Consider the following 576,716-nt stretch of genomic DNA (forward strand, 5'->3'; position numbering starts at 1 on the left):
TACTCTACACCAAGAAAGTAACCTAATATAGCAACATTTCTGTGAACTTGGTCCTACTATACCCATCAGAAATTAACAGACCATAGTCATTACTGGGCATTCCCAAAACATTAAATTTCCCATGATAGCTTATCTGTTCTTCTTGGATTATTGTTCCCACTTCCTTAATTGCTCTCTATTGCTAGTTCCCCTACATTCTACAATATAAACCATTTGTTTTACATTTTTCAAAGTTCACATTAGTGGTAGCATATAATATTTGTCTTTTTGTGCCTGGCTTATTTTGCTCAGCATTATGTCTTCAAGGTTCATCCATGTTGTCATATGTTTCACGACATCGTTCTTCTTACTGCCGTGTAGTAATCCATCGTGTGTATATACCACATTTGATTTATCCACTCATCTGTTGAAGGACATTTGGGTTGTTTCCATCTCTTGGCAATTGTGAATAATGCTGCTATGAACATTGGCGTGCAGATATCTGTTCGTGTCACTGCTTTCCGATCTTCCGGGTATATACTGAGAAGTGCAATTGCTGGATCGAAGGGTATCTCTATATCTAGTTTTCTAAGGAACTGCCAGACTGACTTCCAGAGTGGCTGAACCATTATACAGTCCCACCAACAATGAATAAGAGTTCCAATTTCTGCACATCCCCTCCAGCATTTGTAGTTTCCTGCTTGTTTAATGGCAGCCATTCTAATTGGTGTGAGATGGTATCTCACTGTGGTCTTAATTTGCATCTCTCTAATAGCTAGTGAAGCTGAACATTTTTTCATGTGTTTCTTGGCCATTTGTATTTCCTCTTCAGAGAACTGTCTTTTCATATCTTTTGCCCATTTTATAATTGGGCTGTCTGTACTGTCATCATTGAGTTGTAGGATTTCTTTATATATGCAAGATATCAGTCTTTTGTCAGATACATGGTTTCCAAAAATTTTTTTCCCATTGAGTTAGCTGCCTCTTCACCTTTTTGACAAATTCCTTTGAGGTACAGAAACTTCTAAGCTTGAGGAGTTCCCATTTATCTATTTTTTCTTCTGTTGCTTGTGCTTTGGGTGTAAAGTCTAGGAAGTGGCCGCCTAATACAAGGTATTGAAGATGTTTTCCTACATTATCTTCTAGGAGTTTTATGGTACTTTCTATTATATTGAGACCTTTGGTCCATTTTGAGTTAATTTTTGTGTAGGGGGTGAGGTAGGGGTCCTCTTTCATTCTTTTGGATATGGATATCCAAGTCTCCCAGCCCCATTTGTTGGAAAGACCATTATGACCCAGTTCAGTGACTTTGGGGGCCTTACCAAAGATCAGTTGGCCATAGATCTGGGGGTCTATCTCTGAATTCTCAATTCGATTCCATTGATCTATATGTCTATCTTTGTGCCAGTACCATGCTGTTTTGACAACTGTGGCTTTATAATAAGCTTCAAAGTCAGGGAGTATAAGTCCTCCCACTTGGTTTTTCTTTTTGAGAGTGTCTTTAGCAATTCGAGGCAACTTCCCTTTCCAAATATATTTGATAACTAGCTTTTCCAAGTCTGCAAAGTAGGTTGCAATGACTTTTTCGTGGCAAGATAGTAGCCCAAAACAAATCCATATTCAAATTGTATTTACAGTGTGATTGTAATCATGTAAAAAAGGAATAGGCTCGGAAAAATGGAAGGAAATATGCCAAAATGTTAATAATGTTTCCTTTTGACAGTAGAATTATGGGTTTATATTATTTCTCTTCTTTTCATACTTTTATACTTCACTGTGGTAGGCAGAATTCTAAGAAGGCCCTTGTGATTCCTGCCCCCTGGGACCTGGGTTTTGGTATAAGACCCTCCCCTTGAATGTGGACAGGACCTGTAACTTGCTTCTAACCACTGAAAATGGCAAAATTGGTGAGATGCCACTCCCTTGTATGTTGCATTATATGGCAAAGGTGAAGGGATTTTACAGATGTAGTCAAGGGCAATTAATTACATCTGAGATTATCCTGGGTGGGCCTGACCTAATCAGGTGAGCCCTTTAGAAGAGGGTTTAGAGGTGAGAGTGGCTCTCCTGCCAGCCTTGAGGAAGCAAACAGCCATGACTTGAATTGTCTATGGAAAGGGACAGCTTCTAGGTGCTGAGGGCCTCGGTCTATAGCCACAAGGACCCAAACTCTGCCAACAACCTGGATGAGCTTGGAAGAGGACCTGGAGCTTCGGATGAAACCGTGGCCTGAGGCAACACCTTGATTGCAGCCTTGTGAGAGCAGGAGAAGAGGACCAAGCTATTCCAGGCCTGGACTCCTGATCCATGGAAACTGAGATAGTAAGTGGCTGTTGCTTTAAGCCACTAAGGTTGTAGTAATTTGTTACACAGCAGCAGAAAACTAATACATTTATAATTCTACATAACTCTTATTTTCTGTACCTTCCAGATATTTGGTAACAGTGCTGTCAGACAGAACTTTCTGCAACGATGGAAATGTTCTATTTTGCCCTGTCCAATATGCTAGTCGTTAACCACACATGGTTTATGGAGCATTTGAAATGTGGCTGGTGAGGAACAGAACTAAAAAAAAAATTTTAGTTCACTTATATTTAAATAGTCATAAGTGACTAGTCACTAACATATTGGAAGCACACTTCTATAATTTACTTTTATGAGGCTTTTTAAAAACATGACCCAGGAAACAAACTGCCAAGTAAATGTCCATTTTGAAAGGAAATGTGTGAACCTAGGTAGGAGGCAGCAAGGTACAGCAGACAAAATCAAATACAATGCTGTATGTGGAAGGGCTGCTATGAAGAAAGAAACCAGGCCCTGCGGCTCCTCTCCAGTTCCGGCCACAGTGGAATGGGAGAGGAACTGCTTTCTGGGGGACTCAGTGCTTCCTGACCCAGATGACCCAAGCAAAGCCAAGAGGAAGGACAGGCTCCCGTGGCCCAGCGGCAGATCCCTGGAAGGTCTCTTCTGTGGTGCTCTGACCAGGTTCCAGCTCGGAAGTCCTTGTGCTTCCCTGCCTACGGCACAGGCTGAGACCTTTCTTTGTGGATTGCTCTTCCAACCAAGTACAGGGGAATGTTGGCGGCTCCCCACATGAAATCACACCACTCTAAGGCAGCTCATAGTCCTCGGGAGCTGGGGTGGGGGTGGCACCAATCTTCTCCTATAAATGTGCACAGCAGAATCTCTAGGGGGTGGGGGCGGGTCGGAGAGGGTGGAATAGATAGTAGGAAAAACATATTTAATACCATGAAAAAATTTTATATTTAGATAATGAAAATTTTTTTGCCTATTGTTTTCCTAATGTAAGATACAGAAATTAAAGCTAGACAAAATCTTGTTGGCTGGTGGGGCATGGGTTTAAAAAGCTTAAGAAAGCTTCCTCTGGAGGCTCTGGGAGGTAAATTAATGCAGTGAGAAAAGAAAAGGGCTTTGGAATCAGACCTGCCACTTATAGCTGTGTAATCTTGGAAAATTACTTAACATCTCTGAGCCTCAGCTTCTTCATCTGTAAAATAGGAATAATTGTACTCAATATGTGGGGCTCCACAAAAAGTATATTGTATTTGAAATTATGTATAGACCAACAGCATCCATGTACCTCATCCAATTCTAATTATTTGGTGTGGCTTAGAGTAGTGGGTAGAAGGGAGAGGAGCTAGAGACAGGAGAGGGCCTTGCTGGGCAAGCCCGGTGTATGTATGGGTGGCTGGGTGGGTGGGGTTGGCTGATGTGAGCTGGTGTCTTGTTTTGCCAGAGCTGCTATGACAAATACCACACAATGGGTTGGCTTAACAACAGGAATTTATTGGCTTGTGGTGTCAAAGGCCAGATGTCCAAAATCAAAGCATCAGCAAGGCTGGGCCTTCTTCCCAAAATCTGTAGGGTTCTGGCACTGGCTTGCCACTATCCTTGGGGTTCCTTGGTTCCATCTCTGCCTCCTGTTACGTGTCAATCTCTTTCTCCTTGTGTCTGCTCTTCTGATTTCTACTGACTTCCGGCTTCTGGCTCCTCCCTGTGCCTTCTCTTTATCAGATTTTCGGTACTACAGATTAAGACCCACCCTAATTCAGTTGGCTACACCTTAACTAGGAATAGCATCTTCAAAAGGTCCTAATTACAGATAAATCATACCTGCACACATGGATCAAGATTAAGAACATACCTTTGCTGGGGTACATGAGTCAACCTACCACAGCAGGTAACCAGGTGAGCCTTGGAGCTGGGTTAAAGAGGATAATGAGGCCCCACAGGGTTCTCTGAGATATGACACATCTTGGTGTGTTCATCCTGTGCAAGAAGAGAGATGGAAGAGGAGGAACATGTGGGAAGAATGAGGGTTGAAGAAGGGAAGAAGAGGGGGCTGTGTTAGAGAAGTAGCAGGTGAGAAGGACAGGACCTCAGATGCATGTGGACGACTTTATCGCCCATTGCCTCCCCAAGATGCTAGCGAAATAACCCTGGTGCAGTATTTGTAATGTAGACGAGGGGAAGTCTCATCTGGGGGCCTAGACAGGTTCCTCCTTCCTCTCTGGGTGTTCATTTTCACCCTTCCTGGTTGGGATATTGCCAATGCAGTGAAGAGTCCAGTTCCCGAGATTCGATCTGCAAAGTCACAGTGTCGTCTGGGGAAGGGACTATCGCTGCAGTAACATAATGCCGGTTTCTTCTGGTTAGATTTTTCCAATAATTCATTAAAGGCCATGCAAAGCTGAGGCGGCAATGCAGTAGTGAGATAAATGGACCTGTGCTCCCTTCTCCAGGCAGATCAGAGGCCACAAACCTCTCACCTTGGACTTTTATCAAGGTCAGCATTCCAGGGCCAGGGGACCACGTAGACACATGTGCTCAGGCTGCCCCCAACAGGGTCCCTGAGGCTCTGAGTCCTGGGAGGGGCTTATTCCCACCGGGGCTGCTGCCTCTAGCTCTCCCACCTGCTGGCCTCTGGACTCCAACTTGCCTAGACCCTCAAGGTCTGCAATTCCCCGAAACACGTGCCTTAGATAGGTACCTCCAGCCTCACTGCGATTCCTCTGCTCTTGGCTCAACATGACGAAAAGCCGAGAGTTAATCCTGCCAAGCAATCCCTGCCTTCATTACAGACTCAGAGAAGAACATCAAAATTGAAAGGCAGCTTAGAGACCACCATTTAAGGTGCTCCCTCATCTATACTGATGAGGAAACTGAAGCTCAGAGAAGGAACCTGAAGCCGGTGAGGAGCTGAGTCAGGACCAGAGCCCCCTCTCCTGACTTCCCCTCTACCAGGGCCCTGTGACAACTGTGAGGCTGAGGGTCCCTTATGAAGGTTCTCTTAACCACCTGTTCTGTTGGTGAGCTCAGCCTCTCCCCGCTTGTCCCAGTGTAATGTACTCCTTGAAGCCACCCCCTTCCAGACCAGAAGCTCCGTGAGCGTGTTCACCACCGTGTCCTAAGTACCTCTGGCAGTGCCTGGAGCAGAGTGAAATCTTCTCTCATCATTTTTGGACTCAGTAAACAAGTCAGTCCAGATACCACCAAACCAAATTACTCAGCCCTCAGATGGGTCATTTAGGCCTAGAAACTGGACCATTCGAACCAGTGTGCTCAGAACAATGGCATGTTTTTGAGCAGCAAGACCTGGTTTCAATACTAACTCTGTCTCCTATTGGCTGTACATCATCTCGCAAATTACTTAAGTTTTCTTAATCCCAGTTTCCTCACCTGTTAAAAAGGAGTAATAAAGACTAACTCAAAGAGTTGTTGTGAGAATTAAAAGAATCATACATTTGAAGCACTTAGCCCAGTGTTTGGCACACAGTGAGCCCTCAAAATATGGCACCTTTTTATACCTGAGATGCCCTCATGGCTGGTCCTACCCACCCCACACCTCTTCTAGGAGCAACCCCACTCATAGTCTCTACTGCCAACATGACCCTGACATTGGTCACAGCTGATTAGATTAGGGTAGTGAGCAACGTGAACAGTCCCCTTTTTTGTGGACCCTGGGCCTTTCAGGCAATTTCCAGCTTGTCACGAACTCTGTCTCTTTTGCCCACTGGAGGAACTGAGGCAACTTAGTGTAGGAACTCCACTGGCAAAGGGTGCCTCAGCACTGGGAGAAAAGGCTCCTCCCTCCTGGATCAGGGTGAGCAGCTTGGTGTTGCTGCACTGGAGGCCCGGTGAGCTGAGGTCATCAGTGTACGGGGGTGAGGGCCCAGTAAAGAGTGGATTGGCATGGCCTGTCTGTAGCGGGTGTTGGTGGCGGCAGCAGCAGGCTTGCTTGGCAGGCAGCAGTGGGCATGGCACAGAGAGCTGTGACTTGAGCCTGGGATGGAGAGATTGTCATGAGGTCACCATGTTCATGAGCAGACATGAGTCACCCCTGGGGACTTTTAAGGAAGGCTGAAGACCCTCCAATAGCAGGTGGGAGGATAGTCAGAAAATACCCTGCGGTGTTTTTATTCAATGCTATTTTTTTTTAACCTAGACCCACGTAACTTGGGAAGCAAGGTCCCAGAAGACCCAGCCCCAGAGCAGTGAAGGTTCAGTAAGCTGAGGTCCTCGTCTGCCTGCTCCGCCTCAGACGCAGACAACCTCATCCCTCTCACTCGTTCTTCCCCGCACCCATATGCTCCTTCCACTAGACTCAGACATCTGTTCCCCACCCACTCCTTCGTCATCACCCTCCCCACTCCTGTCCTCCTCCCAGGAGATGTTGTCTGTCTGCAGCACCCTCCCTATCCCTATCACTGTCAGGGAGTCACGGGCTCTCAGAGCCGGGAAGACCTTGTGGACCCTCAAGTCCATCCTCCCACACCTGCTGTTTCATGCAGGCAGCCACCCAATGCCTGCCTGAGTGTTTCCAGCGCTGGGCATCCACTGGATCCTGGGGTAGCTTCCTCCATCCTTGGACGGCTTTGGCTAGAAGTTCCTAATATTGAACCCAAATGTGCCTCCCTAGAAGAGAAGTCAGTCCTGGTTATGCCCTCTGGAGCTCTGTCAAACAAGTTCACTCTTGGTTTTGCAGGATAGCTTGTCTCTCAGGCTTGAGACACTGAGGTCATTTTCTACTCCACCCGTGTTATGCCCACATCCAGGTAGTTTTTCCTTCAATAGGTCTCCCTCACCTTCCCCTTCCTGTCCATCACCACTGCCCCAGCCCTGCTCCACAGCCTCGTCCCACCTTGTGCTTTGGCCCACTCAGCCACACCCAGTTTTTCCCTCTTCTACTTCTTCTTTCTCACTGCCACAAGAAGAATTTTTCCAAAACATCCATGAGCATACAGCTGCCCTTTACCTTGGGCCTATAGAACAAAGTCCTTGGGCCAGTGTTTAATGTCTTCTTTCCTCTGTCTCCAATTTTACCTACAATCACTTCCTTGCACAAAACCTTAACTGCCAGCAAACCAAACAATTCACTGTCCCCAGAACATACCGCCAGCACTCCTGGCTCTTGGACCTGGCCTGTTCCCTTTTATTTTCCTCCTCCAATCCAGTCTCCTCTTTGGAGGCCTCCCTGACTACCTGAGGCTCTGAAAATATCCCCTCCTACATCCCACAGAACCCACAGCCCTCACCACTTGTGCTTTGCATATGCTGTCCTATTTTTTAATATGAGTTCAATTGTAGGTCCTCTGAGAACTCATCCCCCATACCCCTCACAGGTAGGCACTCAAAACGTAATGAGGGCAATGATGAGATCATGCAGCTGCCTATACGCTCTGAGTTTCTTCCCCATTTTCTTCAACAGTTCCTTCTAAGGGCATCCTTGGGGTTTCTCTGTTTTTCCAGCAGCCTCATAGTGCTCTAGGTGGGGTCTTACCACTGTCAAGTAGAGTGAAACCAGAGTTTCCCTGAGCTGATGGTAGGGAGAGAGATGCAATGGATTATGATGTAATGATTTAACCACAATTATTTACTCAGGTTCCCAAAATATTTGATCAGTGCTCAAGTTGTTTTCCTCTCACGTTAATGAGTCCTAAAGTTCTTCCTGAAAAATCTTTTTCAGGATTGCTCGGGAGCAGTGGCCACTTCTCTTTCTTGGGCATTCTTTTTTTTTTTTTTTTTTTTTAATGTTGCATACCTTGCCATATCCTAGGAACTCTTTCTGGAACACTGAATTCTTTTGCTTTCTTTTTCATTGTCTCAACTTTGCATGCTTTTTATGAGTAATGTAACTGGTACATTCTCTGATTTTACATTTCTCTCATGCTTTTATTTTTCGCTATGCCCCTTTACTTATTCATATATATCAAAGCGTATGCTTTAGATGCAGACCCCATAGTTGGGCACCTCACACAATCAGTAGAGCATGGAGGTTAAAAGCACAGAATCCAGACCAACAAATGTGGGTTCATTCTTGGCTCTGCCAACTGACCAGCCGTGACCATAAGTAATTTACTTAATCTTTTTGAACTTTAGTGTCTCTCGTCTGTGTGTGAGGGTTAGCTAATGCCTTTGTGATGTGCTTAACAGTGCCAGGCACATCATACACACAACATTACAGTCAGTGGTTCTCCTGGTGAGGTGCCTCCGTGGTAGGTTATGAAATATCCAAGAAAGGCCTTTGATGATGATGATAGTAGTGATAGAATTGTTCAAAGATAAGAGGATATGGAGGTCCTTATGACTGAACGTTAGTGCTAGAATCACACAGGGCTAGAAAGTTTCTAGAAAACTGCAAGGGGTGAAAGGAGGCAATTACACTCCCTGTGGCAGAGACTGAGGGAAAATGGAAGCAGGAGAAGGGGTTCATGAACAAAGGGGTCAGTGACCCTTCTCTGCTTCTACTTCTTTGATCTATTGTTTTCTGATGGCTTCCAAATGTTTAATGAGTACAGATGCTTCTCAATTTCTGAACAATGGATTTTGTTCAGGGGGAACAGCTTCCCTTGAAGGCAGCTCCTGGGCCCAGGCTTCCCAAACCGCCAGTCTTCCTGAGCCAACCATTCCCAGACTGAGACCACTGGGCACACCTGGTGGTGACCTATGGTGGTGGTGGCTTTCTCTTTTAGAGTACATACCATGCTTGTTTGCTCATTTGGTCTCCCACATTGACCCTATGAGGAAGGTGGTATCATCACCCCCATTTTGCAGATAAAGAAACTGAAGCAGAATTAACTTAAGCTACTTGCCCAAGGTCACGCAGCTGTGGATCAGAGCTGGAATTGAACTCAAGGAGGCTGGTTCCAGAATCCACACATTTACCTGTTATGTGCACTGCCTCTTGGTAAGAATCTCAACCACACCCACTCATCCTCCTGACGGGGAAGCACTGTACTTCCCTCAATTCTTCAGCCCTGGTATCTACTGGACAAGCGAGATTGTGGGGATCTTCCGGGCAGCAGTTGAAGTAGGCAACAGTACAACAACGTACACATTTTTCTTGTGCCTGTGTGTTAGACAAAACCAAAAGGAAAAAGGTGGCCAGGTCTGCAACCTGGGGAATGGCCTTAGAGCATCACTAAGATAACTAGACACACATCTTCCTGGCCCCGTCTCCCTCTAAGGGAAGCTGACGAGGGACAGTCCCTGCTGAAGAAACTCCCCTCACCTGCCATTATCTTTTACTACTTGACACATCCCCTCCCCCAGTTGGCCCAGGGGTAGCTGTAGACCCAATGACTGGTCAGCAACCTACAATGTGACCTGTTAAGAAATGATGAGCAGGGGCCAATCATATTCCCAATCTTGGGAATCTGATTTTGGAAATTCAGAGAAAATGAAGCTGTGAGCAATGGGGGTTGAAGCTGAAAGAATCTGGAGGTGGTTAAGGCTGTGATAGGTTAGGCAAAGAGAAAATGACATTGCAGAAAAGCTATAATGTAGAAAAGAACATTTATAGAGTGGAGAGTAAGAATAAGCTGGTTGGAAGTGAAGCAGACCAAAAAAATCTGAGTCAAGGCAAAGGTGAAGCATTCTAGCAGTTGATGTTTACCCTGTCTGCACATAAGAATCACTGGGGAGCATTTAGCAAATACTGATGCTTGGGCCTACCCCCCAGAGATTCTATTTAATTGGTGTAGAGTGTGATCCAGGATTGGCAGGTTAAAAATCTCCTTGAGTAAATCTAAGGTAAAGCGAGGGTGGAGAAACGGTGGCCTTCTGGGATGCTTCTTGGCCTCCCGAAGTTCCTGCCACTGAGGGTCCCGTCTCTCTGCAGCCCGGCTCCTGCTCTACCAGAGGCCCATGGTTCAGATTCTCCTGCTCTGCAGGAAAACCCATGGTTCAGCTTCTCTTGGGTTCTTCGGCAGACATTTTTGTATATTTAATCAGTAGAACTTCGACCTTCTTCCTCGATAAGAGAATCCTGATTTTGTTCAGGTATTGGACAGCAATATGGTCAAAGATGGTGGGCCCAACCCTGAGGATGAAGTCTAATTGATCCAAGCCAGACATGGTGATCTTATCCCCCTTTACCCATCTCTGCGATGGGTATGTGATCCACTTCTGACTGATGACATGCGGGATCTTCTGGGAAAGGTTTTTCCCTTTTGAAAGAGAGGAGCTGGAGAAATGCCCTTTCCCTGTGTTTGGAAGTTGGATGCAGGTGGCTGTGATACCTGGAGCTTCAGGAGCCATCTTGTGACTAAGAGGGGAAAACCAAGAGAATTGTGGAGAAGCTGACTAGAGCTCTGATGTGAGTGCTGCTGAATTAATCAACCCAGGATCTACCTAGCTCCAGATTTCTTATTATGTACTTACTATGTGCCAGGCACTGTTCTAAGCACTTTTCATGTATCAATTAATTGACTTCTCAACAACCTTGAGGTAAGTCTTCTGGATGTGAGATGATAAATGCTCCCTGCAAGAGTAGCCCCTCCATACTATTCACTACTCAATGCAATTTGAGCCTGTCTTTCTGTGAGACAAAGTGACATAATGTGTATGCTGTTGGGGTACTTAAATAGCCAAAAGAGAGCAAAAGATCTCAGGGCTAATGAGTTCTGTACAGATTGCAGGCCCAGCTCACACTGGCTCACTTAATATTTACACTGTGCTATAGTGTTCAGAATGCTTTCAATTGATGTCTGTCTAAAGTCGCTCAATAAGCTTTGCCGATTGACTCTCCCCTCACCCTTGCCTTTCACCTCCTCCCTGGTCTCTCTACTCTTCCGCCATTGCTTCCCTCTTTCCCTACTCTCCAACCCACCGCAATGGGATTTGAGAGGCAGAGTGTTAGGTCTGGGCCCTGGGCCCTTCCCCCATTTTCCTGTTTTGCAGAACCAGGCTGCAGATCAGACCATGCCTCAGCTTGCTGCCCCCTCCCTTTCCCCATTTTCACGCCATTTTCTTTGTTCTCGCCCATCATGCCCCCCCACTTTCCCTCACTAATGTATTCCCCCCTTCACCTCTCCTGTTCAAATGCACGAACCAGGCATTGCCAAAGTTACAAGATAAACTATGTGTAACCCCCTGTTGGCCAAAGTTCACATACCTTACACCATGGAACCTCATGACTGGCAAAATGCCCTATAAAAAAGGAATCCCACCACCGACTTCACGCTTTCCCCTCCAAGCAGCCTTTCTGCTGGCGGGGGTGCCCTGAGGCTCCTCTCAAATAAAACTTTTCTTTAATATCTGCCCATTTGGCTTCATTGCCCATCTTTTAAACCAAACTACCTTACAAAGAGAAATGGCGTGTCCCCTCAACAAAATTCTCTGGATTTTAAAATTTTTAAAGATTTAAAAATCTAGATTTCTGGGCAGTGGAGAGTCCCTAAATATCAGCAGCTGCTTTCATCAGCCTGGTTGTATCTCCAGAATGAGCTTTCTTTTCATGCTGTCCTGTCCCCACACCCCCATAAGTCTAAGTGGTCCCCAAAGAAATGGCCCTTATCGCCTCCTTTCCATGGCTCTGCCCCCAAGGACTCTTCAGGAAATGCACCAAGGAGGTGCAGATCCTCTTAAGACATTCTCAACAGATACCACACTTTTCTCTCACCAATTTTCATAAATCTTCTATGCAAATTCTGAAATTGATCAGCATTGTCAAGGGACCATTGTTCCACTGCTCAACCCCTTGATTTGGTCTCAAATAAAGAACAATGCAGACGTGAACAGTTTACACAGACTTTATTTTTCACTGGTTGAGGTAAGCACATGAAGGTCTGGGTGGGCAGAGTTCTAAGAGATGTAGTGTCACCATCACCTGCCCTGGTTTACAGACACAGACATGAGACTTCGTGGTGAGGGAAATGAATAGGTGCCTACCATAGATTGCTATGGGATTATCATAATACATTTGTTCCCAATTCTATTTACACCATTAAGTGTGGAGAGAGTACATTTCTTACACTAAAAATATATACTTTGGAATCTCTAAAACAAAAATACTTCTATCTCTACTTGAGATCTACTAGAAAGAACATAGAAAACAAGGGAAATGTACCAGCACCTCAAGTTGCCCCTTCTGTGGGACGGTTGCTCTACTCTCCACCTACACCATTATCTTGGAAGGGCAGCCATATCTAATAAGTCAGGCAGACAGACACAGACAAACAAGAGGGAGGTTTATCGTCCTGGAGGGGTGAATACAGGAAGAAGCAGGGGGGTGGGGGAGCTTTGGCCTCTTTTCCAGAAGGAGTTATTTTGCATTCAGTTTGGTGTTTGTGTTTCCAACATTGCTCCACGTGTGAAAAACTGCCTGTTGGAGTCAACCACAAACCTGCCAAGGGACACCCAGGTTCAACTGATTTCTGCTGGGCTTGGAAACATGCCATGGGTAGGTTTTCTCTCTCAGGAAATAGTAATGCCATCAGCTAAAAGAAAATGTTCCATATTCTCCAATGCTGAAAATGGGATAGCATCCCTTTTTCTTTTCAGAAAGGTCAGAAATCATTCCATTCTCTTAGAGCACAGAATCTCCTAAAAGAATTGTGCCTATGGATGAATCATTCCGCTTTCCGAATTTTCCTATTGAAAAGATTCACGAAACACTCTCTTCCTCTTTTCACACGTCAAGCAATGATATAGTTACCTCACACCTCTTTTGGTTATGAACATTATCCTCCTTTCTGGAGAAGAAATGTTAACTGAGCCAACTGCCCATTCTCTATAATTAATGCAAGAGATCAAGGGCACCAAGAATCATAAAGAACAGATCTAGTGGGGAAAAAAAAAAATTTCTATTTGCCTTGGAATGTCTTTTTCTGTTTACACTAAAATGTGGATAATAAGCCTGAGGGCTTGAGAATCCTCAATAAAGAAAATAACCACAAAATCCCCCCTTTGAGAAGCCCCAGATCTGTCCAACATCCTCACCACGCTCACCACCCCTCAAATGGCAGTGACTTGTAGGACAACTGACCAAGATCATCTCTCCTCCAAGGAGAGGAGTGAAGGGTGCTTGAAAAGCTGGGAGGGTAAAAGTGGGGCTGGGGACTTATATGGTATCTCATTTGGCCCGACAGCTACAACTAAAAGAAAGTCAAGAGGCTGAGAACATATAATGCAGGTTCCTGAATGTCTGCTAGGATGTGGCTTGGAAACCTGAGAAGTCTGGGAAAAATGCAGTAACCTACTGGCAGAGAGGACTGTTTATAGTCCTAAGAAGCAGTGCTGACATTCTTGCAAAAGATGGAATTTAGAGTTGATGAAGCAGCAGGGAGAATGAACAGGTTAGTGTTTCTGGTACTAGTTGAAAGGAAATCCATAATCCCACTAATGGAATGCTAGGGAGAGGGTGGAATGGGAAGATTTAGGCTATATATATGTTTCCACAATTGAAAAAAACAAAAACAAAAACGACAGTCTAAATAGATGACAATTAAATGTCAAGGATGAGCCTGGTGGGATCTGAGAATGGAGGAGAGGAGGCTCAAAGGGACACAGATGGGACACAAGGAAAAAAAAAAAAAGGAAATACAGAATATAAGCTTTATATCAATGTTGAATTTCTTGAACTTCTTAGCTGCGCTTAATGAGATTGCATAAAAGAATGTTCTTGTCCATGGGAAAAGTATATGTGAATTATATTGTTTGTTCAAAGATATGTGCAGCTTGCTCTCATATGTTCAGAAGACAGAGCAATAGATGATGGATGATAGATAGGGAGGGAGGGAGGGAGGGAGAGAGGGAGGGAAAGAAAGAAATGGTGTGACAGGATGTTAAATGTGATGGATGGGGTATCAGTGGAAGGGGGTCGGGGTATGATGGAGTTCTATGTATGGGATTTGTACTGTTTTTGCAACTGTTCCTGTAAGATTGAATTTATTTCAAAATAAAATTTATTAAACAAATAAATAAATAAAAAAGAACGAATGAAGGCCAAAGATAAAAACAAACAAACAAACAAAAAAAACCCCGGAAATCCAGGGGCCCTGGGGCCAAGCCTTTTATGTTTCAGGAGAACTGGAAGAGTTCAAAACATGGACACTGAAATCAACAGAGAAGATTCAAGGAGAATTAATGACTCATCTTAGAGGGAAGTCTGGAGAGTTGAGTGGGTAGAAAATAAAGCAGAACAAGGAACTGCCTATTCTGATCAGCCAGAAACTACAGATTTCCCCAACCAGAGGACTTGAAGGTAATGTGGTCATAGCTGGAGACATCAATCAAGCCTGGGACTGAGCATATACCAGACTTTATCAGATATTTATGACTAATCTAAAAGCCAATCCCATCCCAGACAAAGGGAAAGAGCACCTATTCACACTGGCTTTTGGAAATACATGGTTCACTACTCCTTGACCCCAAAGGCAACTTTCTATGCATAAGAAGATGGGGATAGGAGCTGAATGTGATAAAGATGAGATCTCCTGAAAACTCTGCTGTCAGAAGTTTGAAATACCAGATACACAGCAACAAAGAGCCAGCCTGCGTCTTATGCAACCAAACATATTTGACTATTTCACAGCATATTTCTGCTGGTCTTCATCATCCCTCCAGACCCTTCCCAAAAAGTCATGGACCAGGAAGTAACCAACCCACTTAGCAACTCCAGTTCTTCCCTCTTAGAACCAAGACTCCACTACACATTACTTCCTACTTCTACTCGCCAGCCTATCAGGGCATTCATTATCCTGCCAACACTCAAACTATTCCTGAAATCTCCCCTTGTCATAAAAGCAGCAGACCGTATCTCTGGCTCAAGTAAACCTAGGCACAGAAAGCATCTAACTATTTGCCTTGCCTCCTGTCCCTAAGTCAGTTTCTCCTTAATGTGATGTTTAAACTCCTTTTTCTATTTATAAATTTGCTTTTTAAATATTAATCTGCTTATGTTCACCCTCAAACTCTTCTGCTGGAGAAAGCTGCAATGGAACTCCCCCAGATGAGAGAATGACCATGTTTTTACAGTCACCCACTGCTAGGTGTATAAAGGCTTTTTAATAGTAGCAATGAAATCTTGTGGTTACACTCTCCTTTGTTGATAAACACTAATGTGTACATACACATACACACGCTGCTGCTGCTTCACCTCCACTCCCAATTTCCTACCCCCAAACACTGCTTAGCTTGACTCTCTGCCACCATGGCCACCAGCCACAGACCTGAACAAGGAAGCAGCCAGGGCTAGGGTTGAATGTTTGGCAAGAATTGGGAAAGAGGAGAGAGTAAAAGTAGGGAATGGTTCCTGCCACCGAGATATAGCAGAAACAATTCTGGTATTGGTTGAGAAAAATCTAGTGGCCTAAAATGGTTGGAATAGCCTTCCAAAGTAGATAAAATTCCTAAAGGACTGTTTACCTGGGAGGATCTAGCTTGGGAAGGACCCAAAATTTAGAGTTAACACAGACAGGTTTCCTGCTCTCAAGAAGCCTAGAGAATAAAAGGTATCACAAGACATCACTGCCTTCAGAGAGGCATTTTTCTGAGTGATCTTGTCACCTGGTTTCACTGCATTAGGCTCTTCTCTGTTGCATTCCTTACAGCCTTGCCGAAGCTAGGGGAATAAGTTAAGAAGTCACCAGCCTCCTTACAGTGAGGCAGCAGGAAAAGATGAGAGGGGCAAGATGGAAGAAGAAAGGGAAGATGTTCCCAGAGAACAAAGAAAAGAAGATGAAGAAGGAGGCAAGCTCAAGGAAGCGGCCAGAAAGGGATAGGGAAAAGTCAGCAAAAAAGCTTTCACATCAGCAGGTTGCCTTTTAATTTTTACAAGTTAGGGAAGTAAACGGTACAATTATTATATTTATCCTAAAGTGATAAATTGTGAAGCTTTGGCTTGCAACAATTTTAATGCCCATATAGTTCAGAGAAACATGCCTGATCCTGTCTGCACCATATGAAGGGAAGCTGAGACTGTCCTTAAAACAGACTTGTGACTATAAACCAGATATACTAGGAACAGTACCCAAAATTCAAGAGGATATCATTTTAACATTTGAAAACAGCCTGACATTCAGCCAATAGGCACCAGTAGAGCTATGCACATTGCTTGCTTACAGCAGGTATCCATTCTGAGTGGCTGGTGTCCATCTTGTACCAGTTGTTAAATATTTTGAAAATCATCACTGTATTAAAATAATTTTAAATAATTAAAAGGTGGGAGTCTTTCAACATCAGAGGTCCTTAGAGTAAACTAGAATAAATTAACACATTTTAAGAGCCAAGGAATACAAAATTCAATAAAGTGATGTACCCAATGGGGTGGGGATTGAACTCTTCCATAAATAGAAGGAAAAATTAGTTATGTGTAACTGGAAGGCAGGACCACCCCATTTGGAGGGCATACATATCGCCACTATGGGTAGGATTCAATATGTCCCGCCATTGTCACTGACAAGGATCCACCATTGTCACTGACTCCAACCAATAAATCTGATGAAGAAATCTCACCAAGCTGAGAAGTGCATCCCAACAATCACTAGGAAAGGATTATTTCAAAAATTATTTGAAGGGTAACATCTTTATCGCTGGAAAGATTTTGCAAATCTAATCAAATCAAGCCTACAGTATTAATATTTTTGTGCTAAGCTTAAAAATAAATGAGTATGTTAGGTATTTTAAGAAAATTTGCCATATTAGATTAATCACATAATTTAAAAATGTATAATTCAATAATTAAGTTGAAAATTTACCGAGTTTAAACACAATATTAGAACAATCAAGAGAACTTGAACTTTGCCATCTTTTGTAAGTTTAACATATCAGTTTTGTAAGAGTTTAAGTACTCTGAAAGGTTTTCTTTAGTTAAGTCAGACAATCTAAGGACATCAAAAGAGGAAATCAAGTTAAATTTATAAATGAAGTTTAAACAGCTTGAAGATATTAAGTGCTAATATTTGCTAGACTTCTGAATAGAATAATAAGATTTATTTTCTGAATTTAACAGCTTAAGAAATCATTCTTTTGGGGGATTGTAACTTCAATAAATTCAACATTAATTTTTAAAACTAAATCTCCAGTTAACCTTTTCTATTCATAAAAATCTAAACTTGACGACATTTTAAAAAGTCCTAATGTAGGGGTCCAGGGAAACTTCCCCTTTTCCCAGATCCAGAGGGGTCTTTAGTGAGGGTAGATGAGAAAGGACATACCCAGAAGAGAGGGGAGGGAGGAATCATTTAGAAACAGATCAACGGATAAGAGACAGGCAGGGTGCCAGCGAGGTCGAGGCACATTGCTCTTCAACTACAAAAGGAAAACACACCACAGGAATTTCCCACTGTACAAAGATTTTCCAGGATGGAAAACTACTATGATGGGATTCCCTGGGTGCCAGTGTGCTTGTTAGTCACATTAATGCACAAGGAAGGTAAGGTCTAAACACACTGGAGCCCAAACCCTTGACATTCATTGTAACATAGAAGATAAAAACTATAAATAGAGATTTAAACAAAATTCAAAAATTAATTTTACCATTTACAGTTCTTTTCCTAGTGTGGCTTTTTATGTCTGAGAGCCAGAATGTTTGTCAACCAACAGAAATCCATGATGATGAAGAAACCACATGGCTGAAGCTGGTTTTGGTCCATCGAGTTGATGATGGTTCACTACTAAGGCAGCTAAGGAGACATTACATAAGCACTTGGATCTCTCCAGGAATGGAATCAGAATGTGTCCTCAAGGGACAGCAGCAAGACATCAAATCTTCCCACAAAATGGTCAATAAAAACACTTCATCCTCCTTTCTACTCACAAACAACTATTATCAGCCCTTTACCAAATATCTAGAAAGCAGACACTTAGACAAATCTTAGGCTATAAAGTCCTTCCTGGTGTCTATACTAATTTCTTCCGTAGCAACTGAAGCTCATTATTATATGCTCAATGAAAACCAAGAGAAGAGACACATCCCCTTTTATTGTTGATTTTCCCCTGAGCCTTTTCCTGCCTAAGCTGAACAATGTCCTTCTTCACTCTTTCATTTTCTAAGGTTCTCACTGACTTATGCAGGCTGCTGCTAGGAAATGATAAAGATGCATCTGAGTCAGAGCCATCTTCCCGGCTGCAATGGTAAGGGCTGACCATGCCCAAATCGCTGACCCTCCTAGTAGGAGACCCTTCTAATGGCCTCTGGGTCAACCAGCTTCCCCCAGGATAATCAATCAAACCAAGGCCCAGGGCAGCCTTGGAGCCTGCAGATGCCAAGAGGACTGGAGAAACTTCCTTTTCCTCTCGGTTCCCTTAACTCCCCACTTCTTTTGATAACAGGGACCCCACTGAAGGAATCCTCAATGGCAGAATGGATCCATATGGCTCAGTAGGCCAGCAGAGAGTTCAAGAGAAAATGTCTGAAAATGGGAAGCTGGGTATTCAATGGTGGTAGTTCTGAAGAGAAAGACAAGGAAAAGGAACAGAAGTACCAAAAGGAGGTGGTCTTTTGATTCCATTTTCACCTGGTGACTGGCTGCTGGTATGGGGCTAGCTGGAGGCCCTCCAGTGCACACCAAGAATAACTGAATGCTTCAGCATGGCTTTGACATGATCAAGGACAGGACCAGACTTGGTCTTGCTTCTTCTCTGAGAGACGCACCATCTTCTCTGTAACCAGAACTTCCCTGAGGCACCTCATGGCCCAAATCTTCCATCCGAGCAAAGAATCTTAGTTGAAGAGACTGAATAAAAGTGTTACAATTAGACGAAAAGGGAACACATGATTCATTCCTGCTTTTAACACAATACTTTGAAGATGTCACCACAATTTGGATCTGGCTGTATTTTAAGTTCATTTACAAGTAGACTAGTTCTCAACTAAAAATAATCATGTGCGTTATACATTTCGACAGCTGCCTGGATTTTCCTCTGAAGGAAACAAGATTCTATATTTCACTCACATTGAGCACAGATTTATTTTAACCCATTCGATGAAGAAATAAACCACCACTACTGCCCACTGGTGGCTGCAGCTTTTCAAAACACTTCAGTTTCTCCTTAGCACAGCCTTATGAGAGGTTAGTTATTATTATTTCCGTTTTACAGCTGAGTAAACTGAGTGTCAGAAATAATGGCCTGCCAGGTTATACACAGAATTAATAGTGAGACCTGGTCGTCTGACTCCTAACTTATTGCTTACAAAAAAAAAAAAAAATTAAAGTTGCCTTTAATAAGGCCTCAGATTTTGCTCTCAGATCACTTAAACTTAAATGGTATTTGGATTAAATCATAAGTAATTTGAATGCATAGTCTTCCTCAGTTCTGGCAAACATGCCTCAAGTCCCTACATATTCATTATCAATGAAATTAAAATTGATCTATGTTATTGGCAAATGATATACAGACTTTAGTTTCCAAAATAAGCAGCTACAATTTAACATTTCAAAATTCTTACTTGACAATAATTTTCATTATGGCACAGTTAAATTAAAGTCTGTGTCCATACTATCAACACTATCCAAATATTTTAGCAATTTTCCAAATTGTTTGTTTATAGTAACCAGAGAGATGCCCAATGCATTTTCAGACTAGGAAGATAATTCAGGGAACTAATAGATAAAGCAAATTAACATCCCCAAATAATTAGACATCCTGACTTTGGGCTGCTCAAAACAGCCTGTCTGTTCAACTAGTTAGATAACTTTTGTACTTCTCTTAGGGTTATAGCCACTCTTATGGGGCTCAGGACAGTCCTGGAAGGTGCAATTTATTAGATAACTAGTTTTACTACAACTAAAAAATATTTTACCTTCAACATGATTGCCACTTTTGAAAGCTAGAAATGAATTAAAATCAGTGATTAAGTTCTCTCTACCTCTTTTCCTTTGTATTTCCAGAATTCATGCTGAGAGCTTTCCAGACTGTAGTTTTAGGCATTTCATCAGAAATATTAATCTCAGAGGGGTCACATCTGAAATCAATGTTTAGGACAGTAAGTGTCAGGCATAAAAATAAAAGACCTATCTCAGACTCTAATGACCACCACTCCCAGAAGCGAAAGACTTAAGTTTGAGGGAGCTCAGCTAACAGCTCTCGGGAGCACTAGAGATCAGATGGAGTCTGGTTATTCCTTCTGCAGCTGCTGAGGTCAGAACAGAAAGGAGGAAGGCTGCCTTGAGGTGGCGTAGGGGGCTGGGCTAGTGTGCCAGGTGTTGGCTGGCCCTGCCCCCACAATTCTGCACTCCACCTGAGGGCTCCCCTGGGGATGTTGTGATGCCAATAAGAGCTACCACTTACTGAGCACATTCTGTGTGCCAGGCACAGGCTAAGCATTCTTCATTCATTTTCTCTTTTACATAACCAAACCTTTTCCATTTGTGGTCTACAAAGGACTTTCACAATACATTATGTTAACAACTGGGATGGCAGAGATAATTAACATCCTCATTTTGAAGGTGAAGAAACCAAAGGTCACAGGGAAAAGTGACTATAAGGTCAAACACCAGTAAGTGAAAAACTGAGACCTTGAATCCAGGTCTTTGATCTCCCGGACCACCAGAGTAGTTCGAAGTTTTCTATGAACCAGACTGTCTCCTTCTAAAAGGCCAACAGAGGGAACAGCATCCTGCTAGAGAAGGAATGTTGTTCCTACTTTGCTGCTAAAGAATTCAAACCCTATGACTTCTTCCATAACAATGTGCAGAAAGTTTATTAAGAACCAAAAAAGAGACTCTCCTGATTTCCCCTTCAGTATAAACTACTATCAGTTCAATGATTCAGCAGTAAATTACCCAGGATATAGATGACCCGGATCCATTGCTCTTCCTTTTCTGCCCCCTCTCAACCTCCGGGCTTCTTTCAGCCCATGTGTATCTCTTCCAAAGCAGAAACAGGGTTGCAGGAGCAAAACCACAAATTAGTTTAGCTACCTGTGATTTGTGGTGAACAATAGGTTTGGTAGAGAAAGGGGCTAAAACCACTGGCAGAAGTAAGGAATTAACTTCTGTAATTCCACTGTAGTTTCCCCTTGGATCCCAGGATGATAGATGACATACATCTGGCTGGAATGGGCTGTCTCTGTTCATTCCCAAAGGCTAGCCCAAACATGGGATTTTCATGCCCACCAGGCTGTGAACTATTGGGAACACCGACCACATCCTATTCATCTTTGGAAGGTGGCAGAAAAAGGCAGGAGAAGCATTGCTTTGGAGAATAGAAAGACCAAGATTTGAGTTTTAATCTTTCTACTTAGTGGTCTTGTGACCTTGGGCAAATTACCTAAAACTCTCTAAGCCTCAGTTTTCCTCACCTGTACAAATGTGGATAATAAGACTTCCATTAGAGAGTGGTTTTAAAGATCAAATGAGATCACATAAGTAAGCCTCCCAGTACAGTCCTGGCAGACAAGGCACTCAGAACATTGGTTCCCTTATCTCTGTTCTCTTGGAGTCCCAGCACCTGGCACGATGCGTGGCACAGAGCAGGCACTCATAAACCACAAGAGGAAAAGGAAAAGGTGCTTTCACAGGGGAGGACTGAGAAGCTGAATCAAAGTTTGGTTCTTTAAACCAGTAGCTGTATTTGGGACGCCAACCCCACTCCACCACAAAGCCAGAATGATTATATAATAACCAACAAACTAAACTCCTTGGTGTTTGTGGGGTTTTACCTGAAACTGATGTTCTTTCCAGGACTACTTAGTAATTTCCTGCTCTCCAAGGAGAACTTGTCTCCTCCCATTTCTAACATTTTCTCAGCCTCCTGGAAGAAAAAAAGAGATATTACAGTCTTGCCAACACTGGTTATTTTTTATCTTTTAAAAATATTTGCCAATTTGATAAGTGAAAAAATGTGATCTTCATGTTTACATTTCCAATTTTTGGATTATTAGTGGGAATGAACTTTTTATCATAAGGAAACTTCTTTTATGAATTATCTATGTCCATCGCTCATTTTGTTTCATTCTTGTTCTTATTTACAAGAATTATTTGAACAGTAAAAATACTAACAGTTGTTTCAACTTGTCTATTACTAAAAATTTTTGTTTGTAGAGTTTTGGAATGCCTGAAAGTTTTACATTTTATGTAGTGAATTCTGTCAATCTTCTCTTTAAATATTTCTTCCATTGCTTTAATGCTTACAATCATAATTGTTAATGCTTATTTAATAATACAATGTTTAAAAATTTTTAAGATATTAGGGGAAAATATCCTTTAAGATGCATTTTGAAAGACACTAATTCAGACACTAACTGCTTCTGGAAACACTTCCCTGAACATTCACATCTGGTGAATTTTCATTTTGGCTTGGTATTTTCATTTTACTACACATCCATTCTTTGCATATATAGGCTATTTATTGAGGGTCCATTATGTGGATGGCAAGATGTCAAATGCTAAGGGAAATGAGAAAGGACAGTTATTTTTGCATGGTCCTGACCAAGTAACATTTGCAATTACATGCATAACAAATCCTCTCAGAAAATAATGGGTTTCACATATTTGTCAAATTAGGTCTTTTGGAAGAACATGAGCCATCAGATCTGATAGTAAGAGCAGATTTGATGTCCATATTCTAAGTGTGAACTTGATAAGTAGACTGTAGACACACAAAGGAAAAACACAACTGGCTATCACATCTGAAAATGAAGGACAGACAGGAACAAGAATCAGCTGAGAACATCTTTGGGGTGATCTCTCGAACTCCTAAATATAACCCTTGGCATTCCAGATATGCTGACTTATCATAAGACCCCTCATATGTTCTGTAATTTGAGGCTGCCCCGAAGTGCACAGCTGATGCAAGGACTATGACCTCTTCCTCCTTGGCTTTCTTTTTGGCATCATCCAACTTCTTCTTTTTGCTTTCAGGCATGAGATCATCTAACCAACTCAGCTCTCGCTTGGAGAAACAGAGATCCATGACTTTCCTGACAAAGACCAAAGCCAAAACCTGATGAGAAATCAAGAAAGAAAGTGGGTTAAAAGGGCCAATTTCCTTCCTGGATTTAAAAACAAAGTCTTAATTTCACAACAGACTAGGACATTACAAGCAAAAGCAAATTCACAATAAACATAATTGTTGCCATTTATTGCATGTCCTCTTTGTGCCAGGCACTGAGGTTAAGTGGTTACATGATATATTGTTTTTAACTATCATCATAATAACCCTGTAACTTAAAGAGCAACTGATTTAATTTCCTCATTGAAGAAAGAAACCCTTCATCTGCCAGCTGCCTTCCCCTGGCTTGGGTTCAGGAGGAAAGGATGAAAGTCAGCATGAGGTGGAGAGCCTCTCCAGAAGCGCTGCCAGGTAGTGCCAGTCATGCCCAGCCCAAGCCTGTCTTGCCATGGGAGGAGAGAACCTTGAAGGACCATCTCTATTCCTTTGGATCCTTTGCTTATACATTAACCTCCCAGAATTTTGCCTCATGCCTGCATCATGCATTGCTAGTGGTTTTTGACTCTGCTCTCTGGCCTGGCCTTACATTTTATAGATGAGGAGACTGAGGGAAAGGAAGTGGCTTGCCTAAAATCTGAACAGCTAATTTTCTCAATAAAGAAAGGACCTACATAGGAATATTTTCAGTATAGGTCCAAGTTGTGTCAAATGCTGCTCCATTTTCTTTCCACAAGGCCATTTTTGCCAAAAGGAGACCAAGAATAGCCAGAGAATGACCTGGCTGGATTGACTGAAATTTCACTGCTACATATAGCAGCTGGATAAGAACTAGGCTAATCAGGTCTATTAAATTCAATCACATTTCTCCCTATTTTAACATTTACTTTCCCAATAAATCCAAAATTGGTCGATCCCCTCCAGGTGAACCCAGGAATCTGCTATTTCTTTAACCAAATGCTCAGACTCTGACCATAACACTCAAATTCGGAGCCCTACATGCATTTTGACAAAATGGAGACATCCATCAGTAGGGTATCCAAAGAGAATGTTGCAGCTGCAAAGACCAAGTAAAAAAAAAATAAAAACCTCACCATCATTGGAAAGACAATGGCAGCTGGAGATGCCTTGATGACCCACAGCAGGACAAGGCAGGTCAGCTGGATGAGGGTGAAGAGGTGCACTTTGCGCAGTGGCACGTGCCGCAGGTAGATAAAGTCCGGCTGGTGCTTCGCAGGCATCCCAAAGAGCTTCAGACGGTCAAAGAACTGAAAGAAGAGAACCAGAATTTATTATCAGGAGCTGTCTTGATGCCAGAAGCGTTGTTATTCCCATTCACATCTATTATATCACCTGCTGGAAATGGTAGGTAACACTGTTTCACTGTGGAAACTTGAGTCTCAGAAAGATCAGGTAATTTGGCCACAGCTGGTAAGTGGCAGTCAAAAGTTGAGTTCATCTTTTCTAATTCTAGATTCAAAGTTCTTTCCCATAGCTCACACCATGGCCCTGAGAGAGATCTTCCTCAGAGAGTACTGAAAACAAAATAAACCAGTTGTATCTTTCTGCTTTCTATCAAGACCAAATCACATACCTGTTCTTTGAGGATTCTAGAGGTCTTTATTAATTAAAGTAAAATGATAAAATGAAACCTCATAACATTCTGGATACTGAAAATATGATAATCTTTATGCCATAAAAAAGGAAAACAGTGACCTATAAAGATTAAATAAGCTGGCCAAGGTCAATTAGAGGCCAGTGTATAAGAAGGAATGACCACTGGCATAAAAATAAAGAGAAGGCCCCGTCATGCTTAAGATGGTGAAGTGATATGTGTCAGGGCTCCATTCCCCCACAGAAGCTTTGAACAACCAGCAAAACCTGGCAGAAACATCTTTTTCAAAGCTCCAGAAAACAGTTAAAGAACTGCAGTAACACAGCAAGCATTGAATCAAGAAAAAGGCTACTTAAAATCAGTAGGAATTTCATGATCTGGCTGGCCACTTCCCCACCCCTTACTGGCTAGGCACGGAGCCAGCCCACACTTCTAGTACAGTTCCCTAGTCCCAGTCCCAGAGGGAGGAGAGTAACCCTTGTGCACATACTGTGAGCATGTATATCTGGCCCAATCTGTCTGGTAATGCCTGAGGGACTTGCCATTCCAGAACTTGCCCTGTGTGTAGAAAGCAGTTCACAGGGTTCTCCTACAGCATGCTGTGAGAGAGCAGTCAGGCTGTGTTGCTTGGGGCAAAGGATTGCTGGCTCTAGGACATACAGTGCCAATGCCTGGGACCATGAGGAAACTACTAGGAAACATAATATTTGGAACTATGTAAAAGGGGAGATTTCTAAGGGCAAACATACATGTCCAAGACAAGATACATGCACAGAAAGGATCAGGGGGGGCCCTACACTTTGGCCTGGAGCTATTCTCTAAACTCATTGTATAGGTAAGCCATGAAGGAGAACACTTGCATAGGTAAATCTGCAGAGACTGAGAAAGGTGTTTTTTTTTGTTGTTGTTAGCTTCTGGTATTCAAGGAAAACTCGATCAGAACAATAGCTGGATACCATCTTAAGGAATAGATTCCTCAGAGTCTAAATCCCAGCAATAACACATTAAAATATCAAAATGCCCAGGTTTCAACAAAAGGCTACAAAACATACAAAGAAACATGAAGTGATGGCCCAGGCAAAGGAGAAAATTCTAACAGCATTAGAAAACATCAATGAGGAGGACCAAACCTGGGACACACCAGAGAAAGATTTTTTTAAATGTTCCTAAATATGCTCAAAGAGCTAAAGGAAAACAAGGACAAAGAACTAAAGGGAATTAGGAATATGATAGATGAACACAAAGAGAATATCAATAGAGATGGAAATTATGAAAAGAAACCAAATAGAGCTGAAGACCACAGTAAGAGAAATAAAAAATTCCCTAGAGGGGTTTAAGAACAGATTGGGCCTGGCAGAAGAAAGGATCAGAGAACTTGAAAATAAGACAATTGAAATTATCCAGTCTGAGGCGTAGAAAGAAGAAAAAAATGAAGAAAAGTTAACAGAGCCTGAGGAACCTGTGAGACACCATCAAGTGTACCAATTTATGCTTTGTGTAAGTACCAAAAGGAAAAGAAAGAAAGGGGCAGAGAGAATATTCAAAGAAATAATGGTTGAAAAAAACCCCAAATATAACAAAAGACATGAATATACACATCCAAGATGCTCAACAAACTCCAAATAGGATAAAACTAAATAGAACCATGCAGCGGCATATTATAATCAAACTGTCCAACACCAAAGATAGAGGATTCTGAAAGCTGAAAGAGAAGAGCAACAAGGGTGCCTCAACAGATTATGTGCCAATTTCTCATCACAAACCATGGAGGCAAGAAGGCAGTGGGATGGCAGATTTAAAGTGCTGAAAGAAAAAAAAAGCCAACCAAGAATTCTATATCCAGCAAAATTATCTTTCAAGAATGAGGGAGAGATTAAGACATTCCCAGATAAACAAAAACGGAAGGAGTTTGGCACCACGAGATCAGCCCTACAAAAAATACTAAACAGAGTTCTGCAGGTTGAAAGGAAAGGACAATAGACAATAGACCAAAGCCACATGAAGAAATAAAGATCTCTGGTGAGGGCAATGACATGGGGTAAATATAAATGCCAGTACTATTGTATTTTGGGTTTATAACTCCACTTTTTACTTCCTCCAGAATGTAAAAAGCAAATGCATAAAATGTAATGAGAAATGGTTATGGATACATAATGTATAAACATGTAATTTGTGACAAGAACTACATAAAGTGGGTGAATGGAGGGGTATAGGAACTTAGTTTGTGTATCCTATTGAAGTTAAGTTGATATCAAAGCAAATGATATTCTTATAGATTTAGGACATTAAATTTAAGCCCCATGGTAACTACAAAGAAAATATCAGAGAATATGCAAGCTCATAGAAACAGAAATTAGAGTACAGGTTGCCAGGCAAGATAATGGGGAATTAATACATTATGGGTACAGGGTTTCTGTTTGGGGAGATGGGAAAATTTTAGTAATGGAAGGTAGTGATGGTACCACAATATTCTGAAAGTGATTAATTCCATTAAATGGCATGCTTGGGAGTAACTGAGATAGGAAAATTTATGTTGTATATATGTTCCCACAATGAAGGAAGGAAGGAAGGAAGGTAGGAAGGAAGGAAGGGTGGGAGGGAGGGAGGGAAGGAGGAAGGGGGAGGGAGGGGGGAGGCATGGACGGAGTGTGTAAGGGAGGGACAGAGGGAGGGATGGAGGGGAAAGAAAACAGGCAAATGTGACAAAATATTAAAACAGATGGATCTGGGTATCTGGGGGAGGGGTTCTCTGTATGGGGTTTACATTATTTTTGTACTATGTTGTAAGTTTGAAAGTATTTTAAATAAAAAGTTAATTTTTTTTTAAATAGGAGGAACCAGTCAGTAATAAAAGAAGAAGTTATGTTATATTACCTGAGGTACCCAGGATGTTTATAAGTCCCTGATTTTCTCTGCTCAGAGGATCCAGAAAGAGGAATGAGTTGATATATGGGAAAAGGCAAAGACAGAAGCAACATCTGCTTACCTGGAGCAACCCCTATGACTCCCCAAACTCTTCACCAGTCATCCCCAAGTTAAATCCTCATAGAGGAGGTTTATAGACACGTTTTAGCCTGACATAAAACTAGTGCTGCTTCATTAGGGAGGAAAGAGGACAGTTTGGTTGTTGACAAACCTTTCAGATACAAGTTTTCCAGTACCTAAAATTTACAAAGTACCCAATAACTGTCTGTTGGATAATTAATGATTGGAACCACACCTTTAAACCAAGCCACCCTGGAAATCTCCGTATCCTCGTGCCAACATGTATTTTGCCCCATAGTCAAACAGATGTCTAAAATAGCCAAACTGGCAAGACTAGGAAATGGTTTATCAAGATCTGATTTGTGCTTCCCTTGGGAAGCCATCCCTCTCTGGCCAAGACAAGCGAGTTGGCAGCAAGAAGACATTGTGCTAAAGACTTGAATAGACATTTCGCCAAAGAAGATACACAAATGGCCAAAAAGCACATGAAAAGATGTTCAACATCATAAGCCATTAGGGAAATGCACACCAAAACAGTGAGATACCATTTCATACACATTAGAATAGCTACTTAAAAACAGAGAAAATTACAAGTGTTGGAGAGGATATGGAGAAATAGGAATACTCATTCATTGGTGGCGGGAATGCAAAATGGTGCAGCCGCTGTGGAAGACAGTTTGGCAGTTCCTCAGAAAGTACAGAATTAACATATGACCTGGCAATCCTACTTCTAAGAACTGAATGCAGGGACTCAAACTTGCACACTAATGTTCATAGTGGCATTATTCACAATTGCCAAAAGATGGAAGCAAGCCAAGGGCCCATTAACCAATGAATGGATAAACAAAATGTGGTGTGTGTGTATATATATATATATATATACCACATATATACATAAATATATACAATGGAATATTATTTAGTCATAAAAAAGAATGAAGTTCTGATCCATGCAACAACAGGGATGAATCTTGAAGCCATCATATTGAATGAAATAAGCCAGACACAAAAGGACAAATATTGTATGATCTCACTGATCTGTAATAATTAGAATAAGCAAATTCATAGAGTCAGACTCAAGAATATAGGTTACTCAGGGACAAGGTGGGGATAGGGAATAGGGAGTGAAGGTTTAAAATGTACAGAGTTTCTATTTGGGACAATGGGAAATTTTTGATAATGGATGGAAGTGATGGAAGTGCAATATTGTGAACCTTTGAAGCAATGAAGTATATATTCGAATGCGGTTAAAAGGGGAAATTTTAGGTTGCATATATGGTACTAGAATAAAAACGTAAAAAATGTCAATGGTACTGCACAACACAAACAATGAACCCTAAGTTAAACATGGACTATAATAGTACAATTACAAAAATGTTCTTTCATTAGCTGTAACAAATGTACCACCCCAAAGTAAGGTATTAATAACAGGGTGTTGGGCCAGTTTGGATATATTATGTTCCCCAAGAAAAAGCCATGATCTTTTAATGAAATCTGGTGGGATATTGGGATTAGGTTGTTTCCATGGAGATGTGACCCACCCAACTGGGAGTGAAACACCTTTGGTTAGGGTGTGACCTCTGATTGTTTCCATGGAGGTGTGGCCCCACCCATTCAGCATGGGCCTTGATTAGTTCACTGGAGTCTTATAAAAGAGCTCACAAATAGAAGGACCTCAGAGCTGCAGCTGAGACAGACATTTTGAAGATGGCCGTTGAAAGCTCACACTGACATTTTGGAGAATGCCATTTTGAAACGCAACCTGGGAGCAAGCAGACGCCAGTCATGTGTCTTCCCAGCTAACAGAGGTTTTCCAGATGACAATGGCCTTTCTCCGGTGAAGGTATCCTATTTTGGATGCCTTACCTTGGACACTTAATGGCTTTAAGACTGTAACTTTGTAACCAAATAAACCACCTTTATAAAAGCCAATCCAATTCTGTTGTTTTGCAAAATGGCAGCATTAGCAAACCAGAACAGGTGTTATATGGGAATCCTGTATTTTATGCATGATTGATTTGTAAACCCAAAACTTCTCTAATTAAAAAAAAAAAACAAAAGGAAAAGAAAAAAAGTAGAAGACATCTCCCTGGCTGAAGCATACAATACCTGAATTCCCTGTAGTGAAGAAACTCCCATATAGAGGAAAACTCCATAAAGTACTGGCATCGGAATAAACTAGAAACAAAAGGGCAAAAAGACCAGAAATTAAATTTGATTATCATGCATAGCACACTCAAGACAATGTAAAATTTTAAATCTTCAAGAAGGAAACAAAGTCACAAAACAGCTGCATAAATGCATTAATTTCTGCTGCCTTTGCATGATTTAGAAATAAAAGCAAAAGCAGAAGCTGACAATGATAAAAATCATTTTGTACTGAAATGATCACACCAAACAGTGTAATCTAGTCCTGGTTAAATCATAGGCCTGAAATCTTACCACTGTCTGGCTTTTCTTCCTCTGTGGGGAGGGGCAGGCAGACACACACACACACACACACACACACACACACACCTCTTTTACAAATTGATGCCTTTTTAATCTTTTGTAATCACACAATCATCTCCTCATCTCCTTAGGGATTTTGGAGTATTTTAACACAGACTAAAAAGTTTCCTTGTTTACTGACCAGAGACCTGAGGATAGAAGTGGGGTGATATCTTGCCAGAGAGAGAATGATTTGGGGGGAAACAGTAATATTATTACATTGCATTTGAATACACACACAACTCTTGAATATAACTTTCCCACACACGTTCACATCTATCAATCTAGGAAATCTTCAGAGCAACACTATGATGTAGGAAATGAGGCCTACAGAATCAAGGCAATGATAGTCTCATAGATGAAGGCTAAACTTGACTTGCTTTTTTTCTGGGGCTAGGAACATTCTCAGACATAATTCTCTCAAAATTAGAAAACCCCCCTTGGATTTCATGTAGTTCAAGCTCTAGAATGAGCAAACTTCTTAATTTGGTGATGGCCTTGTTTCTAGAACTGTTGAATGGCATCGTAAAGGAATCTTCCCATGACAGTTACAGGAAGGCCAGGCAATGTCCCACTACCACAACTGGGTGGTTGGTCCTGGAGGAGCAATAGCCTTTGGGCCCCTCCAGATAGCACCTAGTCCAGGGGTGGGAGTGGGAGTAGGGGTGGAGGATGGAAGGCCTGAAGAGAGGTGGCAATGTTTAGTGGAAAGGAGACAGAAGATTGTTTTTTACCATCCCTCTCAATTCTTACCCTAGAAGGGCACTTGCAGTGCAGGCCATAGTGATAGAAAAGTCAACCAGAAAGAGGGGGAGAGAAGGAAATGCTTCAAAATGGTTGGGGCTTGACAACATAGGCAGAGAGCTTTCCTTTTCACCCTCTTTCCTCAGATGCAGGTATTACACCCACACACAAAAAATCACAATATTCTCATGCGGAAAGTATCTTCCGTCTTTACAAAAAACTTTAACCCCTTATCTCACATGAGTCATTGCCCCTTTTCCTGTTCCGCTTTACAGAACAACTTCTTGAAAGCGTTGTCTGCACGCACACTCTTTACTTCCTCACTTCCTGTTACTCTTTTCAGCCTGTAAGTTGGCTTCTGCCCCATCATTCCATTGAATCTGCTCTTGTGAAATCAGATTAGATCTCCATGTTGCCAAATCCAATGGCCTTGGTTTGGTCTTCATCTTTCTAGACAATTTTTAACCAATCCCTCCACTACCCTTACTGGGCTTCCCTGATTCTACATCCTCCTGGTTTCCCTCCTACACATCCAGCAGCTTCTTCTGAGTCTGCTGCTATCTCCTCCTCTACCCTACTTCTAAATATCGAAGTTCCCCACACCCTGCTCTCCTCTCTGGTCCCTCTTTTCTTTTATATTCACTCTTCTCCCTAAGTGATCTCATCCCTTGACTTTCAAGGCCACCTCTGTTCTGTTGATTCCCAAACTTATATCTTTAGCTCAGAAACTTCCTGCAGCCTCTTCACTCAGATGCCTTGCAGACAACTCACCCAAAATCCACCCAGTGTTCCACCTCTCACAAAAGCACTTTCTCCTTCCTGCAGTCTTCTCCCTTTTAATAAATGTCATCACTCTCTATCCATACAGTCAAGTCAGGAACTTGACAATCTTTGATTTTTCCATTTTCCTCACCCCCATTCCACAATCAGTCAATCAGCAAGTCCTTTGGTTCTGAATCCACGATATACAGAAGTTTTGCCTTTTTATCCATCCCTACTACCACCTTCTTTATCCAAGCCAGCAACATCTCTCACCTGGAATAGCTTAACTGGTCAACCTGCTTATATCCTTATCTCAACCCTAAAAACATTTTCTCTAGACAGCAGCTAGAGTGATCATTTAAAAATACTAACTGGATCATGTCCCTCTCATATTAAAAACCCTTCAATGGTTACCTTACCGTGGTCTACGAGGCCCTTCATGATCTGGCCCCGCTCACCTTCCAACTTCACCTCACTGTGTGCTTGCCCTGAACTCAGCACCCTTGAACCACAAGGCCCTGATATTTCCTAGAACCCACCACACTCTTCCCTGCCTTGGGGCCTGACTAGACTGCTTTTCTCTCCTTCCACCATTCCCATCTCCACCTTCTTGGCATGGCTAGCTCCTTCTCATCTTCAGTGCTACCTCCCCAAAGAGGCCTGCTCTGACCCCCATAATTAATACAGTATCCTCTTATTCTCTATAGCACTATAGGGCACTATGCATTTCCTTTTTATCATTTATTGCATTTGGTAATCATCATATTTGCTTTTCTACTTACATATTATCTGTTTTACCCCATTAGAATAAGCTTTTTCGGGGTAGGGATTTGGATGTGTGCCTGCTTGTTGTACCACTGTATTCCTAGTACCTAGTAGCATGCACTCAATATTAAAATGAGTGAATGAATGATTACCTTTAATACAGTTGTCATGAAGACTGAGCAGCCCATCAGCACAAAGATCATAAGGCCTGTCACTCTCTGCTCTCGGATACCTAAGAACTTGGGCTGCTCTCCAGGAGCAGAGCACTCAGATTCCAGTTTGAGGCTGTTCACATGCGTGATGGACAGGACAGTTGCAGCCACAAACCAGGGCAGGCCCATGATGGAGCAGACACCCAGCATGATGGCCACCATTAGCAGGTCCAGGTGATAGCCACAGCCTTTCTGTGGAGAGACAGACTCTGTCAGTGGCTTGGCTGCTGTGAGATGCAGAACAGCAACTAAGGGTCTCAAGCCCAAAGCAGGAAGGGGTGTATGGGTAAGGAAGAAGAGTTCCAGGGATCCCAGAGGAGTTTTTCAACACTTCCGGGTTGGAAGGAACTGGGAAGATAAAGGGAAACCTTACCCTATTCTATACATACCATATCCATGCTTTTCCAAGTACCTGCAGATCTCACCCTGGGTCCCACACTTTGAAAGATTTACCGTTCCCTGGCAGAGTATTCAGAGACCAAGCCACATTTTTACTATTCTAGAAGGTATACACTACAGAAATTGGGGATAAATGTCCTGGTTGGGTTCCTACATCCCTCCCCACTCCTCACTCCCCCAGCCCCACTGCCTAGGTTTTGCCAGATTTGAATGTTGCCTCCTCTGAATAAGGGAAGAATGGAGACAGAATTCACATAGCCTCTGACTAAGAAATGTGCTGGAATTAACTCTACCTTCCTAGGATCCATGGGCTCAGTCTGCAATCCCAAGTAATGGACCAATGGGAGGATACTTAACTCTAGGAGACAGTGGCCCAGGTTCTGACCCGAACCTCAGGAAAACAAGCTGCACAGCCGCCTCACCCAGAGCACATGGCTATATTGAAACTACCAGGATATCTGCCCACACAATTTCCTTGAAGGTCTGAAAGGAGAGTCATGAAGTCCAAGCTTCTTTCATATCATTTCACTCTGCTCTAGTAAGACTCATCTCCAAACCAATCTTTATCATTAAGGGAGGGAATGTAAACCCCATATGAGCACCCTCCATGACTGCTTTAATCTAGGATCTACACTTCCTGGTCTAGGGCTTACCCTATAATCAAAAAGGGTAAAAGGCTGCCATTAGTCCTTCTAGGTCAGAATCTCTTATTACCTTGAGCTTGTGTTCCTTCCTGTTAATGATGACAGCTGTGATCTGCTGGTCCATGAATATTAAGATAGTACAGAGAAGAGCTGGGATAATTGCAGCTAGCACAGTCCACCAGGGATTTGGGCCAATGGGACTGATAATCCACCCCCGATCATCCCTTGTAGGCTAAGGGGGAAAAAAGGCTTTATTTTGTATTTTAAAATAACTATAGTCATTAGAGTAAAACAGATCAAACTGAGTCACAATATTCACATTTCTTTTGATTCTTTAATGAGAATCAGGGAAGGGAAGGGACAGGAAGGGAAGGGAAGGGAAGGGAAAAGAAGGGAAGGGAAGGGAAGGGAGAAAGAAAATACATCAACTCTTTAGGAAATCTGTGACCTTGATCCAAATCCCCTTTGAAATAGTCAATCCTCAATTATCAACTTCCTGTAGAATACGCATTAATCCTGTGTTTCCTTCCATCTACTCCCTAAATCCCTGTGCACAGAGAAAGTAAGTTCATATCAACATTAGCCAGAGTAAAATAAAACAACTAAGTCTGTTGTCAGGAAGAAACTTAATGACTTCCAAAGACAAATATAAATAGCTTAGACTATCTTCCACACTTCTCCCCTTCTGAAGCCCTATAATAATATACCTGCAGCACAGATAAAGGCAAAGTGGAGCCATTTGCATGGAATTTCTTGAGCTTAGATTAGATTGGTCTAGGGGCCTTCTCCTGTCAGCAGTGAAACAGGGCCCAGGAATCAGAGACTTGAGAAAGGCCCCAAGACTGCTAAATTTGATCCAGGACCCTCTCCAATGCTCCTGCAAGACTGTTGTTCCTAAATCTTAATAGGGAATTCATGACATACCTAAACTCTCCTAGATCCTCAAAACTGCCCAGGGTATCCTGGGTGAAGGAGGGTAAAAGACAACAATATAAATTGACCCAGAATTGACCCAAATTCAATGAACAAAGCAAAGACTGCTGTGCCCAAAGCATTTGGTTCCATATTTGTCATGACTGTAGGATTCAAAGACTCTTCAGTAACACCAAGTTCCAAATTATCAATGGGTTATGTTCTAAAAGTTTTCAGAATCTATGTTTCCTTAGTAACAGTATTTTTTAAGTGGTAGGTAGGTTCTCAGAGTAACAAAAAATAATTAAACTCTTAATTGTATTCACCCACTAGTAATAGTACTAACCTTCAGATCGGACCCTGGGAGCTGGGGCCATGTAATATAATAGGGAAGGAAGGAAGAAGAAAATTTCTTCTTCCTGAAAGTAGAGCCTTCCATGAGCAACACTGTCTCACTTGTATTGTCCCATTTTCCTTTCTCATCTCTCTCCTACCTCCCAGGGGCCTTTAAATGCAATGCTTCTTGACTATCTTAAGCCTGCCCATCAGGGCACCTTTCCAAGAACTGCTTAATGGTCCCCAAATTACCTACTTTTCCAACAAAATCTATTCCTCCTACCGGGCTTATCTCAGCTGATTGTGTTCATTCACCCAAAGGTGAGAATGACATCCTCTCAGTGATAATATATTTTTAAAGAGGGTGTTTGTTAATCCATAAATTTCTAGCCAGTGGTATTTCAGTGAATTTAACAAAATAAAATGAAAAAAATTTACACAATTTGGGAAAAAAATATTTTTAAACAGGACTCCTTTAGGGAGACACACACACACACACACAAAGAGAAGGCAAAGGTCAACTGTATGGGGCATTTACAAGTCAGGATTGCCTTTATTCCCAACCACCTTCTCCTCCCCAGCCTCCCCATAAAGCCTACCCACTTATTTTATATGATTCTTCTCAGCATCACTAAGAAGCCCAGGTTTTCTCTCCTCTCCACCCTGTGGGAATCTATGAAACTGAGCTCAGCCTCACCCTCTTCTTTGTTTACTCAAGTAGGGCCTCTAAACTGAAACAAATTTTGAGTCCGCACATATTGATCATTGTTTTCTTATAGTATGGGTATTTTGAGAAATACCATAGATTATAGGGATTTATATAACAAAGCAGGGATGTCACAATTACTCTGGCAGGGTCTCTAAATCCCAATGAGGCCCCTCTTAGTTCCATTCTCCCTGACCAGCTCACTTCCTTGAGGGGAAGGACTAAGTCAGCTTTTTCACTCTTCCCAGGGCTCTTACACAGTTGGTGCTCAGTGAAAGTGCTCCTAACCAGGCTTGTTCCAGGGACCCTATTTTCCACAGCATCTAGTATATATATATGTAATATATACATACATATGTACATACTTCATTGTTTTAAATTTTAACATATTAAAAACATTAAGTGGCAATAGTGATAATAAATAATACTTTTCATTAATTAAATAGCCTTGGTTTTTTTGCTTCTCTGACTTTTCTAACTTAATCTCAGCCAAGGCTAAAGAGTTTGTTTTTCTGAATAGCAAGGTCCATTTGGAGGACTACAAATCATCTCATTATTAGGAAGGATATAGAAAGGCCTTTGAAATCAACTCAGAATAAAATTCCATGTGACTACATAGGGCACCAAGTACCCTGAGATCTGTTTACCTTGAACACGCTGGGGACTTGAAGCTTTGGTGATGGCACGCCAATCAAAAAATCAATAATCACCATTGTTAAGATAGTGAGGAAAACAGCAAAATCACTCACCATGGAGCGTACCTGGCATGAGAAGGAATTGGAAAACTATTTTAGTAGGTTAAATAGGGTGAAAAAGAATTCAGACTTGTAAAATTTTTACAGTTGAATTTATATATGCATATTTAAATGAGAATATATCAGTAGACCCAAATCAATAACCATTAAGTGTTGATATGATAGAGGAGAATGAACCCTCTCACAGACTATAACTCACCACTACCTCTGAAGAATTTTGATTTGGACATTTAGGCTTAGGTTTAGGCGCTGGCTCTGAGAACTTGGAATAAGGCTTTTTGGATCAGCCAAGGTCCATTTGCACAGTCAAGAACCTCTCAGCATCGTTATCAACTCTTCTTCTCCAACTTCCAATCCATCTGCAAGCCCTGTCAGCTCTACCTTCAGAATATAGGCAAAATCTGAGCTTTTCTCACCACCTCCATTTCTCCGACCTTGATCAAAGCCACCATCATCTCTTGCCTGGATAACTGCAGCAGCTTCTGCCCTTGTCCCCTACAGTCTTCTTTAAACAAAGCCTCTGGAGCAATAATCCAAAATCATAAGTAAGATTGTGCCATTTCTCTACTTAAAACTCTGAAATGGCACCTCATCTCACTGAGTTAAAATCCAAAAGCCCTTCTGTGGCCTTTGAGGCCTATACAAACTAACGCCCGCCACCTCTCTGGTTCCAGTTACTACTGCTCTCCCCTCACTCGCTCTGTTCCAGCCACACCAACCTCTCAGCTGTTTCTGAAACATGTCGGGCTCACTCCCATCTCCACCAGGGCCTCTGTACTTGCTGGTCCTCTACCTGGAGCACTCTCCCTCCAGTTAAATTCTTAGATAGCTCCCTCACCTCCTTTAGGTTCACTCAAATGTCACCTTCTCTGTGAGATCTTCTCTGATGTCCCTATTTAAAATTTGTCACACCCTCCATCCCAGCACTTTCTGTACTCCGTTCCTTGCTTCATTTTTCTCCATAGCACTTATCACCATTGTGCTGGAGATTACCATCCAATTAAAGACTTGCCCTAAGAGAACTGTTCCACTTTATTATTTAGGGTAGCTTTAATAAAATACAGTTCCTATTAAGCGCCAGCCTTAATCTGAACTTCCAACAGACACAGAGAAAAATATATTTTACCTACATGTAACATCACCAACATCTTAACCTGATTTCATTTTTCCTTTGAAACCCCGTCCTACATCCCCCTTGAAACCCATCTTGACCATTCTAGGGCCTATTGGCTCTTCTGTCCTCCAAACTCCTATGGTACTTACCTTCTTGGTTATCATCCAACTATTTTCTACTTTCTCAGATGGCCCTGGATTGATTCATTTGTTTCCCCTTCCTATCTGATTGTAGATAACATTCTTAAACATCTTTTGCATCCCCTATAGTAGTTAACCCAGACCTGAGCAAGTAGTCAGTACACAATTGCCACTTGTTAACTATGTGTCCAGATACGAAATAAAGCCCAGAACTTATCTAATATATGGCCCCGTTAACTACTATGTAGGTTCAGTGAGGGCTTTAGCCATGTATGTGCATATGGTCAATAAACATCAACTGAACCTCCCATCCATTACACATTCCCCCTCTGGAAATGTGCCTGATTGAGACCTCACTTACAGAAAGACTACTGTTTCCTCCTGATTCAAGCTCCTTTTCAAAGCAATGGCTCCTTTTGCCACACCACACTCAGCCTCTAATTCTGCCCTGCCAAACTAGCAGAAAAGCCCTGGTGCCATACAAACAATACCAAATATACCAGGGCAGGTTGTTGAGGCTTCTGTCATGCCAACCTAGTCAAGAGGATGCTGGCTGCTGCAGTCACTGTGGCCAGTGATTTCACAAGCTATTACAGGAGCCATCCCTGGAAGGAGACTTTGGAGTCCTCTACAGTGTCCATCGTGATCACTCCAATTTACCATATATAGGAGCCGTCTCTAGCTATTGCATGCTAAGCATCCCCAGCATTCTAGAAATGAAACAACAGAATTCTGGACATTAGACTTAATAGCTTTTGGAGAACACTACTACCACTTTAAATTTATCTGGCACTTTTCAATGAAAAAGTCCCTAAGTATTAACCCCTCATTCCATAACATACATCTATGAAAGATGCTGATGGGCACTAGGACAAGAGAAAGCTATGGGGGGCTCATCAGGACATTTAGAGTTCTCCACCTGCCAGTCCACTCAGCAGGCATCATGGAAGCTGAGAATAGGCTCTATTATAATAGAATTTGAACACAAAAGAAATACATGTTCTGACAGCACTCTCTGGTTAATTGTAGATTTGGGTTATGCATGACCTACTCTGGTTGGGAAATAGCGGCTTGTCTTGAATGTCTTTAAGGTGCTTGAGAGGATGAAGGTGGTGAAAAAGAGAATGCAGGACCAAAAGAGCACATCAGGGGTGTAGGGTCCATGGTGGCCACATGCAGATCCCATGAACTCTCCATGCAGCTCCTGGCATTCCTGGAGGAACAAGCATTCTGGGTGATTAAAAGCAGGAACAAGGGGATAGATACCCACTGCTTTCTGATTGCACCACCACTATCACCCGTGGTTGCTTGGGAATACAGGTTGCCAGCAGCACCCACTTGAAATCCATGCAGAGTGGGGCTCTCACTTGCACAGGCCTTTTTCAAGTAGGAAGACCATTTACAGTCCAAAGATACTTTTGAGAATGAAATCAGAACGGTCCCGAGCAAACACTACTTCAAGAGGCCTGGAAGGGCCTCAGCAATTTTGTGTTGTTTTTATTAAAGAGGGCCTCCAAACTTGAATATTTTTCAAGCCTACAAAACCTGGATCTGCCCCTCTGTCCTAGCTGTTTTTATCACCACATGTCCTTAGTGCAATGTTACTGGGCAGGGGCACATGACCTGGTGGTCACAATGCTAGGGTGGCTGGCAGCTCCCAGACTTACACTAACAGTCAGGTTGGCCCAGTTGACTTCTGATGGCGTGATGTTATGGTCCTTCCAGTATTGTAGGGTGTGGTTGTTTGGATTCTCTGGGAAAGCACACCTGCAGCTGAGGCGGGAAGAGGAAAAGATTTCTGAAAAAAGCAGCCAAATATTCAGTTAAACATTTTTAGCCATGACTGGACTGAAGACTGTGAGAGCCTGTCTTGTTTCTCCTGTTTTTGTCTACTTCAGATCCCTAAGGTCCTATTGGTTAAAACCTATCTGTATAATCTAAATGACTCCTTGAACATATCATGCCTGTTATGGGTTGACTTGTGTTGCCTAAAAAGATACGTTGAAATCCTGAACCCTGTGCTTGTGGATATGACCTTATTTGGAAATAAGGTCATTGCAATGGAGTTAGTTAAAATGAAGTCACACTGAGTAGGGCAGGCCCTTAATCCAATATGACTGGTGTTCTTCTAAGAAGGGGAGAAGAGACACAGAGAGACAAAGTGAGTACATGGCCATGTGAAGATGGAGGCAGAGGTTGAGTGATACCACCACCAAGGCATGCCATGGATTGCCGACCACCACTAGAAGCCAGGAAGGAGGCATGGAACATATTCTTCCCTACAAACTTCATAGAAAGCATGGCCCTTCCAAAACTTTGATTTCAGTCTTATAGTACCCAGAACTGTTAGACAATAAATATCTGTTGTAATAAGCTGAAAGAAAGAAAGAAAAGGAAAGAAAGAAAGAAAAGGAAAGAAAGGAAGGAAGGAAGGAAGGAAGGAAGGAAGGAAGGAAGGAAGGAAGGAAGGAAGGAAAGAGGTAAGCCCACCACATCCCAGTTCTTCAGTCAGTCATTACTAAAGATAGATGCAACTCAGTGCATGGGTCTTGGATCAAATTCTGCAGACAACTAAGCTCAGTATTTGAAGCGCCTAGAACAATCTCTGAGTTGGTTCCCTTGCTTAGCCTCCATTTCTTAGGTTCTTCCTCTGAAGTTCAATCTACATAGCAAAGAGGACCTGAAACCCCTGTCAACTCTCAACAACTTCCTCCAAGGCTAGATAGCTTGCTCCCTATATACACCCTGACACATTCCTGCTGTGATAATTGGAGTCTTCTGGAATCATGATGCAAACTCTTACTGATAATGCATTATGCCCTGTAATGCCCATCCCACAACGTTGGCCATTTCCTGGCCGCTTATGCTAGAGCTAGTCCTGGCAGCAACTTTAGCCTCTCCAGGTGTCCTCTTCCATCCAGACCCAGACTTGCCCTTTCTGTCCCGCTGGCTACCATGTTGCCTCCAAATCCCAGCGTGCTTCATGCCTGAACTGGCTCCCAGTGTGATCAACTGACCAAGCCATTCCCACCAACTTTGTTTCATCTGCAATTTAATGATAATGGCTTCTAAGATGGAGCATAAGAGAATTAAGATTTAAAATGATCTCAACAGATTAGAATAATAGAAGACCATAAAGTATAAAGTATAAAGTAATAGGGACAGTTATAAAGTCCTATATTTAGGTTTAAAAATTTTATTCTACACACAAAAATATAAAATCATTTAAATAGTTGGGGAGTTTTAACTTCACGTCAGTTCCCTATGAATCAACAGTTCATATGTAACTATAAAATGCAACTCTGAAAAATACTATCTTGAGCTTTGTTAACAAAGAATTACAGAATCCATATCCAAAATCTACTCAATCCAGAGCCAATCACTTTCGTCTGTCTTTTTCCACTAAAATATTAGCTTCATAAGGGTAGAACTTTGTCATGTTCACCACCATGTTTGTAGGGCCTAAAATAGAGCCTGGAACATAGTAAGTGCTCAATAAATATTTGTTAAATGAATGATGGAAAGAGGTCAAAAAATCAATCTGAAAGAAATCAGAATGCTAGTGCCAAGTGTCAATCTAAGCTTCATGATCATACTTCCTCATAATTTTTATTTTGTAAAATAATAATAATAATATTTTTTCATTAATTCTGATTTTAAAAAGGTTTATGAATGCATAATTAGAATAGATAAAGTGTATTACTGGCTAATTGGCAGATGCCTTCATAGAGTGTGTTCTCTCTTCCTATGCATTTTCAAGTTGAAATTGTTCACTTCACACCTAGATCCTCCACATCAAAACTGCACAGTCAGAAGAGAAAGAACTTGATGAGCAGAGCTAAGGGAAGAGGAACTTTAGTCAGAATCTGGAGAATACAACTCCAGAAAAGAAATGATTTATAGGAGCAGACTCTCTTAGATGGGTGGAAACATTGTCAGATACTGGTTTTCTTTTCCAGTCAATCCAAACTTATTGAACAACAAATAAAAAAACAAACAAACAAAAAAACAAAACAGTAAATATCTTTCTAGACCTTTATGATATGGAGTAAGAAACCCTGGATCTGTAAGGAATTATGAATACATATTTACCTAATAATTCCTAAGAGTTTCCTGAACATACCTTCAGAGAAAAAGAGTCCAAACTCTCTTTTGGTAACATGTTCCCAGTTCTCACAAGTTCTTGCAACAAAGAAGTTCTTCCCAATAACTAACTCAAATTCTCCTCACCACTTTGCAGCCTTTTTCAGTTTCAATGCCTGGAACCAAAAGACATGCTCTGGAAAGCATTTCTCGAGTCCCCTCTGGGTTTCACTCTTAATCCATCCTCTGTCATCATTTTTGATTGTTCTCCTTTGGCAGACTTCCAAGTCTCCTTATCCATACCTGAGTTCTGTTTCCCAGGGGACTGAGAAACTTCCTTAACAGAAGCTACAAGTACTGCCTGGCACTCTACATCAATCATTAAATTCAGGTCCTTTGCTTAGTCAAAAAGAAAAAAAAAAAAGAAAGATAACCAGAAAGCACACTTACTAATAGAGGCTAAGGTGGTCCAGCTGGCTGTGCATGTGGATGGGGTAGGTCTCTGCCAGGTGAATCAGCTTTTCTATTGCTTCATAGATGAAAATAATACAAATCAGGGAGGCAAATGCTTCCTCAGTGAAGCGGGTAATATAGCAGACAAGGGAACTGGCATCAGTTGCCACAAGGACAATACACAGGAAGGCGGTCCACAGCCCAATACAAGCTCGCAGGGAGAGGTATGAAAGAGCGTAGTCTCTGAAACAAAACCAAAGTTCATCAAAAAGCATGGATGGATGGGATTGAGACAGGGCCAGAAATGTGGTCACTGCATCTCCTAACAGCCATACCAGCATTATAACCCCATTTATCCCTAATTCTGGCTGTTTTTTTTTTACCCTAAATGCTGCCCTGGGACAGTTGTGACAAGACTTGCCTCATGGTTGGTATTTGCCATACAAGGATAAAGAAAGTGGAGAAAGAAGGACTTTTCCCATACACAATGTTTCTACTATTACTGTCTAAGGTTATTAAGATCTTATTCTTGCATTAATAAAGAGAGGTTGTCCCATCTCCCACATGCTCCTACTTCTAATACAAATGAGTAAATGATTTTATAAGAAAAATAGGGAAACTACAGTATCGCTCAGTTCCTACCACCACTACCAACCAGGATATGATGGGGATATTAGACCAAATTAAAAAGTCACTTGAAATGGAATTAGAGGAGTTTGGATTAGTTAGGGAAACTTTTTGAAAGATAAAATGTCAAGACTTCAATAATGGCTCTGGGACATTTATGAAGCTCTTTAAGAAGAGGAGAACTGATCTTTTAGGGATGGTATACCTGGAGGCAGGCCATCAGGCCAAATGATGCTCCTCCTTCAGGTTTCTTATAGTCCATAATGATACTAGCCTACGTGTACCCACATAGGACCCTGGAATTCAACCCTGGCAGCACAATAACCATGTCCAGTTAGAGTTTTCAGAAAAACAAATATCTTACTTGCAGAATTTGAACAAAATCTTTTCAAACACGAGCACTGGCCCTGTACTTCCCAGGATGGTGAGAGCTTGTCCCGCAAACAAGGAATAAGCAATCCCAGTCATGGAGGCTCCAAACAAGGATTCAATTGCACTCTGAGAGGAAAAGAAAATCATCATTGAGCCCATAGCCCATCAGTAAAGAGTAATGTTGGTTTATGTACATTCCTGACTTAGCTCTCGTGTGTGCCTTGACAGTCATTTGCTTGTATTTCATCTTAGCAAAAGTGATGTGTACACACCATCTAATTCTCCTGTAAATGGATCCCACTTTAATAATTCAAATGCCCAAATCTATCCACATATGATTCCTCAACAAAGTCCTGTTCTGCAGTGATTCAATTCTGCATTCAAAAAAGTATACTGAAACCACCATGATACTGTTTACACTGCAAACAAGCATACGGAATCACCCTAAATATTATTTTCAAGTGACACCAATATATTCATTTTCCATCCTTGGGCTAATCTGCAATTCAACTAGGCAATCAGCTACTGAAATTGATATTCAAACAGAAAAGAGTCTGTTCTATAGAGTAAACTGCATTTCTGTTTGATATGAAGTCAGAAGACCATGGTTATTCAGTAGGGAGAATCCAATCCCCTTATACTTGCCCAGTCCAAACCCACAGTGGGCTTGGTTGCCACCGAAATATTTTAAGGCCTGTCAGGATCATTAGAAGTGGTTAAAAATTCTTACTATGCGTCCCTCAGTGGCTTCTCCGAGCAATCCCCCAAAGGTGATGACAGGTGACATGCAGGCACAGTACAGGAACAAAAAGGAGGCCAAACACTGCAAGCTCAGTGCATCCCGGTAGTCACTCCAGTACCAGGGGGCTTTCCGCTTGATGTCCAGCACCAAGCCCCCAAACAGCCTGCGGAAACACGGCAGACAGGCTTCTAACACAATCCCTCTTCCACAAAAGGATATGAGCAACCCATCTGAAAACATTTCAAATGTGCTCTGTATACTTTGGTTTCAATTTCACACCAATTTCAGGAGATTTCTCTGAGATCAGCACAGATTCTGTTTGCAACCAAAGGCATGCCTTACAGTAAATGTGAATTATTATCCCAAGCATCAAAGAAATTAATATGGGAGTGTATATTACTCATTCAAAGTTCAAAAAAATTAAAATGAAAGCAAGCATCAGCTTCAAACTTCAAATTCTGAATCTTTAGGAAGAAATGTGCAAAACCAATTCAAGGTATTATAATTGTTAGTTTATTCTATAAAAAGCCCCTATCACATGTACCTTTCTACTCTGAACAATTACACAATTTACCCTTGAGAAATTAGCATAATAATACATTCATGCAGTTGGTAAGTATTAGCAGACACTTGGTGCCAAGCATTGTGTCAAGTACTAGGGCTGCAGCAGTGAGCAAAACAGACACAACCCTTCCTCTTCTGGACCAACAGTCTAGTGCAGGAGACCAACAGACAGCTCTGTGAGGGTGCCACATCAGCAGAGAAAAAGGAGGGAGCATTTCAGCTGAGACTTGAAGGTTGGACTGGGAGTTAACCAGTTGAGACAGAGGGGCTAGCATGGGTGACATCTAGAGGTGAGAGCACATGGCAGCTTTGAAATGCTGAAAGATTAGTGTTGCTAGATAGCACAGCACAAAGGGGAAATACCAATAGATGAGGCTAGAGGAGCTGGAGAAGTTGAGTCATGAAGGGCCCTGTAAACTGTTTTAAGGAATTAAATCTTTATCCTAATGGTACATCAAGTCACTGAAGGACTGTAAACGGGGAACTGACAAAATCGAACATGCATTGTGGAAAACCACTCTGGTGGCAGTGTGATGGGTGGAGTGTGGGGCAAGACCAAAGGGAATGGATTGGAATGAGAAGGGTTAATCAAGAGGCCCTGACAACAGGACTTGGTGGCAGGACTTCAGGGCCCCTTCTCCACTTCCCAAGGATAAGACAGATCAAGAGCAAGATATTCCACTTCTAGGAGAAGCAGTAGTCCTCCCAGATAGAGTCACTTTTCCTAAAATTAGAGTCATTGCACCAGGATAAAACCTGTAAGGTCAGCAACAAAAGGACAAATTACTTGGTTTCTTCCACAAATCGACGGCATGGGCAAAAAGGAAGGGGGGCTGTTTTAGAATTGGGACTTAATAACCAAATACAAACCTTGACTGTATTCTATGTAGAACAAATGAACTCTAAAAAGATGCTTCTAAGACAATCACGAAAAGTTTAATATGTGCTGAGAATTAGATGATTTAAAGAATTAGTGTTAATTTTGTTAGATTTGATAATAGCATGATAGTTGTTTTTTAAAATGTTCTTATCAAATAGAGATACATACTGAAGTATTTACAGGCAAAGTGACATGATGTTGGTGATTTGTTTTAAAATAATCTAGAAAACAAAAACAAAACAATAATGTGGGGAGAAATAGGTGAAACGATGCAAAATGTTGGTAACTGTTAATGAGTACATGGAGGTTCATTATATCATTCTTTCTTTTATGTTTTTGAACTTTTCTACAATAAAAAGCTAGAACAAAAATAAGTAACTCGTTCATGGAAGGAAGCTTAGCAGTTTTTTCTTTCTTCCTCTATGCTTAGGAGCCTGGAGGAGCATGACAACACCTAGGACCTATATCTCCAGGGAGAAGGTCCAGCCAGCTCTCCATGCAAATACTCTCTCCTCTCATCTAACTAGGTACAGGGCGTGTGCCGATATGTGTGCATGGGGGCAGGCCTTGTTCTCTCTTACCCACTTTTTCCTCTGGTTTTGGTGGAGGTAGTTGGGATTCACCTTTCTTCACCTTAGAGCAGTTAACATCCACAATCTGGGTCTGGGCTTAGGGAAGATATGCAAAGCCAGCCCCTTGGACTGTATTAGTTTTAGCCCATCTGGCAAACCTAGCTTAAGTAAAGGAGTTGTCCACAGGATCTAACCTAGATCAGGCAAGTTATGCCTCAGGGCTTGGGGTCAAGACTTCAGTCAGTAATCAAGTGTCAGTTGGTTTTGCTTTCTATTCTGGGAAAATAGCCCCTCAAGGATGTTGCAGGTGGCAGCGATTCATCTGGGGCAGGATTCATGGGTTTCTGAGTCCTAAGCCAATACATCATCTTCTGTTCATGTTAATATCACCTCTTAATCACCAATAACCTTCCCCTGAAAGACATTATTCTGGGAGAAGCATCTCCTTCTGCAATAATGAGCCTCCACTCCACCACACCCAACTGAGGCAACTCCAATTGCTGCCATGACTGGTCAGCCTCTGGACTCAGGAGTCACCTTCTGGGAGAAGGAGCATCTGTGAGTAATAGACAAAAGATTTATGTGAAATGGATTTATGAGAAGCCAAAGGAAGGGAAGACACCTCTCTCTGCCTAGCAGTAATTAAAAGGGAAGAAAAGTATCTGAGATTTATATCAATGGTATAACTATAAATTAATAATTTCTGAATACTGTTTATCGAGTCAGTCTCATACTTCAAACATGCATAAAATCAGACCATAATCACACATTTGCCACAGATATTAATCAGGCAGGGATTTGAAACTTCCTTTCCCTTTCAACACTGTGCTTGTTGTTCAAGTCTTTGGGGGCAGGAGGCACACAGTAATATGAATTTAAGCTTGATGCAAGAAAGACTTACCAGTGTAGAGGGTCACTAGGCTCTGGAGCATTGACTTAGGGCGCCCTTCCCTGGAGGGCTTTAGGGACAGGCCAGTCATCCATTTGTCTGGTGTGCTTTGGAAGAAACCTGTTTGAAGTGTGGGGGGATCATCGAGATAGCAGCTCCTGATTCTTTCTTTCATTAACCCTTCCCAAAAGTGGCATCCCCAATAAAGGACACAAATCTACCCTGGAAAACCCCTTTCAAGAGTATCCTCCCTGCTGTGAGCCTTCTGGCCTGGGATCACTCTGGCCAGACCTTCCTCTATTATGTAAGGGAATGCAGTGGTATCACTTCCTGGGTCAATGTCAGGAGGTTCAAGACACTGTCTTAGCCCTGGCTTGGAGGTTCAGATAATACAGAATTCAGAGCACTGCTTTCTCTGTTTTCTACTTTAACTTCTTCCCCACTTTTCCTTGAATCTATCCCATCTTCAAATGCTTCTCCATCCAATGAGGATAATATCCCCCAAATCTCCAAATTTTGCCCTACGAGTATACAATACAAAATGCATAAAGCAGGTTTTCCACCTCCAAGAAACACAACTAATGGTTTGAAGAATTATAAAACCCAGGCTAATGTGTTTTTAGTCCGTGCAGTCCAGGAAGGTCTACAAATTTCTAGGACATCCATCTGCATGGAAAGTTTCATGTTTACCCCTATATTTTGAGATTGGGAAAGGTCCCAGAGTGGCATGGAACTATTGTCCTTGACACAGGTATTAGGCCACCAGGCCTAAAAGGCTACAATGAGAAGGAGCCCATGTTTTTTGATATCTTTAATTAAGGATTCTGAGGAAAATGTCAGGAGCTCAGGAAGAAGCAGTGTCTCCTACACAGAGCAGAACTAGGCTCTGGGCCCAGATAACCCTTCCTTTCAGCTTTGTCAATTCCAGAAGTTCCTGAACTCTATTTGAATTTGCAAGTAAATGTGCCTGGGGTTTGTGATTAGGCATGTGATAGTCCTGACAATATGGGATTTATTTATTACTTATTTATTTATTTTTTTGAGACTTTAGGCACCATTTCTGAGATTCTAGAACTGTGGGATAAATCCAATGGTCTCCTAAACTCTCATGTGGAATTGATTATAAGTGACCCACCTCAAAAGGCCTGGGGACCTAGTTTACTTTCTCCTTGACAACAAAAGAAACCTGAAATTTCAACTCTGCACAGATACCTGTTTGGGGGAAATCCTTTTGCCCTCAATTCTACTACTTTCAAATTCCTGAGGTGTGGACACCCTTTAAACCTAAAGGAGAAATCCTAATTCTGAAATACTATCGAATACATACTCAAGACCCTTCCCCTGCAAAATGCCACCTCTTCTAGGTCTCAATATTGGAACCCTTCCAATATCAGGCCTTTCCACCCAATTCAGACTACTCCTACCTTCAAAGAAAATGTTGCACTCACTTTTGGAGATTTCTCCCTCTTTCCAGTGACCATTTCCACTAGAGAGGCTCTCCTTTCCTCCACTCCTTCATACCCAGAGCCTAGCTATCTTCCCCCACCCTCTAAAACATTCTTCTAACCAGGAAACACTCCTTTGTCAGGACATTGCTAGTTAAATGCCATTCCCTTCTGCTTCTCTGTCTCCTCTCTTGGCTTCTCCCAGAATTTCCAAGGGTGGGAAAAAAAATCACTCTTCACAATTCCAAAACAAACAAACCTGAGTTTCCATTATACTCCACTGTGTAGAGTACTGAGGAAAGAAGAGTAAAGAAAGCAATATTCAAACAAGGACGATATGAAGAAGGTAAAAGCAAGGGCATGGAGAACATAAAGACTCCTCTCCATGATCCGAGTCCTGTCTTGAGAATCTCCATCCAGCAGATCCTCCTCAGACACAAGCACAACTTAGAGAGCCAGAGTCACGGTCTCAACTTTCTCCCATGATCTGGGAATACCTCTGGATACAACATCAACCTGAAATAACACCCTCTTTTACCACCTTCCTACCTGAGGAATAAAACCTCCTACTCTAGGGATCTGACTCCCTCACCTACCATAGAGGGCCTCATTCTTGGACAACCATTCTTAAAATCTTGCCCTAGAAGAGTATATTGCCTATTTTGAACTACACTCACTCTGAAGATAGTATCTATCTTCCTTCCCTAAAGGAGTTTCTTAACCCAGAATGATCACTCACCATTTATCCATACCTAGTCCATTCCATGCTATAGGAGAACATCACTAGAGAAACATTCATTCACTCATCCAGATATTCATTGAGTGCCTGTTCTGTGCCAGACACTGTGCTGGGTGCTGGGCCTATAATGGTTAGCAAGACAGATGGGGCCCCTGCCCTTATGGAGAAAACAGTGTAGCAGGAAAGATAACTAATCAAGCAATAATAGTAAAGTATGATTAGGGCTGTAATGGGAGTTCAATGCTGTGACATCGCATAGCAGGAATACCTAACCTTATCTATAGGGAGTCCTGGAAGGCTTTCCAAAGGAAATGATACCTAATCTGAGACAAAGGTTAAGTAGGAGTCAGCCAGAAGATGAGGAAGGGGGAGAGTGTTTAAATCAGAGAGAATAATGTGTGGAAAGGACTGAAGGTAAGACAAAAAACAAGGTAGGTGGTTTGAGAGCCTGAATAAATGAATACAGTGTTTTATATAATTTGTAATACTTATAGTCAGTGGTTCCATTTGAAAAGCCATTCTCAGCCAATGAACACACTACAAAGAAGAAGGCTGAAAGCAAAGAGGATGCCTCATTCCTTTACACAATTTTTGCCCAGTAAGCAGCATCAGCTCTGACATGTCCCAGAACTTACCGCCCAGTACGTTGAAGTTCTGGCCCACTGTGGCCTCCATGTGGCTCTGATTCTATGTGACAAATGTTTCCATTTGGAATGCCAGGCATTTTCCTTTTCTCCTATTAACAGAGGATCACAAAATTAGTAAAGTCATAGATCTGATCAGTCCTTCATGCTTACAGGGGGGAGTGGTGATTGGATAACCTCAAACCCAGCCCAAAATGCCCAAGTATTTCTCTGTAGCTTTAAAATGCATTTTCTGATTTGGAACAGTTTACTGACTTTCCTGGAAAAAAAAAGTATATATAATTTCTCCTCCTATCCACTAGTGTGGAGTTCTGATACCGCCTTGCCTAAAAAGAGAAAAATTGAGCCTTTGACATCAGATATGACCTAAGTTTAAGTTTCACATCTACCTCTGTAGAATCTTACTTTACTTTCAAACCTTGCCCTAGCAGATAGTTTTATGCTAAGTTTTATTCCTAATTTATAAAACTATAGATAATATCTGTTCAGGAAGTTACTGTGAAGATTAAATTAGCATTTGTAAAATGCCTGGCCCAGGGTCTATCACATGTCACATGCCAAAAAAGTATGTGGAAACCCTGTTAGCTCTCCCTATACAACTTGTTCTTTTCATTTGATGGCTTTCTACATGATGTGCTCCAAGAAATGTCCTCTCCTCTTCTCTCTGCCATTCCACATTAATCCTTCAAAACATGGCTTTAAATGCATCCCTGGTAAACCTGACCTATCCCATCAAACCTGAGCCAATCTATGTTTCTGCAGATTCATTTTTTGTCACTGTTCTGACCTTCTAGGTACCCCCAAAACATGGCCATGTTCTCCATTTACTTAGCATACATCCACATGGTCTTTGCTTTGTCCATGGCGGACACTCAGTAAGTGACACTAACCACTATTGACTGATATGCGTACATTACCTGGGAAGGGACATTTTTGGGTGGCTCAATTCTAATGGAAGGATCCCACTCCCCTGGAGGGAGTACTGTCACCTGGTCCAGGAACTCATCAATCCCTGCTAGAAGATCATCTCGCTCTTTTGCCTTATATGCCACATCATGAAAAATCTACGAAGAAAATATCCTCAGGAAAGTTGAAAGTAAAACAATGATCAATGGACATGGTGAAGGATCAATAAAACCTCTTGATTTTTATCTCTGTCATGGGACTGAGATTTGGAAAACTTGAATACTTAGAGAAATGCAAGGATAAAAGATAAAATAATTAAAAAATGAACTTGGAGATAAGCTAGATGGGTCAAACAGAACTAAATATATGTCTATTAGTATAGGAAGAGATAAGACATGACTCCAAAGTTGTACAATTCTCTTATCTCCTGAAAGAATGGAACAAATGGCATGATGCATGGAAAATGTTCCTGATCAAATGATTTAAAAAATTGGATGAATGTACTAATGAAGTTCCTTCATGAAAAAAGCCCCCCAATTACTTTTATAAGGAAGCTTATAAAACTGCCTCCTCTGCTCCCTATGATACAGGCCTTTCAGGAGCAGGGCAGTACTTCATGAGCAGGGTACTGCACCATGGGCAGCCAAAATATCTGGATGCCTTAGCTCAGACAGTCAGGACATTAACATTACAGTCCCAAGGTCATACTCCTGGTCCGTATACAAACTAGTTTCACTTATATAGAATGGGAGCTAGTTTCCTCAAGTAAATAGCTTAGATGCATTCATTAACCATCTTAATGTATTTTTCTTTAAGAATCTTACTTGGCAATAAAAAAATTTTCCAGAAAGAGATATCGCTGCATCCCCAGTTAGCCAAAAAAGGAAGAGATCATATAAGAAGAAAAATCCCCAGAAAGCTTGATCATCCCACAATAGGCTCCTAGAGAAGTGCCTGAATGGCTTCCCAGCAGTCATTGCAATTTTAATTATTTTATCCCCAATCCCTGACACAACCCCTGGCACAACCCCTGGCATTGAGTAAACCTTTAATTAATATTTACAGGATGAATGATTGAAAAGCAGAAAATGGTGCATACCTCATCTGTCATGATGGTGGCCATGGATCTGCCAATCTCATGGTACTGCTGAGCTTTCCCTACCGGACCCAATAAGATAAACAAAAACCTGGCAACATACACAGAGTATGAAATTATGTAAGTAAACAAAAAGAAATGGCATTTTATGCCTCTCTAAACAGCAGAGCACTTCCCTTTCCTAGCAAACAGAAATCATCCTAGTACCTTCAGTGAAAGGAGACATGCTGTTAATGGAGCAATAGGAGTTGCCTTGACCTAATAGCTCCACTGCAGGCATGAGAAGCTATTTGTATGACTCCATTCACTAATGTGTTTACATTTCTGAGAGTTTCCATAGACACATTTCCTTGCTATAGAAAGGACACCTTTTCAAATCATGGCATTTTAAATTAGAGTGCAGAGGCAAGGTTACCTGTATTCCATTTATTGCTCTAATAGGAAAATGATGGGGAAAGGAGAGGGATAAGGAAGTTGAAATGATCAAGCCCTATAGAGGAGTATTGTGTTCTGGACATCTGAATACTCTCTGTAATTAATGGGGCTCTGCTTAACCTGTATCACCACCTTCAGAGAACAGGAACAGCCTGATGAAAAAATGTGGGCATATCTGCAAACCGTACATACAATCCCTGCCACAACTGTGAAAAGAGACACCAATACCTTTGCTCAGGGACACTGCCCTGGGATACAGCTCTATAGAACTGAGAGAGGAAGGCTTAGAATTCCCATCGTAACAAGTCATTGGCCCTTGCTGTGCCCTTTGAATGCTCTTCAGTTCTCCACTTCTGATGCTGTAACTACTGTGCAGTCACAGCCTTAAAAATCTTAGAATTCTCCTGCATGGCAGTTAATCAAATATACCCAGTTTTCTGAGATCGCTGCTGAATTTTATAAGGCATTCCCAAAATTAATTAATCTTAAATTTTGGTGTTAAGTTGGTTTCTTCCACCAGAGCTCACACAAATTTGTACTTTAGATGGAATGTACTGAATTTTGTTATCTTTGTCTTTACCTTGTTGGGATTGGCACTTCCGTCAGGCCTGAGAGAAGAACAGCTGGAGACAGCCTCACAAAGGCAACAATGGGGTGGTCCAGAGTATCCACCTCTCCGACCAAGACATTGGAGGCCTCTGCCCCAGTGGGAATTTTTTTCATGAAATGAAGGTCCACCTGAAAATCCAAAAGAACCCTCAGACAACTTGGGAGCCATCCCCTCAAACATCAATCGGCCTTCTCATACTTTACATTCATGTGCCATTTCATAGTTTACCAATTGTTTTCTCACATTATCTCATTTGGTCCTTAAAATAACCTTGTAAAGTAAATAAGAAAAGTCTTACTAGCCCCATTAAATATATATATGAAGCAACTGAGACCCAGAGTGGTATTGATTTAAATTGGAATTTAAATCCAGATGTTTTGACTTAAATCTATTACAAATGTCTCCTCAAAGAGAAATGTTTTTGAAGCTCTGAGTCAAACTGTTTCCATTTTCAAATACTTGAATGCTTTGTCAGAGGTTTCCATTTTTTTCTAATGATCAGAGACATGACATGATACTATCCATGTTTTAGAAAAAGATAGTGTCAAAAGCAGACCAGAGCAAGGACAGACTGGTGGCAAGGAGAATAAGGCTTGAACCAGTCTCTGCAGTGAGGCACTACCATTGCAGCAGCCCCTCAGATGCCAAAGTCACAGTATCCAGGGACAGTTCCAACCATGAGGTAGTTTTAGGAAACAGTGGCCAAAATATCATTTTAGCAAAACCCTTGGAGGTAAAAGGGAGCAGCTGGAAAGTAGGTCCCAAAAAATAACTCTGAAAAATCAGGAGGTGTGTATCATGGAAAACTCTCAGTGGCTAGTCTGTTTCAGCATGTTGAATCTGGAGGAATATACTGATGAGTCACCTTCAACCAGGCTGGGATGAAAGGGAGTACACATGAGCATATGAGCCTCTTTTTCTCCAGAAGGGACTCTTGGTCTTGAAGAAAGGGTCTTGAAATACCAAAGCTTAATTACCCAGCTTCTGGTAACTGGACCCCAGGCTCCACTAGAGACAACTTCAGGCCTATAAGCCAACTTCCTGTTTCTGCTCACCTTGCTTAAATCCACTGGACTGTGTTCACAATTCCCTCCATTTTTTACTTCAAGATTTGTAGTTGGAACAGACTGAGGAGATACTGTTTGACCTATTTGGAGAAAATCAAACAGAGTTCTCTGAGTCTATAGCCTTTTCCCCTTTTGACCCACCCCCATCCATCATCAGTTGGCCATGACTATGCCCTGCAAAGCCAGCATGGAGAAGAGGTTGAGATGACTATGAAGCCTAGACCCACACATACCTATCTAGAGTTAGGGCTGAAGGAAGGATGAAGATATTATTACTTCTGCACCTTCTTCCTGAACACTGGTAGGATCACACTTGTGATCCTTTTCTGCCTCTATTAAGGCAGTAATCCTTAACCAGAAGTGCATATCAGAGACTCCTATGAAAGACTTTTAAAACTTATATAGATTCCCAGGCATATCCCCTGCATACTGTGATTCAGTAAATGTGAGAACCAGGAGATCAATATAGATTAGGCTCTTCCTGACCACAGAAAAGGGAAATTTATTGAGTGTTTACAACTCACCATGCACCATGATAAAGATTTTACATGGGTTAATTCACTGAAGCCTCACCAATAATCTTACAGGGTAGGTCCTCTTGTTATCTTTATTTTACAGATGAGAAAATGAGGCTTAAAGATGTTCAGTAAGTTGCCCAAGGTCACATCTTCTGCAAGTGGTAAAATCAGACTCTCAAGCCTAGAAGTCTGACTCAAGAGCCTACAGTACTGTATTTTAGCTCCCTAGTCTAAGACATTTGTTTGGTACTAAAAACCTCCTGCTGAACTTCTCTGGCCCCAAATTATCTCCAATGCAGATATTTCTCAAAAGCCATGTCTGTTCTGAGGCCACCCTGGGGCACAAGTCTCTCACCTCAGACCTACTGAGGTCTACCTAAGGCATTCACCCCTGGTGCCATGAGAGAGTTGGGTACCGTCCCAACCACCCATCTTACCAATCACCAAAAAGTACTAGCATTCTAAGTGGACATGGAAGCATGTTAGACAAATCTAGCCCTGCTCTCTAGCAACATGGCATCCCCAATTAGTTCTCAAACGTTTAATTTATAAAGAGAGAGAAGAATCACTCCAAAAATTCTTACCATTTTTATCCATCGAATGAGGATCAGACTGCTTCTTGCCAACCTCAGCAAAGGAGCGAACAATAGGAATGAGGTTGTTTCTCTTCTTTTCATTCTGATGATGATGCTTTTTGAGAAGGGCTTCCCGCACTTTAACCCTCACGCTGTCATTCAGGTCACTGGACAGTTCTTGCTGGTCCAAGATCAGGTCTGAAAATAGGTGCTGACATGAACACTCAACCTTGAGTCAATGGACCCAAGGGGACTAACGTCAGGTGGGACTGGGGATGAGGGGCAAGGGATAAGAGGAAGCAGTTCCGCCAGGGTCACTGAGGTGCAATTTCAGTTTCTGTGTCTGAAAGAGTTATTTGATGATAGCATCTGTGAAAAGTTATACTTTATTCATGTAACAAATCATTATTTTTAGGCATAGAAACTACTGGGCACTTAATATATGCCAGAAACTATACTATGAACTAATACTTATAAAAATACTGAGAAATAGGTATTATTGTTATGGTTTTCCAGATGAGGAAACTGAGGCCCAGTAAGTTACAAAATTGCCCAAGTTCCTACAGCTAGTAAGTTGAATACTTGAAATAGAGAAAGGTTTAGAGTAATCTTTATTTAATCTGCCCCTCTGAGCAGTGTCAAGCTGAGGGAGAAATCCCCATATGCACCCAGGTGTTTCTCAAACCCCATTCCCAAAACATAGTAACTTAACTCTCAACCACCCTGGGAAACTCCATCAGATTACTCCCTTCACACCTTGCTAAAGAAGTGGGGGTACTTTGTCTCAATTTCCTTTATGTCTTCCCTAGCTGCCATATTAAAAATATCTTCCTTTAACTCTCTTCAACTCCTTTTTCTCTTCACAACTCCCAATTGCCCCTTTCTCCAATTATTCCCAAAACATATCTCTATTGTTGCACTCACCTTAATTATTTCAATATCTATTTCCCTCATTAGAGGGTGAGCTCCTTGAGAGTAGGCACTGTGTCTTATCTTTCCCACCCCCTATCCCCAGCACATTGTCAAGCATACAGTAGATAGAAAATAAATACCTGCTGAGTGAACAAGCAAATGAAAGAATTAAAAATAAAAAAGAATAAGCACCGTGTCAATCTGAATTCCATAATAAGTCTGCGAAAGAAGTAGGGCAATTTATTAGTCTGAAATCCATCCACAGCCAAGGATGTTGAGATTGGGAAGGTTAAGTCACTTGCCTAAGGACACAAAGCCACTTTATTCTTTTCTTCACACTACACCTCTTAATTTACATGAAAATTCCTCTGTTTTTCCTCACCTAACCTTACCTGAAATTTCTTCTATGCTGTTTGCACGCATATCCAGAAGGACTGTTCCATTAATAAGGCAGCTTCTTAGTTCAAAGAGACTGTGCAATGAAAGGGTTGCCACGTATGGCTTGCTCCAACGTTCTCCCCCATCCTCAACATCTTCTTCAAACTTCAGCCACCTGAAAGCATAACAAATAACTGGATGCTAAAAGTAGAACATGAACACTTTTCCAGAGAGAATCTTTAATGGAAGCTACAAAGAAAGATACTTGGATAATCATATTGAATATACTAAGATTTAACCTGTATGTTCGGGGTACATTGATAAGTGAAAAAATCAGGCTATAAAACAGTGCAAAACTGAGTTTGATTCCATTTTTGCTTACATAAATTTGTAAAAAAAAAATTTGTACACACATGCATTAGGACAAAAATGTTATATATTCCTCATTATCCCTGGGGTAGTGGGATTACAGATCATTTTCTCTTTCTTTCTTTCTTTCTTTCTTTCTTTTGCTATCTTTATTTTCTAATTTTCTATAATGAGCATGGATTACTTGTAAACTTAAAAAATAGATCTAATCTATACCCTTTGGATACACTGAAGAATCACATAAATAATATGCAATATTTTTGTTTGTTAAAAAGCCAATCACATAAAAAAAGTATGTTACTAATGTAAGATGTTAATAATAGGGGAAATTGGATGTGGGATATATGGAAACTCTCTGTATTATCTTCTCAATTTTTTGGTAAATCTCAAACTGTTCTTAAAATAAAAGTCTATTGGCGGACTATTTCCATGTTGTGCTCTGAACATGCCGCCATTCAGAGAAGCTTCTGATTTCAGGGCAACATGACTCAACTTCCCCACCCTGAAGGTAAGCCCTATAATAAAAGCTCATGTCTCAGAACGTGTCTGGTGCTTTCTTTAGTCCTTTGGCTACAAAAGCTCTCTTGGGCCATGACAATTGGCATGCCAGCCTGGAGACTAAAGAAATCCCAGCCACTGAAGACATGAACTTTGGGAAGGGAAAGGGGAAGTCCCCGGGTGGGATACTGGAGTGGCCTGTGACACTTCTGTGGGGAGGGGTGGCTACCCTCCTAGATGAATGGGGTCTGCCGAGGGAGTATGGAGATGCATATGACTCTTCAGCTGGACTAATAGTTCTCCTGCTACAGGCCGCACGACTAGTAGGATTTCGTGAGAAAAAGGAAAGCCACCAGGCTGCTGCAGCCATAGCCTGGCTGTTCTCAGAGGCTGTGTGTGCAGCTACAGAAAAGGCCTTAAAGGCCGATGTGGCAGTCTGCCACTTAGAAGAACCGAAGTTAGAAAGGGATACGTAATTGATCCAAGCTGAATTGAAAGGTGCTCTGCATAAAAGTTTAGAAATACTGACATGCCAGTACACTAGAGTAAGAGGGCATAAGCTGCCCAAAGGGCAAATTAGGCATACCCTAGCTTCCCCTGACTGGAACCCTAAAGTATGGAACCCTGTTGATTCCTCATCAAAAGATGATGAGCCCCCTTCCGACTGGGAAATTAAAACTGAGGAAAACAAGCATGTGCGTTCTCTGATCCAACAAAAGATGCCTTCCCCGAGATGTACTGTGGCAATATATCAGTATAAATTACCAGGGTCATTTAATAGCCCTGTCTGGCCAATGGAAAAAAACTAATGGGACCTGGCAAATGACTATTAATTATGTCAAACTTAATTTAATAACTTCTTTGTTTGCAGCTGTGTTGAATACAGCTATGTTGTTGCAGGATATGAGTACTCAATTAAGCCAATTTCACTTTGTGTTAAACCTTCCCAAAGCTTATCTTAATATTTTAGATCTCTCCAGCCAGACTGCGTCCACCTTCACATGGGAAAACCAACAATGGGCATTTGCTGTGCTTCCACAAGGATACCTCCATAGTCCCACCATCTGCCATGGACTGGTAGCACAAGATTTAAAGAAAAGGACACCTCCTATGTTTCACTATAATGATGATATCATGCTAACCAGTAATTCTTTTCCAGAACTAGAAATTGCCGCTAGCACAGTGGTGATCCACCTTGAAAGTCGATGATGGGCAATAAATCAAAGTGAATTACAAGAGCCTGGACATTCTATCAACTTCTTGGGTATTGTCTGGCTGAGTAAAACTAAAGCTATTCCATGACTCCCAGGGAGGAATGTAGACCTGGCACCGTGGGACGGAGAACATCTTCTTGACCAAAAGGGGGATGTGAAAGGAAATGAAATAAGCTTCAGTGGCAGAGAGATTCCAAAAGGAGCCGAGAGGTCACTCTGGTGGGCACTCTTATGCACACTTTAGACAACCCTTTTTAGGTTCTAAAGAATTGGGGTAGCTGGTGGTGGATACCTGAAACTATCAAACTGCAACCCAGAACCCATGAATCTCGAAGACAGTTGTATAAAAATGTAGCTTATGAGGGGTGACAATGGGATTGGGAAAGCCATAAGGACCAAACACCACTTTGTCTAGTTTATGGATGGATGTGTAGAAAAGTAGGGGAGGGAAACAGACAGACAAAGGTACCCAGTGTTCTTTTTTACTTCAATTGCTCTTTTTCACTCTAATTATTATTCTTGTTATTTTTGTGTGTGTGCTAATGAAGGTGTCAGGGATTGATTTAGGTGATGAATGTACAACTATGTAATGGTACTGTAAACAATCGAAAGTACAATTTGTTTTGTATGACTGCGTGGTATGTGAATATAGCTCAATAAAATGATGATTTAAAAAAAAAAAAAAAAAAAAAAAAAAAAAAAAAACTAAAGCTATTCCTGTAGCTGTTGTTAAAATACAAAGTTATCCTATACTGCTAACTCCTAAACAATTAATAGCTTTTCTTGGTTTATGAGGTTATTGGAAACTGTTTATACTCTATTTAAAAATTTTAAAACCTTTGTACACCCTAATTAGAAAAGCATGGGAATGGGATTCTCCATGGCAGGCTATGTTTATAAAAACACGAGCACAGGCTTTAAGGCGACCCCGATACATCCTGTGAATTGGATGCGGCCAGTGCCAATATTGGCTTTGCATGGGGTTTGTGGCAAAGGCAACAGGCTAAATGTGTAACTATTAGATTCTGGTCCCAACTTTGGAAGGGCACAGAATTCAGATATAGCCCATTGGAAAAGCAATTGTGTGCGGCTTATAATGCTCTGTTACAAGTGGAAGGTTTAACTCAAAGGTGCCCAGTGGCCACACTCATACAGGGGTGGACACAGGAGACTATAAATAAGCCCCATTCGGGGAGTGCTCGGCTAAGCACACTGACAAAATGGAAAGCCTATGTCCTACAATGCCAAATTTTTAACAATAGTCCTGTGAGTGCAGAGATGCATGAAATTTTAGGACCAGTCTCCCATGTGAAAGAGCAGCATGCCCTGCCTCCTGTTGATCCTCCCGAGGTGGCTCCTCCCATGCCCACCACTGATGGACAAGCGAGTATACCTGACTCTGCATGGTATACTAACGAATTGGCACTTGGGTAACATGCTACTTGGACAGCCATGACTGTCCAGCCAAGTACTGACATCAACTGGTGGGAAACTGGAACTTTGCAAAGCAGCCAGTGGGCTGCGCTGCAGGCTGTACAGATGGTAATTGTCCATGAACCAGGAGACACCTTGACTGTCTGCTCAGATAAATGGGCCGTATATATCGAGGCCTAACAATATGGATGGCCACGTGGAAGCAGGAGCAATGGACGGTAGTCAACTGCCCTCTATGGGGGAAGGAACTGTGGGAAGACATCTGGGCAGCCTGCCAGAAATGTAAGGTAACTGCTTTCCATATTTCTGCCCATAATGTTAACTCATTGCCAGGTAATGCAGATGTGATGCCCTAGCGAAATTCCACAACCTAACAGCAATGTTGCAAGAGGCGGCGACTGAATGGCTGCATCGGAAAACCGAGCATCCAGGGTACCAGACCCTGTGGAAGCTGGTGCAGCTGTTTCAGCTGCCTATCGCCCGACAAGAGTTAAAAGGAGTAGAGGACGCTTGCCCCTCCTGCTCGCTACGACGGCCCAGAATGCTTCCTCACTGACTTGGACCCATTGGCCGAGACCAGATTCCTCTCACCTGGTGGCAAGTAGATCATATTGGCCCCTTCCCCTGTCCAAAGGGGCAAAATACACCTTCACCACTGTAGATACAGCTACAGGACTGCTGCTGGCCTTCCCAGGGGTCAAGACCAACTAGTGAGCTACCATACGTAGCTTAAAAAAAAAATTAAGTGCCTTTTCCAGGGTTCCCACACATGGACAGTGATAAGGGGACCCCCTTCACCAGAACATAATGTCCTTCGGACCTTTCACTTGCCCTATAATCCCACAGCAACTGGGTTAATTGAAAGAATGCATGGCCTTTTTTTTTTTTTTTTTTTTTTTAACTTTCCCTTCTTTTTTAAGTCAACTGTATGAAAAAAAAGTTAAAAAGAAAACAAACATACAATAAAAGAACATTTCAAAGAGAACATAACAAAGGAGTAAGAAAAAGACAACTAACCTAAGATAACTGCTTAACTTCCAACATGTTCCTACTTTACCCCAAGAAAGTTACCTAATATAGCAACATTTCTGTGAACTTGCTCCTACTATATCCATCAGAAATTAACAGACCATAGTCATTCCTGGGCATCCCCAGAACGTTAAATAGCTTATCTGTTCTTCTTGGATTATTGTTCCCCCTTCCTTAATTGCTCTCTATTGCTAGTTCCCCTACATTCTACATTATAAACCATTTGTTTTACATTTTTCAAAGTTCACATTAGTGGTAGCATATAATATTTCTCTTTTTGTGCCTGGCTTATTTCGCTTAGCATTATGTCCTCAAAGTTCATCCATGTTGTCATATGTTTCACGAGATCGTTCCTTCTTACTGCCGCGTAGTATTCCATCGTGTGTATATACCACATTTTATTTATCCACTCATCTGTTGAAGGACATTTGGGTTGTTTCCATCTTTTGGCAATTGTGAATAATGCTGCTATGAACATTGGCGTGCAGATATCTGTTCATGTCACTGCTTTCCGATCTTCCGGGTATATACCGAGAAGTGCAATTGCTGGATCGAATGGTAACTCTATATCTAGTTTTCTAAGGAACTGCCAGACTGACTTCCAGAGTGGCTGAACCATTATACAGTCCCACCAACAGTGAATAAGAGTTCCAATTTCTCCACATCCCCTCCAGCATTTGTAGTTTCCTGTTTGTTTAATGGCAGCCATTCTAACCGGTGTTAGATGGTATCTCATTGTGGTCTTAATTTGCATCTCTCTAATAGCTAGTGAAGCTGAACATTTTTTCATGTGTTTCTTGGCCATTTGTATTTCCTCTTCAGAGAACTGTTTTTTCATATCTTTTGCCCATTTTATAATTGGACCGACTGCACTATTGTCATTGAGTTGTAGGATTTCTTTATATATGCAAGATATCAGTCTTTTGTCAGATACATGGTTTCCAAAAATTTTTTCCCATTGAGTTGGCTGCCTCTTTACCTTTTTGAGAAATTCCTTTGAGGTGCAGAAACTTCTAAGCTTGAGGAGTTCCCATTTATCTATTTTCTGTTTTGTTGCTTGTGCTTTGGGTGTAAAGTCTAGGAAGTGGCCGCCTAATACAAGGTCTTGAAGATGTTTTCCTACATTATCTTCTAGGAGTTTTATGGTACTTTCTTTTATATTGAGATCTTTGGTCCATTTTGAGTTAATTTTTGTGTAGGGGGTGAGGTAGGGGTCCTCTTTCATTCTTTTGGATATGGATATCCAACTCTCTCAGCCCCATTTGTTGAAAAGACCATTATGACTCAGTTCAGTGACTTTGGGGGGCCTTATCAAAGATCAGTCGGCCATAGATCTGAGGGTCTGTCTCCGAATTCTCAATTCGATTCCATTGATCTATATGTCTATCTTTGTGCCAGTACCATGCTGTTTTGGCAACTGTGGCTTTATAATAAGCTTCGAAGTCAGGGAGTGTAAGTCCTCCCACTTCGTTTTTCTTTTTTAGAGTGTCTTTAGCAATTCGAGGCATCTTCCCTTTCCAAATAAATTTGATAACTAGCTTTTCCAAGTCTGCAAAGTAGGTTGTTGGAATTTTGATTGGGATTGCATTGAATCTGTAGATGAGTTTGGGTAGAATTGACATCTTAATGACATTTAGTCTTCCTATCCATGAACATGGAATATTTTTCCATCTTTTAAGGTCCCCTTCTATTTCTTTTAGTAGAGTTATGTAGTTTTCTTTGTATAGGTCTTTTACATCTTTGGTTAAGTTGATTCCTAGGTACTTGATTTTTTTAGTTGCTATTGAAAATGGTATCTTTTTCTTGAGTGTCTCTTCAGTTTGTTCATTTCTAGCATATAGAAACATTACTGACTTATGTGCATTAACCTTGTATCCCGCTACTTTGCTAAATTTGTTTATTAGCTCTAGTAGCTGTATCGTCGATTTCTCAAGGTTTTCTAGATATAAGATCATATCATCTGCAAACAATGACAGTTTTACTTCTTCTTTTCCAATTTGGATGCCTTTTATTTCTTTGTCTTGCCGGATTGCCCTGGCTAGCACTTCCAGCACAATGTTGAATAACAGTGGTGATAGCGGGCATCCTTGTCTTGTTCCTGATCTTAGAGGGAAGGCTTTCAGTCTCTCACCATTGAGTACTATGCTGGCTGTGGGTTTTTCATATATGCTCTTTATCATGTTGAGGAAATTTCCTTCAATTCCTACCTTTTGAAGTGTTTTTATCAAAAAGGGATGTTGGATTTTGTCAAATGCTTTTTCAGCATCTATTGAGATGATCAATTGATTTTTCCCTTTTGACTTGTTAATGTGTTGTAATACATTGATTGTTTTTCTTATGTTGAACCATCCTTGCATGCCTGGAATAAATCCCACTTGGTCATGGTGTATGATTTTTTTAATGTGTCTTTGGATTCGGTTTGCAAGTATTTTGTTGAGGATTTTTGCATCTATATTCATTAGGGAGATTGGCCGGTAGTTTTCCTTTTTTGTAGCATCTTTGCCTGGTTTTGGTATTAGATTGATGTTAGCTTCATAAAATGAGTTAGGTAGTGTTCCATTTTCTTCAATGTTTTGAAAGAGTTTGAGTAAGATTGGTGTCAGTTCTTTCTGGAAAGTTTGGTAGAATTCCCCTGTGAAGCCATCTGGCCCTGGGCATTTATTTGTGGGAAGATTTTTGATGACTGATTGGATCTCTTTGCTTGTGATGGGTTGGTTGAGGTCTTCTATTTCTTCTCTGGTCAGTCTAGGTTGTTCATATGTTTCCAGGAAATTGTCCATTTCCTCTACATTATCCAGTTTGTTGCCATACAGTTGTTCATAGTATCCTCTTGTAATTTTTTTAATTTCTTCAGGATCTGCAGTTATGTCACCTTTTTCATTCATTATTTTGTTGATATGGGTCTTCTCTCTTTTTGATTTTGTCAGTCTAGCTAGGGGCTTGTCAATCTTGTTGATCTTCTCAAAGAACCAACTTTTGGTGATATTTATCCTCTCTATTGTTTTTTTGTTCTCTATGTCATTTATTTCTGCTTTAATCCTTGTTATTTCTTTTCTTGTACTTGGTTTAGGATTGGTTTGCTGTTCATTTTCTAGCCTCTTCAGTTGATCCATTAGTTCTTTGATTTTGGCTCTTTCTTCCTTTTTAATATATGCGTTTAGTGCTATAAATTTCCCCCTTAGCACTGCTTTTGCTGCATCCCATAGGTTTTGGTATGTTGTGTTCTCATTTTCATTCGTCTCTATATATTTAGCAATTTCTCTTGCTATTTCTTCTTTAACCCACTGATTGTTTAGGAGTGTGTTGTTTAACCTCCAGGTATTTGTGAATTTTCTAAGTCTCTGATGGTTATTGACTTCTAATTGTATTCCATTGTGGTCAGAGAATGTGCTTTGAATAATTTCAATCTTTTTAAATTTATTGAGGCTTGTTTTATGTCCCAGCATATGATGTATTCTGGAGAAAGTTCCATGAGCACTAGAAAAGTATGTGTATCCTGGTGATTTGGGATGTAATGTCCTGTAGATGTCTGTTAAATCTAATTCATTTATCAGATTGTTTAGGTTTTCAATTTCCTTATTGGTCTTCTGTCTGGTTGATCTATCTATAGGAGAGAGTGATGTGTTGAAGTCTCCCACAATTATTGTGGAAACATCAATTGCTTCCTTTAGTTTTGCCAGTGTTTCTCTCATGTATTTTGTGGCACCTTGGTTGGGTGCATAGACATTTACGATTGTTATTTCTTCTTGCTGAATTGCCCCTTTTATTAGTACGTAGTGGCCTTCTTTGTCTCTCAAAACATCCCTGCATTTGAAGTCTATTTTATCTGAGATTAATATTGCTACACCTGCTTTCTTTTGGCTGTAGCTTGCATGAAATATTTTTTTCCATCCTTTCACTTTCAGTTTCTTTGTGTCCCTGTGTCTAAGATGAGTCTCTTGTATGCAACATATTGATGGTTCATTTTTTTTGATCCATTCTGCGAATCTATATCTTTTAATTGGGGAGTTTAATCCATTTACATTCAACGTTCTAACCGTGAAGGCATTTCTTGAATCAGCCATCTTATCCTTTGGCTTATGTTTGTCATATTTTTCCCTTCTGTCTATTAATATCCTTTATTGTACCCATACCGAATCTCTTTAGTACTGAACCTTTCTCCAAGTCTCTCTGTCCTTTCTTTGTTTCTCTGTCTGTAGGGCTCCCTTGAGTATCTCCAGTAGGTCAGGTGTCTTGTTAGCAAATTCTCTCAGCATTTGTTTGTCTGTGAAAAATTTAAGCTCTCCCTCAAATTTGAAGGAGAGCTTTGCTGGATAAAGTATTCTTGGCTGGAAATTTTTCTCACTCAGAATTTTAAATATATCGTGCCACTGCCTTCTCGCCTCCATGGTGGCTGCTGAGTAGTCCCTACTTAGTCTTATGCTGTTTCCTTTGTATGTGGTGAATTGCTTTTCTCTTGCTGCTTTCAGAACTTGCTCCTTCTCTTCTGTGTTTGATAGTGTGATCAGTATATGTCTCGGAGTGGGTTTATTTTGATTTATTCTATTTGGAGTTCGCTGAGCATTTATGATTTGTGTATTTATGTTGTTTAGAAGATTTGGGAAGTTTTCCCCAACAATTTCTTTGAATACTCTTCCTAGACCTTTACCCTTTTCTTCCCCTTCTGGGACACCAATGAGTCTTATATTTGGACGTTTCATATTATCTATCATATCCCTGAGGTCCATTTCGATTTTTTCAATTTTTTTCCCCATTCTTTCTTTTATGCTTTCATTTTCCATTCTGTCATCTTCGAGGTCACTGATTCGTTGTTCAACTTCCTCTAGTCTTGTACTATGAGTGTCCAGAATCTTTTTAATTTGGTCAACAGTTTCTTTAATGTCCATAAGATCATCCATTTTTTTATTTAGTCTTGCAATGTCTTCTTTATGCTCTTCTAGGGTCTTCTTGATTTCCTTTATCTCCCGTACTATGGTCTCATTGTTCATCTTTAGTTCTTTGAGTAGCTGCTCTAGGTGCTGTGTCTCTTCTGGTCTTTTGATTTGGGTGCTTGGGCTTGGGTTATCCATATCGTCTGGTTTTTTCATATGCTTTATAATTTTCTGTTGTTTTTGGCCTCGTGGCATTTGCTGAACTTGATAGGGTTCTTTTAGGATTTGTAGACCAATTGAAGTCCTTATCTCTAATTTATCAGATCTACAGCTTCGTGGAGTACACTTTCTCTAACTAACCAGCAGGTGGCGTCCACGAGCCACCTGTTCTCCACAAGCCAGTTCTCCCCTGCTTAGCCTTTTTGGTGAGTGGGGGAGTGAGTCTTGTGGGGTCCAATTGGTGTACCAAGCTTGCGTGTGTAGTTGGTGTTGCCTGCCCTGTATATGGGGCGTGTTTCTGGGCAGTCAGGGAGGGGGGGTGGCTCTAACAATCAAATCTCCCTGGTGATGCTAGAGTTTTAAAGCTGCTGCAATAGTCTAATCCTTCAGTTCAGTCCTGCCACAGTTTGTCTCTGCCACTGACCCACAAGTCCTTGGTATTGGTGTATGGCTCCTGAGACTTGCAAGTGGGCCCCTCTTCCAGGCCGTGCACCCCGGGTCCTCTGTTGAGGGATGACTGTGCTATGTCACAGGTGAGTGCCGTCCCCCCAGGGCAGTTCTGGGCTGCTGGGCTGTGTAGGGAGGCTCCCAGTCTGCTGAAATGATGGCTGAATGGGGCTTTGTTAATTCACACTGCTCTACCTTCCCAACTCTGGGACAATCAGCTGAGGTTGCAGGGAAGGCTAATGTCCACGCCCAGTTTTGTGGTGTGTGCCTGTTATTTGAAGCACTTCCGTCACACTGGGTTGTCTGGGGCAGTTCTGGGCTATGGGGCTGGCGATGGGCAGGAGTGTTTCCTGTCCACCAGGATGATGGCTGTGAGCGGACACCCCCCTTTTCTTGGGAAGTTGTGGTGTTTAGTGAATTTTCTCAGCCACTGGATTATTGTGTTTTGTCTCAGAGCTCTCCTAGTTCTGCTCTTGACTTGACCTGCCCAAATAGCAAGTCTTTGAAGCTTTCTGTATTGGGCTTCTTAGAGTAATTGTTTTAGAAAAAGAAAAAAGGATTAAAACAAACAAACAAACAAACAAACAAAAAAAAAAAAACAAAAAAACAAAAAAAAAACGGGCCCTCCTCAGAGATCTAATGGGTTATTGAAATGCTAAGAGACAAAGCAACCAGGGCCATTAAGGAGAGGTCCACAGGGCAGAGAGATCAGCTTTTCTTCAGGATTTGCATATGCGCCTCAGGGCCCTTCCCCTTTCTATGTTCACCAGAACTCCAAAAATCCTCCGCTTTTATTTTGGAGTTTTTCGTGTTGTTTTTTTTCTATGCCTGTCTCCTCTCTGCTGGGCTGGCTGCTCTCAGATTCTCTGGTGTCTGGTCTCAGTCTATCTATGGTTGGAGTTTGAATCAGTAGAATGAGTTTCCGATAAGGGCTGCCACTACAGTTCTCCCTTCTCCTTCCCGGAGCTGACAGCCCCTCCTCCCCCGGGACTGAGCCTGGCAGGGAGGGGCGCGGGTCCCCTGGCCGCAAAAACTTACAGATTTCGCTGATCTCAGCAGTTCCAAGTTTTCATGAGTGTTGTATGAAGTATGCCCAAAGTCAGATTGCTCTGTGGTGTCCAGTCCATGCAGTTCTTGGCTTTCTACCTACTTTCCGGAGGAGTAACTAAAACATACAGCTCACCAGTCTGCCATCTTGCCCCGCCTCCATGGCCTTTTAAAGGAACACTTAAAGGATGATAGAAACTCCTTACAACAATGGACTGGACGACTGTACCAGCATTAACTCCAGACCCAAAGCAGCGGCTCCCACTCCTGTGGAAATGGTAACTGTGGGGCCCATAAGGGGACCAGCTGCCCTCAAGCCACAGCAAGGCAACAATAATAATCTGCTCTTGCCTGTGCCACAAACACCAGAAATTGGGGAAAATAAGGTCAAATGGCTCTGGTTCTGGCCCATGCAGCCAAGTTGGTTGAGAATCCTAAGTCCGTGGGGTATTTATTGTGCCAAAGGTTATGTGTATTCCCCGTCTGGGGCCCCCATACCCCCAGGGAACTGTATGAATAACTTTGCAACCCTAAGCTAACTGTAGATCTGACCCCGAAGGGCTCCCTACAGGGGGAGAAAGCAGGGCATTTAAAAAAAACCCTCACCTGGAACTCTTCTATCCACTAATGAAAACTCAGCTTATATATTGTTCTTACATGTGCTATTAATTCTTGTTAAAAAAATTGTATATTACTGTTTCAATAATGCATTAACTAAAGTGTTGTATTTTAGCATTATTCTAACAAGTTTTAATTTTAGTGGTAATTGTATGCTGTAGAATGTCTGCTTGAAAACGGTTTCCAAAATTATTTTGGTAACTTAAGTATAAGAGGTATAAAGAATGTTTTGTATGAAAAGGAAAAGGAAAGTAGTTTTGTCCTAAATGACTGGTTGTTTCAGAATGGAAAAGAGAAAATGTAGGACAAAAACCTAGATGGTTATAGAAAGTTGCAGAAAGTTTGTGGAAAGGGAAATTTATTTCTGTGGACAAAGTTAGAAAATGGTAAAACAAACAAACAAACAAAAAAAAAACTAGATATAGAATAAAGCAGATTGCCTGGTAGTTTTATCCTTTAGCTATTTTAGCCCCAGGTGTACCTGTGCTTTAATTAATTTTCAATGTTGTGTATATGTACCCGATAACTCACAAAATGTAACACAAGCTTTTGATCACATGCCAGAACATATACAAAATATTGAACATTTATCTGATAATCCTTTGTCCAAATGGTTTACTTCTTTAACTTGACCATGGTGCCACTTGTAAATAGGATTACTGTCCATATGTACTGGTTTACTTGTACTCTGCAGTTCACTGTATTGTTGTTGTGAATTATGGATGCAATGTCTGTCCTATGGTCAAAGCAAATTGCTGCATGGGGGTGGACTGTCTTGAAGACTGCACACAGCAGTTTGCTTGGCCTAGGACAGTTAAGCTTTGACCTATTTTCCTTGTAATATCAGGTGCTAAATGTAATCTATACCCGAAACCACCTCCTCCCTGAGACTCCCTGAGATAGTTATCTACAAGATAACCTATAATCCTCCCCTCCTCCCTGTAGATTACAATCAATCTCTCCCCAGACTGCACAACCCCGCTCCCCACCTTATGCTCTCATACCAGTCAGAATAAGCCCTTATAAGCAGCTTATTCAGCCCCACAAAGTGCAGACCATTTCCACATTGTGCTCCAAACGCCGCCATTTAGAGCAGCTCCTGAATCCATTCAGAGAAGCTCCTGATTTCAGGGCAACGTGACTCGACTTCCCCACCCTGTAGGTAAGCCCTATAATAAAAGCTCATGTCTCAAAAAAAGAAAAAAAAAAAAAAAGTCTATTAAAAAAGAAAAAGCCAATGGCAGTGGTCTGCATGACCTTTAGAAATTCTCAAAGACAGAATAACAAGACTAATTGCCTTTTCACCTGGCATCAGGTCGATTGGCCTGTTTTAATCCTCTCTACTCATAGCAAATATCCATGGATACAGCAGCCATCCCGGAAGAGCTGTTCCACCAAGAACCAAAGCCATGCTTTGTTAGTTACTGTACCAGTTTGAATGTATTGTGCCCCCCAAACGCCATTATCTTTGATGTAGTCTTGTGGGGCAGATGTTTCGGTGCTGATTAGATTTGCTTGGAATGTGCCCCACCCAGCTATGGGTGATGACTCTGATGAGATATTCCCATGGAGGCATGGCCCCACCCATTCAGGGTGGGCTTTGATCAGTGGAGCCATATAAATGAGCTGACTCAAAGAGAAGGAACTCAGTGCAGCTGTGAGCGACCTTTTGAAGAGGAGCAAGCTTGCTAGAGAGGAACGTCCTGGGAGAAAGCCATTTTGAAACCAGAACTTTGGAGCAGATGCCAGCCACGTGCCTTCCCAGCTAACAGAGGTTTTCCAGACGCCATTGGCCACCCTCCAGTGAAGGTACCCGATTACTGATGTGTTACCTTGGACACTTTATGGCCTTAAGACTGTAACTGTGTAGCCAAATAAACCCCCTTTTTATAAAAGCCAATCCATCTCTGGTGTTTTGCATTCCTTAGCATTAGCAAACTAGAACAGTTACCCACCTTGCCTCATTCCCAGAGGCTCAGACATGCTGGCTTTGCATCATCTATAATGCTCACTAGTCAGTTACTAGATATGGAGCCCTAGACATGACTCTGGTTTGAGCCTATGACAAGCATTGTCATTCTACCACTATCAAAGGAAGTCTTCTCCCAGGTTGACTGTCATCCCAAGGGTCTCTATGAGGTAGAAATATTCCAGAGGAAGTTAAAATCTCAAAAATTCTGGACTTTCAGTGAATTTAACTCAAATGACCTTATGAGTTATCTTGAAGAAAAGTCTGGAACTATGCTAAGCCTGCTAGGCTAGGTCCAAGTCTAGATGGCGACTTCAGGCATCTTCTAAGTGGGTCCTTAATACCAAGATAGCCCAAGAACTGCTTCAGTCCCCAAACAAATAAGAACCCCCTTAAAGTTGTATGTTTATGTACCAATCCCAAGAACAAAGTCAACTGGCATAGGTGTGACCAGACATCAGAAGGAGAGCAACACCAAGACACCCCATGGGAGACTCTAGAATATCAGACCCTGCAACAGTCATCACTTCTCCCATGAGAAAATAAAAGGCAGACAGGCCTATAACTTGCCGAAAGTTAAGATCAGCCTTCTCAAGCAGATTTTAACTCAGCTTATTTTAGGGCCTCACCTGGCTGTCTCCTTCCACTCAGCGTCTTCTCCCTCTTTCATACAGATCTCATCCAGCTCTGTGAACAGGTCATGAGGCACATGCTCTTCATCTTCCTCAGTGCCAAGAATGAACTGAACACGCTGAGAAGGTGTGTCTAGAAAATCAACCACAGAGAAAGGTCTGCTCCTAGCCTCAAAGTTAGAACAGAAATAGCATTCTTCCTTACTTAGCACATCTGGGTAACCTAACAATTTCAGGAAAGTGTAGAAGACAATCCTGAATGCACATCCAAAAGATTTTTTTATCCCTGGTGCGTGGGTGACCAAAGCTATTCTGTGGAAGCAGTTTCATGGAAAGAAAAATTTATAAAATAAGACCATTTGTAGAAAACCCAAAAGAAACTGGAAATTAACTAATTTGCTTAAAAGGAATGGCTAATTCTCCAGCAAACAATTTCAACCTATTAAGGCACTTGATTTTTGGAGCCTAAACTGTGAAGTTTTCAGGAAGATACTTTTGATTCTTACAGCCATTTCTTCTTTCTGGAAGCAAGGTCTGAGAACCCTATAGAAGGGCTAGAGAATCAAGACCACCTGCTTGATGTCCGTTATGCATTCCCTCAGCCTCACCAAACCTCCCAGACATGGACACCCGCCCTCTCTCCTGAGCATGTTACCGTGGGCCAGGGCCTCCGGGCCTTCCTCTCCCTGGCTGGCTCCTTTGTCTCGTGCCCGTCTCCGGTGCTTCTGGCCATGGGTTCGGTGGTGCCGATGGCTCTGCCGACCCAGCGGCATCCGAACCCCCACGTACAGAGTTCTATGTCCTGGAAAAAAACAGAAGGTCCATGGAGGGAAATCCTTTAGTAAAAGAAGCCTAGCATATTTAAGAGGGAAGAAGAAGATCACAGTTCTATGGCCTGGTCACACCACTGGAATGGCAAAACTTCAAAGACTTCCAGGCCTAAAGATGCAGAGATCTCAGAGTTGACGTTCTCTTTATTCATCCTGCATGTGGCTACAAACCTCACAGGGATGTTGTGAAATCAAAGGAAATAATGTGTGTGAAAGTAATTTGCAACCTGTAAAGGCCAATATAGATGCTAGCTATTGTTATTACAATGACAATTTGAGTGGTTTAAAAAAAAAAAAAAAGGAATACAGTCACTCTATGACAATTGCAGCAAGTCTTGGTAGGGACACAGTTTAGAAGGGTGGTTAAGAGCACAGGGCCCGAGTCAGCCTGCCTGGGTCCAAAACTAGTCTCCATCATTCACTAGCCATATGACCTTGAACAAGTTATCTAATCTCTTTCTGTGACTCATCTTTAAAAGGGAGTACTAAAAACTTATTATTTAAACTCATAGATTTTTCATGAACAATAAGATAATGTATATAAAATGCTTAGCACAATGCCTGAAATAAATATTAGCAGCCAATACATTGCAGCATCAGCTTCCATTGTATTTTTCCCTATAGAATATAAATCCTAGAATAGCAGCAAGAGGCTAGTTATAAATCACAAGGAGCATGAAACTGAATTTAAAGGGAGAGATGTAAAATATCACACAAAGAGAGAACATGAGAAAACAAGTGATCTGGTAGCATTTCTCTCCAATTCCTCCTCCATTCCTTCTGTAATTTTGCTTTTTGTTTTGGTTATGACTTCCAGGCCTCTGTTATCCCCACCTGGCTTTACTTGCCTTCCTGCCAAGCCTGGAGCCCAGAGTCAATAGCTTCCAGGATGCTCCCCTCAATATCACCCCCAACTCATCTTTTCTCCATTTTTGTCCGGTTACTGCTATTCAGCAACCTGGATCTCAGGCTGACTCCCAAGATCTTCCACTACAGAAGCTGTTCCAATCTTTAGCCACTGTCTTCAAATCTACATTCCTTCCTCTGAGCAAGTGACCTCATTTCATATTTTATTGAGAAGACTTAGGCCACCTCACATAAACTTCCTCTATCTCAAACTGGTTCACTTTCCTCCCCTTAGCTTCTCCTCTTTGCAAGGCAAACAACCAAGGCTCTCCACCCCATGGCCTCACAGCCCTCTGGAGACCCACTCCATCAGTTATACTCAGTCTTTCCTTTCCATTCATCCCTTCCACAGGTTTCTCCTTACTACAAGCATGCTCACATCTCCCTTATTTTAAAAAGAAAACCTTCCCAATACTGTGCTACTCTACCAAGCTTCTGCCTTTTTCCTCTTCTATTCATCCACTTTCAAGAATTGTCTACCAACCTGGCTCCCTTTCCTTAGCCACCTCCTTGTTCGGAAACCTCTACATGTGGCTTCCGACCCCACTCTTTACTGAAACTGCCCTCATTAAGGACACCAGACACCATGTAAGCACAAAATCTCCATCATCTTACATCTCTTTCAGTTCATTTCAAAAGACTTTCCTGCAAGTCTGCTATATGCTAGGTAGTATCCAAAACCCCTTACAACCTTCTCCTTTTTGGTGTTTACAGCTCTCTTAGCTCCTGTGCCACTGGTCTGACTATGCCTTCTCGATTCTATCTACAATTCACCCAAACAAGCCTACCTAAGTTTCCACCCTTGGCTTTCTTTTCTTCTTTTCTAGGGAGAACCACTGGTTTAAAGTTCACTTCTACAAAGAGCTACCAAATCTTTACTATGATTCACGTCCCAAAGCAAACTCACCATTCTCCATCTCAAAGTGGGCTCATATTCATTTCTTCCCTGTTTCTGTTCATGGCATTGCCATCCCATCAACTTTCCAGACTTGAAACCTCAGCATTATCTTTGATTTCCACCTCTGTCCCTTGCCCCCCTCCCGCCCCCCGTTGCCACATTCTATAGATTAGAGATGTCAAGCTTTTCCTTCCTCCTAATTTGACAACAACAGGCGCTCCTTCCTGCCCCTCGTACCAATCCAACCCCAAAAACTAATCCATCCAAAGCACCACTCTGATCATGGCTCACCTTCTACGCATTCAGGCCTCTCCATGCTCTATTCTCAGCCTCGTTTCTAGTCTTCTCTCATTCTGGGACAAATTATACAAACAGTGGGAAAAGGAGGACCTCTAAAAGAACTGAATGATCAGATCAAAAGAGATAAATGTAAAAATCTTACTTGCTCACAAAGAATAAACATTATGAAAAAAATCTAGAAATGTATACCTTCTACATCCACCACAGCAAAAGAACAGCTTAGTTTTAACTCTATCTCCTACTCATGGCCTTGGCTGCTGGAGCCATCATCTTACACTCTTTCCTCTACCTGAATCACAACACTATTCCACAAATGTGCTAATTCTTTCTGAACACTGACTTGACTTACTTCTTCAGACTCATTGGTATTATTTCTGCTGTCCTATCAAATGTGCCATCTCCCTCCTCTAAATCCCCAGAGGATTGTGCACTTCTTTTCTGTCTTGCATTGGAATTAACCAGATGTCTGTCTTTTCTCCCATTTTTCATGCCCAAGCTCCTGGGTGGACTGTCTTTCTCTGTGAATTCCTCATACAACGAAGCACTGTCTCTTGCACATGGTCGTTGCTTCACAAATGTTCAACTAATGAAACATCTCCTAAGCGCCTCCCCAGAAACGTAATCCCTTAGGACCTCCTCAGGAGTACACAATCTTACCTAAGAGAGCCTCTGATCTGAAAGAGGCCACAAAGGAATGTGTAATCAAAGTGAATGTATTTAAGGTAGATGAAATTCTCACCAGGGCCTGGGAACACTGAGAAGGTCCAAACCAACCTGAGAATGGAAAGCTTATTCCAGGAGGAGTTCCTGAAAGAAGGGACTTTAAAGGCCACATTACCAATTTTTCATCTTCTCCTCTCTTTCTAGCTATGGAGACTGTGCTCAACTTTTTCTTTGGGAATTCCTTGATAGTGCTCTCCATTCCCAAGTGAGTTTAAAGTGCTTTGGGGTAATGCTCTAACAACCCTTTCTCTATTTCTCCCTCCTCTCTTTTGTCTTCTCCTAACCTCTAAATTCCAAAGTGAGAGAGAAAAATAAAAAAGAAACAGTAAAAAATAAAAAAGAAACAGTGAAAGTTAGAGGAAAACATGGTGAAACATGTTAAAGCTGAGAGGTAGGAGGGTAAAATAATTAGAGTCTGATGGAATTGCACTTCTTGCCCTCATCCTGTCCCAGGACCATGCTATGCTGGCTTGACCACATCACAGGACACTTTTGACAGACAGATCTCTGAACATAATATAGTAATCTTGCAACTTCTTAGAAACAGAAATATAGAGGGAGAATAGGTCACCTGCTTAGATGTGAGATTCCAGACCTCTGACATTATCAGTGTAAACTGTAAAAATGACTAGATTGAATACCATCTTAATAAACTACCATCTTTTAGGTGACATTAGCAGCAGACTGGATTCACCTAATTATGCCAGGTCCTGACCCAAAGATTGGGGATGGAGTTATGAACAGCACAAAATCCCTGTCTTCAGGACACATTAACACAAAAAATATATATTATTTCAGATATTTATAACTATTATGATAAAATAACATAAAGTACTGGAGTGTCTGGGGCAGGGGTAGGATGGAGAAGGGAGACTTTAGCTAAGATGATCAGAGAGGATATTTGAGTGACAAGAAGGAGTACCATAAGAAGACCTGAGAGAAGAGCATTCCAGGGACAGGTAAAATCAAGTGCATAGGCCCTAAGGTGGGAATGTGCTGGGCTGGTTCCAAGGCAAAAGGAAGGCCAATAGGGCCAGAGTAAGGTGGACAGGTAGGGATTGATCATGGAGAATTTGTGGGCCATGAAAAGCATAATTAGATCCTAGAAAACCACTTCAACCAGCTCCTAAAATGGTGAGCTAGGTGTGTCTAGGTAGAACTGGATATAGGTTGAAGAATAGCTTGTAAGGGCAGGCAAGGCCTTTCAGTCCCTTGATAGAGCCATCCTGACCATGTGCTTCCTCTTCCCAGCAAACCACCCAGGCTAGGTAATGGCAAGGTCATGCCTTCTACTTCTCCTTGAGCACATTCCAAATTCTTCTACTGACTTGGGCTGGTATATTGCTATTATTATTTAATTTAAACTACATTCTAAAAAGAAATTGCAAGAGTAGTGATTAGGTACTAGAATCTGTGTTATCAGATCTTATCTTCTTGGTTAACTTACTCATTGTCACCAGTAAAAGTAAAATAGAGAGGTTGGACCAAATGACTTTTCAGGTCTTTTCCAGCTAATGGAAAATCCAGGCTCAAATGTTCAAGTTCTAGGAAAGGATTGGACTAGGTGGTCCTTTGGAGACAAGATGGTTTAATTGTTCTCATTATCCTTATTTATTGCTATAGAAAGGGACTACAGAAAGAGTTCAGTAAATGTTTGTTGAATGAAAAGAGTATGGTTTTGCTTGATATCTAAATTCCCACTGCGCAGGTCTGAGCCACAATGGAGGCGACATCCTTCAGATGCTTTTGATGGGTATGTAGAAAGTAAGGAAAAGCTTAAATCTTAGAGAAAGAGAGACTCAAATTGTCTTTTCGTTCAATCAGTTCTCACAAACATCAGCCAACCATAGCTCCTACATTAAAAAAAAAAACACCAGAGAGATAGATATAAATGAAAACAAGCCCCAGCAGGGTCCAGAGCAAAGAAAGGCCAAATAGCTGCCAAAGAATTAGGCATCAGTTTCTAAGCTGGGGACCCTGAAGCAGGAGTTTGAATTATCTGAGTGAAATGACTGAAAAATGGACACTGGAAAATGAATATAGCACCAATAAAATCCAGTCAGTTTAACTGGATTCTGGCAGTCCAGTAACTTCACTAAATAATCCTGTAGTCACTTTGCTGGCCATTCAACTGCTCTCCTACCCATAGAGATTTTGTTCCCCTCATCTGTCTGTCAACTCACCCAAATTAACTCCCTCCCTTCTAATTCCCCATTCTTATTTCTAGTCATTGTCATAATTACTCATATGGGGCTGAATACCTGTGTGCAGCTACTTGAATATTCATTTAGAAAAACTTAAGAGAAAGATGTAGATTTAGTGTAAATTTTGAAAAATAAAAATGTATATTCACACAGACAGCAATCATTAGTGGACTGGGACTGAATCTTGCCAAGCAAAATAGAAACCACGAGTATAACCCAGCCTGCAGATGCAGATCGGGCCTACCAAACTACAGCGCAATCCACCAAGCTCATTAGCACAGATGAAAAGGTGCTGTGTTCCCCTGGGCTTACACGTTGACTCACAGTCAATAACCACAGAGGGGAATCTAACCATGGAGGAGACGCAAGGCTTTTTTTTTTTTCTAACTTAAAAATATGACCAAATGGCTCTTGCCTCTGTTAAAACAAATCAGAAGGCATTAAACTTACTCCAGGATTCATAAATCTAGTCATTAATCAGGAATAATGATCTGCCAGAAAAATTGGAAAGAGCCATTCCTCTAACTAAAGCAACTTACCATATTCCTCTGGGACTGAGAGAGTCTGAGGAAGCACATTTTGGGTTTATCTTTGGAAAGCTGTCTGAAGTGGGGTTTTTTTTTCTTTTTTTTACTCTTCCCATATATAAGAAAAGCCATGTTATGGTCTAATGCACCTTATACTGATAGCATTAACTTATGCAAAAAGACCCACATTTATAAAAGTTTCTAACAATGTGTGGAGACTACTCTCAGAAGTAGTTCTGAATACGGGGTGAAGGAATGACTTCTATCATATGGGTTAGAAGGAATGGAAGAAAGTCAAAGAAACATCAGGAGATCTATTTCCAACCATGGAACCTTTTGTAATGACATGCATACTGATTCGAAACACAATTTAGTTCCATTTTCTATCAAAGTGGTACTGATTTTATTCGATGCCTTCAAGAGATGACACCCACCCAGAGTGCAGCCTCATTATGTCCTAGGGTTGCCCTTTGGAGTGAGTCAGGGTGGAACCACAAAGCACAACAAACACTATAGCAAATCCAAACTCCCTCCTTTCATCTCCAGAACTGCTCTAGAATACATGAAGCCTGAGGAGTGGGTACCATTTGTCCTCTACTTGCCTGTAACACTTTATAAAAAAGGTTCATACAAATAAGATTCTTGTTTTCAAAAAGATGTGTGTATGAAGGATCATTTCATAATACGCTATCCCCTAGTAATGCCATCATCATAGGTGGCTCTTTTGCAGCAAAGTAGAGAGCACATAAGGAACAAACGATGTCTCCCTGAGAAGCTGCTCCTCCTGCTGTACTCAGCTGGCCTCAGTGGATAGAACCCAGACCTCGGGATCCAAGAGAGCCTATCCAGGTTTATTATTCTACTCCCATGTAGAAAAGAGCGCTCATAATGCAGAAGGCAAAGCTCTAGTGGGCGCTCATCGGAAGACAACTGAACTGGGAACAACAGTGCCTCAAGGTGCAATGACAGGGTAGGAAAGCCACAGAATTATCAGGGTAGGGGAACGAGCAGGGGCAATATATAAAAATGTTTATATGATGGTAGTTAGCACTGGGTACTGTTTTTCCTTAAAGGTAGCATATTAGAGTGGAAAGAGAAGGATTTTCACTCCGGTCTCACCTGCTATTAGGCTGGATGACCCTGAGCAGTTTCCCCTCATTTAAATTGGGATGCAGATACCTACCTTCCTGGGTTGCTGTAAAGATGAAAAAAAGACAACTTATATAAAGTGCCTAGTCCAATGCCTAACACACAAGAGGTGTTCAACAAATGTTAACTTCACATGTTTTTTTCCTTCCCCAATTTTCTCCCAATTTCTGAAACCCATCTTGGCTCTTCTTCTATCTGATTAAAATAGCTTGGAAAACTTAACCTTGATGTACCTGAACTCCACTGACCTTCACTAAGCCATCCACACAAATTCTCATGGTTACAGGCCCAGAGGCTGAGTCAGCCTCTATAGATCTCACTCTCCCATCCAAAGGACAAGTTTTCTCTAGGGGCTGTACAACTTTGATGAGAAAAATGCCACGGGAACAGGCAGTACAGAGAGAACATTTCACACGCTGTCTCAGTCATCAGAAAGTTGCTGTATCATAGCTTTCAACATTGCAGGGGATGCTGCAGAGATTTCACAAAGCCTTTTAATAGGTTCTCAAGTTCTCATTAAAGCAAAGCTATCCTGGACATGAGCCTTCCTTTAATAAAACAGAGTATCACCACTAATCAGAAAACCATGTCCAGGTGTGAGTCCAACTATTAAAATGTCCATGGGAAAAAGGAAAACAGAAGGACACCAAGTAGTTGTCACGCGGGGAGTTGGGGGAGGGGAAGCAGAGGGGAAAGAAGAACCTTACTAAGCTACTAACCTAAATTGAGCAGAAATAACAGCTCTTCCTTTCTTTCCACTGCCTTTGGGTTTTTGTATGACTCTGTTTTTTTTTTTTTTTTTTTTTTATTTATTTATTTATTTATTTTTTTTTTTTTAATCATCATTTTATTGAGATATATTCACATACCACGCAGTCATACAAAACAAATTGTACTTTCGATTGTTTACAGTACCATTACATAGTTGTACATTCATCACCTAAATCAATCCCTGACACCTTCATTAGCACACACACAAAAATAACAAGAATAATAATTAGAGTGAAAAAGAGCAATTGAAGTAAAAAAGAACACTGGGTACCTTTGTCTGTTTGTTTCCTTCCCCTACTTTTCTACACATCCATCCATAAACTAGACAAAGTGGTGTTTGGTCCTTATGGCTTTCCCAATCCCATTGTCACCCCTCATAAGCTACATTTTTATACAACTGGTATGACTCTGTTTTGAAATCGTAAAGAACATGCTCGAGGTGTGTACTTGTTTTCTCTTTTCTTAAGATGAAAACACCAGGCAGAAATGGGTGTAGATAGAATGAGAAGAGCAAACATTGGGAATGGGGTGAAAACTCATTTTTAAAAGCATCGGTTAAACAGGGGTTTGTAGCCAGACTGTGTTTTAAAAACTATTTGTATTTTATTTTCTTTCATATGTATATTTATATTATTTACATATGTCAAGAATCTGAGCACTTAGCTTCACTTGCTCAAGGAATAGGTCAGTTGTTAATATTTATATTGGACTTTACAGTGCTCAAAAAGCATGTGCTGTCTATCAGATCCTGTCAGGTAGTTAAGATGGATATTATTATCTCTTCTTTCATTTAACAGATGAGGAAATTTGGGCAAAGAGAAATTAAGTGATTTTTTTTTCTCCAAGCTTTTACAGCTAAGGAGAAAGAGCTAGGACTCAAACCGGGTCTTCTCACCAATGTCCCACATCACACAGAACAGTTGTTCTTACCTTCCAACTCTTCTTTCTCATAGTGAATGTTGAGAACTGTACTGGTCCCACCCTGATCCACCACAGCTTCTTCATCTGGTCTCTGTTTGAACACAAATAAGTAGCATAGTAATATGCACTCATTCATTCAAATACATATTTGAGCATCTTGTGTATGCCAGGCCTTTTATGAGACACTTGGGGGGAAAACCCCATGGTTTACATATATTATTTAATGGGGACCTCACAATAACTTTGAAAGGCAAATATGGCAGCCATTCTCTCTCTCATTTTACAAATGAGCAGTTTGAGACTCAGAAAATACTAGGTAATTATTGTCCAAGGTCACAAATGTGGCAAGAGGCAGAGCTAGGACTGAGCCCGATCCTGTGCCTTTTCCAACAACTCCCAACCCCCTAACCCTACCACAGTCCAGCTGTACATCTATATAATGTGTTGACATTTTGCAAGTGCTGTCAAGCACACTGTCTCATGTGGTGTAAATTAGTCTCCTTGACCTCTCTGCAGCATTTTAGACTGCTTACCATTCTATCCTTGAAATTCTCCACCCTGCTCCTCTGATCACTTTTCCTCTGTCTCATTCTAAGACTCACCTCTTTTTCTAACCATAATTCCCAAGGAAGAGCTCTCTACCCTTTGCTCCTCTCACTTGAGTCTAACAATTTCAACTGCAGCTGGAAACTGTGTGGCTCAGGACTTGACAAACCATTGGGAGGCTACACTTTGAACTCCTTCTGTCTAAAACCAAACCAACCTTCCTTCCAAACTGGTTTCCTGTGCTCACTTAGTTATTCCTACCAACTGCACTGTCATTTCTTAGCCAACATTTGAACTTTTTAATTTATATATTCACTCATACCACATTTCACTGAGTGCCTAACATATGCCTTCAGGGAGATAGTTCCCTTGTCTTATCAAATACTCCTTTGCAATTTCTCTTGAATTCACTCTCATCTCTCATCCACTCTACTCCACACTCTCCAGCCCTTTAAATCATACTGGGTGTTTTTCAGTTTTAGAACCGCACCCACCTTCCTCCCAAAGTATTGCTCCCTCTTGCCTGGAACAACCACCTTCTCCCCAGCACCTCCCATACCCCACTAGCTAATACTAACTCATCATCCCAAAGATCTCAGTCTAAATGCACTTCCTTGGACACCTCCCCTGACTATTCCCCAAACTAAGCGAGGTCTCCACAACACACTGTACTTCTCCCTAGTAATGAAATGTCTCTTTATGTTCCTTGAGAGAAGAACCATATCTGCTTCCTCACCATTGTATCCCTAACACCCTGCACAGAATTTTCACATAGTAGGTGCTCAATAAATCTGTTAAATGAATGAATATCATCGTATCTACCTTATCAAGTCTCTCTCAACTGAATTATTTCAAAAAACATCTTAGATGATTTCCCTATTGTTTATTTCCCTTCTCAAACCTGCAGCTCCAGCCAGGCTTGCTGATCCCAAGGGCACCATCCACATTCCCACCTTCGTGCCTCTGCTTGCACTGCCCAGTCACCTAACAGGCCCTTTCCCCAACTCTCCATCACACCAAATCCTAAGCATCCTTTCTAGATTCCTGCTCAAATTTCCATCTTACTGTTCTAAATTTACTATTTTGTGTTTAACATCTGTGCCCCCAAATAAGGCAACCCTGAATATAAGGCAATCCATTTTCCCAATGAACAAATTCAAAAAAAGACTTGAGGGAAACTTGTATAATCAAATTTTTAGGGAAGTAGATGAAATAGTCAAATGTCTACTTAAAGCATTTTATTTATTAATTTAATTTTATAGACATTTTAAAAATTACATAGTATTACTACCATGGAATGAGCTCCAAGACATAATATTAACTTTAAAATGCAAGGTGGAGGCGGGGCAAGATGGCAGACTGGTGAGCTGTATGTTTTAGTTACTCCTCCAGGAAAGTAGGTAAAAAGCCAGGAACTGCGTGGACTGGACACCACAGAGCAATCTCTCTTTGGGCATACTTCATACAACACTCATGAAAACGTGGAACTGCTGAGATCAGCGAAATCTGTAAGTTTTTGCGGCCAGGGGACCCGCGCCCCTCCCTGCCAGGCTCAGTCCCGGGGGAGGAGGGGCTGTCAGCTCCAGGAAGGAGAAGGGAGAATTGCAGTGGCTGCTCTTATCGGAAACTCATTCTACTGATTCAAACTCCAACCATAGATAGACTGAGACCAGACACCAGAGACTCTGAGAGCAGCCAGCCCAGCAGAGAGGAGACAGGCATAGAAAAAAAACAACACGAAAAACTCCAAAATAAAAACAGAGGATTTTTGAAGTTCTGGTGAACACAGAAAGGGGAAGGGCGGAGATCAGGCCTTGAGGCGCATATGCAAATCCCGAAGCAAGGCTGATCTCTCTGCCCTGTGCACCTTTCCTTAATGGCCCTGGTTGCTTTGTCTATTAGCATTTCAATAACCCATTAGATCTCTGAGGAGGGCCGTTTTTTTTTTTGTTTTTTTTTTTTTTTTAAATCCTTTTTGCTTTTTCTAAAACAATTACTCTAAGAAGCTCAATACAGAAAGCTTCAAAGAATTGAAATTTGGGCACGTCAAGTCAAGAGCAGAACTAAGAGAGCTCTGAGACAAAAGGCAATAATCCAGTGGCTGAGAAAATTCACTAAACAACACAACTTCCCAAGAAAAGGGGGGTGTCCGCTCACAGCCACCATCCTGGTGGACAGGAAACACTCCTGTCCATCGCCAGCCCCATAGCCCAGAGCTGCCCCAGACAACCCAGTGTGACGGAAGTGCTTCAAATAACAGGCACACACCACAAAACTGGGCGTGGACATTAGCCTTCCCTGCAACCTCAGCTGAATGTCCCAGAGCTGGGAAGGGGGAGCAGTGTGAATTAACAGAGCCCCATTCAGCCATCATTTGAGCAGACTGGGAGCCTCCCAACACAGCCCAGCAGCCCAGAACTGCCCTGGGGGGACGGCACTCACCTGTGACATAGCACAGTCATCCCTCAACAGAGGACCCGGGGTGCACAGCCTGGAAGAGGGGCCCACTTGCAAGTCTCAGGAGCCATACGCCAATACCAAAGACTTGTGGGTCAGTGGCAGAGACAAACTGTGGCAGGACTGAACTGAAGGATTAGACTATTGCAGTAGCTTTAAAACTCTAGGATCATCAGGGAGATTTGATTGTTAGGGCCACCCCCCCTCCCCGACTGCCCAGAAACACGCCCCACATACAGGGCAGGCAACACCAACTACACACGCAAGCTTGGTACACCAATTGGGCCCCACAAGACTCACTCCCCCACTCACCAAAAAGGCTAAGCGGGGGAGATCTGGCTTGTGGAGAACAGGTGGCTCGTGGACGCCACCTGCTGGTCAGTTAGAGAAAGTGTACTCCACGAAGCTGTAGATCTGATAAATTAGAGATAAGGACTTCAACTGGTCTACAAACCCTAAAAGAACCCTATCAAGTTCAGCAAATGCCACGAGGCCAAAAACAACAGAAAATTATAAAGCATATGAAAAAACCAGACGATATGGATAACCCAAGCCCAAGCACCCAAATCAAAAGACCAGAAGAGACACACCTAGAGCAGCTACTCAAAGAACTAAAGATGAACAATGAGACCATAGTACAGGATATGAAGGAAATCAAGAAGACCCTAGAAGAGCATAAAGAAGACATTGCAAGACTAAATAAAAAAATGGATGATCTTATGGAAATTAAAGAAACTGTTGACCAAATTAAAAAGATTCTGGACACTCATAGTACAAGACTAGAGGAAGTTGAACAACGAATCAGTGACCTGGAAGATGACAGAATGGAAAATGAAAGCATAAAAGAAAGAATGGGGAAAAAAATTGAAAAACTCGAAATGGACCTCAGGGATATGATAGATAATATGAAACGTCCGAATATAAGACTCATTGGTGTCCCAGAAGGGGAAGAAAAGGGTAAAGGTCTAGGAAGAGTATTCAAAGAAATTGTTGGGGAAAACTTCCCAAATCTTCTAAACAACATAAATACACAAATCATAAATGCTCAGCGAACTCCAAATAGAATAAATCCAAAAAAAACCCACTCCGAGACATATACTGATCACACTGTCAAACACAGAAGAGAAGGAGCAAGTTCTGAAAGCAGCAAGAGAAAAGCAATTCACCACATACAAAGGAAACAGCATAAGACTAAGTAGGGACTACTCAGCAGCCACCATGGAGGCGAGAAGGCAGTGGCACGATATATTTAAAATTCTGAGTGAGAGGAATTTCCAGCCAAGAATACTTTATCCAGCAAAGCTCTCCTTCAAATTTGAGGGAGAGCTTAAATTTTTCACAGACAAAGAAATGCTGAGAGAATTTGCTAACAAGAGACCTGCCCTACTGGAGATACTAAAGGGAGCCCTACAGACAGAGAAACAAAGACAGGACAGAGAGACTTGGAGAAAGGTTCAGTACTAAAGAAATTCGGTATGGGTACAATAAAGGATATTAATAGAGAGAGGGAAAAATATGGCAAACATAATCCAAAGGATAAGATGCCCGATTCAAGAAATGCCTTCACAGTTTTAACGTTGAATGTAAATGGATTAAACTCCCCAATTAAAAGATATAGATTCGCAGAATGGATCAAAAAAAATGAACCATCAATATGTTGCATACAAGAGACTCATCTTAGACACAGGGACACAAAGAAACTGAAAGTGAAAGGATGGAAAAAAATATTTCATGCAAGCTACAGCCAAAAGAAAGCAGGTGTAGCAATATTAATCTCAGATAAAATAGACTTCAAATGCAGGGATGTTTTGAGAGACAAAGAAGGCCACTACATACTAATAAAAGGGGCAATTCAGCAAGAAGAAATAACAATCGTAAATGTCTATGCACCCAATCAAGGTGCCACAAAATACATGAGAGAAACATTGGCAAAACTAAAGGAAGCAATTGATGTTTCCACAATAATTGTGGGAGACTTCAACACATCACTCTCTCCTATAGATAGATCAACCAGACAGAAGACCAATAAGGAAATTGAAAACCTAAACAATCTGATAAATGAATTAGATTTAACAGACATCTACAGGACATTACATCCCAAATCACCAGGATACACATACTTTTCTAGTGCTCACGGAACTTTCTCCAGAATAGATCATATGCTGGGACATAAAACAAGCCTCAATAAATTTAAAAAGATTGAAATTATTCAAAGCACATTCTCTGACCACAATGGAATACAATTAGAAGTCAATAACCATCAGAGACTTAGAAAATTCACAAATACCTGGAGGTTAAACAACACACTCCTAAACAATCAGTGGGTTAAAGAAGAAATAGCAAGAGAAATTGCTAAATATATAGAGACGAATGAAAATGAGAACACAACATACCAAAACCTATGGGATGCAGCAAAAGCAGTGCTAAGGGGGAAATTTATAGCACTAAACGCATATATTAAAAAGGAAGAAAGAGCCAAAATCAAAGAACTAATGGATCAACTGAAGAGGCTAGAAAATGAACAGCAAACCAATCCTAAACCAAGTACAAGAAAAGAAATAACAAGGATTAAAGCAGAAATAAATGACATAGAGAACAAAAAAACAATAGAAAGGATAAATATCACCAAAAGTTGGTTCTTTGAGAAGATCAACAAGATTGACAAGCCCCTAGCTAGACTGACAAAATCAAAAAGAGAGAAGACCCATATAAACAAAATAATGAATGAAAAAGGTGACATAACTGCAGATCCTGAAGAAATTAAAAAAATTATAAGAGGATATTATGAACAACTGTATGGCAACAAACTGGACAATGTAGAAGAAATGGACAATTTCCTGGAAACATATGAACAACCTAGACTGACCAGAGAAGAAATAGAAGACCTCAACCAACCCATCACAAGCAAAGAGATCCAATCAGTCATCAAAAATCTTCCCACAAATAAATGCCCAGGGCCAGATGGCTTCACAGGAGAATTCTACCAAACTTTCCAGAAAGAACTGACACCAATCTTACTCAAACTCTTTCAAAACATTGAAAAAAATGGAACACTACCTAACTCATTTTATGAAGCTAACATCAATCTAATACCAAAACCAGGCAAAGATGCTACAAAAAAGGAAAACTACCGGCCAATCTCCCTAATGAATATAGATGCAAAAATCCTCAACAAAATACTTGCAAATCGAATCCAAAGACACATTAAAAAAATCATACACCATGACCAAGTGGGGTTCATTCCAGGCATGCAAGGATGGTTCAACATCAGAAAAACAATCAATGTATTACAACACATTAAAAACTCGAAAGGGAAAAATCAATTGATCATCTCAATAGATGCTGAAAAAGCATTTGACAAAATCCAACATCCGTTTTTGATAAAAACACTTCAAAAGGTAGGAATTGAAGGAAACTTCCTCAACATGATAAAGAGCATATATGAAAAACCCACAGCCAGCATAGTACTCAATGGTGAGAGACTGAAAGCCTTCCCTCTAAGATCAGGAACAAGACAAGGATGCCCGCTGTCACCACTGTTATTCAACATTGTGCTGGAAGTGCTAGCCAGGGCAATCCGGCAAGACAAAGAAATAAAAGGCATCCAAATTGGAAAAGAAGAAGTAAAACTGTCATTGTTTGCAGATGATATGATCTTATATCTAGAAAACCCTGAGAAATCGACGATACAGCTACTAGAGCTAATAAACAAATTTAGCAAAGTAGCGGGATACAAGATTAATGCACATAAGTCAGTAATGTTTCTATATGCTAGAAATGAACAAACTGAAGAGACACTCAAGAAAAAGATACCATTTTCAATAGCAACTAAAAAAATCAAGTACCTAGGAATAAACTTAACCAAAGATGTAAAAGACCTATACAAAGAAAACTACATAACTCTACTAAAAGAAATAGAAGGGGACCTTAAAAGATGGAAAAATATTCCATGTTCATGGATAGGAAGGCTAAATGTCATTAAGATGTCAATTCTACCCAAACTCATCTACAGATTCAATGCAATCCCAATCAAAATTCCAACAACCTACTTTGCAGACTTGGAAAAGCTAGTTATCAAATTTATTTGGAAAGGGAAGATGCCTCGAATTGCTAAAGACACTCTAAAAAAGAAAAACGAAGTGGGAGGACTTACACTCCCTGACTTTGAAGCTTATTATAAAGCCACAGTTGCCAAAACAGCATGGTACTGGCACAAAGATAGACATATAGATCAATGGAATCGAATTGAGAATTCAGAGATAGACCCTCAGATCTATGGCCGACTGATCTTTGATAAGGCCCCCAAAGTCACCGAACTGAGCCATAATGGTCTTTTCAACAAATGGGGCTGGGAGAGTTGGATATCCATATCCAAAAGAATGAAAGAGGACCCCTACCTCACCCCCTACACAAAAATTAACTCAAAATGGACCAAAGATCTCAATATAAAAGAAAGTACCATAAAACTCCTAGAAGATAATGTAGGGAAACATCTTCAAGACCTTGTATTAGGAGGCCACTTCCTAGACTTTACACCCAAAGCACAAGCAACAAAAGAGAAAATAGATAAATGGGAACTCCTCAAGCTTAGAAGTTTCTGCACCTCAAAGGAATTTCTCAAAAAGGTAAAGAGGCAGCCAACTCAATGGGAAAAAATTTTTGGAAACCATGTATCTGACAAAAGACTGATATCTTGCATATACAAAGAAATCCTACAACTCAATGACAATAGTACAGACAGCCCAATTATAAAATGGGCAAAAGATATGAAAAGACAGTTCTCTGAAGAGGAAATACAAATGGCCAAGAAACACATGAAAAAATGTTCAGCTTCACTAGCTATTAGAGAGATGCAAATTAAGACCACAATGAGATACCATCTAACACCGGTTAGAATGGCTGCCATTAAACAAACAGGAAACTACAAATGCTGGAGGGGATGTGGAGAAATTGGAACTCTTATTCATTGTTGGTGGGACTGTATAATGGTTCAGCCACTCTGGAAGTCAGTCTGGCAGTTCCTTAGAAAACTAGATATAGAGCTACCATTCGATCCAGCGATTGCACTTCTCGGTATATACCCGGAAGATCGGAAAGCAGTGACACGAACAGATATCTGCACGCCAATGTTCATAGCAGCATTATTCATAATTGCCAAGAGATGGAAACAACCCAAATGTCCTTCAACAGATGAGTGGATAAATAAAATGTGGTATATACACACGATGGAATACTACGCGGCAGTAAGAAGGAACGATCTGGTGAAACATATGACAACATGGATGAACCTTGAAGACATAATGCTGAGCGAAATAAGCCAGGCACAAAAAGAGAAATATTATATGCTACCACTAATGTGAACTTTGAAAAATGTAAAACAAATGGTTTATAATGTAGAATGTAGGGGAACTAGCAGTAGAGAGCAATTAAGGAAGGGGGAACAATAATCCAAGAAGAACAGATAAGCTATTTAACGTTCTGGGGATGCCCAGAAATGACTATGGTCTGTTAATTTCTGACGGATGTAGTAGGAACAAGTTCACTGAAATGTTGCTATATTATGTAACTTTCTTGGGGTAAAGTAGGAACATGTTGGAAGTTAAGCAGTTATCTTAGGTTAGTTGTCTTTTTCTTACTCCCTTGCTATGGTCTCTTTGAAATTTTTTTTTATTTTTGTTTTCTTTTTAACTTTTTTTTTCATACAGTTGATTTGAAAAAATAAGGGAAAGTTAAAAAAAAAAAAAAAAAAAGAAAAAAGACAAACAAGGAAAAAAAAAAAAAAAGATGTAGTGCCCCCTTGAGGAGCCTGTGGAGAATGCAGGGGTATTCGCCTACCCCACCTCCATGGTTGCTAACATGACCACAGACATAGGGGACTGGTGGTTTGATGGGTTGAGCCCTCTACCATAAGTTTTACCCTTGGGAAGACGGTTGCTGCAAAGGAGAGGCTAGGCCTCCCTGTATTTGTGCCTAAGAGTCTCCTCCTGAATGCCTCTTTGTTGCTCAGATGTGACCCTCTCTCTCTGGCTAAGCCAACTTGAAAGGTGAAATCACTGCCCTCCCCCCAACGTGGGATCAGACACCCAGGGAAGTGAATCTCCCTGGCAACGTGGAATATGACTCCCGGGGAGGAATGTAGACCCGGCATCGTGGGATGGAGAACATCTTCTTGACCAAAAGGGGGATGTGAAAGGAAATGAAATAAGCTTCAGTGGCAGAGAGATTCCAAAACGAGCCAAGAGATCACTCTGGTGGGCACTCTTACGCACACTTTAGACAACCTTTTTTAGGTTCTAAAGAATTGGGGTAGCTGGTGGTGGATACCTGAAACTATTAAACTACAACCCAGAACCCATGAATCTCAAAGACAGTTGTATAAAAATGTAGCTTATGAGGGGTGACAGTGGGATTGGGAATGCCATAAGGACCAAACTCCACTTTGTCTAGTTTATGGATGGATGTGTAGAAAAGTAGGGGAAGGAAACAAACAGACAAAGGTACCCAGTGTTCTTTTTTACTTCAATTGCTCTTTTTCACTCTAATTATTATTCTTGTTATTTTTGTGTGTGTGCTAATGAAGGTGTCAGGGATTGATTTAGGTGATGAATGTACAACTATGTAATGGTACTGTAAACAATCGAAAGTACAATTTGTTTTGTATGACTGCGTGGTATGTGAATATATCTCAATAAAATGATGATTAAAAAAAAAAAATCAACAAATATAGAGATGGCTCCCAGAGTTTCTAATCAGCAAACTGAGTTGATATAATTAGTATTAATAACAAATATTTATTGAGCACTTACTACATTCTGGACCCTAGCACTGGACTAGGTGCTTTACATACATTCTCTCACTTAACCCTAAATTGAGGCTAAGATATCATAAAAGCTAAGGCAGAACTCCAACTCAAGTCCATCTGGGCTTCTTATTAATATTACATCCTAATATTGCCAAAAGCAAGGATCCTGGACATTTAGAGAGCTCAAGCCAATTAATCATGGGTTAATGTCCACAGTGAGAATAGCTCAAGATTCACATTATTACCTTCTTGAGTCCTTAGTGCTCCAGAATCTTGGAATCCAAACAGCTACTAGACAACAGTTTTCTATCTCCTTATTCACTTCCACATTCCTCCTTATCCAGCATAGCCTCTGAATTTTGGACCCCATCACTGAACCTGACCCACAGATCCCCAACAGTCTAATGCCCTCAATTTGACTTCCTCACTGAATGCAGATACCCTGTAACAACAAGAAAAGGTTTCAAAAGGACTCATGCAGCTTTTCCAAACCTCCTGTCCTTGGAGGCTATGAGCTCCTGAATACCCACGGGCCTAAAATTCCAAAATGGCTCCAGTTTCTCAGCGATTCTTTTATCGGAGTCATACCTGTTCTGTATAGATTTCTAGTTAGTGTGTTGTGGTAGGCAGATTGATGATCCCCTAAAGATGTGCAGCTCCTAATCCCTAGGACCTGTGAAAGGTAACCCATGTTACCTTACATGGCAAAGGACAATTAAGATCGCAAGTGTAAGTAAGGTTGTTAATCAGCCATCCTTAAAATAGGGAGAGTATCCTGGATTATCCAGGTGGGCTCAATGTAATCACTAAGATCCTTAAAAGTGGAAGAGGGTGCAAAAGAGTAGAGAGAAAGAGATGAGAAGACGGAAGCAGGATCTGAGAGATGCTATATTGCTGGCTTTGAAGATGGAGAAAGCGGACTATGAGCCAAGGAATGTGGTCAGCCTCTAGAAACTAGAAAAGGCAAGGAAACTGATTTCCTCCTTGAGCCTCCTGAAAGGAGCACAGCCCCACCAACACCTTGATTTTAGCCCAGTGAAACCTGTGTTGGATTTCTGAACTTGAGGTAAAGTAAATTTTTGTTGTTTTAAGCCACTAAGTTTGTGATGATTTGTCACAGCAGCACTAGAAAACTAATAAATACATCCTGGCTTCCTAACTACCAAGGCCAGAGTAAATTTCTTACTACTTATGGGAAACAACCAACCTCTCCATTACCTAAGGTTTGTTGCTGTTACCTAGCAGCAGATTTAGAATAAACACAGTTAACTTTTCTGTGTCCTGATTCCTATAGTGGCAGGCTTGACCACTGAGAGTCGTGTCAACCTGCCAAAGCAAACCATGAACTCAGACAATTATCTACACATTTTGAAGGAAGTAAACGTACAGCCTGAATGCTCCTCCAGCCTGCCTCAGTTGCTGCCTGGCAGGTCAGCCCACACCTCTCCTACTGAAGCTCCCCAGCAGAGTTGGTAAAGCCAGTTAAAGAAGAATGTCCACAGGTTCCCCAATTCCTATGTGCGGAAAGAGCACCTAAGAGTGTGCCGGGAGAGGGCGGAGGAATATGAATTGTACAGTACAATGCGGTGAGAGGTTGATACTTTGTTCAGTAACACTCAGCAAATATTTACTGGCTGCTTACCATAAACTGACCAGGACTATCAGGAAAGCTGACCCATTCTGTACAGAGTGAGCCATTCATTCATTCATTCACTCAGCAAATATTTATTGAGCTCCAAGGGGTGCCAGAGTCACTGGGCACTGGAATTCAGGTCTCTTTCCAGAACTCTTGTCTTGGAGTTTTCCCAGGTCTGCCATTAAGACATATAGTGTGAATTCTCTTCACATCGGCCAGATTTCCCAATTATCACCTTTTTACCAGGGTTGGTTATTGTAAAGATTTCTACATAATTTTCCATCTGAGCAGGCCTAATCTGCACAAAAGCTTTGGTAACTTCCAAAATTCACTTCCTCCCCCTCCGCCACCTCCACACTCCCTGAACTCCTCCACAGCTCCTCAGTTCCTCTGCGTGGAGGGTCCAGCTGCTCCAGCCTTCTCCTCCAGCACCGCCTTCTGCTCAGTTCCGAAAGTGCTGATCAGGAGAAAGCTGTGAAGCTGCAAGATGTCTCCAGTTCCAGTCCAAACTATGGCCTTTCCCTAAAGTTTTCTGATCTTCCTCCTCCATTACTACCCCCTCTAGGAGCTCATCAACTTAAAATTTCAATTACCATCTGGAGATTTCAGCAAAATTAAAATGACACAGGCCTTCATTAACTTATCCTGTTACTCAAAGGAGGCTCCTAGCTGGCCTCCTTCATTCCAGTCTCTCCTCACATCAATACATCCTTTGTACACCTTGCCACACGTATCTTTCCAAACACTTATTAAGTGCTCACTCAGAGTCAAGCACTGATCTACGTGTCAAAGACAGGCTGTGGCCATGCAGAGTGATTAAGGGCACATCCTTGGAAGAGAGCAGCCTTGGTGGTGGCAGAGCCACAGGCAACTGCCACTTATCAAAAGTTACTTCTCCTCTCTAAGTCTCAGTTTCCTCGTTTGGAAAATGGGCATAATAAAGGCACCTACCTCTCAGGGTTGTTGAGAGACTTACATAAGACAATGCCTAGAAAGCACTTAGCACAGTGTCTAGTACATTAAAAGCACTCAACTTGCCATGTTAGCTAAATGACAACAGAAGGCGGGCTCAGGTTAGCAGATGAGAATAACATGTACATTCCACAAGTAAGGACTAGGAGGAGTGACAGAAGACTGAGTGACCAATTCTGGTAAAGTGATATGGAGCAGGACCTTGAAGGCCAAAAGGGAATTTTCTAGGTGGAGAGGACGGGAAAGATTTTCTAGCTGGAACTCCCGAACAAAGGCACAGCAACATAGAAAGGAGAGTTTTTGTAATCAAGCAATGGCCATCTATTGCTCTGCACTAATCATGACTAGACTATCTTAAGGAGAAGCACTTTGGCTTTGGATATGGGAGAATCATTCATTTATTCATTCATTGAGCACCTATTTTATACCAGGTACCATGCTAGATGACAAGATTTTCTATCATGGTTATAGTCAAGCAGATATTAAATAAAAGATCAAAACAAGAACACTTCAGGTAAGTTTTATGTGTTACTAAGAAAATAAAACAGAAAATAATTAGAATAAACAAATTCATAGAGCCAGAAATTAGAATACAGGTCACTGGGGGCCAGGGTGGGGATAGAGAATGGGGAGTTAACGCTTAAATTATACAGAATTTCTATTTGGGTTGATGGTTAAGTTTGGTGATAGATGGAGGTGATGGTAGCACAAATTGTGAACGTAATTATCAGCACTGAATTATATATTTGAATGTGGTCAAAAGGGGAAATTTTAGGTAACATATATGTATTACTAGAAAAAATTTACAAAAACAAACACAACATAAGACTATACAACACAGTGAGCCCTACTGTAAACGATGGACTACAGTTAATAGTACAATTATAAAAATGTTCTTTAGTGAATTGTAACAACTGTACCACACTAATGCAAGGTGATAATAATAGGGTGGTATATAGGGCCTCTGCATTTTATTCATGATTTTTCTGTAAATCTACAATTTCTCTAATAAAAAAAGATAACAAAAAAAAAAAAAAAAAGAAAAGAAAAAGAAAACAGGATAATATGAGAGTAACTGGGGGTGGGGGTCAGGGAAAGCCACCCTGAGGAGATGATACTGAGTTGATCTATGAGAAGGCCTGGTTGGAAAAGTTTCCTAGATAGAGGAAACAAAAAAACAAAAGCACTGAGGTATAAAGGAGTTTGCCACATCAAAGAAACAGAAAGGAGCAATGTAGTGGTGCATAGTGAGAGAGAGAAGGAGACAATCGGGGAAGGGGGCAAGAACCTGATCATGTAAACGCTTGATAGGCCATGATAAGGAGTTTTGGATTTTATTCTTAAATGCAATGGAAAGCCACCAAAGGGTTTCAAGATGGATATAACATGTGATTTCTGCTTTTAAAAGCTCCCCCTAGCTGCTATGAGGAAAGTGAAATGTAAAGGAGCAAGGGAACAAACACAGGGAATAGTTAGGAGGCTAGGACAATAGTCCTAACTAGAGAAAACAGCACAGAGTTATGATTTTTAGATATGATGTCTGGAATCTCTCTTTCTTTACACCAAGTTAAACAATCTATTCACTATTCAAGATCCATCTCCCCTCCATCCAGCCTAGCTGAGCACATAGGAGGCTTAATTGGTCATTTTCAATAGGTTGACTATGTCTCCCTCAAGTCATCCCCATTTCCTTTTCTCCCTCTACCCTCATTCTCTTTTCCTCCTCTACATCTCAAGTTTGTATTTTCCCATCACCTAACTCCAGCCTTTATGAGGATCTACTGTTACCATTTGGTTCCTTTTCCTCTCCTCACTCTACCACCCATGAAAGTTTCACAAACTAGATATAAAGGAGACAATTATTTTCTCTCCTACTCCAGAAGCACTCAGGAATTATCAGAGCACCAATCAAAGCCTAAGGGGCTATTAAGACCCTCAGTAATACAATCTGCACACATTGTGGATGTTACGGACACAGTCTCCTCAAATTCATTCGCCTCTCTCCAGCCTGTTCTCCCTACTGCAGCTAGAGAAATCTTTCAGTGGGAAAAACTGATCATAATCTTTCTCTTTCTCTCTCCCTCCTTCCTTCTCCTCCCTACTCAAACCCCTTCAGTGGCTTCCCCTTGTTCCTCAGCTAAATACCAACTTCCTCAGCATAGGCTACAACAGCCCTACATGTTATGGCTCCAGAGTGCTTCTCATACCACTACTCTCACTACTCCCTGTGGCTCCAGTCACAATGGCCTTCTTTCAGGTCTTCTAACCAGACTGTCCCCCTTCTGTCACAGGACATTACTATATGCTTTCGTCTCTGCCTCCAAGGCTCTTTGATCTCCCTCTGCCCTCAAATGACACTTATTCATTCTTTAGATCTTTGCCCAAATTTTCTACTTTAGCAAAACCTTCTGTGATGTAGAACCAAAGCTGGAACCATTGTTACATACATTGCCTATCTTTTTCTCAAAGCACTTATCAGAGTTTATAATAATACATTTAATTGTGTGATTAAAAATGGGTATACCTGATTGTATGTTATGTGAATATATCTCAATAAAATTGCATTTTTTAAAAAATGGGCACCCCCCCCCCGCTAGATGGTAAGCTCCAGAAGGGCAAGAACATTGCCTTTTTTTGCAAACCATTGTATCCCAAGAGAGTGAATACACTTACTAGTTCCACAGTAAATATGGAAGAATTACATAAGGCAAGATTTTCCAAAATCTTAGATATGGTTCCTTTTATGACTGAGTGAGCCAAGAGGTAACAGCAAACTATTACCAGGAAGAAAAGGAGTCCATGTCTGATGTCCATTTTGCTACAAGCTCAGTTTGCCCTGCCCCCTCCCAGAAACCATTCATCAATTTGGCACCTGTTTCCAAGACCTGAGAAGGTCCCTCATCCTCTTCACAGCCCTCCACTTCAGACTTGACCCTCTTCAACCCCTTTTCAGACAGTAGATATACCACCTGATTGCACAGGAAAGGGGGAATGAGAGTTCAGTGAGCTACCACACACTTACTGGTAGTCACACGAAAAACATTTTTCACAATGCCCTTTCACAAATGCACCTCATTTGATCCTCCAAACAACCCTGTGAGGTAAGCAAAGCAGATATTACTATTCCCATTTTAATAGATGGGGGAAATGAAGTTGAAAGAAGCAAGTGACTTACTCAAGGTCACAAAGGCTGTGCTGAGCCAGAGGAAGAATTGAACCTACAAACCCTGACACCAAGTCCAATGCTTTTCCTTACATTAGCCACCCCGGCAGTTCAGTTATCCGTTACTTAAACCTAGTTTTCTCATTTCCCTAAATAAACACCTGTTCCTGACCCCTGGACATTTCCCCAGTCCGTTTCTGCGACCCTACCCAGAACTTGTCAGATGCCTGTGCAGTGGGGTGGAGGAAGGGAGTCACAAAGCCGGGCCAAATGAACGGGTTTGGTTCTAGCCTGCACAGTCTTTCCACCTCTTCCTCCGAACCACTAAGGAACCGGAAGCCCCCAGAAATAAAAACACAAAGAGGAGACCTGCCCCACAAGAGCAGGGTCCTTAGCTATCCTTTCTCCCACGTCCCTGCAGGACAACGCGAGGCCAAAACCCGGCCTCTCCTGACTGAGAGGATCAGAGGAGAAGAGAGGTCACCACCAGACAGCCGTCAGGGCTCCCGGGCGGCGCAGGGGATGCGGCAGTAATCCGCCGGCTCCAGGGGATCCGTTTGGCCCAAGGTCACCCTCCTGCGGCCCCTGGCCGATCTCCGACCGCCCGGAGCGCCCCCTGGTGTCCCGGGCTGGCTTCCCCTCGCCTCAGGGAGAGGCCTGAGGAGCCCGGGCTTGGGGGCTGAAAGAAGGAGGGTGGGCAGAGGATGAGGAGGCTGAACCCCGGGGAGTGGCGGGAGGCGGGGCCCTACCTGATAGCTGAGGACGCCGCCCGGCTCGTTACTCCCGGCTGGCATCGCCGAGCCGAGCTAGGTGTTGCCCGCGGGCTCACGGCCGAGCGTCAGCAATACGCTCACCCAAGCCCGGTCTGAGCCGATCGCCCGAGCGGCGACCCCTACCCTGGAGCCAACGGTCAACCATCAACCACCGCCACCTCCATAGCCACCGGTCCGCGAGGCATCCGCTGCAGCCAATCAACGCGCGACCGGTGCGGCCAATCAGGGCGCGGAGCACAAGAGGACGCCGTCCGGCGGTACCCTGGGCTACCAGGAGGAGGAGGCTGAGGCAGCCGAGGGAACCAACCGCTCCAGGTCCTGGTTGCCGTGGAAACCGCCTCCCTCCCTTCAGGGGCCTCTGGGCTTGAAGGGCCTTCCAACTGCTTGCTAGAAATTGAAATTCTCTTTCTTCTATTTGCAGCTGCACCCGACCCTTGAAAACTTGGAAAGTGTCCGTTTTGTCTATTCTGATTTTATTCCTTGGGAGATTTTTTTTTTTTTTAATTTCTGGGGAACACATCCTTCAGGATTACAGAAGAAAGTAATTGAGGATGAGAGGAATGTGCCTTCTAAAATGGTTAATCCCTGAGCTAGTGGCCAGATTAATGTGCATTAAAGAGAAGCAGTTAGGCAGTGACCAGGCTCTCTCTCCCTCCACAGACTCTCCACGACTTTTAGGACTTCTCCCTGGGTCTCAAGTTGGCAACAAAGTGCAGAGTTGAGCGGAGGATTACTGTCTAAATAATTCCACACACCCACAAAACAAAACAAACAGACAAACAAAAAGCCTCCAACTTTTCCAAGAAATGACCAAAGGCAAATTATTTAACAACTGAAGAAGGTTAAAATGTCATAAGCAATGCATTAAATTTGATTTGGGTTTAAAAGAAGAGAAAGGCTGGCTAAAAATCCAACCAACCTACTGCCCACGAGAGAAGGAAAGGGGTATTTTGCTTTATATGCAACATCCCTATCAGACTGGAGATGAGTCTACATTATTAGGAAGAAAAATAATTCTCAGCCTACAAGGAAGCTACACTTGGGCAACATAGTCAAATACATGTTAGAGTTTCATCCCCTGCATGCACCCCCTGCATTGGCCCTGACCAATTTGAAACAATGCTGGGTGTCAGCATCTCTGAGGCAGAACCATATTTCTGGTCTCCTGTGGAAGCCCCTTGCCCAGTTTCTGAGTCTTAGCATTCATTGTCACAGTATCTATCTCTTCACTAATCCTCTCCCTTAAATCTGGAGGTCATAGCCCACCCTCACCACCATTTTTGCCCATCAAAATCTTAACTGTACTTCAAAATTAATCTTGAAAGCCATCTTTTCTAAGAAGACTTTCCTTATTCCACTGTCCCCCCAACCCCCTAACAGATGTCATCACTCCCTTCTCTGAATCCTCGTAACACGTCATACCTTTCTTATAAGCAGTTACCATGTGTGGCTATTTAAGTACGCAGGCATATCTCATTTTATTGCACTTTGCTTTATTGCACTTTGCAGATATTGTGTTTTTTACAAATTGAAGATTTGTGGCAACCTTGTTTTGAGAAAGTCTATCAGTGCCATTTTTCCAGCAGTATGTGCTCACTTCATGTATCTGTGTCACATTTTGGTAATTCCCGCAATACTTCAAACTTTTTCATTATTATTATATCCGTTATGGTGATCTGTGATCTTTGATTAATTATTGTAATTGTTTTGGGTCACCATGAACCTAGCCCATGTAAGATGGAGAACTTAATTGATAAATGTTGTGTATTCTGACTGCTTCACCAACTGGCCATTCCCATCTCTCTCCCTCTCTTCCAGCCTCCCTATTCTCTGAAACACAACAATACTGAAATTAGGCCAATTAATGACCCTACAATGGCCTCTAAGTTTTCAAATGAAAGGAAGAATCACACATCTTTCACTTTAAATCAAAAGCTAGGAAGGATTAAATTTAGTGAGGAAAGCATGTCAAAAGCCAGGCCTCTTGTACCAAACAGTGAGCTAGATTGTGAATGCAAAGAAAAAGTTCATGAAGGAAATTAAAAGTGCTACCCCAGTGAACACACAAATGATAAGAAAGCAAAATAGCCTTATTGCTGACATGGAGAAAGTTTTAGTGGTCTGGATAGTAGAACAAACCAGGCACAACATTCCCTTAAGCCAAAGCCTAACCCAGAGCAAGGCTCTAACTCTCTTCAATTCTATGACTGCTGAGACGTGAGGAAGCTGCAGAAGAGATGTTTGAAGCTAGCAGAGGGTGGTTCATCAGGTTTAAGGAAAGAAGCCATCTCAATAACAAAAGTGCAAGGTGAAGCAGCAAGTGCTGATGTAGAAGCTCCAACAAATTATTCAGAACATCTGCTTGCATAACTGATGAAGATTTTCATTGTAGATGAAACAGCTGTCTATTGGAAGAAGATGCTTTCTAGGACTTTCATAGCTAGAGAGGAGAAGTCAATGCCTGGCTTCACAGCTTCAAAGAATAGACTGTCTTTCTCTTTAGGGGCTAATGCAGCTGCTGACTTTAAGTTGAAACTGATGCCCATTTACCATTCCAAAAGTCCTAGGGCCCTTAAGAATTACGTTAAATCTACTCTGCCTATGCTCTATCAATTGAACAACAAAGCCTGGATGACAGCACATCTGTTTACAACATGGTTTACTGAATATTTTAAACCCACTATTGAGGCCTACTCCTCAGGAAAAAAAGATTCCTTTCAAAATATTACTACTCATTGACAAATGCACCTGGTCACCCAAGAGCTCTAATGGAGATGCACAATGAGATTAATATTGTTCTCATGCCTGCTAACACAATATCCATTCTGCATCCCATGGATCAAAGAGTCATTTTGACTTGAGAATCTTATTATATAAGAAATATATTTCATAAGGCTATAGCTGTCATATATAGTGATTCCTCTGAAGGAGCTAGGCAAAATCAATTGAAAAACCTTCTGGAAAGGATTCTAGATGCCATTAAGAACATTCATGATTCTTAGGAGGAGGTCAAAATATCAATGTGTACAGGAGATTGGAAGTTGATTCCAATCCTCATGGGTGACTTTGAGGGGTTCAAGATTTCAGTGGAGGAAGTAACTTCAATGGTGTAGCAAAAGAACTAGAATGAAAAGTGGAGCTGAAGATGTGACTGAATTGCTGCAACCTCATAAAACTTGAAAGGATGAGGAGTTGTTTGTTATAGATGAGCAAAGAAAATGGTTTCTTGACATGGAATCTACTCCTGGCAAAGATGCTGTGAATATTGTTGAAATGATAACAAAAGATTTAGAATATTGCATAAACTTTGTTGACAAAGCAGCGGCAGGGTTTGAGAGGATTGATTCCAGTTTTGAAAGAATTCTACTGTGGGTAGAATGTTATCAAGCAGCATCACATGCTACAGAGAAATCTTTCATGAAAAGGGAGTCAATTAATGCGGCAAACTTCATTGTTGTCTTATTTTAAGAAGTTACCACAAGAGGTGAAATCACTGCCCTCCCCCTTACATGGGATCAGACACCGAGGGGAGTGAATCTCCCTGGCATTGTGGAATATGACTCCTGGGGAGGAATGTAGACCCGGCATTGTGGGATGGAGAACATCTTCTTAGCCAAAAGGGGGATGTGAAAGGAAATGAAATAAGCTTCAGTGGCGGAGAGATTCCAAAAGGAGCCGGGAGGTCACTCTGGTGGGCACTCTTATGCACAATATAGACAACCCTTTTTAGGTTCTAATGAATTGGGGTAGCTGGTGGTAGATACCTGAAACTATCAAACTACAACCCAGAACCCATGAATCTTGAAGATGATTATATAAAAATGTAGCTTATGAGGGGTGACAATGTGATTGGGAAAGCCATATGGACCACACTCCCCTTTGTCTAGTTTATGGATGGATGAGTAGAAAAAGGGGGAAAGGAAACAAACAAACAAACAAACAAAGGCACCCAGTGTTCTTTTTTCTTAAATTGCTCTTTTTCACTTTAATTATTATTCTTGTTATTTTTGTGTGTCTGTTAATGAAGGTGTCAGGGATTGATTTTGGTGATGAATGCACAACTATGTAATGGTACTGTGAATAATCAAATATGTGATTTGTTTTATATGATTGCATGCATGGTATGTGAATATATCTCAATAAAATGAATAAAAAAAAAAGAAGTTGCCATAGTCACCCCAACTTCAGCAACCACCAACCTGATCAGTCAGCAGCCATCAACACTGAGGCAAGACCTTCCATCAGCAAAAAGATTACGACTCACTGAAGGCTCAGATGATGGTTAGCCTTTTTTTTGGCAATAAAGTATTTTAATTAAGGTAAGTTCATTTTTTTTTTTAAACTCAGTTTTATTGAGATATGTTCACATACCATACAATCATCCATGGTGTACAATCAACTGTTCACAGTACCATCATATAATTGTGCATTCATCAATCACTCCAATCTATTTTTGAACATTTTCCTTACACTTGAAAGAATCAGAATAAGAATAAAAAACAAAAATACAAAAGAACACCCAAATCATCCCCCACATCTCACCCTATTTTTATTAGTTTTTGTCCCCATTTTTCTACTCACCCATCCATACATTGGATAAAGGGAGTGCGATCCACAAGGTTTTCACAATCACACTGTCACCCCTTGTAACCTACATTGTTATACAATCATCTTCAAGAGTCAAGGCTACTGGGTTGGAGTTTGGTAGTTTCAGGTATTTACTTCTAGCTATTCCAATACATTAAAACCTAAAAAGTGTTATGTATATAGTGTGTAAGAATGTCCACCAGAGTTCATTGTTTTTTAAGATATAATGCTATTGAATACATAACAGACTACAGTATAGTGTAAACATAACTTTTATATGCAGTGGGAAACCGAAAAATTTGTGCAACTCACTTTATTGCAATATTTGCTTTATTGCAGCGGTCTGGAACTTAACCTGCAGTATCTCTGAGGTATGCCTGTACTTCATTTGTATGTTGACTTTAGCTTACTACAATATTGTGAATTCTTTGAAAGCAGTGAATATTTTTCTTACACCTTTCTGTATACTCCACAGAGCACAGAAGAATGCTGGGCACATAGAAAGTAGTCAGCAAATATGTGATTTTTAACTTAATTTAATAAAAAAAATGTATGGAACACCTACTATGTACAAGCCCAAGTAGCACTGAAGATGCTGAGAAATCTAAAATATAGTACACATCTCCAAGGGTCTAATCAGGGAAACAGAATATACATTTTTAAAATGATAAGATAGAATAAGACCTTATGAGTATTACAGACAGCAAAGATTACAAAAGTTCGAAAGAGAGAAGGATCTTTATGACTTGGGGCACCCCAGACATGGGTTTGTGCTAAACCTGAAGATATAGTATGGGTAAGATTTAATTGAGCTGAAATAAGGAAAGCAAGCATCTTAAATCTTGCACAAAGACTTAGGAATATGAATGCACATGGCCCCTTCAGGGTAGCTGTGATTTGAGCCAAACATGAAAGTTACGGAAAGAGCAATAATTTTGGTAACAAAAGATTGTGATCAAATTGTGGAGAGCCAGCTAATTAGTTTGGACTTTATTTTTCTCATACAAATAGAAAGTAGGACACTGCTGAAGATTTTAGAAAACATTTCCCTAGGCCGACCCTGGGTTTAGTAATTAAAATGCACTGTTACTTATTATTCATAACATCTCTATTGTTCCCCTATTTTACTGATAACAAGATTGAGGCTCACAGAAGTTAAGCAACTTTCTCAAGGTCAAGCAGTCATTATGCTGGGATTCAATCATTCATTTAACAGTTCAAAACATATTTACAAAGAACCTATGTATCAACACACTGTTTTGGGGGTTGAGGAACTAGCAATAAAACAATCAGGGTCCTTGCCCTCTTGAATCTTCCAATTTAGTGGGGAGACAGTAAACAAGTAAATAAGGGAATTATAGGATATGCTACCTGCTATGAACTAATAACAGGGTTACGTGATAGAGAATAATGCAGGGGCAGTAGGGAGACTTACTTTAGATGGGGTGGTCAGGGAGGCCTCTTTGAGGAGGTGAGGTGAAACTTCCTTGTCTGATGAGATAAGAGCGAGTCTGTCTGTCACTGGAATTCTTGGCCACTATGCTACACCGTTCTCTAGAAGAGGTATCATTGCCAAAATCTGCCATTAGGACAGGATGGGTTAGAGGGGAAAACCTAGGGCAGGGGATCAGTTAAGATCTTCTGGCAACATGAAAATTCAGGTGGGGCCAAGGATGGTGGGCAAAGGGAAGACGTGCCCCGCATCCCCCACTCCTCAGGAAGACAGATCCCAGTCATGCTGGCAGTGAAGTGGGCAGTGAAGGGAGAGGAATGAGGAGGTAGAAGTGAATCCTTGGAGTTCTGAAGTTCTGATTTTCCTCCAGTTCAGATGTAGTAATCAGAGCCTCTGGCCATTGACTCTCGGGTCATGAGCTCCATCTTCTGGCTTACTGTGCAAATTACAAAATGAACTAATTTACAGAGGCTGCCTCCGAGGCTGCTATCTGAGGCGTGGCAGAAGACAGACTCCCTTCCCAGGGCTGATTTGATGTCTTCTTCCCAAAGGAGGCTGGCTCAGTTGACTCCAGGTTCCAGGCTCCTAGCTTCTGCTGCTCCCAACTCTTCTGCTTGGGAAAGCACAAAGATGCTCCTTTCAGCCTGGACAGGAAAATGCAAAATGCATGTGTAGAGACAGAGACCACACACACACACACACACACACATACACACACACACACACATCAACAGGGAGGGAGGGAGAGAGGCATACTACATGGATGACCTCACTTAATCCTTGCCAACTCTACGAGGTAGATTCTCTCATCCCATTTTACATAAAACTGATGCCACCTGCCTCGGGTCACACAGCCAGTACAATTGGCAAATAAGCGCTGGGATCTGAGCTCAGAGGGATCTGACTCCAGAGTGCATGTGCTTAACCACCCTACTGCCTCCCATGGCGCTTCTCTGGCCCTCTGTTCTTTCTGACTGCTCCTTCTCTGACTTTTGTAGGCCCTGCACTCTCTTCATGGCTTCCAAATGTGGCCATCCTTCCAGATTTCATCTCTAGACTGTTCTCTAACAGCAGTGATACTTAAGCTTTACAGGGAGAAGATAGGTCTTGAATCCCTTGGGGACTTGATAAAACCTATAGATTCTCTTTCCAGGTAAGTACACAAAGCCAAAATTTTGTGTATAATTTTAAGGATGCATCCAAGGGAGTACTAGGCACCCTACATGTATTATCTCTAAATATTGGTTGAAAGACATTGAAATTCTCTTATTCAAAGACAAAAAGGCAAAAATACAAGAAACCCAAAAGGTCTGAGATAATGTTCTCAAGTAATTGCAACCAATTTTTCCATCAAATGCATATTAATTTCTCCAATGGTTTACCATGTCTCTTGTCCTGTTTAAACTGTCAAAAGGACCACTGTCAAAAGGGCCACCGAGGCAGAGGTCCTAGTCTTTGCTTGCCATTAGGTAGATCCCAATTCCAAGCTGCATCTTATACCTGGTTCTGTTTCTCCATCTTCCTCCTAATAACACATCTGTAATGTATGTACCCCCAGAAAACCATGTTCTTAAAGTTAATCTATTCTTGTGGGTGTGAACCCATTGTTAGTAGGAACTTTTTACGAGGTTACTTCACTTATGATATGGCCCACCTCAGTCAGATGGGTCTAAATCCTATTACTGGAGTCCTTTATAAGAGAATGAAATTCAGACAAAGAGAAGGAAAGCCACAGGAGGCAAGAGCTGAATCTGGAAGAGAAGGGAGAGACCAGGAGACACCACCATGTGCCTTGACATGTGACAAGCTAAGGACCCTAGGATCATCGGCAGCCAGCCCCAGAACACTGCAGTCTTTGGGGAGAAAGCATCACCTCGATGAGGCCTTAATTTGGACTTTCTTTTAGCCTCAAAACTGTAAATTAATAAATTCCCAGCCTAGGAAACTAAAGCAAACATCTAAACCCAAGAAAAATTTGAAAGAAAGGACTTCAGGATCCAAGAGAAGACTTAATTAGGGCTTGTTTGTGCTTTTGTCTGGGAGCATTTAGTCTAGAAGGGAGGAGGAAGAGGGAGAGCAGAAGGAAAAGCACCATTCTGTGTCACACTGAAAAAGTTATGCAGGTACATGATTTGCCTTAAGCACTTGCCAAGTCACAGCATATCTAAAAAGACTACAGAATACAATTTTCTTTGTTCACAGCATGCTGCCAGCCTGAAACACCACATAGCACAGGGAAAAATAATGAAGCTCCACAAAAAACTTGAGCGCAGAGCTCCTGGCTGTGAAAATCACTCCTCCTTCATTCGTTATCATCACCACCACCCATAGCACTTTGTTATAATGTACTCATATACATCTTGCTCTAGATTAAGTGAGGCTCTGGTAGATGGAAGACAAATAAAATGGTCAAAAATTAGTTTCTGCCTTCACTGGAAAGGGACCTTGAGAGGGAGTAGAACAAGACTAGAAAACCAGGCTATAAAAAATTATCAGATGCAAGTCAAGAATAGACCTTTGATCAACAGAAGCTGTGGCACTTCCAAGTCAAGATGGGAAGCCATTCAGGAATTTGGGAGGAAGGGGTGTTAACCAAGGACCACTTGCCAAGTCCTTGATACCAGATCTGACCACATTCCCATTAATAAAACAAATTTATCTTATCCATTTCTAACCAGACCTAGCCCTGCTTAGAAATCAGGTCTGTTTAGAGTGATTTCACCCTGAGTCTTATCTACTTGGGGATAAGGTCTCTTAATTTTGTTATACTAATTAGAGAAGCTCTTACTTTACTTTTAGCCAATAGGCCTGGGATAGCCTTAAAGCGGCAGCAAATTCAATACCTCACATTTATATAATGCTGTCTACTCTTGACTTTTTATCACCATTATCTCATTTGTCATCAACAAGTTTTTAAATGTAGATAGAACATTTTATAGACTAGAAAAACCAAAATGTTGCTAGGTTTAGGTACTTGCCCAGGCCAGTTAATAGCAGAGCTGGGGCAAGAACAACTGATGCTTTCCAGCTGACTATTTGGCACCTAGAAATATAATTCCATTCAGCCGTTGCCTGTGTAAAATTGAATTGGTTTCAATGGAACAGTGAAAATGTGACCCTCCTTTAGAACCTACACTACCCCCCACCCCACCCACACACAATAGTAAAAGTCCAAGTTTCCCCTCTGATACCTTTTCCCTTCAGATGATACTTTCATACAATTTCCACTTTGAAAAGCTTGTTAGTGATACCCATTCATTAGTTTACTGAACAAACTCCCATGAAGTTCTGAAAATACCTATTACTGCTTCTTATCTCTAGAAGAATGTTATCTGACAGATATAAATTCAATTCAAGCTACTCTTCCTTGCAAAGATACATATCCCTTGAGGCCTTTAATTTTGCAGTTAATAAAGAAGAAAAGAAACCCATTCAAACATTTCGGCTAGGAAAAAAGGGAATAGACATAGAATTTAAATTTATTTCACTGATTCCTCACTTTCTACCTCTAAACTTTTGCCAAACTGAAAAGACCAACCTTCCCTTTAAAGAAAGCAGAGTTCTCTTGTCCATTCCTTAAGCCAACAGAAAAAATGAAAGAGTATGTCCTAGATTTACCAAGAACAACCAGGGTTATGAAATGGGCAGTCAATTAATAGCAGAGAAAAAAGCCCAGCCTTAAAACCAATATAGGAACAATCAGCTTTGTTTGGGGTGGGCAAAATGGACTACACCCAATTCAATTAGATTATTATAATCTGTGTATCAGTCTGGATCTTTCTGGAACTTCTTGTCACTATCCCCTAAGAATTGTCGAAAGGGACCTAGAAGTCCTGTAGACCGGTTTTTCTATCCAATGCAATTCCCCTCCACAGCATCCCAAAGAAGGGGCCATCCTATTCTCCCTAGATACCTCCAGAGACAGGGAACTCACCACCAAAGGAGATCAGCAGCCCCATTCCATTGTGGATGAGGTTCAGTATGCCTCCTTGAGACTTCCGTTCTTTATTCCAAGTGCTCTTCTTTGCAGCTCCAAAGGGAGAGTCTACTCACTCTTCCACATGACAGCTCTTCAAATACTTGTAGCCAGTTATGATATTGTTTTTGTCTTCTCAAGTTCCTTCTTGATACAGGGCATGATCAGATAGGGATTACTGTCACCAGCAAGCCACTTGCAGCCCTATGATTCTAGGCCACTAGGAGAACTTTTAACAATGGAAATAGAATTTTAAAAGTCTTCCTCCGTTGTTAATTTTCCTTTGTGATAATGATACTATGTTTATATGGGAGATGATTCTTGGTCTTGAAGATGTATACTGCAGTGACAGGAGTGAAGAATATGATGTCAATGAAGTATTTTCAAATGATACAGCAATGCAAATATAGAAATATATATACCTAGATGGAGATATACATATATAATGAGAAATAAAGCAAATATGGCAAAAGGTTCAAAGTTGTTGAATCAAATGAAGGCTTTACAGATGTTTACTTTCCTAGTTTTTCATCTTTTATATTTGAAATTTTTCATAATTCAAATTTAGGAGATAAAGGGCCAAAACAGGTAGGCTAGATGAAAGTAAAACAAAAACAAAAACACAAATAATCACACCTGAAATTCAGAGCTAGAGTTTGGCAGCTATGAATGTCAGTATTACCTCATACAGCAACTGTTTAAAAAGCTGAAAAAGAATTCAGACCTCAATTAGAGATGTGAATGAAGCAGATCTGGTTAGGACTAAGGCAAATCAGACCAAAGGGTAAAGGATGATATTGACTGTGTTTTAAAGCTTCAACTTCTGTGTGAGACCAAGGGAAGAGTTGTTTATCTGGTACAGGATCTGTTTTCTGTAGCACTCTAAATAATTTAACTTGTTTGGTCAGTTTATTCAAACACCATAACTACATGGAACTTTGAATCAGAAGTGAGATCTGCTAGGTTTGTACAGGTTAGTGTGAAATTCGGAAACATCCCAAAGTAATTTGGGCAGAGAATGAATATATATTTGCAGGGACCCCTGGGGAACTGGGGAAGAATGCAGAAATGTTGGACTTCCCCACCTGGGTTATTACTGATATTTTCACAAACTTTGAGGACTAACAGTTTAGTAGGACGAACCCTCAGTCTTTGGGCGTGCCCTTCTGAAGCTTGTTGCTGCAAAGGAGAGGCTGAGCCTACTTAATAATTGTGCCTAAGAGTCTCCCCCAGACTCTTTGTTGCTTAGATGTGGCCTCTCTCTCTCTCTCTTAGTCCACGTGCCAGGTGAACTCACTGCCCTCCCCCCTACGTGGGACTTGTCTACCAGGGGTATAAATCTCCCTGGCAATGTGGGACATGACTCCTGGAGATGAGCCTGGACACAGCATTGTAGGATTGAGAAATTTTTCTTGACCAAAAGGGGGAAGTGAAATGAAATAAAACAAAGTTTCAGTGGCTGAGAGATTTCAAATGGTGTGGAGAGGTCACTCCGGAGGGCTTTCTTATGTGCTATGTAGATATCCCGTTTTAGTTTTTAGTGTATTGAAATAGCCAGAAGGAAATACCTGAAACTGCCGAACTGCAATCCAGTAGCCTTGATTCTTGAAGAGGATTGCATTACTATGCAGCTTACATGGTGTAACTGTGTGATTGTGAAAACCTCATGACTCACACTCCCTTTGTCTAGTGTATGGACAGATGAGTAGAAAAATGGGGACAAAACTAAAGGAAAAATAGGGTGGGATGGGAGGGATGGAACACTTTGGGTGTTCTTTTATACTGTTATTTTTATTTTATCTTATTTTATTTTAGGAGTAAGAAAAATGTTCAAAAGTTGATTCTGGTGATGAATGCACAACTATATGATGGTACTGTGAATAGATTGTACACTGTGGATGATTGTAACATATGTGACTATATCTCAGTAAAACTGTATGAAAAAAACACAAATAATCGAATCAAAAAAAGACCTCCATCCATCAGGCAAATTCCCACGCTACTGGGCTAATTATATCAGGGCATCGTCTGCCAAAGTTTGACAAATGCCAAAAGTACAGCTTGTCCCAGAACGAGACATGCCTAAAGCAAGATAACTCAGGAACTGGGAAAGATTAAGGATGGGCAAAGGTATAACAGGTATGTGCAAACAAAAAGAAAGTAGAGGTCATGATCTTAAGTTCTGGAAACACTGATTTCAAGGCAAAAATTATTAAAACACAGCTAGGTACTTTATAACTTTATTGAAAGGTTTACTTTACAATGAAGGTCTACCAAATACTTATGCAGCCAAATAACATAGCAAGAAACATATAAAGCAAAATTTACTGGAAATATAAGGAAAAACTGGCATACATATTATAATTAAGAAGAGTTTATTTTACTTCTTTCAGCCCAGGACAAAGCAAGACAAAAAATAAGTAAATATATAGACCTGAGTAACATAATTAATATGATTGACATAATTGATATATATTAAAGTCTATTCCTTGAAAACAAGAAGACATCTTTTTCAAGAGCCCATGGAATATTCACCAAAATTGATTGTAAGGCCAGGAAGAAAACTCAATAAATTATACAGAGTAAAAGGCATTCTGCTTAATGTAATAAAACTTGAAATCAGCAATAAATTTTTTTTAAAACTCTACTACCTGGAAGTTTTTAAATTCTAATGCACCTCTTTCATAAGAAAAGAAATCAAAACTGAAATTACAGGAGACTGGAACCAAAAAATTTATATCTTTAAATAGTTACATAAATAAATAAGAAAATGGAAGTAAACAGATTAAGCATCCAAAACAGGAAGTTAGAAAAAGAACCACAAAAAAAAAAAAAACTAAAGAAAGACTTCTTAAGAGATGAAAGTAGAGGTTATTAAATTAGAAACGAGATAAACAGTAGATCTTACAAATACATCCAAGAACTAATTATTTGGGGGGAAGGGAGAAGATAAATCTTTAGCTAACCAAATCATGGTGTTGGAGAGGGTCAGGAAGGGGGGAAATGCATAAATGTAAAACATAAGAAAAGAGAAAAAATTACCTTTATGGATGCAAATATATATATATATATATCTTTGTTCAACCCTGTGTAAGTAACTTTGAAAAACTCAATTCAATGGATAATTCTCTATAAAAAGAGAAAATCAAAACCATGGTTGCAGGGGAGAAAATTTCAGAGAAATACCTTCCAATCAATAAACTCAAGCCTAGATGTACTCGCAAGTGACTCTAACCAGAACAATCAAAGCCAGCATCATTCTTATAGATAAATACTAGGATCATTACCAGTGAAGTCGGAAACTAGTTAAGGATAACCACAATCACCACTATTACTAATTAGTGGAGAGGGGACTAGCCAATGGCACTTGAATACAGAAAAAAAATGAAATGCATACAAATTAAAAAGGAAGTGATTAAATTATATTACTGCAAACATGGAAAATCTAAAAGAATCAACTGAAAGCTATTATAATCAATACGACAGATCAGAAAAATTGGTGGGCACAAGATTATTACACAAAAATCAATAGTTTTTCTTATAACACAAAGCACAACTGATTAGATAACAGAACCAGAGAAAAGCTTCCTGTTACCATAGCAAGCAAAGAATTTTTAAGACCTAGCAAACAACAAGTAATGTGCAAGAAGTATATAAAAAAATCGTTAAATACTACTGAGGCTCACAAAAGAAAAGAAGCCTTGAGTAGAGGGTAAGGCATACCCTGTCCTCTGGTAGGAAAAAGTCAATTTAATTAAAAGATATTAATTCTCCTTTTACTCATCTATACATCTCAGAACATCCCAATCAAATTTCCAACAAAGTCAATTTTTTTTAGTGGGCAAGCAAAAATATTCAGCACAACTATGAAAACTAATAAACAAAAAAATTGGGGTAACTGGTTAGATCACTTCCTCATTCCTAGATGGATTAAAGATTTAAATGTTAACAAATGAAAAAAAAAAAGTCTGGAAGGAAAATGCTTGGGAATGAGTGTTACCCTGGGGGTTCTCCTCTCCTTGAGGGGCAGCTGTGAAAGGGCCCAACCCTGGCTCCCTTGATAGGAGGGGAACATGGTTTCAACCCCAAACCCTCCCTCCAGACTCAGTATCACTGTTGCCTGACAGGTAGAAAGAACTCCAGCTCCCTGAAGCCCACGCCTTGCCACAGCCATGATCCAGGGCAGCCTTGTGTCCTCCAGCAGAGGGAATTAAACACCGTGTTCCTGAGCTGCCGCCCCTGAGCAGCACTTTGGAGGCTGGGACCACTGGTCCTTGGCATTTCAAAGCCACATGTCTATGAGAGTCAATCTCAGAATCTGTGCATTCTCCATCCCCAGGGTAGGCACGTGGTGGAAGAGGCCTGGTGGAAAAACCAGAGGAGTTTTACATAGGGAATGCTGACCAGTTTGATTAAGAGTGTGTTTTCCAGAGAGCAAGAAGCCTAGGCTTTAGAGACCCAACCCCAGGGCAAGACATCACTCCAGGACCCATGACTTGCACTTTGCCTAGCTTCTGCCCTGAGGGGCTAACACCTCCCCAATCACTGTGGCCCTCCTGCTGCAACAGGCCCACTGAGCCAAGACCAAACCAGACTAGCTTCCTCTCCTTAACACTAGTAAGCCCTGGGGATCCTGGAGAGAGGGTGGGGCCTTGCAGGGCAACTGACTGGACTTCACTGCAGGTGAGGCCAAAACTACTAAATTCTGGGGACCAGCTGGGGCATGTTATCTGCACCCCCAATTGTGGGGAACCATCCAGGTGATATCTGTGCCCTTCACTCTACATGCACCTCTCCCAGTAACCCAGCTGGCAAACTTCTACTCATTCTTCCCAAACCAGCTCATGCCACCTCTTCTAGGTCCTTCTAAAGCACCTCTTCTTCCAGTGGGTGAAGTTCAGCACTCCCTCCTTTGTGCGATCGCCGGTCCTCCTACATGCATTCCTCTGTTAAAGCTCTTATCATATTCTAGAGCGATTGTTCAATAGACTGGGAGCTGCTTCTGGATAGGGACTACATCTTTCATCTCTGACTGCCTACTACCCAGCACTGTGCCCCGCACCTGTAAGGCTTTATGGCTTCCACAGTGCCATTATCCTTCTCAGCTGCAGATAGAATGTTAGAATGTTCTCACTTATATTGGGCCCAAATCTCTACCCTGGCATAATTTTATTTGTAGCTGGTGATCGCCCTCATTAGAGAAAGAGTTCCCTGAGAGGGAAATGCCGGTTCTCTGCCCTCCTCTGGCCCTAATCCCTTTCACATGCAAGTTGTCCACAGTAAGTGCAACTTCAGCTGCTGCTGAAGGGCAGGTGCACCCTGATAACCCCATTATGCCTCTCTGGAGCTTTCTGGTCTGAGTATCTCCAGAGAACCAGACATGCTAATTTGCTTAATGCCATGGATCTGCTGCACCCACACCACATTTTAATTCAGTTTATTACAGACATTGTGACATGGCTCTGTTTTACAGAAAAACAGGTCACCTCTTACCATGAGTTATTTAGCAATCAGCCCTCTTCTAGATGACAAGGACTGGAACTTTTTACATCTCACTTTTAGTAATATTCCCTCCTGGAGTATGAATCAAAAGCCTTAATAATGTTCATAGCATTTGACCCAGTAAATTCTCCCTCTAGAAGTTTATCCTCCGAAAAATGGTCAGAGATGTACATGAAGGGGGTTTATAGCCACACTATTTATATATATTGGAGGGACCCCATGGGGAAATTTGGGTCCAAAGCAAAGATGAGGGTCAAGACTGTCCACAGAGCATCGACAGGCCTGAGCCTAAGATTGTAACGAGTTGGAGAAAGGGTGATCTCCCCAGCTCACCCAACACCCAGAGGGACTGAGGCACAGCATGCCAGACACTGCACCAGCTTTTTGCCACTCTGTCTTGGGATCACCTTCTCTCCCAAGGGGAAGCTCTCCAGTTCCCCTGATCTCTCATCTATCTCTAAGACTGAGATAAGGAATTGCCTGGTCCAGGGCATCTCACAGTATAAGGCCTAGAGAGATGGATGGTCCATCCCTCCCAATCCAATCTGTTCCCGTCATCCCACTGTGAGTCACCATTCAACTCATTTTCTCTGCTCCCTGGGAAGTCAGAGCATCATTTCCTAAGTTTTTTGTTTGTTTGTTTATTTGTTCGTTTGTTTGCTTTTGAGGGTTTCTCTATGTTTCCTCCCTGCCTGGCCCCTCCTGGTTTAAGTAAACATAGCCCTTTTACCATCTCCCTTATAGCAGTAAGTCAATTTGGTGCATCATATTATTTTTTGGTCAGATCTTTTGGATGCCAGTGACAAAAACATGCTCAAACAAATTTCAACCAAAATAAGAAAGAGATAGAAAGAGTGAGAGTGAAAGAAAGGAGGTGGGGGGGGAGGAGGGGGGGAGGAAGAAAGGAATGAAGGGAAGAAGGAAGAATAAAAGAAAAGTAAGTGGAAGAAGGGAGAAGTCTGGGAATGACTGACTGCAGGTATAGCAGGATCCAGGAGTCCAAAAGATATCATCAGGGTCTTCCCACTCTCCATCCCTCTCCTCTGCTTTCTCACTGTTGGCTTCAAACTGAGGGTGACTTGCCTCATGTAATAGCAAAGATGGCCACCAGCAGTTCTAAATGTATATCAGCTTTCCAGGTAATAATTCTATTGGTAGTAGTCTGGTGGTTGTGGGGAAGGTGGGGAGCAGGTGCATCTTTTTTGCCAGTTCCAGTGAATGTTCAAAGGAAGGCCATGTGCCTAATCCTAAATCCATCACTGTGGCCAAGGTTCCCAGATCCACCCCTGGTGCTGGGGAGTGAGGTCAGCCTCATCTGGCCCTTGTGGACTAAGAAATGAATGAAAGTAGTTCACTAAACAGACTGAATTAAGGCAAATGGCAAGTTCTTTACACTTGACTGGCTCTGTGCCAATTTCTGCCTGTCCATGTACATAGTCAAGCACGTCAGTCCCTCCTGCATTTGGTGAGGACTTAATGTCCACAGACTGACAATTTTAAGTTCACCAGGCAGCCCCAGGTTCTAAAGCGGTAGTCAGCCCCTGTGCCAGTTTGGATGTATTATGTCCCTCCAAACGCCATTAGGTTTGATGCAATCTTGTGTGGGCAGACATATTAGTGTTCATTAGATTGTAATTATTTGGTTGAGTGTTTCCATGGAGATGTGACCCACCCAACTGTAGGTGATAACTCTGATTGGATAATTTCCATGGAGATGTGGCCCCGCCCATTCAGCATGGGCCTTGATTAGTTCACTGGAGTCCCATAAAAGCTCAGACAGAAGGAGCAAGCTTGCTATAACCAAGAGGGACACTTTGAAGAATACATAGGAGCTGAGAGAGGAACGTCCTGGGAGAAAGCCATTTTGAAACCAGAACTCGGGAACAGACGCCAGCCACGTGCCTTCCCAGCTAACAGAGGTTTTCTGGACACCATTGGCCATCCTCCAGTGAAGGTACCAGATTGTTGATGTGTTATCTTGAACACTTTATGGCCTTAAGACTGTAACTGTGTAACCAAATAAACCCCCTTTTATAAAAGCCAATCAATTTCTGGTGTTTTGCGAAAAGGCAGCATTAGCAAACCAGAACAGCCCCCTTCATGTAGCTCCTAACATCATATTTGTGTCTGCTCTTGGTGTCACAGCAAGCAATAACCACAGCTAAGCAGTAGGATTCCTGTAATTTGCCCATTAGTCTGGCTTCACCTTGAGTAAATCCCACTTCCCTTGCCCACCCTGAGGCAGGGAGCACTGTGGCAGGCCCTGCCCAGACCCAGGCAGGACACAAAGAGCCACTAAGCAGATAGAAATGGAAGCACCAAGGCCTGCAGCCAGGACCACCACATGTGGTTGTGCAGCTTGTGCCCTGCACCAGGGCTCCTGGCTAAAAGGACCATGCTTGGCTTGCCAAGCTGAATGTCCTGGTACAGGTCTGCATCTGCCCAAGAGGAAGGGGCACCTTTTAATAATTCACACAGGCTCCTTTTGGGCTAACAACCTCCCTGCCTACCACACAGGAGCACTGCACCAAGGCTGGCACAAGAAAAATTTCAAACTTGGAATCTGGACTTTAGACCAGAGGGGCATGGCTTAAGTAGCAGAATTATTGCCTCGTGAGGTATTTTTGTTGCTTGTGGGTGTGATGTGGCTGGCTGGGATATAAAGAGCAATGAACTTGCAGTTCTATGTGCCTCTGGCCTGGCAGACATCTTGCTCCCCACTGACTGCCAACAGTGCCAAACCCTGGGGTGCTTCACCATGAGTTGACACAGGAGACCATGGAGAGCAGCAAGCACCCTCTCGAACGTATCCCTGTCTCACTTCTATCTTCTGCACTGCCCTCAGCAGCTTTGGGAGTAAACCAAAATTAAAGCAACTTTGAGCAGGATCCAATCCATCATTCTTGCTGGTCCTCAAACCCAGACCATACTTCATGGTTCAGCTGAGCTCATCAATGGGCTGTTGAGGCTCCTGCCCAAATTCTGAAAACAACTAAAGCTTTCCAGTGGAGTTACAGGCACAGAGCAAGCAAGCCATATGTTGGCTCCATTGACCCTTCTGTTCAGGCTTGAGTGCGCCAGCACCTTTGATTTTATTCAGTCCTTCTGGGTCTCCTGAGGGGCAGTGAGGAGTGGCCCTGGATGCCTGTGTTACAGTTGTTGTGTGGTTTTTGTGGCCATTGTTCCAACACTCATGGGGCATTTATGTTCTGAGCATTGTTCTGAGTGATGTGCATATAATATCTCATCTAATGTTCACAGCAGATCCATATCAATATACACTTTGGAGACAATGGGGTTATACAACATTTTGCCCACAATTACAGAACTGCCAGCTAACTGAGGGGCTTCAAGTGGTCACCTTTAGTGTCTCTCCTTTGGCTGGGGGGAGTTCCCTCAGGGACCCGCCCCATCTGCTGAGCTGTGCCTTGCCCGAGGCAGTCAGCTATGGAAAAACCCTGTGAGGAACAGGTGAAGTGACTTGGCTCCTCCAGACTCCTTCTCTGGGCTAGGTCTATTTTTTATATACATAACCATATAAATAGAGTGCTTCTAGAAAGAATCAAAACAAACAGGTGAAGATGGCTGCCTCTGCGGAGGAAAACTCAGTGACTAGGGACAGGATTAAGAGGAAGACATATGCTTTGCTGTACTTTCAAACTTTTGGTTGTGGTGCCAAATGCACGTATTACCTGTGAAAATAAATAAATAGAATTTCATAGGAATTGGTAAGTAATGAGGCAAAAATTTCGGGACATTAAGAAGACACGAGACATCAGGACATTAGAATTGCCAACAAGTTATTCTATCACCCCTCCTGTACTTTCAATCCAAAACAACATTAAGCAACATTCAGATATTATCAGATATTTCAGCCCTCTCTAATGAAATTTATTATTTTTTCAAATGGTCTTATTTTATCTGAGCTGCTATCACAAATACCACAAACCACTTCTGGGCTTTAAACTACAGGAATTTATTGGATCAAAGTTTTGAGGCTAAAAGAAGTCCACAGGGTGTATTGATATGGATCTGCTGTGAACATTAGATGAGATATTATACGCAAATCGCTCAGAACATAAATACCCAATGAGTGTTGGAACAATGGCCACAAAAACCACACAACAACTGTAACACAGGCATCCAGGGCCACTCCTCACTGCCCCCCAGGAGACCCAGAAGGACTGAATAAAACCAAAGGTGCTGGTGCACTCAACCAGCAAGCCTTGCTTTCTCTCCAGGGTTTGTAGCATCTGGTGCTAGCTACTAGCAATCCTTGGGGTTCCTTGGTTTATATATCTGCTTCCTATTACATGGTGATGTCCTCTCCTTTCTGGTTTCTGTGACTTCTGGGAACTCTTATAAGGTCTCCACTAGTCTGGATAAGACCCACCCTCATTCAGTTGGGCCACAGCTTAACTAAAAATAACGTCTTCAAGAGGTCCTGTTTACAATGGGTTCACAACCACAGGAATCCAATTACGATTAAGAACATATTTTTTCTGGGGTACAAAACTCAATCTACTTCACGAATGTTTGAGAAGATATGAAACTTCACTCCTATCTTTTAGGGGTAGACAGAGGTTTTGCTCTTTTTCCCCAACTTAGTTAATGCTTGAAATAGGAGGCAGTTTTTACAGTAAAAAGTAAAACGTACCTTTTACTACCTCCCTTTGGACAAAATGCTTGTCAGGTTGAGATCCAGTTTTTTCATTTGGGAAGGTTCAATGTGAATAGCTCTCTCTTTTTGCGAGAGGAGATATTAAACAATAAGAAATCGTAATTTGGGGCAGAAAGAGTTCTCACAGCAAAACCTTGCAAGCATGTAGAAGTTTTATTCATTATAATTATGAAATTTCTCTTTTGCAAAAGGTACACACAGTTCTTGGGCATCCTGTGAGCTTTTAGGAGAATATCTTGTGTGATTTAAGTAGAAGAGTAGTCCAAGGTCACAGGGTGCCAATCCCACATGTTTCCCAAAAGAGAAAAAATTACTGATTGTGTGCTATTAGGAGGTTTCAGTCATATAAAAGAAAAATTGATCAACACTCTCCTGGAACAGAGAATATTTAAAACAGCAACCAAAATACAAAATGCCAAGGAATAATTTTAAGAACTGTTGCAGATTGTGAAGAGAGAACACCAGAAAACTTTTTCTGAGGATTATAAAATAAGTAAGAACTTGAATAATTGGAGAGACTTACAGAAAGTGGTAGGTAAGGGCTTGGACCCTGGGTCACAGGGACCTACTGTGTTTATAAACTCCTCTCTTGTGAATATGGGAGCACTCATAGTGCACACTCCAGTAAAGAGCACTAAAGAAATGCCTGACAAGGGGTGGTGTTACCTGTGATGCTGTCTGTGTTATACAGGGTTTCACAAAGGATGAATATACCAGCATCTTCTGCAGAAGATGGGGCAGAGGCCTGGACAAGTTGGACCTGGACTGGTGACAAGCTGTATATTCTAGTGCAGTCTCCACTGTGAGTACTTGCCCAATGCTTACAGTCTTATCTCACGCATGGCCGCCTCCCAGCTGCAAGGGGCCTCCTGGACCCACTGCCTCAGACCATCTTTTCTCCAAGCACAAGAGGACTATTAACAACTTACTTTTCTCCAGGCAATAGGACAACATGTCTACTTACGTGGTTTCTTTAATGCCTTCAGGGTAATCTTTGTGCACGCGCACGCGTGTGCACACACACACACACACACACACACACACACCTTTTGGGGAGGAGCTACTTTAAAGACTCAAAGGTGATTTATCTTCCAAAGACCAACCAAAGTAACTTTCTGGACCCTCTCTCACTTGAGATGGGACAGAGAGAGAAGGAAAAACATGTGCACATGTCCTTAGGTGGAGCAGCCAGCTACATATAATAGAAAATACAAAAAAGACAAAAAACCTATATGTCCTTCAATAGGTGGTTGGTTTAAAAAAAAACAATTATGGCTTATCCATACAACAGACTACTCTGCACTCATTAATGATCTTGTGAAAGAAGATCAACTGGAAAAATATCCATAAGATAGTAAGGGAAACAATCAGGTCACAAACTGTTCAATAAGATCCCAGTTTTGTAATAAATACATTACATATATATGTTTGTGTAATTGCATCTATATATAATTTCATGTAATAAATATAATGTCATCTAACAAAACATTTAAAGACAAACCATCATTTTGTATACCACAAAATGAAATACTGATAATTAAACTATGATGCCATCAATTTTAGATCCCAATTTCAGAAACATTAAAAAATGAAAAACATACATCTTAGAATTGATAAAATATGTATGGACATCTGAATTACACATGCATAGAGAAAGAGGAGAACACATGCTGAAACAGTAACAGTAGTTACGGCTAACTTATTTTCTTCTTTGTGATTTTCTGTGCTTTCTAAATTTTTTTACATTGAATGTGTGATACTTGGATAATTAGAAAAAACAGTAATTACTATTCCCCACGCACCTCCCCCCCCATGCTACACCCACTCTTCTAACCCTTCTCTTTCTCCTATTGACCCCTCTATCCTCTTCTGGTTCTTGGTCCAGACCCCAAACCAATGTGTTGCCAAGCCATACTGGTGCCTGAGGCAAAGGGGAAACTGTGCACGCCTGACTTTAATGCAAGGAAACTCATCAAGGATATTTTCAAATTTTACTTTTTTGCTTGTTTCACTTTTAATTGAGAAAATTCAATTGAATTAAATGTTTGACAATTTCTCTTGACCAAGCAGCAATCTGAAAAGAAATTTTAATTAACTTAAGCTGAAGTAAAATCATAATAAGTCCTGTTTGGGATAAATAAAATATTTAAACTTAAAATAATGTTGTGATAATAATGTTAATAAGCTTACTTTTCAATTTTTCAAAAAATTTTTGACTGCTTTATTGTTTGGAGGAAAAATATAGCCATTAAAAAAATACAGGAAAACATGTATATGGGATGCACATTTTTCCTTTTGCCTGAGGCCCCCATATGGCTCAGCAGGGAACTGGTCTTTATTTTAAATTTTGGTTTTTTGTTCATCATAGATTTCTTGCATTGATTTAGATGTTTTCAGAATATTCTATTAAAATATCATTTATCTTGATTACTGAGTTTTGTTGGTGCCTCCTTAAATTTTGCAAGTGAGGCACATGCCCTAGTGCTGGTCCTCCCCCAGTCAAAGCCCTTTTTACATTGATCAGCCTCCCCTGCAAGGCTGTGTGTCCTGAGAAGAGATGTGGCTTATAACCTTTGTATCTCTGAAAACCTAGCACAATAGCCGGTACATAGTGGGCTTCAGCAGTTGTTTTCTTGAAAGAAGGAAGGAAAATAGCAAATGTTAATGGCTAACATTCTAACATTTATTGAATGCTTATTGTATACCAGGTGCTGGGTTGAACATTTTACTTATTTAATCTAACAATCCAATAATAAAAATAGAGAATAATTAACAGTGCTGAATGTTGTGTGAAGGTGGTGGAAAGGGTTAGCTCAGAGTCATGTATGTCACCAGAAGGAAAGTTGGAGGTTAAAAGATGGGAATGTATAAAACAGTGACACTTGTGGTGGACAGTGTCCATGATTAACTGTACAAATATTAGAAATCCCTCTCATGAACCAGAACAAATGCATGACACTGTAACTATAAGTTAATAATAGAGGGGCATATAGGAAAAAAATATATACCTATTGCAAACTATATACTACAGTTAGTAGTAGTTTAACATTCTTTCATCAACAGTAACAAATGTACTATACCAATACTATGAATCAATAATGGAGAGGGGTTGGTTAGGTGTATGGGAAGATTTGAGTTTCCTTTTCTTGTGTGTCTTTCTTTTCTGGAGTAATGAAAATGTTCTAAACATGGAAAAAAAATTAACTGTGGTGATGGATGCACAGCTGTATGATGGTACCATGGGCAATTGATTGCACACTTTGGATCTTTGGATAATTGTATGGTATGTGAACAATCTCAATTTAAAAAAATTTTTAAAAAATTATCCCCACTTTACAGATGAGAAAGTTGAGGCACACTGAAGGGAATGGATTGTAACTCATGGATAATTACAGGAGAACTTGGAGCAGCTCTGCTTGGGCTCCTGAAACATCTCTTGCTTTGATTGTTTCTTCTGGGCATGAGGATGAGATGAAGAGGAAGGGGGAGGAAGAGGGAAGAAGAGGTGGGGAAACAGATGTAGTAGACGAAACAAACTATCACACTTTCATATCACTTATCTCACTTAGGTTTCACAACAAACTTGGGTGCCATCAACCACACTTGATAAGAAACTAAGACTCACTGAGGTGAAGGGACTTGGAGTTCATACTGCCGGGAGCAGCCAGAGGCGTGGGGGGAGTGGGGGGAGCGGTCGGTAAGCAGGCCAGCTGGCCTGCCTCCTAACCTCCCTGCCAAGCTCCTGGCAGCTTCCTCTGCAAACTTTCCCTGCTATGTGGAACCAACACCTCCTTCTGATGGGCAGGTCCCCCACACTTTACTCCACCCAGAGGCAGGTGGCCCCTCCCCAGGCAGAGACTTGATAAGGGCCAGAGCTGACATCAAGAGCCTCAGGGAGCTGCCCTTGACTCACTTGCTTCAGCTGATCTACTCCCCACCATATTTCCTGTCTTAGTGCTGGGGAAACCCCCTGTAGAACCCTGATGTGAAAAGCGAAACTCAGAACTCCCAAAAATAATCTAAAATGACCAAGAAATAAAAATAAAGATGGTGAGGAAAACAAATGAAATTTGCAAGACTTCCTGAAGAAAGGTTGTCTTAGATCTTATCTTTGCAGCCAGGAGAATTCAGCCAGGATCTGCAGGAGAGTGTAATGATATTGGAAGAGTCTCAGCCATGACTATGTATAGATTATTTCCGGAGAGAGGGAACGATGGTCCAGGGAGGTAGGAAATGTGTCTTTCATTTTATACCTTTTTATAGTGCTTGGTGTTTTTTGTTTTATTTTGTTTGTTTTGTTTTGTTTTGTTTTACCATGTGCATATGTACCTTTTCAATTAAGTAAAACAATTTCTGCCACCAATGGCAGGCTGAGGTCACAGTGTCAGTTCCGTGGTTGCTCTTTCCCAGACCTTCCTGAAGCAGTCGGCCAGGAACCCACATCATCCTTCCTGCTGGCAGAGAACAGTTCAGAGCATGACACATTAGGGGTGGGTCCAACATCCTGCAGACTACATGCACCTCCAAATTAGGCAGCTAATTATACTAAGGACTCGAAGTCAAGTTGAACATCAGATTCAGCTGAGGTAAAAATCCGATGAGTAATTTGCTTTGGGAATGCGGACCACCCATCACAGGCTGATGCTGCTTCCTTGGGAAGCTGGGCATGCCTTCTCATGAGCTCCAGGCTGGGGTTAGTGGTCATGACCCTCTTCTGGGGAAGAACTAAGGCTGAGAGTCCAGCCTAGCCATTGCCCCCAGATCAGGCTGGGCCTTAGCTAAGGTTAACTCCCAGGTCCGGATCACACAACTCCTGAAGGTCATAGAGAGAATGAAGAGGAAAGATGGATAAAAGATCATCAGGTCAGACATGTAGAGGGAGGCAAAAGTTGTACAGAGGCGTTCAGCCCCCTGGAAGAGACAAATGAGGGGCAGCATTCCACGATCATCAATAGGGAAGTGCCCTTTTTCTGAGAAGGTGTTTCAGTTTGCTAAAGCTGCTGGAATGCAATATACCAGAAATGGGTTGGCTTTTACATTGGGGATTTATTAATTTACAACTTAAAGTTCTTAGGCCATGAAAATGTCCAACTCATAGCATCGACAGGATGATACCTGGACTCTGAAGACAGGCTGCTGGCATCTGGGATACTCTGTCACATGGGAAGGCACATGGCCAGCATCTACTGGTCCTTTGCTCCCAGGTTTCATTGCCTTCAGCTTCTGGTTCCCGTGGCTTCCTCTCTGAACTTCTGTGGGTCCTCTCTTAGCTTCTCTGGGGCTTTTCGTCTAAGCTCTCCCAGCTTTTAATGTCTTTTATCCTCTCATAAAGGGCTCCAGTAAAACGGGGCAGGTCACATCTCAAGTGAATAACCTAACCAAAATGTCCCACCAACAGGAATGGATTAAAAGAACATTGCCTTTTCTGGGGGTGCATAACAGCTTCAAACCACCACAGAAGGAGAGCTGTTGAATAAGGCAAGTGACAAGAATGGTGGCAGCTAAAGCAGTAAGAGATGAGCCCTGAAGGTCTATAAAGGGGCTAAAATGGGTGATCAAGGTAAACTACAAGAAGTCTCTCTTCAGGAATTTAAACCCCAGAAAGAATCTCCAGTGTGAAAGGAAGGGATTGTGGGGGTTGGTGGTGGTTACTCAACTGCTTAGAATTATGGGTGATGGGTGACTAGGTCAAGAGTGGACACTCCCTTTCTCCTCCTTTGGGAACCAATCATCTGAATAAGCTCTTCTCCATGCTCTGCTGGTCTCGTCCCTCCAGACTCCATCACTGGAATACTTCTGGCCTTCTGGCAAAATATCTTCTCCTTCGGAATACCTCAATCCTACCCCTGGGGACCAGGTTAGAAAACAAGATTATTTCTACATCCAACTGTTAGTCCACAAGTGGCTTCCCCCATCCTTCCCAGTTCATGCTGGAACTATCTACTCTACCCACCTCTACCCCTGCTCCCAATTCTTGTGGACTTAGAAATGCAAACTCCTTAAATGCAAAACAAAAGAAAAACAGAAGTAGTGGTCCAAGTTTCTACCATAAAACTAATTCCATCAACAAATAGAAAGTTTCCAAATTATACGCTATTTAGTCATCCATTCTACTTCTTTATCACCGAGATAAGGACCCAAAAGCTTAAATCACAGAACTTTTAGAGCTGGAAAGGACCAAGCAGGAGCCCCTGGCTGGATAATTCAGAGCACAGGTTTAGGAATTGAACTTACCTGGATTTTGATTCCAGTCCTGTCACTACTAGCTCAACGACTCTCAAAGTTGAGCAGGCACTGAGTCACCTGGAGGACTTTTTAATTCACGGATTGCTGGGCCCCACTTCCAGAGTTTCCGATCATTTCTCTCTGGGGTGGAGCCCAAGAATCTACATCTCTATATTAATAGCACAATTTTAATGTTCTTTCATCAATTGTAACAAAGGTACCACACAAATGCAAAGCGTTAACAACTGGGGTGTACATGGGAACACTACTTTTTACATGATTTTTCTGTAAACCTACAACTTCTCTAATTTAAAAAATTGAAAGAAAAAAAAAAGAATTTACATTTCTAGCAACTCCCCAGGTGATGCTGATGCTGTTGGTCCCAGGACCGCACTTTAAGAAACACTCTCCAGCTGTGTGCTCAACCACCTTCCAGGTATACTGGGGATAATAGGTACTGGCAGTAGTTTAGCTGAGACCTGGCACGTGACGTCCTTAGCACCGTTCGTGGCACACGATTCACTACTGTTACTGGATAGAAGGGAAGAGTCATTTGCTCACGACCACCCCGCAAACGAGAAGCAAACCTGGGCCGGAGCCCCGGGGCTCCTCAGTGCCCGCCGCGTGGTCCCCTTCCAGGGTAGCTGCTCCCGGCGCTGAGCGTTCCAGCGGCGCGACCAACCTGCTGGCGCTCTGCGCTTGCATCCACGCCTCTCCGCGCCGCCGGCGGCTCGGCTAATGCCGGTAGTCTTTCGGGTAGCTAGGACCCTCCAGTCTTTCCTCGGCGCTGAGAGCTTGGCCGCAGAAACTGGCACCCCGGGGTGGGCTGGATCTGGAGAAGATCGGCTCCTAGGAGTGGCGGGACCCGCACTTCTCACCCGGCCACCGGCCTCCAGACGGCCCTAAGACCCGCAGGGCGTTCCGGGGCTGGCAGCGGCGACCCGGGGCGCGGCGGGCGGCCGGCTGCACCTGGCGGCGGAGAGGGCGGGTCGGACGCGCCTCAGCGGCCAAGGGCGCCCGCCCCTGCCCCGCCCTCCGGGACGTCCCGTCTGACAACCCGCGAGCGGCACGGCGGCGTGGCTGCGGCTCTACCTCGGCGCGACAGGTAAGCGGTAGAGACATCCCGCGGCGCTCACGGCCACACGCGACCCTCCCACCGCCTTGGTACCCAGAGCTCTCGCCTCTCGGGACTTCTTTTCCAGTCTGTCTCACTTCCTTGTCTTCTTTGCTCTTCACCAACCCCCTCCGCCCACCTCCTCTTCGTCCTCAGCCCCCACAATAAAATGAAGGGACTGGGCCAGACTAGTCACTCCCTCCTGCCCACGCTCTTTGTCTGACCTGGTGGCCTCTAGCTCCTCCCTCGGTAGGACACCCCCCCACACACACACACCCCTACCTTTGCCCCTTCTTTGTGGGGCGAGTGAGACGGCCCAGCCCTTTGGAACTTGGTGGGGACAGTAGGGGACCCGTTAGAGCCCTCCCTTCCGGGCTCTACAGTCTCTTCCCCTCACCCATGATCCCCCACATTCTTTCTGTGCCCCAGAGTCCCCGAGGTGGGCCACCCCATGCTCTCCAGTCCATAATATCTTCCAGAGGGCTTCACTACTACCAATGCCACGTTGCACCCAAGGAGAAGAAGCTAGGGACAAGAAGCCTGGCTGGTGGGGGTTGATCTGAACCCTCCTTGGTTGTAGGTTGCCCTCCCTCCCAAGGCTCACTGGGGCCTTTTGGGGGTGAGGAGGGAGCAGAATGGAATGTGGGAAGGGTGGGCGTCTGGTAAGTGTTCATGACTGTGGCTGTCAACAACTTCCCAATTTCTCTGTCACTTGTTCCAAGCCCCAGGCTGACAAAAAGGAGAAACAGCTTGTCACTTGCCCCCAGGACCAATCACCCCAGACCTCTGCAGAGGGTGGGACAGGGCACTGCTGGGAGGGAGGAAGGGGAAGCTAAAACAGACTCTGCTGTTAGCCTACAAGCCATTGCAGCAGGCCCACCAAGGGTTTTAACGCCATCACAAATGCAGTTTACAGGCTCTGGATGAGGTTAATAACTCTGGACACACCAAAGCCTGGAGGGTTCATGTTCATTTTACCGGAGATGTGTGTGTACTACCCAGACCCTATTTCCCTTACCCTGCGGTTGGGCTGTGTCCCTACCCATCAGAAGAAGGGTAAAAAGGGTGAGACAGGCAAATTCGTGAGGTGAATAGAGCAGGCTAAGGCAAGGCATTGGAAATATACTTTGGTTCAAATTATCCATCAGAAGCATCATTGCTTGCATTTCCCGAGTGAGCTCCAGTTCCTCAAAGGATCCATTCGATTTAGGCATCCAGAGCTAGCAAGAGAGAACCACCTCCAGGAGCACCAAGGCAGAAAGTGGAACAAACCCATCAAATGGACAAGGGAAGTCTGGAGCTGTCAGAACAGCGAAGGGTACTGGGCTGGCCGAGATGACCTCGCTCTTGGTAATTACTGACCACAGCTGGCAGGGCAGGGCAGCTATCTCCCAGCAGTGGCATGAAAGAGCTCAGGCCTGAGGTCCAGAAGCATGTCAGATGCCCTCTGAGATCAGAAAATCTTAGCCTGAGTTCAGCTGGGTAAACCTGGCAGGATATATGACATGGGCTTAGTCCATGTGGCCATTGCCTAGATCAGAAGTCAGGAATAGGAAGGGCAACTAACGCTAGAGTCAAGAGTTTCTCCATGCCAGAAAACAGTGGATATAATGGAGCCTGGCAGCTGACTCAGCTCTGTCACTAATTTAGCTGTGTGAACTTAGCTGAATCACATAAACACTCCCTAAGTGGGGAGTAAATGAGAAGATGTATATGAAGGTGTGCTGGCAAAGCTCCAAGCTCCAGCCCAATGCAAGGCAATATGGTGTAGTGGTTGAGAAAGTGAACTTTAGCGAGACGTGGGCCTGAGTTTGAATTGTGCCTCTGCTACTTCCTAGCTGTTTGACCTTGGTCAAGTTAGCTTCCCTGTCCTTTAGCTTCCTAATGTATAAATGGAGAAGATAACTGTAACTTGACTTCTATTGTAAGTAGTAACATTAAAAATAGTGGCGCTATTGTCCTAAACATCCTCTGGCTCCTGCAGATGGGTTCCAATGTGTCAAGCCCTGGAAGTGAGGCCAAGGACCACAGTGGGCATCTACGTGCCAGAGGGAACCGGTAAATTGCCAGGCCACAGGCTTAGGTGAACTTGGCTCTTCCTGCCACCCTCTTCTGTTCTCTGGGAAAGCCCAAGATGCCCTTTCCCATTTGATGGAGATGAGGGTATGGATTTGAATAAGCAAGAGGTCAAATGCAGGGCAGTGCCTGTCTCGGTGTGGAGCTCAATGCTGTGATTGTGCTGTGTGAAAGGCTTGCAGAGTGAACAAGGATGGGTTCAGTTCAGGGAGAAAAGGAACTGTTAGAAGACTCTTTTAGAGCACCTGAGGGCCCTGTGGGCTCAGATTGTTCTTCTGTGCCCTGTGCAATCCGGTTCCGAGCCCCAGATAGAGATTTGGAGGAAGGAAGAAACCTAATCCTTGCCCTCAGCTGTGTGTCCTAGAGAACACAGGACAGACAGCCAGGTCAGCTGAGCAGGAGGGTATAGCCACGTACATGGTGTAGAGGGAAGCTATGGGGATTGAAAGTTTAGATGGCTTGGCCGAGGAAGGCATTCTAGAGGCAGAAGTTTGGGGACCAGGATTTAAGGATTAGGAAGGAGAAGGGAGCCAGGATCTAGGTAGCCAAGGGTCTGGGCCTGTTGGTTTCTTCCTGCCCCATACACTCTAGTGGGGAAGAGCCACATGTGGAAAACACAGGTAGCAAAACTTAGAAACTTAGATATGGAGGGCAGTGAGATTTGCCTTCGTCTGGGAAGTCTTCTTGGAGAGGGAAGTTTCAAGTAAGAATCTGAAAGAGAAAAAGAAACATGGCTTGTTTTGTAAGAAGATAAGGGAAGGGCTTCCAAGAGGGAAAGATAGCCATCGTCAAGCACTGGTCAGGCTTGAGGGTGAGTAGCAAACAGGAAGCAGGCTGCCCAGGCTGTGTTTCTGCCGCAATCAGAAGGCGCTAAAGGGATATGAATGCTGGCTGTTCTGATTGTGAATGGGAGACAGGCCTGAGGCAAAGGAGGCTGGCAGGAAGCAAATGCTGATCCTCCAGATGTTGGGCGATAAGGGCATGTAAGTCTCAAATGACAGTGTTGAGAGTGGAGAGGAAGGGGAGGATCCAGAAGGCAGAGAATGATTCAGCAGAATTTGGGACCCAAGTAGGGTGAACCTAATTTTGAGAAGTCGTTTAAAAAATGACTTCGGGCCTGCGAATCCCATTGTCTCCGGAATGGGCAGGGGTTGTTTCAAGGATTGCGATGCTACTGGCAGCAAAGGGGAAACTGGGAAGGCTGGTTAGCGTGGGGAGGAGGGTCATAGGTGATTAGAGAGTCTCACCCCTCCCGCCTGAGTTCCTCATTCATCCCTGGATTCTTAGGAACCACCAGTCTCAAGGCTCAATCTCAGAACAGCTGGCAGGTCCTGAAGATTCCCCCAGTGAACAGAGGTATTGGATTTGGACATAGTTCCTAATTAGCTACATATTTTAATTTCCAGTGACTTTTACAAAACTTGGAATAAGTCACTGAATATTTACTGAATGCCCCACTGTACACCAAGCACTGTTCCAGGTATACATACAGTGGTGAACAAAATTGGGTTGGGTTTTTCAACTGAGAATCCATGTTTAGGTAACTTGAGCTTAAAATGTTATGCAAATATAATATGAACCTAGATATCCTGGAGGCGAAAAAAACCTGATAGACTAGCCACAGAAATAACTTTGAGTGCCTGTTTTTGGGAAAATAAGCCACAGCAGTTCAGCTTTAGTCTCAGGGAAAAGCTGAAGCGTCTTGAAAGTGAACACCTCCCGGCATTCTGTGATCAAACGAGAGTCAGAGGTGGAGGGAGGGCTTCAGAGGAGATAATTTGCTACTCTGTTCTCAGAATGGGTAAGGGGAAATGAACTGCCTGCAGGGAGAAAAGGAAAAATCATCTGGCCTCTCAGCCCACTCTCCCCGATGTTTGAAATTGACCTGCCCCCTCCCCAACATGCTATCTAGCGCCTCACACCTGTGCTGCAGTGAGAGTGGTGACAATCATCACTTCTCGAAGAAACCTGTATTTGAGCTGTAGTCTGAGTAACTTCAGCAAACATTCCTGTGGTGATGTCGGGGACTGCTTACTTCCTGGCTGCCACGTCTCCCAGAGGTGAGCAGCTCAACTGATAAACAGAAAGAAACTTTGTCACAAAGAGGCCACCTGCCCAGCAAGGGTGTGCCCTGGGTGGCAGACCCTGGCTTTCACAAAAGCAGAAACTTTGCCTGGGACTTCCAATTTCCACTTCTTTAAAGCTTTGTAACCCTGAGTGGGAGCCAGAAAAGGCAAGCACCAGGACTGGGGTCTAAGAGTGGTGTGGGGGAAGCTCAGGAAAACAGCCCTGCCAGGGACCCAGGAGGTCCCAGAACTCCCCACATGACTCTCCTGCAACTCCAAGGGCGGTAAGAGGGTGGTAAACAGGACCATGGCCCGAGAGGTTCTGACCCTGGGAGACCCCAGCTGTGCAGTGCTTGAGAAGGTCCCGACCTGCTCTGGCCTCACCTGTGAAATGAGGGTACTGGACTCACAGACGGCCTTAGACAAAGTGGCAAGCTAATATGCAATAAAAGAGTATCATAAAATTCAAATGCTTGTTGTAAATGCAGGAAGAACATCACGCAGTAAAGCCAATGCTTACTTCGGTAGCTTTGGGCAGGTTACTTCAACCCCTCCAGTTTTGGTTTTCTCATCTCATTTAACAAGAGTTTATGGAAGGCACAAACTTGTGCCAGATCTTGCAAGTGATTGAAAGGTGAAACCGACCTGGTCTTTTTGGTCAGGGATTTCAAACTCATGGGGGAGAACAGATCATGAATAAATGACAAACAAAAGGCAGGCCTTTTATTGCTGAGTGCTAGAGTGGAAGAATAAACTGTATGCTAAGGGAGAGGGGGGCAGAGATTAATTCTGCTAGGAGATCTGAGAAGTCTTCTTGGCAGAGGCCGGGATATAAAATGGAAGCATTGGACTGCATCATTGAATCAACCTTCTATGACTGGACCACAGTACGAAATACACTTTACAAGTCTTAGTGTGTACATACATGTGACAGAGTATCCCAAAAGTCTTAGGACAATTTTATACTTTATTAATATCAGTACAAGTTCTACAAACTTATTATAAAATCATTTGAAATTTTAATGATTTAAATTTCTTTTGCCTTTATTTAGTTTTATGAATTTTGAATGACAAATTTTTTTAATTTTAATTTTGTCAGGTAGTATATTTATCTTTGTACTGAAACAAACATTAAAATAAAAATGTATTCAAAATTCACAAAACTAAATAAAGGTAAAAGAAACTTAATTGAGTTTCAATTGATATTCTTTGTAAGCCTGTAGCATTTATACTTCTAGAGTTATTAAAACTTTAAACTGCACTAAGACTTTTGGGACACTCTGTATATGTATAAATGAAATGAAAGTTTAACAAAACAACGTGTTCCCATATTACACGTGACACGCTTCAGTATTTTCTTTTTCATTGAATTCTATTATGGTCTTTAAAAAAATTTTTTTCCATGCTGATTTGCAACACACTAAATTTATTTCACATTTCTGTCATGGGTTGCAATCAGCAGTTCTACAGATACTGGGATGGATGAAGACTCAGTTCTGTTACACAGAGCGAGAAAAGATAGACCTATGTTCAGGCCAGTGAGCCCAGAAAAGGCAGTCCCATTTGTTCAGTCTAGGAAGGCTTCCTATGAAGAAGAGAATTTCTGGCATCTCAGCAATGAAACCAAGGTGGTCTGATGAGTTGAAGGCCCAAAAGTTGGAGGAAAAGGACTTGGGAATGAACACTCAGCAGCAGGATAGGAGTGAGTGGATGAGGGCTGTGGGCAAACTTGCCAGTGGAGCTTGCAGCCAGGCTGTGGAAGCCCAAAGATCAGGGACTTACAGAGGACACTGGGAGAGGATCCTCTGGAGCCCCGACTCTACCAAGTACTAGATTAGAGACTATTCCTTCGCCAGAGCTGGTGGAGGGATGCCCTCCCAGACCTTGCTCACCACACTTCTGGGAATCATTTGGCATGCAGAGAGCAGGAATAGTTGATCCCCAAATCCTGTGGCTTCCATCAGATTATGTCTCTTTACTGACATCCACATGCTGAGCAAACAAACTGCAGAGCGAGTCCCTTACTGCCAGGGCTAATTACAGGTGTCTCGTTTCTTTTCAGGATGTGGTTAGTGTGTTGAGGAACTGCAGGCTCCAGAGAGAGAGGCTTAGATAGCCAGGTTGGGTCGAGAGAGGAGATGCCTGGGAAGGGATCAATTTAACCCTGGGTCTCTTTCTCCAGGAGAAATAAAAGCAGCAAAGACAAACCCCACTGCAGGGAACCACAAGGCAGTGCCAGATGAGGGAGTTGGAGTGACCTGGGTAATTCTGAGCAAATCAGTCAGAGAAGCCTTCCTGGAGGAGGTAAGTCTTGAGCCCTGACAACAGCTTGGTAACTAAGCCATTACCATGTCCTTGTTCCTAACAGTGCCCTCTTTCTTGTTGGAATGGGAGGGAAGGCAGAAAGTAGCAAGGAAGATGCAACCTAGAGGATGTTGCAACACTGTTAGGGAACTCCTCTATTTTTCTGGCCCTCTGTTTGGGCCTGGCCAGGGCAGTTCCAGAATTGATGAGGTGTCTAGCTCAAGTAAAACCTGTTGTGCTGGCCCTGGCATACCTCAGCCCCTGGGGCACAGGAAACTGACTCTGCACTGAATCCCCACTTCCTCAATGAAGCCTTCTTCAAGCCCACGGGAAATTCTGCTTTTCTCAACCTTGCACTTATTCTCTGTGCTATAATTAAGTTTTAACTTTATTACTTTTCAAGTAGATATGCAGTCAGGTTTCAAAAAACAAAAGGGTATCAAGTGAAAGTTCTTCTTCCTGCTCCTGTCCCCTCACTGGATAGGTGCTACCGGGATCCAGTGCTAGCAGTTCACGTTCTCCAACTAGAATTGGAGAAAATCCCCTGAGAAAGGAATTGCATATCATACCACTTTAATTCTCTCTGTGTTCCAACTGGGGTGAATGTCCCACCCCATAAACCAAGGGAGTTTCCCGAGCACAACATCCTCTTCCTCCTTCTTGGGGCAAACCCTCAACCTCCTCTTAACTGGCCATCCCTGCCAATGAGACATCTCCTAGATAGTCTCCACGTAGCTTTCATGCGGCTTTTTGTGTAATGCTTGGCTCCCAGCTAATCCTTTATTGCTCCCCATCACCTCAAGTCAAGAGCAAGCTCTTGGCATGATGAGCGAGGCCCTTGTGACTTGGCTTTGGCCATCTCTATGCCCATCTTCTACTACTCCCATCAATCTCCAAGCTACTTGCAGTTCTCTGATTGGCCTGCTGTCTCCCGCCTCTAGGCCTTTGCACACGCTGTTGCCTCTGCCTGAACTGTGCTCCCCTCACATGGACAACTCGTGCGTTGGTACTCAGCCCAAGCTTCTTCCCAATGGGACTTCTGCATAGACGTCACCCCTCCCCCTTTGCTGAGTTTCCTGCACCCCCTTCTTCCTCAAAACCTGAGGATACCCCTGTCATGCTGTCTTCTCACAGGGTGATCTTTCTGTTAAAAATCTGACTCCCCCAATTGACTGTTCACACCTTGATGGCTGGGCTTGATCCTCTCCATATCCCCCTCATCTTGCAGAATACTTGACATATAGCAAGTGGCTGAATGAATAAGTCTCCTGAATGAATAAGTCTCCTCTCCTGCCTCCTAGACAATACCTAACACAAAGTAGACACTCAAAGAGATGTCATTTGATTTGCTTTTTGATGGTGATGCTGAATCTGATGTTAGGAAAGAAACCACCTTTCTCTCCCAGCCCTGAGTGCTACCCCTTGAGATCGCGATGGCTGCGTATTCCCCAGATCCAAGTGACTCCATGTCAGTCAGAAAGGAGAGACACCTATTAGCACTTCCAGGGGTGGAGTATCACTACATGGAGCATGGAAATGTCTGCCACCAGGGACACAGTCCTAGGGTCCCAACCCACCCCACAGCTTGCAGGTGACAGAGTCGCCAACAAATGCATGACTTACACAGGCACTGGATGAAACAATGTTTTACTCACATAGAGAAGAGACAAAACAAAGTCACCTTCCCTAGCGGTTGTCGGTTCCCCATAGCCCGTGGATCTCATTCCATGGCCTAGGCAGGGAGATGTACTATCTCTCTTGGGGTGTGCGGCAGTGGAAGAACCCTGCTACCTTGGGTGGGTGGGTGGGTGGGGTGGTGTTTGAGCCCGATGTCGTGAAGCATGCCTGCTTGTCTCCAGTGCATGTTTACATAAGCTTTGTGGTAATAGGCGAAGGAATGTACCAGCAGTCCCCTATCTGCTAGGGGTGTGTTTTATCTTGCCACAGCCAGGCCAACACATCTCCAAGGCTTTATTTGTGGATCCCAGGGAAAGGCAGCAAGCTGTGCTAGGACTGTCCCCTACAACAAAGGCAGGAGCTTGTGTGTTTAAATAATAGCATTAAACAGCTCAACTGAGCTTATAAGCAAGACAGCACAAGGGCTGATGACTGTGGTTTTGGCCTAGGACCAGGCACTTGAGGATAATTGCTGAGGTTTATCAGTTATAATAATAGAAATCATTGATACCATTTATTGATGGCTTAGGATATGCCAGGCACTCTGCCAAGCACTTTACATGTATCATCTGATTTAATCCTCAGCACAACCCCATGAGTTAGGTATTTGTTACCCCATTTTATTGATGAGGAAATTGAGGTTTAGAGAAATTAAGTAATTTGCCCAAGGGTCACACAGCTGCTACTGATAAAAACTAACACTTTTTGAGAACCTACTGTGTACAGAGACTAAGCTTTTTCCAAGAATTATTTCACTGAACTTAAGCCTTATGACAACCCTAAGAGGTAAGTGCCATTGCTAGATGGGCAGAACCAGGGTTTGTGCCCAGGTTTATTGCCTCCAATGTCTGACACTTAACCCATGAGCCTAATACCAGAGCTTGCCAAAAAAAGTTTGGCAAACATTCACCCTCTTAGGCAAGGGGCCACATGACAGGGAGGTAGAGGCTGGGGAACACCCAGGCCCAGTCCTACCTGGAAGGTGTTAGGGAATCTTAGAATTAAAAAAAAAAATTTTTTTTAATCTTATTTCAATAGGTATGGAAGAATATAAAATATATATATGGTATAAACAATAACAATACCACCAACAGCCACCATCCACTTGAAGACACCTTACTTTGAAGTCCCCTGTGTGCCCATCTCTAACCCTTCTTCAGAAACTTTGGTTTTATCCTTCCTTTAGTTTTCTGTATTGTTTTACTGCATATATTTACTCCTAAACAATATATTGTTTAGTTTAACATGTTTTAAAATTTTCTATAAATGGAATCATGTGTATGTATCTTTTTGCAACTTGTTTTTTCACTCAACATTATGTCCATGTTGTTTGCACATAGAAGTGGTTTATTCTTTGTCATTGCTGTAGAGTACTCCGTGGTAGTTCTATTTCACATTTTATTCCTTCTGCTGCTAATGAACGTTTGGGTTGTTCCAAACATTGCCATTTTAGTCAGTGCTGCCATAAACATTCTTGTACATGCCTCCTGGTCCACGTGCACAAGAATTTATCTGGGATAAAGAACTAAGAATGGAATTTCTGGAACTTAGGGTGTATACATTTTAAAGTTTACTTGGTAACACCAAATTGTTTACCAAAGTGATTGTGTCAATCTAAATCTTTTCAGGTAGTGTTTCCGTGTTCTGGTTGCTCTGGATCGATGAATGTCAGAATCTTAGGGCAGGGAAGAAAAATTGAGACCAGTCTCCTCATTTTAGGGATAAAGGAAATTTAGACACAGGAAAGTTAAATGACGCCACCATTCAGCAACAGAGCCTAGACTCAAACCCCAAACCTCCATCTGCCTCCCACCCCAACTTGGGCTGATCCTCTGCTCTCTCTTCTCCTCCCTTCTCAGCCTGAGGCCCCAAGGTGTGGTCACCACAGCATATCGAGCCGTTTCCAGGGCTGGGCCCAGCACTCAGAGCTGACGCAGTTGGGGTCCCCGCTGGTTCCGGAGAATGAGGCTCCTCCGCAGACGCCACATGCCCCTGCGCCTGGCCATGGTGGGCAGTGCCTTTGTGCTCTTCCTCTTCATCTTGCAAAGGGACATGAGCAGCAGTGAGCGGGCCACGGAGAAACCATGGCTGAAGTCCCTGGTGAGCCAGAAGGATCACGTCCTGGACCTCATGCTGGAGGCCGTGAACAACCTTAGGGATTCAATGCCCAAGCTCCAGATCAGGGCTCCAGAACCCCAGAAGACTGTGGTCTCCACAAACCAGTCTTGCCTCCCTGGGTTCTATACCCCAGCCGAGCTGAAACCGTTCTGGGAACGACCACCACAAGACCCCAACGGCCCCGGGGCGGATGGGAAACCATTTCAGAAGAGCGAGTGGACCCCCCTGGAGACCCAGGAAAAGGAGAAGGGCTACAAGAAGCACTGTTTCAATGCCTTTGCCAGTGACCGCATCTCCCTGCAGAGGGCACTGGGCCCAGACACCCGACCCCCTGAGTAAGTGGCACACAGAGTCCTGGGGTGAGGCCAGAGCTCTGCTGGAGATATGGCTGATGTGTCCATGGCCCAGGGCCAAGGGCCAGCTAAAAAGTTGAAGGGGATTTTAGAGTATGAGCAAAGATTTCCTCTGACCAACTGCCCTGATCCTTGGAGTTGGGGTTCAGGAGTATTATGGTCAGGCCAAAGGCCCAGGGATACCTGTGGACGAGTAGAACACAAGTATGAAGGTGACAGGATACAGAGGAAGGAGCTCGGGGCCTGGGACCAGACTTGGCACAAGGGCAGCTGAGGGGAACGGATGCCAGGCTGTTTCTTCGGTGGCCTTGTCCTCTGCTGAGGCCTGCTCCAGGGACTGTGGCCCTCCAGTGCTGGGTTGCTGGGGTAGAACGTGTTTCCTGACAGCAGCCCTGGGGTCAGAACATTGTCACACCTCACCACAGGGCCGTGAATTCATTCCAGTTTTTATTTGGAGCTGTCAGTATTTTCAATCTTGGGAAGTGAGACCAGTGCTTAGATCTCTGAGCTGCAACCACCTAGTTCAAATGCAGTGATGGCTGTGTTTACACTGTCCTTGGGTTAAAGATTTTGTGTCTCCCCTATTTGGCCTTTGTCTTTCCTAACTCAAGAGTTATACCCTTTTTGGCTTCTTCTCACATGGCAGCCTCCATCCCCAAATTCACAATTTTTGGAGTACCTCAAGCTAGAACCAAGTACCATACTCATAAGACAAGATGCCTTCTGGAGTTAGGTGTCAGGAGCTTTTCAGCGGAGTAAGGTGTTGGGCATTATGGCAGCCACTAGAGGAAGTTTGGGAACCTCTAGAGGGTCCACAAGAAATCTGTCGACCAGCAAAGATCCAGGATTCATCCCCCACTCAGTCACCAGAGATGGAGTGTCAGGAAGGTGGCAGCACAGCCAGGTGCCACAGAGCAGTTGGAGTAGATGAGGATAGACAAAAGGTCACAGGAAATTGTGATAATAGTGTCATTTTATAGGGAGTCAATGAGAAAAAGGATGTGAGAGGAGCTATAAATTATAACGAGGAGAGCCTTTTCCTCTAAATGAGTATGGAAATTGTAATCACTTTTCTCAGATATCAAATTTGCCATTATAGTTTACCCCTCTGGGACCTTGGATTAGATTACACTTTAAATAGCACACATATTACTGAAGAAGAGAGTCAGTCCTGGGAATTCCTTGCTTGAGAGCAGAGAGCAGACAGAGAAGAGGGGGTGAGGGGTGAGCCCTTGGCATTATAGCAGGGAGGCCAAGCAAACTCTGGGAGAGACAGGTTTGGGGTGATTGACTAGGACCTGTGCAGAGGGTGACAAAAACAGGGTGAGCTGGAGACAGGGAGCAGGTGTTCCCAGCTGCAACAGGGAATATGGGCTGCTGGTTCAGAGGAGTGGAGGGTGGTTGTGGGGAGTCTTTGGATGGATAACACCCCCTGAAGAACTCCTGGAGAGTTGTGTCTACACTTCTGTCCCTCCAGGTGTGTTGACCAGAAGTTCCAGCGCTGCCCCCCACTGCCCGTCACCAGCGTCATCATTGTGTTCCACAATGAGGCCTGGTCCACACTGATGCGAACGGTGTACAGCGTCCTACATACCACCCCTGCCATCTTGCTGAAGGAGATCATACTGGTGGATGATGCCAGCACTGAGGGTGAGACTAGAGGGGACCCTGAGGAGGAGACTGGGGCACTCATGGGCACCCTTGGGAAGGAGAACAGGGCCTCCTCACGGCCTGTTGCCTGGCATCATGGCTCATCATAAAGGCCAGAAACAGGAAGGCAAGTGGGGACAGGGGGCAGGGGAACCACATTTCTAGAGCCTGGATTTCACTCATGCCTCACTCAGTTAGCATCAAGAACTGCCCCTAGAGCTGACAACCCCAAACCCCAATTCAGAAAGGCTGGGAGAGTTCAAGGCAGAGGACAGGGATGGACCTTCCCCTCCATAGCCTACTAACCAGCCACTCTGGGCTCTTGAAGATTCTACCTAGGATATAGTAGGTAAGAGAGGTTGCTCATAGACTTCCCACCCTTCAAAGCAATTCCCCAAGCATCCACTGAGCACTTGCTCTGTGCCTGACACTGACCTCGGCATGGGGGATACCATGACAAATGGGACAAGTCCTGCCCTAGAAAGGCTAACAACCCTCACAGGACAGATGCATGCTTACAAAACCTACCACAGTGCAGTGTGCCCTATAACACATCCCTGACTGACATGAAAGGGCATGAACTTGAGAGTCAGGCACCCAGGAACTCAAATCCCAACTCTAACCCTCCTAGCTCTGTGTCCTTGGGTGAGGCACTAAGTCTCTGAACATTGGCATTTCCTCTTCTACAAATGAGGACAGCTGATCCCCTCACATGGTGGGTGAGGGTTCCAAGATACATGATGAATGAGATAATCCAGTTGCTACATAGCAGTTGGCGTGGAGTAAGAATGGCAGAAGCATTAGTTTCATTTTATTCATTGAATGGGAACAGAATGCTATGGGAGTACATAGCCAGGAGGTATTATTTCTGCCTGGCATGGCTGGGGTGGCTTACAGTGACGGCCAGTTTAGAGCCAGACCTTAAAGGATGAGTGCAACCGTCTGGGGTGCAGAGTGGATGAAGGGCATTCCCAGAAGAGAGAACAGCATAAGCAGAGTCCTAGAGATACGAATGTTGTTTGTGTAACTTTCAGAGATCTGGTAGGCTGGAGCTTAGGTTAGCATTTGTTGTAGCGAATGAAACTTAAAAAGACATTGAGTTGACATTCATGCCATGCTAAAAGTATTCGTCTAGAAAGAAATGAATCACCGAAGGTGTTTAAGCTGGGGAGTGATGTGTTTCATAACAATGGCAGCTTTGGGGAGAGGGTAATTAGCAGGAAGAGGGTAATTGGCAGGGAAAAGACCCAAAGCCCCAAGAGGAAGTTCTTAAAGTCACTTAAGAGTGGATGACGGAGCCAGAACTAAGAAAGTGGCTGTGGGGCTGGTGCATCACTGGACTGGAATCTCCAGGATCGGAGCGCTCCTCCCAGGTTGGCCCCCTGTGCCCAAGCTCTCCTACGGAGTGGCCTCTAGGGGATCTCAGTAGCTATGGGATGGTTGTGTGGAATGGGAGCAAATGTAGCAGCTGCTCTTCATCTCAAACTAGCCTCTCTCGTGACCCTTCCCCCTGAATCACATGTGGTGGGAGTTCTAAACTGTTTTAACTTGTCACTCGGGATTTTGTCCATTAGGTACAAGTGCCCAGTTGAATAACTCCTCTGACCAGGTAGACAAGTGATGTGATTCCAGGCTGGCATGGGCAGCATCTAGAGGGTGGAGCAAGCGACCTTTGCCCAGTGGGGTGGAAGTTGCAACAGCCTCAGCAGCCCCTCCGAAGTGCCCCCTGCTGGCAAGCCACCAGCCACATGCTCATTCTCTCTGCTCCTGTCTCCCTGTGGCCCTGGACTCTCTCTCAAGGCCTGGTCTAGCCAATTCTGGCATCTCTGAGTCACTTTGCTGAAAAACCTCAGCCAGTCACTTATTTTTCCAGGTCCTGACCTCCTTTGAGAATCTGTTAAAAGCTATGCCCCTCTCCCTACAATAGTGCACAACTGCCCACAATACTATGTACACACATGTATTTTTGCACATAATTTCAGGGAATTTGTGGACCCTAGGATAAACAGCCTACCTCGAGAGCTTTCAGACTCTGGAGATATTTTAGGCAGTGTTCAGTTCAGTAGGGAAAGGAAGGAAACCTCAGATCTATGGTCAGAAAACTCTGCAGTCCACACCAGGATAAGATTTCCCACACATTTGACTGTTTGATCAGATTAACTGGTTTTTATTACACGCACACAACAAGGGCTGTGTCTCTGGTGAAATACAATATCTGTGTTCTCTGTCCTCCTGTTCAGGCCGCCAGCAGCAGCTCTGTGACCATGAGTATATGGGCATTTGATACTAGGGGAGAGAAGACCCAGGGCTGGGCTGGGAAGCATTTTCTTTCCTACCTCAGACTCAGAACCAGGGCAAAGATTTCTTTCCTAAGAGGCCAGGTCAGCAGCCAGGGATCAGCTCTGGTCTGACGTACTCCTGATAACAGGCCCCCCAGTCTCTTGGGATTTCTGTGCCCCAAACAGGGAATCCCCATATCAGAAGCCCTGGCCTGCCTCTATGTCTCCTTCCTGTGGGGGATTCGCTGATTGGATGGAGGAAATCAGGCACATACCCAGGACTCAGAGAGAAATAAATAAACCCTTAGTGAGCAACTTCCTCCCAGATGGAGGCTGGCCAGGGAGGGGGTGGCATAGGAAGGGAAAGTAGAGGCTCAGCAGCAGAAGGGAAAGAGAGAAGGGGCAGCCCTGAAGTCTGGAAAGACACCATGTGAAACCCAGGGAGAAGACAGGGATTAATCTAGAATAACCCAAGATCTCTCCCACTTCCACATCCCCTTGCTGGTCAGAATTGAACTGCCTAGCAGCTCCTCTCCTGGCCCTGTGAACCAGAGGGTCAGTACTGCCAGTTGGGAATTGTTCAAAGACTGATTTTAGTTGAGTTACAACTTCCAATGTCTATCCCAACAGGTCAAGTTGCTTTATCACTTCTGCACGTGTTTTATAATATAGGAAAATATCTATATATTAATCTTGGATTTTCTGGGAAAGTTTCCATTTCAGTATTTTCTTCCATTTCTCTCCATAAAGAAATTCTACTGTTCCCACAAATTTAAATTTTGTCTGCCAGTGTCTTGCTTACGCATGGAAGTGGAAAGTGTCGGACAGTGAGACTTGATCTGGGTTAGAAAATATGGCCTGTATCCAAATGTTCTACCTGGGCAGGGGGTTATAGAATACTCCTGTATTGGTTTCGTAGGGCTGCTATAACAAATTACCACAAACTGGGTGGCTTGAAACAACATAAATTTATTCTTGCACAGTTCTGGGGTCTAGAAGTCTGAAATTGAGGTGTTGTCAGGGCCACACTCCCTTGAGGCTCCAGGGGAGAATCCTTGCCTGCCTCGTTCTGGTAGCTGCCGGCGTCCTCGGCCTTGCTTGGCTTGTGGCTGCGTAACTCCCACCTCCGCCTCCATCGCCACATCCTCTCTGTGTGTCTCTGTGCCTCTCCTCTCCTTCCAAGGACACCAGTTATGTTGGATTTGGGTTCCACACTAATTCAGTATGACCTCAGCTTAACTAATTATATCTGCAGATAAGGTCACATTCTGAGTTCCAGGTGGATGTGAATTTGGGGGACTCTGCAACCCAATAACAGCTTCCAAAGTATGCTGTGCTTATTTATTTTTCCTTTCTCCTTCCTAAGTTATCCTTTAGGAATATGCCCCAGTTGCAACTGAATTGGAGGCTGGATAGAACATGGGTGGGCAGAAAAGTAGACTAAAAACAAAAGTGCAAAACAGGAAAAATGAGAGGGGAAGTCCTCCCCACAAGAAAAGGTTTTGTTCTTTTCTTTTCTAGATTTTTCAGCAGTCAAGCATGAGAAGTGTGACTAAAGGCAAGCGCACCTTGGTTTGCTTAATGAGTGTTTAGAGGTCACCTCCTGGGCCTGAGACCCTTTGCCAGACCCTGGGGATACAGCAGGGAACAGGTCGGGCAAGGTTTCTGTCTTCTTGGAGCTTAATTTTTTTGTGGGGAAGACAGAAAATAATTTCAGATTGTGATAAGTGCCGTGAAGAAATTAAATTGGGGTGGGGGAGGGGGCGGAATGGAAAAGAATGCAGGGTGATGGGATAGTGAGCAATTAGGGGGCTGGTTTTCTCAGGCTGGCCAGGGAAGACTTCTCTGAGTGTTTCTTCAGCAAAGGGAAGCACAAATGCAAAGTCCCTGAGCTCTTGCTGCACGAATGAGGCAGAAAGGCTAGTGTGGCTGGAGAGAGCTGAGAAGCAGAGAGGGCACTGGTGCAAAATGAGTTTAGAGGGGTGAGTGGAACTGAATGATGGAGACCTAGGTGAGTGATGGTCAGTGCTTGGGTTTGTTTTTATGTGCAGTTTTAAACCACTGGAGTGACATGATCTGGTTTCTACTTTTAAAAGCCTTCTGTGGCTTTTTTTAAGATTGGGGAGAGCAGCATAAAGTAAGATGCTATTGCTGGGGTGAGAGCGGAAATGGTCAGAGAGAACTGGCAGGACTTGATGGTAGACTAATGTGGAGCCTGAGAAGAGGGAAGACTCGAGCTTGACTCCTAAGTTAGAGCAGCTGGAGGGACGCCGGTCTCATGTACCACATGGGGGAGACTGGAGAAAGAGTAGATTTGGGGAGTAAATTGGAAGTTCTGTTTTAGGCATACGTTGGGTTTGCAGTTCTGTTCGACATCCAAATGAAGATGGCAAGGTCAGGAAAAGAGACTTAGGAGCCATTGCATATAGATGGTACTTCAGACCATGGGGCTGAGTGATAAGACATGTCTTGGGGGTCTCAGTGACCACATGGACTCAAATCGTGAGGAAAGAAGCTTGGTTGGCGATGGTGGGCTGTCGAACCTAAACTAGGAGGCAGTCATCTAGGGGATGTGAGGGGGTTTGGATGGGCACATCTGTGTCTCCATGCTCGGCTCTGGTATACAGTGGATCCAGGGATGAGACAGGTGGAGGATGAACAGGAGGGGCACTGCAGATGACTCACTCTCCTACAAGGGCCTGGGATAAGGGGCGGAATCTGGGAGGAGCCCTGCCTCACAGGCCCAGAAGCCTAGCCACCTGAGACTGGAAGGAAGGCGTGGGAGAAGGTTTTCGAAAGAGTTCTGGCCCCCCGAGATTCATAGCTCAGTGCTTTGCAGCCTCTTACCACAAAACCCACTTCCTGTGATGTTTTGTCCTGGGTTATCTCTACTACCATAAACTTCCTGTGAACACAGTTAAGCAAGTTCTCAGGAAAAAAATCAGCCACACTGAGAAGGTGGGGTTCCTGGTCAGTGCTCTTCTCCCCTTCCTGTGAGTGCCAGCGTGTGGGGCTATCATTAAATTATGCTGGGAGCTCCTTGAGGGTAGGATCCAGACCAGGCCCCTCCCTGCCCATTGCCTCTGGGCAGGGCTTCAGCAACTAAGCAAGTAGTTGGCAGGAGCTGCCACATGAGGCTAAGTTTGTTCCCCAAGGCCCTGGCATCCAGAGACAAGAGGCCTTATTCCTGGAGTGAAATCCAGCCCGCTTCTCGGATGACTACCCAAAGAATCCATTCATAAGTGAGCACCGTGGCAGGAGCACCCGACTCTCCAGAAGAATGGAAGTAGAGAGAAAGAAGAAAGAGTTGAAGTTCCCCATGTGGGACGTTTCCTTCCCTCAGGGCCCCGCTGTCCCAGGCAGTGATCAAAGCTGCTAGAGGAACAGGGTGACTGAGTCCCTTGCTCTCCCTCTCCCTCCCGTGGTCTCACATGCAGAGAAGTGGCTGAGGCCCTGGATGACCGAGGTAGGCTGTGGAGACCACCTTGAGACCCACGGACACTGAGTCCTTGCTTAGTGGCCTCACTGCCTCTGGAGGGTGGAGGTGAGCAGCCCTCAGACACAGGCTGGCTGGAACCCTGCGGCTGCTTTTTGTACTTTCTGTGACCCCAGGCACACCATTTTGAGTCTCAGTTTTCCCATCTACAAAAATGGGGACAATTTTCCCCATTGCATAGAGTAGTTTACCTTCATAGAGAAGGTTAAATAAGGAAGTAAACATGAAAGCCCCTAGTTCAGTGACTGGCACATAGTAGGTGCTCAAGACTGTGTGTGGGTGCCTGTGTGACCACAACCCAGCACACTGACTTCAGGACCTGCCTTCTGAGCAAACCTTCAGCCCAGGGCTGATCCCACAGCCCAAAGGGAAAGGACACGCATCTGTCCGCCACCTCTGAAACTGCAGCCAGCTCCACTCGGCACAGTCAGGAGCCAAACAGTGGCACAGATAAACCCAGATGGCAACTAATACAACATAAGTAAGATTTGGAATCTGTTTCAAGAAGGAATGCTTCAGAATAGAAGTTTTTTTTAATGCCCTGAGAATTTCAGACTGAATAACAAGTTGAAATAAGCCCCAACTCAGAAGGAGCAGGAGATCTCAGCAGAGATAACACTCCCTTCAAAACGTCTTCTCCGTCCTCCTCAAATTCAGGATGGTTGCCCTTCCTGGTCGCTGGTCACCTGTCCTGCAGTCACTTACCCCTGGCAGTGCTCCCTTAGGACAGTGACCACACGGGCCAGGCTCTCCACTGTATCCCCAGTCCTTAGCATCGTACCTGGCTCTTGGTAGGCGTGTGCTATGTGTGTTTTTAATTTAATTAAAAAGCTGTCTTTTCATCTTAAAGAATTTCATATGCAGAGGCAGTAAAGAGGATTAGAGTAAGACTTCCTGCTGCTGATCCAGCAAGCAAGAAATCAAAATTTATCTTTTTTCTACCTGTCAAACTCACTCTCAAGAATTTGGGAGACAGGGAATCATAGACACAGAAAGAGTTGCTGTAAACCCAGGTGCAGAGGGGAGGAAGCCAGAGTTGCAGCTATAGAAGATGGTGGCTGAGAGGGTGGGGTTACCAAGAAAGGCTTAGGAGAGCCTTTGTCAGAGGTTTCTGATTTAAGGACAGAGAAACACAGCTCTGAGGTCCTGTTGCAGATGTTAGGTGCCAGGTAAATGGGCACGAGATCCAACTGCTGATGTGGTGTCAGGTCAAGTGGGCTTGGGGTAGCAGGGTGGGCATGGCCATTCTTCCTCTTCCCATCCTTCTCCTCCTTCCACTCGCTTCCCTACCTTCTGTTTCTGTGGGACTGCTTCGTGCAATAGGTGCAGAAGGGCTAAAATTTGAAGCCTGCTGGAGGCCCAGGAGTGCCTGGGCTTGGTGCCCACAGGGGATTAGGCTTGTAAGAAAGTGGTGAGCTGGCAACAATGACACCATCCCTTCCAGAGTACTTAAAGGAGCCGCTGGATCAGTACGTGAAGCAGCTGCAGATCGTGAGGGTGGTGCGGCAGGAGGAACGGAAGGGGTTAATCACTGCCCGGCTGCTGGGGGCCAGCGTGGCTCAGGGAGAAGTGCTCACATTCCTGGATGCCCACTGTGAGTAAAAGGGTGTCAGCCTGGCAACCAGGAGGCCCGGGTGTGATCTGGTCCCTCCCTTCTCTGGGCCTCAGCCTCTTCCCTGGGAGAATGCAGAGCTGGGAACACGGCCTTGCCAAGTCCCTCTCCTCCTACAGTATTCCAGGTCTGTAGAGGCCTGGAACCACCCCAGCCTCTCCCACCCCCTTCTCACCATCAACCCTGAAAATGTTTTATCAGGAGGCACAAACAGTGCTGAAATAGTTAATGACCCAAACGTCACAGGGAGTGGACTCCAGCTCCAGATATCTGTTCACACGTATACTTTCTGTACCCCATTCTGAGCTCAGCTCTTCAGAGTGATCTTCTGTCACCACTGAGAACTGGCTTGTATGGAGCTTTCCTGTAGGACCCCACAGAGCCAGGACAAACCAAACCAATCACCTCTGCCCCAAACCAAAACACCTCCCCTCCACTGTCAGGTAAAAAACATCATCCCCTTAAAGGGGTGAGATATACTGGAAAGCACTGTGGACTTGGAGTTGGAAGACCTGGGTTTGCATTCTGGCTCTGCCACTGACCAAGCCTCAGTTTCCTCATTTGTAAAATGGGAATGAGGAGACCAACCTTACTCACCTAACAATCACTACTCCAAGGGCAGAATGAAGCAATATATTCCAGAGGTCATTGACAATTACAAAAGGCTAAACAAATGAAAGGGATTATTATTCTACAACTGACACTAAGCTTAAGATGCCAATACCCCTCAGAGAAGGAACACCTCCTTCTGAAATGGACACTAGGGTGGGGAGGGCTGATTCAGTGAAAGGCTGGAAACCCTAAAGACACCCATCCAGGGCCTTCCCTGCGCTTTTCGACCATTTAAGTTGACCACCTTCCTTCCTTGAGGTGATACTTAGACCTCCATCCTCCCTTCCAAGACTGCCTCCACCTCAGGGGTAGCGGTGGGTGGTAGGGATGGGGTCTCGGGAAATCTCTGTGTTCTCTACAGCTGTGGCACTTGTCTGTGTTCCTCTCTATATATAACTAGGAGTGGGTGGTGGGTCCTCTTGTCCTTCTGGTTCTCCCCCCTGGAGCGGAGCATGGGCTCAGCTCTGAGTTGGACCCTGATAGCTACCTCCTGGCCTGGGCCTGCAGGCGAGTGCTTCCACAGCTGGCTGGAGCCCCTCCTGGCTCGCATCCTCGAGGATGAGATGGCAGTGGTGAGCCCGGACATCGTCACCATCGACTTGAACACATTCGCGTTCTCCAAACCCGTCCAGAGGGGCAGAGTCCACAGCCGCGGCAACTTTGACTGGAGCCTGAACTTTGGCTGGGAGACTCTACCTCAGCATGAGAAGCAGAGGCGCAAGGATGAGACTTACCCCATCAAGTAAGAACCACAGCCCGGCGAGCCCCCTCCTGGCCTCCACCACCCCAGTCCCACCCAGTTCCAGGTACCCGGGCCACTCACGTCAACATTTATTAGGTGCTCACCAAGCATTTGATACGCATTAATTAATCCTCACTCCCTATGAGGTAGGTACTATGATTATCCTGTTTACAGATGAGAAAACTGAGGTTCGTAGCGATCAACAACTGGCCTAAGATAAAGCCCATGCTCCTGTGGCACTGTACTGCCTCACCCCATGCGACTTGCTCATACTCACCACTTACTGTGTGCCGAGCACTGGGCTAAGGGCTTTCCACATGTCACCTGTTTGTTCCTCCCTGCACATAGAAGGACATGACTGGTACTTACAGATAGGGTGAGAGGGTGGGTGGAGGACACTGATGCATAGCCACCACAGTAGAAGGAGGTGGCATGTGTTCCCAGGTCACTATTTTTGAAAAGGCTAAGAGCATATTAAAAGAAGATGAACAAGTATCCTGCAGTTTGTGGTTTGTTGCAGGTGCCTTGAACTTCTTCTGTAAAGGGCCAGACAGTAAGTATTTTAGGCTTTGCTGGGCCACAAAAGGTCTGTTGCATGTTCTTGTCCTACCACAACCTCCTCCCCCTCCCCCTCCTCCTTCTCCTCCTCCTCCTCCCTCTTCCCCTTCTCCTCCTCCTCCTCCCTCTTCCCCTTCTCCTCCTCCTTTTTTTATTTTTTTGTTATAACCCTTTTAAAATGTAAAAACCATACAAAAACAGGCTGCAGGGCCAGAACCCATAGTTTGCCAATCCCTGATCTATAGGGTGGATACTAGAGGGTTTATCCACTGTTTAAGCCAGCAGGGTTTCCGTTCCCCTCGTGCTCCCAACCTGCTTTTCCCTCTCCAGATCGCCTCTGGTGTTAACAGTTGGACTCCACAGGTTTATGCTAACAGTTGTCTCTCGCTGAGTTAGGAGTGACTGTTAGATTGTCCTTTGGTTTTAGATTATCAGTGCCATTGTTTTCCTCTTCTGGCCGGGAAACTTAAGGATCACCTGAATATACAGCAGAGGTTTAGGGAAGGGAAGGTTGAGGGTACAGTGGCCTGAGATAAGAAGGAAGGTTTGAAAGGAGAAGAGGGTTGGGGTTCCTCCCCTCCATCTGTCCAGAATCCTAGGAGATGTTGCCCAAACTCTTGGTAGAGAGGGACTGGGTGGGAGCCACGGGGGAGGAATCCCATGGATCCTGAGCAGCCAGCTGCTCTGTCCCCATCAGGAGGAGGAGAAGCAGCAGAAGGGGAGAAGGGAAAAGAGAAGGGCAGGGGAGAGAGAGGAAATTGGTTTCATAGATGCCTCTTGCTTGGCGTGTATAGCAACAAAGCCCCCTCAGCCTGGGGCCAAGCACACACTGACACAGTCAGAGAAAGGGCACTTGGTCCCAAACCATCATCGACGTCCCCCACTCTGATGTCCAAGGACCATACAGCTGGATGACAAAGCCCCAGTGTTTGAGGCAGGAATTTTCTCACCCGTCCAATGCCCTGGTACCATGGTACCATGCGTGGCTTGCCCAAGGCACTTTGCCTAGAACCCCACTGCTGGAGGACCCACCCCAGCCTGCACTTTCAAAGCTAATCAGAGGCTAATAGGGGAGGTAGAAGACGCAGGAGGTCCCAGGGATAAGCCAGGAAGTGTCAGGGTGTTTGCCAAGGTCGCCTGCTGGTTGTGGGTCTGCAGTGAAGTTCTCCATGTGGGGTTTATCCTCAAGAGTGAATTTGTCAGTGACTTCTTAGCTGGGCTCTAGCCTGGAAAGTACCCAGATGCCTCAAGGGCAAGAAGCAGGCCTGGACGTGTGGGATCCTCCAGAGGAAGCTGGTTACTGCCAAAGCACTCATCTGGAGTTCCAGGATTCTCTGACCCTCTCTGGACCCCACTTGGGCTGGTTTGGAACCCCTGGGAGAGTCCAGAACCAGTGACAGGAAGCCATGAGGGTTTCCCAACTGAAATTCCTTCCAGAAAGCAGCTGCAGGAGCCAACTTCAGAGAGATAGGAGCAGCCAGGGGATACCACCAAGGTCAGGCTCCTGGGTGGTCTCCTCAACACATCAGTCCAGTGAACACTGATTGACCCTCACTGTGTGTGAGACACCTTGATTGGTTCTGGGATTACAGAGAGGATTCAGTGTCTTCCTGCTTGGTTGTACCACATGAAGCCGCCCACTGAGGGCAGCAAAGCCCTATCCAAGCCAGCCTTGCCCAGGTATAGAAGCCAACAGCTAATGATTACATAGCTCCCCACTGCCACCCCTTCCTGCCATTCCAACTGGGTGCCCTTACCCTTATAAGCCCTCCTTGTGAGTATTTAAATTCTAGGAGTGAGATATTTTTGTCAATTTTCTTAACTCAGGTCTGTGCCTCCCTGCCTTGGTCTGAAGCCAGAATCTTTTTGTAATCTCCTAAATGCTCCTTTTAGTCCAAGTTGAGTTGATCTAACTCCCCAGCCTATTCCTAGGAACACCTGTTATCAGTTTCACCTGTTCAAAGTAGTTGGCAGTTTCTCTGCAAAGCTAAAGTTTCTTAGGCAGCATTAAGCACAAGGGCTAGAATCCTACTAACCTTGAGGCTTTTGAGTCCCTGAAGGGTCAGGAATCTGAAACAGAATGGGGCCAACCCAGCTGTAATATTCATTCATTCCTTCATTCATTCATTTGTGGTTTGAATCCTGCCTATTTCCAAAAACAATTCTGCACAACTTCTGATAACTAAGTACTATGTTCCAGGCACTTTGCTGCCAATAAACTATGGTAGCTTTTCTCTGCTACTGGACTGAGCCCTCAGACAATGGGATCTGTGTCTTTCTCAGCTTTGTTTGCCCACAATGTAGCAAGCACAGCCCCTGGTGACTGGTGTTTAACACATTCTTGGTTGAATGAATGAGTGCCTTTTTGAAGAGAGTAATGATAATCACATCTCTCCTTAGCCTGGTCTTAGAAGGGGAAGAGGACACAGTAAATGCTCAATAAATGTTTGCTAAACCAATGAGTAAGCTAGTGGAAGAGCAGCTACACATGCTGGGAAAGAGGAATAGAGGTGGGGAGGTAGGTCCACAAACAACTGTTCCACTCCAGGCTCCCACTCCTCTCCCCACCCAGAAGATGCACATGCTTCTCCCTCTGTCTCTCCAGATCCCCGACGTTTGCTGGTGGCCTCTTCTCCATCTCCAAGTCCTACTTTGAACTCATCGGTACCTATGATAATCAGATGGAGATCTGGGGAGGGGAGAACGTGGAAATGTCCTTCCGGGTGAGAGTGAAGAGGGCTTCGTGGGGGACAACCACCACCCAGGGGACAGCCTGAGAACCTGTCTCTTGGGCAGCAGCAGCCTCAGGGAAGTCATGTGAAACTGAGTGTAAAAGGGTGGCTCTTCCCTGTCATGGCTCCACCTTTCCTGCGCTCCTCTCCCTGTCCATGGAAGTTGGTCTTCGGGAATCAGATTGGACAACTTGAAACAAATTACTGGGCAGAATTTCTCAGAAGAAGGGGTATGGGGACTGGATATCTGGAGACTAGAGACATCTTTGATGATATCTGTGGGAAAGGTTTAGAGTGAAGGTGGAAGCAGATCAGTAACCAATTATTTTAGTTTCCCAGCTGCTAAAACAAATATACAGTGGGTTGTCTTAACAACAGGAATTTATTGCCTCACAGCTTCAGAGACTAGAAGGCTTGCTTCCTCCTGGGGTTGGTATCTTCTGGCTGGTCAGCAGTCTTTGAGGTTCCTTGGCTTTTCCGTCACATGGCAATTTACATGGCGGCACCTTCTCCTTTCTTTTGTGGGTTCCGTTGACTTCCAACTTCTGGCTGCTTCCTGTGGCTTCTTCTCTCCATGTCCAATTTCCTTTGCTTATAAGGACCTCAGCCATACTGGATTAAGGCCCACCTTCATTCAGTGTGGGCACACCTGAACTAATAACATCTTCAAAGACCCTATTCACAAAGGGTTCACGCCCACAGGACTAGGGATTGGGACCTGAACATGCTTTTTGTGGGGGACATGATTCACTCCCCAACACTAATCACCATACTTTTTCTGGAGAAATCAGGCTCCCCTTCCCAGATAAGAGGGCATGTTCTTTAGCAGCCTTTGGAGTTGTTCTACCACTATGCTCAGCAAGCTCTTTGTAACTGTAGGAGAAGATGGCGGCCTAAATTCTGGTGGGCCCCAGAACTCTGAGGGACTCGGGAATTAGGCAAACCAGGTCAGGAAGAAAGGATTGCCTCTTCATGAAATCTGTACAAATCTCCATGCCAGTGAAGAGGTAATTAGTAAGTAAATAAGCTCATTTATAAAATCATCTCTCAGAGTGCCTGGCACATACTAAGCACATAATTGATATTCACCATTGCTATGATGATGCGTATGTATTTCTGTTTCTGCTATGCTAGAAATTAATAATGACATACCTCCCAATCTAAAACCTCAAAGAGAAGAGACAACTGGGAGAGGTATCTTACTTAGATCAGACCTATGGCATAGAGAAGGGTCACCAGCCCAGTCAACCTAAGTCCAGGGCTCAGCTTCTAGGCTCATCAGTGAGCCTCTGACCTCGGTTCAGTCTCTCTCCTGGGTGACTGGTTGCTAAAGGTCCAGGTGACTAACACAGGCTGCCTAGCAGTTGCCTTCCTCACTATTAATTAATGTATTGATGCTCTGATTTGGGTCACAGTCCATCTTGATTTGGGGGAGCTTGAGTTTCTATTCATACCTGGTGAGCTGATAAAATCAAATTTCCAGATCAAAAAGCCAAGTGCTCACAGTAAGTCCATGGGCACAAAGTTAGCCAACTGTCTTTTCTCTAAAGTGGGTGCTGATAACCCTCAGGACCCTACAAATCTCTGTTCACTTAAGTCAGAGTGAACCAACATGAGAGATCCCTTGGCTATGAGTCATGGTCTGGAAAGGGGCCTGTCAGTGCCCTTTTATCCAGGCAGAGAGAGCACAGCCATTATCTGAGTCCTTGCCCCTGGGGTCTGGTGCCCTGGGAATGGAACAGAGATACTTGGGGGGAGACTGTCCAACCCACCGCTGAAGGTCCCATCCTATCTTCTCTTGTGGCAGGTGTGGCAGTGTGGGGGCCAGCTGGAGATCATCCCCTGCTCTGTGGTAGGCCACGTGTTCCGGAACAAAAGCCCCCACACTTTCCCCAAGGGCACCGATGTCATTTATCGCAACCAAGTGCGCCTAGCTGAGGTCTGGATGGATGACTACAAGGAGATTTTCTACCGGAGAAATATGCAGGCAGGAAGGATAGTCCGACAGGTGAGAGAAAGTGGCGTTCTGCAGGTATTTGGAGGAAGAGAGAACCTGGCCAAGGGCTTCAGGGCAGGGGCCCTCCCCATCTTTACCCTCTGGTGTCTCCCTTCACCCTCAGGGCCCTGTGAGTTAGAGCCCAGGGGGAGTCCCAGGCACAAAGACCTCGAAGGCTAGAGAATTGAGGAGAGGGGCCTTGCTGTCCCTACCAGGAGTATCCCAGCACCCTTTAGGAGAGGAGAGGAGGAGGGAAGAGATTTGGAGATTTGAAGAAGAACCTCTTCCAGGAGGAATGGCTTTGAGAGGCTCAGAATTGGGGAGTTGGAGGGAAGTGACTCCTGAGGAGTCACAGATAAGAGAGTAAGGAGGCTACAGTCCCAAAGCCAGGGCAGGGGGTTTTGAATGGACACGTCCTAAGCAGGAATGAGCATGAGACCCATTTGGGAGAAAGTGGCTCCAGGAACTCCTTGCTGTCTGGGCTGTTTCAACTGAGACAGGAAGGTCAAGGGTGGTGGAACTGACCCTTCAGCGGCTAACTTTGTTGACAGAAATCCTTTGGCGACATTTCCGAGCGATTACAGCTAAAGGAAAAACTACACTGTCGCAACTTTTCGTGGTACCTGCATAACGTTTACCCGGAGATGTTTGTCCCTGACCTGAAGCCCACCTTCTATGGAGCCGTGAGTCTCAAGAACCAACCTGTCTGCCCATCATCACAGCACCCCCCAGAGAAGTTCAGGACCACTTATTCCACACATGATGACACACAAAAATCGACTTTTACCCTCCACACTCCTTTATCCAGGAAGAGAACTGAGAGGCCACTTTGGGGCTGCTAGAGATAGCTAAAAATCTTATAAGGGAAAAACAACCCCTTAGCAGTGGTCCCCAAAAACAATTAGCATGTAGAAGAATTACCAGGAAGGTTTGTAAAACACAGAGTACTGGGCCCTACCCCTAGAATTTCTGATTCAGTAGGACTGAGGAAGGGCCCGAGACTTTGCCTTTCTAGCAAGTTCTCAGGTGATGCTGATGGCCTGGGCATCACACCTTGAACCACTGCTCCTAAGGAAACTCCCACATGCTGAGGCTTCTCCAGGGGACCTGGCATCCTGGGAGGTTGGCCATCCTGCCCCACAGAGGGTTCTAGTTCTGCCCTTGCCTAGCCTCTGGGGCTTTGCACCTCACTTTATTAGTTCCAGACATCTGTGGTCATGAGGAGAGAGGATGAGCAGAGGAGAAACATCACACAGGGGAAATCCAGCCATGCAAATGTATTCCAGTAAGGCCCCACCCCGCAAACTCAGAAACTGTGCCGTCCTGGTTCCCCTCTCTCTCCTTCACCCTCTTTGCAGATCAAGAACCTCAGGATCAATAAATGCCTGGATGTGGGTGAGAACAACCAAGGAGGGAAGCCCCTCATCATGTACTCCTGCCACGGCCTCGGTGGCAACCAGGTATACCACCCAGCTATACCACCCAGCTATACCACCCAGCTATACCACAGCTGTCTGTCTCTGGGAGGGGTCCATTCTCTCCATAGGCCTCCTTTCTCCTCCCCAAATAGTCCTTTCCTGAGGAATGGGATGGGAGGAAATCCAGAGGGAAGAGGAGATACCATCCCTGTCCTCAGGAAGCTTCCAGTCTAAGGAAGGTTTGAATTAGCGGCATCTAGAAAGAGCACTGGGCATCAGTGTTGGGTGCTAGAGAGAGGGTGGTAGGGGAGGACTGTTGATCAGAGAAGGCCTGCTGGAGGATGCTGGCTGCTCAGTGATATTTTGAGGTGAATATGGAAAAATTTTGGGAACTTTCCCTCGCCTACACTCAGCTTCTATCTTCAGTGCCTCCCCTGCCCACAAGCTATACTCTGATCCCACCACCCAGCAGTGATGCCCAAACACCACCGACCTACTGTTTCACAGTTATCTGGCATTTTAGGAATTTACCCCATGCCCTACAATGTCCCAGCCCTTCCCTGAGGGATAATTAGTAACCTCCATGTCTCCAGTCCTCAATCCACCCTGAATGGCATTTAGTAAGTAAGACATGCTTGAAACAGAGCTGAAGTAAAGAAAGGGATGGCATGGGACACTGGACAGGCTGCAAATGAGATAAAGTCATTCTAAAGCAGTTATCAGCAAAAATAGGACTAGCATATTAAATACATGATTTTACAGATATTGCTTGAAATTATACTAAGTTAAATTTTAATTTTTAAGTAATTTAAAGAAAAAAATAGTAACTTTTATTCCAGTGTGTTTCAGTTTGCTAAAGCCTGCCGAAATACAATATACCAGAAATGGGTTGGCTTTTAACGATGAGGATTTATTAAGTTACAATTCTAAGGCCATGAAAATGTCCAAATTAAGGCATCAACAAGAGGATACCTTCCCTGAAGAAAGTCCACAGGCATCAGGGGTCCCTCTGTCAGATAGCAAGTCACATGGCCAGCGTCTGCTGGGCCTTCACTTCCGGGTTTCCTCACTTTTAGCTTCTGTTTCCAGTAGTTTTCTCTCTGAGCATTTGTGGGTTCCCACTTAGCATCTCCCTAAGCTCTCTGGGTGTTTTCTCTCTCTGAGCTCTCTGGCTTTTTCTGTCTTTTATCCTCTCATAAGGACCCCAGTGAAGGGGTTAAGACCCATCTTTCATGGGCTGGGTGACATCTCAAGTAAACCAAAAGGTCCCACCTACAATAGGGATGGATTAAAAGAAAGTGGCCTTTTCTGGGGTACATAACAGCTCCAAACCAGCACACAGTGTAACTCAGATATGGTAAAAAATCATGGAGATGGCACATAAATCACAAGAGTCTGGGCATGGCCTTGCCCCCTCACCTTCCTCCCCAGAGGCCACGCCATGATTGGTCTTAGTTAGGGAGGTGGCTTTGGAAAGTGTCGGCAAAACTCGCTCCCTGCCCCTCAGGACCTCTTTTTGTCTCAACTTCCAGTACTTTGAGTACACAACCCAGAGGGACCTTCGCCACAACATTGCAAAGGAACTGTGTCTACATGCCAACGCTAGTACTGTGGGCCTTAGGAGCTGTCACTTCACTGGCAAAAATAGCCATGTCCCCAAGGACGAGGAATGGGAATTGACCCAGGTGAGTCAACTGCCCAGAAAGCTCAGAATCAAGGGCCTGAAGCCACTGTTGCTGCCTGCCTCCCCTCCTTATTTTCTGCATCTTCTGCCTGAGACACCATGGCATGGATCAGGAAAATGTAAAGTGTGGTCGCAGGAAGGGTTCTCAAGGGCTAAGTGATTTTAGGTGATGGCTGGTTCTGGGAACATGAAGATGGGATTAGGGATTATGGCCCATAGCCAACTCTGCTATGGCTTAAGGATTTTTAGGCTGAACCCAAGTAAATGAAGGTAAAGAATCACTCATGGTTCCCATCTACCCTCCATGTGCCAAGCACAGAGCTAGGCATGCACATATACATTGGCTTGGTTACTCTCTCAGAGACCATTCCCAGGTAGATGGTGTCCCCATTTCTGTAGATAAGCTCAGCAAGTTTGTGACTGGCCCAAGACTCATCACTAGTAAATGGCAGGCCTGGGATTCAGACCCAGCTACTTCTGACTTGAAACCACAGCCTCTTTCTATTATGTAGCACTACCTCAGGATATGTAATATGACTGCTGCAATATGAGGCCTAAACCAGCATTCCTAGCAAGCCTCCATACTCACCCCCAAAGCCCAGTCCCAGGCTTAGGGAAGGAGAAGCCTAACTTTGGGGCTACAGAGTAAAGAGTAGGGGTGGGGCAGCAGTGTCCTTAGATCTTTGAACCTGGCCATTGGGAGGGAAAGGAAGCCCAAAAGCCTTTTTCGGTTAGCCCACCTTCCTGCCTTCCCCTATTGTAGCCACTCAGGCTAAAGCTGGGGGTGGGGAATTGATGCTGGAGACAGGTGGGGACTCAATAATGCATCCCATCAGGGTGCCTGGCAGGTCTAGGGAAGGAGTTTGGAAGCTTCTTCTTGATATCTTGTTGAGCTTCCTTTCCCTTTTACCTAATTTTCCCCGTGTGGCTGCCCCCAGTAGTGCTGTTGGAGGTCTGGTGGTCCATGTTCACCCTTTTCTGTGTCATCTTTTAGGAGTGGCTCATCAGGAACTCAGGATCTGGTACCTGTCTGATGTCCCAGTTCAAGCAACCAGCCATGGCCCCCTGCAATCCCAGTGACCCCAGCCAGCACTGGCTCTTCGTCTAGGCTCCGGACCATCTCAGTGGGAACCTCCACAAGCCTCTCAGGGAACAGGATGGCTGGTGTCTGGGAACCTGATCCTCAGCTCCTCTGTAGGCCTTAAAGATGGATTTCTAAACCCAATGAATGTTGAGATGGGAACTTCCTACTCCTTGCACGATATTGGGCCCATTTTCTTTTCTCTACACCGGTGGAAGAGACCTAGGGCTTTCCTTCTGTCCCAGAAACAGAGGCATCCGAAGCAGAGAAGGCAGCTGGGAGACAGCCCAGGGCAGCAGTGCTGAACTCAAGAAAAATACCTCTAAAAAAAAAAAAAAAGAAAAAGAAAGAAAGAAAAGTACCTGCACAGTCATGTCCCTAACCCCTGGTCACCAAGAGCACAGGCAGAATCTGTGAAATATTGTATTCTAACAAGGATTAGAGGTCTAAGAGAGCCTCCCCTGCTAATAGTATGCAAAGTTTGTCAGCCCTTCATAATTCACAGAGAGCACCCTAATGTCCATTATCTTTCTTCATCTGCATGATAACCCTTTGAGAAAGACAGGACAGGAAGCACCATGTGCATTTTACAGATAAGAACACAGAAGTAGAGAAAGGTAAAGGGCCTCGCCTGCAGTCTCACAGTTAGTGGGTGGCTCAAGCTGAGACTGAGGCTCGTTCTTCAATGCTGACCCAGGGCTCCTTCCGTCACACCACAAGAACACTAGACAACTACTCACCAGCCTTCCCGTTCCCTCTTCCCTCCACTCCAGATTGTTACCAGCCAGCTGGTCTCCATAAATATAACCTAGAACCATGGAGCCAGGAATTCTGGGATGTTGGTGAAGAAAGAAAACTCAGGGAGCCAGTGATTCTCTAACTCCCAGAACCTTGTTCAAAAACCACAAATATAAAGTGGATAAAAGGCAAAGTAGGTGTAGATGAAATTGAGGGAGGAGGAGAGTAATGCCCACCAGCCCTCGAACTGCTAAGAGTCTGTAGAGCGCAATTTGAAAAGCTGTTGTTTCTGTCTAACCCTTTCATTTTCATTTTATGAAACAGAAGCCAGAGAGGTGAAGTAATTTGTCCGAAGACACACAGCATAGTATTAGCAGACCTGAGTCTAGAACCCAGGCCTCCTGAGCAGGTAAAGCTAACATAACAAGCTCTGAGGAAGCAGGGACAGTGTGCAGAATTGAACCTGACTGAATGACCATGTCTGCTGTACTCGCATGAAGTGCCCCCGGTGGGGCAGAGCTGACAGGCATGCCATCTCTTCTCCAAGCAAGTGGGAACCTACGGTGACCACAGCTGAACTCCAACACACATGGCTTCTTTGCCTGAAGTAGAGCCTAGCTGCCTAGAGAGAACTGAAATCGGATCCAGGACTTCTTTTGACTTTCAATGGTAGGCTGTCCTCTTGGGCATCACCACATGAAGGTATTGGGGCACAGCTGCCTCCTGTTCCCACACCACTCCTTTGGGACCCCATAGAGGGGTAGCCTAGCAAAAGGAAGAGGAGAGCGTGGCCAGGATGTGACTTCAGGTGGGGAAAGGGAAAAGTTATTTCCCAGAAAGAGAATTGGACCTGAGATCCCAGCTGGAAATAAAGGTTTTATGGTGTTGGTAAAGGAAGTTTGCATTGGGTTACTCCTCCCCTGAATTGTCATATAGCTGATCCATTTGGAGAATCAGTTGATTCGGACTGTGCTGGACCACACACATCTGGAAGGTTGTCCCCAAACATCCCCTGGCCCTCAGTGTAGCCTGCTTATTGCATGTCGAGCACTGTGTAGACATGAATGTGAGGAGATGTAAGATGAGGCCCCTCCTCCATAAAACTCACTGTAGCTGGGGAAACAGAGATGTAAACAAATCGTGACAATCCTGGAGATGTTCAAAGCTGTGCTAGGTGAGTTATAAGAAACAATTCCTTCTACTTAGGGGAATCAGGGAAGTTCTTCACAAAGGAAGTGACATTTGACCTAAGATCACAAAGGATGAGTCCTCAGTCGGGAAGGACTCAATAAGCAAAGATCTAGCACGAGCAAAGCCACAGAGGCAAAAAGGTACAAGTGGGTCTGGGAAAGCAAGAGGACATCATGGTGAGAGAGCGGTGGGTGCAAAAGCTAGAAAAGCAGGGTCACATTATGACTTGAATGGGCCCTCAGAATTTTGGGGGACCCTTGTTCCATTAAAAAATACATTTTATGTCCTTGTTGGCATAAAGACAAATGTAATCCAGTCTGGGTTGTATTAGGTTTTTTCCTAATAAATTTAAAAGAAATTGGCCCCTAAAAGTATTGTGGGCCCTAGGCGCCATGTCCACTGAGCCTGGTGGGTAGGCTGCCCTGTAGAAAAGTGTGTCAGGATCCAACTGAGAAAGGCTTTGAATGCTATGCTAAGAAGGCATGTAAACCATAGGAGTCATAATCCTTAACCCTAATCCTGACCCCTCTCTCCATTGCACTAAACATCCAAACATTTGTCAGGCATTGATTATTTGCCATTTATTCCATCATCCCTCATACTCTCTGGCATCATCCACAGCTCCCCAGCCCAATCTTACCGTGATATATGCCCAACCAAGGCGCCCCGTTGTGATGCTAAGAAGGTTCCTTACCCCTGCCCCAAAACTGCGTAGCCTCTCCCAGGAGCAGCCAGCTAAGAGTAAATCGAGGAGGTGAGAGGTGCAGCCACAGGGGGGAAAGACCACATGCCATGCCTAGAGAGTAGGCTGAGGTTTGGAGGTGAGAAGAGGACTTGGGAAGGAAGGTGGTCAAAAAGGGAGATGGCACCGAGGCTGGTGGGAAAACTCAAGGAACCAGCTCCATGGCCTTCCCCTTAGCTAACTAAGGCTGGCCTTGCCCTAACCCAACCTCTCACCACTCTCAGAGCTAACCTTGGGCCCCCACCTCTCAAAACCTTTCTACAAGCCCTGGGCCATTGTCTCCTGGTTCCAAAAGGCTCTCATATCAGTCCTGAAGGGCTGAGCAGTGAAGGGCTTGTCCCTAGGGATAGATCTATTTCCCACTTGAAGAGTACGTGATCATTGCCAAAAATGGCTAAAAGTTCCCAAATTTATTCTTATTCTTAATTATAAAAGTAATACTGGGAGATTCATCCTCATATGCCTTGATACCTATCCATTCCCTAGAGGCAATAAATGTTGATAGCTTCACATAGATACTTTAGGCCTTTTTCTATGAATATATAAATACATACACACACACACAGTACCATACTCTGTGCAACTTGCTTTCTTAATATATTAAGAACATCTTTTCATGTCAGTCTAAGTCGAATTCATTCTTGTTTTATTTTTACTGTGGTAACATATACAACATAAAATTTCCCATTTTAACCAATTTCAAGCATAAAATACAGTAGTATTAATTACATTCACAACGTTGTGCTACCGTCACCACCATCCATTACCAAAACTTTTCCATCACCCCAAACAGAAATGCTGTACCCATAAAGCATTAACTTCCCATTCTCTCTTCACGCCTGCCCCTGGTAACTTGTAATCTACTTTCTGTCTCTATGAATTTGCATATTCTAGTTATTTCATATAAGTGAAATCATACAATATTTGTCCTTTTGTGTCTGGCTTATTTCACTCGTGATATCTTTAAGGTTCATCCAAATTGTATCATGTATCAGAACGTCATTCCTTTTTATGGCTAATATTCTATTGCATGGAGATACCACATTTTACTTATCTGTTGATGGACACTTGGGTTGCTTCCACATTTTGGTTATTGTTAACTCATTCTTTATAAAAGCTGCCCAGTATTCTATAGTACGGTTAAAGCAAATTTATTTAACCTTTCTCTATTGATGAATACTTAGATTTTTTTTTCCAGTTTTGCTTTGTGACAAACTATATTATAACCCACATCCTTATTTTTGTGCCTGTGTGTATTTCAAAAGGATGCATTCCTAAAATAGGAATTGCTTATTCGGCAGGAATGCAGTCCCATGGGATTTAAACCAAGGCCACTGTCTATACCTAACCCTGAGAGTAAGAATTAAAAAGGGTCTGACCAGCATGTTTGTGAGGCCAAATATGTAGATTAGTGACAAGTTACAGGGGCCTAAAGTGCAGGCCTGAAGAGTTTGGTTTTTAAGCAGACACAGATTGGGCTTCTCTGGACCAGGCCCTGAATGGGACAGCAAGGGTACAGAGATGGACGTGATACTGGCTCCGGTTTGAAGGCTCACCAGTTTGGAGTGTGTAATGTCAAGGGGTAACCTTTAGGAGGCCATGAAGCCTCTTCTTGGACACCCCTTCCCTGTGGCTGGAGTTATCTCCTTTCTCTCCAGAGGAGGCAGGGAGGTGGGAGGAGCATGACAAAAGAGACCCTAGGCTCCCCAGCCCAGCTCAGCCCTCTTTCCTGAGCTCTGCTTTGGGTTGGAATGCTGGAGGTTGGGGTGGAGAGAGAGCCCACCACATTACCCAGGTTGCAAAGCCCATCTCATCTCCCCTGCACATTCCAAGGATCCTGAAAAGGGGACAGTCCATACAGACTCCTTCTGACAGGCTTCTCCAGGCCTCTCCCACCCCAGCAGGCACGAAGCTTGAGTGTCTGGTAAACAGCAGCCCCAAGATGGATCAGGCGATTTTCCCGCCTCTCTTTAAACTTTCTGACTTCTCCCCGACTAATTAAAAAATCCAATGCTTTAAGTGTTAAAATTGGTGGATCTGGGTTTCTACGGCAGGTAGAGTTATGCTGGAGTTCTCTGTGTGGGTTTGTATTATTTTTGTAACCGACCTGTAAGTTTGCAAGTATTTCAAAATAAAAACTTAAAAAAAAAATGCGTTGCCACAATCACCGCTCCAAATAGTCCTCGGCTCTGGGAACTGCAATAACTCTGATCATTTTGTGCCTGATCCAAAAACCTCCACCCACCTCAGGGCTCTTAGCACACTGTGCCTCCCTTCTTCCTCCTCTCCTTGACTTTGATGGGCAGAGCCTGCAGGACACATCTGCTCCTGGCCTCCAGCTCCCTCTGCCCCCTGCTCTCAGCCCTCATAGCCCGAAGAGTATCTCCCAGTAGGTTCCTTCCTCTAACCCGCCCCACTTTCTCTTTCTCTGGGCAGCCCTTTCTCTATGGCTCCCCATTGGAGTCTCTTCAAGCCTGTTTCTTGGTGCCCTTCTCCACCAAAATTCTCTCTACTGCATATACTTTGTTTTGGTCTCCCTGGGTTTGCACCTAGGTCTGCAGCCTGGGGGCATGTCGGATCTCCCTGACAGGGACATGTTGCTATCTTCCTCCTGGCTTGGCTCCTCTTGCTAACTACTCTTCCCTCCTCCATCCCACCCTTGCCTCCACCTCCTTGTGCACAGACTAGGTCTCTGCACTTATGGTGCCGCTGGGGACAGGGAGACAGTGATAGACTCCGAGGCTGAGCACCCTGAGGGAAAAGCCAGTCCTGGCTCTCTGTCTTCTGAGAAAGAGTTTGTTGGATGCTTTTCAACTAAAAGCAGATTATTAATTAGCCCTGACCTTGTTCTGTCTTTGAACAACAGATAAATGAGTTTACTTCTAAAGAAATCTTTTCATTTGTATTTCCATGTCACCTGTGATTTTCCCTGCCTTATACCCACAGCCCTGCCAGTTGGTAGGAGGAAGGTCAGCAAAGCTGCTGATAAGAGGAGTATAAAGAGGGCTCAGTGCATGGCAAGGGGCAATGGTCTACTCTGCTGGCAACATGCTGCACTTCCTGGTGTTTGCTACCCTGGTCCTTTCTGGTAAGTGGGTCATCTGGCCCAAGTTCTCTAGGGAGGAGAATTTGGGGAGGAGGGTTGGAAAGCCATTCGTAAGCCCAGGTCTGCTTCATATCCCAGATGGGGCTGGAATACGCCACCTGTGAGTCTTGCAAAAAACTTCACTCTACCGGAACCCATGATAGGAAAGGTCAGGGCCACTAGACATGCAGTCTTTCTGGGTGGCAGGTCCCTGAGCCATGAAGCAGGGAGAAGCCTCTTTCAGAGGGCCTGGGCTTTCCCACCACCACCATTGACAAAAAGACATCCTTAGCAGGTGTCTGGCTGGGATGTGCACTGCTGTCCATGCCCCCTGGAGAATTCTGCCAAAACACTGGGAGGAAGGGAGAGGAAGAAGGGGTCCTCAGGCCAAGGGGTGACTCTGAGTTAGGCTGAGAACACAAGGAGCGTCCAGGGCCCCAGCCTGATGATATGAAATAGGCCTTTCCTACCATGCCAGAGTTCTAGGGACACCTGGGGGAAGCAGAAGGCTTCTGGGCCCCTCGTTTGTTGGAGAGGAGCTATAAATTAGCAGACAAGGCTAACATTCCTCAAAGCACAGTTCCCACCTACTACCCCCTACCCCCAACCCAGACTGACCCCATGCTCAGTCTTCACTCACTTTTCTTCTCCCCCACCAAGGACACAGCACCCAGGACTTTCCGGAAACCAACATCCGGGTAGTTGGGGGGACTGCGGCTCAGAAGAAAGCTTGGCCCTCTCAGGTGGGTGTTCCCTCACAGTCCCAGGCATGCAGTACTATGTGTATTTGTGTATGTCCTTAACAAGAGGCAGCTCCCCAACTGCCTGGGTCCTAGTCTTTAAAGACACATGGGAGGGGATGTGAATGCTGACCGCGCTTCCTCACTCACTCTCCCAGGCACACACACGCACACAAACCAAGCAGAGCATGTTGCTTATTTGGCTGTTTAAAGTTTCCTGCTCCTTCAAGAGGGCCCCTGGCTCTTATTTAGCAAACTGAAATGTCTAAAACTGGTAAGTTAACTGGTGAATAACCACACGTTCACAGCAATCACTGTGATAAGAACTGGATTCAATTTACAAAAGTTTGACCCCCAATTTCAGGAATAGAGCTATTATGTCATATGTGGTGCTGATGGAGGAGACAGGAACTGATAAAAATGAACATTCGGATGGTGTTTCTAAGTATACTCTGAGGTGAGGGATCACAGTGAATCTTGAGCTCTGGAGACCTCAGCTGTGGGGCTCGGGTGATGGAGCAATTCCTTGGCAACGTTTCCTTCCCAAGTGGAAATGGAAGTAGAAAGACCTGGATTCTAGGTCCACTGCAACCACCCGGAGCAGGGATGCCAAGGACGATATACGTGTACATCTTTACTCCCCAGGTCCATTAGGAAAGCCAAGATCAACAAACTATAAAGCACTCTTTCCTGCTGACCACAGAGGTGTCTACGCACCCCTTCTCAACCCCACACTCCAGGCCAATAGCAACTGGCAGGTCAAATGAAACCTATTTTTCATCCCTAGTCCAGAAAGTTGGAGATTGTCTTGATGACAGGAATTTAGGGAGGTAATATGTAGTTTGGAGCAAAGCCTTCTGAGAAATTCCAACCTATCCCTTCCATTTTCCCTCCCCAACCAGATTTCCCTCCAGTACAAGTCGGGAAGTTCCTGGCATCATACCTGCGGAGGGACCCTCATCAGACAGCAATGGGTGATGACAGCTGCTCACTGCGTGGACAGGTGAGAAAAACCAAGACCAGCTTTTCTGAGCCCCTTGCAGGAGAAGAGTCTGTGTGCCCAGGTCTTCTGGACTTTGGCCACTCAGGGCAGGAATTTAGGGGGTGGAGCAGTGGGCCATTGCCCTGCCCTTTCATGTTTGGGGGGAGGCAATAGAGTATAATGAAAAGTACAAATTTTAGAGTCAGATGGGCTCAGGTTCAAATTCTATTCCACCTTCATCTATGTAATCTTAGGCAACTTTCTCAGTTTCTCTATGCCCCCATTCTCTTCTCTAGACAGAGAAGTAATACCTACTTCATAGACTTGTTGTAGAAGATTAAGTGAGTCAATATTTAAGTGCCTGTTCAATGTCTGGCTGTTAACTTTTCATATTTGTCTTGAGCAGTGGTTCTCAAATTTGAGCATGCATCAAATCACCTGGAAGGCATAGATTGCTGGGCTCCACTCAGCAGAGTTTCTGATTTGATGGGCTCAGGTGAGGCCCGATAATTTGCATCTCTAACTATTTCCTGGTTGATGCTGCTGCTGCTGCTGCTTCAAGGATCACTCTTTAAGAACGACAGGCCTACAAGTTTATGTTTTCTCAAAATCTCTCTGGGGGCTGAGAGCCATTATTTCATTTATGCTCTCCATGCCTCTCCCAGTGTATGAGATATTCAGCCTATGATGTTTAGCTTAATAACTTGGGAAATTGAAGTTGAGGGTAGTCTTCTCACTCCTACAAGTTAATGGATTAGGAAAGAGAGACTATAACTTTGAGGGTCTTTTACCTCTCCTCTGTCTGGGCCGGATAAGATGGGATTTTGCCCTAAGGATAAGATGTAAGATGGCATTCCAAATTTTCTCTAAGTGGGGGAAGAGGTTTGAGCCCCCTGGATCACTTAGGGTTTCTTCTCTCACTCCAGCCAACTGACTTTCCGCGTGGTGGCTGGAGAGCACAACCTGAGCCAGAACGATGGCACTGAGGAGTACGTGAGTGTGCAGAGCATCGTGAAACATCCTAATTGGAACAGCAATAACGTGGCTGCCGGGTAGGGGCAAGCCCAGGCTCCCTGGACTGGGAGGTACAGGGCCATGAGGGTCTTGGCTTCCTTCACATAGTTTCCCAGAGGGCTGGAGGGATCACACTGCCTGAGACCTGGCCAATGGCAGAGTTGAAGCTGGGAGAGAGCACCGTGTCCTTGGGGCTGGGGTGGCGGGAATAGCGAGCTGGCACTTTCATCCAGGAGGGTTTTCAGAATTTTAGACTTTGGAGGACTTGAGAATTTTTGAAGGTTTTGGGAATTTGCCCGCTCACCTAAATCTCCTTCTCTGTAGAAGGAGCTTTACAGAATAGAATCCATCATCAAGAGTGAATTTCTTAAAGTGACTCTTATGTGGGAAAACTTCTGCAAGGGTGAATTGTAATCTTTTGGAAAGGAAGTAATAAAAATGATGGTCAATTTTTTGGAGTATGGGGTAGGGAACTGGGGGGTGGGGACAGGTTCAAGTAATTGGGATACTTCTGCAGAGCTTTCAAAGCCATGCAGCATTTTGCATCTTTCTTCTTTGAGAACTCTTCTCTACCACCAAAGTCATGCCACCCTGGTTCTTCCGATCCTCATTCATAGCTGGGAATTTTAAGACCACTCCCCTGGATTGCAGTGACGGGAGTTAGGCTGCAATACTGAGTTTCACCAGCAGGTGCTGATGTTGAACATATAATATCCTACCACCCAATGGCGCAATTCTTAATTTGAGGCTTTGCAAGTTAGCACCCTCCTACTTCAAAGTCATTGGTTCCCAATTCTATGGGGACGCAGCAGTGTAGAGAGGGCCAGCCCATAGGTGACCTGACCAGTCTCCTTTCCTCCTGCAGCTATGACATCGCTCTGTTACGCCTGGCCCAGAGCGTTACCCTCAACAGCTATGTCCAGCTGGGTGTTCTGCCCCAAGAGGGAGCCATCCTGGCTAACAACAGCCCCTGCTACATCACAGGCTGGGGCTTGACCAAGAGTAAGTCACCTACCTTGGCACCATCCACCACAGCTTAATTAGGCAGCTCAGGCTGGATGGGGTGGGGGTAAGGGGGATGTTATATTTTTCTGTGAATCTAGGTGTTCAAAGCCGGAGACCAAAAGCCAAAGGACCCAAGGATAAAATAACTGGAGCATTAAACCAAGCCAAGAATGGGCTGTGTGATAGTCAAGTCGGAGATCATAGATTTTTAGCACTAAAAAGACTTACCTCAGAGAGTATTTTGTATCAGCCCCTCATTATAAAAATGAGGAAACTGAGGCCCAGAGAAGGTCACATAACTAGTTAGTGCAAAACTGGGGCCAGAACTCAGGCATCCTGGCTCCCACTTTGGTAGTCATTATACTACCATGCTACTCAATAGAGAGGCCGTGGGCTGTGGGTTGGAGCGAATGAACCAGAAATAGCTGTAGGTCCAGATAAGTCAGGGGTAGAGGAGGCCTCAGCTACATCTGGGCATCATGGGAAGACTTCTGGTAGGGAATGTCATTCAGATAACATGGAAAGGTAGGAGGGCGAAGAACAGAAATAGTTATAAAGGGCAGAGACATTAGGCCTGACACAGAAGTCTGTCAGCCACCTGGCAGTGTTTGAGCTTTTGGAGACCAGGCAAAGCTTTGCTATGAGCTGCCACTCTACTGGGAAAACCTGGAGCTGAGAGAGACATGCTTCTAATCCAGCTATGCTCAGTTCACTTATCATTGAGTTTTAATTTCCTGATCTATAACAAGAAAGGGTTGTTGAAAGGATCCAAAGAAATAATACATGTACAAAGGCTTTGAAAAGTCAGAAGAGACAGATAAAGGAAAGTTGCATCAAGCTCTTAAGAAATAGAAACAAGGGTGCACGGTTCTGATTCTGCTTCATGGGGCTTACAGTTTAAGGAGGGAACAGACAAATGGATGTATTATCAACAGATAAGATCACTCTAATTAATTTAACTCAGCTACCCAAGAGTTTAAAAAAAAAAGTCAGGAGTAGGATTGGTGGTTTGGAGCCTGGGGAGAGTAATCAAGGATGGCTCCCTGGGGTAAGGGGCCTGTAGCTGACATATAAAAAAGAGAAGAGAGGATAATCTACGACTTGCAGTGGGCAGAGAGAAGGAGTTTGCCCTGAGTTCAGCTTTCACCAGTGCTTGAGAAGGTTTGGTGGGGTGCGGGAAGTTTTCCCCTGGGACTGACCTCCAATGCTGTGTGCCCCATACAGCCAATGGAGAGCTGGCCCAGAACCTGCAGCAGGCTTACCTGCCTTCCGTGGACTACGCCACCTGCTCCAGCTCCTCCTACTGGGGCTCCACCGTGAAGTCCACTATGGTGTGCGCTGGCGGAGATGGAGCTCGCTCTGGATGCCAGGTGAACATACTCAGAAGGTGTCAGAAGTCCCACCCCAGTTCCCTCCCCTTTCTGCTTCCTACCTCCCACCTTTTCCTCACCACCACCACCCCCTCCACTCCACTTTTTATTCCCGACCCTCTCCCACCTCCATGCACAGAAAATTTTCTGCTCTGGTATCTGAATGAGAATGATTCTGTGCTCGTAACTCTACACTCACAGAATCTCAAAGTTGGAACCTTAAAATTCATGTTGCCCAATGCCCCATCTTAAAAGCTTGAATGTGGCCCAACAATTTGTGCATTGGCATATGTGTGTGTGTTCTTTAGGAGTTGTCTGCAACTTAGATTTTTTTATGGCAGTGATGGGGCTGGGGCCTGGAGGGGTAGTTGTCATTGTGGGTAAGGTAGCTCCCCACCCCCCTACTTTTCTTGTGGCTCTAACGCTGCCACTCTATTCCAGTAGTACTTATGGAAGTACATACAGGTAAGTATGGTAGGTGAAAATGCCCCAGATAGTTTTTTAATAGTTTATACATGTAATAAATAGAATCATATCAGTCAGCAGTATACCATCTTACAGATTACTCACTGCAGTTCAACAAATGTTCATTGAGCATCTATTATGTGCCAGGCACTGTGCTAAGTACTAGAGATACAAAGATGAATTAAATGCAGTGTCCCTGGTGCAGGAATGGGAGAAGCAGACACATGATAGAACATTGTAATATAGTTTAGTAAAGTGTCATAATAAATATGTACATAGGGTAATATGGGAGCCATATTAGGACAGACACTTACCTCTGCCTGCTGGGGTCAGAAAATGCTTGCATTCCCCCAGAAAGTGGAGTCTGTAGTGACTCCTGAAGGTTAAACAGAAGTAGGCCAGGCAAAAAAACAAAAAGACATTTAGAGAGAGGGAACCACATGAACAAAGGCATGGAGCCAACAATAGAGAATTATAGAGTGTTCCCTATGGCTAGAGCAGAGGTTGGGAAAATATTTCATGACATCTGAAAAATATATAAAATTGTGGTGTCCATAATTCGTTCATTTATGTATTGCCTATGGCTGCTTTTGAGCTACAACAGCAGAGCTGAGTAATTGAAACAGAGGCTGTATGACCCTCAAAGCCTAAAATATTTACTATTTGGCCACTTAAGAAAAAAGTTTGCTGACCCCTGGGCTCATCCATCAAAGCATAAACTATAAGCATATTACAAAATGTTAGGAGATGAAACTAGAGAGGTAAGCAGGAGTCACATGACTTAGGGCTTAGGGATATGAACTTTATTTCTTAGGCACCAAGGAACAATTGAAGAATTTTAAATGAGAGCAACATGATCAGATTTGCCTTTTAGAATCTCCCTCTTATGATAATGTAGACATGTTTTTGAAGAGGGCAAAAGAGGCAGAGAGACTGGTTAGGGCTATTGCAATTATCTAGGCAAGAAATTTGAGGGCCTGAATTAGGTCAGTGGTGGTGGGATGGAGAGGAGGGAAGAGGGAGAATCTGGAATGATTTCAGGCATCTGGTTTAACTGATTTGGGGGAGGGGGATGCTGCGACAAATGAGACAAGATTTGGGAGAGAAGGTGATGAGTTCATTTCTGGATAAATTGAGTCTGAGATCCCAAAAGGGCATTCTTATGTAGCTAACCAGTAAGAAATTAGACATAAGAAAGTGGAGCTTGGGGGATAGATCTGGGCTAGAGATACCCTTGAGAGCAAATGAGATCCCCACATCCCACACCTCACACACATCTTTCCAGGGAAAAGTGCTAGAATGAGAAAAGACTAGTGGATTGAGGAAGAACCCCAGGAAACACAAATGCTTGCTGCTTCAGGGATGGGTGGAGGACAAAGAATACACAAGGATCCAAGAAGGAGTGATTAGAGGTAAGAGAAAAACCAGGTGATAAAGGTTTTACAAAAGCTCAGGGAAAACTGACATGGTATACAGGGCAGCAAGGAGACCCATATGTTAAGAGCTCAAAGTGTCTACTGGGTTTGGCAATTGGTGGGTCTCTGGTAGCCATGGCAAGAGCAATTTCAGTAGAATGGTGAGGGCAAGGGCTCAAATGGATGGGGTAAGAAATGAAAAGACAATAAGAAATATAGCAGAAATAAGTAATGTAAATTACTCTTCTAAGAACCTTGGATGAAATAGAAGAACAGAAAGTTTGGTAGCTTTAGAAAGAAAACAAGTCATAGAGGGGATGGATCTTTTAAGAGGGAAGAAAATTGAATACGTTAACAGGCAGAGAGGGAAGGATCCTGTAGTCAGAGAGAGGGAATAATGGATGGCACAAGATCCTGGGAGGAGACAGAAGAGATGGGACTAAGAGCATAGATGGAGCTGGCTTTGAACAGGAAGAAGGACACCAGATTCACATGTGGATGTGAAAAAATTTCAGGTTGGGTAGCTGGAAGTTGGAAGGTGTCTGCACTATTGCTTCTTCTATTTCTTCATCAACTAGGAGGAGTGAGGTTTACTGCTGAAAATGAAGGGACAAGGGTTGTATGGGTCTGGAATAACTGTTAAAATGAACAGGAGAAAGAGTGTCCTCCAAGATGTTGCTGAATCAGCTGAGTTAGAAACCATGCGTTTGTATTGCAATGACCATGAGCATGTATGATTCGCTCTGTTTTACTCAATGACCCAGTTGTAGGGATTAATATAGGTTAGGTTTTCTTGCATGGCTGGAGCTCACCAACTGGATTACAGATCACCCCCAAGGTCCAAGCTAGATGGTGGAGGAAGACAAGCCAGCAGAAGGCTAGTAGCCTGACTGAAATAGTAGAATCAAAGAATTTAAGGGTTTTGTTGTTTTTTAGCTAGAGGAACAATGGAAGTAAGGTAACCAACTTGTCCCATTTTGCCAGGAACTTTTCCAGTTTTAAAAACTTGTAAGCCCTGAATGAGAGTACGGCCAGAAAAGGGACTATCGTATAACGGAACCTCCTCCAGGCCTTCACCAGCCAGTTCCACCTATAACCTACTAAGGTTTAACTTTTCTGAGTTCATTCATTTCCCTTTGTTCTCTCTCAAGACTTGAACTCTGAAAAACTAGTGTCCTTTTCTTCTAGCTGTCACTCCAAATAGTTCTCTGAAGCAGTTGTGTCTCTGGGTCCCTTCCCACTGGAGTTTCCCAAACATTGTGTCTTCATCTTCCACACTCTCAGAGTTCTGAGTCCCCAACCCTTCCTCAGAGTGGATTCACTGAGCCCCTTCTGCCTCAATCCACCAGTTCCCACTGAGCTCTCTTCCAGCTCTTCCTTCTGCCCTCAACTCCTCAGCCACACCCTCCATCTGTCCAGAACTCATTGGTAGCTCTGAGCCTTAGGTGGGGTTCATCTATAGTGGACTTCTCTGTTAGACGATCTGGCTAGACAATTTCATTGGAGGACCTCCAATGTCAGTACCCTTATGTCTTTCCTCTTGGGTGGTCAGATTCTGTGGAAAATATCTTCCAATTTTATATATGGAATTAACGACTTGTTGCTGGCATTCAGGGAACTGAGTAGGGAAAAAGAATCAAGGTCATATTCTAAAAACCCAAGTTCCTCTGATTCTGAGCCTGAGCATATAACCATTACCCACCACATCACTTTCTCTCCTCTTCACCTCAGTTTTCTTTAACATGTTTTGACTACCTACCCTTTGCTATGTATGAGTCTAAATGCTAGTGATAAAGAAATTAATTGAACACACTACTTCTCCCCACCCCAGGTTCAATTTAAGTCAATAAAAGCTATTGATCTTAAGATGGTCAAAGTTCTATGCTAGCACCGTAGAGAAGAAAACTATCAGGAAGACATAGTTCCTGTCTCAAGAAGTTCATAGATACAAAGTACGAAACCATAATACAAGGCAAACCATGATGTAAGTGCTGCAAAACAGAGGAAGTACTGTGGCTGTTTAGAAAGAAAGAAGAGATTCATCTTGACTGTAGGATTATGAAGGAGGTGGGGATTTGAACTGGAGCTTTAAAATGCACAGGATTTCACAAACAGAGATGGGGTGGGTGGGGTGCAAGAGAAAGAGAACAAAAAGCAAAGACCCATCAAGAATGGGGAATTAAATGCTTAATGGATATACAGTTTTTGTTTGGGGTGATGGAAACATTTTGCTAATGGATGGTGAAAGTAGCACAACACTGTGAATGTAATTAAGACTACTGAATAGTGTATACTTGAAAGTAGTTAAATGGAAAATTTTATTTTTTATATATTGTCAACCAAGAAATAACAAACTAAGCTGCAATGCAGCAAAGGCATTTATTTGGGGTCTTAGAATTACAATTCTGGGAGCACAGATTCAGTTAACAACCCAAATTGTGTCCCCCCTTGACATTTCCAGGGAAGGGTTTTTAAAGGAAAAGAAGAAGATTACACACATTGTTTGTGGTTGGTAGATATTGGGGTATTCTAATTGTCCTTCAGTTTAGATAGTTAACTAAGTTCTTTATCTGGTAGTTCCTTTTACTGTCCAGATGTCCTTAGGGTTTTGAGGAATATTGTTGCTAGAGGCTTTGCATACTTTGGCAGTTTGTGATATCTGGCTGAGACCTGCCTAAGAGTAACCTCTAGAATGACCTTCTGACCCCATTTTAAACCTCTTGGCCATAGTAATTCTATTTTGTTTTATTTCTTTTAACAAAATGTTACCACAATAAATTTTAAAAAAGGGAAAAGAAAAACAACAGCAAAAAGTCAAAGTCCAAAGATGAAAAGATGAGGAGTTTTCAGGGGTGTAAATGTCCCTGGCAACACAGGATATGACTCCCGGGGATGAATCTGTACCCAGCATCGTGGGATTGAGAACATCTTCTTGACCAAAAGGAGGATGTGAAATGAAATGAAATAAAGTTTCAGTGGCTGAGAGATTTCAAATGGAATCAAGAGGTCACTCTGGTGGACCTTCTTACACACTATATAGATAACACTTTTTAGGTTTTAATATATTGGAATAGCTAGAAGTAAATACCTAAACTAAGACAATTGTATAATAATGTAGATTACAAGGGGTGACAATGTGATTGTGAAAACCCCATGGATCACTCCCTTTATCCAGTGTATGGGTGGATGAGTAGAAAAATGGGGACAAAACCTAAATGAAAAATAGGGTGTGATGGGAGGGGGGTGGTGAATTGGGTGTTCTTTTTTTATTTTTATTTTTTATTCTTATCCTGATTCTTTCTGGTGTAAGGAAACTGTTCAAAACTAGATTGGGGTGATGAATGCACAACTATAAGATGGTACTGTGAACATTGTATACCATGGATGATTGTATGGTATGTGAATATATCTCAATAAAACTGAATTTGAAAAAAAAAAAGATGAGGAGTTTTAGGACCATGCTTCTCCTTCCTGCAGGGTGATTCCGGAGGCCCTCTTTATTGCTCCGTGAGTGGCCAGTATGTTGTCCATGGAGTGACCAGCTTTGTGTCCAGTCTGGGCTGTAATGTCTCCAAAAAGCCCACAGTCTTCACTCGGGTCTCTGCTTACATCTCTTGGATAAATAACGTGAGTCCTCTCAAATGACAGATTGAAATAGGATCGCCTGGAGATCCACACACACTGGCTGGGGTGGGGAGCAAAGGTTGGCTGGAGAAACCATCATCTTCCTCACCACCTCTACGTGTCTACCCCTCTCCCTTCCCTTTATAGTGTACTTTCCCTCAGGAAGGGTGCCGTCTCGAGCCCCCCTTCACACAGCCATTGAGCAGGCTTTCCCATCCTGTTGATTGCTTAGGGTAAGATGGTGGCAGCAGCAGGACTGAACCAGTCACATGTCAATGTTGTTCGTAGGTCAAAGCCAAGGAAAAAAATAGCTTCAGAAAGGCCTGCATTCTCCTGGGCAAGGGAAGGAAGCACCAACCTCCTTTCCCACAAGCTCCTTCTAAGGGCATTAAGAGAATTTGCTCTACTCTTTGGAGAGAGGTTTTACCCCTAAAACAATGCTTTAGGGTTGGGTGAGACTGCCTACATTGACCTAGTGGTAGAGCCCCACAACCCATCCCATCTGTGCCCCCTAGCCTTCAAACACATTCTGGAGCCTATGGCATGAACCTCGGCTCACGGCTATTTCAAGTTCTGTCCTTGCCACTATGTCCTGGGTATGTGTGCATAACATTGCTGATCTCCTGACACAGCTGAGATCAGCATCCTTTCCCTCCCACAGTGTCAATTCCCCACAGACCCAGTAGAGGGCTATTCTGAAATGGGAGTCCTGAGGAAAAGAGAGAACGGGAGGTGGGCAGAAGTTACTGACTGTACATAACCGGTTTTTCTTTCAGGTCATTGCCAGTAACTGAACATTTTCCTGAGTCGAACAGCCTTCCCAAAGTGTTTCCTAGGTCCTCAGCAGGACTTAGGGCCATTAAGGAAAACAATCTGACTATTGAGCCTGATACAGAAAAGCAAATAAAACTGAATATACATTATCAGCCTGTGTCTCTCTCTTTGGAATAAAGCCCTCTGGAGGAAACACAATTATGGATCCCAAGTTGGACTTCACCACAACATTTCTGTGCTGGTCCCTCCTTTACTTTGCTGCCACACCTGTAACCCGAGAAGTTAGGATTTAAGGACTGATTATGATTACTGAATCATTATATAGATAATCCTTTTTACTTTCTGGTATATTAGAGTAGACAAAGGGAAATACCTGAGACCTGCTGCCTCAATCTCTGATAATGATTGTCTGGCCTTTATCTTGTGCCCTTATGATTGTAAAAACCTTGTGACTAATCTTCACTTGTACCCATTTATCCAGTTTTTCAACTTAAAGTCTTATGACCACTAAAGACAGCCCCTAATGTTTATTAATGAAGGGTCTTGGGTCAGCCCAGAACTAACCCACCCCAAGTCCAAAGTTATCTTGATAACCAAAGCTGGATCTAACCAAAATGGGCCCATCTGACATGTGCAATAGCTTAGACTTTTACCTACAAGTCACCTATACCTCATTATAATACTAAAAATCACACCCATCATCATATTAAGGCCACCATTTTCTTACATACCTTTTGTGACTAAGCATGTAATCAGTCTGCTCATGCTCAATAATTAGATCATCTCTAATTACATAATCTGGGGCCACTGTACTCATTATTCTAAAACCCGCCCATCTTTTGATGCTTTAAAACTATCAGAATTACTGCAGTTCAGGGAGACAGATTTTGAACCGATAGGCCATCTGTTCTGCTTTGCGCCTAGCAATAACTCTCTCTTTGAAAGCCTGGTGTCTCAGGAATTGTTCATTTGAGTGCATCCAGCAAAAGAATCCATGCCTTGGTCCAGTAACACTCCTGCCAGACTACAAACCAAGCCCAGTGGAGTGGTTTTACATTATCCATCTTGGATTATTTTAGGCTGTACCTATCCATTAACCTGATCTCTCCTCCCCTCCCCATCCCCATGCATATTTGCTATATTCAAAGGCACAGAGTGCTTTAAAATGTTCCTGAGTGACTAAAAGTGTCCTGATTCTCCCAAATAGACTGTGGGCTTATCCTTTTGTTTTCTCCTTCAGTGCTTAGAACAAGTTTTCACTCCAAGCTTCTGGGTGATAGCAACTACTGGGATATACTAGAGGGAGGTAGGAGTAGAGAATTAGGCTGTATGTAGGTCAGATGCCAGCAGATAAAGAAAGTGACTAAATATAAAGGAGAATGGGGAGGAAAAAGTATTTAAAAGAGGGAAAAGAAGATACTGAGCAAAGAAAGGAAAGGACTGAGGGGAAGAGGCAGAAAAGAAAGGGAAAAGAGACAACAGTACGGGGCCTCCAGCTAAGTGTGAGTCAGCACTTCTAAGCTGGGACTAAAATAGGGCAACCGGATTCAGGGTTCTATAAAATGCAGAAAACTGAGAAGCTAATAATTTGCTCCGTCCTGAGCAGGGCTCAGTCTGGTAGAGCAGGCTAGAAGAGAACAAAGGGGGAACTGAAAAGAGAAGGTTAAGAGAATGAGAAGCAGTGTTGCATAGCAATCATACAAGAGGAACTAGGGAGGTAATATAACTGCAGGAAAAACTGTCTGAGAGCAGTACTGTAATTAGTTGGCTGCTGAGTCAGCAGAGGCCTCTAGAAGGAAGCAGTGTGTATAATATAAGATGGACTAGAGTCAGGAGACCTCTATTCTTGTGCCAGTTCCATCATGAGGAGCCTGCCCTTTCTGTGACTCAGTTTACCCATCTAATTAAAATCTGTGGGTTGTTCCTGCTCTAATATTACATGATTTGGTGACCATCGATTTTAGTTTCCAACAGATTGGCAATGAGGAGAGTTTTATGGGAGTCTATGGCTAGGCTATGTGGCTGAGGGGGCTGTGGTGTCATGGAAGTGACACAGGTGTTGGCCTCCTTCTCCTGGTAACACACCTGTCATCATCACTATCTTCTTTCAATGTTCCCACAGTACCATCATGCTCTGGGCGTTTGCCCACTCCTTTTCATCCAGCATCAACTGGTTCCATTTTTTTTCACTCTGCCCTTCCAGGCCACCCCCACAGCCAACATCTGGAATAAGCCCTAATCACCTATTGCCTGGAAATACTATGTCCATCTCTATAAATGAATTTAACACATTATATTGTAATCATCTGATTACCAATCTATCTCCACCTCCAGATTTTAAGGATCTTGAGGTCAGGGGCTGCATTTTATTCATCTTTGGCTTCCCAACACCCAGCAATGCCCACAGTTGATCCCACAAGTAGTAAGTGTGTTTGGAGGACTGAATAGGAAAACAATAGCAGACAAGAACCTTTGTTTTTCCTCTTCAAGCCTTAGAAAGTGTAATTTGTCCCTCTTTCCTTCCTTGAGGGAATTTTACCCCCCACTGAAAAATCCTTGAGTTTCCTCCAAACCTTGTGTTCTAATTTCCAGTCATCCTCTCAGGCAGCCCAGGGAGTAACCTGCATTTAAAGAATTTCTCCCTAGAGAAATCATAGCACCCCCACCTTAACTTGCACAATTTGTGTGTCTTCACATCCTGCTTTCATCTAGCACACCACACTCCAGCTAGAAAAACTTGTTTTCCTTCCCTAGCACAGGCCTCCATACTCTCTTTTCCCATTGAAATCCTCTCCTTTCCTCAGGATATCCATTTCTTTCTCCAGCCCACCGGTTGTTCCTCCCTTTTAAATCCAGATCTGGAGACCTATCCCTTCTCTGCAATAGACCCCTTCTTGTCTCAGGCTTAGAGTCAACCTCTCTGACATCGGCTTTCCATTTTTTAAAGTTTCAACCTGGAGTCAGAAACACATTTTACTTGGATATCCAGCACACATACCCATATAACTGAAACACATTTCTCCATACGCGCGGAAATCACAATATTTTCTATCCTATTATTTCAGTTATTTTTCAGGGCTGGTCATGATACCTAATTTGTTTTCCCACTAAGGGCTGGCGCGCTGAAGTTGGACTTGAGTGAGTGCAGCCTGAAGGCAGGTCCAAGTCTCCGCCCCCCTGACCCAGCCCCGGCTGAACAGGCCCAGCCCCCTAGCTGGAGCTTTGAATGATCCCTCTCGGTCGCGGCCTGCCGCGCTGGACCGTGGGTGAGCCACAGGCAGCATCCCGGAGGTGGGCCACAGGGAGGGCCTCGGGGCGCGCCGCTGCGCTGGGACTCCGAGTGGGCCTCGAAGTGGACCTCGCGGCAGGTCGCAGGGTGGCCGCGGTGTGGGCCGGAGCTCGCTGCCCTAGGCCTCGGGGTGACCCTCAGGGTGACCTCGGGGTGGTCCCGGGGCCGCCTCGGGGCGGAGAGCCTTCTGGCCCCGCAGGGGGAGCGCGCCCGACCCCGGCGGGAAGTGCGAGGCCCGCCCGCGCCGGATGCGAGGCATGCCGGGAGCCCGCACTTCCTCCTCAGGGGCCTCTAGAAAACCACAGGGCAGCCCGTCCCCCGGGAGCCGGCAGGATGGCCGAGGGCAGGGCGGGCGGCGCTGCCGGCCTCTTCGCCAAGCAGGTGCAGAAGAAGTTCAGCAGGGCCCAGGAGAAGGTAGGCGACTGGGCCTCGCCGCCTGCCCGTCCCCGCCGACGAGGAGACGAGGCCGGGTGCGCCCGGAGGGGCGTTCAGGGCACTTAGGGGCCCCCGGAACCCCGGCCTAAAGAGGGGAGTCTCCCGCTCTCCCGGGAAACCAGAGTGGAGTCAGTTTCCATTGACACAGGCAGGTTTGAGAGAGAAAGGGAGGAAAATGCCCGATCTTGGGCGAGGGTAGGGGAAGCTGAGGAGACAACAATCTCTCTCCGGAACGTAAACAACCTTCAGGCTGGGTTTGAGGCATCTGACCCAGAAAAGGTGAAAAAGATACTAACTCGGTGAAGGCTTCGTGCAGCAGGCTTTGCCGTATCAATCCCATGAGGTTAATATTTTACGGATGATGAAAATTGAAGGTTCAAACGGTAATTCTCCCAAAGTCTTAAGACGTCAAGGACTAGCCATGATGCCTGTGAGTACCACCAGTTAGAGCTTGGATTGGGAGCCCACTGAGGACTAGAATAATTCTGCAAATTCTGTATCTAACCCTGCCTAGCGGGGAAGTGTTATTTAAGCTGATGTAACCAGTAACCCATATCTGCTTCCTGTACCTCCCTGTGGCCTTGGAGAATACACCCTCCAGGATGATGAAAGAGAATTGCTTTAGATTGTGTCCTTGGCTAGCCTGGGGCGGCCCTCCTCCAACACTAGCATGCAATTAGGCTGTCTCTGTAACTTGCCTGCCTACGTTGATTGTGTGGACACACGTTAACACATTTTAGTGGCATTCTTGCTTCTCCCTGTCCAGAGTATTTTCTCTGGTTATTCTCTGATCCTCTCTTACCCAGGGGTAGAGGAGATGGTATGAGAAGACACATGAACCAGAAGAAAAGGGGGAGGAGAAATAAGAAAGACACGATGTTTTGATTTTCTAAGGGTTTACGGTCTTGTCTCAGAAGCATTTGGAGCAACAACCCGAGTTTAAGGATTGAGGGAGTCATCTTATAAAGATAGGGAGGACCATGGGCTTGGGCCCTGGGAAGGGCATTGGGTCGATGGAAAAGTTTTGGTAGTGGATGGTGGTGGTAGTAACACAAACATTGTGGATATAATTAGCAGCACTGAACCATATATTTGAATGTGCTTTAAAGGGAAAATTTTAGTTTGAATATATGTTACTAGAATAAAGAATTTTTTTAAATCCATGGAACTGCACGTTACGAACTGTGAACCCTAAGTTAAACCATGGACTATAGTTATGCTTTCATGAATTGGAACAAATGTTCCACACCAATGCAAGGTGTTAATAATAGGACGGTATATGGAAATCCTATATTTTATGCATGATTAAAAGAAGAAAAGAATTAAGGGCAAACAGCTCTCCCAGTTGGGTTGTCAACAGAGAACTGATGGAATGTAGATTCAGTCCCTGTCTTTAAGAGGCTTTCAGTGGAAGGAAGAGGAGCCCTATATACTTTTCCTATCTTTGTCTGAGGAAACTGGGGTCCTATTTTTGTCTTCCTATCTTTGTTTGAGGAAGCTATGATATAGAGAGGAGGAAAACAGAAAGATTTTGTGTTGCCAGACTTTATTATTTCACCTTCCCCTAACTTCACCTTGACCATGGTTTCACCTCTATCAAGTGTGTTGAGTTACAAATCTGATACCCCTAAGAGCGTGTCTACAGGAAGGTTTAGCTTGGGGGTTGGGGTGGGTAATAAGAGAGAAGGAAGGAGAGGAGAAAGCTGCACTGTGGGATGTAATAATAACAAAACTTCACAGATAATAGTTATTTTTTAAAAACACAGCTTTTACCTCATTTTTTCACTCCTTGTCCTCATCCGGCCTGTCATCAACACCACACCCTTGCTCTGGCCTTTCTCTCCTTTTCTGACTGCCAACTCAGAAGACAGGTAAATCATTTTCTTTCTCTGGGGGAAATACTCAGGTCTTGCATCTATAAAATGAGAGTTGTCGTTCTGTTATTTGGAAACTCAAGGTGGTAAGGAGGAACCTGGTCTGATGCCACAGTGAGAAGAGAAGAGGCCTCCTGGGACCTCAGAATCAAATACCTCCCAAAGGGTGTCCAGCCACCCTGTTCTTTTTGGCCTGAATCCTGAGGAGGTCAAGCGAAAGCAAACTTAAATATGCCCTGGGGAGCTCACAGGCTGATGCAAAATAACAAGGGGATATTCTGAACTCAGACTCAGACAGGGGGAGGCAGATACTGAATTTGAGCAGTACCCTCCATGTAATGGTTGGGTGGGAGTGGCCTGCGATGTGGGGAGGCAGCTCAGCTCAGCTCAGCCAACTTGGAGCCATACTCCTTGAGACTTGGTAAGCTGTTGGGAGCAAGAAAAAGGAGAAAATTGCAGTAAAGAGAAAGGACCCTCTAGGAAAATTTGCAATTTTTCTATAAGCAATTAGCTTTAATCTTTTGAGTAATAACTGTAATAGCTAACATGTCAAATATGGAATGCCTATTATTACAGGTACAGGGATATAACAAAAAAAGAGACATGATCTGTCTGTTCATTCTAGCAATATCTTTACAACCTTTTAAGAAGGTTTTTTGTATCCTAATTTTAGAAATGAGGAAACCAAGTTCAAAAGAGGTTGGTAACTATGACTGAAATCAGGTGTCCTGCCTTGAATCCCCAACCTCAGGCGGCTCTTTTACAACATTCTTGATAAGCCACTCTGACATCTGTGCCTCCCCACTTCCTGCTGATCCTGTTTGAGAAGGAGCAGAGCTAGGAGTGAAAACGCCCTTTGCTCAGGCCTCTTCTGTAAAGCCGAGGGAAGGTTTGGTAGAACTTGACACTGTTAAACATGTTGGATGAAGCATTCTTCTTGTTCTCGTTTTTAGTTTCCACCCAGACTCAATATGGGGCCGAATTCAAGCTGGCTTTATTGTGTTTTTACACTATGAGCTATCTTCACATTTTAAACTAATGCTTTCACCATCTGTTTGTGATTTCTCTGTGGTAAACCTCTCAGATGTCCCCTGAGGAAGGACATTGTTTCCCACTCCTTTGCTGTTCTTACTTCCTCTGTTTAGTTTTACTCAACTTGTATCCCAGAGGATTCGATTCAGCAAATATTTACAGAAAAACTCCTTTGTCCAGGGTACTGGGCTGGCCCCAGGAGGGAATTCAGAGATGAGTAAGAAGCAGTCTTACCTGCCAGAAGCTTACAATCTAGTGTTTAAAAGGAAGATAAGTGACCTGAGAGATATACAGATCTCTGTGGCAATTCAGAAATGTTACATCTGATTGGGGGAAATCAGGGAGGCTTTATTGTAGAGGCTGAATTTGAGATAGGAATTGTGGATAATTTCAGGCAAGAGTGGTGAGGGAGCATTCTAGCTGAGGAATGCCCTGAGCAATGGATGGAATCTGGAAATCCCTTTTAGACAGAATAGTGAGAAATGCAGCTGAGCACAGGGAATGGTGGGAGAAAAAGCTGGAAAGGGGGATATATTAAGAAAAGCCTCAAAAGCTGCACAGAATCACTTATCTTTGATTTGATAGACCTGCTCTGGTCTCCCAGCCTTCACACATCCTGTTCCCTCTGCCTGGAACACTTTTTCTCCTCGTCTTTCCCAGGAAACTCTTTTCCTACCCCCATCATTAACTTTTAAAAAAATTATTATTGTGGTAACATAAATGCAACATAACGTTTCTCATGTTAACCACTTTCAAGTACACAATTCACTGATGTTAATTACATTCATAATGTTGTGCTTCCATCACCACTATCCATTACCAAAATTTTTCCACCACTCCAAACAGCAACACTGTACCCATTAAGCATGAACTCCCATTCCCCACCCTGACTCCTGCCCCGTTATCCTATATTCTAATTTCTTATTCTGTGGATTTGCATATTCTAATTATTTCATATTTTAATTCAATGTATGTCCTTTTGTGTATGACTTGTTTCACTCAACGTAATATCTTCAAGGTTCACCCATGTTGTAGCCTGTACCAGGACTTCATCCCTTTTACAACTGAATAATATTCCATTGAGCATATATACCACATTTTGTTTCTCTGTTGGTGACTACTTAGGTTGCTTCCACCTTTTGACTATTATGAATAATACTGTTATGAAATCAATGTAAAAATTTCTGTTTGAGTCCCTGCTTTCAGTTCTCTTGGGACTATACCTAGAAGTGGGATTATTAGGTCATATAATAATTCTAAACTTTCTGAGGAATAGCCAAACTGTTTTCCACAGGAACGACACCATTTACATTTCCACTAACAATGAATCAGTGTTCCTATTTCTCCACATCTTCTCCAATACTTGTTGTTTTCTTTTTTTTTTTTTTTTTTTTAATTAATAGCCATTCTGGTGGGTATGTAGTAGTATTTCATTGTAGTTTTGATTAGCATTTCCCTAACAGCTAATGATATTGAGCACTTCTTTATGTGCTTATTGGGCATTTGTATAACTTCTTTAGAAAAATGTGTCCTCAAGTCCTTTGCCCATTGTTTAATTAGGGTTGTCTTTTTATTGTTGAGTTGTAGGAGTTCTTTTTATATTCTAGATATTAAACCCTTATTAGCTGTATGGTTTCCAAGTGTTTTCTCCTATTCTGTAGGTTGTCTTATTTACTTTCTCTCGTGTTCTTTCTAAGTATCTGTATTTTCAGCTGCCAGACCTGGCAAATTGGGGTAGATTTCTCAGGGCAGGACTTTAGGGATTGGCATTTCTTGGGCTTGCATTAGGAAGCAGTCCAAAAGTAGAATTCATTCTTACGACAAACATCTGTGGGCTATCTGTGTATCTTCTTCCTTCAAGGAACTCTATTTGAGGAAGAACACCTACAACATAGGATAAGTACCCTAACACAGGGGGCCCAGGGCATTGAGCTGTGTTTCCAGGGTAATAATACTCACCATTTTCGTTCTCAGAGTTGAAGGTGGGAGGGTTCCCTCAGCACACACACCCCCAACACACATACCCTCCAAACTTTTAGTCTTGAGCTTTTTAGGGATTGGGAGATTGGCCTGACCCTGGGTGTCCTACACTGACTCTAGACGGAGTTCACTCTTCTCTATTCTGCAGCCCCTTCCACCTAAGAAGAACCACACCCCGGGCAAAGGAAGAGAGGGTTAGGGGGAAGGAAGTGAGAGCTGCACTTAACACTAAACTAGGTGGTTTTGCAACTTTCTGGTAGAAGACAGTGTTTTGTTGAGGAGAGAGGGTGGAGCCAGGGACAGGAGACTCTGCATACCCACAGCCAGATGGTTAGTGAGCTGAAGTTAGAGACAGACAAACATATGGTTAAACCGAAAAAGAAATAGACAGGTGTTTACAGGTAAGGGGATGGAACTAACCATAATAATAGTAGATAAGTATTGAATTCTTACTGTAGGCACTGTGAAAGCAATTTAAATGCATAATATTATTTAATTCTCCCAACAACTCCAGTAGATATTGTCTTAATGGGGGGAGGGAAGGATTATGTAAACTGAGGCTCAGAAGTTTAAGTAACTTGCCCAAAGACTTATAGCCAGTAAGTGTAAAGGTCAAGATGAGAGCTCATAGCTGTCTGACTCCAGAGCCCTTGATCTTAACCACTAGAGAGCGAGCTCCGGAAGTGAGAAACTCTAACCCCAGGTTTAAGAATGGAGACACTTATAAGAGTCTCTACGTCAGTCTTCCTCACGCCCCAAACCTGGGTACTCATACATGTGATTCAAAGCCCTTCACAATGAAACGCTCAATCTCCATTTCTAGCTTCTTCCCTTCCGGTCACCATCACACACCCTAAGCCAGCTGAACAATCTCATGAAGTTGCTGTGAATTCTCATACTCCCATGACTTTGCTGATGCTGTCTTTGCTTGGAATCCTCTTTCCACCCTCACTCTTTATACTCTATTCCAATCTACCATTTTTCCCCTCAGTCTTAATATTCCTTCCTTTTACAACTGTTGTCTATTTGCTGGTTACTGAGAAATCTAGGTGAGTAAGGCAAGCACCCAATCCTCAAGGAGTTCACAGTTTAGAAGGAGACAGACCGATAAATAATGAAACAATAATAGAAGTGTACACAAGGGGCAGAAGTTGCAGGCACTTATGAGGGAGTGATTAACTCGATTAATGGGATGAGGTAGAGGTGGTTAAGTGTCACGGAGGATATGGAGTATAAACTGGGGTTTTAATAGATATTTGCCTGACAGATAAAGTGAGGAAGGGCATTCTAGGAAGAAGGAACAGCGTTTATGACAAGCAACAGTGTGGTTTATTTCAGGAAACTGAGGATGTGTCTGGGAGGGAGGCCTTCAGGGAGAAAGAATAATGAAAGCTGAGGATTAAAGACGACTCACATCATTAAGGCTTGTATGCATGTTAGAGTTTGAACTCTAACTTATAGTCAGGGAGATACATAATGGACATTTAATAAAAATTTGTTGAAAATTGCTAAAAAGCACGTGAAAAGATGCTTAACATCACTAGCTATTAGGGAAATGCAAATCAAAACCACAATGAGATATCATTTCATACATACTAGAATGGCTGTGTAATTAAAAAAAAAAAACACACAGAAAACTACAAGTGCTGGAGAGGATGTGGAGAAATAGGAACACTTATTCACTGCTGGTGGGAGTGTAGAATGGTACAGCTGCTGTGGAAGGCAGTTTTGTGGTTCCTCAGGAAGCCAAGTATAAAATGCCATATGATCCGGCAATCCTGTTATTAGGTATAATGTCAGAAGAACTGAAAGCTGGGATGCAAGTAGACATTTGCACACTGATGTTTATAGTGGCATTATTCAGAATTGCCAATAGATGGAAACAGCCCAAGTATCAATGGATGAGTGGATAAACAAACTGTGGTATAAACGTATGATGGAGTATTATGCAGCTGTAAGATGGAATGAAGTCCTGATGCATGCAGCAATGTGGATGAACCTTGAGGACATTATGTTGAGTGAAATGAGCTAGATACAAAAGGACGAATATTGTATGGTCTCACTAATATGAACTAATTATAATGAGCAAACTCTGGGAGTTAAAATCTAGAGTATAGGTTGCCAGGAGATAAAAAGAGGGCAGAGAATGGGCAGATGATGCTTGGTAGCACAATACTGCAAGTATAACTAACAATGCCGACTGTGAGTATGGTTGAAAGGGGAAGGCTAGGGTTGTGTATATCACTAGAAGGAAAGCTAGAGGACAAAACATGGGACTGTGTAACATAGTGAAACCAAAAGTGGATGAAGACTGTGGTTAATTGTGCAAATATAAGTTCTTACATGAACTAGAACAAATGTACATCACTATTACAAGGTGTTAATAATAGGATGACAATACGGGAAGAAATACAATTAATGCAAACTAAGGACTATAGAGAGAAATGAAATTGTGGGGTGCAAATTAAAAAAAATCCAGACTATGGCAAATTCTGCAGGACAAATAATCTGGTTTCCTCAACAACAACAAAAGCACAAGAAAAAAGAGAAAAAGAGAGACAGATGGGAAAACCCATAGACTAAAAGGCATTTAAAAGGTACTATTCAATTGCAGAGATAACAGGAGGTGGGAGTGGAGTTGACAGATATGTTGAGTGATTTGATGAAAGGACAGACAAGTAGGGTGACTCCTGAGAATCTAACTTTGGCATGGGGAGATGGTGGTGTGCCTCCTTCAAAGATGTGGGTAACAGGTAGAAGAGTAAGGGCTTTCTTACCACATGTAATTACTTGTTTCTGAGTCTCTCCTATTAGAAGGAGCTACATAAGAACAGGGACTGAGTCTTTTTCCTGTCCTTGTCGTCATTGGCACTGAGGCCTCGATGATTGACTCAGGTTTCCCAGAGGAGAGGAAACGGACGTGGATAGCATTAATTTCTATCTGACTTTCAAGTGTATTATATCAGGGCTTCTCAACGTTTTCCACAAGGGCCTCTGACAAGAGAAGAGTTCCCTGCCCACCTCTCTAACCTTATCTACTAGCTACCCAGGGTAATCTAAAGCTATGGATGGAAGAGGATCTCTCAAGTGAAAAATGTCTTCAAGGCTTGTATTTTATCTTTAAAAGCCATGTACATTTTGCATTCTTCTCATTATCCTTGTTTTAATATAATGCTCCATCCCTCCCCCTCAAAAAAAACTTCAAATAATAATAACATTCCAGGAAGATATACCTTATTTATACTGGGCTTTATATATACCTCAAGCTCACTGATATGTACCCCAATGATTGTTTTTACTGCAACATGTTACATTTCTAGTTCTGTTCACTGCATTTGCTTCTGGGATTCTGAGAGAAGCTAGGGTCATATGAGGCAAACAGAGAAGAGAGAATTGATCATAACCTTTTGGGTCTTTCTGGCTTATTTCCTCAGGTACTACAGAAGTTGGGGAAAACTGTGGAAACCAAAGATGAACGGTTTGAACAAAGTGCTAACAACTTCTGCCAGCAACAGGTAAGCTGGAAGGTGGGGAAGGAAAGCTTGGAGGAAGAAAGAAGACCTGAGGGCTAAGTGGCAGAAGAATAGCAGGTTCCATAAACCAACAAGCATCCCTACCAGCCCATCTTCCCCCAGGGGTAAGGGCCACAGGGTAACTTGCTGCTTATCCTTCTCCTGGGAACCAGAGAAACTTACCTTTCCTGTGCATCCTGACCCTGGAAATTTGGGGGATAGGTGAGTGTTCCTCTTTTCTCCTACACTGATTCCCCTCAGGAATTCCAAATACAGTGGCATCACCAGAAAGTCAAAATCAAAGTGAGCTCCTTCCACCTTAGTTTTTGGCTAACTCATTTCCTCCAGGGTGCCTCTCCCACCCTAGGACTCCTCATACCTCATCAGCCGCAGGTTTTTCTTGTTGCCTCCTTATCCACTACATCTTTATTCTAAAGGACCCAAGTCCTTTATTCTAAAATAATACCTCCATTTTTCGCCTGTCATTCCCTCCACCAAACTACCTATTCTCACTATTCCTTCAATCTCGACTGGGTATTACAAGTATTTTTATGTAGAATATTCACATAAAGAAGTGGATAACTTAGAAGTTTAACATTCCGTGGGATATTTGACCTTCCATCTACCATGTGCCACGCATCATACTCGGTGCTTCACATGTATTATTCTCACATCAGCTCTGGAGATTGCTTTCCCCTCTTTATAATAGAAGGGAGTTATTAACTTAAATGAATATCCTGTTAATTGAATTATATAAATATGTTTATATTAAGAAGGATATTAGCTATCATCTAGTGCAGTATTATCCACTACATCTTTATTCTAAAGGACCCAAGTCCTTTATTCTAAAATAATACCTCCATTTTTCGCCTGTCATTCCCTCCACCAAACTACCTATTCTCACTATTCCTTCAATCTCGACTGGGTATTACAAGTATTTTTATGTAGAATATTCACATAAAGAAGTGGATAACTTAGAAGTTTAACATTCCGTGGGATATTTGACCTTCCATCTACCATGTGCCACGCATCATACTCGGTGCTTCACATGTATTATTCTCACATCAGCTCTGGAGATTGCTTTCCCCTCTTTATAATAGAAGGGAGTTATTAACTTAAATGAATATCCTGTTAATTGAATTATATAAATATGTTTATATTAAGAAGGATATTAGCTATCATCTAGTGCAGTAGTTGACTGTATCTCAGAATCATTTAGGAAAATTTTTAAATGCAGGATCTCTGGGAGTAGGACCTAGGAATCTGTACTTTTAAACTTTTTTAAATGGAAAATTTCAAATGTACACAATGGTAGAGGGACTCGTATAGTGAATCCATATCAAACAGCTTCAATAATCATCAACTCATGGGCAATCTTGTTTCACCTATGTCCCCACACACTTACCCATCCCTGATTATTATGAAGCAGGTCCAGGTACCATATCATTTCATCCATAAAAATTTATTATGAATGTCTAAGACAAGAACATTTAAAAAAAAATTAACCACAATACCATTATCAAACCTACAACATGTTTTTCTATAAAACATTCATTACAGAAGTCAGAAAGTACATCAACAAAAAAAGAAGAAAATGAACTTAAAAAATAGTGATGATTGCATATGCCTCCATGTTATAGCCACTGTTGTTTTATATCGTCACAATTGCTGTGCTGTGTATCTCTATGATATCTAACTATATCCATGGTAAATATACATATTAGGCTTACAAAATTGAGATTATTCCATACATATGGTTTTGCAACTTGTCTTTTTCACTTAACAATACAAATATCTTTTCAGGTTATTAAATATTCCACTAAAACACAAGTTTTAGTGATAACCTAAAAAAAAATCAGTAATTCCTTAATATCATAAAATATCCAGTGTTCAAATTTTGTCATAATTTTTTAATAGTTTTTTTACATCTTATTTTTTATAGCTTATTTGTTGTTGATTGTTTGTCCTGCAGTTTCTTATGGTCTAAATTTTGCTGATTGCATACCCATGGTATTGTTTAACATAGTCCTCTATCTCCTGTGCTTTCTGTAAAATAATGTTTAAATTTAGAGGCTTGATGAGATTCAGGTTTTTGTGTTTGTTTTGGCGGCAAAAATACTTCATAGATGATGTTATGTCCATCAGGAGGCACATAATGTCTGATGGCCTCCTTTTTTGTGTTTTAACAGCCATAGGGAATCCATGTTCTGTATTAATTTCCTATGTAATTATGATGCAGTAACTAGTCTGAAAACAGCATTAAGCAACCGCTGATCTAGTCTACCTCCTTCATTTTACCAGTGAGGGGAAACAGGATTTGATTGTTAGGAGGAGTGATTAAATCAGGGTAATGCAGCACATAAGTTGCATAACTAGTATTAAAACATAAACACTGTGCTTTTTTTCACTGTACCTCACTGGAAGGCCTTCGTGGACCTCTTCTTTTTTTCTTAAATCAGTTTAATTGAGATGTATTTACATACAATACAGTCATCCATGGTGTACAATCAGTTGTTCACAGTACCATTATATAGTTGTGCATTCATCACCACAATCAATTTTTGAACAATTTCATTACCACACACAAAAAAGAATAAGAATAAAAGTTAAAGTACAAAACAACACCCAAAACATCCCATATCCCGCAACTCTCCTTATTATTCATTTACTTTTTGTCCTCATTTTTCTATTGATTTGTCCATACCCGAAGTTTTCATGATCACATGGTCACACAGTGCAAGCTACATAGTTATAAAGTTATCTTCAAGAATCAAGGCTACTGGGTTGCAGTTCAACAGTTTCAGGTATTTTCTTCTAGCTATTCCAATACACCAATAATTAAAAATCAGTGTCTACATAATGCATAAGAATAACCTCCAGAATGACCCCTTGACTCTATTTGAGATCTCTCAGCCACTGAAACTTTATTTTGTTTCCTTTCTCTTCCCCCTTTTGTTCCAAGAAGGCTTTCTCAGTCCCATGATGCCAGGGCAAGCTCATCCCTGCAAATCACGTCCCACATTGCCAGGGAGATTTACACCCCTGGGAGTCAAGTCCCATGTAGAGGGGAGGACATTGAGATTACCTATACAGTTGGCTTAGAGACAGAGGCCACATCTGGGCAACAAAAGAGGTTCTCTGGGGGTGACTCTCAGGTACAATTTTAAGTAGGCTTAGCCTTTCCTTTGCAGTAACAAACTTCATAAGGGCAAGCCCGAAGATCGAGGTCTTGGCCTTCTAAATTGGTAGCCCCCAATGGACCTCTTCTTAACTGTAGTAACTATCCTGCTTCCAACACCAGCATGAAAAAAAGTAGGAATCAGTAAGCTGACATCCACTTTGAAAAGTTTCTGATTCTTGGCCCATTCTGTCCCTCAGTCTTCTCTCTCCCTCTCTCTGCTTTGTAGGATGAACTCCCAGAGGAGTCATCCTATAAGGGCAGATGTGTAGGTAGAAAGGTAAATGTTCTACTTTGCTAATGCTGCCAGAATGCAAAACACCAGAAATTGATTGACTTTTATAAAAGGGGGTTTATTTGGTTACACAGTTAGAGTCTTATGGCCATAAAGTGTCTGAGATAATGCATCAACAATCGGGTACCTTCACTGGAGGTTGGCCAGTGGTGTCCAGAAAACCTCTGTTAGCTGGGAAGGCACATGGCTCGCATCTGCTCCAGAGTTCTGGTTTTAAAATGGCTTTCTACCAGGACATCCCTCTCTAGGCTTCAGCTTCTCTCCAAAATGTCAGTCTCGGTTGGTCTTGGGGCGTTTGTCCTCTCTTAGCTTCTCCAGAGCAAAAGTTTGCTTTCAAAGGCTGTCTCCAAAACTTCTCTGTAAACTGCAGTTCCTCTCTCACCTCCTGTGCATTCTTCAAAGTGTCCCTCTTGGCTGTAGCAGGCTCACTCCTTCTTTCTGAGCTTATATAATGCTCCAGTGAACTAATTCAGACCCACCCTGAATGGGTGGGGTCAAACCTCCATGGAAACTATCCGATCAGAGTTATCACCCACAGTTGGGTGGGGTGCATTTCCATAGAAACAATGTAATCCAAACGTTCCAACTTAATCCCCACTAATATATCTGCCCCCACAAGATTGCATCAAAGAAGATGGCTTTTTCTGGGGGACACAATATATACAAACCAGTACAGTAAGAGATAAAGGAAGGCTGTCAAGAAGAATAAGAGGATTAGTTGGGATAATCCCCTCAGAATTCCCTGTGCAAGCCTACCATCTAAACATCACTTGACGAGTGGAATAGAGTTAGGAATCAGGAAAAACTTCCTGACTGAAAATAGTACACCCACAGTAACTGGTGGTTAAACATGCTTGGATATTGTCCTTTTAGTAAGTTTGTTTAAAAGAGCATTTCATGAGTGCCTGCTGCATGCCAGGCACTGTGCCAAATGCTGAAACTTCAACATGAATTAGACAATGCGCTTGCTCTGAAGGCTCTTGCGGTTTAAGGAAGAAGACGCTGACAATACTGTCAGGTTTGAGGCTGGACCTGGGTGGCTAAGATGAACAGGAGGAAAAAGTACAAGGTTAAGGAGATTGACAGTGAAGGGTACCAGAAGTTGGACATATTTATCATGTGCCCTGTACCTCACCCACAGTCAGCTTATAGGTAAACTTTTTATTAACAGCTTTTCCCTTCATTCCCAAACTTCCCGGATTCCTGACCAAATTTCCATAGGTAACTCTTCTTTGAGGCTCTGCTTGTTTTCCCCTTACCCCCCTCTTTAAAACGTATAGGAAGAATTCTTTTCCTCAAGAAGCATTTTAATCTCTTATTTCTGGTAGATACAGCTACTTCCAGTTAATTGTCTTTAAAATCAAAATCTAACAATGTAGCTTCATTTTTCCTTCCTTGGCTCTCCTTTATATCAAGCACTTTTAGCACTTGTTCAAGGCTTAGTCATGTTAATTTACACTTGTTTTGCTGAGTGTCTGAATTTCTCTGAGCCCAGTTTTCTCACAGCAAGTAGGGAATCTCCCAGGACAAGTCCCATCTTCTCCATCCTCAGTGCCCCAGTCTCTTAGGACGTAGCTCTATATACCTGAGCATTTAAAACAAGCTTCTGGGATAAGTGGTTCATTAACTAAGGGCTGGGACTGTTGGTATAAGGGGTAGGAAGGACTGACTCAGACTGTGGTGATGTCAAGAATTTGGCAAGGATTCAGAGACCAGAAGTGATAAAATCATCAGATTTAGATCTGGAAATGGCCTTACTCTGCATTTACAGATGAGGAAACTGAAGCCTGAGAAGTGGAATAACTTGCTAGTTGGTGGTAGAGCCAAGTTTCCTGACTCCCAGACAAGTGACAACCTAAGAATGAGAGAGCCACATGTGTCAGGAAAGGAGAAAGATGCAGGGATTAGGGATTATTCCACCTGGAGACATTTCAGGGGAAGACAGATCAGCGAAATGAAATGACACCCATGATGACCGCTCCCACTCCCCATACGTCATCTCCTCCAAGGAAAGAGCAAGAATGTAAAGGAAGAATGTTGTGACCAAGAGGCTCCATTCTCAAAGAGAAATAGAGAGAGGCTTTGTGAGGTACGTAGAGGGCCGAAGGCAATCATATTTTATAGGCTATGGTGTAAATAGTATCCCTCAGTTTTGGAGGGTACAACCTGCAGAATCACATGGCAGCCTTGCTTACTGATCTGATTTTTCAAACCATATAATAACAGCTAAAAAATCTAAGATTTTCATTTGTAGAAACTGTTCAAGATAGTTTAGCAGCTTTTATTACTCAATATGTAATTTTGAGACCAGATTTTCACATTGAAGTAAAAAATTGAGTCCATGTCGTTTCCTTTCAAAAAATAACTTTGAAATCCTTTTTAATTTTTATAATACTCAAGATTCTTTTAAAACTCTTTATAACCTTGATTATCACATTTTCAAAACTCTCAAACTTACCATCTACCTACTTTATCCTGGATTAAAAGATATTGTATACATTTAACACCTTAGTCTATCTAAACTTTTTTCTGTGAATAAAAAACACCTTTTCTCAAATGAGCAAGAAAGAAGTGAGACATCCTTCCTAGTAAGTGCTGAGTGTTTCTGAAGTTTGTTACCTGACTTAATCTATCTCCATCATGCTATTAAAAATGCTTTCTCAAAGGTCCCTAGTTAGCTCCAGCTTCCAATTCCTGTTACATTTACCCATTCCTCCTGCATTCTGACCTCTCTGCAGCATCTGATCCTTCCTTGATCATCTCTCTCACACTTTCTTGATCCTCATCTGCTGTGACGTACTGTACAATCCCAGGTCTCCCACCTCTCGATCATGCCTTTGACCCCTTTGAGGCTGTCTGTGTCTTCCCATCCCTTTACCCCTCGCATTCACTCTTCTTTCCTGAGATGGACTTTTTTTCTTTAATTGTGGTAACATACATAGAACATAAAATTTCCCATTTTAACCACTTCTAAGTATACAACTCAGTGGTGTTAATTTTATTCATGATGCTGTGCTACCACCACCACCATTCATTACCGAAACTTTCCATCATCCGAAGCGGGAACTCTGTTCTGTACCGATTAAGCATTAATTCCCCATTCTTCACTCCCCCACTACTGCCCCTGGTCCACTGTAATCTTCTTTCTGTCTCTATGAATTTGCCTATCTGAGATGGGTTTTCAGCTTGAGGAATGGTCAAGAGTTTGCACTGACTTAGAGGTGGGCCCTGGAGGTAAGAAAATTGATGAACTAATTAGTCATGTTTTCTTTGTTTCTTTGAGTGAGTGGATCTAAATTTTCTATTGCTAAAATTAAATAGTAGTGATCTTTTCCCAAAGATTTCCACAGGAAAAAAAATTTAAGTCATTAGACACAATTTTCTGAATTTTCAGTTTTTCTCCCATAATTTTTTTTATACTTTTGGTATGTTCAACAGCCTGTCTAGTAATCAACACAAGCAAATAGCAAAACACTTGAACATGTTCACAACAACTATTTTATGATTACTAAATAATGCATCTTGGTTTTCAAATGCTCTACCACCCGAATAGAAGTGAAGATCGCAGTTCTGACCCATGGGCCTGGCCCTGTAGAATACCCTGGAAGTGGGCTGCACCTCACAGTTCAGTCTCACACTCCTAAAGTCAGCCTCCAAAATATCAACCATCTGGCCTCAAACTTCCTTCCCACCTAGAAACTGGAGTTCAGACATAGGAAAGAGACCAGAATGGGAAGGGGCTTGAAACAACACTTTGAGGAACAATTAAGAAAACCTATGAAAAGGAAGACTCCAGGAAGACACATGAAAGATGTCTTCATCTGTGTGGAAGAGACATGAGATCTACTCTGTTAGTACAGAAGGCCAACCTAAGACCAAGGGACAAAAGTTCTAACAAATCAGAACTTTTTGAAAAAGGAAAAAAAAGGAAAGTGACACTACCTCAGGCAAGAGGTTGTGAATTTCTGGTTTTCTGGTTGCTGGCAGTACTCAAGAAGCAAAGGCTAAACAAACATTTGTCAGAGTTATTAAAAAAGTGGCTCATCTTGGGTTGAGTTGAACTACCTTGAAATGAAATCTTCCTCCTCTTCCTCTCTTCCTTTTTTAGAGGGAGAAGGAGAGCTACTCTGTGTTTGGGAGTTCCTAGCCTAAAAATGAGAATTCAGACACAGGAGCAAAGATACAATTAGGGATAGATACTTAGAACTATAGAGGACTTTGGGGTTGGAACAGGAGGAAGTCAATGATGAAGCTCCTTGGAGGAGAAGTATTAAACAGGTGACTGATGGAAGGAAAGTGTAGGGTGAGGCAAGGCCAAGGAGAACGTCAGGGGAGGAGAAGTATGGCCTGAGTAAGGATTCAGAAAAGGAAGAGGGCCTGATGTCTGCAGAAGGTGGTAGCTGTTTAGGTACTCAGTGAGGAGGGTGTAACCAGAGGATTACATAGTGTCACATAGAGGACACTTAAATTTCAACAGAGGAATTTGGATATAAGCTGTTGTTCACTGGAAGGGAGAACAAACAAAAAAGAAAAGACGACATGCCAATGCAATGGAAGCTCTAACAATCCCCCAACTTAAAGATTGACCTGAAAGAAGACAACCTACAACTTGTTGGTAAAGAGAGTAAAGAGTAATTTTTAACAATCACAAATATTTGATAAAATTCTAGCAATGATTTATTCTTTTAACCTAATTTTCTACTTCAGCCTCTGGAACAGCTTTTGAAGTACTTCTCTTTTAGTCACCAAAGGTACTTCTCCCTTTCAGGCAGAAGGCCACAAGCTATACAAGGACCTGAAGAACTTCCTCAGTGCAGTAAAAGGTAGGTATGGCAACACAAGAGAATACAAAGGACATTTATGCAGCTATCAAGAGGTCTTGCAGATGGAAGCCAGTAGGAAAAAGACTGCCTCTGACACTTCCCTGCCTGTGACATTCTCTTGGAATTGGGCTTTGTGGGTCTAGGAAGAATGACTTTTCCTACCTCATCCATCTTGCCTTACTGATAACCTAAACTTTCTGAGTTTGTCCTTCTGAATTGGGAGACACTGATTTGTTTGTCACCTGTGTGGGAAGCCTTTTGTAGGACTGAGTTCTTTCCTTTCAGTGATGCATGAAAGTTCAAAGAGAGTGTCAGAAACCCTCCAGGAGATCTACAGCCCTGAGTGGGACGGTCATGAAGAACTGAAGGCCATTATAGGGGTAAGGATAGCTTGTGCTATGCAACTTATTCAGAACTCACTCCTGCCCTCTACTCAACCTCAGCTTAGCTTCTCCATTCCCAAACCAACAGGAAAACAAAGGAGCCAGTGTACATTGTTCATTTGAATAGTCTCGGTCACTGTGTGGTAGGAAGAAATTGTAGCTGTTAAGGTAAACCCAGGTTTTCCATTGTCTGTTGATTCCTCTGTTTTTTTACCCCCTTCCCCTCTTTAAAACATTACAGTTTACCTCCTGAAGGTTGCCTGTTTACTCCCATACCTCCCTGTCCTCCAAGCTCTAGGGTCCAAGGCTCTTACCATATGTCTTGTTCTTAATTCCTGAATGTATGTCCAGCCTCCTTTAGGGAGTTCTTGGGGCAGGAGCTGTTTCTTTTCTCCCTCTGACTCTTCTCCAATATCCAACATGATATTCTAAATACAGTGCTCCAAAAAGAAAGTTTCTGCAGGGAGAATTTGTGTATTTACCTGGTGGGCAGTTGTTGAAAAATGGAGTCCTCACCAGCCTCTGCCTCTATCCCACAGAGTAATGATCTCCTTTGGGAAGACTATGAAGAGAAACTGGCTGACCAGGCTGTGAGAACCATGGAAAACTATATAGCCCAGTTTAGTGAGATTAAGGTACTCAATTTACACAATCAAGGCTGGGTTATGGGCGGCCCATGGTGAGTAATGAAATTGGGTAAAAAGTTAGGAAGGTTGACAATTAGATAATAGGTTAGAGTGGAGGGATAGAGGTAGTGAGAAGATTGTGTTTAAACTTGGATTTCAGTCAGCTGGCTTTGGAATAGTGTTGAGTTAGGTCCAGGTCAGGGCATCCCTTTCAGCTCTGAGAAACAGTTGAAGGGACTAAGGATGTTTGTTGAGGAGAAGAGGAAATTTGGAGGAGACATATAGTTATCTTCAAATGCTTGAACGGCTGTTAGGAGAAAGAGGAATTCAGCCTGTTCTAAATTGTTCTGGAAAGCAGAATTAGAATTCATGTATTCATTCAACTAATATTATTAAAAACCTATTCTGTTGGGCACTGTGCTGCTTTTAGTTTAATAGGAAGATATTAGAGGGAGGCTGCCTTAAGCTTGTGATAGTTAAAGCTTTCCCCCAAAAAAGGAAACACACTGTTAGAGATTGTGAGTTCTCTGTTCAAGCCGAAGTTGAACAAGTTGAACTACTTATCTTGGGTATTGTAGAGAAGCTTATGTATTGTATAGGAAGTTGGACCAGATAATCGTTAAAATCTTTACAGATTCTGTGATTGAGATAGAAACAGGCCAATGACAGTTTACTTCTCCCTGGTATTTGCAGGATGAGATTGGGCAGACTTTCTCTCAATGCTCATAATAACACTTTACCTTTTTTTTTGGCGTTTTAGAGTTTTCGAAGCACTTTATATTCAATATTTGGTCTTTGAAATTATATAGAAAAGAGGCTTCTGAGGCTCAAAAAGAGATGTGCCTTGCTCTAGGTCACAAGGCTAACAAATGGCAGAGTTGGGACTGAGACCTAAAATTCCTGACTTTTAATTTAATAAGATTTTCAGGGCCATTTTTCCTGAAAGCTGAACTAGTTCCTATTGGGCTCATAAGGAATATTTAAATTCATTGCAGGCTTCCACATGTTCTCTAGGATTGCCCTTTCTTTACTCTATCTTCCTGTGAGAATCCCCATTTTTCCCAGATGTGAGGGAGATCTTTTGAGCACAAAACCTTGTTAGAAAGTGAAATTTGATAATAGAACTTGGGAATCTTGCCTCTCTACTTGGTAATCTTGCTACCTACATCCTGGCCACTGAAAAGTACATATCAGGGCTCTCTCTCATCACCCTGGGTTAGGAGAGAATCGCCAAGCGTGGCCGGAAACTCGTGGACTATGACAGTGCCCGACACCACCTAGAGGCGGTGCAGAATGCCAAGAAGAAAGATGAAGCCAAGATTACCAAGGTAAAAAAAAAAGGCTGGTTAAACCTCCCTGCCCTCACTAGTCCCACATGGTGGCAAGTAGCTGGATCAAGCTGGGTTTAGGAAATGACAAGTTCAGCATCCAATTTCCTGAAGGAAATCTTATTTCCTCTGATAATGGTAATGCTCTAAGGATAATCAAGGACTTGAGGCTGGGGAAAGTGTGGGTCTGGGAAAGGAGAGGCATGGTTCCAAGAAAGCCCAGTCCCTGAAAAAGTACAGAGGATCAAGAAGGCAGTCTCTGGCCACGGGTTCAGGATTGAGGGGGATTGTCTTATCTCTTTTACCACCTAGGCAGAGGAAGAGTTCAGCAAAGCCCAGATTGTGTTTGAAGATCTGAATCAGGAACTACTGGAGGAGCTGCCTATTCTTTACAACAGGTAATGACTAAAATTCAGGGAAGAGCTAGATTCCTGGGCCAGGGCAAGCCCAGGCCACCCAGCAGCCCAAGCGTGTCACCCAGTGAAAAGAGCCATGGTCCAAGAGTGGGATATAGTCTCAGCCCTGCCACTGACTTGCTATGTGGTATTAGGCAAGCCACTCCTCTCTCAAGACTGTGGTTTCTTCATCTGCAATACAGAGATAACCATCCTTGCCCTACCAGCTTTTCTGGGTTTGAAGACAACATGTTTCTTAGATTGAAGAGATCTTGGCAAGTAAAATGCCATTGTCATGCATACTAGGAATAATCTGCTTTCATGCTCAAGTGTGTATTGTTTTAAATGAGCCTGGCTCATAAACAACCAGATTTACACAGAAGGTAAACTGTGGGATGATTATTTGCATTAATAAAGGTGTCTTTGCTTTACATTAGATAAAAATGTTTTAGATGCAACTCTTCCACAGTGGAAGAGGAATCTGAGCAGAATTCCATTTATATACTATTTTCATTGAACAAGATATGCTTTAATACAATTGTAATCTGAGTATTTTGTATTGTCAAATAATATGTTATGTATGATGGAGCCTTTTTAATGAGTACATATATTCTAACGCATTAATTATGTGACTCCTAATTTATACTTGATCTTAGCCAAAAGGCCGAGAAGCAATGTGACTCCTAATTTAAATAGAATTGAAAATTAATACAGGTTCCTTAAATGTAAACTTCCCCAAATCAGTTAGAGTAGAATTCCATTAATGTACATACAACTTCACAGAGCCCAAGTATTGCATAAAGAGAAAGATAATTATGTTTATATGGCCTTATATTTATACAGTACTTTAAAAATTCCTCAAAGCACTTTCACATCCTCTTCTGCTTCTAATAATTTCATGAAACTAGTGTCAGCCAGGACCAGTAGTGTCTCCCCTGGCTTTTCTCTTCCTGAGAGTCAGGGCTGCCTCAGCCCAGCTCTCATGAATCCAGATCCCAGAACATCTTGAGTCTAGGATGTGGGTACCTTTCTCTCAGGGGCATTGATGGTGGCTGGTTTTGGCTTAAGCCTGTCTTGTATTTCAAACAAAACCTCTTTTACCATCCCTGACCTGTGTGTGTTTGTTGTTTTGCCTCCCAATAGTCGTATTGGCTGTTATGTGACCATCTTCCAAAACTTTTCCAATTTGAGGGATGTTTTCTACAGGGAGATGAGCAAGGTAAGAAAATCTGGTCAATTTAGACTCCTAGGTAGGTTTTTCTAGAGAATATGAAGATAGCCCTGGTTTACATAATTTCATTAAATTATGTGTTATACAAGATATTTACTTTTATCTCATGATGACATAATTGTACTTGATTGACTGTTGAACTGTATAAAGCCCGTACATACTATTAAATGGTCTACTCCATCTCCATTAACAACTGGATAAGAGCACCCAGACTTCAGCTTTAGCATGAATAAGGGAGCTTAGGCTTATGAAAGAAACAATTGAAATGGGAAACCAAGTTGTGAAATCTTCATTTTTTGCTGGTGGGGAGCTGGGAGGGCAGTGTTTAAGCACAGGTCAGTTTCTCAGGTAGTTGGTCTTGAACAGGGCCAATCCTGTCAGTGACAGGCAGCCATATAACATGGCCTCACGAGGGCATTTGTGGTCCTGGAATTCCAAGACTCTTTGCTATTACAATATTAGTTATATTTGCAAACATACATATTCCTCTGCACAGTTTCTTTGGCTATATTATGATTTGTCTAGTTACTATTAAATTGGATTTTCATTCTCTGGATCACTAAATGTTCAGCACCCAAGAGAAACTAGAACCTCAGATCAAAACATCAGTTATAGACTCCACCTTGAGTGAGCTGCCAGTCTGATGGAAGAGGCAGAACTTAGGACACAGTAAGACAAGAAGGAAGAAGGGGCGACTGGACAGGACTCTAGACACTAGTTCAGAAGAGATGAGGAAGAATTACAGATCCGAATTGAAAGGGTAGGGAGATTTTATTTAGGGAAGCTGTCTGAAGTTGAAAAGAAAAGGGATGTGCCAGTCTTAGGTTGCCATCTGGCTAGTACCCTCTTCTTTCTTGCTGGCTCTAGCTGAACCACAATCTTTATGAAGTGATGAGCAAACTGGAGAAGCAACATTCCAACAAAGTCTTTGTGGTGAAGGGACTATCAAGGTGAGCAACTTTTCAGACTCTTTTCTACTCTTGCTTGTCCTGTGTGTGTGCTCGCATTCACCCTCATCTCAAACAAAATCCTGGCTTCTCCTCTGTGTTCATGTGTATGATGTTGTCTGCTGTTTGCACCACACTCCTATATACATTTTTTTCTTTTAATTAAATACTCATTACATATTTCAGACATAACTAAAGGTATAAAGAAGGATATAACAAATAGCCATAAACCTACCACCAAATTTAAGAAATCAACTATTACAAATGTAGTTGAAATTCCCAGTGTCCCTTCCCCACTCACTTTCTTTTCCTGCCCCCCACCAAAGGTAACTACTGACTTGAATTTAGTATTTATTATTGCTATGCATATCTTTCTACTTTTGCTACATACATATGCACATAAAATATCGTTTTGCATGTTTTTAAAATTTATATAAATGGAATTGTACTGTATGTATTCTGCAACTTTTGTTCTCTTAGTATTGTTTGTGAGATTTATCCTTTTTGCTACATGTTGCTACTCCTAATCTTTTCTTTCCATAACTGTTATGGATGCTATTGTGTGCCTTGTTCACAATTTATCTATCCTTCTAATGGACATTTGGGTTGTCTTTCATCTTTTCACTACTACAAATAATGGTGTGATGAATATGTTCTACATTTCTTCTTGTGAATATTATCAGAAGTTCCTCTAGGGTAGATACTGGGAGTAGAATTGCTGAATCATAGGATTCATACATTGGGGCTTCTTCAGCTTTACTAGATATTGCCAAATTGCTCTCTAAAGTGATTGTTCTAACTTACATCCCATGTTCAGTGAATAAGAGCCCCCGTTGCTCCTCATACTTGCTACATGTGACATCATCACTTCTTAATTCTTCCAAATGAATGGATATGAAATTGAATAACTTGCAGTTTTAATTCTCATCTCTACAATTTCTAGTTACCTCAAGCATCTGTTCATATTATCGGTCATTCATGGTTCCTGTTCTGTGAGTTACTTATCTTTTTCCCATATTTTAATTGGGTTGTTTGCCCTTTTTTAAAAAATTGATTTGTATGAGTTCTTTGTATACTCAGGATGCTAATCTTTTAGTGATATGCATTGCAGATATTTTCTCCCAATCTATTATACCTGGCTTTTCCACTTCTTTTTGTGGTATCTTTTGTCTTCATACATTCTTCACACTCATAGGTGTTAGCAATTTACTGGTCTCTCAGAATATCACTTTCTCATTTTGAAGCCTTAGTTCTGGAAATTTTATTAGTTCCTTTTATGTACAAGGTTTTATACCAGGTGCTAGGGACCCAAAATATAGAAAAGTCATCCTTTCCCTAAAGTGATTGACAAAAAAGGGACAGAAAATGTGTCTGGGGAAACAAGGAATGATAGAAGTTTGCACATGCTAAGTGCCTAAAGAGAGCAGTAGGAATTCCAGAGAGGAAAATAATCACCAGGGTGTGGTTGGCCAGGGAAGGCTTTAAGGAGGTAGTGAAACTGAGCTTGGGACTTGAAGAAGAACAGGGCTCAGGTTTGTTGTTTGTGTCACTCATTTAACAATTAGTTACAGACTATTAAAAAGAACCACTAAAGGGCAATGTGGAGTTCCTAGTTGAATTCCCTGTTGCTCCAAAACTCCATTTCTCCTCTTCTCAGCATTGAAAGCTAGAGTTCTCTCTATCTGTCCATTCTTCCCATCTTTACCATAATTTACAATGAGATGGCTCAGAACCCTGTAGAGAAATCTGACATTCTCTTGCCTTCTAAACTTACTGACTCCTAGAATGCTAGTGCTGGAAAGAACCTTATATCATGCAGCTTACCCACATCATAACTCCTCAGGGCAGGATCTAAGATTCTCTCCTCCTTCTACCCTTCTCTCCCATCCTTTTACGGACAAGACATAGCACATAGTTGGTACCTGTCAAGTAAATATTTGTGGATTGCTCAGTCAGTCAGTATGTGGTACATAAGGGACATTCAAGGAGGAGAAGTAGGATTCAAGCTGATATTAGCTGTGGATGCACTCAGCACAGTATCTAGCACTTAATAGCTACTCAGTACTCGGTGAGTGTTAGTTATACTACCCATTAATCCTCTTCCCAGAGAAAATATCTATTGCTAATTCTTTCTGATCTCTTTCTTTAAATATATTTACCTAATTTAGATTGTGATGTAGATCAAATTTTACAACCTTTTTTCACTTTATAACATAAGCATTATTGCATATTATACACACTTTTTAACATAATTTTAAATTGCTTTATTCTGTTTTATTATGTGTGTACATCATAATTTACGTATTTTTTTGTTAGAGAAATTGTATGTAATTTATTTTTGAATATTTAGTTTGCTTCTGGTTTTTAGCTCTTCTGAATCTGAATGCCCTTCCTTTTTTAGCAGCAGCAGGCGCTCTTTAGTCATCTCTTCCCCAGTTCGAACATCTGCTGTCTCCAGCCCTCTCACCTCACCTACCAGTCCCTCCACACTCTCTTTGAAGAGTGATAGGGAATCCAATTCAGCAACTGAAGGAGAGTTGGCACCTGATCCAGCTCAGGGAGAAGAGAACTCTGAGATCAAAAAAGAGGAAGAAATAGAGAGGGAAGAGGCCGAAACAAGCTCCTCTGAGGAAGAAGAACCTCTACCAGTCTGCAATGGCCCAACTGAAGCCCAGCCCTCTCCCACCCTTGAGGATGGCGAGTCCCAGGAGGAAGTTTTCTCTTGCTCCCCGGCTCCATCACCAGGCAGTAGTACTCTGATCCCCTCAGAGCAGCCTTCATCATCTCTCCCAGAAGTAGTCCTCCGAACCCGCACCCCAAGTGAAGGATCTGAACCAACAAAGAAGAGAGCCTCTATCCCAAGGACCTCAGTGCCCCCTAGTAGGCCTCCTCCGCCCAGAGCTACTCCCAGCCCTAGGCCCTCCTCAGGGAACATACCCTCCAGCCTTGTAGCCTCTGAAGGGGGTTCACCCACAAGCCCCAGGGCCTTCTCGGAGGCTGAATCTTCCAGTCCTAGGGCCTCCTTAGAGGCCTCTCCTGATCCAGAGCCACCAGAGAAGCCAGTAAGAACTCCTGAGGACAAAGAAAAGGAAAGCATCCATAATGTGAACCCAGAAGAACTTTATACTTCCCCTACTGTGATGATTTGTGAGGTAAGAATGGATCTGGTTGAGTCTTTATAAACTACATGTAGACTGTCTTTACTACAGTCAGGTTACTCCACAGTTGATAAGATTTTGTCATTAATTTACATTCTCAAGGGTAACCCTGGATACCTTTTTTGGTTCTGGGGATTGTTTCACCTCTTTTAAGTGAGTCAGTGACTTACTCTTAGGGTAATTGACTTCTGCAGAGGGTTTATGGCTAATATTATTTATGAGCAGATTCTCACTAATTTCTTTCTTTAGCTCTAAGTTCTGGGTGTTCCCAATATAAAGAACCTACAATTGGCATCCTGAGCTTTACATTTTTTTAATGGGGTGGGAGGAGGAGGTTGTCTCCCTTCAGTTTGTCTTACTTGTGACAATGGTAAATAGACGCTTGGAAAAAAACAAATTTCCAAGGTGTATTTTCTTTGATGAGAGAGACCTAGAAGCAGGAACTCACAGAGGGAGATAAAGAAATCAGGGATGGCCTTTTTTTTTTTTTTACCTTTTTTAAAATGCAATTTTATTGAGATATATTCACACACCATATAATCCATCTGAAGTATGCAATTAATGGCTCACAGTGTCAACATAGTTGTGCATTAATCACAACAATCAATCTTAGAACATCCTTATTACTCCATCCAAAAAAATAATAAAAATTTAAACAATAAAAATAGAAAAATAGAAAAAACACCCAAGACATCCCATATGCCTTATCACACCCTATCATTTGTGTATTTTTTTTGTCTTTATTCTATTGCACATCAGCTCATACACTGGATCCAGGGATTGTCAGTCACAAAGTTCCCACAATCACACAGTCACATGATAGAAACTACATAGTTACAGGATCATCATTAAGAATCAAGGCTACTGCATTAGAGTTCAACAGACTCAGGCATTTCCCTCTGGCTATTCTAATACAATAGAAACTAAAAATGGAATATCTATATAATGCATAAGAATAATGTTCCGGTTTGCTAATGCTGCTGGAATGCAAAACACCAGAAATGTATTGGCTTTTATAAAAGGGGGTTTGCAAAGTTACAGTCTTAAGGCCATAAAGTGTCCATAAACAAAGGTTACCTTCCCTGGAGGATGGCCAATGGCATCCAGAAAACCTCTGTTATCTGGGAAGGCATGTGGCTGGCATCTGCTTGCCCCCAGGTTGGTTTCTAAAATGGTGTTCTCCAAAATGTCTGCATCAGCTTCCAATGGCCATCTTCAAAATGTCTGTCACAGCTCCAGCTAGCTATGAGCCCCTTCTGTCTGAAATTATCTAGTGCTCCAGTAAACTAAACAAGGCCCACACTGAATGGGTGGGGCCACGCCTCCATAGTAATTATCCAATCAGAGTTATCACCTACAGTTGGGTGGGTCACATCTCCATAAACACACTGAACCAACAGGTTTCAACCCAATCCACACTAATACGTCTGCCCCCACAAGAATGCATTAGAGAATATGACTTTTTCTGGGCGACATAAATATATAAACCGGCATTCTACCCCCTGGACACCAGAAAAACATACTCTTCCCAAATAGAAGATACATTCATCCCATCACAATATCACAAAAACTTTAGCCATTTCAGTAATAATAGGTAACTACAAGATCCCATCAAAATCATTTACAAGCATGGTCTGTTCAAAAGCAAAATCACCCTCTGGATCTGTACCTGTGAAACTTAGAAAAAGTTATCTGCTTCCAATATACAAAGGAGGGATAGTCATAGGGTAAACATTCCCACTACCATAAGAAGAAACTAAAAGGAAAACAGGGTTTAAGAGACCAAAACAATTCCTAAAACCCACAGGGCAAACTCCATTACATTTCAAAGTCTGAGAGTCGTTTAGGGAATGAAGTTTTATCCTTGGGGCTTGAGATAGCAGGAGTCCAACCCTTTCCAAGGGCCTTTGCGGTAGCCCTTTTTTCTCCAAATACTGGGGTGAGTGCTCCAACATATCCACATATTGGGGAGACCACCTTCTTGGCCCCACCCTCCTCAAACATCGGGGCAGCACCCAGATTCTCTTCCATCTCCAGGGCACACGCTCAACCCCTTCAGAACAGTGGGGTGGTGGCCAGGCTCTTCCCAATTCCCTGGGAATGTGCTCCACCCTCTTTGGGGCCTGGGGTGGCAAAACTCTTCCTGAGCATAGAAGCGGAAGGCCCACCCTCGACCTCTGGGGCAAACTCACCCTTCCTATGCGTGTGGGCTGCTCCACTCTCCCAGCCCAAGACCTCTTGACTCCAGACCTCAACCTCCATGGCTCTGTCTTTGAAGAAAATTTTCCTTCAATTTTTTTCCTTGTCTGTCTCCTCCAGTCCAGACTGGCAGCATCTCTGTCTCTAAAGATCTCACAAAAATTTTCTTGGCTTTGCGTGAGGCACACAGGGGTCAAAGCTGTCAGACAATAGGACTTTCCACAAATCCTTTCTGCTTAACTCCTCCAGTCTTGGCTTGTACTGAAATGGTGGCTGGGTTCCATGTTTGGTTAAATCCTCACGTGTGGCTGTAGCTTCTGGGGTTCCATCCCCTGGAAGCTCAGAGTTTTTCAGGCCATCGATTTCTGGTTTCTTTGAAACCAAGAGTTCATTTCTCAGCTTATCTCTGTCCTCTCACATTTTACTATAACCTGTAAGGAGAAGCCATGCTATATCTGCAACTTTTAGTTTTGAAATTGCATCAGCCAGGTATCCCAGCTCATCGCCTTCAAATTCTTCCTTCCATACAACACCAGGACTCAATTTTGCCACATTCTCTGCCACTTTAAAACAAGGATGGCCTTTCTTCCAGTTCCCAACAACACATTCATCATTTCTGCTCAAGACCTCATCAGAAGTATCTTTAGTGTCCGTATTTCTACCAATAGTCTCTTCAAAGCAGTCTAAGCCTTTTCTATCGAGCTCCTCACAACTCTTCCAAAATCCTCCCCCTTATCCATTTAAAAAGTTGTTCGAACATGTTTGTTATTTGCAAGCTCAGCAGCACCAGCACCCCACTTCTCTGGTACCAAAATCTGTTCTGGTTTGCTAATGCTGCCGGAATGCAAAACACCAGAAATGCATCAGCTTTTATAAAGGGGTTTTATTTGGTTACACAGTTACAGTCTTAAGACCATAAAGTGTCCATAAACAAAGGGTATCGTCACTGGAGAATGGCCAGTGGCATCCAGAAAACCTCTGTTAGCTGGGAAGGCACGTGGCTGGTGTCTTCTTGCCCCCAGGTTGGGTTCCAAAATGGCATTCTCCAAAATGTCTGCATCAGCTTCCAACGGCCATCTTCAAAATGTCTGTCACAGCTCCAGCTGGGGGATAGCTTTTTGAAAGGTGAGGATATGGATGAAATAAAGATTGTTAAAATTCAGAGACCCTTATTAACTGGAGAGCAGTCAATTTAGTGAAGAATCTGAAAATCAAGTCATATTCAAATTATATGGAAAGAATGCTTAATGGGTACAGAGTTTCTGCTTGGGGTAATAGGAGAGTTTTGGTAATGGATGGAAGTGTTAGTAGTACAAAATTGTGAATGTAATTAACACCCCTGAACTGATAATTAACAGTGGTTAAAATGGGAAATTTTATATTCTATGTTACCACAATAATAAATTTTTTAAAATTATATGAACAATCTCTTCTAGAAGATCACTCTGTGTGACTCCAGAGGACAGAACTAGAGCCTATGAGTAAAGGATAGAAAAGGATATGTATTGGTTCAATCCAACATTTTTTGAATTTTTCAACATTTAGCTTTGTTCATAAATAGAATGGGCTACTTTGGGAAATAGTTCTCCTTCCTTAGGAGATATTAAGAGCTAACGGTGTATGATCACCTGTCAGTATATTGTTGTGAGGATTATGGGGAGACTTGTAACCAGAAGGCATCAAGATTCATTATTGATTCATCTCCACTCACTGATGATTGATTCATTCAATTATTTATTGAGCCCCTACTATGTGTCAGGCACTTTTCTCAGTGGTGGAGATACGACAGTGAACAAAAAGCAAAAATACCTGCCTTTTTGGAGCTTACATTCTAGTGGGAGGAGGCAGACAAGAAATGAAGTAAGTAAAATTAAAATTCAGTGCTGATAAGATATGTGGAGAAAAATTAAATATGGGATAGCCCAGGGAGTAGGACTAGATTGCAGTTTTAAACAGTGGTCAGAGGAGACATTTGGGCAAAGAAGGCCATGGCGTGAGCCATGTGGATATCTGGGAAAAGAGTATATGACCCCTTCTTATACTCAGATCAAGACCAAGTTACTGCTGCCCATGCCTATCTAAAGGCTGACCAGGCTACTTCAGGAGCCTCCTGCTATCTGAGAGGAGACAACATGGGCAAAGGATATAAGGGTGGCATCCAGGTACAGGACTTTCTCCTACGTGTCCACTTTGATCCACAGGTGTTTTTTTGTGTGTGGTTTGTTTTTGTTGTTGTTGCTTTTTGGAGTCTAAGGTAGGGAAGATGGTGTAAGATAAGGAGAACAATGAGCTTATCTCAGCTGATTGCTCTGAGATACTAAAGTCCAAGTCATCGACATTATTATACTCTCACTCTCAATTTATATGAGGCAGTGAGAACCCTAATAGAGCAAGATATAGCACTCCCCTTGGCTTGATTCTAGTCTGATGCAGCTAGGCTGATTGAGCAAACCATAAATGAGTAAATGCAGAATTTTGAGCAAGTGAAATGTAGTCACTTCTCAATTTTCTGCACTGAAAAGAACAATTCAGTGGTATGGAAAATACAAATTTAATTTAAATTTGACTTTGTAATGTATTATAAGATTTTAGAAGGGAGACAGCAATAGATAGACTTTCTGTTTGGCTCTGGTGACTATTAAAAATTCTTGGAGTAATCTGATTGAAGGGGAGACTATGGAGGCCAAGATGCTGTCTCAGCATTTTGAGGAACAGTCTAGTAACACTGCCCTTCCTGAGAAGGGAGAAAGGGAGTGCTTTCCCCTGAAGCCATCTCCGTGTTTTTGAGATTTATAATGTTTCCTCACTCCCAGCTTCTTCTGTGGGATTGCTTTGGTCATGAGCTAAACAAATGTATTTTCTCCCTGTGGAATTAAACAGCTCTAGCATCCTAGATCCCAGCCTATCAGCATCACCAATCCTCTGAAGCCTGTGTCCTGCAAGATACGTTCACTTCCCTTGCAGATACATCATGAATCATATTTTTTCCTGAGCAGAATTATGGACATATCACAACTAAAAATAAGTAAATAAAAATTTATCTGTGAGCAGATTGTCACTGTTCTATATATGTGTTGAATTTCACAGTGAGGAGTGTATTAAAAAAAAAATTATCTGGGAGAAAATCTGTTCTTGCTTAGCATTTGAATGATTTGAGAGAGAAGGAAGATTTTGATAACTTTTTGGGCAGTGATCTTATTATCTTTGAGGCAATTCAAAGGCCTGGAAAGGGAGGAGAGAGTAAGAAGAAGGAAACTTACCTGAAAGGAGAAACAACAGAATTTTAAGTGACTGTCACATTACTAGAAATTGGTTCTACTTTAAAAGGGTAAATTTTATAGCATGTGAATTATATCTCAATTTTTTAAAAACAGCTCTCAACCTTAGAGTACCAGGGTCTTCCCTGACATAGCAGTTCCTATACAGAGCTTTCCAAACTTGGATTCCCATCTCAGTGGTTTCCTAAAGAAACCATTATACCACCTACCTCTGAACTGCCTGTTATGGTTAGGATTGTCTAAATGTGAGATCCGTAGTGCATTCTTGAGGAGTGATAATCTAACAGTGGTAGATAATGGTTTTAAGACCTATATTTGAACCCTTACAGGCTCCCACATAGGTATACATACAAATGCATGTCATGCAGATAGGCACATGGTATCTGATCATGGGAAAATCTCTGGAGTCCAAAGAAGACCTAGTTTCCTATCCTAGCAAGTCTTGGTTTCTTCATCTGTATGTGGGGATGATGGTAAAGCCTTCCCTGAAGCCTTCAGGCTCTAGTGAAACAACATTGTCTGTTTGCCCTTGGTAATGTTTATGGCTCTTGTAAAGTGTAAGGCACAGAAGAACCTTCTGAGCTGAGAGATGGGGAGGTTGAGCCACCTCTCACTTGCAGAACTTTTCTTTTTGCAGAGCCAAGGCCCTCAGCTTCAAGTCTCTGCTGTTCCAGGAGAGAGTAGCCTCATAGCATCAGAGCCACAAGAAGAGGTAAGTGGACCAGACACACGAAAACGGGGTAGGTGGTGAGTTTGGGCATCATGCAAACAGGGGTTTGGCTACAGGGCTGGAATTCCTACCATGGGCTAGAACTATAAGGAGAGCCCAGCAGTAAACAACATCCTTAGGGCAAAGTCAAGCAGGTGGAAGCAAAGGAACCAAAAGTCAACTGGAACTCTGTGGTTTCTCCATGTCCATTTCCCAGCACTATCCTTGAACCTCTTGACCTCTCACCATAGCCCTACCTCCTAAGTATTATCCAAACTTTTCTCCAAAAGGACTTAAGATACACAGAAGTTACACACAAAAAGTAAAACAAACAAAAAACAAAAAAAACCATATATATATATATGTATGTATGTACAAAACATAGCAAAGTAAGTACATGAGGTAGGACAAGGACATAAAATGGAGTCATGAACTGGGCCAGTACAAAAAATGCATTCCATAAAACAAACTTACTAAAGATGGACCACAACTTTGGTTCCAGACTTTCTAGCATCCAATAAGAAGAGAAAAGCCTAATCATGAATCACCAATTCATGGTGTCCATAAGATAAAGGCAAGCCTATTCCTTAAGAAAACAACTCCTGTTACTAAGATGAAAAAGAAATTTGTCCTGTAAATCCTCAAAGAGATAGCAAATGATATAATGAACACTGTCTGCAACAAATCCTTATGATAATCCAAATGACCAGTTTCACAATGTCTCCCTCAATAGAGGCCAGTGGCATTACATGAAATATAATTTGGTAGAAGTAAATTGATTTCTTTACCGCCTTGAGTGGTTGGTGAGAGAGCAGTTCAGCTCCTAATGCAATCCCATTTACTTTCCAGGTATCTTCAAGTGAAAATGAACAATTCTGAAGAGAAAATGCCAAGATGCGCCACCCCACCCCACCCCATGCCGCCTTCCCAGACAAGCTCCTTAACCAGGCCTTTGAGGGTAGAGGGTAGCCAGAGGTTGAAAGTCAGAGGGACATTGGATCCAGCATTTATTTCTAGGATCTCAGACCAAAAGAATGTTGCTGGTACTCACTAAAGACCCAGCATTACTGGAGGCTGGGGAACAGCCTTATGGTGGGGGGTGGGCAGCAGCTTGGGAGAAGAGAATGTTAAGACTCAAAGAATATTTAATTCATGTTTTTAGAAATGTTAGAGTAATAAGACTTTTATATAGATATTAAAATTGGGGTTATAATGACTATAAAAACTAGAAGCATCTGTAGACACAGACACTTGTTCACACAGAGACACATTCAGAGGATGGTGAAAAAATCTGTCTTTGATTTACCAACTCTTTTTGCAAGACTTAAAAGCCAAAGGAAAAGATTTTCAGATTGCTAAATAAAGTATGATTCTCATTATATGTGGATTCTTTGTTTGACAGAGGGAATTGTTCCATCCCAGCACACTGTTCTGCACTTAGGCAAGAAGGTTATTGATTCTACCCCAGGTTCAGAAAGATGTAGTCACTTTCCTGAAACCCAGCTGACTCTGCATCATGGCTGTAACTCTTTAGTGATGCCAAGGAACACGGGTTCTCCTCCTTAATTCAGATGCTTTCTGCAGGCTTCCCCCTACACACACACACACACACACACACACACACACACACACAGCTTTGATTAATAAGCAAATACCCTTGGAAAATGATTACATGAGCTGTATTTTGTGTTTATAACCTGGTACTTGGTGTGAAGAAGGATCTGAGCAGGATAGAGGAAGAAATGGAACTCCTAGTGAAGGGAACAGACAAAATATAATAATATTGTGGAAATGGCATGAAATTTGGAGTCAGAAGTCCTGGATTCACGTCTTATTTGTTTACTATGGAAATATCTTTGAAAACAGTAAAAACCAACTGACATCTTGCCACTCTTGATACATACATATGACCACCTCATCCATCTTTGTTTCTAGGGGTGATGGGTAATGATGTCACCATTTGTTCATTCAGCAAGCATTTATTGAGCTCCTCCTCTCTGCCAAGCACTGTACTAGGTACAAGAGAAAAGAAGCAAAGATCAGGGGCAGGGGGGTGTGGATTTTTGTAGAGACAGAATTTTGAGAGGGGAGCAGAATGGGCAGGATTTAATGATGGGGTAGAAGGGACACATGATACATATAATAAAGACAGGTTTTAAGGAATTCTTTGAGGTTAGGCCTGTGAGACTAGAATTTGGTGATGCAGATCTCCGAAATGGTGACTGAGAGGAAGTGTGTTGTATCAGTTAGGGTTCTCTACTTGCAAGCAACAAACTGACACAATTAATCATTGAAGGGCATTTGTTGGAAGGATATTAGGAGCTCACAGAACTGAAAGATCAATCAGGCTGCAGGAAGTATAAGAACCAGCCCAGGGCGCTGCCATTGGAAGACTCAGCTTCAGCCACCTTCTGCCACTATGTCCTCTCCAGATCCAAATTCCCTGACGAAAGAATCTGACTGGCCATGCTTAGGTGGTGTGCCCATCCTGAGGCCAGGAAATGGGGAGCTGTGGTTGGTACTCTTAACCAGAGGGACGGAAGGCATGTTGATACCTATAATAACAAAAGGCAGACCAGCAGTTGGGGGAGAGAAGTCAAGGAGGGTGGATTACAAAGGGGCATGAGGTAACTTTTTGGGATGATAGAAATGTTCATTATTTTGATTGTGGTTGATAGTTTAATGGGTGTATACATGTGTCAAAACTTTGTAAATGGTATACTTTAAATATGTGCCATTTGTTTTGTATCATTATGCCTTGATAAAGCTATAAAAACAAATCAACCCTAGGTGTCCCATACAAACACTGGACATGAGGAGTTTGAGGTACTTGTAGGACTTCACAATAAATGTGGAAATCCATGTCTTATTTGGGAATTGTTTTTCTAAAATCTAATCCTGTGACTTTTATTTAAAAGCCATCAAAATTTCTTTTGTGTACAGTAGTCATGGGAAGAGGTTGATTGCATCTCTAGGGAAGAGGGCTGTTTTTCAAAATATAAAACCTCCACTGCTGTACTTCAAGATCTACAAGGCATTCCACTTCCTTGCTTTGAGAATCACTACTGGGAGTAATATTCCAGGGGTATTGGAAGGGTGGAAAAAAGGCTGGGAACACAGGCCCCTAGCAGTCCAATGCCCACCATGATCTGATTGGAATGCCCACCCCGCCCCAGAGACACGCCTACCTTTATCTGGCAAAAGCTGGTTCAGGCCTTTTCTTTGTGAGTCTTTCCCTGACCCTCACCTCCCCAGGAAACTGATCCTGTTAGGAGAGTTTGCTAGAGAGGACTTCAGGTGCTTATGGCCTGGTGGGGGAGACAAGCACTTAAAGGTAACTGCAACATCTGTGGCACAACTGAAGTGAAAATATTTACCAAATTGTGAGATTGGCACTTCATCACTTGCATATGACCCTACTGCAGACTCCAAGGAGGCAGGGAAAAAGGCCAGTATTCTGGGCACACTTAATAAATTTGCTTACCTAGAGTGGACAGTCCCCAGCTGGGAACCAAGTTGTTTACCTTGATTTACAAAATGGTAAAATTATCCAGGGTAAAGGGTGGGGCTTAAAAGACTGCCGTCCTGGCAGCAGCACAAAATAGTGCTGAAAGCCAATAAAATTGGGTGGAGATGAATATCTCTTGTCCACTGCCCTAAGGTCCCTGAAGGTCTGTTGACAAAAGGGTGGCTGCTCCAGTTTCTGAGGTTTCACATTTAATCCTTAGAGAGCACTGGTAGCTCACCACCACATGAGGCTTCGTTCATTATCTATCTGTATTCCTCTTGATACAGAATTGCAAGAACATCCCTCAGTTCCTGTCCCCCAGCAATTTGAAGGACAATATAGACAGACTTGGCAATACATCCAAAGAACACTAGAAACATGACACAATCCAGGATAAATACGATATGCCAAAGAAAATCATAAACACATTTTTTTCAATATTCCTTACATTATGCTAAATTGGGTGCTAAGCAGAAATGTACATACTGAATCCTATTTTTCTGCATGAGGTGTGTGCCTATAGGAAGAAATCATGTGTCAGCAAACCTTTTAAGGTTACATTTTAAAGAGAAAAAAGATGCTTAATAGAGACCATTAACAACCCTCAGATTAAACTGTAAAAGTAGAGAGTCAGTTGGACCAGATGTCCTCTGAGAGTATGTGGTTCTAATGATCTTGAACACATAATGGAATATGATATGAGAGAGAGAGAGACCCCAGCCTTTCCTGGAACTCATGGTCAGCTGGTCAGCTACAGAGTAAGTAAATGGAAGCAATTCTCCATCTTTCAAATTTAGCCCTTAGCATTTGAATTTCTTTTTCTTTTGGAAATTCTCTTATCGGAAGACTGACCAGGCTGACTTTTCTTTTATTAACTTATGTACAGCTTACCTACATGTCACTTTCTTTACCTTTCTTAGTTGGGCAGGCAGTTTCTCACACGTGGGCTTTCTTATTCCTCATTGAAATCACTATGTCTTTAAAAGATATATTTAAATAAAAATCAAATTAATTTTTATCAATATTTTCTCTGTCTTCTTCTCCCTTTGATTCTTACCAACTAAATAACATCTTTAGGAATGAAAGCAACTACTCTTGCTTAGTTTATTTATGGCTTTGTTTTTTTCTCTCACTCTGAGACTTTCTCTTTCAGTCTTTTTTCCCCAGATGAACAGGCACAATCTGATGATAACCTATCCTTCTATCAATATAAATATTGACTGTCAAATCTAGAGAATGTGCAATACAATATAGAGATTTTTCAGGATTTGGGAGTCTGGAAGCAGAAACCTACTGAGATTTGACTTTTAAACTGACACCCAAAAATATTTTTTTGTATTTCCTAAACATGGTGAAGGAGGTTTCAAGTGGAGAGAAAATGTCCTGAGAGTACCCTGAGTTGAGAAGACTCATGTGGACTTCAATGTATATACATATAAACCTATGGCTATTTTATAGATAAATATTTTAACACAATATTTTTAGGTGGCATGGATGTTATGAATAAATCATGCTGAAAAAAATTAAACGTCTCATCTTTAATAAACTCAATAGACCCATTTAAAAAACCAACAGGAGTAAGTCAGCAAATTAAAAATCAAAACTTAATTTGATTTTTATTTAAATATATCTTTTAAAGGGATACTGAGATGGAAGGCAGAATGGCGATTAAGAGTTCCAAACCTAAATGAGATGCCAGAGTAACAACAGCCAGCATTCACTGAGCACTTTCTGTGTGCTGGGTAAGGTTCTAATGCTTTAGGTGTATTAATTTATTCCAGCTCCACAGAACCCTATGAGACACTATTGCCTCAGATAAGGGAACTGAAACAGAAATAAGTTGTCCAAGGTCACATGGAGTGAATTCCAGAGCGTATGTTGTACTATTAACATCCTCTTAGTCACTGAGTTCCTCAGATTAATTTGGGAATATTTCCTGCCGCAAAGAAGTGAATCAAGAGGTGGCTAAACATGGCACTGATAAATAGTTAAACTGAGGCACTTACCCTGTGTTAGGACCATGGCTATGAAATGACTTTACAGGCCTTATCACTTTCAGTCCTCAGCAAAGCTGTGCGGTGGGTTTTATAGACTCCATTTTAGGAATGAGGAAATAGATTTTAGAGATGTTAAGTAATTTGCTAACAAGCAGCGGAGCAGGGACTGTTTGAATCCAAAGTCCACGACGCTCTTAACCTCTAGGCCTGGAGATGAATGTCGGACAAGGAAGAGACAAAGTTCCTCTCCCCACTTCACGTCCCTGCTTCAGGGCCCGGAGTGTGCCTATAAATCAGCTTCATGTTCCAAGCTTCTGGACACAGACCTATTTACGTAAATGATATGCAAACCCAAGTAAATGTAACTTTCCACGTTTGCGGTAAACGCAAATAATGGCAAGCCGGGGGAAGTCGGACGGATTCCAGGAGCCCAGGGTTCAGAGCCCATCCCCTCTGGAGCCTCGGGCGAGGGAGGAAGCGGCTCCGGATGGAGAGTAAAGTGACAATCGGAGGAGGAAAGGCAGTCTTTCCTCCCGGGGGAACAGAGGCGGCCCGGCGGGCACAGGGAACCTGTAGAGGGCGGTTTCTCTCCTCTTTTCCTGTCCCACCCAGTCGGTCTGTCCCCCCACCCCCACTCGCGGCCGGCCTCTGGAGCCACCTCTGTGTGTCTCTCCGCGTCTTCCTCCAGCTTGGTGTCTCTCGGTCTAAGCTCTGTCTGCCTCTCCCGGTCTCCACGAAACTCTGCGGCTCCCGCCCCGGTCGAGTTCAAAAGGAAGCGCTGAGTGGTACCGGGCGCCTCTCCGGCAGACCGTCGGACTGGAAAGGTGAGCAGGCGGAAGAGAAGACCTGGGGTGTGTGTGGGGGCGGTGAGCGGGCCAAGCGAACCCGGTCGCCCACAGTCACACTCCTAGTCACCTCGGCCACGGTAGGAACTGAAACCCAGAGCGGCCGGAGCTTGGCCCTTGGCTGGAGCCTCCGCTCGCGCTGCTGGGCACCCGGAGGCCGCTGGGACGGACCGCCCGGCCGCCCGGTGCGTACCGACTCCTCTCCGAGCGCTGCGAGCCCTTCCTAGTGCTGGTAACGCAGTTGGGGGTAAGGGGGCGGGGCCGAGGGAGCGAAGACCGAGCCCTCCCCGTCCACAGAGAGGCTTCCTCGGTGGCAGAGGTGCCGCGGGGCTCCAGGGCTCCCTAGTCACAGGCTGGAGACCAAGTAGGGTTTGGGTAGGCTGTGCGCGTAGAGCGCAGAGGACAATGAAGGGAAGTTTGGGGGGAGCGGGCCAGCCTGGAGAACAGGGTGTCTGAGATTAGCCAAAAGAGGACTGAAGGACCCGCACCTCGTGTCCTTTGCCTGGCTTTCCCCTTCCAGGGCTACGTGCGTGCCCCCGGTCCCGCACCCGAACCCGGGCGCGCGGGTCCTGACCTTCCCCGGCCCTCTCCTGACACCTAGTGGAGGGCTCCTCCCTAAACGCCGGGCTGTGGAAGCCCCGCGTACCTGTTACAGTGGCACGCTGCTAACTTACTTGCATATCTTTGCCTAACTTTCTTAGGCTTTGAGAGATCTCTTAGATAAATGTGGTGGCCCAGTGAAAGGAGGATCTCGGGGTAGAACGTTTAAAGGATCTGCTATCCGGGAAAGATCTTCCAACGCAGAGCCTGGAGACATACTCAGGAAAACCAAAAGACACTGGTTTAGGACTAACTAACTTCCTTTCCTGGCCTCCTCGTCTCCATGGAAAGAGGAAATGGGAAAGACTCAGGAACACTTGGCTTTAAAAGCCTTCCTGGGATCTCCAGGCCTCTCCAGTCCCAGTGGCCCACCCACCTCCCTCCTCTTTCTCCCTTTTCCTACAGGTCTGCTCCTTCTCACGTGCTCATCCACTGGCCACAATGAGCAGCCCCCCAAGCACACCTTCCCGGGGAGGTAAGTTCCTAATTGGAATGGAAGAAACATCCCCTTGCCCCAGTCCAGTCCTGGAAATCCCTGAGGCCTCTGTCCAGATGGGAAGACCCTCCCACCTCTCTCTGCCCATCTCATACTGGAAAAGGTCCTGGGAGGAGGCAGGAGACTACTCAAGTGTGCACTTTGGTTCTGAAGTCTCATGACCTGGGCCAGTGCCTGGCACTACCACTTAAAGCTTTGTGACATGAGTGAGTTATCTAACCTCTAAGCTCCACTTCAGTTGCAAAATGAGAAAAATAGTACCTATCTTGTGAGGGTGAAAGGAGATAACCCATATAAAACACTAAAACAGTGCCTGGTAGCTAGTAAGCACTCAATAATATTAGTTGCTATGGTTGGGTGTTTGTTAGAAAACCCACCTTTCCCTTCCCCTGCTTTCTAATTCCATTCCTCTGATGATATGACTTGACCCTCAGGCAGGGATCCACCTCTCTTGCACTGAGAATGGATTCCCACCCTTCATTTCATAACCTGGCTGGGCGGGACCAGACAGACTTAGATACATGTGGATTGTCTTCAACCCTTGCTAGATAGGATGAGGGAGGAGCAAGAGTTTGCTTGGTCTAAATATCTTTGTTTTCAGATACACTGTCCCATTTGTCATTAGGATAGACAATCCTGCTTTAATGATGTGAAAATAGGTGAGGAGACAACCCCAGGGGAAATGGAAGACAGTGTTCTCCATGAATGGTGATAGACACAATTCAAACTTAGTTGTGTGGTAAGAAGAGATAAGAAAAGGGAGAAATCGGTGAAATCTAGATTGGTCAGCAAATGCTTCATGAGTAAAGGGGATCCGGGCTTTATCCCTGAAGGATGGGTAAGGTTTGGACCGGCAAAGAGGAGTGCAGCGGATGTTCCAGGAAAAGGTAGTGCCACGTGTGAAGCTACAGAGACTGGACTTTCCCTGGAGGGTGTCCTGGAGGAGGGGGCAGGGGACCTCCAGAATAAATCTGATGCTTTGGCAGATCCATGGGGAAAGGGGAACTATTTGCATTCTTCACCTCTAGGGTGACATGAGTGCAATGGTATTTTAGGACATATCATACAGACCCCTATTTATTAGGCCCAAAGCAGATTTAAGTTCAGAGACAGGAATGGAGAAAAGAATAGAAATCACAGACAGGGAGAGGGCTTGTACTTTGAGGGGTGAGTCACTGAGGGTCAGCTCTTCACTTCCACCCTTGTCTAGCACTTCTTTCCCCACCTCTCCACCCCACATACTCCTTTCCTCCAGACAGGCCGTAAAGATTTCCTAAAGGACGTATCTTTCAGGAGTATTGAAGGTCAGAGTCACAGTATCGCTTACAAGGGGCCTTGGCACTTTTGCCTTCCTGAGCCCCTTCCCCATAAAAATAATTTCTTATGACTGATATTATTATACAATAATATAATGACATAATTAATTGAGCCCACCCCACTAAATAAAGCCCATCTCCTGCCACTTAATCACATTGGTTACCTCCTAGGTTGTCCTCACCTGTGTTAGACACTTAGCATTTTCATCTCAATCCTTACCACAACCCTGTGAAGCAGGTTTTCCTATATTATAAGTACAGAAATTGAAGTTCAGACAAGTTAAGAAATTTTCAGAGAGGTTAAGAAATTTTCCCAAGGTCATGCGGCTAATAATGACCGCTCAGGATTTTGCACCGGGTCTGACTTACTCTGAAGCCTGGGCTGTTTCTGTCATGGTACACTGCTCCCAAGGTCTCACTCCACCCCACTGGCCGGTGCACGTGGAAGAAAAGGAAGGAGAAAGGAGGCAGAATTCCAGGGCGGTTTCCCACAGAAAGGAGGCTTGGGGGAGCCACCCTTTGTTGGGCTGCCCTACAGCAAATAAACGGGTTGGCAGACTCAGGTGGCAGAGGATCGGATGCCTCAGTGATAAGAGTTTTAGCTCCACCCAGGAAAAACAGCCACAGAGGAACCAACTGGTATCTGGGTTAATAAGAAAAATGAGTGAATGAGCAAGAGATCAGGACATTCGTTTGCTGTTGCTTGGGATTTGGATGGAGTCTCAAAACTTGTGGTCCTCTGTCCTGGCCTCCCCACCTAAAATAAAAAAAGGGCTACAGTCTTACCAAGTCTGGTAAGGGAAGGAAGAGAGGGACATTATTATTCCTGTGTTTGGACCAGGAGACAGAGAAACAGGATAGAAACAAGAAATAATGTGAAAAAGGCTATAAGCCTTTCCCCCCACCTTTTATTCCAGGGTTTCTGTTTGAGGAGCTGAGAAAGTCTTAGTAATGGATGATGGTGAGAGTACTGTAATATTGTGAATATGATTAATCCCATTGAATGGTATGCTTGGGAGCGGTTGGGGTGGGGAAGTTTATATTGTATGTATGTTCCCACGTTTTTCTTTTAAAGAGATAATGACAATTAAATGTAATACATAATCCTGGACTGGATCTAGCAAGGGAGAAGAAAAGGACTCAAAGGGGCATTATTAGGAAGTAGAAAAAATTGGAATATAGACTAGGCTTTCTATCAGTGTTAAATTTCTTGAGTTGATAACTACACTTAAGGTGGTTACATAAGTGAATATCTTTATTTTTAGGTAATGTACGTGGCAGTATTAAGTGTTCAAGGAGCATGATATACAACCCACACTCAAGTTCAGAAAATGAATTGACAGCATACTATGGCAAATATGGCAAAATGTTAAAAATTGTTGGATCTGGGTGTCTGGTGGGCAGTTGGGGTGTGTTGAAGTTCTTTCTGTATGGAGTTTGCATTATTTTGCATATTTTTCTAACTGTCCTGTAAATTTAAAAGTATTTCAACTTTTTCTAGTTTAAAAAAAAATCATTTTGGGGTGTATCCTTCCGACTTCAGTAGCTTTTCAGGGATACCACTGTAAATCTTTTATATACATTGGTATTAAGCCATAGGCTCCCCATTCTCTATTCCTGAACCTGAAAGCAAGGAATCTATTAAATTCTCATCTAGTTCCATTTGGCCCATTTCTCCAGTCATTTGAAATCTGTTTCTGTTTATCAGCTTATTGGTCACCCTTTTAGCTTTGAGTCATTCACAAAGCTGTAGTGCCTTCCCCAGGTCTTCCCCAAAAGGCAAAACAATCCCATGTGGAAGGTGCCAGTTAAGTGGAACACCAAAACAAAAGATAGTGCCAAGCATTCAATATTGGATATATTAAAAACAAACAGAAAAAATACTCAGAGTCCTTATCATAAGGTAAAAAAAATGACTATTGGACTTCCTTATACCTATTTTATGATTTAATATTCTTATTTTTATTACATAAAGGACTTAAATTAGCCCTGGCATGGTTTGACATAAAAATATCAATTCAAAAAGAACTAAGACCAAATCCCAACGGAAGAATCTGTCTAGACTGGCCTTACTCCATTCCTTGACAGTTAGTTACTGCCCCCACTTAATAGTCCTTATAACCAGGCAGTCGTTTTCCACCTTGTCCACAAGGAGTTTATAAGCAATCTTGTCCCTTGTTCTCTGTCATGCATCACCAATTATTCCCTCTCATCTGAATCATTCCTATCAAGACATACACATGCTGTCACTTCTCTTATCCTGAAAAAGCAAACAAAAAAAAAACACTTGCACCTTCTTCCCCCTCCAACTAACTGCTGCCCCATTTCTCTGCTCTCCTTTACAGAAAAACTTTTGTAAGAGTTTATCTGTATTCTGCCTTCAGTTCCTCTCCCATTTTTCTTTTCTTGAACCCACCCTAAACCTTGTCAAGGTCATTGCTGTCCTTTGCGTGGCGAAATCCAATGGGCCTCATAACTGATCTCTTTGGCTGCAACTCTTCTGTCTCCTTTGCTAGCCCCTCCATGGGCTCAGGCCTTGGTCCTTGTTTCAGTTTGCTAAAGCTACCGGAATGCAATATACCCGAAATGGTTGGCTTTTACAATAAGGATTTATTAACTTACAATTTATAGTTCTTATTTGGACACTTGTGAAAATGTCCAAATTAAGGCACAAACAGGATGATATCTTCTCTGAGAAAAGGGTTCCAGCAGCTGGGACACCTGTCACATGGAAGGCACATGGTTGGCGTCTGATGGTCCTTTGCTCCCAGGTTTCACTGCTTTCAGCTTCTGGCTTCCACGGCTCCCTCTCTCAGCTCCTCCGGGGGCTTTTTTCTCTAAGCTCTCTCTCAGCTTTTTCAGTCTTTTATCCTCTCATAAAGGACTCCAGTAAAAGGTTTAAGACTCACCTTGAATGAGGTGGGTCACATCTCAAATTGAAATAACCTAACCAAAAGGTCCTACCCACAACAGGTCTGCACCCACAGGAATGGATTAAAAGAACATGGCCTTTTCTGGGGTACATAACATCTTCAAATTACCACAGTCCTCTTCTCTGTATCTGTACTTATTCCCTTGATGGTCTTGCCCAGTCTCAGGGCCTTAAATACCACCTAGATGCTAGTGACTTTTCTCTCTCCAATCCAGACCTCTTCCTCAAATTCAAATCTTAACAGCTTCTTGGGTATCTACCCAGGCTGTAATTCTCCACCTTGTCAGCAGTCATGTCCAAACTGAACTTTGGGTCTTCCCTTCTGTTCTAGTTTGCTAATGCTGCCAGAATGCAAAGCAGCAGAAACAGATTGGCTTTTATAAAAGGGGGTTTATTTGGTTACACAGTTACAGTCTTAAGGCCATAAAGTGTCCAAGGTAACGCATCAACAATTGGGTACCTTCCCTGGAGGATGGCCAATGGTGTCCAGAAAACCTCTGTTAGCTGGGAAGGCACGTGGCTGGCATCTGCTTTCAACGGCTGTCTTCAAACTGTCTCTCATCTGCAGCTCCTGTGCTTTCTTCAAAGTGTCCCTCTTGGCTGTAGCTCCTCTTCAAAATGTCACTCACAGCTGTACTGAGTTCCTTCTGTTTGTCAGCTCATTTATATGGCTCCACTGATCAACTTAGACCCACCCCAAATGGGCGGAGCAACACCTCCATGGAAATTATCCAATCAGAGTCATCACTCACAGCTGGGTGGGGCACATTTCAAAGAAACACTCAAAGAATTACAATCTAACAACACTGATAACATCTGCCCACACAAGATTACATCAAAGTTAATGGCGTTTGGGAGACATAATGCATTCAAACCGGCACACCTTCTAAATCTGTTCCTCTATCTATTGCTGCTTGACAAACCACCCCAAGACTTAGTGGCTTAAAAGAACAGGTGATTATTCCTTATGATTTTGTGGTCAGCTGGGCCTTCCTCTGCTGGTTTCACCTGTGCTTAGTCCTGCAGCTGCTTTCAGCTGGAAGGTTGGCTGGGCTGGAAGGTCCAGGATGGCCTGAGGTCTCCACTACCATCACCTCATCAGTGAGGCTTTATCTGACACCTTATTTAAAATTGCAACCCCTGCTTGTTTTGTTTTTTTTCTTTTTTTTTTTAATTCAGTTTTATTGAGATAAATTCACATACCATACAGTCATCCATGGTGTACAATCAGCTGTTCACAGTAGCATCATACAGTTGTGTATTCATCACCCCAATCTGTTTTTGAACATTTTCCTTACACCAGAATCAGAATAAGAATAAAAAATAAAAATAAGAAAGAACACCCAAATCATCCCCCCCCACCCCACCCTATTTTTCATTTAGTTTTTGTCCCCATTTACCTACTCATCTATCCGTACACTGGATAAAGGGAGTGTGATCCACAAGGTATTCACAATCACACTGTCACCCCTTGTAATCTACATTGTTGTACAATCGTCTTCAAGAGTCAAGGCTACTCGGTTGGAGTTTAGTAGTTTCAGGTATTTACTTCTAGCTACTCTAATACATTAAAACCTAAAAAATGTTATCTGTATAGTGCATAAGAATGTCCACCAGAGTGACCGCTCGACTCCATTTGAAATCTCTCTGCCGCTGAAGCTTTATTTGGTTTCATTTCATATCCCCCTTTTGGTCAAGAAGATGTTCTCAATCCCACGATGCCGGGTCCAGATTCATCCCCAGGAGTCATATCCTGCATTGCCAGGGAGATTTACACCCCTGGGAGTCGGGTCCCACATAGTAGGGAGGGCTGTGAGATCACCTGCCAAGGTAGCTAAGTTAGAGAGAGAGGGCCACATCTGAGCAACAAAGAGGCACTCAGGGGGAGACTCTTAGGCACAATTATAAGCATATTTAGCCTCTCCTTTTCCTGCTTGTTTTTTCTACATAGCACTAATCAATATCTAACACAGTATTTCTTTTACTTATTTTGTTTATTGGCCATCTTCCCCCTTAAAGAATTAAATTATATAAAGTCAGGGGTTTTTGTCTGTTTGTTCACTGATCGATGCCCAGAACCTAGGAGAGAGCCTGGTACGGAGTATACGCTCAATAAGGTCTCAGAAGGCTGTGCGGCCCAGCTTAAGGTCTCAGAAGGCTGTGCGGAGACTCAGAGGCAGGGCAAGATGGCAGACTGGTGAGCTGTATGTTTTAGTTACTCCTCCAGGAAAGTAGGTAAAAAGCCAGGAACTGCGTGGACTGGACACCACAGAGCAATCTGTCTTTGGGCATACTTCATACAACACTCATGAAAACGTGGAACTGCTGAGATCAGCGAAATCTGTAAGTTTTTGCGGCCAGGGGACCCGCGCCCCTCCCTGCCAGGCTCAGTCCCGGGGGAGGAGGGGCTGTCAGCTCCAGGAAGGAGAAGGGAGAATTGCAGTGGCTGCTCTTATCGGAAACTCATTCTACTGATTCAAACTCCAACCATAGATAGACTGAGGCCAGACACCAGAGACTCTGAGAGCAGCCAGCCCAGCAGAGAGGAGACAGGCATAGAAAAAAAACAACACGAAAAACTCCAAAATAAAAGCAGAGGATTTTTGGAGTTCTGGTGAACACAGAAAGGGGAAGGGCGGAGATCAGGCCTTGAGGCGCATATGCAAATCCCGAAGCAAGGCTGATCTCTCTACCCTGGGCACCTTTCCTTAATGGCCCTGGTTGCTTTGTCTATTAGCATTTCAATAACCCATTAGATCTCTGAGGAGGGCCGTTTTTTTTTTTTGTTTGTTTTTTTTTTTTAAAATCCTTTTTGCTTTTTCTAAAACAATTACTCTAAGAAGCTCAATACAGAAAGCTTCAAAGAATTGCAATTTGGGCACGTCAAGTCAAGAGCAGAACTAAGAGAGCTCTGAGACAAAAGGCAATAATCCAGTGGCTGAGAAAATTCACTAAACAACACAACTTCCCAAGAAAAGGGGGGTGTCCGCTCACAGCCACCATCCTGGTGGACAGGAAACACTCCTGCCCATCGCCAGCCCCATAGCCCAGAGCTGCCCCAGACAACCCAGTGTGACGGAAGTGCTTCAAATAACAGGCACACACCACAAAACTGGGCGTGGACATTAGCCTTCCCTGCAACCTCAGCTGAATGTCCCAGAGCTGGGAAGGGGGAGCAGTGTGAATTAACAGAGCCCCATTCAGCCATCATTTGAGCAGACTGGGAGCCTCCCAACACAGCCCAGCAGCCCAGAACTGCCCTGGGGGGACGGCACTCACCTGTGACATAGCACAGTCATCCCTCAACAGAGGACCCGGGGTGCACAGCCTGGAAGAGGGGCCCACTTGCAAGTCTCAGGAGCCATACGCCAATACCAAAGACTTGTGGGTCAGTGGCAGAGACAAACTGTGGCAGGACTGAACTGAAGGATTAGACTATTGCAGTAGCTTTAAAACTCTAGGATCATCAGGGAGATTTGATTGTTAGGGCCACCCCCCCTCCCCGACTGCCCAGAAACACGCCCCACATACAGGGCAGGCAACACCAACTACACACGCAAGCTTGGGACACCAATTGGGCCCCACAAGACTCACTCCCCCACTCACCAAAAAGGCTAAGCAGGGGAGATCTGGCTTGTGGAGAACAGGTGGCTCGTGGACGCCACCTGCTGGTTAGTTAGAGAAAGTGTACTCCACGAAGCTGTAGATCTGATAAATTAGAGATAAGGACTTCAACTGGTCTACAAACCCTAAAAGAACCCTATCAAGGTCAGCAAATGCCACGAGGCCAAAACAACAGAAAATTATAAAGCATATGAAAAAACCAGACGATATGGATAACCCAAGCCCAAGCACCCAATCAAAAGACCAGAAGAGACACACCTAGAGCAGCTACTCAAAGAACTAAAGATGAACAATGAGACCCTAGTACGGGATATGAAGGAAATCAAGAAGACCCTAGAAGAGCATAAAGAAGACATTGCAAGACTAAATAAAAAAATGGATGATCTTATGGAAATTAAAGAAACTGTTGACCAAATTAAAAAGATTCTGGACACTCATAGTACAAGACTAGAGGAAGTTGAACAACGAATCAGTGACCTGGAAGATGACAGAATGGAAAATGAAAGCATAAAAGAAAGAATGGGGAAAAAAATTGAAAAACTCGAAATGGACCTCAGGGATATGATAGATAATATGAAACGTCCGAATATAAGACTCATTGGTGTCCCAGAAGGGGAAGAAAAGGGTAAAGGTCTAGGAAGAGTATTCAAAGAAATTGTTGGGGAAAACTTCCCAAATCTTCTAAACAACATAAATACACAAATCATAAATGCTCAGCGAACTCCAAATAGAATAAATCCAAAAAAACCCACTCCGAGACATATACTGATCACACTGTCAAACATAGAAGAGAAGGAGCAAGTTCTGAAAGCAGCAAGAGAAAAGCAATTCACCACATACAAAGGAAACAGCATAAGACTAAGTAGTGACTACTCAGCAGCCACCATGGAGGCGAGAAGGCAGTGGCATGATATATTTAAAATTCTGAGTGAGAGGAATTTCCAGCCAAGAATACTTTATCCAGCAAAGCTCTCCTTCAAATTTGAGGGAGAGCTTAAATTTTTCACAGACAAAGAAATGCTGAGAGAATTTGCTAACAAGAGACCTGCCCTACTGGAGATACTAAAGGGAGCCCTACAGACAGAGAAACAAAGACAGGACAGAGAGACTTGGAGAAAGGTTCAGTACTAAAGAGATTCGGTATGGGTACAATAAAGGATATTAATAGAGAGAGGGAAAAATATGGCAAACATAATCCAAAGGATAAGATGGCCGATTCAAGAAATGCCTTCACGGTTTTAACGTTGAATGTAAATGGATTAAACTCCCCAATTAAAAGATATAGATTCGCAGAATGGATCAAAAAAAATGAACCATCAATATGTTGCATACAAGAGACTCATCTTAGACACAGGGACACAAAGAAACTGAAAGTGAAAGGATGGAAAAAAATATTTCATGCAAGCTACAGCCAAAAGAAAGCAGGTGTAGCAATATTAATCTCAGATAAAATAGACTTCAAATGCAGGGATGTTTTGAGAGACAAAGAAGGCCACTACATACTAATAAAAGGGGCAATTCAGCAAGAAGAAATAACAATCGTAAATGTCTATGCACCCAATCAAGGTGCCACAAAATACATGAGAGAAACATTGACAAAACTAAAGGAAGCAATTGATGTTTCCACAATAATTGTGGGAGACTTCAACACATCACTCTCTCCTATAGATAGATCAACCAGACAGAAGACCAATAAGGAAATTGAAAACCTAAACAATCTGATAAATGAATTAGATTTAACAGACATCTACAGGACATTACATCCCAAATCACCAGGATACACATACTTTTCTAGTGCTCACGGAACTTTCTCCAGAATAGATCATATGCTGGGACATAAAACAAGCCTCAATAAATTTAAAAAGATTGAAATTATTCAAAGCACATTCTCTGACCACAATGGAATACAATTAGAAGTCAATAACCATCAGAGACTTAGAAAATTCACAAATACCTGGAGGTTAAACAACACACTCCTAAACAATCAGTGGGTTAAAGAAGAAATAGCAAGAGAAATTGCTAAATATAGAGAGACGAATGAAAATGAGAACACAACATACCAAAACCTATGGGATGCAGCAAAAGCAGTGCTAAGGGGGAAATTTATAGCACTAAACGCATATATTAAAAAGGAAGAAAGAGCCAAAATCAAAGAACTAATGGATCAACTGAAGAAGCTAGAAAATGAACAGCAAACCAATCCTAAACCAAGTACAAGAAAAGAAATAACAAGGATTAAAGCAGAAATAAATGACATAGAGAACAAAAAAACAATAGAAAGGATAAATATCACCAAAAGTTGGTTCTTTGAGAAGATCAACAAGATTGACAAGCCCCTAGCTAGACTGACAAAATCAAAAAGAGAGAAGACCCATATAAACAAAATAATGAATGAAAAAGGTGACATAACTGCAGATCCTGAAGAAATTAAAAAAATTATAAGAGGATATTATGAACAACTGTATGGCAACAAACTGGATAATGTAGAAGAAATGGACAATTTCCTGGAAACATATGAACAACCTAGACTGACCAGAGAAGAAATAGAAGACCTCAACCAACCCATCACAAGCAAAGAGATCCAATCAGTCATCAAAAATCTTCCCACAAATAAATGCCCAGGGCCAGATGGCTTCACAGGGGAATTCTACCAAACTTTCCAGAAAGAACTGACACCAATCTTACTCAAACTCTTTCAAAACATTGAAAAAAATGGAACACTACCTAACTCATTTTATGAAGCTAACATCAATCTAATACCAAAACCAGGCAAAGATGCTACAAAAAAGGAAAACTACCGGCCAATCTCCCTAATGAATATAGATGCAAAAATCCTCAACAAAATACTTGCAAATCGAATCCAAAGACACATTAAAAAAATCATACACCATGACCAAGTGGGGTTCATTCCAGGCATGCAAGGATGGTTCAAAATAAGAAAAACAATCAATGTATTACAACACATTAAAAACTCGAAAGGGAAAAATCAATTGATCATCTCAATAGATGCTGAAAAAGCATTTGACAAAATCCAACATCCGTTTTTGATAAAAACACTTCAAAAGGTAGGAATTGAAGGAAACTTCCTCAACATGATAAAGAGCATATATGAAAAACCCACAGCCAGCATAGTACTCAATGGTGAGAGACTGAAAGCCTTCCCTCTAAGATCGGGAACAAGACAAGGATGCCCGCTGTCACCACTGTTATTCAACATTGTGCTGGAAGTGCTAGCCAGGGCAATCCGGCAAGACAAAGAAATAAAAGGCATCCAAATTGGAAAAGAAGAAGTAAAACTGTCATTGTTTGCAGATGATATGATCTTATATCTAGAAAACCCTGAGAAATCAACGATACACCTACTAGAGCTAATAAACAAATTTAGCAAAGTAGCGGGATACAAGATTAATGCACATAAGTCAGTAATGTTTCTATATGCTAGAAATGAACAAACTGAAGAGACACTCAAGAAAAAGATACCATTTTCAATAGCAACTAAAAAAATCAAGTACCTAGGAATAAACTTAACCAAAGATGTAAAAGACCTATACAAAGAAAACTACATAACTCTACTAAAAGAAATAGAAGGGGACCTTAAAAGATGGAAAAATATTCCATGTTCATGGATAGGAAGGCTAAATGTCATTAAGATGTCAATTCTACCCAAACTCATCTACAGATTCAATGCAATCCCAATCAAAATTCCAACAACCTACTTTGCAGACTTGGAAAAGCTAGTTATCAAATTTATTTGGAAAGGGAAGATGCCTCGAATTGCTAAAGACACTCTAAAAAAGAAAAACGAAGTGGGAGGACTTACACTCCCTGACTTTGAAGCCTATTATAAAGCCACAGTTGCCAAAACAGCATGGTACTGGCACAAAGATAGACATATAGATCAATGGAATCGAATTGAGAATTCAGAGATAGACCCTCAGATCTATGGCCGACTGATCTTTGATAAGGCCCCCAAAGTCACCGAACTGAGCCATAATGGTCTTTTCAACAAATGGGGCTGGGAGAGTTGGATATCCATATCCAAAAGAATGAAAGAGGACCCCTACCTCACCCCCTACACAAAAATTAACTCAAAATGGACCAAAGATCTCAATATAAAAGAAAGTACCATAAAACTCCTAGAAGATAATGTAGGAAAACATCTTCAAGACCTTGTATTAGGAGGCCACTTCCTAGACTTTACACCCAAAGCACAAGCAACAAAAGAGAAAATAGATAAATGGGAACTCCTCAAGCTTAGAAGTTTCTGCACCTCAAAGGAATTTCTCAAAAAGGTAAAGAGGCAGCCAACTCAATGGGAAAAAATTTTTGGAAACCATGTATCTGACAAAAGACTGATATCTTGCATATACAAAGAAATCCTACAACTCAATGACAATAGTACAGACAGCCCATTTTATAATTGGGCAAAAGATATGAAAAGACAGTTCTCTGAAGAGGAAATACAAATGGCCAAGAAACACATGAAAAAATGTTCAGCTTCACTAGCTATTAGAGAGATGCAAATTAAGACCACAATGAGATACCATCTAACACCGGTTAGAATGGCTGCCATTAAACAAACAGGAAACTACAAATGCTGGAGGGGATGTGGAGAAATTGGAACTCTTATTCATTGTTGGTGGGACTGTATAATGGTTCAGCCACTCTGGAAGTCAGTCTGGCAGTTCCTTAGAAAACTAGAGATAGAGCTACCATTCGATCCAGCGATTGCACTTCTCGGGATATACCCGGAAGATCGGAAAGCAGTGACACGAACAGATATCTGCACACCAATGTTCATAGCAGCATTATTCACAATTGCCAAGAGATGGAAACAACCCAAATGTCCTTCAACAGATGAGTGGATAAATAAAATGTGGTATATACACACGATGGAATACTACGCGGCAGTAAGAAGGAACGATCTGGTGAAACATATGACAACATGGATGAACCTTGAAGACATAATGCTGAGCGAAATAAGCCAGGCACAAAAAGAGAAATATTATATGCTACCACTAATGTGAACTTTGAAAAATGTAAAACAAATGGTTTATAATGTAGAATGTAGGGGAACTAGCAGTAGAGAGCAATTAAGGAAGGGGGAACAATAATCCAAGAAGAACAGATAAGCTATTTAACGTTCTGGGGATGCCCAGAAATGACTATGGTCTGTTAATTTCTGATGGATGTAGTAGGAACAAGTTCACTGAAATGTTGCTACAGTATGTAACTTTCTTGGGGTAAAGTAGGAACATGTTGGAAGTTAAGCAGTTATCTTAGGTTAGTTGTCTTTTTCTTACTCCCTTGCTATGGTCTCTTTGAAATGTTCTTTTATTGTATGTTTGTTTTCTTTTTAACTTTTTTTTTTCATACAGTTGATTTGAAAAAAGAAGGGAAAGTTAAAAAAAAAAAAAAAAAAAAAGAAAAAAGAAAAAAAAGGAAAAAAAAAAAAAAAAAAGATGTAGTGCCCCCTTGAGGAGCCTGTGGAGAATGCAGGGGTATTCGCCTACCCCACCTCCATGGTTGCTAACATGACCACAGACATAGGGGACTGGTGGTTTGATGGGTTGAGCCCTCTACCGTAAGTTTTACCCTTGGGAAGACGGTTGCTGCAAAGGAGAGGCTAGGCCTCCCTGTATTTGTGCCTAAGAGTCTCCTCCTGAATGCCTCTTTGTTGCTCAGATGTGGCCCTCTCTCTCTAGCTAAGCCAACTTGAAAGGTGAAATCACTGCCCTCCCCCCTACGTGGGATCAGACACCCAGGGAAGTGAATCTCCCTGGCAACGTGGAATATGACTCCCGGGGAGGAATGTAGACCCGGCATCGTGGGATGGAGAACATCTTCTTGACCAAAAGGGGGATGTGAAAGGAAATGAAATAAGCTTCAGTGGCAGAGAGATTCCAAAACGAGCCGAGAGATCACTCTGGTGGGCACTCTTACGCACACTTTAGACAACCTTTTTTAGGTTCTAAAGAATTCGGGTAGCTGGTGGTGGATACCTGAAACTATTAAACTACAACCCAGAACCCATGAATCTCGAAGACACTTGTATAAAAATGTAGCTTATGAGGGGTGACAGTGGGATTGGGAATGCCATAAGGACCAAACTCCACTTTGTCTAGTTTATGGATCGATGTGTAGAAAAGTAGGGGAAGCAAACAAACAGACAAAGGTACCTAGTGTTCTTTTTTACTTCAATTGCTCTTTTTCACTCTAATTATTATTCTTGTTATTTTTGTGTGTGTGCTAATGAAGGTGTCAGGGATTGATTTAGGTGATGAATGTACAACTATGTAATGGTACTGTAAACAATCGAAAGTACAATTTGTTTTGTATGACTGCGTGGTATGTGAATATATCTCAATAAAATGATGATTAAAAAAAAAAAAAAAAAAAAAAAAAGAAGGTTGTGCGGCCCAGCTTGTTCTTAGTGGTCCTGTGCTGACTCCTCATGCTTGAAGTTTTAAGTTCAAAGCCTCCAAAGCAGGCTCTAATAATTTATTCTAGAATTTTGCTGGGGAACCATATCAAGCTTATCGGTTTATTGTTACAGAATCCTCCTTCCCATTGGTCCTTCAGGCTCCTGCTCTCTCTCAGAAGCTCCTAAAGTCACCAACAGAGCCCATCTGTGAGTTCTCTCAGTGCCCTTGGTTGTCATTTATCTGGATTCCTTTTAGATTAGCTTGGTGCTTCCTTGCTCTTGAACTCACTTACCCTCATCCCTAAGGTTCCTGCTGCTCCTTTACTACAAAGGTCATCCTCATTGATAGGAGATAGAAGTAAAAAGGACTGGGGAGTTTGGCTTTCTTTGTTACCTCTGACCTTTCAGGCCCAAGCAGCAAGGCTAGCCCTTTCCTTAATGCTCCAAATATAATGCTTTTTAAATTAGCCTTCAAATTGATTTGCCAACTTGAGTTATATAGAGCTCTAAGTCTCTGGCAGCTTCTAAAATGGATGTTTCTGCTATAAAACTTTATGAGCATTTTCAAAAAGACTCACATTCTAGAATCACATACTGAAAATAACAGGGCTCATAGTAAAAACGGGATTGGGCAGAACACTCAAACTTATGGAACTTTGTGTACCAGAGCCCTAACAAATACAATAATAGTCCCAATAAAAATACCAACAGAGTTCAGTCTCTTCTAGCATTTGAACCTAGAATCCCAGACACTCCTTTGGGGCCTTATACCCTGGGCACTTGCTTACTCCCTTTAGATGTAGGTTCCAGAGAGCCTTCATTTCTAAAAAAGATCATTTTCATCACAAATAAAAATCTGAACTAGGGTCTGCCTTCATTTAATCCATTGTTTCTGTATAGAGGGAAATTTCTTTGGACTCTTTTCATCTACACTAACTGCACCAAAGGAAATCAGCACTTCTATAGAATTTCGGAGTTTTTTTCTTAAGGTCTTCCGATATTGCTAGAGCATTCTCCTAAGTTGTGACAAAGCTTGCCCCCCAACATGCCAAACATTAAAGCTGGGTAAATTGTGTATGAAGTTGCATATGCAACACAACTTTCACTTTATTCTATTGCCCCCCTAGTAACCAATCGTCTATGAACAAGTTCCTATTAATGGAAAATTCCAGGTTGTACAACAGCCTGTATTTGACTGTGGTCATCGGTTTTCCTTCCACCTCTATCTTTTAAACCCCTGAACTTTTTGGAACGCTTATTGTGCTGCCTTATAGGTATCTTTTATTACCTCTTTCTCTTTTTTCCCTTTGGGAAAAAAAGGATAATGGTAAGAATCTTTAGTGCAAATATTTGGCTCAGGCTTTGGAGATGGTAGACCTGAGTTCAGATGTTGGCTCTATCCACTGTTACTTTCATGTGTGCTATGTGGCAAGCCACTTAACTCTCCCTGGGCCTCAGGGTCCATGTCAGCAAATAAAACCTACCTTGAAATGACTGGTGTTGTAAGTATTAATAATTATGCATCTAAAGCACCTGGCAGAAAGCAGGGACTTGGTAAATGTTATTATTGGAATCATTTGTAGAATTTCCCAACCAGGAATCATCTTCCCTTCCAGATGCTCTTCCCAAGGATTCATATTTATCTGTTGTCTGAACCATCACTAGCATTCAGCTCCCGAGTCAGGTCCCTTGTTGACTGTTCACTCCCGTGTGCCCAGCATCTGCACGAGTGTCTCTGGAATATGTAGGAGTAAAGTGTTGATTAATCAAACTGATGAAATATAATCACCTTTATATCTACCCTTCTGTAGTTATGTTATTCTTCTCGGTGTGTTGTGTATCTTAAGTTCTCAAATGTTTAAGAAAGGCTAAAGTAGGAGCAACCGTTGAGAGCTCTGGATATCAAAGGTGGGAGGATGGGGGTGCAATGGAGGGAAGCCCTGGGAGATTTGGGGGAGTAGAGTGCATGGTGAGGGGCAGCAGTCTGAGGTGACGATCAAGGGCTCTCAGGGCTCTCTTTGTGATGGAAGTCAGTGGTTTATAACCTAATCTCAGAATTGACCTCCCATCACTCTGGCTGGATTCTGTTTGTTAGAAGCAAGTCTCTGGATCCAGTCCTCACGCAGGGGGAAAGTGTAAATATCAGGAGGGGGATTTCTGGGAGGCATCCTAGGAGATGCCTGCCACATGCCCATTGTACAAATCAGAAAACCAAGGATCAGGGAGGCTCAGTAATTTCCTCAAGGTCACCTAGTAACATGCTGGGTCAGGATTCAAACCCAGAGCAACCTTCCCTTTTAATCATGAAGCATTTAAACAAAGTCACCTTAAATAATATTTTATGTAGTAGCTAATGTTTAATGCTTACCTGTTCTCTCATTTAATCTTCACAATAACCCTGCAAAGTTGAGTCCCCATCAGTGAAACCTAGGAGAATGGATGAATGAAGCAAGAGATACAGTCGTTTCCCTAAGGCCGCCTGTGGCTGTGTGTATTACCATTCCTAAAGAGAAAGTGGAGGACAGCAGAGGGAGGGTTGGCCTGGCCTGAGAGGGGGAGCCGCCCTGGGCTCTCCACAGCCCACCTCAGGTCTCTCTGTGGCAGAACCAGGATGGGTCATCAGGCCTCCCCATGGTCTGTGTGAAAAGAACCCTCAACACTGTCGACCCCTCGTAGCACTGCTCCCAGGCTCACCAGACCACTGCTGTTGACAATTTCTCTTGCCCTGGTAAGAAACCTGAACATTTCGGGCATTGGATGGGCATCCTGCTCACGCTGCCTGCTCCAGCCACCCTGGCCTTTGATTCCTCTGTCTTGGCTGCGACTCAGGCTCTTCCCTCTGCTCGAATGTGCCCCGCCACCCACCCCTTTTACACAGTGAACTCCCACCCTGCTTCAGCTCCCAGCTCAAATGTTACTTCCCTGGGAGGTCATTCCTGACTGGAAGACTGGACCAGGCCCCTCCACCACATGCTGTCTCCTCTGAGTGCTTGGATGTCTCCTTTGTCTCATTTATTGCAGTCCATAAACCGTGTTTGAATTGCGGGGTGCGGTAGAGGGTAAGTTCCAAGAAGGCGGGGCTGGGTCTGTGTTGCTCACCTTTATATCCCGAGTGTGTCTAGCTCAGTGCCTGGCAAAAGAGTTATGCTGTTACTATTTATTGGATGCCCCTTGAATATCCCCCCTTGTGGTGATTCCATGGTGAGCCAATCTGCTTTGCCTGGAATACTCCTGTCCTGCAGTAACCTCTTGTTACCTTTTCAAACCCCTACACTAAAACGCTAACTAGACAAGAACTGAAGGGCTTACTGACTTGTGTAAACACTTAAAAGGGACTTCTGGAGGCCATTAGTCTTATGGTGTTCTAACTCTGGGTAATGACTGTAGGGGAAGGGCTTTCAGGCTCTGAAGTAATGCAAAGTAAAACAAACAAACAAACACATACACACACATCCATCTTTTGATTTCATTTATGTAACAGTATTCATTCCTAATAATAGCTAACCTTTATTGACTTACTACATGTCGCAACCATCCTATAAAGTAGGTGCTATTATCTCCATTTTGCAGAGGAAGAAACTACACTGATGCATAGAGAGGGTTAGTTAGGTAATTTTCCCAAGGTTGCACAGCTAGTAAAGGGCAGAGTTGGGATTTGAACCTAGTTAGTCGGGCTATAGAGCCCATACTGTTAGGCATAGAGAAATCCCATCAAAATGTTGTCTTTGGGTCCTCTATTCTCCAGATTTTTTTATATGGGTTTACTTATGAGGATTGGAATGATAAGCTTTTGAATAGGGAAGAAGGAAAGGTGATGCAATCTGAAAGGCAAACATCTGCTTCAGAACAAAAGAATTGACTCCCGTCTTCCTTTTCTACTTTTCTAAATTTGCCAGGGGAAGAACTGCTGACCACCCCAATTCTGCAGGCCACAAATGCCCTGTCCCCAGAAGCTGAAGCCAGCACAGCTCTCATTGCAGGTAACAAGAGTTCTGAGCTAAATCCAAGCGGCCTTCTGGGATCAGGGGCCGTCTAGGTCCAGAGACAGCCTGGAGCCCTGTGTGACAAGCTAAGATTTTCTCCATTCGAGAGCAGCAGCACAGCATCAGGGACTGAACCTGTTAATGGGCTCGTGTACACACGCATGCACACACGGCTATAAAAGCCTCTTGAGCCTTCTGTCAGAGGCACCGCCACTAAATGATAGGTTGGGAGGTGGCCATAAATAGATACAGGTGCATATAGGGACAATACTCCCAAGAATGTGGGTAGGGATGAGGATAAATGTGGCTTGCTGAGTGGGTAAGGAAGAGAATGGGAGGGATCAGAGAAACCCCTACAGGAGACTGTGGATTTAAAAAACCCTTCCTGTTGGGATAAGCTATTTCCTGTTTCCCTCCTTCTTGTTTCTTTCATAATCATCAGGAGCTGGTTGGAAGGGAGTTCGGTTTCATCAGAAATCAAAAGCTTAGGTCCTCGGCTTAGGCACCAAGAGACTCTGGATCTCATGTACCAGGCAGTTGGACTTCCTGGGGGAACATGGATTTGGAAGCAGACACTAGTTAATTAGAACAGGAGGACCCTTGTGAAAGGAGCAGGGATTGTATAATTCAGATGACCCAGTGTATTACTGAGCTATCCTCAATACTGAAAAATCTCTACATTTCCCCTCTCCTTTCCAAGTTGTTATCACCGTGGTCTTCCTCACACTGCTCTCAGTCGTGATCTTGATCTTCTTTTACCTGTACAAGAACAAAGGCAGCTACGTCACCTATGAACCTGCTGAAGGCGAGCCCAGCGCCATCCTGCAGATGGAGAGTGACTCAGCCAAGGGCGGGGAGAAGGAGGAATATTTCATCTGACTTCCAGGCCCCAAGGACCTTATTCCAGGTTCCAGCACTAATAGAATGACTGTTGTTTAATTTATTAGGTGAAAGTTTTATCTGAGGCCAGTGAGCAGCATTGATGAATGGGCAAATCTGAGTTCCCTCCAAAGGCACAGGCCCAAACACCAACCTCACTGTTAGCCCAAGAGGTGGGGCTAAACCAGGGGACATTTTGTTCTTGGTTGAGAATTATGATCGCTGGCTGCTCCACTCTGTCCTCTTCCTGGTCAACTAGTGATAGCCCCAGCGGAGATATTATCTATAAAAGTTTTTCCCAGAGATTGGATACTGCAATACAAGGCCAGACCGGGATGGGTAGGAGATTATGGAGATCTTACCTCCTGATAAATGTACCATTTTCTTTAATCTGAGCCCTTCCCATATTCCCCAACAACCTCATACTTGTGCTACTTTTATCAGAATTAAAAGTTTTCATTGATACAGAAATCAGATTCTCATGTGCGAGAAAATAACTACCTTTACATTTTGACTCACCCTTCGTCACCATGACATCATCTTCTCTTACTTATTTAACTGCTTGGCGTATGTTCTCTCTCAAGCAGTAAGAACCCTCAAGTCTTTGGACTCAGGTTGAGGCAAAGATGGTCCCGGGAAGCTTGTCCCAGAGGAGCATCAACAGAAACATATCCTGGGAGATCAGGTGGTTTAGTCTCCACCCTGGCAAGAGCCAGAATTTCCCAGAATCCATTCAAAACCCATCATCTTTTCCCACCAGTATCCTTGGAATCAAGTCCAGAGAAGCCTCTTGAATCTTAGTTTCAAAATGAGATGTGTTTTAAAGGCTCAATGTGTTGGTACAGATTATTAGCTCCCCAGATATTGTTTCCTTTGGAATTAAGCTAGGATTTCCTTTGAGGTCTTAATGTATTGTTCCACTGTCCAAGTTCAAGTCTACCTAAATTAAAACCCAAGAGTGGAGGAAAAAATCTTGGCTGCTTAGATGCCAGTTTTCAGGATTTCTCCACAAAGAACTTTGGAGAAACTAAAGGTCACCTTGAGCTCCTACAAATTGTTGTACCAAAATATTTCCTCAAGCCAAAATTTGGGGCAAGTTAGGAGAATTAATTGTTCCCTTTTTTCTAAGTTTAGGTCCTGAGCCCCTGGCATAATAAATAGGCTTTAAGAATCTGAAAATCTTAGAAAGAAAAGTTGAATGTCCAGAATAGAACTCAAGAAAATGGTCAAATCTTGGCCTTGAACTCCTGCATTTATTTCAAAGGCTTGATTTAAAAACAAACAGGAGCACAGCAGCACCTATCTGAATTCTGGACAAGATATAAAAAACAATACAGAAGAAATCTAAGAACAGCTAAGTAAAGAATCCCTGGAGTGAGGTGTAATGCAACTTCATCACTTTATTCAAATCTTCAAAATAGTCTTTATTCTACATTTTTAGTATAAAAAAATCCACAAGTTAAGTGCACCACAGTGTAGAGAGAGACATACAACGCTGAACTTCCATAACAGTCAATGGTACAGTCAAACATCACATGTACAGAACACAAATTTAGATTAACTGAAATTATAAGATAAAATAAAATAAAATCCAATTTAAGAAAACAAAAATCAAAATATTAAGGATCCCTGAAATATTCTTAACCCTAAATGAGACTTCACTGGACTCAAGTCATTTTGTAGTGAGGCATTCACAATATGACCCCATTGACCAAGCTTAGAAGTCCTAGGAGCCATGAGTTGGCTGCATCAGACACTGACAATAAATGGTAACCAATTTTTGATGTGAAAACTCCACTTAATTTGGCTCTCAAGTCAACAGGCTTTTGAAATGCATTCTCCTCCTTGCCACTCATAATTTAAACAAACTGTTGTTTACAATACAGTTTGCACTGACATGAGCTCAGTTTTTCTGGCACCGAAGCAAACAAATTTGGATTATGTTCTTGTATGCAGAGGCAACCAATGAGAAGGGTCCAAAAGGCACCCTCCACTTTTGCCTGAGGAGATGCAGAAGCAGAAGTCATGGGGTCTGTGCTTGGAGCACAGAGGCGTTTCAGAGGATCCTTGTGAATGACTAGTTAAAAGATGACAACTGGGGAGAAGTGCAAGGAGAGAAGGAAATTAGTCTAACTGGCTTTCTGTCCTGCACCATTGATTCAATGTAGACTGGCAAGAGGGAATGGAAGACTGGGGTTAGGGGTGGGGCGTGGGGCAAAGGACGGAAAGGAAAAGGCAGACAACTAATGCGTTTCATTTATAACAAGTAATATAAATCAAAGACTTGAAGGAGATTAAAGACCAATCAGAATAATTTGGCAACTTTAATTCTTAGGAAGATCAAAGTTCCCTCCAAACCTAATTTGATGTTTTATTACTAAAAGCAAAGACCAGTATGGTACAGTATTACTCCAGAGGAATTAAAGGAAGATTCTTAGGGTTGCTTCACCCACATTCATTTTATGAATGGATACCTCCCCTACCTCAAATGTTTTAGGGAGGTACTGCTACCATTACATGGTTCCTTATTAAGTCTGAAAAGTGCCTGAAAGTTTGGGCACCAGAAAGACACCCCAACAACATGTGTCTAAACTGCAACTTCAGGTTAATATGACTAAAGCAGTTACAATGTGAGAAGTGCTGAAGGTATGTGATGTCTTTCCCGGCACAGAGGTGGCCTTGGTTCCTCACCAGATGGTGTAACCACCATCTGAGCCACCCATGAAGAAGTTTCCCTTCCGCTGAGTTACGAGGACGTTGGCTCCCTGCATGACTGCAAGCTGAGCAGCATTGGGAGGGCATCCAGGGGGTGGAGGCTGAAAGGAAAGGACAAGGTTGAATGGGCATAGGACAGCTGATACAAAGGAAGGGGACATGGGTGAAGCAGAGGGCCCATTAGGATCACAGCAATTATAAAACAGAATTTTAAGGAGCTGGTTCTGCCAACAATATGGCTTCTAAAGCAGATGTATAGTCTCTGAACCCAAAGATACAAACAGCAAAGAAAGCCTAACATTCCATTCAAAGGATTCCAACTCCCAAATGAAGCCTAAGGAAACCTTTTGAATGTGGGTAGTATAGATCCACAGTCATTTTCAGGGTCAGAAATCACTCCCACTCACATCCCCCAAAACAGTGACAGAGCGCCAGGTCCGTGGCTCTAACCCACAGGGTCCTTGGATAGTTTTCAAATAGACCACTGAATAACCTGAAGGCTTTCTAACAGCACCATTCTCATCTCTAACATACGGTTACAGAGTAGATTGGCCTAGCAAGGACCATTTGGGCTCTAAATCCCATGCATATTGCAACATTAAGCAAGAGAGACAGTACCTGAAATCTCTAATGTCCCAAAACAAACCTCTCTCTAAAAGCTACTTAATAGGGATATAATTCATTCTTTTTTAATCATCAGGGTTCCCAGTATAATGCCATGCTGATGGCAGATATTTAACAAATGCTTATGGAATGAAGGAGCATTAGCAGACCAGATCACTGTAACAAATCATGAGAAAAGTCTGGCTAAAAAGAGTCGTTAAGACAGAAAAACAAGAGAGTCTGGTTAACTCAAGAGTATGACCACCAGCCCCTAGTCAAGGTGCCAGACGCTACTGACCTGCTCAACCACTTCCTGTCTGTTGAATGAATGTCAGTGATTGCACCAATACTGGCAACTATTCTCCAGCAAGGTGAGAAGATAAATATTAAGTCATTTCAGAAAGTTAAAAAATATAATTAGGGATGAGTTTTCTCTGATAAGGTCATACTTACAGGAATGTTGCCAGCAGTAGCCCCAGCTCCAAATCTGGCACCTGCATCATATCCTCCTTCCACCAGCACTGCTGAGCCAGGTGGATAGAAGGGACCAACTGGATAATAGGCCATAGGGATTGTGGAACCTAAAGGTCCAACAGCCACAGACTGGGCCATGGGAAGATACAGCGAGGCACCAGGAAATGCAGCTGACATAGCAGGGACTGTGGCAGCCCCTGGGTGCATAAAACTTGGACGGTAGAGCTAGAAAAGGCAGAAGACCAAGCAAAATGTTATTTTAAGACATTCCTAGTTCCAATCTCATCAATAAATTAATTCTTAATTCTTCTTGTGCAGATTACACTTTTTGTGAGTTATACTAAAATGGCCTTTCCGCTGCCACTCAATATGCTCCTGGATCACTTCCTGCTATAGGTACTGTCAGGCTCAGGGAATGCAAACTCATCTTAACCTAAGCCCGTGCCAAATAAAACTAAAAAATCAGATAATGCATTCTCAAATCCAAAAGAAATTGCTGAACTATACAGTGTTTTAGATTATTCATGCGAGCACTCTCTTCTGTTTGTGAACAGTAAATAAATACGTGGAGTCAGACTTAGCTAAAGACTAAAAATAGAACCCAAGCGTATTCTCAACTAGCTGAGGTCTAGTAAACTGGAAGCACCTCTGAGTAAGCAGGTGGAGCGTCAGTATAGGGTGGTGCCTGAGGAAGATGCAAGGTCTGAGGGTACACTGGATTCCCAGGAGGCTGCACAGGGTAGGTTGGCTGTGTCGGATATTGACCTGGAAGACAAAGAAATGTATGTTGCCAACCTTACAGAGCATCAAATGGGCAGGGTATGTTGGAGAGCTAACCTAAGTGGGAGCAAACAGAAAGGATTTTGCAAGCAGATTGCACTGGATGGCCTGATTTCCTGAAGCCAAGAAAATAAGCATTTTCTTTGCACCCTTAAAAATGAAGGTGCTGGATTCTGACTGTACACGAAGGGCGCTGTTCCCACTAGCCTACCGCGTTAAGGAGGAAGTCTAGCTGGGTTCAAGTTCCCTCCGGAATGCAAGACAGGTCTGGGCACCCATTCCTGGGATTTGGGCCTGCTCATCTTTCATGGGTGCATCCTGCCTCTGCCCTGGGGAGCCTCTACAGGGCGGGCTGGAACCGGCCCAATCTTCATGGGTAACGGTGGTTATGATTATTCATCTCACAGCTTCCGATTCAAGGTCAACTTCCAAATAACGAGAAAGTGTATGCTGGAAATGAACGGTGAGACCGGGAAAGGGCGGTGGGGAGAGGAGGAGCATGCACGTTCCAAGCAGGCCCAGAAGGAACATCCTAAGAAGCTTGGGGCCGTGTCCTGACAGACACACTGGTAGGATCACAGAAATGGGGAGAAGTTCTGGTCCCGCCGGGGAAGGGAGAGGGATGAAAAGGGAAGAAGAACAAGGACCCTTCAGGCCCTGGCCCATCTGCCAGCGCCGGCGTCTCACCAGTTAAGCCCGGGAACCTGTCTGTGGTTCCGGAGCGCGGTACCCCGCCTTCGCCAGCTCTCCATTGGCCTACCCAAATCCCTGCTCTAGCTCCCCATTTGCTACCGCAGATGCTCATCATGACAACCTTCCCTCCCCCCACCCCCACCCCGAGCCCGCAACTCCAAACTGCGCCACAGAGTTTAAGGGGGAAAGGGCCGGGAGGGGGTAAGCACCCGTAGTTGGGGGATGACGAAGACGTCCGGCACAGCCCAGGGCTGCAGCCGCCCAAGGAGCACAGCGCAGCCAGCCCCAACCCTGGCGCTTAATGATCATGGGCTCTGGGCCCACTTGCTCCAAGTCAGCACTACGCCCCTCGACGGCCTTAACCGCCCCCTATCCTTGCCTTTGCTGTTCATGGTGGCTGCGGGTCCGGTTCGGATCGGCGTCGCGGACGGTTATTTTTCCGTCCTCTTCCTGTTCGGAGTCACTTCCGTGTCACGTGATGATCCGTCTACTAGCGTCACCCGACGCCCGTGCGCCGCTGCCTCCGGAAACCCCGCCTTTCCGCCTGGCTTCCAGCGGCTACAGAGAGCCGGCGTGTTCCCGCCCATTCGCGTTGGTCTGACCTGTTCGTTTTCTCTTTCTCCAGCACGCGTCCCTTAACTGGAGGTAAACCAATTCCGGGTATTGTCTCGAAATAGGATCATTTCTCTCTTTGGAGTTCGGAGGCAGAACCATTAAACCATTCCCCGGAAACATTTTCCACCTACACAGATCAACTCAAGGTCACATCGCCTTGGCATCTTATCCAAGAGGGTCATAGATTTCTGCAGATTTCTCTGCCTAAAGCCCAAACTTGGGCCTCACGCGTTCTCTTCCTTCCAAGCCCAACTTAAGTTTCAGCTCTTGTGAAGATTTATTTTACCAGTCCAGCTCACATCTGTCCTGTTCTGAATTAGACCCACACTCGAATCTTCTCAGCCTTGTGTCTATTCCACCGACAGGCTGTCGCCAGTTCCTTTTGTGCATCGCGGTCTTTATCAACAAAAGGAGTAGGCTCTGTTGTGCCCTCCACTGCAGCTAGCACTGGAACTGGCTCATTCGTGGTACCGAAGGAGTGCTTGTGGCCCTGCTCTTTCTTTGGTGTGTGCTGCCTTCTAAGTATTTTCTCTGTACAGCTTCGCTTCTAATTGTCCTTAAGAGCAAAGACAGCATCCTTTATTAGTGCACCTATCTGAGATTCCTGCACTCCAGCTTCCAGAAGCTATTGCTTCTGCCACCCATCTTACCCCCACTTTTTTCCAGTCTGCAGACTGCTCACAGCTTGAGCTCATCTCTTTGGTTAAACTGGACGTTAGCACTGTTAAATCAGCCAAAAGTCATTATTAGCTCCTAAATAAGTTTTTTTATAGCCCACCACAATTTTCTCATAGAGTTTACATTCTGTATTGTAGTAAGAATAGTTGGAAAAGCATCTACAAAGGGAGAAATTTGGAAAGAAAAGCCCTCAGTAAGCATTAGAGGCTGATTCATTAAACTACTAAAAAGAGCCTGTACCCACTTAAACTGGGTAATCCCTTGCTCTTCTCTCTAGTAGCATATTACAGTTTGCAGGGCATCCTTAAAATGTACATCTCATCCAGTGTTGACAATAGCCCTGTGTGGTGGACAGGGCTTGTTTGAATATTCTTGTTTTTCAAATTAGAGAACTGATTGAAGAGATTAAGTGATTTGCTCAAATTCACACAATTAGCAGGTTACAGAATCAGATCTAGCTCTCAGGTTCCCAGGTCAGTGTTTTGTTTTGTTTTGTTTTTTAAATCATTTCACATTGCCTATGATGACTAAAATACCCTAAAAGTCATATATTTGATTTCTTGTGGGTTTTTCCCATGAGTAAATTCATATTATTAATTTGGTTCAGGCTAATATTAGTATTATAAACTATGATGTATATCTTTTCCTGTATTTCTGACTCTCATCTCCTTGAAGGCAGGCATAGTGTTAGACATTTACTCACTCAGCATTTATTTGTAGAGCATTTACTGAAGCCAGGCACTGTTCTAAGCAAAACAAAGCCCTTGCTCTCCTGAAGCTTATCTTCTAACTCTTGGACTTGCAACTGTTTATGACCTAGGATTTATTCTTCTGTGCACAATGCACTATGGTATTTTCTATTCTTTTTTTTCTTTCCTATTCTAGTTGTGATTTCACATCCCACTAACAAGTCAGAACCCACAGTTTGAAAAACACGGTTTTTATGGGACCATCACCCCTAATGTCTTGCATTTTTCTGAATATGAAGTTTATAATCATTAACTGGTGAATAACTTAGTGAATGAATCTTTGGAGATCAGATGAGGCAAATCTTCCTGTATCCTAATTTTTCCAAATCAGATCCTAAAACTGATCCCACCCAAAGCCAGAAATTGGAGAGATCATTAATCCATCCCTACCCCTACCCATGCTCAGGGCCTCAGAAAATAAAAGGCAGGTACCTATGAAAAGAAACTTCCCTCATTTCTCTTTCTGGGCCCTCAGTTAGAGACCCTGAAGTTGTGTGGCAGCCCATGGCAATGAGGATGCAGGAGGTGGACCTGAAATCAGATCATGATCCTAGCTCTGCCACTAATTAAATGACTCTGATCCTCATCTGTTCAGCTCCCACTTATTCCCACCTATATATGGATCAGATACTATACCAGTAGCCTTACAGATATTGACCTATTAATGTCCATGGCAGACTGAGGTAGGTGTAGGTAGGGGGACTATATTACAGAGAAGTTAAATAGCAGCCACTAAGTTACACAGTCAGGTTTGCTTGACTTCACAAGCCACTCATTGTTTTTAATCTGTTGCCTCCCATGAGTCTCAGTTTCATCATCTGACAAGGAGGTCAAACAATCCCTGTGTCCCCTCTAGCTCTATATCTAGAATCTCTGTTCTAGGGGTGGAAAAAGCAAAGGGGAGCCTGAGGAGACAAGGGAAGTAGGCAGAGCTGATAATCAGCTAATTTAGCACATGATCAGGCCCTACTGTGTGCTAAAATATACAAATGCTTCTGGGCAGTAAATAGTTACTGCTCCAACCTCCTCTCCAAGGACCCCCCTCTACTCCAGGTCCTCCTCTGGAGAGTCCAGCAATTGAAGAGTTAAGTCTTGGCACAAGGGACCTCCTGGACCTAGCTCCAGCCAAGAAAAGGAAACTGCGCTCTGATTTCTCAGTGTTATTTATTTTGCTTATCACCCTGGGACCTGGACATTGGGAAAGCCAGGGCAGAGTCAAATGAGATTACAAACAGAAATAGAAAGGTTGCAGATTGCTGCCTTCTCTGGCAGGTGGAATTAAGGAGCAACTGGCTGCTTCCTTGGACGGGACTCAAGAGCCTTTCCGTCTTCTTCATCTTCCTGTATCCCCAAATATACATATTCATTTAGTCATTTATCAAACATGTTTTCCTGCATTACTTTAACAAATATTTATTGATACCTATTATCAATACCTATTATGTGCCAGCCCTGTGACAGACACTAGGAAAACAGTGAAGAAGCAGGCATAGTCCCTACTCTCATGGAATTTACAGTCTACCTAATGGAAGAGACAGAAAAGTAAGCAGAAAGTTATGATACAGTCCTGGCATAAGAACAATATGGCATACTATGAGAACACACCTAATCTTTTCTACAGTGGTCAGAGAAGGCTTCCTGGTGGGCTGAGATGAAATCTAAAGGGTGAGTGGAAGTCAAGCAAGTGAAGAGGAGGGGGGAAGAGGGCCCATTGAAGAGAAAACAGCATATGCAAAGGCCTAGAGGTGAGAGAGCTTGTGGAGAGGGGGAACATGAAAACAGTTCTGTAAGGCTAGTGCATGGAATGGGAGGTGGGGACTGAAGAGCCACAGCCAGACCATGCAGGGGGTCTTGGAGCCCACATAGGGCCTTGTTGACCATTTTGGTTAGCCACTGAAGAGTTTTAAGCATGGAAGTGACATGATCATATTTTTTTTTAGAAAAATTCCTTTGGTTGTAGAATGTAGGATGGATGAGAGAAGGGGCAAGCATGGAGGGGTGTCTGAGAGACCAGTTAGAATACCAGTAATTTAGGGAGTGATGATGGTAAACTAGCTAGGGAAGTGGCAGAGGGGTAGAGAGAAGTGAGGGTATTCCAGAAATATTTAGGAAGTAGAAACAACTGGACTAATGACAGGATTACTGTCCAGGATTAACGTTGCTGTGTGTGTGTGTGCATGCGTGTGTGAAAACCCCATAAAGTCAAAAGACTAACGACAAATTGGAAAAAGATGTTGACAACTCATATCACAAAGGGCTAATCTCCTTGCATATAAAGGACTCCCAGAAATCAGTAAGTATATGACCAACCACTGGAAAAAGTAGCAGTTGCCATTTACAGACAATTCACAGAAAAGGAAATACAAATGGCTTCTAAATGTATGAAAAAAACTGTTCAGCTTCGCGCATAAGAAGAAGGCATATTAAAACCATCCTGAGATACCATTATCAGATTGGCAAAAATCCAAATGTTTGCTAGCATTACTTTATTTCAGGGGCTGTGAGTAAACAGACACTTTAATTTATTGCTGGTAGGAGTGTAATACAACACCTACAGAGGTTAATTTGGCAATATCTATCAATTACAAATACACATTATCTTTGACCCACCATTCACACTTCTGAGAATGATTCTGTATTAGGGTTCTCTAAGGAAGCATACATTTTTAATTTATTTTGTAATTATGAGATTTATTATGGTAATTGGCTCACACAACTGTGGGGATAGGCAAGTCCAACTTCCATAGGTTAGGGCAGGCCACAAGCTGGGAACTCCAAAGAATTCCCCAGGAGAAGCTGGCTAGCTGAAGTAGAGATGGAAATTCTTCCTTCTGACTGCTGAAATCATCACTTCTCCTTTTAAAGCCTTCAACTGATTGGATGAGAATCTCTCATTGTTGAAGGCAGTCTCCTCAGTTGATTGTAGATGTAATCAGCCATAGATGCAATCAACTTACTGATGATTTAAATCCACAGAATATCCACAGGCCAGTGCTTGCTTGACCAAACAACCAGATACCGTAACCTGACCAAGTTGACACATGAATTTAACCATCACAGATTCCTAGAGATATATTTGTGCTCATGAGAAACACTATATATAATGTTGTTCAATGACAAATTATTTATAATACCAAAGATTAGAAATAACCCATATGTCCATCAATAAGGAAATGGAAAAACAAGTCTTAGTATAGCCAAACAAATGAAATATTATGTGGCTGTAACAAAGAATGAGAAAGTTCTCCAAGATAGTTTTTAAGTGAAAAAGGAAAAGTGGAAAACACATTTGTGTAAAAGAGGGGGAAAACTAAGAATATTCATTAGTATTTGAGTAAGAAATTCTGGAAGGATACACAGGAAACTTGTGGTTTCAGGGTAGATTGGGAGAGTGGAGGATGGGAGACAGGTGGAAGTCAGACTTTTCACCATACACCTAAGTATTTACCCAAGGAAAATGAGAGCATATGGGCACACAGAGACTTATACATAGAGATTCATGATATCCATACTATTCTTTTTTTAATATACAATAAAATCCAAATTTTATTAAGGATTTCATATTACATTGTATTTTCAAATTTCTAGAATGAAATTGAGCCATTTTGGAATCAGAGAAAGGGCACAGATGTGTATTGCCATCCCTTGAAACTAACTTTATTAAGAAAACAATTCCTCTGCAAACCATCTGTCCCTTTTGTAACAAGATGAATTATTATCTACTCCTTCACTTTGGCAATAGCTATTTCCTAAAGGAATGAAGGGAAAAAAAAAGTAGTGGTTTTGCTACTTCTTAAATTTATTTTAAAATGGGAGTCTATCTTTAGATTAAAAAATGTGTAAGTTCAGTAAAAGCTATGAAGATGAGAGCTATTGGTAAAAAAAAAAAAAAAAAAAAAAAACCCAAAAACTCAGTGCAGATGTCTAATCTAAGCAACCAAAACCATTTTGAAAATAAACAGGGAAAAAAGGTGTTTTCATGGCATTTTCTTCCCTATAAGCTATTGCAATTGGTTAAGGATTTCCAGTAGTTAATTAAAATCTCAGGAGAGAAATAAGCAAAACTATACAAAAGAAAAACGAGTTCACATTACAAGACCTCAATACTAAAATTTCAAAAGGAAACCTATAAGAATTAACCACTGTAATTTTATTAAGAGCAGGAATTCTTGGTCTGCCTTCCTCTAGATTGGTCCACCCTCACTGTCAAAGCTTTTAAGTTCATCACAAAACATTAACAGTAATTATTAGCCTGAGATATTTAAAGTGCGGCTCTACTCTCAAATTTAATGGCAAGTTTTTTTTTCAAAAACGGTCTTATTTCCACTGCAGTCCCATGACTAAAAGCAGTATTTACTACATTATGGTCATATAAAATACCTGAAAAATCAATCCTTGGACCTTTTGAAATAGTTGCTCATCCATTCATTTCTATTAAAATAGTAGCCACACAAAGACCTGCAAGAGTGCTGCCTGTCAAAATCCAGAACAGAGGTATTTTGTTTTCCAGTTAAGAATTATCAAACCCTGGTATAAGTAAGATGCTGAATTATCATATCTGTGGTATACTAAATAGGTCCAAATTTTTGAGCTTTCAATGAGACTGTGCAAACATTTCACAAAATTGAACTTAGTATTCCTCGACAAATCTGTGAGGTAGTTAAGTAAACGGTACTACCCATCTGAATACATAGTGAACAGAAGAATGGGTATATGACATACTCATACTTGCAATAAGAATAAATCCTCTAGTTTTAAACCAAAGGAAATGAAATTTAACTTTTTGATACTTCTTCTAAACAAGTACATCATTTAAGGTTTTGTCTTTTTTTGAAACAAACTTCTTAGATGTGGTACCATCTTCCAAAGTTGGCACCCTTTTCTTCAATATGGTAAACTGGCCACAACCATTCAAGTTAGGCCTCTGCTTCTACCTGAATTGATATAAAATTAAGACATTATCTTGTGAAAACTAAAGTCATACTTGACATTTTTATTTTAGTCTGCAAAAACAAAAACAAGCAAGCAAACAAACAACAAAAAACTTGAAATAGGCTTGTCAAATGATGTAAATTCATCCTTTCCAGGGAAGCAGAAGGTAGACCCTACCACAAAGAAAAAATGCTTAGTTAATGCAGTTTAAATTTTAAAAATGCAGTTAAATCTAAATTGTATTTAGATTTGAATTTAGGTTTTATTCACCTCCCTGTGATAGCCAATAAACATAAGAGTTAAATTTCCTCATGAAGATGTCATTCAAAATACAAAAATCTGTAAATAATCTGATAGTTATCAGGTGTGATCTTACTGGAAATTCTTAACCATATACTTGGTTTGCCAAGTATATATAAAAAAAAAAACTTCTCTTTTAGTGTATGTCACTGCATTTCTATAACAGTAATGAAAGGCACAGCTAATGCAAAGAGACTTAAACGTATTCAATTACTAGCTGAAAAAATACTTTGGTTCTTCAGGAAAAAATCTACAAAGTAACAAATGTTTCATTTAACAGTTGTTAAATTTCATAGCTGTACTTGAATGGTTACATGACAAAAATACTCCACAAAAAACCAACTATGTAAGTAAGTAATGAGCATGCTTGAGAGTGTGTGCATTCAACATATCTGGCAGAAAAATTATAGTTAAAAGGCTAGGTAGAGAAACACATGAAAAAATGTTCAGCTTCACTAGCTATTAGAGAGATGCAAATTAAGACCACAATGAGATACCATCTAACACCGGTTAGAATGGCTGCCATTAAACAAACAGGAAACTACAAATGCTGGAGGGGATGTGGAGAAATTAGAACTCTTACTCATTGTTGGTGGGACTGTATAATGGTTCAGCCACTCTGGAAGTCAGTCTGGCAGTTCCTTAGAAAACTAGATATAGAGTTACCATTCGATCCAGCGATTGCACTTCTCGGTATATACCCGGAAGATCGGAAAGCAGTGACACGAACAGATATCTGCACGCCAATGTTCATAGCAGCATTATTCACAATTGCCAAGAGATGGAAACAACCCAAATGTCCTTCAACAGATGAGTGGATAAATAAAATGTGGTATATACACACGATGGAATACTACGCGGCAGTAAGAAGGAACGATCTCGTGAAACATATGACAACATGGATGAACCTTGAAGACATAATGCTGAGCGAAATAAGCCAGGCACAAAAAGAGAAATATTATATGCTACCACTAATGTGAACTTTGAAAAATGTAAAACAAATGGTTTATAATGTAGAATGTAGGGGAACTAGCAATAGAGAGCAATTAAGGAAGGGGGAACAATAATCCAAGAAGAACAGATAAGCTATTTAACGTTCTGGGGATGCCCAGGAATGACTATGGTCTGTTAATTTCTGATGGATATAGTAGGAGCAAGTTCACAGAAATGTTGCTATATTAGGTAACTTTCTTGGGATAAAGTAGGAACATGTTGGAAGTTAAGCAGTTAGGTTAGTTGTCTTTTTCTTACTCCCTTGTTATGGTCTCTTTGAAATGTTCTTTTATTGTATGTTTGTTTTCTTTTTAACTTTTTTTTCATACAGTTGATCTAAAAAAGAAGGGAAAGTTAAAAAAAAAAAAAAAGAAAGAAAAACAGGGAAAAAAAAAGATGTAGTGCCCCCTTGAGGAGCCTGTGGAGAATGCAGGGGTATTCGCCTACCCCACCTTCATGGTTGCTAACATGACCACAGACATAGGGGACTGGTGGTTTGATGGGTTGAGCCCTCTACCACAGGTTTTACCCTTGGGAAGACGGTTGCTGCAAAGGAGAGGCTAGGCCTCCCTATGGTTGTGCCTAAGAGCCTCCTCCCAAATGCCTCTTTGTTTCTCAGATGTGGCCCTGTCTCTCTAGCTAAGCCAACTTGAAAGGTGAAATCACTGCCCTCCCCCCTACGTGGGATCAGACACCCAGGGGAGTGAATCTCCCTGGTAACGTGGAATATGACTCCCGGGGAGGAATGTAGACCTGGCATCGTGGGACGGAGAACATCTTCTTGACCAAAAGGGGGATGTGAAAGGAAATGAAATAAGCTTCAATGGCAGAGAGATTCCAAAAGGAGCCGAGAGGTCACTCTGGTGGGCACTCTTATGCACACTTTAGACAACCCTTTTTAGGTTCTAAAGAATTGGGGTAGCTGGTGGTGGATACCTGAAACTATCAAACTACAACCCAGAACCCATGAATTTCGAAGACAGTTGTATAAAAATGTAGCTTATGAGGGGTGACAATGGGATTGGGAAAGCCATAAGGACCACACTCCACTTTGTCTAGTTTATGGATGGATGAGTAGAAAAATAGGGGAAGGAAACAGACAGACAAAGGTACCCAGTGTTCTTTTTTACTTCAATTGCTCTTTTTCACTCTAATTATTATTCTTGTTATTTTTATGTGTGTGCTAATGAAGGTGTCAGGGATTGATTTGGGTGATGAATGTACCACTATGTAATGGCACTGAAAACAATCGAAAGTACGATTTGTTTTGTATGACTGCGTGGTATGTGAACATATCTCAATAAAATGAAGATTAAAAAAAAAAAAAGGCTAGGTAGAACAAATTGCTCTTTAAAAATATTAGTTCCTTTCCTTAAAAAAAAAATTACCAAATCTACCAAGAAAATACAAAACATAAGGCTATAAGTAAAATAATGGTTGTGTTTAGGCTATTACAGTGCAGGTTATCCTCAAGGCCACACACATCCTGCTTCACTGCTACTTGCACTCTGCTGGATTTTGTTCCTTCTTGGGGTCATAGTCTGCATCATTTTCCTCATCTCCTTTTCCTTCCCCTTTCTCATCTGCTTCTTCACCTTCTTCATCATAATCATCATCATCATCTTCAATGGCTTCTCCAGTAAAGTATAACACTGATGTTGGGATTATACGCTCACGTAAAAAGTGGCCAGTCTCAAAGTATGCAGCAAGGATAGCTTCAGCATCATCATCCAGATCTCCACTCTCAGGAACTTCAGGAGGAGCAAAAAAATTTTAGTCACAGTACAAACTGTCCCATGTCCCTTGTGATTCTGCTGCTTCTTAATGGTTTTCCAAATGACATTCTTTCCTTTTTTCCAATCTATCTGACACCTTGTACAACCCATAATTTCTGGTCCATCAAAAGAAAAGGGATCAGAATCATCTGGTTCTGACCCCATCCTATATGTCTTTGTCAACACTTCATTTGTGAAATATTCATTGGGTTCAAAGTGAAATTCTAAGACAAAACTCAGGCTGACCAGTATCTGAGAACTTCACTTTAATATCCTTCAAGTGCTTCAGAATAGGTTCATCATGTTCCTGAACCATATCACTGAGCAAGTCAACATTCTTAAAAACAGTCAACCAAAATTCAGGAATTCTTTTGGGGTCTTCTTTTTCTTCATCCTTTTTCTCTTCTTCAATCTTGGTCCTTTTTTTTCAGCTCCTCCAAAATTTCATCTTCCTCATCTGGTTTCTATTCACATTCTTCTTCTGTAGGTTCCTAAATTGCATTGATAATCTCAAATCGCTTATCAAATAGAGGCTGATAGAGAACAGCGTACTTTCTTTCAAGATCATAAACTTCCTCATAGAATTTGGCTTCTATCTGTGCACATTTAACTTGAAGGTTTTTGAGGGCATTCACTTGTCTTTGAACTACCCTAGGCAAGCTTTCAATGTATCCTGTTGGTGTTTCTACCAGACCATCAAGTCTTTCTTGAAGGGCTGCAAGAATCTGAGGATTTTGCATCATCTGAACAGTCAGCTGATGTGCTTTGATTTTTGTTTCTTTACCAGTTTCTTCTTCTTCTACTTCTTCAACATCATCCAAATCTTGATCAAGTTCAGACTGTTCTTTGTTGTCAATGTCTGCCATGTTGTAAGAACTCCAAATATCGGCAGCTAGTACGGGGAGCCAGGCGGCCGGAGCTGCGCAGGCAGTGACCCAGGGTGGCGGCGGCGGCGGGAGGAGCAGGAGGCCCATGCTATTCTTTGTAATAGCCAAACACTGGAAAGAACGCAAACGTCCATCAACAGGTAAATGGATAAACAAATTGTGGCATATCCATGCAATTAAAAGGAATGAATTACAGAGCCATGCATCGACATAGATAATCTCAATTATGCTAAGTGAAGAAGCCAGATAAAAAAAGAGTGCAGACGGTATGATTGTAGGAATATCAAATTCTAGAAAATATGAACTAATCTATAGTGATAGAAAGCAGATCAGTGGTATTCTGTGGAAGGGGCTGGGGCAGGAGCAGGAAGAGGAAATTACAAAGGAGCTCCAGGGAACTTTGGGGGTAATGGATATATTCCTTGATTGTGGTGATGGCTTCATGGTGTATCATATGTCAAAAGTTATTAAATTGTACACTTTAAACATGCACAGTGTATTGTATGTCAGTTATACACCAATAAAGCTATTTAAAATAATGTTGGGATGAAGAAGAGGGAAAGGCCAAGGATAATGGCCAATAAACTCTTAACGTGCCTGGGCAAAACAGATGCCAAATGGAACACTGTATGTATGTGCTATGTGATATGGGTGAGCTGTGCTATGGATGCCCAGAGAATGAGGGTAGCTCTTCCTACTGGATCCCCTAGAACTGGTTAATTAGGTTAATTAGAGTTTTTTTAAATGCACTTTTATTGAGTACCTACTATGTGTCCATTGTGCCCTTCACTTATGTAACTGGAAGAACAAAGCCGCCTCCTATTTCCTTGCCCAAACAGGGAACGTGGAGCTTTGTGGGAGAATCCAGTCAAGCTCTTTGGAGCAGACTTTTCAAAGCTTTGCCTGGTCTCTGGGTAACTAAGGGAACAACTATTACAAAATATATAGTTCAGTAAGGGATCCTCCTTTCTTATTCCAAGCAAGCTGGAAGAGGCACCATAGGGAAGGGGAGGGATTGCTGGACAGGCAATAACAGTGCTCTGTATAATAAAGTAAAATGCACTAACTCCAGGGTGGCTGGGGCAGCCTAGAAAACCCTGGGGCAGTGTCTCTTTTTGGGTTTGGGCTAATTTTTCTCAACGTGAAACCACAAACCACCTGCATCAGAATCTACTAGTGCTTATTAAAATGCAAATTAATGAAGTGATAGTAATGCACACCAAAATTTGCGGGTTTGGACTTTGAGATTTCATTTTATTCACTGAGAGGTGTATCTGTGTGTTTTCCAAAGGCTTCTGAGGGCTCTCAAAATAGAGCCTCATCTGTGTCTCACTCCTGCCCAGAGATGGGAAGGGTCGGGGCTTGGGGTATCAGCCTCCCCTACACTATTCTGCTAGAGGGACTGTGTGCCAAAGCTCACTCCAACAAGTCTGCTGGGGCATCAAACATGCACACTCCCCCAAGCAGCCCTCTGAGGTGTTAATCCAGATCTGGACTAAATATATCAGATGTAGGGAAAAGAACCTCTGAGGACAGCTGTGGCACCAGATGGAGGAAGGGCTGGGGCTTCCCAGAACAGAGTGGAGGTTAGAAGAAGTTGTTTCTAGGGGGAAAGTGGACAGACCTGAGGACAGGGAGCTAGATTAGGGTCTGGGCTCCATCCAGGAAGGGAGCCAACCCCCTAGAAAAGATTGGACTTCCTGGCTGCTTTTCACTTGCTATTGGGAAAGTTAAAATCAAAGTTTTAATCCTTTCTCTCATTCGTTATTATTCTCCTTAGTTTCCCCTCAACCCTTCAGTAAAGAACAACCTTGTGTGGTCACTGGGGAGAATGCACACCTGCCCCCAACTGTGAATACAGTGGTATTTCATCCAGAGGAACTGCACCAGTTCTAGGCTGTGACCAGCTGCCAGGTGAGTGGTTAGGACAGAATTGAACAGAGGATCCACACAGAAGACTTGGGGGGTAGATATGAGATGAACCCTGCCCCCTGACTCCACTTCCCCAAATATACTAGAGAGTTGACCCTTAGGATAGAAGAAAATGCTAACACTTGGGTTTCATATACATTCTCTCATTTAATACTTACAAAAACCCTATGAGTAGGTATTAACCCCATTTTACAAATGGGGAAACTATGGCTTAAAGAGGCTAATTTTCCCAAGATTACAAGGCTAATAAGTGACAGTGTCCAGATTTGAACTCAGATCTGTGGGTCTGACTCAATTATAACACCTGCCACTTGTTCCCATGGCAATAGAGGTAGCCTTGGAGATTGACAGTCAGGACAGAAAATGGCCTGTCCACATACCAGGGTCGTTTGTCGTTCTTGATTCTGTAGATCTTTGAATTGTTTGATGTTTTCAAGCCCACATTGCTTTTGTATTCCACAGAAAAGGGAAAATAGTAATAAAATCAATGGTTCATAGAAAACATTGTGAAATGCCTATATCTTGGGAATGGTGAGTTTCACCATGCAGAGGAATATAAAAAACATGAAATATGGAAGGAAATTTAGGTTCTGTTCCTCACTAGCTGTTTGACTTTGGACAAGTCACTTCTCTGAGCCTCAGTTTACTCATCTTGAAAAGTATTCTAACCTCATGGAGTGGGTGTGAGGGTCAAGCAAGAAAATCAAAGTTAAATAAGTACATCTTAGACTGTAAAAGTGACCTGTGTTTTAGTTCTTATTGTAAGTATTAACTCTACCAGATATGCTGCAGTTGCTCTTTTGTTACAAGAAAGGGGACCTCTTTGGCTGCTGTCTGGGTACAATCTCTGTAGAAGAAGGCATCAGGGACCATTCACCAAGTTAAATGAATGGCGGTTGATTCTGCCACTGTATTTCCTACTCCAAGCTTTCCTTCTCTTTATATCCATGCATCTGCAATACCATTTTTTTGATGGAAACTTCCAGACTCACTCAGATGGGAGAAAGAAGGGGGGAGGACAAAAGCCCACATTTCTTCAGCATTTCAGTCAACAGCCTCATTTTCTTCTAACAGTTGAAGAGAACTTCTTATGAATAATGGATGATAGCCTGATGAATATGCACATAGCCTATTATGCCTGTAAGGTTTGGTAAATAATTTATGAGCTAAAATGTTCCTCACCTTGTTACTGTACAAAAACTATGGAAAAAAAAAAAAATAAAGGAACCATATTTACCCTTTGAACCAATAGGGTGATCTGTCAGAGAGAGTGACAGCACCCCACCAATACAGTTTTACATCATTGCTAAAATGAGAATAAATAGAATAAAAAATTTGCATTTCAGGGTGAGAGGAGGAAATCTGTAACAAATGAGCATGCACAGTCACATTCCTTGTCACATACAAGTTTTCAAAAGCTCTGGCTTCTCACCTTAAAATATCCCTGCATTGTTAGCAGCACCCAGGGCCAACTCCTCCGTGACCCAGTCTCCTCACAGGACTTCAATACGACCAGCTAAAACTGACAGCTGCTTCCTTGGTTTATGAAAACTGTTCTAGAAGCCCTTGGAAATGCATAGCCACCTTCCCTCTCCTGATAGCTGAGAGGTTTTTTCCTGCTGACCAATCTGAGTTCCTGGCTGTATCATCCTTCAGCTCATCCCCACCTGCTCTAGTCTTATTCCTTCAGCAACAGCAGTGGGCAGCTTTAGTTAGGTCACTGGACAGTGGGGGAGACAAGATTGGCAATGGGAATAAAGAAGAGTTTGGGAAAATAGGGATGGATCTATGACAAGTATTTGAAGACCTGGAACCAGGCTTGTTCTCAAGCCAGGGAAGATGGAACCCTGTAGATGATCTGCTTAGATTCCAGGAGCTTTCTAGAAACATCACAGTGCCAAGAGAGACTTCACTGAGTATCCCTGATGTGCTATGTGCATGGAGAGCGACAAAAGAGGAAACCTAAGGCCCTGCCTGGCCATCGCTTAGGTAAACCATACACATTCTCAGGACACAGAGTCAAGCGAGTACAAATGAATGGCCTATAAAGCAAAAATTATATAATGAGGTTATTGGAGCAACAATGTTAGTAAAATAATAACATTAATTAGAATAATGTGGAATTGCTTGAAGGTTTTTTGGAGGAGGTAAATTTTGAGTAAAGTTTCCAAAGTAAGAGCTTAAACCCAATTAGCTAGAAAGATGAGAGGTAGGCATGGCCAGACCTCCCTGATCTGGGCCCTGCCTATGGTTCCAACCTCTTATGCAATTCCCTGCCACTCGCTGTGTTTTGGCCACACTGATCCTCTTTCAGTTTATTGAACCTGGAAGTTCTTTCCTGCCTCATTGCCTTTCTGTCTGCTATTCCTCCTGCTTATCTCATCTTTCAGATCTTGTGATTCCTCAGAGAAGTCTTCCCTGCCCCTCACCATTATTCTCATGTCACCTGATTGTTTTCTTTATCACCATGTGTACTGATATATGTTTATTTTTTGTTTAAGGTCTGTTTCCCCCTGTAGACTATACATTCCAAGAGAGCAATCTGTTTTGTTCTACACTGGACGCTGAGCATCCAGCCCAGAGTCTGGCACATAGTAGATAATAAATATTTGTTGAATAAATGAAGATCAGAAGACATGGGAAGTGGGAGTAAAGGCGAAAAAGAAAATGTGCTGCACTGAGGATCCTGTTGAAGAGTTTCATTTGGCATGGGAAGGAGATGGAAGTCATTCTCCTTCCTCACCTATGGAAATATTTATATTGTTGGTTTATTTTTTCAGAGTATAAAAGTAATTCTATATTTATTACAAAACAAGTGTCAATACCAAGTATTGACTAGAACTCTTGTATATTACTGGTAAGTATATAAATTGATTCAAACACTATTTAGCAGTATATACAAAAGCTAAACATATACCCCAAACCTAGCAATTCTACTCCTAAATATTTGTCCTAGAGAAATAAGCGCACATGTTCACCAAAAGACTTGTACAAGAATATGCTTAGCAGCTTTATTTATAAGAGCCAAAATAGGAAATAACTCAAATGTCCATTAGTGTAGAATGGATCAACAAATTGTGGTGTATTTATACAAAGGAATACTACCCAATGATAAAAAAAATAGCAAACAATACTGTAGCACATAACAATATGGATGAACTTCAAAAAAATGTTGTGACATGTCAGACACAAATGAGTACAATTGGGTCTGATTCCATTTATATGAAGTTCAAGAACCAGCAAAACTAATCTGTGGTAATAGAAATCAGAGTAGTGGTTACTTTGGAAGTTTCTCAACTGGCAAGGGGTACAAGGGAGCCTTTGGAGGTGTTGAAAATGCTCTATATTTTGTTCTGGGTGATGATATATGTGTGTGTGTAAGCATTCATCAAGTGTACACTGCAGATTTGCACACTTTAGTGTGTGCAGATTATACCCCAATAAAAAAAGTAAACAAATCAAAAAAGTAATAAATGCCCATTGTCAAAAACTCAAATAATACAGAAGTGTATACCATGTAAATTAAAGGTCTCTTTCTCCCAAAAAACCATGATTAACAATTTGATGTGTGTTTCTCTGAAACTCTCTGATCACATTCATATTTCTTTCTCCAAGCTACTCCAGATTTCCACGTTATCCAAAGCACTTGATCAATCTGAATGTAGCATCAAACCAAGTCACAAGACGAGGAGTTTCTGCCCTTGTGATAAGTTCAATAGCATTACTGAGCCCCTTCACTTAAACTATTGGGCAGGTAATGATAACTCACACTTGTATAGAGCTTACAGTTTTCAAAGTTTTTCACCTACAGGTTCACAAATAAACTTCCAAAAAAACCTTGTGAAGTAGTTATTATAGATATCACCATCATTTTATAGGTAATTAAGAAGTTAAATTACTTGCTAGGACTGCTGGTGGGAGAGTTGGGACTAAAACCTAAATATCCTGACCCCTAATTCACTGTTTATTCATAAATCTGCCACTAGCAGTCAGCATCTCTGGATGGAAACAACAAGCAGATAACATGAGCCCTGCTGGCCAGGTCCAAGAGGGAAGCGTCTCTGAGTCAGGCCTTTGGCTGTGAGCAAGCTCCAGGTAACATTTTTGGAAAACAGGATATGGTGTTGGTCTGTCCTCTCCCTCCACTTCCTGCAGTGTCCTTCCACCAGTGAGCTTGAGGAGAGGTTTGGGAAGGGCTGAGTTCTCCTGAACTCTAGCAAAAGACTTCCTTTTTCCTCACACTGCCTCTGACTCTCCTGTCCATCATCAGGCCACCAAATATGTGGGAGAAGAGGGAACAAAGGGGAAGCAGCCAGGGCTGACCACAGGCTGCCTCAGAATTGAGGGCCACAGTCACTGAATTTATAGAACTTCCATGCTCCTCTCATTCCTTTTCTTCCTCTTTGTTCTCCCAAGGCCTTTGTCTTCCGCTTGTCAACTACTTCTCCAATCTGCTCTCCCTCAGCCCCAAACGTTGCTTTTTCTTTTCTTCTCTCCGTTCTCTACCTTCAAAAGGCCCTACATAAACTGAATGCTCCCCACCATCACTAACCACAAAGACAGAACACTGTTTTTCTCCATTCCACCTTCTGTTCACTTTTCCCTGCCGACTTGTATAAGAAGGCAAAGAAGCTGTTTTTAGACAACACAGCCCCCAGCAACTGCTGGGGGCGAGGGAGTGGCGGGAGCATGAAGGACCAGCTGGAGAGACCATCCGGCCTCTGTCCCCTCCCTGGGATGGAGCCGGGGCACAGAAATCTGGAGTGGTGGTTACTCAGGTCCGGCTGCCTTCTTTCTGGCAGTGGAGTCCGGGCCTGGTGTTTGAGAAGGGACGTGAACTTCACTTTTGACGTTGCGAAGGGCAGTTGACTAAGACGGTAGTCGGGAGTGACCGCCGTCACCGCAGAAGGGGTCCCCAACCCGACTCCGGTGCTCCGGGCTCCCACTCTTGCGGCATCCAAAACAGAACGATCTCCAGAGGCACCTTGAAGGGGGTTGCGTAGCCAGCTCCACCTATCCCCAGGCCCTACCCTCGAGGGGGCTTCTAGGGTCTCACTGCTAGATCAGGTCAGGAGCTGAGGTTCCCCCCTCCGCCCCCATCTCCCGCTCCCGGTTCCCCAGACCCCCTGCCCGCCCCCGGCGGCTGGCGCGGGCGGTGCAGCATGCGGCAAAGCTCTTTGCATAAATTATGCTCATGACGCAGCAACTAAAAAAATCCAAGTAGCAGAAGGAGGGGAAAAACAGAGAGGGGGAGGGAAAAGGGGGGGGTCGAGGAAGGGGGGAAAGGCGAAAACTATATACCTGACCGCTCCCCCCGGCCCCCCGCCTCCCCTTCTCGCTTCCCGGCCGTCCCCTCCGCCCTGCGTAGCCCGCCGTGTCCCCTTCGGCGCTGCCCAGTCCGGGCTGGGGGCCCGGGGGCGGCGGCGGCTCCCGACCGGCTCCCGGGCCGAGCCGAGTCCAGCCAAACCGCACTGGCTTCTTTGTCTGCGGGCGGCAGCCGCCCCGGCCCCGGCCCCCGGCCCCCGGCCCCTGGCCCGAGCTGTGAGGTGAATCTCTAAGCGGCGGCCGCGGGGCACCCCGGGCGAAGGCGGCTTGGGCTCCGGCTCCGGTAAGTAGCGGGGTCCGGGGCTGGGAGGGGTTTGCACGGAGGGGGAGGGGGCCTGGCAGGGGAGGTTTCGGGTTTGGTTAATATGCAATGCCCGTAATTAGCATAATTTATATATTTATGATAAAGAGAAAAAAAAAAGCCGCGGGGCCAGGACGGCAGGATGCTGGGCCAGGGCGGCGGGAAGCTCCGGGAATGGGACAACACGCGGTGGCCCGCCTGGGGCCGGAGAGCCCGGGGACAGCGCCCTCGCCGGCTCGAGGGCCACCCTGGACCCGGGGTGGGGAGGGGGCGGCCGCCAGGTGGACCCCGTGGGGAATCTGGACTTGGCCCCTCCCGGATTCTGCCCCAGGAGCCCAGGTGGGGTACGGCTCTCAGGGGACACCATATACACACACCAGTGGCAACGAGGAGCGGATTCTTTCCCGACGGGAGAACCTGGACGCCTGGGTTCCCGGCGGTCAGGGACAACTGAAGCGGCCAGGGGGACTTGTCACAATTCTCTTCCCGAACGAACCTACCTACGCCTGGCGGACTGGCTGGGATTAAGGATTTGGGCGTAGCTGGAAGGGTCGGGGAATGGTGGGAGGGTCACCATCAGGCAGCGCAAGAGCTCTCATAAATATTTAATAACAATATTATTATTAATAAATAATCATAATAATGGGCATTCTCACCTGGCAAGGCCAACGGAGCCCCAGGCTGCCTTCTAACCTCCACTTTAGGTTTGAGACCCCCACTCAGCTGTAATTTGAAGCCTAAAACATTCACCGAATAGCCTCCGCTGCTGGGCAGGAGCCTTTCCTGGGCAAGTGAAAAGAAGCTCTCTGCATCGATATTAGCCGTGTCTGCTCCTTCTGAGTCCTTGTTCCAAAAGTAGAAGTCTTCAATTGTTCATATGCTTATATTTCTCCTTCCCTTACCTTGGTAATCTAAAGCAGCCAACATTGACCTGTAGAGGCCAGCTGGGGAATAATTCCATATATTCCATTTTGATTGAAGTCCTGAGGCTTAAGGTGATGTTTCTGTGACTGGTGCTTCTTTGCAGATCAGCTGTAGAATTTCATTCATTCATTCATTCATTCATTCAACAAAAACACCATGCTCTGAATAATACAGATAAAGCTTCATGGAGTTTTCACTGGGAGATAAGGAGGGTTAAGTAGGCAGATCATAAACATGAAAATGAACAAAATAGTATCAAGTAATGATTGTGTGTGTGTGTGTGTGTGTGTGTGTGTGTGTGTGTGATAGGCAATTTTTCTCTTCCTCGAGGTACTAGCTGGCAATTAAGAAAAAGTGAACAAGAAGAAATTTGCTCCTCTAAGGGTTCTCCACATTATGAAGAAACCTGGGATAAGATCATATTCTCCTCCAACCCATATTTTCTCACTATAAAATAACCATAGCAATCTTTTACATTTTTATACTGCTTTACAATTTAAAACATTTTTATAATTGTGCATGCATTATTTCAGATAAAAATAATAGCTTGTTGTATGTATGTTACCACAATAAAAAAATAGCAATAATAATTATGACACTTACGTGCCTGGCCTTGTTCTAAGTTCTTTACATAAATGTTATTAATGTAATCATCACAGTAGCCCATGAGGTGGCTGCTGTAATTTAGGACCATTTAATGAAACTGAGACTCAGAGGTTATCTGTGCTAGAGGCAGTACCCAGCCTGGGTCAGCTGCCTCTAAGCTCCACGCTCTTTCTGTGTTGGAATAAGATTCACTGAGGCTGTGGAGGGAGTGGGACAGAGAGAAACTGGCTGAGGGAGGGGAGCTTGGGAATGAGATGGACTGGCACTTTAGGAAGGGGTAGGTTTAAGTTCAGGCAGTGTTCTCTAGAACTCACTCTAGCTTCTTTAGAATCATTTTCAAGTAGCCCCAATCCTGGGAATGGGGGCAAAAAATTTTGAAATAGGATAATGTGTTTTGAGTAAGAAAGTAGGAAATGGGAGGATGCTAAGTGCTGAGGCTATGATATGACCTGAAAGCTTAATTTATGTTCTTAGCCCATATCTATCAACCCCCTGTTACATACCAGGCATTAGGCTGGGCACTGGGGAGGTGGTGATAATTGGACATGGTCTCTGCCCACTTGGAGCTTATAGTAGGGAACATACCTCTTTTGTATTTTTCATACTTCATGTGCCTCTTCCCCTCCCCTTTCCTGGGTTGAATCAGGTTTGGGCACAAGGGAATAGTAGGCAGAAGGAGAACCTAAATTAAAATTTGTCCTTATTAACCTAGTCTTTATTATTTGACTATATATGTCTAAGATTGCGAACGGTGGGTTGGAAAGGGAGAAATGAAGTTGTTCACTATTTCCCTTTGTGCCACTCTATACCTTTTTACCTTTTTTATGGCCCATGTGTTTGCCAAGCTGGTCTACTGACAGCTTGGCAAGCCATTTATCTCTGCCTTGGGTCCAGAGTCTGTGGAGTCCTGGAGCAGAACTGAGAGCCTCTGTTTTTCAATGTGCCCTGATTCTCAGGGGCCCAAACTGCCCCCCATCAGCCTTCCTCTTGTTTCCTAGAGGAGGCTTAGTGTGGTGGCAACAGGACAGGTGTCTGGGGCAGGTGGACATAGACTTGAAGTTGACTCTGTTCCTGACACTCTGTGCTCTTGGGCAAGTCACCTGACCTCTCTCTACCTCAATTTCCCTGTAAATAAAAATGGGGATCATAATAAGAGCACCATGCTAAGCATTTCACTTTCATGATTCCATATCATCATTTAACAACCCCATAAAGCTTGAGCATTTAATCGCCATTTTAAAGATAAGGAAATTGAGGTTCACAGAGGTTAAATCAGTTGCCCAAGATTGATAGCCAAGCTGGGATTTTTTTTTCTTTTTTTTTTCTTTTAGAGAAGTTATGGGCTTACAGAACAATCATGCATAAAATACAGGATTCCCATATATCACCCTATTATTAACATCTTGCATTGGTGTGATACATTGTTACAACTGATGAAAGCATATTTTTATGATTGTACTCCACGATTTAACTTAGGGATCACTGTTGTATTGTGCAGTTCTATGGATTTTTTTTTTAAATTTTATTCTAGTACCATATATACAACCTAACATCGCCTCATAACCACATTCAAATATATAATTCAGTGCTAATAATTACATTCACAATGTTGCCAAGCTGGGATTTGAATCCAGGTTTTCCTCTGAAGTCTATACCCTTATCTCCTCTATAAGAATGGGGATAATCATAGCTAATGTCATTGTTCTTAGAGTTTTGTACAATGGTTGCCAGGTAAGCTCTCTTTTCTCTTTTATTATTATAATATACCCATGAGAAAACAGAAATACAGGATCCTGCCACCTGCAGACCATCTCATAGCTGGTCAAGCTTCAGTATTTGTTTACTGAGCTACATGGCCTTGTGGGGCTCGTATCAGAATTGAATAATAATATTAACATTTATTGAACCCTTACTGTGGTTGACTATAGTACTATCCCAATTTCAAATAAAGTTAGGTTCTTGCCCAAGGTGTACCAGCTGAGAAATGGTAAAATTAGGAGATGAACCTAAGTTCTTAACTGTTACACTAAATTGAAATGAGATAATATATTTAAATGATTATAATAACTTTCCTTTTCTGAGTGCTCACTGTGTGCCAAGCATTGATCTAGGTAGCCTCTTTACATACATTAATTCATTCAATCATCACAGTAGTCCTGTGAAGTAGGTCTGGTTTTTCCCATTTCTATGGATGAAGAAACTGAGGCGTGGAAATTAAATAATCTGCCCCAAATCCTAAAGTTAGTAAATATCAAAGCTGAAATTATGAACTTGGACAGTGTGTCTCCAGATCTGTGCTCTTAACCCCAATTCTATGTATAAAGGGCCTCCATCCCAATAAACTATGTAATGATCATTATTCTCAGGTGGGAAGGGAAATCTGTGTCCTGGGGTCAGAAATAGAAGGGTGGAAGGACATGCAGGGAAAAAATACATCATCCATTGAACAACGACAACATGCCAGAGGGAGCCTGCCTGGAGTCTGGTGAGGTAATATAAGGGCAGATAATAAATAGTGCAGGAGAGGGTATGGTGTTCGTTCACAAGTGCTGAAGTTGCATGGACCAGGGTCATAGAGAGGGGATTCTAGGTATCTGGGAAGGTAGAGCCAACAGGACTTGCTGAAGGAGTAAATTTAAGATGTAAGAGAGAGACAGAAGCAAAGGTGACTGCAGGTTTTTGACGGAGCAACTGTGTAAGGATGAAGCTGCTATTTGCTGAGATGGGAAGGTTATATACAAGTGGAGTAGGTTTGCGGGGGGAGGGACAGGAGTTTTGTTTTGAATGCGTGAAGTGTGAGAAGGCATGAGCCATCAGTAGGCAGTTGGATAGACAAGTCTGAGGTTCTGGGGTGAGGTTCAAACTGGAGATTTAGGTCTGGTATTTGTCAGCCTGGGTGAGACCACCCAGGGAGGTAGTGAAGAGTGGACTGGCTGCACCATTCAGCTCAGTCCCAGCTGCTATTCTACACCAGTCTCCTGCTTTCTGTCCTTGGGGCCATTCTAAGTTGCAGCTCTGCAGGAGGTAGGAGGGTTCACTGTTTAAATGCATATGTGGTACAGAATTGGAGATGCTGATGTCAGCAAACATCCTAGCAAGAGAAAGTTAAAATGTCAACAAAAATCTGAAAGGATGATTTCGATTGGATGTGGTAAAACCAAATTCGGTTTAACCAGCCATTCCTTGGAGTCTGCTAAATTCACAGAGTACTCTTCACACCAAAAAATTACCGTGTAATGAGAACATAGTATAGGCCTCAAAAACTTCAGCCACATTGAGCGTTAAGGGAGTGATTAACACCACAGAAATAGGTCTGAGTTAAATGTCTGAATCCCATACAAGTTCCATTTTCCTCTACATAAGACAAGATTTTTCTTACCCACAATTTCGAACCTGAAACATCCCACCCTGGAAGCCAGGGAACAAGAAGCACACAGTTGCTCCTCCTGGACACCCTCCGTCTCCCTCTATTCATCCACCACTGCACATATTCATTCCGTACTGTAGTTATCTTTTTATTTCCTTGACCTCCCATATTAGACTGTAGCCTTCTTGACTAAGGTGGGGAATATATGTTTACTCCATTGTATCCCTAGTGCCTGGCACCTAGTAGTCACTGAAATATTTGCTGAATAAATGAAGGTCGAGGCATTTCAGGATTTCTCCTAATAGGATCTCAGGCTATTCTAGGGAGTTCTGATTTGTTTAGGGTTTCCCAGTGCTCCTCCTAGGTGTCTTGGAATGTTGCCCTAAACCCAAAGCAGTTCCTAGAGGAGAGTGACAGCACCAGGTCCTCTATCTGTCCTGGACCTCTCTGGATTCTCAGAATGTGGGCAGATGCATCAGCACCCAGAGGGGTTATTCTCCCCCCAGGGTTCTCTGGGTTTTTAGATGTTAGTACCGAAAAGCCAGGGAATGGTGAGCCATTCTATTAGCCAGTTTGGATGCCTTGCCAGGTTTGATTCAGATTGTGTTTTTCAACCTTGACTCACTGGAGAAAGAAGGCAAAGAAGGAAGCTTTAATCAGAGCAGCCCTGCTGTGATGTTTACAAATTGGGGTTCTCCTGCTGGGGGTGGAGACAGGAACCCCTTCTCTTAATCAGACAACTCTGTCTCCTCACCAGCTGTATTGGTCAGGCCATGGACACTGCATGGCATCAGGGCTCAGCGGAGGCCATCCGGATGTGCTGTTCACCCCAGTCATGGGGGAAATGATCAAAAGCCAAATGAAGATAGTTGTCTAGTTAGTGAGACCAGGCCATAGCCTGAGGCTTGAAAAAATGTGGCAAGTTTCTGGCAAGGTGTTTGGGAGCAGGTCCAGGGGAAAATCTGCAGACACCAAGCAAGGAGAACACACAAGAGACAGAATCAAAATGGTGAGTGTCTGCTTGTTATGTGCCTTCTGAAGGTAAGACTAAGGAACTCAAAGGAGGCGTTTGGCTCTGTTCTGCCTGGATTTCCAAGTAAAGGATGGGCTGAAGCCTGGTTGATGGGTTAGGGTGAACCTGGGTGTGGTCAAAGGCTCTTACCCAGGACTGACTTCGCCCTTGACACAAAGGACTGGATACCTAGGACCTGGATTGGTACCCATACACTCCTAGAATCTCAAGCATAAAAGGGAATCCCAAGTAGACCCCCAGACTGATCTTTGATAAGGCCCCCAAAGCCACTGAACTGGGACATAACAGTCTCTTCAACAAATGGGGCTGGGAGAGCTGGATATCCATATCCAAAAGAATGAAAGAGGACCCCTACCTCACACCCTACACTAAAATTAACTCAAAGTGGATTAAAGACCTCAATATAAGAAAGAGTACCGTAAAATTCCTAGAAGATAATATAGGGAAACATCTTTAAGACCTTGTATTGGAGGTTGCTTCTTAGACCTTACACCCAGAGCACAAACAATAAAGAAAAAATAGATAAACGGGAACTCCTCAAACTTAAAATCTTCAGTACTTCAAAGGAATTTGTCAAAAAGGTGAAGAGGCAGCCAACTCAATGGGAAAAAAATATTTGGAAACCATGTATCTGACAAAAGACTGATATCTGGCATATATAAAGAAATCTTACAACTCAACGACAGTAGTACAAACAACCCAATTATAAAATGGGCAAAAGATATAAAAAGACATTTCTCTGAAGAGGAAATACAAATGGCTAAAAACACATGAAAAAAATGTTCATCTTCACTAGCTATTAGGGAAATGCAAATTAAGACCAGAGTAAGATATCATCTCACAGCAATTAGAATGGCTGCCATTAAACAAAAGGAAACTACAAATGCTGGAGAGGATGTGGAGAAATTGGAACTCTTATTCATTGCTGTTGGGACTGTCCACTCTGGAGGACAGTCTGGTGGTTCCTTAGAAAACTAGATATTGAGTTACCCTTTGATCCAGCAATTTCATCTCTTGGTATATACCCAGAAGATCTCAAAGCAGTGACACGAACAGATATTTGCGCACTGATATTAATATCATGTCGGAAATAAAGTGGTACCTGTAAGGGAATAAACGCTCTCTCGGTTCTGGAGGAGAAAAGAATTTATTTACGATCTTGCAAGATGGGGCGTCCAGCCAAACACGCGGAAGGCTGGCGCCCCAGAGGAAGAGAATGGCGATCTTTAAATCTCCTACTCCTAATTCGCAAGTCCCTCCCCTGTTTCCCCATTGACTGGGTACTACAGAGGTTACAGCCTATCCGAGAACACTAACTAATTCATCTTTTGAGATTTTAATTTGTACAGCCAATCCCAGAGAGCCAACTAGCTCATTATTGAGATTTTGAACTGATTAGCCAATGCCCCCCAAAATTTTTATTTTTTTGCTGTGAGTTCCTGCCTCTGATACTACCTCATGTCTCTTTACATCAGGCAGATTCTCTCTTCTCTTTGTCTGGGGCTTGTTTAAACTGGTTTTGCCTCCATTTCCCTTATTCCATGCTGTCTCTATGTGAAAACGAAACTTATTCCTTTCTTACATATCATATTTCACAATTGCCAAGAGATGGAAACAATCCAGAGGTCTTTCAACAGATGAGTGGATAAACAAAACATGGTATATACACACAATGGAATACTATGTGGCAATAAGAAGGAACGAGGTCATGAAACATATGACAACATGGATGAACCCTGAAGACATAATGCTGAGTGAAATAAGCCACACACAAAAAGAGAGATATCGTATGTTACCACTAATGTGAACTCTGTGAAAAATGTAAAATAAATATTTTGTTTTGCAGAACATAGGGGACCTAGAGATAGACAGCAACTAGTGAAGGGAAAACAATAATTTAATAAGAACAGATAAACTATTGAGAGTAATCTCAATGTTATGGGAATGCTCAGGAATGATTATGGTTGGCAAATTTTCTTGGGTATGGCAGGGACATGTTGGAAGCAACGCAGTTATTTCAGGTTGTTTTTCTTATTTCTCTGTTTCATTTTATTTAAATTGGTGGTTCTTTTTAAATTTTCTTTTATAAAATGAAAAAAAAAAAGCTATTGCATTAAAAAAAAGAAAGGAATCTCAAGGGTCACAATCACCCAGGACTTATCTGCTATCCCCGCCCCCCCCCAATAACACAGTCACAAAGCGGACACTCAGCCCCTGCTTAAACACTCCCTGTAAATGGTCATGGTTGGCAGCAAATAACCAGAGGTGACAATAGGACGAAGAGTACACTTTAAAGCCCCCATGCACTGCTGTCCCTTATCCCACAATGACTGGCTACGGTTCTCTCCTGCCTAAGGGCCTTCTTTGGAATTGGTAATTTTTTCTCCCTATGAAATGGCATGCATTGAGCTATAATGGACTTAAATCTACCTTTCACACCCTTTCTTTCAGCTTTGCCTCTGCCTTTTATTTGAATTTGTTTTTAAATGACTTGCTAGTTGGCTTCTATAGGTAACAACTTTCATGGCTCGTTTCATTTCCCACTCAGAAGTGGTGGTACATTGACAAATTGTCTGCAAAACTCATGGAAAACTCCCAAATATAAAATTTCACCCAGGAATGATGCTAAAGCCCCAGTGAAGTGGGCAGACGTGCACCAGGTCTTTCAGCAAATTCCCCTGCCCCTCCTACACCCCTTTATCCTACCTTAAGTGGGAAGAGCTCATTTACTCTTCTGTCAAACCATTCAGTATCTTGAATTGCTTGCTCTCCCTTTTACCCCCAGTCTAAGGGGTCAGGGAAGGAAGGAACCTCACAGTTCTCCTTGCTGGTTGACCAGGGAACAGTCTGCCAAGGGGCAAAGATGCTAAAACCCAGGGATGACCTAACAATTCCACTTCTGGATTTCCAAACTTCTTGTTTGTACATGATTTTTCATAGCAGCATTATTCATAACAGCCAGAAGGTGGAAACCACCCAAATGTCCATCAACTGATGAATGGATACAATGTGGTCTATCCACATGATGGAATATTATTCAGCCATAAAAAGGAATGAAGTACTGATACTGCTACAACATAGATGAGCTTTAAAAGCATTATTCTAAGTGAAAGAAGCCAGATAAAACGGACTACGTATTGTATGATTCCATTTATATGAAATACCCAAAATAGGCAAATCCATAGACAGAAAGCAGATTAGTGGGTACCAGGGGCTGAGGGGCGAGGGGAATGGGAGTGACTGCCTAATGGATACGGGGTTTCTTTTTGGGGTGATGAAAATGTTCTAGAACTAGATAGTGGTGATGGTTGCATACAATTGTGAATGTACCAAATGCTACTAAATTGCACATTTTAAAATGGTTAAAATGGTGAATTTTATGTTAGGCAAATTTTACCTCAATTGGAAAAAAAAGCCTCAGGGGTGGAGAAGGAGGAGAAAAGGAAAGGTGAACTTAGTTTTCTGATTTGTAACATAGCGATAATAATGTCCGCCTCTGCAGAGCTGGCATGAATAATACATGAATTAGGGTTGCCAAAAATGCTTAGCACATAGTAGGCACTCAAAATAAATGTTAGTTATGTTAATTGTCTACTTTCCTATATAAGTAGTTTCCCCCTTTCATTACCTTTATTTCTTATCACTATGGTTTATGGCTCCAGACAGGCCACCTGTCCTCACACATGCTTTTCCTACTCCTCATTGCATGTGGCAGACTGCTCTACCATCTGAGTTGTTTTCCTGTGTTACAGGCCAGTGTGGTCCTTGAATCATTGCTTTGGAATCACCTGAGATTTGATTCTGTGGGATGCACCTGCTTAATCAGAATCTCTGAGGATTCTGGGGGGGAGGTGTGTCTGAGGATCTGCATTTTTAATAAGTTCTCTCAGTGATGACCATGCACATTAAAGTTGGAAACTGTTGTTTTAACTTGTTCCCATCTTTACCATCTCTTCCAGGAAGTCTGCCCAGACTTTTCCTCAGAAAAGTATCTGGGTCAGATTCACCTTGGGTTCTGTTGATTGTGCTCTCTCCCATTGGCTTGGGGAACTCCAAGAGATGGAGTTCCTCTTGTCACCCCGTGCACAGATGTTCCTGGTTCCTCCTGAGTGTAGGCTCTCCTGGGATGCCGTAACTTTTAGTTTTAAAGTTCTTAGAATCCTGTTTCCTGTACTTCCACAGATACTTGAGAGAACTTAGCTTCTCCCCCTTCCTCCTGTTTCTGACTTTTCTAGATGGTCTGGAGATTGTATTACTGTTTCACATCAACCTTTGCTTCTCCCATCCCATCCCACCCCACAGGACGCACTAGGTGTGGGTCGGCCCCCACCTACCCTGACGAGTGGCCATGGATCCGGGAGCTGGACCAGATGCATCTCTGACTGTCAATGAGCAGGTATCCTTTTGGGGTGGGGTCAAGGGAAGAAGACTCCACAGAGCCCATTACTATAAAGTTCAAGGCTACTTCACCTGTCCATCACATGGAGTTTCCAGCTAGGATTTCTCAGGGGCTGAGTTTGGAGATTTAAGCTGTGACTTTTAAAAGTGAAATTAAAATGTGTGAATATCTATAAGTTTACATGGGGAAAGGAGTGGACGTCAGGTAATTTACTCTTTATTTTTCTTATGTATACTTTCTAATTTTCTTCGATGACCATTTACTTATGTAATTTTTAAAAGAAAAAATATTAAAATCTTGTAAAATATAATTGGAGTGAAGTCCCTTGTAGGTCAAGTTTGAGTGAGAAAGGGAAGTGCTTTGGGGGATTTGTGTCACTCATACTTCCCTTATGGGTCACACTATCACTTTTTCCCACAGAGGCTTTCTGGCTGGATCCAATTTGCAGGCATAAGGAGTGTATTGTATTGTGGGAGTGCCTTTGGGCAGGAACCAAGGGCAGAGAAGTTCTGACACAAAGCTTAGTAATGAACAGAGTTTGTCTCTGATCCTTGACTGGTCCAACTGGAAGCATTCCAGTGCTGGTGGTAAAGAGCTGCATGCTGGAGGTTTGAGCAGGAGAAGAGCAAGCATTTTAGAGAAGCTCAAGGGACCACCTGCATCACTTGTGCATGGAGGATGCCCTTGAGGTCTGAGTGTGGCCACAGCACATGGCATGGTTAGAGCTACTGGCCAACAGGCTTTAGATACAAGGCTCCAGTCCAGTAGAAGGACTGGATGGGGAGGGAAAGACTAAGTCTTTGGAATTCCTGACCCTTCTTTTAGGAAGTTAGCTTGCAGGGAAATCCAGGAACTTTAACCCATGGTTTTGGAAATAAAAGGAATCATGAGAGCTCAAAAAATTTATTCAACATGTGGAGTAATTTAAAGTTCCACTTTATCTTGGGGGAACTACCAGACTGTTTCATGGGAAGTAAAGAGGGATCTGCTCCCTGGCCTAGCTTAAGCTATGGATACCATGTTAGGGGCTCTCATCTCCACACTCCAATATTCCAGCAGCTAAGAGGACATCTTTGCAAAATTGGAGGATGGGCCATTTATCCCTCCCAGAACCAAAGCCAGGAGAGGGAGAAAATAGAAATATCCTCAGGCAGTTTGGCACTGTGGGACTTTTTCCAGATTGCATGAGACCCTTCTCACTATCACCAGGGTCTCCTTTATCCTAGCAGTTCCTTCTCTGGAATCGGGGGCTTTCAGCCTGCCCTAGGCTTGGAATTCTCACAGAGCACACAGTCCTCTAGACAGGAGGTTTGCAGCCCAAAATGTCCCCTCCTTTCTTCCCCAGCCATACCCAGAGTTCTGGCCCCAGGGCCTATATCAGTTTCTCCACCAGCAGTATCCCCTGTCCTCTGCTTGCAGGTCATCGTGATGTCAGGCCATGAGACCATCCGAGTGCTGGAAGTTGGTGTGGATGCCCAGGTCCCTGCTGAGGAGGAGGGCAAAGGACTGGAGGGTGTGGCCCCCGAGGGCTCCCAGAGCAGAGGCCCTGCCGAAGCCAGTGGACCTACTGGTGAAGCCGGGCCAGACAACCCAGACCCCTCTGCTGAGGCAACTGGTACGAGGCCATTGCTCCCATCTGCTATTGCTCTGCCTGAGCTCCTTTCCTGTGGTCATCCTGAGGAGCCAGCATGAGCCTCTAGGGCCCAGGTGGATTTAGGGTCATGATTTCCTGTCCACTGGACAGCCCCTGGCCACAGCCTGTATTCTGGCCAGCTGCCAGGGCTTTCCCACACTCCTTGTCCCTGGAACTGTAGTTCTAGTTTCAGTCACTTCCAGGCCTAAAAGTGGGACGGGTCAGGGTGAGTTGGGAGGAGAGTGGCAGTGCTTAGTTTAGTGGATTGAATCAACCTCAGAGGTCTATGTAAGACCCTTGGGCCTAATCCAGAGAGGATCTAGACCTTTCAGGATCCTGCTAGCCCTTCCACCCCAGTACCTTTTGTAGTAGAGCTGGGAGGTCCCAGGAGCACAGGATGAGAGGGCATCTTATCTACTTCGGACTAAGGATGCCTGTTAGGTAGGACGGTGCAGCATCCCAGCTCCCTCCTCCCAGCCAGGCTGGTGTGAGCAAACCTAGGGGACTTTTAGGTGCTCACCTTCTTCAAGATGTCCTTGGGGCATGAGCTTGATTCTCCTGCACTGTGAGTATGATTGATGCACTCACATCGTCTCTCCTAATCACCCTGCATTACAGCTGTGAGAGGACCAAGCTGTTCTAGATGCTGGGGCTGTGGACCAGGCACTGCTGTCTGGCCACGGGACACCATCTTGACTCTCCCCCTTAACACTTTGCGGAGGAGACATCTCCTTCTGCAGGAAGCCTCGGGCCTCCCTTGCAGGGAGAACCCCCCAGAACCTGCCATGATTCACCTGCCCTTGCCTTCCACCATACTTCACCTCTTCCCTAGGCTGGAGATCTAGGCTTGGCAGGGGACAGAGGGGCAAGAGGAAAAGCCAGGAATAGAGCAAAAGCAAATGAAAACAGAGATGCTCAGAGAAATAGTGAGTCCTTAACAAGAAGACTACAAGACCTCACATTACTTGTTCTACCTGAAAATCAGTATGTAGCTTCATCTGGAGCCCTAGTAACCTGGATTACTTTTCCCCCTTTAGAGTAGATAAGAGACATGACCATTTTTCCCTAGTCTGGAAATGCTCTGCTTCTGTGTTGAAGCCAGGATGGGTCGGCACCCACTCCCAAGGAAGACAGGATTCTGCATCTCTGCCACTCTTTCCATTCAGCAGGGCCAATGTGGGGATGGAGCCCCTCTCCAGAAAATTTGGGAAGTTTCCAGGTTTATCCATAGTGCCCTGTTTTCCCTTTTCAGTCTTTTATCCGTCTTCCATATCTCATATCTTCTGGGGCCCAGTGCCTTTATTTATTCTCCTTAATTCTTCTTATCTAATCCTGCTCTTAGAAATGGATCCTGACTCAATTATTCACACTTTAGCATGAGGGTTTATGGCAGTATGCATCTTCTTCCAGAGGTTTGTATATTTAAGCCTTTCACAAAAGACTCTTCTCTGTACAGGAATTTTAGTCACTGTCAAGCAGGTAAGGGAAGTATTTTGATGGTGGAAGCTGCCAGCTTAGATTATTGCCTTGATGAAACCTTTCGAGGTATGCAATATTAAGAATTTCCTCTTATTAAAACAAAACAAAACTAAGTCGTAGGAAACTTTCAGGATGAAAAAAGAATCTAGTGATTTGTGTCACTCTAAATTACCATCCAGTCCTTGTCACATATACATATTTTTATAGCTGCAAACACCAAGGGTACACTATGACACTTAACACTGTGCTATTTCATATGCCTATTTATTAATGACAAAGTTTCACATGCCTGATATACCACAGTTTGTTTCTCCATTCTGGTTTTGGCCATTCTCAGATTATCTGGTTTTTTACTGTCATAAACAGTGCTACTTTGAATGTCTTTGCACTAGTCCTTTTAAAATGTTTTTCTTAGAGGTACAGACCATGCAATTCCTTTTCAAGAGAAATTAATTGGCTATCTAGGAGGAAGTTATCACACAGAAAAATACAAAATCTTGCTGTCAGTGTGAGGAAAATTAATTGGCTATAAGGTACCACATGCCTGTTATACCAGAAAAATAAACAGTGATAAAGCTAAACTGTGTGGTGCTGGTGAGAAACAGGTACATTGTTGATGGTTCTGTGAATTGGTTCAGTCTTTAGTGGTAAGCAAAGTATATGCGAATAAAATAAACATTTCATTCCTTAGATGGTAAGCTTTTATCATTTATATTTGTCATAGTCTCATTTTCTCACTTTTTATGTTTCATTGTATTTTGTCAAGCAAAATGTTTTTAAAATTGTCATTTGTTCAGATTATCCTCTTATGTTATCTCCCAATTTTTTTTTTCAATACCTAGAAATCTCTCTCCCCTCCACAGAGGAAATACATCTGCCTTTTCATTTTCTTTTAGTATTTTCTTATAAGGGCTTTTGTTGCGGCTTGCTTGTCTCTAGTTCCTTAAACCATCTGGATTTTATGATCAGGATAGTCCTGAGTTACACTGGTGCCTTTCCAAATTAAAATGCGGACTAGGGCTGCTAGCTAATTCAGTGGTTCCCACTCCTGGCTCTCTGCTGTTTCACAGGGAGCTAGCACCTGCATCCAAAAAGTACCCCGAAGGTGGGATGGTAATATGCCTACAGGTGAAGAGTGACCCTGTTGCCTCCCAGTTGCTTTCCTCCACATCTTCACCTATTATGGGGTGGGTCACAATGTCCTACAGAGCCAGGAAATGAGGGACTGATATCTAACTCTACATAGGCCTACGTTTTCTTTTTCTAGATGTGGAAATAAGGTGACTCACCTTCCAGGTCTGGCACAGGGCTCCCTGGCCTCCTAGCAGTAGCATTTGGGAAGCTGCCTTGTAGGCCAGGGAAGGCCAGAAATTGGTCTGGGCCAATGCAGAAATACAATGTGTGCCAGAGGGTTACCACTCAGGAGGCAGACAAGATGTTCTACTCCAGCGCTCCACTCCACTCTCATCAGGCTCACTCCATGTCCTTCTTTCTTTCAATGCCATGTGAAGGGAAGTTACTCCCGGGGATTCCTCCAAGCCCTGTCCCTGCCGTGGCCACCTTCAGCCAAGCCCCAAGCCAGCCTCAGGCATCACAGACCATGACGCCACTTGCTGTACAAGCTGCCCCCCAGGTAAGGGCCACCTGGGGAGCTGGACAGTGGGCATTGGGCAGGAGCAAGGCATGGGATAGCCAGTGTGGGCACCCATGGGATCTGGAAACTGCATGAGTCAGGACAGGGAAGGGGCTTTGGCTTGAGGGAGGGTATCTCCTGTTAGGCACCCTGGACCCCCCTTGCCCCAGATCAGGCCCATTTGAAAAGCAGATCTGCATTTGCCCTGTCATCTCCTTGGGTCCAGCAGGGATTGTCGAAATTACGTTAACTCTTTCATGCCACTGGAGTTCCTGTTTATCTGATGATTAAATGAGTGAATATCCTTGTCAGTCTCTCCAGCCTGGAAGAGTTAATGGATTGCTCACAGCGTCCTCATTTAGAGCCAGGGAGCAGTCCCAGCACAGTGCGAAGCTGCCTCCAGAAATCTCCCAGCCCGCCAAGCTCCCTGTGACCCTTGGCTATGTGCACGCATCTCCGAGGCATCCAGTCAAGGGTACCCTCCATCAGAGCTTCCTGGAGGCTTCTGCAGGCCCTGCCCCCTGCTGCCTGGGTCTGAAGCACTGGCCCTGTGGGCAGAAGCCTGGGGAAAGTTTTGGGAGGCTCAGACCATAGTGGAAGGGGCCTTTGTACCCTTTCCTGTCCTGTGAGCAGGGCAGGGCCCTGTCCCCAGTTGGGCTGCTTCTCTGAGGCAGGGTGGTCCCGGCCAGGCCTCCCTTCAGGGTTGGGCCTCGGGCTAGGGCTTGGCTCTTCCCCGCCCTCATCTGCCTTTTTCCCCATGCCCTCAGAATGCTTTGTTTGTGCTCAGCTGGGTCTGAGAGACCCAGTGTTTGCGCTGTCGATGTTGATTTTTTATTTTTTCTTTTCTTTTTGAAATCTTGTTTGCCTTTGCAGGTCTTGACTCAGGAAAACTTAGCCACAGTTCTGACAGGAGTTATGGTTCCAGCAGGGGCAGTTACTCAACCTCTTCTTATCCCCATCAGTATTGCAGGTCAAGTGGCTGGTCAGCAGGGGCTGGCAGTGTGGACAATTCCTACAGCAACCGTGGCTGCCCTCCCAGGACTGACCGCTGCTTCTCCTACGGGGGGAATTTTCAAGCCACCTTTAGCCAGTCTCCAAGGTAACGGCAACTCTCCCCAGGACTTGCACCAGGCCCCCGACCACTCCACATTGCCATCCTTGCACGTGTGCTTGCCATGTTGGACTCAGAACCCACGGCCCACCCGGGGTGACAGTCTTGGAGTCTGGATCCAGTGTCCTAGGCACCCAGCCACCGAGCCTCTGCACCACCTCGGGACTCTAGGCTACAGCACCGTGCTGGCCCAGCAGGCCTCTGTTAACTTCAGCCAACTGCCTGAGACTGCCCCTCTCTCCCCACGCCAGAATTCACCCCCTGGCCAGCCTGAGATGGACTGCAAGAAGAGTCAACATCTGGTTCTTGAACCTACACCTCTCCAGGCCCAAGGGAGGGGGGATGAGAGATGTTGGCTTGTGCCACCCCCTTCAAGGATCAAGGGAACTGCTGCTGCCTGCCCCCCAGGCCCCAGTGCCCCCAATCCCCTCTCATTCTTGGGCCAGATCCCTTGGGATTGGAGCTGCTCTGAGCTGCGGCTAGGCATTTGAGCACCTCTGTCTCTGCCTTGCTCCATAGCAGCTGCTGTGCTGAACACCGCTCTCCAGGCACCCGTACCAGCTGCCCCACCAGTACAGGCCTCCTCTCTGGCCCCACCCCGGCCACCAGCCCAGCCCCAGACGCTGTTCCAGACCCAACCGCTGCTGCAGACCACGCCTGCTATTCTACCGCAGCCCACTGCTGCCACCGCCGCCGCCCCCGCCCCCGCCCCCAAGCCAGTGGACGCCCCCCCACAGATCACCGTCCAGCCTGCAGGCTTCGCATTTAGCCCAGGAATCGTAAGCTGCTGCCCTCGCCCAGGGCTGGCCAGGGATGGACTGAATCTTGGGTCAAGGGTGGAACCGGCCCTTCCCACGGGGGAGAAAGGTGGTGGAGGAGCAGTCCCTTGAATAAGGCCCTTTGTGCTAACCCTTCAGCAGAGATGGGCTCTCTCTGAGGCCTTTTCCTACAGCTGCCAGCCTGACCCAGACAAAGCAGACAGTGTCTGCCAAGAGGGCTGGGCAAATTCTCCAGAGCCTGAACCACTGGACCAGCCTCGGAGGGTGGGATGATATCTGGGGACTGCCAACTTGTGAGCTGTCACCAGGGTGCAGCTAGAGGCTCACAGGAGCAAGGCGTGGGACAGTGGTCCAATCTCTGAATGTCCCGTGTGGCTCCTGGCTGAGCACTGGAATCTGTTTGATGTGACTAGAGTCACATCGGTCTCTCTAGTTTGGCCCTTCCACCCTCTCAGGCTGGCCCAAAAGATAAGCCAGAGTTACTTTTCCACGTTTATGGCCCCATTCTTCCCTGCTGGCCCTGTGCACCCCCAGCCCTGGAGGCTATTCAGCTAGTGGTTGTGGGCCTGCAGCCCACATTCACACCTGCCCAGCATTCCTACCTCCCACCCAGTGCCCTCAGCCGTCTGCCCTCTGCTTTGGGCCCTTTCTCACTATGTAGCCTCTGAGCACAGCTCTTCCTCCACCCACAGATCAGTGCTGCCTCCCTTGGGGGACAGACCCAGATCCTCGGCTCCCTCACTGCAACTCCAGTCATTGCCAACGCCATTCCCAGCATGCCAGGGATCAGCAGTCAGATCCTCACCAATGCTCAGGGACAGGCAAGTGGTCCCAGCCCGGGCTGAGGGGTGGGGGCTGTGGAGAAACTGGCCAGGAGGGGGCCAGGACTCTGGCTGGGGTTCACAGGAACTCAAAGAGGGTGCCAAGAAGCTGTTCCGATCTCCTGTGTGGCAGCTCTCTCACTCTAGTTGGGGGTGGGGGTGGGGTTCCATTTATGGTCACCCATTTTGGGACCAGACCCTGTGCTAAGTGCTTTCTCATATATTATCTCACTTCCATTTGAGAACTGATCTATTAGGTGGAGATTTTTATTACTGTTTTACAAGGAAAAAGGCTGAGATTCAGAGAAATTAAGCCATACGGCTACAATGTGTCAGAACAAGGATTCATGTCCATGTATGGCTAAATCCACATCCAGCCTTATTCCTGTTCCCCCACAACTCTGGAGATAGAATAAATCCCTAGAGACCAAATCCTTTATTGAGGAGAAAACTGAAGCCCAGAGGGGTTAAGTGATTTGACCAAGTTAGTCTCTCTCCCTGCCAGGGTGGGGATTTGGGTTGGAGGTAGAACTGGACACTGCCCTCACCCCTGGGGACCCTGCCTTATTTCCTCCCAGGTTATTGGAACACTTCCGTGGGTAGTGAACTCGGCTAGTGTGGCAGCCCCAGCCCCAGCTCAAAGCCTGCAGGTACAGGCTGTGACCCCCCAGCTGTTGTTGAACGCCCAAGGCCAGGTGATTGCGACCCTGGCCAGCAGCCCCCTGCCACCGCCCGCTGCAGTCCGGAAGCCAAGCACGCCTGAATGTCCTGCCAAGAGTGAGGTACAGGGGCTGGGGTTGGGGGTCAGGCAATGCTCTCTGGTATGGACTGCTTCCCTCCAGACTGCTGGGGAGGAGAAAATGTTTTGCAGCCCCTGGGAGAGCAGAGCAACCTCCCAAAAGTGAGGGGAGGTCCCAGGGTAGAAGGCCCACATGAGCCCACACATGCTTTGTCCAGGGAAATAGCACCCTCCCCCCAGCCCCAGCCCCCACACACCAAAAACAGGTGTATGTGTCCTTGGAGGCCAGTGCCATTTTGAGAAGGCCAGGGAGGTGGTGGGCAAAGTAACTGGGCCTGGATTAGCTCCAAGGTGAACAAATGGCTGCAAGAGCCCCGGAGGTTTGTTCTGCACCACCCCCTTTACCCCTTCACGCCTTCACTCCTTTCACCTCTCCATTCTGCTCTGCGGCTTTGATTATGCATTTATTTTTCTTTCTAGGAGCGTATTTTGAGTGCTTACTATATTTTCAGGGCTGAAGGTATAAAGATGAGTAAGACACCCTTCCTAGCCTTACGTAGCCCAATGTAGGAGACAGTTACAGGTCAACATGATAAACACTGTAATAGGGGCATAAGTAAGGGGCCTTGAGAACTGAGAAGGGAGGTCTTGACAGACCGAGGGTTAGGCCAGGCTTCATAGAGAAGGGACCCTGAACTCATCTGAAGGGATCGGTGGAAGGAAGGGCAACGGTCTCAAAAAGGCCCAAGCAGAGTTGGATGTGAGATTGAGCAGTCCACCTTTAGGGAGCTGTAAGAAGTATACTGTGCTAGAGCAGTGGTTCTCAAACTTGAGTGTGTGTCAGAATCACCTGGAGGGTTTGCTGGAATGCAGATTCTTGGGCCTTGCCCCAGTGAGTCTGGAATGGGGCCTAAGGACTTGCATTTCTAACAAGTACCCAGGTGATGTTGAGGCTAGTGGTTCTCAAAACAAGAGTTTTGTGAATAACCTCTTGGTCTCATTGGTAAATGGGGATTATAAGAGAACTAATTTCAGAAGGTTGCTATGAATGTTGAAGGATATATTACGCGTTGGGTGATTAACACTCTGTTACCCAGAAAGCACTTGATACATGGTAGCTCTTATCATTATTACTATTATTGGTAGGGGATAGCCACACAACAGTTTTTAGCAGGGAAATGACTGACCAGATTTGCATTGAAAAAAGAGAATCCCTCTGTTAGCCAGGAACTGGACTGTCATTGTTAGGAGGCAGGTTAAACAGTTCAGGCAAGAGACAGGAACTCTAAACTAAGGATTAAGAGGGGAAGGACTTGAATCCAGGGAATGGGATCCATCCTGGAGAAACCTGCACTTCCTAGGAAGACAATTTTTAAATATTAATTTCACATATTTTTAGTTTTTTCTGATTATAAATGTAAGACATGATTTTATAAACATTTCAACCTTATGTCTAATGTAAAAAGTAAAAATCTCTTCTAATTCCACCCCCAGAGATGCCTTTATATGCCTCAAGATTTTTTCTGTAAATTCATATGTATTTTTAAAACATATTCCATAAAAAAACTATTTTCCACCTTACTTTTTTTTTTCACTTAACACTGTGACTCAGAGATCTTTCCATGACAGTGGTTAAGATATACGCCTTATTCTTTTTAATGGCTGCGCACATCTCATGGTAGAGCGGTCCCAGAAATCATTTAACCAGTTCCCTATTAATGGACATTTGGGGCCTGGGAACCTCTAGAATCAGATTTAGGTTTCTCCTTTGAGGGCAGAGATTTGAGAGCGGTTATCCCAGGGATGGACACTTGTTTGTGCTTTGGTAGGGTGTACTGAATCTTTCTGAGCCTCTGACCTACCTGCCTGTGTCATGGGTGACTGCCAGGCTTGAGCTTGGTTGGTCATGTGGCTGTGCTTGCTTAGGATATCATTATTGTTGGGCAGTGTTGATAAGCAGCTTCTAGTCTTGCTTTTTGATGGGACACAGGTGGGTGTATGATGGGTAAGTGAAGATTTCATGCCCTGCCTCTGGTCCATCCAGGGAATCCAACCCTCTGAGCTGGACAGGTGGGCAGCATGCACTTGTTGGCTCTCTTCTCGTAGGTGCAGCCCATCCAGCCCACGCCAGCAGTGCCCCAGCCTGCTGTGGTCATCGCCAGCACAGCCCCAGCGACCAAGCCATCTGCTTCTGCTCCCATCCCAATCACCTGCTCAGAGACTCCTACCATCAGCCAGCTGGTATCCAGTAAGTGTCCCCTTGAGAAAGCATGTAGAGAAGGGGGAGGTGTTTCTTTGGGCACCCCAACCTCTTCAGATGCTGCTCTACTTAATAAACTTCCCTGAATTTGAAAGGGAAGGGCAGAGGCCTGATGCAAGGGGTTGGTTTTCCCATTCTCATTCCTGCTGAGCTGGATTCTGGGCATGATGATAGTGGAGGCTGATTAGCTTGCTGTCTGGCTGCTTCTCTGAGAGGCGAAGCCATTGGCTGCCTGTGCTGTGGTCTTTCACGCAGTACTTGAGGAGTGTGGATTGCCAGCAAGTGTACTTGGTGCCAGGCATAGGGAGAATGGGGAAGGGCCAGCAGTTACAGCTGGAGGAACCTAAAAATAGACCCCTAAATTCAGACAGGTTGGTCCAGGTCTCCTTCCTCCAAGTTCTGTTTGTCTTGGGAGCAGTGGGGATGACGGTCTGAAGGATGCACGAGCCTTTTGCCAACTACCTCACCCCACACTGCTGCACCAGACCAGGCCATTGGGCCAGGTGAGCAGTGATGGTTGCCATCTTACACACTCACCCCTGGTCCCTTCCTCTGGCTTAGAGCCGCATACTCCAAGTCTGGATGAGGACGGGATCAACTTAGAAGAGATCCGGGAGTTTGCCAAGAACTTTAAGATCCGGCGGCTTTCCCTGGGCCTCACACAGACCCAAGTGGGTCAGGCTCTGACTGCGACAGAAGGCCCAGCCTACAGCCAGTCGGCCATCTGCCGGTGAGTAAGGTTGCCCTGGACAAGGTCAGGCCTGCCCACGTGCCTGGTGCCACCAGGCACTCATGGGGACCCAGGCATCTGGCCCCTTTCCATGTTCTCCTGCCTTCTTCCAGATAAGGACCTCTTTCTTATGGTTAGATGTGAACCCGTGGAGTAACCAAAGACTGATCCAGTTCTTCCAGGGGCCCTCTGAAGTTTATCCCCCAATTTTGAGCATTTATATGGTCTTTGCGGGGGGGCAACCTAAGACCATAATCCATTCAAGAACCCTAGAGGGAGAAGGAGTATAGCACAGAAGTGGGAACTTCATTTCTGGCTTTGTCCTCTACTATAATCCACTGTACCCATTTTCCTCTCATGCTCCCATCTCCCTCTCTTATAAGGTATGACTATAAAAGAAAGTAGCAGGTTTTTCTGTGTGTAGCTTATAAACTGGTTCTGGTGCCAGTAGCAAAGGATAGCAGAAGGTTTCAAACAAGAATACATGTATGGCTCACGGATGGCCAAAAGCTTTAATCTGCCTGCCAACTCCCTAGATTAGGAGGGGCTGACCAGAGTGCCATGTTGGGAATTCTGTAGTTATGTCCGGGCTCAGCCAGAGAGAGTAGCCTATCTATCAGTGATGCTGCTATGAGAGTACACCTGGAGGCGGCCAGCACTCATGCCATTAATTTACCATCTCTCAAGAGCATCTCAAAATGACTTCTCCACAGACTTCATTCATTTTTTTAGTGTAAAAGTTCTGGAGAGAGTGTTTAAAAAGCAGTTGGATTATTATCATCACACTTCTGAATGGAGCCCATGGGAACGGTCTCCTGGTTACGACTTGAGATACAGGAGGATCTGAGCAGTTTGGGCTTAGCTGAGCTAGAGGAGGGCTTGGTGGAGCTGTGGGTGGTAAGGGGATCCCTGGATGAGGTCTCACCAGTCCTAAAAGGAGCAGTCCCTTGAGGATAGTGCTTACCCCCGGGTGTGGGGCTTGCTGAAGAGACCAGGACACTCTCACTGACCCTTCCTGGGTTTGGGTTGCCCACAGGTTTGAGAAGCTAGACATCACACCCAAGAGTGCACAGAAGCTGAAGCCGGTGCTGGAGAAGTGGCTGAATGAGGCCGAACTCCGGAACCAGGAAGGTCAGCAGAACCTGATGGAGTTTGTGGGAGGCGAGCCGTCCAAGAAACGCAAACGCCGCACCTCCTTTACCCCCCAGGCCATAGAGGCTCTCAATGCCTACTTTGAGAAGAACCCGCTGCCCACAGGCCAGGAGATCACGGAGATTGCTAAGGAGCTCAATTATGACCGTGAGGTTGTGCGGGTCTGGTTCTGCAATCGGCGCCAGACACTCAAGAACACCAGCAAGCTGAATGTCTTTCAGATCCCTTAGGGCTCAGTCCCCAGCCCTGTGTTCCAGCACTTTGTAATTCTCCCTTGGGGCCCGGCTGCAGCCACTGCTGTGTTACCACCTATCATTTGGGCACATGCAGCTGTGCTTGTCCCAAGTCGTGAGGCTCCACTGTGTGCATGTGGATCGGATGCCTTCCTCCTCTCCCCTACATCTCTCACACCATGGGGGGAGCAGGAGGCCCCACTAAGAGCTCCAAGCTCCGGCCTGGTCACACCAAGGGAGGGCATTTGTAGTGTCACTAGAGAAGCACTTTGCTAATGTGGTTTCTGAAGGGTGAATTCTGGTAGGGAGGCAGAAACTCCCCCTCTTTAGGGCAGGGTTATAGCAGCTCCTAAGGACCACTGGCCATTAGCTCTGGTTTTCATTGACTTTCACTCTCCACCCCCTCTTTTCTCCTCTGCTCCTCTGTGTGTGTGTGTGTGTGTGTGTGTGTGTGTGTGTGTATGTGCGCCAGGTATGGCAGCTCATCTGGAAGCATCACCATCTCCCTTGCCTATAGGCATATTGCCCCCTTAAAAAGACCCATGAGAAAAAATTCATAAAAGTGTAATCTGCTGCTCAGAAGGTCAGACTCAGTGTCAGCCTTGACCCCACAGTCAGAAGGTTCTCACAGCCCTGTGACCAGAACATATAACCTCCTCTCCCACCTCTCTCCAGTTCCTCTGCTAGAGGATAGAGTCGGGGGAGGGGCACTGCACTAAAGCATAAGCTTCTCTTTTTTAAAATCCATGTTGGAAGGAAGCAACAATGAACTCTGCTTGTCCTGGAGTTGAGCAGGGTCTGCTGCAGGTCAAGAACTAAGTAAATAAGGCGATCCTCCCAGATTTTAATTTAATCCCTGTGCCTGGCCACCTTCCCCTATAAAAACAATGCAGGATAGGAGAACTTGTAGCCTGGAAAATCCCACAGCCTGAACAAGCAGGCAACTGGGGAAAAAAAGAAAAAAAAAACTGAGGAAAGGAATGCTGACTCTTTCTCTCTTGTCCCCACACCCACCACTAACCCAATACTGGCCTTCTCAGGAGGAGGAAATTAAACAACAAACCAGACAGCAAGGCCCTGGGGGAAAGGACAAAATCCAGAAAGAGCTGATGGTAGCCCAGAAAATTCTCTTTTGGAAGATGTCAACTCTAATTTTCTTTGTAACTTTAAACTTTGGATACTGGCAAAAGAATCTTGTTTTGTCCAGAGTCTTAGACCATGTATGTGTGTAAGCAATCTCCCCAGTGCTTCTCTGAGTCAAGAATACCCCAGTGTCAGGATGGATTTTGCCTCTGGGGGGTGTTGTGAAGGCCCATTGGGGGTTGGCATCTCATCTACACTACTGGGTTTGGGCTGGGCAGCCCTAGGACTCAGTACGTGACTCCAGAAGGTCAGGAGGGAACCAAGAAGCTTGTTTGCCTAGATGAGCCAGACTTGCTGTATAGACTGTTCTTGAAGGGCCTCAATCACAGGGGTCAGCTCTCCCCTCTTTCCACCATTTGTCCTTACAGAGCCAGGTCTCTGGCAACTGCTGTCCACTGTACTTTAGGGGGTACATCCTGGAGGAGAGCCCAGCAGGCCACGGGCACAACCCCACTTCCATCAGTCACTGGTGCAGAGCCACCTCCTAGCCTGGCTTCCTCTGGCATGTTCCACTTTCTTTCCTGCCTACCACTGGTCCCTCTTGGGCCCTGCAATGGCCACCTTCTTGGAAGCCCAGCCAGTGAGAGAAGGACAGTTGTGTGCTGAATTACCCTACCTTCACCCCCACCCCACCCAACCAAACCTGCCGGAGTGTGGTGGTGGGGTGGGTGGGAATGGGAGCTGAGGTTGCAGGTGGGGGCACCTCGCCTGACCCTGCCTCCCAAGAGAGATTATGTCTCATGGGGGAAGCTTCACAGCCTCTAGTTAGGGTTATCGACCTGCCTTGATGAGATGATGCTGGGAGCTCACTCGGGAGGGGTATTATAAACCAAGAGTTCAGTAGAAATAGTTAAATTCCTGAAGTTTATAAAGGACTCAGTGACTTACACCTTAATAAATTGGAGAGATTCAGATTCTTGCCTTCAAACACTTGCATTCAGATATGCTTTCTTTTTTTGGAGAGACAAGTGGGTCACAGCTGGTGCCCTGGGAGTAGCATGTAATCCAGGGTGTGTCCATGGCAGTGGTCCTGCAGGAGGACACCATCTGTCTGGTATCATGGCAGGAAAAAGACCATGAACTCCTGGTCTAAATTAGGCCTGCTCACGCTTTCTCAGCCTCTCCTGCATCTAAATTTGTCTTCCCAAGGCTAGGCGAGAACTAAACCATCTTCCCCTCTGCAGGAAGGATGGGTCAGTCTTCCGAGGAACAATACCAGGGGCAGAATGTTTGCAGGCCAGATTCCTCAAGCAGGGGGCTGCAGGAGGCTGCCAGGGTGGTGTCCTTGAAGGGTACCCAAAGCCCACCTCACCAGCCTGTGATCTCTTCCCCTGTTCCCGGACCCACTGAAGAGCTACAGGGATGCAACTGGGGCCTGGGCTGCTTGCTTCTGTGGTTTGTTGTTTTGTTTTGTTTTTGGAGGGGGTTGGTAGTATCAGGTTCCTGAGGGAGTTGAGATAAACTTTGCTTTGAAAGCACCTTTATGGACTTAAGCCAGAGCTCAGCAGTTCCTTTGCCATGGAAAGGCAGGAGAAAGAGCAGAGATGGTTTCACTGTTAGCATGCGTGGTTTTGTTTGTTTCTTGTTTTAAATGAAAGAAGGACCAAATCTTCCTGTGGCCTAGCGAACCAGCTGGGGCCTCTGGCGCTGCAATAACTATGGCATTTTATCCTGGTGGGTCCAGGGAAAGAATTCAGCCAAACAGACTGAGTTTGAAATGAGAGACCCTGACATTTGTGTTCCTGGAAATCCAGCTACCTTTGAGGCCCAGAGTTCCTTCCCGCCTCAAAGGCCAGGCTCTGACACCGAGGTTCTGACGCTACCCCTCACCCCCAACCAAGGACAAGGGCTGAGGGCTGGAGGGAGGGGAAGGAAGGGGAGAACGGGGAAGAAGCACTGGATGTAGTTGTGTGGAATAAACAGTATTTTTTCTTTTGTACTGGTCTGCTTGTTTCTCGATCACCTCAAGGTGGGAATATAGGGGAACCAATGTCACAGGCGAGGGAAGTGGCAGGGAGCTGTTCTTGCTCTCAGAGAATTTGCAGCCTGGCAAATTCCACTGCAAGAGTGCAAGAGTTCCAGCGCTCTGGTCTATGGCATCAGAAGGCCCTGCTTGGGCCATCCTGAACCCTCCCCATGGGGGATAATGGATTTCTAAGACTGGTGAAAGGCTAAGAGATCAGAAGAGCTTTACAGTGCTCTTAGGTACATTTGGGGAAGGGAGGGGGAGGGAACTGTCCATGCCCCCCATCACAGGGCTCCAGGAGTAAACAGTTTGCTAGGTCTTCTCCCCTCTGGTGGAGATAGGCTCAAGGACATAAGTATCCTGGACGCAGACCTGCATTCCAGCAGGGAGAACCCAAGGTTTAGGAATCTCCTCTCATTTCACCTTAGTTTATTTCAGAATCAATAAATGGTGAGGAGGACCTTTTTGAAATCTTCATTTTGATTCAGAATTTAAAATTAGGGTCAAACATTTCCAAGAAATACTTGTCTGCATGGGAAGCTACTGTGAACTAGTGTTTTCAAAAGGCATGTCTGCTGGAACAACGGCCATGGTGATACTATTGACAATCATCTTGATCCTCGTCGTTGGAACTTTGGTGATCAGAGGATTTTTCCGCTATAGGAGAACTGGTACCTTTTTGATCTCTCTACCCAAGCTGCCAAGCCTAAGCAATCTTGTCAGATCTTCTGAAAATGGAAATGGGGTGAACTTCAGATCAGGGATGGATATTAACATGGATATTGGAGCATCTGGTCTTGGGTTTGAAACTGATATTGACAAATCAATGGCTATGAACAAACACTTTTGCCATGGAGACTGGGAAGCAGCCCATAATATTTGAAAACCAATGTATGCAACCAGAGACAGTGCTGTCAAAGTGGCTCAGCCAACCCCGGTGACTGTATCCAGAAATGTAGATAATCGGAATTATGAAACTCCCGTAAACCTTTCAGAGCTAGCTCCAGAGGTGATGGAGACTTCCCCAAGTGCTGGTGGAACTCAGGCAAACAAATGGAGTTTCTTCAAATGAAAACCAAAACAAGATACCAACGTTGAAAAGCCAATCTATGGAGAGATGGAGAAGGAGCAAAAGGACGACGGTGCTGAATCCCCTCCCATTTCAACTTCTCTCCCTGCTGAAATTCCTCCAAGAAGAGAGCCAACTATGGGCTACTCTGCAACAGAAGACTCTTTTAAAGATACCATGAATCTTGTTAGAGAGGACTCAGAGGTATAGCTATGACAACTAAATAGGGAATACTTTTGCACATATTTTTTACAAACAGATGGAAAAAAGTTAACATTCTGTACTTTATTTAAAAATATATTTTTTCTCCTTTTCACTTGCAGTTGGAAGTGTCTGTGGAAACTATGCCTGTGTGTCTTTTTTTTTTTAAACGTGCTATCTCATACATTTACAAATAATTATCATGATATACTATATGTATATCTTTGCACTGAAACTGTCTGAAAGTAATGCTATAAATATATTGTACATTTGTAAATTTTGGAAAGATTATAATGTCAATTGAATTTCACAATAAAAGTATCTGCCCAATTTGTCTGATTCAACGAGGAAAACAATTGACTTGGGGCCTTGTGCCATTTCTAAAGGAGAGGCATTACTCATATTTCCTATAGAATTATCCAGAAATGAAGCCAGACCTCACTCTTGAGTTGTGTTTTACACATCAGCACTTAATTGATGTTCAGTATTTACACGTTAGTCTGATTAATAGCTGAATTAGTGAGGAGCACTGGGTATTAGACTGACATTTGAATTTGACAGTAGACACCTCAGATACTGCAGAAGGTAGAAAATGCATTTCAGTTTAGCTCTTCTGCATGTTTGTGTTGTCTAATCAGAATACTCCCTTCCAAATGCATTATCTCACTGGCTTCCAGAGAGCATTTTTATTTCTAATTTCAGTGCGAAAATTTTATGTCATTAAGTGGAAGTGACATGCAGTGAGTTTGTATTTAATTGGATGAACTCTTTTGCTCAATGGACCAGAGAGTAATTTGCCTGGCATCTCAGGGGGTCACCTACCCTAGTAACTGGAGCTCAGTAGCTGAAATACTAAAACCAGTCTGTGTCTTCATAAAGTAAGGTGCAAAACAAATACTGGTTAAGCAAAATCTAAACTAGGTTTTTGTTTTTGTGTGTGGAAAAAAGGTCATTATTTTAACTATTTATTTCCTAAGGTGAACGTGATTTGAAAGGGAAATTGTTCTTCTTGAGCCTTTTTTTAGGTCCTTTGGCTAAATTCATACATTTTAAACAGAATGTACTGTACAGTCTAGCTGGTACTGTCTCTACAACAGGATGGTTTTGTAGAAAATCTGGGAGCCATGGCAGGAATATACAATTTATATAGTAAGTGCCATTCCCGGCTATCTGTGCTAACATTGCACATTTGCTATAGATGGATGGATGGATAGATGATGGATGGATGAAACCTACTACTGAGTATTCCTGAGTTCTCAAAATATTTGTGGCTCGTATTTTGAAATGTACTTTGATTAGAAAAGCAACTGGAAATGCTGCTGAAAATTTCTAATAAATATGTATTTAAAAAAAAAAGAAATACTTGTCTTTTTCTAAATATCTCCAGAAGACAGGGCTCCATGATATTCCTCGATATGGCACAGTTACCTTTTCCAGACAACTCATGTGAATACTTTTGTTTTATTTTAAATTCTTTACCTTTGAGCTATTCTGTGGATAAGAAAACTTGTTTCGTCCAATATTCCTTCATAGACACCATTCATTTTCTGAAAATTTAATATCCTTGCCTCCTCCAGTTTCAAAACGCTTCCCTGAAAGGGAGAAATATTTAGGAAGCAGCTCACTCCTAGGCTATAACCATTCACAGAGAAGGAGTAGCATGATGGTTAGATACCCAGACTGTGGGGTCATTTAATTAGGCTTCATCACTTTCAAGCCGGTGACCCTGTATAAGCCAATGAATTTTTCTAAGCCTTGGGTTTCTTATCTATGAAATGGATCCAATAATGGACCTTTGTAACAAGAGTGATGTAAGGATGAAATGAGATAATGTATGTAACGCACCCAGTCTGGGCCTGGCACTTAGGAAGAGCTCAGTAAATCTGAACTTATTGTTACTGTTAGCTATTATTTGCTCGTTAATTGTGCAGTTTCCAGGGCTGTACCACGAGCAGGGAGGCATCACTGTAGGGAGAGAACAGCTAAGTGAATTGGGAGACCTGGACTTTAGTTCTTGGTTTAGCTCCTAATTTACGTGGTATTTGTTACATATTCAAGAATATGCATTTTTTTGCTATAATATGACTTAATGGTGAAATAATCACCTATAAACTTACCACTCAACTTAAGAAGTAAACTAGTACCACGATGAAGCTGCCACCTAGAATTGTGCTTACTATTTCATTCCTTTGTAAGGATTATATATATATATTCATATAAAAATATATATATATTTCCCTAAATGACATATTGCTTTTTTTTGCTGGTTTTGAGCTTTATAAAATAACACTCTGAATACAGACTTCTATATTTCCCCCTCAGTTCTAAGATTGATTTATTCACGTATTTGAGGACAGCTTTAGTTTATTTGTTTTCACTGCTATAAAATATTCTATTCCATTCCAATTTAACCATTCCCTTGTTGGTAGACATTTGTTTTGTTTTGCTACCATAAACAGTGCTACCATGAACGACTTCATCCAAGTCTTCTGGTGTATATGTGCAAGAGCTTCTCTGGGTATGTGTGTTGAGTGGAGTTGCTGAGTCACAGGATAATTTTTAGGCTAATTTCTAAAGAGGTTGTTGTCTGCTTAATCTTCACCACTAGTGTCCTCTCTGAGTCTGCTTCCTTATATTAAAAAAACAAAAGAAAAACTTCTATGAGGATTAAAGACAATATATATTAAAGTGCTATTAAAAACCATAACATACCATATGAACATTACTGTTATTAAGATAAAAAATACCCCACCCAATCTTAACAAAGAAGTGCAAGTGGGCTAGCAGGAAACTGGAGCTAACATTTATTGAATAATTACTATATCTGTGGCATTTTGACACCTTATTTAATCCTCACAATTGTAGGAGGAGGTATTATTTCCACTAATTTATAGATTAAAACAATGAGCCTCAGACAGGTAAAGTCATTTGCCCAAGATTATGAAGTGTGTGGTGGAGCTGGTGTTCAACAAGGTATAGTTTTACCTAAGAGGTGTTTTTAAAATACTCTGAGTACAGCGTTGGTTTACCAAGGATTTTAAGCCCTCATTATGCAACATTTCTCTTTGGGTCTCTGAACCCAGGGCCCATTCCTTTCCCACAGGCATACGTTTTGAGATAAACATGTGGCTCAAGGGAAGAACATACCTCAGGGAAGAAACTGGTTTGATGAGATATTGAATGTTGAATGAAAGCATGTGCCAGGAATGTTCCAAGAGGGGAATTCTGGGGTTTAAGATTAAGATGGGCTTAAGCCTAGAGCCGTCAAGGAGACCAAGAAATCTATGGCTGAAAATGGGGACCTGCTGCCAGTTACTTAATGTCAGCTTTTTTCTCTTTCCTCATTCTTTTATTCCTTTTTCTTTTATTTTCCAATTCAATAAGCATTAAAAAAAAAATCCCACTCAATACAGGAACTACATTAGGAGACATTTAGAATACAAACCTGAAAAAGATCTGGTCCCTATGGAGACATACACACAAAAAATTCTAACTCAAGGCATATGGTAAAAAATTTAGTAATGGAACACAACCATAATGAACCATGAATTTCACACAGTAGAGGATGTGTTGCAATGAAAAATGCCAGGCTTTTTTAGAATCAGCTCTAAAATCAACTCTGAAGTTAGCTCTGCCAATTTAGCTCTGGCCAATTTATGCCCTTAGTTTCATTTTACGGGTAAAATGAGGCTCATATTATGTATCTTTAGAATTCTAATTACAAGACTGTCCAGAAGAATACTAATAATGTAATAAAGTTCCAGTAAACGATGTCCATTATCATTGCATCCTCAAAGGAGGAAGGTCCGGCAGGTATCGTTAACTCTCCTTTGCAAATGGAGAAATATAATTCCAACGCGATTAAGCGATTTAGCTGAAGTCACTAAACTAATAAATGGAGAAGCCTGGCACAATTTCACTTATCTCACGCTTTCTTGTTTTTCAAATGCTTTAGGGGGAATACCTAAAGAGAAAACGAATATTCTGGAAAGTGGGATTTAAGTAAGGGCTTGATCTCCAGGGAGATAAAGGAATGAGAGAAATGTAGATAGGGATATGAACAGGAGCAAAGGCGCGCATGGAAGGCGCGTGTGGCAAACTGCCAAGAGTCCGCTAGGGGTGAGTGGGTTCTGCAAAACTAGAAGGAAGGATTCCCCACTGCGCCGTAGGGTGGTACAGAGGATGCAAGCAACTCAGGGAGCCACACACAGTAATATCTAACACCAAACACTTCAAGCACGCCAGCTCCTCTCGAAGAACTCTGCGCTCCGCCTCCGGGGGCGGGGAGCCACTGACGCCGAGGCGTAACTAACCTATCATCACTGCGGAAGCTGACAAAGTCTCTTCTTCATTGGCGAGCTACGGTTGACGTCATGTTCTCGGCCGGCGAAGGAAGAGGGTGACGTGATTGGTTGGCGCTGGGGCGGCGGACGGTGGAGGGGCCTGGCGAGTCTTGGTTTAAGCCAGTGCTGGACTTTCCCCTTCCACGTTTCGAGGCCGTGGCGGGCTGCAGTGGGAGGGGACCTGGCTCGGCGGAAACCTGGATATGGTTTTAAGGGTCGTGGGGTTGAGAAAGGGTGACCGGAAGTGGCTTTGGGACTGACCGGAAGCGAGGCCTGGAGGGGAAAGGGAGAGCGAGTCCCGGGAAGGAGGGGGCTTCCCGCAGAAGGGGGCGGAGGAAAAGGTGCGAAAGCGGCGAGGGAGAGCCTGGCAGGTTGCAAGTCGCTGCTGCTGGTCTGTCTGTGGATAGCAGCTAGCGACCACCACGAGCTCAAGAGGGCCCCAAAGAGTGGGAGGGTGAGAAACCAGGGCTGCCTTTGGGCAGTCTGGAATAGCTGAGCAAAAGGGACCTCGCGCTCCAGAGAGCTGGGCGGGAAGGTTTTCGGAAACCCGGGCAGCTAAAGGCGGGGAGCCGAGGGCACAGATTAGTTGTGCGGACAGTGCTGGTCGGGCTTGGGAGTAGCTGGTGGGCACTGCGTGGAAGATCTTGGTTTGGAGTTTTCTACAGTAGACTCACGCTCCGCTCCTTTGTACAAGAAACGCTGTCTTCTGAGGGCAAGGAAGGCGCCAGGATGGCCTGGGCTCTGAAACTGCCTCTGGCGGATGAAGTGATTGAATCCGGGCTGGTGCAGGACTTTGATGCTAGTCTGTCCGGGATCGGCCAGGAACTGGGTGCTGGTGCCTATAGCATGAGGTGAGTGAGATTTTCTCAGACCCTGCACCTTCTTAATAACAAAGGCAGAAAAAAGAAAAAAAAAAAAAAAAAAAAAGTGTATTGAGTTAAAGAAGCTGTTTGTGTTTGGGGTAAAGAGACTTGTTTCTTTTATTGCTTTGAGTAATGAGTGTTGTGGAAGAAATGGAACAAGAGATTGTAGGCATTGTCAAGTCTATGCTGGCTTATTGTAAGAAGGAAGAATGGCCCTTAATTAGCAACCAGGTGAATGTTGAGAAGCAGTTGTGCCAACGTGGGTGACTTGGAGACTGATGGTGTATGTATGGGTGTGGACAGATTGGTCTGGACTATGTGGAGATGGGGCCACACTGAGCATGTGAGGATGTCTAGGGAGCTGCGGAGTTGGGGCTTAATCAGTATTGGATGAGTGCTTGTTGGAGGGTAATGTGAGACCTTGGTAAAGGAGTCCACGATTCTGTTTCTTAGCACTGTTAAGTTTTAATGCTTTACTTAATTTTAGTGTTTCTGACTCGGAACATAAGCTGTGAAAGAAAAGGTGGCAAAGAGAACTTTTAGATGGAAAATAATTTGTGAAAGAAAAGGTTGCAAAGAAAACTTTTAGATGCTTCTACACCTTCAGGAATCAGTACAAATGTCGATGATAAATAAAAATTTCCTTTGAAAGCAGCATTACTTCCCGTATAACCTATTTGCATGCATTGGCTATCTCATCCTCCAGTATAGTTTGTTTCATTTATAGTTGTGCAAGAATCATGTCTGGAAATGTTGAAACGTCTGTATTTTAGGATCAGATGGAATATAATTGTGTTTCCTGGTGCATTATATAGCTTAATGTAAGTAAATAATCTAAATAATCTAAATAAATGAGTCAAAAAAGAGACTTTAGGACATCACATTTCATTGAGTTTATAGAGGAAAGATGCCTTTTATGGGGAAAATGGATACATTTTGCTTTCCAATAGAGAGATCCTTTGAGAGTTATGTAATGTAAAGTCCATTTCTTTATCCTTGCTAAATAAAAATGGACTCTCCTCAGTGAACTAAAATGATGAGGTATAGCTGATGGCTTCAGCATCTTTGGGAAACTTCCTTACAGTTAAATTAATAAGGGCTACTTGTATAAGTCTTAGAGATTTTCAGGAAAATTTGTATCATGCAGTGTACCCAGTCTTAAGAAATTCAACTTAAATTTGCCTGTCCTTGTTTACATATATCTGACCATAAAAATGGAGGTTAACTTGGCCTGGAAGTGAATGCCTTGATCCTGAGCTTTGCACATCAGTATCTGACATAATATTTGAGCAATTTACGCTGTTGTTCATGCACAGATTACTGCAGCAAAAAGTTTTGTTTGGTCTAGGTTATCGGAATTTAGGATAAAAATGATTACATATAACTGTACTTGTTAAAAAAAAGTTTGTTATCAGCAAGCATTTGTGCATCCTACTTTGTGCACTTCTGTATGCCGTGTACTACATTTGAGTGCTTTCCTATGTCATATTCTCAGAGGTATTCATAGAATGGCTTGCATATTTACACATTTGGGATTTTTTTCCAACATCAAATCCACAACAGCTTTTTAAACAACATATTTTTCTGAAAACACAATGTGCCAACATTTTAAGTATTTTTTTCTTTGCTTTTTTCACCTTCCTGTTTGTCACGCGTATTGCTCTTGTTGCTATTCTTTTGATTCTAGTACACAGTGATCTTCTGCATTTGTATTAATCAGACATTGGTTCTCAAATTTTAGTATGCATAAGAATCATTTGGAGTGTTTATAAAAAATATAGTTTCCAGGATACTATCGCCAATGATTGACTAGGGCACAATCTGATTTTTAAAACAAATCCTTTAGAAGATTTTGATACAGGTAGTCCAGAGACCACATTTTGAGAAACACTGACTATAGGAGTTTTTATACATGAAGGCAATGATTTTTGCTCTGTTTTTCTCTTTTAATAAGTTTTTATGATCTTTGCTTAAAAATCTTTGCCAACTGGTTCAAAGAGTCAGTCAGAGCCTTTCTTTTTTCCTATAGCTTTGTAAGAAAAAATAAAAGCTCTTTTCTTTTGGACAAATAGTTTTCTTTGGCAAATAATTTGTTTTATAAAATATTTTACCTAACATAATTGCTTTACCCTAGTGCTCTTGATTTCAGCTGAATCTAATAAAGGCATTGTCTTTAAATCTATCAATATATAGTTTATAAAGATTCATCTCAACTGGATTTCTGCTGTTTTCCTAAGTGGTCCTTTAACGTTCTCTTTACTTTTTTCCTTACATCTTTATACATAGCAAAAACTATGGTAAAAGTAAAGGAAATTTGCTGAAAACATGCTAAGTGGAAGAAATCAATTCATAACAGTTTGTACCCGTTATATTTGATCAGTTTGACTGGATGTACAATCTGGCACACATTTTCTATTCTGTGAATATCTTAAGTGTCACTGTTGTCTTCTCACAAAGCGCTCCTTTCAAAAAGTCTGAGACAATCCTAATTGCTTTTCTTTATAAATGATTTGATATTTTTGCCTAGATGTCCAAAATCCAGTATTCTTAGAATGTATCTTGTTGGCCATTCTGTGTTGATTTCCTCAGGTATATGGTGTACGCTTTTTGTATGAAGTTTCAAGTAATCTTTTATTTAAGGAAATTTCTTAAATTATAATATTTAATATTTGTCTTGTTCAGTGCCCTAGTTTTCTTTGGGACTTCGTCTCCATGTGTTGAACTTTTTTTTTTTTTTTTTTTTTTTTGCCTATCTTCTATATCTGTCACTTTTTCTTAAATCCTATGTTATTTTTCCCTTCACTTTTTAAAAAAATTTCTTATATGGTAAAGTATACATAACATAAAAATCTTGTTAACCATTTTAAGAGTACAATTCTGTGATATTAAGAACACTGACAGTGTTGTGTAACCTTTACCACTATCTATTTGCAGAACATTATCACCATCCCATACAGAAACTCATGCCTGTTAAGCAATAACTCCCCATTCCTCAATCCCACCCCAGCCTCTGGTAACCTGCATTCTAAGTTTTTACTCTGAATTTGCATGTTCTAATTATTTTATATAAGTGAGATCATGTAGTATTTGTTCTTTTGCTTCTGGCTGATTTCACTCAACATGGTGTCTTTAAGGTTCATACACATTGTAGCATGTTTCAGAACGCCATTCCTTTTTATGAGTGAATAATATTCCACTGTAGGTATATACCACATTTTATTTATCCATTCTTCTGTTGACAGACTCTTGGGTTGCTTCTATTTTGGCAATTGTGAATGATGCTGCTGTGAACATCAGTATGCATATATCCAAGTTCTTGCTTTCTAGTTTTTTGGATGTATACTTAGAAGCGGAATTTCTGGGTCATATGGTAATTCTATACTTAACTTTCTGAGGAACCTCCAAACTATTTTCCATAATGGCTGCACTATTTTACATTCCCACTAACAATGTACAAGGGTTCCTATTTCTCCACATCCTTGCTAGCACTTGTTATTTTCCATTTTTAAAATAGTAGCCATTTTAGTAGGTGTGAAATGGTGTCTTGTGGTTTTGATTTGCATTTCCCTCACAGCGAATCATGTTGAACATCTTTTTATGTGCTTATTGGCCGTTTATACAGCTTCTTTACAAAATGCCTATTCAAGTCCTCTGCCCATTTTTAAGTTGGATTGTTTGTCTTTTTGTTGTTGAGTTGTAGGAGTTCTTTATGTATTCTGTATATTAAACTCTTATCAAATTTACTGTTTCCGAATATTTTCTCCCATTCTGTAGGTTGTCTTTTTACTTTCTTGATAATGTTTTTTGATGCATGAGTTTTTAATTTTGATGAAATCCCACTTATCTCCTGTTTCTTTTGTTGATTGTGCTTTTGGTATAAAATCTAAGAAACCGTTGCCTAATCCAAGGTCCCGAAGATATGTCCCTATGTTTTCTTCTAGGAGTTTTATAGTTTTGGTTCTTATATCTAGGTCTTTGATCCATTTTGAGTTAATTTTTATGTATACCATGAGGTAGGGGTCTACTTTCATTCTTTTGCATGTGGATATCCAGTTTTCCCAGCATGATTTGTTGAAGAGACTGTTCTCACCCCTGTCAAAAATCAACTGTTAGGGTTTATTCCGTCTGTCTTTATGTCTGTCCTTGTGCCAGTACCACTGTTCTGAATGCTGTAGCTTTGTAATAAGTTTTAAAATCGGAAAGTGCGAGCCCTCCAATTTTGTTGTTCTTTTTCAAGATGTTTTTGGCTATTTTGGGCCCCTTACTCTTTGATGTGAATTTGATGATTGTCTTTTCCATTTCTGCAAAGAAGGCTGTTGGACTTTTGATTGAGATTGTGTTGAATCTGTAAATTGCTTTGGGTAGAATTGACATCTTAACAATATTTAGTCTTCTAATCCATGAGCATGGAATGTCCTTCCATTTATTTAGGTAGTCTTTAATTTTCTCACCAATGTTTTTAAGTTTTCAGTATACAAGTCTTTCATCTCCTGGATTAAATTTATTCCTGGATATTTGATTCATTTATTGCTATTATAAAGGGAATTTTTTTTTTATTTCCTTTTCACATTGTTTATTACTAGCTTATAGAAAACACCACTGATTTTGCGTTTCGATCTTGTACCCTGCCACATTGCTGAATTCATTTATTAGTTTTAGTAGCTTTCTTAGGGATTCTTTGGGATTTTCTATCTATAGGACCATGTCATCTGTGAATAGGGATAATTTTACTTTGTCCTTTCAGATTTTGATGCCTTTTAAAATTTTTTTCTTGTCTGATTGTTCTAGCTAGAACTTTCAGTACAGTGTTGAATAACAGTGGTGATAATGGGCATCTTTGTCTTGTTCCTTGTCTTAGGGGAAAAGCTTTCAGTCTTTCTCCATTGAGTATGATGTTTGCTGTGGGTTTTTCCTAAATACCTTTTATCATGTTGAGAAAGTTCCCTTCTATTTTTAGTTTTCTGAGTGTTTTTATCAGAAAGGATGTTGGATTTCTTTTCAGATACCTCTTCTGTATCATGCGTTTTTATCTTCATTCTATTTATATAGTGATTTCATTAATTGATTTTCTTGTGTTGAACCATCCTTGCATGCCTGGAATAAATCTCACTTGGTCATGGTGTGTAAACCTTTTGATATACTGTTGGATTTGGTTTGCCAGCATTTTGTTGAGGATTTTTACATGTATGTTCATAAGGGATATTGATCTCTTAATTTTCTTTTCTGGTGCTGTCTTTATCTGGCTTTGGAATCAAGGTAATGCTGGTTCAGTAAATGAGTTAGGAAGTATCCCTCCTCTAATATTTTTTAGAAGTGTTTGAGAAGGATTGGTGTTAATTCATCTTTAAATGCTTGATAGAATTCAGAAGTCAGGTCATCTGGTCCTGGATTTTTCTTTGTTGGGAGGTTTTTGATTACTAGTTCAATCTCTACTTATTATAGGTCTGTTGAGATTTTCTATTTCTTCTTGAGTCACTTTAGGTAATTTTTATATTTCTAGGAATTTGTCCATTTCATCTTGGTTATCTAATTTGTTGGTGTACAATTATTCATAGTACTATTCTCTTACAATGCTTTTTATTTCTGTAAGGTCAGTAGTAAAGTCCTTACTTTTGTTCTTGCTTTCTGTTATTTATTTCTAGCATCATTCCATTGTGGTTGAGAAGATCCTTGGTATTATTTCAATCTTTGTAAACTTATTAAGATTTAAGTTGTTCCCTAACCTGTAGTCTATCCTGGAGAATGATCTATGTGCACTTGAGAAGAATGTATAGTCTGCTCTTGTGGTGGAATGTCTAGGTATGTCCAGATATAATTGATTTATAATGTTTTTCAAGTCCTGTGTTTCCATATTGATCTGCTTTCTCAATGCTCTGTTATTCAAAATGGTGGTTTGAAGTCTCAACCAATTATTGTAGAACAGTATTTCTTCCTTCAATTCTGTCAAGTTTTGAATCATATATTTTGGGGTTCTGTTGTGAAGTGCGTATATGCTTATAATCTTTATATCTTCTTGCTGGAGCAAACCTTTTATCAATACATAATATCCTTTTTTTTTGTCTCATAAACTTTCTTGACTTAAACTCTATTTTGTTTGGCAATAATGTAGCAACTCCAGCTTGCTTTTGATTACTATTTGCATGGAATAACTTGTTCCATCCTTTTATGTTCAACTTCTTTATGTCTTTGTATCAAACCTGGGTCTCTTGTAGACAGCATGTAGATGGATCATGTTTTTTCATTCAGTGCCAGTATCTGCCTTTTAATAGGAGAATTTAATCCACTTACATTTAAGGGAATTATTGATAAGGAAGGATATACTTCTGCCAATTAGCTATTTGTTTTCTGTATGTCTTACATGATTTGTTCTGCATTACTCCTTTATTGCCTTTTAAAAATTTATTTGATTTTTTTGTAGTGTACCATTTTGATTCCATTCTTCTTTCCTTTCCTCTGTAGTTTTTAATTTGTTTTCTTAGCTGTTTCTTTTGTGATTACAATTAACATCTCAAACTGATAACTCATTTTGAATAATACATAGTTTCAGTAGTATACAAATGTTATCTCCTATACATCTCCATCACTCCCCTTTATAATGGTGTTGGCTCAGAGTTCATCTTTACACATTATGTGCCCAACAACATAGATTCAATGACTGTTTTACACGTTTCCCTTCTAAGTCTTATGGACAGAAAAAAAAGCAGTTAGAAAGCAAAAGTACAATAATGAGGATTTTATAGTTACCTGTGTATTTTGTATTTACCTTTACTAATGTTCTTTATTTCTTCTTATGACTTTGGGTTATTGTTTAGTGTCCTTTTATTTCAGCCAGAAGAGCTCCTTTTAGCATTTCTGTACGGCAGGTGCTGAACTCCTTTAGTTTTTGTGTATCTGAAAATGTCTTAATTTCTCCTTCATTCTTGAAGGATAATTTTGTTAGATACAGAATGATTGGTTAACAGTTTTTTTTGTTTTTTTGTTTTTTTTCTATAGGAACTTTAAAATGTAACATCCCACTGACTTCTGGCCTCCATGGTGTCTAATGAGAAATCTGTTGTTAACCGTATTGAGGATCCCTGTATGTGACAGGCTGCTTCTCTCTTTCTGGAACAACTGTTATTTGAATGATGGAATGCCTGGGTTGAGTCTCTGATTATCATTTTTTTATTGTTTTGTTTGATGCTGCTCTTTTATTCTACTTTCTGAGAGATTTCCTTGATTTTATTTCCTAATCCTTCTAATGAATTATTTCACTAGCATATTTTCCATTTGCTCTTTCTCATTCCCTGATTCTTTTTCACAACATCTTGTTCTTGTTTTATGAATACAGTATCTTATTTCTCTGATGACATTAATTATTGCATTTTTTTTTCCCAAGAAAAATTTTGTTCTGTTCTCTGCATCATCATTCATAGTTTTTTTCTGTTGTTTCTTTTGGTCATTTTTTTTATGTTAGAAGCTTTCCTCAAATGGCCAGTAATATTTGGCTGTCCTTTCTTATGAGTATGGTGATGAAAAGCTGACTTGAAGTGAATGAGAATAGGATTTGTTGGTGGGGGGATTTTACTGTACAGTAATGGGGTATTGAGATGGCATTTTTGTCTGACTCCAATATGTCAGTATGCAGAAGTTTTGTTTTGTTTTGTTTTGTTTTGTTTTTTCTTTCCCCTCTCTAGGTCTTTTAGTTCTCAGGTGAAGACTTTCAGGTCTTCAGCTTTTGGGGGGCTTGGTCTTCTTGCATTCTGGGAGCGTGATGGGAGAAGGAGGCTTGGGACTGAACATTGTGCTCTTTGAATTAAATTTACCTTTCCATATCTCTTGGTATTCCTGAGCCTCGGTCTGTTAGTTTTCTCCTGAGAATTAACCTCAGGTTTCCTGCCTAGGTTGGGGAGTCTCCTGGCAGCACAGGGAGAGGTGGCCTCCAGCAAGTCTTATTCTTTTCAGTTCCATATCTTCTGTTTTGAGTAAGTGCTGAGCCTCTCTAGGGTTTTCTGGAAGGTCCATCTGCCTGTTGTCTGTTTTTTATTAAAAATTTTTTTGAAGTAATTTCAAACTTACAAGACAATTGCTAAGAAAAAAAAAATGCAGAAAACTCCCAGTATGCCCTCTTCTCAGATACCTAGATTTACAAACTTTTAACATTTTGCCACATTTGTTATATCATTCTATGCATCTATATATGTATATATGTTATCTTCGTATTTGTCTTCTAAACATTTGAGAGTGGGTTGCATACATCATACTCCTTGAACACTTATTTCCTAAGAACTAGTATATTCACTTAGGTAACCTCATTAAGTACAGTTCTTAAGATCAAGAAATTTAACACTGATATAAAGCATAAATCTATATTCCAGTTTTTGATTTGTTCTAGTGTCCATTATTAGATCTAATTTAGGGTCATGTATTGCATTTAACTGTCATTGTCTCTTTAGTCTCTTTTGGGGATTGAATCATGTAACCTACAAAAGACCTGCTCTTAATCTTACTCTGCATTCCTGTGGGTGTAAACCCATTGTAAATAGGACTTTTGAAGATGTTAAGTTGTGGCCAAGTTGAATCAAGGTGGGTCTTAATCCTTATGACTGACAGCCTTATAAAGAGAGGAAATGTGGACACAGTGAGTAGAAACCAGAAACTGGAAGAAGGCAAAAGTCAGTGGAAACCAGAAGAGCAGATGTAAGGAGAGAGAGATTGCCATGTGACAAAAGACCCATCATTAGAATGCGAGAAACGTAGAGAAAGCATAACCTTGCTGATACCTTTATTTTGGACTTCTAGCCTTCCAAACCATGAGATAATAAATGCTTGTTGTTCAGGCCAACCCATTGTATACTAACGGTTACAGCAGCTCTGCCAAACTAAGAGGTTTTTTTTTTAAAAAAAAAATTGTGGTAATATATACAACATAAAATTTCCTCTCTCAACCATTCCTAAGTAGTTCAGTGGGATTAATCACGTTCAGTGTTGTGCTACCCTCGCTGCCGTTCATTTCCAAAACTTTTCCATCATCCCAGACAGAAACCCTGTACCTATTATGCATTAATGCCCATTCCCCACCTCTCCTACCTCCCCATCCTTGATAACCTGTACTCTACTTCATCAGTATCACTTTTCTCAGGCACCTGAAGTTATAGCATTACTCTTTTGCTAAATCAGTTAGCTCTCCATCTACTTTTTTAAAACCTTTTTTATTGTGAACTACCTCATATAAATGTGTATATAACACATTTGTACAGTTTAAAGAATAATAGTAACAAACACCAAACACTGGTGTACCCACCACCCATGTAAAGAAATAGAACATTACCAATACCTTTGAAACCTCCTTAATCCCTTTCCCCAAAGGTAATCACTATCCTGAGTTTTTTTTTTATTTATCTCTATAGTGTTATAACATATATACGTATTGCTAAACAATATATTGTTTACCTGTTTTTGAACTGGACTTTTTTTCTTTTTTTTATTTGCTTAACATTTTATAAAATTGTGTTAAATGTCAGTGAATTTTACTTTCCATGCAGTGGCTACCATCCTTTGTCCCCCAACCATGTGGCAGGCAGCAGTGTTTTAGCCTGGACTCCTTGTCTAGCTGGTGCCAGCGTGGGCTATAAGGACCTAGTCCTCCAAAATTTGGGCGATTTATGGTCTGATTGCCAATCACTGCTTTTGATCAGCTACTTCACTTCACATCACTGGCCATTGTTCCAACTCCCTCAGAGAAAGGTGACAGAGGAGTCTTAAAGAGGCAGTACCTATTTTTTTCCCCTCTTTTCTTTTTTCCTTCCCTGTGTGGGAGGAAAAATAGTTTGGCAAAGTCACAAATTGATGGCTTCAGTTTGAACAAAAAGAGCAGTGAAAGCTAGAAATCCCAGAGGAATAGGAGAACTAGATTTCCAGCGTAATAACAATATACTACTCATAATGTCCAAGGCTCAACAAAAAATTACAAAACACACAAGGAAACAGGAAAATGTGGCACTTCCACAGGAATAAAATAAGTTGCCTGTAACCATCCTTGAGGAAACTCATATGTTGGAACAATTAGTCAAAGACTTTAAATTGACTGTCTTAAATATGTTTAATAAGCTAAAGGAATCCATACATAAAGAACTAAAGGAAATTAGGAAAACATTGTCTGAACAAAATAAAGAGTTAGAGATTATAAAAAATAACCGAACAAATTTTGGAGCTACAAAGTACAGTAATTAAAATGAGAAATTCAGTAGACCAGTTCATCAGCAGATTTGAACAGGCAGAAGAAAGGTTCAGCGAACTTGAAGACAAAATAATTGAAATTATCCAGTCTGAGGAGCAAAAAGAAAAAAGAAGAAAAATGAACAAAGCCTTAGGGACCTGTGGAATAACATCACACATACCAATATACACATCATTGGAGTCCCAGAAGGACAGCAGCAAAAGGGGAAGAAAAATTATTTCAAGAAATAATGGCTGAAAACTTCTCAAATCTGGTGAAAGGAAGCACAATGAATTCCAAGCAGGATAGACTCCTAGAGATCTACACCAAAACATACTAGAGTGAAATTGTCAAAATCCGAAGACAGGATTTTCAAAGCAGCAAGAGAGAAGTGACTTGTTATAAGGGATTCCCATAAGGCTAACTGGGGATTGCTCAACAGAAACCAGAAGACAGTGGGTAAGAAGACAGTGGGATGATATATTTAAAGTTCTTAAAGAAAAAGAATGTCAGCAAAAAATTCTTTATCTGGTAACATTATCTTTCAAAAAATGAAGGAGAAATTAAGATGTTTACAGGTAAACAAAAGCTGAAAGAGTCATTGCTGAAAGACTTGCCCCACAAGAAATGCTAAAGAGAATCTTTCAGGCTGAAATAAAAGGACACTAGACTATTAACTCAAAGCCATAAGAAGAAATAAAGAACATTGGGAAAGGTAAGTACATGGGTAAATATAAAATCCTGTATTACTGTACTTTGAGTTTTTAACTGCTTTTCCACCCTATATAACTTAACAGGCAAATGTATAAAATAACATTTAAAACCTGTTAATGGGCATCCAATGTATAATGATGTAATCTGAACCGATAACAATATAAGGAGGGAGGGATGGAGATACATATATGGGAATAGAGAGTTTGTATACTACTTAAACTTGGTTGTTAGTGCTCAAATGAGGTTGTTATTGTTTTAAGATATTCATTGTAAATTAAAGGTAAGCATTAAGAAAACAACTGAAAGATATAGAGAAAAAGAAACAAGGGATTCAAAATGGTACACTACAAAAAAGCAACCAATATGTATATTTTTAAAAGGGCAGTAATGAGTAATTGAGGACCAAGAAACATACAAGAAATAACATGATTTCACATCTAAAGAAACTAGAACAAGAAGTGCAAACTAAATCCAATGTTAGCACAAGGAAGGAGATAATGAAGGTTGCAACAGTGATAAATACAGATTAGAGAAGCTATAGAAAGAATCAACAATACCAAAAGTTTTTTTTTTTTTTTCAAGATCAATAAAATCAACAAACCTTTAGCCAGACTCACAAAGAAAAAAAGAGGACACAAATAACTAAAATCAGGAATGAAAGTGGTGACATTACTAACAACCTTACAGAAATAAAAAGGATTATAAGAGAGTACTTTGATCAATTATGTGCCAAAAAGTTAGAAAACTTGAAATTAACTCTGTGGTTCTTACAGAGCCTTGTGAAATGCCTGTTGGGAGGACCACAGATGTGTTGGTCAGTGTAACTGACAGATCCACTTTACCTGTAAATTATATTCTAGCATACTAGAGGGGCACATCAGAATCTCATGTTTTAAAAAATACATGTGGGTGTCCTGTCTTCTACTTAGTTATAATCTTCAGGTATTGCTCCTGGCATGTGTATCTGTCTGTTTCTAATATTTTCTTCCTTTGTGCCAGTGTATCTTTCACATCCCATTTTGGAAACCATCTTTCCAACTGACACTCCCTGCTACCCTCTGTACTTCATGGAGTCTCAGCCATTCTGGGCAGTGATGGTGTTTTAGTAGCAGGGCACTGAGGTGTGTAGCAACTGATTATTCCTACTGGTTGCAAGTTGGCTATTATTGTGGGTAGGGGATGCCTATAGCAGCCCCCAGAGGCTGCCTGATAAGTCTCACAGTACTGGTGCCCTAGGTTAGGCTGATGTGTCCCTGCCTGTGATTCACTTGTCTGTACCACTGGTACGAATCTCTTTGCCCACTAGATTGTGAGCCCTTCAAGAGCAGGGACAGTGTGCTCATTCTCATTTGTATCCCTAGCATCTAGAACACCTCTTAAGTCTTCAGTAAATATTTAAGTAATAGAACAAGATTATTAGCTTAATTTCTAAACATGTAAAAAGCAATTCTTTTCTGCTTTTTTTAATTTCCAAAGTTATGTATCTCTGAGTACAAGCTGAGAATTCTTATGGTTCTGTCCTCCACTTTAACATTTTTTGCCATGGTTTGTCATAATTATTCCTTTCCCTTGCTTTTAAGACTTTCTGTGGGGGGAGAGCAGGGGATGGTGTTTATTATTGTTTTAGCTTCTCTTGTAGGTTCTTGTTATTTGAAATACTTATTCCTCTTTTTCAAGGACAGCTTAAAACTCAGTATAGTGTACTTGGAATTAGTCTGCCCATAACTATTTTTTTAAAAAAATCTTTATACTTCACTGTTAGATTTGATTTGGATTTTCATGTTGTATGTTCTACAGACAAAAATACATGATAAGTAGCCATATGGGAAAGCCTCACTTCACACCCTTTGTCTCTTTATTGGTTTTTCTTACAGGGGGAGTTGCTGTCCAAATTTTTTTATTGTCATACATATTTCAGCAGTATATTTGGCTCCTCTGGTTTAGTGTATGTGCTTTTAAAAAGGAAATCAGTTAATCTGATCAGAAGTATTCTCTTAATAGCCTTTTCTTCTCTCACCTTTGCTGTGCCTTGACTTTTCTTGTTATTTGCCATCCTGTTAAGGCATATTGCTGATCTGTGTTTAGTAAGTATAATTCTTGTTAGTCTTTTGTGGTAGGATTCTTAGAAATTTTGACTATTAATAAGGTTAGTGGCTTCCAATTTTAACTTCTCCATCCTTTGGGGGAAAAAAGTCAATGTTCATAGTCTTGGCTTAATTTTTCTGGTCATTTTTCTCATTTCTCATGCCACTGAAGAGAGTCTTACAGAATTCTGTTGTGAGACTGTCAAATCTTCCTTCATAGCTTACAAAATAAGCAGAATAATCAAGTTGTTGGTGGTGAATAAATCATTAGTTTCTTTATTCTTTGATTGGTACACGTAAATTCTTGTTCCTTGAAAAATCTACATAAAAATAAACTTTATTGTCTGCAGCTGTTTTTTCAGTAGCAATTTAATCTGTCCATTTTCAACTTTCCTCTGGCATGTGCTAAACTCTCTCTAGGAGGTGTCTTTATTCTTATTTGATTTGTTTCTTCATCGTGTAACTCAGTTCATGAAAAATTCTCTCACTGGTTTTTGGTTTTTCATTATTTCTGATCTAATTTTTCGCTTTTTCTCTCTATTGGTGATTTCCACTAGTCACTCATACAAATGGAACCTAACTTGATTCCCTAGAATCTAAGTCATCCACATAGGAGACATTGAATAAATGTTGATTTGAACCCCTTTGCGTCAGATGTTGGAACACCCTTTACTACAACCACATGCTCTTACCTCTAAACCTAAAAGACATTTTTACTTCCTGTTTCTCTGTATTAATGGTCATGCTATCTGTGCCAGTTTGGACGTATTATGGCCCCCCCAAACGCCATTATTTTTGATGCAACCTTATGGGGGCAGATTGGTTAATCTTTTTGATTAAAGTGTGACCTTTTGATTGGATGTTTCCATGGAGATATGGCCCACTGAACTGTGAGTGGTGACTTTGATTGGATCATTTCCATGGAGGTGTGGCCCCTCCCATTTAGTGTGGACCTTGATTAGTTTACTAGAGCACTATATAAGCTCAGACAGAAGGAGCGAGCTTGCTATAGCCAAGAGGGACATGTTGAAGAATGCACAGGAGTTGAGAGAGGGGCTGCAGATTAGAGACAGTTTGAAGACGGCCTTGAAAGCAGACTTTTGCTCTGGAGAAGCTAAGAGAGGGCACATACCCCAAGAGCAACTGTGAGTGACATTTTGAAGAGCAGCTGCAGCTAAAGGATGAAATGCCCCAAGAACAACACTTCAGAGAATGCCATTTTGAAACACAACCTGGGAGCAAGCAGACGCAACCACATGCCTTCCCAGCTAACAGAGATTTTCCAGGCACCAATGGCCTTTCTCCAGTGAAGGTACCCTTTGTTGATACCTTACCTTGGACACTTTATGGCCTTAAGACTGTAACTTTGTAACAAATAAACCCGCTTTGTAAAAGCCAATCCATTTATGTTGTTTTGCAAAAAGGCAGCATTAGCAAACCGGAACACTATCTAAGGCCAATCCTTCTACTCTGAGAAAACAATTTTGTTCCTTTATTAACACATTTATCATATTTTCCCTCTTTATTAGATCATGCCATCAGCACAGAAACATGTGGTAATATTTCCTATCTTTAAAAAAAAGAAAAAAATTCTCAACTTCATACCTCTTTTCCATCTATTTGCTCCATTTTGCTGTATCTTGTTGTAGCAAAACTCCTTGAAAGAGTTCTTTATGTGCACTGTCTTCACTTCCTTACCTTCTGTTCTTTCTTGGAACCCTGGAACCCTTTTGATCAGGCTTTCTTTCTTCCTTTTTTTTAAAATTCAGTTTTATTGAGATATAGTCACATACCATACAGTCATCCATGGTGTACAATCAACTCTTCACAGCTCCATCATATAGTTGTGCATTCATCACCACAATCAATTTTTGAACATTTTCATTACCCTAAAAAGAATGAAAATAAGAATAAAAAAATGAAAGTAAAAAAGAACACCCAAATCATTCCACCCCCCATCCCACCCTATATTTCTTATAGTCTTTGTCCTCATTTTTCTACTTACCCATCCATATCCTGGATAAAGGGAGTGTGAGCCACAAGGTTATCACAGTCACACTGTCACACCATGTAAGCTACGTAGTTATACAATTATTTCAAGAATGAAGGCTACTAGATTGCAGTTTGACAGTTTCAGGTATTTCCTTCTAGCTATTCCAATACACCAAAACCTAAAAAGGGATATCTATATAAGAGTTACTTCTTGACTCCATTTGAGATCTCTCAGCCACTGAAACTTTATTTTGTTTCATTTCGCTTTCCCCTTTTGGTCAAGAAGATTTTCTCAATCCGACGATGCCAGGTCCAGGCTCATCCCTGGGAGTCATGTCCTGCGTTACCAGGGAGATTGACACTCCTTGGAGTCATGTCCCACATAGCGGGGAGGGCAGTGAGGTCACCTGCCAAGTGGGCTTAGGGGGGGGGGACAACATCTGACCAACCAAAGAGGTTCTCTAGGGGAGACTTCTTTTTTTTTTTTTTTTACTTTTTATTTTCAAATAAATTAAAACTTACAGGACAGTTGCAAAAATAATACAAACACCATGCAAAGAACTCCAGCCTACCCCAACCCCCCTACACCTATACCCAGATCTATCAACTTTAATATTTTGTCACTTTACCATTTCTTTCTTTCCCTCCCTCCCTATCTATCATCCATCATCTATTGCTCTGTCTTCTGAACATAAGAGAGCAAGTTGCACACATCCTTGAACAAATAATATAATTCACATATACATTTCCTATGATTAAGAATATTCATTTATCTAATCACATAAAGTGTAGTTAAGAAATTCAAGAAATTTAGCAGTAATATAAAGCTTACATTCTATATTTCATTTTATTCTTGTGTCCCAATTGTGTCTTTTTGAGCTTTTTCTCCTCTATTCTTAGCTCTCATCCAGGATCATCTATGGCATTTAATTGTCATTATCTATTTAGACTGTCTTTTTTTTCAATTGTGGAAACATATATGCAGTATAAATCTTCCCATTCCAACCCTTCCCAAGCATTCCATTTAGTGGGATTAATCACATTCACAATGTTGCAGTGCCATCAACTTCCTACCATCCGTTACTAGGAATTTCCCTTCACCCCAAACAGAAACCCTGCACTCATTTCTTATTAACTCCCCATTGCCCCTTCCCCTACTTCTTGTAACCCATACTCTAATTTTCATTTCTCTTATCATATTCTCTGATACTTTCTTTGTGTTTATCATGGGTCTTAAATTAAACATCCTAAATCTATAACAATCTTGTTTTTTTTTGATACCAGCTTAACTTCAATATGACACATAAACTGTGTTCCTATACTCCATTATTCCCCCACCTTTATGTAGTTCTTGTAAAAAATTTACATATTTTACATTGAGTCTAAAACCACTGATTTATCACTACAGTTTATGTATTTTAGATCCTGTAGGAAGTAATTAAATAAAAAATGCAGTAGTATTGGTATTTATATTTACCATGTGATCTCTACTGGAAATCTTTATTTCTTCGTGTAGTTTCAGTCAATTGTTTAGTGTCCCTTCCTTTCAGCCTGCTCAACTCCCTTTAGCACTTGTTATAGGACTGATTACTGGTGATGAAGTCCCTCAGCTTTTTTTTTTTGCTTATAAAATAACTATTAAATTGATAATACATCCACATGGTTTAAATTTCAGAACCCCCCCCAATAGCAAAATGTCTCCATCCCATCTGTGTCCCCAAGTATTCCAGTTTGCTAATGCTGCTATTATGCAAAATACCAGAAGTGGATTGGCTTTTATAAAAGGGGTTTGTTTTGCTACAAATTTACACTTCTAAGGCCATACAGGTGTCCAAACTAAGGCATTAATAAGAGGATACCTTCACTGAAGAAAGGCTGATGACATCCAGAACACCTCTATCAGCTGGGAAGGCATGTGGCTGGTGTCTGTTGGTCCTGGGTTGTGTTTTAGCTCCTCTCACAGCTTCTGTGCATCCTTAGCTTAGCATCTCCAAATGTCCTTCTGTCTGCAGCTCCAGGCATCTCTGAGAATCTCTCAGTCCCAAGCATCTCTCCAAAAGTCTCTCAGCTGCTCTGAGCTCTTTGTCTGTGAGTTTTCTTATAGGACTTCAGTGATTTAATCAAGACTCACCCTGAATGGGCAGGGTTCATATCTCCATGGAAAGAATTTAATCAAAGGTCTTGCCCACAGTTGATTGAGTCACATCTCCATGGAAACACTCAAATCAAAAGATTAATGTCTGCCCTCACAAGATTGCATTAAAGAACATGGCTTTTGGGGGGCATAATATATCCAAACCAGCACACCAAGTCACCCAGTTGCCCTCCTTATAATGAACAATGTTTTTAATTTTCGTGTATCCAGATACGGTTTATGCAAATACAAGTATGTATAAAATATATAATAATAATAATAATAATGTATTATATAACCTGTATGTGGTTCACTCTTCTATCATAAAACAAAATGATCTAAGAAAACTTCCAATAAAAGAATGACTTTCATCATTTTTAACAGAGATAGGTGTCCCCCAGCTTTTGATTATCTGGGAATGTTTTTATCTCCCACTCATTTTTATCCTCCAGGTGTTTGTGAATTCCCCAAGTCTCTGATGGTTATTGACTTCTATTTGTATTCCATTGTGGTCAGAGAATGTGCTTTGAACAAATTCATTTTTTTTTTAAATTTATTGAGGCTTGTTTTTATGCCCCAGCATACGGTCCATTCTGGAGAAAGATCCGTGATCACTAGAGAAAAATGTGTGTCCTGGTGACCTGGGATGTAATATTCTAGGTATGTCTGTTAAAATTTTCTCTCTCTCTCTCTCCTTTCTTTGTTTCTCTGTCAGTCGGGCTCCCTTTAGTATCTGAAGTAGGGCAGATCTTTTATTAGCAAACTCTCTCAGCATTTGTTTGTCTGTGAAAAATTTAAGCTGTCCCTCAAATTTGGAGGAGAGTTTTGCTGGATAAAGTATTCTTGGTTGGAAATTTTCTCTCTCAGAATTTTAAATATGTCATGCCACTGCCTTTTTGCCTCCATGGTGGCCACTGAGTAGTCACTACTTAGTCTTATGTTGTTTCCTTTGTATGTGGTGAATTGCTTTTCTCTTGCTGCTTTCAGAACTTGCTCCTTCTCTTCAGTATTTGAGAGGCTGATCAGAATATGTCTTGGAGTGGGTTTATTTGGATTTATTCTATTTGGAGTTCGCTGGACATTTATGCTTTGTGTATTTATATTGTGTAGAAGGTTTGGGAAGTTTTCCCCAAGAATTTCTTTGAATACTCTTTCTAGACCTTTACCCTTCTCTTCCCCTTCTGGGACACAATGAGTCTTGAATTTGGATGTTTTATTTTATCTGTCATATCCCTGAGATCCATTTCGATTTTTTCGATTTGTTTCCCCATTCTTTCTTTTGTTCTTTTATTTTCTGTTCTGTGGTCCTCGAAGAGGCTGAGTTGTTGTTCAACTTCCTCTAATCTTGTATTATGAGTATCCAGAGTCTTTTTAATTTGGCCAACAGTTTCTTTTATTTCCATAAGATCTTCTATTTTTTTTATTTACTCTTGCAATTTCTTCTTTATGTTCTTCTAGGGTCTTCTTTATGTCCTTTATATCCTGTGCCATGCTCTTCTTCATGTCCTTTATATCCTGAGCCATGCTCTTGTTGCCTGTCTGTAATTCTTTGATTAATTGTACCAAGTACTGTGTGTCTTCTGATCTTTTGATTTGGGTGTTTTGGTTTGGGTTCTCCATATCATCTGGTTTTATCATATGCTTTAAGATTTTCTGTTGTTTTTGGCCTCTTGGCATTTGCTTTACTTGATCCCTAATTTGACAGAACTGCAGCTTGGTGGTGTACACTAACCAGCAGATGGCGTCCGTGAGTCACCTATTCCCCTCAAGTCAGTTCTCCCCCACTTTGTCTTTGTGGTGTGTGGGGGTCTGATTCTTGTGGGGTCCAATTGGTGTACCAAGTTTGGGTGGTGCTGTCCACCCTGAATGTGGGGCGTGTGTCTAGGTGGTTAGGCAGGCAGGGCAGCTTTAAAAATCAAACCTCCCAGGTGTTCCTGGAGATTTAAGGCTGTTCTCTGCCGCTGACCCACATGTCCTTGGTATTGGTGTAGGTTCCCTGGGATTTCCAAGCGGTTCACCCTTCCCAGCTGTGCTCTTCCAGGTCCTCTGCTGAGGGAGGGCCGCGACACATCACTAATGTGCGCCGGCCTGCCAGGGAAGCCCTGGGTCGCTGGGCCGTGCAGCTTCAAAGATGATTGAATGGGAAGTGTTAACTTCCCCCTTTTCACACAGCTCCGCCCTCCCAGCTCCGGGACAATCAGCCGTGGGTGTATTAAAGGCTGCTGTCTACGGCTGATATTGTGGCTTGTGTGTAGTGCTGTGGGAAAGATTCCCCGTCAGACTGGGTTTCTTGGCGCGGCTCTTGGCTGTGGGTCTGGCCCCGGGCAGGAGTGTCCCCCGACCGCTGGGGAGATGGCTGCAAGAAATGCGTTTTTTTCCCTCCTTTTGGCTCCCCTCTGCTCCTCTGGTCTCAAGACAATCAGCAGCAGGTGTGGGAAGGGGTATCCTCCACACCAGACACCTAGGCGTTAGCCCAGCCTGCTCCCGCCGTTTTTCACCGCGCAGCTCTCCCCATCATATCTGCAGCCACTCCCAGGCTTTTTTTTTTTTTAAAGAACTAGTCCGTCTCCAAATGCCAGCCCACCGTTTTCCCCACACTGCATCGCGGCCTCAGGACTTTTAGCCGACTTACTCACTTGTTTCAGAATGCAGGCTCCTGGTTTCACCAAATGCACATTCCTTGTGGATTTAGCAGACCTTGTCCGGCTGGTGCATCGCTGGCAGTGGTGTTCTGGGTCACTTTCTGTTTTTTATCTAGTATTTTTCATGGAGGTGTTTTTTTTGCCCTGTCTCACCTAGCCACCATCTTAGGTTCTCCCCTACCATATGATCTTTACTGGAAATCTTTATTTCTTCATGTGGTTTCAGTCAACTGTTTAGTGTCCCTTCCTTTCAGCCTGCACAATTCCCTTTAGCATTTCTTATAGGAATGATCTACTGGTGATGAAGTCCCTCAGCTTTTGATTAATCCAGGAATGTTTTCATCTCCCCTCGTTTTTAACCTCCAGGTGTTTGTGAATTTTATAAATCTGTGATGGTTATTGACTTCTAATTGTATTCCGTTGTGGTCAGAGAATGTGCTTTGAATAATTCCAATTTTTTTAAAAATTCATTGAGGCTTGTTTTATGTCCCAGCCTATGATCTATTCTGGAGAAAGTTCCGTGATCACTAGAGAAGAATGTGTATCCTGGTGATTTGGGATGTAATGTTCTATATATGTCTGTTAAATCCAATTAACTTATCAGATTGTTTAGGTTATCAGCTTCCTTATTGATCTTCTGTCTAGTTGATCTATCTATAGGAGTGAGTGATGTGTTGAAGTTTCCCACAATTATTATGGAACCATCCATTGCTTCCTTTAGTTCTGCCAAGTGTTTGTCTCATGTATTTTGTGGCACTATGATTGGGTGCATAAATATTTATGATTGTTATTTCTTCTTGTTGGATTGCCCCTTTTATTTATATGTAGTGGCCTTCTTCGACTCTCATAACATCCTTGCATTTAAAGTCTATTTTATCTGAGATTAATATTGCTACTCCTGCTTTCTTTTGGCTGTAGCTTGCATGAAATATTTTTTCCATCCTTTCGCTTTCAATTTCTTGTGTCTGTGTCTATGATGAGTTTCTTACATGCAACATATTGATGATTCATAGTTTTTGATCCATTCTGCCAATCTATATCTTTTAATTGAGGAGTTTAATCCTTTTACATTAAACGTTATAACTGTGAAGGCATTTCTTGAATCAGCCATCCTATCCTTTAGTTTATGTTTGTCAGATATATTTTTACCCCCTCTGTCTTATTGTCCTTTAATGAACCAATATTGAATCTCTTTAGTACTGAACCTCTCTCTGTATCTCTCTCTCCTTCCTTTGTTTCTCTGTCGGTAGGGCTCCCTTTAGTATCTGAAGTAGGGCAGGTCTTTTATGGGCAAAATCTCTCAGCATTTTTTTGTCTGTGAAAAATTTAAGCTGTCCCTCAAATTTGAAAGAGAGCTTTGCTGGATAAAGTATTCTTGGTTGGAAATTTTTCTCTCTCAGAATTTTAAATATGTCATGCCACTGCCTTCTCGCCTCCATGTTGGCCGCTGAGTAGTCACTATTAGTCTTATGTTGTTTCCTTTGTATGTGGTGAGTTGTTTTTCTCTTGCTGCTTTCAGAACTTGCTCCTTCTCTTCAGTATTTGACAGTCTGATCAGAATATGTCTTGGAGTGGGTTTATTTGGATTTATTCTATTTGGAGTTCGCTGGGCATTTATGCTTTGTGTATTTATATTGTGTAGAAGGTTTGGGAGGTTTTCCCCAAGAATTTCTTTGAATACTCTTTCTAGACCTTGACCCTTCTCTTCCCCTTCTGGGACACTAATGAGTCTTATATTTGGACGTTTTATTTTATCTATCATATCCCTGAGGTCCATTTCGATTTTTTCAGTTTTTTTCCCCATTCTTTCTTTTGTTCTTTCATTTTCCGTTCTGTGGTCTTTGAGGTCGCTGATTCGTTGTTCATCTTCCTCTAGTCTTGTACTATGAGTATCCAGAATCTTTTTAATTTAGTCAGCAGTTTCTTTTATTTCCATAAGATCTTCTATTTTTTTAATTTATTCTGGCAATTTCTTCTTTATGCTCTTCTAGGGTCTTTTTCATGTCCTTTATATCCTGTGTCATGCGCTCGTTGTTTGTCTTTAGTTGTTTGGTTAATTGCTCCAAGTACTGTGTCTCCTCTGATCTTTTGATTTGGGTGTTTGGGTTTGAGTTATCCATATAACTGTTTTTTCATAGGCTTTAAAATTTTCTGTTGTTTTTGGCCTCTTGGCATTTGCTTTACTTGATAGGGTTCTTTTACGGTATGTAGAATTATTCAAAGACTAATGTCTAATTTGTCAGATCTACAGCTTGGTGGCATACACTTTCTCTAACTGACCAGCAGATGGCGTCTGCGAGTCACCTATTCCCCTCAAGTCAGTTCTCCCCAACTTTGTCTTTGTGGTGTGTGGGGATCTGATTCTTGTGGGGTTCAATTGGTGCACTAAGTTTGGGTGTGTTGTTGGTGCTGTCCGCCCTGAATGTGGGGCGTGTGTCTGAGCAGCTAGGGAGAGAGGGCAGCTTTAATAATTAAACCTCCCAGGTGTTGCTGGAGATTTAAGGCTGTTGCAAGAATCTAAACCTTTATTTCAGTCTTGCCACAGATTGTCTCTGCTTCTGACCCACAAGTTCTCGGTATTGATGTACGGTCCCTGGGATTTCCAAGTGGGTCCCTCTTCAAAGCAGTGGCCTTCTAGGGCCTCTGCTGAGGGAAGGTTGTGCTACATCACAAGTGCGCACTGTCCCTCAAGGGAAGTTCTGGGCTGCCGGGTCGTGTAGTGTCTTTCCCAGCCTGCTGTAAGGATGGCTGAATGGGGCATGTTAATTTCCCCCTTTTCGCACAGCTCTGGCTTCCCAGCTCTGGGACAATTAGCTGTGGGTGCGCGAAAGGCTATTGTCGGCGCCTGATATTGTGGTGTGTGCGTATGTTGCTGGAAACAGTTCCTGTCACACTGGGTTTTTTGGTGTGGCTCCTGGCTGTGGCGCCTGCACCAGGCAGGAGCGTTCCCAGCCCACCGGGAAGATGGCTGCAAAGGGTGTGGTTTTTTTCCCTTTTGGCTCACCTCTGTCTTCCTTGCTCTGAGACAATTAACAGCCGGTGTGTGAAAGGCTGTCTTCCACACCAGATATTGAGGCGTTCGCACAGCCCTTTCCTGCCTCGTTTCACTGTGCAGTTCTCGCTGCCGTATCTTCAGCCACTTTTGGGTTTTTTTAAAAAGAACTAGTCCATCTCCAAATGCCAACCCACGGTTTCCCCCCACTGCAGTGTGGCTGCCGGATATTCAGGAGGCTTGCTCACTCGTTTCAGAACACAAACTCCCGGTTTCACCAAGTGCATAGTCCCTGTGGATTTAGCAGACCTTGTCCAGCTGGTGCATTGCTGGAATTGGTGTTCTGGGTCACTTGCTGGCTTTTATCTAGTATTTTTCACGGAGGTGTTTTTTTGCCCTGTCTCTCCTAGCCACCATCTTAGGTTCTCTCCCTCTAGGGGAGACTCATAGGTACGGTTATAAGTAGGCTTAACCTCTCCTTTGTAGTAACAAACTTCATAAGGGCAAGCCCTAAAATAGAGGGCTCGGCCTTAGTATTGTTAGTCCTTAGTGTTTGTGAGAATATCAGTAATAACTCAGGTTGGGACGTCTAACATTTCCGCATTTTTCTCCAGTTCCTCAGGGGAGCCTGCAAGTATGTTTTTAGTCTCTGCCCAGATTACTTTGGGATATATCAATAATTCACACTAACCTGTACAAACCTACCAGATCTCACTTCCCATTCAAAGTTCCATGTAATTATGATGTTTGAATGAACTGACCGTACGAATTAAATTTAGTGTGCTGCAGAAAATGCATATCCTGCACCAAATAAGCATCTATTTTCTTGGTCTAACACAGAACTTGACATTTTAAAACACAGTCAATATCATCCTTTACCCTTTTGTCTGATTTGCCTTAGTCCTAACCAGATCTGTTTCGTTCATATCTCTAATTGAAGTTTGGACTCTTCAGCTTTTTTTTTTAGCAGTTGCTGTATGTGCTAATACTGACATTCATAGCTGCCGAGCTCTAGCTTTGAGTTTCAGGTGTCACACGGATACCCAGAGTTCCAGAGACTGACCAGGTTATACACAAAGAGCTCGGCACCTCAGAATTTAGAGATAGGATCAGGCTTTCTTTTCTACCATTCTACCAAAATGGCTTCTGTCAGAGTCACCACTGACCTCACACAGCTAAATTCATGATCAATCCAAGTCTTTATCTTACTCAACAAGTAGCATCTCTGTATGTAGCATCTATAATTACTTTATCCTTCTTTGCTTGCTTTCAAACACTATATCCTTATGGTTTTTCTTCTACTTAACTGGCTACTACTTGGTTTCCTTTGCTCCTTGATCTCTAAATAAAATTTGGAGTGTCTGGGTCTGTCCTCCATCCCTTCTCTTTGCATTGTCCTCGCTCTCTAGGTATTCAGGCTCATGTGGCTTTTTTTTTTTTTTTTTAATGTGGCTTTAACTACTATCTGTACAGTGATGACTCAAAAAATTATATCTTCATCCTGGACTTTAGACAGGCTGCTTTTTTGACATTTCCACTTGAATGTCTAATTAGCATCTCAAATTTAATAAGTCTAAATCAAACTTGTTCTCCATCCCTTACAAAACCTTGCCCCTCCCATACTTTCCCCATCTCAGTAAATGGTAACTCCATTTTTCCAGTTGCACAGGCCAAAAATCTTGGCATCATTCATGATTCCTCTATTTGTTTTACATTCCACGTTCAGTCCACCAGTAAATCCTATTGGCATTACTTTCAGAATATTTCCAGAATTGAACTATTGCTTATGCCTTGCACTGCTGCCATCGTGGATCAAGCCACTTTAATCTCTCCTGAATATTTACAATAGCCTTTTAATTGGTCCAACCCTGCTTCCAACTCTGCATTCACTGCCCCCACCTCCAAGTCTGTTTTCCACACAGAAGCCATTTTTTGTGGTGTCTGTGTGATTTGTTCATTTTTAAAGAATAATTTCAGATTTACAAAAAATTTGAGCATGAAAAATATAAAGAATCTGTGAATACCCTTCACCCAGATTTCCCAAATGTTAACATTTTACTGCATTTGCTTTATCTTTCTCTCTCTACACATAATTATTTTTTTTCTGAATCTTTTAAGAGTAAATTGCAGATGTGATGCCCCTTAACCTCTAAATATTTCAGTGTATGTTTTTTGAAAACAAATTATCTTATATAACCACAGTACAGTGATAAAAATCAGAAACCTAACACGGACATGATACTATTATCTAATCAATGGATTTATTCAGATTTTGCCACCTGACTTTTTAATGGCCTTCATAGCAAGAGTCCGAGATAATACATTGCACTTAGTTGTCATGTCTCTTTTTTGCCTACTTTAATCTGGAAGGGTTTCTGAATTTTTGTATTTTTATGACATTGACAATTTGATGAGTACAGGCCAATTATTTTGTAGACTGTCCTTCAATTTGGGTTTGTCTGATGTTTCCTCATGTTTAGATTCAGATTATATAGTTGAGGCAGTAATACCTTAGAAGTGGCTCTGAGTTCTTTGTGTATTGTGTTGGGATGTGCATGCTATTGATTGGTCTCATTACAGGCAATGTTTATTTTGATCATTTAGTTTAGGTGGTGTATGCCAGTTTCCTCCACTATAAAGTTATTGTTTTGCCCTTTGTAATTAATAAGTATCTTGTAGGGAGATACTCTGAAACTGTATAAATATCCTATCACTTCTCAAACTTTCATCCACCAGTTTTAGTATTTATTGATGATTCTTGTGTGAATCAGTTATCTTTATGGTGGTTGCCAAATTATGTTTTTCTAATTCTGTTCTTTCTTCTGTATTTATTTGCTTTCTACTGTAAGAAATTTATTTTTTTCATTGTTGACTCAGATTCTTACTTTATTCAATAGGTTATAATCTTTACTATTTCCATTTATTTTTATCAAAATGTCCCAGATTTGACCAGGGGAATCCTTCAAGCTGGCTCACATACAGAAGCCTTTTAAAATTAATGTCTTGTTGATACCCATTGTCCCAACATAACTATTAATAGCATCCTTCTTCCTTTACTAAAGTGTCTCGGTTTGAATGAAATTATATAATCATTTTATTTTAAATGTAGATCAGACTGGATTATTTTTTTCTGAAAACTCTCCAATGGTTTTCCTTTGTACTTTGAATAAAAGCCAAAGTTCACGTGATGATCTCTCTGTCCTTTTGTTGGCTCTTCTGATTTCTGCTGACTTCTGGCTTTTCTGACTTGTCCTGCCTGACTACATCCGAATTTCCTGTTTTATAAGGACTCCAGTCATGGATTAAGGCCCACCCAGATTCAATTTGACCTCCTATAAATAGGATCTTCAAAGATCTTATTCACAAATGAGTCCACATCTCAACTAATAACATCTTCAAAGGTTCTGTTTATAAATAGTTTGCACCCACAGGCACTCAGATTAAGACATCAGCATGTCTTTATGGGGGACATGATTCAATCCCACCACCATCTGATGTGTTTGCCTCTCTCCCCTAGAATGCTTCTTGAAGGTAGGGACTTTGATTTTTATTATTATTTTTTTTCTCTGCTGTATCCCTTGTGCTAGAATAGTGCCTAACAAGTGATTTGTGTTTATTTGTTGACTGAACTGAACACAATTCTTCTCCTTTTTATTTAAAAGGCAAATAATATTGCAGATTTTGAGGTAACTAATCTCTTTTCATTGGGACTGTTTGCTCTTTTTTTTTCCTGTGCTTCTCTTTCGGTACTGTTTTCCATAATTTTTTTTTTCCTTTTCACGTATTTCTATCCACCTTTTTTCCCCTTCATCTCTTTCTTTGCTCTAGAGTTGGTCACTTGTTACTGACTTTTTTTATTAGAGAAGTTGTACATTTACAGACAAATCATGCATAAAATTTGAAGTTCCCATATGCCACCATATTATTTAGCTATTTTTTAATAAAAAATTTTTTATTAGAGAAGTTGTGGATTTACAGAACAATCATGCGTAAAATATAGGATTCCCATACACCACCCCACCACCAACACTTGCATTGGTGAGGAAAATTTGTTAGAATTGATGATAGCACTTTTTTGGTAATTCTATTTTTTTTTTAAACAGTAGTTACATTTGTTACAATTGATGAAAGGTTTTTAAAGTAGTACTATTAATTATTGTCCATAGTTTATGTAGGGGTATTTTTTCCTATATTCCCAGCCTGATTATTATTATTATTTCACACTCTTTATTTTATTACTCATGTACCCATACACTGGATAAAGGGGGTGTCAGTCACAAGATTTTTACAATCATGTAGTCACGAGATGAAAGCTATAAAGTGGTAACAATCATTATCAAAGATTAAGGCTACTGGATTATAGTTCAGCAATTTCAGGTATTTCCTTCTGGTTCTTCTAAAACACTAGAAACTAAAAAGAAATATCTATATAATGAGTCAGTAGTCATAATCGTTTGTTAAATCCTAACTTTTCAGTTACAACTACTCCCTCTCATTTAATCATTCTCTCAGTCTTCAGCGACACCTAGGCAATGACCATTCTAACTTCTTCATGGTGAAAAGGGGTATTGACATTATGGGGTAGAGGATTGAAACTCAGTGTTTTTGGAGAGACTGGTACCTCTGGGTTTCTGGATTTATCTGGCATAGGAGCCATCTGGAGGCTTTAAATTTTGAGAAAATAAACTTAATAGGTAAAAATTTTATAGAGTTTTAGATAGAACCCAGGGTGTTCTTTAGGGTTTTCAGGAATACTGTTGGTTGGGCCTTGGCATACTATGGGAATTTGCAGTATCTGGCTGAAGCTTGTGTAAAGGTAACCTCCAGAATGACCTTTTGATTCTATTTGAAATCTTTTAGTTACTGAAACTTTATTTTGTTTCAATTCTCTTCCCTGATTTGGTCAAGAAGTCATTGTCAATCTCACAATGCCAGTGAGTCTAACACCCTTGGGAGTCAGGGCCCATGTAAGGGGGAGGGTAGTGAGTTTACTTGCAGAGTTGGCTTAGTGTGAGGCCACATCTGAGCAACAAAAGAGGTTTTCTGGGGATGACTCCTAGTCATAATTGTAAGTGGGCTTAGCTTTATCATAACAGAAATAAGTTTCACAAGGGCACATCTCAAGATCTAGGACTTGGCTTATTATATTGGAAGTCCCTAATGCTTGAGAGAATATTAGGAATTCCCCAGGTGAGGAAGTTTAATAGTTCCACATTTTTTCTCCAGTCCCTCGAAGGACTTTGCAAATACTTTTTAATTTTCTGCCCAAAATACTCTGGAATGTATCAGGGTATTCAGTAACCTATACAAAATAACAAGATCTCTTTCCCTATTCTAGGTTCCTTGTAATTAGGTTGTTTATGAATAAACTGACCAGACAGGTTAAATTAGATAGTGTGCTACAGAAAATTTAAATTTTGGTCAAAGTAAACATTTCTTCCTTTGGTCTCACACAGAAGTTGAAGTTTTAAAGTATGGACAATAACATCTTTTACCCTGTATTCTGATTTACTTTAGTCCTAACCAGATCAGCATCATTCATATCTCTAATTGAAGTCTGATCTCTTTTTCAGCTTCGTTAACAGTTGCTGTATTTAAGAGCTCAGAATTCTAGCTCTGAGTCTTAGGTGTCACACAGATACCCAAAGTTCCAGGGAACTACCTGGTTATACACAGAGAGCACAGCATTTCAGAATTTAGAAATAACAGTTACAACTCAGGAATAAATGTGACTGCCATAAAAGCTTACAGTCTAAGAATCTTTACAGTGAGCCTTATTGAACATTCTGTACTCCATAGTCATTAATTGCCCAACCTCTGCCCACTTTGTATCTCCTGATAGTCTGTCCTCTTGAAGTGAATTCTCCGAATTTGCTCATTATAGTTAGTTTATATTAGTGAGACATACAATATTTGTTCTTTCGTTTCTGGCTTAGTTTGCTCAACATAATGTCCTCAAGGTTCTTTCACTTTGTTGTGTACCTCATAACATCATTCCTTTCTTCAACCACACAATATTCCATTGTATGTATACACCACAGTTCACCCTTCTGCTCATCTGTCAGTGTACCCTTGGGCCACCTCCATCCATTGGCAATCATGAATAATGCCGCCATAAACACCTTGCATTAGTATGGTATATTTGTTACAGTTCATGAAAGAACACTGTTATAATTACACTATTAACCGTAATCCATCTTTTACAATAGAGTTCACTGTGTTGTACAGTCTTATGTTGTTTTTTTTAAATTTTTGTTCTAGTAACCTAAAATTTCCCCTCTAACCACATTCAAATTTATAATTTAGGGCTGTCAATTACAGTCACAATGCTGTGCTACCACCACCACCATCCATTACCAAATTTTACCATCAACCCAAATAGAAACTGTACAATTTAAGCATTAACTCCCCATTCCCTACCCCCACCCCAGCCCCTGATAATCTGTATTCTGGTTTCTGACTTTGTGAGTTTGCTTATTCTAATTATTTCCTATCAGAGAGATCATACAATATTTGTCTTTTTGTGTCTTATTTTCCCTTTCATTTTGATTCTCTTATGATGTCCAGTGTATTTAGATGAGATCCCCTACTTTGTACAGTTTTTAGTCCTTTCTAAAGATGGCACTGCTGAAAAAAGATAAAGAAATGCATAAGAATGATTAACAAATTCAAGATACTCTTGCTCCTGGGGTTTAGGGGGGAATATAATTGAGGAGGGATACAGAGAGCTTCCACTGTATTGGTTAATGCTCTATTTAAGCTGGGTGGAGTGTACACAGGTAGTTGTTAATAATTTTTATCCATTTTGAATGTCTAAAATATTGGGTAATAAATTTAAGGAGAAAAGTGTCGATCACATAATCTGTTGCTGTCTAGTTTTCTTCGTCTTTTTAAGTTGTCCTATCATTAATTGTCTTTTTATTGAAATTCATAGATTTTTCTTTATTTATATTTTTCTTGCCCCAAATTAAAGATGTTACAATTTCTTCCTTCTTCCACTTTACTTTCCCTTTCTTTTTTCCACCTCCTTTTATTCTGCTGTCATTCTTTATCTGTTTTGCTCATAGTTTCCATTTGTAGCCATAGTTGACCCAGTATGCCTCAGGTTGGAATCTGGGAGAAAAAAATGTGGGTCTTTGGATTCACAAATTGATATTCTGATTTTCCATTCATGTTTTTTATGGGCAGCAAGTCCTGGTTGATTCATGCATTCATTAATCAGTTATTCATACATTTAAAAAATATTTGAGTGCCTACTACATGGTAAATTTTATGTGGCTTGGTGTTCTGTAGCTTTGAGTCTTCACCAGATATTCCCATATGTAAGTGCTGGGCCTAGTGCTAGAGTGATTAAAAAGCAGATCACACAGGCCCCTGTTCTCCAGTTGCTTGCAACTAGTAGCGAAGGTAAGACCTGTCTATAAATATGATACAGGCTGGAAATTGATGTGAGAAAACCACTTAAAGTGCTATAGGAGTTCACAAGATAGAAATACTACTTCTACCTCCTGAAGGTGGTACCTAAAAAAGGGTAAGATTGGGCTGCATAGAGATGGAGAAAGAATGTATTCCAGGCAGAGGGATTGTAGGAACAGTGTAATGCTAAATTATGGGGTTTGTGCATCTTCATAAAAGGTAATGCTAAATTGTTTTTCCTTTTTACTTGGAGTTTAAGTGTTCTGGTTGGTCTTTATCCTAGCCAATACTTTATTTAGTCATCGTTTTTATGTTTGTCCATCTAGTGGGTATGAAATGGTATTTCATTGTGGTTTTAATGTGCATTTTCCTGATTTTTTTAATGAGGCAGAGCATCTTTTTCATCCATTTACTGGCCATTAATGTTTGCTCCTGAGAAGTAAGTGTTCAAGTTTTTTTTGCCTGTTTTTCTATTGCTTTTTTGGTCTTTTTCATATTAATTTATAGGAATTTTTAATATATTCTGAATATTCATCTTTTGTCAGTTATGTGTACAGCAGTTCTCGTCTCTCACTTTGTGGCTTGTCATTTCACTCTTCATACGTCTTTGATTCCAAAGTTCTTAATTGAAGGTATTAGAATTTATATTAAGAAAATCTTCCCTACTCTAAACCTGGAACTAGTAGATAAGTTTGGGAGTCATCAGAATAAAGTGGTATTTAAATTCCTTAAGTGTGTAGAGGAGGAAGGATTGCCATAAGGGGTTGAGAAGATGCTGCCAGAGAGGTAGGAAGAAAATCAGGAAAGGGGTTCAGGAGGCCCAAGAGGAGAGTAGCAAATTTAGGAGTTGTAGCTGTATTGAATGCTGCTGAGAGTTGAAGTAAGGTGATCCTTAAGAAGTAACCACTGAGTTTGGCTACATGGAAGTCATTGGTGACCCCTGTAGTACTTTCTGTGGAGTGGTGAGTGAAAGCCTGACCATGGTGGTTTGAGGAATGAATCAGGTGAGGAAATGCAGCATTAAAGGGGGATGTGAAGGATTATTTTTTTTAAGATGGGAGACACTTAAACATTATTGTATTGTGATGGGAATGATCCAGTAGAAGGGGATTAAGTGTTACATGCATTGGGATGATGAAGGAAATAAGGTTCTTGGGAATTGAGAAGGGATGGGATCCCTTCCAGGGGGAAGGATCAGCCTTCGTAGGAGGAGGAACTTTGCCTTCATTGCATCAGGATCAAAAAAGAAGATAGATTCAAGTGTAGGTGGGTTTGTAGGTTTGGTGGTAGAAGATGCTTTAAAATGTGGTCTGAGGGATTTAATTAGGTAAAATGTCTGAGGAGAGGGAAGTGCAGGTAATGTGGAAATACTCAGAAGCTCTGCACTGTAGTTAGACAGCCATGTGCTCAAAACAGATTTGATAATAAATGATAGCAGCATTTTCTTGACTACCCATCTACAAGTGTGATGCAGTCATGTTTGCTGAGTAGCCTAATTATAAGGACTCAGATTTTCTAATTTTTAAAAAATCGTTTATTTAAACAGTGTTTATTGAGAACCTACTATGGCCAGGCATTGTTGATAATCAGAATGAACAAGATAAATAAGGTCCTTGCACTCACAGAGCTTACGTTTTTATGGAGGGAGTGGGGAGAAGAAGACGGCATTTAGATAGATAGATAGGTAGAGAGAGAGAGAGAGACAGATAGACACAGATAGACAAGAATAGATAGATAAGGGAATTTCAGAAAGAAGTATCATGATGCAAATGTAACAGGGTAACGAGTTAGAGAGCTGTGGAGCCACGTTATGTGGGATCTGCTTTAGGTAGGGTGACCAGCAAAGTGTTCTCTGCAGAAGTGACACTTGAGCTGAGACGTGAATGATGAAAAAGAATCAGCCATGCAGAGGAAATTGAGCCTTCTGGGCAGCAGGATCAGCCATTGCAAAAGCTTTGAGTACTTTTGAGTTCTTAGAGTGAAATCAGTTAATTTATACTATCATTCCATTAGTATGAATTGCACACATAGCTGTCTGCAAGTGTTAGCTTGTACTACCTTTAGGAATATCTTTGTGGAGCAATGACTGAAGCTTTTGATTATATTTTTTTCCTTAGGAGTATTTTAAATCAGATGCTGCTTTATGCCTAGTGTGGAGTGATGACAGAGAAGGATAAAACTTGGATAAAATTTGTTTACTGTTTCTCCATTGCCTGAAATTGTGCTAGGTACATAGGTTCTTATAAAGTAAGAATGAATGAATAAATAAATTTTAGCTTGTTTGTTCTTGGGCAAGTTATTTAACTTGAGATTCAAGTAACTTGAAATTACCTGAACTTCATTTTCTTTGACTGGAAATGGGGAGGGGAGAGACACTGCCCTACCACGGTCTTGTGTGGATTAAATGAGAATTTATATTTAAAAACTTGATAGTTCTTTGGTAATGGATAGTGGTGATGGTAGGACAACTGTGAATGCAATTAATACCACTGAAACATACACTTAAAAATGGTTAAAATGGGAAATTTTGTGCTATATATATGTTACAATGACAAACAAACAAACAAAATGATAGTAGTTGAATGTGGGTGGAGGATAGCAGCCCAACCCAAGGCCTGGGGGCAAGGGAAAGGAGCTGCAGTTTGTCAGCTGGAACGTTTAAAAAAGGAAGAGAGATGGGAAGTATAATGAAAGATGAGACTGAAGCTAGGCTTTTTTTTTTTTTTTTTCATTCAGTTTTATTGAGATCTATTCATATACCATACAGTCATCCATGGTGTACAATCAGCTGTTCACAGTACCATCATATAGTTACGCATTCATCACCCCAATCTATTTTTGAACATTTTCTTTACACCAGAAAGAATAAGAATAAAAACTGAAAGTAAAAAAGAACACCCAAATCATCTCCCCATCCCACCCTATTTTTCATTTAGTTTTTTTAAAATTCATTTTTATTGAGATATATTCACACACCATGCAATCATACAAAGCATACATTCAGTTGTTCATAGTACCATTATATAGTTGTGCGTTCATCACCAAAATTAATTTTTGAACATTTTCATTACCACAAACACAGAAATAATAAGAATAAAAATTAAAGTGAAAAAGAACAATTAAAGTAAAAAAGAACATTGGGTGCCTTCCCCCCCACCACCATTTTTCTACTCATCCATCCATACACTGGACAAAGGGGAGTGTGGTCCATATGGCTTTCCCTATCACATTGTCACCCCTCATAAGCTACATTTTTATACAATCGTCTTCAAGGTTCATGGGTTCTGGGTTGTAGTTTGATAGTTTGAGATATTTACTGGTAGCTATTCCAATTCATTAGAACCTAAAAAGGGTTGTCTATATTGTGCGTAAGAGTGCCCACCAGAGTGACCGCTCGGCTCCTTTTGGAATCTCTCTGCCACTGAAACTTATTTCATTTCCTTTCACATCCCCCTTTTGGTCAAGAAGATGTTCTCCATCCCACGATGCTGGGTGTAGATTCCTCCCCGGGAGTCATATTCCACGTTGCCAGGGAGATTCACTCCTGTGGGTGTCTTGGTCCCACACAGGGGGGAGGGCAGTGATTTCACCTGCCAAGTTGGCTTATGGGCTGTTTTTTTTTTTTTTTTTTTAATATTCATTTTATTGAGATATATTCACATACCACACAGTCATATAAAACAAATTGTACATTCGATTGTTCACAGTACCATTACATAGTTGTACATTCATCACCAAAATCAATCCCCAACACCCTCATTACCACACATACAAAAATAACCAGAATAATAATTAAAGTGAAAAAGAGCAACTAAAGTAAAAAAGAACACTGGACGCTCTTGTTTGTCTGTTTGTTTGTTTGTTTCCTTCCCCTACCTTTCCACTCATCCATCCACAAACTAGACAAAGGGGAGTATGATCCCCATGGCCCCCCCAATCCCTCTGTCCCCCCTCATAAGCCACATTTTTATACAATTGTCTTCAAGATTCATGGGTTCTGGGTTGTAGTTTGAGTTTCAGGTATCTACCACCAGCTACCCCAATTCATTAGAACCTAAAAAGGGTTGTCTATACTGTGCATAAGAGTGTGGCTCCTTTTGGAATCTCTCTGCCACTGAAGCTTACTTCATTTCCTTTCACATCCCCCTTTTGGTCAAGAAGATGTTCTCCATCCCACGATGCCGGGTCTACATTCCTCCCTGGGAGTCATATTCCACGTTGCCAGGGAGATTCACTACCCTGGGTGTCTGATCTTATGAGCTGTTTTTAAAGGATTTTGGGAGCCCTGTTGAGGAGCTAGTGTTTTATTATAATTGGAGTGGGAAGCTCCTGAAGCAGTATAAACATAGAAGTGACATGTTTAGTTTAAAAATTTTAAAAGATTATTCTGGCTGCAGATTGGAGAATAATGATAAAAAGCTATTTATCATTCCTGAAACAGGTTGAAGCTTAATGAACTGGGTGTCTTCTGCTGTGCATTTCCTTAGAAATGCAAATTCATTCTCTGTCTCTTATCTGTGTTCTCTATCTATTTTAAAAAAGGAGGGAAATAATTTCTGCTCTCATTTCATCCTCAGGCCCAGTTGTAGGCATCTTCAAGGGAGTATGCTGGCCATTTTAGAAAAAGGGGCCTTATTAAAAGTGTGGTCTGAAGAAGAAATTTTCTTAAGCCCAACCACTGTGAGCATCATGAGGAAGGGAAAGGCTAATGTTACTCTTTAATAAGACCAGTATTATGGTACTTTTAGAATTTTCCCATACTTATTTTCTGTCAATGCTTGCCTGTTTTTCTAGGATCATTAGCAGTACAAATCTTAAAATCAGAAAAGTGTCTGTACTTGTCTTTTAGTGGGGACTAAGGAGATTGTCCTGCTTTGAAGCCACACTTAGTAGGGAGTATGATATGGACAAGGGAGAAGAACCCCAAAGGATAGGGAGACAATGAGTGATGCCTGCTAGTGAAGAGGAAAGCATACTGGGGTGGGATTGAGAGTGGGAGGAACACTATTAGTAGAAAATTTGGACTTGAAAAGAAGCTTTGGTTTCTTTTTTGTTTTCTCTTTGGCCTCCCCTGGTCACAGGAAAAAAAAATTGTGTTGATGTTTTCCCAGTTAGGTCATACTATGATAGGGGTTATCATGATCTTTGAATACTGATGGGAGTTCTGTTTCCTCTTTCAAAGTTGTCAGATTCTCCAGAAATATATAACCCTAGAATATTGTTCCAAGTTTCCATTTATTACCTAAATGGGAAGAATCAGTCATTTCAGAATTTTAAGAAAAGAGCCTGATACTAATGATGCCACAGGTGATGTTTTCAATTAGTGTTTTAATGAGATTCATAGACTGGTAAGGGCTAATCCTGTAATGTATGGAAAAAACCTGAGAAAGCAGGCCTATATCTAGCAAATCTCCTGGGGTAGGGCTTTGCTGATTCTGAGTTCTTTGATTAAACTTTTGGTATTTTACAAGCTCTCTGGAAGTAAATTTATATCTGACAGTAATCAGATACTTGTCAGCTTCCAAAATAAGTAAAGTTTGCAGATAGAATTGAAATTAGAAGTTTTCAATGACTTTCTAAGCCCAAAGGAAAATTAAAAACACATTGCTTGTAGAGGTAAATAAGTGGTTATTGACAAATAATTCAGCAGAGTAGAAATGATGGAGGCTTGGAGACGTGGAGGGAAAAAGGAACTGAGCTTCATTTTTGGGAAAACTTAGAGATGAACATAATGAATGACAATTGTTCTAATTTCAAACCTCTGGTCTTTCCTAACTGTGTTGAGGAAACAGTGATTTACTCCTCAGAAGCACATTTTAAAAGTGTTTGTAGAACTTTGACCCCAACTTTGAGAGCTGGAAAAGTCTTCCAGAAATAGTATTTCCAAAGAAATGTCAGATTACCAACATTTCTATCAGGAACAGCAGCTTCAGACTTTCCTAATGCAACCTCTTTACCTCTCTCAGCCTTCGTAGAATTGAAGAGAGTTAGGGCTTTGCTCTAGATTAGGCTTTGGCTTAAAGAGGGAATGTTCTGGCTTGTTTGATCTTCTCTCTAGACCATTAAAGCTTCCTCCTTATCAGCAATAAAGCTGTTTCCCTTTCTTATTATTTGTGTGTTCACAGGAGTTGTGCTGCCTTAATGGGCTCTTCTGCCCAATGCTCACAAAAACCAATATGTAACACCAGGATTTTGGGAAGAGAAAGAGTTTATTTGTGAAGTTGAGAAGCAAGGAGACTGGAGGCAAGCCTCAAATCAGTCTCCCTGAGCTGCTAAGCTTGTGGATTTTTAATTTGCTAATTTGAGGGTTGGCTTGGGGTTGGGGAGAAAATGGGGTAAGGTGACATGGTCCCAGGGGCAGTTTCTAGGGGACCATGTGCAGTGTTAAGTCACGCTAGAACAGGCTTCTACATTCATTGCATGTCACAAAATTGGTCCTCCCAGGGGCGGGAGGACCCTTACTCTTATATTTACTATTCTGGTCAAGCAAAGGTAATTTTCAGTTCAGGGTTGTAATTACTGCACATGCCCTTGTGGCTAAAGCTTGTTAGAGCTTGTTCTGCAGAAGTGGTGAAAGACAGAAACTCATCTTGCAGAGAAGCAAACTTCTTATGAATATACATAAGGAGGTGACGGTTCTGAAAAAAGGGTAGTGGAAACTTCTGTCAACTAGAGTGGGGTGGGAGCTACCCTGAAAAGTGGGTTAGCAGGTGTCAGCTTCAGTGGAAATTGTTGCAAGTTGGCAAGGCAAGGGTTTGGTTTGGTTTTATTTCCCCCAGAGAGGGGTAGTTACAAATCCCTCTGTTCTGTTTTTCCATTCCTCAGTTTTGAGGGATAAGCAACAGTGACCACTCTAGCTACTTACTGCTTGCTGGGGGCATTGCGAAGGGTTTAAATAATGGAAAACATTTGCTGCATGTTGGAGGTATTCGCTGGTTCCTGGAGCTGGAGGAGGCCAGGGGTCATTTATCTCCATGGCTTCAGGTATGTCTGGGTTCTCTTGGTTTGGGGATTGATATCTAACATGACAGATGGTGTTTTCTAGTAGCTTCGGTTGGCACAGGAATAACCCAGTGAATTTTAGTCTCTGAGAAATACAATAAGTTTGCTGGTTATAGGTCCAAATATGAGAAGCATAATTATCATTATTATTGGGCTTAAGATGGGTAAGAAACAGGACATTTTAGATAGGTAACTTTTGATTGATTTCCATATAGACTGTGCAGATGGATTGTTAATATTATGTAGCCAGGTAGCTTGGTTGTACAGTTTTCTTACATTCAGTTCAGTTTGGTTTGTGGTGTTTACCCATGTACAGCAGGAAGCATTTGCTATGACACATACTCCTTGCTCTTCTAAGAGATAGTTGAAGCAATTCTGTTATCCATGACAACGTTAGCTAGTGTGTCTGTGGAAAATCGCATGGCTTCAAGTGCAGTAGCAGTGGAGTTAGCAGGTTCGTCTGTGGCTAAGTTACTTAAAGTGGCTTCATGATAAGCAAATCCACCCCATGGGGCTAACAGCCCTATGGCATGCCCTAATCCAGCTATTATCATCCCCAGGGTGGGGTTATTTCAGGTATTTTATTATTTTATTTAAATTTTATTGCTTATTTCAGGTATGACTGATGGGTTAGCAGGCTTGAGATATCCTAATGTGCCTTGACCTCTTATCCAAAACTTGTTTTTACACTTTGAAGCATTCTGACTTGTGATTTGACTTATAGGACTCCCACAGATAGAGATGTAACCTTTTGGTACACATAGAACTACTCAAATAGTTCCTTGTAAGAGTTTTGAGTTGCCGGAAAGCTTTATTGCTGTCTAGGGTTTTATTTAGGTAGCATTGAAGGCTGGATAAGGGACCTAATTTGTATGATTCATGCAGGGAGTATAATTTACAGGAGGGATACAAGAAAGACTTCTTCCAGACATCCTGTTTTCTTGGCTACTTACATGTCATTTCCCAATTCTGGTCATCCTCAGACTTTTAGATGGTATAGTACATACAAATTTCTTCAAGATCTACTCCTGTATTTATGGTTAAATATTTTGAAATCCTGACATATGGCTGTTTTGTCAGGGATTCCATTTATAGTATAATTATATGTTATTTCATTGTGTCTGTCTGCAAATTTCCAGAATACACTTGGTCCTAGGCCATATAGGACCCAGGATGGGTCCCTGTAACTTACGTATAGTGTTCCATATCTTGCTTCTCTAATAAGCGGTTGTGATATGGAGTAAGATCAAAACATGGAAAAGGACTATAGTCGAGCAGTTTCTTTTCTGTTGGAAGTTAAAATTTAAGATTTTGTTGACCCATCAGAGGAATTAACTCTGGGACTTGGCGGAAGCTAGGTGCAAGTATGGCAACGTAGGAGGAGGATTTTGTATAGGGGTTTGAATGACATAACCAGCAATTTTTAGAACTCTTCTCCCCAGGCTAAAGCTTGAGATGTTTTACAATGAAATCTTGTTTCCACTTGCTCATGAGGCAAGAGAGGTTACATGATAACAGAATTATAGGAGTTAAAACAAAGGAAACCATTTTCTATGAACTTTTCCAGCTTCTGGCAACAAAGAAAATGATTCCAACCTCTAGGTAAAGCATAAGTGCACATTAAACCATAAAAGATTATAACTATTGACTTCTGGGAAGATGGTGGAGTAGGTGAGGCAAAATGGGCTTCTCCTCCATGAAAGAAACTTGAGAGGGGCCAGAGGATGCCTGGGACTGTGGTTTTGGGGTGTGACTGGCCATAGAGGGTCCTCCACAGTATGTGGAGGGTATGTGGACAAAAATGTGGGGAGATGGTGACTCAAGGGATGGGGTAAGTTTATTTGGCCTCCCGGGCCAGCAGTGGCAAGACAATCTGTGGACAAAAGAGTGAGCAGCGGCTGTCCACTTCCATGCACCTATCTTGGTGGTTAGCTGGGGAGGCGATCCCCCACAGCCAGACGGCTAGGAGGTCCCGTGAGGGTACCTGGGAGGCAGTGTTTGCTCTACCCCATGGAAGTCTGAGAGGTGCACCGGCAAGGGGCAGGGAAAGGAGAGGGTGCCATGCTGATGATCAGGAGCCCCTCCCACACCCCAGAGACTTGTGGGTACATGGCAGGCAGGGAGCTGTGCACGTTTGTTCTGCAGGGTGCCTTTCAGTGGACTCCCTGCCTGACTGCCCAGGGCCCACATCGCAGCTCCAGGACAGGCAGTCCCCGGTGCACACAGAAAACCTGTGCACTGATTGGTTCCCCACCCGGTTTGGACTCCGGGGACCCCATAGGAGAAGTACAAGGAAGACTGGCTTGAGAGAGCCACCTACTGGTAGGATAGGGAAACTGCATTCCAGCAAGCTGTAGCTCAAGAGCGCCACCTGCTGGTAGGATTGGGAAACTGCACACCAACAAGCTGTAGCTTTCCCAAATTATGTATAAATGCTCAAATAATCCTGCATTTCCCAAAATAACCTTATCAAGACAAGTAAATACCCTGAAGCCAATAGAAAAATCACAAACACTTAAAGAATCTAGAAGATATGGACAAGCCAAATGAACAAATTAAAAAGCTGGAAGAGATACAAAATTTAGAGCAGTTAATTAAAGAAGTACAAACAAATCGCCAAAACAACTTCAACGAGATGACTAAAGACATAAAAGAAATCAAGAAGACTCTAGAAGAGCATAAAGAAGATTTTGAAAGAGTAAATTAAAAAATGGAAATAAAAGACTGGATCAAATTAAAAATATACAAGAGACACACAACAGCATATTTGAAGAGGCAGAAGAAAGAATAGGTGGATGGGCAATCGAATGCAAATGCACAGAAGAACAAATGGTGAAAAAAATAAAAAAAATGTGAAATGAATCTCAAAGAAATATTGGACAACATGAAGTTCATAAATATAAGAATCTTTGGTGTCCCAGAAGGAGAAAAGAAGGATAAAAGGCTAGGAAGACTGTGTCAAGATGTAGTTAGTGAAAACTTCCCAACCCTTCCAAACAACATAAATATGCAAATCAAAGATGCCCAAAGAACTCCAAATAGAATAAATCCAAATAAACCTACTCTGAGACATATACCAATTAGGTTGTCAAATGCCGAAGAGAAAGAGAAAGTTCTGAAAGCAGCAAGAGAAAAGCGATTCACCACATACAAGGGAAACAACATAAGACTAAGTACTGACTTCTCAGTGGGCACCATGGAGGCAAGGCAGTGGTATGACATATTTCAGATTCTGAAAGAGAAAAATTTCCAGCCAAGAATTCCTTATCAAGCAAAGCTCTCCTTCACAGTTGAGGGAGAGCTTAAAATTTTCACAGACAAATGCTGAGAGAATTTGTTAACAAGAGACCTGCCCTGCAAGAAATACTAAAGGGTGCTCTACCATCTAAGAAAAAAATAAAGGAGAGAGAGGTCTGGAGAAGGGCTCAGAACTGAAGAGTATTAGTAAGGGTAACTTAAAGGAAAAAAAAGAGACAGGGAAAAAATAGACTTAATGATTAAAAACCAAAGGATAAGATGGCCAGTTCAAGAACTGCTTTCACAGTAATAACTTTGAATGTGAATGTATTAAACTCTCCAATTAAAACATACAGACTGGTAGAATGGATTAGAAAGTATGACCCATTGATACACTATTTACAAGGGACTCATCTTAGACCCTGCGACACAAAGAGACTGAAAGTGATAGGATGGAAAAAAATATTCTATGCAAACTGCAATGAAAAGAAAGCTGGGGTAGCTATACTAACGTCATACAAAATAGACCTTAAATGCAGAGATGTCATAAGAGACAAAGAAGGATTTCATATATTAATAAAAGGGACAATTCACCAAGAAGAAATAACTATCATAAATATTTATGCACCCAATCAGGGAGCTCCAAAATGCATGAGACAAACATTGGCTAGACTGAAGGGAGCAACAGACACATCTACAATAGTGGGAGACGTCAATACACCACTGTCTTCTATAGATAGAACAACTAGAAGAGAACCAATAAGGGAATTGAGAACCTAAACAATATGAAAAATGAATTGGACTTAACAAATATATAGATTGTTACATTCCAAAGTACCAGGATATAAATTCTTCTCTAGAGCCCAAGGAATGTTCTCTAAGGTAGATCATATGCTGAGGCACAAAACAAGTCTTAATAAATTTAAAAAGAAGTACAAACAAATTGCCTAATGCCTTTTATTTCATTCTTGGCAAATTGCTCTGGCTAGAACTTCTAGCACAATGTTGAACAATAGAGGTGTGTGCCAGTTTGAATGTATTATGTCCCCCAAACACCATTATCTTTGATGTAATCTTGTATGGGCAGATTTCTCAGTGTTGATTAGATTGTAATTCCATGGAGATGCGCCCCACCCAACTGTGGGTGATGACTCTGATTGGATAATTTCCATGGAGGTGTTGGCCTGCCCATTCAGGGTGGGTCTGAATTAAATTACTGGAGCACTATATAAGTTCAGACAGAAGGAGCAAGCTGCTACAGCCAAGAGGGATACTTTGAAGAAAGCACAGGAGCTGCAGATGAGAGATAGTTTGAACACAGCTGTTGAAAGCAGACTCTTGCTCCGGAGAAGTTGAGAGAGGACAAATATCCCAAGTGCAACTAAGAGTGACATTTTTGAGGAACTGCAGCCTAGAAAGGAATGTTCTGGGAGAAAGCCATTTTGAAACCAGAACTTTGGAGCAGACACCAGCCACGTGCCTTCCCAGCTAACAGAGGTTTTCTGGACGCCACTGGCCATCCTCCAGTGAAGGTACCCGATTGCTGATGTGTTACCTTGGACACTTTATGGCCTTAAGACTGTAACTGTTTAACCAAATAAACGCCCTTTTAGAAAAGCCAATCCAAATTGGGTGTTTTGCATTCCAGCAGCGTTAGCAGACTAAAACAAGGTGACACTGGGCACCATAATGGAATGCAGCTAGAAAGCAATAACCACCAAAGAACCAGTTCTTTCACAAATATAAGGAGGTTAAACAGCACACTCCTAAACAACAAGGGAGTCAACAAAGAAATTTCAAGAGAAATTGTTAAATATGTAGAGACGACTGAAAATGAGAACACAGCATATCAAAACCAGTGGGATGCAGCAAAGGTGGTGCTGAGAGGGTAATTTATAACTCTAAATGCATTTATTAAAAAGCAAGAAAGAACTAAAACCAAAAACGTAACTGAACAACTGAAGAAGCTATAGAATGATCATCAGACTAACCCTAATCAAGTAGAAAAAAAGAAATAACGAAGATTAAAGCAGAAAGAGATGAGCTGGAGAACAAAACAAACAAACAAACAAAATAAACAAAAACAAAAAAAATAAAATCAATAAAATCAATAGTTGGTTCTTTGAGAAGGTCAACAAGATTGAGTGACCCTTAGTTAGACTAACAGTAAAAAATAGAGAAGACCCAAATAAAAAGAATCAGAAATGAGAAGGGGAAAATTACTATAGATCCTGAAGAAATAAAAAAAATCCTAAGAGGATTCCATGAAGAACTGTATGCCAACAAGCTAGACAATTTACAGGAAATGGATAATTTCCTGGAAACACATGAACAACCTAGACTGACCCAAGAAGAAATTGAAGACCTCAACAAAGCAAAGAGATCCAATTAGTCATCAAAATATACCAACAAATAAATGCCCAGGGCCAGATGGCTTCACGGGGGAATTTTACCAAACATTCCAAAAAGAATTAACACATTCCTGCTCAAATTCTTTCAAAAAATTGAAGAAAAAGAAACACTACCTAACTCATTTTATGAAGCTAATTATCACTCTGATACCAAAACCAGATAAAGACACCACAAAAAAGGAAAACTATAGGCCAATCTCCCTAATGAATATAGATTGAAAAATCCTAAACAAAATACTTGCAAACTGAATCCAAAGACACATTAAAAGAATTATACACCAGAAAGAAGTGGGGTTCTTCCTGACATGCAAGGGTGGTTCAACATAAGAAAATCAATTAATGAAATTCAACATGTTAACAAATCAAAAGGGAAAAATCAAGTGATCATCTTGATACTGGAAAAGCATTCGACAAAATTCAACATACCTTTTTGATAAAAACACTTCAAAAGGTAGGAATTGAAGGAACCGTCCTCAATATGATAAGGGGGATATATGAAAAACCCATAGCTAGCATAGTACTCAATGGTGAGAGGTTGAAAGCCTTCCCCCTCAGATCGGGAATGAGACAAGGGTGCCCAGTGTCACCTCTGTTGTTCATATATTGTGCTAGAAGTTCTAGCCAGAGCAATTTGCCAAGACAATGAAATAAAAGGCATTCAAATTGGAAAGGAAGAAGTAAAACTGTCATTATTTGCTGATGATATGATCTTATATTTAGAAAATCCTGAGAATTCAATGAAAAAGCTACTTGAGCTAATAAACAAATTCAGCAGAGTAGTGGGATATAAGATTAATGCACATAAGTCGGTAATGTTCCTATATACTTGTAATGATCTAACTGAAAAGGCGATAAAAAAAAAAATTCCAGTCAAAATAACAACTAAAAAAATCAGATACCTAGGAATAAACTTAACCAAGTATGTAAAAGACCTCTACACAGAAAATTACAAAATTTTACTAAAAGAAATAAAAAAGACCAAAATAGATGGAAAAATATTCCATGCTCATGGATAGGAAGACTAAACGTCATTAAGATGTTGATTCTACCCACACTGATCTGTAGATGCAAAGTAATTCTAATGAAAATTCCAACAACCTACTTTGCAGACTTGGAAAAGCTTGTTATCAAATTTATTTGGAAGGGAAAGGGGCCTCAAATTGCCAAAAACATCCTAAACAATAAGAACTAAGTGGGAGGACTTACCACTTCCAGACTTTGAAGCCTAATGTAAAGCCACAGTGGTCGAAACAGCATGGTATTGTCACAAAGATAGACATATTGACCAATGGAATTGAATTCAGAGTTCGGAAATAGACCTTCAGATCTATGACTGACTGATTTTTTATGAGGCCTCCCAAATCCACAGAACTGGGACAGAAGAGTGTCTTTAACAAATAGAGCTGGGAGAACTTGATATCCATAACCGAAAGAATGAAATAGGATCCCTACCTCACACCCTATATAAAAATTTAGTCAAAATAGATCAAAGACCTCAATATAGGAGATAGAACAATAAAACTCTTAGAAGATAATATAGGGAAACATCTTCAGGACCTAGTAATAGGAGGTAGCTTCTTAGACCTTACACCCAAAGCACAAGCCACAAAAGAAAAAAATAGATAAATAGGAACTCCTCAAAATCAAAGGCTTCTGCACCTCAGAAAACTTTGTCAGAAAGGTGAAGAGTCAGCCAACTCAATGGAAACCATGTGTCAGATAAGAGACTGATATCCTGCATATATAAAGAAGTCCAACAACTGAACAACAATATAAACAGCCCAATTATTAAATTGGCAAAAGATATGAAAAGGTATTTTTCCAAAGAGGAAATATAAATGGCTAAAAAACACATGAAAAAATGTTCATCTTCACTAGCTGTTATGGAAATGGAAATCAAAACCACAGTGAGATACCATCTCACACCAGTAAGAATGGATGCCATTAAACAAACGGGAAACAACAAATGATGGAGAGGATGTGGAGAAATTGGAACTCTTACTCATTGTTGGTGGGAATGTATAATGGTACAGCTGCTGTGGAAGACAGTTTGGCAGTTTCTCAGAAAACTAGATATTGAATTACTCTACGATCCAGCAATTCCACTTCTTGTTACATACCCAGAAGATTTGAAAGTAGTGACACAAACAGACATCTGTACACCAGTGTTTATAGCAGCACTGTTCACAATTGCTACAAGATGGAAACAATCCAAGTGTCCTTCAGCAGATGAGTGGATAAACAAAATGTGGTGTATATATACTATGGACTAGTATGCAGCAGTAAGATGGAACAAGGTCCTGAAACATACGGCAGCGTGGATAAACCTTGAAGATGTAATGCTGAGTGAAATGAGTTAGACACAAAAGGAGAGATATTGTATGTTACCACTTCTGTGAACTCCCTGAGCAGTGTAAAATCAATGTACATCCCTGAAGATCTGGAAAGTGATTAAACTCTCTAGTAGCAACAGACAAGATAGAATTTAACAGAGGGTTATGAGAATACCAAATCTCTATATTATTTTCTTAGTTGCTAGGGTATTAGAATGACCAGAAGGAGAGAATTGAAATGGTGGAACTGTAACCCATAGCATTCTTTGAAATTTGTTCTATAGCTACTTGCTAAATTGTAATTTGAAATTTACCACCTTTTTGTGTAAATGTTGTATTTCACATTAAGGAGATAACTGAAACTATGGTAATGTAACTCATAACATTTTTGGAAATTTCCTATATAACTACTTGTTAAATCATACTTGGAAAGATAAAAAAAAATTATAACTATTATCCAACTAATAATATATAAAAGAATATGTGGCCACACAGAACAGTCTACATTAAACATTACTTATCTTAGCTCTGTTTAAAAAGGAATTTCAAGTCTGAGATGGGTTTGCAGATGTAATCAGGGGTTGCCCAGTGGTCCTTGCTGGGTTTATGATTTGATGTTGCTTCAGTTCTCTTCCATCAGGATGTTGGGAAGTCTCCTTGGAAGTTAAGTAGCTTCACTCTTGAGTGATGTGTCGACATCTTAATACCCTGCAACTTAACAGAGGAGTGAGTAACAAGTAGAATCTGGTAAGGCAGTTCCCATTGGGGTTGCGGTTGACTATCAGGAGGTTGAATTTTCCAACTTTTTAATAATACCCAGTCTCCATAAACCATATAATGTAAGGGACATCAGTGGGAAATGCAAGTCTATCAGAAGTATACTGATATATAGCAGAAATGGTGAGACTAAGATATTTAATGGTATTTAATTCAGTTATTAAATTCTCATTACCACAGGTTGGAATTTGTTTTTGGAAGGGTCTCCCATACATCATTTCATAAGGGTTTAACTCAAGCCTACTTCTGGGGGCCACTCATCCTGAGCAGGGCAACTGGCAAGGCTTTGTCCCAGGTTAAATTTGTCTCAGCCTATTTTAGCTAGAGTCCTTTTCAGCGTGTGGTTCGCCTTTTCAGTTTTCCCTGTTGATTCTGGCCCCTAGGATGCATGGAGTTTCCAGCAGATGTCTAAGGCTTCTCTTCCATCTGACAGTAAGTTCCTCTGTCCTTTCGGTAACTCAAATTCTAGATATTTTACACTGGGCTGAGAGACCTGAGCCTTTTTCTTAGACACTTTGTACCTCCAGTCTTCTAGGAATTCAGGTCTGAAGCCTCTTTTGATCTGCTAGCGATCATACGTATTGCAAAAGCACTCTGTCTCAGATCTGCAACTCTCTTAAGTCTCTGACTAGTTTCCCTAAATAATATAGGGGCATTTTTGAACCCCTGAAGGAGAACAGACCAATAGTACTGCTGTTTTGTCTTAATCTCTTGGTCCTCCCATTCAAATGCAAATATTTCCTGGGACTCCAGGCTTAAGGGCACACAATAGAAAGCATCCTTTAAATCTAACACGGTGAACCAACAAAAATCTCCAGAGTAGTCAGTAAGGCGTTTGGATTGAGTACTACTAGATGAATGTCTTCTGCTATTTAGTTGATAGCCCTTAAATCCAGTACAAATTGATACTCTCTTTTAGTACCAGGCTTTAGAGTAGGCAAGAAGGAGTGTCGTATGGAGAACGTAAAGGCCATATTAACTTTAGTTTGAGAAAAAGAGTCTATTTTTGGCTTTATGCCCTCTCGGCCTCCTTCTTTAGCAGTTACTGTTTGAGGTTAGGAATCTTTGAGTTGGGCTGAATCCTCACCTGGACTGGCTCGGCAGTTCTTGCTCTTCCCAGCCTCCCATCAGCCCATACCTCTGGCCTTACCTTTAGAAGGGTATCTTCTGATATCTCTGATTGCAGTTTTTCTCCTAGGTGCAGCACTGCAGGTTGCAAGGCACAAGGTTGGTTTGGAGGAACTTCAGTATCTAGTTTATTGACTGAAGAAGTCACCTGTGCATTTTAATTTGGATAGCAGGTCTCATCTGAGCAGAGGCATAGGACATTCGGGAATATAGAGGAAGCTATGCTTTAGAGATATTTCCCAGCTGGCATTCAAGGGGTTGTGTGCTATTTGAGGATCCAGAAACTCCTAATACTGTTGTAGTCTTTGGAGAGAATGCCCCTGGTCTTTTATTTAAAACTGAGTAAGTATTTCTTATATGGATGAGAAAGTCCACAAGTCTTTTTCCCACTAGTATAGATACCTGGGGCCCCTGGTGGGAAAGGTTTGGGTTGAAGTTGGAAGGTGCCCCTGGGCCCCATCATTCTGGGTTGTTTTCACCCCCTTCACTGAGGGATTCGGTAAGTGGTTTGCGGGGTCCTTGAGTCTCCTCTCTCTGGGGGCGATTTGGGCTTTCCCACCACCAATGATCTTTCTCTTTGCAGTAGGCATGTTGCTGTGGCCTTAGGGTGGACGGTTGGTTTTATATTTAGTTGGGAGCTTCTGGGGTCTTACCTTTCCTCGTTCTTCCTGATTCGATCTGGTTCATCTTGTTCCGTTGGAGCTCCAGGCGAGGCTGTGCTTAGTAGGGCCACTTGCCACTTCAGTTGTTTTTCCTGGATTTGATCTCTATAAATGAAAACCTTGGCAAGTGTGACATTGCATTCCCAGCCCTCCTTCTAATTTCTGCAATTTTATTCTGATGTCTGGGGCACTCTGGCTGATGAAAGTTGTATTTGTTAGTCTCATGTTATCATGGTGTTCTGGGTCTATGTCAGTATATTGCCAAAAAGTCCCAAAAATTCTTTAAAGAAAAACAGAGGGGTTCTCTTTTGGTCCCTGCTGGACTTCTTGGATTTTTCTTAAGCTTTTTAGTTCCAGGGCCTCTTTCTGCAACCCTGTGATTATGCAGCTTTTATAGTGATCTAATTTGACTCAGTCCCCTTGTTCATTGGGGTCACAGTGTGATTCAGAGGCTGGAACTGCTAATGCTCCCAGAATCTGAATTCATGTGTTTTAATTCATGCACTCTGTCGGCTTCTAACCTGGCTTTCTCAAGTACCATCCAGTGTTCTTCCTGGGTAAGGAGAATGTTTAAAAGTTCCTGGGTGTCTGCCCAGGTAGGGTTATGGGTTGCAAAGATAGAGGAGAAAAGGTTTTCCATTTTCCTCAGGTCATCTTGATATGAGGACATGTTGTTTTTCCAGTTATATAAGTCAAGTGGAAAAGGGGGTATGCACAAAATTGAATCCCTGATTGTCTAGTCCGGTGAGGACCTGTCTGAGTGGAAATTGCCCTGCCTGGGTTTGGGTGGCTCCCCAGCCAAAATGTGTATCCTCACAGGTATGGGATGGGGAGACCATTCTTCTTGGCTGGGAGAAGAACCTGATGAGGATTCACTTTGAGGTGAGGATTCCTCGCCTTCTTCTTCTCCTGCATAAGGAAGTGGGGATGTGGAGAGAGATTCTAAATGTATGTGATAGAACCTATCAGGGCAAGAATCTGGCAACACCTCTTTCTTTTTCTTGAAGTTTTACCCGGATCTTTCCCTGTTTTCTGTCCCTATAATTCATCTTCTTTTTGTACCATAATTCAACATCTTTTCTGAAAATTCTTACTTTGACATGATGTCATAAATGATTGGATACAGGGGATCTCATCCCATTCTTCTCTTTTGCAGAATAACTCTAGTTGTAAAATGGTGTTATGATTAAGAGTTCATTCTACTGGCCGTTTTTCCCCAGAATCAAATTTATGTTGAGGCCATGTGGTATTACAGAAAAAAATCATTCTGTTCTTTTTCATAGACTCATTGGTAAACACTGACCAGTTATCCAGAATACATTTTAGTGGGCTTTTACCTTCAGTAATGTAAATATTTCCCATATTTATTGGTTACAAGGTTTTGGCACACTTTCAGAAGGTCTCAGCCTAGGAAACAAATGGTTTGAAGAAGCATCTTCTTAACAGCATGGACATGCTCTGGGAAAAGGGAGTGGGAACACACAAGTGGGCTAGATCTCATGGTCAGCTGAGCCAACAGGACAATCTATGCCCTTAAGCAGACTCTCAAGCCAGATTAAGGTGGGCCTCAAACCCATTATCCAGGTATTGTCTGACACATCAGGAGAGGTGAGACCTCCCAACTTCTGGTGAGATGGGGTCTCTATAAACCCAATTCAAGAGAAAAGATTTACTCACGCAAAGATGTCTGAACCTGAAACAATTTCTCCTCCCGAAATAGAGTTGCACCGCCAGGCCAACAATGCCATGGGGATGAAAAAGAAAAGCTAATGTATATTTGGCCTTCTAGAATCATAAGATTCATTTGAGTTTACAGAATGTCACTCGTGGATCTTATCTGCCCATTGTTTAATTCTCCTGGTACATAATTTATCCAGGAGGGATTTTCATTCATTAGGCATACAGGCAGTGTTTGATAGTATCCTTATTTATCTTGGTCATTAATGTACTCTTCCCAACATTTCTTCTTTTCTTGATGATTTCTCTTTGCAAAAAAGATGAGGTAAAACAGGAATTGAGTTGTTCTTCAGTCTCTGCTTCATATTAATTAATAACGTGCCATTTACATCAGAGAGGCCTGTGCTTTTCTTACTTTTTTACATGCCTCAGCACATTCTTCAGCTCAAGCATCTTTCTTATGTACATCTGTGCCACTTTTTTTATATATATAGTTTCCTTTTATATATGTCTTTCTTTTGCATGTCCTTCTAATTCTGAGTTGATTGGCTAGCTTTCTATCTAATCTTTTTATGTACTTCCCCTTTTCTTCCCCCACTCTGTCCCAAATAATGTAAAATTGCCAGAATTTCATTTTTGAGAATCTCTACCCTATTGTCTTCCTTTTAGTGTCTCAGACCATGAGCTTGGTGTTAGTCCTTGTCACTGTTTGAATCCTGCTCCCCAAGGGTCTAGTATCCACATCTGATTGTGTTCCAAGCTCTTCTTCCTGCCTATCTGACTTGGATGCTTTCTTTTGAGGATCTCACCATTTCCTTTTTTCTGATTAGTTGCTTCTTCTTGGTCAAATTAGACTCAGAATTGTAATTCCACACACTTCTTCTGCCCTCTGGGTGATAGAAGAATTGGCAAGGCAGATTTATCCTACACACTGCTTTTCAGTTGAACTAGATTTTTCAGTAGATGTTCAGGTAGCACAAATTATAACTGTTTTGTGACAGCGGGCTCCAGAAAGTAAGCTAATTCTCACCATTACTTTGTAGTCAGGACATGTCATTGGCTTCATGTTAAACTTGGCAGATCTGCTTCCTGATCTACCCTTCCACCCTTCTCACAAATCCCAGAAATCAATCTACTTTTCTCCCCTCTTTAAAGTTCGGTCACTACCAATTATTTACTGGAGATTTTCTTCTTTAGAAGCTGACCTCACAGTAGGGCATAATCTCTTCAGTTCTTGCCCTTTACTGATGTAGCCAAGATAGAGATATGGGTATGCTTTGTTTCAAATGTTTTATTCTTATCATGGTAGAGGCTAAATGAGGGTTACAAATAGGCAAGTTAGAGGTTCATGACATCTTATTGCCCCAGCTTTGTTAGTTTCTCATTCCCTTAGATGCTACAAACACCTGTAGTAAGTCTCTTGACTCTATTACTCGAAGTAGAGCTCATCAAACTCTTCCCCTACCTTACCCCACTCCACCCCACCTTTCTCTAGGTTCTTTGTAAGAGAGGGCATCTTAGCATCTGTTAGGCCTGGAGGGAGGTTAAACCATGGTTGTAAACTAATAAGAGACCATTCAGGAGTTGCCTTGTTTCAAGAGGGTAATTTATACTTTAGGGGACCTTAAGGCTGAGCAGCTCTTTGTGGAGTCCCAGTTTCATACAGGAGATCACTCCTTATATTAGTTCTTTTCCTTTCTTAGCATCACTCAAATACTTTCTGCTATACCTTCATCTTCCAGTGTGGATTTCCACATAGGGGTGCACATTTTTAACATATTCTTAAATAATCATGTAACAGTTAAGATTTCTATACCCTTACAGTGCTTTTTAGTCAGTGGTAGGGTGAAATATCAAGAAAATTCCAAAATGATCACGATGTATGCAGTACTGAGCATTCTGGAGAAATGCAAACCAAGTATAAATCAAATCAATAACTATTTACTAAGCACATAAAAAGAGAAATCATTCTTCCAAATGGCTTATGTTTAATTGAAATTAAATACATGAAGTAATCAGAGAATATAATAAAATGCTAAATTATGCATTGGCAGTAACTACCTGGTGTCTACCAGAGTAGGTTTTCCTAATCTACATTCATTTATGATTGATAAAGGAGCAGACTTTTGTATTTCCAAAATTGTTCCTTAAATTTGTTTTGGAACTTGGTATAAGCAGGAGCCTAAAACTGTATTTGCTAGAGTGACCTTTAGTTCCTACCTCTGGGATGCAGAATGGTACTCTTGTGCTCTTACAGCAGAGTAAAAGAAATGCATTGCAGCAAGGACACAAGTAATTGAAATATATTTAGGTTTTGTATATCTTAAATTCTCTGGTGAGGAAATGTAATCTTGTTTATTTGGTCTGTCTGTACTGTTTTAAGTTAATTTGGGGGTAACTTTTAGAATCATGAGAATTCCAGCCCAAATGATAGTTCTATGCTTAGTCATTGTAGTGCCACATTATACTGAGAAGGCTAAGAACTGTTGCTTTATATTAACCTTGCTTGGCATGACAAGCAAAAAAAAAAAAAAAAACAGAAACAAAATGTCTGCCTTCATAAAGATGAGCTCTTGCCATATTGCAAGATTTGATTTGCCTTGATTCATGGTACTTTTCGCTAATCTTCAAAGAATCATCAGATGTGATACATTTAAAAATGATATGGCAGTGAAATCTCCCATTTATATCCAAATATTAATGCTGTGTTTCTTCAGTTTTGTAGTGTTCTGCTTTATTTTATATATGTTTATGTGGGAGCAATGATAGCTTCCTGATTTTAAGAAGTGGAAGAACTGGGACAGAGTACGTTACTAGAGTTTTAAAAGGTCTCAAGGTCTCAGGGTAACAATAGTACTTTTCTAACCCTGTGCTTCTATGGTTTTAAATACAAGGGAACAATAATATGTTTCATCTAACAAATTAATATGTACTGTTAACTCCACCCAAGTCACACACATTTCCAGACCTAAGAAAAGGTAAGGCATCCTTGTTTTTCTGTCCTTTGAAATACTTTTTAGCAACAAGAAACTTCCTGTGTTTCATAAAAACTGATTTGCATCTGGTTGGATTCAACTAATAACATGTAGCCTGCTATTTAGACATCAGTAGAAAGAGAAATTTCTTTCTTTTCTTCCCTTTTTTTTAAGCATTTTTATTCTACCTATTTGGGTTAGATCAGAAATCGAAACATTGGCTTCTTGTTTGGTTTTCCTATAAGAATTTATAATGTCTGTGAGATTCACATAAGCATAGTCATCTTTGTTTTTGCCTAAATGCAATGACCCTATAATTTAATGTGTATATGTGTGTGGGAGTATATATACACACACACACACACATATATATGCACACATGTATATATATACTGCTGAGGGATACAGGTACATACAAGGAATTGCCTTTTTTCTGTGCATAGTAAAATTGATTTTGGTCTCTTTGTTTTATAAGCATAATATTTAAATTTTAGATAAGGGTTTGGATACATTCCTTTTTGAATATGGGGAATGTTGACAAGAATTACTAGATCCTTGATCTCTAACTTTTTGGAGGAATCTCAGTTGTTTAATTTCATGTACCTGTGCTCTTTCTTTTGTGGCATATATATATTTTTTTTCTTTTTTAAAAAAACCTTTTATTATAGGAAAATTTAAATATGTAGTATACAATATATATTTAAACCCATTAAGCAAACATATTTAAAAATATAGTAAACAGAATAGTATAATGAACCCATAATTGTACCCATTACCCAACTTTAAAAATTATCAAAATGCTACTACTCCTGTCTTATTTTGGCCTCCACCAGTTCCCCATTTACTCAATAAATTTTTTTATAGTTCTTTTTTTGAATGTTTAGGTACAATTTATATACATCAAAATGCACAGATTTTAGCCATACAGTTTTGACAAGTGGATGCAACCATATCACACCCACACTTATCATAGTATAAAATATTTTTATCTCCCCAAGAAGGCTGTGTTCCTTCCAAGTCAATCTCTGCCCTGCCAGAAAACAACTGTTCTTAGAAATTTTGCCTGTTTTAGAACATTATATAAATACAACCACACAGTATATAATCTTTGTGTCTAGCTTCTTTTGTTGTTCAGCATTATGTCTGTGACATTGATCTATGTTGCTGCATCCCTTTGTTTTGCTGAGTAGTATTCCATTGTGCTTGCATTCTGTTAATCAAAGACATTTGGATCCTTTCCAGTTTTGGCTTTTATGCTATGAACATTCATGTACCAGTCTTTGGGTGAACATAGGTTTTCATTTCTCTTTGATAGATAACTATGAGTGGAATTGCTGGGTCAAAGGGTGGGTGCCTATATACTTTTATAAGAAACTGCCAAAACTTTTTCTAAAGTGGTTATATCATTTTTGTATTTCCACTGGCAAAGTACAAGAGTTGTGGTTGCTCCGCATCCCTGTCAACATTTGTATTTGTTAGTCTTTTTCATTTTAACCTTTCTAGTGAGTACATGCACATATTCTTTAAAGTAATTAAAATAAATTTTTAGAATTTTATGGCATGTCTTGAGATAATTGGAAATGCCCCATCATTTTGTGAATCTTAAATGCCTTTTAAAATTTTTTCTGGGGTGAATGCTGATCAAGTCATTACCAGTCTAGAGACTAGTATATTCTCTCCCACTAATCCATGGCTAAAGTTTATGAGGGAAAATTTTTGCTAATCCTTTACATCCATTTTAGTACCTGAGGTTTGTAAAATACTTTCTTACATACTTGTTCTTGACAGCAAATGAAATTCCATTTAATAGATGAAGAAATGAAGATTCAGAATATTTATCTAATACTTGCCTGAGCCAAGGTTTTAGGGACTGGAACCCAGGACCTCTGACTTGGCTCATTACTCTTCCACTAGCACCTCAGAATGACTAACATGCTAGAATTCACTGTATATGTGTCTTTGGTTTGCAAGTTTAGGATAAACTGGTAGACAGATAAAAGAAGCTTTTTCTTGGAAGAGGTAGCTCTGAAATATATACTTGCCATTGATCTGTCCTTTTCAGGTGGCTTATTGGAATTCTGACCCTTGTTTTAGTTCTTAGAGTAGATCAACTGATTTAGTTATAAAGACTTCATAGTTTATACCTGAGAACAAATTCATTACTGATAATGAGTGACCTAAATCTAAATTTTGGAACTCTGCACACAATTTTTGAAGTCCTTTTAGGAACCCCAGTCTATGATTCCTAGAAACACCCTGGATGTTTAGTTGGTTTTAGCAGTGAGTTACCTGTCTTCCCTCACATTGATATGGTCAGGGGTGTCACAGCAAGTAATCTGAACTGGAGGGTCAGATGAAACTCCACCAAAGTGTGTAATGTTTATGATTTTCCAAGGCAGATTACAGTTAATTTGTTTCAGCAGTAAATCTGCTTTTGCACCATTGTCAGAGGCTAATGTAAGTTGTTTGTTTTATTTCAGTGATGTCCTCGCACTGCCTATTTTCAAGCAGGAAGAGTCAAGTTTGCCTCCTGATAATGAGAATAAAATCCTACCTTTTCAATATGTGCTTTGTGCAGCTACCTCTCCAGCAGTGAAACTCCACGATGAAACACTGACATATCTCAATCAAGGTTAGATACTTCCTCATTCATTAATATTTTTGCAGATCTGCTGGATTCATAACATTATATTAGGTACACTTATATGTAAAAAGTTCATCTTTTTGGTGTGACCATTCAGATTAGAAGCCTTACTTCAGAGATTTGAATTTCAGTGCCCTATTTGATATATATTACTGGTTTCTTCTGTCTACTTGCCCGTTTTTAGTTCCCATCTCCCTCTTTCTAATCCTTGTTTCCTGGACATCCCCATTGGGTACTACATGAGAAATATGTAACTATTATTTACCAGTTATGTGGCCTTGGACAAGTTGCTTAAACTCTTTAAATTTCAATTTCCTTATCTGTAAAAATGGGATTCATAATACTTTGGAGAGTTGTATCAGTTAAATGTTTAAAAGCCCTTAGCACAGTGCTTAGCATATACTAAAGACTTATAGTTGACATTACCAATGCTAATAATATTATATGCTTGTATATTAAAAAAACAAATTTTTTTCTTTCTGAATCTTGCAAAGTTAGTTTGTGATGAATATAATATGTAATTATTTTTTCTTCTAGGACAGTCTTACGAAATCCGAATGCTAGACAATAGGAAACTAGGAGAACTTCCAGAAATCAATGGCAAGTTGGTGAAGGTAAAAGAAAATGAGTAAACTACTCCTTTTATTGACCATTCCTTTTATTGACCCTTTTGGATGTGGGGGGTAGTGGTGGTGGTGGTGATGATGGTGGTGGTGGTGGTGTAATATTCTTTTCTTTTTTAATTTTTGAAACTTTTTTATTTTGAAATGCTTTCAAACTTAAGGAGAGTTACAAGCAAAATACAAACCCCATACAGAGAGCTCCAGTATTCCTCTTATCCCCCCATTTTAACATTTTGCCACATTTGCCATATCATTCTGTCTGTCAGTCCATCTGTCTTGTCTTTCTATCAATCCGTTTTCTGAACACTTGAGTGTAGGTTGTATATATCATATTCCTTGAACACTTAATACTGCTATGTACATTTCTTAAAAAACAAGGATATTCACTTGTTTATCCACCTTAAGCACAATTATTAAGTTCAAGAAATTTAACATTGTTGTAAAGCTTATTGTCTACATTCCGGTTTTTTCAGAAGTTCCAATAATGCCCCTTTGAGCTTCTCTACTCCTTGTTAGATGCCATCCACGATTATGTATTGCCTTTTAATAGTCTTTGTCTCTTTACTTGCTCTTTCTTTTTAGTTGTGAGAACATATATATGACAAAAATTTTCCCATCTCACCTACTCCCAAGAATACCATTCAGTGGGATTAATCACATTCACTATGTTGCCATACCCTTACCACCTTCCATTACTAAAACTTTCTCATCTCCCCAAACAGAAACCCTATACTCATTTTGCATTAATTTGCCATCCCCCCTGCTACCTACCCCTGGCGTCTTGTACTCTAATTTCTTTCTCATTGAGCTTGCATGTTCTCTAATGTTTTCTTTGCAGTTACCAGGGGGGCTTAAATCTAACATCCTAACTTTGTAGCAATCTCATTTGCTTTGATACCAACTTAACTTCAATAGTATATACAAACTATGTTTCTATACCCCCACCTTTATGTAGTTCTTGTCACAGATTAAATGTTTACATGGTATGAATCCAAACCCACTGATTGATCATTAAATTTTATGCATTTGCCTTTTAGATACTGTAAGAAGTAAAAAGTGGAGTTACAAACATTTGTATTTACCCATGTCATAACCCTCACAGGAGATCATTATTTCTTCATGCAGCTTTGATATATGGTCTATTGTCTTTTTCTTTCAACTTCCAGAACTCTCTTAAGCATCTCTTGTAGGGCTGGTCTAGTGGTGATTAACTCCCTCAGCTTTTGTTTATCTGGGAATGTCTTAATCTCTCCCATTTTTGAAAGACAGTTTTGCTGGATAAAGAATTCTTAGTTGGCATTGTTTTGCCTTAAGAATTTTAAATATGTCATGCTACTGCTTTCTTGCCTCCATGGTTTCTGGTAAGAAATCAGTACTTAATCTTACTGAGACTCCCTGGTATGTGACACGTTGCTTCTCTCCTGTGGGTTTTAGGATTTTCTCTTTATCTTTGGCATTCAACAGTTTGATTATAATATGCCACAGTGTGTGTCTATTTGGGTTTATTCTATTTGGAGTTCATTAAGCATCTTGGGTATGTATATTCATGTTTTTCATTAAATTGGGGAAATTTTCAGCCATTATTTCTTTGAATATTCTCTCAGCCCCTTTCTTTTCCTTTGGGACTCCCACAATGCATATATTGGTATGCTTGATGGTGTCCCACGGGTTTTGCGGACTCTGTTCACTTTTCTTCATTCTTTCCTCTTTCTGCTTCTCAGCCTGGGTGATTTCAATAGTCTTATCTTCAAATTCACTGATTCTTTTTTGTGCCAGCTCCAAACCACTATTGAAACCCTTCAGAGAATTTTTTTTTTTTTTTTTTTTTTTTTACTGTGGTTTTTAGCCCTGTTTGGTTCCTTTTCATAATTTCCATCTCTCTATTGGTATTCTCTTTGTGATCATCTTTTGTTTTCCTGATTTCCTTTAGTTCTTTGTCCATGTTTTCCTTTAGCTCTTTAAGCATATTTAAAACCATTTTTTAAAGTCTTTGTCTGGTATGTCCCAGCTCTGGCCCTCCTTATTGATGATTTCTAATGCTTTAATCTTCTCCTTTGCCTTGGCTTCCTGTTTCTTCGTATGTTTTGAAATCTTTTACTGAAACCTGGACATTTTGATATTTTAGCATGTAATTACTGGAGTTTGGACTCTGAGGCTTCTGTTCCTTAAGCTTATATCCAGTTAGTGTTATAACAGAACTTCACTTGAATGCCAGGAGCTAACAAAAAAAAAAAGGAAAGGAAAACAACTTCCCAGTCTTTGCAGATTGATCTATGAGAGTGCTCTCCTTCAGAGCTTATCCTTAAAATGAGTTTGGACAATAGCTCTAGGCCAAAGCGTAGGGGCCTGCCTGATCCTTTCTGCACATGCCTCTTACCTTGGGCATGTGCTCATCACCATGGGAATTCCCCCATTTATATGGAATTGAATGTACCCTCTTCCTCAGGAAACAGTTTCTTCAAGGTCTTAAGCACTGCATCGTATATCCTGCAGCCAGCAATCCCTTGCCCCAAGTAGTACAACTTAACTGTTCTCCACTGTGTTCTATAGGAGAGCTGTGTGAACTGCCTTTTACACACAGGACAAGTCCTGGGATCCTAAGTCTCTAGGCCACCACCAGACAGATTGGGCCAGACATCCATACTCCCATTGTATGTATGAGGTATACATTAATCTGCAACCTCCAGAACTGGGACCAGGGATCTGCATTGGGAACAAGGGCTGGCTCTATGCTGAGTGGGTGAGGGGTGGGAGAGGCCTGTAGTATTATGCTATGGAATCATACCGTTTTTAAGTAGCCTTTTTCTTAATTTGGCACTTACCATGTTACTGCAGCCCTTTAACTGTTTTCTGGAGCTTTGAGAAACATGTTTCTGCAGTTCTTGCTGGTTGTTGAAAGTTTCTCTAGGGGAATGGAATCCTGAAGCATCTTACTCTGCCATCTTGATCAGGGCAGGACCTGGACCATATTCTTTTGCTTCTATAGAGTCTTGATTGGTATCTCTTATACAGTTTGCTGGCAGAGTGGTAAACTGAGTTAGAGCAAGCCCATATATTTGCATAGATTTTTCAGAATAGCAGAAACAGGATTACAATTTTATTTCCAGGGTAGTCTCCTGGCTCAGTGATGTTCTGGTTGGTGGGGTAAAGTAACCTCCTTGAGATCTTTAGAGACACTCCAGTGTCTCTTCTGATACTTGGTCTAGTAGCAAGGAAAACAGAAGCTACAGTTGATAAGTAGCAGTTCTTTTAGTCTAGACTGACAGTAGGGACTGAATTCACAACACACTTGAGACAGAGGAGTTATGTTAACAGCTGTAAAAGGTGGTAGGAGGGATTAAGAGACAATTCTACAAAGTGAAAATAACAGAAGGAAGGATGATGGAAACAGGCCCTACCTAACCTCAGTGTTTACAGATTGCATGGTAGGTTAGCAAGTGGGGGACTTGATGAGTTTTTCATATACATCTGAGGAGCTAAATTAGTTAGTATATGGTAACAGCAGAGGCATGTAGAAATGCTTTAGACAGGAGACCATTATATCCGGTTACCATCAGGACTGGCATTTAAGCCAAGTTTTAAACAGGATACTTATTAAATATAAAGATTATATCTGAGTAATTATAAAACTTATCCTGAATTAGTGGTTGGTATGGGATGGGTTTTAGAGTGAAATAGGTGTTAAGAAAAATCATTTTAGATTGTGTCTAGAAACCAACTTGGGGTAACTCCTGCTAGTTTTCCTTTGTCAGTCTTGATTTTCAAGAGGTCCTATTATCATTCAATTTTGTTGCTTCCTTTTAGAGTATATTCCGTGTAGTATTCCATGACAGACGGCTACAATACACTGAACATCAGCAGCTGGAGGGCTGGAGGTGGAACCGACCTGGAGATAGAATTCTTGACATAGGTGAGTTGAGAGAATCTGTTGCCCAGGAAGTGCTTTTAACTGTGGACCAAGAGTTGGTTTTCTTTACTTGGCATTTACCTTGATTCAAAATGATTACAGAGGCTTGGTTAGCTTGAACCTGGCATACTCGTTAAATGATACTGAAATTGAAGTTGTAATTATAAACACTTTATTTCCATAGCATTGCATCATTATCTGGGTGAGATTTTGTTTTGAATAGTGGGTAAAAGGGGCCAGGTTTTCTCCCAACGTGCTGCAGATCCCTTTAATTTACTAATGGTTAAGGACCAGATTAGTATTACATCTTTTATTTATTTATTTAAAAATTTTTAGGGCAATTGTAGGTTTATAGAAAAATCACACAGAAAGTCCAGGGTTCCCATATACCTTCCTTATCCTCCCCAATCCCCCCCACAGTTTTGCCTATTAACAATGTATTAGTGTGGTACATTTCTTAGAATTGATGAACCAATAATCTTTAATAATTATTAACTAAAGTCCATAGTTTACATTAGGGTTCATTCTTTGTGTTGTACCATTCTGTGGGGTTGTTTTTTAAATGCAATTTTATTGAGATATATTCACAAACCATACAATCCATCCAAAATATACCATCAGTGGCTCCCAGTATCATCACATAGTTGTGCAGTCATCACCCTGATCAATTTTAGAACATTTTCATTATTCAATAATAATAATAATAATAATAAGATAAAATAAAAATATAAAGGAAAACCCAAAATATCTCATACCCCTGACTCCCTCCTTTGTTGATCCCTAGTATTAGTGTGGTACATTTGTTACTGTTGATGAAAGAATATTAAGATATTACTGTTAATTATAGTCCACAGTTTGCAATAGGCACATTTTCTTCTAAATACCCCCTTATTATTAACTACTTGTAATAGTGGCATACAGTTCTAGTTCATAAGAGAACTTTTTTATATTTGTACTGTTAATCACAGTCACCAGAAGATTCCCTGTGTTATACCTTCCCATGTTTTCACTTCTAGCTTTCCTTCTGGTGCAATACATGACTTTAAACTATCCCTTTCAACCACATTCACTCACAGTTCAGCACTATTTATTATATTTACAATAATGTGCTCCATCACCTCTGTCCGTTTCCAAATGTTTAAGTTCAACATAAGTTAAACATTCTGCACATGTTAAGCAACCACTCCCCATTCGCTAGCTTTATTATATCCCCTAGTAACCTATATTCTTGATTTTATGTCTATGAATTTATATATTATATAATTAGTTCATGTTAGTGAGATCATACAATATTTGTTCTTTTGTGTCTGACTTATTTCACTCAACATGATATCCTCAGGGTTCATCCATGTTATCGCATGCTTCAGAACTTTGTTCCTTCTTACTGCTGAATAATATTCCATCATATCTATATAACACATTTTGTTTATCCATTCATCTGTTGATAGACACTTGGGTTGTTTCCATCTTTTGGCAGTTGTGAATAATGCCTCTGTAAACATCAGTGTCAGAGTGTCTGTTCACATACCTCCTTTCAGTTCTTCTGGGTATATACTGAGTAATGGGATTGCTGGATGATATGGCAATTCTATACTTAGCTTTCTGAGGAACTGCCAAACTGTCTTCCACAGTGGCTGTGCCATTTTACATTCCCACCAGCAATGGATAAGTGTTCCTATTTTTCTACATCCTTTCTAACACTTGTGGTTTCCTGTTTGTTTAATAGCTGCCATTTTAGTAGGTCTGAAGTGATATCTCATTGTTTTTTATTTGTATTTCCCTGATAGCTAGTGAAGCTTAGCGTCTTTTTTATGTGCTTTTTAGCTGTTTGTATTTCTTCTTTGGAAAAATGTCTATTCATGTCTTTTGCCCATTTTTTAATTGGGCTGTTCATCTTTTTGTTGTTGAGTTGTCGAATTACTTTATATATTCTGGATATCAAACTTTTATCAGATACGTGATTTCCAAATATTTTCTCCCATTGAGTTGGTTGCCTTTTCACCCTTTTGACAAAGTCCTTTGAAGCACAGATGTGTTCAATTTTTTTTTCTATTTTTTTTTAATAATGTATATATTTATTGGTATTTTCTATTTGATGAGTCATTGTCATCATACTTTTCTTAATTCTTTAAACATTTTTAAAGAATGTTTCCTCTAGTTTTTCCCTCTAGTTTTCTATATATTTTTTGCAATTTTATTGAGCTATAATCATGTAACATGCAATCATTCAAAGTTTACAATCAGTGTTTTACAATATCGTCATATAGTTGTGCTTTCATCACCACAAACTTTGAACATTTTCATTACTCCAAAAAATAAAATTAAAATTAAAATAAAAAAGAGCATCCAAAACATCCCACTCCCCTCCTCCTCCCATTGTTCATTTACTTTTTTAAAACTACAGTTTAACTGAGATTACACGCCCTACAGTCATACATAGTGTACAGTCAGTTATTCACTGCATCATCATACAGTTGTGCATTCATCACCAGAGTCAATTTTTGAACCTTTCCCTTACTCCAAAATAAAAATAAAAGCAAAAAAGAAACCCTAACTCTTTCCATCCCCTCCATCCCACCCTATTCTTGGTCTAATTTTTGTCCCCATTTTTCCACTCATCTCTCCATACGCTGGATAAAGGGAGTGGGAGCCACAAGGTTTTCACAGTCACACGGTCACACTGTGCATTCTACATAGTTACACAGTCGTCTTCAAGAATCAGGGTCACTGGGTTGCAGTTTGACAGCTTCAGGTAGAATGGTTCTAGCCATTCTAACACAATAAAGACTAAAAGGTGATATCTGTATAGCGCATAAGAATACCCTCCAGAGTGACCTCTTGACTCCATTTGAAATCTCTTAGCCACTTGAACCTTATTTTGTTTCATCTCTCTTCCCCCTTTTGGTCAAGAAGATCCTCTCATTCCCTCAGTGCTGGGTCCAGGCTCATCTCCAGGATTCATTTCCCGCGTTGCTGGGGGGATTCACACCCCTGGGAGTTACCTCCTGTGTCGGGGGGGGGGGGTGCAGTGAGTTCACCTGCCCAGTGGGCTTAGTGAGAGAAGTGGCCACTTCTGACAACAAAGAGCTTTCTTGGCTCCTAGGCACAATTATAAGAGGGCTTAGCCTCTCCCTTGCAGCAACTAGCCTCACAGGGGAAAGCCCCCTGATTGAGGGCTCAACCCATTAAATTGGCAGTCCTCAGTGTTTGCGGGAAAATCAGCAAAAGCCCTGGTAGGGAAGTCCAATACTTCTGCATTTCTCCCCAGCTACTCTGGGGAGCCTCGCAAATACACTTATCTTCTCTGTCCATATCACTCTGGGATGTGTCAGGATTTCACCCCAGTATGTATAAACACACCAAATGCCACTTACCATTCAAAGCTTCATGTACCTATGGTGTTCAGCCAATATGTACAAGTTAAATTATCTAGTGTGCTGCAGAAAATATAGATCCTGCGCCAGATAAACATCTCCTCCCTTTGTCTCACACATAAGTTGTAGTTTTAAAACCGTCAGTATTGTCCTTTACTCTTGGGCCTGATTTGCCTCAGTCCTAACCAGATCTTCTTCATTCATATATCTGATAAAAATCTGAATTCTTTTTCAGCTCTTTCAACAGTTGCCGTATGGGGTAATACTGACATTCATAGCTGCCAAGTTCTAGCTCCAGGTCTCATGTGTCACACAGATACCCAAAGTTCCAGAGATCGACCAGGTTATACACAAGGAGCTCAGCATCTCAGAAATTAGAGATGACCATTACAACTCAGGATTAGATGTGACTGCTGTAAGACTTACAATCTAGGGACCATTACAACAAGCATTTCCCTGAAAAGCTGAGAAGCACAGATGTATTCAATTTTGAGGAAGTTCCATTTGTTTAGATTTTCTTTCATTGCTTGTGCTTTTGCTGTAAGATTTAGGAAACTACCTCCTATCACTAGATCTTGAAGATGTTTCCCTATATTTTCTTCTGGGAGTTTTATGGTACAGGGTTTTATATTTAGGTCTTCGATCCATTTTGAGTTAATTTTTGTATATGGTGTGAGATAGGAGTCCATGGGGTTTTTAAAATTTATTTTCATTGTGGTAACTTATACACACCACAAAATTTCCCATTTTAACCAGTTTGAAGTGTACAATTCAGTGGTAGTACTATGTCATACCTAAAGTGGAAGACCTGGGATTTTAAATCTCTGTCTCTTAGTTTACAGTTCAGATTTTTTTTTCTACTACTTTGCTACATAGAATAGAATTTGTTTTTTCTAAATCATAGGGCATAAAGGAAGGATCTTCACAAACACACACACACACAATCTCACTTAATGAACATACTTTTAATCTCAGCATCTATGTCCTTATTCGGTTGTCTAAAGTTATCTCCTATTGGTAAATATCATTTTAAACAAATCTAAAAACTACTAGTTTTACCTGAGAGAACTGTGGTTCTTATTCAGTTATCCTGACATCCATTTGATAAATTGATCATAGGATGAATCTAACACAGTGAACACTGTGGAGTGGGATTTACTTAATGCCCTCTTGTTTGAGTAACTGATACCAAAACAGTTGTATAGTTATAGCACAGTTATGGTAATGAGTAATTTCACCTTGGCCTTATGGCCACAATATGAATATTTATAGGAGAGCTAGGGAATGACATTTAGTGTCTGCCATGTGGAATGGAAAGAAAGGTTCTACTTTATAAACTCCATTAATTTTAGCTTCCCTCTTGTGTATAAGATTTGTCACTCTGTTATAGGATTATTTGATGACTTGATAAATCAGCACCAATTTTTGTCAAATTTTGTCCACTTCTATCCTTGATACAATGACTTTCTTCCTTTATTCAGACTCTGCTTCCCAGTACTACAGTAATCCTTTTAATGTGCTTCTAGCAGTAACACTAATCTTAAAACGGAAGATAAAGCAGATTATAAATTACAGCTTTCATGACACTAGAGATAGTGGGTAGACTTAGTTAATTATTAAGCAGAATTTTGGTAAATTAAAAGGAAACTGCCTTATTTTTAAAAAAACTCTTTTTATAGCCAAAAAAAGATACTCAAAAGGGAGGTACTTAAGTCTGGTTTAGCTCTACTCAAACCCTTTTCATAGGCAAAAAAGAGATTTAAGATGTGATACCAAAGAATCCTGGTAACTAGGGGCTAGGAATATAAGATTCAGAGGTTTTTTATTCAAGCCCAGTAGCCCTCAGCATTGTTCAATGATTACCATTTTGTTTCTCAGATATCCCAATGTCAGTGGGTATAATCGATCCTAGGGCTAATCCAACCCAGCTAAATACAGTGGAGTTTCTATGGGATCCTGCAAAGAGGACATCTGTGTTTATTCAGGTAAGGCATTGCAGATGAGGTTCCAGTTATAAATATCACTTCTTTTACTAGCAGTTTGTTTCTTAAAGGATAAAATAGATAGAATTTGAAATCTTTACAGTGTTCCAGCCTGACTTTCAAGTCCAGACTCCTCAACATGTGCCTGAGAGCAGTGAGGAGTTTCTGAATTGCTCTTTATTTACCTCAATTTATTTATTTACTGCAAAATGCTTGCTAATGGCTGCCTAATAGTTTTATCTTTTGGATATACCATAATTTATCCAACAGTTACTTAGCATTTAGATTGTCCTAATTTTTTATTATTATCAATTAAGTTATTTTGAACATCTTTATACTTAAATTTTTATTTGTATATGTGACCGTGTCCATTGGGTAGATTTCTTGAAAATCCTTATTTACAATGACAGCTAATAGTTTATTGAGTGGTTACTATGAGAGAGTCACTATGTTAAGTAAAACTTTGTATACATGATTTTATTTAATACTTTCAACAGTAATCCTGTGAAGTAGAAATAGTCCTTGAGGCTTAGAGAGGTTAAGTAACTTAACCAAGCCAAGTGCTTGATCAGGCAAAGGGTCCAACTATCAAGATTCACCAAGGTGTTAGGCTTTATGCAGTAAACAAGTAAACCCTTTTTTCCCTATGGCCCATGAGCTTTCATATTTATTATTCTCCCAGTGTGGGTGAATCCTTCTTTTTCTAAAGTCTACCTTAAAGGAAACCTCTGCTAACAGAAATAATTTCTCTTTTATGTTAACCCTACATACTCTGAAGCAGTTAACGTCTTTAGTTCCTCACAGTAGCTTTTGTTTGCATTCGATCTGAACATTTACTTTGTTTGCATTTATAAATCTTTTAAGTTTTTCTCATTTCTTCCATCAGGACATAAGTTCTTCAAGATCTAGAAGAGGGTGAAAGATTTTTTTGCATGTGTTCCTAATGCCTGTAAAAGTTTTCGCTCTTAGTAAAGTTGCCCAAAAAATGTTGCTGATTGGTTTGGTTAGCTGGCAGTACTGAAACCTTGCTGTTGTGTTCGTTTCAGGTGCACTGTATTAGCACAGAGTTTACTATGAGGAAACACGGTGGAGAAAAAGGTGTTCCATTCCGGGTCCAAATTGATACCTTCAAGGAGAATGAAAACGGGGAATATACTGAGCACTTACACTCAGCCAGCTGCCAGATCAAAGTCTTCAAGGTATTCCTGGTCATTGTGCTGGCCTGCGGATCCTTTTTCCTCAGCTCTCTATTTTAACATCAGTTACCAAATTACAAAGTCAACTTGTCTTTTTTCAAAAACTATGAAAACTCAGTCTAAGCTGGAGTGATTGAACTGATTGCTGAGATGCCTGGTAAAAAAATTTATATAGGGATAGTATGGGAGAAGGGGAACTTGGAAAAGGGGAACTGAAACATGGACTCGCTTTGAAAGCTCTTAGAACCCATTGAAATTACAAGCACTTTTAAAAAGCTTAAAAAATTATGAGAAGTAGACAATTTTGGTTACATTCATACTTAATTTTTTTTTCTTATTTTGGTCTTTATTTTTGTAATACATGATAAAATATATTCTCCTTGCAAAAGATTCAGTTACAGAGAAGTGTTCAGAGCGTAACACCAAAGTCCCCTTTATCACTTTGATCCCTGACTCCTCATTCCCTCCCCAGATGGTAAACACTGTCATAATTTGGTTTGTATCCTTCTAGTCCCTTTATTATACTTCTATATATACATGTACATGGGTATACTCCTGTCTTCTTTTCTTTGAAACATAAATCTGATTATACTATAATTGTTTAGAGATTTCCTTTTTCAGTTAACTCTGTGCTTTAGAGATCGTTTCATGTTAGTAGCTATAAATCTTTTTCAGTTTTTTCAATGCCATCAAACATTTATATTTCCTATTTTCAGACTTAGATGTAATGATGCAGTTAATTTCCTTGTACATACATCTCTGTTTCATATGTGAATATTTAAGTCCTTAGAAGTAATATTATTGCGTCAAAAGTGAGTACGTGCATTTAAAACAAAGTATTTTTCATTTCAGCCCAAAGGTGCAGACAGAAAGCAAAAAACAGATAGGGAGAAAATGGAAAAACGAACACCTCATGAAAAGGAGAAATATCAACCTTCCTATGAGACAACGATACTCACAGAGGTAAAAGGATTTCTTTTGCTGGTAATTTCAGTCCATTTTAAAGGATGGATAGTAATACTTTTCACTCTTTTAAAAGAAAAAGCCATCACTTCCAAGCCCAGTTGAAACTTACTGGTCCTGTGCATATTCTGTCTTGCTTAGGATAGAGGCCTCTGAAGAATTAAGATTTACTAATCAAGATGTACTATTCAAGAAACAGTGTTTTAGTGGAGGACTAGGGTCACGTGTGTTTTCATTACCTAAGTTGTCCTTTGTTTTTAGTGTTCTCCGTGGCCTGAGATCACATATGTCAATAATTCCCCATCACCTGGCTTCAACAGTTCCCATAGCAGTTTTTCTCTTGGGGAAGGGTAAGTCTGGGAAATAAAATTGACTTCTGTTTGTCCCAATTATGTATTCTTTCATTATCTTCTGATAAATAAGATCTTTCCAAGTCAACAAGTATTTCTATTTGGTCAGTCTTTGATGTATTCATGTATTACATGAAATTTAGAATGTCTTCAAAAGAGACTAGAAGAGTTTTATGTAACCCTTTCTACCTCTACCCTCCATACCCCACCACTATTAGGAAATAGCATTTATGGTCAGTTTTTAGTGATTTCAGGGGCTGATTTTATAGGCTTTTTGCATCTCCCTATTACTGCTTATCTTGTGCTTATTTCACTTCCTGTGGTTAGTGAAGTAAAATATGTTGTATGGAAACAGTTGTATGAACACTAAAATCTGTTTTATTACTTGGTAAGTAATGCTCCTAACACCAAATTATTGTGGTCTTTGATAATTGGGGGAAGAATGTTAAAAACGTTTGCTGAATTGAATTTTAGAATTATCTATGGTATGCATTTAATATTGCCTTATTATTCTTTATCATCAGAGATATTTAAAAGTTGGTATTGATACCTACTCCAGTTAAAAAAAAGTAGCTGTCTTACAACCCTAGCATTTAACATGCATGCCACGCAGGCCATATTGAAACTTGAGATAGTTAGGCAACAAAGTTGTAAGTATATTGTTTGGTTGTAATGTTTGTTTTTGGATTTACTTAGGCTCTGTGCTCAGTCTACTTCCAAAAGAATTTAAGGTAGCTTAAATATTCAAAATGTAACTGTTCTAGTTTGCTAATGCTGCCAGAATGCAAAACACCAAGAATGGATTGGCTTTTATAAAGGGGGTTTATTTGGTTACACAGTTACAATCTTAAGGCCATAAAGTGTCCAAGGTAACACATCAGCAATCGGGTACCTTTACTGCAGAATGGCCAATGGTGTCTGGAAAACCTCTGTTAGCCAGGAAGGCACGTGGCTGGTGTCTGCTCCAAAGTTCTAGTTTCAAAATGGCTTTCTCCCAGGACGTTCCTCTCTAGGCTGCAGTTCCTCAAAAATGTCACTCTTAGTTGCACTTGGGGTATTTGTCCTCTCTCAGCTTCTCCAGAGCAAGAGTGTGCTTCCAACGGCCGTCTTCAAACTGTCTCTCATCTACAGCTCCTGTGCTTTCTTCAAAGTGTCCCTCTTGGCTGTAGCTGCTGTTCAGAACATCACTAACAGCTGCACTGAGTTCCCTCTGCCCATCAGCTCATTTATATGGCTCCACTGATCAAGGCCCACCCTAAATGGGTGGGGCCACGCCTCCTTGGAAATATCCAATCAGTCATCACCGATAGCTGGGTGGGGAGCATCTCCAAAGAAACACTCAAAGAAATCTAATCAAAACTGATAACGTCTGCCCACACAAGATTACATCAAAGATAATGGCGTTTGGGGGACACAATACATTCAAACTGGCACAGTAACCATTGAAATAAAAATAAGTAGAAGAAAATAGGTCTATAAAAATAGACAGAATTTATATAACTGGGGCTCTGAGATAAAGTTAATAACTAAATTTGAGTACTGAGTTTGGCTTTTGAATTTGGGGCAAAAAAAAAAGAAACAAAAAAATCTTTTTAAAAGACAAATTTCACAATAAAATCTTAAGTAGTTAAATTCTCTAGGAATAAATTGAACCAAAGATAAAACGACTTGAATACTGAAAACTACAAAACATTGCTGAAAGAAATTGAAGACCTATATAAATGGAAAGACATCCTGTGTTCAAGGATTGGAAGACTTAGTATTGTTAAAATGTCACTACTGCCCAAAGTGATGTACATATCCAATTGCAATCCTGATCACAATTACAGCAGCTTTTTGGAGAAGTGGAAAAGCCAATATTCTCATTCATGTGGAATCCTACAATAGCCAAAATCGCCTTGAAAAAAAAAACAGAGCTGGAGGGCTTATATTTCCCAATTTCAAAACTTATTCCAAACCTACAAGAATCAAAACAGTGTGGTACTGGCATAAAGCAGACAAATAGACCAGTGGACTAGAATTGGAAGTTCAGAAATAAACCCTCACTTCTATGGCCAATTGATTTTTGAGAAGGGTGCCAAGTTTACTTGTTGGAGAAAGACTAGTCTCTTCAACAATTGGTGCTGGGAAAACTGGATATCCACATACAAAAAAAGTGAAATTGGACCTTTCCCTCACACCATATACAAAAATTAATTCAAAATGGATCAACAACCTAAATATAAGACCTAAAACCATAAAACTCTTAGAAGAAAACATAAGGACCTTCTATTAGACAATAGATCCTTAGACTTTACACCAAAAGGAAAAATAGATATATTGGACTAAAAATAAAAAAATTTTTGAGCATCAAGGACATTGTCAAGAAGTTATACATAGATGGTGGAGTAGGAAGCTCTAGGAATCAGTCCCTCTACCAGAACAATTACTAAACTGGCAGGAACTGCCTGAATCAACTATTTTGAAACTCTGGAGTCTAATAGAACACTATGCAGCATCCAAGAAAGAGCCAGAGGAATAGGCTGGTAAATTGCCATAAAAACCAGTAAATTTCACTTTTCATGCAGGGGCTACCATCCCCTATACCCCAGCCTCATGGCAGGCTGCTGTGGGGTCCTCAACCCTAGCTCCTGGTGCAGCTTGCTGGTGCCAGGGTAGAATATAAAGACTTAGTTCTCCAAGATCTGGAGGTGTGCAGTCCAGTCACTGCTCACTGGTTTTGATCAGCTACTTCGATTTGCTGGTGGCCTGGTGCTGAGGGAGGCCGTTGTTCCAGCCTGCCTTGGGAAAAGTGGCAGAATGGTTGTAAAGACAGTACCCGTCCTCAAAACTCTGAAAAATCATTCAAGGTCTGCATTAACTAGGCAAGTGCCAAATCAAGAAAGCACAGTGTCAAAAAGGCATGGGAGAAGCTCATGGTACCTGTGCTGGCCTAGCTCCACCCCTTCCCTAGTGCTCTGTGGATTCCCCCTGTGCTCCCAATGTGGGTCCATAGCTTTGTTCTGGTTGGGAAAGACTAATCTAGGAAACTCCTCTCAGGCTCGTCCAACCCCCAGGCAAAAGCAGTTCAGGATAGCTAATGCATTGTAAGAAACAATTAAGTCAAACAGCCTGACAAAGGCTTACTTGTTTTAAGTCCTACAGTAGCTCACCCAGGAGAGGGACAATGCCTACTTCATAGGGAATAGAGGGCATTCAAATTCCTCTCAACAGAGGAACTCCTAAGACACTAGAAAGCACAAGCCCAGGCTCAGAAGAGACAGGGAGGAACTTGCATTTTGCATTTGCCTTTGGCTGACATTCTTGATAGGAGGGCTGAATTCTGACGGAGAGCCCTGGCCAACACAAAACTAATATGCGAAGATGGTGAAAGTTGTTTTTTGCATTGGTTTATTTGATTTTGTTAGCTCTTAGTACTCGAGGAAAGCTCTTTTATAAAACCAGCTGGATACAAACTCAAAAAACAGACAGCTCAGAGACTTAATCCCAGAGTTTACACTTGAAATATTAAAATGTACAGTGTGCAACAAAAGATTACAAGACAAAGAAACAAGAAATGGTGGTCCATCCAAAGGGAGAGGACAAAAATCCAGAAAACATCAATGAAGAAGAGCAGACTGTGGATATACTAGACAAAGATTTTAAAAAAATGATCCTCAGTATGCTCAAGGAGATGAAGGAAAATACAAAGAAAGAACTGAAGGATATCAGGAAAACAATGAATGAACAATATTAGATTCTCAATAAAGAGAAAGAAATTTTTAAAAGGAACCAAACAGAAATACTGGAATTGAGGACCGCTATAAGTGAAATAAAAAATTCCCTAAAGGGTTTCAGTAGCAGATTGGAGCTGTCAGAAGAAAGATCCAGTGAACTTGAAGACAAGACAGTTGGAATGAGTCAGGCTGAAGAGCAGAAAGAAAAATAGCCTAAGACACCTGGAGAACAACATCAGGTGTACCAATGTACACATTATGGGAGTCCCAGAAGAAGAAAGAAAGGGGTAGAAGGAATATTCAAAGAAATAGTGACAGAAATCTCCCCGAACTTAGGAAAAGACATGAATATGTACACTCAGGAAGCCCAACAAAAACAAAACAGGATAAATTTGAAGATAAATACACCAGGCACCTGTAGTCAAACTGTCAAATTCCAAGTACGAGGAGAGAGTTCTGAAAGTTGCAATAGGAAATAAGAAGGGACTCAAAATGGTGTAATACAAAAAGTCAAATGAATGTGAAAGTAGGCATTGATGGAAGAATTGAGGAACAAAAAAGATGTAAGACTTACAAAGACCATGTAGCAAAATGGCAAAAGAAAGTACTACATTATCAGTAGTTACTTTAAATGTAAATGGATTAAACTGTCCAGTCAAAAGGCAAAGAGGTTGGCAGAATGGATAACAGCATGACGCAACTATATGCTGCTAACAAGAAATTCATCTTAAATTCAAAAACACAGGTAAGCTGAAAGTGAAAGGATGGAAAAAATAGTCTATGCAAATAGTAACCAAAAGAAAGCTGGGGTAACTATATTAATATCAGATAAAATAGACTTTAAGTCAAAAACAGTTACAACAGACAAAGAAGGTCACTATATACTGCTGAATGGGTCAAGTCTACAATTATAAATATATATCCACCTAATGGCAGAGCCCCAAAATATATGAAGCAAATATTGACAGATCTGAAGGAGAAATAGACAGTTCTATAGGAGTATTAGGACACTTCAATTCACTACTTTCAGTAATGGATAGACGTATATACAGAAGATCAGTAAGGAAATAGAAGACTTGAATGATACTCTAAACCAACTAGATCTGATAGATTTTATCTATCTATCTATATGTATATATGTATATAGATAGATAGATATAAACGCTTCACCCATTAGCAGCATAATACACATTCTTTAGTGTACGTGGATCATTCTCCAGGATAGACCATGTGTTGGGTAACAAAACAAATCTCAAATTTAAATATCTATATCTGTACAATGTATTTTCTCCAACAACAAGGGAATGAAGCTAGAAATCAATAACAGAAAAATGGAGAATTCACAAATATGTGGAAATTAAACAACACACTCTTAAAAAACTGATAGGTCTAGGAGAAAGCACAAGGGATATAAGAAATATCTTTAGGCAAATGAAAATGAAAACACAAAATACCAAAATTTAGGGGATGTGGCAAAAGTAATACTAAAATGGAAATTTATAGCACTAGATGCTTGTGTTAAAAAAGAAGAAAGATCTCAAATCAGAGATTGATTTCAATTTTTTTCTTTATTACAGAAGTTGTGGACTTAACAGAACAATCATGAATAAAATACAGAATTTCCATATATCGCTATTATGAACACCTTGCATTGGTATGGAACATTTGTTACAATTGATAGCCCCTTTTTATAATTATGCTATTAACTGTAGTTCATGGTTTAAATTAGAGTTCACTGTTTGTATAGTATAGTTCCATGGATTTTTAAAAAAATTTTTATTCTGTTACCACATATACAATCATACATTTCCTCTTTTAATTACATTCAGATATATATTTCTGTGCTGTTAATTACATTCACAGTGTTGTGCTGCCATCACCACCATCCATTACCAAGGCATTTCCATCATTCCAAATAGGAACCCTGTACATTTTAAGCCTTAACTTCCCATTCCCCAGCCCTACTCCCGACTCCAGTAACCTGGATTCTAGATTCTGACTCTATGAGTTTGCTTATTCTAATACTTTCACGTTAGTGAGATCATACAATATTCTTTTTTAATCGTATTTTTTTATTGTTGAATATGACATATATACATAGAAGTGATAACTTTCCAAGTACAATTTAACAAGTAGTTAGCAAATTTCAGAAATTATTATAGGTTACAGTTCTGCAGTTTGCGTTATTTCCTTATTGTGAAACATAATATATATACAAAAAGGTCATATCTTTCAAAGTATAATTTAACAAGTAGATATATAGGAAATTTCCAAAGTTGTTATGAGTTTTAATGCCATAGTTTCAGTTATTTCCTTATTGTGAAATATAACATATATACGAAAAGGTATAGCTTTCAAATTACTGTTTAACAAGTAGCAGTTTTTGTTCTTTTGCATGTCTTATTTCACTCAATAAAATAAAAGGGATTATACGACGATACCATGAACTGCTGTATGCCAACAGATTAGATAACCTAGATGAAATGGACAATCCTAGAAATACACAAATTATGTACACCAACTGAAGAAGAAATAGAAGATCTTAGCAGACCAATTACAAGTAAAAAGATTGAATCAGCAATCAAAAGCCTCCCAGCAAAGAAAAACCCAGGACCAGATGGCTTCACAGTTGATTTACCAAACATTCCAAGATGAATTAATATCAGTCTTCCTGGAAAACTGAAGAGGAGGGAATACTTCACAACTCAGTCTATGAGGCCAAAATCACCCTCATACCAAAGCCAAATAAAGGTACCACAAGGAAAGATTATAGACTGGTATCCCATATGAATATAGATGCAGAGATTCTCAACAAAATGCTAGCAAACTGAATCCATCAGTATGTTAAAAGAATTATACACCATGATCAAGTGGGATTTATCCAAGATAAACAAGGGTGGTTCAACGTAAGAAAATCAGTTAATGTAAGACACCACATTAATAGAGTGAAGGGAAGAAAACCGTGTGATCTTTTCAATTGACCCAGAAAAGGCATTGACAAAATCCAGCATCGCTCCTTGATAAAAACACATAGAAAACTATGAATAGATGGAAACTTTCTTAACATGATAAAGAGCATATATGAAAAACCCACAGCTAACATCCTCTAAGGTCAGGAACAAGACAAGGATGCCCACTGTCAACACTGTTATTCTACATTGTACAAGAAGTTCTAGGCAGAGTAATTAGGCAAGAAAAAGAAAAAAAAGACATCCAAATTGGAAAGGAAGAAGTAAGATTCCATAGTTGGAGCTGACATTCTCCTATATACTGAAAATCCAAAAAATTGACAACAAAGCTCCCAGAGTGATAAATGAATTTACCAACATGGTGTGGTACAACATCAAAGCACAAAAATTAGTAATGTTATCTACACACTACTAATGAACAATCTGAAGGGCAAATTAAGGAAAACATTTCATTTACAGTAGAAACTAAGAGAATCTGTCTAGGAATAAATTTAACCAAGGATGTAATAGACTTATACATGGAAAACTACAAAACATTGCTAAAAGAAATCAAAGAAGACCTAAATAAATAGAAGGACATACCATGCTCATAGATTAGAGGACCAAATATTGCCAAGATGTCAGTGCTACCCAGAATGATTTACATATTCAATGCAATTCCAACTAAAGTCCAATAGCCTACTTTGTAAAAATGGAAAAGCCTATTATCAAATTTATTTGGAAGGATAATGGGCCCCAAATAACCAAAACCATCTTTAAAAAGAAGAATGAAGTTGGAGGACTCACACTTTCCTATTTTAAAACTTATTACAAAACTACAGTGGTCAAAACAGCATCTGGTAAGCATTTAATACCCAGAATTTATAAAGAAGTCCTGCAAGCCAACAACAAAAAGACAAAGAACCTCATCAAAAATTGGGCAAAATACTTGAATAGACATTTCTCTAAAAAACATATACATATAGTCAAAAAGAACATACATGAAAAGGTGCTCAACATCACTAACCATTAAGGAAATGCAAATGAAAACCAGAAGATACCACTTCATACCCACTATAATGGCTACTGTTTAAACACACACACACACACACACACACGCAAATGAGTGTTGGAGAGGATCTGGAAAAACAGGAACACTCTTTCATTGTTGGTGGGTGTGCCAGTTTGAGTGTATTGTGTCCCCCAAATGCCATTATCTTTGTAGTCTTGTCTGGGGCAGAAGTTTTTGGTGCTGGTTAGATTTGCTTGGAATGTGCCCCACTCAGCCGTGGGTAATGATCATTTTGATGAGATGTTCCCATGGAGGCATGGCCCCACCCATTCGGGGTGGGCCTTGATCGGTGGAGCTACATAAATGAGCTGACTCGGGGAGGAAACGAGTGCAGCTGTGAGTGACGTTTTGAAGACGAACAAGCTTGCTAGAGAGGAACGTCCTGGGAGAAAGCCATTTTGAAACCAGAACTTTGGAGCAGACGCCAGCCACGTGCCTTCCCAGCTAACAGAGGTTTTCCGGATGCCATTTGCCATCCTCCAGTGAAGGTACCTGATTACTGATGTGTTACCTTGGACACTTTATGGCCTTCAGACTGTAACTGTATAGCCAAATAAACCCCCTTTTTATAAAAGCCAGTCCATCTCTGCTGTTTTGCATTCTGCAGCATTAGCAGACTAAAACAGTGGGAATGAAAACGGGTGCAGCCACTGTGGAAAACAGTGTGGCAGTTTTTTCGGAAAGTTAATCACAAAATTGCTGTATGATTTGGCAATTCCACTCTTGCGTATATACCCCAGGGAATTGAAAGCAGGTACTCAAACAGATACTGATAAACCAATGCTTATAGCAGCATTGTATATGTTAGCCAAAAGGTAAAAAGAACCCAAGTGTCCATCAACAGATAATAAAGTGTGGTATTTGCACGCAATGGAATATTATTCAGCCATAAAAAGCAGTGAAGTTCTGATACATGCTACAGCATGGATGAACTTCAAAGACATCATGCTGAGTGAAATAAGCTAGACATAAAAGGACAAATATTGTATAATTTCAACTTATATGAAATACCTGGAATAAGCATATAGATAGTGACTGAAAGTTGATTACAGGTTACTAGTGTCCGGTAGCAGTGGGAAAATGGGGAGTTATTACTTAATTAAAGGGCAGAGAGTTTCTGTTTGGAATACTGAAAAAGTTTTGTTAATGGATGGTGGTGATTGTAGCACAATATTGTGAATGTCTTTAATATTACTGAATTGTACACATGAAAGTGGTTCAAATGGGAAAGTTTAGGTTGTATATATATTACCACAATAAATTTTTTTTTCAAAAATTGCTTAAAGAAAAATTTCTTACCATCCACATGGCTGATGCCGTTTACTCATAGGCAATTTTAAATATTATATCAGGATTTACTGGGTTGTATTTTTCAAATTTTTCTTTTTCTTTTTCATGTACTCTATTATAAGGCTCAAATTTCTCTCCCATAGAAGAAGTGAGCATTAGGGAAGAGGGATAATCCATCGAGCAAAAGGAAGTATAAGAAAGAACCATTGGCATGGAGATGGCCCTTAGATCACAAATTACCAATTTTGAGGCTGCTTTAAAAATAATAAGTAGGGAGAACCTAAGATGGCGGCTAGGTGAGACAGGGCAAAAAATCACCTCCATGAAAAATAATAGATAAAAACCAGAAAGTGACCCAGAACACCAGTTTCAGCAATGCACCATCTGTACAAGGTCTGCTAAAACCACAGGGACTGTGCACTTGGTGAAACCGGGAGTCTGCATTCTGAAACGAGTGAGTAAGCTGGCTGAAAGTCCTACGGCCACTCTGTGATATGGGGAAACCGGGGGTTGGCGTTTGGAGACGGACTAGTTCTTCAAAAAAAAAAAAAAAAAGCCCAGGAATGGCTGCAGTTACGACGGTGAGAACCGTGCAATGAAGTACAGCAGGAACAGGCTGTGCCAACCTCTTGGTGTCTGGCGCGGAGAATAGCCCGCTGCTGATTGCCTCAGGGCCAAGGAGTCAGAGGGGAGAGCCAAAAGGAGAAAGAAACCGCACTGCTTGCAGCCAGCTCCTCGGTGAGCTCACTCCTGCCTGGGGCTGTAGCCACTGCCCAGAGCCGTGCCAGGAAACCCAGTGTGATAGGGAGTGTATCCCATGGCATGCCACAATATCAGCCGTGGACAGTGGCCTTGGGTGCATACACAGCTAGTTGTCCCGAATCTGGGAAGGCGGAGCTGTGCGAAAAGGTGGGAGGTTGAGACTCCCCATTCAGCCATCTTTACATCAGCCTGGGAGCACCCCTGCATGCCCGGCAGCCCGGGGCTTCCCTTGAGGGACGGCGCACACTTGTGACGTAGCACAGCCTTCCCTCAGCAGAGGTCCTGGAAGATCACAGGTGAGAAGGGGGGCCCGCTTGGAAAACCCAGGGACGCTATGTCAATGCTGAGGACTTGTGGGTCAGTGGCAGAGAAAATCTGGGGCAAAACTGAAATGAAGGCTTAGACTCTTACAACAGCCTTGAATCTCCAGGATCACCTGGGAGGTTTGATTATTAAAGCTGCCCTGCCTCCCTAACCACCCAGACACACGCCCCACATTCAGGGCGGACAGCACCAACAACACACCCAAACAGACTTCACCAATTGAACCCCACAAGAATCATTTCCCCACATACCACAAAGACAAAGTTGAGGAGAACTGACTTAAGGGGAATAGGTGACTCGCAGACGCTGTCTGCTGGTTAGTTAGAGAAAGTGTACACCACCAAGTTGTAGATCTGATTGGTATTTTTTTACAACTTGAAAGAACCCTGTCAAGCAAAGCAAATGCCAAGAGGTGAAAAACAACAGAAAATCTTAAAGCATATGATAAAACCAGATGATATGGAGAACCCAATCCCAAACACCAAATCAAAAGATCAGAAGACACACAGTACTTGGCCCAATTAATCAAAGGACTACAATCAAAGAACGAGAGCATGGCACAGGATTTAAAGAACATGAAGAAGAACATGGCACAGGATATAAAGGAAATAAAGAAGACCCTAGAAGAGCATAAAGAAGACATTGCAAGAGTAAGTAAAAAAATAGAAGATCTTATGGAAATAAAAGAAACTGTTGGCCAAATTAAAAAGACTCTGGATACTCATAATACAAGATTAGAGGAAGTTGAACAACGACTCAGTGTCCTAGAGGACCACAGAACAGAAAATGAAAGAACAAAAGAAAGAATGGAGAAAAAAACTGAAAAAATCGAAATGGATCTCAGGGATACGATACATAAAATAAAACGTCCAAATTTTAGACTCATTGGTGTCCCAGAAGGGGAAGAGAAGGGTAAAGGTCTAGGAAGAGTATTCAAAGAAATTGTTGTGGAAAACTTCCCAAACCTTCTACACAATATAAATACACAAAGCATAACTGCCCAGCGAACTCCAAATAGAATAAATCCAAATAAACCCACTCCGAGACATATTCTGATCAGAATGTCAAATACTGAAGAGAAGGAGCAAGTTCTGAAAGCAGCAAGAGAAAAGCAATTCACCACCTACAAAGGAAACAACATAAGGCTAAGTAGTGACTACTCAGCGGCCACCATGGAGGAGAGAAGGCAGTGGCATGACATATTTAAAATTCTGAGAGAGAAAAATTTCCAACCAAGAATACTTTATCCAGCAAAACTCTCCTTCAAATTTGAAGGAGAGCTTAAATTTTTCACAAACAAATGCGGAGAGATTTTGCCAATAAAAGACCTGCCCTACTCCAGATATTAAAGGGAGCCTTACTGACAGAGAAACAAAGAAAGGATAGAGAGATATAAGAGAATTTTAACAGACATATATAGAACCTTACATCCCAAATCACCAGGACACACATTTTTCTCTAGTGATCACGGATCTTTCTCCAGAATAGACCATATGATGTGACATAAAACAAGCCTCAATAAATTAAAAAAAAAAAAATTAAATATATTCAAAGCATATTCTCTGACCACAATGGAATACAAAGAGAAGTCAATAATTTTTGAACTGTAACTCCACTATTTACTTCCTACATGATACAAAATACACAAACTCTAATGACAAATCAGTGGTTTTGGACCCAATGTAAATATGTAATTTTTGACAAGAACTATATAAAGGTGGGGGAATGGAGGACTATATGAACATAGTTTACATGTCCTATTGAAGTTAAGTTGGTATCAAAGAAAAACAAGATTGTTATAGATTTAAGAGGTTAATTTTAAGCCTCACGGTAGACACAAAGAAAGTATCAGAGAATATGACCATAGAGATGAAAAGTGAAGTATGGGTTACGAGAAGTTGGGGAAGGGGCAATGGGGAGTTAAGAAATGAGTGTAGGGTTGCTGTTTGAGGTGAAGGGAAATTTCTAGTAATGGAGGGTGGGAAGGTGATAGCATTACAACATTCTAAATGTGATTAATCCCAGTAATGGAATGCTAGGGAGGGGGTGGAATTGGAAGATGTAGGCTATATATATGTTTCCACAATTGAAAAAAAAAAAGACAGTCTAAATAGATGACAATTGAATGCCAAGGATGATCCTGGATGGGATCTGAGGATGGAGGACAGGAGGCTCAAAGGGACACAGTTGAGACATAAGAAAAAAAAAAGAAATATAGAATGTAAGCTTTGTATCAGTGTTGAATTTCTTGAACTTCTTAGCTGCGCTTAATAGGATTGCATAAAAGAATGTTCTTATTCATGGGAATTGTATATGTGAATTATATTGTTTGTTCAAGGATGTGTGCAGCTTGCTCTCATATGTTCAGAAGACAGAGCAATAGACGATGGATGATAGGGAGGGAAAGAGAAATGGTGTGACAGCATGTTAAAGTTGGTCGATCGGGGTAGCGGGGGAGGGCGGTCAGGTTATGCTGGAGTTCTGTGTATGGGGTTTGTATTTTTTTTTTTACTGTTCCTGTAACTTTTAATTTATTTCAAAATAAAATTTAAAAAATAATAAGTATTTTCCAATATAAAGTATATGATCACGTTGTGTTGCATTAATTTTCTTCCAATCTTTTTCCTGTGAGTATATGTGCATATGCTTGTATATTTAATGTAGTTGTATTGATATACTTTTATATCTCATGTTTTTAGTTTACATTCTAAATTTCCCATGTTATTAAATATTTTTATACTATAATTTATTTAATCAGTCCCAACTTAATGAAATTGTGATTTTTTTTCCAGATTCCCCAATAATAAATATTGTTGTAAATGATGCACTTTATTCTCCTACCCCTTAAAGTCTTAAGGTTTAATTAACAAAGAAGTATTGGGGCAATTACAGAGGAAGATTGTTTATAAGAGAACACAGATTCTTTTAAATCTCTAGCTTCAGACTTACTGTGAATGAGATAATGAACTTTCCAAGTTACAGTAAGTGTCATAGACTCATCCTTTCATTTTAAATTTTTCTTTAGGAATGGTTCACCAAACCACCAACCAGAACCACCCCCTCCAGTCACAGATGTAAGTCTAAAGTTGAGTGTCTAATAATACTTTGATGACTATGCAGTTCAGTAGAAATGCCCAACTTTTGGGGAGTAATATTCATTGATTAAGCTAGCGTTTATTGAATTTTTTACTATAAACCGGATACTGTATTAGAGACGGAGGTATGAAATGAGTAATTCAGGACTATGCATTCGAGGAGCATACAGTCTAGTGGGGAAGATAGGGATGAACTCATTGGCTTCTAGCATGTTTATAGAAGAAGATTGATGTGATGTAGACACCTCCCAAGCAAACTAGGCCTGTGTGTGGGTATGTGAAGGTGTATTTGGCTATGTGCTACTTAATGAGGTAACAGATGAATTTAGGTAGTTCCCCCAACCCCAGCCCCCACCCCCCAAAAATTCTTTCTCTCTTCCAGAACCTCTTGCCAACAACGACACCTCAGGAAGCTCAGCAGTGGTTGCATCGAAACCGGTTTTCTACATTCACAAGGCTTTTCACAAACTTCTCAGGTTAAATTTGCTTATCCCCGCCACCCCCCCCCCCCCAACATGGTATATTCCTTTACATTCTAGGGCTGTCTGGTATCCATGTGAAATTTTTTTTTTTTGGGGGGGGGAGATCTTAGTGCATTTTTAAATTAAATAAATTATAGAACCTGTCAGAATGTCTCATCAGTTGCAGCTATGCTGTGAAATACTTGAAAAACAAAGACCTCTTGGTTTAAACTCACTTTAATTTTAAAATACAGCATTTTTAAAAATGTATATTCCATACAGTATTTTATCTAGGGGCCTTTGAAGGTGGTCTGAAATCTTCTGTTTAATGTCACTGTATTATATTTTACTTACACAATCTGATTTTATTTAGTACCTTCTTCATACCAGGTATGGTAGGAATATACACATAGATAAGACATGATTCCTGATTAAAGAGCTCATTCATCGTCTAGCATCAAAAAAAAAGTAACCAAGTCAAACCTAAATAAAGCTTCCCAAATGCTAAACAAGTAGTTGTGATGCAGTAGATAAGTGTTTTAACGAAGTTGTATGCAAGCAAGGTGAGGTGTTTGGGCAAGGGTCTGCTGTTAGGGAGACTGGGGGACACATCCCCCAGTGGGTCCAGAGTAATGAGGCGGAGTCTCTGTTGCTCATATAGTGGAAAGATATTTCAGGCAGAAGGTACAACTTGCTCATTGGTTCAAAAATCAGTATGATGAAAGAATAGGGTTAAGAGGAAAAGTTAATTAGGTGGAAATTGAGGCTGTAGGGGAGGCAGGGGCCAGGTCATGGAGGGCTTTGTATGCCATGCAAAAGATGATGGACTGTAACATGCTAGTAATAAGGTGTTCTTTTAACAGAGCCTACTTTAATGGTGAGTATCAAAGAAAATCTTTCCCTTTATCACCCATTTTTCTTATATTTATTCCAGGGGCAGACTTACTGAAACTAACTAGAGATGATGTGATCCAAATCTGTGGCCCTGCAGATGGAATCAGACTTTTTAATGCATTAAAAGGCCGGTATGTAATTGGTGCCATAATATCAGTGTGGCTGGATTGCACATGGATTTTGATTCAGGGACTCTTCACAGCACTGTTGGCACAACTAAATACACTTTGTTGAAACATTTTTTTTTAATGCCAGCTATGTACCAAATGAACAAAGATGAAAGATATTCTTTCTTACACTTGATCCAAGAAATTCCTTATTGTATCCCATTTTCCATTTCCAGGTAGTTTTTTTTTTTTAATAACAGCTTTATTGAGATATAATTCACATACCATACAATTGCTAATTTAAAATGTACAGTACATTGGTTTTTAGTTTATTCACAGAATGTGCACCCATCTCCACAATCAATTTTAGAACATTTTCCTCACCTGAAGAAGAAACCCTGTACCCATTAGCAGTCACTTTCCATTTTCCCCCAGTGCCCACTCTTTTACCAGCCTTAAGCAACCACTAATCTGTTTTCTCTATGCATACATTTGCCTGTTCTGGACATTTGATATAAATAGATTCATACAGTGTGTCTGATCCCCAACTCTTAATCCCCAGTGGTTCTGACCTGTGTGCCAGGACTGGCATTTTGTCCCCATTTCATAGAGATGATAACTGAGATTCAGTCTACTGGAATTCATTTGCCCTGGAAACCCAAGGCAATGCTGTCTCTTCTAGGAAGTTTTTCCACATCTTTCCTGTTGGAATGAACCTCTCAAATTCTATAATCCAGAGTACTTTGGTCCTACTTCTGTTAAAGAGTTTTCTTGTGGCTCTGCTCCTTTCATTGTTATTGGATAGGAATTTGGGCATCTGTTCACTGGTCCATTGGTTACTTCCAGAGAGGTGACATCAGGTTATTCATCTTTCTCCTTCTCATTTTCACTCCAGCCTCCAACACACACATAATACCTTGCACACATCAGATGCCCACTAAATGCTGTTTGTTGCTAAATGACCTGCTGGAGGCCATCCAGCCTGACAAGCACACAGCTCAGAAGCTGCTTTGTGAGAACTAAGCCAGGCCACCATTATCTCTCACCTGCAGACCAGCAAGAGCCTAACTGGTCTGCATGCTTCCAGTTTGCCCCTCCTTGTCCTCTTCCCCACTTTCCCAGACATTCTCCACACTTCAGCCTGGCAAACCTTTAAAAATGTAAATCTGAACTTCTCAGACCTTTCAGGATCCCCACTGTGTTAAGCATAAAATCACAAAACCTCCCAATGTCCTAGTGGCCCAGCAGGGGTGGCCCCAGCTTTATCTTGCACTTCCTCTTCCTTTCTGTCCTCTACTCACATGGAATTTCTTTTCTTTCCTCAAAACTCACCAAGTTCCTTTTTGCTTGCTGGCTTTGGAGCAGTGCCCCCACCTTTCCCTCCCCTCCCCCCTCTCCAGCTGCCTTCACCTACCTCACTGTGCCTCCCAGCAGCTCTCTTCCTCCCCTTATGATTCACCTCTGTTACACACTCTCATTTCCTTTGGGGACATCTGTCCTCTTCTGAGTCCCAACCAGCACACAGTTGGCATTCTATAAATATCTGTTAAGAGATTTGCAGTGGGTTTCTCCTTGGTTCCTCAGTTTCCCCGAGGGTGAGAGGAAATGACCCCCCTTTACCCAGGACTGAAGGGTTTTAAGTAGCTCTGAGATACTCTGGGGGTGGAGGAGCCCTCCTCCTAGAATGCAGCTGCCCACTGTCCACTTCTGCAGAAACCACTCTCTCCTGTTTGTCATAGTTGTGTTCATACCTGGCTGGGGTGGGGCTGGGGCTGGATTTATAAGGACACAGGTTGTCTCCTGGGCCTTGTGTTTTAACCTGTGTTTATGTCAGTCCTCTCTGTGTCTGCTAAGTAAGGGCTGGGAAACCATAGTGTGCAGTGAGTTCGGCAACCCTGCGTTCTAATTCTGGCTCCATCATCCAGATGGGTTTTTAATTCAACAAATATTCAGTATCCTTCTCATGAGCTAGTTGCTATTCTAGGCTCTGAGGATACCCTGGTGAGCAAAATAAACAAAGTACCCTGTTTCATGGAATTTACTTTCCAATGGTAAGAAAGATAAAGATACAGATAAATTAGTGTTTTGGATAATGATAAACAAAACTAGTAAATAAGCGAAAACAGAAATGTGGTCAGGAAAAGCCTCTGGGTCTCTGGGGAGGGATGTTTAAATTGAATTATGAGACAGAAGAAGCTATGGGATCATTTGAGGGAAGAGTGTTCTGGGCAGAACAGCAGATGAAAGGGCCCTGAATCAGTTTTAATTGGAGAAGAGATTGTTCTTAAGTTTGGGTAAAAATTATTTAAGTGTCCACTTGCAAATGTAACAGTAATTTGTAGTCCCTTCCTTTTTTGGATTTATAATTACAAATAGGTAGTAATAATATTGATGGAAAAAAAGCATACAGGTCAATGGCAACAGAACCAAATCAGTGACTATATAATAAAACAGATTTTGAAGTATTTGTGATTGTGTTCATCAAAAGGGATATTGAATCAAGCAGGCCATAATCTCAGAAAATTTTAAGGACAGGGGTGAAATTGGAGGAGAAAGAATGGATGTTTCATTGGTGAGAGTATTGTTGAAGAGTGTTTAGCAGTACAAAACAATAATATGATCAGATCAAGAGGTAATTGAGTACCTTCGCTTAAGAAGAAAAGAAAGAGTTTAGGCCACTTAGGAGAAGTGTAATGAGGGAAATAAGATATCCAGTATACTGTATATTTTAGTTTTTACGTAACCTGACCCATAAAACAGTGGCCCGCATATTCTGAATATTTCTAATCTTTACACCAAAGGCCACAAACTCAAATGACTGCAGAGGCCACATAGGGAAAGTGAATGACAGTCGGATCTGTGCTGTATTGAAGAATGCACACACCATGTAAATAGAGCAGCTGATTGTTTTTCAAGAAAACCCAAATTTCACAGGTTTATGTGGTGTTTCCTATTAGAACTAATTCAATTAAAAAAAAAAAAAACACAACTGGGGAGCTAATAAAACATATCAAATGAGCTGCATTTGGCCCATGCACTGCCATGCTCTGCACTATTATGTAGGCACACAAGTTCTTTAAAATGTGCTTACCAATTTACAACTATGTAATAGTACTGTGAACAATCAAATGTACGATTTGTTTTGTATGACTGCGTGGTATGTGAATATATCTCAATAACATGAATATAAAAAAATTAATTCCAACCCTAAATATAAAAATATTTTAGGGTTGTTTACTGGTTTGATGTATTCCTGGTGTTCTCCACAGCCTCAAATTAATAAAGAATTGTTGGTGATTTAAAGAACCAGCATTTAGATCACAATGTAATTATTCTTATATGGAGATTTTGGCAAATTTTTTTTGTTACTGGAATAAATTGATGAAAAAACAAAAATAAAGCCCAGTTAACAAACACACTATTGCATATAGTGGGTGTTCAATGTCAGATGAATAAGTGAAGTGAAAGAAATTCAACATTATGACTGAAGTGTAGACTAATAAACAAAAAGTTAAAAGAAAAAAAAAATGTGCTTACCATGAAAAATCTAAGGTTAACAGGCTATTTTCCCCCCCTAGGATGGTGCGTCCAAGGTTGACCATTTATGTTTGTCAGGAATCCTTGCAGTTGAGGGAGCAGCAACAGCAGCAGCAGCAGCAGCAGCAGCAGAAGCCTGACGATGGAGACTCAAATGGTACTTTCTTCGGTAGGTCGTTCCAGACATACCAGGACAGAGGTGAAGAGAGGTGAAGCGATGACTTGTGGGCATGTGTGGTAGGAACGCATCAAACAGCAGATTCAGCATTTACTAGAAGTAATGGCAATCACTAACATTTATTGAGCTCCTAATATATGCCAGGCACTCTTCTAGCACTTTTTTTTTTGTCTTTCTTTTTTAGTAATTCAATTTTATTGAGATATATTCACAAACCTGATGATCATCCACAGTGTACAATCAGTTCTTCACAGTACCATTATGTAATTGTGAATCACCAGAATCAATTTTTGAACGTTTTCATTATCACACACAAAAAAGAATAAGAATGAAAGTTAAAAAAGAACACCCAAAACATCCCATACCCCCCATCCCTCCCTGTTGTTCATTTACTTTTTGTCTTCATTTTTCTACTCATCTGTGCATACACTGGATAAAGGCAATGGGAGCCACAAAGCTTTCACAATCACATGGTCACACCGTGTAAGCTACATAGTTATGCAATCATCTTCAGGACTCAACTGGGTTGCAGTTCAACAGTTTCAGGTATTTCCTTCTAGCTATTCCAATACACTAAAAACTAAAAAGGAATATCTATATAATGCATAATAACCTCCAGAGTGACCTCTTGACTATTTGAGATCTCTCAGCCACTGAAACTTTATTTTGTTTCATTTCTCTTCCCCCTTTTGATCCAAGAAGGCTTTCTTAATCCCACAGTGCCAGGGCCAACCTCATCCCTGCAAGTCATGTTCCACATTGCCAGGGAGACTTACACCCCTGGGAGTCATGTCCCATGTAGAGGGGAGGGCAGTAAGTTTACCTGCAGAGTTGGCTTAGAGAGGCCACATCTGGGCAACAAAAGAGGTTCTCTGGGGGTGACTCTTGGGCACAAATATAAGTAGGCTTGGCCTCTCCTTTGCAGTAACAAACTTCATAACGGCAAGCTCCAAGATTGAAAGCTTGGCCTTCTCAATTTTTGGCTCCCAATGCTTGTGAGAATAACATAAATTCCCCAGGGGGGGAATTTAATATTTCCACATTTTTCCCCAGACCCTCAAGGGGGCTTTGCAAGTACATTTTTATTCTCTGCCCACATTACTCTGGGACGTATTGGGGCTTCACACTAACCTGTATAAACCAACCAGATTTCACTCCCTATTCAATGTTCCATGTAATTATGTTGTTTGAATAAACTGACCATACAAGTCAAATTATATAGTGTATTACAAAAAATACAGATTTTGCACCTAATGAACATCTCATCCTTTGGTCACACACAGAAGTTGAAGTTTTAAAGCACCATCAATATTGTCCTTCACTCTTTTTTTTTTAATACACTTTTTTGTGAACTTTTACATGTATACATAACAGTGATAACTTTCAAAGTACGATTTCACAAGTAGATAGCAAATTTCAAAAAATATCATGGATCACAGTTCCACAACTTCAGCTATTTCCTTTATTGTAAATTCTGCATACGTCAAGGTGTTAACTTTCGATGCACAGCTCAACAAGCAGTTATATAGGTAATTTAAAAAAAAGAAAAAAGAAAAAAGAGAAGGAAGGTAGCAAGCTGAGGTCACAGTGGCACACTCCAGCTAGACATCCCAAATGGTCACAGTATGCCATGCCCTTACCAAAAGTAGTCTCCAAATACCTAGGTTCCTACCTGAGATTCTATGAAATATTCACTTGCTTAGTTTTATCTCTCAGTACTTAAATCCACCAGTGTTCCTATGCCAGACAAGTCCTAAAATCCAGAGGCAACAGCCTCTTTAAGAACAACAATCATATGCAGCCCTCTTCCCCATACTGTTGACACCCCCTTTGAATATTAACAAGTTAGGGTGCTCACTGTCTACACACCCCTGAAGATGGAGAAAGAGATTAAGTGAGAGGAAGGGGTAGCAACAACAAGATAAGGTGCAGCAACAAACAAGATAAGATTTCACAAAAATGTATGAATATTAAAATTTTGTATAACTATATATAGAGATAGATAGATGGATGGATAGATAGATAGATAGATAGATAGATAGATAGATAGATAGATGCCAGGATGTTGGAATAGCTGGAAAGAGGTAAATTATATGGTGGAACTGTAACCTATAACATGCTTTGAAATTTGCTCTATTGCTATTTGTTGAATTGTGCTTTGAAAGTGTTCAGTTTTCTGTATATACCTTATACTGCATAACAAGGAAAGAACTGAAACTGTGAAACTGTAACCCATTACCTATATAACTGCTTGTTGAGGTGTACATCATCCTTTACTCTTTAGTCTGATTTACCTTAGTCCTAGTTATGCATTTACCACCACTATCTATATGAGGACATTTCCATTTCTTCCACAAAGAAAAAGGGAGAGGCAAAAAAAGAAAAAGAAAAAGAAAAGACAACTAAAAAACAACAAAAGAAAAAATAAAATTAAAATAAAATACAATTAAAAAGTCAGACAACACTACCAGTGCTAAGAATCCCATACCTCTCCGTTGTATCCCCCTCTTGTAGACATTTAGGTTTGGTTTATTGCCTTTGTTACAATTAATGGAAGCATATTACAATGTTACTGTTAACTGTAGACTCTAGTTTGCATTGATTGTATTTTTTCTCCAGTACCACCCCATTTTTAACACCTTGTAAAGTTGACATTCATTTGTAACATTCTTATATTTGTACATTTAATCAACAATCATTGACCATTCTAGGTTTCACTAAGTTATACCGTCCCAGTATTTATCTTCTGTCTTTCCTTCTGGTGTCCTCATGCCCCTAATCTTCCTTTTTCAACCATATTCACAGTCATTTTTGTTCAGAGTACTTACAGTATTGTGCTACCATCATGCAGTATTGTGCTATCCATTTATGGATCTATACAATCAACCCTGTTGAACATTCTGTACTCCTTCAGCATCAATTACCTGATCTTTCCTCTCTTTCTATCTCCTGGTATCTTCATTTCTACACTCTTCTCCAAACCTCTCTATCTTGTCTTTTCCTATCTGTCCATAGCAATACTTCTTGTATTTAATATTTCTTGTAGAGAAGGTCTCCTGTTCACCAAATCTCTCAGTGACTGTTTATCTGTAATTATTTTAAACTGTCCCTCATTTTTGAAGGACAGTTTTGCTGGATATAGGATTCTTGGTTGGCAGTTTTTCTGTTTCAATATCTTGAATATATGGTACCACTGCCTTCTTGCCTCCATGCTTTCGACTGAGAAATCTGCATTTATTCTTATTGAGCTTCCCTTGTATGTGATGGATTGCTTTTCTCTTGCTGCTTTCAGAATTTTCTCTTTGTCTTTGACATTTGGCATTCTGATTAGTAAGTGTCTTGGAATAGTTCTGTTTGGATCAATTCTGTTTGGTGAACTCTGCACTAGTTGGACCTGTAATTTTATGTCTTACATAAAGAGTTGGGAATTTTTCATTATTTCCTCTATTATTCTTTCTGCCCCTTTTCCCTTCTCTTCTCCTTTTGGGACACCCATAACATTTACATTCATGCGCTTCATATTGTGATTCAGTTCCCTGAGCCCTTGCTCATATTTTTCCATTCTTTTCCCTATCTCTTCTTTTGTGTATAGGATTTCAGATGTTGTATCCTCTAGTTCAGTGATCCTTTCTTCTGCCTCTCCAAGTCTGTTGTTGTATGTCTCCATTGTGCTTTTCATCTCTTCTCTTGTGCTTCATTCCCGTAAGTTCTGCCGTTTGTTTTTTCAAGCTTACGAATTCTTCCTTATGGTCATCTAGTGTGTCTTCTTTATATCCTTCATCCCTTTTGTTACATTTTCTTCCAACTTGTTGATTTGATTTAGAATATTTGTTTGAACATCTTTAAGTATTTGTTTCAGTTCTTGAATTTCAGTTGAGGTGTTAGTTTGTTCCTTTGAGTGCGCCATATCTTTGAGTTTCCTGCTGTGGCTTATGATTTTTTGCTTTTCTTTGATCTCTGTATTTCTTTGTTTCTCTCACTGGCCAGTTGTCAGATTGGCTCTACCCCCAGTCTTTCCCACCAATCAGGCAGCCACCATGGCCTGCCACAAGGATGGTAGGTAGGTACTGGGCACCCCAGCAAATTCACTCTGTGTGGTAATGTAGATATGCTGGCTTCCAGTGGTGCTCTGTTTTCCGCTGGTCAGCAAGACCTGGGTTTGTTTTAGAGCCCTGTGTTGACATTTGGGTTGTCTATTTCTCAGCCAGAATTAGGCTGGGTTTCTGTGTGTGGCATGTAAACCAGTTCCTGTGATCCTAATGAAGGGTCTGAAGCATCTTTTTAAAAGGCCTTCTATTCCCTTGCACTTTCCAGACTGTCTAGCAGATGGCACTGTTCGGTAAATTGATCATCTTCAGAGGCTGCTTTGCCTCTGAGTATAGGCTGCATCTACACTACACAGGTACACTGAAACTGCGGGATTCCTATGCCCTCACTTTGCCGGCCAAAATCTGGCTTGATGTGGGGCTACACCTGTGTCCGAGTACTTCCTCAGCTGCCCCAGCACTCCACCCATCCCCAAAGCAAGGGAACAGCTGCAGGCTGCTACTTCCCTCAAGGGTGGGGGAAGGGTTTTCAGACCCAGGGCTGGAAATGCAGTCTCTGTTCACGTTTTCTTGGTCTCTTTGTCCCTCACTGACCTGGGCCTTGAACTATCCTCCCCTGTCCCCCGGGTCTTCAAAAGAGGGAGTATGTCTCACTGCTGTGAGAGATTCTAAAATCTGTCACTGGTGCGAGGGTTCCTGTGTGCTGATTCTGTGCCTTTCCCACACTGAGCCCGAGTGAGGGGGAGAAGAGAGGACTGGCTGGTCTGGGACTGTTCCAATTTGCTAATGCAGCCTGTTCTAGTTTGCTAATGCTGCCAGAATGCAAAACACCAGAAATCGATTGGCTTTTATAAAAGGGGGTTTATTTCGTTACACAATTAACAGTCTTAAGGCCATAAAGTGTCCAAGGTAACTCATCAGTAATCAGGTACCTTCACTGGAGAATGGACAATGGTGTCCAGCAAACCTCTGTTAGCTGGGAAGGCATGTGGCTGGCATCTGTTCCAACGTGCTGGTTTCAAAATTGCTTTCTCCCAGGATGTTCCTTTCTAGACTTCAGCTTCTCTCCAAAATGTCACTGTCAGTTGCTCTTGGGGTGTTTGTCCTCTCTTAGCTTCTCTGGAGCAAAAGTCTGCTTTCAAAGGCTGTCTCCAAAATGTCTCTGTAAACTGCAGTTCCTTTCAGCTCCTGTGCCTTCTTCAAAGTGTTTCTCTTGGCTATAGCAAGCTCAGTCCTTCTGTCTGAGCTTATATAGTGCTCCAGTAAAGTAATCAAGCCCCACACTGAATGGGCAGGGCCACACCTCAATGGAAATCATCCAATCAGAGTTATCAGCCACAGTTGGGTGGGTTGCATCTCCATGGAAACACTCAAAGAATTACAATCCAGTCAACACTAATATGTCTGCCCACACAAGATTACATCAAAGATAATGGCATTTTGGGAGACATAATACATTCAAACCGGCACACAGCCTTTATGCAAAACACCAGAAATGGATCAGCTTTTATAAAGGGGGTTTATTTGGTTACAAAGTTACAGCCTTAAGGCCATGAAGTGTGCAAGACTGCATCAAAGCTAATGGTGTTTTGGGGGACATAATACATTCAAACTGGCACAGGGACAGACGATTCCTATCTGATATTTCTTCTCTTTCTTCAGTTTGGCATCTGCAGGGTCCTTCGGCAGTCCATATCCTCCTCCAGAGTTACAAGCAATTCAGAATTGTCCTTTTTTAAGCTGAATCTCTGGAGAAGAGTTTTCAGTAGCTGTTTATGTCGCCATGTTGCTCTCTCAGCACTTTTAATGCTTTAAGTTTTACAACTAATATCTCCTCTTGGCATTAGATTTTATTGTTATCCCCAATATTTAGATGAGGAAGATGAGGCTTGGAAGTAGGTCACAGAGCTTGCTAGTGGCTGAGCCAGGATTTGTCCTCATGCAAATGAGATTACTCATTTGCTCAGAAAAGTTGGCATTCCTCCTGATCAGATTACTTGTAGAGCAGAGAAACTTTGTACTAACTGCCCTTCTCTCTCCTTTTTCCAGTCTATCATGCCATCTATCTGGAAGAATTAACAGCTGTTGAACTGACAGAAAAACTTGCTCAGCTTTTCAGCATTTCCCCTCGGCAGATCAGCCAGATCTACAAACAGGGACCAACCGGAATCCATGTGCTCATCAGTGATGAGGTATATTTTTCAGTACAGCTGAATCACCAGATGATTCAATTAATATGTTAGGGCATGTGACTCAATCAAGAATAGCTTTATTGGGGTAGAGATGTCATTTCTGAGTATATTTTATGACATTTAAAAATGAAACGGTTATATCAGTCTTCTAATTGTATTCCATGGAACCTAAATACAAGAGTTAATTAATACCATCATCATCCATTTTTTAAAAATACATGAAAATGCTTTTCTTTAACAGAAATTTTGTAGTATTCCTTGGATTCTTTGAACTCTTATTTCCATTCATTTCTGCCATAGAATTTTATCTTAACATAATATATTTTTATGCTTGAACATCTTTCATTGATCATCCTATCATACTTCTTTGTGACACAAAGTTGTTTATAAAGTAAAATATTATTCTGAATAGAATTATCTTTATTATTATACAATTGATTGAAACAACATAAGTATATTATAAATTTTGATAATTACTAAACATAAAGAAAAAAGTGCATCTGTTAATGAGATAGATTGGATTGTGCCATTCCTTACCCTCACTCCCTTCACACATTTAGTTCATCTGTATGTGAATGCTGCCAATTGATTGCTAGAGTGAGAAGAGCTCAGCATCAATTCCATCCAACTTTTTTCCTCCTAGATAAGTGTATTAGTTAGGGTTCTCTTGGGAAACAAAACCAGCAAGAGATATCTGTAAGTATAAGATTTTATAAAAGTGTCTCACACAACTGTGGGAATGCACAAATCCAATTTCTGTAGGATAGGTGAACTGGCAACTCCAATGAAGGTGTTTGATGAACTCCTCAGGAGATGCTTTTATGGTTAGGTGAGGAAGAAGTGAACGTTCTCTCTCTTTCTCCCTTAAAAGTCTTCAACTGATTGGATTAAATCCAGCTGATTGAATTCTGTCATTGAGGAAGACACACTTCATTGATGTAAATCAGTTACAGCTGCAGCCAGTTGACTGATGATCTAACAAACCACCCTTCTGGTTTATTAACCAGCCATAAATGTCCTTGCAGTTATGGTTAGACCAGTGCTTGCTTGACCAGACACCTGTACACCATCACCTGGCCTAGCTGACACATGAACCTAACCATCACAATAAGAGTGCTATGGAACCAGACTCACGTAAATTGATAAATAGGAATGGATGGAGTTTTGTTATAGCAGCATTACTGGATTGTTTTTGAACTTCTGAGTTACATGCCAGAAATTATATGGTGATGTTACAAAAAATAAGTTTGTACCATGTATCATTTCACAGGTTTTGATTAAGTCACTCTTCAATTCTGGTGAAAGGAAAGAATTGGAAACCATGTGACTCTCATGGGGATTTGTTACCCAGTCATTAGTGTCCACATTTGCAGTTATGCTTTAGTATCCTGGAGGCTTTTACACCCTGGAGCAGTCAGGGCACCTTAGTAGGATTCCAGGAAGGTGTCACATGCATTTTTTGTAAAATGGGAAAAGAGGGTTTGAGAAGGGGAAGAAAAATGAAGAGGTTCTTAGTTTTAGGAAAGAATACATAGAGAAGTTGAAGATCTGGAAATCAGAAATCTGTTTTGGAGGAGGAGTGAGTCCTGGAGTTCCCTAGTCTGCCATCTTCCCCAGAAATTTTCTCTGGAGACTGCTCAGCTTTTAAAACTTAAAAACCAAATAAAGGGTAGGGTGGGATGGAGGCAAGGAGCCAGAAACTAAGGAAAACAGGCTTTTGAAGAATGCTTTTTTAAGTTGGGAGAAAAAATTCAGGTGACTCTACAGATATCCACAAAGTACTATGTTTGTGACCAGTAAAGCCTCCCATCTAAACCTCTGTGGGTATGGGGTAGTCCTTAGGAACTTAGAAATAGAGAGGAATAATTTTTCACTTAAATCTGATGTAATTAAAAGCCACATAGTTAAAATAAATGGAACAAATCAAAGTTTTTAATAATTAGCAATTTTTTCTTCATTCTTTTTCAGATGATACAAAACTTTCAGGAAGAAGCCTGTTTTATTCTGGACACAATGAAAGGTAATAAAATCGTAAGACAAACACCTTTCTCTAAGGAGTTAAAGGCTTTTGTGCATACTTGACTTCTTTGAGGAAAGATAGGGAAAGTATCAACCACTGTATTTGAGATAGAGAAAGTGACACTGTTAGAGAGTGTTCCTTTGTGTGTTTTGGTTTCTTGCCATTAACAGAGTAGACAGAGTGTAACTGACAACTGTCTACCATTCTTTTTCATCTTCCATTAAATGAAGAAATCAGAACATGTTGTTTTTACAATATATATTTATGTGTTCTGTACTAACTAATAAATATGCTCCCCTTTGTCCTGCTCTATTTTGTTTTGTTTTGTTTTCCTTTTCCCAGCAAGCTTACAATTTTTTTCCTCCTACTGTATTTTAGAAGTGAGTAAAGATCATTCTCTTTCTCTTTCTTTCTTTTCTTTCTTTTTTTTTTTTTTTTCCTTTTTTTTTTACAGCGGAAGCCAATGATAGCTATCATATCATATTGAAGTAGGAGTGAGGTATTTGATGCTGAATGGCGCTGCTTCCTTCACCTCTTGGAAATTGACCTCTTGCCAGGGGTCTGTGAATAAAAATTTGAAGGTCTACAGGAACTGTACCCATCTGACCGTGGGGGGCTGGGGGGTAGGGAGCGGGCCATGAGGAGGAATCCCAGCTTTCTGTGTTGGCCTGAGCTGTGTGATACCCACAGATTACTGCCCAACCTGCAATTCTGCAGCTATTTCCTAGTTAAAATTTCTGGACTTTGTTGTTGTTCGATATCAATAGAAACGCCCCATCATTTGTTAGGTTGTATGTAGGGCATAATGATGATGGAAATTGTGTGATGTTTAATGAAAAGATGTTAAATTTTGTGATTTGGAGCCATGTAATTTTTTTCTAATATAAAAATGAATATCTATATTCATAAAACTAGATCCTCAATGTCTTTTGCATCAAACACACAAGCATCTCTGCTTTTTTCCATAATTGATCCCTGAGAACCACATCAAAGAAAAGAAATAGAGATAGTAAAGCATTTTTCTTTTGGTTCCCCTGTAATAATACTATTAATAACAATTTTTGCTAATGTTTATTGAGCATTTACTTGTGACAGGCAGTGTGATAAATTCTTTAAATGGATTATCCTCTAATCCTCTTAATAACCCTGTATGAAATAGATATTAGTATCCCTAATGGAAGATTAGGAAACTGAGATACCTTAGTGGCTTGCTAAGTAACAGGCAGCTAGAAGGTAATGCTGCTGAAATCCAAACCCACACAGTCCAGCTCCTAACCACCATACAACACTGCCGCCCTTTATAGCCTGTGCTCACCATTGTATTTAAGTGTGGCTCTTCTGGTGAATAGGACATAACACTGAATGAGAACTGAGGAATCAACCACTGAAAGGTACAAATCACAGCTAAATAATGAGGAACAAATCAAGACCTCTAAAAAATGAAAGCATAGATGTTTTTTAGCATCATCAGTTATCAGCTTTGCAGAATTTGAATGATGAAAACTACGGATTATCTGTAACTCCCAAAGGTCACTGTTCTTGAATGACTTTCTTAGACTATTTATTGATGAGTTAGGATAACCCATGCTTTGTTTTCCCCTCTCTGCATCCTCTGTTGGTATAGGAAATTCTTTTACTCATATAGTGTTCTTTATATAAGCTTCACAAGAAATTCATTCCGATCCCACTCACTCTTTCCATATGTTTTTGTTCTTCCTTAAGAATAACTGTGTGTGTTTATGTGTGTGGTATAAATGTATAAGACCTTGGTCTTTTTTTACATGTGAAGTTTTATCTAGAAATCTCTTTACAGATTATGTTCAGGTGAAAAGCAGATAATGTTCAAGATTCTGTATTAGATTTGGATTTGTGTGTGTGTGTTTTTAAAGCATTTGATAAAGCTTAAATGTTTTTATACAGAGATTTTTGTTCATTAAAATCAACCTGCAACATGGTCTAATTCTTCTTGGTTTGAAACAAATTGAAAATTTTAAAACCTGAAAATTAAATCAGGTCATTGGCTTGTCTAAAACTGACCTGGGCAACTTGACATACTAGGCCAAAAAGTGAATCATTACCTGATGTTCAGATTTTGGGGGAACATTTCTAGTTGTATTATGTTCCTAGGACTGGTTCTTGGCTTCAGGGAATTCAGCTCTCTGCTCAGCAGGCTGCTATTATTTCTGTTTTTTTCCTATTCTGTCTGAATGTTAGGCTAGGGAGGGTTGGACTTGATGACTTTTTTTTTAAATGCTATTTTATTGAGATCTATTCACACACTATACAAACCACCTGAAGTATATAATCAGTGGCTCACAGAATCATCACATAGTTATGCATACATCCCCATGATCAATTTTAGAACATTTTTATTCAGAAAAGAAATAAAAATAAAAAAGAAAATCCTAATCCTCCCATACCCTTTTTCTCCCCCCACTCCCCTTATTGACCCCTAGTATTGGTGTGGTACATGTCTTACTGTTGGGGAAAGAATATTAAAATATTACTGTTATCTATAGTCCATAGTTTGCAATAGGTACGTTTTTTCCCATATACCTGTCTATTAATTCCTTGTAATATTGTCATACATTTGTTGAAGTTCATGAATGTGGTGGAAAGGGGGAAGTTGAGAGTCATGTATGTCACCAGAAGGAATGTTTGGACATCAAAACATGGGAATGTATAACACAGTGATTCTTGTGGTAGACAATGTCCATGATTAACTGTACAAATATAAAGAAGTTCTTTCTCTTAACATAATTGGACTAGATGACTTTTAAGGTCCCTTCCAAATCTGTGAATATGTGACTCTTGTTTACTGCAAACAGTACACAGAATTCTATTAATATATTTACTATTAATGACATTTATTAATTTTTACTTGGAGTCGGGGTTTTTGAGAGTAGTCTTCAAATTAATGAAAATGAATTTACCCAACTTTGTAATCACAGATCCTTAAATTTACTAGAAAATCTCTTAGGCTTTCTTTAACTCCAAAAAATAATTGATAAGAATTGGTATATTGATAGAACATTGTAATTACTCAACTTGTTTTTAAAAATTGCCTATGATCCTTTCAATTAAATGAAAATTTTAAACTAGCTTTTTCATTATAAAATGAATACACAAAGTGGTACATTCAAACAATGAAGAGGGGTGTAACTTCCTCTCCTTACCTCCTAGCCCCACTGTATGGAGATAATCATTGTAAAATGTTTCTCTCTCCTCCCATCACAAATACACACATACATACAAACAAATACATAAATGGGCTCATGTTATACTAGTAGTCTGCATTTGCTTTTCGTATTTGACATATCTTGAGTATCTTTCTATATTAGAATTCTACGTCAATTTTTTTTTTAAATGGCCATTCCCTATAGATGCCATTTAGGTTGTATCCTTTCAAACATCCAGATACGTGCATCTTCATGAGTTTTTTGTACATATGTCTAAGATATATTCCTAAAAGTAAAAATTGCTGAATTGTTTTTCTTTTTAACAATGTGATAGTTGATATTTAAAATAAATATAAATATTTACTATTTCCATTAGAGTGGGGGTTTAAGAGAAGCAGAAAAGTTAGATTTTGGGCCTTCCTGAGAAGTGGAGTAGCATCCTATTTGACTTAGCATTGTCTGTGTTGGTCCCTTGAAGTGTAATAGATTCTGTCTAGAAGAATCTGCTGCATAAAGACTTGGTAGTTAAAAGGGAGTTATTGGGGAAAAAAAGAGGGTAGGGTCATTGCAGGACTCTAAAGATTGAATAATAGTCACTACATGAAACGTGGCTATTAAATTAAGATTGTTCTTCCAGTATTATTGCCCAATAAGAATGTTTGCCCACATAAATGATTTATTTAAGAAGCCATTTAAAAGGAAGAGAAATGGCGATGGTCATGTTGGCTGGAGAGAAATTACAGTAGGACAAAAAACAGACAGCCAAAATCTGTGAAAGTGAGGTTCATGTGAAGGGGTAGATGCTGTTCTGATGAACCCTGGAAGTCAGGCAATGTCAGGCACTGGGTATGCTGTGAGGGACAGAGCATGATTGTGGCTCTCAACACTGTGAACTAGAGGGGCAAATAGCCTCTCAGGGTGTCGGGAAGCTTAGCAAAAGCAAAGAAGCCTTGGGATAATGGAACCAGCCTTTTCTGATTTATGCTTAATGAAGGAGTGCTCTTCAAGAAGGTACTTGCTGCAGACATTTGTACTGCTTTGCAAACTATCTTGAAGGACTGAATGAAGCTTCTGCATTCAGTTTTGAAAGTAACACAAATTTGGGGTGCAAATATTTGCAATCTCTCTCTCCACTGGCTTTTTTCTCCGCCCAGTGTCTAACAATTCCAGATAACTTGGGACTGGAGAGCTGAAGTTGAAGAGCTCTTTAAAATTTTACTGAATCATTGGTCAGCTTCCGTGGCCACAGATGACTCCTCAATAGGAGTTTAATGTTATCACCCCCACTGGTCTATTACAAGAACGCTAATCTTAACAGGAACTGTATAAATGTCCCACCTAGCTGTAAATTCATATAGATAATCCTGCATCAATGTTCTACTCTTGTAAATGCTCTGTTTTCTAAGCAGTGGGGTAAGGAATTTTCTGCTAAAATATTTAATTTTAATTTGTTTATGTTTTGTTTCATTACACCAACTCCAAAGTTTATATGGAGAAGAACATAAACTGAATGAGTTGGAAAGGTGCCCTATGTGACCTGAGATTAATGCCATTAGCACTTGCGTTGTTGTATTTTCTATATCATTAGCGCTTAATTTCTCCTTGCTTCTTTTAGTGACCTTGCATTTTGACTTTGACCTTGAACTTCTTTCTCTTTTTCCCCACATCTTTCTTCCTCACTTCCAAACCTCCTCTGTGTTGTTCCCTATGAGTATAGGTATAAGCTACAATATTCATTAGTGTTACCTTGACAGCTGCAACTACGCTTAATATTGCATTCTCAAATTCAAAGATTTAAAAGTTACAAATGAATTAAATTTTTCAGTTGGATTAATGTCAATTATAAGGGAACTAGCTATTTAAAATAATACTGTGTCCACTTTGTACTGCTTGGAATCTTTTGGAACATGAGTAATAACTGATTAATCTATTTGAATCTGTTTCTCATGTATTTGCTTAAGATGAGATACTTGTTCCTCATTTTAATCAATGCAGATTCCTGTTTTCTTCCTGAGCTCTAATGCCTAATTTTTCATCTAAGGATTTAGTTAACATCTTCCTGTTGACATCTTCATAAACTTGCTTCAGATTTTCTTTCACCTCTTTGAGTTTATTAAGCTTGCTCTCTCTAAAATTATCCCTGAACTCTACCCACTCAAACCTGGTTGCTATTTTGTTTTTTTTTTAAAAGGTTGTTTTGTGTGTGTTGTTTGTGTGTGCATTATTATCTTATATATAGATAAATCTGCCCATATCTTTTTTTAGCCCCATAAAGAAGTTGCCATACAGCTTCTTCATTGTTTGTGCTTTCAGATTCCTGTCATGGTCTTTTTCCCAGATTCACACATACTGATCTCTTTCTGATAGGGTAGGATTAGTCACAAAGAGGTGTCTGCCTCTCTAGATTTGGGATATAATTAATTTTAAATTAGTGACGTAACATGCTACTTCAGTGCTAGATCTGTAGGTTCCATATCAGAAAGACAAATATACTGCCTTAGTTTTTTGTTTTTTGTTTTGTTTTTGTTTTTAAGATTTTTATCTCACCACTCTTTTTCAAAACTTATGTCTTGTTTATAATCAGATCTCTTTAATTTTTTCACCAGTGTGACCTGATGTAGAGCTGGAAATCAATTAATAACAGCTAAAATGCTTTGTGCCAGGCATTATGCTTAGTGTGTAACAGGGATTTTTCTCACTTAATTGTCATAACTACTCTGTGTGGTATGAGGCAGTGTATTCTCATTCACACATGAAGAAACTGAGACAAGCCCAAGAGTTCAGAGCAAGCATTATGATGGTGCTATGATTAGCAGACATTACCATTGCTTACTTTAGCTGACAATAATTAAAAGACAACACCTTTGTTTTCTTTATAAATTAAAGGTATGCTATCTTACCACATTTTCTCTAAACTCAGCACATAATATCCTTTGTCCTATTTATTTTCATGTCTCTACAAAGTGTATTCTTACTTCTCTTTTGGTGGTAAAGGGTAGTTGATACAGTATATACTTGGGCATCAGATAGGCCTGTGTTCAAATCCTAGTCTTGCTCTTCCTTGGATATGACCTTGGACAGAATAATCTCTCAAGTCTCAAAAAGGAGATAATACTTTATCTATAGGGTTGTTGGGGAACTAAAGGGAATAATGTGTATAAAGTAAAGCTTGGTTCCTAATGCCTTATTCAGTTGCTCAATAAACTTAGGATACTATTAACTATAAGAGCACCTCCACAGGCAGACATAACTACAAGACTGATGTTTAAACACTGCCCAGGACATGAAATCTGATGTTTGGTTTTCATCTGCAGCTGTTTTCAGTGCCTGTTCTTGGTCATGTATCTTATATCTTTTTCTGCTTTGACTTCTCTGCTCCTGAAACAAACCACCCTTCCATGATTTGTGCATTCTGAGCTGGTCCACACATATGTTGCAATATGGTCTGGGACAAAGCAGTAACATTTGGAATCGGATGTCCAATGTTAACAATATTAATATTATTAGCATTTATTCTCACTATTCTTGATAGTTTCTATTCTAGTGCACTTGAGTTTCCTAAACAACTACTGCCCGACATTTGTCCTCTGTAGGCCCTGCTTAGGCTGGAGTAGAATTCCAGTTATGGCCAACTGGCAACATTGTAGTAACTTACCTAGTGATTCTATCGTGACAATGAAATATGGTGAATAAGTAGTTGTGATGTTTGTTAGAGGTCCTAATGTCACAGCCATGTAATTTCAACAGTTCCACTACTCTCAGATCTTTCACCTAATTCAAAGCTTATTGTCAGATTGCATTCTGCCATCTTAAAGGATGTGTTAATCTTGGTTTGGCTATCTTCTAGTTTAGTGGCATTAACCAGCAAAACTTGGACATTAGGTACTTCTACAACTGCTGAAACTGGGTATGCAGTCATCTGAGAGACTACCTTAGCGTTTCAACACAGCCTTTAGGCTGGTTGTTTTGTTTTGTTTTGTCACTCAGCCCACTGATTCTAGTGTGGTTTGAGGGCTTTCCTTCCTTTTTTTTGCATTCTGTGACTAGGAAGAACAGAATCATGAACAGAATCCTTTGAACAAATAAATAGGAAGCTTAAGATAAAAATAGCATTGACTATGTTCTAATCATTTTGTAATATATTAACTATTTAATCTTCATAAACCCTGTGAGATACATATTATTATCCCCATTTTGCAGATGAGAAAGCTAAGGCACAGAGAAGTTGTGTATCTTGCCTGGGATCATACCACTAGTGAGTGCGGGGGAGGGGAGAGTGTTTATATTCAGACCCTCTCCCTTCTGGCTCCAGTCTGGCTCCAGGGTCCCTGCTCTTGATCATATTATATCACCCCTAAATTTCAGCAGATAGGAAGATGAACAGCACATGGCACCCTACAGATTTTTTTTTTGTATGTGGTCCATTGCTTTTCATTTTGCAGAGTTGTTTCCTAGCTGGTTTCTTGGAGTCTATGATGTCATGTAGGAGAGGACTAGAATTCTTGGCATTTTTTTCCAGGACCATCCAACATGTCTAACTCTGAAACCGAGTTGGCTTTGAAACCAGTAAATTTGGCTCCATGAGTTCTTGGTTATGGTGAAAAGTGCACCAGGCTTTGGAATAGGCTTTACCTGAGTTCACAACGTGCCATCCATCCATCCTTCTATCTATCCAATAAATATGTACTGAGTTCCTAAATATCAAATACCAAGTTTTGTACTGGATGCTGAGGATACAGTAAACAAAACACTCCTTGCTCTCATGGAATATACTCAACCGAAGACTGAAAGTAAACAAAAACACATCAGGTAGTAAGTGCTAAGAAGAAATACAAGGCAAGGGTATAGAAATGGAGAGAAAGCACCATTTTAGAAAATATGGTTAAGGAAAAATCTGGCAAGAACATTTGAGCAGATATTAAGTACAGGAGTAAGTATGTGGCTAGCAGGTGGAAGAGTGTTCCAGGAGTCCCTGCCTGAGGTAAGAACATGATGTCCTGTTGAAGGAATTGCAAGGCCGGTGGGCCAATGTAATTGAAGCAGAATATTGGAGGGGGAAAGAAGGAAACAAAAGGGCAAATAGGATGGGGTGATGGGGTGGGAAGTTAAGACTTTGCTCCTACACCTTGTAGGGCCTTATAGGTCAAGGAAGAGACATTTACTTCTAGTCTGGATGAGACAAACCTAGGCTGTGTGGTCTTAACAAATCACACGAATTCTGACATCTGAGTATTCCTTTTACCCACCTTAAAAAACGAGTTGCAAAGTTGTGAAAATGAGATAATGTTTTACAGATTTTTTGAAAGAAATCACCTAAATCATTCTGTCACATTATGAGATACATAATGCCCCACGTTATTGGGATAACTCAATAAATCACAGTTTCTTGTATTTTTTTCTCTATATACCTTGGGCAGGCTGCAGCAAGACTAAGCTGAAGACTAAGACCCCAAGAGCTATAAGGAGGATTATGTTCCTAGGCATAGAAGTGTAGCTCGATGTCCTGGCGAAAGGATAAGAGCGTTAGGTTAAAATTCGTTTAGTCATTGAAGATCTATAGCTGAGGGTCTCTCCCCTCTTCACCTTCAAAAGGCTGCATCGGCCCCAAACTCGCTTTCCCAGGGTCCGCTGCAGCAGAGACGCCTCCTCCCTAGCAGGTTCGCCGGTGGGTTGTTGGCTTTACGCTGGTCGCTGCCTCCAACTCCCGGCATGCCGCTGGGTGTGGGATCGGTACGTAGACTACGTTTCCCAGCGTGCCCCGGGGCTCGGCCAGGACGTGCCGGCGCCTATAAGAGCCAGAGCGCTGCAGCCGTATCCTATTGTTAGCCGGAGCCGGGGCGGTTCTGGGCGGCTGCTGCTTGGGGCGCTCGAGTTGCCGGAGCCGCCCGCCTCCTCCGCCGCCTGCCGGCCGGCCTGGCCACCCACCCTCCCTCCCCTCCCTGCCGCCCCGGGAGCTCCCCGACCGTCACCGCGGGGCCCAGGACTTGCTCTGTCCTCTTTCCTTCCCACTCGGGCCAGGGCGGCGGCGGCGGCGGCAGCGGGGGCGGCAGAGACCATCACGGGAGGAGGCAGCTGCGGCGGGGCCGGTAATGGGCCTGGGGGTGCGGGGCGGAGGGTGCCGCCTCGTCCTTTCTCGGGATCGGCCCTCGGGTGGCCGTGGAGGAATGGTCAAGCCGTGCGGATGGAGGGGTCAGAAATGAGGGAGGCTCGGACCGGAGCGGTCTGGGGGCGGGGAGCTAGGACGCCGCTGGAAAGGAAAGGAGCCGGGAAGAGGCGTGGGAGCGAGGGGCACCGAGGACACGGGCGAGACTGCGGGGGCAGCTCGAGGGAGACCGATGGGCGGTGCGGAAGCCGGCAAGATTGCGGTAGAGGGTCGAGTTCGTAATGAAGTAGAGATGATGTAGGATGGAGGGAAGTGAAGGAAGGGGAGGGGGGGTATAGAGGAAGATGTGGGAGGAGTGGTTGGGAATTTGTAAGTAGCAGGCAGGAAGGGATAGGAAAGCTGGGTATGGGCTGCAGACGATTGGAATGAGCGGGAAGGTTAGTAGGCATCAGAGAGAAATGGGCCGAGAGCTGAAGGGTTCAGCAGAGATGTCCATTGAAGGGAACTGGTGACTTGACATGTCCCTTCAGCCCAGGTTCCTGATGTCTCCCATTTTTTCTTGCGTGGTATGGGAAAATGAAAGCATCACTTACCCTGGCTGCTAGCTTGGTCTTTTTTCACAGGCCCTAATACGCAGCCGACTGCCATCCATCCCTGTTTGTGCCATGGTCTTGATCCGTCCTTTTAAAGGGATTTAGAATAGCAGTTTGATACACAAACGGTTCTTCAGTATGAAATGTTAGAAGTTATCCCCAAGAGGCACACTGTCCCCTTGTCCTGCATTTTTCAGTTCAAGGTAAATCCATAGTTGATTCAAATTTTCCTTTTTTTTTTTTTTTTTCCCACTTGCCATCTTGCAAATCTCCAAAGCCAGGATGTTGGTGTGTGCCAGAGTTATAAATGACTGGATATCCTTGAGAGTTAATGGTTCCTGCAGCATCACGTTCCAGTTCTCCCACAAAGATCTTGTGCCCCCAAATGATGGTAATTTAGACATGGAAAGTCAATTCCAACCTTGTTTCAGTGAATAGGTAAAATGGGAGGGACGGGTTTCTAAATAGCTAACTTAGGATGCTTATTAAGTTCATAAATGTGGTAATCACAAGGACACATGGATCTGTAAATTCCTAGTATTTGAGAATTGTAGCTGCAGTATTTTATAAAAGGAGAACCAGGACAGGTCATTTTATTCATGTTTATCATAACACTTAGCAGCAAATATTTCTTTCCTCTAACCCAGCTAAAGATGATAACCCTGATGATCTTTAGATTAGAGATTTTGGTCCCTTGACCTTTAGCAGAAGGTTGGGTTCCAGCCCAGTAGAGAGGCTTTCTACATGAGGTGCACCTTGTTTTATTATTTTGGACTCACATAAGAGAAGCACTTACATTACATAAACTTTGCATATATATTCTGCATCCACAGAGTTTTTCCTGGGCAGTAACCTCCTTTGTTAGTCTAAATGGTGCTTTTTTAATGGTTGCAAGAATCCTCATCAGCCTGAAAAAACCTTATATCTAGTCCTAAAATACCAATATGCTGGTAGATGTATTTCATTTACTGCCAGTCTAATGTCTTCTATACACTGTAGATCTGAACTATTTCATATACCTTTGGGAAATGTTCAGCTAGAAACACTTGAAAAAAGACCATAAGTCATGTAGCCAGAAAATGTCAGCTGACCTTTCTTTTCACTGGCATTTAAAAGCTTTTAAAGAGGTTTGCATCATTTTCTACAAAAGCATTTGTTGTTTGAATTGGTCACTTTGACAGTTAACTGTCAGTTACAACCTGTCCCTCTAGTTTCACCTTGACTGTTTCTATATGGGTTTATGTGCTAGGGAGTATAACTTGTCATAAGTGTATCTCTGAACACAGACATTGATCCCTCTACAAATGTAGTTAAAAGAAGTAAGAATGACTGGTTTCTAATTGTGGTTTTGCAAAGAAAGATCTCTTCAGGCTACTGTGGAAGTGGATGCAGAGTTTGTTGTACATGGTGCCCAGTGAACATCTTTATCTAACAAGTCAAGTTCACATCAGAGAGTTGGACAAGGAGAGCTGGGTTAAAATTTAAGTTATATTGATTTTCAGGACAGAACAGATAGATTCTTCTCCCCACCCACCCACCCCCCGTAATGGGGTTAATGGCAGAGAAGGTGATGCTAACAGATCCCCGGTAGGATGGAGAGACACCTAGAGCAGTGAGGTCTTGAGAGTTTACCTAAGTGCTAAGTTAATGGAATAATTAGATCATAGGGCATTCTGCAAATTATTTAAACATATAGCCATAGATTCAGGTCAGTTTAAGGAAATTTTTTTTTTCTAGGTTTCACATCTTTTTTTCTTTTTCTCTTCTTTCTTTCTTACCTCCTATTATTGCCCAGAAACCACTATTCCACAAGTTTAAGTAGGGAAGAAAGGAAAAGAAAGGAGGAGAATAGAACAGTCAATAATCCTTTGCTGCACCAAAGTGCACAAAAAGTAACCTCAAGAGAAATTACAGTTTGAGGGCAACTGGGTTAAGACAGTGGAGAATTTTAGCAATAAAGGTGATCTTGGACTAGACCCAAGCTCTTTCGGGTCTGAAATAGGAATTTTCAAAGAAACCACATGCTTCTGGAAGTAAAGGGACACCTGAGCAAACCATAGGCATGCACATTTGCTTCCAATCATAAATCCCTGAGTACTTCCAGACGGAGAAAAATGCCCCTTTCCTAGTAGCCACACTATCTGGTGTTCCATTAAAACTGAAGCTGTGACTTAAGCCCTTTCTGAGACAGCAGATTTTTAGCTCAGACTGATTTCCATGTGGTTGATAAGGTATCTGTGGGGAGGAAAATCCCACCCACAGAAGTACTCAAATACAAGCCCCTTCCCCAATAATCGAATGGAATGAGAAAGTTGTAAGTTAATAGGTATGTTTAAATCCAGCCATAATCTTAACCCATAAAAACGTCCTTGGCTCTCTCCATTCTTACTTTGTCCTAGGAATGTGATCTCTGATGGTAGGATCAGTAACCTGAAGAACAAAACTGGTACTTTGGGCTCATTTTAACATTTAATTATAATTCTTAATTTGATTATTTTTTTCTCACTGACCAAATTTATTTTAGGAGTGTATTTGTCTGGGACCTATGCTAGCTGAGGTTTCCTAGGTACGTTTTGTGACTTGAATGCAGAATTTTGATGAAATCTGGATAGATAGATTGGGGTAGGAAATATCTTCTCTAAAGTACTTATTAGGTCTGGTTGAGTATGTAGAGCAGAACTCAAGAGCAGGCAAATCACTTCCAGGAAACAGTCCAGAAAAACAGCTCTGTAGCAGGCATCTCTTGACACCACAGTATATTCTGGGTAGCTGCTCTGCAGTAATGCAGCCCTTTCTTTCTGGGCAGTGTTGTTATTCCTGCTGCATAATTAGCAACTAGTGAGATCATAGTCTGGGGAGACTCTGGCATTACTGAGGCAAAGCAAGGGAGGCTTCATACCTCATCACACATGGCTACGGCTCTGACAGCATTTCTGCGAAGCAGATTCGTGTCCTGCTGGAACTTAAGTCCAAAGAAAGATGTGGGAGAAAGATTTGTACCTTGGAGGTGGAATATCACAGATTCCTTGGTTGTGTGACAGCCTGTTGAAAACACTGCCTGCCATATTGATGTGACCAGAATAAACTGTCACTTCTTTTGCTATTTGTTTCCCCTTCCTGGTTTCTTTACAGAGGGCAAAAATTAGTAAAGCTAAGTTTTCATTTGCACAGAGGATGATGATAGACCAGATAAGCCCTATTTTATGGAGTGGTACAAGACTGGGAAAGATTCTGGGTCTTGAAGCCAGTGCAGAGTCTAATTTTCCATCCATTCTTTAGTACCAAACTTGACCTTTTTAGGAGCCTGGTGAGATACTTTACACTTGTGAATCTCCTTGTAAATTTTCCTAGCTGCTGCTGTCCTTAGAAATTGAGAGGGATCATTTGCCCCCAAAGATATCCTGGAAACACACAGTTCCATAATCAGGTTTGTGAAACCTTGCTTATTACTAAATTAAGACTTTTAAGATTTTGCCATAAACAGTTTTCTAAACTGTTTTGACACAGACCTATTTCCACATAGAAGCTATTAATATCCATGGAACTAGTGTATTTAAGGTATACTCTTTGGGAAATGCCAGGCTATATTTTCACTAGGAAAAATAATTGGGTCTAGTCTAGGTTTAGGCAAATCCTACTTCTGCCTTTGATCCCCAGTTCCTCCTCCTGGCCCCTTGGAGAGATTTCTTGTGTGATCAGAAGGGCAGCTACTGTTATCCCGGGGCTAATGAAGCCTAGAGCCCAGCTGGCTTGGAACCAAAGGCCTTAATCCTCTGGGAAAGGTGGTGCTGCTACCCATCTCATTATTCTAAGAGTGGCTGAGACTGGAGGGGCTGAGGGGAAACTAAAGGTAGGAGAGTGTTAGCCACAATCAGTAGAGAAATGACCTAGTCTCCAGAGTCCCGGATGTCAGTGCTAGCTCAGGTGCTTTCTGTCTTCAGTTACAGGGCATGTATGTAGACTTGGGAAGGGACTCTCTTAAGATAGGGATGCTGATTCCTCTTCTCCCCTGGGCAGAGTCCTAATGTGCCTGGCTAGCTGGTGGTGAGCAGGGGCGTTGGGGCCAGAGTGGTAGGCTCCCAAGGAAACCCCTTTGAAACCAATGGATGCATTCACGGGCTCGGGTCTCAAGAGGAAGTTTGATGATGTGGATGTGGGCTCATCAGTTTCCAATTCAGATGATGAGATCTCCAGCAGTGACAGTGCTGACAGCTGCGACAGCCTCAATCCTCCTACAACTGCGAGCTTCACACGTGAGTGAGCTGCTCCCCACCTGTCTGCACCCATATCCCCCAAGCATCAAGAGCCCAGGTTGTAACTCTTAGATTCTGTAGGTCCCTGAGGACAGCTTCTTCTACTCAGTTTGGGGATTTGGCCCTAATCATAATCTTTCCTACTCTTAGCACAACCTTGCTTTCTGGGACCTCTTTGCTCTATTATCATGAACTCAAGTCTAATATATTCCAGCTGATATTAGTTGTACTGTAGGTAGAAGGTGCCAGAATGGGTTGAATTCAGTTGAAGAAGGAGTCTGGGGCTCTGCCCTTTCCCACGTGAGTCTCATAGAGTTCTAGGAAATTGTAGCTCTAGCAGGACATAATTGCTTACTGCCTGGACAACTGGGGCAACTCCAGATTTCTTAATTCCTGTGGCTCAATTAGTTCTTGGAAAGAACTTCTGATGTTATAGATCATGGGTTGGCCTGTGGGCCAAATCTGGCTAACTGCCTGTTTTTGTAAATAAAGTTTTATTGGAACACAGCCAGGCCCATTCATTTACATATTGTCTGTGATTGCTTTCACATTACAATAGCAAAGCTGAATAGTTGCAACAGAGACCTTATGGCCTCCAAATCTTACCAAAAAAACTTTGGCCTCTTAGAAAAAGTTTGCCAATCCCTGCTATACATTAATGCTGTCCAATAGAATTTCCTGTTATGATAGAAATGTTCTGATTTGTGCTGTCCAATATGGAACCACAAGCCATATGTGCTAATAAGCACATGAAACGTGATTAGTGTGAGGAACTGAATTTTTAAATTTTATTTAATTCTAATTAATTTAAATTTAAATTGCCAATGGCTGCTGTATCGGATGGTGCAGCTATAGACTGTTATATCCTGAAAAGATTACCTAGAAATCCTGTTCCCAGTTGATGTCTTAAAATAGATTTTGTGGTTATCTGATGAGGTGAAGTAAGTCTGGAAACAGTGGTATGGAGCAGTAGATGTTCCAGGTCTCTAGCTACAGGGAGCCCATTTGGAGAATAATTGAGAGCATAGATGGATGAGAAAGAGGGAGGTCCACAAACACACCATTTCTGGGTTAATAACACTGCTCTGTGCTCCCTTCTCAGCCACATCCATCCTGAAGCGGCAGAAGCAGCTGCGGAGGAAGAATGTACGCTTTGATCAGGTGACTGTATACTACTTTGCCCGGCGCCAGGGATTCACCAGTGTGCCCAGCCAGGGTGGCAGCTCTCTGGGCATGGCCCAGCGCCATAACTCTGTGCGGAGCTACACACTCTGTGAGTTTGCTCAAGAGCAGGAGGTGAACCATCGGGAGATTCTTCGTGAGCACCTGAAAGAGGAGAAACTCCATGCCAAGAAGATGAAGGTGCCTAAGGGGCCTGGGGATCTAGGGCTTTCCATGTGCCAAGATAAAGTGGGGAACCATCTGGGTCTTTTGATTTGACTGTTGTCTTTGGCCTGTAGAGATTCTTATCCAGATCCTTCTAAAGAGGAATCTGAGATATGGAATCAAATCTCAATCTCAGGCTCCCTTTTTGTCTCCGTCAGGGAGTCTACCAGAAGCAAAATGCGCCCACCCCCGCACCAAACACATTTTTTAGAAGTTTAAAATGTGAATACCTGAAGGCATTCAAGTCCCCTGGAACCTGAGGAAGCACAGTATTTCAATTTTTTTGTCAAATGATTGTCCATTGCTATGATGCATAGACCAGGCTTTGGATATTCTACATTGTCTGAAGGGGTCCTCCTGTTTCTACAATCCCCATCAAATCTAGCTCATGTTTTTATAGGTGCAGCAACAGCATTACTAAGTAGTTATTTAGAGTTATGTAGCACTGTGTCTATCATCTGGGATAGTGCCAGGTCTTCAAGTTTAGGAGGGAAAAGGGGCTGGAGAAGATAAATCTCAGGTGGCACTTTATAGCTGCCCATTTGCTATTTTACCACTGTTTAGCGCTCCAGAGTTCCTGGTTCCAAATTGAGAAAACACTGCTTTCAGCCTGGCCAAGATTCTTTGAGGCCCAAAGTATGCTGACCCATATTAAAGCAACCGACTGCATTCTGTCTAGGGTTTTGGATAAAATTCTAATGAAACACACCAAAAGATGGTAGAATTGGAGAACTGGAGGTAAAGGATGTAGGCTGACCAGATCTCATTTCTCTCTCCCTTTGAGAGCCCTACATCTACTTCCCTCAACCTACTTCTAAAGCCCTACACCTGTTTTTCTAACTAGAACAACACTGAGGGTTCCCTAATTTCTGTCTGAGGAATTCCGTCACTGATGCCATCACCTTCCTGTTGCTTTCGCAGCAGCTGGGCAAGTGAACACTGTTTTCATCATTTTCAGTGAAGGCTTTCTTTCCTTTTTCTAGAAGAAACATCCTAGCTCTTAAGTCTGGTAGTAGAATGACCTGTCGAAACTGGATACCAACTAGGGGCAAAGCCAGGCAAAACCAAGACTGAGTTACAGGACTCCCACTTAACTAGATTTAGCAAATAGCAGCAATGCTAACATCTAGCAATCTTTGTATGTCAAGAGAAAACCCTTACTTTGTCCTTCCAGGGCCCAGTTTACTCTTTAAGATTTTTCCCATGTTTAGCATAGGGGAGGCAGTTGGTCTCAAAAATATATATTCAAAACTCATATGCCTTTTGTTTATTTTCCTTTTGGGCTGCCACCACCAATTGCTGTTTGGTGCTCTGTAGCTTTAGGTACCTATAATTTTTGTAACTCTTATTATTTTATTTTTTACATTTTGACATTGTATCTATATGGAATTCATTATTAGGAATGGTGTGAATTGGGAATCTGTTTCTTTTCAAAAGAATCTCCAGTTGTCCCAACACCATTTAATGGCTAGAAGACGCTTTCCTTACTGATTTCAAGTGCCACCTCTATCATGATATTAAATTCTCATGTCTCCATGGACTTGTTTCTGTTGCATCTCTAAATCTCTTTGAGAGGATAGCAGGAGGGATGGTAATCAAAAGGAGGCCAACCCTGCTGACACAGACAGGAACCAACCCTAAGGTCTATGGAAAAGCTCCTTGTAATTAGCCTCTGTGGTACAGAAATAACAGATCAGGGAACCCCAACAAACCCTGCTTTATTTCTTTCCTCATTTCTTTACCACACCCCTAAAAAAAAAAAAAACCTGGTGTGTAGCTTATTACCCAGGTCTGTTGCATCACATCTCTCCTAGGAGTTGTTCCTTTACCAGCACTATGCTGTGGTTGTCTGATGAAATAGACCAAAGCCTCCAGTCACTTGGCTTTCATCGTGCTTGTAGCTTCCAGAGCCCTGGGGATTATGAGGCCTCATTTTCTTTGCTTGAATTCTCCAGTGAGTTTTCAAAACTCATTTAGCCATAGATTGTCTTCAACCTGACCTTCACTAAGATTCCCTCTCCAGGTTCTCTATCCATCTTATCCCAGAGAACCCAGGGTTTTGCCTGTAGATAGTACAGTCAGCATTATATATAATACCCTACCTCAGATACAGCTTTTCTTTGAAATTAAATTAAAAAAAAAAAACAAAACCATTAGAAACAGTAAGTTTCTTCTAGGCCCAAAGAGCTTTCTTTGATAGCTGTTAATAATTGGTCCATTTTTTTTCTCCAATAAAGTGAAGCTCTTTATGTGTATGCACAGATGGTTGTTCACACCGTGGGAATTTAGGTTCATTGAAGAAGACGTGGTAGCCTTGTACTGCACTTTAATATACTGTTTTTGTTTTTTTCCCCAGAAAGTGTTTTGGGGTTCTGTAAGATGAAAGTTGAAGGGTGTTTTGCAAGATTATTTAGTTTTGCTAAAAACCCTTTAACTTGCATCCCAAGGAACATCCAGCAGATGATATTCCTTCTCCCTGTGTTAGAGCGTAAAGAAGCCTAAATTAAGGGAGACAAGTCTGGGAGTGGAAGATATGTTTGTGGGTGTAGATTATCTTCTAGGGGAAGATCAAGCAAGAATTTGAGAAACTTGGACTCAGAAAGGTGATGTCCCTGGTGGGTGGTGGTAGAGCTGCACGAAGCTTCCTGTCTTCCTGCTCAGGAGTTACTCTTTTGACCTCTGCTATCCAATATGGTAGTCACTAACTACATGGGGCTGTTTAAGTTTAATTAAAATTAGACAGTAATAAATTTTCTGTTCCTCAGTTGCACATGTGGCTAGTGGCTGTTGCACTGGACAGCCCAGGTGTTTCCATCGCAGCAGAAAGTTCTGTTGGACATTGCTGTTCTAGGTGATCTCAGTAAGGATGCTTGTGCTGTCAAGAGGCTACCCTTTCTTGTCTCTTGGCAGCTGACCAAGAATGGGACGGTGGAGTCGGTGGAGGCCGATGGCCTGACACTGGATGATGTCTCAGATGAAGATATCGATGTGGAAAACGTGGAGGTGGATGATTACTTCTTCCTGCAACCTCTGCCCACCAAACGGCGACGGGCCCTGCTGAGGGCTTCTGGGGTCCATCGCATTGATGCTGAAGAGAAGCAAGAACTTCGCGCCATCCGCCTGTCCCGGGAAGAGTGTGGTTGTGACTGTCGACTGTACTGTGACCCAGAAGCATGTGCCTGTAGCCAGGCTGGGATTAAGTGCCAGGTCAGTCCAAGGTGGCCTGAGAGTTATAGCTGCCAGGGTCAGGGCAGTGTGGTGTGGGTACCAGTGAACATGGGAGGTTGTCCATAATGGGGTGATTTCCTCAGAACCGTGACTACTCTCCAGTTTTACAGTCCTTCTCCACCAACAAAGCAAACCAGCATGGCAGGATTCTCAGACCGTGGAGATACCTATTACGTTTTCTGCATTTCACAACTCAGAGGTGATAGGAAGCAGCTGTCAGCAAATGGAGGAACAGGGGTTAGTACCTTTAATACTTAGTTGCTGTTCCTTAAATATTGACTGACTCCTTGAGGTAAAAGTAGAGAGAGATGAGAGATGAGGTGGGCCTACAGAGTATCTGCAAATGTTTAGTCACAGTACCTCCAATTTTGTAAACATAAAAGTTTTCAGATCCTGTAATTCAGAATCATACTTGGCCTGACAGAGCTTAAATCCATAGTCTCCTGCAAGAGAGAAAGCATCTTCCCCTTGCTAGCCTTCTGACAAGGGAGGGAGAACATATTTCAATTGAAAGCAGCAGCACCATCCCAAAGAATGAAATGTATCTGACACTTTTATACTGAAGGTGTGTCGTAGCAAAGGATGCTGAGGCCTTGTGGTTGAATTTATCCTAACCAAACTTTTCTTTCTTATTCTTAGATAGGTAATAAATAGCTGTAGTGAATCTGGCCAAATATGCTTTTCAGGCTGAAGTCCCGTAGTGAATCAGTTTGTTATACACATACCTGAGAGCAGTCCTAAGAATTGGTGGAACTGGAGTGGAGAGTTCTACAAGTTGATTTAGTAGGAAGACATTGTGTATTTGTACATGCTCATTTGCTTACTTGGGTTTTTAATATTGTGGGGTTTTTTTTTGTTTTTTTTCATGTGTGTTCTGTTCCTTTTGGGGATCCAAAAGGGGGAAAAGGAGATAGAAAGCATTTCCTTTCCAGATATCCCTAGTTTGTAAGCTAATTTTCTTGGTAACTGTTTCAGAAATAAACTGTCCTGGTCAACCCTCAGTGAAGAAATGAAGCAGGTAGTGAAAAGCTGGCTGTTACTTTGTTTGAACCTTCAATTTAGCACCTTAGCAAATTAAGGCACTTCTGCTTAGTTTCCCCAGAATGTTTTGCTTTGGCTTAGCAAGATCTTCCAGATACTTTCCCATGCTTGTGATTGCAGAAGGCAGTAGGTTTGAGCCCCAGCCTTTTGTTTTGTCTCAGTAAACCAGTTAAGTTCTGGAAAAGGTCTCTAAGGCAATTAAATTTCTTCTCTGAGAACTGTCAGCATTCAGAGAGATGGTATCTCTGGACTTTTTAACTGGAAGCATTCTTTGACAAGAGTTTTGTCCACCTTTTGTTTAGAAGAGGGACCAAACCCCTGAAAGTTGACTTTCTTGGGGTCGTACCACTAATTAATGGATCTAAACTCCAGAAAGATGACTTTCCTGGAGTCATACCACTAATGAATGGTTGAGCTGGAATTAAAATGCAAGTGGTTTGATAAATCCCATCTTGTGCTCTGCATGTTATGTTTTGAACTGGTTGCTTCTCTTCTTTTAAGACTTCAAATCTGCCTTTGTTTGCCGGCTAACGTCTCCAATCTTCATTGTGCAAGCTGTTGGGCTCATCTTGTCTCAACTCCCTTGTCTCCTCCCTCAGGTGGATCGTATGTCCTTTCCATGCGGCTGCTCCCGCGATGGCTGTGGGAACATGGCTGGGCGCATTGAATTTAATCCAATCCGGGTCCGGACTCATTACCTCCACACCATCATGAAGCTGGAGCTGGAGAGCAAGCGGCAGGTGAGCCGCCCGCCAGCCCCAGATGAGGAGCCTTCACCCACTGCCAGCTGCAGCCTGACAGGAGCGCAAGGCTCTGAGACACAGGACTTCCAGGAGTTCATTGCTGAAAACGAGACAGCAGTGATGCACCTCCAGAGTGCGGAGGAACTGGAACGGCTCAAGGCAGAGGAAGACTCCAGTGGCTCTAGTGCCAGCCTGGACTCGAGCATTGAGAGCCTGGGTGTGTGCATCCTGGAGGAGCCCTTGGCGGTCCCTGAAGAGCTGTGCCCAGGCCTCACAGCCCCTATTCTTATCCAGGCTCAGCTGCCCCCAGGTTCCTCTGTCTTATGTTTTGCCGAGAACTCGGACCACCCAGCTGCCTCAACGGTGAACAGCCCATCCTACTTGAACAGTGGGCCCCTGGTCTATTATCAGGTGGAGCCAAGGCCAGTCTTGGGGGTGAAGGGAGAGCCTGGTACAGAAGAAGTCCCACCCTCTTTCCCCAAAGAGAAGGATCTGAGTGTCTTCTCTCTCCCTGTTACCTCACTGGTGGCTTGTAGCCCCACAGACCCAGCTGCCCTCTGCAAATCAGAGGTGGGGAAAACCCCCACTCTAGAAGCACTATTGCCTGAAGATTGTAACCCAGAGGAGGTTGAGAATGATGACTTCCACTCCTCCTGGGCTCCCTCAAACCTTCCCTTCCACACGGACAGTGAAGAGGGCTGTCAGGTGGAGAAGACTTCACAGCAGAGTGAGGACCGGCCTCCTGAGGACTCTTCCCTAGAACTCCCTATGACAGTGTGATGTGGGAATGGAGATTCAGCCTCCTACCCATTCTCTATTTATTCCCTTATTTTATCTTAACGCCATTTCAAAACAAAACTGTAGAAGCAGTTGCTGCTCCCATGTTATTTTATTGGGGTCTATGAGAAATGGGTGGGAAGGATTGTTTGTACAAGTATTTTTTAAAAGGGAAACAGAACCAAGGAGACCAGCCCCACTTTTGGTCTAGGGGTAGGGTCTTGGGGCAGGTGAGTCTGCATAGTGCTGAATACTCTTTCTGGGCCATTGGAACAAAGAACTGGATTTCACCGTAGAAGCTGGGTAATCCAAGCAGCTATTCTTTACATAGGGACCAGAACACGAAAATGTGAACAGCATGGCAAAGCCCCTTCTCTTCTTCTGAGCTCCAGATGGGGGACAAGCACATTTTTCACAGTGGTTACTCTGATAATCCCATTTTGGTGTATTGTAATAATACAAGTGGAAATGTCACCTTGTTGAATCTAGAGAGGAAGGGAGTGGAAGGGTTGCTGCTTCTGTATAAAACCTCCAGGATTCATACAAATATAATCTGTCCTCCTCCCACCCCCTATTTGGTAAATAAGTTAATATTTGACATGTTTGATGTTTTCTGACCTGTTCCCCACACTGGGGATTCCTGGTCTGTAACTTGAATTGTTTCTTTCACGTGTTCTTAGGTACTAGAATTAAGCTTGTCTGTTTGCCTTTTTCCCCCCAATCCTTTATCCTTTGATGAAAAAGAGAGAGATTGGTGGGCACATGGCAATCTCAGCTTCAGATTGGGGCTCACACATCCCACAGGAGGGCTTATTGGAGCATTAAAATCTATGTCAAAGGAGACAGCAGGAACAGGCTGCCGTCTGGAAAGAGGATGACTTTGTGCCATGTTTGCGTTTCCACCCAGGTTCCTGCCCCCCTCCTCTTTTGGGAGATCTGAGCTTTAATGGAATGTAGCATATGGCAGTCAAAGCTATCAACTAGATTTTATTTTTTTTCTACCCTCAGTCCTTGGATATACAGGGTTAGAGAGTCCTTGTACTATTCCAGTTCACTCCCAAAGAACTGGATGTTTGCAAATGCTTTTTGAACTCTCCATCTTAATGATATATTAAAAACTGGAGGCCAAACCAATTCCAAAATGCCACAGACAGGTTCCAAAAGATTAAAATCTGATGATAATCTTTGAAATCCATAGAATGGGACTTGAATTCAGTTCTTATCTCTATCCAGGGGGGGAGAGGGGGGATATGGTTCCTGTTGTGTCCAGCTTATGTTCAAGGATCTGTTCCATCGAATACCACTGAATTGTTTTATTAGCAAAGTTATCCTTGCCTCTGTTTTAAAATGGGGGTAGTAGTGAGCAAAACACTTAACTTCATCATCCTTTACATCATGCTTCATTTTTGGTATGGTTTATTTAACCAGGAAAGAAGTGAAAGACTTTTCTGCGGGTGGGGGGGGTGGGGGCGTGGAGATAACTGTTTCTGCGTACCTTGCTCATAAAGCCATTTCTTGTGGGCTAGCAAGGCCCTGGTATGTTAAAACCACCTTCATGTATGGTACAGCAGCATTTTACCTATAAAATCTCTCAACGCTGAGCCTGGAAGGTCTTGTGCTTAATACAGATAAATCTTTAAATTCATTCTGCCGCTCCTCCTCATTCCTGTTTTTGATTGGCTTAATGTTTGGAGAGGGGTTCTTAAGTACAGGAGTCCCTATCACTCCCCATCCCCTAGCCGCACAAGACAGATTTGAGAGTCTAAGCACCTGAGATTGAGGTGCTATCACAGACTGAGTTACACTCCTCCACTTTAGCTTGGTGCCCTCAAATCTTATTGAAAGTCTGTATTGGAAGGGAGGCTGCGCTGTACACATTCCCTCCCCAGTGAGGCTCCAGCCTCCTCTAGGGAAGTGGACTCCAGCTTCTCTGTAAGAGCCATTAGCCTTTGAAATCAAACCGGGAGTTTGACTTTGTAATTAAGTCCATTTCCAACCCATAAGATACTTGATTTTTCTGAAAAACTGTAGTTTCTTACTATGACTCTCTTCATTAACTACAATTTTGACTCACTCTGATCCCAAGCTTTTGAATGCTAAATATTAATATTTAGCATTAACTGTCTTGTCAAGCAAAGGGCCTTTTCTACAGCCTGGTCCATCTCATTTCTGGTGCTACTTGAGTTGGACAGGAGAATTGTTGCTCATGGTTGCTAGGTCGCTGATCACAGAAGCAGATAGCATCAACCCTGCTCTGTCTAGGCCTAGATAAAAGAAACGACTTTGAAACTTAATTTTCCAATTTCCTTTCTTACATACTATACACAGGTAGTATTTTCAATGTGAATCCAAAGCTTGTCAGTTCTCTGAAAAAAAAAAAATTTTTTTTTTTTGGCTTTTAGGTCCCTTACTTTGTGATAATGCTGTATTTAAAGAGAATATTTAAATGTAATATTAAAGAAATATTCAAAAGATTTGTGTGTTATTCTTGATCTTGGCAGGCCACAATTCAGTTACTTTGTTAGAGAAAAGGTGCTTCTCCAGCTTTGTCCATAACACTAATTAGTTCAGTTAGGGATTAATATTAACAATACAAACAGTTAATAATCCATTTTATGATGGAAAAATACAATATTCTCTTTGGAGCAGCAAAGCTTGTCTTGTTTCATTGCCCATATACATCACTCACTTGTTCAGCTGAACCAGGCTTTGCTCCTGCCCTATCTTTAGCCCTCTTTCCTATTTTGTAATTCCACTAACTTCAAATATGTGATAGTCTCCATTCTTAGCTACCACCTTAAAATGTCCATCAAGAGGATCAACTTCACATCAGCTCCTTCATAAATGCCATCCCCTCAGAAGGTTCTATTCTAACCATTTGTCTCCCCATTAGTTAGCTTATATCAGTCTTATAAAAGGAGCCTTAGCAAAATGATTAAAGTTTGCATAAGTAATTTCCCATCAACTGGTTTCAGTCAGTCTTTACTTGGATTTAAAAACAAAGCTTCATGCATTTACAATAAGTTACAAGTCACTGATGTACACATACAAACTTACTACCTCAGTGCAGACCTTGCTGGTCTCCTCAGGCTGGGCAGTAGTTAGTCCCTTACAAGTTTGATCTATGGCCCCAAAAAAGGTGACCACTGCCACTTACAGTTGGATTGCTGCAACACAGTGGAGGTAGCAGAGTTTATCAGATCCAAAGGGGCTGGACTGCCACTCAGAAATTAAGACGAAAGGAGTGAAGGCCTGTAAACACTGGGGAAGGGCTCAAGAAGCACTTGTACTTCCTTTTATCTGTTCAATCAGAATGTTCCCATAAGTTACTTCAAAAAAAAAAAAAAAAAAAAAAAGTCAAGGTTAACCACAGTGTTCAACACATTTGAAAAGGAAGTGGTTAGGTCATGCCAGTGAAGGGGACAAAAAAATTCCCTATTTTTGGTCATATCAGAAAGGACTGAGGGGAGCAACAAAGTACATGGATGGGATGGCTGTAAGTGCTCCAGTTTCAGTAATACTGTTCCCCTCACCTGCCAGAAATTGTCATTAACAAAAAGATACAGCTGAAAAGAATATGGCAGTGGACGGGTTCTAGACCAAATAAGGATTCCCACATGGGGAAAAAGCTCATGTCCTAGGACTTGAACTTTACACACAGTAAAAGCCCAGTACGCAGGCTGCCAGCTCCAGCTAACTGGGAGGGAAGTGAGATGACACCTCACACGGGCCACCCTGGTAAGAGGGTCTCTTTCACTTTAGCTGTGAGGGGAATGCCTGCAGCTCCCACACACGTACCACACTGGGAGGCCTGCAGCACTCACTCCTCTGCCTCTCACACATGTAACAGTGCAGTGCGGTCTGTGTAGACAGCTCACAAGTGCTGTTTGGTCCCACGCTGCTATACTATGACACTGCAGGACAAAGCCATCCACTTCATGGTTCATTCAGTGCCTTGTCCCAATGTAGTTGATGGAAAGCAGGACCACGTTGTGCAGCAAAAGGGACAGTTCGGCTTCTGCAAACACCATCAACGTTAGTGATTTAGCCAGGGAACAATTCCCCTTATAACTTCCTTGGTGTGCAGGGCTTGGTACTGGAGCAGGAAGCCAAGAGCAGGGAGGTGTGGCAATAAAACGTTACTGTTTCCAAACTTTCCCTGCTTTGTCCCAGCCCTGCGTGCATGCCTCCTTTCTTTCCACTATAAATTCATATCATTTCTCCCTCTATTTCTGGCCATAGAAAATTCAGAGATGGTAATGGTACTAAACACCACTGTCACCTTGGAATTCTTGTATTCATTGGTGCATGAGGGACATTTCTCAGCTCCAAAGAGAACCCTGATGCCCAAATGCCTAGAAAACATCAAGACCAGCCAAAGGTTGCAAACAGGAGACACACAGGCCTAATACCAACATTCAGATACTGTTTTATTTAGCCAAAAAAAAACAAAACATATTTGTTTTGTTTTGAATTTGCATGCTTTGGCCGTTGTCAACTGGGGCAGTATTGCCAGCTGCCTCTCCACATTTCCATCCCCGAGGGGACATTTGGTACAAAGCCTGGAGACTTTCTTGGTTGTCACAATTGGAGAGGAGTGGGTGCTACTGACATCTAGTGGGTAGAGATCATGGATGTTGTTAAACATCCTGTAATGCACAGGATACCAACCACCCCCACCCCCCAACAAAATATCAGTAGTGCTGAGGTCAAGAAACTGCTTTAGACAAGCATGTACTCATTCTCGTGTGTCCCATAGTTCCCACAACTCCCTCCTGTCTTACAATCTACTCATTATTTGCATAGCCTCTCTAGAAATGTGAGTTTGAACCTTTTCAATTAGACACATATGTTAGGTAAGGGTCTCATAAGTACTCAATAGTTACCCACCAAATAATCTCAGAATAGAATGCAAAATGGTTTGAATTTCAGTGGCACAACTATAGGGATTTGTCTTACCTTTGAGGCTGCAGGAAATCTGCAACCATTCTCCCAGCCAAGTTCGACACCTGTCTTCAGCAATATGGGTAGAACTCAGACCACGGAGGTAACAAGCCTACACCACCCAGAAGAGAAACAGTCCTTAATAATCACAGAATGAATATGCCAAGGAAGTAGAGACTCACAAACAATCCTAAGTCTCCCTTAAATAAGTTATAAACTCATTGTGGTGGTCTGTATGTACCCCAGAAAAATATGTTCTTAAATCTAATCCATTCCTGTGGGTATAAACCCATGGTAAGTAGGATCTTTTGATGAGGCTACTTCAGTTAAGGCATGATCCACCTCATTCAGGATTTAGGATGGGAGTTAATTCTATTACAGGAGTCCTTTATAAACGGAGTGGAGAGAGAGAGCGCGAGAAAGCCATGGAAGCAAGAAGCTGAAAGCAACAAAACTTGGAAGAGAAGGAAGAGGCCAGCAGATGCTACTATGTGCTTTGCCATGTGGCAGAGGAGCCCAAGATCACTGGCAGCCGGTCTTCAGGAAGAAAGCATTGCCTTGATTTGGGCTTTTTTTTGGGCCACAAACTGCAGGCTAATAAATTCCCATTGTTTAAGCCAACCCATTTCATGGTGTCTGCTTTAACCAGCCTAGGAAACTAAAACACCCATCCCCACAAGAAACTTTTCACCATGGCAATTTGGAAAGGTTTCAGTTTCTCTTCACTGTGCACATACATTGAAGGAAGAGTGCATGAACTGGCCATGGACAAAATGACAAGAAAAGAAGCCTTTATAATCTCAGATGCAGTGTTCTTGGTATTTGAAGTGCCAGAGTGGAAAAAACATAAACCAAAATTGTTGTGGGAAGTTACCTCCCACTAATTAAATTCACTGAGAAAAAGACATAGAAATGAGGTGAGAGGATAAAGAGTTTGGCTTTGATATACCAAGCAGAACAAGGATTCCAGCCTCCTGTAAGCTCAAAAATCCACTGGGAAGTGAGGCATGATGTTTCAGTCAAACTCTTACCGATTTCACTTCCTGAGCAGTCAACTGGCCAATGCCCAGCTTTGCCAAAGCTTTGTCCAGCTGGTAAATCATGGTGGTATGAGTCTTCAAACGGTGTCTCAACAAGAAAGGAGGCAGGTAAGGTGTGAGAAGCATGGCCCGGCTCAAGGCTTTCTGTGACCCAACAACACAGGAGGAGAAAGTCAATATACTATTACTTCAAGCAAAGATGTGAAGCAAGGTGAGACACTGCAGAAAAGAGAAGGCCTCCAAGCACTCACCATTTGCAAAGACTGGAGCTGGTTCATGCCCAGAGGATGGCTGGAGAAACACTCTCTCAAAGCCAGGATATCACTTATTGTGGGGTGGGTACCATCCTGTATCTTGGGAGAGGTAAGAGATTGCTGGATGTTAGGAAGGTCTTCACTAACCCTTTTACCTAGTTTCAGTGCAAACTGGATCTAACAAGATTCCTGGTTTGTAGGAATGGTCAACTGGGGAAATACCTTGGTATATAGCTCTGTTAGATGCCACCGGAGTCCTGTATCAGAAATGAGAGGGATGGCCCTTTCTAAATTACTAAGGATTTCCGGGTGAGACTGCTTTCGGAGAGCATGATAAATATCTAAGAAATCAATTTGTTGCTTTGCGGTCCAGAAATGCCGGATGAGTAGTTGCCTGGGAAACAGGTACCTGAAACAAAGACGAAAAGGAATCACAAAGTCTCCTGCTGAAAGTAGCATCTTTCAGAGTGAGCTAAAAAAGCATTTGGCAGACACAAATACTAGAAAGAAGAGGTAGAGACACTGTTTCTCTTTCTCACTGTTCTTTTTCCCAAATGAATCTCAAACCATTCTAAAGATACACTGAAGCATAATTTTGAGGAACATTACTGAGGTATGTGAAAGGAAGCAGTAGTGGAATATTCCAGCATGCAGCAATCAGATAAAATGGCTCCTTTAGAACTAAAGCTTGTGCAGAACATGCTTTGGACAGAGTTGGGCAGAGTTGCAGACAGAGCTAGACACTGAATATGATGTTGACAATGTCAAACTGTAGCAGAGCTCTTATGTGTACTCAGTAGGAAAAAGGTAATAAATTTGTTCTAAAACAAATTTATCCAAAGTGTGGCAGTTTTAAAATATGGCCACAAATTTTACAACACTCCTTATTTAGAAGTGGGATCTGTGTACCCTTTTTCTGAATCTGGATGATTGCTTTAGCCAATAGAAGAGAGAAGTGGTTCTGTGTAACTTCCAAAGCTAGGCCATGTGACTTCTGCCTTATTCACTGGAACATTCACTCTTGGAACCCTGAGCTTCCATTCTGGAAGTCCCACTATCCTGTGGTCACCAAATGGAAGGGGCCACATGTAGGCACTCTTTTTGACAGTTCCAGCCTTCCAGTCATTCCAGCCAATGCTCCAAACATATGAGTGACCTTGAACCCCCCCAGACTGGTCCATTCACCAGCTAAATACCACTGAGCAACCTCTGTCAACACCACATGGAACAGAAAAATCAATCATCCACCTGAGCGCTACCCAAATTCCCGACCCACAAAATCATGAAAGTGGTAGCTGTTTTAAGCTTTTAAGCTTTGGGATTATTGTGCAACAATAGATAACCGGAACAACATATAAGATCTTAGTTCAGAAATGCCACCTTTGGATATGAAGAAAAGGAATAAAAATATTTAAGTTATCAAAATATGAAATTCATGTTTTTTCCTGAAGAGAACTTTTGTCCCAAACTGCTGTCCCTCAGGGGCTGCTTCTAGGGATTATGGAGAAAGTCATTATCTGATTTCACATCACACAGGGGCAGCTAAAAGATAGGGAGAATCTAGCCTCCTGTGTCTACAGCTGAGATGTAGCCAGGTCACCCAGGTGTTACTGAGTGGCTTTTAGGAACCTTGAGATAATGATAAGATTGGAGCAGGAAGTTTGATAATCTCTGCCCAGCCTCTGAAATGAAAAGCTCTTCTTAAAATACTTTTTAATAAAAAATCTACAAATCTCCAAGATGCTGGGGAGATGGAAGGCTATACTCACATTAGCAAGAAGACCAGGTAGTTGGCAAAGGGTGGAATGGAAATGAAACCCAGGAAAAGGCACTTGGTGACGTCTCGGCGAAACTAAGCAGAAATAAACACAGATGCAGTTTTAAACCAGGTAAGCTCTTAAAACCATGGACAATCCCTCCACCCTAATGTGTGGTAAACTTTTATCACTGCCCAAAAAAGGATCAAGGTTATTTCTATCTACTTCTAGATAGTAAATTCCTTGAGGACAGAAACTCTTATCTATTCACTTTTGAATCTCAATGTCTAGTACTGGGCCCCACATACCAAATCCCTCTGTGAATTCTTCTGATCTGCAAAATGGGTCCTAGATTCTTACAGCTTCAAAACAATCCATCAAGTCACTACCAAAAACTACTTTCCTGTTGCCCTTTGGATCCTTCCAGATTTTTATATGTATAGAAACTAATTGGATTTAAGTGTTTACATCTTTCATTCATAAAGCATGCCAGAAACTCTTTTGAGCTCTTCTTTGGAGGGCTACAACTCTGAATTAACCCAATTCTGAACAAATAATCTGATGCTCTCATTCAGTTCAATACTTGGATCTCACGGCAAAAGTTAAGAGTTTATCGGTGGTAAACAAGAGAGGAAAGAAAAAAATTGAGATGTTCATTAATTTTATTTTACCATGAACTTCTGGATAGCTGTCCCCTGGCCCATACCTGTCTCAAATGCTCCATCTCCCGATATGAAAGTTGATGAAACTTTATATTGTGCTTCCACATATTTGTTTTTATTCTTCTAGCCTTTTTGGCATCAGCCCATAACATCTGCAATCCTGCCTCATTAAAGTAGAGCAGAGTGTGATGTTATTACAGTTTGAATCCCACCTCAGCTTCCTACTCCACATTCACTCACATGCACACGCATCTTTGTCCCTCCCCAACCCTATGCTAAATAAAATAAATAAAAGCTTCAGATTTGGTAACTTGAAATTCTTATGAGTCCAACCTGTATCTCCATTTTCATACTCCACCCCATGCCCAGCATATCACCTCTCTTACAGCCAAATTGAGTTTATATGACCTACTGTGGAACGGTCTCCCTCTTCTGATTCATTAATCACTCACTCACTTTTTAAAACCAAGATTCGAAGCTCCCTACCCCCAGGAAGTCTTGCTCAATTAACACTATGTATTCCCCAGCCAGATATCATTTACTCATATCCTCTCTGGAATACTGTTATAATTACTGTAATTCAATATATTTCTATGATTTGTATTTTTAATCATCATTCTGTAATGTTTACATTTATCTAGTACTTTAATTTTTAAAAAATGCTTTTATATTCATGAATGAAATGTTGTATCTGGACTGGCTTCAAAATAATCTAGAAGGCAGGTATATAGATGAAGTCAGAATAGTGGCCATGAGTTGATAATTGTTGAAGTGAGGTTTAGTATATAGAAGTTCAGTATACATTGGCTACTTTTGTGTGTTAAACAGTTTCCACAATAAAAGGTTAAAAAACAAACGATGGCGTATTTTCAATGGATTATATGGTGTGTGAATTTATCTTAATAAAATTGCATTTAAAAAAATGTTAAAAAACAAACTAAAATGCTTTCAGACTCTTTTTGCATTTGATCCTAATTACAAACCTAGGGGTAAAGATGGAGGTGAAAAAGCAGGCATTCTTATCTCTATTTTATAGCCGAGGAAAAGCAATTTGTGCAAATGCAGGAAACTAGTAACAACGATAATAATATTCAGAGTTTACAATGTAGTAGTTTATTGTTATTGGTGTTATGATAAAAGTATAGGGTATAATAATTATTAATAACTAATATTTTCTGAACACTTACAATGGATCAGGCCCTGTTCTGAGTACTTTACAGGTATTGATTTATTTAACCTTCACAACTTTGTTCTATTAGTAGAGCTAGGTTCTATTATTATCTCCATTTTACAGATAAGAAAACCAAGGGACAAAGAGGTTAAGTAACCAGTCCAATCACAATGCCAGGAAGTGACAAGCTAGGATTTGAACCAAGGCAGTCTGGCTCCAGAATGAACACTTGACACTATACCATCTTCTAGTAACTGCCTGAGCTCTGATTTGAATCAAGACATTGAGAAACCAAATGTATGTAGCAATTTTTCCACAAATAGGAAAGATTTGCAACAAGTATTAGACCACATTCTCTTACAGGCCAGTCAACTGATAAAATCACAGGGCAGATTTGTGCATGACAAAGAATTTCTACTGTAGTGAGGTATGTGGTTCAGAAAAGAAATGTTAAGTGCAAGAATATGCCTATATTGCCCCCGGAGTGTTGTCAGTTGTTTCCCATTATACTTTTCTAGAAACATCCTCAAGAAGCACTAATGTATAAGGATCAGTTTATTGCTCAAGCATTTATGAGGCAGCAGATAACCCAGCTCGCACCCCCAAAGCAGAACCTGCAAATGACCTTAACTTACTCTAACTCTCTGACATTGCCCAAGAGCTGATTCAAGGGATTTCTGTTTTAGTTTTGTTTTTACCTTTCATGAAGATTGTGTACAGGATATAGAAGCGGGGGAAATGACGACCCAAGAAACGATGGTATTTCTCATTAATCACTTTTGTCTTGGTCACCACATAAGAGATCAAGCTCTTCGAGTCTGCCTTTGGAGAGAGATGAAGCTTTGAAGACCTACAAGGAAGATCAAAGAGACTGTCTGGGAAGCAGCCCTGGAAGCCCTCTCAAACCTCAGATCCCTAATGTAAAACACCAGCCTCGAAGAATGTTTTCTTAGACCTGAAACTTCTGAAATTCACGGACAGTCGTGGGGTCATGGAGAGATAAGCAATCAAACTGAGGAAGGGAGATTCAGGCAGAAACGGCCTCTGGTGAGAAGCCAGGCACTGTCAGGGGTGGTGTGTCTGGAGCGCAAGGCCTGAGGGATAATTTGGTCAGCAAGCCAAGGCCGGAGAGCGGTGGGAGCGAGACATTAGCAATAAATCTGGGCCGAAAAAGCGAGGCTGAAAGATGAGCTCAGGACACGCGAAGAATTCACACAATGTAGTGTACTGAGAATCAGGAAGCCGGGTCTCTAGCAGATACCGGGGTGCAAACCATAAGCAGAAGAATAAAAATGCCAAGGTCGGGAGGTAGGACTCGGAGAATTAAGGGGGCTCCGGACAGCGTGCAAGCAAGGTTGTGCCGCTGGAAGGGAATGGACATCAAAACTTCCTTTCTCTCTCCGGGTCCCTCACCGAGGGGCCCCCCAGGCCAGGCCAGAGCGACCAAGTTGCAGCCTCCGGATGACAAAAGGCCCAGGGATGACCGCTGAGCCCCACAGAGCAGCCCGAGCCCAGCACAACCTGGAGAGCGCCATCTTAATAGCGAGCGGGGGGGGAGAGGCTGTCTTCAGGTCAAAGTTCACCGCGCGACAAGTTCTTCCGAAGACGCATGCGCCTCTCCTGATAGCTGATTGGTAGTCATAGCCCACTTGGCTTCGACACAAGCCAGGCGAGGGACGGACTCAAATACTAAATGCGGAAGAAGAGCCAGAATTGGACTTCCTGGATAAAGACGCCGGAAAGGCACTATCCCCGGTGGAGCCGGGGTATATGTCAGTGGTGGGGTTTGTGATGCCGAGGACGTCCGCTCCTTAAAGAGTCTAGTGACACACACACTCCCCACCCCTCCCACCCCCACCCTGCGACGCCCTAGGGAGTCAGAGCTTCTTAGCGGTGCCCTTTCTGCCCGCCCGTACTTGGGGAGTCGGGGTCTGCACGCGTTTCGTCTTAGACGCCAGGCCTCAATTTGGCCGTGTTTATAGCGCCTCCTGGGGGCTTGGGAGGACCCGCGGTGCCCTCTAGTGGTGGTGGCCTGACTAGGCTGGTAACTGTCTATTTCCCAGTCAGTCAGCGATGTTTGGAACGTGGGAGCGGCCACTGTGCGGCTTGAGTACACTTTTCCTTTCGTGAACCAAACCAGGTCGGCAGGAAAAGGCCTTCCATTAAGCACCTCCTGAAAACTTAGCTTGGGTCTCGGCTTAAATATCACTTCTGAGAGGCCTTTTCTGATCACACTGTCTTAAGAGGTGCCCTTTAAAGTACACATTTTGTCTCACATCACCCTGCGTATTTTCTTTATAACTCTTACCACTTAGATTGTTTATTCGTTTGTTTTCTTGTTTAACCGGCTCCCTGAACTAGACTGACAGTCATCTTCTCTGTCTTGTTCATTGCTCTACCCCAACACTAGGTCTAACAACATGCTTGGCACATAGTGGGTGCTCAATGAATATTTTAAAATAAATTAGTTAATACTTTGAAATGGGAATGATTCCCAGAAGTGTCTCTTAGCTGCCTCCAAGAATGTACAGCCCTCTTGGGTACATATGAATGATACCCATCAAAAGTAGTGGGTTCTCTGCCCCATGTGCTCAAATGACCAATTCCTGAGACACCAGGGTTTCAAAGAGAGAAACAGTTAATTGCTAGGCTGGAAGCAGGAGAACAGGTGACCTGTTGGCCTAAAAATCTGTCTCCCTGAACTGCAGTAACTCTGATGGTTTTATAGTATCAAAAGATGGACAGGTTTTAGGGTAATAAGCACAATGACTGGAGATTACGAGGTTAGAGATGATCTACTAATCATTAAGCATGCATGCTTAATGCATGCAAGAAAATGGTAGCCTTAATATGATAATGAGCATGATGTTTAGTATTATGACATATTTGTCACTTATAGGTTAAAGTTTAAACTACTGCCAATGTCAGGCAGCCAGTTTTGGTTAGATCCAGCTCTGTCTTATCAAGATGGCTTTGGAATTTGGGTGGATAAGTTCTGGGCTGACTCAAGGCCCTTCATTAATAAACATTAGGGACTGCCTTTAGTGATCATAAGACTCTAAAGTTGAAAAACAGGATAAGGGGGTATAAGTGAGGGTCAGTCACAAGGTTTTTACAATCACAAGGTAAAGGCTATATGGTTATACAGTCATTATCAAAGATCAAGGCAACTGGATTACAGTTCAGTAATTTCAGGTATTTCCTTCTGGCTATTCTAATATACAGTTAGCCTTCCAAATTGTGACTCTCTCCATCGCAGTTCCAATATATCAGCATAAGAAATTAAATGGGAATTTGGGGGGAGTTTTGTGGAAGTTGCCAAACAGCTGCTGCACTTGGCCGCCATTGCAGCGTTAATGAGTCGACCATAAGGCATACCAAGAAAAAAGAGAAGGAAATATGCAAAGCCATCGCTGCAGCTACATCAAAAACTGCAAAGCATTTGCATAAACCATGAGATCTGCGTTTCTCTTACATAGAAAGTGCAACATTCTTTAGGGGCAGGATTGTTATATAAAAGGCATCCTGGTAGACTCTGGCATCATACAAGAAAAGACTAAGTTCTTACATGATTTCCTAAAGGAAAATGAGCATGTAGAGTCTACCCCAACAGATTTTCAGGCAAGCAAAGGCTGGTTTGAAAATTTTTAAAAATTTAAATACTTTTTACGTGGAAGTAATGGGAAAGGCAGCATCTGCTGATCAAGAGGCAGCTAGGCCCCTGAGAAGCTGGGGGAAAATGCAAAGGTGTTGGCGTTCCTCACCTGGATTATAGCTGATGTTCTTGCAAACATTGAGGCCTGGCAGTTTGATGTGCCAAGCCCTCTATCATGGGACTTGCCCTTATGAAGTTTGTTACTGCAAAGGAGAGGTTAAATCTGCTTGTAATTGTACCTAAGAGTCTCCCCATGAGTACCTCTTTGTTGCTCAGATGTGGCCCTCTCTCTCTAGCTAAGCCACCTTGGCAGGTGAACTTACTGCCCTCCCCCCTACATGGGATCTGACTCCCAGGGGTGTAGATCTCCCATATGTCTCCCAGGGATGAATCTGGACCCGACATCGTGGGATTGAGAACATCTCCTTGACCAAAAGGGTGATGTCAAATAAAGTTTCAGTGGCTGAGAGATTCCAAATGGAGTTGAGAGGTCACTCTGGTAGGCATTCTTATGCCGCTATATAGATAACCGTTTTTAGGTTTTGGTCCATTGGAATAGCTAGAAGTAAATACTTGAAACTGTCAAACTGCAACACGGTAGCCTTGACTCTTGAGGACAATTGTATGGCAATGTAGCTTACAAGGGGTGACAGTGTGATTGTGAGGGCCTTGTGGATCACACTCCCTTGTCCAATGTATGGATGGATGAGTAGAAAAATGGGGAGAAAAAACTAAGTGAAAAATAGGGTGGGAGGTGGGGGGATGATTTGGGTGTTCTTTTATACTTTTTTTTTTAATTCTTATTTTTACTTTTTCTGGTACAAGGAAAATGTTCAAAAGATGGATTGGGGTGGTGAATGCACAGTGATATGATGGTACTATGGAAAGTTGATTGTACACTTTGGATGATTGTATGGTATGTGAATATATATCAATAAAATTGAATTTAAAAAGAAAAGAGAGAGGCAGTTAGGGAGTTTCCTGAAACCCTGAAGAAACTGACTGAAGACTTCTCTGGTACGAAGGGAGGGCCAAAAAATTTTACACGGATTTTCCTGATCGTGGGGGTATTGCACCCCCAACCCCTGCAATTTAGAAGGGATAACTGTACCAGAAAGCAAAGAGAATTATCTATATAATGATTCAGTAGTCATAATTGTTTGTTAAATCCTAACTTTTTGGTTACAGCTCCTCTCTCTCATTTGTTCATTCTCTCAATCTTGTGGGATATCTGGATGAAGACCATTCTAAGGTCTTTGTGCTGAAAAGGGGCATTGACGTTATGGGGTAGAGGAATGAAACTGGTTGTTGTTCTCGGAGAGACTGGTACCTCTGGGTTTCAGGGCTTGTCTGCCATTAGAACAACTCAGAGACTTTAAGTCTCTGAAAAATAAATTTAATAAGTGAAACTTTGATAGAGTCTTAGAGCCCTGGGTTTTCTTTAGGGTTCCAACAGGAACACTGTTGGTTGTGGTGTGGCATACTGTGGCAGTTTGCAATATCTGGCTGAAACTTGCATAAGAATAACCTCCAGAATGACCTCTCAACTCTATTTGAAATCTCTTAGCCATTGAAATTTTATTTTCTTTCATTTCTTCCCCCTTTTGGTCAACCCAATCCCATGGTGACAGAGCTAGGCTCATCCCTGGAAGTCATATCCCATGTTGCCTGGGAGACTTACACTCCTGAAAGTCATGTACAACATAGAGAGGAAGGTAGTGAGTTTATTTGCAGTTTGGTTTAGAGAGAGAGGCCACATCTGAGCAACAAAAGAGGTTCTCTGGAGGGGGTTGTGTCACTCTTAGCTAAGGTTTTTGCCATTACAGAAGTAAGTCTCATAAAGGCAAGCTTCATGATCCAGGGCTTGGCTTATTAAATTGGGAGCCCCTATTGCTTAAGAGAATAGCAGAATTCCCCAGGTGGGGAAATTTAATAGTTCCACGTTTTTCTCCAGTCCCTCAAGGAACTTTGCAAATACTTTTTCATTTTCTGCCCAAAATACTCTGAAATGCATCAGGGTATTACATTAACCTGTATAGAATATCAAGATTTTATTCCCTTTTCTAGATTCCACATGAAATAAAGCTGAATTACGTTGTTTAAATAAACTGACCAGGCAAGTTAGATAATGTGCTCCAGAACATTTAATTTTTGGACAAGATAAACATCTCTTCTTTTGCTCTCACACAGAAGTTAAAGTCTTAAAATACAGACAATATCCTCTTTTACCCTGTATTCTGATTTACCGTAGTCCTAACCAGATCAACTTCATATTTACATCTCTAATCAAGGTCTGATCTCTTTTTTCAGCTTCTTTAACCATTGCTGTGTGGAGTAATGCTGACTTTCAGAGCTGGAGAACTCTAACTCTGCGTCTCAGGAGTCACACAAATAACCCAAAGTTCCAGGGAACTACCAGGTTATACACAAAGAGAAAAGCATCTCAGAATTCAGAAATAACAATTAAAGCTTATAAGTAAGTGTGACCACTGTAAGAGCTTACAATCTAGTCCCTAATTTTCTTATAAGGATTTTCTAAATGAAGCTATTTGTAGAAATAAAAACATTCAACAGTTGACTTATATTGGGGTCATCAACCACTAACCATAGCAGAAGATTTGTCCTGTCTCACCTTTATGCATTTACTAGGGTTGTGTTAATCAACAGCTAGAACATAATTTATATACTTGCCTTTCTTCTCTTTTAAAGTCCCTTTTTGTTGAAAATGAAATTCTGACTTATAGCTGAGCATACATACTTTTAGAGAAGCATTAGAGCAAAGTAGTATAACTGACAAGTAAATTTGGTTGTTTCCCTGATCTGTAACCTTTTTCTAAGAATAACTAAAACCATGACTAATAACACCATACGTTGTCTAACATCATGCACATAAGTATCAGGATATAATATGGACAATGTGAACTTTGTTGAGTCTTTAGTAATTTTATACAATCTCTAAACATATGAATAACATTTAACACATAAAATTTAGCTAATAGTAGAATAGAAAACCCCTTTTAATTATTGTAATACTTCCCAAACACTTCCTATGTAATATATTAAACTATTTTGGCACCTCACTTTTACAAAGGGAAAGAACAAAAACTTTGCAACAGTTTTCCTTTAAAAGTGAGACGACTTGTCTTCTGAAATAGAGGGTGATAAGGTCAACATAAACATCAACAAGGACATTGTTCTGATATGATATAAAATCTTTGTCTTCAAGACAGAGTACTCATATAGTTAAAAAAAATTGTTATAACCTTTGATTAAGAGCAGACCGACAATCCACATTATTTTAACAGAGAGAAAACTCCAGTTTTGTATGAATATACAGTTTGACATAAAAGCTCTTTAAAAAATATTATAAACAGGCTTATCAAATTTTTGATCATCATTGACTGTGACAGACAGGATTCACCTTCACAAACCTACAGCTTTCCATGTCTTTTTAGGTCTTGTTTTACATATTAAAACTAGCCATTTTACTTTAGGACAAATCATACTCCCTTAGACAAGCTTATCAAATTTTAGTTAGCATTGACTATAACAAACAAAATTCACTTTCAGAAACCTTCTACAACTTTCCATATTCACTCAGGCTTTGTCCTACACATTCTCAGGGATAAAACTACACACTTTTTTTAACAAAGCACATCTTGTATATTTTACATACCTGCATATTAAGTTACCAAAAAGATCTTTGATACTGTCTTTAAACATCTTACGAAACATAATTATTTCTAAATTGTCTGTCAAAATAAAAATTTAATTTCATTAAACACAAACAATTTTTTTACTGTAATAAAGATCCAATAGATATTATGCTAGCTTATTTTATCAGTAAGCTTGTATAAACTTAGGGAGAACATACCTAATTAGAATAAAATTGTATTTGTTTAATTCAAAAAGTCCTCATAAAAACAGGAATAGGAGTATACTTTATCACTGCGTTTTTTTTTTCTGGCTTTCTTTGCTTTCTTTATTCCTTCTATTGGAGGTTTAAAAAAACTCTCTGTTTTCATAATATCCCAAAATTATTAGCAACCTCAAAAACATGTTGACTGTCAAGCTCTGGAAAATATATTACAATTGTTTAATTTGTCCCAAGCATAAATTCAAGAAAACTTTTCCATAGCTCTCAAGGACTTTTTTTTTAACTTACTGAAATCCGGCAATTAGATCTTACTCAATTACTTCTATCCCAAGGCTATTTCTTTTTTAATAATGATTTGTTTACTATGGTTACTGTTACAAAGGTATTATTGGAAAAAAATAATCTTAATTGGGGAGTTCTTTCAGGACAAACATGGACTGTTCTGTAGCATTTCTTCTGTGTCTACCATTTCTAGTCTGCAGGCAAAATAGAAAGAATTCTAAAACAAGCCCACAACTCCCCCATCTTTCTGCACCCAACTCTTCCCCCATAGCTGCCTTAGCTGGTTCATTCATATTTGGCCAATATTTAAGAGGCCCTGAGGGCAGAGATAGGTGGTATATAAAGAATGAGGCCTGGTCTATTGAACTTGGATTTCAAAATTTTAAATGAAGATGGTGGGATTTAAGACTCCTAAGGTGGCCTTAGTATTGATGACAGTTCCTTTGCCCTTCTTTTAATTCTGTCCAGTTATTAGATCTATTTTGCTTAAAGCTGTAACCTGGACAATTGGAAGTATTTGCCCTTTCATGAAGCAGCCTCCTGCTGCCTTCAGGAAATTCCAGGCAGCGGTTTTTTCCCAATGTTCAGATTTGTTTACAGTAATTACAAATACTAATCCTTGCACCTTGGTGCTTAGAGGGTTTTTTCCTTTTACTCTGGGACTCCAGGAGTGTGTGTATATATATATATGTGTGTGTGTATGTATGCTTATTTATCTTTAAGCAACCAAATAGAGCTCTTTAAGAATTTTTTTATTAATTTGTTTTTACCATCTGGAGGTATGAAAATATACATTGAACAAGGTGACAGACACAAATAGGAAGTTAGTCACACAAAAAAACAGAAACACAGAAATATACTTTTGTGAGGGGCAAATAAAGGTTTGACTATACATCATCTCATCCCATTTCTATTCTCTTTTGAAGAACAACTCTAACTGTAATGCAGTATCTTTTTCTATAGAACCATTTTCAGGCCATTTCTTGGCTGATTCTCAGTCATATTGAGGCCAGACTGTATTACAGAAATAAACTATTTTTTCTTTTTTTCATAGGCTCATAACTAAAATCTTTCCAATTTTTCAAAATAGAGCACAAAATATTCAAGAATGCTATTAGAATTAGAATTTTTCATTTTAAAGAATTTCTGCAATCGGTAACCAATTAGGAACACATGAACAATACAAATGCAGTAACACGCCAAATAACAAATTTAAATGGACACTTAACCCTTACTATATATTTAAGTAACAGACCAATTAACAGTTACACAGGCATCATGCTCTTACTTAATTTCATTAAATACCAATTAATTGTTGGATTAGTTATTTTCTAGGAGTATACTCAACAGAAAAACTCAGGTCAGGGCCTTGAACACTGTACAGAATGGTACTCAAAAAACAGAAAGGTGTAGAGGTCAGAGAAAAGGTGGCTCATTCTGGAAGTGGGATCCGGGCCTCAGTCCCAGGTCCAGGAGACTCAAACCTCCATATTGACTTTCTGACTCACTTTTACATTGATGACCCACTCACCCAGTCTAATGTTCAGACTTGGAAGTGGAACTTTTCTCTCTTTGAAGCTTTTTAAGGCACTGAGGGTCTGGAGAGCCAGCAGAACAGAGAAAAACCCAGTTGCCGAGCCTCTAGACTAAAAGAGTCTAGTGTCCACAAAAGGCTTGATTACCGTGTTTACTTGTCCTGCCAGGGCTCCAGAACTTCAACCAGTTGGACTCCTTGTTTCTTAGGAGTCTTTGTCCCATCTAGCTCACCCAATTGATACTGATCAAAGTAGTGGGTTCTCTATCCAATGTGCTCAAACAACCGATTCCTGAAACACCAGGGTTTCGAAGAGGGAAAGAGTTTATTGCTAAGCGTGTAGCAGGAGATCAGGCAGCCTGTTGGCCCAAAAATCTCTCTCCCCAAACTGCAGTAACTCTGATGATTTTCTAGTATCAAAAGATGAAAGGTTTTAGGATAATGAGCTGGAGATGATGAAATTAGAGGTGATGTAATTATTGAGCATGCACAGATTGATTAGTGCTTAACATAGATAAGAAAATGGCAGCCTTAATACGATGATGGACATGATTTTTAGTATTATAATGAGGTATAGGTTACTTATAGGTTAAAGTTTAAACTATTGTGCATGTCAAGTGGCCAGTTTTTGTTAGATCCAGCTCCATCTATCAAGATAGCTTTGGAATTGGGGTGGGTTAGTTCTGGGCTGATTCAAGGCCTTTCATTAATAAATACTTTAGTATCATAAGGCTCTAAAATTGAAACAGGATAAGGGGGTATAAGTGAGGTTAGTCACAAGGTTTTTACAATCAAAAGGTAAAGGCTATATGGTTTTACAATTATTATCAAAGATCAAAGCAACTGGATTACAGGTCAGTAATTTCAGGTATTTTCCTCTGGCTATTCTAATATACTAGAAAGTAAAGAGAAATGTCTACATAATGATTCAGTAATCATAATCATTTGTTAAATCTTAACTTCTTGATTACATGAATGTTTAACCAACATGGAGAAAGGGCATCCCATTTGGAACCAGATCTAGCTTCAAATCTTAGCACTGCTATGTCCTTCAGTATGTGTGACTTTGGACATGTTTTAGTTTTGAGTTTATTTCCTCTGCATAAGTACCAACTTTACAAGAGTTCTGTGAAGATCCGAGAAGAAATGATTGTGGAAGCTCCCACATTTTTATAATGCTTTATGTGTCACAGAGCTTTATATTAGCATGACTGTTTTGTGATTGTAACAGTCATGTAGTCATTTAGAGGAAAAGTTCTGTAAGTTGGGCCTGGAATGGTCAGGTCTTTAAAAATGCTAGACAGGTGGAATGGAAAATTAACTTGCGTCATGGTCTCTGTCTTCAGGCAGTTTCCAAGTCCTCCAAACTATGCATGTCTCAAGAATGTTCAGCTCTAAATTTCTAGAACACTCCTGGAAAGAAGAAGGCAAGATCAATCAAGGGACAGTTTTGAGGAGGACATGGGAAGGAACTGTGCATAGAAGGATGGAGTAGAGGGAAGGCATTCTCTGCAGTAAAAGAATGTTGTAGAAACACCAGAATTCATTAATTCCTGTCTCAAATATTTGACTTATGCCTCTCCCTCCCTGCTACTGTCCCGCAACACACAAACAAAGTCTTGTTGGTTATCCCTTCTAACTATTTATTCAATCAGCCAGCTTCCTTCTATCTTTTCTGCCACCATTCTAGTCCAGGCTACCAGCCTCTGGTCTAGACTATGCGATAGCCTCCTTCCTAGTTTCCCTGCCATCTATTTTTGCCTCTCTCCAACCGGTTTATGCTGCAGCTGGAGAGGGCTTTTAAAATTGCAAGTCTAAGCTCTTCACTCCCCTTTATATAACCTTTCATGTTTTCTCTGTCTTTTAGAAAAAAGTTCAGACTCCTTAGCAAGGCCTACAAGGCCTTGCCTTACTGACCTCAGCCAAACTTGCCAGCCTCATCTCATGGTATCATTTTCCTTTAGCTTTCTATGCTAAGAAGCCTTGGCCTTTCAGTTCTACTGTGAACCAAACAACTTTCTCCCTCTGGGTTTTTGCACATGTTGCTTTCTCTGCTTGAAGTTTCTTCCCTCCATCCTCCCTCCCTTTCAGAGTCCAGCTGAAGTGATAATGATACCTAACCTTTACTGAACACTTATTATGTATCATCATTGTTGTTAGTGCTTTACCTGTATTAACTTGTTTAATTTTCACCATAACTTCATGAGGTAGGTACTATTGTTTTCTCCACTTCTAAGTGAGGAGAGTGAAGTTAAGTAACCTGCTCAAGATTGGAGCCAAGATTTGAACCCAGGCAGATTGGCATTAGGACACATGAATTACTGCTGCACTATGTATAAACAGAACAGGTGCAGGAAACTCTTTCTTAACCCCACAGATTTAATGTATTTTGTAGCTAGCTATATTTATTTTTCATAGTAGTTAACATGATCATAATTAATAAGCTGTGTCATTATACCTTTAATGACTGTCTTTCCCACTGGGTTCTATCTAAAGTAACTCCTATCAAAGGACACACATTGTATTTCCAGTCCCCGGCATCGTGCCTGGCACATAGAGGTACTTTTAAAAAATTAGTTCAATGAATAAATATTGTATATTCCTGAATATAAGGTAATATTTTTCCTTTCAAAATAATCCCTCAGAAAAAGAAGTTGCCTTTTATTTTGAGTCTTAAACATCTCTCATTCCAGTCCATGTCTGATTTTTTTTGTATATTTTGTTTTGAATCAAAGTGCTGTTTGGAAAAGCTGCAGCCTGAAATAACCTCAGTTGATGCTAGTTTTGGAAGTTTTGGAGGTCACTTGATGGAATGAGTTAAAAACAAAAGGAGGCAAAACAATTTAACACAGATTAGTGATTTATTCTGAGGTTAGGACCTTACAGTTTCAAGTGTTAGATGTTGTTGCAAATAAACCTTTTAAAAAACATCAGGAATAGTGGGTACAGAGTTTCTGTTTTGGGTGATGAAAAAGTTTTGTTAATGGGATTGTGGTGAATGGTAGCACAACATCGTGAATATAATTAATACCACTGAATTGTGCACTAAAAAATAGTTAAGGTGGGAAATTTTGTGTTATATATATGTTGTAAATTTTGAGTGAAAAGCATAATCTCTAAATTAGTATTTTACATGTGATTTTTAAATATGTCTTGCTAAATAATATTAAGTAAATAATATTAAATAATTTTTACTAAGTTAATAACTAAAGTAGACATCTGACTACTTAATATATGTTCAGATTGACCAAAAACTATTTTTTTGCTTTTCTTGGGAAAATAAGGCATTGCCTTATATTTGGGCAAACAAATAAAAATATACCATATATTTTATTAGGTGTTGTGGGGGGCAAAAAATGGGCTGATAACAGTTTGGTGCACACGGAGAACCAGAAGAAAACTAGCTTGGCTGTAACAAATTATTGCATATTAGAGATAGTTCATTTTTTTTCAATAATCTTACAATATTCTCAGCTGGGCACTCTTCTTGTTGCTTAGGATAAATCAGAGATCAGACAAAGAGTCCAGCTCTAGTATAGATTACATTATGAAATGATAGAGAGATATGTTTGGAATACTGAAGTAAGTCCCAGGATGCTAGGAGCCACAAATGTAAGGATTTGGATTTGATTTAATAGGTATTAGGTAACTCTACTGTATTTTGCCCAAGGGAATAACAAGATAAAAGTGATTTTTTGGAAAAACTAGTCTGGAATGGGTTCAGGATGTATTAGAGTGAGAAGAGGCTGGAGGTTAAGGATACCAGTAAGGTTATTATGAGGATCTGGACAAGAGATGATGAGGAGCCACCAGACTGCCCCAAAATGGTGAACTTTTTGTCATTGTTATTATTTTTTAAGTTTCCAAAATTTACAAACACTTTATACCCACAGTCCCAGATTTGTGGTGAATAAATGGAAACCAGACTTAAGTATATCTATGCCCCCCCCCTACCTCCACCTCCCTCAATCCATATATCATTTAGCTAGTCATCTAGGGCTTGTCATCAGCATTTACTGTTCATTCAGCAAACATTTGAGGGCTTGCTCTGCAGTTACTCTGCTAGGTTCCAGGGAAATAAAGGTGAATAAGTGTCGTCCTGCCCTTAACAAAGCTCAGAGGTGTAGTAGAGAGAGCTGACATTCAAAAATAACTGTATTACAATGTGGTAAATGCTGTAGAAATGTCCCAGGTACAGAGAGAGTTAAAGGAAGGAGTAATAAATTAATCACTTCTGAGGGTGGGGGAGGACATCCAGGTGAAGAGAAATCAGATTTGAAGGAAACCTTGGAGGATAAATTGGATATTGCCTGGCAGACAAGTACTGAGGAGAAGGGCTTTCTAGGAAGTGAGAATAGCATGTGCAGAGATAAGGAAGAATGAAATGTCAGGGACCTATAAGTCTGTTTTACTATCAGAGATAATAACCACAGTTATTTTCCATCTTTAGATTCTAATTCATTGAGTTTAACAGGCTTGTTTTGGTCAGGTGGTTCTGCCCAAGGCACTGAAAAAACAAAAAAGCCGCAAAATCCCAGAGATTTAATAACCAATGGTTAATGCTACTCTATGATACTCTCTCAAATGTCTCAGATAAAAACTTCTTAAGCCCATCTCTTTTTTCTTATGCGTTAAAAATGTTTTAAAAGGAAAGGTACAAAGAATACTATAACATTCATTTATATATTCATCACTCAAAATTAATAAACACTGTCATACTTATTTTCTCCTCCAAAGTTCCATTGCCTATATTTCCTCTCTCCCCGAAGGCATACCTTTTTGTTTTTTTGTTTTTTTGTTTTTAAATAAATTCAGTTTTCTTGAAATATATTCACATACCATACAGTCATCCATGGTGTACAATCAGCTAGCTGTTCACAGTACCATCATATAGTTGTGCATTCATCACCTCCAATCTATTTTTGAACATTTTCCTTACAGCAGAGAGAATCAGAATCAGAATAAAAACTAAAAATAAAAAAAAGAACACCCAAATCACCCCCCCCCCCATCCCACCCTATTTTTCACTTAGGTTTTATCCCCATTTATCTACTCATCCATCCATACACTGGATAAAGGGAGTGCGATCCACAGGGTTTTCACAATCACACTGTCACTCCTTGTAAGCTGCATTGTTATATAATCATCTTCAAGAGTCAAGGCTCAAACAAAAGAAAACACCTTAAATGTCCAGAATTAGAGGTCAAGTTAAGAAAGTAAGTAAATAAATAAATGCACTCCAAGGACTACCATGCAATGTTAAAAAGAATGAAGTAGATCTCTAGGTACTACTATGCAAAGGTGTTTAATATGTATTTGTTAAATGCAAAAATCTAGCTGTAGAGTGCAAAATCTCACCCCTACCCCACCCCTTGTATGAGCAAGGACAATTTCTAGAAGGATATACAGGAAATTGTTTATACTTGTTACCTCTATGGAGTGGGACTGAGGGACCAGGGGAAAGAGGAAGACTTTTCTTGTTCACTGTTTATTCTCCAGTACAATTTGAACTTTTTACCATAAGTATGAATTAATTGTTTTAGTTTAAATAATAAAATAAATGTCTGTTGCACAAAAAAAAAAAAAAAAAAAAAAAAGAGTCAAGGCTCCTGAGTTGCAGTTTGGTAGTTTCAAGTATTTACTTCTAGCTATTCCAGTATATTAAAACCTAAAATGTGTTATCTGTATAGTGCATAAGAATGCCCACCAGAGTGAACTCTCGACTCCATTTGAAATCTCTCAGCCACTGAAGCTTTATTTCGTTTCATTTTGCATCCCCCTTTTGGTAAAGAAGATGTTCTCAATCTCACAATGCTGGGTCCATATTCATCCCAGGGAGTCATATCCTGTGTTGCCAGGGAGATTTCCACCCTTGGGAGTCAGGTCCCATGTAGGCAGTAGAGCGGTGGGTTCACCTGCCATGTTGGCTTAGCTAGAGAGAGAGGGCAACATCTGAGCAACAAAGAGGTACTTGGGAGGAGACTCTTAAGCACAATAACATGCAGGCCTAGCCTCTCCTTTGCAGTAACAAGCTTCATGAGGGCAAGTCCCATGATAGAGGGCTCAGCACATCAAACCACCTAAGGCATACCTTTTATGTAAGGCCACTTTTTTTGGTTTGTTTTTTGTTTTTTAAATTCAATTTTATTGAGATATATGCACAAACCATACAGTCATCCACAGTGTACAATCAATTGTTCACAGTTCCGTTAGATTGTTGTGCATTCATCACCACAGTTTTTGAACATTTTCATTACCACACACACAAAAAGAATAAGAATAAAAATTAAAGTACAAAAGAACACCCAAAACCTCCCATACCGCCCATCCCTCCCTATTGTTCATTTACTTTTTGTCTTCATTTTTCTAGTCATCTGTCTATACACTGGCTAAAGGCAGTGGGAGCCACAGAGTTTTCACAATTACATGGTCATGCAGTGTAAGCTATATAGTTACACAATCCTCTTCAAGAACCAAGGCTACTGGGTTGCAGCTCAACAGTTTCAGGTATTTCCTTCTAGCTATTCCAATACACTAAAAACTAAAAAGGGATATCTATTTAACACATAAGAATAACCTCCAGAATGACCTCTTGACTCTATTTGAGATCTCTCAGCCACTGAAACTTTATTTTGTTTCATTTGTCTTCCCCCTTTTGGTCCAAGAAGGCTCTCTCAATCCCATGATGCCAGGGCCAAGTGCATCCCCATGAGTCATGTCCCACGTTGCCAGGGAGAGTTACACCTCTGGGAGTCATGTCCCACATGGGGGAGAGGGCAGTGAGTTTACCTGCAGAATTGGCTTAGAGAGAGAGGCCACAATCTGAGCAACAAAAGAGGCTCTCTGGGGATGACTCTTAGGCACAATTCCAAGTAGGCTTAGCCTCTCCTTTGCAGTAACAAATTTCATAAGGGCAAGCCCCAAGATTGAGGGCTCAGCCTTCTAAATTGGTAGTCCCCATTGCTGGTGAGACTATCAGTAATTCCCCAAGTGGGGAAGTTTAATATTTCCACATTTTTCCCCAGTCCCTCAAGGGGGCTTTGCAAATACGTTTTTATTCTCTGCACAAATTACTCTGGGATGTATCGGGACTTCACAATAAGGCCACTTTTAATACTTTGACTACATATATATGTGTCCACAAATAGTATAGTATTTTTAACTGTTTTTAAAATTCATGTAATTAGTTTCATGCAACACTAATTTTTTTGCATCTTGTTTTGTTTCCCTCAACTGTATGTTTTAAAACTTCATCCATGTACATTAAGGTCATTAGTTTTAACTAGTGTGTGGTGTTAAATCACATGAATACACTCCAATTTGTTTATCCATTTGCTATTCATAGACACTTGCATTGTTTTCAATGTTTCATTATTGCAAACACTATATTACAGGGAACATCCTCAACCATGTCTCCTTATGTTTATGTATGAGAGTTTTTTTAAAGGAGTGTTTTCAGAGTTTGTATTTTTTTTTTTTAAATCACAACTCACAGTAAGAAATACATCTATCAGGACCCAGTTCATATGTGAAATAAAAGTTTAACCAAAAAAATTCCTTTTCCATGTGCTCTCTCTTTCCTGTTCTGTCGCATTGTATTCTATTTTGTTTTTGTAAAATGCTAGACATGATCCACTAAATTGATTTTGTGACCCACTAATAGATTGAAAAATACTGCTCTAAAGCATATATCTGGAAATAGATTTCCTGGGCCAACAATATGTGCATTTTCAACTTGCGTGATCTTGTCCAGTTGCTCTCCAATGTGTTTGTGTCAACTTAAAAGAATATGAAAATTCTAACTTCTCCTCACATCCTCACCAACACTTAAAATGGTCATAGTTTAAATTATCTATAATAAAATAGATGTGAAATGAATCTTAGTTGGTTTAATTTGCATTTCTCTGATTACCAGGAGGAATAGATTTTTATGTGTATTATTGGTCATTTGGACTTCATCTGTGATTGTCTATTCATACTTTTAACCCATTTTTCTATTGGGTGGTTTGCTTCTTATATATTCTTATTATTGATTTATAGGAGTACTTTACAAATACCAAATACCAATATTTTCCTGATATGTATGTTGTGGTTACTTTTCTCCATCTGTCATTTGTATTTTAAACTTGTTTAAGATGTCTTTTGTTGTATAGCAGTTTTTAAAGTTTATTGTCAGATATATTAAAAATTTCCTTTATGATTTTTTTCATAATTTGATAAAACTCCTATCCTAAGGTGTTCTATATTTTCTTCAGATGATTTTGAAGTTTTTGTTGTTGTTTTTACAACTCTAGGTCTTTAATTCACCTGGAATTCATGTTTGCCCTTTCTTCTTTGTCTTCTGGGGCTCACTCTGTGACTCTTCACCATTTCTCTCACTCTAGGTATTATCTGTGGTGCTCTAGGCATATTTACCTCCTTCCTCAGAATCTTTCTCTTGGAAAGAAGAGAATTGGAACATAAAAGATAGATCAAGCTTAGAGGAGTTGCTCTCTGAAGGCCTGTAAAGAAGCAGTAAGGATGAGGTAAAGTGAGTCTTCCGGGAGGACCCTTTGCAGAAATGCTACCTAAGGGTGGTTCTTCATCCTTCACAACAGTAAACTGTGGATCCTGGAAGAAAAATTAAGCTTGTGGGGAGAAAGAGTGTCTCCCTCAGATGACTGACCATAAGAGGAAGGAGGTATATACTTTTGACCAGACCCTTATGATCTACTTTTAAAGTTCTACAATGTCTACTTTCTTATTCTACCCCCTATTCCTATGAGCTCTTTTTGTCCTTCAATAGGAGTTTGTGAAACTGAGCCATAGAGTCACAAAGAAGTTGGTGAATCTAAGATTAGAACCCAGGTCTCTTGACCATCAAACTGCAAGGGCTATCAGGCAAGTCCAGCTGAAACTAATTTGTGAGAGAAAATTTATAAGAGAGGAGGTTAGCATCTCCAGAGGAGCAGTTTTCCAAAATTCAAAAAGTAGCCTTTATTTCCTAGTATAATCATTGCAGTGACAATCATCATCAAAAAAGCTTCAGGTGCCTGCTTGCAAACAGCAATTAAGATAAAGACACTGAACTAAATTTAGAATATATTGTTTAGGAACATGGTTTAAGAATTAACAATTTAAGAAAATCAATATAAACAGGTAAGCAAAAGACAATAAAAACAGTAGACCAGTCTAGAACTACTGTAGAGAGTAAAGAATTAACATCAAACACATCAGAAGTCATGCAATTAAAGGATAAGGACATCAGTGGTAATTGGCTATACAGGTTCCAAGTTCAGAGAAATCTTCACCTCATCAATTAGGGAGGGTGGGTTACTTGCCTTGTGCCTTCTCCTACCCCCGTCACCCTCCACACTCATGCCCCACCCCACACTTTTCCCCTCCCGGACAACATAACCCTTGTTAAGATTTGAGATCAGAGGAATTTTTACCTTGTGTTAGTTCTTGGCTCTGAATAAGGGGACCTTTACCCAGCATCAGCAGGAACCACCCTCAGGAGCCACTCTGTGCTGCCCGGCACGTCCACAGCAATTAGAGCAAAAGGACAAAGTTAAGGAAACTCCTGGAGGGAAGTTCTCCCCGTGCAGCTTTGGCAGGGTCACACCTGATTTCTACCATCTGTACTGATGTTCACTGTGGTGCATGGCCCATTATTCCACTAGCACCATTTACTGGATTCAGTTCCTAAATTCAGTTCCTGTAGGAAGAAGTAAGGCTGTGCCTCCAGGTACTCTCAGTCTGGACACATTTGCACACTAACCAAGATTCATAAGTATCCTACCTGGCTGAATCAACATTAAAAAGACTGCAAGGACTTTAAAGTTTAATGTCATTCTCAAAAAACATTGTTGTTTTAATGTAGGAAACTTTAACAGGTTCACATAAACATGAAAATGCATATGTTAATAAGTATTACTCCATTGGGGAAGTTATTGGCCCTGAGTCAAAGTTTTTGTAATTGCTGTTCCCTCTGCCTGAAGTTCTTCCCCTAGATAGATATTTCATGTGATCTGCTCTCTCACGTCAGTAAGATTTATGCTTCAAAGTCTTCTCTAACAATCCTTCTGAGACAGTCCTTATCCCCCACCTGTCACTCTTGCCACTCCTAACCCTATTTTACTTATTTATCTTTTAATAGAATCTATCACTCTCTGACATATATTTATTGACTTGTTATTTGTCTCCCCCAAAGAATGTAGGTTTCCTAAGGGTAGGGACTTTGTACATCTTGATCATTAATATCGTTAATATATCCCAGTACCTAGCACAGTGCCAGGTACGTAGTACCTCAATAATGTTGTATTTGTTAAACAAATGAAATGAGATGAAAAAACATGTGTCTGTCTGTCATTACTCTAATATTACCTGATGAAATTAAACAGAAATTAAGATGAATAGTGTCCTAGGCTCCAAGAACTAAATTCATCCTATTCAGTTTTAGACATACAGTCATTCTGATTCTCTGGTGCACACGTGCGTGTGCGCACACACACACACACACACACACACATTTTCAGTCCAGGTGCCTCAGCCCCCAGCTGACCCTCTAGAAATTTTGGAAAACTGCTCCTCTGAAGAAGCTAACCTCCTCCAAGGGTCAGCATGTGTCCTAGGCACACTGGTCACTGTTTTAGGTTTGGGGCATGGCTCATGACCCAAGCTAAGTTATTGGAGCCTCCCTGTGACTTGCTGGAAAAAGAAAAGCTAGAAAAAGAAGTGCTCTTTATTTGTTATCTGTGAGGATCACATCAGCCTTTAGCAGCTGGTAGCCATCATTCTACCACACACGGAGAACCTGCCTGAGAATGAAACCATCACTGAGACTTGAAGCAAAGCCAAAGAGTGAGAGAAAAGAGAAAGAAAGAGGTGGACCATGGCTTGACGATATTATTTGAGTCCCCAAATCCAGCCCTGCCCAAAGCTAGCCGTACCATGGGGTTTTCTAGTTAAAGGAGTGATTCAATTCCCTTTGAGTATAACCAGTTTGAACTGGATTTCTATTACTGCGAACCAAACCAAACCAAACCAAAACAAACCAAAAACAAAACCTAATGCTCATTTAGTGGTACAATTCGTACTCTATTAATTTTTACTTGTTTACTTATTAACATATGCAGGGTTTTACCTAAAACTTATGAAAATTTTCATAGTTTAAAAAATATTATGTGTATCTTAATTTAACACAATTATGTGTGGTAGGGTATATCCTATTCTTTTAGCTGATTAAACTGAGGCTCAGAGAAACCAAGCAGTTTATCCAACATCACACAACTAATAAATGGTAGAGTGAAAACTCTAATGTATGTCTTCTGGCTCTGTTCTGGTTTGCTAATGCTGCCAGAATGAAAAATGCCAAAAATGGATTGGCTTTTATAAAGGGGGTTATTTGGTTACAAAGTTACAGTCTTAAGGTCATAAAGTGTCCAAGGTAAGGCATCACCAATAGGGTAACTTCACTGAAGGATGGCCGATGGCATTTGGAAAACCTCTATTAGCTAGGAAGGCGCGTGGCTGGCATCTGCTGATCCTGGATTGTGTTCCAGCATCTCTCTCAGTTCCTGTGCATTCTTCGTTCTTTCTCTAGGTCATTTCTGTCTAAGCACTTGGAGGTTCTGTCTTAGCCTATCCCAGGGCAAACTCTGGGCTAGCAAAAGTCTGCTTTCAATGGCCATCTCCAAAATGTCTCTCTTAGCTGCAGCTCTGAGCTCCTTCTGTCTGAGCTCTTATAGGGCTCCAGTAAACTAATCAAGACCCACACTGAATGGGTGGGGCAACACCTCCATGGAAATCTAATCAGAATTATCACCTACAGTTGGGTGGGTCACATCTCCATGGGAACAAACTAATCCAAATATCCCACAAGATTGGATTAAAGACCATGACTTTTTGTGGGGGGCATAATATATCCAAAGTGGCACAGGCTCTAAACCAAAGCAGTTCCACAGCTCCTTTCTTAAGTAGTTGTATAGTTTCTTCATTAATTACTTTCTGTCTCTCTAATAGAAAAGAAGCTCACTTCAAGACAGAACCCTGAGTCTTTTTTACTTCCTAGGGTTCCTGGAATGAGTGGGACTTAGAGAAGGAGTTGGCTCTTGCTGATTGTAAGGGTAAAGAGTTTGCTAGATTTGCTTTCTCTCGTTAAGGAGCTTGTAATCTACTGACTGAAATAATGTATATGTATTATAGTGGTGTTTTTCTACCTTTTTTGACTGAGACTCACAGTAAGAAATATATTTTGCATCAACCTAGTGTACACAGACACACACACATACAAATACATATATTACTAAAACTGTTCCACAAAACAATACCTACCTTACTACTTGAAACATTCTCTGGTATTTTCCATTTTATTCTGTTCTTTTTTTAAAATTCGGGTTGCAACCTACTAAATTGATTTTATGATCCAATAATGGATCAAGATCTAGTTTGAAAAACACTGTTACAGGTCACATGTAAGTAAAGACAAATCCAGGCTAAAGTTCAATTTCACAAATGATTATTGAGTGCTAATGATGTGCTAAGTACATTGCTAGGTACAGTGAATTATATAAAAATAATATATAGTTATCTTTACAAAACTCAAAATCTAGTGGCAGAAATTAGAGAATAAAGCCAAATAATTAATATAAAGAAAAATATAATGAAACAAAACAGCACACAGATTCAATAGCAGGAGTGATCATCTCCTATGAGAATCAGGAAGGGCTTCGAGGAGGAGGTGGCATTTGAGCTAGATCTTGAAAAATGGGCAGGATTTCAGTACTAGCAAGGTGGGTGGAGATAACAGCAGAAACTAAAGCATAGAATCATGAAAGCCCAGGTTGTTTTTAGGGAACAGGGAGTATGAAACCCAATGGAAATGAAGAGTTTATGTTGGGGAGGGGTGGAGGTAAGGTGGAAAGTAGGCTGGAACCATGATGTGGGGAACCTAGAATGACAGATAAAAAGCCTGTTCTGTATTTAGATGTGATAATATGTGTAGAACACCCTCCTCATTGGCATAAAGTAGGCCCTCATTTATTGTGAGCTCCCTTCCCCTCCTTCTCCTTTACCCTGTGGATGATAGGGAGCCACTGAAAGTTTCTGTGTGGAAAAGGGAAATGATCAGATTGATCGGGGGATGTTGTAGTTGTTGAGGTAAGAGGAGTGGAGGTATAAACAGGAAGGTGGCAGTGGAGATAGAAAGAAAGGAACAACTGACCTTGTGTAGGTAGACTCTCTGGTAGTTGGCATTATTTGATATGAGGGAGAATGAAACATCCACAGTGACTTCCAGGTTTGAAGTCCCAGAAACTAGGAACATGAGTGAGTTGAAAGACGAAGCTGGTTTGAGTAGGGAGGACAATATGTTGATGTTCCAGCTGGGCATGAAGGGAGGAAGCAAAACAGGCAATTGTAGCTGAAGGAGAAGGGCTGCAGAGAGTGCCATTTGGGAGTCATTGTCACAAAGGTGAAACGGTGCCACAGGAGTGAAGAGAGGCTGCAGACTCAGAATCCTCCCTGAGTACACAAGAGTGAGCAAGACCAAGTTCCAGCCCTCAAATAAGCATACAGACAAATAAACAGGTAAAGCAATTCACTGGGACAGTGGGAAAGGAAAGAGTATACAGTACAGTGTGTTATAGGACTACATTGAAAGCATCAGCCATTGGGGTTAGGAAAGGCTTCCTGGAAGAAGGAACATCTAAGCTGAGACTTCAGTGATGGGTAGGAGTTAGCCAGTTGAAGGATGGGCAGAGGAAGAATGTCCCAGCATAGGCACAGCATGTGAAAAGATGAGAAGGCAAGAAAGAGCACTGTGTATTTTGAGAACTGAAAACATAAGAAGTATCTCTATTAGAGTGGTATCACACCCATTTCACAGATGAAGAAATGAAATGTGAAGATTTAGTCACTCACTCAGTTTCCCAGATGACTAGGCTTGGAATCCAGTTCTGTTTTTAGCATTAGAGTTCTTTCCATTACTGTACCCAGCCACATGAATTCCTCTAACACTATGTGGGTGCCCAATATTATCACACTGAAACTGTAAAGAGACTGTAGATTAGAAGAAGACTAAAGATTGAACCTAAGGAATGTTTATGTTTGAGAAGTAGGAGAAAGAAAAGTATCATATGAGGGAAGAAGTCCAAAGAGGAGAACTACCCAGAGAGCATAGTATGATGGAAGCCAAAAAAGATGGATTTGTAAGAGGAATGTTATAGCATTTTGAATATGGAGAAAGTTTAAGAGTCAGGTGGTTCTGACTGTAGGTGGCCAATGATGATCTCCTTTGGTCAATGGGAAAGTGATTTCCAGAATGGATCACAAAGGATGGAAAAATAAATGAGTGAGGTAAGCAAGTAGAGTGAATGCAGACCATTTTTTTCCCCCAGAAACTGATTTTGGGATACAGAAAGTAGTAAGAAGGCAAATCACCTGGGAAGCAGGCTCTGAGAAGAAGGCAGGAAGTTTACTAGGAAGTGATCTTGGGATTAATAACAAGGGAAAGGAAAGTAAGGAAAGGGAAGCAAGACTAGGCACAAGGAGAAGTTGAGCCATGATGCAGGACCCAGCCTTAGCCAAACTTCAGATCTATCTACAGAAGAGACAAGAGGGCTGAATCTTTACACCCCTACATAGATCAGTCACTAGATGTGGGCTGCCTAGGAAGGAGACATAACTTGAGTGCTGAGGGCCATCTGCCAGCAGCACTTCCACTCTCAACAACTGGGGTGATAAATCCTTCATTCACAGAGGGAGTCCTGGGCACTGCAGGCTAGTGTTTATCACAGTAATGGCTTACAAGGCTGGTGGAGTCAAGAAAGGAATATTTTTAGGTTAGTAAAGACTCAAAAAACTTTGGAAAAATGTTCACAAATATTAACAGAAATATCCTGTTATTCCTTGTTCTCCAACAGCCATGACATACTTAAAAATGGAATAATGTATTTATGGAACACCAACTATATATCTGGCCTTTGCTAGCACCAGGTATACAAAGATAAATAAGATATTCTCCCCTATTTAGAAGCCCACAATTTGTGGGAGAAGAAAGCACAAAAGTGATGATTACCATAAGAGGCTCTGCTTATCTTAATTGTGTTTGTATCTTCAGCACCCAGCCTATACTTGGTATATAGTAGGTTCTAAAAATTACAAGCAGGATGAGTTAAAGTGCTAGCATAGAGTAAAAAGTGCTTGGGTAACAGAGAGAATGTTGGGCTAGTGCTAGCTGGAACAGGCAGGAAGTGCATCACGGAGCGAATATTTTAAGCAAGTCTTAAAGAATAAGTAGGAGTTTTCCATTTAAAGAAGGCAAGGGTTGTGAGGAGTTAATTCCAGGCAGTTTGTTTCAAGGTGCAAAAATTAACAAAATAAAATACAGTTATTATAACTAAGAGATTTAAAATGGAGTCAGGAGGTCATTCTGGAGGTTACTCTTATTCAAATCTCAGCCAGATATCACAAATGACAAAGTATGCAAAGCCTCAAGTAACAATGTTCCTTCAAAACCCTAAGGACATCCAGATACCAGAAACAAACTGCAAGGTAAGGACCTCCAAAAACTGTCTAACCTGAAGGACATTTGGAGCACCATGAATATCCACCAACCACAAAAAACTTATGTAGTCTTTTTATTTGAAAACCCTTGCCTGTAAGTGCCAAGATGGGACACAATTTGGGTTGCTACCTTAATCTGTGCTTCCTGATTTGCAATTCTAAGACCCCACGTAAATGCTTTTGTTGCCTTCCAGCTTAGTTTGTTATTTCTTGGTTGGTATCAGAAGTGGGATCCAAAATGCCCACTGACCTGACCCCAGAGCTGCCACTGGATTCAAGCACAGGAACCTGCAAGAGCCCATTGCACTCTGTCATCTTCCTGACAGCCTTGGGTTCCTTTTGGTTAGTCATGTTGGTTCCAAACTCCTTCTTTTTGTTTGAGATTCAGGCCTTTGGGTATCTTCTGGTAAAGTGCATTTGAACTTTGGTTCTTTTGGTATGGGCTGGTGGCAGCAGTCCTTGTGTTTTTGCCCTTTTTGGTATACAAGGAACCTTTTCTTGTCTTGTAAGTAGTCAATTGGGATTTTAAAAATTACCACTTTAAAGTTAAGTTAAACCAAATATGATTGCTATATATTAAGGCTGTTAAATTTTAACTCTTTGGTAACTAAAAGAAAAACAGATGAAAAATGTATCCAGGTAGAAGTAAGGAGGCACTCAATATGGTACAACACACAAAAAAGCAAATAAAAATAGGCATTAACAGATGTGAGGAACAAAAATGGAATAAGACTTACAAAGGCTAACTAGCAAAATGGCAGAGCAAAGTCCTGTTTTATCAGTAGTGACTTTAAATGTAAATGGATTAAACTCTCCAGTCAAAAGGCAGAGACTGGCAGAATGGGAACAACAACAAAAAAGTATGACTCAACTATACTCTGTCTGCAAGAGACTCAGCTTAAAGTCAAAGATACAAGTAGGTTGGGGGTGAAAGGATGGAAAAAATATATACCATGCAAGTAATAACCAAAAGAGAGCTGGGGTGGCTATTCTAATATAAGATAAAATAGACTTTGAGACCTAAGATGGCGACTAGGTGAGACAGAGCAAAAATCACCTTCGTGGAAAACACTAGATAAAAAACCAGAAAGTGACCCAGAACACCACTTCCAGAGTAGCACCAGCTGGACAAGGTCTGCTAAAGCCACAGGGAACGTGTGTTTGGTGAAACCAGGAGTCTACATTCTGAAACGAGTGAGTGAGTTGGCTGAGTCCCTCGGCCACACTGCAGTGTGGGGAAACGGTGGGTTGGCATTTTAAAAAATAAAGAAGAAGCTCGAGAACAGCTGCCGATAAGACAGGAGCAGTCTGGACTAACGCCTCGGTGTCTGGGATGGAGGATACCCCTTCCCACACCCACTGCTGATTGTCTCGGGTCCAGGGGAGCAAAGGGGAACCAAAAGGAGAGAAAAAAAAACAAACAAACACATGACTTGCAGCCATCTCCCCAGCGGCCGGGGCTACTCCTGCCCAGGGCCGAACACACAGCACAGAGCCAAGCCAAGAAACCCAGCCTGACAAGGACTCTTTCCCACAGCACCAATCACATGACACAATATTGGCCGTGGACAGTGGCCTTGAATACACCCATGGCTGATTGTCCCAGAGCTGGGAGAGCGGAGCTGTGCGGAAAGGGGGAAGTTAATGCGTCCCATTCAACCATCTTTGAAGCAGGCTGGGAACGCCCCTACACAGCCCAGTGACCCAGGGCTTCCCTGGAGGCCGGCGCTCACTTGTGATGTGGCACGGCCCACCCCGCCTCAACAGAGGTCCTGGAAAAACACAGCAGGGAGGGGAGAACCACTTGGAAATCCCAGGGAATCTATGCCAATACCAAGGACTTTTGGGTCAGTGGCAGGAAACAGCCTTAAATCTCTGGGAACACCTGGGAGGTTTGGTTATTAAACCTGCCCTTCCTCCCTAACCACTCAGGCACACACCCCTCATTGAGGGCAGACAGCACTGACAACACACCCAAATTAAGTGCACCAATTGGACCCCACAAGAATCAGATCCCCACATACCACAAAGTTGGGGAGAACTGACTTGAGGGAAATAAGTGACTCACGGACACCATCTGCTGGTTAGTTAGAGAAAGTGTATGTCACCAAGCTGCAATTCTAACAAATTAAAGATCAAGTAAAGCAAATGCCAAGAGGCCAAAACAACAGAAAATCTTAAAGCATATGATAAAACCAGATGACATGGAGAACCCGAACCCAAACACTCAAATCAAAAGATCAGAAGACACACAGTACTTGGCCCAATTAATCAAAGAACTACAGACAGGCAATGAGAGCATGGCACGGGATATAAAGGACTTGAAGCAGAGCATGGCACAGAATATAAAAGACATAAAGAAGACCCTAGAAGAGCATAAAGAAGATATTGCAAGAGTAAATAAAAAAAATAGAAGATCTTGTGGAAATCAAAGAAACTGTAGGCCAAATTAAAAAGACTCTGGATACTCATAATACAAGATTAGAGGAGGCTGAACAACAACTCAGCCTCCTTGAGGAGCACAGAACAGAAAATGAAAGAACAAAAGAAAGAATGGGGAAAAAATTGAAAAAATAGAAATGGATCTCAGGGATATGATAGATAAAATAAAACGTCCAAATTTAAGACTCATTGATGTCCCAGAAGGGGAAGAGAAGGGTAAAAGTCTAGAAAGAGTATTCAAAGAAATTGTTGGGAAAAACTTCCCAAACCTACACAATATAAATACACAAAGCATAAATGCCCAGCCAACTCCAAACAGAATGAATCCAAATAAACCCACTCCAAGACATATTCTGATCAGACTGTCAAATACTGGACAAGGAGCAAGTTCTGAAAGCAGCACAAGAAAAGCAATTCACCACATACAAAGGAAACAACACAAGACTAAGTAGTGACTACTCAGCGGCCACCATGGAGGTGAGAAGGCAGTGGCATGACATATTTAAAATTCTGAGAGAGAAAAATTTCCAACCAAGAATACTTTATCCAGCAAAACTCTCCTTCAAATTTGAGGGAGAGCTTAAATTTTTCACAGACAAACAAATGCTGAGAGAGTTTGCTAATAAAAGACCTGCCCTACTTCAGATTCTAAAGGGAGCCCTACCAACAGAGAAACAAAGAAAAGAGAGAGAGATATAGAGAATTTCAACAGACATATATAGAATATTACATCCCAGGTCACTGGGAGACACGTTCTTCACTAGTGATCACGGATCTTTCTCCAGAATGGACTGTATGCGGGGACATATAAATAAGCCTCAATAAAATAAAAAATAAAAAAATGAATTTGTTCAAAGCACATTCTCTGACCACAATGGAATATAAATAGAAGCCAATAACCATCAGAGACTTGGAGAATTCACAAACACCTGAAGGATAAAAATGAGGGGGAGATGAAAACATTCCCGGATAATCAAAAGCTGAGGGACTTCATCACCAGTAGATCAGTCCTAAGCAGGCTGAAAGGAAGGGACACTAAACAATTGACTGAAACCACATGAAGAAATAAAGATTTCCAGTAAAGATCACATGGTAAATATAAATACAACTACTGTATTGTTGATTTATAACTCCACTATTTACTTCCTACAGGATCTAAAATACATAAACTATAATGATAAATCAGTGGTTTTGGACTCAATGTAAAATATGTAATTTTTGACAAGAACTACATAAAGGTGGGGGAATGGAGGAGTATAGGAACACAGTTTACGTGTCCTATTGAAGTTAAGTTGGTATCAAAGAAAAACAAGATTGTTATAGATTTAAGATGTTAAATTTAAGCCCCATGGTAAACATAAAGAAAGTATCAGAGAATATGACCAAGGAGATGAAAAGTAGAGTAGGGGTTCCAAGAAGTGGGGGAAGGGGCAATGGGGAGTTAAGAAATGAGAGTAGGGTTTTTGTTTGGGGTGAAGGGAAACCTCTAGAAATGGATGGTCAGAAGGTGATAGCATTGCAACATTCTAAATGTGATTAATCCCACTAATGGAATGCTAGGGAGGGGTGGAATAGGAAGATTTAGGCTACATATATCTTTCCGCAACTGAAAAGAAAAAAAAGACAGTCTAAGTAGATGACAATTAAATGCCAAGGATGATCCTGGATGGGATCTGAGGTCAGAGGAGAGGAGGCTCAAATGGACACAGATGGGACACACACATACACAAAAGGAAATATAGAATGTAAGCTTTATATCAATGTTGAATTTCTTGAACTTCTTAGCTGTGCTTAATGAGATTGCATAAAATAAGTTCTTGTCTATGGGAAAGGTGTATGTGAATTATATTGTTTGTTCAAAGATATGCGCAGCTTGCTTTCATATGTTCAGAGGACAGAGCAATAGATGATGGGTGTTAGGGAGGGAGGGAGGGAGGGAAAGAGAAATGACGGTGTGACAGCATGTTAAAGTTGGTGGATCGTGGTATTGGGGGAGGGGGGTCAGGATATTCTGGAGTTCTGTGTATGGGGTTTGTACTGTTTTTGCAACTGTTCCTGTAAGATTGAACTTATTTCAAAATAAAATTTATTATAAAAATAAATTAAAAAATGTAAAAAATAGACTTTAAGTCAAAAACAGTTACAAAGGACAAAGATGGTCAATATATAGTGATAAAGGGGACAATTCAACAGGAAGATGTAACAAATATACGTATTTAACAGTAAAGACCCAAAATATATGAAACAAATACTGACAGATTTTTAAGGGAGAAATTGACAGTACTATATTAATATTAACAGACTTTAACACACCACTCTCAATAATGGGTAGAACATCTAGTAGGACATGAATGATACCCCAACCAACTATACCTAACAGACATATTTTGAACACTTCACCCAGCAAAAACAGAATACATGTTCTTTTTTTTTTTTTTTTAATTATCTGACTTTATTTAGCATACGAATAGTTTATCCTGGTAATAAATTAATATATACAGTTATCAAAAAATGTTGGGTGCTTTCCAAAGAAAATGTTTCTTTCTGGAGTGTATGTAGAACCATTTAAACAGCTGTCTTCATAATTTTCAAATTCAAAAGTGTGGTAACATCAACTTTTTGAAGAATAGAGTTTCTTTCTCCGTAATTCATGATTTAGATAGTTGAGTTTATAAAGGTTTCAAATGCCATTTCAGTTCCTCCAAGCCACTAAACCTGACACTGTAGAACTGATGGTTCGGAAACCATCTGATCCAATCACCTAACTGTACAGATAAGGGATCCACAGGCATTGTCAAGGATTACAAAAGCTAATGAGAGGGAAAGCCTGGACTACAAACTGATTCTTAGAAAGGCTCCAGAAATGTCTGTTGGGCCAAATAAGGCACATTTATCACCTAGAACTCTAGTCATATCTGAAACGCCTCTGGTTTTTCTTTGTTTAACATTGGACTGAATTCTGACGGTTCTTTTGTAGTTCACAAACATATTTAGTCATTCCGACTATTGCAATATCATGGATCACTGATTGCCAGGGCTGTTTATGCTTCTTTTCTCCTGGGATGTTTCAGCTTTGGCAACTTTTCTTCCCATTCCTCTGTGCTCATAACAGACCTATGTCAGGGGTGTCTGTTCTTGTTTGAGATTCAACATCAGCAGAGGGAGTTAACATGGTATCAATATCTATAAAACCATCAACATTTGAGTTTAGGGCAGCTCATTTTAGTCAGAGTTATCACGAATCCTGCTCTGTTCATTTGAACAGTCACTGCTTCTGAGACCAGCTTTTGCAAAGCAGTTGTGGTTTACTTCAGGGGTGTCAGTATCCCACATGGCAATGAGATTTCTTAGCACATCATGAATATGCCATGTAATGCTTCACGTGATGTACCCTGGTGATTTATTAAGTCTCAGCCTAATGGCTGCACGTAGCCACACTGCAAGCAGGCAAAAGGCTATACAATTGTTTTAATTTAAACCCCCAGTGAGTGTGTGTAGCACATTTTATCAATCGGTAATAGAATATTTAAATTCTAGCAAGACAGTTTTCTTTTAGGAGCAATTTCCCAAACAACCTGCTAGATATCAGTTCAATTTTTCAACTTTATATATATGCAGGAAAGTTGCATATATAAAGGGAAATTCTGAATTTCCATATAAGTGATTCTAATTTTGTGCTACTTCTCAGCACTGCAGCAAAGGAAAACTAAAGGCCTATCTTTATATATTTATTTTTCTCCAGGGCAAACATCTCAGAAACAGTGCATATCTGGTTTGGTTGCAGGTGATGGCACATTAGATATGTCCCCATGGGCATATTTATTCAGAAAAGACCCCCAGTTTTCAAGCTCACCTTCAGCAAACAGAAGCCACTGTAGAGGCTTTATCTTTTAAGAGTACTGGCATGAATGGTAATCACGCTGAAAGCATTGCCTCCAGCCATCAAGACTGGACATTAACCCCCATCTGGAGTATAATTTCATTAGCCTTTTCTAAAAGGAAACAAACAAAACCCAGATATAGAAATGTTATTTGCTTTGATCTGCAAAATCATTTAAGCATCTCATTTACTAAGTTGACATGTTTGGCTCCTCTCATTCTGTTACCAATTTTGCTTCTCTTGGCTGCTTGTCTTTTTATCTTATCCTGATTCTCAAGGAACACAGAATACTGAAAAGGAAACACGCTGTTCTTTGACCATTTACCATTTCACTTTTTACTTTTCTTTCTTATTCACTAACTTCTAGCTCTGGAGAAATTATGACCTCACTGTATTTTCTCTTTAACACCATAACCAGCACTCTATGCATGAAACATAACAGAAAAGGCATGCTTTACAGAATATGAACATCTTAATGACAAGACTGAGGAGATTAGCAAATTTTAGCTAGCAAATTTTCTTAGCAAAATTTATGTCAAATTTCAAAGGACAGGCTAGTGTTAATAATCTTAACAACCAAGTAAAAAATACAATCCCATTTTTGTAAAGGAGCACTAATAACTTTGAGGTAGATGATTCTGTCATCAGATACTGAAGTAGTTAGGTTTAAGATATGAAAATAATGTAACTGAGGGAAAAAATGTACTGATTTGAAACTATCTTTTAAAAAATTTGGATGGAAAATTAAGAACACTTACAATTCAGAGTTTTATGTGTGAAATCCAGGTATGTCATGTTGTGGATTGCTTCTTTAACTGAAGGTGAACGTCGCAGTTGTTGGAAAGAATCCACACTCTGTAACAGAGCAAAAATCCCCAAGAAAGTTGTCGTTGTGAAGAGGTCTGTAACTTTGCATTTGATTTTTCCATCTTGGCTCATTCTCAACTGTTCCAGATTTGGATTCTTAAAGCCTTCTTCAGCATTTAACTAATTCCTTGTTGGTGGAAGGTGCTGGTATTGTTTCTCCACACATAAATTGATCTTTGTCATAAATCACTTTTATAATGAGAAAGCAGCTAGGACACATTGCCACGTCTTCTCCATTCTCCAAATCTTCCTTGGTGATGGCGAAGTTATCCCCACATGGGCAGGGGTAGAAATAAGTCTCCGAGTCCTTGTCATACTGAAAGTCCTCGATCTCCACCTCGTCGTGAAACACCGCCATTGTCACTGGGGTCAACCAAAGGGCTGTCGCCCCTGCCGTCCGACACCACCTCGGTGGGTCTAACTTCAATGGAGCCTGCCGGGGCTGGGCGCTGTCATCACACACCTACATGTTCTTCTTGAGTGCTCATGGATCATTCTCCAGGATAGATTATATGTTGGATCACAAAACAAGTCTCAATAAATTAAAAAATATTGAAATCATACATGTATATTCCCAACCACAACAGAATGAAGCTAGGAATCAATAACAGAGGGAGAACTATAAAATTCACAAATATGTGGAAATTGAACAATATACTCTTAAACAGCATGGGTTAAAGAGGAAATCACAAGTGAAATTAGGAAATGTCTTGTAGCAAATGAAAATGAAAATGCATCATACCAAAACATGAGATGCAGCAAAGGCAGTGCTGAGAGGGAAATTTATATCTCTAAATGCTTACATTAAAAAAAGAATAAAGACTTCAAATCAGAGACCTAACTTCAAAACTGGAAGAACTAGAAAAAGAAGAGAAAACTAAATCCAAAGTCATCAGGATGAAGGAAATAGCAAAAATTAGGGCTGAGATAAATGAAATAATAACAATAATAATAATAATAATAATAAACAAAACAATAGAATCAACAAAACTTGTGAGGCCACTAGGTGAATGGATCTTGAGGACAGCATTTTGAGTGAAATAAGCCAGAAACAAAAAGACAAACATTGTAATGCCTCACTAATACGGACTAACTATAATGTGCAAACTCTGGGACTTGAATCTTAGAGCACAGATTATCAGGGGAAGGCTTATTGTAAAGATCCCTAGATTGTAAACTCTTACAGCAGTCACATCTAATCCTGAGTTTTAACGGCTATCTCTAAATTCTGAGATGTTGCGCTCTTTGTGTACAACCCGGTCAGTCTCTGGAACTTGAGGTATTTGTGTGACACCTGAGACTCAGAGCTAGAGTTCAGCAGCCATGAATGTCAGTATTACCCCAGATAGCAACTGTTTAAAAAGCTTAGACTTCAATTAGAGATATGAATGAAGGGAATCTGGTTAGGACTAAGGCAAATCAGACTAAACGGTAAAGGATGATATTGACTGTGTTTAAAACTTCAACTTCTGTGTGAGACCAAAGAAAGAGATGTTTATTTGGTGCAAAATCTATATTTTCTGTAGCACACTAAATAATTTAACTTGTACGGTCAGTTTATTAAAACACCATAATTACATGAAACTTTGAATAGGAGTGAGAGCTGGTTGGTTTGTACAGGTTAGTGTGAAGCCCCAATAGATGTATTGGGCAGAAAATAAAAATGTATTTACAAAGCCTCCTTGAGGGACTGGGGAAAAAATGTAGAACTATTAAACATCTCTACATGGGGAATTACTGATATTCTCACAGCATTGGGGACTACAAATTTAGAAGGCTGAGCCCTTGATCTTGGGGCTTGTCCTTATGAAACTTGTTATTGCAAAGGAAAGGCTAAGCCTACTTGAAATTGTACCTGAGAGTCACCCCCTGAGAACCTCTTTTGTTGCTCAGATGTGGACTCTTTCGCTCTCTTAGCCCACGTGGCAGGTGAACTCACTGCCCTGCTGCCTACATGGAACATGACTTCCAGGGGTGTAAATCTTCCTGGCAATATGGGACATGATTCCTGGGGATGAGACTGGACCTGTCATCATGGGAGAGAGAGTCTTCTTGGACCAAAAGGGGGAAGACAAATTAAACAAAATAAAGTTTCAGTGGCTGAGAGATTTCATATGGAGTCAAGAGGTCATTCTGGAGGTTATTCTTTTTTTTTTTTTAAATAAACAAAGTTGATTTTTTTTGTTTTTTTGTTTTTTTTAAATAATTCAATGTTATTGAGATATATTCACATACCCTGCAGTCATAAAAAGCATACCATCAGTTGTTCACAGTACCACCAAATAGTTGTGTGTCCATCACCAAAATTAATTTTTGAACATTTTCATTACCACACACACAAAAGTAATAAGAACAAAAATTAAAGTGAGGAAGAACAATTAAAGTAAAAAAGAACACTGGGTGTTTCCCCTCCCCCCCACACACACTTTTTCTACTCATCCATTCATACACTGGACAAAGGCGAATGTGATCCACATGGCTTTCCCAATCACACTGTCACCCATCATAAGACACATTTTTATACAATCGTCTTCAAGATTCAAGGGTTCTGGGTTGTAGTTTGATAGTTTCAGGCATTTACTGCTAGCTATTCCAATTTATTAGAACTTAAAAAGGGTTATCTATATTGTGTGTAAGAGTGCCCACCAGAGTGACCTCTCAGCTCCTTTTGGAATCTCTCAGCCACTGAAACTTATTTCATTTCACATCCCCCTTTTGGTCAAGAAGATGTTCTCCATCCAATGGTGCCAGGTCCATATTCCTCCCTGGGAGTCATATTCCACCTTGCCAGGGGTATTTACACCCCTGGGTGTCAGATCCCACATAGGGGGGAGGGCAGTGATGTCATCTGCCAAGTTGGCTTAGCTAGAAAGAGAGGGCCACATCTGAGCAACAAAGAGGCATTCAGGAGGAGACCCTTAGGCACAATTATAAGCAGGCCTAGCCTTTCCTTTGGAGTAACAGTCTTCGCAAGTCCCACTATTGAGAGCTCAGCCCATTAAACCACCAGTCCCCAATGTCTGTGAGCACATCAGCAACCATTGAGGTGGGGAAGCTCAACACCCTTGCACTCTCCCCCAGCAATGTTCACATTAGTGGTAGCATATATTTCTCTTTTTGTGCCTGGCTTATTTCGCTCAGCATTATGTCTTCAAGGTTCATCCAAGTTGTCATATGTTTCATGACATCGTTCCTTCTTACTGCTGCATAGTACTCCATTGTGTATATATACCACATTTCATTTATCTACTCATCTGTTGAAGGACATTTGGGTTGTTTCCATCTCTTGGCAATTGTGAATAATGCTGCTGTGAACATTGGCATGCAGATACCTTTTCACTTCACTGCTTTGAGATCTTCCAGGTATATACCGAGAAGTGCAATTGCTGGATCAAAGGGTAACTCTATATCCAGTTTTCTAAGGAACTGCTAGACTGTCTTCCAGAGTGGCTGAACCATTATACAGTCCCACCAACAATGAGTAAGAGTTCCAATTTCTCCACAACCTCTCCAGCATTTGTAGTTTCCTGTTTGTTTAATGGCAGACATTCTAATTGGTGTAAGATGGTATCTTGTTGTGTTCTTAATTTGCATCCCTCTAATAGCCAGGGAAGTTTACATTTTTTCATGTGTTTCTTGGTCATTTGTATTCCCCTTCAGAGAACTGTCTCTTCATATCTTTTGCCCATTTTATAATTGGGCCATCTGTAATATTGTCATTGAATTGTAGGTTTTCTTTATATATGCAAGATATCAGTCTTTTGTCAGATACATGGTTTCCAAAAAATTTTTTCATTGAGTTGGCTGCCTCTTCACCTTTTTTTGACAAATTCCTTTGAGGTACAAAAACTTCTAGGCCTGAGGAGTTCCCATTTATCTATTTTTTCCTTTGTTGCTTGTGCTTTGGGTGTAAGGTCTAGGAAGTGGCCTCCGAATACAAGGTCTTGAAAATGTCTCCCTACATTATCATCTAGGAGTTTTATGGCACTGTCTTTTACATTGAGGTCTTTGATCCACTTTGAGTTAATTTTTGTGTAGGGTGTGAGATAGGGGTCGTCTTTCATTCTTTTGGATATGGATATCCAACTCTCCCAGCCCCATTTGTTGAAAAGACTGTTATGTCCAGATCAGTGGCTTTGGGGGCCTTATCAAAGATCAGCCAGCTGTAGATCTAGGAGTCTAACTCCAAATTCTCAATTAATTCCATTGATAGATATTTCTATCTTTGTGCCAGTACCATGCTGTTTTGACTAGTGTGGCTTTATAGTAAGCTTCAAAGTCAGGGAGTGTAAATCTTCCCACTTTGTTTTCTTTTTTAGAGTGTTTTTAGCAATTTGAGGCATCATCTCTTTCCAAATAAATTTGATAACTAGCTTTTCCTAGTCTGCAAAGTAGGTTGTTGGAATTTTGATTGGGATTGCATTGAATCTGTAGATGAGTTGGGGTAGAATTGACATCTTAATGACATTTAGCCTTCCTATCCATGAACATGGAATATTTTTCCATCTTTTAAGATCCCTTTCTATTTCTTTTAGCAGAGTTATATAGTTTTCTTTGTATAGGTCTTTTACATCTTTGGTTAAGTTTATTCCTAGGTACTTGATTTTTTTAGTTGTTATTGAATATGGTATCTTTTTCTGGAGTGTCTCTTCATTTCTTTCATTTCTAGTGTGTAGAAACATTACTGACTTATGTGCATTAATCTTATATCCTGCTACTTTGCTAAATTTGTTTATTAGCTCTAGTAGCTGTATCATCGATTTCTCAGGGTTTTCCAGATATAAGATCATATCATCCACAAATAATGACAGTTTTACTTCTTCCTTTCTAATTTGGAAGCCTTTTATTTCTTTGTTTTGCTGGATTTCCCTGGCTAGCACTTCTAGCACAATGTTGAATAACAGTGGTGACAGCGGGCATCCTTGTCTCATTCCTGATCTTAGAGAGTGGAGGCTATTCTTATGTGTTATATAGATATCACTTTTAAGTTTTTAGTGTATTGGAATGGCTAGAAGGAAATACCTGAAACTGTTGAACTGCAACCCAGTAGCCTGATTTTTGAAGGTGATTGTATAACCATATAGCTTACACAGTGTGACTGTGTGATTGTAAAAACCTTGTGACTCAAACTGCCTTTATTCAGTGTATGGACAGATGAGTAGAAAAATGGGAACAAGATTTAAATGAATAATATGGTGGTGAGAGGATTGGATATTTTGGGTGCACTACTTTACTTGTATTTTTATTTTTATTTTTTGGAGTAATGAAAATGTTCAAAAATTGATTTTGGTGATGAATGCACAACTATTTGATGGTACTGTGAACAACTGATTGTACACTGTGGATGATTGTAGGGTATGTGAATATATCTCAATAAAACTGAACTGGGAAAAAAAGAATCAACAAAACTGAAACTTGGTTTTATGAAAAGATCAATAAAATTGACAAGTCTTTAGCTAGACTGACAAGGAAAAAAAGAGAGAAGATACTGTGCCGGTTTGAATGTATTGTGTCCCCCAAATGCCATTATCTTTGTGGTCTTGTGGGGGGCAGACACTTTGGTGCTGGTTAGATTTGGTTGGAATGTGCCCCACCCAGCTGTGGGTAATGATTTTGATGAGATGTTTCCATGGAGGCGTGGCCCCGCCCATTCAGGGTGGGCCTTGATCAGTGGAGCTATATAAATGAGCTGACTCAGAGAGAGGGAACTGAGCGCAGCTGGGAGTGATGGTTTGAAGAGGAGCAAGCTTGCTAGAAAGGAATGTCCTGGGAGAAAGCCGTTTTGAGGCCGGAGCTTTGGAGCAGATGCCAGCTGCCTTCCTAGCTAGCAGAGGTTTTCCGGACGCCATTGGCCGTCCTCCGGTGAAGGTACCTGATTGCTGAGGTGTTACCTTGGACGCTTTGTGGCCTTAAGACTGTAACTGTTTAGTGAAATAAACCCCTGTTTTATAAAAGCCTATCCATCTCTGGTGTTTTGCATTCTGCAGCATTAGCAAACTAGAACAGATTTTGGTACCAGAGAAGTGGGGTGCTTTTGCTGCTGAGTTTGCAAATACCAAACATGTTGGAGAGGCTTTTTAAATGGATAAGGGGAAGATTCTGGAAGAATTGTGAGGCGCTTGATAGAAAAGGCCAAAACTGCTTTAAAGAGACTGTTTATGGAAATATGGAGTCTAAAGATACTTCTTCTGATGAGAACTTGAGCAGAAATGATGAATGCGTTGTTGCAAACTGGAAGAAAGGCGATCTTTGTTTTAAAGTGGCAGAGAATTTGGCAAAATTGAGTCCTGGTGTCAGATGGAAGGAAGAATCTGGAAGCAACAACCTGGAATACTTAGCTGAGGAGATCTCCAGACTATGTGTGGAGGATGTATCCTGGCTTCTCCTTGTAGCTTATAGTAAAATGCGAGTGGAAAGAGATAAACTTAGAACTGAACTCTTGGGTTCAAAGCAACCAGAAGCTGATGGCTTGGAAAATTACGAGCTTCCAGGGGGTGGAATCCCAGAAGCTACAGCCCAACATGAGGATGTAACCAAACATGGAACCCAGCTGCCATTTCAGTACAAGCCAAGATTGGAAAAGGAGTTAAGCAGAAAGGATTTGTGGAAAGTCCTGTTGTCTAATGGCTTTGACCCCTGTGTGCTTCATGCAAAGCCAACAGAATTTTTGTGAGATCTTTATAGACAGAGCCATTGCCAGTCTGGACTGGAGGAGACAGACAAGGAAAAAATTAAAGGAAAAATTTCTTCAAAGACAGAGCTATGGAGGTTGAGGTCTGGAGTCAAGAGGTCTTGGGCTGGGACAGCGGAGCAGCCCACATACATGGAAAGGGTGAGTTGGCCCTGGAGGTCGAGGGTGGGCTTTCTGCCTTGATGCTCTGGAAGAGTTTTGCCATCTGAGGTCCCAAAGAGGGCGGAGCACATTCCCAGGGAATTGGGGAGAGCCTGGCTGCCACCACACTGTTCTGAAGGGGTTGAGCGTGTGCCCTGGAGATGGAAGGGAATCCGGGAGCTGCCCCGATGTTTGAGGAGGGTGGGGCTGAGAAGGTGGTCTCCCCAATGTGTGGATATGTTGGTGAACTCACCCAAGTGTTTGGAGAGGAAAGGGCTGCCACAAAGGCCCTTAGGAGGGGTTAGACTCCCTCTCTCTCAAGCCCCAAGGATGCAACATTGTTCTGTAAATGACTCTCAGACTTTGAAATCTAATGGAGTTTGTCCTGCGGGTTTTAGGAACTGTTTTGCTCCTGTTAACCCTGTTTTCCTTACTGTTTCTCCTTATGGTAATGGAAATGTTTATCCTATGAATGTCTCTCCTTTGTATATTGGGAGCACATAACTTGTTCTAAGTTCACAGATCCACAGCTAAAGAAAAATTATGCCTTAGGACCCACCACACCTGTAATTGATTTTGATGGGATTTTGTACTTAACTTTTGTTACTGAAATGATTTAAGTTTCTGTGGTATTGTGGAATGAATGTATTTTGTATTTGGAAAGATAATGTCATTTTGGGGTCCGGGGGGTGGAATGTGCTGGTTTGAATGTATTGTGTCCCCCAAATGCCATTATCTTTGTCTTATGTGGGGCAGACGCTTTGGTGCTGGTTAGATTTGCTTGGAATGTGCCCCACCCAGCTGTGGGTAATGATTTTGATGAGATGTTCCCATGGAGGCGTGGCCCCGCCCATTCAGGGTGGGCCTTGATCAGTGGAGCTATATAAATGAGCTGACTCAGAGAGAGAGAACTGAGCACAGCTGGGAGTGATGTTTTGAAGAGGAGCAAGCTTGCTAGAGAGGAACGTCCTGGGAGAAAGCCGTTTTGAGGCCGGAGCTTTGGAGCAGACGCCAGCTGCCTTCCTAGCTAGCAGAGGTTTTCCGGACGCCATTGGCCGTCCTCCGGTGAAGGTACCTGATTGCTGAGGTGTTACCTTGGATGCTTTGTGGCCTTAAGACTGTAACTGTTTAGTGAAATAAACCCCCGTTTTATAAAAGCCTATCCATCTCTGGTGTTTTGCATTCTGCAGCATTAGCAAACTAGAACAGATTTAAATAATGAAAATCAGAAATGAAAATGGGGACATTACTATCAACCCCACTGAAATACAAAGACTATAAAAGGATATTATGAACAACTGTTACCAATAAATTTAGATCACCTAGATGAAATTGTCAAATTCTTAGATACATACAAACTTCTTACTTAGACTCAGGAAGCAATAGAAGATCTCAGCAAATCAATTACTAGTAAAGTGATTGAATCAGTCATCAAAAATGTCCCAAGAAAGAAAAGCCCAGACCCAGATGGCTTCACAGGAGAGTTCTACCAGATATTCCAAGAAGACTTAACTCCAGTTGCTCAAACGCTTCAAAAAAAATTGAAGAAGAGAGAACACTCCCTAACTCAATCTATGAGGCCAACATCACTCTCATAACAAAGCCAGATAAAGATACCACAAGAAAATAAAACTACAGACCTATACCTGTCATGAATATAGATGTTAACTGAATCCAACAGCATATTACAAGAATTATACACCATGATCAAGTGGGATTTATCCTTGGTATGCAAGGTTGGTTCAACATAAGAAAATCAATTACTGTAATACCACATTAACAGAATAAATGGGAAAAAACATATGATCATCTCAATTGATGCAGAAAAGGTATTCAACAACATACAGCACCATTTCTTGATAAAAGCACTTCAAACACAAGGAATAGAAGGCAATTTCCTCAACATGATAAAAGGCATATATGAAAAACCCATAGTTAATAACCTACTTAACGGTGAAAGACTGAAAAGCTTTCCCTCTAAGATCAGGAACAAGACAAGGAAACCCACTGTCACCAGTATTATTCAATATTGTAATTGAAGTTGTTGCAGAGCAATTAGGCAATAAACAGAAATAAAAGGCATCCAAATTGGAAAGGAAGAAGTTAAACTTTCCCTATTTGCAGAAGATACAATTCTTTATAAAAAAAAAAAAATCCAGAAAAATCCACAACAAAGCTCCTAGAGATAATACATGAATTCAGCAAAGTAGAAGGGTACAAGATCAACACCCCCAAATCAGTAGTGTTTCTATACACAAGCAATGAACAACTGGAAGAAGAAATCAAGAAAAAAATTCCATTCACATAGCCACTAAAAGAATCAAATATCTAAGAATAAATCTAACCACAGATGTTAAGGACTTGTACACAGAAAACTACAAAACATTGCTAAAATAAATTAAAGAAGACCTAAATGGAAGACCTTTTGTGTTCATTGATTGGAAGACTAAATATCATTAAGATGTCAGTAGTACCCAAAGCAATTTATAGATTCAATGCAATCCCAACAAAATTCCAGCAACCTTCTTTGCAGAAATGGAAAAGCGAATCAACAAATTTGTATGGAGTGGTGAGAGGCCCAAATAGTGAAAAAAGAAAAGTGACATTGGAGAACTCACACTTCCCATTCTTAAAACTTATTACAAAGCCACAGTAATCAAAACAGCGTGGTACTGGCACAAAGACAGATATATAGACAAATGTAGTAGAATTGAGATCTCAGAAATCAACCCTCACATTTGTGGCTTTACTTTATTTAAAAATTTCCAAATGCTCTGCACCCACCAAGCACCAACTCCCCATCCTCCTTCCCTCCTGCCCTGGTAGCCGCTAATCTACTTTGTCTCTACAGATTTGCTATTTCTAAGTATTTCATATAAGTGAGGTCTCATAGCATTTGTCCATACGGTCCTGGCTTGTTTCACTCAGCATCATTTTCAAAGTTCATCAGTGTTGCCACAGGCTCAGAAATTCATTCCTTCTTACAGCCAAATAATAGTCCATTGTGTAAGTTCACAGAAATGTTGCTATATTAGGTTATTTTCTTGGGGTAGAGTAGGAACTTGTTGGAAGTAAAGTAGTTATCTTAGGTTAGTTGTCTTTTTCTTACTCCCTTGTTATGGTTTGTTTGAAAATTTTTTTTTATTGTATATTTAAAAAAATTTTTTTATATAGTTGATTTAAAAAAAAAGAGTTAATTAAAAAAAAAAACAATGAAAAAATATGCAGAGCCCCCTTGAGGAGCTGGTGGAGAATGCAGGGGTATTGGGCTTCCCCACCTGAATGGTTGCTGATGTGCTCACAGACATAGGGGACTGGTGGTTTGATAGGCTGAGCCCTCTACAACAGGACTTGCCTTGGGAAGACTGTTGTTGCAAAGGAGAGGCTTGGCCTCCCTATAATTGTGCCTAAGAGCCTCCTCCCGAATGCCTCTTTGTTGCTCAGATGTGGCCCTCTCTCTCTGGCTAAGCCAACTTGAAAGGTGAAATCACTGCCCTCCCCCTTACGTGGGATCAGACACCCAGGGGAGTGAATCTCCCTGGCAACGTGGAATATGACTCCCGAGGAGGAATCTAGACCCTGCATCATGGGATGGAGAACATCTTCTTGACCAAAAGGGGGATGTGAAAGGAAATGAAATAAGCTTCAGTGGCAGAGAGATTCCAAAAGGAGCCAAGAGGTCACTCTGGTGGGTGCTCTTACGCACAATATAGACAACCCTTTTTAGGTTCTAGTGAATTGGAGTAGCTAGCAGTAAATACCTGAAACTATCAAACTACAACCCAGAACCCATGAGTCTTGAAGATGATTGTATAAAAATGTAGTTTATGGGGGGTGACAATGTGATTGGGAAAGCCATATGGACCACACTCCCCTTTGTCTAGTTTATGGATGGATGAGTAGAAAAATGGGGGAAGGAAACAAGCAAACAAACAAACAAACCAAAAGGCACCCAGTATTCTTTTTTACATTAATTGCTCTTTTTCACTTTAATTTTTATTCTTGTTATTTTTGTGTGTGTGGTAATGAAGGTGTCAGGGATTGATTTTGGTGATGAATGCACAACTATGTGGTGGTACTGTGAACAATTGAATGTATGCTTTGTTTTGTATGATTGCATGGTATGTGAATATATCTCAATAAAATGAATTAAAAAAAATAGTCCATTGTGCAGACAAACCACATTTTGTTTAGTCATCTGTTGTCGGACTCAAACTGTTTCCAACTTTTGGCTATTGTGAATGATGCTGCCATGAATGTTGGGGTACAAGTATCTGCTTAGTCCCTGTTTTCTGAAAACAAGTATCTGTTCTCAATTTCTTTGGGTATATACGTAGGAGTGGAATTGCCGGGTCATATGGTAATTCTGTATTTAATTTCTTGAGTATCTTCAAACTGCTTTCTGCAATGGCTACACCATTTGACATCCACACTGATGAGGCATCCTTGCCAGCATTTGACATTTTCCATTCCTTGTGGGTGTGGAGTGGCTTCTCGTTGTGGTTTTGATTTGCATTTCCCCGAAGTTGGATGACACTGAGTATCTTACTGGTCACTTGCATTTCCTCTTTGGAGTAATGTCTGTTCAAGCCCTTCGTCTATTTTTTAAATCAGGTTGTCATTTTTGTTATTGAGTTGTAGGAGTTCCTCACACATTCTGGATTCTAAGTCCCTAATCAGATATATGATTTGTTACTATTTTTTCCCATTCTGTGGGTGTCTTTTAACTTTTTTTGGATAATATCTATTGGACAAAAGTTTTTAATTTTGATGAAGCTAAATTTATCTCTTTTTTGTTCCTTATGCTTTAGCTGCCATATCTCAGAATCCACTACCAAATCCCAGGTCATGAGGATTTGCCCCTGTGCTCTCATGGTTTCATGCTTTTAGCTTTTTTTTTTTTTTTTTTTTTAATCATCATTTTATTGAGATATATTCACATACCACGCAGTCATACAAAACAAATTGTACTTTCGATTGTTTACAGTACCATTACATAGTTGTACATTCATCACCTAAATCAATCCCTGACACCTTCATTAGCACACACACAAAAATAACAAGAATAATAATTAGAGTGAAAAAGAGCAATTGAAGTAAAAAAGAACACTGGGTACCTTTGTCTGTTTGTTTCCTTCCCCTACTTTTCTACACATCCATCCATAAACTAGACAAAGTGGTGTTTGGTCCTTATGGCTTTCCCAATCCCATTGTCACCCCTCATAAGCTACATTTTTATACAACTGTCTTCGAGATTCATGGGTTCTGGGTTGTAGTTTGATAGTTTCAGGTATCCACCACCAGCTACCCCAATTCTTTAGAACCTAAAAAGGGTTGTCTAAAGTGTGCATAAGAGTGCCCACCAGAGTGACCTCTCGGCTCCTTTTGGAATCTCTCTGCCACTGAAGCTTATTTCATTTCCTTTCACATCCCCCTTTTGGTCAAGAAGATGTTCTCCGTCCCACGGTGCCAGGTCTACATTCCTCCCTGGGAGTCATATTCCACGTTGCCAGGGAGATTCACTTCCCTGGGTGTCTGATCCCACGTAGGGGGGAGGGCAGTGATTTCACCTTTCAAGTTGGCTTAGCCAGAGAGAGAGGGCCACATCTGAGCAACAAAGAGGCATTCAGGAGGAGACTCTTAGGCACAAATACAGGGAGGCCTAGCCTCTCCTTTGCAGCAACCGTCTTCCCAAGGGTAAAACTTATGGTAGAGGGCTCAACCCATCAAACCACCAGTCCCCTATGTCTGTGGTCATGTTAGCAACCATGGAGGTGGGGTAGGCGAATACCCCTGCATTCTCCACAGGCTCCTCAAGGGGGCACTACATCTTTTTTTTTTTTTTTTTTTTTTAACTTTCCCTTCTTTTTTCAAATCACCTGTATGAAAAAAAAAGTTAAAAAGAAAACAAACATACAATAAAAGAGCATTTCAAAGAGACCATAGCAAGGGAGTAAGAAAAAGACAACTAACCTAAGATAACTGCTTAACTTCCAACATGTTCCTACTTTACCCCAAGAAAGTTACATAATATAGCAACATTTCAGTGAACTTGTTCCTACTACAACCATCAGAAATTAACAGACCATAGTCATTTCTGGGCATCCCCAGAACGTTAAATAGCTTATCTGTTCTTCCTGGATTATTGTTCCCCCTTCCTTAATTGCTCTCTACTGCTAGTTCCCCTACATTCTACATTATAAACCATTTGTTTTACATTTTTCAAAGTTCACATTAGTGGTAGCATATAATATTTCTCTTTTTGTGCCTGGCTTATTTCGCTCAGCATTATGTCCTCAAGGTTCATCCATGTTGTCATATGTTTCACCAGATCGTTCCTTCTTACTGCCGCGTAGTATTCCATCGTGTGTATATACCACATTTTATTTATCCACTCATCTGTTGAAGGACATTTGGGTTGTTTCCATCTCTTGGCAATTGTGAATAATGCTGCTATGAACATTGGCGTGCAGATATCTGTTCGTGTCACTGCTTTCCGATCTTCCGGGTATATACCGAGGAGTGCAATCGCTGGATCGAATGGTAGCTCTATATCTAGTTTTCTAAGGAACTGCCAGACTGACTTCCAGAGTGGCTGAACCATTATACAGTCCCACCAACAATGAATAAGAGTTCCAATTTCTCCACATCCCCTCCAGCATTTGTAGTTTCCTGTTTGTTTAATGGCAGCCATTCTAACCGGTGTTAGATGGTATCTCATTGTGGTCTTAATTTGCATCTCTCTAATAGCTAGTGAAGCTGAACATTTTTTCATGTGTTTCTTGGTCATTTGTATTTCCTCTTCAGAGAACTGTCTTTTCATATCTTTTGCCCATTTTATAATTGGGCTGTCTGTACTATTGTCATTGAGTTGTAGGATTTCTTTGTATATGCAAGATATCAGTCTTTTGTCAGATACATGGTTTCCAAAAATTTTTTCCCATTGAGTTGGCTGCCTCTTTACCTTTTTGAGAAATTCCTTTGAGGTGCAGAAACTTCTAAGCTTGAGGAGTTCCCATTTATCTATTTTCTCTTTTGTTGCTTGTGCTTTGGGTGTAAAGTCTAGGAAGTGGCCTCCTAATACAAGGTCTTGAAGATGTTTTCCTACATTATCTTCTAGGAGTTTTATGGTACTTTCTTTTATATTGAGATCTTTGGTCCATTTTGAGTTAATTTTTGTGTAGGGGGTGAGGTAGGGGTCCTCTTTCATTCTTTTGGATATGGATATCCAACTCTCCCAGCCCCATTTGTTGAAAAGACCATTATGGCTCAGTTCGGTGACTTTGGGGGCCTTATCAAAGATCAGTCGGCCATAGATCTGAGGGTCTATCTCTGAATTCTCAATTCGATTCCATTGATCTATATGTCTATCTTTGTGCCAGTACCATGCTGTCTTGGCAACTGTGGCTTTATAATAAGCTTCAAAGTCAGGGAGTGTAAGTCCTCCCACTTCGTTTTTCTTTTTTAGAGTGTCTTTAGCAATTCGAGGCATCTTCCCTTTCCAAATAAATTTGATAACTAGCTTTTCCAAGTCTGCAAAGTAGGTTGTTGGAATTTTGATTGGGATTGCATTGAATCTGTAGATGAGTTTGGGTAGAATTGACATCTTAATGACATTTAGCCTTCCTATCCATGAACATGGAATATTTTTCCATCTTTTAAGGTCCCCTTCTATTTCTTTTAGTAGAGTTATGTAGTTTTCTTTGTATAGGTCTTTTACATCTTTGGTTAAGTTGATTCCTAGGTACTTGATTTTTTTAGTTGCTATTGAAAATGGTATCTTTTTCTTGAGTGTCTCTTCAGTTTGTTCATTTCTAGCATATAGAAACATTACTGACTTATGTGCATTAATCTTGTATCCCGCTACTTTGCTAAATTCGTTTATTAGCTCTAGTAGGTGTATCGTTGATTTCTCAGGGTTTTCTAGATATAAGATCATATCATCTGCAAACAATGACAGTTTTACTTCTTCTTTTCCAATTTGGATGCCTTTTATTTCTTTGTCTTGCCGGATTGCCCTGGCTAGCACTTCCAGCACAATGTTGAATAACAGTGGTGACAGCGGGCATCCTTGTCTTGTTCCTGATCTTAGAGGGAAGGCTTTCAGTCTCTCACCATTGAGTACTATGCTGGCTGTGGGTTTTTCATATATGCTCTTTATCATGTTGAGGAAGTTTCCTTCAATTCCTACCTTTTGAAGTGTTTTTATCAAAAAGGGATGTTGGATTTTGTCAAATGCTTTTTCAGCATCTATTGAGATGATCAATTGATTTTTCCCTTTCGAGTTTTTAATGTGTTGTAATACATTGATTGTTTTTCTGATGTTGAACCATCCTTGCATGCCTGGAATGAACCCCACTTGGTCATGGTGTATGATTTTTTTAATGTGTCTTTGGATTCGATTTGCAAGTATTTTGTTGAGGATTTTTGCATCTATATTCATTAGGGAGATTGGCCGGTAGTTTTCCTTTTTTGTAGCATCTTTGCCTGGTTTTGGTATTAGATTGATGTTAGCTTCATAAAATGAGTTAGGTAGTGTTCCATTTTTTTCAATGTTTTGAAAGAGTTTGAGTAAGATTGGTGTCAGTTCTTTCTGGAAAGTTTGGTAGAATTCCCCTGTGAAGCCATCTGGCCCTGGGCATTTATTTGTGGGAAGATTTTTGATGACTGATTGGATCTCTTTGCTTGTGATGGGTTGGTTGAGGTCTTCTATTTCTTCTCTGGTCAGTCTAGGTTGTTCATATGTTTCCAGGAAATTGTCCATTTCTTCTACATTATCCAGTTTGTTGCCATACAGTTGTTCATAATATCCTCTTATAATTTTTTTAATTTCTTCAGGATCTGCAGTTATGTCACCTTTTTCATTCATTATTTTGTTTATATGGGTCTTCTCTCTTTTTGATTTTGTCAGTCTAGCTAGGGGCTTGTCAATCTTGTTGATCTTCTCAAAGAACCAACTTTTGGTGATATTTATCCTTTCTATTGTTTTTTTGTTCTCTATGTCATTTATTTCTGCTTTAATCCTTGTTATTTCTTTTCTTCTACTTGGTTTAGGATTGGTTTGCTGTTCATTTTCTAGCTTCTTCAGTTGATCCATTAGTTCTTTGATTTTGGCTCTTTCTTCCTTTTTAATATATGCGTTTAGTGCTATAAATTTCCCCCTTAGCACTGCTTTTGCTGCATCCCATAGGTTTTGGTATGTTGTGTTCTCATTTTCATTCGTCTCTATATATTTAGCAATTTCTCTTGCTATTTCTTCTTTAACCCACTGATTGTTTAGGAGTGTGTTGTTTAACCTCCAGGTATTTGTGAATTTTCTAAGTCTCTGATGGTTATTGACTTCTAATTGTATTCCATTGTGGTCAGAGAATGTGCTTTGAATAATTTCAATCTTTTTAAATTTATTGAGGCTTGTTTTATGTCCCAGCATATGATCTATTCTGGAGAAAGTTCCGTGAGCACTAGAAAAGTATGTGTATCCTGGTGATTTGGGATGTAATGTCCTGTAGATGTCTGTTAAATCTAATTCATTTATCAGATTGTTTAGGTTTTCAATTTCCTTATTGGTCTTCTGTCTGGTTGATCTATCTATAGGAGAGAGTGATGTGTTGAAGTCTCCCACAATTATTGTGGAAACATCAATTGCTTCCTTTAGTTTTGCCAATGTTTCTCTCATGTATTTTGTGGCACCTTGATTGGGTGCATAGACATTTACGATTGTTATTTCTTCTTGCTGAATTGCCCCTTTTATTAGTATGTAGTGGCCTTCTTTGTCTCTCAAAACATCCCTGCATTTGAAGTCTATTTTATCTGAGATTAATATTGCTACACCTGCTTTCTTTTGGCTGTAGCTTGCATGAAATATTTTTTTCCATCCTTTCACTTTCAATTTCTTTGTGTCCCTGTGTCTAAGATGAGTCTCTTGTATGCAACATATTGATGGTTCATTTTTTTTGATCCATTCTGCGAATCTATATCTTTTAATTGGGGAGTTTAATCCATTTACATTCAACGTTAAAACCGTGAAGGCATTTCTTGAATCGGCCATCTTATCCTTTGGATTATGTTTGCCATATTTTTCCCTCTCTCTATTAATATCCTTTATTGTACCCATACCGAATCTCTTTAGTACTGAACCTTTCTCCAAGTCTCTCTGTCCTGTCTTTGTTTCTCTGTCTGTAGGGTTCCCTTTAGTATCTCCAGTAGGGCAGGTCTCTTGTTAGCAAATTCTCTCAGCATTTCTTTGTCTGTGAAAAATTTAAGCTCTCCCTCAAATTTGAAGGAGAGCTTTGCTGGATAAAGTATTCTTGGCTGGAAATTCCTCTCTCTCAGAATTTTAAATATATCGTGCCATTGCCTTCTCGCCTCCATGGTGGCTGCTGAGTAGTCACTACTTAGTCTTATGCTGTTTCCTTTGTATGTGGTGAATTGCTTTTCTCTTGCTGCTTTCAGAACTTGCTCCTTCTCTTCTATGTTTGACAGTGTGATCAGTATATGTCTCGGAGTGGGTTTTTTTGGATTTATTCTATTTGGAGTTCGCTGAGCATTTATGATTTGTGTATTTATGTTGTTTAGAAGATTTGGGAAGTTTTCCCCAACAATTTCTTTGAATACTCTTCCTAGACCTTTACCCTTTTCTTCCCCTTCTGGGACACCAATGAGTCTTATATTCGGACGTTTCATATTATCTATCATATCCCTGAGGTCCATTTCGAGTTTTTCAATTTTTTTTCCCCATTCTTTCTTTTATGCTTTCATTTTCCATTCTGTCATCTTCCAGGTCACTGATTCGTTGTTCAACTTCCTCTAGTCTTGTACTATGAGTGTCCAGAATCTTTTTAATTTGGTCAACAGTTTCTTTAATTTCCATAAGATCATCCATTTTTTTATTTAGTCTTGCAATGTCTTCTTTATGCTCTTCTAGGGTCTTCTTGATTTCCTTCATATCCCGTACTAGGGTCTCATTGTTCATCTTTAGATCTTTGAGTAGCTGCTCTAGGTGTGTCTCTTCTGGTCTTTTGATTTGGGTACTTGGGCTTGGGTTATCCATATCGTCTGGTTTTTTCATATGCTTTATAATTTTCTGTTGTTTTTGGCCTCGTGGCATTTGCTGTCCTTGATAGGGTTCTTTTAGGGTTTGTAGACCAGTTGAAGTCCTTATCTCTAATTTATCAGATCTACAGCTTCGTGGAGTACACTTTCTCTAACTAACCAGCAGGTGGCGTCCACGAGCCACCTGTTCTCCACAAGCCAGATCTCCCCTGCTTAGCCTTTTTGGTGAGTGGGGGAGTGAGTCTTGTGGGGCCCAACTGGTGTCCCAAGCTTGCGTGTGTAGTTGGTGTTGCCTGCCCTGTATGTGGGGCGTGTTTCTGGGCAGTCGGGGAGGGGGGGTGGCCCTAACAATCAAATCTCCCTGATGATCCTAGAGTTTTAAAGCTACTGCAATAGTCTAATCCTTCAGTTCAGTCCTGCCACAGTTTGTCTCTGCCACTGACCCACAAGTCTTTGGTATTGGCGTATGGCTCCTGAGACTTGCAAGTGGGCCCCTCTTCCAGGCTGTGCACCCCGGGTCCTCTGTTGAGGGATGACTGTGCTATGTCACAGGTGAGTGCCGTCCCCCCAGGGCAGTTCTGGGCTGCTGGGCTGTGTTGGGAGGCTCCCAGTCTGCTCAAATGATGGCTGAATGGGGCTCTGTTAATTCACACTGCTCCCCCTTCCCAGCTCTGGGACATTCAGCTGAGGTTGCAGGGAAGGCTAATGTCCACGCCCAGTTTTGTGGTGTGTGCCTGTTATTTGAAGCACTTCCGTCACACTGGGTTGTCTGGGGCAGCTCTGGGCTATGGGGCTGGCGATGGGCAGGAGTGTTTCCTGTCCACCAGGATGGTGGCTGTGAGCGGACACCCCCCTTTTCTTGGGAAGTTGTGTTGTTTAGTGAATTTTCTCAGCCACTGGATTATTGCCTTTTGTCTCAGAGCTCTCTTAGTTCTGCTCTTGACTTGACGTGCCCAAATTTCAATTCTTTGAAGCTTTCTGTATTGAGCTTCTTAGAGTAATTGTTTTAGAAAAAGCAAAAAGGATTTAAAAAAAAAAAAAAAAAAAAAAAACACGGCCCTCCTCAGAGATCTAATGGGTTATTGAAATGCTAATAGACAAAGCAACCAGGGCCATTAAGGAAAGGTGCCCTGGGCAGAGAGATCAGCCTTGCTTCGGGATTTGCATATGCGCCTCAAGGCCTGATCTCCGCCCTTCCCCTTTCTGTGTTCACCAGAACTCCAAAAATCCTCTGCTTTTACTTTGGAGCTTCTCGTGTTGTCCTCCCTCTATGCCCGTCTCCTCTCCGCTGGGCTGGCTGCCCTCAGAGTCTCCGGTGTCCGGCCCCAGTCCATCCACGGTCGGAGTTCGAATCAGCAGAATGAGTTTCCGACGAGAGCAGCCACCGCAACTCTCCCCTCTCCCTCCTGGAGCCGACAGCCCCCCCTCCCCCGGGACCGAGCCCGGCAGGGAGGGGCGCGGGTCCCCCGGCCGCAAAAACCCACAGACTTCGCTGATCTCAGCAGTTCCACGCCCCCATGAGTGTTGTATGAAGCATGCCCAAAGACAGACCGCTCTGCGGTGTCCAGTCCACGCAGCTCCCGGCCTTCCACCTACTTTCCTGGAGGAGCAACCAAAACACACAGCTCACCAGTCTGCCATCTTGCCCCGCCTCCCCATGCTTTTAGCTTTTACCTTTTACATCCTTGGTCCATTTTGAGTTCCTTTCTATATGTGGTGTGAGGCAGGGGTCCAATTGTCCTTTTACATATGGATGTCATCTCCTAGCACTATCTGTTGGAGACTACTCTTTCCTCACTGTTTGGACTTGGCATGTTGAAAATCAGTTGGGTGTGGGGCTATTTCCAGACTTTCCCTTCTCTTCCACTGGTCTGTACAGACAATTGATTTATTTTTGACAAGGGGGCAAAGATTAGGAAAGATTAGGAAAGATAAGTCTCTTCAACAAATGGTGCTGGGAAAACTTGATTTCCATTTGTGGAAAAAAAAAAGGGGGGAGTTCGATTGCCCCCTCTATTTTCTGGGAGACAGACCTCCCTCTCTACAGTTTCTTAACACTCCTTTCATTGTCTCAAGCTGCTTTTGCCTGGAGTGCAATTTCTGGGAGGGGGACATGCTAGAGAGGAGTTTCCCAAGTCAGTCTTTTCCAGCTAAAACAGTGCCAGCAACCCCCAATGTGCCCTGGGGAGGGGACTAGGAAGGACACGAAGAGCTTCTTCCACAGCCCACCAAAGCTGGGCTTTCTTGATCTGATCAGCAAATGTAGCCCTTCAGCTAACTGTCCCCCCCAGCCCTGAGGAAGCAGAGCAGCTTTTAGTCCCCTCCACTGCCTTTTTGTCTGAACTGAGTTGGAACAATGCAATCTAAAGTCACTAATCAAAAGCCATGATCAGCAATCAGCCATGCCCACCCTTAGTCTTGGGTAAGAGGATTTTTATGTCTCTTTCTGTCACCAGTGAGCTAGCCAGGGGCTGGACCCCACGGTGGCCTGCCAGGAGAGTGGGGGATGGGCTCCAGTATCAGTAGCTCAGAGAAAGCAATTTACTGTTCTTTACCAAAATTTACCAGCCTCTTTCTCCATCTCTTCCCTAGATGCTGAACAGCATTATACTTGCCTTGGGAGTTTCAAAATAGTTGCTTCAGACAGTTCCTGCCTGTGTAATAGCTGTTCTGGTGGAATGACTGAATCTTGGAGCTCCCTACTCCACCATCTTCCCACAATCCTCTACTCTACAATGACTTATGAACCAAATAATTCTATTGGAAACATAAAAACATTACTTCTTCCCCTAAAATAGTTATGAAAATATATCACAATTGTTCAATTTGTCCCTAGCATAATCCAGGAAAATCTCTCCACAGTTCTCAAAGACCTTTTCCCTTACCAATTGGATCTTTTGAAATTTGGAAATTGGACTTCAATTACTCCCATCCCAAGGCTATAAATATGTTTTTTTTAACATAAATTCAAAGTTATAGGACCAGTTGCAAAAATACTAACCCCATACACAGAATTCCATCATACCCTGACCCCCCTCCCCCGATAGTCCAATCCACCAACATTAACATGCTGTCACATTGCTATTTCTTTCCCTCCGTCCCTCCCTTCCTATCTATCATCCATCATCTATTGCTCTGTCTTCTGAACATATGAGAGCTAGCTGCTCACACCCTTGAACAAACACTATAATTCACATATACACTTCCCACGAATAAGAACATTCTTTTATGCAATCCCATTAAGCGCAGCTAAGAAGTACAAGAGATTCAACAATGATACAAAGCTTACATTCTATATTTCCTTTTCCTTATGTCTCAACTGTGACCCTTTGAGCCTCCTGTCCTCCATCCTCCAATCCCATCCAGGTTCATCCTTGGCATTCAATTGTCATCTATTTAGACTGTCTTTTTTTTTTTTTTTTAGTTGTGGAAACATATATACAGCCTAAATCTTCCCATTCCACCCCCTCCCTAGCCTTCCATTAGTGGGATTAATCACATTTAGAATGTTGTAATGCTCTTTCCCACCATCCATTACCAGAAATTTCCCTTCACCTCAAACAGCAACCCTACACTCATTTCTTAACTCCCCATTGCCCCTTCCCCCATTTCTCTTAACCCATACGCTACTGTTCATCTCTATGGTTATATTCTCTAAAGTTTCTTTGTGTTTACTGTGGGGCTTAAAATTAACCTCTTAAATCCGTAACAATCTTGTTTTTCTTTGATACCACCTTCATTTCAATAGGACACATAAACTATGCTCCTATACTCCTCCATTCCCCCACCTTTATATAGTTGTCTAAAATTACATATTTTACATTGAGTTCAAAACCACTGATTTTTCATTAGAGTTTGTGTATTTTATATCATGTAGGAAGTAAATAGTGGAGTTACAGTTCAAAAATTATTGACTTCTATTTGTATTCCATTGTGTTTGGAGAATGTGCTTTGAGAATATTCAATTTTTTTTTTTTTAATTTATTGAGGCTTGTTTTATGTCCCAGCTTATGGTCCCTTCTGGAGAAAGATCTGTGATCACTAGAGAAAAATGAGTGTCCTGGTGATTTGGGATGTAAGATTCTATATATGTCTGTTAAAATTCTCTCTATCTCTTTCTCCTTTCTTTGTTTCTTTGTTGGTAGGGCTCCCTTTAGAATCTGAAGTAGGGCAGGTCTTTTATTGGCAAAGTCTCTCAGCATTTGTCATGAAAAATTTAAGCTCTCCCTCAAATTTGAAGGAGAGTTTTGCTGGATAAAGTATTCTTGGTTGGAAATTTTTCTCTCTCAGAATTTTAAATATGACATGCCACTGCCTTCTCACCTCCATGGTGGCCGCTGAGTAGTCACAACTTAGTCTTATGTTATTTCCTTTGTATGCGGTGAATTGCTTTTCTGTTGCTGCTTTCAGAACTTGCTCCTTCTCTTCAGTATTTGACAGTCTGGTCAGAATATGTCTTGGGGTGGGTTTATTTGGATTTATTCTATTTGGAGTTCGCTGGGAATTTATGCTTTGTGTATTTATATTGTGTAGAAGGTTGGGGAAGTTTTCCTCAACAATTTCTTTGAATATCCTTCTAGACCTTTACCCTTCTCCTCCCCTTCTGGGACACCAATGAGTCTTAAGTTTGGACATTTCATTTTTTTTCCCTTTTTTTCTTTTTAATCTTCATTTTATTGAGATATATTCACATACCACGCAGTCATACAAAACAAATCGTACATTCGATTGTTCACAGTACCATTACATAGTTGTACATTCATCACCTAAATCAATCCCTGACACCTTCATTAGCACACACACAAAAATAACAAGAATAATAATTGAAGTGAAAAAGAGCAATTGAAGTAAAAAAGAACACTGGGTACCTTTGTCTGTTTGTTTGTTTGTTTGTTTCCTTCCCCTATTTTTCTACTCATCCATCCATAAACTAGACAAAGTGGAGTGTGGTCCTTATGGCTTTCCCAATCCCATTATCACCCCTCATAAGCTACATTTTTATACAATTGTCTTCAAGATTCATGGGTTTTGGGTTGTAGTTTGATAGTTTCAGGTATCCACCACCAGCTTGGACATTTCATTTTATCTATCGAATCCCTGAGATCCATTTTGATTTTTTCAATTTTTTTCTCCATTCTTTCTTTTGTTCTTTCATTTTCTGTTCTGTGGACTTCTAGGACACTGAGACATTGTTCAACTTCCTCTAATCTTGTATTGTGAATATCCAGAGTCTTTTTAATTTGGCCAATGGTCTCTTTTATTTCCATAAGATATTCTATATATTTTTTTTAATTTACTCTTGCAATGTGTTCTTTATGCTCTTCTAGGGTCTTCTTTATGTCGCTTATATCCTGGGTCATGGTCTTCTTGATGTCCTTTAAATCCTTTGCCATGTTTTCATTCCTCGATTGTAGTTCTTTGATTAATTCTGCCAAGTACTGAGTTTCTTCTGATATCTTGATTTGTGTGTTTGGAGTTGGATTCTCTGTATCGTCTGGTTTTATCGTATGCATTAAGATTTTCTGTTGTTTTTGGCCTCTTGGCATTTGTTTTACTTGATAGGGTTGTTTCAAGTTGTAAAAAAAAAAAAAAAGGATATCAATCTAATTTTTCAGAAAATTTGGTGAGGTACACTTTCTCTAACTAACCAGCAGATGGCATCTGTGAGTCACCTATACCCCTCAAGTCAGTTCTCAACCTTGTTCCCATGGTGTGTGGGGAAATGATTCTTGTGGAGTTCGGTTGGAGAACTCAGTTTGGGTGTGTTGCTGGAGCCATCCGCCCTGAATGTGGGGTGTGTGTAAGGGTGGCCAAGGAGGAAGGGCAGCTTTAATATTCAAATCCCCCAGGTTCCCGGAGATTCAAGGCCGTTGCAAGAGTCTAAGCCGTCATTTCATTTCAGCCCCAGACCCTCTCTCTCGCTGTCTCACAAGCCACCGGACTTGGCACAGCATCCCTGGGTTCTCTGAGCGGGTCCCCCCTCCCAGCCACGATCCTCCAGGAGCTCAGCCGAGGGAATGCCGTACTACATCACCAGTGCTGCCATCCCTCGAGGGAAGCTCTGGGCCACCGGGCCATGCAGTGGCACTCTCAGCCTGAAGCAAAGATGGCTGAATGGGGCATCTCAGCCCCCCCTTCCTCACACAGTTCCTCCTTCCCATCTCTGGGACAACTGGCAGGGCTCTGGGCTGTGGTCACAGCCCCGGGCAGGAGTTTATCCAGCCCTCCGGGGAGCCAGCTGTGAGCTGTGGGGTTTCTTTCAGCTTCTGGCTCTCCCCTCCATTCCCCTGGCCCCAAGGGTATCTGCAGCAGACCATCCTCCAGGCCAGACACCTACAGGCCGGCCCAGCCCCCTCTTTCTGTGTTTTACTGTGTGGTTCCCACTCCCGCAACTGCAGCCACTCCTGGGTTTTTCTCTCTCTCTCTTTTTTTTTAAAAGAGCCAGTCGGTCTCCAAATGCCAAGTCCTGACTTCCCCACAACACCGCACGGCTGCGGGTCTTCCAGCCAGTTTACTCACTCGTTTCGGAATGCAGACTCCCAGTTTCACCAAGTATACGGCCCCTGTGGAACTAGCAGACCTTGTCCAGCTGGCACATAGCTGTAACCAGTATTCTGGGTCACTTTCTGGTTTTTATCTAGTGTTTTTCACGGAGGTGTTCCCTTGCCCTGTCTCATCTAGCTGCCGTCTTAGTTTCTCTCATAAATATGTTTTAATAATGATTTATATGTACTTCCATTGTGCTGAAGCCTTTCTCTGTTGACAAGGTGCTGCTGCTACTCTCACAAAGGTATTACTAAAAAAAAAATTCCAAATTGGGAGATTCCCTCAGAACTTCACAATGACCAGGGAACCCGCTTTAGAAGACAAATTACAAAAATAATATGCAAAATATGGCCTATTTTGCAACACTTTCTTGTGCCTACCGCCCTCAATCCTCAGGCTTAATAGAAAGAACAAATGGTATAATTAAAAATTAGCTAAATTCATGGAATCCCTCAATCTACATGGCCAAAAGCCTTACCTATAGTCTTACTATATCTAAGATCCACTCCTTCTGGAAAGATTATGTTATCCCCATTTAAAATTAGAACAGAAAGACCTATGAAAATAAACTCTGGAATATATGAGCTCTCCCTCATAAAAGGAAATATGCTAACCTATTTTCAGGAACTACTCAAAATCTTAAAGAAAAATGAAACCTTATGTGCTGGTTTGGATGTATTATGTCCCCCAAAATGCCATGTTCTTTAATGCAATCTTGTGGGGCAGACATATTAGTGTTGATTAGGTTGGAATCCTTTGATTGAGTATTTCCATGGAGATGTGACTCAATCAACCATGGGTGAGACATTTGATTAAATTATTTCCATGGAGATATGGACCCAGCCCATTCAACATGGGTCTTGATTAGTTTACTAGCGCCCTGTAAGTTCTATAAGAAGGAGCCCAGTGCTGCTGCAGCATAGAGAGACATTTTGGATTTGGCAGTTGAAAACAGACTTTTGCTAATGCTTTGGAGATCCTAGCCCAGAGTTTGCCCTAAGAAGCTAAGCCTAGAGACATTTTGGAGAATGCCATTTTGAAACACAACCAGGGAGCAAGCAGACACCTGCCACGTGCCTTCTGAGCTAACAGAGGTTTTCTGGACATCAATGGCCTTTCTTCAGTGAAGGTATACGCGTGAGGCCTTAACTGGAAATTTTCATGGCCTTCAAACTGTAAATTTGTAACAAAAGAAAAACCTTTTACAAAAGCCAATCCATTTCTGGTATTTTGCATTCCGGCAGCATTAGCAAACAAGAACACCTTGGTAGAACAATGCTTTTACAGCATGGTTCTGGGAGACAAAGATATTCAAAACCACCATCTTCAGCCTGGCAACTTTGTATATTGGAAAAGACACTTTCATAAAGATGCACTCCAACCTCACTAGAAAGAACCCGATGGAGTACTCTTAACTAATTTAGAGCAGCTAAATTAGAAGATATTGATTATTGGAGTCATATTTCTCATTTAAAGAAAGCTCCCAACCCTGCATGAAGATCCATTCCCACTGGGGACCTAAAGCTTAAAGTTACGGAGGATCAGAAGTAGATGGCTTCTGATCTAGATGTCTAACCAAAGAACCAGGACCAGACCTAATTTTCATTAGATTAAAATGAACTCAATAACTCCTGCTATAATCTTCATTATTATCCTATTGTAACTAAGAAATTAAGAATTTAACAAACGATTATGATTATCAAATCATTATACAGTATAGATGTTTTTCTTTCTATATTGTAGAATAGGCAGAAGTTAATACCTGAAATTACTGAAACTCAATTAGTCTCATCCTTGTTTATACTTACTATTATAATGGTCATCTGTCTCAGCCTCATGTATACGTAGTATTATAATGGTTATTCTAGCCTAGTCTCAGCCCTGTTTATACTTTTGTAATGGTCATTCTAGTCTAGTCTCAGCCCTGTTTGTGCTTGCTATTGTAATAGTAACAACTTCTTTCCCTCCTTGTTTGAATCCATAAAAATCCTGAACTCTTTAGACTCTGGGAGACAGACTTTTGGGCCCGTAGGCCATCTGATCTGCTTTGTGTGTAGCATTAAACTCTTTCTCTCTTTGAAACCAAGTTTGTGCATTGAGCAGAGAACCCCACATTTGTTCGGTAACACATTAGCTCTCTAATTTGCATTTTTTATTCCTCCTCACCCCTTCTTTTGTACTCCAGTCCATCTCTGTCCCTCCTATAATGAATCCTACCCCTTTTAAAACTCCTCATTCTCGTTCCTACCCTCTCTTCCTGGTCCCTTGCCATTCACCATCCTTTTTACCAGCCATAGAAAGGGCTGCTGCTCTAAGTAGTCTATCAGATTGCTGGGCCTGTGCTAACAGAGACTCTGTAGAAGGGCCCCAGTTATTTGCCGCATTATGGGCATTCAAACTTAGATAAACATTAAAGACATCAAACAGAAAATTCAAATATTACATGTACTAGGGAACCGTGAAGTTTGAGACTTATTTAGTTGGCTCAATCTCAGCTCTTGGGGAGACTGTATTGGTAGTATATTCAAATCTTGCTAATCCTTTTTTAAAATTATTATTATAGTCACTACAATGTCTGTTAACTATTGTCTCATCTTCAGAATAACAGCCGTGGCTACCTCCCAAGTCTTGCTAATGCACCAAAACCTTGAACTTGAAGCTTGCACTTACGAAACTTATTTCCATAATGATGAAATTAGGCCTAATTATAATTAATGCCAGAGTCACCCCCTGAAAACCTGTTGCTGAAATGTGGCCCCTCTCTAAGCCAAATTCTGCAAATAAACTCACTACCTTCCCCCCAGTGTGGGACAAGACTCTCAGGGATGAGCCTCCCTGGTGCCAAGGGATTAATACCAAAGGTTGATCAGCAATGCTTTCAGAGCAAGATCTTGATCAAAAGGTAGAAATGTAAGAAGAAATAAAACAAAATAGAATAACTATGGCTAAGAGATTTAAAATGGAGTTGGGAGGCCATTCTGGAGATTACTCTTGGGCAAATCTCAGCCAGATATCACAAATGACCAAAGTATGCAAAGCTTCAAGCAACAATGTTCCTCAAAACCCTAAGGACATCCAGATACCAGAAAGAAATCACAAGATAAGGAATGCAGTAAACTATCTAAACTAAAGGATTTTTGGAGCCCTGCCAATACCCTCAAATCACAAACAACTTATGTAACCTTTTTCTTTGAAAACTCTTGCCTAGAAGCGCCAAGATGGGACACAATTTGGGTTGCTACTTGAATCTGTGCTCCCCAAATTGCAATTCTAAGACACCAAATAATTGACTTTGTTGCCTTGAAGCTAAGTTTGCTATTTCTTGGGAAACAAAGGCATGAAAAACAATACTTGGTGAATGGGTGAAAGGTATTGAAATACAGGGCACACATGATCCATATGTTAGAAACAAGCATTATACAAAAAATGCTCACCCGGTTCTGGAGGAGCAAAGAATTTATTTACAATCTTGCAAGAAAGGGCACACAGCCAAAAACGTGGTAGGCTAGTGGGCCAGAGGAAGAGAATGGCGAGCTTTTAATCTCCTATTCCTAATGCGCATGTCCCTCCCCTGTTTCCCCATTGGCTGGGTACTACAGAGGTTACAGTCTATCTGAGAGAACTAACTAGCTCATAATTTGTACAGCCTATCCGAGAGAGCCAACTAGCTCATTATTGAGATTTTGAATTGATCAGCCTATCCGAGAGAGTTCATTCAGTTTAAATTTTCTGCTGGGAGTTCCCGCCTCTGATTTTACCTCATATCTCTTTACATTCCAGTAACCATGGTTACTTTTACCTATAAGGAGCTGGTGCAGATTCTCTCTTTCTTCCGTTTACCACAGGGCTTGTTTAAGCTGGTTCTGCCTCCATTTTCCCTATTCCATGCTGTCTCTATGTGAAAGCTAAACTTATCCCTTTCTTACACATATACATACATATTAACATCTATATAGAAATGAATGGGTTGTTGTGGTAATGTGGAATGCCCAGTGAATTTACACTAAAAGGATTTTATGAAAGAGATAGTCTTCAAACTAGATTTGAAAGGAAAGAAATAGTTTTTAAGTGTACAGGAAGGATATGATATGGTACCTTATGGAAATGGTATGGTCATTGAGTGCTGGCTCCTGGGTCTAACAGACAATTTGAGTTCAAAGCCTGGCTCTACCACTAACTAGCTATGTGCCCTTATGCAAGTTATTTAACCCCTCTAAGCCTGCAATTCCTCTCTGCAAAATGAAAATAATTATTGTTTCTCCCTTATGAGTTTATTGTGGAGATTAATGTGTGCTTGTGGAATGTTAAATACAGTGTTTGGTACATAATAATTCAATTTATTAGTGAGAATTGTCCCCCCCTCCTCCAAGGAAAGAGTGGAATTTGTGGATTGGGAGAAACAGTGAAGTAAAGGAAACAGTGGGGCTGTGGTAATGTCTCAGTGTAAAATCCATTCCTACTTTTAAAATCCCTAAACTGAAATAGGACTTTTTCCTCTAAGACCTCAGTTCGGGAATGATTTTTATGCATTTCTATTTTCTCCTGAGTGGAGACAAACTGCACTCCACCCAGTCTCAGGGGCAGTTTTGTCTTGGGAACTTGTCTGATTTAGAACAAGGACAAGGAAATAGATCAAATTGTAGCGATAAGACTTTTAAAGCTTGATGGAGCCCCACAGTAAGAACTTTATCTGGGATCCACAGCAGAGGATCCATAATTCCTTCTACTGAGTCTATGGTTGTTCTGTGTAGGAAGCAGGGCCATTTGCTGAAAGCCTGTCTTGACAAATTAGAATTGATTACTACTTTCTTTCCTCCCCCCCCCCCCATTCTAAGGTATTTGTTTTCATCATACTTATTTGCTTTATGGTACTAAACAGATTTTCTTAAAAACTACCTGAAACCTGCCTGCTACCTGAAAATAAACAGTCTTCTCCTTCCCTCCTCTATCCCACCATCCCCTCCATGCCCCACCCAAAGTCTCTCCTTTCTAATTTTGCCTTCAACTGGCCATCTAAACTATTTTCTCTGAGGCACAATTTTCCCATTCTTTCTGTTCTCTTCCTCCCGCTTGAGAAATTCTGGTTTGTCCTGGATTTCTTTTTTGCAGTCTCAGGGTTTTTCTTCTCTTTTTCTTTCTGGTCACACACCCAGTCCTGGGGTTTGTGTGGCTTTGTTGTCTGCCGGTGGATCACTAATTGACCAGGCTGATATCAGCGGGTCCTTCAGATCCAGAGGGAGAGACCGGGTGGCATTTTCACCCACACCTCTGAGTCTTCTGATAATTGCATCGGTGCTGCACGTACCTTTGTGGAAAATTCATGTGGACTGTCAGGATTGGGGTTAATTGGTTTCAGCTCACATCTCAAGGGAGCAGAGTCCTAGTGCACATGCTCCCCTTGTGCAAGTGCCTGAGCCAGTTTCACTCCAAGGGGAGTGGTGTTCTGAAGGAAAGCAATCCCTTTTACCCTGCCCCTTTCATCCATTTGAACTCACACGCCCACCTCTGGCTCCAGCCCAATGGGACAGAGATGAAATTGTAAATGTTTTCAAATTCAATTGTTCATTAATATCCAGGAGTGGCAGTTATATGATGCTCCCCTTTTTGTGGCAGGTCAAAGCTGGAATTTGATTATCCTTTGGAGGGCGTGGCTTGCCTCTCCAAATTCCTAGCTTTGTATTTACCAATGATGAGTTGCCTAGAGTAGCTTAAAGTGCTCTTAATTAACCGAGGGAGGAGCACTTCGCTGCAAATATATAGAAGCAGGAGCCTAGCACTGGGAAAAGTCAAACCAGTTCTGCACAATGAGGAAGAAGCAGCTTAAGATGGAAGCAGCTCCACAATGTGAGCTAAGTAAGTAGCCAGCAAGTATGTGACAGCCTAGGGAAGTTGCCCAGTTGAGAGATGTGGAACCGCGAGAAACATGGACCCAGTCACTTTATTTTCTGGATGCAGTAGAGGCTCCCAAAGGAAAGGTTCTGGTTTAGAGGGACTTTGTCAAACCTTTCTGAAACTCCAGAGATGTACTGTAGAGAGATTCAGTATCTCAAAACTAACTTGTACATTTTTTTTTCCCTTTCTCTCCAGGAGGAACTCTCTATGGAACAAGTCTGCCCCGGGAAGCTGATGATGCCAGGCACTTTTTTTTTTTTTTGTCCCTGAGTTTGTTTTTATCTTATGTGGGTTTTTCTTTTTGCAGCTCATTCTCCTTGCCTCATATCGTGGACTCTTCTATTCATTAATGAAATTTTCTCCTAGCAGTTTTTACATGAAGTTGAAGGGGTTTATGCTTTTTCTCTCTCAGCCTACAATTTGCCTAGATAAGCTCGGTAATGTGTAATGCTGTAGTGGAAGGAATGTTTTTGGTAGCTGTAAACGACATTGTAGAAAATTAGGATGATTTGTCAAACCCATTTATTTCTCCCCTCTTCAGCACCATGAGTCTTCAGAGCAACTGATACTGGGGCTGTAATGTGAGACTGGGCACAGAGCGGAAATGTTCTTGGTAGGTGGGGATAAAGCATAGGGAAGAAGTGAGGCAGCTGGGGAGGATGGAACAATAGACTACAGCGGCTCGGGAGTAGGGCAACTGAAACTGACGCAGTCGAACGGCTGCACTAGCTGATATTTTCGTGGTTCCTCCCAGGTGTGGGGTATTGTTGGTGGAGCAACAGATACTATGATGTGGCTCTGAGGGCGAGAGGAAGTTGTCCAGCCAGACGGCTTTCTTTTTTAGAGGATGGAGCAGTGCCAAGTCCCCAAGCAGAAAGGGACTTGAATTCCAGTACCTAATGTGAGGCCGCGGTAAACTACAGTAGGAACCTTATCTGTCCGCGGGCTGCCCGAGAAATAAGACTGCCAAATTGAAGCATGGAGTAGATCCAACCCGCCAACAAAGTCTCTGCACACTGCAGCTCCCGTCTCTGGACAGACCAACGCCGCCCCCAGCCCAACCTCGGGGAGGGCGGAGCTTCTCCGTATACTCACAGGCGGCTCGCCACGCGCGCCGGCCGCTGCGGAGAATCCAGCCAATAGGAATGCGCGACTGAGGTCGTTTCGGCCAATCGCGGAGAGTGTAGGGGCCTGGTTGGTTTTTGAGCTGGCTCTTTAAGCATATGGAGTCCTCCGCGCGGGGGCTGCCTGTCAGGTGTTTGCGGAGCTGGTAAGGCGATGGGTTGGCAGGGTCAGGGGTCACGCGGGCGCTCTGCTTTCTCCAGGCGGGCGCGGAAGAGCGCTGGGCAGCGCGAGGGCCGGCCTAAGAGCAGGCGCGGGCCTGTGTGGGGCGCTTGGGGCGAGGCTGCGAGGGGAGGTCCGGGAAGGGAGGGTAGGGAAGGCCTGAGGCGCCCGGCGCGGTTCCCAGGTGGCGGATGGGGCCGCATAGTTCGAAGGAATGTGAGGAGGCGGGTGCAAGGAGCTGGGGGAGCGCCAGGGAGCTCCGTGGCGTGGGAGAAATGGCCGAATCTCGGACTGGACCGTTCGCAACCGTTGGGCCCACGACGGAGAGTGAGCCGACCCGTTTCAGCGACACGTCAGAGGCCGGCGGGCACAGGACAAGGTCCCCTGCGGCCGCCTTTTGTCGGCGGAGCCTTGGGGCCCCCGCCAGCCCTGTGGAGTCTCCCGCCGCCCAAGTTCAGCAAAAAATTCCTTATAGTCCCCCGAAATCCTTGGAGCGCAGGGCCCCGGTAGTTGTGTATAGATTGGCTGTAGGGCTGTTTGTGTAGCTCTTAGGACCCCTCTGGATTCCGTGCTCCAGGAGACGGGTATTTTTGTAGGGAGCCCATCGCACACTATATTCAATTAGTGTAGATACTCTAAATAGTTTGGTTTCATACGTTTCTACATTTAAAGAGTTACTTTTTGATGCTGGATTCCTTTGGATTCCTTTTCGCTTTTGGTTTTCCCAAATTCTCTACCTCACGTAGGAAACTCTTCCAAAGAGCATCATTAGGGAAGAAGTTGAGGAGCCTGGGCTTGATTTTCCTTGCTGGTAAAATGGGGATATCCCTATATTCTCTTTCACTGCTTCAAAGGAGTATTATGAAGTTAAAGGAATGTGACATTTCTTTATAGTAGAAGGCAAAAGCATAGTATGTAGAAGGGGAAGCAAGGGAAGACAGGCTTCCAGAAACTTTTGCTAGCCATAATTTTGGTGAATGTTGGTGAGACCAAAGGAAGCTGTGTTTACATCAACTCCTGTGGAATCTAAAGACGGATCAGTTCTGTATCTCTTCTTGGCTGTGTGGACCTTTGCGCAAATAGTTTAGCTCTTAGTTTTGTTTTTTTTTTGCTTCCACATTCTTAAAATGGGGATTGATAATATCAATCTTACAAGATCGTTGGTAAATACTAAGTGAGTTGATGTACATAAAGTGCTTAGAACAGTTACTGGCCTTTAAGAGTTATATTATTTACTTGTGTCTACTCTTAAAGATGGGAAAACTCAAGAACTCTGGCCTTATTACTTATCCTTTGCTCAGAATTCCATGAGCCTATTGCCAGTGAACCCTTAGGCCACCTCATCTTCCATCTGAGCGTATAGTGTAATTATGTATAACTAGAAGTTTCTTCTGGATATTTATTTTATCATTAAATATTAATGTTGAAAACTCACTGTACTAGGTCATCTATTGTGATAGCTGTGTTTGGGTAAATGAAACCTGAGAACTTCTTTAGAAGTTTCTTTCTTTCTTGGATAATGTTTTGTTTACAGTCTTGGCCTAGGCACAGTTTATTTTTGGATCAAATACCAAAAAAAATACCATGATTGCAGCATACTTGGTTTCTCATGTTCTCGGAATGGCTGTGGGATTCTGGAGGGGAATTTCTGGGGCAACCTGGCAGCATTTCCTATTAATGAATGGGGAAGCTTGGTACGAATCTAATCTTATTGTTCTGTTAGTAAGTCAACAGAGGTTCTTTTGGATTACTTGACAGCTACAAAGCAGCTTTGATTCGTTGATTCATTTTTACTTAGTAGAATGAAGATTAGGGAATGGTATCCACAAAGTAAGCATGTTTTCTGTTTGAATTTCAAGAGCTTGGGTGGGTGCTGTTGAATCAAAGACATCTTTATTCCTTGCTGTCTCCTCACTATATGTGTGTGTGTGTGTGTGTGTTGTTGTGTGTGTGTGTGTGTGTGTGTGTATAAAAACACACTGTTTGGAGATTCTAATGGAAGACTGTTCTGTTTTCTAAGTCTCCCTTTCTAAGGATGCCACTGTTTATACACTTAATGTTATCGGGAACTAACCACAAAATGAGGAACTTTTGAATTTATGAAAAAGAGAGCATTGCTTACTGCAGCAGTATCTGACCAGATTTGGCTGAAGAATAGGGGGTATACATTTTGTTATTTAGTTTTAGAATAAGACAATTTAATATTACTTTAAGGTGGAAATTGGATGTTGTCATGGTGAGAGTGGAAGACAATATCCTTGTGAAACTTCTCTATTTGTGCTTGAATAAGGAGGAAGGGGAGTGATATCTTCAAAGAGTTGAGCATTTTAGAGGCAGAAAGGGAAGGCTGCCTCCCTAATGCTCTTGTCATCTTTATCATCTGTCTGAGTCTGGTTTGAATACAAGATTTTGGAAAAGAGGGCAGGGAGCATTTCAATAGGCAGAACATAAGGAGTTAGAAGAACCTAGATCCTTGTTGTATCACTCACTGGGTACCATTTATTCTTTTAATAATTTCACAGACATTTATTGAACAATTAATTATGTTCAATTTATTTTTTATGCATTTATTGGTCCCTGGAGACACGAAGTAGAGCCCTCTAGATATCAGGAAACCATGGATAAAACGAAATAAGTGTGATGCCTTAAAAGTATATTTTAATGAAATCAGAATGGAATATAAAACAGTTGGCCAGGAGTGATAAAAATATCTTTATTGTCTAACTCCTCTTCTACTTTTAATGTAAGAAACTTTGAGGAAAATATGTACATAAAATTGTTAAGGCCAGTCTCCATCTGGAGACCATTACTGTCATTAGAATAGATGAATTGGATGTACTCTAATGATAGTCATTCTTCATATTTTCTACTTAAGCAAGTTTGAGGGCAAAACATTTTTTTCTGAGATAAGAAGTGAGTGTACACTAGTTTAACGGGAATTTCTTATTCTAGTTGAGAGAGGTCTTTGAAATTGTTCACAGAGCATGGGGTTGTGTGCCACGGTAGATGTGTCAAGCCAAGAGGCCAGGTGGTCCCCCAGAGGGAGATGCACTGCTGTTGAACTTCTCGTTGGGAGGAAGTTCAGAGCAAGCCCTCATGGTGAGTGTAGGGAGGAACAAAGCCCAAACTACAGTCCCTGGAACCAAGACTTAGTGACCCTGAAATTCAGAGTCAGAGAGATAGGGAAGCTGGTTAAGTGTCTGAGCACTGAACAGTGAAGGGTTCTGTCTAGTGGGTACCAGATCCTTCCAATTCTGCTGCTTCTGGTTGATGAGTGATACTTTTGTCTAGAAGATCAGTACTTGACAGCCTGGCCCACGTTTCTCCCAAATGTTATCGTCTTTGACACCCAGGCAGCTGGCTTTATTATCAACCGTGCTCTTCTCTCCACATCTTATCCCTTCTCCCCTCTTGTTCTTAACATTTTCTCTTTTCCTTCTTTCTTTATCTTTAGATGGTCTCATGTCAGGTTTTTCTTTCAACTGAAAAACAGACTCTCAAAAAGTTCAACGGGGTGAGAAACAACAAACTAGGTGTTGAGCTGAAATTGTAGTTCTCTGGAGACTAAGCAAAAACAAAAAACTACTCCAATTGTGTTATTATTACAGTGGCATGTAAGTTAGTAAAACAGAGAAACAGTCTAAGCTGTTGGTATCATAATGACCACTGTGCCAGAGAGAATTAAACAGAGGCCCTGATGTGTGTTAAGCACATTGTACAATAGCGGCATTATTTGTACTTTATGATCTGGGTGTGTTTTTGCGGCTTTCAGTTGAAGACATTCTATTACCTACTTCAAGTAGAGAGGATTAGAGTTTCAAGGCCTTTTTCTTGAACTAATATTTACCAGACAGGCTTTTCACTTTGTTTCTTCAGTCATGAAGTAGATATAATCAAGTATTCATCTGTCTCTTTTTCACTTTATCATTTTATATCAAAATAGTTTAAATAAGAGAGAAATAGGATAAACTTAAATTTAAAAAAATTCCAAACTTCACATCTTCGAGAATAATTTGGAAATGCACATGGCTTTTCTAAACTGTTCTCTCCCCTCACTCGTAGCAGGGGAAGATTGAGTTTTTGGAACCAATTACAATTAGGTGGATATCCTCAAATGCAAGGTTCAGAAAGGGGTGCTTCTTTGACTTAGAATGGAAAAACAGAGAAAGTAATACTAATCTCATTTTTTTAAAAAAGAGGCTAATAATCCTCCTTATTAAAATACATAGGGTTCAGAAAAAGCTCTGTCTGAACCATTTGAATATTTCAAAAAGAGTTTTTATTGATTCCCAGTTATCCAGAGGGCAGGAGCTCACCTTCATGAAGAACATCTTATACAACAGGTATTAGATTAATAGTAATGGTTTAATAGGAACATCAGTTACTTTAGCCTTAAAATAGACCTTTAGGGAAAAGAGAATTTCAAGAAGATCTGGGAATCTTTACGTTTTCTGTAGGACAGATGGAATTTTTCAATCACAACTCATTATTCTCTAATAAACAGTTAGATTTCATTTTTTAAAGCCTTCATCTGCCGAATGGCATTTTTTTACTTTAGCCACTTGTCTTCTGGTACTGAACAGTGTCTGAGGGAAGCATCAAGAGGGAGCTTTCAACATTCCTGTTGGTATTTATTTAATCAGTTACTTCCATGCAAAAACTTTTCTGGCTGCTTCTATGAAAGTTCTTCTATTTAAAGCTGGCTTTGATTTTACTGAGATAGGGAAAGGGAGAAAAGAAGAGGGAAAAAATTAGAGGACTATGTTCAGAAACATTCCTTTCTAAACTTTACAGTTAACTTTAGGGAGACCTTTGCAACATTGTATACAGCTCTAAGGTCAGTGTAACAGTTTTGAATGTATTTATTCTCTATCGGAGAATTTTATAAGAAAAAATTATGTCAGACTTTCTTGGGGGCAAATATTCTAAACAGACTTGGTCTATCCAAATTTTTTTCCAGAGTTCTTCTAAATGTTAAGGGAAAATGCAAAATTATTGTTAATTAGATGTTTAAGATATAGGTAGTATGCACTGTGTTTTGATTTGTTTTGTTTGTTCTTGGGTAACTTTTTGTTTTGACATAATTTCAAATTTATGGAAAAGTGGCAAGAATAGCCTAAGGAAAGAGAGAATTTCCAGATAGTGGTAAGAATAATGATAGCAGTATGCAGTGGGTGCCTTGGGGGAACGTGCAGCAGTGCCATGGAACCCAAATTAGGGAGTCATGAAAGGCTTCCTTGAAGAGGTTATTTCTAATTCTTTGCCTTCAGGTGAAACCTCCAGATCATAATTTTCAGAGCATGGTGATTTGGGCATTAAAATAAACAAGCTAGTAATGACTTAAGCATAAGGTAGTAAATACCTTCAGACTGGGCAGCTGTGGATCTCTGATTATCACTGCAGAAAGCTTTATCAGAGAAAGTTCACTGAACATCCTAAATTGATCATTGAGAAGCTTTTATAAGTGCAAAAAGGTATAAAATATATATTCAGCAAAAGGTCTTCCTTTCACCCAACCCTGTGTATGCCCCCTCATCCCCATCCCTTCCCTTCCCTTAGGGAAAACCATTATTACCAGTTTCTGGTGTGTCCTTTGGAGATAGTCTGTATATATGTGTGTGTTCTCTCCACCCACCCTGCTACCCCCCTTAGCATACTGTTCTGTAAGTTGTTTTTTTCACTTGACAACATACCTGGGAGATTGTTTCCGATCAATATATATAGATGTGCTTTATTCTTTGTAACGGCTGCATGGTATTCTGTCCTGTGAATGTACAGTTTATTTAACCAGTTCTCTACCTGTATCTAAGTTGTTTTTGATAGTACAAAACCGACACTGTGGGAAATATCTCTGCACGTACTTCCTTGTGGATCTCTGGAGGATACATTGCTAGATATGCAACTGCTGGGCCAAAGGATATGCAGACTTCTGAAGCTTTAGTTGGAAAATGTAATTTTATTAGCATTTTTTATCTTGAAAAAAACAGTCTTACAATTTTTGATAAGGAATAGGATAAAATGGTCATATTACATTTCACCATGAGTGCCATTTTTTCTGTTGTTGATTGGGTTTAAGAGATTTATGGTTGGGGTGAGCTAGAACATCAGCGCGGTATTAACTGTAATTATGAATGTATTGCTGGGTTGATTCTGGTTGCTTATGTCTCAATCTGGATTTTTTCCTTAATGTAATGAAATGACCAAAATGGTCTGGTGGTATGGTCCTGGAGAGCAAAACTGCCTCCATGTGGATCATAAATTTTCATTGGGACTAAAATATTGTGTAACAACACCGGGCATAAAAGACCTCTATTCCTGGCCCCAGTTATGTTCCGTAGACTCTACAAACAATGGAGCTTATGGTTTGTGACCAAAAACTTTGATGAGAAAGTTGAATCTAGAATCCATTTTCTCTCTTGTAATATATTCTTGAGATTTCAAAAAACAGACTAGATTTCTTGTACTTTATTGGCTCTGTGTGTAGTTGATATAGAAATGATCACTCAGAATACTAACAATGAAAATTTTATGAAATATTTCTGTCTACAATTATTTTTTAAAATTATTTAACTTTTTAAATATAATAACTTTTTAAAGTATTTTGGATAGAAATCTTCCTCAAAGGTATTATACTTCCGTGCCTTCTTAAACAGGACATCAAGCATCTTTACAAAAGTAGTCCAGATTAATCAGCTCTTAGTGATTCAGGGCCATCACTAGAAATGTGTGTTATTGTATTCTTAATAATGCTGTTTTTGAGTGATATATAAGGACTTTACCTTATACCAAATGGCCCAAGACCGACATGCTTCTTGAGTTTTTCTGGTTCTTCAGTGTGCCAAGTTCCCCTTGTCCTATAAGAGCCACAGTTCTAGATCTGGTCTGTGTTTTCTAATTCATTGTAGGTTGGGATAACCTAATAACCTAGTTTATAATTAAATGGAAAACAAAAGTAAATAGATTCTGGGTGTGGTCAGAGGGCTGTCCTGTGATTGGAATCCAGGTACCCACTGCTACTCTCAGTGGTCAGCAAAGTAAATCCCATTGAGGTGAGATGTTCTCAATACCTTATTTTGGTGGCTATAGAGATAAAAGATTGTTTTCTCAAATTAGCAGGTGGTGGGGTGTTTTAGGATGATACATGGACTCTTAAAACTCCCTTTCAGGCCTGAATTCTGTAATTCTGTAAGATAGGTATAGATACATTGGTAGATAGAAAAATTATCCAAAAATAAAGGTAGAGGATTATTCAGATAGGAGCAACAAAAGGACAAGGGTGGAAAATGACTGTTTAAGCAGTAAAAGAGATGGCTAAGGGGAAGTTTCGTAATTTTTTCAGTAGGATAGTTATTGGGATTTGGTGGGGGGAGGGTGTCAGAAAATAGTACTGTGTCCTTTCTCTTCTAAATTTGGAATCAACTGAAGTAGATTTCATTATCAGTAGATCAAAATTTTTTAAACAATTAGCCTTATTGGCAAGGCAGTCTGGAGAATATGGCCTAGTTCTGTCAAACGGGCCAAACGGGTTTGCTAATATTATCTTCCCACTCCCATTTAAATTTAACCCAACCAGTCACAGGAAGCTAGACATCTGGGGATTCTCCCTCCCCTACAGGTTGCTTACTGAAGGGCAGAGAAGTGCTGCCAATGAGCCTAGTCCTGCTGGTGGGTCTGTCAGCTCTGGGTGACAGCCCAGGAGGGACTGAGCCAGGGTGATTAGTTTCTTCTGGCTTGGAGTTTTATTGTAGCTGAAGTCTCTCCTTGGGGAAATTTGAAGCTGTAAAATAGTGGCCGTCCACTACCAGTATCCTGGTGTGGTACTCTTACCACCCCCCAGCCCCCCACCTTCCAGAAGATTGAACCATTAACTTAAATGGTTAGATCAAAGAGAATCATAGATCTCTGCTGTTTAAAACCCTTAAAAATAGGGGAAAATCTTAGATCAGTCTGGTTTTTAGATGTTTGGGGTAAATGCATTGTTGCTAATCTGGAGACAAAGGTAGAAACTGGTTGATTTTTCTAGCAGCCTCCCTGTGGATGCTTATTAAAAAGTATTTGCCTACCTCACTGAATTACCTTTTCCTCCAATTTGGTTCTGAAGTCTTGCCAGCAAAAACGTGGTAAAGGCTTTTGTATTTTTGTTAAGTATTTCTTAATCATATCCTGAAAACTGTCATTATTTTCAAGGTTATCTAATTCAGTATAATTATTCTTTTCATATAAAAGGATTCAGTCATACAGAGTAACAAAATGTTGGTTCTGAATTTGTCAGTTTGTTCTTGCTAATTTCTTTCCTTCCCTTTTCTTTCTAGAATCCTATTCTAAGAACTCAGGCACTCAAGTATCCACCATGGTATTGGGTCCTGAGCAGAAGATGCCAGACGGTAATTTACAGTTTTGTGCTGTTATCTAATTTTAGTTTGAAATTAAGCTAAAGTCTGGAACAGGAATTTATCATATTTTTTTCTCTCATTGTTTATTCCAATAAACATTGCCTCCATCTCCTCTCTCCCAGTGAAAAATGTCATCATGGAGACCTGCTCCATGAAGAAGTCACCATCTGGTGACTTCGGTTGTAAATGAAGATGGATTTATAACCGTAAAGACCTGCCCCATATCTTATTGCCGGTTCTGAGATGAAGACTCAGGATTAGCTACAAGTTTGGTTTCTGTAGCAGTAATGCTGACAAGGACAATGCAATATTATTCCCAGACTTTGCACAAAAAAATCCAGAGTGCTATGGCAGCTCCCTTTGGTTGCTCATGACACTCCTGATGTTTCACTTGTGGATGAAGCAGTGAAATACATGGCAGCTGCCTTCTACTCTGTATTTGATTGGTGTTTCTTGAGTGCTTTGGCTAATCCTTTCTAATTCTAACCTTTCCTTGTAATTTATATTTCTTTTCTATGATTTTCTTCCTTAATTTTGGGCCACTTAGTTTAATGTTTGTCAGCTCCTCAAACAAAGAAAGCTTTTGTTTTTCTAACTGGAAATCACAAAGACATCTTGGAAACGCAGAGATTAGAGTTGTGTGGCTCAAATAGCCATTTAGTGGCAGCAGCAAACTGGGCTTTGTATATATCTGGCAATTAATCATCTTCTCCCAGGCCCTCCCCTCCCCTGCATTTAAGATTAACTGAAAATTGCAGGACTCAAGGAAACATAGATACCAGTCTGCGATGAGTCCACCTATCACGAGGCTGCCGGTGTGCCAGCACCATATGACCCGCAGCTCTTTACTGCAAGTCTTAGTCAGGAGGCCGAGTTCCTGCTTGGTGGTTTCCCTGCAGTTTCAATTTAGCCTGAACTGTGGCAGGATTTTGCAATCTGCACATTTTTTTGAGAAGCTTGACAGAGATAAAATGTCTGGGGACGATTCCTTGAGTAAGTCCCACCAAATAATGGGAGGCCGGGTGAGAGGAAAGGAAATGTTCCACTAGACCGTCCTAATTCTTTTAAAAGTTAGGATTTTAGGTTACCATTGAGATTGGCCTGGAAATGTTATATTTTGAGCCCTTAGATATCATTGTTTTTAGAGGAAAATGAAATGTTTCTTAAAATTACCAAGTAGGAATAAAAGTAGGAAAACTATTGTAAAGTTAGTGTTAAAATGGACCTAGAGCTGAGTAACTGAGGGACAGGGGTGAGAGATTTTTTTGTGCTATTTGAATTTTCAACCATGTTGAATGTATTCAATCTATTCAAAAGTAATTTTTTAGGCAATATGAATTAAAATAAACTATTAAAAATAAATTGAGCTAGTCAGGTTGGATATATCTTACACATTTATGTGTTTTCAAAATTTAAAACATTAATAAGGATGACTTTTTGGTATATTTTGTTTATTTTTATAAATTTTTTTCTCAACTTTATTAATTCAGATGATGCTTCTGGAGACCCTGGGGACAATGCCAGTCTTGGTGCCATCAACCCTGCCTACAGTAACTCCTCTCTTCCACAGTCCACAGAGCCCTCAGAGGATCCCTTCACCACCTACTTTGATGAGAAGATCCCCATTCCTGAGGAGGTTAGTGAGAAGTCCTTGGAGAAGAACATTATTGTCTAGGGAAAACCTGTGGTGAAAGCTCTTCTGGACAATTCAAGATGAACAGCCTCAGATATAATTTTGGCAAGCGGTCTATGAAGACTGAATTTTTATAACTGGAATAAATAGAAACTGTTAAGAAAAATGGGGAACTTGAACATAAAGCTGTTAAGTTGCACTAGTGAGCATTTTTGGTTAGGAAAGGATGAATTTCATGTTTTTTGTTTTGTTTTGTTTTGTCTTTAATACCATGGCTCTTCCATTTAGATAGTGGTTGGGGACAGAGGTACTCTGATATTGTTAGTCTAGTTTTAGAATGAGAGGCTAATGGAAAGAGCAGGTAAGGAGCAGGCTTTCATTTAGACAGACAGAAGTGGCTAGATTAGTAATAAGAAGTGAAGATAGAAGTGAAACTTGGAATAAACAGCATCCTAAATCCTTTGTTTGTGAAGCTGATATAGTTGCTTCATATGTGAGAGAATAACAGATAAATTAGATCAGTAGTTTGGAGGTGATAGTCAGTTTGACCTTTTCCTCTCTTGTATAGTATTCTTGTTTTAGCTTTCGTAAACTCTGGGCTTTCACGGGACCAGGCTTTCTTATGAGCATTGCCTACTTGGATCCAGGAAACATCGAATCTGATTTGCAGTCTGGAGCAGTGGCTGGATTTAAGGTGAACTTCTAGTTTTCCCTTGTCCCTTTTACACACCCTTGGCACACTTACCATTCTTTCCTCTATCCTGCCTGTCAGATAGCAACCCTGGGGCTGCATGCACATACTTCATTGACAGTAACACTTAAGTTTAAAGCACTTTCCCATGTGGTCTCTTATTTTATCCACATAGTTTTCTTTGAACAAAGGAAGGATTTAACATGTTTGCAGATGGGAGAAATTGAGGCTCAGAAAGGTTCAAGGTGACCTAGCAGGTCACATACAGAACCTGATTGAGCTCCGGTCACTGGATTCCTAAACTGGATTCTTTCTTGAATGTAATGTTTCCCATTCACATTGCCAGACAAAAGCCCAGTTGTCTACTGAGTGTCATGGGAGAATTTTGTTCTTTTCTAGTTGCTCTGGGTCCTTTTGCTGGCCACCATCGTGGGGCTCCTTCTCCAGCGCCTTGCAGCTAGACTGGGAGTGGTCACTGGGCTGCATCTGGCTGAAGTGTGTCACCGACAGTATCCCAAGGTGAGCAGTGTACTGTGTTGTTTGTTCATTCATGTCACAGGAAACTGGCAATAGGTGCTGGCCCCACTGTATACACTGAGAAGTGAAGGACTGGGAGTCCCAAGGGAAATTCTATAATCCCTCTTGCTGCCAAGCCGTGTTTCTCCCTGCCTTTGAAATCGAACTGGAAACTCACTTTTTTTCCAGAAAGTTTCCTTAGAAAAATTTTGTTTGAGTAAACATTTACCATTCACTCTATCAGCATCTAGCAGCACTTGGCTCATGGCGGAGTGCTCTTCTTAAGCACTTTTATTCATGCATCCATGTAACTCCACCAGTTTGCTGCATTGTATGTATTTTCTTTTTCTTTTTTACTTGACTTTGTTCCATCACTTTGAAAAAAATGACAGCTTTTTCCTTTTTACTACAAACTAAATGTGGCAGGATCTTTGAATTTGCTATATAATTATTTTTCAATTTACCCTAACTCTGGGGGTTACACTGTCCTGTTCTGACCTGTACAGCTTCCTTCTGGACGTTTTGGTCCTTTCTTACTCCCACATAGGGCAGGAATCACCCCTTTGTCTGGAAGGCATTTTTAACCTTGCTTAATCTTTAGATAAGATGCTGAGGTACCTCTGATTTGGCCTAAATGTTTAATCGCCTTTCCTTATTGTGAGCAGAAAGTATCCTCATCTGCTTTTCAAAAAATGTTTACCACTTTGGTAATTTATAATTTCTTTTAGTTTCTCTTTCTGCAAGTATTTTACCATTTGTTTCTGTAACAAGAAATTTTGGGGGCAGTAGGTGTTTTTTCTGGCCTCAGTGAACCAACATTAATTAAATTTGTCTTTCAGCTAGATTGTTTAGCCAGATTAGTTTCCTGCTTTATATAACCCTACCTAGTTCTGATCACTTTATCCTGAGGTCTTTTGCATATCTGTTCTTTTTCCCTTGCTGTGTTTTATTATATTAAGAATTGACTGCTCAGCTTTTCCATGTTTGTTTTGTCTCCTAAGCTAGGATTAGGATACATCTTTTTTTCCACAGTCATTTTCTATTCTCTCCTGAACTCACTTTTTTTTAATGTATTATTTTGATTAAAAAAATTAAGAAACAAAAAGCAACTGGTATCCATTCTTTAGAAGTGATACTGGAAGTGTTCTGTCAACCTAAACGAGAATAGTATATGGTTGATGCGCAGAGACTTTCATTGATATTTGTAGGCTGAGTGAGTCTAAATTAGGAAGAATTTGTGACAATGATGATAGTTTCCTGAATGCTTGATTATTTAAGTATCTACATGTTACCATAGTTGAAATTTTTCTCTGAAACTATTGATATAACAGAAAAAAGTGCTGTTTGCCTGGTTTGAAAATCATAACCAACAGAACATGCCTTTTTCTTTCCCTAAAATGTAACATGAGAAGGCAAAGTTTTTGTTTTTATCTTTGGAAATTGGACAAGCCATCAAGGCTTAACTTCAGGTTCACTTCAGGTTTGATGATTGGTCTAATATTCTTGGTCATTTCTAGGAATGAAATGCTCTTATTTAATCAGTTGCCTCTGTGTGTTCATTTTTAAAATAAATGTTCTAAGGGCATTTGAAAAGAGTGTATTCTCATTTAAATAGTATGCTGAACCCATTTTTAACTATATTAGCATCTTTAGGTTCCTTTCACACTTTTAAGATTGCTTTTAGGCAGGAAATTGAGCTCCTTGGTTTTGCCCAGGGGCAGTCTCTAATGGAAAGGAAAGAAAAAAAAGTCAAGATCAGCTGCTGCCTGTCTCCACTGCCTGGGTCCACAGGGCAGTGATGCGCCACACAGAGTCAAATTCTAGTATTTTGTCTCTAGCCTGGAGGCTTATAAAGGACTGTTTATGAGTCTATGCTGAAATATATGTGAATTCCAGAACTTCTGGGGAATTTCTTAGAAATGATTAATCAGAGCCACATCTTTCTACTGTGTTTAGGTCCCACGGATTATACTATGGCTGATGGTGGAGTTAGCCATCATTGGATCTGATATGCAAGAAGTCATTGGCTCAGCAATTGCCATCAATCTCCTGTCTATGGGAAGGTGAGGGGGGGTTTCCTTTCTCTAATCAATTGTTTTGCTAGATTTCAAAGCAAATACGAAAACAAAAAACTGGACTCGTTTTCTGTTTTTAAGATTCAGGTCAAGTATTCTTCTCTGGAACTTTTCTGAAACTGCTTCCCTTTCTCCAGCAGACATAGACTCTACATCTTCCATGTTCCCATTTTATTATGTTCCTTCTTTTTTATAGAGTGGATGGCATTTTAAATTATAACTATTTATTTGTATGTTTATCCCACTAAATAGTGAGCTCTTTGGTAAGACTCATAATTTTCATCTTTGTATCTAAATGCCTGACACATAATAGACTCAAAGTTTGAATGAATGTAATTAAGTTGGTGCTATAATTCTAAATTGACCTAAGGCCTGATTTCCTACTACTGTCCCTCCTACCAAGTCTTAGCTTCTCCAAGTATTTAGTATCTGGAGGGCTACTTGGGAAGAAAGGATTTCTCAGTGTTTCCTTTCTTTTCCCTTAATCTCCATTTCTTATCTCTGACCTAGGGTTCCTCTATGGGGTGGAGTTCTCATCACCATTGCAGATACTTTTGTATTTCTCTTTTTGGACAAATATGGTAAGGAGAGTGGGAATGGAGGGGTAAGTCAAAGGTGTAGCTGATGGGACAGTCTTCCCTTTGCTGAAGAGGCACCTTCTGTGAACTCACTGCTGCATTTTCCCCCTTAGGCTTGCGGAAGCTGGAAGCATTTTTTGGATTTCTCATCACCATTATGGCCTTCACATTTGGATATGAGGCAAGTGTTACAGGCTATTCATTAGCTTTTTAAAACAAGTTATGGGTTTTTGTTTTGTTTTTACTCTTTATAAAAGATAGTATAATGCTAAGATGGTTTAATTGTATCTTCTATGTCAACAAAAAGCCAGTTCAGTCCTGGGCCCGTTTTAAAGGTATGATCTATAGCAAAGATAAGTGTCCAGGAAGGCTTCCAGGGACTCTTAGGTCAAAAATGACCAGACTTTCTAGGCCTTTCCAGACTAGACTTCCTGGTTTCAAGTTGGCTGTCTGGAAACTAACCAGCCTTGGAGAGAGTTGGGAGGAGGTTGCCGTCATCTTCCACTGTTATTCTTGGCTGTTAACTTTGGGGACCTGGAGGGGTTCTATTTTTCCTCATCTTGGTTTATACTTACTGCAACTTGAACTTACCCTGTATTGGGATAGTTTATTAGCTATAGGGGACGTAAGTGGATAGTTCCTGATTTATGCCCCGTCAGATATTCCATGGTCAGTGCCATTATATGCAATAATAATACCTTTCTATGTCTAACTGTTATAAACTGATTTCCTCTTGCTGGTTTGGCTGAAGTTTAAAAAATATATCTAATCTATGAATAGATTATCTAGCTTGGTCTAAGGCTTTCAAGAAAAATACTGAACCAGGGGAAAGTATATGTGAGAAGTGTTTGTGAATGAGTCTCTCACTATATACTAGTGAAAAACATAAATGATTTTTAAATGAACCTAGGTAAATAGAAGCTTGATAAACATAGATAATCAAGAACTGACTACATTTTTGGCTCTGTCTCTTAAGAGTTATGGTGAAGATTTTAACAGTAAGGTCCTTAGCAACCACTTTATTTCATTAAAATATTAATTACATTCTATACACATCTATTTTGCATATCTTAAATATGATGTAAAACATCCGGATATCCTAGTCCTGAATCTAATTCTCTGTCCCTGGCATGATCCCTGTTCTAGTTTGCTAATGCTGCCAGAATGCAAAACACCAGAAATGGATTGGCTTTTATAAAAGGGGGTTTGTTTGGTTACACAGTTGCAGTCTTAAGGCCATAAAGTGTCCAAGGTAACACATCAACAATCGGATACCTTCACTGGAAGATGGCCAGTGGCATCCGGAAAACCTCTGTTAGCTGGGAAGGCAAGTGGCTGGTGTCTGCTCCATGTTCTGGTTTCAAAATGGCTTTCTCCTAGGATGTTCCTCTCTAGGCTTCAGCTCCTCAAAAATGTCACTCTTAGTTGCTCTTGGGGTGTTTGTCCTCTCTTAGCCTCTCCGGAGCAAGAGTCTGCCTTCAACAGCCATCTTCAAACTGTCTCTCATCTGCAGCTACTCTCTCAGCTTCTGTGTATTCTTCAAAGTGTCCCTCTTGGCTGTAGCTCCTCTTCAAAATGTCACTCTCAGCTGCACTGAGTTCCTTCTGTTTGTCAGCTCATTTATATGGCTTCAGTGCTTAATTTAGACCCACCCTGAATGGGTGGGGTAACACCTCCATAGAAATTATCCAATCAGAGTCATTACCCACAGTTGGGTGGGGCTCATCTCCACGGAAACACTCAAAGAATTACAATGTAATCAACACTGATATGTCTGCCCACACAAGATTACATTAAAGGTAATGGCATTTTGGGGGACATAATACATTCAAACTGGCACAATCCCCTTATTGTTTCTTGGTTTTTTGATGATTCTCTATTCCTTATTAATCTAGGTAGTTGTTGAAGAAGAATGCTGAGTATTGTCTAGTACTGTGTTACTACCCCAGTCTTGTGCACTAGTATAGGCTCATAGTTCTTATGTTGGTTTGTAGTATGTTACAGTGAAACCTGACCAGGGCCAGGTGCTCAAGGGCATGTTCGTGCCATCCTGTTCAGACTGTCAAACCCCACAAATCCAGCAGGCTGTGGGCATCGTGGGAGCTGTCATTATGCCACACAACATGTATTTGCATTCTGCCTTAGTCAAGGTGAGCAAGTCTGTTATGTCATTGACTTCCTGATAGTTCATTGGATCATCTCCTTTAATTGCAGCATACACAAACTTATTTCACAATAGTTGGGGCCCTGAAGGAGTAAAGTATTTTTCCAAGATTGTACATTTATAAACTTCACACACTTGGACTCTTTTTTTAATCACCAAGGTGACCAGAGATTTTATTGACTCCACAGAGAAATTGGGACCTAAAGTTCTTCAAAAAAGGGCTGGAAGTACATCAAGCCTCTTGTGTTTAAATCCCAAAAGCCTTTGTGGCCTCGTGGAAGTCAGGAATAAAGGAGCCCAACCAGGCTTTTACCAACCAATCTTACACAATAGTTTGCTGGGGGATTTCAGAGACCTCTATAGATAGAGACCTTTATAATTAGGATTATACAGCCCATAGGACTAAAATCAAATTGTGTTTTTGTAGGTCAGTGCTCTTTCTAGCCACAATAACTGTAAGAGCTCAGTAGTCACTTAGTCACTGTTCCCTATTTGGGGAATGAGCCGTTAACGTTCAGAGGGTCATGAAGTCCTTAACCAATTAATGAGCTAGGAAGTAAGTGAGTGTTGGCTCTCTCACCTTTCATCTGGTCAGTTGTTTGCCTCTAAATCCTTCAGCTGACTCCAAACTCATGAAATGTTGCTAAGAAACTTGTTCCAATTGGTCAGAATAATGACTACTGCTGTTCTCTCTTTAGTCTAGGCAAGTTAACCGGGCTAATAAGCGGGAAGTTCAAGAAGCCAATAAGTACTTTTTCATTGAATCCTGCATTGCTCTCTTTGTTTCCTTCATTGTCAACGTCTTTGTCGTCTCAGTCTTTGCCGAGGCATTTTTTGAGAAGGCCAATGATCAAGTGGTAAGTAAACCAGGGTCATGGGTTGTAGTGGGTAGTAGAGAAGGTAAAGTGAAGACTGGAATGGGGTATGATATGACAGTGACTTGGAGCTCAGAGGAAATGAATCTCTACCCTCAGTTTTGCCCCACCCCCAATCATTGTACACCAGTCAGGGTCTGTAGACTGAGGGCTGACCAATCCTGGAACCATCTTTCCCAGCTTTTGATTGGGAAGAGAGCTTGCCTCAGACTCAAGATTGCCTCATGCTATTGTACTAGTGGCTTCATATCTATTTGGCTCTTTGTCATCCTCTTCTGTTTCCTGTACATCAGCTTCTGCCTGCCTGCCTGCCTGCCCATCAGTCCAGTCATTTGGTGATGAGGGCAAGTTGAAAGGAGACAACAAACAAAAAACAGAACTTGTGGCTAGGCCATACTTCCTTGTCTTTTTGAATTCTGTGTCCTCTTGATTCCTGATTGCCTATCTAGTTTTGATCATTTCTTTGTTTCCCACCTATATTAACTCTGATGTCTTTGATTAAGGGCTCCTTGTTCTGGGCTTCCTTTCATGTTTGAAGCCTTCTTAAGGACCTCTCCTCCTGTCATTGTTTAAAATGACCCAGGGTTCTTGTATTACCATACACACTCAAACCTAGCAAATATTTTTGATTATGGAGGAAGATTACAAGTGACATTGCTGTCAGTCTCTGCCTACATCACAATCTGCGTCCAGTTTTTCACTTCCAGCCTACGTCTCATAGAGAACATGTGTGATCTGTAGGAGAGCTCTTCTTGTGTTGTTCTTGACTCTAAAATAAAAGTTGCTCCTAACCTACTTTGGATTCTAGGTTGCAGTCTGTAGAAACAGCAGCAGTCCCCATACCCACCTCTTTCCTGAGGATAACTCAACACTGACTGTTGACATCTACAAAGGGGTAAGCATTCTCAAATTTGTGATGTTTGCTTCTGAATTCATATTCTTGGCTTATTATCTGTGTTTTTTTTTTTTTTTTTTTGTTTGTTTGTTTGTTTTTGTGGGCTCAAATAGCATCTTACCTCTGGAGTGTCATTTATTTCAGTTGTCCAGACGCCAGACAAGCATTTTGGATTACAAGTAGTGTGCTAAAGAATACAACTTTGGAAATGCTGGTGTAGAGTTTTGTTTTTTTAGTATTTAAAACATAAGTCAAGGATAAAAGCATTCGGAGCTTGAAGAAGAGAAAGAACTAATCTGAGCAACAAAGGAATTTTCTTTAAAACTTAGACTGAAAGCTTTTACAGTGAGAGCAGGGCCTGACAATACCCAGCCCATCACATGGTGTAGGTGCACAGTGAAAAAGAGGGGGACTGCCACAGAGAAATGCTGTTTTTGGGTGTTGTCTAAGCAGACCATTGACATAAACATATCTTTCTCTCCTGCCTCTCCCAGGGTGTTGTGCTGGGATGTTACTTTGGGCCTGCAGCACTCTACATCTGGGCAGTGGGGATCCTGGCTGCAGGACAGAGCTCTACCATGACAGGAACTTACTCTGGCCAGTTTGTCATGGAGGTATAAGCTGTTTTAACTGGTATGGGATAAAGGGGGAGGGCATGGCCCTTTTGTTACTTCTTAATCCCATGCTGCTAAAGGTCTCCTGAACCTCCCTCCAATTTTTTTCCAGACTTTTATCTTGCTCTCGTGTTTTCTTCCAGGGATTCCTGAATCTAAAATGGTCACGCTTTGCCCGAGTGCTTCTTACTCGCTCAATTGCCATCATCCCCACTTTACTTGTTGCTGTCTTTCAAGACGTAGAGCATCTGACAGGGATGAATGATTTCCTAAATGTGCTGCAGAGCTTACAGGTGAGGAGGGAGCTGGGGACACATACCCCATTTACTCAGGCAGCACCATGTATAGCCCTTGGGTACCAAGACAAGTGCTAGGTGCTGGGGGAAATTGAGAGAAAGGAGGAGGCATGGTATTGATCTGCAGTAGATATGTGAAATCCCTGGCATCAAAGAGCTTTTAGAAATGCCTTGTTTTTTTTAAGCCTGTTGAATGGGAATTATAAGCCATAATTATATACAGAAAACAAAATTGCAGTTCATTAATCCAAGCAAACATTTATTAAAGTGAACACAGGACACTGTGCTAGGTGCTATGGAAGTTAAAGAATACAAAAAGCAGATATAAATATTTGTAAAGAAACACTCATAATTGATTCAAGGTTAATAACAGCTCTGCAGATTTCAGCCTAATACTGTTGGGATGATAGGAATGGTTATTTTTCATGGAGTAGATTGAGGTGAGGTCTGTTTGCCTTTGGCTAGCAGTGCTGCTCTCTGGGGTGATACATGGAGCCCAGTGAACTTACCTATTTTAATTCTCTCTTTTCCAGCTTCCCTTTGCTCTCATACCCATCCTCACATTTACTAGCTTGCGGCCGGTAATGAGTGACTTTGCCAATGGAATGTGAGTGTTCTTTTTTCTTAGTTCCTCAAAGGGGCTGCTGATAGGTGGGGGAAAGGTATTTTCATCAAACAGTCCAGTCAGAAAAATGAGTCACTATGTGTTTTGAGAGGTGATTACTAGAGCTGCTTCCTCATTCTTTGTCTTCGAAAATAGAGACTGAACAAAGTAATGGAGGAAAACACACTTTTCACTTCTGGAAAAAAAGTTTAGCTTTTAGGGCTTAACTCTTCAACTTCAGCAGCTGAAGTTTGAAGAGGTTTAACTCTATGTCAAATGTTCTTAATGAGAAAAGTGTGGAGCTATACCTTTTATATTCACCTTTAGAGGATATGGGGTATTTGAAATGGTTTGTTGCATTTTTAGGGGCTCGCATGAAAGACATTTAAATATTAGGGACTATTCTGTGGTGTTTTTTTCCCCTCTTTTTCTCCCCATCAGCATCTAATTTGGGCTTGTTAAACCTAAATCTAGGATATATTAAAACCATTTTTCAGTTTATTTTGAAATGCATCTTACTCCTCTGTCCTGTCCAACCCACAAGACACAGTTTTCCATTTCTGGTTCTGGCCAGGTTGGACTATTCATCCAGTGACTGTGTTGATTCTTTTACAGAGGCTGGAGGATTGCAGGCGGGATCTTGGTCCTTATCGTCTGTTCCATCAACATGTACTTTGTAGTGGTTTATGTCCACGATCTAGGGCATGTGGTGTTGTATGTGGTGGCAGCTGTGGTCAGCGTGGCTTATCTGAGCTTTGTTTTCTACTTGGTAAGTCCAGTCTGCAGGGGCCAGAGGCACAGATATTTGGGATGGTAGAGATAGAGCTAACATTCACAAATGAAGGTGCCTAAAAGAATATATAGCAATCTATCTTTCAAATTATTGAGACAATTTATATTTACAAAACAAGATTTCTAACCATACAATTTTCTTTGGAAACTAAGCTCTCATTTTTCTATTTCTGTCAATCCCATCTGGCTTCTATGTTTAATAATTCCTAATGAGACTGTACTTTATTCAAGGAAAGAAAAGAAGCAGTATAGAGCACGAAGGAGAGAGCTGAAAGTAGTTAGTACAATGTGGAGCTGGAGAAGGGGGCTGTGCAATGGAATTAAGAGCTTTGGGGTGGGACATGTGAGTTCACAGCCCAGCTCTGTCACTTAATGGCTATCCAGTAAGGAAGTAAGGAAATCATAATACTTTCTTATTGGATTATTCTTCAGTCATTTTACAAAATGATGGTTATGAAAACCATTGCTACCTGGAAAAGGAATGCAAAGTTATTTATACTCAGATTATCAGAATATAAAAAAAATTAAAATGTCTGGAGTAAAGAATGCAAAACAAAAAGTTGTTTTAGGATGGTGTGATTACGGACATAATCTTTTCTGTTTTCCAAATTTTCTGTATCATTGGTTATGTTAATGAAAAACAGCTACAGCAGCAGCAACAACAAAGCTATCTCCCTATTCTATGCAGGTCTCTTTGGGAAAATCCAAGGGTTGGGGGTAAGGAACAGCAGAATATGCCATATCTGCTACAAAGAATGGTTAAGGGTAGAGGCTGGAAACCTGCTGTTGATCTCTAGAATATTTACCTAATCCACATGCCAGTCTGCCACAGATTAGGTACTGATTGAGCAAATCACTTTAGTGGATATAGAGGAGTTACATCCTGGATTGACATATCTCTTCTTTTTTTCTCCCTAATAAACCTTGAGCACAGTAACATTATGCTGATCCTATTGATCTAGGGACTTACCCCAAGTAACTGAATAAGTCCTTGACAGGAATTGTTTTTAAAATCTGTTGTAGAAGTTAGGGGATTCTTCCTTCAAGAGAATTGGTTATGAAGGTGCAAATTGTCCTCAGTCTGCCTGAGACTGGTACGATTGTTGAAGACCATTTTTAGGACTGAGGGCTGAACCTAGAGTGGGTTACTGCTATGTGGCTGCAAAACAGGAACCTGATAGAGCAGCTCAGGAGCCTATTCCAGTTGTATTTGTATGTCGGTAATTTCTCCCTTATTTTGAGCACGCCTGAGAGGTGAAAAATGGAGTAAGACTAAAAGAAAAATGGTTTTCAGGGAGCTCCATCTGTTAAAGGAACAAATCACAAACACGAGTAGTAGGAAAAGACAGAACTCTGCAATCATTACTGAAAATATTATAGAAAAACTTTGTGGAAAAGGGCAGGGTCCAAGATGTTTTGAAGAGGGAATGGGTTTGGAAGAGTAACTTGTGCAACCTTGGGTGGTAGAATATTTGCAAAGCTGGATGTTAAAGGCAAGGAGCAGGTCTGTATTAGAGCAACGCAATGTGATCAGTCATGGTGGGCAAGAGGCTGGATGAATGATGACCATATTTTATCTTTCAGGGTTGGCAGTGTTTGATTGCACTGGGCATGTCTTTCCTGGACTGTGGGCACACGGTAAGCATCTCTAAAGGCCTGCTGAGTGAAGAAGCCACCCGTGGCTATACTAAGTAAACACTGGATCAATCTGTCCTCCGGAGGTAGCCATCAGAGCCAGTGTGTTTCTATGGTTTACTGTGTGAACATAGCCAAAAGTATGTGCTGTTGCACAGAATGCATTTTAGGACTCAACTGTTTGTTGGGCAAGACTTTGTTTTTCATACATGTTTGAAAATGGAATATTTTTTCTCCCTGACTTCCTAGCCTGGGAACTGGATTAGGGAGGACCTTTAAAAAGCTGACATTTGCTGCTGTCATCCCAACACTAAATTCTTAAGTAGCTGTCCAAGGCCCAGTTTGTTTTTTTCTTTTGAGAGATAATCCTTTATGCATGCTTCTCAACCAGGCTGTATGATAAAAAAAAAAACAAAAACCATCAAATTTGGAAAATGCAAAAGATTTTTCATAATACAAACCACAGAACGAATATGCAAATTTTATCAAAACAATGGATTTTAAAAGGTTGAGAAATACTTTTCTTATGCATACCCTTTTATTTAGTTTAATTATAAAAAAATGAAATCTCAGCTAGAGTATAAAATTAAGAGACATCTACTTCTATCAGGTAGTTATTTTTTCAGTGGAAATTAACTGTTGAGAAAGCATGAAGAAGGAAGAAAATGGACAAATAGTAAACCTCACCTGTATGTAGTGGTTACCAATTACCTCCTGAAGATTCTCCCCAGAGATTGAAAGCTTACCAGGATTTTCCTTGGAGTTCTGATTTTAATAGCCTTCATCTTAGCACAGGGCTTTTCGGATGATACTTGCTCTTGAGGGCTCATATGATTGAAAACCTTCACCTTTCTCCTCTCATAAAACTTTGGGAATGGGGAAGGGTTGGGGAGAAAAGACTCAAAAGGAGAAGAGCCATCTGTTTTATTCCTAAAAGCCACCTCTCACCAGAATCATCATGTTTTTCTGAAGCATCACTCTGCTTCTTGCCCAAGATGATTTGCAAGGCAGTCAATCTCAGGAGCTATGGACCTAACCATTGGAAAGTTCTCTCTCTCTCAGCAAGTTAGTCTTGTCACTACGGTTACAAAGCTCTCAGCAAGGTTGAAATGGCCTTCCTCTCCAGCTATTCCCTCCGGGAAAACTTTTGAGACCAGTTTGTGGAACTCTGGAGTCAGAGGAAATGGGTGTCTTCACCATGAAGCTGCTACTCTTATTTCAACCACTTCTGACATTTTTATATGTGGAGCCTGAGACTGTGATTATCTCAAATCAAATCATGTTTGTCTGGCAGAGATAAATAATCAAAAATCTCTTATAGCCAATGACTCGTGAGAACAATAATGGGAATTACATTGAAGGACTTTTCATTTTTGGAGCTTTCCTTCTGGAGTCCTGGTTGATTTATGTTCTCTGTTCGTCTGAGCCCCAAAAGCATTATTGCTGATATTTTGCACAGAGTCAAAAGTGCAGACTAGATGGGTTGTCTTCCATAAAGCACTATGAGAAAACTACTGTTTAACTGACTATGCCTTTCTCTTAACCCTCAAGTAATGTAGCACAGAATCATCAATGACAAGTCCCCTAACCATTCCTCCTCAGATCCACCCCTCTCCCCATACCATCATTCCCCAAACTGGTATAAGGACACTCTGAACATTTCAGGGACTGACATCTTAAGCTCTCATTTGGGTGCATTAGGTGGAGGCCACATTTACAAAAAAATCTTTGTGAAGACGGTACAGTAACTTACCTTTGCCCTGAGCCTGAATGGGTCCAGTCAGTCTCAGATTCACAAACTTTTAGGAACCCAGATAAAAGCTGGTATTATTATTTTTTTTAATGTTATGTTTAAGACTTACAATAATGGGAAATTTCTTTCAGTTAAATAGCATTTCATAATACTATGTGGGTAGTATTTCACAAGTGTTAAAACACTCCCATGTATTATTCCATTTGATCCTCACAGAGAAAGTGTACTTCAACTAGCATTCTAGGTGCAATAAACAATGTTTAGAGCTTAAGTCCCCCAACACCAGCATGTGCATGGCATTTTTGGCAGTGTGTTTGTGTGGAATATTTAAAGATACACAATTGTACTTTATGTAAATTGGACCTTGTTTTTAAATGTGACATGAAATAATTGTGCTGCTACAGCCATACTGGAAGCTCACGGCGGTGGGGAAAAGCTGCAGTTTGGCTCCTTTGAGGTTCTGCTAGTGGTGTTAAGGAGTGGGTACAACTGCGCTTTTAGTGACCATTTAACAGTATGTAAACTTGATTTTTAATTAAACATTTTTTTTCTTTTTCCAATTTGGTTTCCTGGGTATTTTTTTTTTTTAACCTTAAAGATGCTTTATTGATGGGGTCTCAGCAACTTTGATTCTGAAATACTGAACCATCCAGTACTACCTGGAATGACACAGCAAGCTCACACTGTTAGTGATCATCTCCTTGGAAGGGATGGAGAGATGAATGGGTTTCATCCCAAGAAGGCTTGGATTAATTGCAGACACCAAGGCGTTTATTTCTGTTTACCCACTTACTCGTATAGTTTTGCTACATATAAATGTCACATCATTACCATGATAAAAAAAAAATTACTCTTCTATAAGCTGAACCTTTTTCCACAGAAATAAGCTTTTAAATTCTATAAGTGCTGCCAATAAAAAGTACTGAGTATTTAAAAAGAAACATTTAGCTTAAAAAAAGCATTTTTGCAGATGTGATGCTAATGAAAATATGGACACCATTTAAAATAAAGTTGCAGTTAGGCACAGTGGACTGCTATCCCTGTCACCAGAAGCAGGACAGGCAAATCTTATCACTTGATTTGTCCTAAGGGTGTCAGTAGAACTTCATTTTCCGGAACTTTCTCTGTCACAGGGTTGCCCTGCCTGTCTTACGGGAGCTGAATACTTTAAGTAACACTATAGAAGTAATCTGGAAAGAATTTTGTTCTCCAAGTTATCCATCCTTATTTAGTTCTCCCTTATTAATTTGGGTTTTATTTCATAACTAAAAGAGGATATAAAACAGTTTGAAGATCCTGATTTGAGCTCTGCCCTCTGAAATGTCTTGTATTCCTTCATTGGGTAGGAACAATGAATATAAATATGTCACCTTCTCTCTGCACTTTATCTTAGGAACCTTAGTTTATGAAAGGATAAAGGGCTAACATTTGTTACTGTTTGTCAGTCTGGTCTGACCACTTCTATAATCTCAGTTAGTCTTTACAACATTTGCATTGCTAATAAATGGGCAGTTGGCATTTGAACTTTAGTTTAACTCTGGAGTCCAAATTTAAACCACCACCACCCCGCCCCATATAATATACAGTATACCAGGCTGATTTAAGATACCAAGCTTTGTTGTTTAGCAGCAGCAGGAAGTAGTTTAAACAGAAGTAACATTAACACATTGAAGCATTTGCTTAATACTCTGAGTAATGTTAGAATGTGTTTTGGAATTAATGTTTTAGCTCAGAAGTTGCCAGCTGGTAGACTAATTTTGTTTGGCCTGTGCTTAACTAAATTAAATTTGAATGCTTTTGGCAGGTGTAAAGAATGGGGCTGGGTCCTCTATGGTCTTACAACAGCAACAGCTAGGAATTAATAGTTAATAAATTTACTCATTTGCATTAACTGTCTGCCCCTGAAAGAATTTTAGCCCACTTCCTATGCCCTTTAGCCCCATTTCATTGTTTCAGAGTAACATGACAAGCTTCTCCAATGCAGAGATCCAAGGCATCTAAGCCATACACCTTGGATCTCCAGTGAAGAGATCCAAGGCATCTAAGGACTAATAATGCAACCCTTGCTTACTGTATAATGAGGAGGTCCACCAACTTAACTCACTCAAGAAAAGGCTGCAGTGAGTTGTCAGTGTATTTGGACAACTGCTATTAGTTACTAAAACCCGAGATATAAGGCCCTAAAGGGAATAAACAAGCTGAATTCTGAAGATAAAAGTTGAAGTCTGAACAACATTTTCCCTGTTCTAAAGCCAGTGTGACTCAGCATTTTCCTAGCCCATTACTTGAGAATAGTTTTATCTTGGGCACTATTTGGCATAAATCCTCCTCACACGATCATCACATCAAGCCTGCACAGGGCAATTTGTAATGTGGTAACATATTTATTGAAGACTAACAGGAGATAGTTATGTTAGTGTGTTAACTGTGCTTGACATTTTCAAGTGTAGCATTTATTGTTCTCATTTTACAAATAAGTAGAATAAACTCCAAAAAAGATACATGGCTTGCTCAAAGTCATAGGAAGTGATAGAGTTTGAGCCTCAACCCAGATTTTCCCAACTCCAGTGCCTTTTCTCCTATACCATAATGGGGATGTTTCCTTCCTACATATTTATAATCTGCATTTTGCATTAACTCACAGGCTGTTAGTGCCAAGGGGCAATAATGTTCCTATAGCCCTAAGTAATAACAGTAGGGCTAAATGAAAATGGTTGTTCTAATCATTGTGTGTATTCAGGAGAGAAAATGAATAGTAAGAAGAATTAGGGCTTCACAGATCCCAACACAAACTATCTGGGTTCAAGTCTGGGGCTGGGACTGGGAATGTTTGCTTTTTAAAAGCAGCCAAGGTGATTCTGATTCATCCTGACAAATATTTGGTAACTATAGGTCATCACTCTCAGCACACACCGTTTTATGTTTTTGTTTTTTTAATGAAAGTCTTTGCTCAGGTTCCAAAGGATAATGGGGCCAGGATTATAAGGTTTAGGATTAGACCATTTGAAATTTGATTTCTAATATACACAGTACCAAACTGAAACAGCACTCAGTCTGGGCTTGCTCTTATAATCACAAGTGTAGCAGAGTGTACCACAAGAATAGTCAAAGTGCCAATTTGCCAAGGCAATTGGCACTTTCAATCCTTGCAGCCTCTAGCTATTATTTACACAACAGAAACCATTCATGTAACTAAGACATTTCTTTTCTGAAATTAAAATTAATATAGCAGTACTGGAAAAAAGTCCTCAGTTGATATGCTGATTATAGGTACTTAAGTGCCAGTTTAAATATTTAAATACTTGAAAATTGGTCTAACCTTCTTCCATCTTTTTGTCCTTAGTACCATCTTGGATTGACAGCTCAGCCTGAACTCTACCTTCTGAACACCGTGGATTCTGATTCACTTGTATCTAGATGACGGACAGCCAGAGAGACTATTTAAGAACTACTTTCTTTAAGCCCTTTTATGCCAAGTGACTTGTTACATATCTTTGTTAGTTCAGGGGTGAGTTTTGTTCAGGCATTTTGAACAAAAGACAGAGATTTCCTCATGGGAAGTGTTTTAAAAACTGACAGCTATTAACTTGTAGGTCAGAGAACCACCCACCTTGCAAAAGTCAAACAGCCAGAGTTAAATGATTGGCCTATGATGGCCACACACCCCTATGGGCTTGTGTCTTGACTTCTGTATATATATTTATGTAGACCTGAACATATCAGTTTGGGTGGAGTTTCTAAAGTTATATAAAACTGATAAATCTTTTATATTTTTTAAAAACATATCGTTCATATAAATCAGCTATTTCTTTGGTTTGCAAATGAGAAGAGAAGGGAATGAAGCTCTTTTTCAAAATGTACTGGTCAAATTGACTGTTTTAAAGTGATGCTTTACTATGCAATTTAAAGATTATTTTGATTTTAATCAACCAGAATATATCCTTGGTATCTACTGATACTAGCACATCATTTCTAAAGAAAACATTTCTTCTATCCAGCAGTATTTAACCGTGATTATCTGAGTGCTTTGTGATTTTTTATTCTCTTTGTTGTAGTTTTTTTTTTCTTGTCTTTAAACAGAGATCATGGTATTTGCCAAAGAGCTTAATACCTAGTAACAAGTAAATCAAAAAACCATATTTTAACCAATGGTTGGTTTTCCATGTTGTATAATAACTCACCCCATTCTGGTATTCGAGATTTAGGTATAGAAAGAAGAAAACTTCTAACATTTAACTTTGTAAATTCCAGCATAAGATAATGGAGATATTAATCTTTCTAGCATTTGATAGTTCTACCATGTCTTTTGTTCCCACTTTTCCCATTAATACTCCGAACACCATTTCTAGGTCCACATAGGCTAAGTCTATTTCTAGGAGTAGCTAATACTTTTATTTACATTGTTGAATTTGTTAGGTGAATGCTAAATGTTTCACTTTAAGATATTCATACTGATAGTGTAGTAATTAGAACTAGATTGGGAGTTAGAAGACTAGTCCATATGTCACAAACTGCCTACCTACATATAGGTTATAGTTTGTTTATTTTTAACTCTTCCAAAGCAGGGTTTTTTTTCCTTAAAATTTTTATAATAAAAAATTTAATATTTAAAAAAGGGAAGTTTTCTCATAATTATGCAATTGAAAAAAAAACAGAAGATCTTGTAACACTGCACCCATATTCCTTCATGGAAGTGCAGTTGACTGGAACTGAATGGCAGCATACACCCATCACTTTCCATTTCCTTCCAGCCCCAAAGACATTGAGTCTGCAAACCCTGCAGCCTTTGTGTGACTTGAGCAAATCAGTTTTACTCTTTTAGCATAAAAACTGAATATCTGAACTCTCTGCCTTATTTTAAAACTTATTACCTTTCAGTGAGATATATTTTAGGCTTAAAAAAAAAAAACAATCAAATCCAGACATTGCCTATTTTCATTTATGCCTTGGCCCTCTAAGTGATAGGGATTTTTCTAAAATGATACTTTAAAATCCCTGCATGTCTATGTCAGGAAGCCTTGAAATTCCTGATAAAAGCAGCAGCCTTGTGACCCAGGTTAGAGTCCTTCTGATCTTAAATTTTTAATTTATCAAATTGAATATCAGTTACAAGCTTTCACTTGGAAAAGAGACTTTTAGAATGAGTTTTAGTATTTTGGTTTCTTTTTACACAGACAACTCTAGATGAACCTATTTGTTGGATTTTCCCCCTCCCTGAGCAATTTCATGTCTCAGTTATTTCATTACTAGAGAATGTTTTAGAAAAAGAAAGAGCAAAAAAATAAAATGGACCTTAATATCCTTCTTTTGCAACTCATAAAAAGGTGAGGGCAGTTGATTAAACCAAGGTTAAGTACTTGTCTGATTTCTGTAGTTCTTCATTTCTTGATCAAAAGTTACCAGGAACAGACAAAGTTGATAAATTTCTCTCTCAGGTCACACAACTCCTTTAACAGAAAACTTGATAATAAGGCAAATTGAATCATGCTTAGAACCAGTAGGGGAGATTGATGTCTGGGATAAATTTTTTTTGCTAAGTTAGGAAAATTTAATCATTCTCTAATTTATGGTCTACAACTCTGGATTTCTGTATCAAGTATGCTGATGGTAGATATTAATATATTTAATCTTGAGATTAACCTAGTGTTGACCACGAAATTATAGACTAAGCCGTGAGGTAACAAAAGTGTTTATTTGGGTCTTAGAATTGAATTCGGGGAGCACAGATTCAGGTAGCAACCCAAATTGTGTCCCATCTTGGGGCTTCCAAGGAAAGGTTTTCAAAGAAAAAGAAGATGATACATAAGTTGTTTGTAAAGAATTATGATTGGCAGCTACTTGAGGCTTTCCAAATGTCCTACAAGTTAGACATTTTACTGATTTCTTTATCTTGAAGTTGTTTCATGGCATCCAGATGTCTTCAGAAACATTGTTGCTTTTGGTTTTGTATACCTTCGCAGTTTGTGATATCTGGCTGAGACAGGCATACGAGCAACCTCCTAAGTGGCCTCCTGGCTTCATTTTAAATCCCTTGGCCATGGTAACTTTTTTTTTCCTTCTCTTTTTCACTATAGTAGGTACATACACTCAGACACTCAGTTCCTGAGATTTACCACTGTGGAGTCAGTTGGTCAAAGGATGCTTTGATAATAGATACACAGAATATCAGAAAAATTTAATTAACTGATCAGTAATTGAGCAGCTGCTGCTATATAACCATGTATTGGTCTAACAGAAGGCAGTCAGAGCATATTCAGGCACATGAAATATTTTAATTGGCAGGTAAGGCATCCGGAGTTGTGGTAGTCAATGAAAATAGCCTTTTAAATTTCAAACATTATAACATTAAGAGACCAAAGCTTTACCCAGGAAGTATTTTGCAATTTCAAGTACTGTATCTTATCTATGTATAGGGTCTTCCAGCAATGACCCTTCCTCTTTACCCAGGCTGAAGTGGGCAGATGAACATCCTGCATACTTCCTAACTCTTCTTCAAATATGATTTTACATTGTAATTTAACACAATTTGTGGGTTCTCCCTGCACAGTTATCCTTAATAAGTACTTTGCATTGCTTTTTTCAAGCAATAAAAATATTACTTTGGTGCTCTCAGAGTAAGATTAGAAAATTCTGGAACTTACTTGGCTTTATCAAATGAGCCAGTTTCTAATAAACACTCCGGTTAATATATTTTTATCGTACAATATATTTTAAATGATGAGTATGTACTGAGAGATTGGAATCTTTCCAGTAGCCTGATTAGAAATCAATTAATCATGCACAATCAACATGCACAATCATGCACAGTCAACATGAAGGGGATGGCTTATTTCTATGCTGGTTATCCTCAATTTTCCTGACTTTCATGGAACATATTAGATCTAGCTGCTGGACTATTTACTGCTGGAATAAAGTAGTTGGACTCTTTCCCTGCCTATATTCCAAAGAGGATAGTGTTGATCAAAACATGTGCACTCTGGTTTCATTAGAAGAGCCTCATGATAGATACAAATGACAACTTTTTAAATAATTGTCTGTGCCAGTGGAGAGAAGTGTATATAATACACAGAACGGTGGGGTAGTATCTAGAATACAGACGTATTTTCAGACATTCCTCAGTCTTTCCTTTCCCCAAATACTGGACTTATCCTTCTTGTCAGCTTAAACTTCCACTACAGGAAACACGAGGTAAACACCACAGATAATCTTATAGTGCAGATAATCTATAGTCTTGATTTTATTTCAGTTAAAAAAAATTAAAAAAAAATAATTTAAATAATTTTAAATTAATAATAAGACTCTTCTTCGTCTTAGAGTCTTAGGGAGTAAGCTTGAGTCAAGAAGTTGTGACTTTAGCAAAGTCTAATTATTTTTCTAGGACCATAGGCTAAAGAGGAGTCTGAGAGCACACATGTACTTAATATTTAACATCTACTTTTGTTTCCTGTGTTTTCTACAGTGTCATACCAGTTTAACAGTAGTGCTTCTGGACTAAATTCTTTCGCTCCCACAACAATATTGCCATCTAGAGGAAAAGGGGTTTGAAGCAATTTACCTTTGTACACCTAGAAACCCTTTCATGAAGTATAAAAATGAATACACAGATATTTAAATGTTAAGCTTTTATCTTTGTGGTAAAATAGTCAGGTTTTCTTATGAGAGTAAGGTACAGAGTGGTAAACCAACTTTAAATAACAGCACAACAGTTCTCCTCTGATTTAATTGTTGGTCATCCTGAAAAAGAGTTTGCAAAAGCCTTAATCACCTTGCTGTATTTGCGAAGAATTCAGATGAATGAAGTGTTGTATTTAACATGGATATAGAAAATTTTTTTGCAGCCACTATATAACTACTAATTTTCAGATTGACTTGACATAATATAGATTATTTTCTGCAATTAACTAGATAATAAAAATTTTAAGTCAGAAAATCATGTCCTAGGCTTTAAAAGACATCAACAAAGAATATTTTTGATTCTACTATTTATGATTTTGATTTTAAAATTAACTTAAGATTTTGCAACTTAATAGACCAAGAGTATGAGAATTCTGATACTTCCACAGTGTAATTTGCTACATATTGAAAATTCATTCCTTATAATAAATAGTTTTCAGAAGTCTTCTTGTTTTTCTTATCCCAGCAAGTAGCTTCATTTTTTGGTTGCATTGAAGAATCGAGGTCTAATGTAATCTTTATACATAGAATAGAGAACACCTAGAAACAGAAAGATGTTTATCAACAGATTATCTGTGAGAAACAAAACACTGCATTCCTCCATTTGTATTCTTCTGAAACTATCCCTCAATTTAAAACTGAACAAATTCTTCCATCTTATTAATTTTTCTTGGCTCATACTGGTAGCCCCAGGGAGGTGGAGGAACAAAACTGAGAGCCCTTTAAGATCAGTATAAATATGAATTTGTGAAGTTGCTAGGCCACACTAACGTGGATTATAAAATGTTGGTGAAAAGGTTAGGAAAGTGGGCAGATATGACCAGATATTAAGATTAAAATAACAGGCACCTCAATTAAGCAAACATTTGCTCAGTGTCTCCTTGTGCTCAGCATCCTGAGGAAAACAAAGGTGAGCGGATCTGGTCCCTGCTTCTCCGAATTTACAATCTAGTGGGAAAATCAGCCATAAGTTTAGGCAGTTGAGATGTGTGGCTCCCACAAGATTGAGGTCCTAAGGCCATGGGCAGAGAGGATGAGGTAGTCAAGGGAAGTAGTCTGGGGAAAAAAGGAGCTGCTTCAGTGAATTCCAGGGACATCAGCAAATGTTCATAAGCAAAAGCAAGTTAAGGAGTCACAGATTTAAACTATAATTTACCACCCTCCATCTCAAATATCAAGACATCCAAGTATCTACTAGACTGTCTAAACTCAACCCTTTACTTCATTTTTCTTGTGCTTTCTTTCTGACACTGCTTGATAATACCTTCTTTAAAAATTGGCCAGGAGTAAAACTCCTAAATTGTGCATAATTAAATATGTTGAGCATGCCCCTCGCAATGTACATTTATTTCTAAATAATACTAGTGTACTATGGTCAATCCCTATATTAGTAAAGTTTTTTTTGTTTTTTATATAGAAGTATTTACTTCCCACATCCCATGGATGTCCTCATACACTTCCGAGGGCGTGAATACTCTGTTTGGAGACATCTGCCTTAGGCATCTCACTCAGTATATCATAAAATTAAGAATTCAGGCTCTGGAGTAGATTGCCCATATGACCTTGTACAAGTTACTTTTCCTCCTAGGTCTCAGTTTCTTCATTTGTAAAATGGGATAATGAATAACAGTATCTTACCTCATAGGATATTTATTTATGGTAACAATAGCAGGTAATGTTACCTCATTAAATGGAAATTATTATTCTTTTATCCAAAGTGCACTCACCATCCCACTAAACCTCTTCCTTCTTTGTTCTTTATATTAGTGAAAGGCAAAACCTTCCATCAGGTTGCCCAAATGATAAACCTGGGAAACCTCCTTGAATCTTTCTTCCTTACTTTCCCCAATCACTTGGTTGCCAAGTCCTCAGTATTTATGAAATCCATCTGCTCTTCTGTATCTCCACTGCTACTGTCTTAACTCAGATCCAATTCATAGTCTAATTGGTTCCTCTGTCTTCATTTTCTCCCTTCCTCCTTAGCAATTCAGTCTCTAGGCATTTTCTTTTTCCTTTTAACATTTTTTTTTTTTATGGTGAAATATAACACATGGAGAATAGTACATTAAACACAAATAGACCAGTTTAACAAGTAGTTATAGAGTGAACACTAATTACAGGTCAAGAAATAGAACACTACAGACATCTTAGAAGCTTCTCAGGTTTCCCTTTCTGACCATAGACTCTTTCTTTCCCCATAGGTAACCACTGTCCTGAATTTTATGAGAATTGTTTTTTTCCTTCTTTTTATAGTTTGACCATCTGTCTATGTATCCCTAAATGAAACAGTTTCATATTGACTGTTTCTGAGCTTTTTATAAAGCAGGCATCTTTCAAACTGTCAATCTATGTAACTCTTTTCTTTAAACCCTTTACTGGCTTATTTCATCTTGTTAACTCTTCAGTTTGCAACCTATAAACCTATTGGGTATTTGTTTTGTATCAGTTTAGTTAAGCTTTGACTATGTATCCCAGAATTCCCTTCCCCCATAGTTCTAGCTTAGATTGGCTCACAAGAGACATTTTGCATGAGATTTGGAAGGCAGAATTTGAAGCAGCAGCAGCCATACTTTTATACTTGGAAAGCTGGTGCAGGACATCAGGCCTTGTTACAGCTCATGCAAGTAGTTGCTTCTCTGCTGGCTCACTTCACCATTGTGGGGCAGCAACCAGGCCACGGGTCTGGTCAGGTTCTCTTGTAGTTGACACCATGATTGAAGTTGGAGGCAATAAGAGACCCAAAAGTCCTGTCTGTCTTTGTAGTTCCTGCTCACCCTTGCAGGTTCCAGTTTGTCCTTCCTTCCGAACTGCCACCCTGCTGACTTCTGGCCCCAGCATTAGAAACATAAGCAACAGCCTCCACATGGATTGTTTAACCAGTTCCCCAAATTATTTAAGGTCATATCTCTCTCATAAATCCCTTATTATGTATCACTACTAGTAGTTTTGCTTCTCTGATACAGAAATTCTGATACAGAATTTGATATTGGAAGTGCTTCCAGAGGAACAGAACCATGAGGATAGGTTCTTTGAGTTGGTTTTGGGTTATCTGGAATTGGTTCTCCTGTATTATTGGATTTATAGGCATAAATAACCTTCTTTTCCAGTGGTAAAGAGAATGCTACCAGTCCATAGTGTGCAGAAGCAAAACAGTTTCTTAAATTACCAGGTGTTTATGCCTATAATCAAGTGCCTACAGAAAGCAAGACTTTCTTTACTGCCATAGAACATTTAGTAGAACTAAGGAATACAGTGAGTTTGATTGCTTCTAAGTGTTCTAAAGTACTTAGAGAAAGAAAACATTGGGCTCAGGGCTTTTAATTTCAAGCTTGGGAACCCATGAGGGACCTGAAAGCTTTTATGACTACCAAAAAAGAAACAACTCCTGTTGCTAGGAGGCTGATGTTTTTGAAAATCACACACAATGTCTAATCCTGTGAGTCACCTTGTTGGCATGGGGTAGCAACCAGGCCTGCAGCACCTATGGCTCCTGCTGAATTTCCTCCTTCACCTTCTCTGACTCCTTGGCCAGATGCATGTTTAGGTCTAGGATGAAGGGCATTAACTTCTTTTATAGTTGACTCCAATCATTGAATTTGGTGGCTTGCAGATGCTGAGAGACCCATGAGGATTCCAGTCTGTCACTGTGGGTTTCAGTTCATCCTTGCAGGTTCCAGATTTTCCTTGTTTTTCCCATTTCACATCCATATTTCCTTCCTTACTGCTTGCACTTGGCCCAGTTCCAGATACATAAGCAAGAGCCTCACAATTGCGTAAGATCAAACACCTATAATAAATCCCTTATTATATAGTAGTAGTAGTAGTAGGTCTGCTTCTCTGATAAAACGCTGACTGATTCAGTGACCATGTCATACTATGTAGAGTTCCACTATCACAACATGCTTCCATGTCTGGGTTTTTCCCTCTGCGTAGAATCCTGATTCCCTTTTCTGCCTAATTAATTCCTCCAGAACCTTGGCTCATCACATGCTCTACCTCTTAGAGAAACCTCCCCTGACCTCCCAGCCCTAGTTAAATGCTGCTCCTTTGTGCTTCCATAACAACCTGTGCTATCTCTTTTCACAGCACTTATCACTTTATACTGTATTCTTCTGTTCTTGGTTCTACTTCTTGAGGAGAAGAAACTATTTTAGGGTAGGGACTGAGCCTTAGCTCTATATCTCTAGACTAGCATGGTATCTGGCACATAGCAACTACTTAATAAATGTTTGCTGAATGATGAAAATGAGGACTGTAACTTTGTAGAAAGCTTTTTTTGTCATGTTTGTTTCAATATTTACACATCACAGCTCATATTGATAAGAGAATTAACACATAACTCTCTATAGGCAAGCACCACACTCATTCCATAACTCCAGACCACTTCTTAGGCTGATTGAACTCTGCACAGAATGAAGAGGAGGTAAGAATATTACTTGTCCTCACTAACTGTAGACACAAAAGTTTAGATAATTTAGGTCCCAAAGTGGATTTCTTATTAAAATTATCCAAATTAGCTGTTAATGTAGCCTGAATTAACCAGATAATTTTAAACCCGTTCTGACAGTGTAGGTCTTGCATAATTTGTGGATTAATATAAAAATGAAAAGATTTTCCTATTGCTCAAACTTGGAATAAAAGAAGAACAAAGATATTGAGATTTGTCGCCTTCTAATAATGTCGTCTTCCCAGTTAAACAACTTAATAACCACGTCTGCTGTTCAAATAGCCAAAGGACACATGGGAGTTTTGCCTTAGCTCTCAGCTGTGCAATCCGGGGTAGGAGTTATGACTGCTGCTCACAGCTGAGAGTCACAGGCTGGGAACCGTGATCACTGCTCTGAGCTGTGTGGTTAGGGCAGTAATTTATGACTACTGCTCTTAACTGACAGATACAGGCTGGGGGCTATTTACTGCTTTCATTGTACAGGATAACAAAACCTACCACTCTGGTTGTCTGCTGAGGGTTTTGAGTTAATGCTGAAAAACTAAGAAAGTAAGCCCACAGTGGGCAGCATCCCCAACCAAATGAAGACCAACTGTCTCTTTTACCCCTCCTCACCCATTTTGCCTACTCTCATCCTTCAAAACCAGTATCATCTTGATCCAGTATTCATCTTCTAATATAATTGAATTTAAAAATGCTCTCAAAGACAGCTTAATAGAAGTTACAAATTAAACAGGTTACCTAGAGTCACAGCTCCTAAAACAAATCCTTGGGCAGCAACTCTCATGTGAATAAGATGAATGGACATTTTCTGATCTCTTCTGTACTTTAACTTGTAAAGGCCATAGGATACCACAGTCACAAAGCCTGCTATTCCTGTGAATTGAAAAAACAGAGGTTATAAAATGAAGTGGGGTCCCTTAATCCCAAAACATCTGCAAAGCAATAGTGTTGTATAAACAGCATTAGGCCATGGGGGGGGGGGGTGTGAGACTGGGCCTGTACCAGTTAAAGAAATCAAAACTTTACCGTTTAGGGGAGGCAAAGCTGCGGTTGCACGCCTCAGCCAAGCGTAACCCTTTTAACAATAACTGCTCCAGGTCCAAGTGAAACTTTTTGTAACCCTTTAATAATCAATAGCTGCTCCAGTCCCAAGTGAAACTCTTTGTGAAATTGTTTTTGTGAAATTGTTTTGTGTGATCAATAACTGCTCCAGTTCCAAGTGAAACTCTTTGTGTAATTGTTTTTTGTGATTAAGAGCTAAACTGCCAACTCTGCTTCTGTTAGAACAGCTTGCTTGCTTGCATTTCTAGGATACGGTTTCTGTCTATATAAGGCACCAGCGCACACAGGTGGGGGCTGCTTGCTGAACTCTCTGCGCGGAGTGAGAGGCAGCAGCCGCCTGCTAGCTGGCTAATAAAAGGCTCTTTAAACTCTGTTTGGCTGTCTCGTACTTTAACTCGTGGGCACCGTAACATTTGGAGGCCCCAGTGAGATTTATCTCAGCGTTTGCTGAGGCTCATAAGTCGAGACAAAGGTCTGACTACCGGCCCTCCCCCAGGGGGCGTGTACTGAGAGACGTTCCTCAGCCCCGGCGGAGAACTGAGTGGTCAAGCCTCAAAATTCAAAAATCTGCCTCTGGAGCCATCTGGATGTGGGCCCACAACGGTAAGAGATCTCTAATCTGGTTTGGTGGGGTACCCCTTTAGGGTCTTTAGGAGGGCTGGACACAGCCATAACTCCGAGACCCGGCCTCGGACCACGACGGTGGCCGGTGGCATCAGGTTCAGGTTTTGGTTAGTCTCTGTTTTGTGTTTTGTTGTTAGTGTCTTTGTTCTGTTCTGTTTCTGTTTTGTCAACTGTCAGTCCCGCAATGGGTCAGTGTCTGTCTGCTTTCGCTTGCTCTCCGTTGCAGTGTTTCTTAAAAAATTTCCAGGACATCCAGCAACAAGCTGCAGGGTTGGAAGCCACTGTTAACCCAGGAACTCTCTGGACCCTTTACAAATTCAAATGGCCAACCTTTCCAGATTCTAATTGCCACCCCCCCCCCCAGGGCACTCTAAATTTGCTAATTACCTTTCAGGTTCGAAGAGTCATTTACGGGAGTGCAAGACACCCGGATCAGATTCCCTATATTGAAACCTGGATCGGCATCCTCACTGACCGCCCCAAATGGCTTAATCATTTTTCTGCATATTGCTGTCCACAGGCTCCAGGAGGGCTGGGGTGGGGGTGAACAGGCCCTTTGTCTGCAGGCAGCGGTGCGTGGCTACAGACTCGGGTGTTGCCTTCCTGCTGCCGGGCCAGGTGGGCAAGCCTATCCCCATGGTTTGAGTGCTGGTAAACAAGCACTGGAGTGGTGAGCAGGTGCCAGGACCTGCCTCTGGCCAGGGCACAAGCTTTCCCCTGTGAAACAGGCCACCAGTGAATTATTTGTCAATGATCAGCAATCACCAGCTGGACACTGACTGGAGAAAGAGCAGAGACGGGTCCCTAAGTATGCGAGCCAGGGAGTGGTCCCCAGCATCCTTTGTTTTTGGTATTTCTGTTCCATCATGGGTCACAGGACATCTGTCTGCTTGTACATCCAGGGGTGTCCAGGAGCCAGTGTGTTCCCAGATCCTGGAGACATGCCAGCCCCCTGGGAGGTGGTGTTGACTGCTGGCTTGGTGCTTAAAGAGTGGCTCATCTTTTCTTAGTGACACCACTTGCTTTTCGTCTTGCAGCCTCTGACCTCAGAGAATCCTTTTGTACTTTCTAGAAACAGCAGACCACTGTTGGGGAGTGTCGGCCAGAGCCCCACTGAACAGCATATTTGGGCATCAGAAACAGCCACATGGAAAGGCCGAGGTTGGGGTGGGGGGAGGTTAGTGAAGACAAGTGGCTTCTCTGCATTCAGCCAGGAGGTGGGGGTGGGAGCAGGGGCTCCCCATGGGGCACGGTAAGCCTCACACTTGTCCCTGTGACTGAGCTGTGCTGGAGCTGACCCGCCAGGTGACAGCTGTCCCGCTGGAGCCCACCTGTCTATGTCTGAGGCACCATAATGGTACAAGTGCTGCATGTCCTCACGGGAACCCTGCTGGGGGCCAGAGGCGACTTCCCTGGGCAGGGGGCGAGGCAGGCCACCTGAGGGCAGGGAGGCGCGGGCTGCCACTCGGCTCCCTGGGACTAAAATTGTTCAACACCTAAACAGTCCAAAAAGCAAGATGTGCTCATTCTAAAGGGCCACCCAAAAGGCCCCCAGTCCTCGACCCCCCACAGGATAGTCCCCCCTTATCACGGCCCCCACCTTATTCCATAGGACCCTCTGCCCCTAGCGTGGGGCCCTTTCCGGAAATAGTTCAGGTTCCCCCCCTACCCTAAGTTCAGGAGGACCCCTTGTTCCCACTCCGAAGTTTGTAAATATCTTTTAATACTCATTTTTAAAGTGGTTTTATATTGCAGAAGTTCATGGTATATCATTTAATGCAAAAATGAAACCATTTTACTTCAATGTTATTAAAAAGGTTTGTTTTATTAGGAAGTAAATGTGTTGTTGCAGTGTTTTGTGGCCTGTTTAAAGGCTTTTGTTTAGCAAAGTGAATGTAAAATACAGTAAAATGTTAAGTTGCCATCTACTTTATAAAATCCATCAACTTGGAATTTTTTTACTCTATCAAGGAAGTGAAATGTGCAATAAATAGTAAGTATGCAGTCATGTTTTTATGTCATGTTTAGAAATCCATAAAATTGCTCTCCCATGGTTCTTAAATGACATAAAGTAATTGTGCAATGTTACTAATGGTGAACCTAGCAAGCTGCATTCAAATTCAAATATGTTGGAATAAGTAATCCAACAAAATTCTGTTTGAATCAGATCCTCATCCCTTGACTTTGTGTGAAAAAAAGTACTCTCCTTCCAGTGAAAAGTTATCACAGAGGTTCATTAAATAAAACTCTGACCCAGTGTTCTGTTTTTTACATGTGCCCCACTCCGAACTCCCGGCACCGCGGCCCACCTGAAGCCAGGCCTGAGGCGCCATGCCCCTCGGGGAGAGACTCAGTCCTTTATTCCTTCGGGCCCCTAATGCTGGGGCCGGGCTGCTCTACCTCACCGGGCTGGGCAGGGGTCCCTGCTGCTAACCCCTTCCTCAAGGAGGGACCCAGAATTTAGTTTCTGGTCTCTCCATCCAACCCTGCTCCAGCTAAAACTTTTGGTATTTATTCTGGACAAAAACCCAGACAATATACTTTATTTTATTTTATTTTTTTTTTATTGGCTCTTTTTTATTACATAAAGAATATATTTTGGTTGCAAAAGATGTAAATGACACTTAGGGGTGCAGGGCCGGGAGGGAAGTGCCCGTTCGTCCCACTCCTGTTGTCCTCCTGCAGGCCACACTGTCCGCAGGCCAGCCTGCTCCCCTGCAGCCCCTGCACGCTCAGGCCTGTACGGGTGCACACACAGCTCCCGGGCATCCGTTACTCCATCCTGTGTGAGTTGTTCCACGGCTTAATTTTTTCATTTTTAAACTTATCGTCTTGGACATCTTTCCAGATATGTAAATCCAGGCCTGCTTTATTTTTAATGTCATGTAGCATTCCATAAGAGGGTGATAGTGTACTTTATTGAGCCAATTCCCTTTTTTTTTTTTTAATCATCATTTTATTGAGATATATTCACATACCACGCAGTCATACAAAACAAATTGTACTTTCGATTGTTTACAGTACCATTACATAGTTGTACATTCATCACCTAAATCAATCCCTGACACCTTCATTAGCACACACACAAAAATAACAAGAATAATAATTAGAGTGAAAAAGAGCAATTGAAGTAAAAAAGAACACTGGGTACCTTTGTCTGTTTGTTTGCTTCCCCTACTTTTCTACACATCCATCCATAAACTAGACAAAGTGGAGTTTGGTCCTTATGGCTTTCCCAATCCCATTGTCACTCCTCATAAGCTACATTTTTATACAATTGTCTTCGAGATTCATGGGTTCTGGGTTGTAGTTTGATAGTTCCAGGTATCCACCACCAGCTACCCCAATTCTTTAGAACCTAAAAAGGGTTGTCTAAAGTGTGCGTAAGAGTGCCCACCAGAGTGATCTCCCGGCTCGTTTTGGAATCTCTCTGCCACTGAAGCTTATTTCATTTCCTTTCACATCCCCCTTTTGGTCAAGAAGATGTTCTCCGTCCCACGATGCCGGGTCTACATTCCTCCCCGGGAGACATATTCCACGTTGCCAGGGAGATTCACTCCCCTGGGTGTCTGATCCCACGTAGGGGGGAGGGCAGTGATTTCACCTTTCAAGTTGGCTTAGCCAGAGAGAGAGGGCCACATCTGAGCAACAAAGAGGCATTCAGGAGGAGACTCTTAGGCACAAATACAGGGAGGCCTAGCCTCTCCTTTGTAGCAACCGTCTTCCCAAGGGTAAAACTTATGGTAGAGGGCTCAACCCATCAAACCACCAGTCCCCTATGTCTGTGGTCATGTTAGCAACCATGGAGGTGGGGTAGGCAAATACCCCTGCATTCTCCACAGGCTCCTCAAGGGGGCACTACATCTTTTTTTTTTTTTTTTTCCTTGTTTGTCTTTTTTCATTTTTTTTTTTTAACTTTCCCTTCTTTTTTAAATCAACTGTATGAAAAAAAAAGTTAAAAAGAAAACACACATACAATAAAAGAACATTTCAAAGAGACCATAACAAGGGAGTAAGAAAAAGACAACTAACCTAAGATAACTGCTTAACTTCCAACATGTTCCTACTTTACCCCAAGAAAGTTACATAATATAGCAACATTTCAGTGAACTTGTTCCTACTACATCCATCAGAAATTAACAGACCATAGTCATTTCTGGGCATCCCCAGAACGTTAAATAGCTTATCTGTTCTTCTTGGATTATTGTTCCCCCTTCCTTAATTGCTCTCTACTGCTAGTTCCCCTACATTCTACATTATAAACCATTTGTTTTACATTTTTCAAAGTTCACATTAGTGGTAGCATATAATATTTCTCTTTTTGTGCCTGGCTTATTTCGCTCAGCATTATGTCTTCAAGGTTCATCCATGTTGTCATATGTTTCACCAGATCGTTCCTTCTTACTGCCGCGTAGTATTCCATCGTGTGTATATACCACATTTTATTTATCCACTCATCTGTTGAAGGACATTTGGGTTGTTTCCATCTCTTGGCAATTGTGAATAATGCTGCTATGAACATTGGCGTGCAGATATCTGTTCGTGTCACTGCTTTACGATCTTCCGGGTATATACCGAGAAGTGCAATCGCTGGATCGAATGGTAACTCTATATCTAGTTTTCTAAGGAACTGCCAGACTGACTTCCAGAGTGGCTGAACCATTATACAGTCCCACCAACAATGAATAAGAGTTCCAATTTCTCCACATCCCCTCCAGCATTTGTAGTTTCCTGTTTGTTTAATGGCAGCCATTCTAACCGGTGTTAGATGGTATCTCATTGTGGTCTTAATAGCTAGTGAAGCTGAACATTTTTTCATGTGTTTCTTGGCCATTTGTATTTCCTCTTCAGAGAACTGTCTTTTCATATCTTTTGCCCATTTTATAACTGGGCTGTCTGTACTATTGTCATTGAGTTGTAGGATTTCTTTGTATATGCAAGATAATCAGTCTTTTGTCAGATACATGGTTTCCAAAAAATTTTTCCCATTGAGTTGGCTGCCTCTTTACCTTTTTGAGAAATTCCTTTGAGGTGCAGAAACTTCTAAGCTTGAGGAGTTCCCATTTATCTATTTTCTCTTTTGTTGCTTGTGCTTTGGGTGTAAAGTCTAGGAAGTGGCCTCCTAATACAAGGTCTTGAAGATGTTTTCCTACATTATCTTCTAGGAGTTTTATGGTACTTTCTTTTATATTGAGATCTTTGGTCCATTTTGAGTTAATTTTTGTGTAGGGGGTGAGGTAGGGGTCCTCTTTCATTCTTTTGGATATGGATATCCAACTCTCCCAGCCCCATTTGTTGAAAAGACCATTATGGCTCAGTTCGGTGACTTTGGGGGCCTTATCAAAGATCAGTCGGCCATAGATCTGAGGGTCTATCTCTGAATTCTCAATTCGATTCCATTGATCTATATGTCTATCTTTGTGCCAGTACCATGCTGTTTTGGCAACTGTGGCTTTATAATAAGCTTCAAAGTCAGGGAGTGTAAGTCCTCCCACTTCGTTTTTCTTTTTTAGAGTGTCTTTAGCAATTCGAGGCATCTTCCCTTTCCAAATAAATTTGATAACTAGCTTTTCCAAGTCTGCAAAGTAGGTTGTTGGAATTTTGATTGGGATTGCATTGAATCTGTAGATGAGTTTGGGTAGAATTGACATCTTAATGACATTTAGCCTTCCTATCCATGAACATGGAATATTTTTCCATCTTTTAAGATCCCCTTCTATTTCTTTTAGTAGAGTTATGTAGTTTTCTTTGTATAGGTCTTTTACATCTTTGGTTAAGTTTATTCCTAGGTACTTGATTTTTTTAGTTGCTATTGAAAATGGTATCTTTTTCTTGAGTGTCTCTTCAGTTTGTTCATTTCTAGCATATAGAAACATTACTGACTTATGTGCATTAATCTTGTATCCTGCTACTTTGCTAAATTTGTTTATTAGCTCTAGTAGGTGTATCGTCGATTTCTCAGGGTTTTCTAGATATAAGATCATATCATCTGCAAACAATGACAGTTTTACTTCTTCTTTTCCAATTTGGATGCCTTTTATTTCTTTGTCTTGCCGGATTGCCCTGGCTAGCACTTCCAGCACAATGTTGAATAACAGTGGTGACAGCGGGCATCCTTGTCTTGTTCCTGATCTTAGAGGGAAGGCTTTCAGTCTCTCACCATTGAGTACTATGCTGGCTGTGGGTTTTTCATATATGCTCTTTATCATGTTGAGGAAGTTTCCTTCAATTCCTACCTTTTGAAGTGTTTTTATCAAAAACGGATGTTGGATTTTGTCAAATGCTTTTTCAGCATCTATTGAGATGATCAATTGATTTTTCCCTTTCAAGTTTTTAATGTGTTGTAATACATTGATTGTTTTTCTTATGTTGAACCATCCTTGCATGCCTGGAATGAACCCCACTTGGTCATGGTGTATGATTTTTTTAATGTGTCTTTGGATTCGATTTGCAAGTATTTTGTTGAGGATTTTTGCATCTATATTCATTAGGGAGATTGGCCGGTAGTTTTCCTTTTTTGTAGCATCTTTGCCTGGTTTTGGTATTAGATTGATGTTAGCTTCATAAAATGAGTTAGGTAGTGTTCCATTTTTTTCAATGTTTTGAAAGAGTTTGAGTAAGATTGGTGTCAGTTCTTTCTGGAAAGTTTGGTAGAATTCCCCTGTGAAGCCATCTGGCCCTGGGCATTTATTTGTGGGAAGATTTTTGATGACTGATTGGATCTCTTTGCTTGTGATGGGTTGGTTGAGGTCTTCTATTTCTTCTCTGGTCAGTCTAGGTTGTTCATATGTTTCCAGGAAATTGTCCATTTCTTCTACATTATCCAGTTTGTTGCCATACAGTTGTTCATAATATCCTCTTATAATTTTTTTAATTTCTTCAGGATCTGCAGTTATGTTACCTTTTTCATTCATTATTTTGTTTATATGGGTCTTCTCTCTTTTTGATTTTGTCAGTCTAGCTAGGGGCTTGTCAATCTTGTTGATCTTCTCAAAGAACCAACTTTTGGTGATATTTATCCTTTCTATTGTTTTTTTGTTCTCTATGTCATTTATTTCTGCTTTAATCCTTGTTATTTCTTTTCTTGTACTTGGTTTAGGATTGGTTTGCTGTTCATTTTCTAGCTTCTTCAGTTGATCCATTAGTTCTTTGATTTTGGCTCTTTCTTCCTTTTTAATATATGCGTTTAGTGCTATAAATTTCCCCCTTAGCACTGCTTTTGCTGCATCCCATAGGTTTTGGTATGTTGTGTTCTCATTTTCATTCGTCTCTATATATTTAGCAATTTCTCTTGCTATTTCTTCTTTAACCCACTGATTGTTTAGGAGTGTGTTGTTTAACCTCCAGGTATTTGTGAATTTTCTAAGTCTCTGATGGTTATTGACTTCTAATTGTATTCCATTGTGGTCAGAGAATGTGCTTTGAATAATTTCAATCTTTTTAAATTTATTGAGGCTTGTTTTATGTCCCAGCATATGATCTATTCTGGAGAAAGTTCCGTGAGCACTAGAAAAGTATGTGTATCCTGGTGATTTGGGATGTAATGTCCTGTAGATGTCTGTTAAATCTAATTCATTTATCAGATTGTTTAGGTTTTCAATTTCCTTATTGGTCTTCTGTCTGGTTGATCTATCTATAGGAGAGAGTGATGTGTTGAAGTCTCCCACAATTATTGTGGAAACATCAATTGCTTCCTTTAGTTTTGCCAATGTTTCTCTCATGTATTTTGTGGCACCTTGATTGGGTGCATAGACATTTACGATTGTTATTTCTTCTTGCTGAATTGCCCCTTTTATTAGTATGTAGTGGCCTTCTTTGTCTCTCAAAACATCCCTGCATTTGAAGTCTATTTTATCTGAGATTAATATTGCTACACCTGCTTTCTTTTGGCTGTAGCTTGCATGAAATATTTTTTCCATCCTTTCACTTTCAGTTTCTTTGTGTCCCTGTGTCTAAGATGAGTCTCTTGTATGCAACATATTGATGGTTCATTTTTTTTGATCCATTCTGCAAATCTATATCTTTTAATTGGGGAGTTTAATCCATTTACATTCAATGTTAAAACCGTGAAGGCATTTCTTGAATCGGCCATCTTATCCTTTGGATTATGTTTGCCATATTTTTCCCTCTCTCTATTAATATCCTTTATTGTACCCATACCGAATCTCTTTAGTACTGAACCTTTCTCCAGGTCTCTCTGTCCTGTCTTTGTTTCTCTGTCTGTAGGGCTCCCTTTAGTATCTCCAGTAGGGCAGGTCTCTTGTTAGCAAATTCTCTCAGCATTTCTTTGTCTGTGAAAAATTTAAGCTCTCCCTCAAATTTGAAGGAGAGCTTTGCTGGATAAAGTATTCTTGGCTGGAAATTCCTCTCACTCAGAATTTTAAATATATCGTGCCACTGCCTTCTCGCCTCCATGGTGGCTGCTGAGTAGTCACTACTTAGTCTTATGCTGTTTCCTTTGTATGTGGTGAATTGCTTTTCTCTTGCTGCTTTCAGAACTTGCTCCTTCTCTTCTATGTTTGACAGTGTGATCAGTATATGTCTCGGAGTGGGTTTTTTTGGATTTATTCTATTTGGAGTTCGCTGAGCATTTATGATTTGTGTATTTATGTTGTTTAGAAGATTTGGGAAGTTTTCCCCAACAATTTCTTTGAATACTCTTCCTAGACCTTTACCCTTTTCTTCCCCTTCTGGGACACCAATGAGTCTTATATTCGGACGTTTCATATTATCTATCATATCCCTGAGGTCCATTTCGAGTTTTTCAATTTTTTTCCCCATTCTTTCTTTTATGCTTTCATTTTCCATTCTGTCATCTTCCAGGTCACTGATTCGTTGTTCAACTTCCTCTAGTCTTGTACTATGAGTGTCCAGAATCTTTTTAATTTGGTCAACAGTTTCTTTAATTTCCATAAGATCATCCATTTTTTTATTTAGTCTTGCAATGTCTTCTTTATGCTCTTCTAGGGTCTTCTTGATTTCCTTCATATCCCGTACTAGGGTCTCATTGTTCATCTTTAGTTCTTTGAGTAGCTGCTCTAGGTGGTGTGTCTCTTCTGGTCTTTTGATTTGGGTGCTTGGGCTTGGGTTATCCATATCGTCTGGTTTTTTCATATGCTTTATAATTTTCTGTTGTTTTTGGCCTCGTGGCATTTGCTGAACTTGATAGGGTTCTTTTAGGGTTTGTAGACCAGTTGAAGTCCTTATCTCTAATTTATCAGATCTACAGCTTCGTGGAGTACACTTTCTCTAACTAACCAGCAGGTGGCGTCCACAAGCCACCTGTTCTCCACAAGCCAGATCTCCCCTGCTTAGCCTTTTTGGTGAGTGGGGGAGTGAGTCTTTGGGGCCCAATTGGTGTACCAAGCTTGCGTGTGTAGTTGGTGTTGCCTGCCCTGTATGTGGGGCGTGTTTCTGGGCAGTCGGGGAGGGGGGGGTGGCCCTAACAATCAAATCTCCCTGATGATCCTAGAGTTTTAAAGCTGCTGCAATAGTCTAATCCTTCAGTTCAGTCCTGCCACAGTTTGTCTCTGCCACTGACCCACAAGTCTTTGGTATTGGCGTATGGCTCCTGAGACTTGCAAGTGGGCCCCTCTTCCAGGCTGTGCACCCCGGGTCCTCTGTTGAGGGATGACTGTGCTATGTCACAGGTGAGTGCCATCCCCCCAGGGCAGTTCTGGGCTGCTGGGCTGTGTTGGGAGGCTCCCAGTCTGCTCAAATGATGGCTGAATGGGGCTCTGTTAATTCACACTGCTCCCCCCTTCCCAGCTCTGGGACATTCAGCTGAGGTTGCAGGGAAGGCTAATGTCCACGCCCAGTTTTGTGGTGTGTGCCTGTTATTTGAAGCACTTCCGTCACACTGGGTTGTCTGGGGCAGCTCTGGGCTATGGGGCTGGCGATGGGCAGGAGTGTTTCCTGTCCACCAGGATGGTGGCTGTGAGCGGACACCCCCCTTTTCTTGGGAAGTTGTGTTGTTTAGTGAATTTTCTCAGCCACTGGATTATTGCCTTTTGTCTCAGAGCTCTCTTAGTTCTGCTCTTGACTTGACGTGCCCAAATTTCAATTCTTTGAAGCTTTCTGTATTGAGCTTCTTAGAGTAATTGTTTTAGAAAAAGCAAAAAGGATTTAAACAAAAAAAAAAAAAAAAAAAAAAAACCAAAAAAAAAAAAACGGCCCTCCTCAGAGATCTAATGGGTTATTGAAATGCTAATAGACAAAGCAACCAGGGCCATTAAGGAAAGGTGCACAGGGCAGAGAGATCAGCTTTGCTTCGGGATTTGCATATGCCCCTCAAGGCCTGATCTCCGCCCTTCCCCTTTCTGTGTTCACCAGAACTCCAAAAATCCTCTGCTTTTATTTTGGAGTTTTTCGTGTTGTTTTTTTTCTATGCCTGTCTCCTCTCTGCTGGGCTGGCTGCTCTCAGAGTCTCTGGTGTCTGGTCTCAGTCTATCTATGGTTGGAGTTTGAATCAGTAGAATGAGTTTCCGATAAGAGCAGCCACTGCAATTTTCCCTTCTCCTTCCCGGAGCTGACAGCCCCTCCTCCCCTGGGACTGAGCCTGGCAGGGAGGGGCGCGGGTCCCCTGGCCGCAAAAACTTACAGATTTCGCTGATCTCAGCAGTTCCACGTTTTCATGAGTGTTGTATGAAGTATGCCCAAAGTCAGATTGCTCTGTGGTGTCCAGTCCACGCAGTTCCTGGCTTTTTACCTACTTTCCTGGAGGAGTAACTAAAACATACAGCTCACCAGTCTGCCATCTTGCCCCGCCTCCTATACTTTATATTAATTGCTTCAATTTATATTTATTGAGCACCTACTGTTTTAGGTGCTGGGGATACAAGAGGGTCAAAACCCCCAAGGACTAATCTTTTTGTTAGAGTCCATTTTCTTTACCCATCAGCCCACATGGGACAACTGTCAACAACTTCTGCAAAGCCTTTTCACGTCAGAAGAGAGAGAAAATCCGTGCCCAAGAATGGAAACTAGTCGTGGGGCCAGACGGTCTGCCAACCAGGGAAGTAGACCGCCTTGAAGCTGTTTTTTCCCTTCACCCCACCCCGGTGGGACCCTAACACTAATCAAGGTAAGGAGGCTCTCAAACGGTACCGCCTGACTCTAATGGGGGCTCTCCGTGCAGCAGCGTGGAGGCCTACAAATATGTCCAAAGTAGCTAAGGTAATTCAGAGGACCAGAGTCCCCTGCCGCTTTTCTAGAGCGCCTCCAGGAAGCTTACCGGTTATATACCCCTGTAGATCCGGAGGCGCCAGAAAACAGGCGAGCAATTAATATTGGTTTTGTCACCCAGTCAGCCCCCAAAATAAGGAAAAAGTTACAAAAGTTAGAAGGCTTTGAAGGAAAAGTACTAAGCGAGTTGGTGGGGGTTGCTCAACAAGTCTTCAATAATAAGAAATAGTTCCAAAAACTTAAACAAAAATGGCAAAGGTCCTACTTGCCATAAGTGAAAACCAGGCGTGGAATAAAAAACAAGAAAGAAACCAGAAATTCAAAGAAAAGTCGGGAGGAGGTAATAGATTGTCCAGTGGAAAAAGAAGGACGAAGAGGGCCCCCTCTAGGCCAAAATCAATGCGTGTTCTGTAAGGAGGAGGGAGCCTTTCAGACTCTAAAAAAGGCACTCACTCAGGCCCCAGCCTTAACACTCCCAAATCTCAAAAAGCCATTCCAGCTGCATGTAGCCGAGGCACAAAGGGCAGCAAAAGGAGTGTTAACACAGCGCTTGGAGCCATGAAGATGGGTCGGGTCGTAGCCTGTCTTTCAAAGCGCCTCAATCCGGTTGTGGCAGGCTGGCCTAACTGTCTACACAGACAGTCGGTATGCGTTTGCCACCGCACATGTGCATGAAACCATCTACCAAGAACGTGGTCTCCTAACCTCTAAAAAAAAAAAAAAAAAAAAAAAAATGCCCAAAGCCAAGAAAAATGCTTTTGCCAACCAGACGGCCAAAAAGCAGCCCTAAAACCAATGGGGCCTCTTCAAGTTTTGCCCCTCCTACTGCCCCGGGTACTAAAAACTACCCCAATATTCAGCTACTCCAGAATCCTCCTACCAAAAGCACTGGAAAAAGACTTAATTTTCCAAATGCATCAAAGTACACACTTGGAAAGGACACAATTAGCTAAACTGCTAAGAACTGACTTTTACATACCTAAGCTTTTTCAGGTAGCAAAGAAGGTAAACAAAAAATGTCACGTCTGTGCTCAAGTCAACTCAAGTCATGTAAGTACCCCTGCTGCCCCTGGTCACCGCTTAAGAGGTCAGCTCCCAGGAGAGCAATGGGAAATAAACTTCACGGAACTGCCTCCTGGACCAGGGGAATACAAGTACTTACTTGTGCTGGTGAACAACTTCTCAGAATGGGTTAAAACCTACCCAACTCGGTCAAAGTCAGCTCAGGTAGTAGCTAAGACAGTATTAGCCGAAATTATCCCTCGGTTTAGCCTACCGATAGCCATGGGGTCTGACAATAGTCCGGCTTTTATAGCCCAAATTACTCAAAATTTGGCAAGAGCATTAGAAATTGAATGAAAGTTACACTGCATTTACAAACCGCAAAGCTCAGGGCAGGTAGAAAGAATAAATCGGAAGCTTAAAGACACCCTCACCAAACTAAAAATAGAGACTGGCGGAAACTGGGTGAGCCTCCTTCCATTTGCCTTGTTCAAAGCTAAATGCACTCCTTATATAAAAGGTATTACCCCATATAAAGCCATGTTCAGCAGGCCACCCCCACTTCTCCCCAAAATAGGGGAGGAACAGCTCGCCCTTTTAACTAACTCTAAACTTCTCAAGTCCTTACAGGCCTTGCAGTATAACTCCAAAAACAACCACTGCACCATCCGCGCCCACCACCTGAAACCTAACGCCATGAGAACAGGAACTCCTACGGTTGACTCTTTAAAGTAAACTGGAACTTACTGAAAGCGGTCAATACGTACCTAAGTGGGGGACGTGCGATATTGCAAGGCTTTAACTGTAGAAACCTAAACTTGAAACAGGGACTATAAGATAGTCAGCACTGTATCTGTCCACAAGAAAGTACCTCAGCAGCATGTGAAAAAAAAATAATTATTTCTGTTACAATTAGGGCTGTAAAACTATAGCCCCATAAAAAATGTAAACCGTCTGTTAAGGGTCACAGGGAATAAAAGGCCAAAAGCTCCTACTAAAAATTGTGCAATTAAAAGCTATAACCCTGTTACTTTTAAACCACAGCAGTTTTGGAAGAATTCCCAGTGGTTGGGGGAAAAAAAATGTGGAAATTGCACCTATATGTATCAAGACTTTAGGTAACTTTCAAAGACAAAAAACATGTTTCCAGTCCCCTCAATTCCCCCTATCTACTTCTCCTTATGCTAATTCTTGTGCCTCTGTACTACTCTGGCAAGGGAGGTAGAAAGCACCTCGGGCTAACTAGCCTCCAACGAGTCGAGTCAAGCAAGGAGGACCAGTATTAGTGCCGGTAATTCTTGGGCTTAAAGTAGCTGGAGCAGCCACAGTAAAAACCGCAGCACTGTCACAGGGAACCAAAACTTTAAAATCCTTAGTAAACTCATGGTTTTATCCCCAGAAGAAACAATGATTTGATTCTCCCTAAAAACCAGTGGGGAATGAAGTGGGGTCCCTTTCCCTTAATCCCAAAACATCTGCAAAGCAACAGTGTTGTGTAAACAGCATTAGGCCATGAGTGGGGGGGGGGGGAGTGAGACTGGGCCTGTACCAGTTAAAGAAATCAAAACTTTACCGTTTAGGGGAGGCAAAGCTGCGGTTGCACGCCTCAGCCAAGCGTAACCCTTTTAACAATAACTGCTCCAGTCCCAAGTGAAACTCTTTGTGAAATTGTTTTTGTGAAATTGTTTTGTATGATCAATAACTGCTCCAGTTCCAAGTGAAACTCTTTGTGTAATTGTTTTTTGTGATCAAGAGCTAAACTGCCAACTCTGCTTCTGTTAGAATAGCTTGCTTACTTGTGTTTCTAGGATACGGTTTCTGTCTATATAAGGCATCAGCGCACACAGGTGGGGGCTGCTTGCTGAACTCCCTGCGTGGAGTGAGAGACGGCAGCCGCCTGCTAGCTGGCTAATAAAAGGCTCTTTAAATTCTGTTTGGCTGTCTCGTACTTTAACTCGCGGGCACCGTAACATAAAATAGCAGGACAGTATTCCCAGTATTAGAGAGTTCAATGAAAAATCTTCCAAAGGATCAGTACCTGGAAGATAAACAGGCAAGATAGCAAAGAATACTTTTTAAAGAGATCCGTGCTGGAGTTGACTACATTTAAAATACCCCTTATTCTTGTTTGCAGTTTTGACTCTTCCCAGGAAAACCTGAACCATGTAGTGTAGAAATTTGTTTAGTAATCTGTAATTTTCCTGATGCATGATTTAGAATCAGGCATGCTGCAAGGCAATTATCTGGGGCAAGTTACTTAACAGTGAGTGAATCTTGTAAACATCCCAGCACCCACAGCTTTTGAGCATTTGGCTTTACTCCTCTCTGTCATAAAATAAGGGGTTGATCTAGTTAAGTGATAAAAACTTTGTTTTTCTATAAAAACAAGGGATTAAAACTTTAGTGAAAGCTAAAAAGGTATGAATATACTCACAAGAAGTATATGACTCTGTGAACAACTGTAATTCAAGAAAAGTCTAGAACTATGTTATAGTTTGCCAGAGCTGTTATGACAAATACCACACCATGGGTTGGCTTAAACAAGAATTTATTGGCCCAGGTTTTAAAAAAAAAAATATATATATATATATTATTACAAAAGTAGGTTTACAGAAAAATCATACAGAAAATAGAGTTCCTATCCACCGCCCTCCATTATTAACACTGTGCATTAGTGTAGTACCATTGTTACAATTGATAAAAGAATACTATAATTGTACTATTAACTATAGTCCATAGTTTACATTAGGGCTCACTGTTTGTTGTACAATCCTATGATTTTTAAAAAAGTTTTTATTCTAATAACATATGTACAACCTAAAATTTCCCCTTCTATCCACATTCAAATATTTATTCAGTGGTGTTACTTTCAGAATGTTATGCTACTATCACCACCATCCATTATCAAAACCTTTCTATCACCCAAACAAAATTTTATACCAATTAAGCATTAATTCCCTATTCCCTAACCCCATCCCGGCCCCTGGTAACCCATATTCTAGTTTCTGATTCTATGAATTTCCTTATTCTAATTATTTCATATCAGTGAAATCATACAATATTTGTCCTTTTGTGTCTGGCTTATTTCACTCAACATGTCTTCAAGGTTCATCCAAGTTTTCTCATGTATCAGAACCTCATTCCTTTTCACAGTTCAATAATATTCCATTGTATGTAAATACCACAACCTGGGTTGCTTCCATCTTTTGGCTGTGTTAGTGCTGCTAGGAACATTGGTGTAGATATATGTTCATGCCCTGCTTTCAGTTCTTTGGGGCATATACCTGAAGGTGGGATTGCTGGGTCATATGTTAATTCTATACCTAACTATCTGAGGAACCACCAAACTGTTTTTCACAGTGGCTGACCATTTTACATCCCCACTATGATGACAAAGTGTTCCTTCTCCTTCACATCTTCTCCAACCTTGTTATTTTTCATTTTAAAAATAGTGACCATTCTAGTGGGTGAAATTTGACCATTTCAAGTATCTATCTCATTGTGGTTCTGACATGCATTTACTTATGGCTAATGATGTTGAGCAACTTTTCATGTACCTTTTGGCCATTGTATATCTTCTTTGGAGAAATGTCTATTCCAGTCCTTTGCTCATTTAAAAATTGGGTTGTTTGTCTTTTTTGTCGTTGGGTTGTAAGATTTCTTTATATTTTCTGGATATTAAATCATGTATTAGATATATGGTTTCCAAATATTTTCTCCGCTCTGTAGGTTGTCTTTTTAATTTCATAATGAAATCCTTTGATGCACAAAAGTTTTTAATTTTGATTCAAGTCCCATTTATCCATTTTTCTGTTGTTATAAGAAACCATTGCCTAACACAAGGTCCTGAAGATGCTTCCTTATGTTTTCTTCCAGGAATTTTATAGTCCTAGTACTTATATTTTGGTCTTTGATCGATTTTGATTTTTGTATATGGTGTGAGGTAGGGGGTCTACCTTCATTCTTTTGCATATGATTATTCAGTTTGTTAAAGAGACTATTCTTCCCAATTGAATGGACTTGGCACTCTTGTCAAAAATCAGTTGGCCAAAGATATGAGGGCCTATTTCTGAACTCTTAGTTCAGTTCCATTGGTCTACATGGCTCTGTGCCTTTACCATGATGTTTTGATTATGGTAGCTTTGTAATAAGTTTTAAGATTGGGAAGTGTGAGTCTTCCAACTTCATTTTTCTTTTTCAACGTGGCTTTGGTTATTCAGGGCCCCTTACCCACCCATATAAGATTTGATGATTGGCTTTTCCATTTCTGCAAAGAAAGTTATTGGAATTTTTATTAGGATTGCATTGAATCTGTAAATTGCTTTGGGTAGAATTCACATCTTAATAATATTTAGTTTTCTGATTCATGAATACTTTATATCCTCATTTACTTAGGCTTTCTTTGATTTCTTTTAGCAATACTTTATAGTTTTCTGTATATAAGTCCTTTACATCCTTGGTTAAATGTATTCCTAGATATTTGATTCTATTCATTGCTATTGTAAATGGAATTTTTTCTTATTTCCTCTTCAAATTGTTCATTACTAGTGTATAGGAATAGTACTGATTTTTGCATATTGATCTTGTACCCTACCACTTTGCTGAATTCGTTTATTACCTCTAGTAGCATTTTTTGTGGAATCTTTTCAGTATGTGTTACATATAGGATCGTGTCATCTGCAAAGAGGGAAAGTTTTACTTCTCCCTTTTCAATTTAGATGTCTTTTATTTATCTTGCCTAATTGCTCTGGCTAGAACTTCCAGTGCAATGTTGAATAACAGGGGTAACAGTGGGCATCCTTGTTTTATTCCTGATGATAGAGGGAAAACTTTAAGTCTTTCACCATTTATTGAGTATGATGTTAACTGTGGGTTTTTCATATATGCCCTTTATCATGTTGAGGAAGTTTGCTTCTATTCTTAGTTTTCTAAGTGTTTTTATCAAGAAGGGGTGCTGAACTTTGTCAAATGCCTTTTCTGTATCAGTTGAGATGATCATGTGGTGTTTTCCTGCTTTGTTCTTTTAATATGGTGTATTACATTAATTGATCTTATGTTGAACCACCCTTGCATATCTGGGATAAATCACAGTTGAGGACAGTATGTAAGTTTTTTAATGTGCTGTTGAATTCAGTTTGCTAGTCTTTTGCTGAGGATTTTTGCATCTCTATTCATAAGGGATACTGGTCTATAATTTTATTAGCTTGTGGTATCTTTATCTGGTTTTAGTATTAGGATGATATTGGCTCATTGGATGAGTTAGGGAGTGTTCCCTGCTCTTCAGTTTTTTGGAGGGGTTTGAGCAGGATTGGTATTATTTATTCTTTGCATGTCAGGTAAAATTCACCAGTGAAGCCATCTGGTTCTGGGCTTTTCTTTGTCGGGAGGTTTTTGATTACTGATTCGATTGCTTTACTTGTTATTGGTATGTTGAGATCCTCTATTTCTTTTTGAGGCAGTGTAGGCAATTTGTTTGTTTCTAGGAATTTGTCCATTTCATCTAAGTTATCTAATTTATTGGTGTGCCATTGTTCATAGTATCTGCTTATAATCTTTTTATCCTTTTTATTTCTGTGGGGTTGGCAGTAATGTCCCCAATTTCATTTCTGATTTTAGTTATTTGTGTCCTCTTTTTTATTTCACCAGTCTAGCTAAAGATTTGTTGGTTTTAGTGATTTTTTCAAAGAACCACCTTTTGGTTTCATTGATTCTCTCAGTTGTTTTTTTTTATTCTCTACTTTAATTATCTCTGCTCTAATCTTTGTTATTTCCTTCCTTTTGCTTGCTTTGAATTTAGTTTGCTCTTCTTTTTCTGGATCTTCCAAGTTGTGAGGTTAGATCTCTAATTTGAGATCTTTCTTCTTTTTAAATGAAGCATTTAGAGCTATAAATTTCTCTCTCAGGACTGCCTTTGCTGCATCCCATAAGTTTTATATGTTGTGTTTTCATTTTCATTTGCCTCAAAATAATTCCTAATTTCCCTTGTGATTTCTTCTTTGACCCATTGAATAAGAGTGTGTTGTTTAATTTCCACATATTGGTGAATTTTCTCATTCTCCCTCTGTTATTGATTTCTAGCTTCATTTCATTATGGTTGGAGAAGATCACTGTATTGTTTCAATAGTTTTAAATTTTTTGAGACTTGTTTGGTTACCTAACATATGGTCTATCCTGGAGATTGATCCATGTGCATTAGAGAATAATTTGTATTCTGCTGCTGTTGGGCAAAGTATTCTATATATGTCTTTTAGGTCTAGTTGGTTTACAATATCATTCAAGTTTTCATTTCCTTGTTGATCTTCTGTCTAGATGTTCTATTATTGAAAGTGGTATGTTGAAGTCACTGACTATTAATGTTGATCCATGTATTTCTGTCTTCAAATCTGTCAATATTTGCTTTATATATTTTGGGGTTCTGCCATTAGGTACATATATATTTATAATTCTTATGTCTTCTTCTTGAAGTAACCTCTTTATCAGTATATAGTGACCTTCTTTGTCCCTCATAACAATTTTTTACTTTAAGTCTATTTTATAGGATATCACTAAAGCTATCCCAGCTTTGGTTACTGTGTGCACGGTACATTTTTTTTTCCCTATCCTTTCACTTTCAATGTACTTTAGTCTTTGAATATAAAGTGAGTCTCTTTTAAGCAGCATAAAGTTAGGTCATGCTTTTTTATCCATTCTGCCAACCTCTACCTTTTGAATGGAGATTGTAATCCATTTACATTTAAAGTAAGTACTGATAATAAAGGACTTTATTCTGCTACTTTGCTAATTAAGTGTTGTAAGTCATCTCTTTTTTGTCCTTCAGTTCTTCCATTAATGCCTACTTTCATATTTGATTTTTTGTATTGTACCATTTTGAGTCCCTTCTCATTTCTTCCCATATCTGTCTTTCATATATTTTCTATGTGGTTACCATGGGACTAAAATTTAACATCCAAAATTTATAACAATCTTGTCTTATTTGATACCAACTTACTTCAGTAGCATACACATACAGTGTTCTTAGACCCTTCTGTACTTTTTTGTTGTACTTGGTACAGATTACATCTCTTTACATTATGCATCCCAAACCATATATTTATCATTAACTTTTATGCCTTTGCATTTTGGAACCTGTAAGAAGTAAAGTGGAGTTACATACCAAAAAATACAATACAATATTACTGGCATTTATGGTACCCATATGGTTACCTTTACCAGAGGTCTTTATTTCTTTATGCCACTTTGATCCTTTCTGTCTGAAGAACTCCTTTTAGTACTGTTTGTAGGGGTGGTCTCCCTCACTTTTGTTTATCTGGGAATGTCTTAATCTCTCCCTTGTTTTTGAAAGAAAGTCTCACCAGATACAGAATTCTTTGTTGGCACCTGTTTTCTTTCTTTATTCTTTCAAGATCCATTTAATAAGTGGAAACCAGAATCCGAGTAAATAATCAGAATGAATCATGCACTACAAACATATGAAAACTGCGGAAAACAAATAATAAAGGAAGCAATGATGGTAGGCACATGGGAAAAAACATATAATGCTGAAAACTTTGAAAGTTTGGGCAAATCTTTTTGGAAAGAACTCTGGAAATTTTTATAAGTGGTATTAAACTGAACAGATTTCCTGCCCCAGAAATACTTTTGGGAACATACCTTAAGGAATCTTGAAACAGACTCCAAGGAAATAACCAAAAGGAATAACCAAAAGAAGAGTCAAGAAATTGACACAAAAATGTTCGTAGGGATACTGGGTATGGGGGAAACCAAACAAGCTAAATGACTAGAACAGAGGAAAAACTGCCATTGCTACTAACAAATTATAAGTATTTAAAGTACTAATACACAGAATTGTGCATAAGAAATGTTATGTGAAAAAAGCTTGAACCAAATAATCTGTCAACACAGATTTTGAATACATATAATGCATGCACAGACAGTAGCAGTGATCATAAGACAATTTTAAACAATGAGAACCAATTATAGTTATAATGATGGAGGTTGTTTAAAATAAACAAAAATGTTTGTGTATTATCTACATCGTACACTCCACCCTGTAGCAGATATTGTTAAAATAACAAGAACTCAACAAAACTATTCAGTGATGTATTTCCAAATCTTATCATTATTTACTTTTCAGCAAAAAACCTGGCTCTCTTCCCTTGATAAAATACAAGGCTCTGTTCTTACCTAAATTGGTTTTGTTTCTTTTAGAGACTAGTCAGAATCTTTGCTGTTTTTCATATAGTGTCTCTGTCATTTGTGTATCATTGAATTTAGCTGGAAACACTTTTATCTTTCGACTTTAATCACTTTAAAGGTCTCTGGAAAAAATAATTTAGCATACAACAGGCACAGTGATTAATTGATTATAGTGATCTGTTCATTATAATGAACTGTTCTAGTTAAAAATGCTAAAGAAGATGAATAAAGCACTATTAAATTATTTGCTTCCATTTCCAGTGAGTGCCATTTCAAGTCTTAAATTAAATGAAATTTCTACACACTTATTACTGTAAAGCAAAATTTTATTCTTCTTGATATGTGAATGACACTTAAGTTACTAGCTTAGCATTGACTATGGAAACATGAATTAAACCCATTTCAAAGGTTTTATAGCATTAATATAGTCACAAACTTATGTCAGTCTGATTTAAGTAAGTTATTTTTAATGGTTTCCAGACAAACTGAACAGAAGGAAGAGGCATGGCTGCAGTATACAAAAAATAATGCTTAGGGCAACTTCAGCATACAGAGGAAAAAAAAGAGAAATCTCAGATTTTAAAACATAATATAGGTGCTTAGATTCTGTGTGTAATTTTTTCAAAGTCCACATATGTATAGTATTTATTAAAAATGTAAATACACACTATGTGGAAAGATAAAGAGGCTAAGACTCAAGATCTAATTATAATACCACTTCTTTTGTTTAGGGTTTATTTAACCATCGCCCTCCATACCTGGAACACACCAGGAAGCCAGCCAAAAGGGCCTATGAGCAGACAAGATAACCACCTCAGAGTGTTCTCAAGTGTACATGTAGCCCCAGGCTTTCACTCAGAGCTTCTTTAGTCTGAATTAACTCACAGCTCCTTGGATATCTAGCTTCTGGTGCCAGAAAACATTGGAAGCAGAATTTTCCACTTGACAGTAATGGAAGAAATAGTAAAATCTATAAACAGCAGACACAAGAAGTTTTAAAGGTTAGTCTTATTTAGTTGGGGACCTACACATCTCAATAGTCCCTAGCAGAATCACAGTATAATAAACTGCTGCTACTAATCTCGAGTCATTGAAAAATTAAAGTCCATTCAATCAACTCCATTTAGAATGGTTGGGAATTCATAGTTTATTTTAGATAGACCTCTAATGAAATGGAGAAAATAGAATATGATGCTTCGTAGTAATGGCCAGTAACATTTATTGAGAACTTGCCTGTACTAGAAACTGTTCTGAAAACTTAACTTATTTTCATGTTCGGAGAGGGTTAGCTACAAAAACCTGAAAATAATTCAATTATGTGAAGCATTTCAGTCCTCAAAGATACTGGGTAGGTAAGGCATTACTGTGTAATTACAAGCAGTTTTCCAGTATTCAGTCCAAGTTTGTACTTACCCACAGGGACAAAAGGGGAGTCTCTAGATTTCCTGATCAGTCGGGATAACTGGCTTTCATCCTGATCTGCTGACCACTGGTTATCTGAAGACATTTTTCTCTCTAATAACATAAATGTGGTTGCTGTGAATCATTAAAAAGAATCTGCTTACCCTCTCCCATTATACTATTGATTATCTGTTCTTCTGTCTTCGTTTGACCTGCCTGCCTGCTTGACTGAAATAAAAGTCAACTTTCTTTCACACTTTTCATTACAGAATCATTCATGGGATTCACAGAATTCATCACAGAATTTCATTCCACTTTGTTTATGGCAGGAGGGGGTGTAAGAAAAAATATGTATAAAGAAAAGGAATGATAATCAAATTCCATGAATACAGAGTAAAATTGATACATCATAGTTCTGTTATTCAGACTCTTTGACTGAGCTATACTGCTTAGCATTTAAAATCAATGAGAACCTCAGGACTTGTGCCAAAAAGAGTAAGAACCCAGAGTTGTTTTTTGTTTTTTTTTTTTCCAAATTATCATTTTAAAGAATAGCAGCAGTGCCAACAGAGGCAAAAATATCTCCAGATTTACAGGTGATGGCAGAATGATCTCTCCAATTCTGCAGAATGTACAGGGCTTTATAAATTCATTCAGATATTTGCCTAGAACCTACTGTGTGCCAGATGCTATTCTAGACAAGGGAAATACCCCTTCTTGTTTACAAAGGATGAATGAAAAGAAACTCAGGAGAGCAATTCTAACCACAACACAATTTAGCAGCACGCTACTATATTATTAGTGTAATCCACTGTTTTCACTCTAAAATTCAAATACAAGAGCTTCATCCTATAAACGAACTTTCATCAGAAAATATGACCCGGTAAGTAGCGAAACACAATACCTTTGATGTGCTCACCACCCACTTCTGTCTCTTGGTGTCCCTTGAGCAGGAGGCTGCAGATCAGAACGGGTGTTGTAAGGCAGGACACATTTACATGCAATTTCCAACTAATTGTTAATAGGATAGTCCAGAAACACAAACCTTGGAGGGGGGTGGAGGTGGGGCCAGCTGTTACTGGTCAAAGTTTCCACTACACCTGCTGGAAACTCATTAGTAGCGGCACCTGGGCCACAAGTAAAGGCTTTCAAAGAAAATGCATTTACTTGATTCTGCCCTTCACAGGGGAATCCTAACTTCTCTCCGTGTCCCACCTAACTCCAAGGCCCAAATTCGAGGGGGAAGTTGGTGCAGAGGTACAATGGGGTAGGGGAGCTAGCCATTTCAGTAGAAAGTCTTGTCACCCTTTCGGATGATGCATTTGGAGGGCTGCCCACCGTGGCCGAAATCCTGGACTCGGGCACCAGGAACCGGCTTAGGGTCACCTGAGCTTGAAGCCCTCACATCTGCAGCCCTAGTAGGGCCTCGCGCCCCACGAGCGCCTTTAGGGAAAGGGTGTGACGTCATGACGCCCGTGGCCAATCGAGGGCCATGAGCGTGCTTGAACACGGGACAGGTGGGCCCAAAGGTAGGCGGAGGGCGCTGCCTTCGTTTCCATCTGGGCTCAGCGTCCTGGAGCCCTTCTGGGCCTTAGAGAAAGCCTAGCTTACCGGCTTCCTCCGTCTGCAGCCTCATAGACTTCAGGAAGAGGGCCGAGGACCAGGTAGCTTTCAGTTTTTCTTACCTTATAACTTAATTTTTAAATAATTTCCGACTGATGGAAAAATTCTAAGAATAGTGCAAAGAACTGTCTGTATGCCTGGCACCCAGGTACCCCATTGCTAGCATTTGGCCACATTTATTTTATTTCTCTCTAGATATAAATTTATTCTTTCTGAACCACCTGAGAGTGAGTTGCAGACTAATGCTTCTTTACCTTATATACTTTTTTAGATGAGGCTTACAGAAAGGTAGTCCAATAATCAAAGTCAGGACACTAACAATGATCTCATACTACTATCCAAACTAAAGACTTTATTCATATTTCACCAACTGTGCCAATAATGTCCTTAATAGCAAACGAAAGCATTTTTTTTCTGATCCAGGATCCAATCACAATCACATATTGCATTTAGTTGTCATGTTTCTTTAGTCTCCTTTACTCTGCAAGGGTTTCTTAGTCCGTCTTTGTCTTTCATGACCTTGATATTTTGACAAAGTAGGCCAGTTGTTTTGTAGGTTTGTCTAATGTTTTTTCATCATTAGATTGAAGTTATGCATTTTTGGCATATTGCTTTTTCAGTTTGTCATCAGGAGGCACACTTGTGCCATTATGGGTGTTGGTAACTTTGTTCCATTGTTATGCTGATAAATATTTAACAGAAAAAAAAAATAAAAGCCCTGATCTGTTGCAGTTGTTGATTTCTGTGGTCAACACTAACACTGAGGCCAGTTTCAAGCTACTGTGGTGTTATCACTAAATACAGAATTGGGAAGAACGTGCACAGTTGTCTCTCATGAACTGTTGCAGGTTGACTCAAGCACATCCTTACTTTAATCCCTTGGATTAAGTTGCTGTCTGCCAAGTTCTCTGCTGAAAAGTTACTGTATTTTTCCCTTTGTAATTAATAAGTATTTTGTGAGGAGATACTTTAATAATATATAAATATCCTGTTATTAAATTTTCACCCATTTATTTCAGCATCCATTGATAGTCCTTGCCTGAATCAATTAATTGTGTGTTTGCCAAATGTTAATTTTCTAAATCCATCATTCCTTTTATATTTATTAGTTTGCATTCGAGTAACTTTCCCTTCTTCCCTATTTTATTTAATTATTCATTGACTTAAATTAATATGGGCTCATGGATTCTTATTTTGTTCACTGGCTTATAATCTATTACCACAATTTTTTTAAAAAATAATTTCATACTTATAGGACAGTTGCAAAAATAGCAAAAAGACACTCAACAAACTCAGGATAAACCCAAAGAGACCCTTGATGAGCCATGTTATAATCAAACTGTCCAATGCCAAGATAAAGAGAGAATTCTGAAAGCCACAAGAGAGAAGCAACATGTCACATACAAAGGAATTAATAAGAATTAATGGGTGAAAATTTGATAAATAACATATTTGTATATTAATAAAGTACTCACAAAATACTTATTAATTACACAGAGAGCTCTACCATATCCCTACCCTTCCCAGATACTCAAATCCACCAAATTTAACATTTTGCCACATTGGCGTATCATTCTGTCATCTATCTATTTTCTGAACATTTGAGAGCAGGTTACACGTCGTACTCCTTGAACACATAACAATGCCATGTATGTTTCCAATGGACAAGGATGTTCACTTATGTAATTGCCTTAAGTGCAGCTATCAAATTTGAGAAATTTAATGTTGATATAAAGCTTACATTCTATATTCCAATTTTTCTTATGTTCTAGTAATGCCCTATTGAGCCTTTTCTTTCCATTCTTATATCCCATCCAGTATCATGTATTGCATATAATTGTTATTATCTCTTTAGTTTCTCTTTTATATATACAACATAAATCTTCCCATCCCAACCCCTACCAAGCATACCAGCCAGGGGCATTAATCACATTCATGATATTGCAATACCCTCACCACCATCCATAATTACAATTTTCCCTTCACCCCAAACACAAACCCGACATTCTTTATGCATTAACTCCTGTGTCCCCTGCCCCTAGCCCCTGACTACTTATACACCTCCTTCCAGCTATTCCAACACCTCAGTGTGTGTGTATATATATGTTTCAGTATTCATAGACCTTTGTTAAATCTTATCTTGTTTGTTACTACCCCTTCCTCTCACTTAATCCATAAGAAATCAGCACTTAATCTTGCTGAGGTTCCCTTGTATGACAAGTTGCTTCTCTCTTGTGGCTTTCAGAATTCTCTCTTTATCTTGGCATTGGGCAGTTTGATTATAACACGGCTCATCATGGGTCTCTTTGGGTTTATCCTGAGTTTGTTGAGTGTCTTGGATGTGTGAATTCATATCTTTCATTAAATTTGGGAAGTTTTCAGCCATTATTTCTTTGAATATTCTCCCTTTCTTCCTTCTTCTGAGACTCCCATAATGTGTATATTGGTATGCCCAACAGGTTCCTCAGACTCTGTTCAGGTTTCTTCATTCTTTCCTCTTTCTGCCCCTCAGACTGGATGAATTTAATCGTCTTTTCTTCACGTTCACTGATTCTTTCTTCTGTCAGCCCCAATACACCCAAAATACCCCTCTAGGGAATTTTAAATTTCTACTACTGTTATTTTTAGCTCTGTTTGGTTCCTTTTCATAATTACCATCTTTCTATTGATAATCTCTGTGTTCCTATATTGTTTTCTTGATTCCCTTTATTTCTTTGTTCATGTTTTCCCATAGCTCTTCGAGAATATTTAGGACCATTTTTTTTTAAAAGTCTTTGGAATGTCCCAGGTCTGGTACGCCTCAGTGATGGTTTCTAAAGCTTTGATTGTCAACTTTGCCTGGGGCATCACTTTCTGTTTCTTTTTATGTTTTGTAAACCCGGACATTTTGATATTTTGGTGTATTATTGCTGGAATTAGATGCTGAGGTATCAGTTCCTTAAGCTTGTATCTAGCTAGTGCTTTGACAGCTTTCCTTGAATGCCAGCAGGAGCTAACCGAAAAAAAAGTAAAGAAAACAACTTTCCCACTGTTTTCTGATTGACCTCTGCACATGCTCTCCTTCAAGGCTTATCTATACAGTGAATTTAGGGAATAGTTCTGTGCCAAAGCATTGGGGCCTCTCTGATTCTTACTGCACATGCCTCTTGTCTTCGACATGCTCATGTGGCCCTAGGAATCCGCCTGTTTATGCAAATATAAATATCCCCTCTTCCCTAGGAAACAGTTTTCTCAAGGCACTGTGCTGTGTGTCCTACAGCCTTGCCCCAGGGGGCGTCACTTGATGGCTCTCCCACAGCATTCTGTAGGAGAACTTAATAAGCTGCATTCTATATGCAAGGCAAATTCTGGAACAGAGTCCCTCATGCCACTGCCAGACAGATTGGGTCAGCTATACATGCTCCCAATATATGCACAAGGGTACTCTGCCCCCTCTGGACCAGGACCCTGGAGGGATCCACACTGGGAGTGCAGCCAGCTCTGCGCTGAGTCGGTGATGGGATAGAGGAGTCCAGCCAGGGCACTGCGAAATCTTACTGCTTTTAAGTGGCCTTCCCTTGATTCTGCGCTCGCTCCGTTACTAGGATCTCTTTACTGCAGGATTTTAGAAAGATGTTTCTGCCAGTTCTTGCTGGTTGTTCAAAGCTTCTGTGAGGGGATGGAGCCTTGAAGTGTCTCACTCCACCATCTTTATTAGGACAGGGTGCAATTATTTATTTTGATGGTCAAATTATCCCAGATTTGGCTGGTGGGAGCCCCTTCAAGCCGATTCCTGTGTCATTTTAGCATGTCCCTGTGATTCTTTGAACACTTCCTTATATCCTAGCATAACAAATTATTCCAGACTCAACCTGTACTTTTCCTGTCCCAGCCCTGATATCAGCCATTTCTTAAAGGAGCTGTGATTCATTTCAGTAGACAATGGTATTGCAAAACCAATATCTGGGCACTAGAGATTAATGGAATGTCATTGCTTCTAGACCCTCTCAGCAGACAAAGTTAGGAAAAGGGAGCCTACTCAAGGGGAGAAAATATTTGGAAACAACATATCTGATAAGGGTTTAATCTCCAGAATATATAAAAAATCCTACAACTCAACAATAAAAAGACAGCCCAATTAAAAAATGGGCAAAAGACTTGAATAGACATTTATCCAAAGAGGAGATACAAATGAATAAAAAGCACATGAAAAGATGCTCAACATCACTATTAGGGAAATGCAAATCAAAACCGCAATGAGATATTTCACACCTATTAGAATGTCCTCTGTTAAACAGAAAACTACTAGTGTCGGAGAGGTTGTAAAGAAATAAGAATACTCACTCATTGCTGTTAGGAATGTAAAATGCTACAGCCGCTGTAAAAGACAGTATTGTAGTTCCTCAAGAAGCTAAGTATAGAATTACCATATGTCCTGGCAATTCTGCTACTATGTATTGTCCGGCGCTCTCTCCGCCCCGCCTCGAGTCCTCGGTCGGCCGGCGATGGGGACCAGAGAGATAAGGGGAGAGAGGGTGCGGACAACGTCTTACCCAGAGCACTTGTGATCACTCAGGACTCGCGGTGGTAAAGCAGATAAACTTTTAATGGGACTAGGCAATCATCATCTTTACAGGTTCCACCCGGGGCGAGACACCTCGGGGGAGAACAACCTCGATGCGGCCGTCAGGTACGGCTCCTTGTGGGCTGTCTCCCCGAGCTTTGCCCGGGAACTTTCTTATAAACCTTGCGTGTATCCAATGGGCTAACGCCACGCACACAAGCATGATTGGTGAATACAGCGGGTGGTTACATACATCAGAAGCCGGAAGCAGGATGTGGGCGCCATCTTGGCACCACTCGATGGGCGGGGGGACTTTGGAGCAGGTTTACAGCGCATGCGCTATGCCCGTCCCGGGAGACGGCTCTCCACATCTCCCCCTTTATTATTTATATCGACCCAGTGTCCCCAGTGATGAGTGTGCTCCCGTGAACCCAGATGGCTCACAATTTGTTCCGGTGCTTTGGGGAGTCTGGACTAGGTCTCAGCCATTTAGCGGCGGAGCCTCTAGCACCGACCAGAATGCTCACCTCATATGGAGACAGGAGAGTCCGTGAGCTGGAAACAACATGACTCTCCCTGCAGTGCTTTGCCTTGCAACTGGGGGACAAAGGCGGGGGCAGGGATAGCATTAACCAGAGTCGGAGGCGTCACTAGGCGTCCCTATGCATTGGCTAGAGTCAAGTCTGGCCACAACTATGACTCTGCCTTAGGGACCTACCTGAGACAAAAATTATAACTGCTGGCGTCGCCCGTTATATCCGGGACATAGCTGCGCGCTTAGCTACAAACCTCGCTCCCGAGTGCCCCGCCCGAGGCGGCCAGGATGGGGTATGGCCATCAGAATGGTCGCTGTTGGGGGTATAACACGGTACTGCCGCGCTTGAAACAGGCGTTCTAGCAAAGATTTAACAATGACTAATCCCACCAATAGTCCCACCATCAAGAGAATCCAATTAGTCAAATTGGGCCAAGAGAACCAAGAGGTGACTTGGTCCCACAGATTTTTTACAGTCTCGCCCAGTGTGGAAAGGTCGAAACTAACAGGCTTCAATTTCCTAATGTTCTCAAGTCCCTGAAGGCCGGAGGCTTGGTCCAATGGCCCAGGCCGTATATTCGTTGGCTTTTCTGACAGCTGCTCCCCGGCCTCCCCAGGTGATGCCACGGTTCCCACCAGTCTTTCCGGAACCCACACTGGTTGACGTCCTGGTTCCTGGGGAAAAACACAAACAGAGCCTCCGGCCCAGCCGAGCACCGGGTCAGGGCCTTTCCACTGTGACGTGGAGGGAGCGATATGGCCCTTCTATATCACGACCAAGTTTCATCCAAGAGGGCAGATTAAGGCTGCCAGAACAAGGAAACCAGGGGGCAAAAGTGGCCACATCATCAAGAAATCGCTGGAGAGAACTTCTCTTAATTGAGATACCCCGCTGTTTCAAAAGGGTCTTTAAGGGGGTTAATAGGGGTGAGCTTTCAGACTGCCCCATGCTTGCAGTCGGCACTATCTCTTAATCACTCGGAGAGCTCTTCCGAGTCCCCGGGGCTACCTGAACGCCCACGGGCCCTAGTCCTCGTATGGAAAGGGGGTGCTTACCTTCTCGCGGTGATCAGTCGCGGAGGTCAAACCACGGATCCCGGGAGCACGTCTCCGTCGGGTCGAGGGGAACGCGAATGAGTTTCCCCGTACGGGCCACCACTTGTCCGGCGCTCTCTCCGCCCCGCCTCGAGTCCTCGGTCGGCCGGCGATGGGGACCAGAGAGATAAGGGGAGAGAGGGTGCGGACAACGTCTTACCCAGAGCACTTGTGATCACTCAGGACTCGCGGTGGTAAAGCAGATAAACTTTTAATGGGACTAGGCAATCATCATCTTTACAGGTTCCACCCGGGGCGAGACGCCTCGGGGGAGAACAACCTCGATGCGGCCGTCAGGTACGGCTCCTTGTGGGCTGTCTCCCCGAGCTTTGCCCGGGAACTTTCTTATAAACCTTGCGTGTATCCAATGGGCTAACGCCACGCACACAAGCATGATTGGTGAATACAGCGGGTGGTTACATACATCAGAAGCCGGAAGCAGGATGTGGGCGCCATCTTGGCACCACTCGATGGGCGGGGGGACTTTGGAGCAGGTTTACAGCGCATGCGCTATGCCCGTCCCGGGAGACGGCTCTCCACAATGTATATACCCAAAAGAACTGAAAACAGGGACGCAAACAGATATTTGCACACCAATGTTCATAGTAGCATTACTCACAATTGCCAAAAAGTAGAAGCAAGCCAAGTATCCATTAACCAATGAATTGATAAACAAAATGTGATATATTTGTATATGATGGAATATTATTCAACTGTAAGACGAAATGCAGTCCTGATACATACAACAACATGGATGAACCTTCAGGACGTTATGTTGAGAGAAATGTCATACACAAAAGGACAAATATTGTACGATTTCACTGTCATGAACTAATTATAATTGAAAAACTCATGGAGTTAGAGTCTAGAATATATGTTACCAGGTGTTTTGGTTTGCTAAAACTGACAAAATGCAATATACCAGAAAAGGATTTGTTTTTAAAATGGGGATTTATTAACTTAACGGTCTTACAGTTCTTAGGACATAAAAAATGTTCAAAGTAAGGCATCAATCTTCTCTGAAGACTGGCTACCAGCAAGCTTGGGCTCTCTGTTAGAGAGCAAGGCACCTGGCGATGTCTGCTGGTCCTTCTCTCCAGGGTTTCGTTTCTTCCAGCTTCTGGCTTCAGTGGCTTCCTCTTAGCTTCTCTGGGGCTTTTTCTGTAAGCTTCTCTTAACTTCATCTCCGTGTGTTTTATCTTCTTATAAAGGACTCTAATAAAAGGATTAAGACCCACCTTGAATGAGGTGGGTCACGTCTCAATTGAAATAACGTAATCCAAAGGTTCCACCTACAACAGATCGACAACTACAAGAATGGATTAAATTTAAGAACATGATTTTCTGGAGTACATGACAGCTTCAGACTACCACACCAGGAGACAGATTGGGGTTAGGGAATGGGGAGTTGATGCTTAACTTGTACAGGTTTTCTTTATAGGCTGATGATAAAGGTTGGGAAATGGATGGTGGTGATGGTAGCACATTACTGGGAGTGTAGTTAAACAGCACTGAGCTGTACAGGTGAAAGTGGTTAAAAGGGGAAACTTTAGGATGTATATGTTACTAGAATAAAAATTGAGGATCGAACTTGAAGGATAGGACTATGCAACACAGTGAACCCTATTATAGATGAGGTACTATAGTTAGTACAAGAATGTTCTTTCATGAATTGTATGACACTAAAGCAAGATGTTAATCATAGGAAGGTATATGGGGAAAAATAAACCTAATGTAAACCATGGATGATAGTTAATACTATTTTAATAATCTTTCATCAATTGTAACAAACGTAACTACTGTTAAAAAATAGTACAGTTATAAAAAAAAAAAAAAGTGCTGTCAATAATTATAACAAATGTTCCACACAGGTGCAAGGTGGTGGTGGTAGGGTGGGGTATGGATTCCTGTATTTTATGCAAGATTGTTCTGTAAATGCACAACTTGTCTAATTTAAAAAATTTAATTAAAAAAATAGTACTGGGGACTGACAGCTTGACATGCTGAGCCCTCTGTCTTGGGGCTTGCCCCATGAAGCTTGTTACTACAAAGGAGAGGCTAACCCTGCTTATAATTGTGCCTAAGAGTCTCTTCCTAAGTACCTCTTTGTTGCTCAGATGTGACCCTCTCTCTCTAGCTAAGCCACCTTGACAGGTGATCTCGCTGCCCTCCCCCCTACGTGGGACCTGACCCCCAGGGGTGTAAATCTCCCTGGCAAGGTAGGATTTGACTCCCGGGGATGAATCTGGACCCTGCATTGTGGGATTGAGAACATCTTCTTGATCAAAAAGGGGATGTGAAATGAAACAAAATAAAGCTTCAGTGGCTGAGAGATTTCAAATGGAGTTTAGAGGTCACTCTGGTGGACATTCTTATGCACTATATAGATAACACTTTTTAGGTTTTAATGTACTGGAATAGCTAGAAGTAAATACCTGAAACTACCGAACTCCAACCCAGTAGCCTTGACTCTTAAAGACGATTGTATAACAGTATATATTACAAAGAGTGACAGTGTGATTGTGAAAGCCCTGTGGATCGCACTTCTTTTATCCAGTGTATGGATGGGTGAGTAGATAAATGGGGACAAAAACTAAATGAAAAATATGGTGGGATGGGGGGATGATTTGAGTGTTCTTTTTTATTTTTATTTTTTATTCTGATTCTGGTATAAAGAAAATGTTCAAAAATAGATTGGGGTTGATGAATGCACAACTTTATGATGGTACTGTGAACAGTTGATTGTACAACATGGATGATTGTATGGTATGTGACTATATCTCAGTAAAACTGAGTTAAAATAGTTAGTGCCTGGCGTAAGGAAGGCACTTAAATGGAAATTTTTTATTATTAGCTATTAGAATCATGAAATAAAAGTATCATTCCAAGGAGAAGGTTGACATTTTAAAAATTGGCCCCATATATTGGAATAGCTAGAAGTAAATACCTGAAACTACCAAACTCCAACCCAGCAGTCTGGACTCCTGAAGACAATTATATAATAATGTAGATTACAAGGGGTGACAGTGTGATTGTGAAGACCTTGTGGATCACACCCCCTTTATCTAGTGTATGGATGAGTAGAAAAATGGGGATAAAAACTAAAGGACAAATGGGGTGGGATGGGGGGATGATTTGGGTGTTCTTTTTTCACTTTTATTTTTTATTCTTGTTCTGGTTCTTTCTGATATAAGGAAAATGTTCAGAGATAGATTGTGGTGATGATAATTATGTTATCATACAGTAGACAGTGGATTGTATACCATGGATGATTGTATGGTGTGTGAATGTATTTCAGTAAAACTGAATGTAATAAAAAAAAAAAAATTGGCCCCATAGAGGCGGGCACAGCAGTCCTTTGGCTGGCTCCAGTGACAATAGTGATGTTTCATGACGAAGTGGAATTTGAGGACTTCCAAGTATGTCGAGGACTTGGAGACGTATTTCTATTCCTGCCTGTGTGGGGATAAGTTCTCCATCACCCAGGAAGATTTGGAGAATGGAGAAGACTGGCAACGTGATTTATGAAAAAGATCAGCTTATGTGTGGAGAAACAATCCCAGCACCTTCTACCAGCAAAGAATTAGTTAAATGCTGAAGAAGGCTTCAAGAATCCAAATCTCGAACAGTTGAGAATGAGCCAAGGTGGAAAAATCAAATGCAAAGTTATAGACCTCTTCACGAGGACAACATTTTTGTGGTTTGTTGTCCTGTTACAGAGTGTGGATTCTTTCCATTTTTCATCCAAATTAAAAAAAAAAAAATTCAAATCGGTACTTTTTTTTTCCCCTCAGTTTCATCATTTTTATATCTTAAACCAAATTACTTCAGTATCTGATAACAGAATCATCTACCTCAAAGTCAATAGTATTCCTTGACAAAAAAGGGATTGTATTTTTCTCTTGGTTATTAAGATTATTAAAATTCGCCCTTCCTTTGATATCGACATCAACCTTGCTATTCTACACTTAAGAAGATTAGTGTCTCCTCAGTCTTGTCATTGTTAGAATGTTCATGTTCTGTTAAACAGGTTTTTTATGTTGTTATTCATGCATAATGTGCTGGTTGTGGTAATAAAGAGAAAATACAAAGTCATAATTTCTCCAGAGCTGAAAGTTAGTGAATAAGAAAGAAAAGTTAAAAAGTGAAATGGTCAAAAAATATTGAGTTTCTTTTTCAATATTCTGTATGTTCCTTGAAAATCAGGATAAGATAAAAAGACAAGCAGCCAAGGGAAGCAAAATTGGTAACAGAATAAGAGGAGCCAAACATGCCAACTTAGTAAATGCGATGCTTGAATGATTTTGCCTGATCGGAGCAAATAACATTTCTGTATCTGGGTTTTGTTTGTTTCTTTTTAGAAAAGGCTAATGAAATTGTACTCCAGTGTGTGTGTGTGTGTGTGTGAATGTCCAGTCTTTATGGCTGTAGGCAATGCTTTTATCATGATTACAATATCATGCTGTTACTCCTAAAAGGTGAAACCTCTACAATGACTTGTTTGCTGCAGATGAGCATGAAAACTGGAGGTCTATTCTGAATAAATACGCCCGTGGCAGGGCACATCTAATGTGCCATAATCTATAATCAACCCAGACATGCACTCTTACAGAGAAACGTTGCCATGGAGAAAAATAAATATATATAGGCTATCAGACTTTGCTGCAGTGCTGAGAAGTAGCACAAAATTAGAATCACTTATATGGGAATTCAAAAATTCCCTTTATATATGCAACTTTCCTGTGTGTATATATAAAGTTGAAAAAATGAACTGATGTCTGGCAGGTTGTTTTGGAAATGGCTCCTGTAATTAAAGGGAAAAATGACTTGCTAGAATTTGAACATTCTATTACTGATTGATAAATGTGCTTCACACACTCACTGGGGGTTTAAATTAAAACAATTGACCCTTTTGCCTGGTTGCAGCATGGCTATGTGCAGCCAGTAGGCTGAGACATAAATCACCATGGTACATCGTGTGGAGCATTACATGGCATATTCTTGATGTGCTGAAAAATCTCATTATTATGTGGCATACTGATGTCCCTGAAGTAATCCACAACTGCTTCGCAAAAGCTGATCTCAGAACCAGTGACTATTCAAATGAACAGAGCAGGATTTGTGATAGCTCTGACTGGTATGGCTGTCCCAAACTCAAAAATTGATGGTTTTGTAGATATTGATACCACGTTATCTCCCTCTGCCAACATGATATTATGAATTTCAAACAAGAACAGACACCCTTGACATAGATCTATTATGAGCACAGAAGAAGAAAAGTTGCCAAGTCAAAACATCCCAGGAGAAAAGAAGCAGAAACAGCACTAGCAATCAGTGATGGGTGATAAACTGCAATTGTCGCAATGATTTTGTTTCCAAAGCAACCAAATCACTAAATATGTTTGTGAACCACGAAAGAACCATCAGGATCCAATCTAATGTTAACAGAAAGCAAAACCAGTCTTTTTAGATATGACTTGAGTTCTGTGTAATATATATGCCTTATTTAGCCCAACAGACATTTTTGGAGCCTTTCAAAGACCGATTTGTAGTCCAGGCTCTGCCTCTCATTAACTTTGCAATCTTTGACAATGAAAGTGGATTCCTTATCTATACAATTAGGTGATTGGATCAGATTTCTGAGCTGTCAGTTCTATGATGTCTATAATGGTGGTAGCTTGCAGGAAATTAAATGGCATCTTAACCTTTATAAGCACAAACCATCTAAATCATGAATTACAGAGAGAGACTTGATTTCTTCAAAAACTCTTTATGACCATACTCTTGAATTTGAAAATTATAAAGACAGCTGTTTAAATGGTTCTACATACACTTTAGTGTATACCTCCAGAAGGAAACATTTTCCTTGGAAAGTACCTAACAATTTTTGATAACGTGCATGTTGATTTATTACCAGGATAAACTATTGTTACGCTAAATAAAGTCAGATAATTCAAATCCAAACAAAAAAAATTGGCAAGGATGCAGCCTGAAGTAAGATTATTGGACCTGAGTGATTTTTACTTTTAAGAATGGTAATTTTCCTAGTTCGTATGCATGTTCTGATGTACTTCTCTACAGGTTCCCAAATAGTTCCCTTTTGAAACAAAATATCTTGCTTGCTCTTTATAGCACTATGTATTTGACTAAACTATAAATTGGAAATGTTGACCCCGCTGTGTTCATTTCCTGTGCCCTCACTTAATATGAATTGATAAGAATCTGACCCTGAATCTGGCACCAATGCTAACCAGTGATTCCATGGTTCAACAGAGAATTCTGATTATTCTTTAATATAGCCCAAAGGTGCTTTTGGTTTTAGATATTGAGATAAAGTGACACTCACTGAACATTTTCTTTTTGTTCTTGTTGACATTAGCCTGCTATGATTGCCTTAACAGATAAACAAGAATTGAATTTCAGTTATGGTAAGTTCTCTGTTTCTTAAAGCAGTGCCAATGGGAATGGTTTAAGTTGGGGTCAAGAGTACAAAAGGAACTATTATGCAATGTTTGCTTCACTTTCTATTCAAGTGTGAAATATGTAGGAATTCAGAAGAGACTCAAATATTAGAATACTTATGAACAGAATGTTTTATGACAAAATTATAAAAGATTTTAATGTATTTTTTTGCCATTTACTAAAAAAAGCGTTGGGCTCACTGGCCCAGAGTCTTCTTAGACAGAAGCTGATGGAAATAGTAGCTATCCCAGATTCTACCCTTCAGGCTTTAGTGCCAAGCCCTGACTGCTTTTTTTTTTTTTTTTTTTTTTTTTTTAATTCCTTAAACATATTATGTTCCCTCCTTTCTTTTCCCTTGGCAGCTCAGGTGTCATTTCCTCAAGGAAGCCTGTGACTCCCCCATCCCACCCCCTTAGGTCATATTTTATTCTCCTGGCACCCTTTGCTTCTCCCTCATAGATGGTGTGGTTTGAAGCTGTATGACCCCAGGAAAACATGTTCTTAAATCTAATCCATTCTTGTGGGTGTGAACCCATTGTAAATAGGATCTTTTGATGAGGCTTCTTAAGGCGTGACCCACCTCATTAAGGATGGAACTTAATCCTATTACTGTAGTCCTTTATAAATGGAATGAATACACAGAGAAAGAAAAAGCCATGGAAGCGAAAAGCTGAAATCAAAGAAACCCGGAAGAGACCAGCAGACACCACCATTTCGCCTTGCCATGTGACAGAGGAACAAGGGTCGCTGGCAACTGATGACTTGATTTGAACATTTTCTTGGCCTCAAATTTAAGCAAATAAATTCCCATTGATTAAGGCAACCCATTTCATGGTATCTGCTTTAAGCAGCCCAGGAAACTAAAACAGATGGCATATGTCACGACTGGATGCTCAGTGAGGGCTGGGACCATGTCTGGCTTACTCAGGGCTCTTAAGCCAAGCACCACAAACAGAGCACATAGTAGGCACTCAATAAATATTTGTTGAATAAAGTCAACATTTATCAAGTGCCAAGTGCATCATTTCATTTACTCCCTATAATAACCCTGTAGGTAGATATTCCCATTTACAGATGAGGAAACTGGCTAGAGAAGTAACTTGCCCAAGGTCACACAGTGAATAAATAACACCACCAGGACTTGACCTAAGTCACTTTGATGCCAAAGCCAGTGTTTCATTTTGTCTCATATTTTTCTTGTTGTATACAGTGTTTTAAGCACTAAACTATGTGATCTTCTAAAGGAAAGCAGAGTCTGATCAAAATCCAGGAATGGGCTTATAAAGGGCATTTGTTGCATACTTTCCATTTCCTTTTCTCCCAGTCATAGGCCCTGTTTTCATTTGGAGAATATACAACTCTCCTTGCCTTAGTCTACGTGGTTGGATGGGCTCAGCTCCCAGGTTGGACCACTGTGACCTACACTTGGCCAGTTGGTATAATTCATCCTCCCTTACCACAGTGATTGGTTTAGAGATGCATGCATGACCCAGTGTGGTCAATCAGAGCAGATGAGACTCAACCCAGGACTTTGCAAAAGTGGACTTGATCTTTCCCACTGTCTTTGGACTCCAGAAACATGTAGGTTGGAACTACTGCCACCAAATCCAACTCACCACCTGATAAAGCAAGCTGAGAGAAGGGCAAACATGATCCTAGAGACCTTCTGGCTCTTGATAACATTATCTGAGCTCTGCTTAAGCTGTGCCTGATACATTCTGCCCCTATGCTTTTCACTAATTTGAGCCAATCAAGTCCTTTTTATGCTTAAGCCAGTATGAGTTGGGAGTTCTGTTACTTGCAACAGACGGGATCCTAACCAACAGAGGCCCTAGAAAACACTCAGCATGTTGTGCCTTTTTTGTCTGATTCCATTTTGCATTGGCTGAAATCACTTCCTCAGGCTGTTTGAATGAAGTGTGCTCTCCGGGCTGGAGGAGGAAAGCAATGAGAAAGTAATATGGTAGTAGTGGTTAATGTCAAAGCAGATTTTGTGGTTTGGGGAATCAGGGCTTCCAACACTTGCTCAGTAATTTGTAGAAGGTAAGAAATTCATTTGTTTATTTCCTACACCTCAATTTTCTCTAAACAGAGGATAATATTTGCCACACCACTTGGACAAGAGGGAGATGATAAGAATATACTTGATATTTGTACTTTAGTATTATTTATCTTCCAATGAGATAATAATATTTCACCATGGCAACCTGTGGCTTTTCATATTTCTCAGTCACTAGACTGACATAACCAATGGTGAGGTGGGGAGATTAAAGAGGTTCCTGCATTTGGGAGATGGTAGAAGGAAGACGTTCATGTTCTAGGGCTCTAGAGGCCTCAGATGAGCCTCCCAATGTCACCTCAATAATAACTGTTTTGACAGGGATTCTATTCAAGAATTAGAAGAACAGTAAGTGTCCTTTCTGCTCTGTGGATTTCAAAAATGGGGGGTACATGATGTTTTCAAAACCCATCTGATCCTTTCAACATTGTTTTTTCTAGTATCTTTTCATAGTTACCTAGCTCTAGAGAGAAAAATTTGTATGTTCAAATAGTTTAATTTTCCTCAATCAAGTAAAAGCCTCCCAGACATTAAGAAAAATGAAACCAAGCCAGCAAAGAAATTTATCCTTTTATTTCCATTCCTAAAATGAATACAAACTTATTGATTGATTGGATATTTGAAAGTCTCTTTGCAAAATCATCTCAGAAAAAATACTAACTTTATTCAAATACATATGTACTGTCACTGAAAATCCTGTTCTTAAATCCTCTGACTCACCAACATAATGCTTATTTTCAAAGCACCTGTGATGATCTTCACAGGTTTCCATAGTAGCAAAGAACAAGGAAATCATCTTGGAACAAAGAGGAATTTGATCAGAATAATCCAAGAAATTCTTGTCTACTTCTTTACAGACTCATGGATTGCCAGGTTTTTAGTGGCTCTTACATAATGTATCTAATTATACAAGGCTTTCCAAATTACAATGGGCCTTATCCTTGCCTACTACATTCAGCAAAATATTTACTACATAATAAAGAAAATGAACCCAAACCTTAATTGCTTCAAATAGTTACATAGCTATACCATGTTCCAAGTATAATTTTCATCCTAAAGATTGAGGACTTGAATGTAGGTCACAAACTTTGGCAGAATGCTGGAATAAAAGACAAAGCTGGGCAGGACTGGGTGTGGCATCCTGGTACATTAATTCTGAAAGGCAGCTCAGTGACACTAAATGACAAAAATTCAGATTTCCTTTTAAGAAAGTTTATGTTTAGACATGGATTTGCAATTATTTTAATATTTCCATATTCCATTTGTGAGTTAAGATCTTGTCCCTTTAAAAAATATTTTGAGTAATTTAACTACTTATTAGCACAAAGCTCTCAAAGAGGAGGTGAACTTAAAATGTGTTGGTTACGAATTTAAATTAGACAATTGGAAAAAAGTTTGAAATTACTGAATAAGGTTTGGGGATAAAGGTAGATTTCAATGATGAAAGCCTCCGGTTTCTTTTTAAGGGAATGTTCAAAGCTGTTTTTTTTTTTTTCCCCCTTGGGATGCAATAGAAAATGACTATATAGAATACAACAGAAAATGTATCCAAAAAAAAGGAGGGGGGGGGGGATGTTTCCCTTCTCTCAATTAGTATTTCAAATGTAAAACTGCTGCCATTCATCTCTCTGCTCCAGCCTATTTCACAGCGTAGCCAAAGATGTGAGGGCGCACCAGCTCCCAGGACAACGGGGCCTGCAGGTGCTGCAGCTTCAGCTTAGAGAAGCTGGCCTGCTCCAGGGCCTTCCAGGTCTCTCTGGTCAGGTTGCACCCATCAAACAGAAGGTACCAGGCAGGATTCAGGACCTGTTGCCAGAAGTAATTCCAAGTCGAAGGCTCAGATGCCACATGTTCCATGAAAAAAAATGCTCCTCCCTGAGAAAGAAGACCATTTTAAGGATTTTTAGTTTTGGGAAACAGGTTTAGAAGATCATCTATGCTTCACTTTTCAGGCTCCCCAGGCCAATTCTAAATGAATCATGTTCATGAAAAGACAATGACATGGATAAATTACAACTCACCAAAACACCATTTTGGTTAAGTTTCATCATCTGTCAAATTTTATACAGAGCTGCCAATTTATGGTCAATTTAAAGCAACTGAACCTTGTATTTTTATAAAATATAAAAATAATGCATAATAAGCTAAAACTTAAAACATTTAGTGCATGCCAGATGCTGTCCTTAATGCTTATGACACATTAACTCATTTAATCCTCACAATGAACTTATTAGGTATTATTATTATTATCCCTATTTCTACAGATGAGGAAACTGAGTCAAGTAGAGAATAAGTAATTTGGTCGAGGTCACACATTGAAATGTCAGAGTCAGGCTTTGAACCAGAGGCTGGCAACAATGCCTCACTAATATGTTTACTTTATAAAGTTTGGAACAGAGAGAAAAGCTGAAAAAAGAAAAACAGTCAACTACCATAACTTTACACAGAAGATGACAACTGTTAACATTTTTTTATGAATACGTTTATATTTTACATGAATGTTTTTTCCTAAAATTGAGATTGTCATAATACATTGTTTTAAAACCTGCTTTGCTTTATTTATGATTTTGAATATTATTCTAAAACATGATTTAAAAAATCTTACACAGTATTTCACACCACTGAAGAAACCATCTCTTATTTAACCATTCTTATTAGGTTATTTCCAATTTTTCAGTATTATGACTACTGTTGCAATGGACACCATTATTCATAAATATTTATGACCATCTTTAAATAGTTACAAATAAATAACTTGCCAAAAAATGGAATTGTTGAGTTAAGAGTGTGCACTTTTTTAAAGCTTACGGTACAAGTTGTCAAATTGTCCTTTGGAAAAAGTTGTATCAAATTTACGCTTAGATCAGCAATGGAGGAAAATGACAATTCCATATATCCTCATCAGTGCTATGCTTTTTTTCTAGCTTTGTCAATTTGATGGGTAAAAAAATGGTATTTCAAAAATATGCATATCTTTAATATTCTTAATAGATATCTCATGTTTTAGAAAAGCTTATTGGTTATGTGAATTTCTTCTTTTCTGGTCTGTTTATATCCTTTATCACTTTTCTCACAGGGATGTTTGTTTTTTCCTTATGTGATTAGTAAGGATATTTATTGCAATAAGATTTTATATACTACAAATATTTTTCCCCAGTTTGTTGTTTACCTTTTAATTAAAATTTTTAACTTCTACTCCTTCTATGTTTTTTTAACCTTTGAATTCATCTGAAAGTTACTCTCATAACCTTTTAAATCATCTGAAAATTGTTCTCAGGTTCTGCCTTGCGACTGCATTGCAACTTGTGGGAGAAACACAGAGTTGGTGCAAGTCCAAATTCACACCATGTACTGCCTTGAGACTGAATAACCATGTCTCATATTTTTATATCATTTTCACAAGTATGTAAATGATATGATTGAAAATACAGATTTACCTAAAAGCATTATATGGGGAGACTGATGCTGCTGTATTTATTATGTGTGTTAAGCTGCAGAGAAGCCTGTGAGTCATCCAGGTGACTGTGCAGGATATGTAGCTTAGGGTTGAGAAGAGAGCTGTGAGCTAGGTATTTAAATTTGGAAATCGTCTGTGTATCCATGGTAACTGAAAACTGGGGGGTGCATGAGATACCCAAGAATGTGATACCCTTAAGAGTCAAATATATTACCAGTGCTAAGAGGTGGAGATAGTAATTAACTTACTTTGCAGGGGTGTTGTGAGGTTAGTTACACTGTAGGTAAAATATCTACTAACTCTGCCCAGTCTTAGGACACAGGACTCAAAAACTCGGCAATATGGTAATAAGAATCAGTTCTTTTTCATTTACTGCTTTGATGTTGGCCTGCCCTTGAGCCAAAGATAAGGGTTATATTCTTTCTTTTTGTGGAACTTCTTCTATTAGAAAGTAAAACTGGGGTTACTATTCCCCTAGAATAGCAAATGCAAATTTAAAATCCCCACATTTTTTGTATATTCAACTTTGTTCAGAATAAAGGTAATATATGAGAATTACATATAGATATAAAAAATGTCAAACCATACAGAAAGGTTTAAAATGAAAAGCAACTCTTTTTCCCTGCCTCGGGTCCCAGTCCCTAGAGATATCAACTGTTAATAGTTATTTCTTGTCTATCATTCCCATTGACACACACACACACACACGTCCTCCCTCCACCACACACAAATGGGATTATACTCCACATAATATTCTATGCCTTGATTGCTTTTTTTTTTTTTTTTCATTTGACATTATCTCTCAGGGATTTTTCTCACCAGCATATATAACAGTTCCTTGTTCTTTTAAATAGCTGCACAGTATTCTGTGATACTAGTGACAATTTATTTAAACAGACTTGTTTGGACATTTAGGTTATTTCCAGTTTGTGCTGTTACAAATACTGCCACAATAAATATCCTTGCATATGGATGACTTTTTGCACATTTGTGCATTATAGCTTTAGGATAAATTCCTACAAGTGGAATTGATGGATAAGAGTGTGTGCACTTTGAAATTTGATATTATCAAATTACCCTCGAGAAAGGTAGCACACTTTAGACTTCTTCCAACATGGATGGGGGTATCTGTTCCCAAACTCTATCACCAAAGTGTTCTTAAAAGTTTCCTAAGCATAATAGGTAAAAATGTTATCTTGCTTTAATTTATTAATTGTCAATGAGGTTGAGAATCTTTATTATACAGTTATCTATTTTTAAAAGTATATTCCAGTTACTGCCCTTTGCCCATTTTTTCTCATGTTTTATTGATCTATGCCATCTTATTGATCTTATTGATTTGTAAAGTTTTTTTAATATGAAGGATATTAACTCTTTATCAATCCTGACAAATACTTTTTCCAAGTTTGTTTTTGTAGTTTGTTTGTGGTATTTTGTTCTCTGCAGGAGTTTTAAGTTTTTATGTATTCAAATCTATCAGTCTTTCCCTTTATAGCTTTTTTCCCACTCTAAGATTCAACAGTGTCTTCTCTAGTAGTTTTGCTTTCCACGCTGGAATGTGTGATCGTGTGAATTGATAGTGCTGCTCTGCGTGATAGTGGCTGCTACTAACAGGTCTCCCCCAGCACCTCACTCACCGGCTTCAGCACCCTGTGCACCTCGCGGAGGAGCTTCTGCGGGTCTCCCACGGAGCACAGAACCAGGGTGCAGACCACTGCGTCCACAGAGCCATCAGCCACCTCGTGCATGTTCTCCCCTGCAGCCACCACGAAGCGCTCAAACTGCAGGTGTCGGTTCTCGGCAATGCTCTTGATCAGGAACTTCTCAAAGTTGGGGTTGGGGTCAATACAGGTCACCCTGCACTCAGGCGGGTAGAACTTGAAGTTGGCCCCGGTGCCACAGCCCACCTCCAGCAGGGAGAGTGTCCCCGAGGGTCCCACAAACTCCTGCAGGTTACTGAAGAGCTCCCGCTTCTTGCTTGCCATCTGTTCGTTGTACATCACAGTGAGCCTCACCAAGAAGTAGGGGAAGCATTTTTTGCATATCCAGTTCCACAAGCCCAGAAAGTTCAGTAGGTACATGGGAAATGCCAAGATGCAGATGGCCAGCCGGAGAATGAAGATAGCAAACGCCATCACTCCGGAAGAGAAAAAATAGAGCAGCCGCTGTTACAGACCCGACTCCTTTATTGCAGGACGTAGGCTTCTGGCTACACTCCAGAGCCAATCAGCTGCAGAGGGAAAAAACTGGCTGTGCTGCAAAGACGCAGTCCAAGTCCACCCACGGGCAAGAGGCCCATTTTGCTTCATAGCTTAGTTTCCTGAAGCAACATGAAAGTTCCCAGCTTTTTTCTTGGAAGGAAACTTGAGTTCGGTCCCTTTTTTCAAGTCTATTCCTGCTTCTCCTTCTCTGGGTTTGGAGACTATTGCTAGTTTCCAGCTGAACTTTGTATGCACACTGTACTTTCACCCCACCTTGGCTCTCCAGAGACCTCTACAAAGAAAACACATCTGTGGGTGGAGCCTGGCTAAACCACATCGGAAGCCAAGTGCCAGGGTCCATCCCTTATCTGGCCACAGTCAATGAGAATTTTTCCTTTTGCATTCTGGCCGGAGGGTCTCCTACTTTCTAACTCAAGATCATTTTAAAGTCACTGTTTTGCCCTGCCCATCAGGGCCAGTCTCAGTCTTCAAACTGTGCCCAAGTACTACATTACTCAGCTAATGTTGATAAAAACAGCCCCCAGAATATTTATGTTTGGGAGGCTAAAGTGTTCAGAAAATTGCTCCAAACATTCGTCTATTTTTTAATAAGAAAGTCTGGGCTTTAGGGTGATACTTCTTTTTTTTTTAAAAAAAAAAAAGCTTTTTTTTTAGTAATGTGTATAACACAAAATTTCCCATTTTAACCACTTACATAAGTATATTATTCAGTTGTATTACTTAGCTTCACCCTATTGTGATACCATCACCAATATCTGTTACCAAAACTTTTTTATCACTTGAAACAGAAACTCTGCACCCTTAAGTAATAGCTTCCTCTCCACCTCCCTCGCAGTCCACCCCCCTGGTAATTTATAATCTATCTGTCTCTAGAAATCTGCCTCTTCTAGGTATTGCATATAAGCAAGATTTGTGTCTGGGTTATTTCACTCAACATGTTTTCAAGGTTCATCCATGTTGTAGCAAGCATCAGAACTTCATTCCTTTTTTGGCTGAGTAATCTACTATGTGCATATACCACATTTTGTTTATCTGTTCATCTCTTCATAGACACTTGGGTTGCTTCCACCTTTTGGCTATTATGAATATTGCTGCTATAAACATTGGTGTACAAATATCTGTTCAAGTCCCTTTCTTCAGTTCTTTGGGGTATATACCAAGAAGTCAGATTGCATTTGTAGTCTATTTTATCTGAGATTAATATTGCTACATCTGCTTTCTTTTGGCTGTAGCTTGCATGGAATATTTTTTTCCTCCTTTCACTGTCCATTTCTTCGTGTCTCTGTGTCTAAGATGAGTATCTTGCAAGCAACATATTGATGTTCATTTTTTTTTTAATCCATTTTGCCAAACTATATCTTTTAATTGTTGAGTTTAATCCATTCACATTTAAAGTTATTATTGTGAAGGCATTTCTTGAATCAGTCATCCTATCCTTGGGGTTTTTTTTCAGATATATTTCCCCCTCCCCTCTCTTTATTTCCTTTAACATACCCTTACCAAATCTCTTTAATTCTGAACTCTTTTCTATACCTCTCTCTCCTTTCTTTGTTTCCCTACTGGTAGGGCTCCCTTTAGTATCTCAAGTAAGGCAGGTCTCTTGTTAGCAAATTCTCTCAGCATTTGTTTGTCTGTGAAGATTTTAAGCTCTCCCTCAAATTTGAGGGGGAGTTCTACTGGATAAAGAATTCTCGGTTGGCAATTTTTCTCTTTCAGAATTTTAAATATGTCATACCACCTTCTTCTCACCTCCATAGTGGCTGCTGAGTAGTCACTGCTTAGTCTTATGTTGTTTCCCTTGTATGTGGTGAATTGCTTTTCTCTTGCTGCTTTAAGAACTTGTTCCTTCTCTTCAGCATTTGACAATCTGATCAGAATATGTCTTGGAGTGGGTTTATTTGGATTTATTCTGTTTGGAGTTTGTTTGGCATCTATGATTTGCATGTTTATGTCATTTAGAAGGGCTGGGAAGTTTTCCCCAACAATTTCTTTGAATACTCTTCCTAGACTTTTACCCTTCTCTTCCCCTTCTGGAACACCAATCATTCTTATATTTACACACTGTATGTTGTCCATCATATCCCTGAGATCGATTTTGAATTTTTTGATGTTTTTCCTCCATTCTTTGTTTTGTACTTTCACTTATAAGTCTGCACTCACTTTTTCTTTCCTCAGCTTCCTCTTAATCTAAGTACTGTGTGTATCCAGAATCTTTGATCAAGTTTCTTTTATTTCCATGAGATTGTCTATTTTTTTATTTACTCTTAGAAATTCTTCTTTATTCTCTTCTAGGGTCTTCTTCATGTCCTTTATGTCCTGTGCCATGTTGTGATTATTTCTTTGATTAATTGCTCCCAGGTACTATGTCTCCTCTGATTTTTTTGATTTGGGTGTTTGGGTTTGGGTTATCCATACTTTTGGTTTCTTCATATGCTTTAAAATTTTCTGTTGTTTTTGGCCACTTGGCATTTGCTTATCTTGATAGGGTTCTTTTAGGATATGCAGGCTTATTTGAACAATTATCTGTAATTGTCAGAGCTACAGCTCGGTGGAGTGCGCTTTCCCTGGCTTACCAGCAGATGGCACCCCCGAGCCACCTATTACCCTCAAGGCAGTTCTCCCCAACTTTGTCTATGTGGTGAGTGGGGGTCGAAATCTTGTGGGGATCCAATCAGTGCTGCAATTTCCTGTGCAGTTGGTGCAGCCAGCCCTGAAGGTGGGGGGTGGGCCCTGTGCAGTTAGGGAGGGAAGGCGACTTTAAGACTCAAATCTCCCAGCTATTCCTGGAGACTTAGAGTTGTTGCGTGAATCCAGACCTTTAGCTCAGACTCCCCACAGTCTCTCTCTGCTGTGGGCCCATAAGTCCCTGGGATTGGTGTAGGGCTCTTGGGACTTCCATGTGGGACCCCGCCTCCAAGCTGTGCAGTCCATGGGCCTTGGTGGAGGATAACTGTACAACGTCACAGATGAGTGGAATCCCCAAGGGAAGCTCTCGGCTGCGGTGCTGTGCAGGGGCATTCCTAGCCTGCTGGAAAGCCCCTCTTATTCATTTACCTCTCCCCCCCTTTTTTTCTATTCATTAATCCATACACCGGATAAAGGGAGTGTGAGCCACAAGGTTTTCACAACCACACAGTCACACCGTATAAACTATACAGTTATAAGATCATCTTCAAGAATCAAGGACATTGGATTGCAGTTCAACAGTTTCAAGTATTTTCTTCTAGCTATTCTGATACACCAAAAACTAAAAAGGGATATCTATGTAATGCATAAGAATAACCTCAAGAATGACCTCTCAACTCCATTTGAGATCTCTCAGCTACTGAAACTTCATTTTGTTTCATTTCTCTTCCCCTTTTGGTTAGGAAGGTTTTCTCAATTCCATGATGCCAGGTCCAGGCTCATCCCTGGAAGTCATGTCCCACATAGTGGGGAGGGCAGTGAGTTTACCAGCTGAGTGGCTTAGAGAGAGAGGCCAGATCTGAGAAACAAAAGTAGTTCTCTGGGGTAAGGGTGACTCTTAGGCACCATTGTAAGTAATCTTAACCTCCTCTTTGCAGTAACAAGCTTCATTAGGGCAAACCCCAAGATCTAGGGCTCGGCCTACTAAACGGGTAGTCCCCAATGCTTGTGAGATTATCAGGAATTTCCCAGGTGGGGAAGTTTAATGTTTCCACATTTTCCCCCAGGCCCTCAAGGGGGCTTTGCAAATACTTTTTATTCTCTGCCCAGATTACTCTGGGATGTATTGGGGTTTCACACTAACCTGTACAAACCAATCAGATCTCACCCCCTATTCAAGTTTCCATGTAATTATGGTGTTTGAATAGACTGACCATACAAGTTAAGTTATATAATGTGCTACATAAAGTATAGATTTTGCACTAAATAAACAACTCTTCCTTTGGTCTCACACAGAAGTTGAGGTTTTAAAACACAATATCATCCTTTTCCCTTTAGTCTGGTTTACCTTAGTTCTAATCAAGCCCATTTCGTTCATATCTCTAATTGAAGTCTGATCTCTTTTTCAGCTTTTTAAAATATTTGCTGTATGGGGTAAAGCTGACATTTGTGGCTGCCAAACTCTGGCTCTGAGTCTCAGGTGTTACACAGATACCTGAAGTTACAGGGATCATCCAGATCAGCATCTCAGAATTTAGAGATAACCATCACAACTCATGAATAGATGTGACTGCTTGAAGAACTTACATTCTAGGAACTTTTACCATAAGCCTTCCCCTGCTAACCTATGCTCTCAGATTCAATTCTCAGAGTTTCCACATTATAGTTAGTCCACATTAGTGAGGCATTATAATGTTTGTCTTTTTGATTTTGGCTTATTTTACTCAATGTGCTGTCCTCAAGGTCCATTCACCTAGATGCATACCTCACAACTTTATTTCTTCTTGCCACCATTCTGTATTCCATTATATGTGTACATCACAGTTCACCATACTGTTTATCAGTTGATGTACCCTTAGGCCACCTCCATCCATTGTGAATCTTGAATATGGCTGCCATAAACACCAGTGTGCAATGTCCATTCGTGTCCTGTTCTCAGTTCTTCCAAGTATATACCTAATAATGGTGGTGCAGGACCATATGGCAACCCCATAGTTAACTTCCTGTGGAACCACCACACTGCCCTCCAGATGGGCTGTGCCATTCTACTTCCCTACCAACAGGGAATACGTACATCCCTCTCCACATTTTCTCCAGCACTTGTGTCCCTCTGTTTATTTTTTTAACATTTTTATTCACACACCATACAATCCACTCTAAGTAAACAATGATTCCCCGTATAATCACATAATTATCCATTCACCACCACAATATATATGAGGACATTTCCATCTCTTCCCCAAAGAAAGAGGAAAAGGAGAAAAAAATGAAGAATAAAAATACAAAAGATAGAAGAAAAATAAAAATAAAATATAATTGAAAGGCCAGGCAGTACCAAGAATCCCATATCATTCCCTTATATCCCTCTCTTATAGACATTTAGCTTCGTTATATTGCCTTTGTTACAATTAATGGAAACACCTTACAATGTTGCTGTTAACTATAGACTCGAGCTTGCATTGATTGTATTTTTTCCCCATACCATCCAATTTTCAATACCTTGCAATGTTTACATTCATTTGCTCTTCCTCATTTAAAAATATTCCTATATTTGTACACTTAATCACCATCATTGACCACTCTAGGTTTCGCTAAGTTATACAATCCCAGTCTTTATCTTCTATCTTTCCTTCTGGTGTCATACCTGACCTTAGCCTTCCTCTTCCAACCGTACTCATACTCATCTTTGTTCAGAGTACTTACAATATTGTGTTACCATCACACACTATTATCCTATCCATTCCATTTCTGGATCTATACAACCAATCCTGTTGAACATTCTGTACCCCTTCAGCATTAAATGCCCAATCTCTAACCTCTATCTCCTGATAACCTGTGCTCTCAACTCTCAAATTTCACTCATCACTGTTAGTCCATATTAGTGAGACCATACAGTATCTATCTTTTTGTTTTTGGCTAATTTCACTCAATATCTACTGTCTGCCATTTTGTCTTTTGGATTTTATATATCATACCTTATTTTTTTTTCTCTCTCTCTTTTTACCCTTACTGATAGTCTTCATTTCTGTATTCTTCTCCAAATCTTGCTCTCCTGTCTTTTCCTATCTGCCTGTAGTGCTCGCTTTAGTATTTCTTGTAGAGCAGGATCTTTTTCACAAACTCTCTCAGTGTCCATTTGTCTGAAAATATTTTAAACTCTCCCTGATTTGTGAAGGACATTTTTGCCAGATATAAAATTGTCGGTTGGCAGTTTTTCTCTTTCAGTATCTCAAATATATTATACTGCTGCCTTCTTCTCTCCATAGTTTCTACTGAGAAATCCTCACATATTCTTATTGAGCTTCCTTTGTATGTGATGGATTGCTTTTCTCTTGCTGCTTTCAGAATTCTTTGTCTTTAACATTTTATAATCTGATTATTAAGTGTCTTGGAGTTGGTCTACTTGGATGTATTCTGTTTGGGGTACAGTGCACTTCTTGGATCTGTAATTTTATGTCTTTCATAAGAGATGGGAAATTTTCGGTTATTTCCTCTATTATACTTTCTGCCCCTTTTCCCTTTTCTTCTTCTGGGGCACCCATGACACACATATTCATGCCCTTCATGTTGTTATTCAATTCCCTGAGACCCTGCTCATATTTTTCCCATTCTTTTCCTTATGTGTTCTTTTGTGGTTGGATTTCAGCTGTCCTGTCCTCTGGTTCATTAGTCCTTTCTTCTGCCTCTTCAAATCTCCTGTTGTGTGTCTCCATTGTGTTTCTCATCTCTTCTGTTGTGCCCTCCATTCTCATAAGTTCTGCCAATTATTTTTTTCAAACTTTTGAGTTCTTTCTCATGTTTGCCCGGTGTCTTCTTTATATCTTTTATCTCTTTTGCCATATCTTCCCTCAACTCATTGGTTTGATTTTTGAATTGGTTTAAGAGATTTGTTTGATTAATAATTAGTTGTTTGAATTCCTGTATCTCAGTTGAAGTGTAAGTTTTTTCCTTTTACTGGGCCATATCTTCATTTTTCCTAGTGTGATTTGTAATTTTTTGTTGTCTAGGAATCTGGTTTCCTTGATTGCCCCAATCAGATCTTCTCAGACCAGAGGGGCCCAGGTTTCAAGAGGAGGCTGTATACAGTATCAGGTTTCCCTGAGGGTGAGACCCAGAAGATTGTCAGACTTTCCTGTGAGGCCTCTAGACTTGATGCTTTTCCTATCCTGCCCAGCAGGTGGCTCTTGTCAGTCTGCAGCTCCCCACTGGCGTAAAGAGGTGTAGTGTATTTAATTCTCAGTGGACCCTGACCTGGCCAGGGACCGAGGATGTCAGAAGCCAATCTTAGGCTATTTCTGTTTTTTGCCCCCCAGGCCCTGGGGTCTGAGTTCTCTGAGGGAGGACCGCCTCTTGAGCTGGGCCCTGCACCCCCCTTTCTTAGGGAAGATAAGCCCTTTAGGGAATTGTCTCTTACACTTGAGTTTTTCCTTTTTTCTTTGACTCTCTATCTTAACTCCATCCTTGCCTGGGTCAGTGCTGACAACTGAAACTGCCTGAGACTTTCTCTAATGAGCTACTTAGAATGAGAGAAAAAAAAGGATAAAAGCAGGAAGTCTCCTTTTCAGAGCCAGTCCCCAGCCTTCCAGTTCATCAGGCAAGAACTTGAGTTGGTACCCAGTTCTGTGTGCTCCTTTCCTTCGGACACAGCCCTTTTCCAGTATTCTGAGCTCAGGCATGTCCAAAAGCCTCTGTTTTTATTTATTTATGTATATTTTTTCTGTCAGCAGACCTGCCTTCTCTCTTCCAGGATAAACCTCTGGGTTCCTTTCCCGCCTTCCTGCTTGCACCAGGTTTATCTGCGCTTGTATCATCAGCTCCACAGTTTGGGGAAATTTACTTACAGTACTATGTTCCAATCTCAGCCATTTCACCCATTCCTGACTGGTGTACGATGTTGTTCAGTAGTGGATATCTTCCCATCAGGCATTCCAGACTGTTTTCTGGTTGTTCCTGGCTTTGTACTAGTTGCTCTAAGGGACTAATTAAATTCCACACCTCCCTATGCCACCATCTTGCCCTGTCTCCTTTTAACAGTGTCTTTTTTTTTTTTTGAAATAAATTCAAAGTTACATGAATAGTTGCAAAAACAATACTAGCCCCATACACAGAATTCCATCATACCCTAACCCCCCTCCCCGATAGCTCAATCCACCAACTTTAATATGCTGTCACATCACTATTTCTTTCCCTCCCTCCCTCCCTATCATCCATCATCTATTGCTCTGTCTTATGAACATATGAGAGTTAGCTGCACACATCCTTGAACATACACTATAATTCACGTATGTACTTCCCATGAACAAGAACATTCTTTTATGTAATTCCATTAAGCGCAGCTAGGAAGTATAAGAGATTAAACAATGATACAATGCTTACATTCTATAGTTCCTTTTCCTTATGTCTCAACTGTGTCCCTTCGAGCCACCTGTCCTCCACCCTCCAATCCCATCCAAGTTCATCCTTAGCATTCAATTGTCGTCTAGTTAGATTGTCTTTTTTTTTTTTCTTTTCTCAGTTGTGGAAACATATATACAGCATAAATCTTCCCTTTCCACCCCCTCCCTAGCCTTCCATTAGTGGGATTAATTACATTTAGAATGATGTTATGCTCTTTCCTACCATCCATTTCTAGAAATTTCCCTTCACCTCAAACAGCAACCCTACACTCCTTTCTTAACTCCCCATTGCCCCTTCCTCCATTTCTCTTAACCCAAACTCTACTTTTCATCTCTACGGTTATATTCTCTGATAATTTCTTTGTGTTTACTGTGGGGCTTAAAATTAACCTCTTAAATCTCTATCAATCTTGTTTTTCTTTGATACCACCTTCACTTCAATAGGGCACATAAACTATGTTCCTATACTCCTCCATTCCCCCACCTTTATATAGTTGTCTAAAATTACATATTTTACATTGAGTTCAAAACCACTGATTTGTCATTAGAGTTTGTGCATTTTTTATCATGTAGGAAGTAAATAGTGGAGTTGTAGTTCAAAAATTATTGACTTCTATTTGTATTCCATTGTGTTTGGAGAATGTTCTTTGAGTATATTCAATTTTTTTTTTTAATTTCTTGAGGCTTGTTTTATGTCCCAGCTTATGGTCCCTTCTGGAGAAAGATCCGTGATCACTAGAGAAAAATGAGTGTCCTGGTGATTTGAGATGTAAGGTACTATATATGTCTGTTAAATTCTCTATATCTCTTTCTCCTTTCTTGTCTCTCTGTTTGGTAGGGCTTCCTTTAGAATCTGAAGTAGGGCAGGTCTTTATTTGGCAAAGTCTCTCAGCATTTGTTTGTCTGTGAAAAATTTAAGCTCTCCCTCAAATTTGAAGGAGAGTTTTGCTGGATAAAATATTCTTGGATGGAAATTTTTCCCTCTCAGAATTTTAAATATGTCATGCCACTGCCTTCTCACCTCCATAGTGGCCTCTGAGTAGTCACTACTTAGTCTTCTGTTGTTTCCTTTGTAATGTGGTAATTGCTTTCTCTTGCTGCTTTCAGAAACTTGCTCCTTCTCTCAGTATTTGACAGTCTGATCAGAATTGTCTTGGTGGGTTTATTTGGATTTAGTCTATTTGGAGTTCGCTGGGCATTTATGCTTTGTGTGTTTATTGTGTAGAAGGTTTGGGAAGTTTTCCCCAACAATTTCTTTGAATACTCTTTCTAGACCTTTACCCTTCTCTTCCCCTTCTGGGACACCAATGAGTCTTAAGTTTGGACGTTTTATTTTATCTATCGTATCCCTGAGATCCGTTTTGATTTTTTCGATATTTTTCTCCATTCTTTCTTTTGTTCTTTCATTTTCTGTTCTGTGGATTTCTAGGACACTGAGATGTTGTTCACCTTCCTCTAGACTTGTATTGTGAATATCCAGAGTCTTTTTAATTTGGCCAACAGTTTTTTTGTTTCCATAAGATCTTCTATTTTTTTATTTACTCTTGCAATGTCTTCTTTATGCTCTTCTAGGGTCTTCTTTATGTCGCTTATATCCTGGGCCATGGTCTTCTTGATGTTCTTTAAATCCTTTGCCATGTTTTTGTTCCTCGATTGTAGTTCTTTGATTAATTTTGCAAGGTACTGTGTTTCTTCTGATATCTTGATTTGTGTGCTTGAGGTTGGATTCTCCATATCGTCTGGTTTTATCATATGCATTAAGATTTTCTGTTGTTTTTGGCCTCTTGGCATTTGTTTTGCTTGATAGGGTTCTTTCAAGTTGTATCAAAAAAAAGGATATGATCTAATTTTTCAGAGACACAGTTTGGTGATGTACACTTTCTCTAACTAACCAGCAGATGGCGTCTGTGAGTCACCTATATCCCTCAAGTCAGTTCTCAACCTTTTTTCCACAGTGTGTGGTGAAATGATTCTTGTGTGTTCAGTTGGAGAACTCAGTTTGGGTGTGTTGCTGGAGCCGTCCGCCCTGAATGTAGGGCGTGTGTACGGGTGGCCAAGGAGGAACAGCAGTTCTACTGTTCAAATCTCCCAGGTTCCAGGAGATTCAAGGCCATCCCAAGAGTCTAAGTCTTCATTTCAGTTCAGCCCCAGACCTTCTCTCTCGCTGTCCCACAAACCACCAGACTTGGCGTAGCGCCCCTGGGTTCTCGGAGCAGATCCCCCCTCCCAGCTGCGATCCTCCCTCAGCGGAGGGAATGCCGTGCTACGTCATCACTGTGCGCCATCCCTCAAGGGAAGCCCTGGGCCACTGGGCTGTGCCGTGGGGCTCTCAGCTTGTTTCAGAATGCAGAATGTGTGAGGCTGTCTTTACTGCAACGCCTTGTGGGCTGAGAACAGCTGAGGTTTTCTCCACAGAGAGAGAACAAGGGACAGAAAAACTCCCAGGTTCATCCGTCAGCCAGATATAGCACCCGATCCTCTGGGCTCCCTATCCTGAGACAGATATGTCCCTTGATTCTCCCAAGGTCAGTTGTCACCAAAAGCCTCTGTCTGCTTGTTGAGGATTTGCTGTCTGTATTGAGCAGTTAACATTAAAACCTCACTTGGAGCTGGGCTGAGAAAGTGCACAGCACGGCTTCCGTGAGGGAGGGGCTCTCGGCTCTAGGTTCTTGGCTTTCAGTGCGGGTCCGCAGTTTTACTTACAGATTTTATGCTGTGATCTCGGGCATTCCTCCCAATTCATGTCGGTGGGTGTTGAGTGTACAGTCACGTTTGTCTCCCCACTGTTATTCCAGGTTATTTACTGGGTTTTTGTTCATTTATGAATTGTTCTGGGGGAGACCAAGTCTTCCACTTCTTTCTATGCTGCCATCTTCCCAGAAATCCCCAACAGTGTCTTTTGAAGCAAAAAAATTCTTAATTCTATCCATTTCTATCCAAAATCTATCCATTATTTTCTTTTATGGATCAATTTTTGGTGCTGTATATAAGAAATCTTGACTAACCTAAGGTCACCATTTTGTAAAACAAATAACGCATCTGCATTTGTATGTGAACATGGAGAAAAATATGGGAGGATACTTACCTCCCTTTTCACCCCTCTCTAATAGACATCTATTACCCATTAGTATATTCCCCATATAACAACTAAAATAGTTTTTAAAAATATGTCTCATCACTTATCACAATCTTCTAGTGGTATATCACTAATGCATTGTATAGCTAAAGTCCTAAAAATGGCAAAATGGCCTTACATGTTATGATCCCAGCTACTTCTAAGACATCATTTCCACCACTTTCCCCATTGCTTGCTCTGCTGTAGCCATAATGGCTTTATTTCTCTTATTTCCTCAGACATAATGTGTATGCTCCCACCTTAGGAAAATAAGGGAATATCATGAACAACTTTATGCAAGTAAATATGATCACTTAGAGGTAATGGATAAACTCCTAGTAAGATAAAAACTACCAAAGTTCATTCAAGAAGAAATAACCCAATTGCCCGATATCTATTTTTTTTTTTACATTTTATTTTGAAATAAATTCAAAGTTATAGGAACAGTTGCAAAAACAATACTAACCCCATACACAGAACTCCAGCATTCCCTGACCACCCCCCCCGATATCCCGATCCACTAACTTTAACATGTTGTCACACCGCTATTTCTTTCCCTCCCTCCCTCTCTCCCTATCATCCATCATCTATTACTCTGTCTTCAGAACATATGAGAGCTAGCTGCACACATCCTTCAACAAACACTGTAATTCACATATACACTTCCCATGAACAAGAACATTCTTTTATGCAATCCCATTAAGCACAGCTAAGAAGTACAAGAGATTTAACAATGATACAAAGCTTACATTCTATACTTCCTTTTCCTTATGTCTCAACTGTGTCCCTTTGAGCCTCCTGTCTTCCATCCTCAGATCTCATCCAGGGTCCCTATATCTATTTTTTTCCGTTTTTTTTGGTAAAGCTATAACAGTGATAGCTTTCAAGGTATGATTTAACAAGTAGTTAGAGAACAAATTTCAGAGAATTTCACAGAGCGTCATGGGTCACAGTTCCACCACTTTAGCCATTTCTGTTATTGTAAAATATAACATACATACGGAAAGGTGTTAACTTTTGATGTACAGCTCAACAAGCAGTTATATAGGTAATTTCACAAATTGTTATGGTTTATAGTTTCACAGTTTCAGTTTTTTCCTTATTATGCAATACAAGGTATATACAGAAAGGTGAAGGTTTCAAAGCACAATTCAATGAGTAGCTATAGAGAAAATTTCAAAGGAAGTCATAGGGTACAGTTCTACCATGTCATTTACCTCCTTCCAGCTATTCCAACACCCCAACATCTAAAAAATATATACATTTATATGAAGTTTCAGTATTCATAGACCTTTGCTAAATCTTACCTTGTTTGTTACTATCCCTTCCTCTCGATCTCTTTCTCCATCTTCAGGGGTGTCTAGTCAGTGAGCACCCTAACTTGTTCATATTGAAAGGGGGTGCCAACAGTATGGGGAAGGGGGGCCACATCTGATTGTTGTTCTTAAGGAGGCTGTTCCTTCTGGGTTTTAGGACTTGTCTGGCATAGGAACACTCTGGTGGATTTAAGTTTCTGAGAGAGAAAACTTACTGTGTCAAACTTCTATAGAATCTCAGGTAGGGACCTAGGTATTTGGGATCTACATTTGGTAAGAGCATGACATTCTGTGGCCAGTTGGGATGTCTAGCTGGAGCTTGCATAAGAGGAACCTCCAGGATAGCCTCTTGACTCTATTTGGGATCTCTCAGCCACTGTGACCTCAACTTGTTACCTTTTTTTCCCCCTTTTGGTCAAGTAGGCATGTTTAATCCCTTGCTGCCAGGCCAGGCTCATGTCCCACATCGCCAGGGAGATTGATTCCCCTGGGAGTCATGTCCCTTGTTTGGGGAGAGGGGAGGTTAATGAATTTATTTGCCAAGTTGGGCTTTGTTCTAGTTTGCTAATGCTGCAGAATGCAAAACACCAGAGATGGATTGACTTTTATAAAAAGGGGGTTTATTTGGCTACACAGTTACAGTCTTAAGGCCATAAAGTGTCCAACGTAACACATCAATAATTGGGTACCTTCACTGGAGGATGGCCAATGGTGTCCAGAAAACCTCTGTTAGCTGGGAAGGCACGTGGCTGGCGTCTGCTCCAAAGTTCTGGTTTCAAAATGGCTTTCTCCCAGGATGTTCCTCTCTAGCAAGCTTGCTCCTCTTCAAAACATCACTCACAGCTGCACTGAGTTCCTTCTCGTTGAGTCAGCTCATTAATATGGCTCCACTGATCAAGGCCCACCCTGAATGGGTGGGGCCACGCCTCCATGGAAATATCCCATCAGTTATCATCTACAGTTGGGTGGGGCGCATCTCCATGCAAACAACCTAATCCAAACGTTCCAACTTAATCCCCACTATTATGTCTGCCCCACAAGATTGCATCAAAGAATATGGCTTTTTCTGGGGGACATAATACATTCAAACTGGCACAGGCTTAGAGAGAGAAAGGCCACAATTGTGCAACAAGAGAGGTTCTTTGAAGGTGCCTCTTAGGTATAATTATAGGAGGGCTCAAACTCCCATTTGCAACACTAAGTTTCACAAGAGCAAGCCTTAACTTGAGAGCTTGATGTATTAAGTAGTGGGTACCTAATTTCACTTAATATATATTCAATCCCAAGATGGTCAGTTTCTTACATTATCTTCACTTAGGCATATAATCATCATCACTCTCAGCTTTAAACAATTATTATAATATAATGCATCCAAGAGGTCTTATCAGCTGCTAATTATTCATCCCTAGTATTAGTGTAGGGTTGGTATGCTATTCCTATTAAATATAGTCTTTAATACATAATTGGTAGTTTTTCTATACCACTCTGTTGTTAACCCTCTGCACCAGTGTCATACCTTATAAGTATATCATGCTAACATTTATTTAGGTTTGTAGTGATACTCTGTGGGTTATGTGCCTTTGAACAACCATTTACAAACATGTTTGCCTTCAATGTGTCACTGATACTTATAATGCCATTAACAAAATATAGTCACACCTGACCAATCCTATACCATCACCACATTGTCATACCTGAACGTATTAGATTATCATTCCCCCTTCACTAGCTGCTAACTATCTCAAGGTCCCCTATATTCTACATTATAAGGCACTTATTTTACATTTTTCATGTAGTTTGCATTATGGTAACATATGATATCTCTCCTTTTGTGTCTGTCTTATTTCACTCAGCATGTTTTCAAAGTTCATCCATGTTGTCATGTTTCACAACCTTGTTCCTTCTTACTGCTGTGTAATATTCCATTGTGTATATATACCACATTTTGTTTATCCACTCATCTGTTGAAAGACATTTGGATTGTTCCCATCTCTTGGCAATTGTGAACAACGCTGCTATGAACATTGTGCAAATAACTGTGTCACTGCTTTCATATCCTCTGGGTGTATACCAAGAAGTGAAATCGCTGGATCGTAGGATAACTCAATGTTTAGTTTTCTGAGTAACTGTCTTCCACAGTGGCTGTACCATTATACAGTCCCACCAACAATGAATAAGTGTTCCAATTTCTCCACATCCTCTCCAGCATTTGAAGTTTCCTGTTTGATTAATGGCAGCCATTCTTATTGGTGTGAGATGATCTCTCATTGTGGTCTTGATTTGTATATCCCCAACAGCTAGTGAAGATGAACACTTTTTCATTTGTTTTTTGGCCATTTGTATTTTCTGCTCGGAGAAATGTCTTTTCATATTTTGCCCATTTTATAATTGGGCTGTTTGTACTCTTGTCATTGAGTTGTAGGATTTCTTTATACATGCAAAGTATCAGTCTCTTATCAGATACATGGTTTCCAGATATTTTCTCCCACTGTGTTGGCTGCCTCTTCAGTGAGGGGAAATGATAATCTAATGTGTTCAGATATGTTAATGACAGTGAATCAAAGGTATGGTAATGGATAGGGGTGACAATTGTTTGTTAAAGTGATTGTAAGTATCATAGCTGTATTGAAGGTGAATAGGATGGAAAGGGGTTGTTTAAAGACTGTGTCCCACAGATCAGTGCTACAAATATAGATAGATGCTTACGTGATATACTTCTAAGGTATGACACTGGTACAGAGAGTTGACAACAGAATGGTATATGGGAAAAATCTAACTATAGCATACTAAGGATCATAATTAATAGGAATACCATACTAGTACCACACAAATACTAGGGACAAATAATTAAGGACTGAAAAGAGCTACAAGGTGTTTTCGGTCATGAGAATTGTTTAAAATGGAGAGTGATAAGGATTGTACAACTAAGTGATGATAATGTGAGATATGGATGGATTATCATGGACATAACATATTCTATGTGGACTTAAGAACTCACTACTTTGTAAGTCAAGCCCTCAGTCTTGAGGCTTGCTGTGGTAAAACTTATGGTTGTAAAGCAAAGGCTAAACCCACCTATAATTATGCCTAGGAGTCACCTCCAGAGAACCTCTTTTGTTGCTCAAATGTGGACTTTCTCTAAGCCTAACTCTGCAAATAAATTCATTACCTTCCCCAGCAACATGGGACATGGATTCTGGGAATGAGCCTGACCCTGGCATTGAGGGATTGAGAATGCCTTTTTGCCAATAGGGGGAAAAGAGAGGCAACAAAATAAGGTTTCAGTGGCTAAGAGAATTTAAATACAGTCAAGGCTGTTGTGGAGGTTACTCCTATGCAAGCTTCAGCTAGATATGCTGAATGACCACAGTATGATAAGCCCAAGTCAACAACAGTCCTGAAAACCCTAAAGAATACCTGGATCCCTATCTGAGACTCTATAAAAGTTTTACTCACTGAATTTATTCTTTAGAAACTTACATCCTTCAGACAGCTTCTGTGACACCCCTGTTCAACATGAACAAGGTAGGGTGGTCACTGCCTAGACATCTCTGAAGTTCGGGAAAGTGATTAAACTGGAGGAAGGGGTAGCAATAGACAATATGAAATTAACAAAGGATTATGAATTCTGAATCTCTATATAATAATTTTCTTTTTCTTACTAGGATATTAGAATAGCTAGAAGGAAAGAATTGAAATGGTGGAACTGTAACCCATAGCATCCTTTGAAATTTATTCTATAGCTACTTATTAAATTGTAATTTGAAAGTTATCACCTTTTTGTATATGTGTTATATTTCACAATAAGGAAACAACTGAAACTATGGTGCTGTAACTCATAACATTTTTGGAAATTTCATATATAACTACTTGTTACATCATACTTTGAAAGATATTATCTTTTTGTATATAAATGATATTTGACAATAAGGAAATAACTGAAACTGTGGAACTGTAACCTGTAACATTCTTTGAAATTTGCTACTTGTTAAATTGCACTTGGAAAGTTATCATTTCTATGTACATGTTATATTCTACAATAAAAAATACTGTATTTTAAAAAAAAATTGCTAAAAGAAATCAAAGAAGACCTAATAAAATGGGAAGACATTCCATATTTATGGATTGGAAGAGTAAATACTATTATCATGTCAGTTCTACCCAGAGTGATTTACAGATTCAACATAGTCCCAATCAAAATTCCAACAGCCTTCTTCAAAGAAATGGAAATCTAATCATCAAATTTATATGGAAGGATAAAGGGCCCCCCAAAAGTCAAAACCATCTTGACAAGGAAGAACAAAGTTAGAGGACTCACATGTACCAATCTTAAAATTTATTGCAAAGACATTGTAGCCAAAATAGCCGAAGTTGTGCAACTGTGACCCATGACATTTTTGAAATTTGTTCTCTAACTACTTGTTAAATCATACTTTGAAAGTTATCACTGTATGCATATATACGTTAAAGTTCACAATAAAAATGCATTAACACAAACAGAAAAAACACAGCATGATACCAGCACATGGACAGACATATAGACCAATGGAATTGAGAGTTCAGAAATAAATCCTCACATCCATGGCCAACTGATTCCATCAAGGGTGCCAAGTACACTCAATTGGGAAAGAACAGTCTCTTCAAAAAAAACAGTGCTAGACATAACGAGGTGAATGGATCCTGTACACAGTATTTGAGTGAGGTACACCAGAAATAAGGGCAACACTATAGTGCCTCACCGGTATGGACTAACTACAATGTGTAAACTCAGAACTGAATCTTGGAACATAGCCTAACGTGGACATGATTATTATAATAGTCCCTGGATTGTAAGCTCTTGCAGCGGTCAACTCTATTCCTGAATTGTAATGCCTATCTCTAGACTTTGAGATGCTGATCCCTTAGTGTGTGGCCTGATTGGTCTCTGGAACAATGCGTATCTCTGGGACGCCTGCAGTTCGGAGCTAGAGCTCAGCAGATATGAATGTCAGTATTAGTGCATACAGCAACTGTTTAAAAAAAAAAGCAAAAAAAAAACTGAAAAGGAGCCCAGACTTCAGTTGGTGATATGAATGAAGCAGGTCTGGTTGGGACTGGTGCAGACCGGGCCAAAGGGTAAAGGTCGAAAATGACTGTGTTTAAGACTTCGGCTTCCATGTGAGACAGGGAAAGAGATGTCTATTTGGTGCAGGATCTATATTTTCTAAACAGTATAACTCTACAGTCAGTTTGTTTGAATGCCACGATTGCATGGAGCTTTGAATAGGAAGTGAGATGCGGTGGGTTGGTATAGGTTAGAGTGAAATAGTGACACATCCCAGGGTGATTTGGGCAGAGAATACAAAATATATTTACAGTCTCCTCACCTGGACTGGTGTTGATGTCAAAAACATTGGGACTGGCGGTTTGATGTGCTGAGCCCTCGATCATGGGACTTGCCCTTGTGAAGCTCGTTACTGCAAAGGAGAGGCTAAACTTGCATGTAGTTGTGCCTAAGGGTCTCCCCCTGAG

General features: G+C 41.2%; 13 protein-coding genes, 3 long non-coding RNA genes and 2 pseudogenes across 36 annotated transcripts; 11 read left to right on the forward strand and 7 right to left on the reverse strand.

Moving 5' to 3' along the window:
• Positions 1-13,988: 13,988 nt before the first annotated feature.
• On the reverse strand, positions 13,989-96,286 carry SLC4A8 (solute carrier family 4 member 8). The gene is made up of 25 exons (XM_037845024.1): positions 96,103-96,286; positions 79,787-79,868; positions 71,204-71,350; positions 70,546-70,681; positions 56,216-56,376; positions 54,921-55,109; positions 53,807-53,898; positions 52,722-52,879; positions 51,710-51,797; positions 50,622-50,768; positions 49,696-49,796; positions 43,960-44,134; positions 43,222-43,355; positions 42,228-42,473; positions 39,362-39,467; positions 38,746-38,907; positions 36,333-36,446; positions 33,802-33,963; positions 32,629-32,880; positions 29,825-29,893; positions 24,210-24,383; positions 23,032-23,169; positions 21,887-21,978; positions 20,093-20,188; positions 13,989-18,959 (listed from the first exon to the last, which is right to left on the reverse strand). The coding sequence occupies exons 1-25, from the start codon at positions 96,145-96,147 to the stop codon at positions 18,947-18,949; spliced, it is 3,279 nt and encodes a 1,092-aa protein (XP_037700952.1). The 5' UTR covers positions 96,148-96,286; the 3' UTR covers positions 13,989-18,946.
• A 25,198-nt stretch (positions 96,287-121,484) lies between these two features.
• Positions 121,485-123,744, reverse strand: LOC119541264. Of its 2 annotated transcripts, none has more exons than XR_005218223.1 (3): positions 123,233-123,744; positions 122,893-123,081; positions 121,485-122,171 (listed from the first exon to the last, which is right to left on the reverse strand). It is a non-coding gene; the product is annotated as an uncharacterized LOC119541264 (long non-coding RNA). The 2 variants fall into 2 exon arrangements; XR_005218222.1 differs by having other exon boundaries at positions 122,893-123,519; positions 123,643-123,702.
• GALNT6 (polypeptide N-acetylgalactosaminyltransferase 6) lies at positions 123,132-154,501 on the forward strand. Its single transcript, XM_037845022.1, has 12 exons — positions 123,132-123,655; positions 129,989-130,110; positions 133,647-134,240; positions 135,736-135,908; positions 143,128-143,277; positions 144,415-144,649; positions 147,813-147,930; positions 149,747-149,947; positions 150,487-150,618; positions 151,294-151,395; positions 152,886-153,038; positions 154,032-154,501. The coding sequence occupies exons 3-12, from the start codon at positions 133,750-133,752 to the stop codon at positions 154,143-154,145; spliced, it is 1,869 nt and encodes a 622-aa protein (XP_037700950.1). The 5' UTR covers positions 123,132-123,655; positions 129,989-130,110; positions 133,647-133,749; the 3' UTR covers positions 154,146-154,501.
• Positions 154,502-154,653: 152 nt separating this feature from the next.
• On the forward strand, positions 154,654-171,403 carry CELA1 (chymotrypsin like elastase 1). Its single transcript, XM_037845023.1, has 9 exons — positions 154,654-156,030; positions 159,736-159,877; positions 160,535-160,617; positions 161,517-161,617; positions 162,523-162,648; positions 163,476-163,612; positions 164,840-164,985; positions 170,343-170,492; positions 171,266-171,403. Exons 2-9 carry the CDS (start codon positions 159,817-159,819, stop codon positions 171,281-171,283), a joined length of 822 nt encoding a protein of 273 aa, XP_037700951.1. The 5' UTR covers positions 154,654-156,030; positions 159,736-159,816; the 3' UTR covers positions 171,284-171,403.
• A 3,419-nt stretch (positions 171,404-174,822) lies between these two features.
• On the forward strand, positions 174,823-207,314 carry BIN2 (bridging integrator 2). Of its 2 annotated transcripts, XM_037848136.1 has the most exons (12): positions 174,823-174,966; positions 183,308-183,388; positions 191,627-191,681; positions 191,967-192,061; positions 192,604-192,699; positions 193,911-194,018; positions 194,331-194,416; positions 195,557-195,632; positions 196,512-196,594; positions 198,993-199,743; positions 205,864-205,938; positions 206,785-207,314. In XM_037848136.1, the coding sequence occupies exons 1-12, from the start codon at positions 174,886-174,888 to the stop codon at positions 206,812-206,814; spliced, it is 1,617 nt and encodes a 538-aa protein (XP_037704064.1). In that variant the 5' UTR covers positions 174,823-174,885; the 3' UTR covers positions 206,815-207,314. The 2 variants fall into 2 exon arrangements, with proteins under 2 accessions (XP_037704064.1, XP_037704065.1); XM_037848137.1 differs by lacking the exons at positions 174,823-174,966; positions 183,308-183,388; positions 191,627-191,681; positions 191,967-192,061 and adding an exon at positions 183,403-183,607.
• A 4,812-nt stretch (positions 207,315-212,126) lies between these two features.
• LOC119543336 (small cell adhesion glycoprotein) lies at positions 212,127-233,015 on the forward strand. Its single transcript, XM_037848140.1, has 4 exons — positions 212,127-212,264; positions 213,291-213,360; positions 231,574-231,657; positions 232,361-233,015. Exons 2-4 carry the CDS (start codon positions 213,327-213,329, stop codon positions 232,537-232,539), a joined length of 297 nt encoding a protein of 98 aa, XP_037704068.1. The 5' UTR covers positions 212,127-212,264; positions 213,291-213,326; the 3' UTR covers positions 232,540-233,015.
• An 899-nt stretch (positions 233,016-233,914) lies between these two features.
• DAZAP2 (DAZ associated protein 2) lies at positions 233,915-238,326 on the reverse strand. Of its 2 annotated transcripts, none has more exons than XM_037848139.1 (4): positions 238,184-238,326; positions 236,978-237,096; positions 236,388-236,556; positions 233,915-235,355 (listed from the first exon to the last, which is right to left on the reverse strand). In XM_037848139.1, exons 1-4 carry the CDS (start codon positions 238,194-238,196, stop codon positions 235,033-235,035), a joined length of 624 nt encoding a protein of 207 aa, XP_037704067.1. In that variant the 5' UTR covers positions 238,197-238,326; the 3' UTR covers positions 233,915-235,032. The 2 variants fall into 2 exon arrangements, with proteins under 2 accessions (XP_037704067.1, XP_037704066.1); XM_037848138.1 differs by having other exon boundaries at positions 235,091-235,355; positions 236,311-236,556; positions 238,184-238,325.
• Positions 238,218-254,200, forward strand: LOC119543337. The gene is made up of 4 exons (XR_005218560.1): positions 238,218-238,449; positions 248,634-248,873; positions 250,514-250,647; positions 253,167-254,200. It is a non-coding gene; the product is annotated as an uncharacterized LOC119543337 (long non-coding RNA).
• LOC119543334 lies at positions 244,828-248,810 on the reverse strand (annotated as a pseudogene).
• Positions 254,201-255,873: 1,673 nt separating the features above from the next.
• POU6F1 (POU class 6 homeobox 1) lies at positions 255,874-282,272 on the forward strand. 4 transcript variants are annotated; one of them, XM_037847290.1, is made up of 11 exons: positions 255,874-256,273; positions 266,524-266,617; positions 268,040-268,235; positions 271,244-271,365; positions 272,239-272,464; positions 272,999-273,255; positions 273,948-274,076; positions 274,655-274,858; positions 276,922-277,063; positions 277,631-277,805; positions 278,842-282,272. In XM_037847290.1, exons 2-11 carry the CDS (start codon positions 266,570-266,572, stop codon positions 279,185-279,187), a joined length of 1,845 nt encoding a protein of 614 aa, XP_037703218.1. In that variant the 5' UTR covers positions 255,874-256,273; positions 266,524-266,569; the 3' UTR covers positions 279,188-282,272. The 4 variants fall into 4 exon arrangements, with proteins under 4 accessions (XP_037703218.1, XP_037703217.1, XP_037703220.1 ...); XM_037847289.1 differs by having other exon boundaries at positions 255,875-256,273; positions 272,996-273,255; XM_037847291.1 differs by having other exon boundaries at positions 255,878-256,273; positions 272,996-273,255; positions 277,637-277,805.
• Positions 282,273-287,966: 5,694 nt separating this feature from the next.
• TFCP2 (transcription factor CP2) lies at positions 287,967-384,780 on the forward strand. 2 transcript variants are annotated; one of them, XM_037846079.1, is made up of 15 exons: positions 287,967-288,763; positions 343,630-343,781; positions 344,331-344,407; positions 348,221-348,326; positions 353,576-353,682; positions 354,726-354,878; positions 355,728-355,838; positions 356,100-356,188; positions 369,326-369,374; positions 369,778-369,871; positions 370,791-370,881; positions 374,436-374,551; positions 380,668-380,810; positions 382,779-382,830; positions 383,285-384,780. In XM_037846079.1, the coding sequence occupies exons 1-15, from the start codon at positions 288,642-288,644 to the stop codon at positions 383,320-383,322; spliced, it is 1,500 nt and encodes a 499-aa protein (XP_037702007.1). In that variant the 5' UTR covers positions 287,967-288,641; the 3' UTR covers positions 383,323-384,780. The 2 variants fall into 2 exon arrangements, with proteins under 2 accessions (XP_037702007.1, XP_037702006.1); XM_037846078.1 differs by having other exon boundaries at positions 287,968-288,763; positions 374,436-374,563.
• Positions 384,781-391,819: 7,039 nt separating this feature from the next.
• CSRNP2 (cysteine and serine rich nuclear protein 2) lies at positions 391,820-406,607 on the forward strand. Of its 5 annotated transcripts, none has more exons than XM_037845851.1 (6): positions 391,820-392,095; positions 392,983-393,143; positions 396,723-396,958; positions 398,061-398,320; positions 401,255-401,551; positions 403,213-406,607. In XM_037845851.1, exons 3-6 carry the CDS (start codon positions 396,808-396,810, stop codon positions 404,134-404,136), a joined length of 1,632 nt encoding a protein of 543 aa, XP_037701779.1. In that variant the 5' UTR covers positions 391,820-392,095; positions 392,983-393,143; positions 396,723-396,807; the 3' UTR covers positions 404,137-406,607. The 5 variants fall into 5 exon arrangements, with proteins under 5 accessions (XP_037701779.1, XP_037701776.1, XP_037701777.1 ...); XM_037845848.1 differs by having other exon boundaries at positions 392,983-393,096; XM_037845849.1 differs by having other exon boundaries at positions 392,987-393,096.
• A 492-nt stretch (positions 406,608-407,099) lies between these two features.
• Positions 407,100-415,503, reverse strand: LETMD1 (LETM1 domain containing 1). 3 transcript variants are annotated; one of them, XR_005218318.1, is made up of 10 exons: positions 415,375-415,503; positions 414,660-414,811; positions 412,835-412,950; positions 412,141-412,223; positions 410,594-410,780; positions 410,369-410,470; positions 410,109-410,261; positions 409,093-409,189; positions 407,932-408,151; positions 407,100-407,462 (listed from the first exon to the last, which is right to left on the reverse strand). XR_005218318.1 is itself a non-coding variant. In XM_037845853.1 (9 exons), the coding sequence occupies exons 1-9, from the start codon at positions 415,494-415,496 to the stop codon at positions 408,081-408,083; spliced, it is 1,083 nt and encodes a 360-aa protein (XP_037701781.1). In that variant the 5' UTR covers positions 415,497-415,503; the 3' UTR covers positions 407,473-408,080. The 3 variants fall into 3 exon arrangements, 2 of the variants coding, with proteins under 2 accessions (XP_037701781.1, XP_037701782.1); XM_037845853.1 differs by lacking the exon at positions 407,100-407,462 and having other exon boundaries at positions 407,473-408,151; XM_037845854.1 differs by lacking the exons at positions 407,100-407,462; positions 410,594-410,780; positions 412,835-412,950 and having other exon boundaries at positions 407,473-408,151.
• Positions 415,504-446,086: 30,583 nt separating this feature from the next.
• Positions 446,087-446,402, reverse strand: LOC119543366 (DPH3 homolog). Of its 2 annotated transcripts, XM_037848173.1 has the most exons (2): positions 446,299-446,402; positions 446,154-446,223 (listed from the first exon to the last, which is right to left on the reverse strand). In XM_037848173.1, the coding sequence occupies exons 1-2, from the start codon at positions 446,400-446,402 to the stop codon at positions 446,154-446,156; spliced, it is 174 nt and encodes a 57-aa protein (XP_037704101.1). The 2 variants fall into 2 exon arrangements, with proteins under 2 accessions (XP_037704100.1, XP_037704101.1); XM_037848172.1 differs by having other exon boundaries at positions 446,087-446,402.
• Positions 446,403-476,269: 29,867 nt separating this feature from the next.
• SLC11A2 (solute carrier family 11 member 2) lies at positions 476,270-505,779 on the forward strand. Of its 6 annotated transcripts, none has more exons than XM_037848360.1 (18): positions 477,811-483,124; positions 483,461-483,600; positions 485,963-486,034; positions 487,534-487,679; positions 488,245-488,370; positions 488,767-488,886; positions 490,840-490,946; positions 491,469-491,539; positions 491,650-491,717; positions 493,531-493,686; positions 494,399-494,557; positions 495,384-495,470; positions 495,965-496,084; positions 496,228-496,377; positions 496,914-496,987; positions 497,600-497,753; positions 499,361-499,414; positions 504,508-505,779. In XM_037848360.1, the coding sequence occupies exons 3-18, from the start codon at positions 486,001-486,003 to the stop codon at positions 504,583-504,585; spliced, it is 1,704 nt and encodes a 567-aa protein (XP_037704288.1). In that variant the 5' UTR covers positions 477,811-483,124; positions 483,461-483,600; positions 485,963-486,000; the 3' UTR covers positions 504,586-505,779. The 6 variants fall into 6 exon arrangements, with proteins under 6 accessions (XP_037704287.1, XP_037704292.1, XP_037704291.1 ...); XM_037848361.1 differs by having other exon boundaries at positions 477,811-479,480; XM_037848359.1 differs by lacking the exons at positions 477,811-483,124; positions 483,461-483,600 and adding an exon at positions 476,270-476,327.
• Positions 505,780-509,240: 3,461 nt separating this feature from the next.
• METTL7A (methyltransferase like 7A) lies at positions 509,241-558,960 on the reverse strand. 2 transcript variants are annotated; one of them, XM_037848367.1, is made up of 4 exons: positions 558,169-558,960; positions 536,770-536,869; positions 514,027-514,161; positions 509,241-509,378 (listed from the first exon to the last, which is right to left on the reverse strand). In XM_037848367.1, the coding sequence occupies exons 1-4, from the start codon at positions 558,664-558,666 to the stop codon at positions 509,314-509,316; spliced, it is 798 nt and encodes a 265-aa protein (XP_037704295.1). In that variant the 5' UTR covers positions 558,667-558,960; the 3' UTR covers positions 509,241-509,313. The 2 variants fall into 2 exon arrangements, with proteins under 2 accessions (XP_037704295.1, XP_037704294.1); XM_037848366.1 differs by lacking the exons at positions 509,241-509,378; positions 514,027-514,161; positions 536,770-536,869 and adding an exon at positions 554,566-554,949 and having other exon boundaries at positions 558,169-558,942.
• On the forward strand, positions 514,562-526,892 carry LOC119543503. The gene is made up of 2 exons (XR_005218599.1): positions 514,562-514,953; positions 525,875-526,892. It is a non-coding gene; the product is annotated as an uncharacterized LOC119543503 (long non-coding RNA).
• LOC119541569 lies at positions 538,250-548,151 on the forward strand (annotated as a pseudogene).
• Positions 558,961-576,716: the final 17,756 nt, after the last annotated feature.

The sequence above is a fragment of the Choloepus didactylus genome, chromosome 8 (genome assembly GCF_015220235.1).
Source record: "Choloepus didactylus isolate mChoDid1 chromosome 8, mChoDid1.pri, whole genome shotgun sequence".
Lineage (NCBI taxonomy): Eukaryota > Metazoa > Chordata > Mammalia > Pilosa > Megalonychidae > Choloepus > Choloepus didactylus.

Coding starts and splice junctions, on each gene's coding strand:
- DAZAP2 (XM_037848139.1), bottom strand. Junction 236,557..236,977: donor CTCCACCTGCTTACTCAGAG/GTGCTTCCAGTT, acceptor TGCCTTTTCTAG/CTCTACCGTCCAAGTTTTAT. Junction 235,356..236,387: donor TGGTCCCTTCTATCCACCTG/GCTCAGCAGTGC, acceptor CTTTCCTTTCAG/CCTCCACCCCCTGGATGCCC.
- CSRNP2 (XM_037845851.1), top strand. CDS start 396,808: ATGGATGCATTCACGGGCTCGGGTCTCAAGAGGAAGTTTGATGATGTG. Junction 398,321..401,254: donor TCCATGCCAAGAAGATGAAG/GTGCCTAAGGGG, acceptor GTCTCTTGGCAG/CTGACCAAGAATGGGACGGT. Junction 401,552..403,212: donor AGGCTGGGATTAAGTGCCAG/GTCAGTCCAAGG, acceptor CTCCTCCCTCAG/GTGGATCGTATGTCCTTTCC.
- TFCP2 (XM_037846078.1), top strand. CDS start 288,642: ATGGCCTGGGCTCTGAAACTGCCTCTGGCGGATGAAGTGATTGAATCC. Junction 355,839..356,099: donor AGACAACGATACTCACAGAG/GTAAAAGGATTT, acceptor CTTTGTTTTTAG/TGTTCTCCGTGGCCTGAGAT. Junction 380,811..382,778: donor ATGTGCTCATCAGTGATGAG/GTATATTTTTCA, acceptor ATTCTTTTTCAG/ATGATACAAAACTTTCAGGA.
- METTL7A (XM_037848367.1), bottom strand. CDS start 558,666: ATGGCGTTTGCTATCTTCATTCTCCGGCTGGCCATCTGCATCTTGGCA. Junction 536,870..558,168: donor TGCACAGGGTGCTGAAGCCG/GTGAGTGAGGTG, acceptor ATGTTATTAGAG/AGAAAAATGTCTTCAGATAA. Junction 514,162..536,769: donor CTCCCCTTTTGTCCCTGTGG/GTAAGTACAAAC, acceptor TTCAATTCACAG/GAATAGCAGGCTTTGTGACT.
- GALNT6 (XM_037845022.1), top strand. CDS start 133,750: ATGAGGCTCCTCCGCAGACGCCACATGCCCCTGCGCCTGGCCATGGTG. Junction 144,650..147,812: donor GATGAGACTTACCCCATCAA/GTAAGAACCACA, acceptor CTGTCTCTCCAG/ATCCCCGACGTTTGCTGGTG. Junction 151,396..152,885: donor ACGGCCTCGGTGGCAACCAG/GTATACCACCCA, acceptor CTCAACTTCCAG/TACTTTGAGTACACAACCCA.
- SLC11A2 (XM_037848359.1), top strand. CDS start 476,279: ATGAGGAAGAAGCAGCTTAAGATGGAAGCAGCTCCACAATGTGAGCTA. Junction 486,035..487,533: donor TGAGCAGAAGATGCCAGACG/GTAATTTACAGT, acceptor TTATTAATTCAG/ATGATGCTTCTGGAGACCCT. Junction 496,085..496,227: donor CTGGCCAGTTTGTCATGGAG/GTATAAGCTGTT, acceptor GTTTTCTTCCAG/GGATTCCTGAATCTAAAATG.
- LETMD1 (XM_037845853.1), bottom strand. CDS start 415,496: ATGGCGCTCTCCAGGTTGTGCTGGGCTCGGGCTGCTCTGTGGGGCTCA. Junction 410,471..410,593: donor TAACAGAGCTATATACCAAG/GTATTTCCCCAG, acceptor ACCTCTCCCAAG/ATACAGGATGGTACCCACCC. Junction 408,152..409,092: donor GATTTCCTGCAGCCTCAAAG/GTAAGACAAATC, acceptor TGGTGTTTGCAG/AAGCCGAACTGTCCCTTTTG.
- BIN2 (XM_037848136.1), top strand. CDS start 174,886: ATGGCCGAGGGCAGGGCGGGCGGCGCTGCCGGCCTCTTCGCCAAGCAG. Junction 174,967..183,307: donor TCAGCAGGGCCCAGGAGAAG/GTAGGCGACTGG, acceptor TTATTTCCTCAG/GTACTACAGAAGTTGGGGAA. Junction 195,633..196,511: donor TCTACAGGGAGATGAGCAAG/GTAAGAAAATCT, acceptor TGCTGGCTCTAG/CTGAACCACAATCTTTATGA.
- LOC119543336 (XM_037848140.1), top strand. CDS start 213,327: ATGAGCAGCCCCCCAAGCACACCTTCCCGGGGAG. Junction 213,361..231,573: donor AAGCACACCTTCCCGGGGAG/GTAAGTTCCTAA, acceptor TAAATTTGCCAG/GGGAAGAACTGCTGACCACC. Junction 231,658..232,360: donor CAGCACAGCTCTCATTGCAG/GTAACAAGAGTT, acceptor CTCCTTTCCAAG/TTGTTATCACCGTGGTCTTC.
- CELA1 (XM_037845023.1), top strand. CDS start 159,817: ATGGTCTACTCTGCTGGCAACATGCTGCACTTCCTGGTGTTTGCTACC. Junction 159,878..160,534: donor TGCTACCCTGGTCCTTTCTG/GTAAGTGGGTCA, acceptor TCCCCCACCAAG/GACACAGCACCCAGGACTTT. Junction 162,649..163,475: donor AGCAATAACGTGGCTGCCGG/GTAGGGGCAAGC, acceptor TTCCTCCTGCAG/CTATGACATCGCTCTGTTAC.
- SLC4A8 (XM_037845024.1), bottom strand. CDS start 96,147: ATGCCAGCCGGGAGTAACGAGCCGGGCGGCGTCCTCAGCTATCAG. Junction 71,351..79,786: donor TGAGAAAGAAGAGTTGGAAG/GTAAGAACAACT, acceptor GTTTTTTTCCAG/GACATAGAACTCTGTACGTG. Junction 29,894..32,628: donor TCATGACAACTGTATTAAAG/GTAATCATTCAT, acceptor TTTTGTTTCTAG/TTTATTCCGATGCCAGTACT.
- LOC119543366 (XM_037848172.1), bottom strand. CDS start 446,402: ATGGCGGTGTTTCACGACGAGGTGGAGATCGAGGACTTTCAGTATGAC.
- POU6F1 (XM_037847289.1), top strand. CDS start 266,570: ATGGATCCGGGAGCTGGACCAGATGCATCTCTGACTGTCAATGAGCAG. Junction 266,618..268,039: donor CTCTGACTGTCAATGAGCAG/GTATCCTTTTGG, acceptor CTCTGCTTGCAG/GTCATCGTGATGTCAGGCCA. Junction 277,064..277,630: donor CATCAGCCAGCTGGTATCCA/GTAAGTGTCCCC, acceptor TCCCTTCCTCTG/GCTTAGAGCCGCATACTCCA.